The sequence below is a fragment of the Poeciliopsis prolifica genome, unplaced genomic scaffold (genome assembly GCF_027474105.1).
Source record: "Poeciliopsis prolifica strain line A6 unplaced genomic scaffold, Auburn_PproV2 SCAFFOLD015, whole genome shotgun sequence".
Lineage (NCBI taxonomy): Eukaryota > Metazoa > Chordata > Actinopteri > Cyprinodontiformes > Poeciliidae > Poeciliopsis > Poeciliopsis prolifica.
The window spans coordinates 8,760,602-9,337,317 of NW_026562390.1; the positions used below are offsets into that span (position 1 = coordinate 8,760,602).

At 38.5% G+C, this 576,716-nt stretch overlaps 22 protein-coding genes and 1 long non-coding RNA gene across 37 annotated transcripts; 10 read left to right on the plus strand and 13 right to left on the minus strand.

Moving 5' to 3' along the window:
- The first annotated feature begins 64,831 nt into the window (after window positions 1–64,831).
- glis3 (GLIS family zinc finger 3) lies at window positions 64,832–80,355 on the plus strand. Its single transcript, XM_055040402.1, has 10 exons — window positions 64,832–64,972; window positions 66,773–67,260; window positions 68,040–68,205; window positions 68,292–69,435; window positions 74,652–74,813; window positions 74,921–75,031; window positions 76,388–76,529; window positions 76,605–76,677; window positions 78,370–78,515; window positions 79,606–80,355. The coding sequence occupies exons 2-10, from the start codon at window positions 66,882–66,884 to the stop codon at window positions 79,725–79,727; spliced, it is 2,445 nt and encodes an 814-aa protein (XP_054896377.1). The 5' UTR covers window positions 64,832–64,972; window positions 66,773–66,881; the 3' UTR covers window positions 79,728–80,355.
- Window positions 80,356–83,929: 3,574 nt separating this feature from the next.
- On the plus strand, window positions 83,930–104,948 carry rfx3 (regulatory factor X, 3 (influences HLA class II expression)). 2 transcript variants are annotated; one of them, XM_055040131.1, is made up of 17 exons: window positions 83,930–84,042; window positions 90,545–90,660; window positions 90,753–90,841; window positions 92,422–92,680; window positions 94,507–94,581; window positions 94,847–95,028; window positions 95,126–95,245; window positions 95,328–95,452; window positions 96,120–96,235; window positions 96,682–96,797; window positions 96,897–97,051; window positions 97,128–97,225; window positions 97,324–97,473; window positions 97,554–97,762; window positions 97,843–97,996; window positions 98,140–98,182; window positions 98,944–104,948. In XM_055040131.1, the coding sequence occupies exons 2-17, from the start codon at window positions 90,550–90,552 to the stop codon at window positions 99,222–99,224; spliced, it is 2,283 nt and encodes a 760-aa protein (XP_054896106.1). In that variant the 5' UTR covers window positions 83,930–84,042; window positions 90,545–90,549; the 3' UTR covers window positions 99,225–104,948. The 2 variants fall into 2 exon arrangements, with proteins under 2 accessions (XP_054896106.1, XP_054896107.1); XM_055040132.1 differs by having other exon boundaries at window positions 92,425–92,680.
- Window positions 104,949–105,031: 83 nt separating this feature from the next.
- Window positions 105,032–112,900, minus strand: smad4a (SMAD family member 4a). 2 transcript variants are annotated; one of them, XM_055040133.1, is made up of 11 exons: window positions 112,480–112,899; window positions 110,948–111,305; window positions 110,692–110,866; window positions 110,468–110,497; window positions 110,185–110,388; window positions 108,729–108,836; window positions 108,105–108,155; window positions 107,848–108,031; window positions 107,586–107,754; window positions 107,170–107,308; window positions 105,032–106,631 (listed from the first exon to the last, which is right to left on the minus strand). In XM_055040133.1, exons 2-11 carry the CDS (start codon window positions 111,185–111,187, stop codon window positions 106,420–106,422), a joined length of 1,512 nt encoding a protein of 503 aa, XP_054896108.1. In that variant the 5' UTR covers window positions 111,188–111,305; window positions 112,480–112,899; the 3' UTR covers window positions 105,032–106,419. The 2 variants fall into 2 exon arrangements, with proteins under 2 accessions (XP_054896108.1, XP_054896109.1); XM_055040134.1 differs by lacking the exon at window positions 110,468–110,497 and having other exon boundaries at window positions 112,480–112,900.
- Window positions 112,901–115,299: 2,399 nt separating this feature from the next.
- LOC129366502 (bone morphogenetic protein 10-like) lies at window positions 115,300–118,399 on the minus strand. Its single transcript, XM_055040403.1, has 2 exons — window positions 117,954–118,399; window positions 115,300–117,700 (listed from the first exon to the last, which is right to left on the minus strand). Exons 1-2 carry the CDS (start codon window positions 118,285–118,287, stop codon window positions 116,649–116,651), a joined length of 1,386 nt encoding a protein of 461 aa, XP_054896378.1. The 5' UTR covers window positions 118,288–118,399; the 3' UTR covers window positions 115,300–116,648.
- Window positions 118,400–119,382: 983 nt separating this feature from the next.
- arvcfa (ARVCF delta catenin family member a) lies at window positions 119,383–138,645 on the minus strand. 2 transcript variants are annotated; one of them, XM_055040511.1, is made up of 16 exons: window positions 138,193–138,645; window positions 131,840–132,016; window positions 130,746–131,335; window positions 126,572–127,050; window positions 126,306–126,492; window positions 126,117–126,234; window positions 125,702–125,870; window positions 124,066–124,083; window positions 123,836–123,907; window positions 122,463–122,590; window positions 121,569–121,719; window positions 121,296–121,488; window positions 120,984–121,095; window positions 120,539–120,626; window positions 120,348–120,424; window positions 119,383–120,267 (listed from the first exon to the last, which is right to left on the minus strand). In XM_055040511.1, the coding sequence occupies exons 1-16, from the start codon at window positions 138,211–138,213 to the stop codon at window positions 120,175–120,177; spliced, it is 2,673 nt and encodes an 890-aa protein (XP_054896486.1). In that variant the 5' UTR covers window positions 138,214–138,645; the 3' UTR covers window positions 119,383–120,174. The 2 variants fall into 2 exon arrangements, with proteins under 2 accessions (XP_054896486.1, XP_054896487.1); XM_055040512.1 differs by lacking the exon at window positions 123,836–123,907 and having other exon boundaries at window positions 138,193–138,644.
- Window positions 138,646–150,071: 11,426 nt separating this feature from the next.
- On the minus strand, window positions 150,072–161,776 carry zdhhc8a (zinc finger DHHC-type palmitoyltransferase 8a). Its single transcript, XM_055040755.1, has 10 exons — window positions 161,416–161,776; window positions 154,913–155,034; window positions 154,665–154,822; window positions 154,166–154,338; window positions 153,963–154,065; window positions 152,998–153,089; window positions 152,761–152,890; window positions 152,533–152,647; window positions 151,868–151,980; window positions 150,072–151,768 (listed from the first exon to the last, which is right to left on the minus strand). The coding sequence occupies exons 1-10, from the start codon at window positions 161,517–161,519 to the stop codon at window positions 150,482–150,484; spliced, it is 2,397 nt and encodes a 798-aa protein (XP_054896730.1). The 5' UTR covers window positions 161,520–161,776; the 3' UTR covers window positions 150,072–150,481.
- Window positions 161,777–162,389: 613 nt separating this feature from the next.
- On the plus strand, window positions 162,390–163,487 carry LOC129366558 (rhodopsin). The gene has a single exon (XM_055040505.1). The coding sequence runs from the start codon at window positions 162,390–162,392 to the stop codon at window positions 163,485–163,487; it is 1,098 nt and encodes a 365-aa protein (XP_054896480.1).
- A 944-nt stretch (window positions 163,488–164,431) lies between these two features.
- Window positions 164,432–177,766, minus strand: nup155 (nucleoporin 155). The gene is made up of 34 exons (XM_055040542.1): window positions 177,631–177,766; window positions 177,272–177,439; window positions 176,357–176,494; window positions 176,160–176,256; window positions 175,964–176,034; window positions 175,790–175,882; window positions 175,313–175,576; window positions 175,145–175,218; window positions 174,300–174,391; window positions 174,115–174,212; window positions 173,867–174,034; window positions 173,682–173,782; window positions 173,206–173,376; window positions 173,014–173,124; window positions 172,765–172,859; window positions 172,588–172,673; window positions 172,260–172,401; window positions 172,085–172,151; window positions 171,612–171,727; window positions 170,031–170,134; window positions 169,747–169,880; window positions 169,422–169,613; window positions 169,071–169,209; window positions 168,865–169,000; window positions 168,631–168,784; window positions 168,416–168,520; window positions 168,010–168,164; window positions 167,775–167,904; window positions 167,570–167,683; window positions 166,697–166,817; window positions 166,498–166,608; window positions 166,063–166,199; window positions 165,861–165,967; window positions 164,432–165,441 (listed from the first exon to the last, which is right to left on the minus strand). Exons 2-34 carry the CDS (start codon window positions 177,411–177,413, stop codon window positions 165,303–165,305), a joined length of 4,104 nt encoding a protein of 1,367 aa, XP_054896517.1. The 5' UTR covers window positions 177,414–177,439; window positions 177,631–177,766; the 3' UTR covers window positions 164,432–165,302.
- A 973-nt stretch (window positions 177,767–178,739) lies between these two features.
- On the minus strand, window positions 178,740–205,380 carry LOC129366432 (nipped-B-like protein B). Of its 3 annotated transcripts, none has more exons than XM_055040264.1 (47): window positions 205,326–205,380; window positions 203,980–204,129; window positions 202,632–202,797; window positions 202,293–202,393; window positions 201,083–201,176; window positions 200,856–200,998; window positions 198,751–198,881; window positions 198,604–198,661; window positions 197,994–198,494; window positions 194,112–196,109; window positions 192,902–193,027; window positions 192,571–192,756; window positions 192,163–192,225; window positions 191,980–192,069; window positions 191,789–191,889; window positions 191,622–191,708; window positions 191,310–191,541; window positions 190,716–190,867; window positions 190,535–190,615; window positions 190,320–190,420; window positions 190,088–190,217; window positions 189,909–189,991; window positions 189,125–189,257; window positions 188,888–189,031; window positions 188,714–188,800; window positions 188,045–188,259; window positions 187,854–187,956; window positions 187,664–187,762; window positions 187,041–187,187; window positions 186,532–186,666; window positions 186,344–186,442; window positions 186,204–186,257; window positions 186,009–186,117; window positions 185,778–185,914; window positions 184,756–184,896; window positions 184,568–184,661; window positions 183,579–183,733; window positions 183,413–183,503; window positions 183,147–183,320; window positions 182,365–182,555; window positions 182,154–182,261; window positions 181,205–181,405; window positions 180,968–181,114; window positions 180,141–180,517; window positions 179,895–180,069; window positions 179,569–179,760; window positions 178,740–179,445 (listed from the first exon to the last, which is right to left on the minus strand). In XM_055040264.1, exons 2-47 carry the CDS (start codon window positions 204,041–204,043, stop codon window positions 179,095–179,097), a joined length of 8,547 nt encoding a protein of 2,848 aa, XP_054896239.1. In that variant the 5' UTR covers window positions 204,044–204,129; window positions 205,326–205,380; the 3' UTR covers window positions 178,740–179,094. The 3 variants fall into 3 exon arrangements, with proteins under 3 accessions (XP_054896239.1, XP_054896238.1, XP_054896240.1); XM_055040263.1 differs by lacking the exon at window positions 205,326–205,380 and adding an exon at window positions 205,049–205,277; XM_055040265.1 differs by lacking the exons at window positions 198,604–198,661; window positions 198,751–198,881; window positions 205,326–205,380 and adding an exon at window positions 205,049–205,277.
- Window positions 205,381–208,796: 3,416 nt separating this feature from the next.
- On the plus strand, window positions 208,797–211,904 carry mlana (melan-A). Its single transcript, XM_055040288.1, has 5 exons — window positions 208,797–208,910; window positions 209,577–209,669; window positions 209,817–209,913; window positions 210,036–210,143; window positions 211,476–211,904. Exons 2-5 carry the CDS (start codon window positions 209,581–209,583, stop codon window positions 211,542–211,544), a joined length of 363 nt encoding a protein of 120 aa, XP_054896263.1. The 5' UTR covers window positions 208,797–208,910; window positions 209,577–209,580; the 3' UTR covers window positions 211,545–211,904.
- LOC129366445 (uncharacterized protein KIAA2026) lies at window positions 211,777–224,099 on the minus strand. Its single transcript, XM_055040287.1, has 10 exons — window positions 223,637–224,099; window positions 222,258–222,891; window positions 221,918–222,118; window positions 219,256–220,832; window positions 219,106–219,167; window positions 218,245–218,334; window positions 218,026–218,141; window positions 217,710–217,921; window positions 215,432–217,390; window positions 211,777–214,233 (listed from the first exon to the last, which is right to left on the minus strand). The coding sequence occupies exons 2-10, from the start codon at window positions 222,878–222,880 to the stop codon at window positions 212,462–212,464; spliced, it is 6,612 nt and encodes a 2,203-aa protein (XP_054896262.1). The 5' UTR covers window positions 222,881–222,891; window positions 223,637–224,099; the 3' UTR covers window positions 211,777–212,461.
- Window positions 224,100–226,023: 1,924 nt separating this feature from the next.
- Window positions 226,024–259,693, plus strand: LOC129366304 (E3 ubiquitin-protein ligase UHRF2-like). The gene is made up of 16 exons (XM_055040060.1): window positions 226,024–226,422; window positions 236,532–236,906; window positions 238,097–238,410; window positions 248,808–249,026; window positions 249,134–249,243; window positions 249,753–249,939; window positions 251,509–251,632; window positions 252,937–253,044; window positions 253,130–253,234; window positions 253,337–253,443; window positions 253,550–253,712; window positions 253,841–253,978; window positions 254,306–254,573; window positions 254,795–254,943; window positions 255,990–256,088; window positions 256,184–259,693. The coding sequence occupies exons 1-16, from the start codon at window positions 226,270–226,272 to the stop codon at window positions 256,328–256,330; spliced, it is 2,766 nt and encodes a 921-aa protein (XP_054896035.1). The 5' UTR covers window positions 226,024–226,269; the 3' UTR covers window positions 256,331–259,693.
- Window positions 259,694–260,265: 572 nt separating this feature from the next.
- Window positions 260,266–263,404, minus strand: oaz1b (ornithine decarboxylase antizyme 1b). The gene is given in 6 exon segments (XM_055040065.1): window positions 260,266–261,242; window positions 261,359–261,444; window positions 261,742–261,914; window positions 262,107–262,193; window positions 262,195–262,246; window positions 263,201–263,404. Coding segments are annotated over 6 exon segments (654 nt in total). The 5' UTR covers window positions 263,326–263,404; the 3' UTR covers window positions 260,266–261,111.
- LOC129366305 (endoplasmic reticulum metallopeptidase 1) lies at window positions 263,351–281,651 on the plus strand. Of its 3 annotated transcripts, XM_055040061.1 has the most exons (17): window positions 263,353–263,439; window positions 265,298–265,427; window positions 265,515–265,936; window positions 268,894–269,198; window positions 271,250–271,377; window positions 271,494–271,599; window positions 272,773–272,919; window positions 273,029–273,121; window positions 274,733–274,945; window positions 275,025–275,245; window positions 275,768–275,942; window positions 276,709–276,899; window positions 277,074–277,226; window positions 277,343–277,545; window positions 277,628–277,743; window positions 277,872–278,035; window positions 279,283–281,651. In XM_055040061.1, exons 3-17 carry the CDS (start codon window positions 265,659–265,661, stop codon window positions 279,457–279,459), a joined length of 2,670 nt encoding a protein of 889 aa, XP_054896036.1. In that variant the 5' UTR covers window positions 263,353–263,439; window positions 265,298–265,427; window positions 265,515–265,658; the 3' UTR covers window positions 279,460–281,651. The 3 variants fall into 3 exon arrangements, with proteins under 3 accessions (XP_054896037.1, XP_054896036.1, XP_054896039.1); XM_055040062.1 differs by lacking the exon at window positions 265,298–265,427 and having other exon boundaries at window positions 263,351–263,439; XM_055040064.1 differs by lacking the exon at window positions 263,353–263,439 and having other exon boundaries at window positions 265,206–265,427.
- Window positions 281,652–288,200: 6,549 nt separating this feature from the next.
- Window positions 288,201–316,323, minus strand: ric1 (RIC1 homolog, RAB6A GEF complex partner 1). 3 transcript variants are annotated; one of them, XM_055040232.1, is made up of 27 exons: window positions 315,757–316,323; window positions 310,411–310,518; window positions 303,403–303,482; window positions 302,770–302,877; window positions 301,020–301,165; window positions 300,801–300,937; window positions 300,184–300,272; window positions 299,671–299,759; window positions 298,412–298,556; window positions 298,268–298,316; window positions 297,284–297,457; window positions 296,986–297,192; window positions 296,751–296,789; window positions 295,514–295,624; window positions 295,348–295,437; window positions 295,095–295,255; window positions 294,275–294,413; window positions 294,071–294,187; window positions 293,591–293,998; window positions 292,828–293,139; window positions 292,532–292,690; window positions 292,051–292,187; window positions 291,675–291,955; window positions 291,379–291,591; window positions 291,121–291,298; window positions 290,830–291,018; window positions 288,201–290,313 (listed from the first exon to the last, which is right to left on the minus strand). In XM_055040232.1, exons 1-27 carry the CDS (start codon window positions 315,895–315,897, stop codon window positions 289,998–290,000), a joined length of 4,323 nt encoding a protein of 1,440 aa, XP_054896207.1. In that variant the 5' UTR covers window positions 315,898–316,323; the 3' UTR covers window positions 288,201–289,997. The 3 variants fall into 3 exon arrangements, with proteins under 3 accessions (XP_054896207.1, XP_054896208.1, XP_054896205.1); XM_055040233.1 differs by having other exon boundaries at window positions 295,348–295,431; window positions 300,184–300,275; XM_055040230.1 differs by having other exon boundaries at window positions 300,184–300,275.
- A 649-nt stretch (window positions 316,324–316,972) lies between these two features.
- Window positions 316,973–320,244, plus strand: exosc2 (exosome component 2). The gene is made up of 9 exons (XM_055040242.1): window positions 316,973–317,290; window positions 317,910–318,011; window positions 318,157–318,202; window positions 318,475–318,564; window positions 318,648–318,713; window positions 318,810–318,878; window positions 319,125–319,301; window positions 319,434–319,562; window positions 319,949–320,244. The coding sequence occupies exons 1-9, from the start codon at window positions 317,169–317,171 to the stop codon at window positions 320,027–320,029; spliced, it is 882 nt and encodes a 293-aa protein (XP_054896217.1). The 5' UTR covers window positions 316,973–317,168; the 3' UTR covers window positions 320,030–320,244.
- Window positions 320,245–321,631: 1,387 nt separating this feature from the next.
- Window positions 321,632–355,695, plus strand: abl1 (c-abl oncogene 1, non-receptor tyrosine kinase). 3 transcript variants are annotated; one of them, XM_055040234.1, is made up of 13 exons: window positions 321,632–322,167; window positions 323,857–323,968; window positions 324,926–325,309; window positions 346,590–346,754; window positions 347,359–347,654; window positions 349,434–349,706; window positions 349,903–349,987; window positions 350,644–350,821; window positions 351,226–351,410; window positions 351,570–351,722; window positions 351,807–351,896; window positions 351,997–352,125; window positions 352,506–355,695. In XM_055040234.1, exons 3-13 carry the CDS (start codon window positions 325,183–325,185, stop codon window positions 354,179–354,181), a joined length of 3,357 nt encoding a protein of 1,118 aa, XP_054896209.1. In that variant the 5' UTR covers window positions 321,632–322,167; window positions 323,857–323,968; window positions 324,926–325,182; the 3' UTR covers window positions 354,182–355,695. The 3 variants fall into 3 exon arrangements, with proteins under 3 accessions (XP_054896209.1, XP_054896210.1, XP_054896211.1); XM_055040235.1 differs by having other exon boundaries at window positions 323,860–323,968; XM_055040236.1 differs by lacking the exons at window positions 321,632–322,167; window positions 323,857–323,968; window positions 324,926–325,309 and adding an exon at window positions 340,328–340,885.
- A 2,376-nt stretch (window positions 355,696–358,071) lies between these two features.
- On the minus strand, window positions 358,072–368,976 carry rab14l (RAB14, member RAS oncogene family, like). The gene is made up of 8 exons (XM_055040243.1): window positions 368,867–368,976; window positions 363,952–364,010; window positions 363,492–363,545; window positions 361,441–361,618; window positions 360,908–360,974; window positions 359,831–359,918; window positions 359,573–359,603; window positions 358,072–358,690 (listed from the first exon to the last, which is right to left on the minus strand). Exons 2-8 carry the CDS (start codon window positions 364,001–364,003, stop codon window positions 358,513–358,515), a joined length of 648 nt encoding a protein of 215 aa, XP_054896218.1. The 5' UTR covers window positions 364,004–364,010; window positions 368,867–368,976; the 3' UTR covers window positions 358,072–358,512.
- A 1,255-nt stretch (window positions 368,977–370,231) lies between these two features.
- Window positions 370,232–377,669, minus strand: LOC129366417 (uncharacterized). 2 transcript variants are annotated; one of them, XM_055040246.1, is made up of 4 exons: window positions 377,472–377,669; window positions 377,277–377,381; window positions 372,903–373,043; window positions 370,232–371,291 (listed from the first exon to the last, which is right to left on the minus strand). In XM_055040246.1, the coding sequence occupies exons 2-4, from the start codon at window positions 377,344–377,346 to the stop codon at window positions 371,107–371,109; spliced, it is 396 nt and encodes a 131-aa protein (XP_054896221.1). In that variant the 5' UTR covers window positions 377,347–377,381; window positions 377,472–377,669; the 3' UTR covers window positions 370,232–371,106. The 2 variants fall into 2 exon arrangements, with proteins under 2 accessions (XP_054896221.1, XP_054896220.1); XM_055040245.1 differs by having other exon boundaries at window positions 377,277–377,669.
- Window positions 377,670–389,342: 11,673 nt separating this feature from the next.
- ddx54 (DEAD (Asp-Glu-Ala-Asp) box polypeptide 54) lies at window positions 389,343–399,384 on the plus strand. The gene is made up of 20 exons (XM_055040237.1): window positions 389,343–389,584; window positions 391,425–391,551; window positions 391,671–391,741; window positions 391,824–392,012; window positions 392,143–392,192; window positions 392,283–392,324; window positions 392,417–392,512; window positions 393,252–393,373; window positions 393,454–393,515; window positions 393,940–394,071; window positions 394,864–395,074; window positions 395,168–395,299; window positions 395,387–395,608; window positions 395,690–395,763; window positions 395,851–396,060; window positions 397,211–397,356; window positions 397,449–397,562; window positions 397,676–397,783; window positions 397,889–397,977; window positions 398,072–399,384. Exons 1-20 carry the CDS (start codon window positions 389,465–389,467, stop codon window positions 398,332–398,334), a joined length of 2,580 nt encoding a protein of 859 aa, XP_054896212.1. The 5' UTR covers window positions 389,343–389,464; the 3' UTR covers window positions 398,335–399,384.
- Window positions 399,385–430,209: 30,825 nt separating this feature from the next.
- On the minus strand, window positions 430,210–452,247 carry tbx5a (T-box transcription factor 5a). Of its 2 annotated transcripts, XM_055040240.1 has the most exons (9): window positions 451,827–452,247; window positions 451,196–451,371; window positions 449,491–449,585; window positions 445,727–445,846; window positions 444,785–444,932; window positions 439,917–440,069; window positions 436,561–436,652; window positions 435,125–435,354; window positions 430,210–434,544 (listed from the first exon to the last, which is right to left on the minus strand). In XM_055040240.1, exons 2-9 carry the CDS (start codon window positions 451,337–451,339, stop codon window positions 433,952–433,954), a joined length of 1,575 nt encoding a protein of 524 aa, XP_054896215.1. In that variant the 5' UTR covers window positions 451,340–451,371; window positions 451,827–452,247; the 3' UTR covers window positions 430,210–433,951. The 2 variants fall into 2 exon arrangements, with proteins under 2 accessions (XP_054896215.1, XP_054896216.1); XM_055040241.1 differs by lacking the exon at window positions 451,827–452,247 and having other exon boundaries at window positions 451,196–451,383.
- Window positions 452,248–471,796: 19,549 nt separating this feature from the next.
- On the minus strand, window positions 471,797–481,382 carry tbx3a (T-box transcription factor 3a). 2 transcript variants are annotated; one of them, XM_055040239.1, is made up of 7 exons: window positions 480,172–481,382; window positions 479,060–479,327; window positions 478,509–478,655; window positions 477,102–477,178; window positions 476,624–476,781; window positions 474,581–475,206; window positions 471,797–473,603 (listed from the first exon to the last, which is right to left on the minus strand). In XM_055040239.1, the coding sequence occupies exons 1-7, from the start codon at window positions 480,561–480,563 to the stop codon at window positions 473,160–473,162; spliced, it is 2,112 nt and encodes a 703-aa protein (XP_054896214.1). In that variant the 5' UTR covers window positions 480,564–481,382; the 3' UTR covers window positions 471,797–473,159. The 2 variants fall into 2 exon arrangements, with proteins under 2 accessions (XP_054896214.1, XP_054896213.1); XM_055040238.1 differs by having other exon boundaries at window positions 479,045–479,327.
- LOC129366418 (uncharacterized) lies at window positions 481,194–546,069 on the plus strand. Its single transcript, XR_008606618.1, has 3 exons — window positions 481,194–481,282; window positions 500,309–500,509; window positions 545,012–546,069. It is a non-coding gene; the product is annotated as an uncharacterized LOC129366418 (long non-coding RNA).
- Window positions 546,070–576,716: the final 30,647 nt, after the last annotated feature.

Here is a 576,716-nt window from a genome sequence, read left to right on the forward strand (position 1 = left end):
AACTTTCAATGATAAAAGCTTGGGTTATCACTGAACCAGTTCTAGGATTTTCCTGCTGGAGCAAAATGTGGCAAATGATACAAAAAGATGGAGCTTAAGCATCAGCTATTTATTGAATGAATAGACAGTTTGGACATATAACTAGTATATAGAAATGACAGATGGATCTAAAGTGCAGAGCTTGTCTTTTTCATAAAAGCTACAAACAAAATGAAATACTCTCACAGAATATAAGTCAGTTTGGGTGGTATTAATCAATATGGGAAACTAGTGTCTCAGTTCTTCGCCTCCCTCCAGGTTATGGTGAGATCCACCCTATTCATAATTTGTCCCACCAGATGGTAGCTTCCACAGCTGTCAGACCATCCATGGCTGATCAGAGTCTCCTTGTATGATGAATGGGATTCATATATCCTGGTAGGGGGAGAGCGGATGTCCATCACTTACAATTCTTAGCTTAGGGTTTGTCTTCAAACAATGCAATGTGAAATTAACAAATCACTGCTTGCTGCTGGAAAGTATTCACAGCGTTTCACTTTTTACACTTTTTGCTATGTGACAGCTTTATTCCAAATTGTATTAAATTGTTTTCTTTCTTCAAAATTCTACACACAAATACTCATCATGACAACGTGGGAAACCTTTTTGGAGTGTTTTGAAAATTTCAGTTACAGAAATCTACAGTCAATGGACAGATCAAAAAGAAACAAAGTTCATAGTGGATGTAAATGTTGTGTTTAGCTAAAAACCTCTTTATATCCTGCCTTCCAAACAAGCCTCAAGGTGAGGATGAGTTTTGCTTTCCTGGCTTCATCATGCCATGTAGTCTTTTCAGTCTTTTCAGCTGTCAAATATTTTTAAAACCAATTGTTTGCTTTTTGTTAAGAATGTATTCATCAGCTGAAACATTGACATCATAGGTGCATCTTGCAGAAGTGTGCATGCTGCTGGAACTTTCTACATTACAACCACAGACATCAACAAGCTTCACTGGGATTTAACATGAGAGACCAAAGCAAAGTAGTGAATTTATGATCCTTCAAATGATGCACTGAATTTATGATGTGTTTAAATGGAGTTGTGCATCTCTCCATGTCCTCCAAAGTTACAATGGATTTCTCTGCCGCTTCTCAGATTAGTGCTCCTTTTTCATTCTCAAGTTTCATATGTTTGAAACTCTGTCAACTCTGTCAATATTCAGATGATGGATTAAACAATCCTGTACAATATGATCAAAGGTTAACTCATTAAACTTCACCAAAACGTACTATGTAATGAGTCTTAGGTGTTTAATAGTCTCCATAAATGTACTTATTTAAATAATATTGACTGACCAAACTTCTGAGATCTTCACAGAACAGCTGTATGCATATTTCTGCAAGGACTTCCGAAATCCAGAAGGAGGTCAAACAATGACAGCAGCTCCCAGTGTATAGAAGGAATCACAGAATTCCTGTACCCACCCAGGTGGGTAAAGGATTGCAGTACACCTAACCACCCAACCTTGGTGGTACACCTAACCACCAAGAGACCCAGATTCAGAACTAATTTACACCCGAAAGTCTGCCAGAAGAAAAGTCTGACTAATAGGTATATATTGTTCTGGAATAAAAATATCTACCCTATAATCCTTCAATTGATGCAGTAAATATAGATCAACAAACAGGGAGTTTTTACCATTGTACAAAGTTCTGACAATGTGCTCTTCCTGTTGATTCAGCATAGCTCGTCTTACTGCTTTTATTCCGCAGCACATCTTAATCAGTTCAAAAGATAGTTTTTATTGTAGTATGTGAGAAATAAGAGGAAAATTGATGTGTTAGAAAGCACATAGTTCATCATAGAGATACGCATTTTCAAATACAATCTGAAAAAACAGAGTTTTTCAGATTAAAATGTATTCTTTCCCTCATAGTCATCCATTTTCAGTTATGGTTCACATAGCCTCATTTTACTGTTTGCTGACTGGAGGGGAAAGTGGTGTAGCTCTCTGCCAATGCAGCCTATCAAATTCAAGGTTAACCAATACAGGCTTTTCTGAAATGTCCTTCTGCTCAAAGCTGTTGTAGTGAGCTCTCATTCCTTTGCCGCCTATTCACCTGAACACTAGCTTTGTCATTCTTACCTTTCATTTTTTTTCTAGTGAGTCATTGAGAGGCAGATTGAACAAGCGGAAGAGTACAGTAGTTGGCCAAGTTAATTTAAAAGATGGTGTATATATTTATGATTGCAATTGATTGGGAAGTTAAATTTTTGTTCATGTATTTTGTTTTCTGTGTTATTTTTATGCCATGGGTGGAGTCACGATTCCTGTACAACTAAGTAAAAAACCCATTAACAAGAGAGCCTGTGATAAATGGAAGTGATGAGATACTGTGAAAAGGTGATGTCATTGTTATGCATCTATTTGAATAATTTTATTCTGTAATGGTCGTGTTTTAAACTCGCCACATGGTTTAGATATTCTGTCAAGAGGTTTCAACTGGTAAGAATGAGCTGCCATTTCTGCTTCAACAGTTTTTTTCCTATTTTTGATTGCATCAGCAAAGATTTGTTTTTTTCAGGTGACTGATCATAAAGATTTTTGTTTCGGCTGTTATTTTGTCTGCAAGTTCATCTTCTTGGTCTTCAAATTAAGGTGTAATTCCATGTACAGAGTCTGATGAAACTTTTATGGTAGTTTTGATCAACGAGAAGTTTGTGGAAAATCATAATAATATGATGAAGCAGACAGAAAAGAAGTTCTCCACTTTTGGAGACCATAGAAGCAATCACGGTTATCGGTCCAAGAGAATAAAGCCAAAGTTTGGTGATATGAAATGTGTCTCAAGTGAAAACTGGAATATTCAGTGTATAAAATGCAGACACTGAATATTTACATAAAGTGAATTGAGGTGTAATTCAGCTTTAAACTGTCTCAAAGGTGCTCTCTAGTAACCCAGCTAGATTTCTGTGATGCTGGACATTTTAGGAGGTAATAATTTTTACGACAACACGACATTATTCATTCGATGAAAATGCACATTTTGAGTGTCATGATCAGATCAAACGTTTTGAGCTTCCCTGTGCAGCTAACTTTTCAAGCGGATTTTCAGGACACATAATATAAACATGCAGAAACTGATGGAAAAGAAAAAAAAACTTTCTGCTTTTCTGTTTCACTGTATTTTTATGTTACCTTTCTATAGTTTCACAGTTTGTCAGTGTTTATTGTTGCAGTTTGAAATAAAAGATATGAGACATTTATGGCTATATGCCTTCAATAGTTTTATGCTTGATGTGAAAGCATCTCAAGGTTTATGAAAGGTACTCTGTAAATGTGAAAAAAATATTCCTAATTTTCTGCTTCTTAGTGCAGTTTTGGTTGAAGTGATTTTGTGATGTTTTGGGGGAATGGTAGACATCACATCTGGGTGTGGCTGGTGAAATTAAACACACCTTTTCAAAAATTGTGCTTAATTCATGATTTTGCAAAAGAGAGAAATTATAAGGCCAGGTAAGAACCAGCCCACTCTGTCCTATGCCACACCATACAGAGGGTGCAGAACTCTGTATGGTTATTGAGAAACCATTCCTTGCTGGATGTGTGAACTCTGTTGAAGTTTAAAATTTTACCCAATCACTAACATTTGGGTGTGACGGATGTAATGCATCATTTCTATGAACGAGAAGGTTGTCAGTGCTAATTCAATAGCTGAATAAATGCTACTGAAAAACTACAGATTACAATTCTAAAATGGCACAGAAAATCAATGCTATTGTTCACAACTCCTCAATAGAAGAAAATCCTACATTTACCAGTGAAGGGAGAAGACAATTGAGCAGATTTGTGTATAAATCTGCTAGGCAACCAAACTGCCCAGTTTGGTTGGCGTCTCTTGATAAATAAAACCATAATTTGAAATCTGCAATTTATTCTTAGCCTGATTATCTTCATCTGATAATACAATTTGTTTTATAATCAAAACATCTAAATTTCTAACTAAATTTAAAGCAGAAAAATATTCTGGATCTGTGGTTCAACATTGGGCAGAAACTGAGACCTGGAACAGAAATTGTGGAGACTAAAAGTACATTTTGCTGATTACAGCAGTTTCTTACCATGTGTATTCTGGACGCAGGATGGGGCAATGAATTGCTGACCAAAGACCTGTGCCATGCTGCTTGGTCTCCACATCTGAAGGAAGATTATCTTTTCCCTCATTTATAATATAATCACACCTAGAGAAACACTATATTACATTCTAATTTTTCAAAATATCTCAAACAAATAAATTAGCTGTTACTTCATCTCTTTCCATATTCCTATATCAGGTGGTGAGGGGAGTGGTTTCTAGGACTGTGCTTTTCAGCGATCTCCCACTCCTACTGAACATTCTCACCCAACCTCCCTCTCTGCAATCAGCCTGTGGATCAATTAGACAGAGACACAGACAGATTGATATTGGTCAAATAGAGTGATACACCAGCAGATTAATGATTATTCAGTGAGGATGTACTGCCATGGAACCGAATCTCTAACACCAACTTATCCCCGCCGTCCACTGCTAGACACAAATATACCCGAGCGTCTTGCTAATTTTAAAGATAAACATCGCCAGATGAAAATGGAATTGGAAATTAATCATAGCTATAAATTAAGTCACCTTTGGGGATGAGCTTCTTCCTCATTCACAGAGTAACAGGTATAGCTAAAGATACCATGGAGCTGTGTATGCATGAGCTGCAGGATAGAAGGGAATTTAAATTATGACAAATGTTATAATATGATTTGCAGACAAAGCAGGAGTTTGAGATTTTTTTTTTTTTTACAACTATGAGCCAGAGAGAGAGAGGGAGACAGTGAATGGTGGCAAAGCAAGTTATGTGCCACACAATAAAGCTGCTTTCCATCGCTTTGGGCACACTTTACTGCTGCTCTTGATATCAGTATTAAAAGTGATTTGCAGCTCGGCATGTGGCAAGGAATCAAAACTTAATTTAGGCAGATAAAGATGCCATTTGGGAGGGAGATAAAGTGCTGCATCATGGAAGATGTGTTCCCCAGCCTGCTCTCAGCGCCTCACCCTCACAGCGCCCTCAGATTTACAAGCTCTTTTTTCCTGCTCCATAAAACAGCAAATCTGCTCGCCAGGCGACACAGGCAAATGTTAATGGATTCATTTGTCAGGAACCCTCCACTTATTTACAGTCCTCTTCCATTACCGTCGCTCCTCCTGTAAGAGAAAATCCAGTGGCCAAAGTCAAAATATCGATTCGCCCGTCCATCAGCCTGTGAGTCATCCCATAAAGCACTGCAAACTGAAGACACTGCTGCCACCAGGAGTGTGGCTCAACATGACACTTACACAATCACCACAGAGGCACCTTTCCTCTTAAATTATGTAATCCAGTGAAGCTAAGATGAGAAATTAACCACGTCTGCTGTTACTTTAAAAGAGATATTCGCATCATGGAGGTTCAGATTAGTTTATGGAGACTATTTACACAGCTTCTTCTGCCTTATTAGCACATTTATAGCAAAACCAACATTAATTTACCCTGCTCTCTCTATGTTCACCAAGTCACTCCCTCACTTGGCTTGTTCATCTCTGAAATCTTGCTCCCCCGCCTCTCCTGCCTCCTCCTACAATGGCCGATGACCATACTTATGCAAATGTAATTAATTTCTGTGAGAAATTATAATTAGTCTGGTATCTCTGTGAGTTCTTAACGTCCCACGAAGGATAGGTCAGATGTCTGAGAATGCTTCAGTTCCTATAAGTCTGGCAAGTGTGAGTTTGTTAAAAACAGTTTCATCATGTGGGATTTTTTTCATACATGAAAAACATCATTTCATATGTTCATATGTTCAATTCCATATTTTTTTATTTTGTCACCATTAGAAAAACTTAAAGATCTCCATGTGAGTTACCATAGGGATGTACATAGAATTTTCCGAGCTAGATTTTATGATTACAATTATTTGTAATTATTTTTTTTAAATGTAAGTTACTGGAGGAGTCTAAAAAGTTGGTAAATATATGGTAAGTTGTTGAACCAGCAACTCTGAAAGCAGTGGAAGTACAAGTTTTTCAGGAAACTGTAAAACAAGTATAGTACGAAATATAAAAAAAATTCAAATTTATTAGAAATTTTTAAAATACTTTTTACATCTACTTTTTATTAATGATTTAGACCTGAAATCAAAATTATTTCCACAGCCCTTGGTGACGCCGGAAGATTTGGCAACAGTTTTTGTATTTCCTCCCAACAGTACTGGTAAAATTCTCCTTCACTCTGCAGAAGATCCATAGACCACCGCAGTTGTTCTTGAGTGATTGCTGATGCAAGCCAGGCCTTGACCCCTTTCACCATTCACTGATAGTACAGACTTCTCATTTGAAGTCTCTGCCTGGAGGAAGTTTAAAGTCTCGCTGTGGCACAGACCAGAAACACACCCTTCAACACATCTTATATCTTCACCACTGCTCAGGTCAGATCAAAGAGTCTGGGTTCACTCTGTTCAATATCTACCCAAACCTTTGGAGATCAACCAAGCAGATCTGAAATGTGTCCATGTACAGATTGCTACCAGGCATAGTGACGCAAGACAAAACTAGAGTATGTACAAAAACATAAATGCATAAAATTGTGCCTCCAATAAATTCACTCCAATCATCTTGTATCTCATGCCTGTCAAGGTTCAGCTTGGTTTATTCCTCTTCCTCCATTGTTGGAATTACTCCTGCTTTTTTTAGCCTAAATGGTACACCTAAGGACATTACAAGGTTTCTGCCAGCTGTTTTCTTTTTCTTTTTTTTAAAGACATTAAATTGCAGCCTGTGCTGGTGGCATTTCAAAACAGGAGAGCAGTGCTTCGATATCCACGAGGCAGTTGCAGGATGTCTGTGAATCACTGTTTAATAACAACTCGGTACATCCTTGAAGAAAAGTGCCTTCGCTCTTTCCTTCATGCTGTGACTCAGACCTTCAGAGGTTCTTCTATAGAAACTACATAAAAGCCTGTGATTATCTCTTGCTAACCTTAGCTCAGAGGACATACAGCTATAGGATTTCACTGTTGTTGAATTTCATGATTTCCTCCCCATACGTTTACAGCATTTCATTCCCCTTTTCAACTCTTTTTTTTTTTCCCTTCTAATTCTTTTCCTTCTCATTAGGAACCCAACTTCCCCCATTCATGCTGGGAAATGGTTTGGCCTCTCTGAAGTAAACAGGCATTAATCACTTCTTGAGAGAAATTGTCAAAGGAACAGCCCAAGGCATTTGGAGGGGGGGGCCACACAGAAGCTCATGGGACTATTGGAGATAGATGTTGGAGGGCTGCAGGGTGTTGTGGCCCCCTATGGGATCTGTACAGCAGTGGCAGATAGGGTCAGCACGTCCACCTTGGCTAAGTGTGTCAAGGACAGAGAGAGGAGGAGGTGAGACTCTGGCTGCTGGTTGAAGCTGCTGCAGTGAACTGCAGGATGAAAATGTCTTTGTTTCTTCATTAGCCTAGCCCCTTTTTAGGAGCGAGACGCTCCTTCTTTGGCAAGGTATAGACAAGTAATGAGGGATTAGTGTCAGCGTCCTTAACTGGCAAACATGGAAGACAAAAAGTAGATGTGGGACTTTTCTGAATTCTTTATAATTTCAAGTTCCCAAAAATTTGTGTTGAATTTAAAATTTTTAATGTAAATCATCATCAAGATTTCTTTCTTTTTTAATTGAGTGAATTAATAACTCTGTCCAAGACAGCAGCACGATATTTATGAAGCATTAAAGACAAGTATTGTTTGCTAGATAGAATTATGACTTCTAGTTTTTCTTGACTGAACTGTCAAGAAAATGAAAAATGCTTCGTGGTGACTCATAAACGTCAGAAATTAATTCATGTGCACTATAATGCTAAAAGAATTGACGCGCTACATTACATCATGACTGGCCTATTCATAGTTGTCAATATGCATCTATTTGTAGCTGAACAGGCAGTTTTTCATACAGCTAATGCAACTTGTCCTGTGTCTTAATAATTAGTGTTAACATATGTAAAATTACTTGTTAAATCTGAGTTTAAAATCTATCTACAAGAAACCCTCGAGCTGAGATGTAGATTTTAGCCGTACTGCTATAGCTCGCTTTCCATCCATTGTCTACACCTGATTTATCAAAGCATTGCAAAGTGATTGGTGCCTATTTCCAAGGTAGGCACTTGCAAACTTGGGAAGACAAGAGGTGGGGTGACCTGTGACCCTTTATATAAGTCACAGGTCTGTCACACAGCTCCTATTGTAGTTCAGATGATTGTTCTCTGATCATATTAACCCAAAGCTTGGGCTAACATGTTAAAAATGTGTATCTGACAAGAGTCAACAGGTGTCTCTTAAATATACACAGAAATATAAAGACGCCACAGCAAAGAGTGTTTGAATGTTATTCAGTGCTTAACGTTTAATCAAACTTTTGGATTTTTATTTCACATTTTTTGTTCTTATTATAGCTTTTGTTGTCTTGAATTTTCATCAGAATATTGCATGTCTCCTTTAAGCTATTACAGCCTCTGCTGGCCCTCAGCTCGTTACAGCGATTGCACTTAGAGAGACAGCAGGGAGACATATGTTACTCATCTTAAGTGGTGCTTTAAAATGTATTGATGGTTTAAAAGCAGCTTGTAAGTGATCAATGAGGAGACTCTTTTGTCTATTTTGCCATCATGGCCAATCGGGAACAATAGCGAAACAGTCATGTTACTGTGGCGTCAAATTACATTTCGGAAAATAGGTTTTGTACAGTTTTATACCAAATTTAAGCCACACACCTTTAATACCCATACTACTCCATAACTGTTGCTATATATCATCTTCTGTGTGCCACTATTTCTGGAGTGGAATAAGCAGTAATGAAGGCTGTTTGCTTTATCTGAAGTGGCAGTACGACAACAACTGGAGCCTTGGCAACACATCCCGACTGGCAGATGGCTGCCAAGCAGAGCCTGGATGTCATTGGGAAGGAGGCGAAAAGCAGCTTTTATACTCAAAGTTTATATTTCACGTCTTTAAAAACCTGAAAGTGCATAAAGCCATCAGAAAATAAATTTAAGGTGTTTCGTCTGATCTTGACATGGTACAAAAATATAATTGAATTGTTTCACGGCTTGAAGGATTACACGACACCTTCCAATGAAAACATAAATAATTCTATTGTTAAATTATAAGATGTGCAATAAAAACTTTTTACAGTGCTGTGTGAGACAAAAGTATTCACATCTTTTGAATTGCCTCACATTTTGTCATGCTTCAGCCACAAACTTTAATGTATTTTAATGGGATTTTATGCAACAAACTAACCTAGAGTAGTAATTTCTTTTTCTTTTTTTCAGCCTCCATGAGTCACCAGTTGAAAACACTTTTCACAGCAGTTACAGCTTTTAATGTGCGTCTCAGTCAGCAGTAATATTTGTCCATCCTTCTCAGTGAAATAGTTCCAGCTAAGTCAGAATGGATGGAGAATATTTGTCAAGATGACTATTTAAATTAAAATTTGGTCTGGTCTTTGACATTATCATTTTTTTTAAATACAATTTTTAGCTCCAACTTCCTATTAATTTTGACCAGCTTCCTTTTCTTTTCTGAAGAAAAGTTGCACGACATCCTGATGTTGTCTCCACCGTACTCATGGTGAGAGTGATGCGTTCTAGATGACATGCACTTATTAATAGCATTTTGCATGTAGGTTGTTGTGTGACCAAATTACATTCTGTGTCTCATAAATATCTTGCAGCTAACTGGTTGCATTTGTGCCGTGCTGTTTCCATTTTAAGCCAATGGACTGAACAGTGGTCTCTGAAATAATCAGTTAGAGAACATAACTCTGCTTTAAACTTTCTCCAAACCTTTCTTCAAAAAATTCCCTCTCCAAAAAATTGCACACATTGATGGACTGTTTGTACTGTTTAGGGGGTTTCATTCATTCATTCATTCATTCATTCATTCATTCATTCATCTAATTCACATTGGTTGAACTAGGCTTTATGTTGTTATACCAGAGCATCTGGCGCTTATTCAAGTTTTCAGATTGCAGCTTGTTAAAAAAGTATGTAATACATTGTGTTAGGTTTTCACATCAAGTCCAGCATTCCACTGAAGTTTGCTGTTGTGAAAATGTATAAAAATGTTTTGATTATGAATTCTTTTTGTTTTTTGTTTTTTTTTAACAGTTTTATATTTGAATTATTTGTCCTTTTTCAGGATTATAAAAAAAACAACTTGAATTTCTGCTTGCTGAAAAAAAAAAAAGAAGAGTGGTATAATGTTCTGAAGCATAAGAGCTCTCGACTTACTCTAAAAGCCTTTCATCTCGCTCGCCTGAAAGAGAGGCCTGTTGTTCTTTGTTAGAGTGTTAGTTTCAGCTATGTTTTGAACTGACGCGACACGGTCGGGGATGTTTGTACATCAAGGATTTGAATTGTGGATGGGTAAAGGCCTGCCTGTTGATGTATGAGCAGGATGTCAACTCTGTCTGTTAACGATGATTTATGGTTGCTCGAGGGGGAGGGAGCAGCATCAGGTTGTGGTAATGCAGACGGACTGGGAAAGCTACTGTAAACACAGTGTATGACATCTAATGAAGGCTCTCACAGGAATCCATTACACCCTTTCACATTCCTGTGTGGTGATAACACGAGAGAAATAGTCCTGTTTCACAATAACAAAAGGCTAAAGCACTCCATCTAATCATTAATGTCCAACTTCCTGACAGCAGAAAAGACCTGTTTGTCAAAGGAAAGGAATTCTATCCTAATAATCACAATTATAATTGAAATGAAAATTTAAACGTTGCATTGAGAAAGATTAACAAATATTTGTAAAATCAAACTTTAAACCATTTTTTGGGAAGTTAGTGGAAACCATAAAAAGTCCCTTTTGCAGCTTGCCGCAAATTATGTGTGCAAATCAAACTTTAAATTTAAGACCACAATCAAAAATTTTGGCCCTCATTCAAAATATGTATGGGATAAAATTAACAGAAAAATCACTGAAAGTACATCTGGTGGTTTCATCATGATTAGGGAATGCTTTTCTTCAACATGGACAAGGAAGCAGGTCAGAATTTATTGAAAGAAGGCTGGAGTTACACACAAGAGTAAAATCTGTGAAAGACTGCAAAGCATTTGAGATTGGTGTGTGGGGTTTCAGTTCTAGCAGAACAAGAAGTCCAAACACACAGCGAGACATACAATAGAACAATTTAGATGGAGGCATATTTATATGTTATAGTGGTCCAGTCAAAGTCCACACCTGAATCTTACTGAGTATTTGGAATTCGATTTGTACCGATTCTCTCCATCCAGTCTGATGAAGCTTCAGCAATTTGGCTAAGAACGGACAAAAATGCTCTAGATGTGGAAAGATGGTGCAGACATTCTCCAAAATATTTACATGGTCCTACAAAATACTGACACAGTGGAGTTTCAGGGAGATGCACACAGATATTAAGATATATGCATGGCAAAATTCTGAGGTTTTTTTTGTGATAAAAAAATGTAATAACATTTTGAGAATTGTGAATTATTTTCCTTCATAATCAGTGTATAATCTCTTCTCCTGTGACGCTAAGCCGAACCCGATACGATCTGCTTGGGTCTGGTGGAAAGCACAGATTGCATTATTCTGTAACCTGAAACACATCAAAGAAATTCCAATAAGCAGGACGGACATTTCCCAAAGAGCATCCGCAGGGGTTGCTGGTGGCAAACGACACTGATGGGTGGGGGGTCAGTGTGTCAAACCCCAATCCTGTGCCATTACTCAGTGCAGGTTGCATTACTATTTCTGTCATCTGATCCGTACCAGCAAATGGGATGTGTAAACAAAATGAGTACGGGGTGAATGAAAAGGCAGGGTTTTTTTTTTTTTTTTACACCCAACCTTTGCTCAGTACAGGAAGAGGTTGCTCTTGCAAAGTAGACAGGGAGGAAAACTGGCAACACAAGGCTAAATCAATGGAAGAGCAGCTGACTGACTCAAGGTTCTCTAGAGAGCATGAGGGAGTTAAAGGAAGTGTAAAGTTCAAAAACAGTTGTGTAAGTGCTTTTGATGAGTGTCTGTATCAGCACACGGAGGACAAAAGAGGACAGAATCCGCGGGTCTGTTTATTCACACTCGCCTGGTAAGCACTGTTTTCTGGGAATGACCTGCTTGTCTCATTAATAGGTTGTTGCCGTAGGGAAGCAATATGCAAACTATGCAGGAAAAAGGGAAGCAAAAAAAACGCACCCTGGTCACACACATTCACTGGGACAGCAAACATAATCACATACAGCCACTGTGCAATAAATTATTCTGCTTGAGCACGAACTCCGGATACGTACAATCATGATTGCAATTTGTAAATAAACATCTGCTTCCGATGAAGAGATGAGACTCAATCAGGTTTCTTTGGCGTGCTGCGTAAGCCGTTTCTGCTATTCCAGTCATTTGGAATTAAGCATTCATTAATCAGAGATATTTTTTTAATATTTGGCACCTTGCGCCTAAAAGACGTTATCCAAACAAATGTTTTATTGAAAACGTAATGCTCTGCTATGATCAAACGATGTACTTAATCACTGGGGTAGAAAGAAAATGGGAAATTGCATATTAATGAATTTTATCCAGAAAAAAAAATAATTGAACTAAACATTTTAGATGAAATCTTAAGAAAAAAGGCTGGTTATAAATGGCACTTTGAAAAGATAGGTTTAAAGTACCAAAACAAAGCAAAGCAGTCAAAAGAAAACAAAAGAAACAACTTCTGCACATGATAATGCAGTAGCCTCTAAAGGCCTTGGGAGATGGAAATGTAGGAGTCCTGATGAAAAAACAAAAGAGGGCCCTCATTCCAATTTCGTTGCTCCTCTGCACCAGATTGGAGCCCAGAGAGCCTTTTAGCACACCCCTGCTGTGATGAGCTGAGGCAGGAATCGCCGGGGCTTCCAGTCGGGTTTCACTCCAGGCTTACAGACCACAGAGAGAGGGGGATTGGTTTGGTCCCTTCAGGGCAGGGGCCAACTGATATCCCAGGACCCCCTGCCCTGCTTTGGCTCCAGGTTATGGCAGGTTACAGCAGGGGGTCCTCTACTATTCAACTCCTGAAGGGTGTCCTTACTCTTTGGTTGAACCTCAATTAAAAAGGTTCAAAGTGAACACAGAAATATAACCTTTAAATAGAAAGACAATGGAAATGATTGTGGTGAAATAAATTTGATTCAGAAAGCAACATGACCAATTATTGCTGAAATCCTGCAGCAATAACAGAAAGAGAAAACTGTGGTTTGCTTATACATCCTAGTTTGAAGAAGTCTTACTCTTTTTCCTGTTTTGTCATGCTATTCCAATGGGTCTTATTTGAATTTGAATGGCTTGCATTTAGCCTCTTATCTCTTGTACTCCAAATTATATTAACAAATATATCTTCTAAAGTTCCCTACGATTCCTACAATACTTTTCTAAATCACTTCAGTATGAATTCAACTGTTCTGTGAAGGCCTCTGGGGATTGTCAGACAACATTATTGAATAACACAAGAAACAGCAAACAAGTTAGGGGTGACATTGTGGGGGTGTTTAAATAAGAGTTTGGAGAAAAAACAAAAGCTCAACCTCTTTGAATTGAAAAAGTACAATTCAATTCATCATTCAAAAATGGAAACCATTTGCCATATCCACAAACCTAGAAAAACATGGTTGTTCATCTAAACTGAGGAGAGCATTAATCAGAGGACCAACCAAGGGGTCCCTAGAAACTCTGAAAAAACTTGCACAGCTTAGGTAATATATACGCTGCACAAATCTGAATGCCAAGATAAAAAAAATAAAGGTTGACGTTAAAAGAACCATAAAAATCTTTAGTTGAAGTTTCCTTAGAAATTAGTTAAATATAGGGTAATGCTGGGAGAAAATCTGCATAAGGCTGCATAAGACCTAAGATTTGGTAAAGGTTAATGTTTCATCAAGACAACAATCCCAACCACATAGATCTATAATAAAATTGTGTCAATTATCACACACCAGTTGAGAGGTAAATCCAAATAATAAACATTTAGTTAATGTTTTCAGATAATCCCCATCCAGTCTTAGCTAGAGCACTCTGATAAAGGATAATTAAGGAAAACAGTTTTTTCTAAACGTGCAAATCTTGTCGAGAGGGAACAACTTGCTGTTGTAATTGCAAGGATAGGTACTGTAAGTCTATGTAGCATATTTTTCTGCTGATCATAATAGTTAGTCTCTTAAATCCCACTAAAATATATTGAACTGTGGGGCTTTAACATAACAAAAGGTGAAATGTTCAGAGGTATGAAGACTGTTGCAAGGCATTGTAAAAGATGTGCTAAAGTAAATTCCAACACAAAATACCCCAAAATAGCTGTTGTTCCCCTTAAATTATAACTTAACAGCCACCTTTTAGCTGTAAACAGCCTTTTTGGAAGGCAAAGACTCTGAAGTTAAGAGAGGAAATGTTAAAGATGCAAACATGTGCTTGCTTGCAGGAACTCCTGATAATTAACTTTCATTCCAAAGCCCTGGATTACAATGGCCATGGTGCCGCTGAAACCCTCTTTTTCGAAGCACAAGCCTGTCTATGGTTTCGGTTAGCTGCCTTGTAGGTACAACGCAAACATTAGCGGTCTCAATTTCATCAACATTGTTGCTACACTTAAGTGCAGTAATCTAATCCCCTCTGAAACGCAGAGGTTTCAACCTTAGCCAGCAGGCTGGGAGGGGAGTGGAGCTAAGTGGAAGCGGAGGAGGGTGTCGTCCCTCCTCCGCAGCGTTATGGTCTACTGTAGAAGTGGAGGTTGGCCTGGAGGGGGTTTTCAGCAGGGTTCCTCTACCCGAGGTGTTAAATTCTAAACCACATTTATTATCAGGAAAAATGCTTTTCTTTCAGCATCTGCTCACTTAGCTTTAATTATAGCTTCCTTTCAGGGGAGGAAGGCCATTAAACTGGGTTGGGTCCTTGACTCTATCTCCTGTGAGCGGCGTTGGGAACAGTGTCATGACCAGATGCAGCTCAGATATACGAACAGCAAAATGTATACTTCCTTTTCACCATGAAGCAAACGTCCAATAACAGCTGGTCTCAGGCCTGTAATCTCAGAGAACTGGGATGAGTTTTAATGAAAAAGTAAGCATGAAAAGTTCCCTCGTCCACAGATTTATGACTGAAACACAATTTGTATTTGACTGAATGAAACCGTGTTCTGCACACGCTTGTTGCTCCTACTATGCGTCCTGCACTTGGCCCATTTCCCCCTCATTGTTGATGTGAGTACCCCACTGGGGAAGTAGACCAGAGAGATTAAAAATGTTTCCTGTTCGTGCAGCTTTGATGTTATGTTCCTGCGAGAAATGCTGCTCAGTTGCATTTTTACTTCATCTGCTTCATGTCATTCAACATGTACAACTACCTTAAAACGTTACTGAAGCCAGTTCTGCTTTCCGTTGCCAGTATTTAAAGAAAAATCATGTTATAAGAGCAGAAGCTTGCTGCATTGATGAAAAACGTTTTTATTCATTTGAATGTTGTTGTTTTTTTCTTTCATTTCTTGATAAACACAGAGCCTAAAAGAGTGCAGCTGCTGGCACCTTTGCAAAGACACAAAACTATGTTTTCCGCATTACTGCATTTCCAAACTTTATTTTTTTACGGTTTAGTTGGGCTGTGATGCTTCATAGTGAATCTAACTGAGTCTTTTCTTTGCGACTTCTGTGTTTTGTTTTCTGTCTGCTGTGGGTTTTTACAAGAACAAGTCCATAAAATAATTCGTAATTCTTAATTGACCATCAATTGGTCTGTCAGTGTGAATGGTTGCATGTCTCTCTGTGTTAGTTCTGTGATAAACCAGGGTTCTTTGCAGAATGTGCTTATTCCTGAGTTAATGTTGAACAGGGTGCCCTTCTTTTCTCCCTGCACTGGATCAAACAGATTTTAGGAATAAATGTATGAATATCTTTTAAAACTGGACAATGCTTTAAATGCTTGTGTTATTCACATTTTATTCAATAATAGCTACCTGCAAGACATAGTGTTAGGAAGACGTCAGGGTATTTCAAATATTAAGTTCTCTTTTTTTTTATTTTCTGACAGAATATGATTTAACTGCACTTAATCAGACTCATAACCTCAGTGAGATGTCTTGTACCTTTTTTATATACATAAATGTATAAATGTTCAATTTCTTCTAATAAATGTTCTGCATGGCTCATGTGTGTTTCACTTTTGCAAAACCTAATCATAAAATTCTGTGCTGAAGCACGGCAGTGATACATTTCTCTAATGGAGAATGTATTACCGCGTAAAAAATTGTTTTGCACCACATAAAACGAATGTAAAAGCCAAGAAGTGAATTTTATTTTACCATGATATAATATCTGAGAAAAGAACGGGTCCAGTGTTTCTATGAAGCAAGGTTTTGTAGAGCAACTAATGGTAATAGTTTCTTTGCCTGTGCCAATCACTGTGCGATTGTTTTAACAAATGAAGAAACTGTCAGACTGCTTGCTGTAAGTTAAAAGATAGTAGGTGCAGCATCCATTTCATCTGACTTTAGCAGAATTGTTTAAAACAATTTGACAGCTGTCAGTTGCAGAGAAGCAGAGATGTACCTTTGCTTCTCGAACTCATGTTTGTTTAAAAATTATCACTGGAGAGTTACAACCAGACAATTCGTAAGCAGAATGGATAAGGCAGATTAATGCATCTTGTCAGCCTCCCAGCACACTGATGACTGATTTCATCAGTGCAGTGACGTCTTGACGTCATACATGATGAGCGTATCTAGTCATATATGCTCATGATGAGAGAAAAAATTTTTTTTCTACAGGTAAGAGAACTATTACAGTGTCTTAAAATCTCCTTCTAAACTAACCTTTTAATGGAAAATAATACTTGAAAAGAGAAAAAGATATTGTTGTACATCTGGTCCTGTTAGTACAGTGAATCCCTGATATTTGAAGTGGCTATCAACCACAGATGACTGCAAGCAATCCGTGAATCCTTAAAGACTATTTCCTAAAATGCTTAGAACTGCCTATTGGTTCAAGCATCAAATGTACCTTAATATGCCTTAATATGTCAACTGTAGTAGCTAATATCAACAGGTTTTTTTTTTCAGCTTTTGGGGTTACAGCCAATCAGCAGGAAGCAAAATTAATGATACTCTTTGATGGGCTGCTTTTCAATTGCAGGCCAACAGCATGTCAAGTAGCATTGTGTCTAGTTATTTCAGCTATTAAAAAATCTGCATATATGCAAATTTTTTGCAGATAATTTGGAGTTGAAATTAATAAAAATGCTGAGTTTTTTTAATTATTATTTTATTTAGGTCAAACGTCAAATAATGTACTTGCCATACCAATTAAAAGAACCAGCAAATAAATATGAAATGTGGTTGAAAGGCCTGTTCATCATATCTTTGTTTTGAAATCCTTTCCTTATGCATACCTTTATTTAGATTCAGAAAAATGTTTTGTATTAATACAGGAAAGCCTTAAGTCTTCACAGCAGCTGGAGTTTTCTCCCCACTGTCAGTATGATTGACAATTGTCTCAGTGCATAAATTACAACATACAGAGTTACAACATAAACAGATACAACAAAATCAAGTAATAAGCCTCAGAAGTAGGCAATTAAAAGCTCTAAATGTAAATCAGCTGCTTGTACCACACTCCCACCTTTTTCCGGTCTGTAGTTGCTGGTAAATTAAGGAGGCCAGCCCCCCGCTAAGTCACCGCAGACTGGCTCCACATTAACCAGGGTTGCTGGGCTCTTCTTCAGTCAGTTATGTGTCATGTCAAAGTCTTCCAATCCTAAAATAATAGCAAAGAAATCCAGGATTTTTGGCCAGCTAATGCCTACAGACAAACACAAAGGAAAATACAAACAGACACAGTCTGTTTGCATATTTGCAGGCTGGAAAGAAGCCAGACATGCAACTATCCCGTTTCACTCATCAGATAGAAATGCATTTCCTGCACAAGTACTTCCTACATCTTTTCAGGATTTTGACTCTTATTCCTGTCACCTAAGCTAAAAACAGATCACATACCGTCTTCTGTTTAGACAGAGGAGAAAGAGGTAAAAAAAAAAAAATAAGCCGCTATTTTCTTACAAACAACTTTCCAGTCATCTGTTTTAATATTTCAGGACGATGTCATCTTGAGGTCGAACTTGTACATGAAAATTTTTCATTTCAGAGACTCCAGATTGGACAGGGTTGATGAGAGATCTACGATGTACCAGATGGCACAATATGTGTTCTTGCTGGTTGGCAGTCTGACCCTCCAGAATATTAAGATGAGTGCATCTTGGATGTTCTGTTAAAGAGTGAGCTTTCTTGGAGTGAGAGTGTCGATCTGTCACTCTGTGCATTAGACTGGACATGACTGGGATTTGCCTGTACAAATCTACTTTGAATTTCAAATACAAATTCAAAACTCTTTTGAAAGAAATCATCCTTATTCTGGACATGTAAATATTGTAATACAATATATTATTGATGTTTAAGGGGTAAAAAAGTGATGGGAAACTGTTTCAAATAGGTATTTAGGATTCCCCTACTGGACAATGCAAACATGTCTGACTTGTGGGCTTGTTTAAGGTTTTACATGAGTAATTTAAACTTGGGTTGCATCTTTTCATCAAGGGAGCTGGGCTCTTTCATTAACCTCTTACAGCCGTGAACGAGACAAGAGGCAGCTGGACTGCATTTGGGCACAGACGACGACTCGCCATGTGTTCAGCCTTTAGTGTGGCATTAAGGAGAACTGGGATGTCGGGAAGGTAGATTGCAAAAGCACAACACTTGCTTTTGAAATGATTGCCGATTACCTCTGTAAATTCAGAAGTTTCACACTACTTAGAGGTAGAACAGCAGAGAATGAAAGGCAATGACTGGACTGAAATCTTAAGTGTTTATGCAAGATATAATTTCATGTCTTAAATAATATGATACAAAATTTATTTTTCCATTTTGCTTCAAAGCTTTCTTGAAGGAAAAGGTTTGCCATGGTTGGTGGTTGTTTTTCTCTTTGTAGGCTTGTTCATTGCACCTGCTGCTCGTCTACTTATCAAACCAAAGTCTACTTATCAAACCAAAGTCTACTTATCAAACCACAGTCTAAAAGACCCAGAAGGACTTCTGTTCACTGTCAAATTGGCCATTTGGCCCTCCCTCTTGCCGTACATCGATTCAGTCCTAGTCACTTACCCACTGTTTCCGTGTTCCCTGGAAACACCAACCTTGACTTCATATGAACCAGTGCTTCGATGCACAAGCCACCTTGTAGTTTTGATCACAACTAATTCTCCTCTACTGCTGATTCTCCACCTTACCTCAACCAATCATAACTCATCTGTTTATTCCACCTCAACTACAATGCCACCGTTCCTCGTTCATTCATCTTAACTGAGGAAATACAGGTAATTCACTGACTGACACTTGTTTTTCCACAGGGTCTCTTTGGGATCAACAGTCCTTTCTCTCGTCGGTGTCAGCTGTGCAACAAGCTGACACCAGTGACCTCTGTAAGAGATCACTGGCTTCTCCTAAATGCTGAATCATTATTCATGCTCTGTAATTAGAGCTATTCCTGACATTGTCTCTTTGTTGCATTGTGTCAAGACATTGGAGTGACAAATTCACATGTTATGAGATAAAATGGGTTGGCTAAGTGCAAGAAGGTTGTAGATTCAAATGTGAGCTGGTGAATTTCTGTTTTAGATTTAGGATTAGTGTTAACTGAATGGTAACTAGGAAACTAAATCTGGATAAAAAGTTCAAGTATATTTCAAATCCGATTTTGCTGAATATGCTTTCTACCAAAGCAAGACTGTGAAGACTCCCTGCATCTTATGTTGTAACACACACCGACTCTTTTTGCACCAGATGAAAAGGATCAGTTGTATATCTGAGGTGGGAGAGATGGAAATATATTGCCCATTAAGTCTACGACTGAACAATGATACAAGCTAGTAAATTTATAGAAGTATAAAACACTAAATGCTCTGATGCGATTGTGATTTCATGACAAGGAAATGGGTTAATTAATAACTGTCTCGGCGAGTAGCTTTCAAGCTTGAGCTGTGCTGTAATTAGGTTGAACTGACCGTTGCATTAGCAGAAGGACATGAAGCAGTTTCAGGACTTTTCTTTTCTCAGATGGGTGAGACACAACATTAATCACAGTAATGTTACTGCAGTGAGGATACAGACAGCCCATGACTCCTCCTCTGCATAATATCCTAAAATGAGCCCAGGGTTCTGCTGCACAGTAAAGCTTTCATGGGGACGCTTATAGCCCCGTAGTTCACACAAAAGGAAAGTTTCCTCTTTTGACTCAGTGGGAAAACTTTTACTGTTGTGTCTGTTATGGCTGTGAATCTGCAGATTGTTATTTTGTTTCAATGTTATTACAGACTTTACTTAAAAAATATAAATAGATGAAATAGAGATTTAGAAGTATACAATACCTCAAAATGTAAGCAAGAAAGAAGATTTAAAAAGCGCCTCTTTCACTTCAGTGTTTTTTTTTACTTGCACTTTTGCAGCCCAGCTGTTTTAACTTTAATTATACTTTTAAGAGAAAATGAATAGCATCGAGATCCTAAATGTACTTAAAGATTATTCATAATTGCATATTTTCTCTAAAATTACTTATAATTGTAGATAATGTTTATAGAAATGTTTTTTTTACTATACTAGAGAAATATGCTGCTGAAACTATATTTTAAACATATCATTTATAATGAATTTTCTGCTGCAGCTTTGAGAAAAGTTGTTAGTAAACCATAAATGTTCCACCAGCATTATTTGTTGTTGATTTGTTTCTTTAAGTTATATTTTCTATTCACCAGAGTGACTATCTTCAAATTCTGGTGATTCATTTTCTTGCACATCACGGCCAGAGATGTGTGATGATATTACAAATTTCCCATTTTCTCTCCACAGTAAACATTGCCCGGATTTGTGTTGGCATAGCAAAATATTTTTAGCTGAAAATGACAGAACGAACATTGAGAACAAAATATATAGAGTAGATTGAAATTTGAGATCCAATATGTCATTCTGTTACTAACACAGCTCTCCAAAGTTTAGGAAAACACACACTGACAAGAGATGCATCTCTTTAACTTGGTGCTCCTGCATAGGGAATGGCAATGTATAATCTACTATCCATGGGATCTGCTGAAACAGTAACATACTTCCATCACTAGATGATGACAGTTGGTCTGACATAAGGCAAAGTCAGCAATGCAGTCAATTAGTGAGCTATACATCTAAATAGCGTGAGGTAGAATAGATTACCAAAGCCGGGATTGGAATATCCTCTAGAAGTTGTCTGAGAGGGAGCAACATTGTCGGTCTGATGCCAGCAATCTTTAACAAGTGCCAATTCTGCTCCAACACTGAACCACTTTGAGGGCAACAACAAAATTAATTAAAGTTTGATTAATTGATCTTATGAAGGTCATCCAGCGAAAAGTGCCAATGTCCAATCTACATAAGCTCTAAGGAGAGAACTTAGAGCTTATTTAATTTTAATTATTGAATTTTATGTTTATCAAATTCAAAGGTTCTTTCATTGCAATGTCATCCAATAAAAAAATTAAAAAAATCAAGGATGAAAGCAAGGAGCTAATGCCTGAAAACATTTATTTGTGTATCAACATTTCTCTTTACCAAGCTGTATTTAAAATGTTTGTGTTTTACATGCAACAGCGGAGACATACTTAGAAATTCAATAAATTGAAATATCAGTTCTGGTGAGGCTTGGACAACAGATTAAAGTATCTTTAGTGAACTACCTTGAAGCAGCATGTATGCATATATCTCTGTATTTCAGTTACATGTTCTTAATGTTTAAAAATTATTTGCTGCCATTTTATACACAATATAATCATAACTACAGTTTAGTATCTTAGATCAAAGCTTATTTTGGAAATGAAACGGCCTATTCAAAACCTGCATTTGTAATATATATTTGTTGTATGTACATACATACAACAAAAATAAACAAAATCAAATAAAACTTTATATTCACATAAAATCTTATTAAAATAAATCAATGTATGTGGTTGTGATGTGTTCTTCAATCAACAAGCAGATGTATTTACTTTAAAGTCTGTATCCAAAAGAGCCGGGGTGTATATCTGCGTTACCTAGTAGTCATGAAGACTAAAAGCAGATTGGTGGACTGACATTATAGCTGTCAAGTCCTCCTACTTCCTGGCCATCCAGAGATGGGATTGATCTAGCTCCTCTTCCAGTGTATTACCCTAACATCTAAAATATTACACCGTCATATCCACTGACCTGTACATGTTCATGCATCTTTTCTCACCTCCTCTAATCGCAGGGTGTGACTGGCAGGTGTGCGCCTGCAGCTGCAGCTCATCAAGTCTAATCAGAAGGAGCATGAAGAAGAGGAAGAGTAAAAGGAGTTAACCACCTACAGCTCTTCCTCAGTGCCAATATGGATCCTCTGCGGCAAATGACAGATTGCTTTGCCTTCCTGCGTGCTACCATTTCCCACATTCATGCTGAGTTCCTCTGTTTCATTGCTCTCCTTCCTTACTCCTTCTGACTGCTGGAGAATTCTAACCAACATTTCTCTAACAGTGAACCACTTATGTCTCTTCCTTAATATCAACCCAGAATCTCACTGTACACCCAGGAGGACCATCTACTTGTTTCAATAAACCATTCAAAATTTTGATTTATGTCTGTGAATGTTGCCAACATGAGTCTTATTCTTTAACATGACAGATACTTCCTTTTTAATGTCCTCCATATGAGAGAAAATCTGTATATTTGTATATGTATTCAATTACTTTTACTTCCCATCTCAATTCAGTTTCAATTGTAAGATGTGTGTGTTTTAAAAAAATCAAAGTGTTGAAACAATTAGCTGTTTTCTGTGATACGCCTCATTTCGCCACAATGGTAAACACCCAAAGCCATACACGCTTCTTTCAGATGAGTGAAGAAAACGTTTACATATATTCACTTCCACCAGTCACCATTTGCAGATATTACAGATATTCCCTCTCCTCCTTCAAGTATTTATACTCTTCCAGAAAGTTCTCTGGGGAGAAGAGCTAAGACAGCAAAGCTCTTCCTGCTCCAACAGACTGCAGCAAAATCCATTAATCGGCTTTTGTGGTCAAACGAAATAAAACTGCAGGCAGCATTAGGCCGGTTTAATGCGTGCCAGTTTTGTTTGTCCTGCGTGAATTGCACGTCCTCGGAGCAGCAGCTCAGCATCTTCCACTTAAAAAAAAAAAAAAAAAAGATTTCATTACGGCAAGGCTTGGACTGGCAGAGTTATTGTGAAGTGACTGCTTGACTCATTTCTGCAGCTGGTGGCTCAGTGGAAGCGGAGAGCTAAGATGGAGCTTCTCAGTGTGGGGTCTTACCAACAGCTTCACACATAATAAGCACCAAGTATGTGAGGCGCAACTCCTCTGAGCATATGAAGACTGGTTATCATGCAGAAAACTGCAGAGGGGAGCATTAACTGTAATAAAGACTGCTGGAAAACTTTTCATTTCAGACTCAAAATGTCACTTGAGTCAGACTAATAAATCAGAAGGATAGAAGAAGAAATACTTTGGATGTAGTTCTGCTTACATCAAGCTATGTAGCTCCGTACAGATGATCTAGCTTGTTATTTTGGTGTTACTGTGACGTTAAATGATCATCAGTTCAAATGAAGTTTCACCTGCCATTAAAAAAGGATTTTGTCTGTTTTGTCTGATCTGTGACACCATGACATTTTCAGTTATGAATTTGTTTTCTGCTGCTTGAGAAAGCAGGCATGTTCCATGGCAACCAGTGAAAAGTGTCAACTACGTGAGTCTCATGGTCAATACAACAGAAATGGCAACGCTGTCGGATAAAAAGAGCCGTTTGTGGTTCAGTTTCCAAACATCCCATGTCTGCAGCTCAGTGCAGTCTGACCACAGCTGACATTAGATGGCAGCTCAGACAAAAGTGGAAAATGCATAATTTGTTGTTTCTGCAAAAATTGCAACAGCCAATTACTCAAGTACATTAGTGTATGCTTGAAATATGACTGCATATCTGTAATCGTACAAGTGTATTGTGAAAGCACTGACATAAGGTGAGAGGGAAAAACATGAATCTAGTCAAATCCTGCTCTGAATGTACAGAGCCCTTACTGCTTATTGACATTTCTGTCTGGAAAATAAACAGTCTTTAAATGAATGTAGCTTTTACTGCTGTAAGTATAATGAAAAAATAAATAAATCTTTCAGTACATTCATTGTGTGTGTGAGAGAGCAGGGGATAATGTTAGGAAATTATTATTTTACCAAAATCCTTGGTATTTGTACTCCACATAAATTAATCAAGGTATCGAAATAAATGCTATGTTGTAATTTTGCCAACTTGTATTTCACTTTTAAATTTAAGCCGTGTTTTTTATTTATAGTGTTGAATAAAGTCAATAAATATGCCGTACAAGACAAAAAATGGGCCAGGTTTATCTTGCCAGAACTGCAGCAAAGTGTGCAGTCTGGGTTTCTGGCATGAGTGCCAACCTGCACAAACACTTCCAATATAGTGGTTCATGTCTGACCAGTATATTGTGACTTCTTTCAGTTTAAGTTGGTCCAAATGGTCTTATTAAAGGGAATGCTCTAATGTGTTTATAGAAATAGCATTAATGATCCATGTGTTTTTAATTCATCCGTTTCGTATTAAAATGATCTAGTTCAGGTTTGATCAGTCAAAGTAGATTTTGAACTAGGAATTAATTTCTTACAGAAACCTTTCTGAGACATTAATAAAGATAAATGTAATCTAAAATTGTCCAGTGCAATTCAGAGTTCTTAAACAGCAAAACAGACTTTTACTTTAGCATGTTTTCCTATAGTAGAGCCCCATTTTTTGGACATGAAAAACAATTGAATGGAAAAGTTATTCAGGGCCTAAGTGGCAATCTTCTCTTAATAGTTATACTGCTCCCTCTTAAGGACACTCTGGGCAGGGAGCCATGTTGCCAATATTAAAAACCGTTTCTGAAAGTGTGGCATCACAGGGTCATCGAGTCTCCATACCATTAGATTCCATCTACAATCTGAAATGGTCCATAGTACTCCAGGAAAAGTCATTTCTGACCCACCCTGACAAATATAAATCTGTGGAATTTCCCACATGCCACTGGGTCTTCTTCTGGATGTGTGTGATTTTGTGCCACTTAGATTGAGCTCTTCATCAACAAACCCTCTGGTGTATAACAAAGGGAGGAAAAGGCACATGAAGCTCTCTGTTAAGCATGGGCCTATGATGCTTTTGGGCCTGTTTATTTTCTAAGGGAACTCAGGAAGCTTTGAAATACCAGGAAATTTCATCAAAAAGTCTAGTGTACTCCACTGGCAAACCGAAAATGTTTCATTCCAATGATTCGAAACCTATGGCCAAGTCAACAAAGAAATGGTTTACCAGCCACAAAATCAATCGTCTTTCATGGTCATCTTAGTCCCCAGAAATAAAATAGAAAAAAACTTACAGTCTTGGCTCAATAAGTGGGGCTGTAAGATTGTTCAAAGAGGAGTAATCAAAGCATACTTTCTCTGTTTGCCTCATCACCGTGAAACTATAACTCGGTCATGTTCCATAGGTAAAAATCAATAATTGTGGCTGCATCGCTGAAGGAAGTTGAAGGTTGTGTGATATTAACAGATAAATTTAATTCAGGAAATGTTGTCCTTTTCAATAGAATGTGAAAATCTGGACGTCGCTGTATATGTGAATGTTTACACCATGCATTCTTTATTAGAACATCTTGTCTGTGATCACTGATTACAAAATGCCATTTGTCAAAGGTTGCTGAAAAACAAATGCTGAAAAACAAATGAACTCATAAGGATATGGTTATTTCATGAAAATATAAATAAAAAAACTACTAATGACTAATGATGCAGGTCCTGCTTTTTGCATGTAATGATGTTTATTGGAAACATATATAAATAAGCCACATTATTAATGACATCGGTAAAAGGAAGAATATTGGTGTACAGTGAGCTTAATGAGACCATGAGAGACCTTGGTTTATGGAAAAAAAAAAATATTGTTGTATTCTTGCTTTACAGGTCTCAGGATAAGTTTTACACAGATTATGAGTTTCATTCCTCCAATAACAGATTTCATGACCTCAACATTGGGTTCCAGAGTTGAATAAAAAAAAATTCCTCTGAGTCAAAACTTGCATATTTATTTATTAATCCACATCAAATGACCTTTGTTTATTTGCACAAAAGCCAATGCAGATTTGCTTGAGAAAATTTCCAAACACTGGGTCACTTCACACCTCAAAGGTTTCCCCTGAGCTTTCTTCAGAGGGTTGCAGGAGATTCAGTTTTTCCTTGGCATTAAGATTAATAAGACCATTTCCCTCTGAGAATCAGTGGTGTTCTTTTAACAACACTTAATTATCACGTCTAACACCTGGTTTCTTTTAATAATTTCAGACAAGAGGAATGACTTTTAAAGGCCACTTGCTCACTTTGGATGTTATATCACACAAAAAATCGGGATCAAGAATGAAACCTGTGTTCAATTATCAGAAAACAAACAAACAAGAAATAAATTAAAACTTACTTTGTTATTAGGCCTCCTGCAGCAGCAGAAAGTGTGCATTTCCAAGCTGAGAGGCGCTCTTTATTTAGCTCTTAGGCTGATTAATAGTTCTAGACTGCTTAAATCTCTGACAGGTTTGGAGCGCAATTAGTCACATGTTTTGCCGGGGGTCTAAATCAAGAAGGGCAATTTTGTGCTCAAGTAATTTTTAGAATATTGGCATTATATTTGGACAGGCCTTATTTTCCTCTAAAGCTGTAACGTAGAGAGCAGCCATCCACTCTGAGCACTCAAGCACCTGAGGTGTTCAGAGAAAGGGCAGAAGGTGTCTGCTCTCACTTAGATAAGGCGATGCTTTGACAAATGTCTGCAAAAATACAATAAAACCCTTTGACTTAAAATGGGCTGAGTACATAAAACGGTATTATCTATACAGGTGGATTTTGGGTCTTATCAAAAAGTGTCATGTGTGTTGAAAAATAAATATATATTTTGGAGATTCTTTTGAAAACAGACCAGACAGGAACTTGGAAGAGGGTTTTTTTTTCTATTTTCACAAAGCTACACCTCTTGCAGTCTTATCAATAAATTATCACGTCTAGTCTTATCATGAAAGCATTACTCCCAACAAAACTTGACATAATAATAGCCGAGTTGTTTCGAGAAGAATCTTGGAGGGCAGCAACAAGAGCTGCCCTCTTGTTGCTGTGGCAGCGCCATTAAAGAACAGATAATATAGCACTGGACAACAGGAATGTATACAGAGTAAAACAGTGCTTTTGAATTCAACTTTACAGACAGTTATTACAGAGCTACAAAATATAGAAATCTAAAGCTTGAGGATATCTGTGGTGATTGATTGTATTACGAGACATTAAAAATCACCTTCCGCTTCTTCTAAATGAAGACAATGAACAAACAGCAAAAGAAGAGGGGTTTGTGTGATACAGGAGCAGGACACCACTCCAGCTCACATATGGCTTTCAGCTGGTGTGCCAGCTTCTGCCTCCAAACAGAGATTTTTTTTTTTCCTTGAGCTCAAAAATCACTTGTGTAAATGCTTGCGCCCTGCGGGTAAACATGCTGCAGGAGCACACATCCATACTACACTGAGCAATCTTCACTTCCCATAACATAGGACTGTTGACCATATTTTAGTGGAAGCTGAGTTTGTGCTCCTCCTCCCTTTTGTAGTTGTGGTTAAGATATGATTTGCTTGTATAGTGAGCATGCCAACATCAAGTGCCAGTTGGATATCAGGACTATTGTGGGCAGTGATTTTTTAATACCCAGCAACATAACTATCCACCATTTGAGCATTGTACTAAATAAAAATAAACAAAGGATTGAGGTTCTTTGTCAGTTTTATGACTGATGGACATTGGTAAATAATGCTGCTTGGCAACTGATTCTGCCGTCTGTGTAAAATACATACATCACAAATTTAATTATACATCACAAATTTAATTACTCATAATAAACACAAATCTTGTGTGCTTTCCAGTCAGCTGAATGCAATAAATATTCCTAATAACCAACAAAACAATTCGGTCATTTATCTTCCCTCTGCAGCTTGGCAACTTTTGCGAAATTCACCAAAACTACTGCTTTTTTACTGCTTCCCTATTTTTTCCCTACCTCCCTACAAAACTTTAATGACCTCACTGTCCCCTACTGTCTTGTTGCTGATGCCCTTTTCTGTCCACCTCTGATTCACAAAGACATTGGGAGTCTAGGACCAGATTTGTCCTCTTTGTCATTGGCAGTGATGACCCCAAGTTCCCCTTTTGGCAAAAGGTCAATTATTCACTGCGCGGGAACTACGCCTGGGTCCCCGGTGGATCTCCCTGACAACCGACCGCCAGAAAAAATGAGTCCATTACCGGGGCGATGCCAGGTGATGGATTTCACGATCACGAGTGGGGTGCAGGTAAAACACACCCGGGCAAGGTGACTCTCACAGCAGCGGCATCTTTAGCAGCCGTGCGTGCTAACACAGAAGCTCCCGTGAGGGAGCAGGAAAGGAGAGCAGTGTTTTTTTTTTTGTTTTTTTTTTTGTTTTTTTTTACCATGTCTGATTTGTTTACTTGTTGCGAGTTATTGTTGTGCATTCTGAAAACCTGAAAGACCTTGAGTTGTGAATTCAACAATGAGACATTCCTGGGGGGATCTAATGTCTGCATAAAAACTAATAGAGCAATAAAGTCATAACCCACTGTCCTTTTGCAATGAACATCCTTTACTGCCTTTAAACTATGACATAAAATTTGTATCACTGAATATTTGGCCAATTGGAGTGAAGCTAATTAAAGTGCCTTGCTAAAGTAATCACACTCATTCTTTCTCATAAGCCTAATTACTTTTTATTGAGGTCTTAAATGTTTAAAAAAGCAAAGTGATGTATAATTTTGAACTGGAATTAGTGGGATACAGAAAAAGTGTTGTGCACATTCATACTCAGCCCCTTTCATTCCATTTCCCCCAAATAAAACCCAGTGCCTTCAGAAGTTCTGTGACTAGTGAACAGATTTCACCAGAATATAATTAACAAAAACAATATCCCAGATTTTGGGCTGGCAACCTCTCCAGGATGTACTCCCAATTTTTTACATCTCTCACTTTTCAATCCATTATCGGAAAACAGAAAGAGGATGACACGACTACAAACCTGCCAAGACATGAGCATTCTGACAGGCCAGACAAGTAGAATAACAATCAGAAAAGCAGCTAAGAGGGTGCTGCACAGATTGCCAAGTGGGAGAATCGGTTCACTTAGCACTTAAAGTTCCCAACAATTCCAAAAATTTTGCTCTTTTACTGCCATAAACATTTTTGTTTTGAGAAAAAAACTAGAACTTTCCATGATTAGCATGACATCCTAATAGGTGTTGGTGATTGCATCTTGATGTGGTGATGCTGCTCTTAAACCAGGGCAGGGCAGCTGGTCAGAGTTGATGCAAAAATGATTGGAGCTTAAGGTAAATTCTACAAGAAAAGATTTTAGAGGTTGAAAAGGGGACCGAGGTTTACCTTCCAGCAAGACAACAACTCAAAACTGCAATGGAACAGATTTCTTTAAAGAACATATTTCTGTCCTCTGCCCATCTCAATTATATTGCATCCCTCATAAAATGTTGCCATAAAGTGTTTAAACTGATTCTGAAGCTGCAGTGTGATAGCAGTAAAGTATCACCTTTAGCAGCACATTCGCACTGCCCACCAATGAGGCAGCATCTGCAGCGCTCAAGGCGGGATGGCAGCCTTGCCGGATAGCATCGAACCAAGCTGTTACACCTGCTGTCTCCTAATCCAATCCAGTGTGGCAGCACAGCCTGTGAACCCCATGCTAGCAGCACTTCAGGTCAACAGATACGGTCCATACATGTGGTCAGAACATGTGGTTAGGACAACAGTTGTACTGGACCATGACTAACGGACTCTGTGATAAAGCACTTGGCGTGCGTTTCTTGGGTTTTAATTTGTCTCCCTGCAGTTATAAGCCAATCATAATCTGCATGTTTGAAGCTGGACGTAATTTTGTTTCGGTTGCATACGTAGCATGTTGCCAGGAGATTTGGCTGCAAATATATGGGACAGGTGAGACATGTAGCGGGAACAGGCAGGTTCCTGGAACGGGTTCCCTTCTCTATAACTTTCGACTGTAGTCGTGTCTGTCTTAATATCAGCATGTGTCAGCTGTCCTCAGCATGCAGAAGCACTGAAGTGTACAGCTCCAGTCTGCTGTGCCTTTGCTTCTTTGTTTCCCCCTCTCACTCCTGGGCTCTCCAACCAGGACCGACATGGCACAGGCAGAACAGAACGTCACCCGTTTCTTCCTCTTATTCAAAAATTAAACAGTTAGCAGCTTTTGCTTCAGCATTCTGCTTTACAGTAAAATTTAAGCACAAGTTTGATGTTTCACCAGATGTTCCAAGTATTTACTGCACAGCTCAGAGAGACATTGTGAGTTTTTTAGTCTTGGATCAGGAAGAGAAATATATTATTTTTAGAAATAATGCATAAATGAAGTCAAATTATTAACTACACTTTTCAGAGTTAAGCAACAAAACCAAAACATTTAATTGTGCACTTAGTGTTTTATAAGAGCTTTTATTTCCCATCTGCTATTGGCACAGCTGCAAGAGCTTATATTTACTGAAATATATGAGATTCCTGGAGAAGAATAATTAAACTGCTCGGTTTTTATAATTAAGTGTTTGCCTCTCTTTCATATTTAATCACCACAGACATCAGATACAGCACTGTTAATATGAATGTAACTAAAATCTGAGACTTTTACGGCATTTGCTCTAAAACAGCCACAAAAACAATTAATGGGCTCTTTCACATACTGCTACAAAAAAAATAAAAAATCACCACTCTGTTCTTGAATCTTGTCATGGTTAATGATGTTTAACTTTAGCATGTGAGTCATGACTAATGGGAATGCCAGTTACTGAGACAATATGCATATGGAACATACTGCACCTCGATATCTGTCATTAATCAAAACGACAAAGGTCATGAGATTTGACAGAACTGAAAGGCCTGGAGAACATGTGGTCAAAGTGCATGAGTTATCCATCGGTCCAATAAAGGATGTTACAAAATCTTTTCTTTTCTTTTTAATATTGAGACTAGTTTTCTTCTATTTCTTTGTGCGTGTTTTTGCTCCGTCTTCTCAAATCCTAAGTTGGTCATGGCAGATGGTATTTCACATTCGCACAGGTTCTGCTGGAGGTTTCGTCTTGTAAAAGGCAATCTTTTCCTCTCAACTGTCTCTACTTTCCTACTTTCCTCTCATCCTGGAGGAAAGTAGGCGGCAAGTCAATAACATGACACAACTTAAGGATAATTTAATACTCCTAATTTCAAATTTAGGCTTTCATTTTCTGCGAGCCATGATCAACAAAATTGCAACAAAGAATGACTTGAAATTTTAGCACTATCTGAAATGAGTGACAAAATAGTTTTTTTTTATAATATTTTAATTTTGAAGCTATACTTGTGATTAAATCTTCCCACTTATAGTGAAGTCAAGTAATAGAGTGGCTTCAAAGTAAATGGGGTATTTGTTGAAGCACTTCAACTCAACAACCCTAATATCTTTCTATTTTGTGTTTTTTATTTACAAAAATCTTGTAGATTACAGCCTAGTTATCTGAATGCTGGTAGAGAGTTCTCACCTTTTGTTTTCATTTGGATCACAGATTGGGCCTTTAATCCTCATCCCGGAGCTCGGATGATGAACCCATGTGTTACGACATTTGAACAGGCAGGTCTGGACAGCTTTTCATAACTCACAAAGGTTATTCTCTGGCAGCAGATCCAGATAAATGTCAGCAACGCTAGTGAGGGTTTGCTGAAATCGAGTGGATATGATGCTGCCTGCTGATATTTACAGAGCCCAGTCTGAAAGATGAGGCGAGATGTTCTCACAGTAATTCTTGTTCTGCAATCTTACTGATTCCAGGCACAAACACTTCAAATGTCAATCAACAGGGGTTTAAGAATCTTACTACTATCGTAGAACTGAACAACAACAAAAAAAGGAGCACAAAGAAGTGTTCCATATAAAATCACAACACAATTGCTTAAAAGGAACTGTCATTAGAGTGAGGTTCTACTTTGCCAATGATCTGTTGGACAGGGCTTGATGAATTAATTACCAAACAACAGTTCATTAATTTGCTGAAAAAGATAACTGGTGCATTCCAGCATACACGCCTTAACCCTTCATTAAAATGTTATGAGTATTTTAATGATTTGGGATTGTTTACTTCTCATTGCCATTTACTGACAAGGCAAAATTATTTTTAAATCTTAGCAGAGCAAGGTTGTACTTGGAAATTAAATTTCAAGTCTTTGAGTATGACAGAGTTTTAATTTTATTTGGAGATAAAAGAGCTAAACTGAGAAACTAATACCAGAGAATTGAACTGCCTAAAACCAATGAGCTGTGTGTAAAAAACTTTTGACCATCAATCAGGGACAATAGGTGGCTGTAATGCTCCAACCACTGAGCGCCCAGCAGCCATAAAATAATAAAAAGACAAGTATATGAGGAGCTGAATGGGGTTTTACTCTGAGACAAAATGAAAGATAAAAGAAAAATCTACTGTTTTTTCAATGAATGACATGTAATTCTTTTATACACCTGTGAAAATCCTAAAACTCAAAACTAAATTTTCAAAATATCACAGAAAATCAAAGTCATTGTTCAGAACTTCTGTTTGCTGATTGGCTCTGTTAAAATTCTACCCAGAAATCCAGATTGCCCTTCACAGCTTAGTGAAGGGCAATTAGAAGTGAGGGGAGCAAAGGCCAGACTAGTTTAGATCAAGATACATCTAATATTATTTATTTCTTATCTGGTGTCTGATGACTGGATAGATTGCTAGTCAGTGATATGAGAGTAGTTCAGCCACAGAAGCAATTGTTTAGATTGCAATTGTTTGCAATCTCTTTGGGTTTAGCTCAACATCAGCGCGGCTCTAGAAGAACTTAAAATATTTTCTCTTTGACGTGTCACAGTGAAACTGTCATATTTTTTAGATTTTTAACTTCAAAACAGAAGTTTTCCTTTAAAATACTTTTTTATAAATTACTTCACAGATTAGATTTGACCAACAAATAAATACAGGGGGGTTTCAGTCTCTTTGGGGCATTTCTCACATCATCATTAATATCAGCACAACAGCTAGTCCTTCAAAAGCTAATTGACAACCTGATGATTCATGTCACTTGCTCAAAATGGACAGTTCATTCTTCAAAAGAAAGTATTAATGTTAATGGGCATGTCAGTGTCATCAAAATGAAAACTCATGAAGCTATTATTTATAAAACAGCAAAGTCAAATGGCTTTCTCATGTTTTCATTACAGCAGATCACTTGTGATTAAATCTTCCCACTTATACTGAAGTCAAGTAATAGATACTCAAGACGTTTCACACTATTTCACACTATTTTCACAATTATTGAAAATCTCCAACTACAGTAGGTGAGGTACATTGGTACCAGATATGGAATACATATTTTTACTTTTTGGAGTTCTAACTTGTTCACGTCTTGTGCCAAAGCAGAGCTCAAAGTCATTTTACAACAAGAATAACAACCTTTACTTGCTGTGCACAGCTGTAAACCTGAGGTTCAGTTTGAAAACATCCCTTATTTTCAGTTTTAGTTGTAAAAATTTTAATTACACCTGCCATTATTTCAGTTGCAGAGTTATGCATCATTTTTTTTAGTGTAGTACAAAAATTCCAATAAAAATAATCAAATTTGTGGCTGTAACTTGACAAAACTCGTAAAATATCAAGAGACTTGACTCCACTCCCTGTTCAGTGTGAACTGACAAATACACATCTCTCAGATCCTCAATTTATTGCCCTCATCCCTTGCATTACTGCCCTGTTTCCTTCTTAGTGACATGAGCTGTAGACCAAAACTCATCTCAGATTATTGTCATTAATCCTGGGAGAACCTGAGGCATGTCTCTGCAAGAGCCTCACCCACAGAAACTCAAATGAGGGATTGCAGTCGGGAAAAGGAGGGGAGAACAGAGGAGGGCCAATTTATGTGTTAGCCCAGCAGCAGAAAAGGCAGGCACTTAATTCTGTGGAAGCGCATCATTATATGCACCATTTACCAGATGCCTATTTAACATGCAATAATTAGATCACTCAGAAAAAAAAGAAAAAAAAGCCAAGATGTGGGCTACTTAAAAGGGTCCCATGCCATAACAATTGCAACCCCCCACAGGGTCACTTGTCAAAACTGCTTGAGAGATTAATTCATGGGAGAGCTGAAAATATTATTGACAGGTGGCCTTTTTGTTTCCATCCTTTGTCCTACAGTTTGATGATAATGAAGTCAAGCACTTGGCACCAAAAATGGTTTTAACGCCATAGGATTTCTGTCACAACTAAACATTTGGAGTATTTAGTATATACTAAACACCTCATGCTTATTGTAAAAAATGAAAAATTGTGAAGCCCCAAGTAATTTTTTTTATTTATTCACGATCAGAAATGCAAAAATACAGCAGCTGGGAAGAATGTGGAGCTGAATATTTTATTTTTAAAATAAGGCATTTTAAAAATAAAATAGTAAAATGTCATTTACATTACATTTCTGGGAATGTTTCACATTCTTTGTCCTTTTTGAGAGGTGAATGCTGCATTTTAAACCTTAACAGTCTCATTTTATATGAAATCTCATGGGGACTTTTTCCACAGCTCCATTAAGCATCACAATAAAATACTATGACCTAATAACAATGTGTAACTTCACTGGTGCAGACAAAATCCCTCTTTGAACTCCGTCGCTCCTATTTGGATTGTGTTAATAATCTCCATTCAGCTCAGACGGAAAATCATTTTATTTCTCAGACAAGAGACTCTCCCCTGCTCACTGCAGACATAGCCGCTCCGTCCGTTCTCTCAACCAGGGAGCAGATAATAAGCTAAGGGCTGGACGGTGAAGTGCTTCCCCTTGTGTGATGGGCCAAAACCTACTGGGTACACTCTGTCAGTCTGGAGAATTAGATGTTAAATCCACTACCTTTCATGGTGAAGTTGTTGAAGCTTTTATAGAGTAATTGATGAATGAAATGAATGGAAATCGGTCCTCATCAACTCTTTGCACCTTCCCCTATATGCAAGTGTGTGGTTTCTCCTCTTTTTAGCAAAGAGCAGTGGTGCACTGAGTGGCTGAGGAGAGTGAGTGGTACCTGAGGAGTTAAATGGCCTGAGAAGGACACAGTCCACTGTGCCTGCATTTTTGTAAAGCTCAAGAGAATAGTCCTATAATAGAGGAGATGCTGTGCTTCCTTTATGACCTGAAAATATGTGTAGTGAAGTGGTGAGATGCACTTTACTCTTCATAAAGTACTGAACAAAAGCCAACCATTACATCTTTATGTATTGCATTAAAGCTGCCAGAGTTATTTATTCTTAAAATAGCATGTTGCTGACACACCTCATAGCTTCTCCAGATATTTTCTTACTTTTTTAGTATTTGTTAAAAATGTTGTTTCAGATCATCGTGAGATTCAGCTTTTTCTGGCACATCCCTTCTCCTTTCACTACCTAATACCCCAGTTTCCCTGTACTTCCTACAAATAAATGCTACTCGACACATTATTGGCTAGCAAATGGAAACCAGCTCATCCAGAAGCACTATTCATTTTGCTTGGCACTGATTGGCTGTCCCCCAAGAGCAGAGATAAGTGACTGTAGATGTCAGCGTCTGTGTAGTGCCAAGACAGTGAGTGTTGATGCACATTAAGGTACAGTTGTGGTCCCTAGCCCCTGTTAACACCAGCCATCTGCTGTGACCATTGGTATTGAATAAAGAGTTGTCTATATGGAAGAGTTGATATCGTCCTTTAGATAAAATACATAAAAATACATTCAATGTGTTTAATATCTTGTGCTAAAACTCTTGACTCTGTGTCTCCATATTAGAAATTTAAGAAAAGACAGAACTGGTCAGCTGAATCTTAATGTTGTTATGACCAAAACCCATAAATAAATGTCATCAACCAATGTCCATCCATCTCAAAGCCATGTCACTCACAAGTCTTCTTTACCTGCACATTAAAGGTGCTTTATGAGCAGCAAAAGGCATCCAAACCGTCGTTGTCTACCAGAAATGATATACTCAGTTAATAACACAAAGAGCTTTTATACGATTGTGTCACTGGGATTGGCCTAATTTGATTGGCCAGCAAGACCATTTTGCTTTGCAGACAAAGTCAAACGACCGTTGACATAATTTATAGACATAATTATGCCTGACATTCGCAGGCCTATATTTGATGAGACAGCTGTGTGAGCATGTGTCTACACGTATAAGTGCAATAAATACAGACATTAAATTTGAAGTTATTTGTAATGAGAGAGTTCACTTCATCTGTGAGAAGCTGAATCAAACTCATCTGGTTGAAGCTTGTTTGACATTTATAAATGTCAAAACTGCATTTCCTTCCTGGGTTCCTCTCAAGCTTTCTGCTTTTCAAATTGTTCTGCGCCTGTAAACAGAGCTTTGTCATAATACCACCCACTCCAAACAGCTGTAATTCTACTGTGTGTCAAAGAGTTGTCTGTGTTACACATGACCTAAATTTAACAGTTTTACATGCAGGAAGGAATAAGTGCATTCTAATCTTAGAGGAAGTTGCATGGTAGATAATGTCCCAAAGGAGCAGTAGATGACCATTGAGCAGTAATGAGAAGCAAACGCAGGTTGTTCTGCAGGTGGCACACGAGGATGCAGTCCTCCAGGCTAGAACTGACACTTCTTATGCGATCCATTAAAGTTCAGGGGAGCCTGCTCGGGTCTCAAATCAAAGAGGAGGAAATTGACCAAGAATGTCTGGAAGGCAGGGGGCATTCATCATCAGAAGATCAAATGTGTCGTCCCCATATGGCTGTAATATTTTACAATCACGGAGAGGGGCTGCAGCGTTGGCAAAGTCTGGTTTAAGGTAACACAGCTGAAACAACCGGGTGGTGGAAACGCTGAGGTGATTAACATTTAACCTCTTTATGATTTCATTCATTATTAAGAGACAGGCACATTATTCTTTGATAGGTCTGATGGTGGCTTTTAAAATAAACTGACTTGCAAAGGTTTTAAAAAGAGAAGCAGTTCTTCTAAGTGCAGCATCTAATATGGGGGTGTGAAACAGCAAATAACAGATTCTAAACAATCTGCTGTTTTTGAATGTAATGTGGCAGTACGGTTTGAGCGGGGGTCCTATTACTTAAATGTGAGCTATTAGCGCCTCAGTGGAAACGGCTGGCTTCACCTAAACTCTCAAACCTTCTTGCACACTCAGGAACAGCTTTTGTCATGCCACCCCTCCATTGCCCTCCAGTTTCTCACTGATTTACATACAAATTGATCTTGAGGTAAATCAGATGTCACTTTTCTCCGGGTCACAGAGAACATGCTGAGATAATGAAATCAGGGTCCGCTGAGTGCTACACTTGCACAAGCGACCAGATGGGTCTCTCCTTTAATGCAATACCTCCCGTATCTGTGTGGGTGCACGCAAACATGTGAGTGTGAATGGGCGTTCAGAAGGGTGTGTTTGCTTATGCAAAAATAATTTAACATCTTCTATTTATTTAGCCAATAAAAAAGTAAATGTGTGTGCTCATGTATGATCATTTCTTTGACAGCTCTGTATAGAGTACATGCTTCCCTTGTGACTTTCAAAATTGCTTCAGATTGCTTGGTGAATACATTGCAGCAAGAAAAAGTTCAGCCTTTGTCTCTTCTTGCCTCAGAGGTGTAATTTACAAATAAATAAAGAAATGCATTTTTGTGGGCAAAGAACTGAACTGAAAACACTGAAAAATCAAAGTACTTTTAGGCAGAGGGAAACTAAATTTCCAGAATTGCATCATCCTCAGAAATACTGAAATAGTTCAGCTCCCGTTTTTCATCACAGAAAGTGTGGCCAGCACAATTCAAAGAAAACACTTCTTTCACTCATTACACAAAATATAAGTAACTATATAAATGGAGATTTATTGCATAGACTAAAACATGTAAAGCCTTTTATTTTGTGAAATTTTGATGTTTGAAAATCAGCATCTCCATAAAGCTCATCTTTTAACTCTGGGACCTTGACTTCATAATGAAATATAAATGCTACTTTCATCTGAAAAGACCTTCTTGATGCTCTTGATGTTTCCAGCCTCTCTTTACTTCCTGTGAAGCTCCCTCAAATTCCTGAATAACTTTCGCTTCACAATTATCTCAAGGATCTCACCCAACAATATGGATAACTGGTTCGCCTTTTTGTTTCCTTCCTTCCTCTCAGCTTTTTATGATTAGGCTTGGATACTCACTCTGTTACCAAGAATATTCTTCACCTTTAGTGACCTAGTCTCTTTGTGGAGGGTGTTGAATAACTGAACTACTTCTTCTGCATGTCAACCAGTTTGGGAAAAGGTCTGATAATGACTCATTCATTTGATTCAGGTGTGTTTGAGCCAGGAGGCATTTAAGGATTTCAGGGCAGTAGGACTGGAGTCCTTGATTTAGAGGCTCAGGAAACATTAGCAGGTGTTATGAGTTATTTAACTGATTAGGATGGGAGTATTATTTTCCTATATTTATATTTTTAACAATACTCTTGTTTTCTGAAACAATCAGTATGGGGTTTTTATTATCTGTAAGCCATAATCATAAAACTTACAAGATATAAGGCTTAAATATTTGATATTATGTGTAATAAATCAATAGAGTGAGTTATGCTTTCTATAATGCTCAATAAAAAAATGTTGAAATTACATCTTTCCATCCATTTTCTTACACCCTTATTCCATGAGTGGTGCTGGTGCCTATCTCCGGGTGTTAATGTGCGAGAGGCGCGATACACCCTGGACAGGTCGCCAGTCCATCGCAGAAATATAATATAGAATATATTAGAGTCCTGGTTGTCTAAGCTTAGAGTTTATATCAATATTCATGTGCAAGGAGTCTCGGCAAAGCCAATATATTGAGAAAAGATTGTTTGAAAAGACTTTTTGTTGCAGTTAGAAAAGTAGCATTGCATCCATATGGCCAAAGACTTTATATTAACTCACTTGAATTGCTGTGATGTGAGGGAATTGCAGCTATGGCATGAAGCCAGCTTGACCAGTCTTGCTCCAAATTCTCTGGTAACCAATCAAGACAAACACACCAGGATGATGGATGAACTGACTTTGCTCCAACCCGACCCCTCCTCAAAGTACCAAGGTGCCAGATGCCTTTCACCAAAATACTAGACTATAATCTTGCATGCTATTATGTTGCATTCAATAAATATAATAACACGACAATGAAATTCTGACTTTTTTGGACTAGGATCTACATTTATGTACCCTGTTCCAGTTCACATGGTCCTCAGAAAAAGAGCATAAACATCTATAATGTTAGGTCATGATGCTTAAATATTTTGGATGACTGCAACTGTGCTGTTTGGGTCATCTCAAGGACTGGTATCCATGCAAGTGAATGGGAAAAAGATAACATAGTTGGTTTGCTAGGCTACAAACAAATGCTGGCTGGTCATCTCTGTAATTAATCTTGCTCTTCAGAATTTGCATGCCAAGGACTTCCTCCATTGTTATGTCTCAATGTAATTATAAGAAGCTGGAATCATAGACTGAGCTAAAGAAAATACGCTGTCATTCGCTGACCTTTCACAGCAAGCAAAATGACTTTCATTTCATGCTTGTGACCTCCTTTGAATTATTTTTGCGTAACTTAAGAATACAAAAACAAAAACATTTCTTTATGTGGCCATATTCAATTAAGCTTTCAAACTAAGATAAAACTGAATACAACAGAGTCGCTTCACTAATTTTTCACCAGCAAGGATGTTGGGTATAAGACCACGCAACTCATTTAGTTAAAAGAAGATGTGCCAACAAACTTTATCAGATGGCGCTTACTTTTTCCAATCATGCTGGTCTGAAACCCCACAGTGATTAATTTCTGTCTTTTGAGATACAGAAAGGTATCAACGGCATAAATCTTTTACACTATAATAGGGGAATGAAATGGCATTCTTCCAAAAAGCATTGCCTCGTTTAGCGTTTTGATGATGTGGATGGAAAGAGAGATGTTTGAGAGATCTTTGTCTAAAACTCTCATGGGTTTTTAATCGGGCTGTGAAGGTGACTGTGAAGGCTGCAGCTTATAATTCATAGCATTTTCACACTCATCAATCTTTTAAGTTATCCCTCATTTTATTTGGATTGGGCCATTGTCATCCTGGAAGAGAGCTTAGGAGTAGGCAGTATTTGTGCTGTTTGGAGGTAGATTAATAGCTTGTAAAGTTCTTTATATCAGAACACTAAATCACCCCTTGAATGGCTTCCTCTAGGCTCCCCCTTTAATGAATAAATGGCTCACAGTTTGTCTTCAAGATGAAGGGACCAGTGCAGTGACAGTTCGACAGACAGCAGCCTGATGGACCGTCACATTGCTTTAATGTTGTCTGGGGGAAAATTAAAGAGAAAGGTATTATGTGTCATGTTCCTGTTGTGGGGCCAGACAATGATGTGATGGTTAGTACTGTCACCTCATAGCATGAAGATCTCTGGTTTGAGGTTTTTTGAAGTGGAGTCTGTGGGAGTTTGCAGCTGGAGTTTATTCTGATATTCTGCCACTTTGATTGATGAATCTAAATTGACCTTAGTAAAAAAAAAAAAAAAAAAAAAAAATATATATATAGAATCTCATGCATCATCATTGTTACTGTCCCCCCCTGCAGCCCTTGTATCCAAAACAACTAAAAGTATTTTATTTTGGGAGAGAGGGGAGGACTTAAGAGGCAATAAAGCACTTAAACTTACTTTGAGTTTATAAAACAACTAAACTATTTTTCTTGAGTTATATAAAATATTTAAAACATAAAATTATTTAAAATAAATCAACATGATAGTCTGGAATATTAGGTACATTTTAAAAATAAAACCATATACTGCTGTCCTTCAGGGATGACAGGAAGGACAGTTGACAATCAAATGAGGAACTGGCATTAATGTGGGAGTTTGTGTCGACTTTGTGTTGTGAAAGTCTTGCCCTAATCATAAATACAAAAGAAAAGACAGAGAGGAATGATGTGAGGCCTTGAAGTCATCAGTCAGGCTGACAGGCTTGAAATGGAACAATGCCAGAGACTCCTCCCCGCCTGAGTTGCAGCTTGCTTAAGGATTTTTGTAAGTAACTTTCTGTACCTATGAAGTTTTGTCATTCGATTCAGTGTCAATATCAAGAATTATACCCTAGACCTATATTATTAATTTATGTTCAAATTATCTTTGAAGAAGTCAAGGAAAAGGCATACAGTTAGGGCCAGAAATATTTGGACAGTGACACAGGTTTTGTCATTTAGCTGTTGACAAAAATTGTTCAAAAATACAATTTATATATAATATGGGCTGAAAGTGCACACTCCCAGCTGCAATATGAGAGTTTCCACATCCAAATCATAGAAAGGGTTTAGGAATCATAGCTCTGTAATGCAGAGCCTCCTCTTTTTCAAGGGACCAAAAGTAATTGGACAATGGACTCTAAAGGCTGCAAGTAAAGGCCTTTCCCTCGTTAACCTGTAATCAAGTAAGTAGTTAAAAGGTCTGGGGTTGTTTCCAGGTGTGTGGTTTTGCATTTGGAAGCTGTTGCTGTGACCAGACAACATGCGGTCAAAGGAGCTCTCAATTGAGGTGAAGCAGAACATCCTGAGGCTGAAAAAAAAGAAAAATCCATCACAGAGATAGCAGACATGCTTGGAGTAGCAAAATCAACAGTCTGGTACATTCTGAGGAAAAAAGGAATTGACTGGTGAGCTTGGGAACTCAAAAGGCCTGGGCGTCCACGGAAGACAACAGTGGTGATGATCGCCGCATACTTTCTTTGGTGAAGAAGACCCGTTCACAACATCAACTGAAGTCCAGAACACTCTCAGGGAAGTAGGTGTATCTGTCTCTAAGTCAACAGTAAAGAGAAGACTCCATGAAAGCAAATACAAAGGGTTCACATGTAGATGCAAACCATTCATCAATTCCAAAAGTAGACAGACAGAGTTAAATTTGCCCAAAAACACCTCAAGAAGCCAGCCCAGTTCTGGAAAAGTATTCTATGGACAGATGAGACAAAAATCAACCTGTACCAGAATGATGGAAGAAAAAAGTTTGGAGAAGAAAGGGAACGGCACATGATCCAAGGCACACACACATCCTCTGTAAACATGGTGGAGGCAACGTGATGGCATGGGCATGCATGGCTTTCAATGGCACTGGGTCACTTGTGTTTATTGATGACATAACAGCAGACAAGAGTAGCCGGATGAATTCTGAAGTGTACCGGGATATACTGTCAGCCCAGATTCAGCCAAATGCTGCAAAGTTGATCGGACGGCGCTTCACAGTACAGATGGATAATGACCCCAAGCATACAGCCAAAGCTACCCAGGAGTTCATGAGAGCAAAAAGGTGGAATATTCTGCAATGGCCAAGTCAATCACCAGATCTTAACCCAATTGAGGCATGCATTTCACTTGCTCAAATCCAGACTTCAGACGGAAAGACCCACTAACAAGCAAGACCTGAAGGCTGCGGCTGTAAAGGCCTGGCAAAGCATTAAGAAGGAAAAACCCAGCGTTTGGTGATGTCCATGGGTTCCAGACTTAAGGCAGTGATTGCCTCCAAAGGATTCGCAACAAAATATTGAGAAAAACTTTTTTGTTTGGGTTATGTTTATATGTCCAACTACTTTTGAGCTCCTAAAATGTGGAGTGTTTGTAAACAATGTGTACAATTCCTACATTTTCTATCACATATTTTTGTTCAACCCTTTAAATTAAACGTTACAATCTGCACTTGAATTTTGTTGTAGAGGTTTCATTTCAAAATCCAATGTGGTGGCATGCAGAGCCCAACTCACAAATATTGTGTTACTGTCCAAATATTTCTGGCCCTAACTACATATTTATCTAACTTTAAAGGGTAAATGTCCTCATCAGCTTTTTCTTAAGTAATTCAAAAGGACTTTTTGAGAAAAATAATAATCCTGTCAAAGAGAGGAAGTCAGTGGTTCTTTGTAATATCATTGTTGACCCACATTTCTTCCAGTTATTAATAACTGCCTTCATTTTGCCATGGTACATAAAAAATACAGTGAAACTTGTAGCCTTTTTTTTAAAATATATACATTGATGTCCTTTAAGTAGTTTTAAACCTGACTGCAAACTACAATTTCGTTATGAGATTTTTAGTTTTTAGTCAAAAATAAAAAATAGATATATATTTAGGACAGCAGACATTTATTTAATCTTAAAAAGATTTTGCATATTTGATTATAAATGTGGTACAAGCCTTTACTTAAGGTCCAAACGTACTAAATTATAACTAAATAATTGCATCTTTTTGTTTTGTCACATGTAAACCTTATTTGCAGAAGGTTACTTGACATTAAATTTGAGGAAACATTGAAATGACTTAATTATTTGTTTTTACATCACAAAACATGGCAAGCTGACAAAGGTCTGTGTACTCAAAACACAATACAGATGATAAGACATTTAGGTATTGAGGTACATAGTGCAAGGACCTTTTATTGTAGTAAATATATGATTTTGTTAGCAATTTACCCACTTTTAAAGAGAAGATTCAGCAAACTAAAAAGGGTATCACATGCAAGAGTTCATTATTATTGCCTTCTTCTCTTGCAGCCATGATAGTTAAGTCCGGTGAGAAATTTTGATTTGGAAGTAACGTTTTAAGTCTTTCTTCTTTTAACATATTTATTTGGCTTGGGTATTTAAATAAATCTTTATTTATTTACTTATTTATTTGTTATAGACAAATGTATACATTTATTATGTTATGCCATAGTAATAAATTGGTGATGTTTGTCCCCACATAAAAGGGTCTTCACCTAAGCAACCATAAAACACAGAGTTAAACACATCTACCAAAAGGCAAACAAACATCACGGTAAATTAGTTGTGATCACAAATTTGACTACTTTTTAAAAGACATTTAAGTTCTTATCTATGGACAGCTATAAGCCAAATAAAAGGTAAATCATATAACAATGATGCTCAATAAACTGAGGGGTAAACTGTTTTTCATTTGTACAACATTCTCCACTGAAACAATTTATTTTACTTCTTGACTAAACCAGTTCTTCCCTACTGACATTCTATCACCAGAGGATGAGGCGCCTCGTATAAAGCAATAGTTTATTTTACACTCAGTGGCAAGTGGGGGACAGTGTCTGGCCAGTTTCTTTGCTATAAAGGAAATAAATCAAAGTAACAATAACAAAAATGACCAGAGACCTCTCGGGGACCAAGCTGAACTACCAAGTGTGATAAAGGTGATGTCTAACGAGCTCTGAGCCAATAGCAGAGCAGCCTTGGCATAATAAATTTAACACAAATTGCTTGCTTTAATTGGGTTCATGATCTGTAGACTGAAGTGTCAGGAGCCTCCAGTAAAAAGGGCTGACAAATGAGACGCACAGATTTCCAGGACCATATAATGTTGTTATAAAGACAGAAAAAATATTGGCCATGTCTGCAGGAAAAGACTAAGTGTCAGGCTTTTTTAATCGACTGAAAGGGAAAGACCAGGTATGCCTTGCAGAAATTACTCAAGCCTCTGTTGAAGAAGTATGGAGATGAAGAAGGCCGTAGCTTTCTCTAAAAATGTGCAAGACATTTTATCTGTTGTAAGAAAAAAAAATATCTACATTGTGCCAAAGTAATTGGCAGACCAATTAAAAATAATTCCAGTAATGATTTTTGTGGGGCTCCTTGTGTTCGGCATGCAAACACAAACCATTTTTCATTGTTAAAGACCTATACTGTCGGAGCATTTTTGTTTTGACTTTCGAGAAAGAAAGAAAGAAAGAAAGAAAGAAAGAAAGAAAGAAAGAAAGAAAGAAAGAAAGAAAGAAAGAAAGAAAGAAAGAAAGAAAGAAAGAAAGAAAGAAAGAAAGAAAGAAAGAAAGAAAGAAAGAGAGAAACAAAGAAAGACATAAACAAAGGAAGACAGAAACAAAGGAAGAAAGAAAAAAAGAAAGAAAGAAAGAAAAGAAATTAAGCCACTGGGGCTTTAGGTTTAGATGAAGTATTGATATTTACATAAAATGGGCTGTTTATATAAGTACAACTGGCAAAGACAGATGATTATTTCTGTAGCAAAAATGTATTTAAAGATGCTCCTAACAGACCAAGTAATCACACTGATCTGTAATGACTCAATATCATTAAAATATTGAATAACAAAACGTTATTATATCTATTTTGAAGCCACTGCCTCTAAATATGTGGCTGATGTATACATATTTGAACATCCTTATTTGAAAAAAAAAATCACCTTGTGATTCTGACCCAACTTGTTTAATAAAAACATTTATGCAAAAGGTCAGAAAGAGCCCAGCTTGGCGAGGAGTAAGGCATGATGACATACAACATCTGGGGTCATGTGGGAAACAGCATGTACTCGTACATCCAGAACCAGTGGGACCCTAGTGTGGCATAGACCAGGTTTTGGCTGGCAGCACACAGAAGGTCAGCTCAATCAGATGGAGAAAAAAGAAAGTTGAAAAAAAGAGACCAGAACAAGGCTGAAAAACTGGTGTTTTGTTATTCAAATTAAGGATTTCAGATGAGTGGAGGAGAGAGATTTTTCTGAGCTGTTTGTGCTTTGCGCACACAAGCTGCAAGATATGTGTCCAGAAAACCCAAATTTCTCTTTCCTTTCTCAAATGCTTTATTATTTCTAATTGAAGTGAGCATGTAAAAGCAAATTATGTGGTGACTCTTTGCTGAAAGTTTCCCCAACATAAATACTCACTTTTCCTGCACGGACTGACTCACGTGTGGGACATAATCTACTGTCCTTCTCTGCCCTGAGGGTTGAATGAGTGTCTGTTTTACTCAGTAACACACATACACACACCTGCATGCAGGCAAACACACTGCGCCTGGTCCGTACCCCAGGGCAAAAGAGGGATGTGATGAGGAAATCCCTGTCCGTTGATATCTTCCACCGATAACTACGTGTGAAGGTCATTTGTCCCCCGCCTTGGCAAGACTCTCAATAAATCAGAGCAGAAATTGGCATGATGGGTATTCATGGAGGCAGCAGGTGCCTCTAGTTCTCTAACTTCCATCATCCTCTCCCTGTTGCCAGAGGCTTCAGTACAAGAGTACGATAAATAATGACACAGCTGGACAATTTCATCTGTTACTGTACACATGGAGAGAAGATACCGTGGTAAAATCTATCGCAGGGTTCTGGTATCTTGATGTTTGAGTTCATACAGTATATAGTATGTCTATACAACTACCAGGAGAAGAAAACAGTAGCAATAAAATCGCTTTTTTTTCACAAATTAAAGGGCCAATTGTTTTTCCACAAAGGAAGTAGTCAGGGTTCACATGCAGTGCCTTACAAAACCAATCTTGCTAGACTAAAGCCATCATCATCATAAATAAGGTGAAAATGTTTAGTAACAGATCAGGTTAACTATTAAAGCATCCACACTTCAGATGTGCAAAAGCAGAGGACAAATGCACAAAAAACCTGTATCTATAGATGAATAGTAGATTTCAGGTGGTTAAATAAAATTTGAAGTCACGCTTTTCGGATTTTTATTTTTAAACGTTTGTGACCCATTTATGATTTTCCTTCCTCCTCAGTTATGCTCTAATTTGTCTTGGTTTCTTATGTAAAATCCCAATAAAATACCCTCAAGTTGGAAAATGGCAAATGGTGAAAAAGTTAAGGGGTTAAAACAATTGCAATGCATTGTACATCTAGTCTATCATAAGGTTGTAGAATCTTGACGCTGCATATCATCAATAAAAGGGAATTGCACTACAACCAATAATATAAAAAAACAACTAACTAAACAACTTAACATTATAATTTTCAAATATCAAAAAGGAGATTTGCTGATAATGTGATTGTAAAACAAAACTGACATAAATAGGTCCGCTCTCTTTTCCTTTTAAGACTTTAAAACCTATATCTAATAAGAATCTTTTTGTTCAATATTGGCTCATTAAACCCTCATTTATCAATACAAAACTCAAATTAAGAAAATACTGAGCAAATTTGCCGGAAAATCCTATAATTATAATGTGAACATGAAAATAAATTAAAGGCAACAGTATGGCGCTGAATACATGAAAATCTATTCAGCGCCAACAAAGACTTTTACCTCTTTGTCTTTGTTGTATGCAGTTCCCAGGCAACAGGCAGGCACTCTTGGCAAGAAATTAGTAGCAGGTATTAATGCTATTGAGAGTCAAAATTTTCTTATGCCCAAAATGATCCAAACATACAGTCAAATACAATAAATCTGGTATGTTATCCAGCATTTTGTTTAAATGCAAAATAACTATTGACAGATTTTTGCTTGATCAGGATATTTCTTCTAAACTACATATTAGGATTTTAAAACAATTTGGTTCCATCTTCAATATGTATTCCATATAATCAAAAGTATTGGAATTTTAATTTCAGATGTGTGACTTTTTAATAGAAATAAAAAAAAATTAATCAAGCTGAATATGCATAAAAATGCATCGCTCACTAAACATGAATCTTTTATTAATTTTCTGTTTGGCGTCTGCACCATGACTCTTCCATGTTGTTTCCTCTAGAAAAAAAAAACAATTTGAACAAAAAACCTGTATCTAAAGACTGAATCTAAACCATTACTTTTACATTCTTATGCAAATTGCAGTTGTATTGGCTTATGTATGCACCTGTGCACATTTCTGCAGGTTTTTTTGTGTGCGTTTCCCTCCGAGCTTGCATGAAGGTTTGTGTGTGTGAGCGTGTGTGTGTGTGTGTGTATGTGAGAAACGTACTTATGAGAGCAGCAGGTTTGGCCCCCGAGGCGATGACAAAGCGATCAAACTCTATGTGTCACATATAAATTGCTTTGACCTTTTTTTCTCTCTCTCTCTCTCAGACTCATGGCTCAATGGCAACAGGGGACATTTTACCCAACTGGAAAGAATGCTCGAGTCCGCAAAACATGAGGAAATGGCAAGCGTGGAAATTAACAGAGGTAAGTGTTTGTCCTCTATGGGGTCAAAGCAAGCCAATTTGTTCCCCTGTGTTTATGCTTTTCCAATTTCTCAGAAGACAGCCAAAAAAAATACATATATCAAGCATTTATTTCAACACTATGTAACCCAGAAAGACAAACTGTTTTTGGTTCCTTCTACACGTTGTCTAAACTTGGAAACACGGTTTCGCTGTATCACACATTCTTGCTTTAACAAGCACTAAGGTCAGCAGCATTAATTCATTTGGAGAAGAGGTGCCTACTTGTGTAACATTTACCATTTATACCTCTTAAACCCATTAGTTGGAGTGGCCATTTTGTGTTGGAGCCCCTGCTTGTCACGCTCTTGACCACTTTAACAATTTTCAGTATCTAATGGCTGCATAAATGAACCTGTTGTCTAAGGTGACCATCTGGCCAGAAGTCATGTATATAAATGGACCTTAAGACACTCGACTTCTGTAGCTATCAGCCTTGATTACTCTCTTGGCCTAATACAATATTCATGCATTAGGGGAGGCGTGCATCACTTTCTTCCTCCTCCACATGCTGGGGTTGGTAATTGAAATTTCTGAACTGCAGCATGTTTAATAATGGAATTAATTTCCCATGCAATGTGTATGTGATTGACCGTGCAGAGGGAACAGGCTCCATTTTCTGAGAGGAGGCAGTAACGGGTTGTGAACAATATTGTCAGATTTACAAGTTTTGCACAGCTTAAGATGATACTTATGATCATTTATAACTTTGTCGTGGCTAAGCAATAAGACAATCAGGATTTTTCACAAGTTTGAAAAAAAAAATCCAAACATTTTTCAGATAGACACAGCTTCTAATGGTCAAGATCATTAATAGAAAGAACAAACATATGAATTAAAATCAAGAGAAGATAAAGGGGAGGGATGTTGTGAAAGTTGTAGATAAACCTACAACTTTCTTGTTCTTCAGCAAATTTAATGAACAAACAAACTGATGTAGAAAGAAAAGTCCAAGTGACCAACTGTAATGGTTAGAGAACAAAGCAGTTTAAAAGTATATGGTCTTGCTTCATAGTTTACATTGTTGAATCCTTTATATAAACGTTCATGACGTCATAGATTTTCCATCTGATTTTCCCTTCTGCTTCCTGCTATTTAAAGCAGGTTAATCTGGTGCATTATAGGATTAATATTCTTTGGACCACTAGTGGTCCAACAATTTAATTAAAATCTACTAAGACCTCTATAATGGTTTGACTTCTAAATTCTATAGAAAAACGTGCAAACAACAATCACAAAGTCAAAGGACTTTCTTTTTTTGATATAAATACGAAGTTTGTCACATGTATTTACATGCATCACCTTTCTAGATACTCCTTGCTACTAGAGGATTGGGTCCATTTTTGCTTTCCGAACTGCTTCAATTCTGCATGACCTAGATTCAACAAGGTTTCTGAAACATTCCTCAGAGATTTTGGTCCATACTGACATGACAGAATCACACAGTTGCCTCAGATCTTTCAGCTGCACATTCATGATGTACATCTGCTATTCCCTCCACATCCTAAAACTGCTATGTTGCATGGAGATTTGGTGATGCTGTTGAGGCCATTGAAGAATATCAAATTGGGAAATGGTTTCAATTCAAAATCTCGGTAAATTAGCAGTTTCTGAAACAGTCACATAAATTAATTTTTGTGCTTCTTTTGCAAAGAAGACAAAAAAAAAAGACTACTTTTCAAAGATAACTCAAGAAGCAATTGACCTGGTGTGACAGGAGGCTCCCTGTCCTCAGCGAACAGGTCACAGCAACTCAACTTGGGGATCTTAGCATACATGCATAACATGCAGTATACATAACTTGTTCAAGGAGCAATTGAGAAGAGAAAAAGAAACTACTGTTTTGGAATAATGGCTTCCTCTTCTCGAAGCAGCCTTTCAGCTCAGCTTCTTATTGGTACAGCGCTTGTTTCACAGTGAATGACACCTTCTTGCCAGCTGCACAGATGTGCCCCAAACATTTCAAAGAAATTATTTAAATGAAGTTTGCAAAGCCATGACATCATCTATGTTTTCCCAAACTGTTTCAAAGTGATGTTAGCATAAAAGTGAACTTCTGACTTTGTTCAAAAAAACCTCTCCTAAACTCTCTCTCCAATCTTATTCTGCCATTGAGCAAATATGAATAACTTTGACAATCAGTAATTTGATAAACAAACTTACAACAGAAAACGTTTAGTTTGATTGATGTCAGACATTGACAAGAAAAGATGATGTGTATTTTTATACAATGCATGTAAGCATCTTGATTCAACCATTTTCCCCTTTTAAAATGCTCTCATGAAAGCACTTTAGGACAAAATGACACAAACAACATGAGACACTTTTCCTTTTCATACTGATGAAACTATTGATTTGTGGCATACTGTGTAAAAGCTGCTTAAACTGACAAATCGTTTCATTGCTGAATGAAATCCACAGCAACATCACGTGCTGCAGCATTGACAGTCCACTCACTCCCCACAGGCTCCAGCATTAAAATTCAGCGCTGTTGTTTGCCTTTGTGAGAGGCCTTTATTATTAAAGTGCCCTCACCTGCTAACACACTACGGGCCGTAAACAACATGAGTGATGTGCCGAACACTGCAGCCGAACATACATTTATTAAATTACACTTTTCAGCTGCGCATCAACTTTCTCCTTTGATTTATCTCCTTTAATGAGTTTGCTGATGTAGACTGGCACGCTGTAATGAAAAGGTAAAGACAAGCAAGCAGGAAAGCCATAAATAAGTCTCAGAGCATGAGGAATAATGACAGGAGTTTAATGTCCAATTAGATTAAAAGGCTCCCTGACACAAAAGCAGGATGCTGAGTGCACTGCTCAATGAGCCTGTGAGCGACATTGATTAACGCTAAACGGATCTATTACTCTCATGCATGGTGCTGATCAACAGCTCTACCTGCCACTTCTCTAACACTATAAACGTGTGCACAGTTGTACCTATGCACAGGGATGGTTCTTGCTTGAATGGCATCCCAGGTGAGCATTCTTTTATCAGCCAGCCAATTAACATGCAAGAAATTATGAAAGATTTTAAGCCAGGGTAAATTGGAGTGTTGTCCTATGGAAAGCATGTAACCCGGTCTCCCCATTCTCACTAGCAAGCAGAGAAAACCTACGCCACTGATTGTACATGCATTAAAAAGTAATAGAAAACTTGCTGAAGGTTATATTTTATTATTTGATGCTAGTATACCCCCCTTTCTAACGTCACCCTGGGAAACTGCCCACATTCGTCAGATCGAAAGTCAGCACTGCCAACACGTTTGCAGCCAGCTCTGTCTTTGTGTAAAGTGGGTTACAGATTAACAGAACCACAACCAGCATTTCCCAGAGACAAAGATAATTTTGAGCTTCTCTCATTTTTTCTTTCTTATTAAACTCAAGCCAAACAAAAGGCATGCCGGGGAATGAAAGTTTGCTCAGTATTAGGTCTGATATGCCTTTCGTACACAGGAGAGATTTCTCCTCACGAAGCAGATAGCTTTCCGCATTATTGGCTTCAGCTGAAAAAACAAGATAGTCTGTCAGTCATCATATTTGTTTTCAGACACTTGGCAGCCTCAGCTTGCATTTTCCATTTGAGATAAATATGAGAAGGAGGTTGTGGAGGTGTTCCCATCTGCTTCACTGTGGGAGGAGGAAACTTTCACTAGTTATGGATCCTTATTATTCTCCTGCCATACCCTGGGTTCACCAAGTTACAGGATGTTGCTCTTCTAAGAAAAGATGAATGCAAAGGTGAAGAAAATCCAGCTGTTTAAAAAAATGTCAACTTCTGACATTAAAGACAACAGAAAGCGATTTATATTATCATAATCTTTGACCGCCTCTTTTCTTTCACCATCAGTTGTTATTTCTGCCTAGAAGGAATGGTATTTTCATAACATACATGACTAACAAAATTAGGATGTAGTTACATTTATTAATTTATAGAATTATGTATGGTCTGCAACACACTGTGTGGCATAAAGTAGTTCACATGATCTAGAATGTAACTTTGTATCAACATATGGCGCTGGAACATCAAGCTGATGGGGAACTTTCAGCTTCCCCATCAGCTGGAGTTTGGTTTGCCGGTTTTGGTTAAAACGGCAAACCAAACTCCAGACATTTCTGGAAAATTATCTTCTTCTGACTCTCTTCATTCATTCAGATTTTTTTGGTTGTTTGCCAAAAATAAAATAAGAAAAAAGGTGAAAATTAGAGAGTAAAGAAAGAAGACTAGGTTACAGCTTTTCCTTTCCAACTTATTTCATGTAAAACGCAGAAATTGTTTGCATTACATTACTTGTTGGATACAAGTCAAGTATAAGTATATATTAGTGCTACAAATGCTTGTTTCTGTGGAAGTCAGGAGATATTAATCTGACTCTCTTTGAGAAGACTGTGCTTGCTGCAGTATCAAAAGTAATTCTTCAGTCATTTTCTGCTGTAAAATAAAAGATCACACTAAGAATTAAACAGCTTAAAACAGAAAGGACTGGGAACCTGCCATAAATGTTACAGTGCACGTTGCACAATGTTTACGCAAAAAAAAAGACAACTGGTGATTAGCCATCCAGGTTCGAGAGAATTGTTTGTGTACTCAAATTTATATTCTCCATATGCTGTGTCTTAATATGATACAATGTCAAATGCATGATATGGTATTTCATTACTTAAAATGACCGCTGTCACATATTCACACCCTGTAAATACCACTTTCACATAAAGTACTGTATGAAAAGTTTGACAGGTACAAAATCAATTTTGACTTGTAGTTTGCTCTCTTCCTCTACATGTTTAACCAAGTTCATAGATCAGCTAAATGCTATCTAGAATGACTCGATTCAGGAAAGAACCAGGCACAGGTACTCAGGATTATTTTCAAATGGTAAGAAAAATAAAGAGTGTACTTAGTGTACTTAGTTAATCCAGTTAAAATACTGTTAGATGGCTCATTCCAGGAAAAAAGACAGCTACGCACAGAAACAATAAGTCAGGAATACATGCCATGGGAAAGAAAAGCAGATTATACCAACTTCATAATTAGCAAAAGTGATGGTGATGGTTTTATTGAGGTAAAAGATATAGCTTAACACAGAAGCACTGATCCCGGTGCACTTTCCATGAAAAGCAGAGAAAACAGGCCGCAGTCTGCAATCACTGCAAATGACGTTGACTTTTAGCACTGTTTATTCTGCCAGTGTGTGGTTTGTAATAGCTGCAATCAATTATTTATGACAACTGACTTCAAAAAATACATGGTTTGTTCACTGTCGCCACTTAAATTGGTTAGTTATTATCTTGCTAATTTTTTTGTCTTTCACAGACAGTGGTTTAAATAGGATTTATCACAGCATATTTTCTCAGATGATAAACTTCGTATTGAAAAAAAAAGTAATTTATGAGCACTGTCCAACCAATTGTTCTAAAGGAAAGAGACACCCCAGAGCCTTACAATGCTGCAGAAGTTTGTCACAATTTGCCTTACAAAGCACATTTTACAGACATGCATGCCCACATTTATAATGCATATTGTGTTGGACGTCAATGATCTGTGGTTTAAAATAAATATAGTTCTTCTCATTCAGACCATCTAACAAAATACTCAGTCCCTGCAGTTTAATGAGCTCTCAAAGATACATGGTTTCCACGGCCACACTTCTCAGCTTGAGAAAACGATATATTGAGCAATGTGGAAAAAAAATGTATAATAATTCTGTCCAGGGAGTGTGGAAAATAGTGCAGTAGCAGCACTGCTGCTGCAGGAAAACCATTCAGGTAGACCTATTTTTCCCCCCTTACAGGCTTTAATCAATTTGTCTTTTCACCCTTCATAAGCACCTCAGCCAGCCAATGTTATTGCTTAATTTATTTCTTGGCAGTGGATAAAGTCACATACACACACCCACACATTGCTATATCTGGAGTTTCACTTCCACCCCCTCATAGCATACAAAGTCCTTATCACCAAGACAACCTCACCGCATAAAGTTGCTTTCTGCTCCTTAAGACAGCATCTCTTTTGTCTTTGTTTGAGGAAAATACCACAATTAATCATTTCAGATATCTATGTATAAATATATATACTGTATGTATGTGTAGATTTTGTATGTACAGTGTCTTGTAGAGGTATGCATATACCTTGAACCACTCTGCATTTTGCCACATTGCAAGTGTTTTGTTGCTATTTTATACGACGAACCAAAACAAAATAGCACAGGATTGTGAAGATGAAGGAAATTGATCAATGTTATGAAAATCTGAAAAGTGAAGCATGCATTTGTATTCAGTCTCCTTAAACTTTAGAATTCCTAAAGAATACTGAAGGCAACTAATTGCCTTCCAAAGTAATCTAGTAACTATTAAATCTAAGACCTTTGCTGGAGAACATTAGCGAAAAAACACTAACATAAAACTCAAGTAACGCACTAGAGAGAAATACAATACATTGTGGAGAAATACAAATCTTGGTTAGGTTACAAACAGTACACAAAGCTTTAAATGCTACTTTATTCTCAGCAATTCATCATTTTATAATAAAAAGCCTGTGGCTCCACTCCAAATTTACAAAGACAGTCCACCAAATCCGACAGGCCAGGCCAGGCAAAGAAAGATGTACAGCAACAAGGCACACAATTAATATGGAGGAGCTGCAGAGATTCACCAGTGAGGTACAAGAGTCTGTCACCCAGACAACCATTACCCTGATCTACAGGTGCTACTGCACAACAAAAGCACTGAACATTAAAAAATACCCAGAAAACATTCTGTTCCAGCTCCCTCAGGAAGCAAATATCAGACAGTTATAACCATCACTACCCATTTGAAAAACTCTTTCAATAATTATGCTTGGCATCTTGGCAACTGATACACCATGTGCAATATTCTCATTCTGTACCAATGTGTCTATAATATTGTTTTTCCCCCTATTTTGTATCCCTAAGTTTACTTTACATGTAGTTATTTAATGATGTAGTTGATTCATATTTGACTAAGCCAAACTAAGTCAAACTTAATCAATCTGTTATTCCAAATTCCATATGAATAATATTAAAAATAAGATAACCATCTAACATATCACACTCTACCAATCCAACTTCCACAAAAAAAGCAAACTGAGGAATCCCATTTTTGAGAGAAACTCAAATAACCTCCTGCTTACAATTTACCACTAACAATATATAAAAGACAACAAATGTGGAAGAAGGTGTTCTGTTCAGATGAAACCAAAATAGTTTTGTTTTATTTTGGCCTGCATGCAAAAGGCTGAATATTAAAACATGATTACACAATTCCCATTGTGAAACATGGTGGTGGCAGCATTATTCTGTTGGGATCCTACTGAAAATTGGAGGTCAGAGAAACTCTAAGATCTAATTTGATTGATCTTATTGCATCTTGCTAAGAAGAATGGGAAAAACCTTCAATCTACAAATGCGCAAAGCTGATAGAGAAAGTTTTACAAATCTGGTCATAACGTTTGAGATTTATTCACTTAACATTTTAGAAAAATCTTTATTTTTTCCTTCCATGTTACAAATGTGTACCTTTGTGTAAAAGTCTGGTACATAAAATTCATAAAAAAAACACATTAAAGCATGTTGCTATAAGGTGACAAAATGTGAAGAAGTTCTGAGGATATAAGTACTTTTACAAAGGCACTTTATTATCTTGCATCACAACATAGTTCTATAGTGAGGTGTAACATGAGGTTTACCATACAATAAACCGTCAGCAGTTAGAGAGAATTGTCTTTGTGGGGCAATAAAATCACAAGTTACAAAAACTTAATTAACTAGGTGAGCCTTGGGGGATCTTGCAAAATGCCTCCCCAAGCAACAGCAGAAAGCACGAATGACCTCCAGCTACCACAGACCTGCTTACTGATACAGAAAATGTGATTGCTTTTCATATTCCAGTGAATTTCCAACATTTCCCATTTCACCTCAGGACACACAGATGTCTCCGAACGCACCAGAGTAGGTAGAACAGAGAGGGCGTATGTGTGCGAGAGTGGGCGTTATTAGATAAATGAATTTTAATAAACATCCCTTAAAAAATAATGAAACGTAAGACAATGTGAAAGACGAGATTAAAAGCTTGTTGAAGTATGGAAGACAGATAATAGGATACAGTACTGAAACAGATGAGTTTAAGGAGGTGCGCAGAACTGCATGTTCAATTTATATGTAAATCAATCCACCTAATGGGATGACCTTGACCAGGTGTGACAAGATAGGAAAACGATCCCACCCAAAAGCATTTTAAAAGTTTGAAACCTCACGAGCTTTACCCGGAGCATGTTGTCACCCGTGTTATAATAACCCATTAGGGAACAGGCTAATGAGGTGATTTATTTGAGCTACGGCGGCAGTTCTCGCGACACGCATCCCTGCCTCAGACTATAGGTGCCTCATCCCTGCCTCAGACTATCGGCAGCAGGTTGGCCTTGTCCACCCGTGTGCATATGAGTGTAAGCTGGATCGATATGTGACAAACACTCCGCCGCTAAGGCATTTCTCCCTCTCACCTTTTCTGCTCTGTGGTTGTGTGAAACAAAGATAATATATGTCTGTCACACTGACCCTCCTTGTTAGAGCGACAGCTGAGGATAATCAGCAGAGGACAAATGATGTGCTGCAAACCCCCTGCTGTGTGACTTTTGACCGTGCGGGCATCTTGTCTACCTGATGACTGCCACAGTATAGATAAAAAGTAGTCCCTGCCTTCGGTGTACATCTCTGCAGTTTCTTTAACTGGAGAATTTTGTCCTTTTTTTAAAGAAGAAGAAGTCGTGTGGGTGTGCTTTGCTGAGGAATTGTCAGTACAGTCCCTCTGTCTATAAGTCACTAATGGTGTGGAGCAGTGGGAGACTAGGACACCTGCATCTGCTGCCTGATAATGAATATGATGAAGATGGATAATACTTTTACCCCATCTGAAAACCACGTTCTCAGCGAGAGAGTGATTACAGTAATTGGCATCTATGGTGGCTGCCACTAGACTCCAGAGATACTTATGAAGCTGTCGTGGCTAAAATGTTGATAACATATACATTGTTTCATACTAAAAAAGTATGACTAAAACTAATAAATCACCAGCAATTCATGACCTGATTAAAGTGTCTGTTCTTTGGAAGAGGTGAATAAGTAAATTCAGTTCTGATTTCTCAAAGTTAAAGAAGTTAAAAAGTTACAGATTAAAAGACCGTTGAGCCAGGGAAAAGTGTGAATGACCCTCAGAATGTAACTTTTGAGGTAGTGCAAAAGTATTTTTTCTTTGTTTGTTTTTCCACATGTCCTGCCTCAACATTCTAAGCATTTGAAGAAGCTGCTGCCTACATGTTCCAGGGCGTATTTTACTCTGCAAAAAGAACATCTGGGGATGGTATCCAAATTGGCTGATTGACTTTATTAAATTAAGGTTTCTGCTGGCTTTAAGTAGACATGTTGAGTATGAAAATCAAACCTCTGTTGGTATGACCGTTCGCCTTTACGACATGAGCACCAAACATTTGGCCGGCAGCAAAGCACAGAGGCAGCTGGACCCAGCCCCATCAACACATTCCCTAGTGCAGGTCGGACCTTGAATCCGGTCATCCCGACAGCCAGGTACCTGTAAAATGCCCTGGCACTGAGGAAGGGGAACCCCCAAATAGACATTAACATGTTGGACAGGGACTAGCAAAACAGCAGAGATCCAGAGAAACCAATAAAGTGAAAGCCTCCATGTCTTCCCACCCTGTCTGGTAGCCCACATGAGAACCAATGGAGTGGGGCCCTGCAATGATCCAGCTCAGTCCCCATAGGAACGTCCCTAAGAACCATAATCACTCCACATCTTGGCCCAAGCTCCCAGACAGACTCCCCTCTCCTCTGCATAAAGACTCTGCATTCACAGTCTGTCATCTGAATCAGGTGTGCTGATGAGTGGGTGCTCTTCTTCAAACCTATCCATAACTTTTTCCCTGAAATGTTTAGCCTTCTATAAAAAGTCATAATCATGCTGACACACAAATGGCTTGCATCAACGAATAATGTGATTTCTAAAGCCAGTTGAAATTTATTTTGGGGTATCAGTAAAAGTGACAGAATGTAAAACACCTGACACACTTTTCAGACCTATTTGTGAGACCATGAAATAATTTTCTTCTGTTTCACAGGAATGTGCTGTTGTAGTTACTGTACCACAGATAAATTCCAAATGAAATACAGTGACACTTGTAACTGTAACGTGAGGAATGTGAAGACTTTTCAAAGCCACGCTACAGTTGTACATGAAGAACAGTCTTGAGAACTGACCCGGTCATTCATCTTTTCCTTTTCTGTTCATGCTAACATCCAGATGAAGATGAGTACGAAAGAGATCGGCTTCCATCTCCATCCATCAATCCAAGCTGACTTCTCTAATCATCTTTGCAGTGAAGGATGAAAGAAAAGAAATGACAGCAGGGAACAGAGGGGTCTACATCCTCTCCTTCAGGCTCTGTCTCCTGTCTCTTCCTGCTGTTTTTTGTCCCCCTCTCCGCTGGGTGACTAATAAAAGAACGCTGATACAACAGCCCACACGTTTAGAGGGTATAGGCCACAGGCTTGTTTTAATTTGAGCACACATTCAGGGTTTTAAGCCTGAGGGGTCCGGGAGCCGTAAGCTCCTTCTTTCATGCTCAGATGTTATTAACGCGCGCCTCTGGAATCACATGAGTGATGATGAGGCCTCGGGGGCTCATACACATACACGCTGCCCAATCAACGGTGACACTTCCAAAAATTTCAATGAGGACACAATGAGTGAAAAGAAACTTGGACGACGTTAGATGTGGATCATGAATGAAAAGGGATTTATTTTAAGTAACTGAAATCCAATTAAATTTGTGTTACTCAGCCATGACAAGATGTGGCTCAGAGACAAAGATTAATCCTCCTCTCTATTAAAAAGCTGATGCAGAAGAAGTAAAACCTCTTCATGTGGTTACATCAGAACTGACCCTCTAAATGCAACAAGGAGACATTTTACTTGCAGAAGATCAAACTATTTAATGTCTTGCTTGTTACATTTGAGCCAGTTCCTGTTGTCTGCAAAAGTTTTATACTGCTTACTGTAATGTCCCTTAGGAAGTCTGGTCAAGCTGATGTGCAGGTGAACTGATGCTCCATGCCGTCAAGACACCTGGATGGTCCAGACATAGAGGAATGTGTCATTAGACCCTTTCCTGCAGCCTCTGTCAAATACCACCCCAACATTTGTCTTCATTAAATACGGTTGTTTTCAGAACAGATGGTTAACAGTAACCCTCTTCTTTGCACCTTTCTTCTGCTGTAGTGCACTGCCTAGAGGACACCCAGAAGCCCCTGGAGAGCTCTGGAAAAAATGTTCCAGCAAGGGCAAAGTAATGCAACTTGGTAATCACCATCAGGGGAGCTTCATAAATCTCTCTTTGAAGAGTTTCAAAATATAATAATGAAGGAGGAAGACTGTTTTTCTCCCTCCTTTTAGAAGAGCATTCAATATGTCGCACCTCGCTCTCTACAATGCATTTTAAGAGTCCAGTAAACTGAAGAGAGTGAGAAAACATGTTGTCAGGAAAACTTACTCATGCTTTCCACATAACTGGCCTCTCTGGTCAGATAGCATAAAAAATTAACTTTTTTGGATTGAGTTGTAAAACACAATGTATGGCAGAAAACGTGCACCTGTTCTTGTGAAACATGGTGGTGGCAGCAACATGCAATGGGGATTGCTTTTCTGAAGCACAAACGGAGAAGCTGATCCGTTTGCAAAGAGATTGACAAACTAAATAAAACACACGGCAGTTTTTGGGAGAAAGCCTCTTGGAAGCTGCAAAAGGCTAACCTGGGGTCGAGGTTCATCTATAAGTAGGACAATGACAATAGACATACAGCTAGAGCTATGCTGAAACATAATTAGATCCAAGTATATTCTTGGGTTAGAATGGCTGAAAGCTCAAACCTAAATCCAAATGAGACTCTTTGGTAAGACTTGAAAATTGATTCACAGAAGCTCCATATCCAATTTGAGTGAGTTTGAGAAATTTCTCAAACAAGAATGGACTATAAGTTTCAGTTTCTACATGTGTAAAACTGGTAGACATAACTCTAAAAGTGTATGTAATGAAAAAATACATGCTACACTTTTCAGATTGAATTGGTAAAAAGAAATTGAAATGTATACCCTTTTCCCTCTCCTTCACATAAGCTACAACCACTGCAAAGTCTATCTAGTGTGGCATCTTACAAAACTTCAGTTTTAAACTGCAAAGACAAAATAATATGATTGATTCTATTGTTTAGAGTAGACTTTTAATACATTCTTATATACTGTACATTCTAACACCATATGCGAATATTAATATCCTCAGCGTGAGTATGAGAGGGGCTGCAGGCTAATAGCAGCCATTATGATGAGGAATGATACCAATAAATTGATATCTCCAACACTTGCCAGTGTACTCTCTACTTCTGCAGTTAAAAGGATTGACTCAGCCTTCACTAACCTTGTGTTTAACTTGAACTGTCATTAGCAAATCAAAAGTAGATTAATTAATCACAGGTCCACAGTGGTGTGCATTAACTTAAGTGACCATTGTAATATAACTTAAAGAGAAATCACCCACGATTTCTCTTCCTGACACCAGAATGAGTGCTTTGCTGCTTCCAGGAGTGCCGAGCTCTGTCATCAAGAGGGAGAAAATGGATTCTGTAAGTGGGGGAGAGTCTATTACTGCATTAATTCTGCTACAAATGGAGCTATTCACTAATGGTTCATGCTTAAATCTTATCTTATCCTTTTTCAGGTCTTCTCACTCCCCCTCCCTTATTAGATTCTAATCCTGTTGCTTCTACTTTTTCTAGGTATTACAGTTTTTTGTTGGGTTTTTTTTTCCATTCAAAGTTTGGGCCATCTTGGCCATTGTGTAGAAGCTACTGTTGCTCTGTCTCCAGCTCAAACACTTTAACATTGTGATAAACTTTCTGACTCATTGCTTAAGGAAAAAAGGTGACAAATGACTGCTTGCAAGTACCATCCTTCTAATAAGCAAAATATTTGCTATTATCATATAAACCCATGGTAGCAGTGTTATATCTGTGATTTATACAAGCTTTGTTCTTTGACCTTTAGTTCTTGTCTTGTCTTTTGGGTTTTTTTTTCTCTGTATCAGACAATTTGTGGTGCCATTATGTTAAATACAGCACTGCCAACCCATCAGCGTGCTGATAGTGGCTCCTGCTGGCAGAAGGGGGAACTGCAGCCACAGATATGAATCACGACAGTGCCCTGCAAAACTATTCCTTGACAGTTTAATTTTATTGAGATTTTTTGTGTATGACAGTCCAACACAATGCGTATGACAGTCCAACACAATGCGTTGTAGAACTATGAAATGGAATAAAACTGAAACAAACTGCTGTGCAAGGCACAGCGTCACGCCTACCAGGACAACCTCAGTCCACATAAACTGCAATCAAGTCTGCTCAATGAAGCAGCTGCTTGGCTCATGGTAAATGAGGGGGCTGCAGATCCACAGCTTAGGAGGAGAGTGAACATGGTGACAAGTCAACAATTAGTGACCCACTACATAAATCTGGTTTACATTGATGAGCAGGAAGGTTGTTGAGCTATGTAACAAAAACCAAAAGTATTCCCTGCTGCATTTTTCCTCACGCTATGCAAGGTGGGTAAACATGAAAAAACAAGGTTTTCAATAAAGGAGGATGAATTTGAATTACATGTAAAACACTGAATTCACACCCACTGTGAGAAATGGTGGTGGCAGCATCAGTCTTTGTAGATACTTTTTTTTTATTGGGACATCACAGCTGCTCTACAAGAGGATGATTGGAGGAGAAACTACATAGTGTAGTTGGTTATTGTGATGTATAGTTTAAATATCCAATTGTTTGTTTTTGTGTAGACACATGCAGAGCAGTCAAGTAACCATACTTCAATGCATTTATTTTGTTTCAGTGGAATATGTGATTCCACGTAAATAAGATGAGTCGTCTACTCCATTGACTGGCCTCATTTTAGCATTATCTTTGTGAAAAAAAAGGCAAATGGTAGTTGTTAACTCTTCAGTATTTCAGTAGATGATTGTATTAACTGCAGCAACATAAAATAAAACTGTTTTAGGAGGCTAAAACATAAATGTTCACAGTTTCTTAAAAGGACTCACCTCTGCCTCTTTCAATCACTCAGCAGGTGTGTGCTGACAAAAACTTTCCCCAGGAGTTTGTATGAAATTTATTTGTTCCTGTGCAGCACAGTAACAAGATGTGGATTAAAGGTTGTTTTATCAAATTGTTGATTCGTATAATTTGTTAATTACTTAATTTAGGAATAATTATGGGATTAAATTTAAATACTTTTAGTTTGTAAATAATGTATACTTTTGTTTGCTCCACATTTAATGTAAGTATTGCAGTGTTTTCCATCTTTGATTTAAATTTAGACCCACTAATAGTTAAGCATTTTGTCATCCTTTGTTCATGTTGGTTTAGTGTAACACTGCTGATAAAATGTAAATATAAGAAACGATCAGATGATAATTCAGATGAGTACTTTTTATGTTTGAAAAAAATATATTAAAGTACTCAAACCCGAAAGTAATCCATGCAGCTCATCTGCTGAGCAACCCATTATATTCAATCAGAGACTTGTGGTGAGAACTCAGTGTTTGGGTTCATGTCTTAGGGTGTCTTTCTATTGTCTGACAAAATTAAGGTTCATCATTATTACAGTTAGTGAGCCAGATTCCTTTCTCTGATACCTTCCCTCTGTCTGTAAACATACTGGTTTCCATGCCACCCTGAAACACAATCCACAGACAAACACTTCAGCAACAAGCTAAAAGGGTTCTAACATTACCTTATGTGCAGTGTTGAAGCAAGAGGAGGAGAAGGAGAGTTCCAGCTCTGGAACCAGACCAATTTATCAAACAAAGATTACAGGGTTTGATAGCAACAATGTGGAGTAAAATGAAGAGTAAAACATAAAAATCAAATCAGCTCATCATGAGCAGAAAGGTCATTAAAGGATGGACTCAGTTTGGGTTGTAACGCGGCATGTTATGAGCTACAATAATTACCCAGATTGAATTTAGATCGCATTTTCAGAACAAGGCACATTGCGTTTCACAAAGGTTCAAAACTCAATCGAACGAGCCAGCGAAAATGTTTTCATGTTCTTACAGATTTTATATGTTTTTGTCACACTTAGGTGTTTCAGATCAGATTTTAACAACAGACTCACAGCAACATATGACAAAATTCAGTTTTCAAATTATTTCATTTCGCATTTGTCCAAGCCAACTTGGCCCAATGTGAAAAAGTAACTGCTGAAGATCCTCCCTCCTGGCCAGACATTTGAAGCCAGAGGATTTGCATGTTGCTAAAAACAAAGATTATTTCTAACTGCCAGCAGGACACTGATACACAAAACTCCCATCCCTGGCTGTCCCCTTCAAAGTAAAAGGTCTTCAAAAATAAAAGTTGTTATGGAAACGGCTCTGCAGCCCTTACCAGACCGATAAATGTCAAGAAATTTATTTCTAGTTTGACCTAAAAACATTTTTTTTGTTTATTAGATCAACATGAATGTTTCCAAATGAGATCTTTTAACCTCCAAGTTGAAAAACAGGTTGTCTTTAAGTTAATTCTTGATCACAAAGCACCAGTTTGTTTTGGATAGCTTTTCCCCCTCTTAAATAACTCTTATTTAAATTTTTTTATTACTATTTTACCCATTAGATTGATACTTCGAAACAAAAAAAAGCAAAGGAATAATTTTAAGACAAAAATACTTTATTAAGCCACTTTGCATATTTAATTTACTTTCATCTTAATAAATAAATGATGCTGAAGCCATCTTCAAACATATTGTTTCAACATATTGACAATTTTCTTTGCGTTTAAACTTAAACAATAAAATAATATTTGTGTTTCTTTCGGTTCTGATGAGAGCAAATGTTTTATAGTTTGCAAACTTCATATCTGAGTCATCTTTTCTGAAGAGTCAAATCGATTTTCAGGCTATAGACAAATTTTAGTTCTTAAGAACAAAGGCAAAAACTTTGCTCTTTGAATAGCAGAAGTCACAGGAACTAATCGCTGGTCTGCAAATTGAATCCCTACAACATTATATTCAGTTTAAGTCAGGTATGTATCTAGCACCAGTTTACAGAAAAGTTTGTAGCATGATATTGTATAAAAAACGTAATTTGTGGTGAAAGGTGAAAATATGTATATATGTAAAGGATTTTAGATTAAAAAAAACTTTATGACAAAGTATAAAGCATATATATTAATTTAAAGGTGAATCAGAGTCGTGAATAAACCTGCAGACTGCGTTTAAGGATGAGGAGCTCTGTCATACACGCTAACTGAACTAACAAAACAAAAACTTAATGATTTACTCTTGCAGTGCACTTGAGATGACGTAGTGCACTTACAGCCGCGCCAAGGGCAAAAGTATAATCGGGACGCAAGAAACCAAAAAAAAAAAAAGAAAAGAAAAGAAAGAAGTTGTTCCTGGAAACACAGGGAAAAGATCGCAGGGAAGCTGCGGAGGGATTTCTAACCGGCTCAACTTTTTTTTTCTCACTTATCAAAAACTCGTCAAGAAACACCAGAAATGAGAATAAAGTGAACAACCCGGAGGACAGTTTGGGGAGCAGTTACCGCACATTGCAGGTAAGTTGATGTGTCTCAATGACGCGGTGATGAATAATCTATTTATACAATAGTTTTGTAGAAAATACGTATCAAGCTGCAAGACGTACAATTAACTTGCGTGTGAATTCTCACAAATGTTTCATGTCAACGTCACCATTTAGGACTCCATTTTCTAAATGTGTTCACAGCAGATTTTATGTTGATTTTCATTAAGCGCCCCCTCTTCTAATCTGAATTTGATAATTAAAATCACTATATACCACACAGGGTAAGAGTTAAAACATGTGTTTGTTTGTTTTTAATAATAAAAAGAGAACTTATTAAACCCATCAGACAATCACGCAAATATTTCAAGAGTTATAAAGTAAAACTATTGCCTTCATCCATTTTTTTAAATGAGTAAACACTCTCAAGACAACATAAACAAAAGGAACCTTTTCCACAGTCAAGGTATGAAAGTCTGGAAAAAGTGTTCCTGTTATATTTGGACACTGGAGCTAAGAGCAGACTTTGACAAGGACTTTGACAAGGACAAGCATTATTAAAGACATATGAGTTGGAATATGCCTGTAATAATTCTGTAATGGAGACATGAGCTTGAGTTAAAGGCTGACGTTAGGGTTTGTTAGGGCAGTGTTTTCCAACCCAGGTCTAAAAAGGCACACTGCCCTGCATGTGTCAAATTTTCCTACTTCAAGCGCTTATAATTTCAGTTGATAGGTGATTAACAGGTTTTTGTTGAACTGCAATCATCTGAATCAGATGTCTTAAATCAGGGAAACATCCAAATATACTGGATAATGTGCACTGAAGACCAGAGTTGGGAAACATTGAGTTAGAATGAGAACAAATTCTAAAATGAAAAGGTGCCAGAGCAAAGACATCAATGTTCATTCAAGTGTATTGTTTGTGTTTTTTTCTTTTGAGGAAGCAGAATCAAAAAAGTAATTACAAGACAGAAATTCCAAATATGAAACAAGAACATGCTGAAAACCTACAGTAACCAAAAAGGGTGATTACTAATCCGGGAGCGGGTGGTTGATTATAAACAGGGTGCAACTGTGCGGGAAGGCAAGTAGCTGATGTTGAACTTAGAAGAAGGAGAAATGGCAGATGGAATACACAAAGAAGCAAAATCACTGAAACCAGAACACAGTGCAATGCAGAAACCCAACAGGTTTAATGAAAGTATCAATCCAAATTCAAATGAAAATGAGACATTTTGAAACAGAAGCATTGGGAAAACTGCATACATAGAGTTTATGGAGCAGTTCTAAAATAAACCAGAAACTCAGATCCACGCAAAACAACCAAAACCAAAAATTGCAACTCAGAGCAGAAATTTAATATGACAAAACAATAACAGAAGAATTGAATGAGCAGAATAAAAACAATAAAGAGGGACAAATTCCAAAATGAGACATAAAAAGCCCCAAAGATTACAACATTGAGTTGGTTTAAATTCTTAAGGATACAACAAAATAACGGCTCCATTTTCAATACAGAATATAGTGTTTATGAGTTAGTAATTCAAAAAACCAAAGCGATCAACGAGCCTGATAAAAAGTTGTGAGATGACACATTTTTCACATTCAAATTATTATCTTTTAGATAAAAATTTAAGTTTAAAAAGTAAAAGATTTTCTCTGTATTCAATTCAGTTTGATTTCTCCATATGTAACCAGATTTAGAAAGTGATTAGAACTAATTGCATCATGTTCAAGACTTATTTTTATTTACATACTGAAAGGATTTATTGTGTATACTAAATTTTAGATTTATTCATCCTTATTTCTTGAAACGTTTTTCTATTTGAAGGCATTACCGTTGGACGCCCATCATTGATATAAAACCAGCTTCTCAAGACACAGCTGTGGGAATAAGAGTTCTTCATGAGCATCGATCCTTTGCAGAATCTGCCTCAGCCATGAGTGGAAAAGGTTGCCAGCTCCTGGTGTCTCCGTGCAGCATCCCTCCATCACTGAATACAATCAGAGGCCACCAGTCCCAGACCATCGGGATACCTGTGTCTTCTTCACCTCAACAAGCAGGACTTAGGTCATCCACAGGCAGAACGGAGAAAGCAAAGAGCAGAAGCATCCATTCTTTATCTTTTGGAAACCAAAATGAAGGCCATGTTGTCCTCCCGAACCTGAGCCTCCGCAGAAAAGTGTTGACTAATGGGAAAAATTTAACAGTGCCACCCAGGAACCCAGAGCAAATACCCTCTTTTCCACTTCAGAACACGACTAAGACAACTGCCAGGAATACAAAACTCCTAAACTCTTCCATCTACAGTGTCAAAGGTAAAAACAAAACTTAAAGGATGAAAATGTCTTGCAAAAATAATTGTATGAGTAAAATCTAGGTGTTACTTTATTTTCTACAACAGCATTTTAAAGCTTTTCAGTGCCTTAGGAAAGTATTCAAACTCATTAAACTTCTCATATTTTCTTACTGTGCTTCGTATTGGGGTTTTATGTGTTTTTATTTGAATAAATATGTTCCTGCTAACATTGGACATGTTCCATGTCTCTACACTATTTCAGGGTGATGTGGCGTATTTGTTTTCCATCACCCGTATGTTTTTTTTGTTGTTGTTGTTGTTGTTGTTTTTTTACAGAGCACTAAAAGTTCAATGTTCTTATCTAAGTAGAGTAACTTCTTTTACTCAACTTAGACCTGTCTTCATCCACTTGAGCTGAGCATCTTTTCAGCAATTCTGGAATTACAAGGGGTCTTTTTGGAACAATGATCTACTTTAGAATAACGGTCACGTCTTTTTCAAAGCTTTTCAAAGCTTTTCAAAGCGTTGTTGCAGTTTTATCCCTGATCTTTGTGCTCTCTGTATTTAGGGGTTTTAGAATAGACTAGACTAAATCCAATGCTTGCTACTCAACGAACACTGAAGACCTATAATTTCCAGCGTGGTTCACAGTTATTTCATAGCCCATTGCTGCACAGTTCAGATCTGTTGATTGCTAAGTGCTTTTGAGTTTGGTTTTTATCTAAATATTTCCCATAACTTATATGCTCTAGTGCAGTATAACCCAGGTTATTTTTTAAAGTCCTGCATTGTCTCCAGCTGATTTTGCAGTGTCTGGATCCACTTTTGATGCCTCTGCTATGGCAGCGGGTGTTAATCTAACAGTGACCAGCAGTCCTATAAGTGCTTTCTCAGTGCCAACATTTCCTGCAAGACTCCGGCCTCCATCCTCTCACAGTGTGCCATTTTCTCACAACGATGCCAGGTGAGCAATATCTCAGTGTTATGTCATTGTATGAGGTCCTCACAAGATTTGATATTATTTCTAAAGCAAACAGGAATCTTTTTCAGGTCCTTATTTTCCAGAGAATCCCTGGCGTCCACCACCCTGAGCCTGTTTGAAACCCAGTCTGTGTTTAGTAGCAAACAGGACTGGGCATATGGTTACCGTGTGCTTCCCCCCGTGGGACTACCTCAGAGCTGTGCCCAAGCCGGTGAGGGCGGTGAACAACTCAGCCTCTCCCCCGGCACAGCCATGTCTGGTACCACCGCGTCAGGAGAAACGAGCACCTCTGCCTCCTTGCCCTCGTATCTTTTTGCAGCTGAGGCTGGAAGCCCGAGACAATCTCATGCGAAGAAGAGAGCGCTTTCCACGTCACCATTGTCAGACGTCATGGGGATTGATTTTAACAGCATTATACGGACCTCGCCCACATCGCTTGTGGCTTACATCAACGGTTCTCGCAGCTCTCCGTCATCCCATCTCACCCTCTCTCCTGTTCACTCTGATGGATATGGTCATTTCTTAGGGGTGAAGGGTCGCTGCATACCCCACAACCATCCATGCAGCATGCCAGGCCCTACACAAACATTAACCCTGCTATCAGAGTGTGGCCGTATGCAGGCGCTTGATGAGGGAGGGGGCCTAGAGAACCAGATGGCTAACATGATGGTGGGACCACAGTGCCTTTCACATGAAGAAGGGTTCCTGGAAAAGACTTCAGAGAGTTGTAGCCAAATGTCTAACTGCATTCTACCACCGTTGCAGCCAGAGCCGGCGTCATTGATGAGGGTCCAAGAAGCCATTGTTCCACATGGGCCTCCTCCCCCTTACCACTCACATCATCACATAAACCCTTCCAGATACCACTGCAAAATGAAGGTCCAGTCTCAGAACACTGCCATACAAGCTCCCCTGTTTCCAAACAGGCACGGAGTCAGCTTTTTACCACAGATTCCCATGCTGGAGGAGGAGGAAGGGGAGGCAGAGGACTGCGGCACTCACTGCTGCAGGTGGCTGGATTGCACTGCAGTTTACGACCAAAAGGAGGAGCTGGTAAGGCACATAGAGAAGCTGCATGTGGACCAACAAAAGGCAGAGGACTTCACGTGCTATTGGGTTGGCTGTCCACGAAACTTTAAGCCATTCAATGCCAGATACAAGCTTCTTATCCACATGAGGGTCCACTCCGGAGAGAAACCCAACAAATGCTCGGTATACTTTACATATCTTTCTCATGCATCTCATTCTGCTGAAATCAATCTTGCATTCTCCTTGTTTCTGATTGTTGTCTGAAAACACTCAATAGACTGGAAAGTTTTTACTCCTCTGTGAGATGGCATAGCTGAATGCTGACAACACAGAAGCATGGTAAATGGCGGACCTTGCTAATTTCACTTCACTATGAGCAAATTAATGCTACAGTGTCTATTTGAAAACTGCCAAAAATCATTATTGGGGTGACTACCCTTATGTGAAATGGCATTTGGGAAAGGTCTTCATTTAAAATATGGCCAGTCTGATTCTAACTTAAGCCATGGGGCAATTAGCAGAGCTCTGTGATAATTGGCATGGGAGTTAACTCAATTATATAGTTATTAAATAAGCACAAAAGAGGCCTTGCACTGCAGCTCTGGCAATACCCACTGGGCCTCTGCAAGCTATTGTGGCTGTCTGCATTCAAAGGATTTGCCAGGACTGAGCCAGAAAGCTTGGCTGTTGTCCTGGGAAGGTGATGCCCCTTTGGCAACAGAGATAGTTTATTTTAAAATGTTGTAGATGGGGAGAGAAAGCAAAGAAAGCTTCTTTTTACATTGCACCATCGATACACAAGGTGATTAAAAGTTTTCTACAGAGAAAAAAGTGTTTCAAAAATTTCATTAAAATATATATAAAAAAACAAAACAAAATGGTAAAGGCAATAATGTGAAATGTAAATACAATGTGAAATAAAGTCATGGTGACTGTAAAGTGAAACCTGGCAGCAAAAAAAATTGAATAGAGAAAATACTTTTATTTCTAAAGTTTAAATAGCATGCCTCCATTTAACAGAGCCCTTTCAATTAAGCACAACAATTAGTGCATTTAATTATATCTAATTACTGTAAATAATAAAACAAGACATGAAAAACAAAACCAAAAAAGTGGAGCCAAGCATGGTGTTATGTTCTTCCTTCCTTTGTCCTTTGTCCTCTTTTACCTTTAAATTAGAACTAAAAATATTGTTGTTTAGCATAACATTATTGTTCAAAACGTCTTAACAATACATACAATGTTTTTCCTTTATTTTTTTAAAGGACATAAAGTACTAGACCGATTTTTGTACACACAATTCTAAACCAACAAATGTGTTTTGCTTTGCCTAAGGGGTCATACAGGTTTTGCATCTCTGGACAAATTTTATCAGCGTAAAAATGGCTCTTTGCATCATAAAGGTTGCTGACACGCACAATAGTGGAACCAGTTCATTTCTTAGACACATATACACCTAGATTGTGTTGTCTTTTCCTCACTCTGACTTGAATGAGTAATTAACAAGTCATGGGCTAAACATGGTTTAGTACATTGATGCTTTCAACAAGTTAAAAATTAACATCATGCATTCTTGCAGTCGACCTTCTGTTCCAAAATACTCACTTATTAGTTGAAACTGGCTCTGTTGCCATGGAGGCTGCCGTTGTTGGATGGCTCCCTTTAATCATTCGGTGATGAAACATTTATGGCTGCAGCTTATTGCCAAAAGGAGAATTTGAACCTGTAGTTGTTTCTCCAGAAAACACTTAAGCAGGAAAAGAAATGCTTTACTTTTTTAGAAACATTTTGAAGTAATTTGTTAGTCTTAGACATTTTTCCCTATGAGTAAAATTTATTTTAAGAAGATAAATTATTTTAAAATGTCGAAATATGTAATTTTTCTTTAAGTAAATAGATGACAGCTATAGAAGCTGTAGTATAGAATATAATGCTCATTGTGGCAACATCACAACATTGAAGTAGCTCTTGTTTCACGATGGACATATGGGGCAGACTCAGACCTGTACTGTTATCCCACAATCTGGTCAACAATTATTAAACAGTTTCTTTTTAAAAATACAACCGTTACTTACCTGTTTGTTTTAGGTAACCTAAGCAACAATAGTTTTACAGGTATACTCATCACTGTTAGGGTAAATGTGAATTTCAGACACCTCGTAAATATATAAAAAGAAGTACTAGTACCAGTGGTATGTTGAATATAAGTGAAGATATTTTTTTTTCATTTATGAAAATAATATCTTCTTGCAAGTGCGATGACTTAAAACAAGTCTCTGTATCTTACTGGAAAATGTATTGTGAGTTAGTTTTGTCTTATTTCAAGTGTATTAAGATATTTGCACTAGAAACTAGACTAAAAATACTTTATAAGACTTTGTGCTTTCGCTGTATGTGAGCTGATACCTCACAGAAAGCTTCCAATGATTAATTTGTCCGTAACGTTTTTTGACATGTTTCAATTTACATTTAATCTCTCCTTTGTTCTCATTTTATTCTCCACCCAGTGAGGTTTTAAATGTGTTTTGCAAATAAATTGACATTGACAAGCTCAGGAAACAGCAGATCCAAGAATACCATCTATGCGATCATTGATATTGCCTCGGAAACGCTGCTTTTATGACAAGCCCCTTGATGCGTTTTTGTTCAGTAAGTGTTAGCATCTTTTTTGTTGCACCCAGCCTGTGGGTTTGTGTTTCAGATGACAAAATCCCCAGAGGACTTCCAATTTTATCTTGAGAATTTTTGAAAAATATTTGAAGTGTGAAGGATTACCTAACACATAGAAAGTATGTGGAGTTGAAAGAGTTTCACAAAAAGAAAGATAAAAAAAAGGCACAAAAAAATTGGCATAACTGGGTGCAGAATAGTGAATTGACCTCAGAGCTGAACTGGGAACCAGACAGTCTGCTGGCACAGACTGCAGCTGTCATTGTTCAGCTGGGGTGTGAGTACCTGCCAGGATTTGTCAGAAGTTGGCTGTGAGGCTGAGGAGCCACACTGCTTTCTTTTCAATCCTAAACATCCCTTGTGGCACAATAAAAAGCCCTCCTCAGGAGAGCTTTGTGACACAGAGAAGCGGAGAGGGAGTAACATAGCTACCTACCTCTGGACTTGGCGGGAGTGTGCCAGGATTTTAGTTTTAAGTTAGTTCAGTCCAGTTTGGTGTTTAGAGGAAATTTATCTTTGTTTGCATTGCTTCAGGCAGCTGTCTTTTTCCTGTTGTTTTTTTTCTTGTCCTAATTTGGCCTTCAGAGCAAGGCTTTTATAGTGCTACCAGAAAAAGAAGGCATGAACCAAGATTTCGCTCCTAAATAAGAGATGTATGAAATGTTTTACATATTTTCTCTCTTTTCTATTTTATGTTTCCAAATTAATTTCCACTTCCACCAAATGTTTGGAATTCTTCCCAAGTCTTTTCACAAACCTTATGTAAATACCTTTCCTGGAATTTGAATGAAAATCTGTTTTTGCAATCAATTGCAAAAACAAGATTGGCTTGTTTGATTCCTTTCTTTTCTTTATTTTTCAGTCAAAAGTCACTGTTGTGTTAAGAAAGAACGGCAAGAATTTCTCATTCTGTGAGGGAAAAAAGTTGATTTATTTCTGGCAACTATGACCGAGAGATATAAGAATGTGAGGAATCCAGTCCTGGAGAAAGAATAACAATATCAGACATGGTCTATGCTCCTTGACCATGAGGATTCATTAGGACAACAAAAAAAAAAAGGTTCCCAACACAAACCACCCTTTCTGACCCCCCAGGAAGAGGGCAACATAATTCTGGACTTAGTAGAAAAGGCTTTGAATGATTTGGATGTTTTAGGGATGAAGTCATTGGTCACATGATGAGGTAACCACTTACGTTGACTGGAATTAGACTTGGTATTAATATTTTCCTCAAACGCCAGACACTATCTACCCACATAAGACCTTCTGTATGGTGCTGTCAATCATTAAATTACTTATCAGTCTTACAGTAAAAATGTATTTGTATCAACTTACTAAACGTTGTTGTTTATTTATTCATAATTCGTAGCTGCCAGATGCTGTCAAGGTGATGTGAAATCTGTGGTTGATAATAAAATACAACTGTTTCTGCATGTTTAAACACTGACCCCTGCTGGTCAATGTGTAAACATGCATACTTGAAAAGTTTGGGTGAGATTGACTTTTGTAAAATGTAAACACTGAAATAAGTTCTTTCTAAGCAAATCCGCCAATTAACAATATTGAAACATTGAGCTGAAACTTATCACTGTGAAAAAAAACTATAAAGCCTTAAATTATCCGTGCTTCTAAACTGATTTAGATTTCAAACTGTTTGCTGGTTTAGCCACTAAAAAAACTTATCATTACTTCTAGTCAGAAAAACAATTAATTTTAAAACTGATCCTAGTCAGAAGGGACTAAAAATATGGGATTTAACTGTACATGTATGGCAAAAATGCTGCAGATGTCCCCTAAACCTACTGTGCCTTACTAGATATTGTGTTATCTATCCTCTGAGGCTTTCACATAACAACTGCATTTGTACTAAGATTAATTGAACTAAGTTGTGTTTGAGAGTATTCGTTTAAAATGGGCTGATTTTGTATCCCTTCATGTCTCATTTATGGACTATTTGTGTTGGTCTTTCACAGATCTTGGTTACTTTTTTTAGTCCAAAAAGTTATTTTGTCCTTGTGCAAGCAAGGTACAATACGTCTAAAGTTATAAAAACCTTCTTATTTGTACTTATTTTCACAGTATACTGTAAAAACATAGTTTTTTTGGTTTTATGGTTATTGATTTTTTGTTATTTTGGTTTTGTGAAACCAAAATAAAAGTACCATAATTATTTTTTTAATTTAAAAATGGAGAAAACATTTAATTGTTTTTACAAGGGAAAAATATTTCTCTTGTAAAACAAGGCCAAATAAGTGTTTTCCAAATTCATAAAACCTGAAAAAAAAACATAAAAATCTAAGTGCAAATTGAAATTCTGATTAATTATTCAGAACAGCAATATAAAAAGACAAGAAAATCATATCCTATAGAACATCAGCGTAGCCGTTTTCCATCAAGTAGAAAATGTCTCCGCTGATTTTCATAAAAGACGAGCAGTCCTGTAGTTCCAGAGCTGCAAGTTGCATAACTATGTTTACTCACATGAACTTCTAACAAAATATGTTGCTTGTGGTTCTGATCTGATGAAATAAAGGGTGTTAGCATGTGTGAATCCTTGTGCCAGGAACCATAAGTGACATCTTTCACAAACATTGAATTTTAGTATTTAGGCCTCATTTTATAATAACACTATTCATTTTAATGAGACTTGTTTCAAAGATTTGCTTTTTTCAAGCTGCTCGTCTATAAGCAGAACTAATTTTAACCACATTTTGTTTATACTGTCACAGTTTGAAGGCTGCAACAAGGCTTTTTCTCGACTTGAAAACCTGAAGATTCACCTGCGCAGCCACACAGGGGAGAAACCCTATCTGTGTCAGCACCCAGGGTGTCACAAAGCTTTCAGCAACTCAAGCGACAGAGCTAAACACCAGCGAACACACCTGGACACAGTCAGTGGTGCCTCATCACAATCACATGGTATAATTAGAGATATTATTTTGATTCTTTGGATCAGTATGTGTTCACCGTCTGGGTTTATGTGTTTGTGGCTGTGCAGAAACCATATGCCTGCCAGGTGCCTGGCTGTGCAAAACGCTACACTGACCCCAGTTCATTGAGGAAACATATGAAGTCTCATTCTACCAAAGAGCGGCAGTTACGGAAGAAGGTGAGTACCCCAATGCTAGCGTAGCAGAATAAAGAAGATCATCATACATACTGTTTTTCTCTGCTACACCAAAGGGATCATATATGCAGTAGAAGGACAAGGAACTCAAACGCTGTGATCATTGAATGAAAATCCTTGGGCTGTTTTTGAAGAAAATTTCAGGAATTTGCTGTCTGATGCTAAGCTTTAGAAATAAGTTCCACTTTGGTAACATGACAGCCGTGAACATGAAATAAACCTCTTTTACATACAGCATATGACACATTTCATTTCATTGTGCTTTCCTTCATCCTAATTAGCTCTGTGACAGGCTTTTCATCCCACTCACTTAGCTCTGCAACTTAACTGTACACAGATGATCATTATCTTTAATTAAAGGTGTGCATGCGGTTAGATGGAAATGACTTGCAGTTTGTCAATTTATGCACTCTTAGGTTAACCGAGGCAGAAAAGGGTCTCACAAAATTACTGTGTAATGTTGTTTGTCTGAGTGTTTTCCCACTGAGAGCCACTCCATTAAGAGTTGCACTTTACAGTAGTGCAATTTTGCTATTAGGATTTTTGCATGTTAGTGAGAAAAGGTTTTTAATTTTGAGGTGTGTGACATCGAAGATATTAAGAAAAATCATGAGAATTTGCAGAGATACATTTTTCTGTTAGTTATAAGTTAGGTAATTTCATAGATGTTTTAAAATAAAATCAGTGATATGAAATTTTTTATTGTCTTCTGCACAAATAACTTTAGTATTTGCTGAACGCATCGAGTAAAAATATCCATTAGACAAATAATGGACAAAAAAAATGTCAATGTGTTCTAAGAGTTACAATTTCAATGGAAATTTGCATGTTTATCACAAAAGTGTGAATACCTCTGGATTCTTGCTACATCTGATGAACAAATTTTTCATTAATTAGTTATTAAATCATATAAAAATTAATATGCTACAAATGGGTTAAAAGAACAAAACATCTTCTGGTAGACAATAGAAAACTGATGTAGCAAGTAACATTTAAGGTCTTTTTAGGTGTCTTCAAAAGCTTTGAACATTTCCTCATATTTGTAGTATGGTATGTCTGTGATGCTTAATAAAGAGACGTGATTACCTTAGCTGCTACATTTCAGCAGCTGGAATGATTTGGTCAATGCAGACAGATGAGTGGCAGATAATCTTACAGGAGGGGGCTTGGATCCTTTTAATGACTGTTATCAGTGGTATTGTTTACAGAAGTAGTAGAAAATTGTAATTCATATATGTAACATTAGAACACAAATAGAATAGTGATATTGTGAACTTTTGGTCAGTGTCTCTGCTGTCCATATTTGTTTATGTTTAGCTTTTTGTGTCGTTTCTGTAGATGAAATCTTCTACTGATGCAGCCCAAGACACACTGGCTGACTGTTTGACCATTCACCCTCTGCATCCCGACATTTCCCCGCCAGCAAGGCTAGACAACAGCTTGAACCCAGCTCTTGGTGCGTCTCATGAGACATACTGCTGTACGTCAAAGTTGTGGATGTTCGCATAAATGCATTTAATATGAGAGAAAAAAAAAACATTGTCCTTTTCCTCAGGTGCAACACAAGGACAGGATTCTTATCACAGTCCCCACTTGGCTCAGATGTTCTCCATGCCAGATAACTACAGGTAATCAACAATTATAGTTATTTTCATCATTATTATATTCAATACATATCAGTCATTTCTGAAAGTAGTGGCAGAGGTCTCTCAGTTAAACCTTAAATCTGTCCGATACATATTTCAAAGCTTGCTTTTATGATCAGAAGTTAGCAAAATACCTTGCTACATTTTCACTAAGAGAGAGTAAACTACTACTACTAAAATAATCAGTTTTTGCAAAAATCCATGTACTTGTTCTTGCATTAAAAAAAAGGATTTCATTTTTTTATTTCATTTCACCTTGATGCATGTTAACCATGCATCAAGGTCTCGTGTTCAAGTTCAACTTGTTTTAAATAGACATATAACACATGTACGAACAAACTACAATCCACATGATTCACGTGACTAATTAATTAAGGGTCTAACTGAGAGTAAAACACAACAGAAATAAAACATCAAGAGCAGGAACCGCCACCCAACGATTAAATTATTGTTTGTGCTTTTGCTTTTTGCAAGTACGTGCAATGGATGCTACAAGAAAAAGCTTTTCACATTTAATGGCCACAAACATTATTCACTTTTCAACCTGGGTAAAATGCCTCTTCAGTCACTCTTCTCTTCAAAGAACCTAATGAAGGATTTTTTGTCCTCGTGAGAAGCCAGATGCTTACGGCTCCTCAATGGTTTGGATTGTTCTCAGGCCAGCGGTGGGCCAAAGCTTTCCCTGCGGGACGTCCAAGCAGACAATCAGCTTGTGAGAACAGACCTCGCCTTGCCTCATTGGTCTCAACCGCTCGCATCAATGGATGCTATAGCCACCACCAAGAGCTGCCGGGGAATTCCATGAGTGAATCATAAAATCTAGAAAATGCCATCTATGCGCCAACGAATGAAGGCTGTAATTACTCTTTTACTTGTTAAATCAGTTGAAAAAATCTTTGTTGGATTCTTTTTTTTTTTTCATCTGATAGTGTTTGTTTCTCGGTCGGTGTTTTGTTTAAAACGTTACCTTAAAATTCATCTAATTTGCATGTAGCCTTGAAAAGTTAATACCAACATATCACCGGCTACTGTGTCATTTTAAGCAATACTGATTTATCTTTAATAATAGCTCAGGGTATTCTTAAAGAAATGCCAGATTTTTTTTATTCAAGTTTAAAGTGACTGAAAGTGATGTATAGTCACCAGTGAAGTTGCTGTGCAACAATCAGATGTTGGGGTATTTTGTTGTGCCTTGGTGGCAGCTTAAATTAACTAATGATGGACCTATTACACAGAAAATATTAAATGATTATATATGATCTTAACACACAATTTTAATTATAATTCGGAATTGTAATACATTATTTTATATTTGTGCAATTAATTGATTGGCAGATTATTGTATTTATTTTTCATGCACTTCTTTTATGTCATATATTAAATATTGAAAGATGTTTTTTCACAAAAGTATGGCATTTTTGGCCCTTTAAATGCCTTGCTGATGTTGATATTAACTTTAAGAGCTGTACAGTTTCTCCAGAAGTTGATACAGTTTTACCATACATAAAACCATAATCATTTCAACCCAAGCTTCTATATATAATATTGTATTTGATAATGTTTCCTTATAATAATGACCAACTGGAGAGGTTTGAAATATGTTCAAAGTTGTTTAAATAAGAAATATTTAATCTCAACAAGATGTAGTATTTACTAAAGCTTGAAATACTTCAGGTTTGTTGATGAGCTGATCTCCAGCGACTCCTCTGGGCCTTCCTCCTCCACCTGCCACCCTCTTCCTCCCAGTGGACCAACGCTGCTGAACAACTGTGATCTGAAGCAACTTGGCCAGCCTCTTGATGTGGTGGATCAGAGCCCAGGTACTCCAAGTCTGAAATATAACAAATATTCACTACACACACTCAAAAATATCTAAAGAGCCTTTTTACAGTGTCCTGCAAAAGTATTCACATCCCCTGTCCCATTTTGTCACAATAATGTTGAAAATTTTGCACTGTTTGGGTTCAGTTCCGTCTACTTTGATACTACTAAGCAGTTGCTTTCTGAAGTGACCTTTATTTGTCCACGTGTATAATTTCATAAATACAGTTTACCTACGAAGCCCTCTATAGTTTACTTTGTGAACAAATAGCTTCATGAGAATCACAGAACACTTCAGACAGGTAAAGAATAAAGGTGCATAAAGTATGAATAAACTGCAAACTTTCAAAGGCATGAATAAAAAGCAAAACTTTACGACTCTGACCTTTGGGGTTATGTTGCAATTGCATTAAAACTGTGCTGACTAGATGCAGTTGAATTATGGTACATTTCATTTTTTTTTTTTTCTAAGAAAAACATTTGAAAACTGTGGATCATTTTCCTCCTGCTTTACTGTTATTCTCTATATTGGTGATGGTCTATCACATGACATTCAAACTATGTGCATAGAAATTTGTGGATGTGACTTTGAATACTTGTAAGGCACAGTATAAAGGTTTGCATAGTTTGTCAATAACATTTCAGCTGTGCTGTGCAGAATGTCTTTATAATAAGCATTAGCAGCTGATACCGTTTCTTTTCAGCCATAATCAAGTACCTTTCAAAATCATGTCACCTTTAAATAAAACATGTTCCAGCTCAGACTCCACAGCCACAGAGATCCTGACAAGGTTCTCTGAGATCAAATGTTTGATGTTTAAAAGCAGCATGAATAAAAAGGTGGCATTTTCTCCTTCACCCTGAAGAAAATTTTTTTCCGTTCCCGTATTTATGGTAATGCTTATGGAAGCAGGCTTTGCTGCAGTAGTCAGTTATCACCGTGGCTGGACTTCCTCACAAATAGCCTTTGAAATGCTTTAAGTACATTGCAGAAAGCAGTCAAGGACAAGTACTTTATTGCTTTTTGATGTTCTTCTTTCTCACTCTGCATTCATAGATTGTTGTGTTTCTGTTTGCAATCTGCTGCAGGATTTGACGTCCATGTTCATATTCACGATGCCTCTTCTGCTCAAGAGTTGCATGGCGGGGATTACTTCTGTATGGTGGACCACAGCTCAAGCAAGGTCCCCAGCATCTATTCAGAGGCGTGATACTACTCAGTCGTCGTGGATTTGCACTGCTTTGTATTGTTTTATATTTAAATCAAATGATTCACAATAAAAACTTATGGGAGAATGTATATGAGCCTTCAGAAATTTCATGTTTTCTTAATCTTTTCCTACACAGCTTGAATATAATATAAGGTACTTTAATACTTTCAGGTGGCATTTTGCACAATGTCAATACTGAATCAAAGCAAAGTACGCAAGAGATGATTTATTACAGTTTTTTCTTAGAAACGTGTCTTGGTAACTATAGTAACAAGACAACCTTTATTATTTGACAGCAGTATCGTACATATTACTTGTTGCTTGAATATAGTCGTGTTCAGTGAGCGCTCCTGTGTTTTAATGCTTTATCACTGCAAATTATTTAAACTTGACAACATGCTTGGCCCTTCATAAAAGCATTATATAGTGCTTTACATTTTTGGACCTCTTCGCTTCCATTTTATGCCTGTATGGTGAGAGAAAGTACATTGTTATAATAATTCATTGTAATGATAGTCTCTTGTTTCCGGTTTGTATTTTAACAAATGATCAAAATTCATATTATTTTCTTGTAAGTTTCACAGGATTTCCCAGGTGTGTTGGATAACAGATGTAAATAATTTGTAGTCTCATATGTGGCTTTTAATAAATTCTGTATGGAGATTTTAACCTAATTACTTGTGACTAATTTCTTTTTTAACTGATGGACATTTTTATATTGTTTTATTCAGTGAGGAGGGAAAGGTCAGAAGAAGTGTCTTGAGTGCAGTAGTGTGGAGATTTAACACACCCGGAGCTGAAAGAGGGATTTAAAACCTGCTGTGGCAAGCTTGATCTGGCTGCAAAACACCGTCTTGAAAGACACCTTGTGAAATAAACTGTAATTGAAAACACTAAAATAGCATCAGCACAAATGCAGATTCTAAAATATCTACTTTGACTTTGACCAGTGTTGTTTACTCTGCTGCATACTCCCACTTCTCCAAATAGGGGTTTCTATTCTTTATATGAAGGTCATAGGTCACATCTTTGTTGTTGTTGTATGAATTAGTGTTTAGCTGCAATGCCTTAAAGCAGCTGTCAAAAAACTTTGCTCTCAAGACATAGTCTGTCACGACTCTCATTCTGTAAGTCTGTAGTAAGTTTTTTCACAAAATGGTATTTGCTTTTAAAAACTCACTTCATAATCAACACCCACAATCTACTTTAGTACGGCTGCTATGGTATGCCATTGTGCCTCAGGTTCTGGTTGTTTTTTACCCGAAACAAAGGATGTTCACGATACAACTCAGGACCAATCTGAACATCTTTAATTGATTATGTGTGTCCCCAGACTGCAATTCAAGAACAGTACGAATTTGGCTTGCATGTGCAAGATGATGGGTATTATTATTTTTATTTTATATGGAAAGATTTTTGCAGATGGATTAAATTTTTTTTAAATGTTAGGTTAAATGCAAAGTGCATATATTTCATAAGCCAGGTTACTTGCATTCATTTAAATTTTATAGAAAATAGATCCAGAAACATCCAGGGACTTCTTAAAAGCAGATTCTAGCATGTCTTTTCATCAAACCTGCCTAAATATAGCAAATATCTTTGAAGAAAGGTTGATCCATGTCCTCCTCTTGTTGCTCAGCAAAGAAAAAACAATTCTGGACTAAAATAGAAACCAATAGATACAAAAAATCTGTAAACTGTACTCCTTTCAAAAAGGCAAACTTATGAAATCCTCTTCATGTTTTGCACCTACAGTTATTTTCACACTACTTTGTTACTTGCATTAAAATATTGAATATTTAGTTTAGTCATGGGCAGACAAAATTTAAGTTATATTTGTAATTTGAGTGTGTCTTTAAATTATTTTTACAATCCATTAATCCATCTTGACACTTTGGACATCACTGTATGAAACAAACATGGTTCAGCAGTTATAACTCAAAAGGCTTGCTTCATTTTATAAATGTGTGTTTCAGAATTATTTATCTGATTTAAAACAAAAAAAAAGGCTGAAAATGTTTTATTTGTGTTCATTGGTTTCATTGTGTCGAGGTTTTCATGGCTCAAAAATACGATACCACTTAAGAAATCTGAAATATTTTGCCACCATCTCTACTTTTCTTGCGTGAAAATCCACCTGCATGGGTTCAGTTGGATTCTGTATTCGCATCCACTTAGTTAAAACTAAAAGAACAAACAGTTTTACTCAAATCTTTTACCAAGAGTGTTATTCCTCAGATAGATTTCACTAGTTGCTTAGCAACAACAACGACAGCTTTTCCAAAAAGCATCTGTTTAGAAACTGCTAATCAAATGAAAAAGTCTTATGCTGTGGACACAGGTGGTTGGTAGGGCTTTGTAGTCAGTATAAAGCTGCTAAACAATGTTTCTTTGTTTGGTTGCCATTGTGAGCTTAAAACTTTTTCATGAATATTTAGCCCCAATTGTGCAAACTGCCCAGATTGTTTTACTTTTTGCATCCACATGTGCATATAGATATTTTGAGAGCATCTGAATATATTGGCAAATAAATCATAGAGGCGAATATTTTCTTTCAAGGACAGAATATGAAAGTTTTGGAGCAAAGTAAAATCAGACAAAGTGAAAATCTGGATCCACAACGCTATCAATCAGGAAATAATCTTTAACTCGTGAGACTGAATAAAATTACAAAACTGGTAAAAGTAATAGCTTTCTAAAAATCTATTTATTATTTCTATAGTACAGATTTAATCACAACTCAATTCTTTAATTAATACTGAAAACAAATAAAAGAGGGAGTAGGAAAATATATTATAAAAAAGGACATTTTAGGTATAGTAATTAAAACACTATAACATAGTAGATAGTATCTTCTCTGTTTAACATTACCAATCACAATACTGCCTTTCATTATTAAAAGGAAAGACAGTGTAACAAAACAATCATTACAAAAGGAAGAGGGTAAACATTGAACTTCAAAGGAAAAAGAATGAATGGGTTTACCATGTCCTAATTTGTTGTTATTAAATAAGATTTTTTTATTTCATTTATGTCTCGTGAAGAACTATTCATTCAAAAGAAATACAAAAAAAAAAACTAATATTTACGAATCCTAAACACCGGCTTGGCGACAGCACAAAAGCACCATACAGCTTCACATTTCGAAACAATAAACTCCACACTTAGAGATGAGTCATCATCTGTGTATAAAAATGACACATGAGCTCTTAAAAATGTTTGAATGTTGTGTCGAACTCTGGAAACATTTGGCATTATGTAGTCGTATTGTATCATATAATCAGAGGTGAACTTAAGAAATAGCGACACTACTTCAACATATTCTGAATCAACTAAAAGTTAAAAGTAGTCATCCAGGAAATAACTCATAAAGGAGTAAAAATAGTCTTCTATAAAAAAGACTACTTGAGTACTGAGTAAATGATCAAAATGTCTGATTTAATATTTTGAAATGATGTCATCAATATATACAGATATGTGAAAATTCTGGTTCTTTAAAGAAAAAAAATGTATAAACAAACAACATAAATTAAAAAATTATAATTAATTCAAACAGAACAAACACTTTAAATCTAGATGTATGTCTGTATCTGATGTAGTTTTGATTATAACATCTTTGTTTGTTGAAGTTACAGTTATGTACTTGTTACAATATCCAAAAATTGTACTCAGATTCTAAGTAATATTCCTCAAGTAAAAGTAAAAATAAAGTAAAACTTCTCTTAAAAGTGATTTCCCCCCATAAATATGAGTAAATAATTTACTCAAGTAAATGTAATTGAGTGAATGTACCTAGATACAACCCATCTCTGATTATAATAAGCATATATAGCTGGAGCCCAAAGCAAAAGTAATAATGAATCCTTACCAAAAAAAAAAGCCACATCATAGTCATAGCAGAGTAGGAAAAAAACAACAGGAAAAATCTTATGCCACCCAAAAATTTCGTGTGCACATATTTCAGATTTTGTTTGTATTCATGTTTTAAAATATATTGAACGTGTTTCAATGGCCAAACCCTCTCAATCACTGAGCCATACTCGTACAGAAGAGGAAAACATCTGTATTTTTGAGAGAATACATTTCTTTAAAAGGAATATATAGATATATTTAGCCTATGTGTGCGCCTAAATCCCCTCCCACCTGCCTGCTAAGGTTGCGCGCAGCCGATGAGTTTTATAGCAACTGTTGCCCAGTGAGGCAACGCCATAGTCCCCGTAGTCCTGGCGACTGTAACCCACCAACAACAACCTCTCGCTCCATCATTACCACCTCCTCCACCATCCTCATCTTCATCAACCAGTCCGCAGCTCAGGTTTGCTTCAAACTAATTTTTTTTGTTTGTTTGTTTGTATGTCTGTTGGCCAGAACGCAACTGGTTTGTCCCGTCGCTGCTTTTTGAAGGGGGATTTAGAAGCGCCTCTGGTTTGTGTTTTGTCTGCTGCTGCTGGATAATAGCTGGGGTAGTTTGCTAGCCGAGGGTGTTTCTTTGTAACGTGTTAGCCTGCTTGCTAAGATTCCCTGCAGATACTTTCTGTGGTAGGAGAGCAGAAACTACGTTTGAGAGCTTTAATATAGCATTTAGTTAGAGAGAGGAGTATTTTGTAGGCGTATATTCCCGTTTGAAGTTGCCATGCTGAGTGGTAGCAGCTTTCTCGGGCTAGTGAATGATGCTAACTGGTCAGCTGGAGCAGGAGCAGGTGTCTGTTGTTGCTAGGCTGCTAACGCCAGCGATGCCTTCCTCACAATGCTTGTTGGGTATTCCATTTTGGGGGCTAATGTGGCGGTGAGATTGCAAGTTGGAGTTTCGACTGGTTTGTGTTTTGTTAGCCGGGCGAAATCACCACGGCGATTAGCGAAGGGAAAGTGCTGTGAGCTAACCCTGCTCTGACTTACTGGTTGACAATAGCTAAGCCATTACTTTCCCTTTTGTCTTAGGCACCAAGATAGCTTCGCTAGCTCTCCATCTGCCCTCTTTGTGGAATCAGATGGCTGTGATAAGCTTTGTGATAACACAGGGCTAAGTTGTGCAATGGAGCATAAGCCTTAATTAATTCACATTTGTCCATATTTATCGTTCAGTGAATAATTTATCTATCCCGAGTTGCATAAATTACAAATGGCCTGTTTAACGTGATTATTGCCTTGTGGTTTATCATAAAATATGACTTGAATTAATGCGGATTTTCTTATAAATACATACTTATTTAAAATTTTGGAAATTAGCCTCCACTTTTGAAAAGAGAGGGGTGCATCTTATCACAGTTTATCACAGATTAATCTGAATTGACACAAATCCCAGGTTTTATTAAGGTGACATTTAAGCCTGTCAAAATGTATATAAAAGATGAATAAAAATGGCATAAATAACTGTTTAGTTCATTTGACAATAAAGACGCACCAATCAGCCCATTGGAATTTGCCAATTTTCCCTTCACAAGTTCTTACTGGTGATCAGGAAGAAAAAGTCAGATCGATTTGTTTTTTATAGTATTTATTCAATTTTTTTTATTCTTTTACACATTCATTACACATCAGTCTACAAGATATACACAGTGCCATTTTTTGTGTTTGATAAAACACAAACAAAGGTTATGGAAAATGTTTTTGAAAAGGGAAGGATCTCATAATTAGCATATTTTTGCAATGAATTTCAAACTACCACTGCTATTAAAATATCTGTAGCACTTTTGTTTTTGTTTGTTCCTTTATGTACTATTGCCCTTTAAAAAAATCAAAACTGATAAAAATCTGAATCGGTGGATCAGAACAGGAAAAAAAAGGAAAGAGGTATACCACAGGAATGGTTGATCAGTTCATCTCCACTTTATACACACAAATGTGTTTTTTCCCTTTTGTTTGATATAAAGATTCAAATATGTTTTGAATCTTTAAGCGTTTAAGCGTATGTGTTGCATACAACTGGTTTAAGTCAGCAGCTAGAATTACTCTTCTCAAACTAAACTTTGTTAAATAAACAAATTTTCTCTTTCTAGTGACCCAAAATCCAAGGGCTGTTTTCCCCTAAACATAGAGGAACCCAGTTCCACAGAAACTGCATTATGTTGGAAAAAAAACATATTTATATATACATATACAATCTTTAAATTCAAGAAGTAAATGTGATTTATGACCTAGTTTAAGAACTCTGAACATATGTAGACCTAGAATGACAAATATCAAAATTCAACACCTTTTGAGCAAAGTGTCTGTTATTCTCAAAACAGAATAAGACATTTTATTTAAGTTTCCCTAACTTTCAGGGTTAAATTCTGAGCCAGTTTCTCTTTCTTTCTTATTGCATTATTTTAATAGTAATACTTTATTGATTGATTGACTTATTTTAGAGCAGGTTTCTCGGTGTTGCATCACATTTACTCTTGCCTGGGTCCACTGGGTCTATTGTTCACCTGTTCAACCCTCTGATTCCCATTAGGAAGAAAAACAGGTGTGTGTATGTGAGCGTGCGCGTACATGCAAGTGTGTGTTTGTGCTGCAAGATGAGGGGAAGGAAAGAGAGAGCAGGTGCACCTCCACTGGTGTGGGACTCCAGACCGTCCCAATTTATCTTAATCTGTCCTCAACAGAACAGAAGAGCTATTTAACAGTAAACAAAGAGCAAGTAGTTATGATCTGAGGTGTGAGTCATGTTGCTGCTCATTGTTGGAGAAACACCTGTTTAGTTGGACCTAATGGCACAGGAGCCATTTATAACTGAATCAAAATGTCCAAGGAAATTATGTTCATTTGTTGACGCCTATCAAAGCTAAATTGGGTCACCCCTCCGCCCCTCTTGACCACATACACAAACAAAACAGGATGTTAGGAACTGCCAGTTATCAGATCATGTTACCACTTACCTGTAGTCCAGGAGGGCAGAAATAGTACCATGCCACCTGCTGCCTGGATCCTGTTGCATTTCCAATCACTTAAAGAGGGCCTGATTAATTCAATTATTCCACCAGCCAGTTTCATGGCCTTGCTGCATGTTTGCTTTGTAGTTTTCCACAACCTTCCTTATGGATATGTAAATTGTTCATTTGAGGGGGAAAAATATCTATATAAACCATCTGTAGAACTTGCAGTGATGAGCATGCATCTATATAAAGGTCTTTTCTTTCTTATCACTTGTAATAACAAATTCTTTTTTGCATTTTATTCCACACACAAAGTCTAATTTAAATCTGTAAGATTTGTCTTGTGTTGTGACGTATACCAATGCAAAGTTCCCTGCATTAAATCAGCATTAGAGCGCCTTGCGTTGTAACTCACTTACAGGTTTCTTTGTCATTTTTTTAAACCCCCATCAAAACAAACACTCTTTGCATACCCTCCACCTCTTCAGCTCCAAATTACATTTTCCTCCACCTGCTTTGCTGCTATACAAACACCTGATCAAGTCACTGTGAGTTGGAGGGGGGCGGGAGGGGAGAAAAAATTTATCTCTGGTGCACCTCGTCTTGTTCACGTACTTGCCCGTCTTTGGCACTACTCATTACACTCCAACTTTGTCATGCATGATCATTACTTAGGCAAATTGTAGTCCTTTGTATTTTCTGGTAGCTGCGACTGTGAACCTTTTGTGCTTCACGATTCTCTTTTTTTTTTTTGGGCTGGGATGTAAGCAGGAGAAATTGAAGGGAGGAAACTCAGGGCAAAATGCTGCACTCCTTGGTGGCTTTTGTTCCTCTGAGTCTTTGTAGGGCTTGCACTTGCTCAGTAGAGCACGGCATTTAAGTGGGCCACAAGGGAGTGCCTGAATGGTGTGGCAGGAGGTGTGTGTGTGTGTGTGTGTGTGTGTGTGTGTGTGTGTGTGTGTGTGTGTGTGTGTGTGTGTGTGTGTGTGTGTGTGTAGTGTGTGTGTGTGTGTGTGTGTGTGTGTGTGTGTGTGTGTGTGTGTGCGCATGTCTTTGTGAAGGGGGTTGAGGTGAGGCAACAAGGATGTAGGGGCTGTGATGTAGGGGCTCCTTTTCTCAATTAGATGGACTCGGCTGGGGCCATGTGCTTTAGATTTCAAACTACACTCTGGAATATATTTCCAATTTTCTGCTCCCTTTGATTCTTTTTTTTTTTGTATTAAGATGTTGGAGGTTATGTGTTTCAGGTTTGAAAGGTGACACAAAGTTTTTTTTTTAATATATCGTTGTCTCTTAGAGATATCAAATTGATCTAGGAGGGTCTTCTCAAAACTTGAGAATTGTCAAGTTATTTATGAACTTCCACCCTGCGGAAAACAGTCTGATACCTATTGTCCTGCAACAGAAAGGATGGTCAGGTAATGAAATTGTCAAGCTCTGATAACTTTAGATAATAAATTAAAGATGCACATTTCAATTGGTTTTTTTAGCCAATAACAATTTCTTGCTTTCTTTGAGGCCTGAACTGCAAATTGCATTTTTATGCCTTTTGTGTCTTATCCCCAATGACTATGACTCTAAAAGAGAGAGGAAAAAAGGTCCTGCAAGTTCTTTGATAGACATAGTGAATCCAGGAAGAGCAAGATTACTCTTATGTCTGCATCAAAGCATATCTCCCTGACCTTCATCAGATTTTGTTTTGTTCGTGCTGGGAGGTGTATGCTGTCAACAGATGGGTTTATAAATTGAACATGCTGCTGTGCTTTGCCTACTGACCTATTAACCGTATTAGGAAAACATGTAGCTGCAATACTTTTGCTGAATATTTTTCTGACGATATAGATTAGGATTAACTAACCCAAGTTTACCTGACTTAACTTTGTAGACATAGATAGTTTCTGGTAATTAAATTGTACATTTAAAAAAATGTACAATACTGGATTATTCTTTGTATAAATGCATTTTTGCACACATTGTTGCAATTCAAAGTCGTGGAGCTCTACTGTCTAGTATTAATATTGCAAAGGAATACTTGGTTGGCTGCAATATTTAACTAACCATTAAAACTCTGCCAATATTTAGCCAGTTGAAAGGGCTTTCACCACCTTTTGTTCCCACACCTTACAAATGTCTTAGCGGCCAAAATACTGTAGCTCAAGAAGAGAGGTATAGATGTTATGATGGAAAAGTGAGTACAATGTTATTAGTCATCATAGTGTTCAACAATAATATAGTAATTTCATGTTCTTTTCTAATATTGTGAAAAGTCCTCTTTCAGCTAGCTGACCAGCTAGCAACTGGTGGGGGTGGGGCCATTTCAGGCAAACATGAAAACTGCAATCACTCTGTTATTTACACTAACATTCTGTTAAAAGGACTTTAAACTGTTGAAACGGTCAGAAAGACATTAGCAGCTTTGAATCTGTTGCTGTGTAAAATCTACATATACCCTGATACAGGAAGGTAGATTTTGCCCACTAGACAACTTCGCAAAAGTGTTTGAACTGTGGTCTTGATGACTGTCAGGTCACAACTAGTTTTGATTTTGCTGCCCCAACATGAACAAAGTAAAAGTCTACAAAAATGGGTGCAGTAGTGAAGGTAATGGAAAGGGCCGAGCTGTCCCAGGAGTGATTTAGAGCTCTAAGGAGATCCAGCTTAATTAACCAAGAGAGGCTTGTTCATGGAAACTGCGATGGGGAGGAGATGGCCTTTCCCTGGAAGGAATGGGTGATGGTAGCCACACTATTATTAACTCACAGACATGGGTTAACCTTAAGTGGTGTTCTCTTGTCCTTCCCTGCAGATGTGTTCGCTTGAACAAGAATAAGTAATTATATCACAGACATGCTGGGGTTTTTTTTGTTTGTTTGTTTTGTTTTTTATTTGGAACACACAAACATCTCAGAGTTTTTGTTCACGGTGTTTAGTCAGAAGTGATGTTGAGCCTGTAAAAGTGCGGCGCGGCAGAGGAAAGCGAAGCAGCATCTATTTAGAGTTAGTTAAATATTAACTTGTTTTATGGCTGCAAATGTGGAGACAAGACCATGTGTCGGTGATGCATGAGTCCCTGAGAACATTGAGTACCGCGGGGCAAAGACAGGTGTTTAGGTGCAGTTGGCCCGAGCCGCTTTTTTACTGGCATTGATTTGGACAAAACAGATGAGGTTTATGGTGACACTCCATGTTTCCTGTTCTCCCAAGATTAGATTCTCATTTGGCCGTCCTGAGCAAACTAAAACTGCTTACGTTTACGGACAAATATTTTCTTATGCAACACCTGACAGGTCTGACTTTTGCCACACGGAAGTCGATGAGGCGTTGAGTTTGTATTGCTGTCACAGATTTTATGACTTGCTTTCCAGCTGCTTCATTTAAATTGAAGTATTTGAAAAGCAGTCAGAAGCAGAAGTATTTCATCCATCCATTTTCTAACACCCTTGTTCCTAGTGGGGTCAGGAGAGATGCTGGTGCCTATCTCCAGCTAACGTCCTGGGCGAGAGGCGGGGTACACCCTGGACAGGTCGCCAGTCTGTCGCAGGGCAACACGGAGACAGACAGGACAAACAACCACACCTATGGATAATTTAGAGAGACATGACTCTAAATCATGTTTTTGGACTGTGGGAAGAAGCCAGAGTACCCAGAGAGAACTCACGCATGGACAGGGAGAACATGCAAACACCGTGCAGAAAGACCCCGGGCCGGGAATCAAACCCAGGACCTTCTTGCTGCAAGGCAACAGTGCTACCAACTGTGCCACTGCGCAGCCCAGCAGAAGTATTTGTGAATTAAAAAGAACAGTTCTTATTGGTTATCAGGGATTAGTTTTTTACTGCACTAAGGTCATGATACGGTCTTTATTACGCTGTAAAGTTGATTCACCTGTGAAGCTTGCAGGTTAACAGTTGTGTGAGTTATTATCAGCCCTACAGAAAGTCTGTTTTCCTTTTCATTCAGGCGCCATGCAGACCCCTGAAGCAGGCGCTGACTCCACTTCCACTGTCCCGCTCCAGACCACCGTGCCTGTCCAGCCTACTGGCTCCACCCAGCAGGTGCCTGTTCAGCAGCAGCAGGTATGTCCTGGCTCGATTTCCACCTGCACGTTTGCAGCCTCTTAGCAAAATTTTGCTGAGTAATTTCAAGCTTTTGCAACTTATTTTGCCAGGCGCAGACTGTTCAACAGGTTCAGCATGTTTACCCAACACAGGTGCAGTATGTGGAGGAAAATAGTGGCGTCTACACCAACGGCAACATGTGAGTTGAGGTGTTTCCCAGCTCTGCTCTTGTACATCTTCAAAATTCAGCCCTGAATCCCTCTTTTTTTCATCTTTCACATTTCTTCAAGTGATCATTCATGTCACAAGCACATGATGTTGCAGACAAGCACAGTGTCCTTTTTATCTCATCTTTTTGGTTTTTCTTTCTTGAGGTTTACAGTCGTCTTTTTGCATTCAGTTCCTTGAACATGACCACAAGTAGGCCACTTTTTTTGAAGTGGCGATTCTATAAAAGGCTCCCCTGGGTCTGAAAAACAAGGTTACACACATAATTGACAAACAAGCCCAATCTGTGTTTTTCCTACTGTGATAAACACTCACACATCAGTGTTTGCACAAAAACGGGCAGACAGACTTCTGCTACCGATTAAAACATTTATGTACTGGGAGCTGGTGGGTGATGTGCGAGCAGCAAACTAATGTGAGCATAATACAAGTTCTTTAAGCATGCAGTCCTTATATTGCATCTCATTTGAGAGATTCTGTGTGCTGTAGGTTTTTAGAGCTCTGCATTCATGGAGAAATTATGTGAAACAGAACATCTGAACACATTTTTTTCAATAGTTAGTTGTTGAAAACAACATTACTGTCTTGCAAAAGTTGGAAAAAAAATGTTTTAATCAAATAAAAATCCCAGAAGTGTGCATGCATTTATTTTCTGCCCCTTTTATGCTGAAACCCTTGTGAAAAAGGGTTTTAGCTGAAATGTTTTAGGAATACCTTAGGAAAGGGACTGTAAAACAAATCATGGTGAAATAGCAAACATGCAGCTGGCTGTGCTCTGGACAGCTTTTGTCTTGTCCACATTGAAAAGTGATGCTTTTTGTAAAACATTAACTGTTTTTTCCCCCTCATTTACATGGAAACCATGTCTAAGGGATGCTTCTGTTTTTTTCTGTTCACTGATGATCTCCATTCAGTTAGACTGAGCTTGAGATGTTTGTTTAGACATCAACAGCCAGAGGTGGACCTTTATATTCAGAGGTCCATCTGAATATAAATATATTATATTTATATTCTGAATATAAATATAATTAATTATAATTTTTTTTAAAAACCCTGCTTAAGAGCCACTTGATGATTACTTGATGTTGGTTTGTTGCATAAAGTCAAACCAAATTATATTAAGGTTTGTGGTGGCTGACATTTAATAAACTGAGCTAAGGTTCAAAAGGTACAAGTACTTACGAGACAGTAATGTTAAGTTTAATTTTGAAAAATAAATTACCTTTTTATTCTGCTTCCCTTGCCAGTGCTTTGTTTTCTGCAATCACAGCATAATCCATATACAATAAGGGAGATTTAGCCAATTTTAGCCAATTCCCAAATGTGCATGAATGCATATTATACATGCTGACCTATTATGTGACTCAGTCAGTACCTCTATGCAAAGAAAGAGAGGCATTAGCAGATAAATGTTTAATGACCAGGATATGAACCCACTGAAGTTGTGTTTATCATTTCTGAAAAGCCCATCATTTCCTAACAGCATTGATGCTCTTTGAATAGTCGTCATAAAGATGCATCTGTCTGACTACCGACCTCTGTTCTGAACAGAAGAACCTACACGTATTCGGAGCCGCAGCTCTACAGCCAGAACAGTGGAGGGAGCTACTTTGACACACAGGGCAGCTCATCGCAGGTGTCCACTGTGGTGACATCTCATGGCATGACCAACAACGGAGGGGGGAGCACTGGAGGGATGAGCATGGGCATGGCAGGGGGTCAGGTAATCAGCAGCAGTTCTGGGGCCTACCTGATGGACAACACTGGACCCCATCCTGCCACGCAGACGGCACGAGCCTCTCCAGCCACTGTAAGTAACACGGCACCTGGAGGAACGAGGCCTTCACTTAAACATTTGTGTGCTTGGTTGTGTATGTGTGTTTTACTTCTAAATAGTTATGTCTTTACAGCAACTTTCACATCTTCCTTGAATTAAAATAAATCAATAAAATCTTTCTGCCCTCATCAGTTTAAATGTTGTTTCCGTTATTCTGCATTAGTGTTTGTTTTCTAATCCAGAATAGTTTAACAGTCTTGGAAATGGCCCTTCATATTAAAACTTGTGTGCTCATGTCTTCAGTAAACTACAAAGGCTGCATCTGACTGATACTGACTACTGTAAACATTTTCCTAAAAGCTTTATGTTTATTTTTAATTTGCGGGGGGAGGGAGTAAATAAGGTGCTGTGACATGAAAGATGAGTGGCAGAATGATCAGAGAATCAGTCTTCAGATGCAAACACTCCTAATTAATGTTCTGTTCAGATGCGGTGGAGTACTCAACAGAACAGCTACGCTCTGATTTTAATTTGAGCGTAATTTCGGTGCTTATGACTGAAGTTTCAGCACCACTTATGAAGTGTTGTTCAGAATCACCTTGATTTGCTCAAAACAAAAAAATAATAATCTAAACCTGGGGACACATTACTCTATTTCCACAGTTCTGATTGGAGTGAACAGACTTGGAGTTTACTCTAGCAGACTGATTTCAGCAGATTTTTTTAACAACTGAGACAGTCTCTAACTGCACCGGTTGAAGGATCACAGACTACAGGATTTTGCAAACTAACTGCGACAGATTAAGGGATAAACAAACATAGAAGTATGAGGTGCTAATAAGACATTCTCAGAATTCAGATTATTTCTGTTCCACTCTTCCATAAAATAACTTTTTTACATTTGTAAAATACTTACTGGTTCATTTGAGAGCATTTTTACATTTGTTAAAAATGTAATATTTTTTCTTGACATAAAATTCCCTCATTAATCCCTACAAATTATATTCTACTTAAATATTCAAGTATTTCACTATTTGTATTTCCTTTTTTGTCATTAAGCAATTGTAAATAGTAATTTGATTCAGTTATTCTTTATATTAAACATCAACAAAAATTAATAATAAAGTTATTGATGCTTTTATTAAAGAAATAAACCAAAAAGAAATGGCTCGGGGTTGATGCTCTTTCTTTTGGCAGCTGTTGCAGTTGTTCTGTTATCAGTTCCCAAGTTTTACTTGACACATTTGACACATTTACACTACACTTGCGTAGTGTTAGGCATGAATAATCTTACTTACAATCGGTATACAAATTGTTGAATATAGCTTGGGTCAAACCTTAGCTGTGGTGCGTGTGTGTGTGTGTTCTTGACGAGTCTTTGGTTTAAGCATTTTAAAAGGATGGTACATGTTTTGAAGTGTTTTTTTATGCATCAGGACAGGATAAAACTGATCTAGACTTTTAACAGGATAAAACTGATCTAGTCTTTTAACGGGATAAAACTGATCTAGACTTTTAATCTAAATGACTGAAGATTTAACTTGAAATGTGATAGATCATTTTTATGTCCTGATTCATAATCTCTAGATTTGAAAGTCGCTGTACTTTCTTTTTACAAACCCTCCAGCTGTGGTTTGTTTATATTTTGTTACGAAGAAAAAATGTTCTTCAAGTGTCGAGTATTCCTGCTCTGCTTGGGATTAGTGGTGCTTGCTTTGGGATCTTTACTAGACTTTCTTTCTTTATTTATTTTTGCGTAATGCCAGTAAAGTTTGAATGAGCTCTTTAGTTTTCTTCCTTCAGTTTTGATTTCCCCCCCCCTCTTACATTTTGTTGTCCTGTGCTTCGTGGTTTATCAGATTGAAATGGCGATTGAGACGCTCCAAAAATCTGAGGGTTTATCCAGTCAGAGAAGCTCGCTGCTCAACAGCCATGTAAGTTGCTTTCCTAAACGCACGCTTTCCCCTAACCTGAACTTTTGCCAGTCTCCGTCTTTCGCTGTTCTGCTCTTTTCTCATCTTTGTAGATCCACGTGTGTTGTGGTGCTCACAGGTTTATATTAGTGCTGCTTTTCAAATCCATGGCTGCAATAGAAGCTTTTGCAAAGCTGCCATGGAGCAGCATCAAGTTTACAGATTGAAACCAGAAGTTTTTTTTTAAAAAAAGGTGAGTTAAAAGGTACATCTTTCCCTCTTGTAGCTCCAATGGCTGCTGGACAACTACGAGACAGCAGAGGGAGTTAGTCTACCACGGTCCACCCTCTACAATCATTACTTGCGGCACTGCCAGGAGCAGAAACTAGACCCTGTAAATGCAGCATCTTTTGGCAAACTCATTCGCTCCATCTTCATGGGACTCCGTACGAGGCGCCTCGGGACAAGGTTGGTTCTTTTTGTCTCAATTTAATATTTCAGTCTGCGTCTTTTCAAACTCATTTTAAAGCCTTTGCTGAAATTCAACTCCTTTTTGTTTTTGCAGAGGGAACTCAAAATACCATTACTACGGTATACGAGTGAAACCAGACTCACCACTCAACAGACTTCAAGAAGACATGCAGTACATGGCGCTCAGGCAGCAACCTGTTCAGCAGAAACAGAGGTAGGACGCATTTGTCCTCCAGCAACTGCTGTGATTCAAATCATAGTGGTTAGAGATAATAAGGTTTCCCATGTGGTTTCAGGTTCAAGCCAGTGCAGAAGTTCGACAGTGGCTCCGGAGACAATTACACAAGTGGGGGGCAGCACCATCCTGGAGCGGCAGAACAGACAGTCATTGCACAGAGCCAGCACCACCAGCAGTTTCTAGGTCAGCAGCTTTTCAACTGAGCTAAATTGCTGGATACTTTTTTTTTTTTTTTTTTAAGATAATTATGATCATCAGTCATAGGAACAAAAAATTATCTGTTTAATTGCATTAAATTGGATTAGATACTTTACTTTCCCCAAGAGGGAAGTTATTTTGTCACGACATCAGTCATCGTGAACAAAGCGAAACGTAATTAACAATGTCTAACATCGTTATGTAGAATTTGAAATATATAAAATGGAAACAAATAGGATAAAATGTAATGTAAAAAAAACTATTTGATGTGAGGACACAACAGAATGGGCTGGTCTTTACCAGGTTCGAAGAACTTAATTAAACCTTTCAATATATTCCCCTCTACCATGAAACAATGCTGAACCTGAAATAGAAAAAATAAATGGTAAAGTTAGGTAGATCCCATGCAGAAAGATCAACTAGCTTCAGTTCACTCAGTTTTCCATGTATTAAACCTTTGCACAGCTTTTGAATCAGGTAAATATCTGAGCTTTGACTGGGCCACGGCAACAATTTATAAGCTTTAGTAGTTGCATAGAGAGCCAAACATTTAACAGATGCGGCAAGGGTGAACTTTTTCTTCACAGATATTGTGACTCTGTGGTTCATTTTGAGTCACGTAGTGCTTACATAATTTTTATTTTCCCAACAGATGCATCGCGGGCACTCCCTGACTTTATAGAGCTGGACCTGGGACAGAGCAATATGGAGAACATCAGTTCAGAGGATGCGAAAGCTCTACAGTCCCTTTACAGAGAGCACTGTGAGGTTAGACAAAGGAAAGTCTTTGTTTTCTGTGAAAGGGTAGCAAATCTAGAAACCTTTATTAAAGATGAGCAACCCATGAACAGGCCCAGGTTATTATTTTTAATAATCTTGCTTTAGTAGAACCATTTAATTTATTTTCAGTGATAATTTTTTTATTCTGTTGTCGTTGGTCTGAGTTTGGTTTCTATCATAAGGTTAACCTTAATTAAAAAAGAAGCAGTTAATACTAAAAATATATATTTATATATATATTTAAACAATTGACTAATTAGATTAAACATTTAGTTTGTAGACATTTCTAGCTTAGTGTTTTCTGTATAGTTTGATGTTTTGTGTCAGAACTCCCTTGGTGTTGTGAAAAAAAAAAGTTTTGTTTTTTATAAACTATAAAGTTTTTAATAAAAAGAAATTGCTGTTCGAATTTATTTTTTATTGATGTGTTTCAGGCTATCTTGGATGTTGTTGTCAACCTCCAGTTCAGTCTGATTGAGAAGCTGTGGCAGACGTTCTGGCGTTATTCTCCTCCTGACACAGTAGAGGGCGCCACCATAACAGAAAACAGGTGTTTGGTTGTGCCTTGCTGCATAGGTTTGCATTTATTCAAGGTTAATCAGATTGTTGTAGAGGAATGACTTGTAACTGAGGTTTGCTCCGTCTGCAGCAGCATAAGCGAGATTGAAGCACGGCTCCCTCGAGCACAGCTTTTGGCGCTTTGCAGGAACGAGGCCGTTCTTAAGTGGATGAGCACCTGTGACCATTTAATGTACCAGGCCCTCGTGGAGATCCTGATTCCTGATGTCCTGAGACCCATTCCCAGTGAGCCACAGACACCTCTCAGATTTACCTAATGAAGCTGGTCAGGTAGTAACTATTGCGGTTCTCTTGCTCCCAGGTGCCTTGACTCAAGCCATTCGCAACTTTGCCAAAAGCCTGGAAGGTTGGCTTAGTAATGCCATGAATGCCATTCCACAGAGAATGATCCAGACCAAGGTGCACTTTGCTGTAATATTTATAATAAATTTGTTCAATTTATACTTGAAGTTATTACTTGTCCATAACCTGAGCTTTTGTGTGCATTCATGTCGCAGATTGCCGCTGTTAGTGCCTTTGCGCAAACGTTGCGCAGATATACATCATTGAACCACCTGGCTCAGGCGGCACGTGCTGTGTTGCAGAACACATCCCAAATCAACCAGATGCTGAGTGATCTCAACCGCGTTGACTTTGCCAACGTACAGGTCTGAGCAGTTCCTAGCGCTCGTCTCCATCACACGTGCCTTTTCTAAACCCCCGGTTTGTTCCTCCTGCTGCTGTACAGGAGCAGGCGTCCTGGGTGTGCCAGTGCGAGGAGGGCGTGGTCCAGCACTTGGAGCAGGACTTCAAGGCCACCCTGCAGCAGCAGAGCTCTTTGGAGCAGTGGGCAGCCTGGCTGGACAACGTGGTCACCCAGGTGCTCAAGCCTTACGAACACAGGCCCAGCTTCCCCAGGGCAGCTCGACAGTTCCTGCTGAAGTGGTCCTTCTACAGGTCTGGAAAGGCCTCAAACATTCAGCCTCATTCAGGTTTTACAGCATTGAGACGAAGCAGTGTTTTCTTTTTATGTGTAGTTCTATGGTGATCAGAGACCTGACCTTGCGTAGTGCTGCCAGTTTCGGTTCCTTCCACTTGATTCGCCTCCTGTATGACGAATACATGTTCTACCTTGTGGAACACCGAGTGGCTCAAGCTACTGGAGAAACGCCCATAGGAGTCATGGGCGAGGTACAGCTGCAGCATCTGCTCTATTGTATTCTCTCTCCTTGGATTCTGTCTGTTCATCTACCATTCCTGATATTAAATATTTGTTTCGGATACATCTTTACCAAGCACTAATATCTGCTTTATTTATCACTCTTTTATTTCAGTTTGACAACCTCCACACCTTATCCCTTGCTAGCATTGATAAAGGTAAGCCAAAAATAACTAGAAAGCAAAACGATAGGCTCCACTTTATTGTATACTATGCTTGTTAACCAAAAAATGTCTGAAAACTTGACCAGAGAGATTGAATTAAGCTAATTATGTTAAAACAAGAAATTCAAGGCTAAGAGTAAAAGAATACAGAGAATGCACAAGTATAATAAACAAAACGGCAAGCTGTGAATATTAGAATGAGATATATAGACCAAAATAATATTACTTTTGAAGTCCTTGGACAATAAATATTGTTCAAGGACTTACATTTTGAAACAAGCAAAATGTAGAAGACGTGCAGAAATTGGATTCCCATTTAAAAATGACAGACTTTTCCAGACAGAAACCTCATCTACACAAACATATTTAGCAAACCAGACATTTTCCAGCACTCTGCCTCAATTTTTATAGCTAAAAACTTGTGAAAATTAGGTTGCAGTGATGGACTCTGCACTGAACATTTAAAGACACATAAAGCCGATTACAAAGTCAGTCTTCTGTCATCTGAAGATTTCTTTCTGAAGAAAGAATTAACTTTCCAGGAAGATATTGAGAAACTCATCCATCTGTTCATCTTTAGTCACATTGATTATTGCAACAGTATCTTCACAGTTCCCTAAAATGTCAAGACAGCTGCAGCAGGGGTTTTAATGTTTTCTGTAAACTTTGTTTGAAGTATTAGATCTAAGAACACAACGCTGAGTATTAGGCTGAAGGACTTTTTTGTTCTTCTTGTGCTATTTTGCCCTGTCCAGATGAAACTTGCGGGATGGACAGTGACTTGGAAGAGGACACAGAGGACTCCGGAGAACCTCTCGCTAAGCGCGAGAAGCCGGAGCACGAGGTAATCCAAGTGATCCAGGTCGGGGCGCTGGAGGACGGGTCCCACCCTGTGGTTGGTGTCGTCCAGCACAGTGTCCTCCACTCGCTGCAGCAGCCCCTGCAGGACCACACTGAACACATCTTAACGCCCTCTGCTGGGACTCCCACCATCCGCCACTGCAGCGCCACAGGCAACACGTATGCCTCTGTTTGAGGGTCAAAGGGCACAGCTTCACCTTGTCTGCCTAGTTTTACCGTCTCACTTTCCACATCTCTCCCTTTACGTCTAGATGTCTGCATCTTTTTACATGCGTTGTCTCTGTTTGCGCTCTGCCCCGCGTAGTGGGTGGAGGAGTGACACTCCAGCCAGGATGTGCTCTGTCCTTGTCTGTTTGAATTCTGGATGTGTAGTCGCCTTGTTCAGTCTGTGGAAGGGACCTGGAGGAAAAGGGACTCGAGTGCGCCGTTAAATGTTTCCTCTTCAGACATGACTTAAGGCTTCTGTCTGTCCACACAGACGGGTTTTATTCCTTCAAACTGCTGATGTCTCAGAGCTCAAATCCATGTCACTAGTCCCAGTAGAGCAAAATGCATTGAATCACTCAAAATCTTCACCTGTTGTACATAGTTTTGCTGTTCTTTTCGATCGACTCTACTCCAAACTCATGGTGCTATCATTGTGGTTTGTTTTTCATGGAATTTCTTTGTCTTTTCTGATTTCTGTCTACATGCTGATAGACTTCCGACTGAGTGAGACCTTTCTGAGTATTGTATGTAGCCAGACAATGAAGGGTCAGTTTGTGGATTCTAGAAATGATGGGGAAACTTTGGTTTGACAGTTATATGGTAGCCACTTGCACAAAAAAAACACTTGCATCTTTTAGTGATATTAGAAGAAAAAAAAAACCTGTACTGCTGCTTTTGTGTATACAAATGAGATTCGGGATGAAATGGGGGGGGGTTTTTTTATGCACAGTGTGCATAGTGCTTGCCTTTCAGATGCTTCGTTATGTGGTTTATGTGACATGATCTTGAAAGACTCTTGGCAGCCATTTTCCCCTGCTTTTACAAGTTTCTCACTTCATGAAATTCCTTACGTTTGCAGTGGACCAAAAATTCAACCAACAGAGGAGGCCAAGCGCGAATCTCTCGATGCCACACGGATGCTGTTCCCCGTCCCGCAGTGCCATGTCGCAACGTAAAATAAAAAACTAAAACTAAAAAAAAAAAAAAAAATCTATATAGAATGTCAGGGATTTAATGTACCTCGGCTTTATCATAGTGCCTTATCCTTAAATGCAGCTCGTCCACGTAGTGCTGACTGAGGTTGCCCAGCCGCAGATTTGGTTTCTGGTGACTCGTGGCTGGATTTGGGCTGGCTCATCAGTTCTTTGTTGTTGTTGTTGATTTTTTTTTTTTTTTTTTTATTTCTGAACCTATCTGAGTCACAGTCACAGTTTTAGCCTTGTCCTGCCCTCGCTCTGCCTTCTCGAGGCCTACTCTTGCATTTAGCCTTTGTCATCGGATGGAGTGAGCGTGTCTCTGCGTGGGTGTGTGTCTTTGACTTTTTCCTGGGTCTGCGCTGTGCTTTTTTTGTGCTCATACGCCCTTCATCTTGTGTGCTTGTGTGCGTGTGTGTGTTGCGTGTGTGTATGTGTTGGGAACATATCCATCAGTCACCCTACCTCAAACCGGTGGTGCCAACCCTTTGATGCGTGCAGCACAGTCACCAAACCTTAATGCACACACACCACTGTACTGCACAAATCTCAACACGAAGAGAAAACCTGCATTGCTTTTCTCTCACCTCTGATGTACTTTGATTTCAGTTTTTAGCCCATAAAATGCTTAACCCTTTGTTCCCTGTTTAGAGACCATCTTTGTACAGTGGACCAAAAGTAGATATTTTCTAATATTCAGAGATATAAATATATATATAGATATATATGTATAGTATATAAAATGATGATACACTACATATATTTGTTGCTTTTTACGTGTTTGATCCGATTGTTAAGACGTGAATGTTTCTTTTGGTAGCTCATCTGTAATTACTTCATTGACTGTGAAATATGAACAGCTTGGGAACTACAGTGCCTTGCAAAAGTATTCTCGCCTCTTTTCAGATTTTGAAACCTTACAACAAACTTCACTTTATTTTCTGTGCATAATAGTAGATGGGGTGGATTTTACAGGTCTGATAAGTGTGGCCTGCATAGTTATCCAGCTGATATTTTTTGCTGCATTTAGAGATGCACATCTGTTGGGGGTTTTTTTCTACCAGCTCTGGCAATCTTAAGCCTGGATTTTCAGCCCATTCTTCTTTGCAGGTGTTTTCACACCTGTAGCTCGTTTACTTTAGTCCAAATCACTTGATGAGTTTAACTTTTAGAAGAAAAAAGAACACTATACCTACATTTTTGGTCGTATCTGTTTAACCCAAATGCAAATACAGGAAGCAGTCACTGTGTTCTGAGCTTTAGTGTGTTTACTGGCTACTATTTCATGCAAGAATTATCTAAGCAGTATGCAGAATGAGTTTGAATGTTGCACGGTGGCTTTATGCCTTACAAAAAAAGACTCACAGGTTTTGTTTTAGTTTGTTTGCTCTGCAGCGTCCCATAATGTAAACCTGACTATGAGAATGCGTTTGGCTCAATGTTGCAGTCCACAGATGGTGACTGTGTCAAATCCCATTCACACCATAAACAAACCACCACATCTACACAGCTGGACCAGAGTTCGTCTTTAATCCCGCTCACGTATCAGTTGCAGGATATCATTGAGGGGTATCAGGGTGAACACAAACATTCCAGATTCTTGTGGGTCGTTTTGTCATTTTCTTCTAACTTCAGGTATGCAACACTTTGTTTTAATGGATTACAAAAAATCACAAATACATATAAAGACGTTTTGTTTTTGGAATGGGACGAAATGTGGAATTGGTGTAAGAGGCATAAATACTTTTGCCAGGCATTGTATTGTAACCTTTGAATCTTTAGATTACAACTATACTTGAACTGTTTCAGCCTTCTACATTGTGGGGAATATTGAGATTAACCTCTATGTGGGATTTTTGTTTTGTTTTTGTTTTGTTGCTAAACACATATTTGCCATTTTCTAAATGCTTGTCTGTAACATTTCTCCACAAGATCTTTATTTATTGATATTTATTGCATTTCTGTTTAAAGTGCTTATGAGTACGATGTTATGGCATCTGACGATAAATCAGAAATTATCCCACTGCAAAGTGCAAACTTACTGTACAGAAAGAGCAGAAAGTTGGTTGTTTTGTTTTATTCTTTGCATTCTCTGTAGGATGAATATTTGTGTTAAAGAAAAGGGGGTCTAGCACTGTATTTGCTGTAATTACAAACCTTTGTCTTGCTAACAGTGCACACACAGGTGGCTTGACCTTTTGTTTTCGTTCTTGTGCATCTTAGATGGGCCTCAACATTGAATAGGGTGGGAAAGTGCAAATACATTGTGTGATTTACGTTAGCGAGTCAACGGACTCGGCAGTGTTTTTGTTTGTTGGGGGAGTTTTGAAAAGGAAGCCAGGTTCTCACTCTGATCGTGCTGTCTTGAAATATTTGACCAGATCTAGAAACTGTCCACACTTGGATCTGGCTTTCTAGTTTTATTTGTTGGGAAAAAGACAAATGAACTATCCTTTGAAGGCCTTTATTTTCCCTTTCTTTCTAACCTTTTTGTACCCACTTTACTCTTTAAAAACAGTTCAAGTTCAGGCAATAAGTGGAGACTGTGGCTTAAAACATGAGAAAATTAAAAACAAATATTTAATCTCCACATTTTCTCAACTTACTGAATTAAGTCTATTTAAAACTTTTAAAAAGGCCCTCAATCTTGTCTTAAGTTATAAAAACCTCCTTTTGTCTCCAACATGGTTACAGTTCTTCTTTTACTGTTCTTGAATTAATCTCAGCTTCCTTGTCATATATTTTTACCAAACATTGTGGATCGTGATTTTTATATTTAGTGCCTGAACGGTGTTTGTTTTTGTTTCAATCTCAGTTGTGTGCTCTTTAAATTTGAAGTGCTTTCTGGTGGAGCTCAGCTGCTGGATATGCTGTTCCCACCAATCTAACCGTCTCTACCCCGATTTCATTTTCAATCAAAATCCAGGTGCATCGAAAAAAAAACTGAAAATTATTGAAAAAAATTGTTTTTTTATTCACTAAATGCAAAAAATGAAACTCATAGATTCATAAAACACAAAGATATTCCAAGCATTTATTTCTGTTAATTTTCATGTTTTATCTTACGGCTAAAAACAGAAAAATGCTAATTTCTCAGAAGTCCTCCCTAGATTCTCTGTAGTGTCCTGGCCAGGTCCGTTTGCTGACCAATTGAGGGCTGTGATACCATGCCCATTAAAGCAGGTGTTAAAATGTTTGGCGGTGGGGGCAGAAGCAAAAATCTCCTGGACTAAATAAAAGAACGCATTAGCAGAGGATATGGCTCCTCAAATAATCACTGGAAACTGATCTTCAATTTCAAGGTGACATATAAAGTTTACTTATTTCCTTTGATAAAAGAGGGCTTTTAACCACCGATTTATTAGGAATGTGAGAGTTGTAGCCTGTCGTGTACCTTGTATTACACTTTTTTCTTCCACTTAACTTAGTTACTCCTCTCAGAAAAAGCCAGTCTTCATGTGGTCTTCACCATGATTTTGGAAGCCATAGTTTGATGTTTCTGTATTTAAAATTCTTTCTTAAAACAATTGATCTTACGTACCATTTCAAATTTCAGAGAAACTGAATTTTGTGTTTTCTTTAGCTATAAGATATCACCGAAGTTGATGGAAATACAGTGCATCATTATGTGTTGTCCATGCTTAAATAAACTAGTTTTTTTTTCAATTTTTCATTTGTTAAAATTGCACCTGTATAGTTCTTGAACTGAAACCTGCCTGATGTTATTGCTGCCAGTGGTTTAGTGTTTGATTTGTCGTTGGGAAAAACAATCCGGTTCCAAATCCTTACGTTTGAAAAGAAATCCGGTACAATCTCCTCCACATGAACGAAATAACAGCTTCACTGAACCACAGAAAACTCCGGTGCCTTTCATTTCGCCCCAGCTGCAGCAGATGGCCTCGTTGGCCAGACTTGGTCTAAACAGCAGTCGTCACACTGGACAGGGGCTGCCAATTAAAAAAAAGACTGCAGAAACATTCTGAACGTACAAACTATGTTGATGTATAGAAGTGTTAAAAGCACCAGGAGTTCCCGTTTAGTACAAAACAAGGGGGTGGGGGGAACACTCCTCTGAGATATGTTTTCTTCTGATTGTGATTTCTTCTTTGTCCAATGATATTTTCTGAATGCTGTGACCTGTTTTTGAGATTCGTTAGGTGCCATTTGACAGTCTGGTGAGTCGTGGCCATCTGTAGCACGCTGCTCGATGCTGGGACAAGCATCAAGTGGCGGCATTTGGAGAAGCCTTTTAATTCACCAAAATGTGTATATCAAACTAAAAAGAGAAGTTCTATTTATTTGTTTCCTAATTATTTGTTTATTTAGTGAATATTTTATCGGATATGTTGACTTTAGTGCTTTTTGTGATTACTTTCTCACCTTTTTTGGATAATGTAACAGTACCTGATATAATATATACAAACTTCACGTGACTTTCTTTTTCTGTGTTGAGTTTGCTCCATACATGTATATTCTCAAATTGGCAAGCGAACCGACGCGTGTTGTGTATTTTACAGAAAAAAAACGAGGACGATTGGGGGACTTTTATATTTACAAGGACGTTATCATTTAGTGTGTCGTATTAATGATAGAAACTATTAAGACACGTAGTTTTGTTTTCTGAATATTTCAGATCTCAGCTCAGGCTAGCTTCTTAGTGTTGGTTTCCTTAAAAATTTGTGATTTGTCTTTGCAGTAAATAAACGTTTTCTTGTTCACCCATTGTCCCGTCTCCTAACTAAACGCGCATCTTCTTGGTTGGCCCATTAGTTTTTATTCATACATATAACCACCAATGTCATTCAAAATCCACATATTCAGCTTTTATTATATTGTGAAGAAGAGCATGAAGTAGTGTTTTCTGGAAGTTTTACAGCATTCAACTTATGTTTTAATATATATGTATATATACATCTACAATGCTACCTTCACAGAATTACAATTGTAAAGGTAGCAAAAGTGTATAAAATACTGCCATGTGTGTTTCAACAGAGATCTGAATAAGTGGTGATCATGCAGAGCAAAACAAACCAGAAAACTAAACTTTTAATGAGCAAAGTAATACTGAAACCACCTCAGTCTGGTCATCTCACAAGAACCTCCAAAGAACCTCCAAATGTATATTTGGCATCATTATGGCTTACACTTCCTCGCAACACTTTTCCAGCTGCTGTTTAGATAAGTCTATTACCCAAATCTGTCAGTAATTCCAGCCACTTTGATGTTATTTAGCCACTAAAACCACTTTCAGCATAAAAGACTTGGTATTTTTGGGCAAACAGCAAATTTGTCCTTTTCTACAGAACGCAGTAAGAAAAATAGCTATACTAAGAATATATGGATACAGCTGAATAAACAAACTGATAAAGTGCTAATGGACACCTAAACAAAACATGATGATACTTATGTTGGTTTGTAAATATTTTCAGTACTAATAATAGAAAAACAAAACACACACAAAAAAAATCAATGAATGGTGATTTTAAAAAAAATGCAATGGAGCTAAAAGATGCTGAGATCTAAATGGGCTTTCAGTGTTTTTTAAAACTATTTAAAAGAATATAAACTTATCACTGAAATCTTGTTTTTTTTTTTTTGTTTTTAAGATTACAAGAGAATGAGTAACATAGTTTTCCATACAGGCCCTGATTTGAGAAGGAGAAAATGGCTTTCTCATTAGAGAAAGCCTTTTCAGCCCAACATACCAGCAGTATACTCCAACTACAAATACATTTAGGACAAACAGACGAGAAATTACAGTAAACAGATTGAGGATATTTTATGATTGTAGAAATATTTTTTTATTACTTTGAATAAAGACTTTGCTTTACACAATTCATCTATGTTAACAGAGGGACAACACTTTAATTTGCATGATGCTGGTAAAATGTTTTCAAACATACTGTGATGTGCTCAATCAGCAGCATCCTGAAATTTAGTGATTATAATGCTGACTGTGTGATTTCCAGTTTGGAGTATACCGCCGGGCTTTAGGTCCTTTCTTCAACTACAAGCTATACAACATTCATATGATTGCAGTCCTCCTCTAGCACTCCCGGCCTACAGACGGAGTGGTCAGTCACGATTATTTAAATTTTTTTTTTTTTTTTTTTTACATTTTCTATTGATTTTTTTGGGGTTTTTTTACATTTGTATTTTCATTTTTTGTACAGTTTGTTGAATGTTACTTCAATCAAGAGGTTGAGGGTCAGCTATGGGCATGGTGTGCAGAACTTCGTCAAGAAGCTGCAGAGCCCGGTGTAGATGGATTTCGATCCAGCAGGGGGTCTCCTTAATGCTTTGCCGCGGGTAGTCGGGGCCCCAGCCTTTCACGAAGCTCATGCGCAGAATGCACAGCCTGCGCAGGTCGTCGACTCCGATTCCCGCCGCGGCAGACAGACCTGCAGGGGAATTAATGGACAGAGCAGACGTCTTAATCACTATGAGGGAGACACAAACTCACTTCTCAGAACAAGCTGAGGCTTTGCTGTGCATTTTCACAAAGTTAAAAACTGTTTTTGTGTGGCGTGAGATGAAACCTGAAGGTCAAAAAATTTATTTTTATAAATTGACTGAAACTGGCCTCAATGAAAACCTTAAGAAGTGAGAATGTGTGGCAAAGGAAGAACAGCCACTGCTAAAATGGTCAAACAAAGGGCTGTTTTTAATCTGAAAAAACATCTACCCACTTACAAATTTCACCCAGAAGAAATTAAGATATTAAAAACTTGTTATAAGTCATAATAACACCTGCCTTGAATAAAACACCTGACGCTAAACCGTTAAAGCCTAAAGTGTCTACTCCTTTATTCTGTGCCGTCTGGTTTTTCCTCTCCTGCGCTATAATTTACTTGGTCGCAATGCCACAGGCGGGGATAATAACAAGCAATCATAGTAATACACTTGTTGGAGGCCAAGTGCAGCATTAGGAGCACTCACTGATGGCAGGGGCGATGCCTCCCACTGAGCCCGGCCCCGGGATGTTCCCAGCCACGGCTGCTGCCTGAGCTGCAGCTGCTGCCTGCGCCGTCGCCGCCTGCTGCTGCATCTGCCTGTGGCACTGGCGCAGGTCGAACACCTGTCAACATTCAGAGACGCGACATCTGTCTGAGCACAGCAGTTCGCAATGAAACAGGGAGGAAAAGACGAACCTGCAACAGGAAAGTCAAACTCGAAGCTGTAGTCCTTCAACATTCATTATCTGTTATGATTTAAATGCATCGATGAATCAAACAGCTCTCTGTTGAACGGTCCATCCTTTTCAAGAAGCAAATTTCTAGCTGACGCTAAACTCAAGTTTGGGCAAAATAAAACTTAAGGTTTCATAGCGGTAGGAGAACGCGCTCCTCTCTCACCTTGATGTAAGCACTGGGGTAGATTTTATGAACAGCGTCGCCCGGGGCGCGCCCGGCTTCTCGATCCAGATAGTAGCTCTGAACGAACACAGCATGGTCGCTCAAACAGCGTACCCACACGTCGCCTTCACCTTTACATTCCAGCTGCACACCTTTGCCGATGTGAAGCCTAAAGATACAAAGAACTTAATATCTTAGTCACCACACGAAATTACTGTATTTACAAATGACTTCAAAATAATCTTGTCCCATTTCCTCTTGCCTTGCTCTCTCAATGTTCTCTGTCCTGTGGACGTTGCTCAGCTGGCCCAGGCAGAAGCGATCTCCCCCTGATGGATCCACGTAACCGTCCACAGTGACTATCGGACATGTGGACGGCACCTTAAAAGTCTCTCCAACCTGGACGTCCATCTCAAAGTACGCAATGGAGCACCAGTATTCTGGAGCTGGAACGAAAGAAATCTAATGTCAGCGTTTTTGAACTTCTGGTACTTCCACTGCGTCCAACTTTATACTCACCTGGGTGGTTGGATATAGGAGGTTGGAATGCAATTTCATTGGTAACAGGCCCTGGGGAACATAAAGAAACATAAATTAGGAACAGCAATCCATCAGCAACAAACCTGATGTAGAGACTGATTCTAAATACACAAATGGTTCTGCTTTATCTACAGCAAAAAAATAAATAAATCATAAATCTAAGATCCTAATCTAAGATTCTATTGAAAGTATTCGGTTAATTCATAAAATGTTAATGTTCAAATTAAACTCAGTAATCTTGCTGTATTTGATGAAGGAGCCCCTATGCGAGAGCTTCTAGTCAAACACAGTCATGTCTGTCTGAAATATCAAGATACAACTGTCCTACAGCTTATCTAATCAACCCAGATTAAATAACATTTTTACTCTAAAAAGGGAAGCAGATGATTGTGGTCTAATCTGAGTAAGAACCTTTTGCAAAGCTTGTTCTGTTATCTGAAAGATCGTCTCACTGCAGTTTATATCACATTTGATTTTATTGCATTTGCCATTTTAAGTCTTGCATTTGTTGCATGAAGAGCGCTCAGTTCATACTTATGTCTTAAAACTGCAGCAGAATTAAAGATTTTTTTTTTCGTTGTCCGTCTTTTTCCATCCACTCACAGTAATGGCCTGTGTGAGGCATCGGGGGGTGATGCTGTAGATGCCCATTCTGGTGTTGTGGCACCGCTGGGGGGAAGCTGCTGTTTCTGCTCCAGTTCGGAGTGGGATCTGGAAGCACATAAATAAGACTCTAGTTTTGGCAGGTGACTTACACAGAGATGCAAACAGAACACTAGAATTGAGCAAACCCAGAGAAAACACTTTAGTTTTAAAATGGATACGTTTGTTTTCTTTTCGCTTTAGCCAACATCTTTAATGCAGCAGTCAGTGTGACATTTGCTTAGAAAATCAGGAAGAACTTCTACTTCACAGATAAAAAAATTATATTTAAAAAATACACTCAGACTCTGACGTTCTTATTTTAAAGCAATAAAATCTGTTTTACAAAAAGACAACTTTTAAATAATTATTTTCAAATTGACTAAAAAAAATTTAGAAATCCCCAGGTGAAAATGTCATAGCCGTGCGAGCTTCTGATTGACTAATTCATAACATTTTAGCTATCTGAAAACACAGTGTGGACATGAGCCACACTTCAAACACAAAGCTTCTTTGTGTTGCATGGAAAAAAGTTCCAGGTCTCTCTATCCAAACAAGTTAAACACCATGGTCCAGCATTCATAAAGTTCAGAAAGAAAACGGGCATAATTAAAATATATATGTGCATATTGATGCGTCAACAAAAGAATGCATGGCTGAAGCTGGTTAGACAGAAACATCCACAGTAAATTGTGGATGTACGTGATGACTATTGCTAAAATTAGAGGAAAAAGAGAGACACCGACTGAAGAATGGAGGATAAGGCATTGCTTTGCTGCAAGATGAACTGAACTACCACAGCAAAAAACAGATGGCATCATAAAGAGTGGACATTATGTTGAAATACTGAAGCAGCATTTCAGCCAGGAAGTTGAGTCTGGGCATCAATGCATCTTCCGGTTAGACATTAATTGACCTTAAGTATATCACAAAATGAATTCCAAAGGGGCTCAAGGTGAACAAAATCAGGGATTTAAAGGGACGGTACAAAAGTAATCCGAACCGCTTTGAAATTTCACTTCTGTTTTTTCAAACTAGGATCACAGTTACTATTAAAAGTAAAATACTACCTACTCATTACAACTTCATAGAGCCCCACTTTAAAAAATAAAAATAAAAAATACACCAAAAACTTTGTCTGTGTTTTAGATTCCTACCAAAACATCTCCAGATTGTCAAAGTGACACAGAGTAAGACAGCTTTACTTGTGAGTACAATCCAGAACTATTTATTTATATATTTGAAAAATGTTTTACCATCTCTCAAGATTTAAAATATTACACTTATCTCTGTTGTAATTTACTTTGATTTCGGGAAAGGACCTCAAGATCATGCGCTTGTTGATGTGCAATAAACTAATGAATATTATTTTTTTATTTTAACCATCATCTAAAATCTTTAGTCTGTCATTTCTCACTTGAAGGTCCAGCACTAATGGTGGAGAAAGCAGACGAGGAAGCTGAAGTGCTGCCCTCTGATGGGGGCAATAGAGGGTTGTTGCTGAACGTATCCGGGGGGACAGGCCTCGATGGAGGGTGCTGGATTGTCTGCAGGTGGCTTTCAGAGCTGGAGTGTGACTGCTGGTTTTCATAATCAAACTCGTCTTTCACTATAAGAGGACCTGGCAGAAAATGACAGACATGATTAAGACTGATGAACATTTACAATGTCGCTGACGAGGAAAAACGTAAGCTTTGTACCTGAATTTGAAAGGGTCAATGTTGATAAGTCTGCAAACACATTAATAAAAAAAAATCAGTTTAAAACTACTAGTTTTAAATGTAATTCTTGCTTATAAGTGTACAATATCTGTTATGCCCATGTAAAAATACACTGTAATCTCTTAGTGTGCACTTCTAAATGTGTTAGCAAGTTGAACAGCGACTATATAACCAAAACTGAGGAACACGTGATCCTAACTAACCAATTCCTGGAGAAACAACTCTCTCGTAGTGGTATGGGTTGACACACACGCTGTCGCATTTCAGGTCAAAGGCATACTGGCAGTACTTCACATGTTTTAACTCATTCTTGTGGAGGTCTGGCCATCGCCACAGTCTGGCATAGACGACATGGGGGAAACCTTTACGCCCTGCAACCTGCAGAACACAGATGAGTTTTAAATATGGTATGAATGAACAGTATCAAGAGACATCTGCAAAGGAGGCACTATAATATACCTGTAGTCGTCCGTCCAAAGTTCGTTGTATGGTTACGCACTTGCTAGGATGAGCCCCGTTTGTGGTGATGGCAGTAATTAGAGAATCCAGCTCATCCTTCTTCTCCTTCAGCTTCTTAACAAGACTCTCAATGGCCCGCTTTGCAAAGCTTTCACTTTCCCCTCCCTGCCGGTGGCACATGAGGCTGTGCACGATGCTCAGGCAAGCATCGTTGCTCGTAGGAGTGTTTGTGATTGACATCTTGCTTTGTAGTTTTCAGGACTGGGTGGGCTTTCCAGCTGCGTCCTTTATGTCTTTGTGTTTTTGGAGTGACAATGAGAAATTATTCCTCGAACCAAAGCAGCCCACGTTTAGCCACCTAAAAACAAGGGAAAAAAAGAGAGAGCAAAGTTTTTTGACCTCAAACCAAAGTTTGAAAGTAAAATAATTTCTTTTTAAATTAACATGCTCAACACATAGCAATGTGTGTTTTTTATGTTTTTTTTACATATATTAAAAAATAGTTTAAAATTTTCATTTATCTTTAAAACAATTAACTACATTAAATCTCCATTTTTTTCCTGAATGGAGTAGAACTGACAACACATATTAATTTAGTTTCCAGCTACTAAATGTAATATGAACATGAATTATTTTAGTCATATTGTTGTTTTTCTTACATGGTATGTGTCTAATATTATCTCACATATTCACATGTTTACATTAATTCAGTGTAATTGTAAAGGAATGTGCTCCTGATTTATCACCTAAATGTAATCGAAGTACCTAAAAAAACATAATAATAATAATCTAAGGTTCGAAAAGGACTTAAATGGGGACAAAATAAGAAATTGTGTGAGAAACAGTTGAATAAAATCTGTAGCATAGAACATTTGCATTTATTTTTTTTGAAGACTAATAACTTAAAAGTGTTTAATTAGGAAAACGTTGTATATAAACCTGGAGTAAAAGAGTTAGCTTTTCTCAGATAACATGGGCATACCAGGGATGTATAGTTAGTAAAAGCTCTCCATTAATGTGCAAGTTAATAATTATTAAACACAAAAGCTAAACTTAGTCAAATGTTATGTAAATTAAAAGTAGCAACCCCGATACCAACACTTCAGGCACACGGGGATCCTCACAGAAATAAACACCTTACCTGAACCATCTGACATATTAACAGACATATGAAATGACGAAAATTACCAGCAGAAAATCAGCAATTATGATTTTAAAACAAACAGCATTGAGATAACTTTGCTAGTACTGGCTAATGTGGCTAATCTAAGATGCCCAATAACGAAACGTAAGGGAGGGGAAATAAAGCTTACTTCGAGTTTGTCTTGAATTATGCTGGTGCACCGGTATAATTTGTGATTATATGTTCAGACAAACGCACACTTTTACATAACAGTCAACAGCAACACAATACGGGGTTAGCTAGCATGGCTAAGCTAAGTAGCTCTGTTAGCGATGGCTGCTATTTAGCTAACAAGTAAAACAATGTATTCCATAAATCGAAAGAGTGGAAAACAAATCTGTTTACTTACAGTAATTCACAGAAAAGCGGCGCAGATCCACTCGCAGAAGATGGAGTCAACGAAGCTTTAGCTGCCTAAAACCTGAGCGGCTATCTTACGTTTTGGTTATTGTTGCTGGCTCGCCGACAGACCAACTTGACGCTGACGAACCTTCCTTTCTGTTGTTTCCGAAATCCAGCATCTCACGAAGTCAGGCGACCACGAGCCAGTCTTCTCCGCACCCGATCACCTAATCAACCGACAACACTTCACTGAAATTCAACCAGGATTCGTATGCTAGCAGAATCCAGCCGAATGCCTAATTGGCCACGAAAATAAACAAAATCTCTCCTCCACCCACCACGCTCTGACCGAGCCGTGACAGGCGTGGCGCTGCGGTGCAGCTCGCCTCGCTGTACATTATAAATGCTACTGCACAGGTAATAACGCTCAATTTATGTTAATTATATTTCCATCACAGAACAAAATAACGATTTATGACATTCGCAATACATCACAGATTTGTGATTGTCATAAAATCTGCTCTTTAATTGATTTGATCATACTGCGCATGTGCGGATATGTGGGATTCAGAGATACCAATGAACATTTTCTATTGTTCTCCATGTTTATCAGTGAGAATGCATTTTGCATTTCTATTTCTTGTTATTATTATTATTATTATTATTATTATTATTATTATTATTATTATTATTATTATTATTATTATTAGATGTTTCGTACGTTTTACTACTTTCTGCTTCGTCTGGAGATTTCTGCTATGACTTTTGCTAAAATTCACTGTTTTACTTTTTGAAATATTTGTGCTTTTGTGCAAGATTTTTTTTATTTTTGCCACATTGAAATACATTGAAATTCTGCAAAATTCCACAAACATCTTCTGCTTTTTCACAGCTCACTGCTCTGGCCTACTTCAACCTAGAAACTCCATTCAACTTTTAAACAAGTCACCAGACTTGAAACAATATTCAAATGTATCAGCTTTTTCATATCTCTTACGGTTTTGTACTAATTTCTGCTTCTACTAATTTATGCGTTTTGTTATGTTTCACTTTTTCAACTAGTTCAGGTTTTACACAAATTTGTGTTTCTGCTATTCTCTGCTATATCTTTGGCAAAAAATTTCTACCATGTATGACTGTAGCTTTCATCTGCTTTTTTTCCTACTTCTTATGCTATATTCTGCTGTTTCTTGCATTGCATATTTGCAATCATTCTGCAAATATGGATTCTCACAGCTGTTCCACCAGGAACAGCAATTTTTCGAGTATAGCACTAATTTTCACTTTGGATTAATTATGTGAACATTGTTCTTTTAAAACGGTAACAGTGCCTTATGAACATGTACAGAGCCATTTTACCAACAGTAAAATCCTCTCTCAACTATTAAAACTTGGTTATATGCTATATCCTTGTATGAAATAAAATGTGTAATAAATTGTTACATAAAGAACTGACTTGGTTCTTTATGTCATCGACTATTTTTATTAATAAGTGCCTGCCAGGGAAATCACAAGCTTTTCTTAGATATCAACAACATCTCAGCATATTCTTTTAATATGTAATCACTCCCCCTTGAACTGGTTTATTTAAATTGGTTGGTGTCCAGCCATCAAACTAGCTCAAAGACTTAGCTAAATAAGGAGTTTACAATTCCTAAACTAAGAAAACCTAAAATAAAATAAAATAAACATTGCTTTTTTTATTTCCACAAAGATGTCCATGCTTTTCTTTTGTTGTATCGACTCTATTTATTAGGTACACTTTGTTAGTACTGGTTGGACCTGGTCTGTAGTGATCTTGTGCAAATTGTATCCTCGTTTCTCTGTTTTAGGTGAAAGGAGTGGCATCCTGTGTGGTTTCCTGCAGCAGTAACTCATCTGTTTCAAGGTTCTGTGTTTACTTTTGTATCATCTCAAGCTAGTATCCATTTCTTCTTTAAACTTTGACATCAAAGAGGGATTTTTTTATTGTTATTTTTTTTAAGCTCATCTGTTTTTTGTTTTTTGTCTTTTTCAGGCTATTCTCTGTTATACCAATCACACAAATGGGAGTGAAGACCACAGTAATTTGATACTTTCAGAACCTACAATCATGCTCTGTTCAAAGTAATTTAAATTTGATCCCTTTTCTTTCCCACTCTGATGCTAAATTTCAACTTCACCACGTCCAGATGCCTTTATGCATTGAGTGGCTGCCATTTGATTAGCTTATTCACTATTTTGGTTTGACAATTGAGTAGCTTTACCTAAAGAACCTCATACAGGTGAGCACAGATTTGGCGCTGTTAGATGCAGATCCGTCTGCTCACTGCCTGGATGTCTGCCCTACATGTTACGCTGAGTGAAGATCCTTCACACTGGACAGATCTTGAGGGTTGTTCCTGCTACCTACTTCCAACTGTTGACAGCAAAAGTTAGGTGATGATGTGGAGTGAATATTTCTTTTTCCATTTGTACCGTTGCCGTGGCTTTGATAAGAGTATAAGCATGCCATTGTCAGATGGGAGGGTTCCGAGTCCAGCGAGCAACCTCCTGTCGTGATTGTCAATAGGACATGTTGGTCCGGGAGACCAGGAATCTGACACCACCTTCTCACAAATACTGCCACTTCGAGTGGCGTCTCACCCTGAGTGATGGCCTACAAGACTCCAGGCTCTGACACCTCTTTATCAATATGGCATGGAAGCGGGCCGAGAGTGGCCCGCCAGGCATGTGGCTGTGGAAGGATGGGGATTAAGGTTGTTAGATGGAAGCGATGTGATAACCTGACATTGTCATGGTGTGCACGAAACAGGAATGATTGTTCACTGAATATGTTTGTTTTGTCATATATTTTATTTTAGTAAGCACAATTCTATTCACACCACTGTGTAAAACAAAACCAAGATGTGAATTGTTTCTATAAAGAAAGATTTTATAGAAGCTGAAAGTCACATTTGATAGGACAAGTAATATTTTTTGTTGTTGTTGTTGAGAAGATGCCCTGCAGGGTGAAAATCCTTCTGTGGTCCAAAATAAGAAAGACATGTTTTCTACAAGTTTGGCGAGCATCTCAGTGAAAGAATATTACGATTGTCTTCTTATCTGAAATATCCCAAGATTCCTCAGGACAACCTCATAATTTACAGTTTTGTAGTAAATGCATAATTTTCTTAAGCATCTTGGCAAGTAGGTGTTTTTCATTTTCTTTTTTCTGGTGTGTATTACAATAAAAGTTCTTCTCTTTTACAAGTCAGATTTCACTTCTCTTGCAGAAGATGAAATCAGTGTTTTACTAATTTTGACCTGATTATTTACTGTAAATATGACAAAACTTTCTTTTATACTTAAAATTGCTGATCAAAAAATCCAAACCTGCTTGTTTCCCACTTTTTTTCATTAGGCAGTGCCTTACAAAATGATCCATACCTGTTAAACTTATTCATATTTTATCACTTTGGAACCACAATAATTACTGAATTTTAATGGGATTTGTAGGTATTTTTCAGTCCTACAAAATTGTAAAGTAGAAAAAAAAATTTAAAACGTTGCAAGTTGCATCACACTGTGATGCAGATGTATATTCTGTGTCAATACTTTTCAGAACCCTTGGGCACTGTAACTACAGCTGCAAGTCTTTTGGATTATATCTCCTAAATGTTTGCACATTTTGGTGAAAATATTTACAGGGTTTTCTTTTTAAAATAATAATGGCAATGCACAGTTAATAGCTGTCCATCTGACATTAAAACTGGATTAATCATAGGCCACTATGCTAAAACTTCCAATGTACTGTATACACTGAAATTTATAGTTGCAATGTGACAAAATGAGAAAAAGTTAAATGGCTTTGAAATATTTTGAAAGTTTTTTTTAACACTGTATAAATATGGCAATCCATTGTAATATATAACGATAAATTGAAGTGCTTTCAAAACACGATGAAAGGCAAAAAATGGATATGGAGCTGTGATAGACTAATATGAAACACTTTGTTGCATCAGTTCAAAGTGTTTCTGATCTAAATTTAAAAAACACTCGGGGGTTTGCCTTTATACAGCTGTAAATTTCCATCAAGTTTTCATCCCTCATTTACAATTAGTCCACTGCATGAAATCTGGAAACAAGCATAAGAGCATGATAAAATAGATTGATGGATTTAGATCTTCAACTAAAAGTCTGTTTTTCTCTGTGACGTTATCTGCAGCCACATTCTGCCACCACCATCCCCTCATACTTGTGGTTGAAGGTAACCACTCCATTATCGTGATAAAGGAGGGAGATTGGCTCCAGCTTTGTTGGAACACAGCAGGCAGCAGATGCTCGTTCGGGGCGCCTGAGGCTCAGTCGAGTCTGCACTATGGCATGCTTGGTGGGAGAAACCTCTGAGGTCATGGGTGGGCTGCACACGCCGTTGCACTTGTACGCTTCATACCCCAAAGGCTGGATAATCCACGAGTCCCAGCCAATGTCTTTAAAATCCACAAAAAGGGGTGACCGCCTGCATGACTCGGTGTTGGCGCTGCGGCGGATTCGAGGAGGCGTGTCGTAGATAAGATTGGACCGCATCTCCAAGGCAGACTGGTGGTCCAGCTCGTCCTGTTCAGGGTGGTCAGAGTTGGGATTTGCACGGTCATGAAGAGCTTTCTGGTTTATCACGTTATCAGGAAGGTCATTCTCATGCTTAATCATCTGACTTAGCTCTTGTCTGTCTTCTTTGTGATCTCTGCTCTGGTCATCTGAGAACACAATTATCACTGGATTGTGTTGCCCCTCCATGCTCCTGTCAATATCAACCTGTGACACACTTTTGCCACTTTCTATTGCTTCTCTCGTGGTCCCTTCCTCATCTGCCCCCAGGTTTTCAATATGAACCTCCAGCCTATGGGTTGTGCATCCTGACTTCCGCCAGAGTGTCACCACATGAGTCAGGTCAAATGACACCCAGCTATTATCTTTGGCATGGATATGCTTTGTCACCAGTTCCTCCAAATCCTTCATCGCCTCCACCTCCTCTTTATCCCTCTCTCTCCCTTCTTTCCCCACCTCTTTTGTCCAAACAACACCATCGTGTATCTTGTAGATTGTCACCTTGCATCTGAAAACGGCATGTGGTCTTTGGGCCTTCCGCACAAGCATGAAGAGTCGAAGCTCCGCCATTGTAATATGCTCATAGTGTGGCATGGAGATATTGAATAGGAGGGGATGTATCCATACACCAGTGGCTCTTATACTTCGGGGGGAAGAATCTGAAATCAAAATACCACAGGAGGTATCTCAATGTTGTCTGTATGGATTTACCTAAGTAAGCTAGCATTAATTTGTTGAATTTGCACACAAAGATGGTTTTGTTGGACATGCTACATGCTATATTTAGAGCACCTTTCTTTGATTTCGGTAACTCAGACTGTTCCATCATATCCAAGACAATCTCAAACATGATCTTATTTTATCTAATTAATCGAAATACATTTAGAACAATTTGTTCAAAGAAGTTTGTACCTTCATTCTTGAAACTGCGCACAATGTTGGCAGACGGCATTGCAGTGCGGTCATTGGCAAATCGGTTGTAGAGCTCCAGCATATACTCTGGAAGTGGCTCTTTCTGGGCTGTAGGCATCCAAGGCTGGGGCCTTACCCTGGTGAGGTTCAGTATTGACAGAAACTGGCTCAAAAAGTCCTGTGCACTGTGGAGAGGACTGTTGATCACATCCATGCTGACAGATGTCCTGTGGTAAGTCTCTGCAGGCTTGATTGGACTGCTGTGGCTCAAGCCAGTTAACGCCGCAATCACAATATTTAGGAACCCAAGGTTTGAGAAAACCAAAGTGGTCATTCTTGAGCAGCTGAAAGATTTAAATCCAAAGACTGACAGGCATTTGATGAGAAAATGTGGATCTCTTGGAGACTTTCCTTCATTAAAGGACAGCAGGTTGCTGAAAACAGCTTTGCACTGGTTTATCTTGAAGTTTGGTTGTGAGGGCAGGGCAGGGCTGCTCTGCTGACATGTTTGGAGATGTCGCTAAGGCCCTGCTCTGCCCTCCTCTGCCCTCCTCTTTCTCACCACGCCAGGGACTTATGACCATCCATAAACTCATTTGATTCTACCCCAACTTACAGGGATTTTTGATTAAAATCACTGAACAGACTTTCAATTCAAACTGCAAGCCACCCTAAAACTGCAAATCCTCTGCTTGGATTTAATTAAGAATTTAATTTTGTCTACAAACCATGACACAGTCTCTAATAAACAAACTTGTAAAGCTTGTAGAGTTTTGTTGTTTCTCTGTATTTTCCTCCAGAGTGTATTTTGAAAGAAATCTACAAGCCCATTTGCAAGCACATCTAGATCCCCATAAATTCTAATTCATCCTGATGCTAATAAAAACTTGAACCTAAATGTGTTGATTTAAGCCTTTAGGCTTTAACATATACATCCAAACAAGATGGAACCACACCATGATGCCACTTCTACCATGCTTTATGTTTGGCTCAGAGTTATAGACTTAAAATCCTTACATTGACTTTCCCAAATATTCTCCTGGTTATTTAATACATAAATCTTTTCTTCATAATGGGGGCAGCTGGAAAAGAAAGAGCAGGTTTTGGAGATGACACTTCTTTTCTTCAGCACTACTCTTTAATCCACGTGAATATTTACTGCTATCTTCCTGTTACAGGGAGACTTGAGCTTTTGTCGTTGTCTTCCAGACAATGTCTAAGTGGTCTTACGTCTTCATGATGGTTCCATCCAGAATAAATGTACATTTATTAGTTAAATTCTCATTGTTAAAATCAACTGCAGTTGCAGGTGACCTTTTCTTCCTGGAAAATAAACAATTCAAATATAAGATTAAACCCTAAGATGAATCCATTCTGAGTGCATGCAAACTTCTGACCTGAACTGTTTAAGAAGTAACACAAACATGAATGAGAAACTATGCACAGCATTTATTGTCAGTTTCATTTAACACTGCAATGCAAAAAGGACCACTGCAAAGCAGAGCTGTATCATTTATAGGCATTAGCTAAGACACATAAATAGCTCTTAATTAATAACATGGGTATTACAATAAACATTATAATATAAATGCCTTTATTTTGAATATTAACAGTCCTTTGTTACACATGTACAGTCCTTGTTTACCTGTCTGTATAAACAAATGCAATGAACCTTTATTGTTTCTACCCTGATTTATCAAAATTACGCTAATTTCCAAACGATTTGGGTGATTAGGCTGTTTATCAGAGGCTAAAAAATGTTTCGAGACTTTTTCAGATTGGAAATGGTCCATAATTATAGAAGTGGACAATAAAAAAAGATCCGCATATGTCTTTTGACACAACTTAGACAATTTAAGCTGTTAATAAACTGTCAAACTCACTTTGTACAGGCTATATAATCTTTGGAATCATCATTCCCCATAGTTTGCATATTTGGGCTAATTCATACATCACATCTTATCAGTTGTATGTTTCAGGCTTACAGAAGTCATCCTAAATATCAAAACAATAAAGTCTATTGTCGACTAATCTCCAGATTAAATACATATAAGTGTTTGGCACATTAAGTTCTGTAAACAAATAAGCCTTTTTTTTTTTTTTTTTTTTTTTTTTTGTTTGTTTTTTTTTCCAAGAATGAACAAATGACACAGATTTGCATTTCACCAACAGAAAGTGTCCCTACAGGATTTAACTAGCTGGACTGCATCTTTTGTCAAGTTCACACCCAGGAGTCCAGCGGTGGAGGCTTGTTATCCATGAGGCCGACAGCAGGCCTGCCAGCTCTGATGAAGTGTTTTCTTTCACTTATCGCCTGTCAGGGGGAAAAAAAGCCGGAGTTTTGGTCATCCACCATAAGAAAGAAATTTATACTGAAGATCATTTATGACCTACCTGTTGGGCATCTCTTTCTACAACAGGCCCCTTTCCGTCTCCAACTCTGTCATTTGACTCCAAGGTGGAATACACATCTGCAACAAAGCACAAAATAATAGCGGTATAAGAAACATTTTCTATTCCAGGAACTACTGGGTATTTTTTAAATCATTTATATTGTAAAATAAAACTATTAGACGTATGCTAACCTTGGTTTTTCTCCATGAGAGGCAACGTGATGTCATCGCTGTTTTGTTTCCCATTCTTGGGTTTTTTAGTTACACCTGATCCTGTTGGCTTCAAACGAGAAATTCATTTCAGCTACTAATTTTTAAACACTTTTTACAATGTTATTGCGCATGGTGATCCACATAGTTTGTTTGTTTTTCGTGCTTTTCCTTTAATGTTTAATAAAGACAATAAACATCATACCTTTTATTATTTTAAGTCATTTTGAGACCCAGTTTATTGCTGGCATAGTTTTCTGAATTTAAATAAATTCAATGAAGAAAACATTACCAAATTAATATATTTTTACTGTAGACAATTTGACAAACGAAGTAAACAAACCTACTCTATGCCAATCCAACCTATCCTAACCTCAACTGAGCTATCTTCTGATGTTTTAAATTCCTATAAAATAAATAAAAATACCTTAAAGTTGCTCTTGTTCCATCCAGCCTTGGTCAGAGTGTGTCTCAGCTCTTTGTAGGCCCATATTGTCTGAAGTACATGCGAAGCAGCTTTGGTCTCTCGTGCTGATTGGCTGACAACAGATGATTTTGATGGTTAATGACAACAATCAGCACCAAGACATCAATATCCATGACTGCTGTTTAATGTGCTCATACTAAAATGAGACACCCATTCAAAACAAACTTGTGAAGTTTTTCAGCTATTCAATGTAGCATTCTTTTAAATGCAGTAATGCTTTTCTGAACATTTCTTTCTGATACATTTGTTTACCTTGACTTATTTATGGCCACCAGTTTCTGCACAGCATGACCCTGTATAAGCACTCGGGCATTCTCAGGGTTATCTGTGATGATCTCGTAAATTGTGTTCAGAATGGAAACCACTGTGTCTCCCTCGAGATTTTTCACGGGGTGCTGCTGCCCACAAGGCAAGTTAGCAACAAGGTCCCTCAGAGCGTAGTTCCCTGTAAAGACAGACAGGCGGAGAAACTGAGTCTGCAGGCGTCGACGCCTCTGAATGAAGCGGAGACCTTTAATTCTGTACCGATCAAGTCCTTATTCCTTCTGTCAATGGCGAGGTTGCGAAGTGCGATGGCCACGGCTCGCACGACTTTGTCCACGTCTGAGCGCAACAGCTCCACTAAAACTGGCAGTCCTTTCTCTTTCCTCACCGTGGCTCTAATGTAGCTCGACCACTGCAAGAAGAGACACAAGAGTCTGTTGGCTCAGTCGGATTATCTTGAGAAAATTTAAAAACATTCAAAGAAGATTCCTTAAATTATGCTTTAATAGTAAACACATTTACGTGCCCTTTAAGAACTCAAATATCTTTGAACAAGCCTTTGTCTTGAATCACTTTTACACTGAGAGGACATTCCTATATTTTACTTTGGATGTTATTTCTAAGACATATGGAACCACTCAAGGGGAAATTTAGTTGCAGCTTTTCTGATTATCTTGGCTAGAGACGAGGTCAGCGCACATTTACATTAGGTTGATTAATGATGCCCGCTGACAAAACAAAACCAGCCAGCTGAGAAGAGACGAGAAGCCTTAGGTACTCATGGCCCCCCGAGTGCTGGCCTCTAGAAGTTGTCTTCTTTGACCCTGCACTGTTCGAGCACATTTACGCTTTACTCATAGCACTTTATTCCAGGCCAGCTCTACTTTAAGTCTCTCCTCAAGCTGAACAGTAGAGACAGCAACAATGCTGTAAAGAAGCGCATCCCAGATCTGCTCCTCAGACACAAGATGATGTTTACAAACTATGACAGCAGCCTCAGTCACTTCACCTACATAAATGATCATTCTCAGCAGTGAGCTTTGCACTGGAATGAAATCAGCCAAATGTGCTGGGAATAACGCTTTGTGTTTTCAGAGTAAGGCTCCTGTAATTAGGGATCGTGAAAAATAACTGTGAACTTTTTTGTTTGCTTACGGCCCAGTGTCCCGCAGCGAGGTTCTGCAGAGCTCCTGCAGCTGCCTCCAGGGTGTTGTGGTTGTGACTGCAGGTAAGAAGAGAGAGGTACAGCCTCACCACCTCCGGCTGGTACAGTAGATCCAGGCCTTCAAGAGAAATAAAGACGCGTCGTCAGCAGTTTTAACCTGTTGGATGAGATGTACTTTGCAAACCATTAAAACCTTTCATCATTTTCTTATGTCATTAGCAAAAACTGTTTATGAGGTAGACCGTCGGAAGTGGAAGTATATTTCAGTTATATGTCTAAAAAGTGAAATGCTTGCATGGTCTCTTTTTCTATCTAAAGGATAGCATCTGTTGACATAAATTTTTAAGATTTACCAGTGATTTACTTCTGGGCTTTGACTAGGCCATGCTATATTTTAATATGCTTTTATCCAAATCACTTCATCATAGCTTTTGCTGTATATTTAATTCTATTGTCTTGCTGGATGGTCAAAATTTACTTTAGACTTTTTCTCTGATTAATGTTAGTCTTGCCCTTCTTATCCTTTTAAGTTTGGAAAATTACCCATTTTGTGCTCCAAAAATACACTGAAGTTCAATGGATGTGAATACTTCAGCAAGGAAAAATGCATAAATAATCTAGTTATTAGATTAGTGGCTTGGTAGATAAATATGCATAGTGCGTTGCATGCACTGAACTGAGATTGCACTGAATGAAAAAGTCAGCTGTAGCAGACTCATGAACTGATTATTTTGAACTGAGCCAGTGGAGGCTTCTGGATGGCTGACAAGTATAACAGTATAAGGCTGACCCTGAACTGTATCATAATTGTCAGGCTGATTTGCATTCACTGGCTGCAGCGTGGGAGGCATTAGCTAAGCTCTGATTTCCGTTTTAATGGCAGTCGGAGCCACAGGCTTGTAGCGCTATGGGTTCTTATTTTCCTCCGTTTTTTTATCCACACTGTACTCATGGCAACAAGAAGCAAACACAAAGCAAAACACAACATGGTGACGGCGGAGCAGCACCTGAAGACATATGGAAAAGATGAGACATGCGTTGTTTGAAGCAAGTGCCAGCCTGACATTTCTGTCATTCTCTGTACCCCAAACTAAAAAGCCATCAGAGTCTCAGATGTTGGGCCGTTTTGCTTTAGTGGTGCAGGTGGAGATGTGTGGGGCTGCATTTAAATGATTTCCTTCCCAGGCCATATCAATGTCATGCTTATACAGCAGATAGCAGAATCCAGGAAGCAGCTGCAGCCTGGATGCTTCAGACTCCTTCTGTATGATGATCTATATTTGATCTACTACTTACCACCTCAATTAAAAAAAATCAACTTATTTGCAAGTTAAACTGTGTTTTTTTATATATATATATGTACCTTTAATCAGTTCAGCACATTTTGGTAAGTCCAAAGTATTGTATTTCCTCTCCATAAATCCATTTTTCCAACCTGTACATCACAGATACATACACACATGCACACAAACACAAGCACCAGTTTTCATCACATGAGCAAGCAGATATAAACAATTGCAGAGAAATCCACTGCAGCATTGATTCACAGTATCCACTGCTTTGGAGATATTCCAGCGATGTGAGCAGACTGACCTTGACTGAACCACTCTTCTGATGAGCCCAGTTTGAAGGGAAAAGAAGAAAAGAACAATGTCACAGATTAGATTGTGGTGCAAAGGAACATAGAGGCAGAAAAGCAGACAGAGCTCCTCCATGTGGCGACACATTGAGTTGCTGATTGGATCAGTTGGACCTGCAGCTTATAGCAATTGTTGACGATAACTTTAATGTTTTTCAATGATGTCCTTACCTTCAAGACAAACTGTCTAGTCCTTCTTTTAATTCTGTACACAAAATATTAATTAAACAAAACTCCTAGTTCAGACTGAAGGCACTTACTAGATTTATTTCTAAATAATTAGGTTGTCTTGACTTTTTTTTTTTTACACCACTTGAATTTTCCACATTTTGAGATGCTACAAGTGGCAATCAATTTTGCTTTACTTGACAGACCATTGCAAAGTAAATATTTATGAAGTGGAAGTGAAATAATACATGGCTTTTGTTTTCTCTATTAAAAATAGTAAAATTGTAGTGTGCACTTGTAGTCAAGCTTTCAATGTATCAAACTCCTGTCGTTGAGTTATGGCATCCTTCAACTTTTGCATGTTTTCCTGCTGAATCCAGAGGATAAATTACCTCTTCTTCATGTAGTCACGTTTTACAGAGTTCTCTTAAAGACCTAATTATCAAACACATTTTTAAAGCACAGATATGTCCACAAAGTAGCAGAACTCCAGTTCTTGAGGAAGAAAAAAATAAATCAAAAATACAATCCTTTTCCTTCCACATTAAAAATACAAAACTTTTTTATGGACTAGTCCGTACAGTTCCGATAAGATGCACTGATGCTTCTAGTAGCAGTATAAAAAAGTTAAGGACATGTGAATACTTTAGCAAGATGCTGCAGAGTGCATCAAACAACATATAACAGATATACTGAGAAGATACATATTGATTCCAATGTCTGTCAGTGGATAGAGTTATCGTATGTCAGGTGGAAGGTTATAGGTTCGACTCCAGCTTCCTCCTGCCACGTGTCTTATAATACCACTGCTGTGGGTGGACAAAATGACTGGAAAAGTGCCAAATAAGTTCAGGCCTTTTAGCGATTTGCAATAGCTTTAATCTCTTTCCGATGCTTAATGTCTCTGCCCTGAGGACAGACCTATCCAGTCTGTTTATTCCTGTACATCAAATATTAATTATCAATTAGGTAAATTTTGTTTCATTGTTCACATTTTACTTCGAGTTCTTCAAGCTATAAAAATACATTTTCAGATTAACTGCAGAGTAAATGAGTTTTTAAAAACCCTTTTTAAAAACAGTTAGCTGTGAATAACATACTAAAACAAAATTAGGGAGGAAAATATCAGCTTTTTAGGAATGCATCACTGACACTGATGTTACTGCAGATGCCTTGTTCATTGCAGCTGAAAGTCTCTTGCATCAGAAAGGGAGGAAAAGTCCACTTTACTCTGGATGAAACTAGACAGAGTCTTCAGGGAATGTGGCTGGGTCAGAACATTTCAAAAGAGAAAAAAAACTTTTGTGCACTGCAGTTCAAGATGCTCGAGGGAGGAAGAGATCAAGCTTAACTTTAATGAGAATGCCAAGAAATGCATAACATTAAAGAAATTCTTCAGCTATATATGTATATTTTACAAACCTTTGGGTCTTTTTCCTGAACAGCATTCTGGCTCGTTCTTCTTCTTCTGATGCCCCACTGTTCTCATCATATGACCAGCATGGGGCTCCTGAAATCGCTCCGCTCCTGGTATTTCTTTATGAACGTGATAGGACAGGTTTCGAAGGATACAGACGCAGTTTTCCACTGACTTAATTGAAAGAGACAGACAACTTGTATCAGAGATCACACATGAATCATATAGCACTGGTCAAGTCTCTAGATTCAACTTTGATATAAAAAATATATATACTGACTTTTCGTAGCAAAACTGAATTTCTGATATTTTGCATATTTAAATAACAGCACCGCATTTCTTTTGTTTGGAAGCAACTTGTTCCAAATGATCAAATTTTAAGATAGTTGACTGAAAACTACAAATGATTACTTGAGCAACCTTATTGTCGGCATCCTTGTTGACGACGGCTGACTGCAGGGCATGAAGCAGAGCTGCCACCAGCCCCTCACACTCCCTTAGCCTCTGTCGAGCCTCGGCCCCATCAGAGCTGACGTTCCTGCAGAAACAACTCTGTCAGAGGAGGCTGTGCAAACGCTGGCTGAATCCATGACAGCAGCCAAGCTTTACCTCAGGCATCCGGTGGTGTTCTTGAAAACGGTGGTCCACTCGGCACTCAGTGGTTTAGATGCATCCACAGAGTCTCTTCTCCTCCAGCCTGAGTGTGGGATGATGATTTCGTCCGTCAGGGTTTGAAGTCCCTGGTTAATTATTGTCATCTTGAGTGGTTCATGTGATGAGAGGTTCCACAGGGTTCCTGTGGGTTTTGTAGGGGAAATACGTTATTGGAAACACCTGAGAAGGTTCAATCAGTGGCTGAAAAATCTCATCTGTACCTGTGGCTAACTCTTTGACTTCCATGCTGCTAGACTTCCTCAGCAGTCTAACTAAAGCTTGGATGCCATCACAGCTTTTGATGGCCATTTTGTTGTTGTGGTCTTTCCCATAGGATATGTTACGCAAAGCACCGCAGGCCTTGCGATGGACTTCAGCTTTGGGATGGTCCAACAGCTCCACCAGGATCGGGACCCCGTTCAGCTGCCGAACCTCCTGTTTGATCAGGTCGTTTTCATAACAGAGGTGCTGCAAATAGGCAGCTGCGTTGGACTTCACAGGGTCCATTGGGTGCCTCAGCATCGAGATCACCTCATGCAAGTTGGGGTCTCTCCAGCGTGGGTCTCTTCGGATGCTGTCCAGGCTTACCATGCTGCTGCGTTTGTGGGGTAGCTGCAGAGTCTGGGCTCGGCACATGGCCTGGAAGAAAGGATTCAGGTTCCCCTCCAACTGGGCCATGAACGCATCATCATAGCCACTTCTGCAAAGACAAAGTTTGGGTGACATTTGATGAACAGATTCCATGCCCGAGTCTTTCCTGAAGAGGATTGCATCTTAATTTATCGCACAGCCGTTTCATATTGAAAAATAACTTTTGGTGTGTTTATTTGTTGTATAACTGTGTGGTTTTAATCCGTACAATATTTAGGTGAAAGTGTGCGCATGTGAAAATATCAGGCGGCCCCTGCATCAATAACCACCTGCTTGAGACCCTCTTTCTGATGCCTCCCGTAAACAGACAAAATGAAGAAAATTGTCAAAATTAGTTCCTAACAACTTGAACCAAGAATTTTGCATCTTATGTGTTTTTCAGTTCTACGTTTCAAGATTTTATCTTCTTTGAAAACATCTAATATTTCTCTTTCATTTGGGTGGTAAGCTCTGAATGGGAGAAAGATAGTTTGGAATTTGCAGTCAAGGTAAAAATATGTATGTATATTTTGTGTTTTCTGACCAGTATAATTGCTGGACACTTCCACAGTGTTCCTACTTGCACATAGTTTTTTGGAACAAGGAACATTCAAGCGTCTGGAAATTATTACCCGAGGATGAATCATATTTGTGTTGGTCCACAACTATCTGGCATATATGTCACACAGAGATGTGCCTCTAGTCAACCCAAATGTATGTGAATTACTCTGTCTTCAAACAAATGAATTAATTTTGTCATTCCTAGCTGATATGACAGGAAAAGTCATAGAGTAAGTAGAACAAATGAAGGGGAAGTGTAACATGTTCTCCAGGCACATAATTCCATTTTATAGCACAATCAAGTAACTATGTTACCTTCAGTTTTAATAAAAAATTTTGTACATCTCAGTCATAACTGAAAAGAAATTTAACTTTTGCAATTTGACACCTTGAATCCGGCCTCCGTCTTTGCTTCAGAGCAATTCAGGTTTTCTGGAACAATCTTTGACAACCTTGGTTAGTTCAATACCTCACAATGAGATTGCAGCCTAAAGCCAAATGTTCACTGTTCAAAAGCAGACAAGGGAAATGTAAGTATATGAGAATAAAAGTGCCAGTCAGGTATTTCTCTAATCATTTTTTGTGAGGAATAGTGCGAGGTAACTGTCGTACTGGGTACTGCAGGGTCTCTTTAGAGGTTATTCCCTGAATTTTGTGGTTATACAACCATCTCAAAAGAAATTCTGCACAGAAGAGAGGAGATGAGTCGAATTAAGTATCTCTCCATGCCCACTAAAGCTAGCTGCAAAGGAAGAAGTGTCAAACACAAAATACAATATAGAAAATGGAGTAGTGAAGTGTAAAATAATTTTGCCAAGGGATTTGATACAGAATCCAACATTCACACAGAGTCTGACCTATTTACTTGTTACTCACAACATTTCTCGAGGTTCATTTCAGCTTTTATTTTTAGCATTTTTCATACTTTTATTTCACTGGCTATAGATTCAAAACAGTCATTTGTGAAATTACAACACATATTTCAACTTGGATCATAAAAGATGCCTCTAAACCGAGAATAGATTATGTCCGGCGCCTCTATATAAAACGGGAAGGTAAAATAATTTTTATTGCGTTATAGTGTCTGACATTTCCCACTGTGACGCTGTAATGAAATTGTGTAGAATGTTTTATTTAAACTGTAAAACTTATTAAATTTTTGTTGTTATTGTTCAGTGATATTGGTAAAAGTAACATTTGTTTAAAAAATAACATTTTCCTTAAAAAAATTGTTGGTTTTCTGCTTAAATTCAGGTAGTAAATTCTCATACTGTAACAGTCTTATTTGAAAGTATAAGAATGAAACCCAGACAGTACAACAAATTGACCTTCACAGGTGTGATCGCTCAGAAGAAACTATTTGACCTCTGTTCTTAAAGACTTTTAATAGGTAAAAAAAAAAAAGATCAAAAATCAGGCAGATAAGTGTGATTAGTTCATCTCTTTCTCAAAATGGCAGAGTTCTGTATACTTTTTTGGCATGTTTAAAATATCTTAAACTAGCTGAATTAGAAACAAGTAAGTTCCTTTAATGACATAAGAAAGTAAATATAATAAAGTATGAGCAGAGTTGTTTTTCTTTTGCGTCTTTCTATATTATTTATTAGAGGATAAGCAAGCTCATTACCAAATTCAATTACCTTTTTAATTACAACTTTGTGATGTTTAATCAGTAATTATTATCTGATAATATTATACTGACAAGTTACAGAGAGAAATTAGTTGTCAAGGCCACTTTTCAGTAAAAAGTAATGTTTTCAGCTACAAGCTTATATTTTGAGCCTTTTCAGCCTTTGAGTTCTGCTTTGTGATTTCATTTTATGAATAGTTGAACAATCTGATATTGAAATCAATAATTATAAAATGGTGCATCTGCTTGATTAATTGTCTCAGATTTTCAGATTTTGCCATTTTTCTAAATCAGTTAAAGTGTAATGAAGAATCTTTAAGTTTTGTGATAATCTGCATTTCTCCTTCTGCATTAGCTAACAAACACAAACAAACAAACAAACAAAAACATTGCCAATCCACTCAGCTACAAATGTGAAGGTCTAACAGTTTACATGTTGAATAAAATTTGTTCAGACAAATGTCTTTGTGCAACAGACTGAGTTTTCGTTGTCTCTTTTGTAAACAGTTCCATCTGTCTTGTATGGGCCAAGGAAAAGCTTCTGGCAGGCAATAACACTTGAAACCTCCTTATCTATCAACTTTGCAACAGCAGGCTGCCATCCCTGATTGATACCAGTTGCAGCTTAACTGCTGTCCATCTGTCTTGTTATTATCCACACGGACTGAAAGGATCGGAGCTGAGCTGGATCCTCTGGATGTCTGTGCAGCTATCGAGCTTGACAGGTTTTTATCATAGAAAGCCTACAAGTTTAAAAGCAAAATTGACTGTTTTCCTTTAATCATGGGTAGCTCCACATATGAATCTTCTCAATTTATAATGCTGGTTTAGATGCAGTGGGAATCAAAAATAGTTTTTTATGGTGCAACGACTAATTACAAAGCACCCTGAATAATCCATTATCCCACTCTTTTTTTGCTGGTAACTAATAGAAACCCATTCTCATATCTCTGAGCACAGATAGCTAAATCTTCTTTAGAAAGGCGTTTATAATGTTCTTTAAACTGTAAAACTAATTAAACAATGCCTTGCAAATCTATTAAAACATATTGGTCCTTTTCCCATTTGCTACATCACAAACTCCATTGTGTTTTATTGGTATTTTATGAGATAGAGCTGCACAAAGTAGCCATAACTGTCAAGTGGGAAAAGCATAGTTCTTTTTGTTGAATCATCATTTTCTGAAATTGCAAACTTTTCTAGTAAGTCAGTATGACAGTGACTATTTTGCTCTGACTTTGCAACTAATTGAAGCTCAGTCAGACTGGAGAGTGTGTAAATTTTGCCTCAGTTTCTCAGCTGAATTCAGGTCTAGACTTTGACTAAACCATCCTCCATCATTTCTAATAAACCTGCCTGTTCCTGCTGAAGAAAAGTATCCCAACACTAAGATGCTGCCAGGATGTTTCCTAGTGTGTCAAGGTTACATGCAGTATTAGCTGTTGAAGTTGGTGACTGAAATATTTTTTTTAAATGTCAAAAAGATTTACAGGAAGAAGCACTTTTGGATATTCTACATAATCAACAAGAGTTCGAAGTTGCATAATATTTTATATGATACAAAATCCTCTCACCTGGTTCTGGAGGGCTCCCGGAGGAGCTCCATGGTTGTAATTGGCCTAAACTGGTGGATTCCCAGTGTGTGGTAACCGGCAGCTGGGAGGTCAGCCTTCACATCCAGAGGATTTTCTCTGTTCTCCTCCGTCTGGTTGCTGAGTCCTGAGGAGGCGTAGCTATCTCTCAGGAACGGTAAAGTGTAGTGAGTGCCGGGCTGGAAGTTTTTGGTGGGCAAGTAGCCGTGGAGGCTGAAACGAGAGAGGCTCCCATATCCCGAGCAGGCGTCGCCTCCCATGCCCCTGAAGGCATCAGGGAGGGTGTAGACTCTGTTCTGGCTGTCTGGGTTTAGAGGATGAGGCTCACCAGGCTGCAGCGCCGGCTGGGGTAGAGCTGCTGCAATGGTGGTGCTGCTGCTTGTTGCGTTTGGAGCAGATTCAGACGGCTCAACTGTCACTTTGGGAGAGCCTTTCTCAGCAGATACGTTGTCTTTAACCTCCTGAGCCAACGTGACATCCGGAGTATCTGATGGGAGGATGTTCTCCTCTTTAATCTCTTCTTGCGTCTCACTCTGAGGCTTTTCACCCTCTTGTTCCACCATTTTGGACTCCTATAAGAATAGATTCACCACTGTAATTATGGACACACAAATCTCCCAGCTCTAGTCTTTAGAATCTAATTTGCCTAAGTGGTCCACAGGACTCCGGTCTCGTCTTAAATGCCACCTGATGTGGCTACTTGCGTTCAGAACAAGAAGCATCTCAGGTTACTTCAAATTAACGAGGCATGTTTGTTGACCACAAAACTCAACCCTTTTCTCAAAGTAATTATCAATCATCATCACTTCAGCACAACCCTGGCTTTCTGATAAATTATAAATTCTGATTTCCTGCCAAAGAATAATGACTTCCCCTTAGTTAAAAACAAGTTCTGTTGCTGTTTAGAAGCAGAATAAATTGGAGGAATTAAATTTTCTGGCGTGGTAAATTGATTGCGATTTTAACTCTTTTATTCGAAAACGCAAGAAAAGAATTTGTTCTTCTGTACACTGTAGGACAAAAACAAAGATATTTTTCTACATGGATACAGCTTTTTAATGAGTCGTCATATAAACCTCAGAGTCAGTCTGCTGTGGGGTGTCGGTTTCTGTGGAGCTTTCATTGGTCGAGGTCATCACCGAGGCGATGGAAGTGGGCGTGTCCAGTTCATCAGCGGTTGTCGGGTTTTCATTGGTTGCCTCTTTAGCCTCCTGGGGCAAAGACAAGGGAGCTGGACCCTCCAAACTCTGCTCCTGAAAACACACACACACACACACACCTGTGGGTGAATACCTGTCACCTATCAGTATAATTCATGTTTTCCTTTGCTAGTATGTTGCTCAGTGAACAACGGACAGATAGACAAATGAATCCAATCAATGTTCTGTGTTACTAATGCAGACTGCGCAAAATAGTTTATTCCTGAGGTGTTATAAAAAAACAAAAGAAAAAACAGGCCTTGAGGATTTGAAGTTTGACACCTCGATATGTTCTGTAAGTGGATCAGTTTCTCTTGCCAAGTGCCTCCAGTTGACGTGTTGAAAAATTGAATCAAATCAAATTAAATGACAATCATTTAGCAACCTGAATGAGCAGATCACAGCAGCAGCAAAAAATTATAAAACTTTACCAAACAAGTTAATATCTCACAAATTTAGTATTATCTATGCTGACTTTTAGCAATAAAAAAATGTATGCATGGTACACTTTAAATATCAATGTTTTTTACAGAAATGGTGAACAAACATTGTATTGGTCTTCACAAATAAGAAATATCTTCTTGGAAAAAGAAAAGGATGGTGTGTTGTAATTTTGTGAAACAATGTTATTTTATACTTGTGCTCCCATTTTATTGGTTATTACACATTCACATCTTCATCGATCGAATGCCTTACCTTCTGTCATGGCTGCCAGACATTTTCATCTAAATTTAATGTCTATCAACAAGGCAAGCAGAGCGAGCAGCTATGATGATAATAAGTGGCATAGTGATACAGGGGGAGGATGTTCATTAGTGAGGTTACTCTCCCTCTTATGTTGTTTTAAATTAAGTTGCATTTCTCTTTTATTTCATATACTTTGCTTTATTATTTGAGCTGCTTGATAAACTCAGGTATTACTTTTTCTAATACCACGTTGTCTAAATATTGCATTTACATTTTTCCTGGGAGACTTGAATTGAATAGGGAAAAAAAAAACATATGTGACACATGGCCACCAAAATAAATTGCTTAGTACTTTAAGATAGAAGAAAAGCCACAGTAAGTAACTTTAGGATATCAAACTGATGTGTAAGAAAGAATGATGTATGTGCTGGCAGATACATCCTGATATCTGAAGATTATTCACTATTTGCACAATTGCCTTCTTATTTGCTTGCTCACTCAAGTGTGATTTCATTTATTTTACCCACGCCACGCCATTCCTGATTGCCTTGAAACTGAGTAATTACTTGCCAGTATGAAATCGATTAAATTATTGGCCAGCTTTCTTTGCCTTTATGAAAATTTCTAGCACCTAATGTGAACTGCTTTCCTGCTTTTGATTTGTCCAAAAGCTTACCAGCAACTTTTTATAGAGCTGCAAAGGTTCAGCTAAAAGACAGAAAAAGAGGAAATGTTGTTTGTCGTTTGTTGTCTGTGTCTCGACTCAGATTGCAGTGAACATGAGGGAAAACCTAAAGCTACTCATTTTGTTGATGTTCATGCTGGGCTTTTTATTTTTGTGTTTAGCAGAATTTATTCGTAGCATGCTGCTCTGGTGCAGTTTAGTAGGTCAGCTCCGCTGGTGAAACTATAACACATGTACTATTTGTTTGGCTGTCTGTCTGCGAAAGGAAGCAAAAATATTGGATGTTATCAATGGAGTCTTCCATTTTATTCCCACTTTGTTATGTAAGTATTTATGGCATGTCTGACAAAAGTAGTGTTGCAATGGGACTCGAAGTGAACCAGGCAGTTATTGGCTTTCACATTTAATCAGTGGCGGGCTTTGATTTTGCTCAATGTGGCTCTCCTCCCGGGGTACAAAACTGTCAGAGAGGAGCAAGGGCCTTTTCAATTGCTTCTAGTTAGCTCAGTAAAAGAAAGAAAAAAAAGAAAAGCAGCGTTAGCTGGACGCTGCTGCACTGAAGTTGGTTTACTAAGACCTAATTGAAAAGGTTGCTGCTCAAACACATTTTTTATTTGCAAAACCTTTCTTCGGTTTGTTAAAACACTCACAAAAAGTGTATTTTCATTTATTTGTTTAGACAGTAGGTCGACCTTACTATGAAACAAGAGGGAAAACGGCAATATTCAGACAGCTCAAACCTGCATTAAATCACTCTAAACACATTATGTAACCTTTGCTTTAATGAGAGCCTTGCCTATGGTGCTAATTTTGCATATAATTCATTCCAGCAGTTCAACCTTGCTTTGCAGAAGTATTCACACTGCTGGAAATGACATTGAAACCACATATTTCATTGTATTTGATTGCATTATTTTTCTGACAGAGCTACATAACTGGAACAAAAATGATACATAATTTTTTTTCTTTTCAAATAAAAATCTGAAAAGTGTGTAATTACACCTACACAAGTCTACTGAGGAGGGTTGTAACTCTTAATGCAGATCTAACTGTACTGTGAATCATGAAGAGCAAGATTACTGTGTTTTGGTCTGTCACATAAAATTCCAATAAAATACTTTGTTTGCTGCTCCAATGTGGAGCGAATACTCACAGCAAGGCACTGTTTGTGTTTCTTTAATTTGTTCTTGCTGATTTTATGCAAAAGTTAATTCTCTCTGTTCCAATGTAATGCATTTTATTTGGCTGTGGAGAGTAATTGTTGTTGTTTTTTTTTTCCTTTTTCAAACTTTGCATTCATTTGAGAATATCAACAAAAATTGGATTTGCTGCTCTATTAATCTGAATGAAAAACTGATTCATTGATATAGCTGAATCTCCCTGATAGCCATGCAAACAACCTATTAAAAAATATATTTAACACAAAAGGCACCGCACTTAATCTTTCATTAGTTTTTTTTATTATTTTTTTGAAGGGTTTCAGCATTAAGTAAATCAACTTTCACATTGTAAATGTGTGTAATCCAATCAGCAATGTGTCCCATGCTCGTATTCAATATGCTGAAGCATCTGCTGATATTAGAAGCAGATAAATTGATTAATCTCCACAAATGATTGTCTTTCCGAGGCTGCGAAGTCCAGCCAGACAATCAAACATTGTCGAGCTGAACTCTACCGCATTAAATCAGGCTGGAGAGGACGGCTGTCGGTTGAAAGTGGAGAGGAAAAGAGCTCGATTTTAAAACACCAAACACAAGGGCCCTCTCATATCCCTGAACAAAAACGTGTCGGAGGGAAGAGGAGATAAAAGGCCTGCCCAGGAAAAACTGGCTGTGGGGAGAGATCATCCTGGCTTGATCACCTCTGGGGGAGGCTGATTGGATATTGTTAGGCGGCACTAAATAAATGCTTGGCCAGAACACAGGCGAGGTGCCACTGTCCTCTACAGACAGCTTGATTAAGGATTTGGAGGATGATAACAGGCTGGACACGAGCCTGTGTGCTGCCGACTCTGTCTGATTCGAGCTCCAGGGAAGGCAGGGCCACTGTGTGAGTCAAAAGCTTATTTAAATAACTCACTGCACCATCACTGAGTATGCTCTTGAAGCCAAATAGGTCAGGTTGGAACGACTGATTTAGAGCTAGCTTATAGGCAAAAACAAAACAACCCGTAGATATATTACTAGAGCAGCACAACTGGCACCTGGTTCCTGTGAACTCTTATCGTCACGGCCGACTAAAGGTAGTGTGAAATTTAAGGTGCTGCAAAGCCAGACATAAACCCCTTCTTCACACAAGCAATGACCCAAATGTCTTATTAGAAGACTAATTTAATGTGAGAAACTGATGGACTGGATTGCAGTGTCATTAGATCAAGCTGAAGTGCAGCTTGGCTTGAACAGAAAGACCATTTTTATGAAACTGCAGAGCTGACACAGCGATGGCTTGACAAGACAATAAAAAAAAAAAGAGAGACATCAGCCGAGCGATGTCGGGAAAGCATTAACAACTTTGTCACAAAATCCATCTGCAAAGCCGGGCAATCTGTTGAATCAGTGCCGCTCATATTTTTTTGGAGGAGCCTCCTGCAAATAGAAGCTGTAGCGTAACAGATGTTTCTCCTGCAGAAACATCATTTCTTGCTCTATCTTATCCATGACTGTCCTTAACAAGACACAGACACCAAAAAAGGCACAACTAAAGTCAAGGGAGAAGAGAACAATTACCCTCAGTTTCTAAAGTTTCACTCATCATTATGCTGCCACCAACGGCTCTTGCATCAGAGGCCTTTGTCTGATTGAAACTCCAAAGAAGGTCAAGCCATGATTTAAACGGACTCAAAACTTGTCTGCAAACCGTTCAGTCTGCTGAAGCTGCAGTATGCATTTTTAATAAAGAAAACGTATTTTTCACTACAAAGAGGAAACTGATGCAAGTTCTCATTGTCCTTTCAATGCTACAAAAATAAGGCATTCCCATAGCATGATGCTGCCACCACAGGTGCTTCTGTGATGCTGAATGTTTGATTTAAACCTCGAGGACGTTCATCCAGAGTGCGACTGAGAACTCATTCCGCCATCACTTAACGTGCTGTTGAAGCCAGATATGTCAAGTTGATGGCGCTGAATCAGACAGGACTTAAAAAAAAAAAAAAAAAGATCAAAAATGGCAAATGGATGCTGGATCCAGAAGGCAAAATGACACAATTTGCATCATCCCATAGATTTCCAGCATCAACGCCAGCTGAAGGCAGGGTGCAATTGTCTGGCACAAGTAACGGACTTGCAGTTGCCTCAGATCCAACTTAACTAATGTACAGCTTGCATTGAACTGGGAAGTTTATCTTTATAAAACTGCAAAACTGTTCCTGTGATCTATCACCACACAATAAGGTGATCTCAGAAACTATTAGCATCTTCATTGAGCATCTTGGCCACATCCTCTTTAAAAGACGAGCAGTGATTTACTGGAAAGCATCATCTGCAAACGAGGCGGCACAGGAGAATAACTGATAGAAGAAGGTCCTGGAACAGGGAATGTTCTCCCTGTGAATGGGCAGGTTCTCTCTGGGTACTCCAGGTCTCTCCCACATTTCTAAAACATGACTGTCACTTGGTTATACACTAAAATCCCCTGCAGTATTAGTGCATGTTTGTGTTTAGGGATGATTGGTTGACCTCTGAGGTCGATGCGCTTCAGATGACATCTCCCAGAACAACTGAAGCTTTTTCTATTGCCTTCTAACGCTGCAGAGCATGCCCACAGCATGATACTGCCACACAGGCCTGTGTATTTCTGTCTCTGCCTGACTCAATTTCTGACGAAGGTGAGCCATAGTTTAGTTTAACAACCAACTGCACCATCACTTCCTGAAGACATGGGTCAAGTTGACAGATCTGAGTTTAAGAAAAAAAATAAAAGAAGGTGGAAACAGAATAAGATGTTAGACTAGCATCAGCTCTAGTTGAAGGTACAGGCTTACATGTCCTGATATCAGTCGCTTCTGACACAAGCAAATCAAATTAAGCTTCTCCTTTGAAGGATAAGCTGATTTAAAAAAAAACCCTGCTAAACAGGACTGCATCTGTCTGGCGTGTCTTAAAGAAATGCTAGATTGACACAGAGATGCACACACACACACACACACACCACTCTAATGACGTCAGAAAACATTAGCTACAACTTTGTCACAAAACTCATCCGCAAAACCGTGCAATCTGTTGAATCAGCGGCCCTCGTTTCTTCAGGGCAGATTCAGATGCTGGGTCTGCGCTGCTCCCTCACAGGTGCGTCAAAAGGCTTGTTTTCTGCAGAAACACCATCAACGTGATGGTTAGCCGTAACCAAGAAACGACTTCTCGGAGAAAAATGAAACTAGAAAGTTTCCATTTCCCCCCCACAGCCGCGGCTCGCACTCTGATCCCCAATTAGCTAAATGCTGCATGGTCAAATTTAATGACTCCCCGCTCCGACATGGCAACGCGCTCACCACCAGTGTGCAGAATTAACCCCCTCCGAGATAATGCCATCAAAGTTGCATCCCCCACCCCACACCCTTCACCGAGGCTGCATTCACGCGTTGCCTCTTCCACTTCAGCACGCATGGATGCAGGGAGGTGAGGATGCAGGGAGGTGAGGATGCTTCGCATCATGAAACACAAGCAGAAACACAAGCAGAGCTGCACCGACAGAGGTAAGGGAGTGAGGCAAGTGACGCCTCTTCCATTCATCATGACAGAGGCAGAAAGCGGAGCTGTGGAGCGCCAGCTCTCCGCAGGAAAAGTGATGGGCAAAAAAAAAAAAAAAAACATTACAGGGAGGATGCGGAGCAAATAGAGCCATTCCAGCACACACTCACCTCTTTCACTTCAGCAGGCATTGCCAAGTCTTTCCTGCCTCCCCACGAATGATGAACAAGACGCGTCCCTCAGTGAGTTTCTGTGGCTCTGCTGGTTTTTGTTTTTCCTTTCTCTTCTTTTTTTTTATTTTTTTTAGAGCTTCTGAAGCAGTTCAAACATGAGCAGCCATCCTTTCCTCTCAGCTCCCACCAGCAGCACACGTCCACCGCTGCTCTCTCCCTCCTGCTCACACACACACACACACACTCTCTCTCTCTCTTGCTCTTCTTCCACTCACAAACACGCGCGCGCGCGCACGCGCACCCCAGACGCACCATGCACACATTTGCTCAACATAGACGTTCTCCCTCTTCCTCTCTCCCTCTCTCTCCCTACCCCTCTCATAACTACACTCCTCCTCTGATCTGTGCTGCAGTTAATGTGTGCGCTATTAGCAAGGTGCTGAATCAACCGAGTGATGCTGAGCCTGTGAACGGCTTCGGTGGGTGCAGACCCCTGCAGTCCCCGTGCATTCTCCCACCTCCCCACCCAGCCAGCCCCCTCCACCCCACATTTCCCGGTGCAGGGGGTAGGGTCGCGCACACATGATGACACAACACGCACATGCACACACACCATTCCGCTGTGGCCGCAGGAGCAGATGCAGCTGCAGCCTGCGCCGGTTCAGTCCTGTGTCACCCATGTGCGGCATTGCAAGGAGAAGGAGCTGAGGAGGGGGAGACGAGGGAGGGGAGGGGGGAGCACCGCATGCAGCAGAGCAGAGGAACACACTTCATGAGAGAGCAGCACGAGGCAGACCATTACTGTCCGCCCACAAATGTACTTCAATCTGAACCTGCATGATTTATTCTGAGTTAAGTAAAAAATAAAATGAAATAAAAATAACTAAAAGAGAAGGGGGACTCAATTCAGGATGCTTTTCCTGTTTTCTTACTCACTCTGGAGGCTGGAGGGTAAATAATCTCAAAGATAACCCTTTCCTTTCACTTGACTATATGTCTTAAATTCTGAAAAAGAAGTTATTTGCTGTCCTGATTATATGTCACCACAGTTTTTACTTACACTTTTGCTTCAGGAGTCAGTCTGTCCATCATTTCCAGCCTATTTTTTTTTTTCTGTCAGCTCTTTCTTATTGATTTAAGAACATCCTTACATGAAATTGACCTGTGAGCATTTGGAGGTTCTTCCTAGCCTCAGTGGGCCCATAAGCACTTTTTCGTTTCAAAGTCCTTTACGGTCCTCAATCGGCCATCTTGAATTTGTCCCTGGAGCACTTCTGCTTCTTTAAACTTTGATTAATGCTCAGAGCCTTGCAAAATACTCACATGCCTTGACATTTTCACAATGTCGAATGCATTTTATAGAGATTTTGTTTCGTAATCGAGATGCACTGAAATGATTTTTGAAGGGTGAGAGTATTTATGGTCTTTAAAATGTGAATAGTGTGGTGTGCCCTGCATCAGCTCTCCTGAATTGAGACTTTGCTGAGCCACTTCTTGTTGCTGATAAAACAGCAGTCATGTTTGGTTCTTGGTTGGACCCAAATCTGGGCAGAAAGACAAAGTGAAGCGTTTTAATACAGATCTAAATCAAGACTTAAATACTGGAACGAATGGAAGAAAACATGGAACCAGCAGGAGAGGAAAAGTAGAAACCTCACAAGGAGTGAGAAAAAACCAGAAGATTAAATACTGAGGTAAGGGTGGAAAATGACAAGGGATCCAGATGAGCTAACAGTATGAAAGCCGAGGGAAAGACTAATAAACACTGAGGAAGCTGAACTTGAAAAGGCCTGAAAAAAACACAAGAATAAACTAAAATGCAAACAATGAAGAACTGAAGATTGCCCTTTTTACCAAAATAAACCTAGAAAGAAAACCAAAACACATAGTATAGAAAACCTTGTCAGAGACTAAATATACCATAATCTATTATTCTCTTTCCAGTTCACAATTTTGTGGTATTTATTGCTCTCTAGCACCAACAAAACACATACAATTTTTGGTTGCAAGGGAAATAGCTTGCAGGTATGAATACTTTGGCTAAGTTAATAGCGTTGTGATCCAGTCAGTGGCTCTGATTTTCATAAGAAATGTCAACTTTGTGATAAAAGGTCATCATACAGATACGAACCTTTAAACAAAAAAGCAGCTTTGGGAGTCTCATTGATATAGCTGAATCTCCCTTTCAGCCATCAGAGGAACATCTATTATTAATCTGTCAATCAGAGAAAAGAAATGAGTCCGGCATATTCCTAAAATCTTTTTGTGAAGCTAAATCAAAGCAGGCTTAATGAAAGTCCATTTTCACAAGAAAAGGACTCGCTGATGTGTTAAAACAGACTTAAGTAATTTCTGCTTCCCCCTACTTTCCATATTGCTTCAGCAAAAAGCTCCACCTGATGGAAAACACCAGCATTAAGGCTCTGAATGGATTTTATCTCTAAAGAAAGAAAGAAAGAGGCCAGAGCAGCGTGGTACAGCCTCACAAGATTTTTTTTTTCTTTCAGAGTGGAGTACACAATACAAAAACATGAAAGTAACACGAAAAGGTGTTTTTTAAACTTAAGATGTGATTCAAAAAACAAAATTCATTAGGTTTTGTTGAAGCAATATTATTGAAATTTTCATAAAACATGAAGTCAAACATGACTCATTAAACTTACCATTTTAAAAGAAAACTGTTAAATCAATTTTGTGCTTCCATTTTTTCCCCCGCCCAGTTTACAAAACAACAAAGAGAAGGTCAGTGTTTTTAAAGTGATCTACATAAGCACTTGTTTTTAAAATATTCAAACCTGTGACTGGTTTTCGTGGCTGGGTGGAACGATTTTCATGTTTTGGAAACTTTGTGGAGACTTTCTGCTCATCGGTAATTTGTTACTCATTTCTAAAACTCAAACATAGAATATAAGTTTCTGCAAAAAAAAACAATAAACAAACTGGCAGTCACCTTGGAGTAAATAGGAGACGGCAGAGTGAAAGTTCGGCATGTCACTCATGCTGAATGAATTCACGAGTTTGACGGCATTTATTGGCACTTTCCAAGGTTGCAAGCTGAATGGAGTTTATTAAAATTAACATCACAAAATGTGACCATCAAACACCTGAAATCAATGAGCGTCCAGCCTTCCATGTCTGCAGCGGTCGTATTATACAAGTCTCGGCCACAGTTCCAGTCTTCAAGGGCATCAAATGCTTCTTTTCCACACGCTGAATACAGAAACCGCTTTGCTGCTGAAGAAAGCTGCTGTGACGCTTTATCTGTTTTCCACCTGATGCACATGTATATTCGAGGGTGTCAGCATGTCTGGCCTGAAAGACTCTTTAATTTCTACTCAGTTGTTTTTAACTTGGGGGCATTAGTATGAGCTTGCAGCAACCCCTTTAAAGTGAGCTCATTACTTAGTCTGTTTAGCTAAATGGTCCTTCTGGATTTAAGCCCCAAATGATTGTTTAACCTTTATCGCTGTTTAACACAAACTGCCTTCAAGGATGTCAAGTTTGAATGATGAATGTTTTCAAGACGTTTCTGTACTGAGATTCCTGCATGTGTCACTATCAGGCACAAACTGGTTTCAGGCACAAACTGGTTTCATGCATCTTGTTTCAAATTTCTAATTATTTACATCTCGGCTGCATGATAATCTTATTTTGGATGATTGAATCCCACAAGGAACAATAAAAAACCCCATGAAGCACCTCGGGATTGCCTTGAAAAGCAAAAAAGGTTTTGATATTTGCACTGTGGTGCGGCTGATTATGAATGCAAAGAGAGGGGGAGAGTGTTTGGACAGCGGAGGCCCGACAGGTATGATGGGGAGTGAGGTTTCAGAAGGCTTTGAAGGTAAAAAAAAAAGCAAAATCTTGTAATGAATACATTGATGAACAGGGAGCCAGTGAAGCTGGGTGAAGATCGGTGGGATATGATCAAAGGAAAGTGTGCAAACGAGCATGAAATCCAGAGCTTTGAGTCCAGAGGCAATGTGGACCAGACGGTCATCACTGGAAACAGAACAGAGCCAGGTTATTAAAAGTTTTTGTCTTTAACTATTTCATTTCTGTGCAAATTGAAAAAGTTGTTAATTAAGAGACTTGGATTGACCTGAAAATCTGTGGTGAGGAAAATTGAGAAGAGAAGAAGATGCAACCGTGACAACCTGTAAGAGCTCATTTTTGATCAGTATCCCAGTCTTTTCTCTCAATCCAGTCACCCATCCACCCTGCTAAGGAGAATTTAGAGAGACTAATTAAAACAGTGAAGTTGGATTGATTAGAGGGAGGAAGCCAGAGTACCCAGAGTCCTGGGTTTCAAATGCAGGGCTTTCTTTATGTAAAAGAATCACTTCTTCCTGTATCAATGTTTTTTTTGTCATTGATTTTTAAATAAACATTATCACTGATCGAAAGAAACTAGCAGAACTTGATGCATAGAACTCTTCTGCGCAGAATGGGCTGGATGTCCTTTTCTCAGGTCATCTATCAGACATAAGGTGGAAGATTGATGGTTCCGGTTTGTTTTGAAGACACAGAAACTGCACATCTTGCACTAGCTGAGTCAACTATGAACTCCTTTGTGTACTGAAATATTTTGAATTCAAATGTGTGATCATCTCTCCAACACAAACATAAAAGGTTTCAAAAGTGTTCATAGTGTTTTTATACTTCAAATTCAAATTTTATTGACTCCAGAATGAAAAAATGCATAAATTTGTTTATCATTAGCTTTAGTATTGCTAGCTTTCAATATTTGATTTTTGTATAAAACATTTCAGATGTTTCAATCCCTGATAAAACTCCACTAATAAAACAGCTGCTTTATAATTAAAATGACAACAGAGTCATTGATATACATGCACATATATTTACATACAGAGATTGAATATAAATCAGTTCAACCTACACACTGACCTCTGGTCATTTGAAATGAATTTTGAAAAGTAAATCATTTTCAGCTGTGCAACTGTCTGGTAAGCTTACTGTTTATAATTACTTTCACTATGTAAATGATTTCTTTCATGCTGCTGTTTCACAGAATCCCTTCAGGGTCTGTGCTAAATGGAAAATCCATCTTGGGAAATGACTCATTTTCAGAAGACAGTACACTGTATGTTCATTTACACATGCTGAATAACTTGAGGATATGAAAGTGCTTAATCAGGGACATAAATCATCTCATAACAAAGAATCTGAAGTTCAAGTCAAACTTCTGCATGGACTGCCATGTTATTTTTTTTATTTTAAATTACAAATTTAAGCTCTTCTTATTTTGTGAGAAGCCTAATATTTAGGGTCATTCCAGAAACTTGAAACATAATGTTAGCCTGATTTATTTATTCTAAAATCACTTTTGATGTTTGTCTTTGGATCAATGTTCTGTTGGAGCGTCCAAGTTCCAACATCAGGCTGTCGGTCTAAGTTGGACTTTTGAGGCTGTAACGCTTTGACTAATGCATTAGTTCCATCGGCAGCAAAATGATGCTGCCGCATCGTTGCTTGAAAGTTTGTGAAGTGTATTTAAGATTGAAAGCTTCGCCCACAGAGGCACAGAGGACCAAAACTTTGGACACTGTTGGGCGTTCAAACACATGAAACCTCATTTTCGTACAGAAAAAGCATGCTAAAATCAAGTTTGTGGCAATTACAAGATATTTTAAACACCCTTTGTTATGTCCTTTGGTTCATTATCTATTATTTATTATTATAAATTCCACACTGTCTTCCATTGTATCTCTGCACCATAACATCAGATGAAATGTGCATTCAAGTTGTAGAGCAGAGAGTAATTAATTCATTCTGAATGAAGAACAGAGCAGCTTTACAGCAGACATTTATCAGCTGTCTTGACTACCAAGATCTTCACTGTAGAGTTGCGGCACTGAATGAGTTAAACCTGTCTACACATCCATAAAAATGTATATTTTTTTTCAATCATTTTTGTCAGAATCTAAAAGTAACCACCATTTGTGTGTTCTTATTCAAGGCCAGGAAGCTGAAAATCCTGTAGATTTTTAAGTAAATGTAATGTGCTAGTGTGTCATAGCATGAATAGTTTTTAAAATCTTTTCCTCAGGTGTGCATTAAGTTCCAAACTGCATGGACTCCGCATGTCTTCTGTGCTTTTGTCTTTTAAATTAGTGTTTCAAGTTGAACCCAATGTTAACACCAGCTGTGTGACATTCAAATCCTCCCCTATATTAACACCTAAAGCTATTTCTGTTAACTAAATCTCTGATAAATTTAAAACACACATCTTTCACACTGCCACACAGGCTGCTAAGGTGTAAAAAAAAAAGCTGTTTTGTGCCTGCTGTTCACATCGTGCTGCTCCTACTCAGTAAATGGATAGAAATTTGCTCCAAATGTGTGGCAGAGATGAATGTAATTATCTCTGGCCATTATCTGTACACATACTGACACAAACATTGGGTGCAGAAAAGAATCACAGAATATGGCAGCATGCACAGACAGAAAGAGGGAAAAAAAAACCTTATTAGATTACAGAGAGTATGGTGATGTATTAATTGTAGCATAATGCCCACACAGTGTTGGGGCCTCAGCGGGGCATTTCACATCCTTTTTCCTGCGGCCTTTTGCCACACAGTGGTACAGTGAATGCAGACTTTTGTCCTGATTGAGCCCCCGCACTGCCCACCGCTGTTCTGTTTATCCTGGCAAGAGCAGGCGCTGAAGCGTACCGCAGAGACACGACCACTAGGAGTTTTTAGCGTAAAAAAGGAAAGTCGGCTTTGCTGAATGCTGCTCACAATCCAGATGGACAAATTTCAGAAATTTCAGCAAAAGTTAAGATTACAAGATCAAGTTGGCTAGGGAATAAAAATAATTGATTTTTACGCTACTTAATATTGCAGCACAGAGAGATTACTGCAAGTGGACTTGAAGAACCAAATGTTTAATTAAAGCAAATTCTGATTAACACCAGCAAGAAGTATAACACCTTACCACGGTATTATACTCAAGCTGTTTTTCTCGATCAGATGGAACCCACAAAAAGTTGTTTATTTGACTTTGGTTAATTTTTAAATCCTGAAAGCTTTGAAACAATCCATTATTAACTATAAATATTAATGTTGGCCGGTAATTGTGTTGAATTTTCAATGGTAATGCCATGTTTTAGTCAATGAACTGATCTCATCCTTGAAATTGCAACCTGCACCAGTAACTGGAAATTAGTATTTTACACCACAGTGGAATGACCGCAGCCTACACCTCTTTGCAAAATCATTTTAATTCAGCTGCATTGGAGAACTTTATAAGCATCTTTAAAGTCTTGTAATTGCATCCAGCTTTGATTTGAGTCCAGACTTTGACCAGGACAGCGCCAAAAAAGTTCCACTCTTCTCTCTCCAGGCACTAGAATAACTGAATGAAAACATTTGTGTCTACAATTAGCTAATATGAGTTCTCCGTGTTTGTCTCGTTTTTTATTATGTCTGTTTGTTTAATTAATCAATAGTAAGTAGATATTGGGTGACTGATAATAAAATTATGTGATTCCCATTCCTCATAAAATTTTAGTTTAAAAAAACCCTGCATACATTTGAAAAATGTTTTTCTTATTTCAACTATTTTTTTGTTGTTGTTGATCGAGAATTAATTGAGTTCTTAACACAAAAACCTCTTCATTTTAGTTTTAGTGTGTTTGATTCATGAGAGGTTATTCTACAGAATAACTGCTGCAAAATATAGGATAATTAGTTTCCTGTCACTCCAAGGTTCTGGCCCAGCAAAGGTATAATCTGTCCAGCTGTCCTGTAAGAATGACTGTTGTCCTCACATTAGAAACGACACCACCTGACGTCCTGACTTTCACATTGACTTAATGCTGCTCCCCTTTGGCAGGCTATAAAAAACAGCAGTGGCTGCCAGTCCGGGGGTCACCGGAACGGAAAACAAGTTCCCCTAAAGCCACAACGTAATTCTGCCCTTCTCTGGGTTTAGATTTTTAAAAATGCTAATTTCTATAAAATATGCTTCAATCTGATGGAGCAACAAGCCCAGGCTGCTATCAATCCAAATCTTTCTTGTCAAGTGTCAGTGCAGAGAGTGCTTCATCATGTGGAGAGACAGCCCAGAGAGAGGAAACGGAATGCATCAGTGGCAGAGCAGCTGAAAATGACAATCAGCCAGTTCAGCGATGGCTCTGATGATCAGGCATATCAATGAGCTTGAGAGGAAGAGGCTGGGAGAGGCACACCCACAAAGACACACAGGCAGTGGGATGAAAGTAGGTCAGTGTGCAGCATCTGAAGAGAAGTGTGACTTAAAGGCTGATGAGGACGAATGCATCGCATGTCAAGAGGTTAGGTTGAGGCCCCTGCGGAGCTCGACAGAGTGTCGTTGGACAACAGCACAATTACATCCCAACATTGGCGACTGAGAACACAAAGATTTTATATACAAAATGCAGAAAAAAAATATTTAATGAACTACAATTCTTTTTTTTTTTTTTTTTTTTTTGTTACACAGTGTGCAGCTATTAAATCAAGCACATCACAGAAAACATCACACAAACCCAATTTTGTTTATACATTTCAAATGCAAACCCAAGTTGATTGATTTTCTCACACTGTTGGTTGTGAACATGTCTTCAATGTTGCATTCTGTGAAGTAATTATTTCCAACAAGTACATCCTCTGCATGTTTTATAATAATAAAAATCAACATAGCTAATGAGCAACGCCAGGAGTCAGTGCCTGACTTTCAAATCAGTGACTATTTAGAGGTTTTAGTTTCCACTTTTCTAAGTTTCTGCAGCATCCAGTTATGCTGCAGAAACTTATATGTCACTAATATAAAACCGCAATAGCTTATATATATATAGGTTGAAACTATGCTGCACTATTACAGACATACTGGCCACTCAAAGCACTTTTGCACAAGAGCAACATTCAATCGATTTAGCTAACTTTATTCATATGACAGTAAAACAGCAAAGACAGCTGAGCTCTAAATACAACACTTGTTTTTAAAAAAAACATGGAAAAAAAGTCTGGCAGTAAGGCCTCCAGTCTCCTCATGCATTGTTAAAACCAGAAGACAGCATGATGTAAAACAGAGCTCATCAGACATCACAGCCTGCATGGTAAAATGCTGATCAGTTCCCATATCAAACATATTCTGACTAACTCAGCGTGTTTAGATTTTGTCACATGAAAATCACCAATTACTACAGCTGCACATACATTACTTCAAGTCAAAGACAGATAAAAAAAAATAGAAACAATAATTTAAAAAGGATAAAGACTAAAACATAAATCTAAATGTCAGACAGGAATTTTTTTAAAAGAATAACTCAAGTCCAAAAACCTCAAAACTGAACTGACAAAGAACTGTCTTCCACATGTGTGTTTTCTTCTTGCTGTTGTTACGTACTGTGATTTAAGTACACGTCTAATTGATGGCTCCTAAAAGGAAGATTGCACCACTGGATGATATTTAGGAATATCAGTGTTGACAAAAATGCAATCCACAGTTCTTACATTTCAACATTTAAACAATTTGCATTGTCTTTTTCTCTAACTCTTTATATATAAATATTTAAGTTTATATAATTACACTCAAGGCTTGTTCTCAAAAAGCACGTTGAGCTGTTTTCTTATACTGAGAATTTGATGTACTTACGTCTGTTTACTTAGTTCATTTCAAAGAAACTGCTGATGGGAGCGGGTGCTGTGAAGGCCACTGCATGAATGTCGCTTTCTTTTGGTCTAAGTTTCAGTCGCAGAGCCGCTGAAACCACTCAAAACTCGAGAGCTTCAAAAATGTCTGTCCTTTATTTCATCCACTCAGTGATGCATTCAATGATGTAATGACGACTGAGTCAAGTTGCTTCTCTTTTAACATTGTCTCCTCAGGAAAAACAACAAAACTGTGGCATTGCAACTCACATCTGTCACTGTGTTTTATAGCCCTGAAGTTATACAACAAAAATCAGCAGCGTCATCCACCATGACAGGCAGAAACTCCTAAATTGCTTTTGAAAATGTGGCACACATTCACTGCTCTTTGATTGTCGAGGAAGTTATTTTTCAGATTTTGGGAATGAAGTCAAAAATGAAAAAAGGAATTGGAAAAAAAAAATTTTTTTTACATCAACTTGCCTCTGACTGAAAAATGCAAATGCCAGCAGACGATCAAAGTTTGAAGGTCGGGTTTCTTGAACTCCAGAGTAGATTATGTTTAATTTTCTCACCTATTTTAATTAAGAAGATTGATGAACTAATGGCAGTATGAGCAAATAGTTTTTAATTAATCCTATGTATAATTTCATAGTAATCATGCTACAATAGACCAGTTATCAGATTATCAGGCTGGATAGAGTTTAATTTTCTCTTCATTCTCAAATAACAAATTTAATATTTTTTTAGCAGTTGATTCATTTTAAAACATATTCATTTAACATGTATAAAAGTGAAGAGTAAGAATATATAAAAGATTATTGAATCTCCTTTCAGCAACAGGTTATTTGTCTGTTCTGATTTTCAAAATACCATGAATAAAATTTTAATACTGGATGGTTCATTTAAAGACCGTAAAAACATTTTCCAAGAAATGAGGAATGCCAATATCGGTACAAACTGCTTGCATAGACACTACAAAAAAAAGAAAGGTTTTACGATTTCACCTAAAAACAGAACATTTTGTTTCCCTTTGCTTGCTTAAGTTATTCTGTTATGTTCATCGTGTGTTGCTGAATGTCTGCAGGATTACAAAACTGCCCACACTTTGAATAAGTCTTCAAAGACACATCTTTTATCTGTTATAATTCACAGAAATACACAGGACAAATTGACCCAAAATGATGCATTTTGCGAGTCAAATGAAAGAAACGCAGGCTTTGATCATCCCGGCTGGTCTGATGATTTATTTTTGTCACAAAAACTAAATGAGTCTGTTCTCAGGAAATGAATGCGGGTGGCAGAGCATTTTATTTTTTCTCACAATGTTATCATGAAGTTTCTAGTCTTCATTCCTGTTACTGAAAGGTTCTAAATTACCATAAAATATGAGGTTTGACATGTCACCACCTACGACTACACACTAGATGGCGCCGTACACAAACTCGGCGCAGAAAATAGCATTCAGTGTGAATTGCTGCATTAGAGCACAACATCTTTCAGATGTTTAAAGTCTGTAAAACTTTGAAAGAAGATATCTACATGCACTGTAAAATGACATGTCATGTTTTTCCCATTATTTACAATCAAATCCCTCCAGACCTTTTATGTTTTTATGGGACTGATGATTAAAAGGACGTCTACGTTTGCTGAATGTCAGACTCTAATGGAAGAGAAAACATTTTAGAGAACAATTTTTAGCCTTCTACGAATTTGGCAGACTTTTCCCTTTTAATTTTTCTTCCTTCATTTTATTTCCTATTCTCAAAATACTCTGCTGAAATTATGGCCCTCTGACAGAACTGATGTAGCTGAGTCAGACTCTTAGGCTGCCTTTCTCACACTTTTTGGGCTCTGACTTCACATTTTTATGAGATGAGGGATATGTGATAACTGCTCCAAAACACCGACCTGGGCATCCTTAATGTCCTTCCTAACTAGATCATTTTCCACGAGGAAGACCCATTTATGCCTTCATCTCTTGGCTAATTTCTGAGGATATGGCTTTAATCTTTGATGATGCCAGTATGTGTTGGTGGATGACTTGCTTCAGTGTGAATAATGCAATCTTTTAAAGTGTGAGAAAAAAATTGTGTGTTTGTGAGCCGTATATGTAACATTCTGGTTTCAACTGTAAATAGATTTATATCAATTTTCATTTGGGCTTTTGATCACACTTTTCTAAGGATCAGTAAGAAGAATCATCATTCACATTCCCAAAAAACAGCAAAACAGAAATGGAGATTACAAAATAAGTTTATTTGTAGAAATAACTACAAAATGTATATTAAAGATTTTTTTAAAGGATAAGAGTCAAATTGGATGTTATGGTTTGACGAATTTTCACAATATCAAAAATCAAACAGATAATATTCAATCTGTATTTAGCTCTTCTGCATTGATTTAGTCACTGGTGCTTCCTGTTTACATATAATTAGGAGGCACAGATATCCTGAGATTCACAGTTTGTTTTCCGTCGCATAGATGCTACCAAGTTCATTCCTGTGTGCATTTTGTTTTCCACACATTCTCCCACACAAAAAAGCCTCAAATGGCCTCTTATTTACAAAAGATTTGTGAGCTGGGAAAACTAAAACAAACACTGCATAGATGATTCACTCGCACCGTTGAAAACCTGGAATATGTTTTCATTTTAGAGCTCCAAGGGTGACAGACTCCTTCTCCTCTGAGGGGAAAGGGAGTGAGGAGCGCTTTGCCGTGGCGTAAGAAGTGTATGGGGGTGTGGGATAGGCGCTGGAAGATAAACGGGGCAGAGTGGATGTGGAAGACGGTGGACCCTGGGTGTGTCTCTCAGGAGGACAGTAGGCAGGGGACGTAGAGCGTCCCTTGCTTTGCAGGCTGCTGCTGCTGCTCTGCAGCGGTGAGCTGGAGGTTTTTGGACCCCGGGTCAGGGATGATGTGGAAGAGCTGGAGAGAGGTGAGGTTCTCATGCCATATCCCAGAATGCCGGTGCTCATCAGGAACTCCCGGGAGCCATAGGCCGGTGGTGTTGGTCCACGGGAACCTGGAGGTCGAATATTGTCTGGTGGTAGACTCCTCCTGCTGGGGATGTCATAGATCCCAACATCTGGGCCGTAGAGCACCTGCGATCTGGCGCTGATGCGGAGCATCCTCTCCCTCTCCTCCTGCTCCCTTCTCTCCTGGATGGAAGCCATGATTGTTTTTGAAAAGTTGTCATAGCGTGCGGCGGCGGACATCGGAAGACTCACGTCATGGGGATAGAGATCTCTAAGGTTGTCTTGAAGACCTTGAGAGGTCAAATCTCGTTTTACCAGACCAGAAGGGGGGATGTCTCGTGTAGCTATGCTCTGGGATTGAAGGTCTCTTGTGATAAGTCCATGATAAGCCGGGGAAGAGTCTCTCTGAAGGAAACCTGGTAAAGATGGTGAGGGATCCCTTGAGGTGGACTCTCGAGGTTGTGGTGATTGTCTGGCGACTCCCATAAACACAGGACTGTAGGAGTGAGGAGGCGGGCGCTGCACAGCCCCATCAGTACCCAGACCCATGAAATGGGTGTGGTAGCTGACAGGAGGGGCCCCTCTTTGAACCATGAACTGAGGGTCTGAAGGCCTGACAAGGTTATTGTAGGGTTTGCTGTTGCCGCTGCTGCTGCACTGGTTGGCCAACAGACTAGAAGTTGTGATGATCCCAGGGGAGGAATTGGATCCCAGCCCATCGGGGTTCATTGAAAGAAGCTGGGATTTGCTGCCGTTGCGGCTGCTGTGTTTTAAGGTGAGAGCGCGAGAGTTGAGCGTCAGAGAGTTGAGCTGGAGAGAGCTGGACATTGTCGAGTGCTGGAGGGGAGTTGAGACAGGCACACTGGCCTGATGGCTGCCTCTCGCAGGGCTTTCTCTGGTGTTAGAGCAGAGGTCGGGACCTTTGTTGATGCCTTGCTGCTCGGATGTTTTCAGCAGCTGAGTATGGCAACATGAGAACACACAGCACTGTCTGTCAGGTACCCATCAAAACGTTATAAATGTTCTCATTTAAAAACAGAAAAAAAAGAAAGTCACCTGCTCTGGGGGAATTGGTGAGGATCCTCTGGAGATGGCCTCCAGAACCGGACGTAACTGTGGCACAGTCGGAATAGAAACAGGAATGATGGATTTGGTGTGATGTCCCAAATCTGAAAAATAGGTTATTTTAGGATTAATAGAATGCACCTGCAAATATAAGCAAAAATCTACATTGGGATTTGTAATAATGAAATTTAAAAACATAAGATTTTTAAATTCTTATGTTATATTCTTGTAATATTCTTGTTACAATGGGATCAGACATGGAACCCTCCCCTAAAATTCATTAAAGTAGAGGAATTGCAACCTTTAGCAACCTTATGAATCTCACTATGTGCTAGGACATATGGGTTTTTTTTAAAGGTTTGCAGCATATAACACATGTGATTTGTTCAAGTTGCTAAGTTAATTTGCTGTATAATGTTTTTGTAGCACCTTTAAAAAACTATATATCTAAAAAGTCATGTCATAATTTTCTTCTAATTACAAACTTTTATTTTCACTAATCTGTTACATACGCCAATCAAACACACTGAGATGGAAATTCATAAAAGCTCAGCAAAGCACTGCAAGTCAATAAATGTGAAGAAAAAAAAACATCTGCAGAGGTATGTCTTGTTATCAGAGGTTATGCTTCATGTGTGTCTGTAATTCCAGCGCACCATCCAAGACAGCAACTTGGCTTTTCGGCAGACCGCGATCCGGTTTCGGAGGCAGAGGCGGCGGATTTTTCAGCTGTTTGATGTCTGACAGCTCGACAGCTCCAGCTGAGGATTGCTGGAGAGAAATAAACAAACATAGAGATGTGAGGGATACATCTCATATCTCTTGACAACTGAGGTCACAGTCTTGAGACGATGTGCTTGAAATACATATTTACTCACGCATACCTTATTTTGTATTGCTAGGCTCTGAATGCCGTTGTCCCTGATTTTCACCGGCATCTGTCTGTCAACCTCTGGTCTCAGGAACGGAGGCTGCACAAGGATGACTGTTTTTTTGCAGGTCCGTGATGTGTAACTGGTTTCCCCAGACAAAAAACCCCCCAGAAAAACCAAAAATTTAGCAAGTAAGGTATAAGGCAGCTAACAAAGATGCAGATCGAACAGGAAAAATATGTTTCTTACTTTGGAGAAATGGGACTGCAAACCAGATACTCCATGTTGCTACAACAACCTCGTGAAAAAGGATTCATTCCTCCTTGAAACTTGCCAGTTACCTGTGGGAGCATGCAGAGACATTGAGGTGTTGTGCAGTAGTGAATACAAATTGCAAAAGTATTCACAACCTTTGATATTTTCAAGTGCTTTCATGACAACCACAAGCCAAATTAATTGGGTTATGATTTTATGTGATAGGCAAAATTTGGGTAGTGCATTATTGCAAACCGGAAGAGAGATTATGCTTGGTTTAATTTTCTTTGAACAAATAATAACCTGAAAAGTGTGATTAAGCGCTCTGAGTCAACTACAAGGGGTTTGTGACTACCAGCTAAAGCATTTAGAAACTAATATTTAGCTCAAGCTCAGTCAGATGGGACTGAGAACACATGTGAATGCCAATATAATGTAGGATTTTTGTGTGGACTTAGAATAGGCCATTTCAGCATGTGGATTGTGGTTGCAGTTGCGGCTGCATGACAGGAAGTCCTGCTGGAAGGAAAACCTCTAAAACAATCTTTACTGCTTCTCTAAATGATGATCTCTGTTCAGTTTCTGTAGATGATTCTGTCTGGCTAGATTTGCAATTATGACATTCTCATGAGATGGAGGAAACAGTACTCTATGAGTCTTCAAAACCTTGGGATATTGTTTTATATCTTAAATCTGCTTTAAATTTTGTTCGTAGCCTGAGGACTTCACGAAAATCCAGATTTCTACTGTGATTAAATCACAGGGGTTTCTAAGCACTAGTTAAGTGACATTTTTCTGGATGTCAGAGTAAATAGGCAGAAGTAGACTTTTACTTGCATAAAATTCTGAAATTTGTAAAACTTTGAATCATTTTTCTTCTACTTCAGTCTACCTCATAAAATCTCACCGGACACTCTTACAAGATTAACAATAACAATTTTGTTCTGAGAAACTCTCACTTGTTCGTTCGTGGTCCGACCTCTGGACACCAGGTACAGGTGGAAACCAGTGAGGCCCAGGACTGGAATCAGAAACAACCCTGATATGCTGATCACTACCAAACTGCGACAAAAAAATGTAAGGAAAATGACTTCAAATTCTTATTTTCTTTACACAAGTGTAAGCACTGATAGACCGAACGAGAGGCTTGTCACAAGGATACGTGATGAGGCAATGCAGTTTCCATAAATCGTCCGCGTGGTGCAGGACATATAGGAGGCCAAAGGTGAACACGGCGATCATGTGAACGGTGAGAGACAAGAGAAAGAGAAAGAAGTAGCGGTAGTTTCGTCTCCCAATGCAGTTGTTCACCCATGGACAGTGATGGTCAAAATCCTGAGGAAAGATTCAGAGAATCTGTAATGTTTAATCCAAAAATATTCATGTGGACCTCATCGAATATCCGCTCTACATTCTAAATATAGCTTGACATTTCAAATTGTGTTTCCACGGAAATAACAAAGGATCTGAGTGAAGGATTTAGCTGATTAACAAGATCTCACCCTCTGTCCACCACTCATCCAGCAAAAATCTACTTTACACCGCTGCAATTACTCTTTTTTTTTTCCCTCTGAAGCTCTCTAATTACTTTCTCTAATCCTAATCTGTAGTTCCATGTTTTCAGTCGCTGTCAGTGTTGAATGTGTCGAGTGTGCACTCACCTCCACACAGTGATCACAGACGCTGCAGTGGGAGCAGCGAGGAGGTCTGTAGAAGTGGCACGATGCACACCACTTCATCCTCACCTGGACGCCTTTCACGTCCACATTTTTGTACAACGGAGCGCGGAACTCGTCCTCCTTGTCTTCGTCCTCGCCAGCTAAAAAAAAAAAAAATGCACACACACACACACAATTCTCTAATCCAATGTCTTCCAGGCTGGAAAAGTAACAGGAGTTTCATTACTGACCTACAGGGAGAACCCCGGCATCCATGAAGGTGGCCATGGTGAAGTTGGCAAGCACAAAAAGAAAAAGGACGGCACAGCATGGTGGAACAGCGGGGCAGATGGTCACAGCCAACCACGGGCATCTGAATATAGACATACACACACAGGAGAGAAGAAGAAAACCTGTTTTCTTAACTGGAAATAAGAGTTTCAGTCCCCTTAAGGCTGCAAAATCTAGGGGATCATCTCCATCCTATTTATTCTGATGGGAAATGTGGATCACAAAAGCAATTGTTTATAATGAGAGATAAGCATGTATTAGCGTGTGTCCACCAGTACCAGCAGCAAGGGATTAAATAAGGAGGTCTCCACAAGCGGCAAGCTAAGACACTGTTTGTCTCAATGAGGGTGACACAGAAAGCGCTGGACACGACGTTTCATCGGTGATCAATTCGTTTATGTTAGGGCTGCAAAATGTTTTCATAAGAATTAATGGCAACTCGTAGTAAAAACCCAAAGTGTCAAATAATGTAGCCTCTAAACATGAACTTAGTTTAAATACAAATATGACAGGGGAAAATCTATTTTGAAGCACAAGCTAGACCAAAACAAAAGTTTTCATGCAGGTATTCTCAGCAATGCTTTTTCATAATCAGACATATATTGCAAACTGCAGGGGTGTCATGGCTCCACCAAACGACATGCACTATGCAGATGCACAAGAGGATTTCAAGAACCCTCCGCTATTTAGGCCACATTTTCTTTATAAAGGATGTTGATGAGGCCCGGAAGGAGGCCATTGCCAGAAAGCAACTGGCAAAAATGCAAATGCAAATCTCGAAAGTTTTAGAGAAGATGCCCGAAGATTTAGAAGTTGAATGAGAGGATCAATAGATTTAACTTTTTATGGGGTACGGTCAGATAATGAGCTACATTTTACTTAGTCGACATGTTTATGTCACTCAGTTAAAGAAGCGAATGTTCAACAAATAAATAACAGCTTTTTTAATCACATTATTTAGCAAACCTGTATTGTTATGGTTGAATAAAATATGAATAAATATATAAATGCATGATATGGTACAGATTGTTTTAATTCACTCCCATTTTCAGCTAAATTCCATAAATTTCCATAAATCCTAAGGAAAGTTCCAGTTAATAGGGAACTGATTGAGCTATTAAAGATGGTCTTTGTGTAGAAATAGAAATGATGAATCTTTTGCATCAACCCACTGAGACAGTGAGTGGCAGCTCAACTGGACGAGTGAATGTTTTCAGTGTGCGATCAGGAGGATGTATATAATCAGGTTACAGTTATAGGAAAGAATCGCTAGAATACAAAAACAGACTTTAATTAACCTAAATACGCCGGGTACTCTGTCTTCCATAGCATCAATTTTATGCTGTGTTGCTCTTCTTTTTGAAGTTATTAAAGGAGCTACTTTTTTCTGTAACATTGAAAATAGCATAGAAAACTCATTTTGTTGTTTTTTTTGTCAACAACGTCAGCATATGGATGCTCACAGATTCTGTTGGAGGTTTGTCTCCATAAAATGTGAGTTATTGTTTCCACTGCTGCAAATCAACATCTTGATGCAATCGACTTTATTCTCTTCCAGGTTTTAGATATTAAGTGGAATTTCTAGGATGAAAAAAAAAAAATCCTAAAAGGAAAAATAAATTGAACAGGACCGCAGTGCTTTATAAGTACCAAATTGGAATGTACTTATTTGACTTCGAATCTGTCTATAAAATTATTGGATTTTGCAAAGTGCCTTCAGACAACATTTGTTGTGAATCTCCACTATATAAATAAACCACATAGAATTACTCTGAGGCGAACTTTCACTAAGAGCTACCTAGTTTGGCAATTTCTCTTTTAAAATCAAGATTATCTTCAGAATGATTCCCCACAATCGACAAGAAATTTGAGCCAAATCAAATAAACTATCAACACAACCACAGACTGCATAATCTGTCAGTTTCTCCTTTAAAATAGTTTAAAAATTTTTCCTTTCAGATAAAATATTTACAGTTAGATTCAATCGAGTACCACTGCTGTTTCTACTGTACATATTACACACACTATTAACAAAACAACATCAATGCTTACGACAATCGGCTTTAAGAAACTTGTGTGAATTATCAAACCACCTGGATTTCTTAGCGGACATAAAGAAATGGCTACACAACACATATTTTCAGCCAAGTTGAAAAAAAACACTTGTATTTTGCTCATATGACTTTTCAAGTCTGATAACAAATGAGCCATTTAGATTAAATGGTCGAGTGTAATCAGTCCATGACTCCAAGCAGCAAACAAAGAAAAACAAATCAGTCCCCATCAATTAAAAAATGTAATTAGATGATCATGCCTTTATTGTGTATCTCTTGAATTGTTCCAATTTGCTTTTCCTTCTTTTTAAAATACACCTTAATCTGTCCAAAGAGTATAAAAGTCTGCTAGGACACTCCTTACCAGAACCAACAGGATAACACATGTTATCCTCTATGGCTGTTTCTGCACAGTTACTTCAACACTGTGTTGTTAACCTTTAAGGCTTTATAATATCAAGCTCCTAATTACATCCCTGACCTGTTCCAGCTTTACATATCAACTCTGAACCTCATATAAACTAACCAGAGACTCCTGGTAGTTCCTCTGACCCATTTTCACCTCAACTCTCTGGCGAGCTTTTAGTTTTTGTTTTTTAAGACAGGCTTTCATTCTGCATCTCATTTTATGTGAACAGAAATACTTTTTCACAAAATGAATGTTCTGACCATTTCAATAACCTTTGCGTAGCAAAAAGCGAGGTGGACTCATGTGCAGGTTGATGTTTGCGGTTCATCCCAGTGCAGCAGAAATCAAAGCCTGCGTGGGGCTTGTTTTAGGCGGTGGGGGGGAGGGAATCCTGCTTCCTTATAAAGCAGCGCCGGCTGCTGATGCCATGCCAGCTGCAAACGCAGTAATCCCTAGATTATAAATTTTGGATTACAGACCATTTCTATTTGTCCTGTGCATTGTGAACTTCTCACATTAGATACTGAACACAGGGAGAGCATGCAAGGTTCACCGCCCTTTTTAGCTTAGAAGTTTATTTTCTGACGATGGTCCGCACATTTTTCTGGCTTTTGCTCACAGGGAGCCTCCGCTCAAGTGTTCTCCACTTGAGTTAAAGACAAATAAACACTTCACATTTACAATAACCTACAGCTGCAACAAAGCTTTCTCCAACCTACTTTAAACCACACGCTATCTGAATGTTGTGTTCGAGGACAGCGTTGTTCCTTGAACACAAATAGAGTTGGTTTCTGCTTTTATTATTTTTAATCTAAAAAAATGGAGGAAAAAAAAGTCAGATTACAGGGTGGTTGGCTCCATCAACTGGTCTAAGACCATCTGGACTAGAGGCAGTTCATTACGCCGCTGGACAAGCCCTACCTAATGAAACGGCACGGGCAGAGCTCTAATAAATCACGACAAACAGTAAGCTGCTCTGCAATCTGCATGCTGGCCTCATCCCCTCATCAGTGGGTCAGTGGCACAGCAGACGCCACAATGTGAGGGCGTAGAAGCTGACAGAGTCCTAGAGTCCATTTGTGAGAAACAGCAATAGTTGCTCTTTTGGAAGGCAGCAGATTCTTTTACATGACAACAGTGCAATGTCGTTTTGCACACTCTGTTAACCTCCACAGCACTTTTTCTAATCTTGCATTTGGTTAAAATTTTACAAACTATGGAGAAAGAATGTATGAAAGAAAGAGTAGAAATGTGCTGAAGTCTTGACGTGTATCATTTGAGCTTGAGTTCAACACAGAAACTGAGCAGAAAGACGTTTTAACTAGAAAGTGGGACTTTCTCTAGTCCTCTAAAAAATTTCACTTTCTCTGATGATCATCTCATTGGTTTAAGGAAGTAGTCGACTCTATACAGAGCAAAAAAAATGTTCCATAAGAATAAAACAAATCGCTGCTGATTTTAATCCACTCTGAGGTTTTACAGACTCATATGATCTGTTGTGACAATTAGCTAATGGAGGTGATATTAGCTATTGCTGGCCAGCTTTTTAAATTGAATGCAGACATCACAGAGCGCCCAACATCGGAACACTAATCCATTATGTACAGAATATGTTTGCGTTTCCCATAACTGTTTCCCTTCTGCATTAACTCTTGTGATTTTCGCTTATATTTTCCTACTTTACAAAGAAATTTTCTATACCTCTTCAGACATGTTACAAGATCTCCAAATTTGTTCTGTATGTGTGCCCGGTCCGAGCTTAAAAGTGAACCGCACCTAAATGGAAATGGTTTTTTCCAAACAAAAGGCAACGTCACGGAGGAACAAAAGCAGGAAATCACACGCTGCTGGATGTTATCAGGCAGAGGAGAACAAAAAAGCCCCGTGGAAGTGAAGCTGAAGGTTGTTCTTTGACTTTCCCAAACCTGCGGCATTAAGAAAAAGTTTGCTGAAGCCTTCCATGCTCATACTACTAAATGCTGAAACAGAACTGCTGACAATAATAGCTGCATAAATATTACAGGGGCAGAATGACTTTTATGTATAATATTCCTACAGGTCTTATTTCTGAAGAAATTCAAGTGTGGCTGGAAGGCTGGAATTATGTTAATGTAGTCATTTGGGTTGCAAATACTCATGTAAATGTACATTTTCGCATGAATATTCACACTCTGAAGGAAGAACTTCAAGTGCAGTGGATGCACAGGCTTGTGCTGAGTATGTGCCTCTGGTTCAAAGCAACAGAAATAAAAGACCATCCTACTCTAATGCGCTCCCATGCTGTGAATGTCCCACCCTGTGTGGTTGGATGGATGCAGATCTTTGTGAGCTCATAGATGCTCAATTATTAAGCAATTTGTGGTTGATCCCAGAATAGCATGGCATCAACTAAAATTTCCAACAATCTGCACATAATATTAATAATACGGCAGGAAACAGGGTCCTGCAGAGTCTCTACTGTCTGAGTTGTATCTATTTCAGGACACTGGATTTTGTTGAACAAGACTGCACAGAGTTCTACCTGAAGAGGTTAACATGCTTTGCTGCTGCTACAATCTGTATTTTAAATGATTTAGGCAAAAAAATAAATAAAAATCACTAAAGGCAAAAAATGTTAGGAATATAGATTATATCTTCATTGGCCTACATATAGAATCTATGTCGAATATAAAAGAAATAAAACTTGTTGCCTCACTGACAAGCTCAAATGCTAACCCCCCCCCATCCCAGGAGAAGCAGAATCATTGCTTCAGTCATTCATCTGAAGTGTCCTGGATTTGCTGGTGTAGCACTGGCGCTCCAGTTAAGTAGTTTTTTCAATCTCTCACAGCAGGTCATTGATTTCTTTTTTTTTTCTTTCTCTCTGTCTCTCTGTAGAAATTGAGTTCATAGAAGGAGGGTAGCAGTGGTGGGGAGAGTGAGAGCTCTCAGCATTTTCTGGCACAAGTCTGTCTTTAAATCTCAAAAGAAGAAAAAAGAAAGGAAGAAAGTCTCAGGTCTCCGGCTTAAGAAATGAAACAAAGCTTTTACTAGCTGACTTTACTGTGTTCACAGATACAAACAATCCAGACTATTTTTTTGTCCAGATTTTTTTTTTTTTTTTGTCACTTATATATATGCGGGCGAATCACATGGCATCTGCCACTGGATTCTAATCCGCTCCCTCCTCCCTCTCAATCTGGTGTCAGACTCCAGTGGAAACGGTGCGCGGCTGGAGAATACAGGAGAAACTAGGACAGATCCAGCTCCAGAGGTCAAGGGTCAGTACAGTGGCACAGAACTGATGATGATGTTCGAAGCCAGTCAAAGTAAGTCAACGTCGGTTCTCAACATAAAAATCTCAAAATGCTGCATAAGACTAACATAACAAAATCAATTACTTGATGCTTTTTGGTTTTGTTGCGTTTTCACCAAACATTAAATCCTTTTCTCACAAGTCATGAAGAATTAAAGGACTTTACTTCTCATTTTAAAGCTTTGCATGTATTTGACCCATATCTGACAGAGCCTTCCCTCGTTGCTGATTTCCAGCTGCTATCTTTATTGCCGCACATATTCATTTTGCTGCAGATGCACGCCAGAGTGCTGCTGATGTTTATCGTAGGTGGCTCATCCCCTCAAATGTGCTCACTGTCAGTCCTCAGGGTGGCCGGGCAGCCACCCAGACTCCAGTTCCCACTGCCAGGAAACCAGGCCAGATGTTGGGGCTCTGCCATCAAAGTGAAATGAGTAATAAATAAATAAATACATAAATAAAGCAGGCAACTTTAATCATATTTTTCAAGGTCTTATTGCTCAATATAAAAGCCTAATTTTGGGGGGGGTAAGAGGAATAATGTTTGCCCTCCATTTAAGCAGGCTAATAGCCTGGAAGTATTTATTTTTTTAAACAAGAAACATGCATTCTGATATTCGGCTGCGTGCTCGGATATGTCTTGCGGGGACAGACAAAGCGCGTCAACGGCGCGTCCGGAGCGCTTTTCCTCGCTGCCGCACTCACGTGAAGACGAAGAACATGGACGTGGAGCCGACCAGGAGGCAGGCGGCCGTGCACACCGGGACGAAGGCGCCGGGCTTCAGCGAGTCGGCGCCGCTGGCGGGCATCCTGTCCTCTCCGCGCTCATCGGGGTCTCGCACCGGCCGAAGGAACCGCAAACGCTGGCCTGTTTAGCCCCTCGTAGACAGCAGGCTGCGCGGAAAGTGGATTCATAGCGCGAGGAGGCGTTTAAGAAAAGTCAGTGAAAAAAAAAAAAGAAAGAATGAAAGAAAAAAAGAAAATCGGTCTCCGAAAGCAGCTCCGCAGATCGGTCCCGCATTCCCCGTCCCGACTGGTCCAACAGGCTGGCGCACAGATGCGGCTGTACCAGAGGTGGTGCTTCAACTCATGAATGACGTGAAGCGACTCTGACTGAGACCCCCTGCTGTGACCCGATGAACTACTTCACTTTCTATTAGATAGATAGATAGATAGATAGATAGATAGATAGATAGATAGATAGATAGATAGATAGATAGATAGATAGATAGATAGATAGATAGATAGATAGATAGATAGACAGACAGACAGACAGACAGACAGACAGACAGACAGACAGACAGACTGACTGACTGACTGACTGACTGACTGACTGACTGATTGATTGATTGATTGATTGATTGATTGATTGATTGATTGATTGATTGATTGTTGATTGATTGATTGATTAACGTGGAACTAGAAATCTACAGAAAGGTCTGTCGTACTTTGACAAGACTGTGGCTCTTTCCAGAGTCTGTCAGTGTAAACACATGAAGCTACCTGTGAGATTCTGCCTTCCTGTCTGCAGGGCAACCTGACAGAAAATACTGTTTGGGCTGTAGTTGTTGGGTGGGGCATCTCTGCTCTCTATAAATGCCTGCAGCTTTCTTCAGACTGTACAACCTGTGTGTGAAACCCTCTACATCACTGCAGTTGGTGCCTGATCCAGTGACAGTATGGATGCAAAACAGTTATTTGAATACATCGTCAGAATACTCATGTTCATTGCAGGCATCGTGGGAAACAACTGGCTGGCGATAGCCTCTCTTCCCAGAAAGAAATCTGAAATCCGTACCAATGAGATCCTGTTAATTAACTTGGCTGTCTCCAACCTCATTACCAACTACCTAGTGGACATCCCTATCACCATGGAAGACTTTGTTGGCCGATGGTTCTTGGGACTGACCTTCTGTGGGATTTCTCGGTTCAGTTCTGACCTCTCAGAAACCAGCAGCCTCTTCACCACCCTTGTCATCTGCATCTTTTGGCACCAGAAGCTGGTTGGTTCTCTCAGGCGTGGAGGTGCACCTGTGCAGCTGGACAACCTGCATCTGCTGGGGTGTCTGCTGACCGGGAGCTGGACACTGTCCGTCATCTTCAGCATGCCTCGCCTTTTCTTCGTTTCATTGGAGGTGACAAATGAGAGCCATGAAGACTGCATAGACGTCTTCCCCGATGTGCTTTCCAAACAAACATATGACGTATTTTTCTTATCTCTGGCTAATGCTTTACCTATTGCAGGGATCTGTGTTGCAAGTATCCAAATTGTTTTAACTTTGCTCCAACATGGCAAGCGCATACAGAGCGTTTCCTCTCATCGGGTCAAGGTTAAGCAAGACAAGTCAGAGAGCTCCTTCAGCAGTGTTTCTGTTCAAGGCTACCATGAAGATCTCAAAGAGTCTTCTTCACCAACTGAGCATGTTTCTTCTTGTAAAAACAGAGAGTGTTTAGGTAAAAGTCCACAGAGTTCTCCCTCAGCCAATAAAACCGATTCCAGAGCAGAAGGTCAACCAAACCACTCAAAGTCCAGCCAGATACCTTCAAAGCAGAGTAACAACAAAAGCTCTCAGGTGAGGGCAGCAAAGAGCGTGGTGGCAGTGGCTACTGTGGTGCTCCTCTGTTGGGTGACTCATCTAATTCTGCGCATCAGCAACAGCATCCAGGATTCATCACTGATGATGAAGCTGGCCAGTTACATCGGAGCCGCCTACACCTGCATCATCCCTTATATTTTTCTGCATGGAGTGAAAAAACTTTCTCGTTTGTGTAAATGATGGGAAATGTCAAACGAGATGTCCAAGGGGCTACAGTTAAGTTCAAGAATATTCATACACTGTGTTGTGTTAGGTTTAAAGTAATGTTTTAATATTTACCAAACTGTTTATTCTGACTAGAAGTAACATTTATATTTTTGATTGATCCAGCTAGTTAAAAGTGACTGAGGATCTGTGGACAGACCCAGGTTTTCCATCCTCAAGGACTCAATGGAGCTCCAACCCACACAAATCATCAAAACAGAAGAACCATGCATAATTTGGGTAGACATTATCAGAAGGGTTTGTTTGATATAATGCCATTAATTTCAGATTAAGTTCAATAACTGTTGATGTAGATCAAACTGAATTTAAAGTTTTTAATGGACTAAGATGGTGGTGTAATGACTGTTTTAACATTTTTGGGCAACTAATAGAATTAAAAACCCTACTATTGATGGATATAACGTGTGATGTGGCTGATAAGTGCATCACTTTAACAATCACGTTAAATATGGAAACTATGAGATTTATTAAGACTTTCATCCTTTAAAATATTTTAAAAAAAACATCTCTACTTAACTAGATATGGTAAATAATGAAGCAAATGACTTTAGACTTTGTATGAACCATGCTAAGAATTTATTGTACCTTTCTGTTAATACTTTCATACAGGATATATTTAATCCTTTGTCATTTTAAGAAAATGCTAGTGGAAAAGCTAAATTTCATATACTGTAAATTGTATTCTGTCCATATTACTTGTAAACAAATCAAATGGTCATTAGTTCGTATCTTCATTGCACTCCACATTAAATATGTTAAAGGTGGAAAATAATCTCAAGTCTCAATTCTGCATATATTTAATCTCTACGAAAGTTTAAAGATTATATCAAAGCCTGGATTTCTGAAAAGTTAGAAATTAAACATTGTTTTGACCCCAATGAAACTGCAATTTATGTCCACACAGCAACAAAATTAGTTTATTTTCCATGAGAATACAAATTAACCATAATTATGCACCAGAGTGCAGCTAATTGGAGATTGACACCAATTAGCACCTTGTTAGTTATTACAGTAGGAAGTCCTGAGTGAGGTTTCAAATCAAAGATAATTACATTGCATGACCAGTGTCACATTAAGGAGCAACCTGATGCCCTTCACATCTAATTACTCCAGTGACTCAACATAAGGTCATGCTATAATGAGAATAGATCCACAAAAGTCACAAGTTAGATTTTTTTTCTAAAAATGTTTTATTAGCCTGCCCAAATCTAGATCTGATTTTTTTTAGTGTAGGTGAAATTATGAACAGCACCAAGTCAGAGTCAGAAAAACTCTTATACATAATGGCACAGTTTTAATATCCAAACAATCATTTTCTGTTAACCCACAGATTTGCAAGAGGTTTTGCAAAGATAATGTTAAAGCCAAGGTAGGTACATAAATACAAAATAAACTGGTAAAACAGACAAAACATTGTGCTGTGATGCTTGAATTGACTTTGTCCCAAAATGAGGCTCAAATTGAGCTAGTTTTTAATATATCCAACAGATTTCATGAGTTTTTAATAAACACATTATTGAAAGTCCCTCTATTTATAGATATTAAACAGCTATTTGCATTAAACAATGCAAATTACAAGCAATCTTATCAAAACTGCACAATATTCAAACTAACAAAAAAGGTAGAAAATAAGTTATAAAACTTGTCACTTTGCCAGTCTCTCATCAGAACAAATTCCAACAAATACGATGCCAGGTCTCTTTGTTTAAGGCCAGCAGGGTACCAGTCAGTGGTCAGCCAATTGTTTATTGATAAAGAATGTGGCTCCTGTCAATGGAGTTTCTCCAGCTTGGCCTGCAGGGACTTGAAGTTGCCGATTATTTGCTGAAGGGCCGAGTTTGGACTTAAAGACTGCAGCTCCACCAGATATCCGCAGATGTTGTCGAGGCAAACGTTGGTGAATCGGCGCCTGGGAAATATTACACAACATTAACAGCAGCCTGATGATACAGATTTATCGTCATTGGTTGTCGGACTTTTTCACAAATCTCTATGATGCGTAGTTATTTACCCAATGCTGGCTCAACCACAAAATTACAACATCTATACATGAAGTGTGCGGATTTGTGAAAATTTTTACAAAGACTTCAAAATTTATTTTATTTGTTGTTCTATTTATTTTGGATATTTTAAATTTCTTCCAGGTCTAGGGTTAAATGTTCATTAGAATTTTACGTTTGCTAATCTTTTATAATGTGCTCTTGCATTATTATTTTGCCATTACCATTGTATTACTTAAAAAATGGTCTCAAAACAACATCATTATTTATCGCAATAACATCGTCTAGCAAAATTTGTTATCGCGACAGGCCTAGTGATAGTGCTAACCTGTCATATGTTGCCACTCTGCTGGGGTCGTCCACATATCCTGAGAGAAGCACATGAATACACTCCACCAAATGTAGAGGTTTCCTCAACCGAAGCCAGCAGGGATCCTAGGTAACAGCAGATCAAATTATTTAGTGAGGAGCATTATATTATCCATTCATGTTCAAAACAAAATCTAAACATCGGAACTGAAGGGAAATACCCGGGATTTGAAGAGCTGATCATAAACCTCCAGAAGTCGTGGCAGCTGTACTCCGATCTCCAGCATCGTAAATGTCACGAATCCCACATCCCAGTTCAGTCGGCACACTTCCTGCTCCAGAAACTTTACAAGAAACTCTGCAACCATAACATCATTCCTCGTTAACACGGCACACTCATCATGTTGGTACCTGGGGAAAGAACTGATTATGTCCCAAAACCAAAGGCAATCTACCTCGAATCTACGTCTCCACAGACATGACATGTTTGAACAGGCTGCTTGTAAAATGTGGAAAATTAAAGAGCACGAGCAGCTGTTTGGTTAAACAGACCTGTGCCTCAGGGACACGCTCACTTAAAGCATGCAGAAAGGATGCCTAATTATAATACTAAATTGCAAACAACAATCCTGAAACTGAACATGATTGAAACATACCCAGAGGAAAGTATCTAGGTGTTCCAGCATAAATCTTCCCCAGTGTAACCAGTTTCAGATTGAGGGACCTCATCCTGTCTGCTGGACTCATGGCCACACTGTCGCTCAGCTCTGCAAGAAAAAACACCCAAAGAGTAAGGGACATGTGTTGAATAGAAGCAAAGATGAAATATTACACAGAGTTTTGATTTTAATTCACCTTTCTCCAAGATCTCCTGCCATAGTGAGTGGACCAGTATTTGGTCAGAGTGTCCTGCACAGTGAATTATGGCCAGCTTGCACTCAGACAGCTTATAATGGTCAGCAAACTCTCCGTAGAGCTGTGTGGCAGAAAAAAAAATTCATAATTTTGCATTCCACAAAACATTTATACACTTTTCCCACAGTAAAATTTAAGCACTTTCCAGATACAATTTGAAACTGTAAGGTGAATTAAAATACAGCACAATTTTATGTTTTGAAACGTCTCCATCAGACCTAACTGGTCCAGGAACAAAATATCAATAAAAATAATTTTAAAAATTTCCCAATTTCAATAACTTTAACATATCAAATAAGACGATCAATAAGTCTTCAAACCATTAGAAATAATAAATACATTGGAACAATCCAAATAAACTGTGTTCAGGTGAATGACCTTTCTGCTCACATTAAATGCTTAAATACAATGTACAAAGAAAGGAACAAAAGCAACAATGAAATGTTCACACAAAGTTTTCTGGCATTTAGCAAACAAGTTATTTTTTGTAATTTTAACTGACCTGAAACAACAGAAAAGTTTAAATGAACTTCACACAGTGAGAAAATAAATCTATTTTATTAGGTGTATGAAAATATCTGGTTTCAAGTATAAATTTTCAAGTTTAGGCTTTTAATCAAATGTTAGATTGCACTTCATTAGAGAACTGTGCCATTATAATATTAAGCACTTTCAAGGAAATTACACAGAAATCAAGCACCATCCAAACATTGAAACCAGCTAATTGAAATTCAAGCATTAAAGGATTTTAAGCGCCTATGTGAACCCTGCAACAAACACTAAAAATAGTATTTCTCTGATGTTTGGAGGTACCTTTGTAATGTCCATAAGCTCAGAGTCCAGTTGTGAAATGGCGCTTTTCACTGAGGGATGATTGGAGTACTGCCTCATCAGGGTTTCCTGGATCTGCAGTTGAATGCGGACAAGCTGGAAGAAAGTGGAACATGCAAACATTAAAGAAGTGCCTGAAGTAATCTCAGGTTAGGACCCCTCTTGGTTTTCAGTCAGGCTGACGTACCTCCATCTTTTCCTCCAGTTCGTGAAGAAATTCTCCATCAGAAGCCTGAGCAGAGATGCAGGAGGAACTCTTTGCAGACAGGATGGCTCGAGCGATGTACTCCAGACGCTGCTTTAGGGAGATCTCAGTGCTGCAACATTCAAGAGAAAGTAAAAAAAAAAAAAAAATTGTTACAAAAGAACTTGATGTGAAAAAAGAAAATCCAGGTAAAACTTTTCTCCTGTTCTGCTCAGACCTGTGCATGTCAGCGAGGCGGGCCAAGACGTGAGCTGCTTTGCCAAAGTTGCGATTTTTCTCGTAGTAGCGCCACAACAGGTCCATGTTGGGAACCTTGCTCTGGTCCTGTTTTATTATATGCATCAGGTGTTCTTCAAGATAAGGAGAATTCACCTGGGAAACAGAAGTTAAAAAAAGTTCAAGATCAATGGGGATTTTAAAAGAATAAATGTTACAAATTGCCATCTTCTGTTTGGATAATTTATGAACATTTTTTTTCTCTTCAGAAATTCAGTTCTATCTCACTTTAGACACAAAACAAGTCTGTAAGAAAATCCCCTCAGTCCTAAAAAAGTGCATTTTGAGAAAAACTAGCACCGATTCAAAGAGAAACTACTAGTGATGCAGGGACATAGTAGTGTTACCTCCAGCAGCTTGTCCGTCAGGTCAGCCTGGATCAGCCAGTTGTACAGGGCGATGTGAAACAGCTCGTCCTGAGACCTCTGGGCCAAGCCAAGCATCTGCTCAAACTACAGGACAGTGACAGATTCTCATTACAAATGCAGATCATTTACATAAGGATGAAGGGAAGTGAGCAGCTGACGTCTGTTCCCTTTTTTTGTTTTTGTTTTAAACTCACATGTGCAGTAGCTTCTTCGTTGCTTAGCATGTTGGGATCGGAGGTCATGACGGGGGGTCCGGGCTGCTTGGGAACGCTTGGCGACTGAGGAGCAGCTTTGCTCTGGTTCACCAGCTCCTGCATGGTGTCTGTGATGCACTTATAACAAGAAAGTCTGGAAAATAAGAGGAAGCTAGTTTGTGACAACAGCCAGCCCAGATAGAGAACTGTAGAGTTGTTCCTTTGTGGTCTTACCTTTCCTGGAAGGCCTGCAGCCCCACCTTGTCCTCCTCAGGCTCTCCATTTTTATAGAAGTGGGGTCCTAGCCTCTGTGGATCCTTTTTGTCTGCTGCTGTGAGGCACAACTCAAGAACTCCTTCATAGAAACGCACTGAAATGACAAAAAGCATTAGCAAGCTGAATGCTACAAACAGAAAATGTGGCAGTGAAATCCACGACACCTTGTCTGTACTGGGAACAAACAAGCGGCAGGTCTGTATGTTGGCTGATCTGTTGGTAGAGCTGCAGAGACTCTCTCAGCGTTCGCTCCTTCTCCACTTTGTTCTGGATTTGCTTCGAGCTCTGCAGCAACTCGTTGGCCTAAGAACAGGAAAATATACGGTCAACAAGACTTTGGTTTTGAATTAAATCATTGATTATTTAAATCCTGATTTAAATAATTGTTGGTTGCAGCAATAAAGAGCACACTGGTCAGGTTTCACTGCTTTGTGTTGGTCCATCACTTAAATGAAACACATGGACAACTGTGACTGTAATGCAACATAATAAGAAGACGCATTTGCTGTTCGTACCTTTGAGCAAACGCTGTCATCAGTGCTGTACAGCAGCGGACAGAGGTCTCGGAGGTGATTGCTGATGGCGTCCACGGAGGCGTTGTCTTTAATATAGACATTAATAAGCCCTGTGACCAGAGCTCCAGATAACTCCTTGCCTCTGGTCACTACATCCTTAAAACATGCCCCCTTCATTTGCTCTTGAAACTCCTGTGAATACAAAAATGGCACCAAGCACAAATGAAGCAGCAGAGCTTCTTTTTTTTTTTTTTTCTTTTTGGCTCAAAGCATGGAAATAAGAGACATCTGCTTAGAATAGACAAGTATTCATGCTCACAAGTACCTTTGGCAGCTCAGACATAATGAGGCTGAAGTGGTGATCGCAGAGGAGTTTCCAAAGTGCCAGAGTTTGGTAAGAGCGATACACAAGCTGCTGGATCCCCTGGAGAGATGCTTTCTCGTAGACCTGAGCATTAGCTGAAGAACGATATGGACATTAATCTTGAGTAAGAGAAGAACTAAAAAGCAAACTCATTAGTGTTCAGTGAACAGTGGTGACTACAAAGTAAATACGTCTTTCCTTTGTGGCCTTTATATGAAAAGACAGATGGAAGTGCTGAAACTCACTGTGATATTTCCTCTGGAGCTCCTGTTGCACCTGCTGGGAGCTGGCTCCGTCAGGGCGCATAAATCCCAGCAGCCTTTGCTGCAGGTTGGCGGGGGAGCTGAAGCTAACGAGGGCCAGAACAGAAGGAAACTCATTTAAGTTGAAAAGGAGGCAAGAGAGATAAAGAGAAGAAAGTTCAGTTTCCAGATCAGAAAGCCCATGTAAATCAAATATTCTCAAATATTCTAGATATTTTTTAATTGCTTTGATTGATACAATATTGTTAAATATTGCAATGATGAATCCAGTTAGGGTTTTTCCCAACACTCTCGCCACTGTTTTTGAGTTTATAGCATCTTTGTCATAAAAATTTGGAAGATATATTGAGCGCATTGCATTTGAAATATAATACCCTACCAAATATTGTATTCAGCAATGCTTTGCAATATCAATCATAAATATACTTTGTTGCACAAGAAAAGCAATTGTAATCTAAAGAGTTCTTCAGGTATTATGCTCTCCAATTCCAGTGTCTAATGAGTGCAGTCAGCTCCAGGAAAAGCAGTGCAACCAGCATCCTGCAGCTGCTTTTCTAATGCACCCAGTTTGATTCATACATCTTTCAAATCTCTGAACTTGTTTTTCTTCTGATTAAAACTCAGATGGGCAGAAATAGAAAGCGAAATAATTCTGACAACTATTCTGTATATTTAGTCCAAACTGCCCAGCTCATCTGCCTCCCCAGATGGATTTCTCTTTTTAAAATCCCATCTGAGGAGGAGCTGGATGCTGAATGTTGCTGCTGATGAGCACTAATGATGTGCTGGTAACCAGGCTCCAGTAGCTAAAATGAAAAAGGCCTGCAGCTTTATTCTAGCAAAGCAAACCCTCACTGCAGGGCTTCTTATCATCAAGTTCCTCCACATTTCTCAAGTTGAACCTCCAATGTCTATGTTTTTCCATGCAGTTTTTATAATGCTGGAGACATTTGAATAAATAGCTGCATCTTCTAAACACAACTAATTAATTATGTTGCAATTAATTCTGTTGTTTCGTAAAGAATCATTTGAGACTTTTGATTATACACCATAACCTTGATATCTGTATTTAAGCATGGTGTACCACCATTTTTATTGGCTCTACATTTATGGTTTCCTAGAAAATAAAGCTAAACAAAAATCAATGCATTATTTGACATTTAAAAAGAAGGTCTGGCTTAAACATAATTTCTCCTAAAACCCAGAAGAATTGTTGCATCAATTTAGGTTCTAATGGGGAACCAAATATTATGAATTTGATTGAAATGTAAATCACAGTGAAAAACTCTATTTTTCCAAAATTTTCATTTTTATCTTTTAGATAAGAGAATTGTGATTAAATATCTGGTAATAAAAACTGTGTACATAAATTAGACTTAGATAAAAATGTAGGTGTAGCTTTACTTTTTGGTGATTGAACTTAAAAATAATGGATGCATTTTTTTATTTACACTAAAATTGACAAATATAAAATGACTGTTTATCATTAAATAAGTGAAGTAGATTCAGCTGTCAAAACAAAAACATTGTTCTGATGAAGCACTTTCAGGAAAAGGTTCTTACCTTGCAGCACCAAGAGAAGACGGGCTGAGCTGAGAGTTTTTATCAAGGAACTCCTGCAAACCTCTGAGCTGCAGGAGGATGGCTTCAAGCTCAAAAGAGTCTACTGTGCTTTCCAACTGTGAGCACAACAAATAAAGAATAAATAAAAATCACACAATTTGGCGGTATGTACTGTAAGAATGACGAAACAATATAAAGTATTTAAAAAGACAGTGTTCTAAAAACTAAATATATTAATAACCAAATAGGCTACTTCAGTACAGATGTGTATTACAACAGAACCCAATCATTTCCTTTAATCATATTTTGAAATATACTAAAACTGATAGATGCTTCAAAAATCCCAGAAGATCATAGACTTATACAGAATGTCAAATACTTGCATGATGCCATCAGAAATCTCTATGGCCCAATGTTAGATAATTAATCTTCAGAATAATGGCTGTGCATGAACACAATGCCATTGTACTTACAATGCTGACAGTCTGATTTCCGTTGCTCATGGTTTTCTCAAATGCAAGGCTTCCATCCCAAAGATTTCTGTTAGCGTTGAAGGAGACATATTTAGAGGTCAACACAGGCAAACATCAGCATTGAGAGCTCTACGTAAGATATGCAGGTTTGGATGAGAAAATCATGTAGAATTACCCAAGAATGCGAGCAAAGTAGATGCAAATGCCGTTGTGTTTTCCGGAGAAAATCACCTCAGGACCAGCCGACATCGGAGTGATGGGTGCAGACCCAGACTGCATCGGTGCAAATGGTGTTGCAAACGCAGGAGGCACCACACCTGAAACAGGTAATGAACATAAATTAAAAAATAAATGATGTCCTTTTCATAGTGTGAATGGGGTTTTAAATTTTATGACTACAGTTTTATTTTATTATGACATGCTCATTTATTGCAGGGACAATTTATCACCCAGCACAACATGATATTGCAACAGATCTATCTCCAACAAATCTTTACACTGACCCGGTGCTGGAGAGCTCATCACAGGCCCAACAGTACTGGGTGTTGCCATGGCAGCAGGAAATCTCATCTGTGCTTCTCCTCCGTATCTAATCCCAACACATAAAAGAAAGAATCGTCTTTAGTTCGCACATAATGCGAACAACCATGGCTATGCAAGGGCAAGAATCATCATCTGACCTGAAGAAAGCTCTAGTGGCCCACTGGGAGACCTCTCTGTCGCAGGCAGCGTTGGAACAAGCCAGGATGAGTGCTGTAGCACAGGCCTGCTCCTCCTGAACAAAACAAGACAAATATGTAGGTGTGTGAATTTAATAATTGCAAAAAGTTTGCTGATTTTAACATGTTGCTTAGATCTGTGCATAACACAGGTTCAAAACAACACATCAAGGTTCTTTAAGCACCAACAGCAGCAGAAAAGCACTTTACCCTGTGCAGCTTGAAGAAGCGCTCAATATCCTCACTTTCTCCTGCAGCGCAGCTGACCAGGAGGTGGCGCAGCTGATCAACCGGACGCAGTTTCTGAAAGATGTGGCTTCCCTGAAAGGTAGAAAGAGTTTAGAAGAAATTCTTAAACTAAGATTCAACTTTAAAGTGATGAAGAGTGACTGCGTTTTGAACCTTTGCAGAGAGAAGGACGAATTTCTGCGCGGGAATGTTGTGCTGTTGGACAACCACAGGTGAATCTGTGACGGGGATATGCTCCTTGTTGAGAGGAGTAAAAATCTTGGGAGGCTTCTCATCGTTAAGGGCACAAAGAGCCCAAGAATGTCCATCAACATTAGACATCATCTGCAATAAAATGTACCAGAAAATTTATTGGAAGCATTTTTTGTAGCCAACAAGTAGCTTCTGTTACATTAATAATATTTTCACACATTTCACCTTAAAAGCAGCAGCTGAATCACTGAAGACCCACAATGAATACAAAACATGGTGAGTAAATAACTTCTTAAAATCTGATTGTTAATAAGTGGTTTTCCTTTATCCTGGATAAATACAGGTTAAATAAATTATAAATGTAGCTAGAATGTATCCAATACATACAAGTCTCCTTATTTGGATATTCTAACTTCTAATTGTTTGTTATATGTAACCTGAGTTTCCATCAGGGGTTTCTTGAAGGGAAAGGAGTCGTGGTTGATGCACCACAGAATATCACTGTCCTCTGTCTCCGAAGCAGCAAGGAGGAGAACACCTGCAGCATTTAATTTTATATCAGCAGCAGTAACAGAAATCAGACAAACATAGCTAAATTTGGGAATCACATTTGGTCTCCAACCTTTGCTGTGCAGAGCTTTGTGGACTTTGGAGGGCTTCTGCAGAGTGGAGGAGGCGGAAAAACCCGGCGGCAGCCGAACATGGATCAACGACAGCAGACTCGGGCGAACGGCAATGTGCTTCTGGTGCTGAGGTGCAAAAGGCGCGGTGGTGAAGTACAGGCGCACACCTGCAAAGAACAAAACAACAAAGTTACTGCAAACGTCCACGAAAAAAATAAAGATCTGTCTCCTTGCATCAAATCTTTACCTGCATGAGTAACGGCAAGCAGGTGGCAATCCGAGGACTCTGATCTGTCAATGACTGAGATTTGGACGATGGGTTTGAAGACCGAACGATCAATTGTCCTAAAAACAAAGTTGTACAAAAACGTTGGTCAGAATGTGAGAGGACTGATCGACGCAAAAGGAACAAACCTGCACACCCCAACATACCGAGCAATGTTTCCTGCAGCCGCTATGATGGAGCTCTGCGACATTGTCGCTACCCGACTCATCCCTTGGCCATCAGCACCCAGATCATACACCTAAAAAAATAGAGAAATATTTTAGCTCACTGTAGAATTTTCACAACCTTTTTGTGAAGGTCATAATCCAAATAACTAGAAGTTATTTAACACAACTCTGGAGAAACGTTTTATGGACAATTTCCAAAATGATGAGAGCGATGTTTGGAGTTGTTGAGGCGATTCTTTAAAACCTACCAACAGCAAACAACATGTGGATTACTTGAAGTTGCATCCTTTTTGACCTCAAAGTGTAAAAGCTTGAAGGCCTTCTAACTTCAATGCTTTGGAGCGCAACACCAAAATAATTCATTGAAATACCATAATAAACATTCAGAATCCTGTGAAAAAAATCTTGGCTAATACAAGATTTTTATTACTGAGGAAGAGATTTAAAATCCTTTTAAGCATCTAATTTTCAAATAAATGTTCACTTTTCCCATAATTTTATCCTTTCACATAGTTTCATTATCTTTAGACGCCCATCTTACTCCCTTTCAGAACAAAATTCTTATTTAAATGAAAAGAACTTCACATCTAAATCTGCAAGAGGTGAATTACAAACACACACCAAAACTAGTTTTGAAATGGAATAAGAAGGTCAGCATTAACCCTCCAGAAATCTATTGTAAATTTAAACCTGTGCTCCCAATTCTTCTTTTTAAAAATCACTGAAATTATTTGCCTCAATCTGAAATCAGAACAGCTGAAAAGCGTCTTTCACAGCTCAAAATATGTGTGTGTGTAACCTTCTGATCAGAACTGCAGTCATACCTGTAGGACGTCTTTCTCAGAGCGAGTGAAGAGTGTGTTGCGAGAGTTATCGATTGCAATCTGCACAATGGGATCTGCGGCGAACGGAGCCGAAAACAGAATCATCAAACAGGAACGTTTGACTGCCAAAAGCTTCATTTCATGTGAAAATGTGTTCCTTCCTCTCACCATCTTCAGAAAAAGAAAACTGGAGCACAGAGGGAATGAGGAATGACAAAGAGCTTTTGGAGTGGTTAATTTTTCTGCAGCGTTGGCTGAGCCAACCCGCCTCTGCCTGGTAAGCGATCTCATAGAGACAACCGTCCTTTCCTGCCATGAAGATGCGTCCCAGATCCGTAGAGGTGATGGACAGGATGTAGGTGTTGTCTGTCGGGATTGAGAAAAGGGGGTCTGGTAGAAGCTGCATCCCACCAGACATGCTGTCATTTAATGCTGTAAAAGATGCAAACACAAAAATGTTTAATATGTTACCCTGGTTTTATTTAAGGTAGTTTGACCAAATATGAATAAAAATAGGCACCAATATTAAGCTTCTGGCTGTATTTTTAAAGGTTTTTAAAGGCATACCTGAGGGTATAACTTATACAAATAACACTCAGAAACATAAAGAAAAATTCAATTATTCAATAAACAGGACAAACTTACCAGCTTGGCTCTTGGGGAAACTCAGTCCAAGGATCACTACATCCACAGATGTGGCTAAAACCAGAAGGTAGTGGATATGTGGCTGTAAAATCCCTGAGAAGACAAAGGAAAGAGATATAATACACAAATAAAAAAAGCAAGAAAAATACAGATACAAAAACATTTTGCCCTTACCTTGTTTTGGTTTAACAAGACCCACAGCTAGAATCGTTTCAATTAGGCCATCAAAGTAGGCCACATCTCCCCTATAAATATCACAAGAAAAGACAAACATTATAAATAAAGGCTCAAATGAAATTGGTGAGGACCAATAATCTAAGTCATCAAGCTTTGAGAAACATTTCAAATGACTGTGTCTAATAATACCAACCCGTCTTCGTAATTCCACATGAAGATATCATTGTCGATTGTGAGCCACGCTCGAGAGATCTCAGGAAAAACTCCCATCATGCAATTAAACTGCATATCTATAAGACAGTTAAGCTGAAAATCGAAAAGGAGAAAACAAAACATGCTTTTCTGGTACAAAACTGCAGGATAACCATTCCTAAATGACTGAAAGGATACGGCTGAACTGTTCCACCAGCTCAGGCGGCAGTGGGACTCTTCTGACTGCGCTGAGTTCTGGGAGGTTTGGTACGCTGAGCAGGCCGGGTCCCTGGAGAGGGTAGTCCATGTCCGACACTCCAGAGATGGACGGCATGTCTGTTAATGGATAAATAAAATTAAGAAATGGCTCAGAGTGTGTATAATTTGATTTCTCAGCTCAAACATAAACAAAGCTGCACAATGTATTGCAAAGGAATGCTTGAACAAAATTATTGGTTGGATATTATCCTGTATACTAATATTATTTCTGTTCTGCAGAACACACTGTAAAAGAAGAATCAGAAAAATAGGGATTATCATAATAAATGAGGCCAAATGCATTATTGAATAGCAGTGTTCATGTGCATGTCACCAAAAATGCCTTCCAAATACAGAATAGCTAGTCATTTGCAAGATTGCACAAGTTGTTTTTGTGGTGACTGCAATTTGCTATGGTGTGCAAAAGGGAGTCTTAAATTTAAATCTACATTTCATGTCTACATGCTGAAATGTTAAGACATTTTGTTCGGCTTCCCAGTCGGATCACAAAACTGATTTCATTAAATTCACTGACAGAGTACTTAAATGCAATGAATGTTGCATTTACAGGATCACACAAATACTTTATGTTTGCAATAATGAATGTATGCAATTCCCTCTCATGTGGAGGGAATTGTTTTCATGTTTTTCATGTTTTCAAATTGCACAGAATCAAACTAATAGTGGAAACAACCAATTTGAGGGGAGATTAACATTTCTTGTATTTAACTGAGCAAATCCTTTCATTTCTAAGAAGTTTAAAAGTAATCCCAATTGATGTGAAGAGGTGTTTCACTTCCCAGACCCGCCCATTTCTCCTATCTTCTGATATTAGGGATAAACATTCAGATTTACTGTGTGACGGGACGCTGAGCAGCTCGGACAGATCAGGAAAGCAGCGGTCATCCTGCAGGTGTCTGTCGATCAACCGGGCAGAGTTATCCAGCGCCTCGGCGAGCGCGGCTGCGGGGCTGCTGGCTCCAGCGACGGACGGCATGGCAGGGAGAACCACCGCGGACTAACCTGGGAGTCAAACAGAGACGAGTCTGAGCAAATTAAAAATATTTTAGGAGTCAAAATACGCCAATGCTAGAAAGTTAATACAGCGCCGGTTAGCTGTCTGCTGGAGTTATGCATGCAGTATGTAGCATACAAGCTAACAACTAGCTAAATGTCAAAAACAAGAGTTCTTAAAAGTTAATGAGTTAGTTTACCAGGATGCAAATGTTCCGCGCGGGCCTGACTTTGTTAACTGAGGCGTTTTGTTGAGTCTATTATGCTGCAAATTTAAACAAAAACACCCGGCATACACACACACACAAGCAACTAACAACCCGCCAACCTCATGCGCGGAAGTTTTCTTCTTTACTTTCTAAATGACTTGCTGTTTGAGATCGAGAAAAGGTGGTGCTGCCACCCACTGGTCTGAACAATCTGACCATTATTTAATGGTAGTTGGCAAGTAATGTTTGGTGCATTACCGCCACCTACTGGAATGGAGTCTGAGCAATCATATTGTTCTAAAATGTGTACTATTCTTCACAGTATTTATAAGAAAAGGTGCAACATAATGTAGGAAAACAATACGAAACATTTATGTGCTGATAGTATTTATCATAGCCAGCAGAGTATTCCTGTATTTGCTAATAGGTTTTTTCTTTATCTCTTCTGAAAAAAAACAAAAAAAACATAGGATTTTCATTGCTTTTTTCACATCTTAAACATTTTAGGAATCTGTTATTCTGTCCCACTCAGGCATAAAAACAATTCTGAAATTAATAAATCCACTGATAATGTCTACAAATAACAAACTTAAATCTGTTGTCATTTTGGTACTACGCCTTCCAGAAACACAAACAAGATAGTAAAGATAACAATGTATCACAAACTTAACACATAAACACTAATTCAAATTAGAGCTGCCAATAACCTCAATTCTGAATTTTAAAACTATTCTTGGCTTTAAAATCCAGCTTTAAAGAAGTCTGATTATATAGACAACAGGAGATTTGTAGCTGAACAAAGCACAGATAAAAAAGAGAAAAAATGTCAAAGTATTTTTGAAAAAACTAATGCAGTAGGTGACAAAGAATAAGACAGATCCACCAGAGGGGTGGTAGGAAACATAATTGCTGCCCTGTGCTATAAAACACTAAATCAACTGTATATTAAAACAGTATTAGCACAGATCCTGTACCGCTTTCCCCATAAATAGCTCATAACAAAAATAACAGGGATGGTGCTACACCATGTTTTTTAATATCAAGACATGAAAATTTGCTGGACTTCACATCAAGTAAATAAATTTATCTGGCTCTAGATATAATTCCAAAAAAAACACTTTATTAAGAACATCATCAATACACTAACTTCCAACATTCAGCTTTTTTTTTTTTTTTATTACAGAATTATGTTCAGATATAAACATGATTTTTAGTTAAACTATGATACAGCGGGAGTAAAAATCAAACATCCAAGTTGCTGCACAACAGCGAAGGAACTCCCACACAATGTTTTTACAAACATTTTCTTCTCAGTTTCTCTTGTGTTAACTTAAACATCAGTATTTCAAAAAGATTTCCGCCACCAGAGCCTTAAATCTAGACCTAAATGTTGTCTCTGAAAGGTAACACAGCAGATCCAGAGATGTGAGCTGCGAAGGTCGTTCATTTTTGTTATTAACTCTTTGACCCATCCTTGGCCGCGTACAGCGCTCGTAACGTCTGTGCCACTTTGTTCGTGAGCTTCTGTCCGCTCGTCAAGGAGATTTTCTTGTAAATAATGTCCGACTCTTTGATGCTGTCGACCCAAGGCACCTTTTTGCGACCGTCCCGTTTCTTCGCCACAGTCCACTGTCCAGAGTAAGATCCCGTCATCCAGTGTATACTGTAGCCACTCCTGGTCTTCTGGACGATCTTGGCAATCTGAGGTCTGTCTTTGTATTTGGGGCGGCAGATGGCGACGATGTCCATTAGCTCCACCGTCTGACCCGTGTCATCAGCAGAATCCATGTCTTTTCTTGGTTTACGCTGTGGATTACATAGAACGATGTTAGTTGAAGCAGGAAGGGGCGAGCACGAATCTAGTCTTCAAAGGATTACAAAGACTTTGTGACCAGTGTGAATTTAACTTCATGGGATTGTCATTCTTACCGCAGGAGGATCGTCATCCTCACTCTCCTCATCATCTGTCTCTACTGGAGCAGTGTGGTTACTGTGGTTGTGATTTTGGGGTTTTGGACCCTTCAGCAGTGAATTGATGGCTTTGTTTCTGGCATTTGCATTTGCTTCGCCCCCATCCTCATCCTCTTCATCACGATCCAAGTGCTCCATCAGGACCTTGAACTATGAGACAAAAATCAGAACCGGTCAGTTCACCAGCCCAAGATGGAAGTTTTTTGGGTTTTTTTTGTTTGTTTTTTAGGAATGTTTTCCTCCTACAGATATCGGGAACCAAAATGAAAGAAAATTGTGCTTACATCCAAAAACTGTTTGACAATATTCCTCTTAGCTTCATAGCTGAGGTTTCTGTTGGCCACATCACTCCTCAGGTATTCCAGAGTTTGACGAGGGTTGAAATGCACTTTAGATTTCCTGTTCACTGCCTTGTCATAAACTTTGGCAGACTCCGTCGGCGAGTACTTCTGGATTTTGCTGCAACACAAGCGAGATGTCCATAATAAAGCAAAACAGGTTCATAAAGTATCTCCACCAAGGCCTCTTACCTGTCTGAGAAGCCATAAAGATTTTTCAGGTGTTGTTTGAGCACCAGCAATAACAGGATACCCTGTGAAGCACTGGCAAATTCCTGCAGAGGGGTGGTGTTTTCAGGCAGGCGGTCCATCACTGCTTCTTCATCATCCAGATCCGAGTCAGAGTCACCGCCTCCAGGCTTCTTTCGCTTCCGAACTTCCTCCTCCTCTTCATCGCTACTGCTGCTGCTGCTACTACTGCTGCTGCTGCTGCTGCTGCTGCTGCTGGATGTGCTGCTGCTCTTCTCTTCGTCCTCATCTGAGCTGATTTTCCGCTTATGAGAATGCTTCTTTTTTCTCTTCTTTGTCTTCACCTTCTTTTCATGTCTTATGGGCCCTTTCCGTAAACACTGCAAAAGTATAAACATGCTAACTGGTTCAATATGTGGACAACTGTGCTTCATCAATTTAAGACTTAATAAACCCAACCATTCACTGAGAGCCATTTTTAACATCAAGTAGAAACATAATAACAACAAGAGAACAGTGGAAACCAGATATTTAGACATGCTTTTTAAAAAGGTGGATAGATAACTATATTTTGCATAAGCTGAGTTATCAACAAGTCATTTTAAAACAAAGGAAGCATGCAAGCATTAATGTTGTAATTTAACCCCCCTGCAAGGGTAATGCTTAGGGGAGTTTTATGCTTCACATAAATAAAAATCATCTGGAGGAGAAAAACATGAGTTTATTAAAAGTTGTGGCTGTGTGTTTTGAGCCTCCCTACTGCAAAAAAGCCATTCAGCAATAAAAAGAAAGTTTTTGTCCCACTCCAAACGATTCACAAAAATTCTTACCTCTTTAAAAGACTGGAGTAGGTTGCTGCCAGAGACAGACAGAGTAATGTCTATATGATGCATGATGAAAAGAGGTTCCTCCTGGGTTTGATAAGGGAAGCATGCCAGGTTGTCAGCTATGAACAGCAGCATGTTTACCTCCGTTTTCTGCAGGGAACAAAGAAAATAAGTAACTAAATCAACTTGAAGGAACAAACTTCTATTGTCTTTTTTTCTACAGAAGGCAAGTTAACTCACAGAGCTGTCATCAAACAGGTTGAGCAGGGAGATGAGGAATGCCCGTCTGTGTTGTCTGTTCCCACGGACCATAGAGTAGAGATGTGAGCAAAGGGCCGAGTCCGAGTCATCGTGTCGGAAACCTCGGACCACTGCACGCTTCCCTCCGTTTATGGCCTGTTGCACCTGATAAGACATCTTCAACCCGGCAACAGCCTTCATCTGTGGAAGCACACACAAAAGTGGATCTTCTTCAGAGATACTGCTTGACACATTACCTTTAGAAATGTTATATTTTTAAATTTATTTATTTTTATTGTTAACAATAGCTCTAATAGTTTTCCTCCAAATTGCTACGGGGCATTAATTCCCCTCCCTGCAGTCTGCAGCAGTGCCTTCAAGCCAGCTGAGTTTGGCTCTGGTCCATATCCGCTCCTCTGTTTCAAAACTAACCTTGTGGACGGAACATCAGATTTTTCCCAAGTGAGCCGGGTTACAAAAACTTTTCCGTGTTTTCAAAGTCTGCCAGGTTTTGTCATCAACAACAGCAGCAGAGGCTTTTGCATGATAAGCTGCATTTTGAGCCAGAAAAAAGCCACCATGAGATTTTATTTAAAGTTGCTGAAAAGTTATGTCTTTTTTCTACATGTTTACCTCATTAGTTGCCTTTCAATGTGCATAAAGGTTATTTAATTATGGAGAAAGTGTGTATAGCTAAATGAATTAAATCTAGAAAATGCTAAAGTTTCAGAATAGTTGAGTATCTGAGTATCTGAACCATACAGTACATTGATACAGAACCCAGATACCAAGTAAAAGTTGCAATAAGTTTCAGCGGAGAAACATAATAATAAGAAGAAAATGTGAAAAGCAGTAGAAACAACAAGGTTCTATGCTCCGCCGGGAGCAGGCAAACATTGGCCGTCCTCTTGCACCTATGGGCTCAGAATCATAAACAGAAGCTACTCACATGTATGAATCCTGAGTATTTCTTGTCAATCTCCACTAGTTGTTGGTCTGCCTTGTTCTTCATGGTTGGTTCTGGATCTGTTCCCATCGCAATCAAGTAGGGGACACACTAGGCAATAAAGAAAAAAATGTTTTATTCCAACACTGTTAGAAAATATAAAGCTAAATAAATCTACTGTGATTTTGTAGACTTGGAGATACTGTGAACAAACCTGTACAGGGTGTATGAGGCCCTGGCTGAGAGTCAGCGTGATGACGTTCAGAGCAAAGTGCCGAACAGTGGACTGTGAGTGGAAGAAGGACTCCAGCACCTGCTTGAGGTAAATCTGCATGATAGAGCTGCTCATGCCTGAGGAGATGTCGCCCATCTCCTTAAGATCTTCCTGCTTCTCTTGGTTCTTCCCTGAACAAACACAGGTAACAACAATATGAAATACAAAAACAAAAAAAATTCTCAAACGTAAGCTAAATTATGCTTAGCTCTACTGTGTCTATTATTTGTAAAAACACCTTTTACAGCTGCAAAGATTTGGGTGTATATCCCACTTTGTTGCCACTCTTGTATAAAGGCCAGATTTGTGGGGCGCACAGCTTGTAGTGGAGATGTGGATCTCTAAAGCTCCTCCAGAACCACTTGGTTCTCTAGTAAACAGTTGAGGCCTTCACAGAAGTATTGTACGCATCAGTCCCTCTAGCTTTTTGGAATTCTATTGCATAAACTCATACAAAATCAACAGAGTCCCGCATTTTTTTATGTCAGCGCAAAATTTTTAATTTACTGCAAATTTTCAGCAAAAATTGTCAAGTACATTGGGTTTAATGACCATTAACGCCCTTGTTACTTCTACTACAATGCTGCTTCAACTTTATTTGATGTCAAGTTATTTATGTTATTGTTTGTGATTGAACAAAACATTTTGCTATTAAGTGTCCAATCTGTTTGGAGTTTGTGGTGGTAGAGTGACAGTATATGAGCCAGAACTGAGAGACTCACATTCACGGTCAGCCTCTTGCATTCGAGAGTCCTCCTCCTGCAGGTACGTTTGAAGATTTTTGAGCACATGGATCTTCAGATTAACAGCCCTGTTCTCATCGGACAGCAAGCTGATATAAAGAACCTTCACATCTTGTGCAAACATGAGCTCTGGGTGCATGATGAACTGGAACCCTGCATAAGAGGAAAGAAAGTGTTGATCGTTATGGTGATAAGGGGGTCACTTAGACAAGATCAACAAAAATTTAGATTGTCCTATAATTTACCTAGACCAATTATGGCCTTGATCTGCACCTCTTCATCCTCATGGGTGGTGAAATACAGTAGAAGCTCCAAAACCTTGTCTTTTATGATGATCTAGAAGATGGCAGTAAGACCCATCAAAACATTTCTGACAGCTCCAACAACACCTCCGAAAGATGTGATGTTTACCTTGTTAGCTCCCTTGAACTCTTCTTGGTCGAAATCAAAGTGTCGACAAAGCGCCCCCACGGTGAACAGTGAGCGCAGCAGAGTTGGTTTGTTAGCAGCCAAAGTGGAGCCGCTGGGGTCCTCCTGGTGCTGCGTCTTGAGTTTAGCCAGAGCTCCTGTAAAATAAAAAGCATTACTTAATGAAGGTTGTGAAGGTTAAGAACTGGGTGCCGAAAGTAGGGAGACATTTAAAAAATGTAGCACTTTAGCTGTAGGCACAAAAAAAGTCAAAATGGTAGCTTTGGGGTAAGTTGAGCCTCAGGCTCTCTTACATGTGGGTGATTGATAAGATAGAGCAGACACATAAAACACAGAAATGGTGGGGTACTATCTGTGTTAAGGAAAAAGTCAAGTTAATGACATCAGTGGCTTTTTTAGTAGCTTCTTCTGTGAGAGAATAGCTTCTCCAATAACTTTGAGTCAGATATTGAAGAAGCTCTTGACAGAGTAAAATTAATAGAAAAATAAATGTAAGACAACTGTTACAGCTCAGCAGATGACCCTCTCTGGGAAGGTGTCTCAGCTAATCAGAAATGTCAGACCAGATATAACTTCTATGTTAAGAAAAATCAGAGAGGATATAATATAAAGTTTGTAATATATGCAAACAATACATTATTGGAGAGTAGTGGGAGAAAGTAGAAGACATGTAGGTCTGCAAGACAGGAGCCTGATAACTAAAAAATCTGCTTCCGGGTCTTAGAAGAGACAATAGGAACTAGTTTTGTGGGATACGTTTTCACCTTTTTTTCCCTTGTTTACATAATATCCCATACTCAGCTAGACCAGACAAATAGTGTCTGTGTAGAATAATTGTCAAGCATTGCCACACTTTCTGGTTTGGACTGATAGAACTCAACACGGTTAATATTATGTAGGATAAGAAGCTGTAAGTCAGGACAAAAACCAGAACAAATCTCTAACATGAATCATGATGCATGCAGTCTTACCATAGAAGCGATTGAAACAAGCCCACACAAACTTGTAGTTGTGTGTGACTTTGTTCACAATAGCACCAAGGCAGCTCACACAGTGCTGCACAACCTTCGAAGACAAAATATATCAAATTAGTAAATGTTAATCTTTATGATGTCCTCAGAGGTTTCTGTGAAAACTGTGTGCTGTGAATGAGACTGACCGTCATGCCGTGCTTAATGATGAGCTTCATCAGGTCTCCCTCAATCGTGTTGAGGAAAGACTCACTTGGATTCTCCATCAGAGGAACAACGAGCTCCAGAATCTTGGAAACATTGCAGATCACCATGAAGTCATTCTGAGTCTAAAATGAAAGAGTGGAAACACATCAAGTTAGTCGCTTGCTTCTGTTTGTGTTTCTTCATGGCTGCCACTAGGTGGTGCAATAACACAACAAAATGCATAAGTGTGTCTAAAGGTGAATTATAATTTAAAGAAAAAAAATTATTCCAGCAATTACACTTATACTAGAAGTTACTTTTATTATATAGATTCATCACCCAAGATGATGCATTTCAAGCAATTACGTCTTTTCTATTTTACAGACCATTAGAATATTAAATAAGACTAAAATGTAGGGCTTTTATTACAGAAATATTTTGTTGTGGCCAACAAACACAGTCAGTGACATCCATAAGAATTATCATCAACTAAAGGTCACCACTGAAGAAGGAGGGTGTTCATAAATTGCTGTGCCCCGCCATTTTAAGGGAAAGTTAAGTGGAAGGAAAAACTGGGAGCTTTGCTTCCATATTCTTGAAAGGATTGTTTGAGACTGTTGTATTTCTTATGTCATTACAACAGTGAACTAGACACTGCAGCAAAAACATCTTACATGAGCTAAAGGTAAAAACAAAGAGGACCTTTGCTTTTTAGATTTAAGTAAAATTTAAATTTTTCTCTCAAAGTTTAATCCCAGCAATGGTGAATCACAGAATGTAACTTGCTTGAGGTCCAGTATGAGGCTTTTATTGGTCTTATTAATTTTCTTTTTTTTGTTTAGTTTTTTAAACAAATTAAATTTGCTTTAGTCAAATTAAATTTGACTAAAGCAGGAACCTAAAAATGTTGTGCTTTCTAATTAATCTATAAAAGGCATGATCAGTTTATGAATTTAGTTACAATTCCACAGTGAAATGAGCTTGAATTAACTTTGGCAAATTAAATAAATAGATTAGTACTTACACTGCATTTAGTGTTCAAGTAGGGCTGCATAGCCATGGCATGTTTAACCATTAGGTTAGGCCTGATTTTAGTAACCAGAAAAAGAGTGGTGATGCAAGCTACCACACGACCTGAGTTTATCCCCTTTTCTTCACAGTCTGAGAGGCACACAGAACAGAACGCATTCATTGCAAGTCAATTTTTTTTGTATGAAATGCAGATTATGTTATCATTGTATTTACCATACTTTACCTGCAATAGATTCCTCGTACTTTAGTATATGTTCCACTAAATTGTCCACCAGCTGAACACAGGCCTTCTTAGTTGGTTTATATGAAGCGTCCTCTTCTGATTTCAGCAGCTAAATAATCACAGACAAACAGTGATTAGAAGTAATGGACGACGAGGAGGAAGCCGTTGATGTTTCAAACAAATTGTAAGACTCACATTTTGCAAAAGCTGCTCAAACCAATCATAGCCTGAATCTTTGCACGCCAACACCTTGAATCAAAACGAAAATGTCACAAGAGTTAAGAGTGCCACAGCAATATGTTTTCTATTTTGAGGACGAGGAATGTAGTACTGACCACGTCTGTGATGTTCAGGATCTTTCTTTTCATGGCTTCGTCGTCGTGACTGGGTGTGGGGGAAAACCAGAGTTTCTGGAATGTCTCATTTACCAGTTTCTGCAAAGATACATAAGCTGAATATCTAAAGAAAATCCCAAAAAGTCCCTTTTGCTAAAATATAGTAAAATATCTTCATAAATGCAAACCTTGATTCCTTCCTCATCATTGACTCTGCGGATCATCCTGACACACATCTCTGTTATCTTGTGGAAATCTGGCAGCTCCAAGCAAATGTCTCGAAGAATCTTAATGACTCTTTTTCTCACACTGATTCCTGTGTCCTGTCAATACAAAATAGTGTTTAGATACAAAATATGCTCTGTTTCTGAAAAAAATTAACTTTAAAACTCTAAACAAATGACCTGAAAAAAAAGTGAATCTATGATGCACTATTTTTTTTTATTATTGCAGTGACTTCATTTGATCTGCAGGTGGCAGTGTTGGAAAAATATATTTCACCTCAGCTGAACTTTTCCACCTTAAATGAACTTTCTCAACACAGATTGCAAAACGTTCTACCTGAGACTCATACATAATGTTTTGTATTTCTCTTCAAAAACCTACAGCAAGGAAACAATAAATCAAATCTTTCTAAAAATTTGTGAACACAAACACCAAAATGGACTGAAAGCTATAAAGAAATGTATTCCGTTACCAGTATCCTCTCAATAAGCATGTCATAGTACTGCTCGATGAGCTCAGGGCGACTGAGTACGAAGCGGCCAAGAAGCTCCACGGCTGCTTCTCGGACACTAGTGGAGTTGTCCATAAGACGACAATGCACCCCACGCTGCATGTCCACCTTATAAATGAATTAGATAGGAAAAAAGCTTAAATTATGCCTTTTCATACAATCAACACATCAAGAATCGATCAGGTAGCAGTATGAATGAATAAATAATTTTTTTTTTAAAGTTACACAAAAGGGTTTCACTGTAAAGATGGTTTGTAGTGTGTTTTGTTGCAACCTGAAGTGTGAAATAAACTTCAGTGGAGTTTAAAAACAACATATGTGTCTAGGTTTATGTCTGGATGAATGCTGTGTTTTCCCAGCTGATTCTTTTTTTTTTTCTTTTTGGGGGGGATTTTCTTGTAACCCATAGAAAATCTTTGTGAACCACTGATATATATCATGCAAAGACTAAAAATGTAAAATGGATCCTTTTGAAGTTTGTCACCAGCCTATCCTGCCCTCTGTCTGTGTTAAGCTTTAGATGGAGTAGTATAGGAGAATCTGCTATGGGCACAGATATAAAACTGACATTTACAGAAACTCACTCTTCCTAGTATGCTTGGATCCACAGCCACCACCTCCGATAAACACTTCATAGCTTTAGTTCTCACTGCAATAGCGCTCTCTCCCAGAACCCTCAGAATCTGGAACAAGATTATTTGAAAACAATAGAAAATTTCAAGCAAACAACACAATCCCATATCTCACTCTTAGTATTTAAAACAACCAGCTTACCTGTGATAAATAAATATCAAAGCTCTGCGCAAATGGCCTCATAGAGGCCAGATATCTTACAATCAGACAGGAGTCCTCGTAATCTACTGTGTCAGAGCTTATCCTGCAATAAAAATAATGAAAATTTTAAAAAGGTCTTTATAATAATGGGAGAATTATACATAAATTATTCCAAGTGAAGGAATCCTTACTTTACGAAGCTGAAGTTTGATGGTGTTGTCTTGATGATTTTGCGGAGGAATTTTTTTCGTGCCTCAACCGTCTGTACAATCTCTCCAGTTGGGTCACTATCCGTGGAATGTCGCCGATACTTTGGATCGTCGTCATCATTTTGAGACTTCATAGCCTTTTCTACCTCTACTGTGGTGTCTCTGTACCACTGGGCAATGTAAAATTTCCTTGCAAACTGGATAAAACAAATGCAACAATGATTATAATAATGGTACATAGAAAGGAGTAAAAAGGATGGCCAAACAAGAAATGATTGAGGATGGGATGCAGCTGCAAACATATGTAACTTTACTAAATTAGCCTTTCTTAACAATAGCATATGCCAAATGGAAAGTAAGTTTTTTCATCTGTCATAAATTTTCTTCGTATGCAGTTTTCAGCAATAATTCAGATTGCATTATGAATTAATTCAAATTTTTATGTTATTCTATCTGTCTCTAGGGTCTCTTCATTTAGCGATAATTTCCTCCGTTTTACATTTTCTGACTTTTTGTTCTACATTACGTTTGTTGAATCTTGTTTAGCATTTCTAAAAGCATTTTTAAACCTGACTGCATAAAAAGTGCCAGATAAAAAAAGTCTAATTGAATGTATGATCGTTTGACTGATATCAGAACTTAAAAGCTCACCAATAAAGCTGGATCTGCATCAATGTTTTCATCCAGGAAGTTCAGCAAAGCCTTCTGGAGCTGCTGTACCTCATCACTGCCAGGAGTCTGTAAAGAGAAAAATACACCATGAACAGACTGAATCATTTAAATCAGATTGTATTAAACCTGTAATCATTTAATTGTGTATTCCACCTCTTTAAGAATGCGATCGATAGTTCTTTGGTCCATCTTGCAAGAGAGCGAGTCTTTACGCAGGCTTGAGGCTACAGTGCCGAGGTAGTCAAGCGACGCCACCCTGAGGGCCATTTCTGTCTGCTTATTGGTGAACTGGTGAACCTGGAGTGGGAAACACATTAGAAAGGAGACGGAGTGAGGAAAGATAATTTATGCTCTAAGGCAGTAACTTTTGAAGTGACCCCTCCTACTCACCAGCAGTCTACCCAATAAACTGAGCAGCAGTTCAGCAGCAGGCCACTCAGGCTTGTTGACAGCCGACAGCAGGTCATGAATGAAGTTCTCAAACAGAGGCCTGTAGTCGTCTTCTCCCTGTTTGCTGCCACATCTGACACAAACAGCCTCTCATCATAAGATATTTGTGAAGATCAAAGAGTGTTTGGCAAAAGTGTTGACACCTCTTGACACTTTTCAGAGTTAGTCAATTTAAACAATAACAAATGTTAAAGCATTTCACTGTGGTTTTATTTGATAAATAAATATAGAGTAGCAAATAACTTTAGTGGAAAAAGATGATACACAAAATTGAAAAATGCTTAAACAATAATCAAAAAAGCATGACGTGTATTTGTATTTCCCCCAGTCAAAGATTTGTAGGAAAACGTTTTGCTCAAGTATAGAGTGTTCAAACTACAAGTGGGACGTTTTTTATAACTATGACTTGCTTTGTGCCACTCTCTGTGTAAAAGAAATTAACATCACATACAGTTTTTCTTTCAATTCAAAAGCCCCACTGTGTTATCTTATCATCCAAAATCCTGATGAAATGTATAAGACTTTGTAGCTGTAGTGCAAGATAAATGAATACTTTGGAAAGCTACTCTTTATTAGTAGTAAAGTTGTTAGAATGGGGAGGGTTACAATCAACACAAGGGAGCAGAAGTAAAGAGCGTGGCTTAGGGACGGATGTCCAGTGCAAAGACATGACAACAGGGAGATGTTTTACGTCTCTGGAGTGAAAACAGAAATAAAGGCTTACTTCTTGAGAAACACAGAGAGAAAGTTCTGTGCTGTTCTCATGGCAGTTTCATAAGAGTTGGTAATGAGGATATCTTTATCCACCTGCAACATAAAGCCAAATATGTGAAGCAATTCCTGAATCAGGTTCTTTGTTTCTCAAAAAAATGGCAGACAAATCAGTCGATTTCTCGTTGGTACCTTCTTTTTCGGTTCCTCCTCCGTTTCTCTCTCAGTCGGAAAATTAACCACACACTGAATGAGTTGAAGAACGAGAGCCGAGACCATCTGGATGTACAGCGGGGGTCCATCTGAATCACTGGTGTTTAACCTAAAAATATAGAAATCTTATTATATGTAGGCTTTCGAAACGACATGGAGGCCACTATTTTAATTTATTCAGATTTTTATTATCTTTTCTTAAGCCAGGTACCTAAAGTTCCTGAGGCCACGTTTACTGGTGGGAAGTCTAGCAAGAGAGGTGAAAATCTCTTCCAGAATGAGTTGCCTGTGCTTCTCATAGCGAGAGAAAACCTGCAGAAAAGCAGCAGTTATTAAACTGAATATTAACAGCTCACATAGGAAACAAAAACACTAATTTGTTGCAGACATATTGCTTAATCATTTTAACAGAAAGAGTCAACTTACTGCTGTCACTACAGAGATGGCACATAGCTGCAGTTCATTGACATTCTCCACAAAAAAGGGTGTAATTCCGAGGTTCGACACCTAAAACATTGGGAAAGTAAAGCACTCAGGAACAAAAGAGCCAACAAGAAAAAAGGTGACATGATTCAGAAATGACACAGGGGAAGACGCCGAGTCACACCTGGAGAATTGTGGTGTCGGTGAGCAGCTGGATTTCAAGGAGCTCTGAGATGATGCTGATAATGTCGCAAACCTTGTTGTACAATCCCACCACCACTTTCTGTTTGTGAGCAGAAGATTTTGGTCTCTTGGACTTTGAAGTGTGTGAGGCACCTGGATGACAACAGAGACATTAGGTGAGGGCTCATGGTGGAGGGAAAAAAACACACAACAAACACACTGGAATATGTGAGGCATTCAGAAATAACTTGTAGCATAAGCAAAGTCTTACATGTGTACAAGCCTGTCGCAATACTCAATAAATAACTTAATTGGATGATAATTTAAAACAGACCTGATAAATTTTATTTGGATGACTGTTTTTCTACTGCCTGTGACTTCAACTTTTAATTTTATCATCCAGTAAAATATGTTATTGTGACAGGTCTCAGTGTTTGGTAATCTTTTATGACCAAATTTCATATGGTTGTCATCAAAATTATAGCCGTCATTTGAAGTATAACAAGAAAGTTTCACTGGAAGTTTTTCAGATTTTTCTAGAGACACTGAGTCAATATATTTTGTTGCTCTAACAAAAAAATATGTTGCTGCTGACCTCCGTGGCGATCCGCTCTGTATGAACGGTCATACTGCGGGTACAAAGTGTTCTGCAGGTGGAACTTGGTGAACTGCAACACCCTCTCAATCACATCCTCTAAATAAACAGCCTTCGGCATGTGTGGGGACGTCATTATGTTGAGCGCAGTCAAACAGGCATCTGCAGACTTGATCACCCTTTCCATGATGAGATCCCGCCACAAACGCTCCTCATCCATGGAGTCGTTATCCTAAAAATGTATTATGCAATAAATCATTACGTAAAAAAAAAAACGCCTACTGCTTCTGATATAGCATTGATAATACCTACTTGACTCATTAAGGTGGAAAGTGTGACGCTGTCCTGAATGTTCTTCTCCAATATATTCAGAATTTTCACAAGTTTACTAGAAGAAAACTACAAAGAAAAAAACATTTGGTTGTGAAAAATAATATCAACATTAGTGTAACCTTGCTGTAACAGCAGACTCATTTTACCTTGTTAAAGACGCCCATCGCTTTAATCTTAGTAGAATCGCTGCCAAGCTCATTTAATTGCTGCTTTCCAAGCAACAGCTCTTGAGGTATCTCATCATCTTCTGATGGTGAAAGGAAAAAAATCTATTTCTCATCTCGACACTCTAACAAGTACCGGTTAGCTGGAAAACCGTGCAACACTTCAGTCTTACCTTCGGCAGTGAGGTCTACATCCTCAAGGCTCTCAAGAATGTTGTCCACACTGGTTGCAAACCTCTTAAATGCAGAGGAGTCCAGCTTTTCTGTAAAATTATTCCACATAATTTAGCTAACACACAAGTATTGTTGTTTGTAAGAAATTCAAAGGACAGTGCGATGAGAAGTTTGATTGATACCCTCTGTTGTCATTTTGGAATCGTACGCCATCTTGCTTTTCTGTTTCTTTAGTTTTCGGGCCACTAAAGAAAAAAAAAAAAAGAAAAGGTTTTACATGTGATACACAAGAGAAAAACAACTCTTGAATATGAGCATTTAATTGACATAGATTGCAGGCAAAACATAAAAACGTAAATTAAACTAAATGAAAGTTATTCCAAACAAAAAGATGATAAATTCAACTAACTGCAGGAGTAAGGCTTGTTGTGCCTCACTCTCTAACACTAGGTGTTACGTGCAATAAAAATGTATCCATTTAAAGTGAGACGTTTCCGATTTCATACATTTAGTATGAAGAGGGGGGAATTAAAATAAAGAAAATATCCCAGATCTGATGATTTTTTTATTCCAGCTTATGTAAGTCTCACCATCATTCAGGCTCGGTGAAGGGGAGTCTCCATCTGAATCATCATTACAGCTCCAATCCCGGTGGCGGCCACTTGACCCCCGGCGAGAGTTCTGAAAGCCTCCACTTCGCCGGTGATCCCTAGAACCTTTCTTCTCTTCGAACTTCCACGACTTGCCGTGGTCTTTCTTTTTCCTTTTTCTTGGAGCTGAAACGCCAATGGAGACAGAAATTTAAATTACGTTCTTTTTCACGCTCTCACTTTATTTCAAATGTCCCCACATTCCTGTTCTGCAATTCTTGTCCGGGAATGTTTAAGTAGATGTTGAGAATTTTTAGTATTTAATACTCACACTCATCCTCCGACTCAGACTCCAACTCTTCGTCATTGTTGTCTTTCTCATCTGAGTCATCGGCATCTACTTCAGCATATTTGGATTTCTTGTTGATCATACTGTGCTTTCGCTTATTTGCTCTCTCTGAAAACATAAAATGGATTAAGTTGTGTTCTTTATGCCAATCTTTATAAACAGAAATCTGGCTTGAGGACTATTTGTACAAAAATAAGATTTATTTCCAATATCCAAAACAGAAAACTAAAAGTCAGTAAGTCTCTAGTAGTTACATCCCATAGATATTATCTGTAATAAGGTTTCTGAGTTAATTTAATTAGATAAAATAGTTAATCTGCACCTAGGCTGATGAGGTAATGGTGCCACGACAGTAGTCAGTTTTTTGTTGTAGAAATACAAATTTGAGTCTTTGTAGATGTAAAAAGGATGATTAATAGCTGATAACTTAATTCAAATGTTGCTACATATCAGAAGTTTAATAAGTCTGAATAAAAACAGAAAGGAGTTTTCAAATGAAAAAAAAAATTAATTATTTTAAGCTCTGTGTGAAAAAATAGTCTGGACTTAATTCTGATAAAACTGCTGAGGCATTTTCTTATACAGGCTATTCATGCTGAAAAATGGCCCAAAGTGACTGAATTAGAACAACACTGTGAAGACAAGAGTCCATGGCTGTTTATTTTTCCACATGTAAAATCATCATTTTGAAACAAAATTTTGCAAAGAAAAGGGTTATCGTTCACTTAGTTATTTTTTTATAACGGATGATCTTAAAATTCTTAGGTGTAACTAAGAGAAAAAGGTTGTTGTTGTTGTTGTTTTTTATTCAAGTTTCATTTGAGAGTATTTTTAAACTATATTAGTATTCTAGTGTACAGAGTTGTGGTAAACAGCAGAAATGTCAAAATTCTTTGGAAATTTTTACAAAATATTATTTCTTAACATGAAACTGAATAACTCCACTCATACTAATTGTTTTAACTTAAAAAATTATTCTTCTATTTGTAGTAAATTATTTATTTTTAGGTCATTTTATGTCATTGAACATATCCTTATATGCTGAAGGGGTTTATAGAAAAAGAAACATATAAAAAAAAAAATAACTTTTTAAAATGTATGAACAATATATGTGTAAGAAATTCTGATAAAACTGTCTCCACATTGATCAACATAGAGGTTCCGTAGAAGAACAATTAAATATGGCTCCTACCTCTGTCCGATTTGTCAAAAGAGGCCCAGTGTCTGGAGCTGGAGCTGTGTGCATTCTTGGTTTCTTTAATGATCCTCTTTACATCTTCGATGCTTAGTCTCTTGACCACAATAACTGGCTTAGATTTTTTGTTCAAGTTCTTCACCAGTGAAACTCTCTCTAACCGCACCAATGGTTCACTCCAGCCATCTATTAGTTTGCCTTTGACTCGGAGATCTTTATCTGTTCCCTCTTTTCCATCTCGTTTCAATTTAGGAATCACAAAATTCTTGAGACTTCCAGAATTGCCCCCCAGCAGGAACGGCGGGAACTCACTCATTTTCATCTCAGAGGCCTGCCGTTTGTTTGCAGCTTGGTTCATGTTACTGTCTCCACTTGCCCGTTGGTCCTTGTTTGGGGTGGTCTGAAGGCTGGAAGACGACATTCTCTGCCGATCGTTAAGCTCAGCTGATTTTCTGCCTTCATCATGCTTCAGTTTAGAGTTCTCTGCTTTAGTTTGCTCCTCAAATGAGATTCTGTTGCCATCTCCCTCAGGCAGCGTCTTGTGCTTCTTGTTCTTTTCTCTGTCTCTCTCTCTATCTCTGTTTCTGTCTTTACCTTTGTCTCTTTCTCTGTCTCTCTTGCCATCTTTGTTTTGTTCTTTGCCCACTTCAAAGTTTTCATCTTTGTCTCTATTTCTATTCCTGTCTCTGTCTTTCTCCCGGTCTTTGTCTAATTCTCTGGATTTTTCTTTTCCTCCAGGTTTTTCTCTGTCTCTGTTTTTGTCTTTCACTTTGTCTTTTATTCTATCAACATCTTTGTCTCCCTCTTTGACCACATCTATGGATTTATCTCTTCCCCTGACATTTTCTCTATGATTGTCTTTGACCCGCTCTTGGTCTTTCCCTTCATCTTTGTCTCGTTCTCTAAGTTTGTCTCGTTCTCGTTTTTTTTCTTTGTCTCTAATTTTGTCTTTATCTCTAACCTTGTCTTTAACTCTCTCCACATCTTGGTCTTCATCTTTATCCAGGTCTATGGACTTGTCTCTTTCTCTGACTTTTTCTCCATCTTTGTCTCTGTCTCTAAGTTTCTGTTTGAGTTTCTCCAGGTCTTTGTCCTCATCTTTGGCTCTTTCTCTAGATTTGACTTCTTCTCTGAATTTTTCTGTTTCAATATGTTCTTCTCCATCTCTAAATTTGTCTGCATCCCTAAGTTTGCTTTTGACTTTGTCCAGGTATTTGTCTTCTTCTCTGGCCACATCTATGGATTTGTCTCTTTCTCTATTTCTTTCTCTATCTCTGACTTTGTCTCGTTCTCTGGATATTTCTTTATCTCTGATTTTTTCTTTGTCTCCATCTTTGTCTCTCTGTCTGTCCCTTTCTTTATCTTTGTCTTTATTCTTGCCTTTCTGTTCTTCATGTTTTGAGTTGCGATCCACTTTGCTTGTGAATTTGAGCGTTTCAGGTCTACTGTCTTGGGATCGATGACTGCTGTTGTTCTTTTCCTCTTTGTGCCGAAAGTCCGAATGCCTGTCCTGCTTCAGCCTTGTCATTTCCACGACAGACACGTGTTCAGAGGACACGTGTCTGTCCTCTGAATGCCCCTTTTCACAATCAGGCTTGCTGTCATGATTGCGCTTTGATTCACGCTGGTTGTCCTGCTTTTGTTTATTGCTTTCTGTATGTCCATCAGAAATATGCAACTTGGAGGTATCGGGAAGCTTTTTGATGATATCAGGTCTGTTTTCAGGATCTGCACTTGTCTTAAGGCGATGTAAGTGATCTTCACACAACGGTTGCTGTTCCAAGACAACTACAGGCTGTCCTATTACTCTTCCAGCTTGCTTCAGATCAATACTGACCATCAAGGCAGGTCGACTGGCACCATTACTCGCAGTACTCGACTTCTTGGGTGTCAGTCTGCTAATGTTGCTGCCCCCATGTAAAGATGGGCCTTCATTTGTCTCAACTCCGGGTTCCTGAGGGTATGTGTCTTGTTTTCGTTTTTTTAGTGGCTTGTCTGCAAAGAAAAAAATACAATTATGCAGCCATGCTAAAGTATTCATACTCCTTAAACTTTCTCAGATGTTGGCATGTTGCAATCACAAACTTAATTGCATAGTTTTAAAATGTTCTTTTGGGTAGGTCTCTAGAAGCTTTCCAAATTTAAAATCTGATATTTCAGTCAAATTTTCTTTCCAAAATAATTTCAGCTTAGTCAGACTTGACACATGGCATCTTTTGACATTTTTAAATACTTCCGAAGACTGATAGTTGGCTGTACGTCTGGACTTGGACTAGACCAGGTGTCGGCGATCTTTACAACCCTAAAAGCCATTTTTGCATTTGGTCAGTCTAAAGGAAAATGTGCTTAGTCACAAAAGCAACATAACTATTCAAAGTAAAAAAGACTTATTTTTATGCCTACTGTAGGAAAGCTGCTTCGATCAAAATATTTTAAAAAACAGTAAAAACCAGTGTTGTTAAAATTACCTTTATATTTTAAAACATTGTTCAATTACTTTTGCAAAAAGTAAAATAATTTGTAGTAAATTAATTTTAGATAAAACTATAAAGTGCCACAGTAGAGGATCTAAAGAGCTGAAGAATCCAGACTCCTAAACCATTATAAAACATAAATATCCTGTAGAAGGTAGCACGCCCAGACATAAGTTTTCTACAACCTATAGCAGATCTTCTTCCAGTATTGCCTTGTGTATAACTCCATCCACCTTCCTATCAACTCTGACCATGTTCCCTGTCCCAGCAGACAAAGTGTCCCCACCACATGATGCTCCATGGATGCGGAGTCTTCGGGTGATGCGCATCGACACATAGAAATTTGTATGTAGTCAAAAATAGTTCAATTTATATCTCGTCTTCAACCAAATATTCATGACAGTTGTTTGGCATTCTTTGAATATTGACTTTTTTGCCATTTTTTAATCAATATCAAAAGATTCTCCCTCCTGAGCAGTTGTTTTCTACAGCTCCTTCAGAGTTATCATAGGCTTCTCAGAAATTTCTCTAAATTGAACCGTGGTTTTTAACATGTTTAAAGTTTCAGTTATATCTATAATATAGCCATAGTCTAGACTTGTTCATTACTTTATTGTTGGTCTCACTGGGTTCCCAGGCCTCCATGATGTGATATTGCTTGTTCACTAGTTTTCTCTAAAAAACAAAACCTTAGAGGCCTTCACAGAACTGCTGTATTGACACTGAGATATGACGAGCCACCACTGTGCTTTTTCCATTACACCAGTTCCATTACTAAAGTGATGTTAGTGCTTCTGGAAATGAGTTTATTGTATTGACTAGCTCCAAAAATCTGGGAGTAAACCTGTACCTGTTCACTGCTGGAAGAAAGAACTGCTTTGGAAAGCAGCAAGAGGGAAATTCATGGGAAACAGCAGCCACTCAAAACATGAACACCATGCTAAAATTTCTAGAGTCAACGCATCAAACTTAAAACATTAATGACAGTTTTTCATTCGAATAGGTGAAGTGGACTATCACAGTTATTTAGAAATCACTAGTCAAGGCGTTTACTGAGTCTACAAACACCATTTCTAAAGAAACTTTCTCTAATTTGACTGGTCTAGACATTAATAATGACAAAATGACTTGGTTCAGGTTGTGGAAAAGAACCACGAGGGTAATAACTGTGACACCACTTAACACTGAAAACACCAAAGTGGAAAAAAAGCCACTTCTGGAAGCAATTGATTTTATTTAAAGTGCACATATGTCCAACTTTATTTATTTTAGGTATGCACTTTTTGTTTTAGTCAGACCTATAATATTCTAATAAAATATATCGAACTTTGTGCTTGTAAGCAGACCAAATGAATGACAAAATCAAGATATACGTCAAAATCAGGCACAAGACAACAATTCTCACCTTTATCTTGGACCTCTTTAGAGCATCGCTCTCTCTCGTTGGCTGAGTCTATCCTTTCAATTTCAGCAAAAGCGTCTATCTCAGAGTCATCAAACACAATCCCACTGATGACCCCAGTCTCCTTTGTGATTGGCTGTGCAGCAACTTGTTGATGCTCTTCAACCACTGACTTGTGCGAAAAATCTTGAGGAGAACCTGACGACTGAATATCATTGTTTAAAACGACCGCGTTGTGATCTGAGTCCATAGGAGAGGTTGGAAGGAGTTCTTCAGAGCGGCCCATGTCTGGGATCTTCACTCGGGACAGTTTTAAGGTCAATCTGGCAGAGTCCTTAGATGGCGAGCTAACTATGTCATAAAAGACGTTTTTGTCCATGTTCTCATTTTCTTCTTTGTTCCTTTCTCTCTGCTTCTTTTTTCGGTCGGCAGTGGTAAGGAGCAGGTCAGGGGCTGTGCCTGCCTCAAGTGGAGGTGACTGCATGATAAGAGGAGGCCTGGGCTCTGCAAGAACAAAACACAACGTTGCACCACATAATTAACCTTTGATAGAAAATAAAAACTTGTTTTCAAGTAAATTTTTGAGCAGTAAACCAGAAGCAAGCAAGCATACTTTTTGCTCTCTCTTCAGATAGAGAAAATATGCCAGCTTTTATGGAAGAGTAATTTTCCTGCAGAAACACACGATGTTTGATAATTAGTTTTAACCATAGATATCTGCTTATGTCCAGTACAAAGTAACCCAGATTCTCAGCATTACCTCATTTCCCAGTCTTTGAGCCACGTTTACGTAGTCTTCATCCAAACTGGGTTTGGAGTTACGGTTAGACGAATTACTCAACAGATGCTCAGAGATTTTGTTGTCAAGAATTGTTCTCGCACCACTAATAACTAAAACAAAGAACAAAATACAATTTGCAGTTAATTTTCTTACTTTCCTAATTAAAGGATTGCCTTATCTACTTGCGGGATTATGTACTGTTTCTTGGCCATGGCAAGATAGTGTATGTTCATTTACTAGCCACTCAAAAGTGAAGGCAAATTTAGGTTAAGTAGTCATTTGAATATGTGTTAGTTTTTCAAGAATTTCTACTTGGTGCTTTATAAAAGAATGAGATGGACTGCTAAAAGCTAAAATACCCTCCAAATGACAAACAGCTAAAAGTAGTGCAAATACATTTTGCTCTTTGTAACAAGCAAGAAAGTCATTTTTGTTCCCACCAGAACTAACCTAAATCTCTTCCTGGATGGACTACGGACAGTTTCATTCTGTGAACCTCTCTATGTAATCTGGAATATTCCAAATGCATTTGTTGCGTGAACCTGGAAACATCCTGGACTTCACTGAACCGCCTACTCTCCTTATATCTACAGTCCTCTACTTCTCCAAGATTGTTAAGTCTACGGAATTAAGCTGATCAAGAGTTTAATAACTTTGAAAGAAATGTAACCCTGAAACATGTTCTTCAAAAAAATAATGCTTTTCAGGAAGGTGAGTGAACTAATCATTTAACAAAAAGCAGATCTATAGACTTGTTGTTCAGTTGCCATGGTTACTTGATAATCTGCACAGCGTCTTGATTGATAAAGTATCTAAAACATGATCACTCAAGATGGAGTTTAAAGTCAGATATTAACAAAGCAACTTAAATTTATAACAACAGTCAAAATGTATTTTCCTGTCTTTCTATCGTGAGCACTGATTAGTTGGAGTGACATCACTTTGCATTAGATCAGTCACTGTGAAACTATTCTTTCATGTTAATGCATGGAAAAAAGCACGACGCTGTGGACATTTTAACTGTATTAGACACATATTAGCGATAGGGATGCAAATTTAATCTTAAACAATTTAAAACATTGATGTTGGCCAATATTAGTCCATTTAAATATGTTAGTCCGATAAATTAACCTGAGCCATTAACAACCAATATATTTATTTCAATGTTGTTGCCATTTGTTTTTGGAGGGCAAGTGGGAGAAACTGGTTATATGTCACTTGTTTGGTCATGTGACAGTGATTGGGGGAAACTTTACTGAAGAAGAGAAGCAGTGGTGAAGTCAGTGTCTTTTTCAAGGTGTCAAAAGGGTAGCAACACATACAATTATGCATATAATATCTGTAAATATCTGTTATCGGCCATTTCACTAATATCAAATATGTATTTCGGCTCAAATTTTCATATCAGAGCATCTCTAATTAGCAATTTGACCAGCAATCATTATTAAATCATTATGTGTACTTCCAAGAGATTTTCAAAACACTAATATTTTCAAATCCAGCATGTTCAATTACAGACAAAAGCTTGAAACAATAAAAATAACTTTTCGCTATACTCTGTTCAGCCATCCTATTATCTGCTGGATGTCCTGTTCTTTCTCAGACATGTGCTGCAGAAAATGTATCATATTTCAAACTGCTTCGTACAACTCTGTCCCTTTTCTGACTTGATTATTAAATACAGTATGTCACTGAGACGGAATAGCTGGGTCTTCATCACTTGGTTACAACTTCCACACTGAAAAGTGTTATTAACTTATGACGCATTCATTAATCAGAAAAAGGTACTATTTTTAGCTTCTTAACCGGCAAGGGTCGATAAAACCAAAAATCGTCTTATTTTATTTTCAGACGATTTCTATGGGCATCTAAGAGGTCAGACAATGAAACAGAGCGACAAGTTGCAAATTATATAGAGTATTTAAATTCTAAACCACTTGCAGAACTATTGTAGTAAGTAATGCATAGCATATTTCTAATATGCAATGTGTCACCTAGATTGAACTTCCTACTTTTACTTGCAGCTTAATTGTCTCAACACTGGAGGCCATGTTGCCTTTCTCTTGATAAAACATTGTACTCACCTTGTTGAGTCTGATGAGAGTAACTGGGTGGGTTGTACTGAATGTAGTCTGGAGGACTCTGGGGGGTGTAGGGGCTGGGTATGGGGCTGTTCTGCTGGGGTACAAACTGAGTAGCTGAGCCACACTGTGGGGATGTGAAGCATCTGTGAAAGAGGAAGAGCAATCTTAATGGAAGTACTGGGGCCTCAGTTTCTTTATCATCTGATAGAAAGGTGGCAAAACTTTACCCAGAGGGGCTTTGCTGATAATTTGATGCTGGACTTCCATGAACTTGGTTCTGAGAAATCTTGTACTGCTGTATTAATGGTTGCTGCAGCACACCTAAAACATAAAAAACGTGGTTAGAAAAAAAAGACCCAAAAAAATAATAACATGTATTCCTTAGCTAAACTAAAACCATCAATTCAGAACACTGACATGAGACATGGAAACCTGATTTTAGACTATAGCTATGTTGTAACTATTAATGAGTCTGATTATACTCATTCCATTTTTTTTACTACAACTTCCAGCAACAGCATGTCAATTTGCTTTTTTGTTTAGCTAGAAAGGTTCTCTATAACTCTATATACCTCTTTGCTATGTGGTTGTTTCCACACTCTCAGATTGGTGCATTTATTGAGAGGAAAGATTTTAGAAAATAATCATTCTTAAAGATACCCTCAACATCACAATTAGAAGCCCTTACAATTAGCCAAAAATAAATGTCACTGAAGCGATTTTGTTATTTTCACATTTTTAGTTGTTTAGGAACTTTTTTATCAATATTTTGTAGTTTTGCTAGCAAAGGTTAGAGGTAGTTTCCCAAATGGGAAAGACATGAGAAGATGCCATTGAAGTCAAACAGATCTGTGCTGATCTCCATAAGTCAATATATGGCTACAAGCAAATACTTGCCTGAAACGTCACAACAACTGGAGGTGGGACAAACAAACAAAGAGCGTATAAATGCGTACATGTCTGGGGTTTTGCTTTCTGTATTTTTATATACACTTTCAAACAAATGTTTATTAATATCTTCAATACCACATACCAGCCGTATCTCCATAATATGTTACCAAACTACATCCAGTGAATTATACACCTTTCTGACATAAAGAATTGCACTTTTAGTTACCATGCTTACACATTAATCCTGCACATAACACCTGATTCCTTTTACTGTTTATAATGCTAGCTGACACCACATTGCATCAGAGAATGAATCTAAATTTAGTTTACTTTAAGGACACTTAAAGTCTGTTAACTTTGATCTAGTTAAAGTTTGCTTTCCTGTTGCTGCCCAGAAATGGCTCTTATGTGTTGATTAATTAATCCAAAATCTTTGAGGAGCACTTTCTGTGAGCTAGTGCTAAAAAAACTACTTATAGAAAGCAATGTTTTACTATTCTTAATGTCCCTCTTTTACAATGAACACTCTATAATGAGTTAGCATACTTTTGTCCCTGAAGATCCTGGGGTTCCTGGTCAGCAATGTTTGAAGAAGTATTGGCATATCACCCTCAGGTTCATCATTTCCCAGGTTGTCCTTCAGCTCTCTGAAAAACAAACCAAAGAATATGTGTCATTTAAAGGCAGTGACCTTTCCTCAGACCTCACAATTTCTGATTATCATATACCTGAGTTGGTCAATCTGATAAAGCTGTGTCTTTTATGTGATTGATGAAAATGCTAACAATTATTAATTAATCAAAAAAAAAAAACTAACTTACAGGCTTGACAAAGTTTTTAAAATATTTGCTTTAAAGCTTTCATGCGTCTTAAGAAGGTCCTTACATGTGTTCTGTGGAAACCTGGTTAAGACTATGTGCCAGCTGAGTCACCAGGTTTTCGTCTCGACACACCAACAGGCTGCTGACCTCGTCGGAGATCCTTCCATTGTAGAGCAGGCTCTTAGCAGTGGTGGCCGGAAGAGGGGAAGGCAAAGGCAGCTGGTTCAGTACTGCAGCATAAATGTAAAAAATTATGGAGAGAAACCATCAAACAAAGCACAAAAACTGAAACGATCTCCACTTTGTGCTGAGTACATAGTCATCATTAACAAATGTGGCTTTTGGTGACGTTCTTAAATTTTCTTTAAATTGAAGGGCTTCTGCAACAAGCAATAAATCAAGTAATCACATGATAAATTTAAACAAGATCAATAACTTCCATTTGCATGATTTATCATTTAATTTCTTCATTGTTTCTACTGTTTTGTTTATTTATTTTGGACATTTAAAATGTCTTCCAGATCCAGTGTTAAATGCTGATTAGAAGTTGAAGCTTATTGATTGTTGACAATGTGTTCTTGCAATAATATGCCATTATCATTATACTACTTGAAAATTATCTCAAAACAACAATGTTATTGTTTATAGCAATAACTTCTGGGGCAATTTATTGTCCAGCAAAATTAGTTATTTTTACAGGGCTACTATAGACCATTGTTACCGTAGACAATTAAGTAATTTCTAGGTCAATTAGAGAATGAAAAGTAACTGTATTTGACATAGTAGTTAAAACTTAATAAAAATCAAGTAAATTAAATGTTGTCAACATAGGTTGATGGTCTTTTGACTTTGTCATTAAGTTTTTTAATAAAATGACCAAACTTTTGCAGCAAGTGTGAGTTATTAATAGCAGGCTCAGACCAGTTTTAGAAATCTGTTTTTTTATAAATCAGACCTTCTAAAATTTTCAATCTTCCTCTGGAAGTAGAAAAATTAACAAAAAATACTTTGACTACATCTCACTTGACATAAACCATTAGGACAGTTTCATCAGCAGATGTCTTTTGTGGTTTTGTTTAAAAAAAAAAGACTGTTTGGTGATAAGATTCCCTCTGAGAGGTTTATTATTTTAGTAAATACCCATTTTACAAAAGCTTCTTTTTAAGAGTGAATCCAAATAAACATCTGCATGTATAAAGAAGCATTTTCCAATTTGGTCTACATTCCCTCAGCCTGCTTCTACTTATCTACACCAAACCTTCTGCACTAAAATCACAGGCAGCGATGGACTTTAGTTAGCATTTAGCATCCTGTACATTTCAGATCTAACATAATCATCATTGTTGTCTCATCTTAAATATCTGCGGTTAGCATGCGTGTGAACCGTTTAGAAGGAACAATGTTGCACTTACAGTCGGTTAGGCTAGCAATTCCAGCAAGAGTAGTGATGGGAACATGAGGCATATCACCATTCATGCTGAAGATGAGGTCAAGAGGTCGTGTCAATGCACAGGCAGCTCAGTGTCACCAATCTCTTCCTAATCGTCACATCTCCAAAAGAGCTGCAAAGACAGAAAGGTGGTAATTGAAAGTCCATACTCTACAAGGGTCAGAAGCCATAAAATGCAACACTGTTCCTTTGACGTCTATTAATAATAGTAATATTAATACTAATAACGATAGGATGTGGTTAAATACTGTACACATTTGAAAATTGGGTGATGATTATCAAACTGTAATGTCACTATAAATGCCTCACTCGGGAAACAGATGATACAGGGCCTACAGCAAGCCTAAACATGCCCTCCATCAGGTATTGATTGAAGGTTTATTTAAATATCAGCTCCCTGAGTCTCTTTGCAGCCATAATGACACGCCTCCGGCCACTGAAATTTTTTACTTGCCCCTAAATCTACCATGCATTTGTAGATAAACCATGAAAAGAAGTGAATCTTCCCTGCCAGGAGACGCGGATAATGATCCAATTAGTGACCAGAAAAAAAGTTTGCATAATTCTCCGAGTGTGCGTCCCCAAACCTCCAACCGACACGCTGACTTCTCCGAGTTCCTCCTTACATTTTCGGAGCTGAGCCCCCCTCAAACTGTGAAAAACCTTTAACCTGTTAGCTAGTTATATCTCATTTTCCTCTTTTGTTGTCGTGTCAAGATTCCCCTGACTGGCCGAAACCACAACAGCGACATTAGCTCGTTTTAAAATCCAGAGTTAATGTATAATTACTCTGCTGTTATAATTGTTACAATTTAAGACACGGGTTTACAAACAGAAGAAAACCGAGGAGAGGTTTGAGAAAGTGAGCGAAATCAACTGGCTGTTAGCCGGCTAGCAACAACTGGAGATGTAGCTAATGTATGCTAGCTGGCTAGGAATAGCTCACCGACTGCGCATCAAAGCCGCTTAGCCGCGGTTTCATTACTATTCTTCGCTATTTTGTCCTACGCCGGTTACGATGTGCAACTCACGATTACTACGGCCTTCGCTGACGCATCTCGAGCTCCCGAAGTGGACCTCGGACTTGCCTAAAGGAAGCGTAACCCCGACCCGACGCCAAGGAGGCAGGCAGGGGTACAAAGCAGCAAAGACCCCATCACAAATCAGAATTATACCCCCCTTTGGCCAATTCTGTAATGTTCCCACCCCCTCGCGGCTGTCTGCTGGGTCTGGCACCGCGCAAAACACACAGGCGGGTAAACAATCCGTCTGAAAATAGGATGTTGCTCTCGGATGTAGCTTATTTACCTCTGGATGTGATGAGAAAGAGAAGTGGTTCTGGTGGAGGAGGAGGAGCAGCAGGAGTAGGATGGCAGCTGGAGCTGGAGAGGAGTCTCTAGCTCCCTCTCCGTCCTCCTGTTCAAACAGCTCCGTGCAATAGCTGCACAACGACACTGTAACAACCACCGGGGCCGCCGGGATCTTTTATGTTTTTCTTTTACCCACCCTCACGATTTATCAATCTGACGAGATAGGAAACGCGGATATCCGACTGAAAGTTTATCTGGGCTTCCTGTGTCAGTCATTGCGTTTCGTGTCAGGTCGCAGTTTCTGTCCATCAGGTTGTCACCTTGCATGGTTTTGAAATAGGATGACAACTTTTTATTAGTATTACTATTATTGATTTTACTTAGCTTTAAAACATCCAAGATTATGCGGGTCTTGAGATCCTCTCGAGAAAATAATGTTAATACCAAGAACATAATTTAGGAAGGACAGCTTTTTCTAAATAATGTAAAAGATTTTTTTTTAAATCAAGATTTTAATATATGAAAGGAACATATTGGTCAATGTATTTGCGGAAGACACAAATTGTTTATATTATTGCATAACCAACTCTGTAAAAATACTTTTGCTTAACCAAGACTTGGGATTATGGGCTACTGACATTTTTATTTTGAGCTTTCAAAACTGAAAAGTTTGAAAGCTCAGTATTTAGATGATTTGTTGTCATGCTAAGTTTTGCACACCCCGTGAAACGTTTTACATTTTGTCACGTTACAAACGTCAATATATTTGTTGGGATTTTATTCTAGGGCAATTGTCTGTTGTTTTCAAGATTTTCCATTGGTTTTAAATCTGGACTTTGATTAGGCCATTCTGGTTCTAATGGAAAGGGAACAAATATAAAAAAAATCAATAGAGAATTAGGGCTTATTCTGTACATTTTCAAGGTATCTTTGTTACATTTGTGAGACAGGCATTTTATCAAATCCAAAGGAGCCTTGTCAGACATGATAACAAGTCTGAGAAACCAGGGAGAAACCAGTCATTCCAGTCAAATATCTATTTCTGATTGACAGAGAATCCGGCAGTCAGCTCTCTAGCCCAAAAATCTAACCCAATATGCCAGGAGGGGCGGGGGAAATTTAATTAACTGTTTTCTAATTACGTGCTTCAATGTAATAAAGAATTTCTTAAGTGAGATCCAGTCATTAATCCCAGACTTTTAATTCTAGGACGTTGATTCTCTTAATTTAAAAAGGCGATGAGCTCCCTCTAGTGGTGAAAATCAACTCTCAGCGTTTTTGTTTTACTCCTGATTGTCATGCTTCATTTTTGTTAAATATATGCTGATTTTTTTGTTTTTTCTTAGATGCCAAAATTCCAATGCATCACCCTCCATGTTTTACATTTTAGACAGTTTGTCTTGCTTTTTTAGCAATCTTGCGCTATCTATTTCTGCTAAGATCTATTTCTGCCAAAATAGTTACATTTTTATGATGTTCACATTGATAAATACTTGTTTTTTGATAAGTTCTTGTTTCATTGATTAAATTTTGCCCAGAAATGATGTTTCCTCCACTGTGCTTCACATTTCATAAAGTTTTTTTTGTATTTTTGAAGAAACCTATGCCTTTATTCTTTTTTTTTTTTGCAAGATTTTTTGCAGAATAAAAAAATGTAATTATTATTGCTTACATTTCAGACCAGTCATTTTCTAACAATCTGCTAAAACACCAAACATCGCCCTTCAGTCTCTACTCCTCACACTTGAAATCACATTCCTACATGTCTAAGAACTTCACTTTTAATTTTTAGCATACATACATTTAGCACATGCAAATTGCCCCATAAACTGGGTTTGTAATAAATGTGAAAAATCCAAAAGAAACTTGTGAATGTCACTTCATTGCCTAAACTGTATGTAATCACCCTAGATTTCAGTGTCCTTACTAACACAGATATCTTTTCAGCAGTTAATCATTATCTCCTGTGTTTGAGAACACATTGAAATTATCCTATTTGGCTTTCATTTCACTTTTTCTGATTTAAATGAGCCAGAAGATGTCTGTGCAAAAGTAAAAGTGAACTGCTCCTGGTATGTAAATAATGCATAAACAGAGCAGCAGTGTTTCTCACCCTGAAACCACAGTGCATCTCTCCTCTTGTGAGAAAAAAAAGTAAGTTCACATGGTTTCTGACCAAATAATTATAAGCTACACCAAGGCTGTTAAAAAGTCATGTTTTAATTTACTTCACAGACATCAGTTTTTCTTTTGGAAGTTGGAGAGAAGATGCTGGAAGAAATTATGATATTCAATGCTACAGTTAGGGCCAGAAATATTTGGACAGTGACACAGGTTTTGTTATTTTAGCTGTTGACAAAAATATGTTCAGAAATACAATTTATATATAATATGGGCTGAAGTGCACACTCCCAGCTGCAATATGAGAGTTTCCACATCCAAATCGGAGAAAGGGTTTAGGAATCATAGCTCTGTAATGCAGAGCCTCCTCTTTTTCAAGGGACCAAAAGTAATTGGACAATGGACTCCAAAGGCTGCAAGTAACTCAAAAGGCCTTTCCCTCGTTAACCTGTAATCAAGTAAGTAGTTAAAAGGTCTGGGGTTGTTTCCAGGTGTGTGGTTTTGCATTTGGAAGCTGTTGCTGTGACCAGACAACATGCGGTCAAAGGAGCTCTCAATTGACGTGAAGCAGAACATCCTGAGGCTGAAAAAAAGGAAAAAATCCATCAGAGATAGCAGACATGCTTGGAGTAGCAAAATCAACAGTCGGGTACATTCTGAAAAGGAATTGACTGGTGAGCTTGGGAACTCAAAAAGGCCTGGGCGTCCACGGAAGACAACAGTGGTGGATGATCGCCGCATACTTTCTTTGGTGAAGAAGAACCCGTTCACAACATCAACTGAGGTCCAGAACACTCTCAGGGAAGTAGGTGTATCTGTCTCTAAGTCAACAGTAAAGAGAAGACTCCATGAAAGCAATACAAATTACTTTTGAGCTCCTAAAATGTGGTTTGTAAACAAATGTGTACAATTCCTACATTTTCTATCACATATTTTTGTTCAACCCTTTAAATTAAACGTTACAATCTGCACTTGAATTCTGTTGTAGAGGTTTCATTTCAAATCCAATGCGGTGGCATGCAGAGCCCAACTCACAAATATTGTGTTACTGTCCAAATATTTCTGGCCCTAACTGTATTTTAAAAAAGTTTCATATAATCATAGAGTTGACATAGACAGCTTCATTTGTGTATTTTGCAAGCTATTATGATCTGAAATTATGTAAGTTAAGCACAGTCCTTTCTCACATGAAAGGCCAGCAGCTGACTCTTGAAGTTTCACGAGTGGACAGGAGTGTTGTGCTTAAGGCCATGGGGGTTTCACGGTAATTACTCCGTTTCAATGGGTTTAACCATGAGTTTCTAACCCGTGACGGTCATGAGGAATTTTGTTTGCCCCTGTCTGCGCTCCCACATACTGAGGAAAGGGTTTTGAGGAGTGGAGGAGCACAGAGCTCGGTGGTCACAGTCTGAGGAGGTTCTCCAATCTGAAGGACTGCAGCCTGGCACCAGGGAATAATCAGGTAAGATTATTCTGTTGTCACATAAAAGTAAATGTAATCAAGGATTATACTTAAATATTTTTCAAGACTATTAGAAATAATTGCTTTAAAGTGCAGACTATAACTTTGTTTTTAACTGCAACAGGTGTTTGTGACAAAAAAGCAGATTTCATTTGTTAAATTGCTGTTAGAAGTTGTTTGTCTTATATGTAGTTTTTTCCCCTCAGTTTGTTAAATGCAGCAAGATATGTCAGTTGTTCACAAAAAACCCCCAGCATACATTGGCAAAAATATTAATTATGCAATATGTGGCAGTGCAACATTTACCACTGTAGTATGCTATTTGAAAAACAGACTTATGGTTTGGTTTAAATGAAAATAAACACATATAAATATTCATAACTGATCAGACTTTCAACTTTTTTATGATAGCATTGCTTTTTGGCTTATACTTTTTGAACATTCTCATCTGAAAATGAGAATGTTATATATAAGTTATATATCCAGATTATTCTGGATAATCGTCATTCAACCAGTATAGTGTGATAAACAGCATGTCTAAATGGTTATTTGAATTCAATATATGGTATTTTACAAGCATGCAAAAATACAGAAGAATTTGTTCCCTGGTTGGGAAATCAACCTTGACTACTTCTAATTTTAAGACTGTTTCTGGTTGACTTTCAGCTTGATGTTGTGCAATCGTACAACCGGAATGCCTCGTGGAGACTTCAACATCTACTTTGCCAGCGGACGGAGAGGATATGTCAGAGCTGAGGAGTAAGCAGATTACTTATCTGCAGTCATCTGGTTGTTAAACAGAGTTTAATAAATTATCATCTAGAAATCCCGCAGTATATTTTGAGTTGACAGCTTTGGGGGGAGAGAGAGGATGACTCCAGACTAAAAAAGTATCATCACTTCCAGGGCAGTCGGGATAGGTCTTCTGGTTGTTGTCCTCGCTGGTCTCTTCATTCTAGGCTGCTGGTACCTCAAGAAGAGGAGCGGCTACAAAATAATCAGGGTGAGACCATCTCACTTAACTCTTTATTCATTTTTAAATTTGTAACTCATTTTATGTTATCCCCAAAGGCACTTATAACCAATACATTTTATTCTTTGTTTCACCTCTACACTTCAATGCAGAGCACTGGCTCAGGATCTGCAGGTTTTACAGGAGGCCAGTACTCAGAGCCAGGAACTTCAGCAGACAACAAAATGGCTCTTGCCGATTTTGGCAGCTTCCGATCAGTGGTAAGGGTTGAATAGTTACATTATATTCTAAATGGTCTTTTTTTTCTTCCAAAGAAAAACAACTCACAGCCCTTCTGAGAACAGTAGAGCAAATAAAGCCGATGCAATGCAGTGGATGGCTGAGGGAGATTATTATGTCACCAGACTAGGCCAAGGTATTAAAAATGTCTCATTCCCAGGGGAAGTGTGCACACTGGGCAAGCAAACAGAGGGGACACCGAGATTGAAACACTTACCATACAGCACCCTTTACATTTATGGGAGCCCTGAGTGTAATAAGTAATCAGCTTTGAAATAAATGCATCTTTTATTTCAGTGGGATTTTTTTTAATATTCAGTGTAGAAAAAAAAACCTTTAAGAAATTACTTTTTTCTAAAAATAGTAATTGTCACCCCTCCTAAACCAAAAAGATCAAATTTCACAAGGCTGGAGCATGCAGAGACAGTAGTCTGAACAATTTTCATTGAGCAATTCTTCACATTGTCCAGTTTTAAGTTTTGTCTTCCTTGATGCCAAGCACTCTTAACAAGGCTCTGAAGGCCCTTGAAGAAAAACAGGCCCATTGCAACCCTGCGGACCGTCCACTGTACTTAAAAGTGTGCATATTCTCTGCATATTCATTCTGATAGCGTCTAATCAATGTTGTGTTGACTTGGCAAACCTAAGAGTTATTTTCTCTGCAACAGTTCAGTAAGACTGATGATTGGGGAAAAAATGTCAGCCTCTTATTATTCTCCTCTTTAGGCATGGATGACAAAAAAACTTGAATCCTCATCCAGTCCTGTTGTTTTTAAGGATTTCTGTTGCTCTGACAGTAATTTATGGCAACATTTAGGCACAAGCATCAGTTTCTTCCTGACTTCTGAAGAGTCTGATCTTACTTGAATGGAATGCTGAATGAATAAAGACATGCATGTAGAGTTATGTGTATACAAAGAAAAAATTGGAAATAAATACAAGGCCATACACACTAGTAAATTTAGAAAATATTGACATTTTAAAAAAATGCCTCAATCACATTAATTTTATGTGATTGTGGCATAGGTGACCATGGGGAAAAAACTTGGGATTTCTTACATGGCTGAATAAAAAAACTGAAATTAAAGATGTAATTTTATGGAACAAAATCAGCATAATAAAGACCTTTTAAATATCTGAATTAGGGATGTCTAAGAGTGGAGGTCACTTTATGATAGTCATGTAGAAAGTTAAAATTATTGAGATAATTTTAAAATGTTTCCATCATGTTGTATTATAATACATTAACATTTATTATAATTTTCTGCAAATCAGTCTTATTGCATTCCAATGTTTTTCAAATTCTAACCTAGGTTCCCAATGCTCCTCCAGCCTATGAGAAGATTTCTTCAGGACCACTGCCGCCTCCTTATTCCCCCTAAGCGAGAAAGACCAACATCTACAGAGAAACGCAAACATGTGAAAACCAAACTCAGAACTGGACTTGTTGGACAAAACATCAAGCATCTCGTTCAACGTACTTCACAAATGAATGGCACCTACAGAAAAATACATTGTTTTTCTTGCTTTGTAAAAATCTCCTCATGAATAAAGATTAAACATAGAATATAGGCTGTTTCAGGAAACAAGAATTGCAAAACACAGGGGCGGGGGGGTTGGGACAGTCGCATTGTTTATTTCCATGCAGTAATGTCCACAGCTGTTCAATGAAAATGTACCTAGTAAATATCTTTTAAAAATCTATATGGTAAAAATAAATAAATGTGATTCCAAAACATTTACATGGACTCAAACATATTGTAAAAATGTATCTATTAGTTCATATTTCTACCAAAAAAAGTTAATGTAGTTTTCAAAACAGTTACTACTTGAAAAAAACAGGACATGACAGATGTAAAAGAATGTAGGCAGTTGTAATTAGTATGAGACAAAGCAAGATGTAGTAAACCAATTACTACATCTTAGACAGATGTCTAAAAGGCTGAATAAATTCCCCTACTTTCCACCTTTCCGATTTACTGTAACAACTGGCCAAATGGCACCTCTCAGAGTCCGCAACATTAATGTTTCAGTTTGAACTCCAGAAACTCAACGCAATCCACCGTTTTAGTGTGTTAACAGCAGGCTCATATGAAAGGTCATATAATAAAGTTGTAAAATCTGCTTGGTGCTAAATGTGAGATGGATCAAAGCAGCCATTACTAGAGAACATTCAAAAAGTTGGCTCAGTATTGGTTTGCTGCTTCACTTAGTTCCTGCGATGAGTCTGTAAAGTGGAATCATGTGTTTGTAGTACCCCACCGGAGATATCGGGGGCAACCACCAGAGCATCCTGGGGTTATGGACACATGGTCTTCTCAGGTAGATTCACCTGACACTGATCAGTGCTCAACATGGTACCATCAGTACTGGTGAGCAGCTTGGATTGTAAATTAGCATGCATACCCAATGAAGATGTCTGCACAGAGTTTGTTCGAAATGCGTGGTTAGTCAATTTAACAGGTGGAGTGATGCTGCTTTTTGTCATCAGTGATGTATCTGGTGGAGTTGAAGTCAGAGTGGTGCTAACTGGTGGTGCAGATGCTGCAGATGCCATTTCAAAGGTGTTGATAGTGCTTCCAATTGGCGGAACAGTAGCGATGGGCAGTGCTTGGGTCCTGGTTCCTGTACTTAAGATTGGTGGGACGGCCACTGTTGGCAGTTCTTGTGTCCGGGCACTAGAGAGTGCAGACTGAACAACTGGCAACATTGTTTTGAGTGGCATATTTCCTGATGCTGCTTGCACTAAACTCTGTGGTTGAGCAGTTGAGGATGTTGCAACTTTAACTGCAGTCTGCTCTGGACATATAACAGATCCAAGAGTTGCTGGCGCATCCATATGGTGGCCAGAAGGTGGACAATGCAAAGCTGTGGGAAATGGGTTGACAGGGTTATGCAAGGCACCTGTTGATGAGCCGGGTAAACCAGGAAGGGATGACAGAGGTCCTGACAATTTGGACAAGGAGGTGGATACTGTAGATGAAATGTTAGTTGGTGTGGCTGAACCACCAGTGACCCTGATTGTAGTAAGTCCTGTTCCAGTAGTTTTAACTGGGGAAGCCAAAATAGGTACAGTTGCTAACCTTGGTGGAGGAGAGATCAAAGTGGATGTACATACTGGAGGTAACCCAAAGTTACATCCATGAGCAGGTGAGAGCCTAGGCTGAGCTGATACTACATTTGTTTTACTGGGAATCACTGATGAGCCCAAGCCAGGTGTTCCTGTAAGTCTGAATGGTGCAACATGAGGAGTGCCTGCCAGCAAAGATTGACCAGTGTATGCTACAAATGGAGAACCTACAGTTGGCATGCTGGGCAGCCTGACTGCAGATTGGGGTAAACCTGGCGCTTGAGGACTCACAATAACTGGGCTAGATCCTTTAGGGGACAAAAACGCCTCAGAGCTCGTAGAGGTTTCAGCAGGCACTTGTGGTGCAGAATTAGAGATGAGAAGGACATGACTGCCAGGACCCAGACCCTGGGGAGGGACTAGAAAGCATGCGTTATTAAGGACAATCTGCGTGCCGGCCGTAAGGTGTGTGGAAGTGTTGAGGATTATCCTTTGTGTAACTGGGCCAGAAGTGGTGGGTGCAGAAGAGAGGAGAGAAAGGGTTTTATTACAGGATGGTGGACCAGCATTACTCTTGCCACTTTTAATATGCAACGGCTTTTGGTCAAGGAAAGCTGTGCTCGTTTGGGCTGGGTAATTGGTAGTGGTTACCTGAGCTGGACAGCTGCTGGACAGTTTAGATGCAGGGACAAGAAGTTCTTTCCTTTTTATGTTTTCTGCAGGCAGAATGGCAGCAGTGGATGATGGGCAGCTTGTTTGTGAGACCACAGAAGTGGAAGGGATACCGTGGCTTGATGAAACAGCCGAGAAAGAGGTGCGAGTGTCAAGGTGGGGGGAACAATTTGTAATGGTAAATAAATTTGTTATTGGGACCAGTCCAGCTGAGGTGGGACTGTATGAGCCTGATATTGGGACAGATGAGGCCTTCGAAGGAGAGTGAGACAGAGCACAGACAGTCTGCCCGGCTGTTGTCGTCTTTCCTAATAAAGGAACTGCAACACCTGGTGAGACAAATTAAAGTTAAGAATGTTAATAGGAGTGGAATTGACATTATTTCCTCCAATGTTCATAGTCAGCTGTTTAATTCTAGTTTTTTAAACTTTGGCTAAAATTTTATGACCCTTTCAAATTATTCACTTCAGCATAAATGAATATGCTGAAGTGAATCACTCAAAAGGTTTTGAGTGATTTGTTCAGCTGCCTAAACTTAAAGGATTGACATTTAGACTTTTGATTACAACACTTGATAATGGGTTCTGCTTCTGTTACTGTGGAAATGTGTTCAATTTTGGAACAGTCCACCTGTGGGCCTAATTAAAATAAATGAACACAGCAGAGAGCCTCTAAGTCTCCCCGGTCAGAATGATAGCCAACCACAAAAGCTGAGATTGCAACTGTGTGGAAGTTGTGGGGAAGGACAGGAACATTTCTGAATGGGATGGAGAGCACAGTATGTCCACATTTTATTTAATTTCTCTGACGATGCAGCACAACTTTTTTTTTGTGAAAGAAAATAAAAAGCCATAAGTGGTGGAAGCTGGAAGATTTGTGTCAGAAGAAAAAAGCTTTACGAGAGCAGCAAAACCATAAAGATTTAAAATCTCATATAGAGCAGCAGAAACATTTATTTAGCTCCTCTAATTTGTGCTAGTGTTTCTGGCTGGTTCAGTGAGGTAATTTGAAGTTTTTAAATCAAGTACTTGACTTTTTAAGCTTCTTTCATGAAGTTATGGGCAGAACTCACATCATTTTGAATTCTACGATTCAGCAAATCCTCCTGCCCCAAGACTAAAATACCACATTTTTCAATGCATCTAACATTTTAAACACCCGGGAGATTCTGAAAACATCCAACTATAAGACTGAACTGTAAATGATTGCAATTACAGCAAATTTTGAAAGCAAGGCTTTGACAGACTTTTAGAAAATCTCGGCAGATATTTCCACTATAAGTTTAACTTGTTATAATGACAATTAAGAAAAATGATAGTGCTGGCTACAGACCTTTAGAACTAAAAAATTATTGGTACCCTAAATTTTAGCTTTTAAAGGTCAAATTTGTTGAAATTTGACATATAAAACCAATAATCGCTTTTCTTTTATTTTGTCATATTGACTTTTATTATCAGCCAATTACAATCTGTGTAAATTGAGACTGTAAATGTGGTTTCAAATGATGTTTACTTTAAGAGAACCTACCTGGTTGGACGGTACTGTTGCTGGCCTTGGACAATGCCTCTGAACTGACACAGGCAACAGGTTTGGCTGAACTCATTCCCATTTTTAGAGTCGAACTTGATAATGGAGCGATCATGGCTTGCCCACTCCCAGCTCCCATCATCTGCTTCGATATGGCCCCACTAAAGGTGGTGGATGTCGTCACTGTGGGATGGCCAACACGTACAACTCTTGAACCGGCGGCCGACTGCGTGGAAGGTGTCCCTTCTGACGAGGATTGGTTTGAAGATACTGAAGAAGTTGAAGTAACTAGCATATATTTAGCAACCTGGGAGGTCTCGTCTGTATTGCTGCGCTTTACACCAGTCTTGCTGATGGGTTCCTGTGCTGGGACTTTGGAAACACCAGAACTGCTTAGGGACGGGACAACAACTTTGTTTATCAAAGTTGAAGACGGAAAAGGAGAACTGCAAGAGGCTGTGTTCGCCAGTTGGGAAATCTTGGTAGAAACTGGTGAGATGCAAGAGGCTCGACTTAAACCAGCAGCAGTGCCTCTTGTCTTGCTTGCAAGCCCTCTGACAGGAGCGCTGCTAGTGATCACAGTTGGTGTAGAAATGGTGGCAGTATGAGGGGCTGTTAATATTGAAGGACAATGCTTCTGGGTTTGAGCTGCAGATGTAGTTACCACTCCTGGAACGTGAGAGGGAAGCGAAGCAGTATGAGTCGTTGATGTCTTAGACACAAGAAAGGCTTTTAACTGAGGAGATATAGTGATGACAGGACTTGTCGAGAAAGACCCCATTGAATTTTGCTCTGAAGACGTCTGGACTTTGACAATCCCCGTGTTGCCGCCTCTAGTTGTTACCAATATGGACTGAGAGTCACGGATGCAGACGGTTTTCAGCTCCTGCTTGGGCTCTGTAAATTTAACAGTCTCTGCAGTGGCTGCCCTGGTAGCAGCTGTGACAACGGACGTGGTGGGCAGGCCACCTTTTAGTGTGCTGGCTTTAACAGTGCAAACCTGCAACCCCTTAAGTCTGGTGGAGCTTGGGGTCCCTTGTTGCAGAATGGGAGAAGTGGAGGGTGCAAGATTCCCCGGTGTCCGTGGATCTGTAAGCGGGGCGACCTGCTGAACAGGGATTTTACCGTCAGGAATGCTGAATCCAGGCACATCTGTTGACATACACATAGGAGTGGTCCCTTTTGACACAGGAGCCTGAAGGACATTTGATTGTTGTGGAGTCACACCAGTTGCCTTGGTTTCATTCTTCTGAACAAGGTGGCTGAAAGGCAGAAACACCACCTGCTGCATTACCTTCTCTACAGTTTTCTTATCCATAACAGAATGAGCAGAGGGATTGCCTGGGCTGCTGCTGCCTTTTTTAGCAAGGTGACCCACCCCTTCAGAAACCTTGCACACCACTTGGACAGGACTTTTTGGTTCAGTTTGGGGTACTGTGCTCGGTGCCGTTTTAGGAAGCGCTCCTGTTGATACAGTCTGTACCGGTGCTTTTGTTGTAGTCTGTTGGGACATCTGGTTATCACTAGAAGGTTGTGCTTTTGACGCTTTTGGATTAGTCAAAGCAGACCCTTTCAGCTGCCCATCTACATTGGATAAACCTGGGAAATCTGTCGGTCTTCTCATCAAGGTCACTTTGTTGCCCACACTTTTGGCCAGCAGGGTGGGAATGGGCGTGTAGCCTGGGGGTAAATTACAAGTCGGGTTGAGGATTGGAGACGTGGGTGACGCTGACATATGTGGTGCTATTCCAGTCAAATCGCCTGACTGATTTGATATTAATCCAGATCTCGTTTCTCTTCTCCAATCTGTAGAAGTAACACTGGTGAGAATACCTTGAACTCCTGGCAGAAGAGCAAAACCTTTCTCTTTGCTGGCCAGAGGGAGTTTAAGGTGGTTTGAAGGTGCACTAGTCAGAGTCTTATCTGCAGCAGACTCTGCAGCAGACTCTCTGGCACTTGCTAAGAACACAAAAGAAATTCTATGTTAGAGATAAATTGACAGGTTATCATTCATGAAAAGCTGAATTGAATCTATTTGTGTGAGTGCATGTCATAACAACCTATGACGCCAAGTGAATCGTATTTGCATGCAAACATTTCTGACTGGAGCAGTCTGAAAGCCAGTCACCTTTTCTGGCTGACCAGACATTATATGTAATAAGAAATTGAGTCTTGTTACAGATAACATTCACAGCCCTTGTTAACCCTGCCAAATGTGCAGTAGCATCATCTCAGACTGAAAAATGTAGAAAGATACAACATTCTAGTTTCAGTTTACCTCCACTCCAAAGGCCTCTGGGAACAACGTGTTCCTGGTCCTCTTCTTCTAAATCTCTACAATGAATCTTCTCCATGTCTGTTTCTTCGTAGCCATCATCATCCTCATCTGATGACGACGAAGATGAGGAGGATGACACACACTCTTCACGTACAAAGTTGTTGTACTCTGGGTGCTTCTTGAAATCATCATTTTCCTTCTTTAAACGAAGTCTGAGTGTACAACACAAATCAAACTCATTAAAAACAGCTGAAGTGAAACAATAAAAACATATTACAATTATTAGCAGCTCTTTTAAACTTTGAACATTTCTGACCTGTTTCTTTGGTAGGCCTTAACAAGTTTTGGTTCCCAGGGTAAAAGCTCATTCAGAAGTCTGATGAGAGTGCTATGGAGCTCTTTCACTGCTTCTTTCTTGTAGTACCATCGGCCCTGTCAGTTCACACATGAAGATTTGAAGGCAGACTCAGTCACTATTAGTCTACTGATGTGGAGAAAAACAACATTTTTTGACAGAACAGTGGTGACCTCCTACCAGTCTCTTTTTCATGCTCTCCAGTTCATCGAGCTCATCTTCAGTCTTACTGATCAGTTCTCGCAGTTCATCTAGATTGCTGCACACCAACTTCAGAGGACAAAAAAAAAAAAGACAAACTGATGAGAATTGGGGAAAATGTAAAAATGTTTAAAATTTTTTATGTTACCAATTAGGGTTTGAGTTATGGTAAAAGACTTGTACTTGTATAGCGCTTCATCAAGTACAGCGCACCCCAAAGCTCATCGCTACATTCAGTCATTCACCCATTCATGCAAACATTGACCTGGTGAATTATAAATTGTGTTAACTTATAAGATATGACTTTATACAAACATTTATAGGCATTTTAAACTAAATAAACTTTGCTTTCTGCAATAGTCGAACCTGCTTTTCAGTGTTATCCAACTTTAAACATTTTCACATTCTGCCATATCACAACTGTAAAACTATAAAGTATTTTCTAAGTATTTTATCCATCCATCCATCCATGCAGCCATCCATGCAGCCATCCATCCATCCAGCCATCCATCCATCCATCCATCCATCCAGCCATCCAGCCATGCAGCCATAATGACTGGAAAAACAAAAAAGTGTTGAAATATGTGCAAGGCTGAGAGAGATATAAAAGACTGCAAGTCTTTTAATGCATGCAATACTATTGCAGTCTAGTAACTGCAACAGTATTTTTGGACATATTGTGAAATAAAAGCCAAGGAGTGTTATTACAAAGACTGAAAGAGATACAACAAAATTCTCAAGTGCTTGTCAAAATTTTGTACATCTCCGTGATCACTTTTTCTATTTTTTCGTAAAACTTGAGTGATTTTGTGCAGATGCTTGTGTAAGTGTTGTGACTACCTTGAATGTCGGTGCCGGAGGAGATTCTTCCTTCGCTTTTTTCACAGAATCAGGGTTTTTTTCTACAAAGAAGAGCAGTAGTGACTGAACTATTGTGGCACCATTTTAGAGTAAAAACAAACGTAAAGGTTGAAAAAATAAATCACACACCTGTTTTATATTTTTTCTTCTTGTCCTTCCTCTTGATTGTTGTGGTAACCCTTTGAACTGTAGACTTGGCAGCCTCACATGGCAGCGGCCTCAAACTCTGCAGATGCTTCTGCTCTCCTTTCACTCCTGGCAGCTGTTCCCTTGTTCGCTTTTTCTTCGGCTTCTTTTTCGTATTCCAGATTTTGTCATCCGCCCTCTCCTCCCTTAAGTTTCGAGTCATCTCAGAGGACAAATGAGTTGCTGGTCTGGACTTTCCATAGCAGCGGACGTCCTCCGGAGATTTAGAGTCACAGAAGTTTCTTTTTAAACAATCCAAACAGGGAGCTGTTTGATGTACCTGAGCAGATTTCACCTCCTCCATTTTGACCCCCAGTTTACCTGGAGATGCGGCCGAGCGGCCGGTATAGCTGTGCTCAGCTACGTTCAGGCAGGGATCAGCTGTTTCTGCTTTGATAGTGTGTTCTGAATCATACGAGAAGACCTGCTCCTGCATTGACGATTGCTCATCTGATATTTCTTCTTTCAAATTCACTTTCACCTCATCTTCATCAACATTTCTACCTTGCATGAGGAATAACGAATTTGTACAGATTTTTACATTTAATTTTGAGTCTTCACAGGAGTCGCCATCAGTGGACTCCGATTCAGAAACATCCATTCTCGACAACGATTTGAATTCGCCTTTAACTTCTTCTCCATTTCCATTCTCCTTTTCAAAAACCACAAGTCTGCCTACTGTTGTCCTGCCAGAATCTTCAGATTTACCTGTATCCATATGGCCGCCATCAAAGGCATCATTTTGATCAGACTCGCTCTTCACTCCATCCGAACCATCCTCCTCGGTCCCTTGTTTCATTTCAACTCTCCTTACCAGCACAGAAGGGAAAGGAAAGGCTGGAGGAGCGCTTGGGCTCTGGCAGTAGATCCTCAGGTCAGCACCGCAGAAATGTGGGAAATGTATGTAGGCGTTCTCTTTACTATCGTAGCCCAAAATCGACTCTCTGCATTCATGGATGGGCTGGGCGAGGACAGCGTCCTGCACATCCTTCTGCGTCTCGTACACATGGTCGCACAGTCCCTTGAGAAGCCAAACCCGCTGGTAAAAGGGCAACAAATGGAAGGGTTTCTCCTCCAGTGGACTTACCTCCCCCAGGACGCTGAAGAACTGGTGGCAAAGTCCCAGCTGCTCCGCGCGACGGGGCTGATTATGGTAGGCGCCGACAACTCGATACCACCCCATGACGCGCTGCCTCAGCTCCGACTCCCAGCGACGGTATGGTAGTGCGGGTCGCCGTTGCAACGTGGCCCTCCTCTGCGGGGGGGACAGCAGGGAGGACATGACTTTGGACAGGAGCAGGCTGCAGCGTGGCATCAGGAGGCAACGCTCCAGTTCGAAAAACACAATCTCGGGGAGGTTGAGGGCGGTCTGCGCAAGGCAGAGGAAGTGTCCGATGGCGGGCAGCTCCCACAGGGTGCCCACAGTGTGTGGGGCGGCCTGCGACAACAGACTCTGCTCCCACTCTTCCACCTCTTTGGCCGACATTTCTTCCGCTTCTTTCTTCTCAAGCTCACGTTGCCTGGAAACGACGCAGACAGAGGCGGTTTATCATTGCATTTACTTCTTCACCAACAGCATTCATATGTCTTTAACTTTTTCACACTTTGTCACATTACAACCACAAGCTTCTGCATATTCGACTGGCTCTTTATGTGGCAGACTGACTCGAAGTGCTGCAGATATGTGAAGTAAGAGGAAATACAGCTTACATGTGATTTGTTAAAATATCATTATTGAACAAATAATGATGACCAAAGGACAAAGAGGTAATTGATAAAGTTGCAGAGAAGTTAAAAGCAGAGTTAGGTTACACAACCAGCTCCAATCCATCACCCAAAAATGCAAAGATTGTGACGCAACTGCAAATAATCCAAGACATGGTCGTCCACCTCAACTGGCCGGCCTGGATACCGTTAGTCAAAAATGTAGCTAAGAGGCTCCAGTTAACTCTGGAGGAGCTGCAGAGATGCACAGCTGAGGTGGGGGGATTTTATGTCGCCGAGACAGCGATTTGCTCAGCACAAATTTGGTCTTAATAGAACCATAGCAAGAAGAAAACTGGAATACAAAAACAAAATTTTACTTCCCACCTATAATCTAAATCCATACTGCTCACATCCGTGACAGCAGCATCATGCTGTGGGTTTGCATTCCTTCAGGTCAACAAAGATAGGAATGGCTCAATAAAAGTCCACACACAAATTCGAAGGATAATCTGTGGTAAAACTTGAATATTGATGTTCAGTGATGATTGCCATTGAATCTGCCAGAGCTTGTCATAATTTGCAAGAAGATTTGTGAAAATTTCCATTTGTAGACATGGAAACGGAAATTTGCATGTGTACAAATTTGCTGCATTCCGCTTGCAGCTGGAATAATGCAAGTGTGCATTCCAACTGCACACTTGTAGCTGTAATGGTAATGAAAGGCGGTTCTATTAAGCACAAAATCAGAGGACTGAATTCAGATGAACTTTTCAAATATTTGCAAAAATCCTCTCCAAACTTATGTGCTTATCCTTATACTTTATAATTAAGTCCGACTTCCTGTTGGTATATCACATAAAGTAGAAAAACCCATTGACGTTTTTACAAATCCTCTCACCTCTTCTCCTCTTTGACCCTCTGCTGTTCCTCCTGACGTATTGTCCGCACCATGACAGACTCATGGCCACCGCCGGTAATAGTAGCCAGATACCGAGAAGCCTGCCTCCTTCGTGTTGAGGTTCCCCCAGAGCCTCGCTCCTCCTCTGCACCAAAACAACCTTTAGAGGTGACTGCCAGGGATGTCTTTTCTCGCAGCACTCTGGTGTGACACATCAAGATAATATTCTGACATGGGCTTGAAAAATAGTTATCAGTCTGCAGTCATGTCAACTGAAATTAAACTCTATTTTAGATTTACACTATTTCAAGCAGTTTTTGGTAAGAGGTGTTGCTCTTACCTGGAAAGTAATGTAAGCTTCTGCTCCAGCATGATTTCCAGCTTTTGAGCCTGTTTGGATATCCAGTGGTCCACCCCATAGTATCGATAACAGTTCTCTAACATAAGCCTGAAGTCTGCAACAAACTCTGTTATGTTCTCATACTCCTGGTTTATAAACTTCTCCTCAATGCGATGCAAGCACATTGACTGCCTAAGCTGAGCCTGAACCTGGCCCTGAACCCCTTCTATGCCATGCTGCGTGTCATGGTGACCAATAGGATGGAGAAACGTGCTGGTTATCCCTTTGTGCTTGTCCAACAAAAAGACTGTGAATATTTTATAGGCTTGCTGAATCTCGTAGTTCATATCATCTTCAAAGCTGTTGCTGTTAGTGGAAATGCAGACTTCAGGTAGTGAGAGGTCACTGCTTGGAAACGCAGACAAGCCATCTTCGCCAGGACTGCGTAATGGTACCACAGCCTCTGGTTCCCAGGTGCCGTTAGTGTGTTTTTCTTCGGATCTGGTTATATCTCCAGAGCTACTGCTAATCCATTTCATTTGTACAGGCATGTGAGCTGTGGGCTCCAGTGTTACGGAGTTTTGGTCTGTCACAGTCGGATCTGTCATGTCCTTCTGATCCATGGCACAAACACCTGGGAAGAATAACATATTGCTAATGGGAAACTTTAATGTGCAAAAACACTCCATCTAAATGGAAGCTGGATCTGCAAAATGTGATGGTCCAACTCAGAAGATAGGAACAGAAATATTTATAACAGTGACCCTATTTAAAAAGTGAAATTCACACTTCACATATTGGCAAACTGAGTTATGCATTTCTTTAATCCTTTAGTTCTATTCAGACCAATGAAAACATAGAATTTAGTTTTTAAAAAGACTAGAATATTGGAATGTAAACTAGCTTCATAATAATAAAGACATTATCATGTCTTCATTATTACATTAGCATGTCTTTATTAGATTATTATAAAATCGATAACTATATGTATTGATTTAGTTATATTCATAAATATATTATTTTTTAGACATAGAGTTTTTCAAAGATATACCAATATATATCTGTTATGCACTTTAAAGTGTCAAGCCTTTATATAAGTAGAAGCAACTAAATCACAGCACTTATATTGCTAGCTCATAGTCAGAATCCCTGTCACGCAAGTCTGACTTTATGTCTCCTGCACCTCTCAAACTTTTCCTTTCCAAGAATTAACAGCTAGTTAGGCTAAAGTTAGCCACATCGAGTTAGCCAATAAAACAAAGCCGGTGAAAAAGTTTGAAAAATAAATCTACCTTATCATATCTCGCATATGAACGCATGCAAAAGGGGAGCTAAACAACTTCGACCAAGGGCAAACTTTGGCTACTTCAGCAACATACCTTGACGTTTTCAGTGGGGCTTCTCTTAAGGTAGCTCTTAGCAAGCTTAGCAGCCACGGCAAGCCTGCTATAGCTAGGTTAGCTGGCTATTGTCTCTCACTTGAGGCCTGCAATTGCTCCGCTCACCATCCATCGTAGATGTTTTTTAAGTACATTTAAGGTCCAGTAGGTAGAAAGTTACACAGTCTTCTCAGTGTCGTCATCGCACGGAATGATGTCAGTGGTAGCAGGGAAAGCTAACGAAGCATTAGCCGAAGTAACAGTAGCTGATTGTCTGATAATACATAACAGTTAATTTTCACCACCTATGACGCTAATCACAAATTGTCAAATTTACGTCTGCTTCAAAACCTCTGCGCTCACTTTAGACACAGTTTCGCAGCAAGTGTCGCGTTCAGAAGCCCTGCCGATTCAGTCTGAATACTGTGAAACAATACAGAAGCGTCCAGTCCACCAAAGATGCTTTACGTCCACCCGACGCAAATGTGTGCACTCTGACGTAACGATCTCGTTCCTGCGTCACTCAGGTTTGTTTTCATTCTGGAGGAAGCCCAAAACCTGTTTTTTTTTCATACACTAGATAATAATCAGTCGTTTTTAAATATGTGTACTTGGAGACTCTAAGAGAAAAAGTAAAATAATAATAATAATTAAGAAATAAACCAAAAGGCACTGTGCTTAGATTTGAAGCGGTTTTTTAGTTAGCAAAAAAAAATCACTTATATTTAGCTTTTCTGCTTCTGTAGGGGTGCGTTATCACTAACATAAAAACACATAAATGAGGAGAAATACAAATATCATTGAAGTGATGTTTTTTTCCTAAAATCCGAGCTTTATTTTCAACATGATTACTTTATTCTGCAAATTATTACATTAAAATAAAACTTTTATCGGATTATTTGCCCCAGTTTTAAATTCTAATAAGTAACAGGAAATAAAAGCGTTTTCTCCCAACTTAAAGCATTGCTCCATTATGACCGCTAGATGTCGCGTGTCAACATTACAGGTTCCAATGTGGAACAGAGTAAAATTTCCCCTTTTCCTTACATCTCAGGTTTCTCATTATGCAGTAAGCACAAAATCTAGCATAAAACAACGACATAGTAGGTGTTTTGTCCGTGTCTATGGATGACCATGCCACTCTGTTCGACTGCATATATTAATGATCTCTGATCAGACACGTTCTCCGTTCTCAGCCAATTATCATCTTGGAAAAAACACGGGGTATACATGTTCCACAGAAAGAATACATTATACATACAATACATAAAACAAAACATCTTTGTTTTTTGTAACCATTTGCTTTGCTTAGATATTCATGTAAAAGCTCATATAATTACTTCTGGGTAAATTTTCTTAACACAGCATATGCTATGTCAACAATTAGTTTATTTGAGACATCCAGGGAGCATTTATGACTCCAGGAGCTGAAAAAAATGTCTGGTTAGAGTTAGTAAAACATGATGAGAAATTAAAAATATGTTTGCAAAATGATCAAAATTTACATTGATTTAAAACTGTGACTTTGGGAATGTTTGTTTTTTACGTCTGGGAAAACACAACAACAACAAAAACACTTCATATTTACACTTATGGAGTATGAAAAATACAATAAGTTTTTTTTCTTCTCACACCATATTTTGTTCATCTTACATGTCCAGAAGGAATTTATTTGAGCCTAGTGCACAATCATGGGATTGAGTGCTAAGCACAATAATAATAATAATAATAACAATAATAATAATAATAATAATAATAATAATAATAATAATAATAATAATAATAATAATAATAATAATAATAATAATAATAATAAATAAATATATAAGTCTCCAGCATAATGCAGAGGTTATGGACTTGTGTGTTGATGACTCCATGGCTTTACAAAATTAGAATTGTTGCCCCTCCGAATCTTTGTAGAAATCTAAATAAATGAATGAAAATGTTTGTAGTAACACTTTTATAAATGAATGTCCATAAAAGAGCCATCTTACACGTTTGGCTTTTTTTTGCTATTTCACTGGTTTATTGTGAAACAGACCACTAAATTGTAATTTAAAAAAGCACCAGAGATTACTGACGCTATAGTGAACAGGTTGGGCCCCAAATCTCATTCTGCTTCTGGCCCTATGCATTCCTGGGCCCCGGCTCTGCCCTGTCTGGAGACTGAATGAAAAACACAAAACAAAGAAGCCACTCTTGAGAAGGATTAAGTGTCACTGCAAGATGGTGTCCTAATATCATTGTACCAAATAACATATAGAAACAATTTCATTTGTCAAAAAAGGGGCTTTAAATGCAACATTATGAGGCATCATTGCGTTACAAATCTGTAGCTACTTGTTAGGGCTCAAATCTCGCTCATGTGAAAATAGAGAGCTGTTTCTTTAAAGGCGCCCAGATCTCCGCTTAACGTTACTTCGCGAGATTTGCTTGGCGCCGCGACCTCATGTGAGACACCTCCTGCTTGAGAGCCAGTCCGACGTTACCTCTGCAGAGGAAAACGCAACGGAGCGCCCCAAAAATGGTTTATTTCCGTCTCATCTGAGCCCCCCCCAAAAAACACGTTTGTACCGAGAAAGACTTTTTCGCCCATTGTTTATTCGAGGCCTAGCCGGGGGCGCCGCGCAACGATGTGGATCCAGGTTCGCACGATAGACGGGAAGGAGACGCGAACCGTTGAGGATCTTTCTCGGCTGACCAAAATTGAGTCTTTACGGCTGAAAATACAGGACATCTTCAATGTGAGCCCCCAACAGCAGCGCCTCTTCTACCGAGGGAAGCAGGTAAACCCACTTCTGCCTGTCAGCCCCCGTCACGCAGCAGCCAGTTTTGACGCTTTGACAAGGGGGGTTGACTTCAGTGGTCCTCCTCCCTGTGCTCAAGTCTTTTTCGGACCCCGTGCGAGCTTCCTGTTTTGATAGAAAATCCGCCAACAGGTCTTGCGAAAGATCTCCGACTGGCATCCTATCGGGACGATTGGGGTTAACGTTAGCTCTCCGTGCGCTTCACAAATGGCGTGGACATGTTTGTTTACATTGCTAGTGCAGAGAAACGGGAACGCAGCACTTTGTTTCCACATGTGGCTCCGCGGAGTACGCTGCAAACTAGCACATCCACTAGCCGTTTCTAGCTGGATAAACGACAGAGCTCCAAATGCGACTTCAGATTTCTATTTCGCATGCATAACGACGTCGCAGCGTTATTTAAACTCCACAGATCCTTTTAGAAAGTCTTCATTATTGTTTAATGGGGTAGATCACCCTGGAGCCCACACGTGCCTTGAAGCAAGTGTATTTGTTTACACCCTAGCGTCACCACCATGCGCACAATGCACAGTGTGCACACTCAGTGTCTGCATAGTGTAAAGAAACCTGTTCTCATGTGGCAGTGCTGTTCCCCCAAGTTGCACTTGTGTGATGTCTAACAAAGGCGCCACTGATGGATCTCTGGCATGTTTTGTTAGACAAATTCTTTACTGAAGTCACACATCACAATAAAGCACAAATATTATGCTGTGTTTAATAAAGCCATACATTTAAGCACCGTCACAGTGTAAGTGAACAATTACATGTCATCACTTTATGTTATGCAGAAAAATGTGTTTGTGGAAATGTGTAATCAGGTCAGCCACAGAGTTATTAATTTGTGCTTCAGATCCTCTGTGTATTCTATGTGTAACATATTTGGAAGGAACAAAATCATTTCAATAAAGAGAATTTCATAATAATGACAATAACATTTAGGTTTTATATTTTTTCTTTTTTTGATTGTTCCCTCTTACAATGGTTCCACTGAAATTTGATCCTGAGACAGCTTTAATTTATCTTCAGTGCCCCCTTACAGAGAGAGCCCAGCTGAGCAGAACGGTAAAATATCTGTGCAGATTGCACACTACCACTAAGTCTGTCATTTGTGTAAACCAGAAATGTGTGAACAAGTTTATGCAGGGTTTTTGCTTTGAGACCGAAGGCCCTTTTTGACATTTACTACAGAATGAGAATGATAAATCTATGAGAAAAATCATTAAGTTAAGTGAATGACACCTGACGAAGATCTGCAATTGATGACATCTTATTTATAGCTGGTGGGAAAAAATATTTTTATTATAGTGTTTGTTTTATTTTGATAGACAAACTTCAATAGATTGCGTTTGTAAATCTACATATATGTTTTATTCATAGGTGGCCTCGTAGAACCAAGCTTAGAAAAAAAATGTGTAAAAAGAATAATTGTATGTAGTGTTTAGTTGTTAGTAATAACCTCTGAAGCATATTTAAAAATGGCTGTTTACTTTGAACTCACTTGTTTTTATGAGGAATATTTTTGGGTTGGTTCCTCAAAGTCAAACTTGGTACTTGCTAATACCGATTTTAGCCCATTTTAATTTCCCCCTCAGATCTACAATGCAAAGACATTATAGGAATATTATTTTTGAAATATTAAATGAAGACTTTATGTCAAGGATTATGATTTGCATTTTGAAACAAAGACAATGATTATGGAGTTTATGTTTTTTTTTTTGCTTGCTCTACTGGTGATTAACAGAGTTAGAAACAATAACATAGTAGATAGTGTTACCAAACAATGTAAATGTTTACGTTGTGAGATTTCCAAAGGACTTTCGTTCATCCTGTCTGTTAATAGAGTTGCGCTCTCTTACTCTGTCACACAAAGTAAATCAGATATTTCATAGAACATAAAATTTACTTTACAAACAGGTTTCCACATCATTAGGATTTCTCTTACTTATTTTTTAATACCAAACACTGAAAATAATTATTTTAAGTTGTCACCACACAGAAGAATGTTGTTGTTAATGAGCCTGGTTGTATTGAAGTATACTGCATGTATTGAAGTATACTGCATGTATTGAAGTATATTGCATGTATTGAAGTATACTGCATGTATTGAAGTATACTGCATTCACTAAAACGATCACGATTTAGGTCGATCAAGACAAAATTGATTTTTGATTTTCTGATTTTTTCATGCAAGTGAATTTTTGACCAATACAATAATTTTTTTCGAGACCTCTTTAACAACTTTGATTATAAAGTCATAGGTCAGAGTTCAATCTATCATGGTAAGGTTTGACATTACATCTACCCGAAAATGTCTTTCTGTGAGCAAGTTGTATGAAATATTTTCTTTCTTGAATTGGAAAGCTTTGGATATGTTACCTATATTTGAAGACAATAAAAGTTGCAAGCTCCTTAAACAAGATTAATTTATGCATGTTTGTGTATGTCACTATGCTTGGCTACCTATGGTGAGCAGCTTTTAAAGCAGCAGGTTTACTCTTGAGTTCATCTAGTTTTAATGGAGTTGTCTTCCTGTTCGAAGGGAATTGTTATTCACCACTGCTGCCACATGTTTCCTCAGAATATAGAAGTCTTTATTTCCTGACAAAAGTAGTCCATAACATTTAAAAATAAAATGTAAAATAAATAATTGAGTGAAAAAGAGAGACGCATTCATCACAAAACAGTCATTCCAATATGTATGAAAGCTTGAGGTAAATCTTGTTTTGCTATATGTCACAGTTGACAGAGCTCTTACTATTAAGTTGTGTGACACTTTCAAGACTTGTAGTTCCTCTGTATGGTATAAAATAGATATTAAGTAATGCCTCATTTGCATTGAGTTGTTGAGGTTCGGTGCACTATTTCATTTGTTTTTATTGCAAAATAGGTCCATAATGCAACCAACCAATTCCTGAAACCCTTTCGGTTGTAGGTGCACAGGACAATGGTACTACTGGTTAGGGCGGAGCTACTGGCATCACACAAACATTTAGCCCTTCCTTCCCAGTGAGAGCCCAATGTTCTAATGAATATGGCGGACCATGAAGTAGCATACTGAACTGCACTGATGTGAGCTGTACCGCTGAGAGGAAAGGATGCACAATTGACATTAAATGATAAGCTGATTTTATAGAACTAGACTATATGGAACTGAATCTCTGTGACTATACCAATTGTATTGTATTATGAAGAAAAGCATGTATATAAAGAAAATGTAAATTGAAAAATGATTCTATAATTGGCTATATCTTTGACCTATTTGTCTTATTTAACTGTATTTAATAAAGAATTTGTCATATTTGCACTACTGATAAGCTTAAGTGTAGCTTAAACCTGAACATAATTTTTTTGTTCATGCAAATATTTCTACAAACAGATCTGTCGTCTGTTTGCGCCTGCGTTTATTCTGAGTTTTCTCGTTGTACTGACTTGGTGAGTCAGCTAAACATTATAGCCCCGGGAAAGGCTGCACCGTATGGTATGCTGATCTCACTTTGCTGATATTCAGTCATACCTGTTGATGTATGTCAGGCAGAAGATTTTTGTTCTACGAGAGATTGAGAAGTCGGACCTCATTGACTCATCTAGATGAGTCAGTTTGGGTTCTGCAAGTTGGACACTCTCTCCTGCTCACTTAGGAAAAAAATAGCACTTAAGGAAGTGGTTTCAAATTGTTCCCCTAAAAATAGTTATGCTCAATAAGAAAATGTCTGTTTTGCTTATCGTTTGTAAGCCACTCAACACAACTACTTTTACATTAAAGAATGTTTGCCCTGAAGCGGGTCACAGTGTTAATAAATGATAGGAGTATTCATTTGATCATTTGTTAACCTGAAGTTGGTCCTGGTTGTTGCCCATCCGGTGTTGTAAATCCCCTACTTCCTTTATTCCAATGGAAAACAAGTGGAGAGCCTTGGTCATGGGCTTTCCATGTGTTAAGTAATGTATGGAATGAGCTTGTACACTGACATGCACTCTGGTGTCTGAGGTCTGTTAGGATTTAGGCTCGTAGCTCGGCAACTCAGTCTAATTCCCTTTTCAAAATGGCGTCTTGTTTTTCCCTCCAGCTCTCTGCTCTCGCTGCCTCATCGCTTCAAAGTCATGCTTGCGTTTCTGTTGTGAGCGTCCTGAGCCAGCAGCCGCTCATCTTTGACTTACTGCTTGTGTCTTCCTTTCCATTTTTTTAACTGTGCTTTAGTTTTTTCGTCGTCTAGTGTTTTACTGATCACTACTTGTTGTGCATGTTTCACTTTAAACATTTTTTTCACTCATACTCACAGCCTCACACACGTCTTCCCCTGGCCGTGTGGCCTTTCAGCTCAGCGCCCACACACTTTTGCAACAAGCCTGCATATTTGCTAATTTTAAAAAAGCGCCTTGGCTTTCGGTTCAAAGCTCAGCACATGGCGTCCGTGTGATTTATCTAAAACACTGTAGTCCACTTTTCCCCCTTCTAAAGCAATTACTTATTGCATGTTAAGATAGTTGGATTTTTTCCAATGTTGCTGCCTGTTTGCTTGGCTGCTCTCTTTCAGGCAGACGATTTCTCTGACCTAGATATTGTTGCAATTTGATTATACATGGATCAATGTTGTTGTGCCTCCTCATTTGAAAGTTATTGCTGTGCTGCAAAGTTAGCTGCAGCAACTCTTTCACGCAGTCCACACCCTTCGCTTATAGATAGATAGACTGGACAAAAGGTAGAAAACAATGGAAGGCCTTGAACCCCTGACGGGTAACTGCAGGCTTTCTACCAGTTTAAATATGTTTGCAGTTTGACCCAGCATGCGTGTTAGTCAGAGGACCCCACGTTATCTACCAATTTATTTAAAAGCAGTGATCAGATTTAGTGACATTTTCATGATTAACAAGAACTTTTCAAATGCATGGCTCAGTTTCTTACTCTTAGGCCGATGAGAGAAGCTAAAGCTGTAAACAAGGTTGCTTAGTAATATGATTGCCACTATTAGTCATTAATAAAACCATATGGTAAGGAACTAACACTAATGACTTATTATTTCGTTTTTTTTTTCTTCATTAGAATATTTGGAATAATAATGTGTGAGAACACATAAGGAAAATTGGGACAGTGGTTATCAAACCACTTGATTTAAAATCTTCAAACCTCTGTAGAAAACTAAACTTTATGCTCAAACTGAAACGCTAGGTTTATAAAAAATTTTTAAAAAAGCTGAAGAAGTAAATCAAACGGTGGATTTTTCTTTGAGATCAAATGACGGAGGGGAGAATGAATGATAAAAAAAACCCTAAGCCGAAGGCTAGCACAGAGCAGGCACACAGGCCCCCCGCCTCCACACCCCTTCTCCCGTCATTGTTTTTGGTAATATGACCTATTTTGCCCAACTCTTCACCAACAGAAATGTGGGGCGGAGTTCAGAAGTAACCGTGCAGAAATTTGTTTGCGGCGTCTTCCTTCTCATTCACAAGTGTCGATTCTGCTTTTCTTTCACACCTGAAAAGCCGTCGGAGGCTAATATTTTTAACCATAAAAAAAAAAGGTAATTCGAGGTGGCATGTCATCACAATGATTAGTGAATGATAGTGGAAATATTTACCCTGATAAGATGCAGACTACAAAAAAATTAGCTGCGTCACTGATCTAATATAAAAAAGCCAGAACAGTTCAGTTTTCAAAGAGTGCTCAAAGTTTAGTCTGTAACTAAATCTTTTTACATTTTGTCATACCACAACCACAAACATTGTTGTGTTTATATGCCGTAGACCAGCACTGACTAGTGCATACTTGAGACGAATATGTTTTACAAATAAAGTGGGGGTTATCGGCCTCGGCTCTCCCACTGAGCCACTACTTAGTAGAACCGCATCTAAGTTACAGCTGCATGTCTGAATTTGCTTTGCACGTGTAGAGTTGGAAGCTGAGTCTCAGTCAGTCTGAAACCAGTGTAGCTCTGGTTATATGGTTGAACATCCATGCAAGTGTGAAGACTTTCCTCCAGGATTGCCTTGTATTTAGCTCCATCCATCCTCTCTAAGAAAATCGCATAATCCTGCCACCACCATCAGTATGGTGTGTTCAGGGTGCTAGTTCTAATCTACACATGGCATTTGGTATATGTAATGTTATTATGTCTCATCTGACCATTGCTTCTTCAAGATGTCTGGAAGAGGAATTTCTTATGATTTTCTTACGTAAATATTCCCTGTACTTTTGTTCTTTATATAGTACGGTAAATGATAGTTGTCACTGAACCTGAACGGATTAATAATATTGTGATGAATCGATTATTGAAATTATCAACTAATATAATAATCGATTAATTGTTATCTGGTCTACAGAGATTCAAAAACAACAGTAATTAATCCAAAGCTGTAATATATACAAATTGTGTGCTTTTTACATTTGAAATGAAAACACGTTTGTAACTAAGTTTTACTCAAAGCTAATGTTGTGGGATAGATTTAGCTTCACTGGTTGAAATTTACTAGAGGAATGCTGTATTATTGCAGTTGAGGTAATACATTTCTCATTTTCTTTCTTAAAAAGGAATTAATTATTTGGTTATCTGTATCATTAATGTAATGTCTAAAAAATATGGGAAAATCTGCATATTCTGGCAATTAAGCGTGATAATCAATAGAACAATCAATTACTAAATTAATCATTAATTGCAGTCCTAATTGTCACATTTGAGGACCCTGTTGGCTTGTCAGATAACTAAGGCATGTAAAGTTACATGTTGATTGTATGATTGTTGTTGTAACAAGAAAAAGGTGAAAATATTCCAGCTGGTTTGAATTGTTTTATGCCCACTTTCTTTGGATCTTGCTTTGATGGGTGTTTCGTCTGTTTCTGAAAATTCAGCTGGAGTGTTCAGATCCTGAGGAAGTGTTTCACTTTCAAGTGGAACTTTTGCTCAGACACCTCCATATGTCTGATACTTGACAAGTATCGGCAGACTTGTCAAGTCTCCTGATACATAAGAAGCATCATGCTTTTTAAATTAAGCTGCAAACGAGGGTGAAATTGCCACGTTTCTGGCTTCAACAACATTCTGTTTCAATGCGCACGATTTCTATTAACAAGATTTTTCCATTTTAGTTTCTTGTTCTGTGTTTCGAGGCTGATTCCGAAGAGGCTGAAGTCAAAAACACCTTGCAGCAGGAGTCTGATCACGCTGCTGGAAATGAAGCTGCTGTGAAGAGCGAATGCAAAAAAAAAAAAAAAAAAAAAAAAACTCCCCAGAAAACAGCCAAGCCATTTGTGTTTGGTGCAGTGCCATTCTGCTGTGTGCTGTTCTGAAATTCTGTCTGTGCGAGTCTCTATTCCGAATAACATGAACTCATCAACGGTGAGCCAGTCTCTCTGCAGCAGGTTCTGCCAGCAGGCTCATTATCTGCTCAGGATGCTCCCAGTTTGTTTTGTTTACCTTTGTTCTCTTAAAGCTTACGCCGAAAAACAATGGCGTCACTACACCAAAATCAGAGGTCAGACTCAGTCAGAGCCAGACAAAAGAAAGCCGAGGCAGACCACCATGCAAAGGACAGATAGGTGCAAGTAAGTGTTTGGCTCTGTTTGCACGGCTGCTCCTCTGATCTAAATTTCATGAGGCTATTAAAAACCGAGAAGGATGGGGGAAATCGTGCTTTCCTCCTACACCTCCAACCTCTCCCTTCCCCATTGTCAAACAACGAAGAAGAGAGGGTTGGGGAGAGCGAGCGAGGGTGGCGGCCATGCTTCTCTCCCCACAGCACAAAGGCTTTATCGGGGGTAAAATGAATTGCTGATATGTGCAATGAGTTGAGGTTTCCAACTCTACGCTGCATTCGAAAAGCAGTGGCCGTATTAAACAGCACAGCTAACAGTAAATCCTCTGGATCCTCCCTGAAAGGGTCATGTTGATGTTGATTGTGTTGGTGGGTTCTGGATTGCATAGGCTCAGACTTAAAGTGGGGTGGCGGATGAAGCTCTGTGTGTGTGTGTGTGTGTGTGTGTGTGTGTGTGTGTGTGTGTGTGTGTGTGTGTGTGTGTGTGTGTGTGTGTGTGTGTGTGTGTGTGTGTGTGTGTGTGTGTGTGTGTGTGTGTCTGTGTGTCTGTGTGTGTGTGTGTGTGTGTGTGTGTGTGTGTGTGTGTGTGTGTGTGTGTGTGTGTGTGGGGTGCTCTCTTTCGGTTGTCATAGCAACCAAGTCATTTCTGTCCCCCAGCTACACATCCGATCACTGTAATTCATGCGTACATATCTCTTATTTATTTATTTTTTTTGCTCGCAGAAAGAACCCGTAGACCGCAGCAGCGATCTGGCGCCTGTTTCTGTGGAACAGTTCAGATAAACACAAACAGGGCAGTAGCAGAGCCGTCGGTCGTAAAAAAAAAAAGCTCAGCGTTTTTCTTCACGCTGCGCAGACTTTTTGGTTTATTCTGTCGTATAATCTCTACCTGAGCGTTGGCCAACAGTTTTTTTGAACACAAGAGAGCAGATGTAAACGTAGACTTGTGATCTACATGCCTAAACGGCACCAGTGCACGCACACATAGGCATGTGTGTGTCTTAATCTTCTCTACTTGACATAGTGGCGCAGTTTCCCCATTTTGTGTTTATAACCGCTTTACGTTCAGTTGAGAGGCTATAATCAAATTTTTTGCTTTTAAATTATGAAGCATATGAAAATGACCCATTTCATGCCTAAAGTGACATTATCAATTTGTGTATGTATTTATTCTTGGAATTTCCCTCTTGTGTGTTTGGGGCCCTTTGTTTTGAGGCTGATTGTGAGGAGAGTAAAAGTAAAAACACGTTGCAGCGGGAGCCTGATCTCGCTGCTGGAAATGAAGTCACTGTGGATAGCGCATGGGGGAAAAATAAATAAAATTTAAAAAATCAGCCGAGGGTTAAATATCCAATGCTGAGTTCTAGATAAGCCCAAACATCTGGAATGTGTTGTAAAGATAATAATTGCAGAATGTAAACTCTTACTGTTTAGCCAACCTGTTTATTTTTATGCCTTGAAAACAAGTTCCTTTTTTTTGCATATAAAAAATACATAAACTAAAATAAAACTGCAACAGGACAGTACAACATAATATTAAATACCCACAGTTGCAATACACATAAACCTGGTACTAAAACCAGCACAGTTTGCCTAAGCCAAGGGTCCTTTAAGATTGATGTGTTTTTCTAATCTTTGATTTGCAGTTTGATATTTTTACCAAGTTAAGAAAATTCAACAACATAAGTCTCTAATTGTATTGTAAATATAAATAAAAACATCAATAGTGCTACACAATGTAACAGATTCCAGTTATCACTATCAGTTTACACTGTTTTAGAAAAAATTTTGAGGAAAGTTTGGTCTGTTGTGTTACCAGAAGAAATTTTTTCCACCTCCACTATTTTTGGTAATGGCTTTCCCGCTTGTCATTACCTTTATTCTAAATATGTATTTATGTTTATAATGCTTGAGGTTTTCTTTCATTTTACCAAAACAAACATTTTAAGCTTATGTTCTCTCTTCGATGCATTCCACGTTTTCTTGCAGGATTCCCCTGACAGCAATGATTACAGGGTGGTCCCCCCAAAAAACTGAAAATGATTAGGTTTACATTCACTTGCATAAGCTCCAGAAATAATCATTTTGAATTTTTTTTTACTGCACTGCAATTACAAAATTTCTAGATTCACCTTTGAACAAAATTCTCCTGAAGATGTGGAGCAGATTGTTCTCCTCTGCTGTTTACACTGTCACTATCATCAACAGCCTCTTTCTCTGGCTTTGCTTTTATGTACGCTGCCAGGTGCTTTTAATGTTTGGTTTCATAAATAGCCTTGTGATTAGTCTGAGGGTAATTGTCAGCACATGAGGGTTAATTTGTTATAGCAAAGGGTTTATTGGGATTTGAACCCATTAGATTAAGGATGTTTGACACATGTAAAAGAAAGGTTATTCATATATTTTCAGCATAAATATTACAGGGACACCATTCTTTTTTTTTTCTTTTTTTTCTTCTTAGCTCAAATAGAAGCAGTGCTTATTTAGTAAAAACACCATTTACATTGTTGTATCATATTGGTGTCTTTTCATAAATGACTATGGCTTTTTCTTTTGTTTAGATGGAAGATGGTCTGACACTTTTTGACTACAACGTGGGTCTCAATGACATCGTCCAGCTGCTGATTCGGTCTCAGACCGACCCCCCGGACAGTCCCGCCACCAAGGACGCCTCAGGTGTTGCCAGTAGCTCAGCTCCTCTGCCTGACTCGAAGCCTGAAAACCTCCGGGCTACGGTCTCCTCCACAGATATGGAGACCTCATCCGACACGGACAATAAGAACGAAAGCGACCGTGCCACTGTAAATGAAACCAAGCCAGAAACCATCGCTGCTAGTACCAAAAATGGGTTCAGGTCCTCCAGTCCAGCACAGGACACTCAGCCACCCACATCCAGCCGGAGCACGTTAGTCAACCCAGGGATTGGCTTGTATAAGGTGAGTTCGCTCATGAAAATAATAAAAGTGAACAGTTTTGGAATCTTGAATTTATTCTGTTAGAATCTAAGAATAATGCAGCAATTTCAAAAAGTTACAAATAAACGGTACATTTTTGAAGTTCCTGTTTTTGGTTTCTTGGCGCTAAATTATTTACGTATAGTGGCAGAATATTCCTTTATGGGCCTCCATTGTATTCTACTAAAATACATTTGCTGATGGAGTCTTTCATTGCCTTACATTGGTTGCATCTTAGTGTTAAAGTTGGACTGAAGGCAGTGACGTTGACATTCTCATCCAGCCTAGTAAAGAGACTGTAGGCTCATCCATGTGCTGAATCTGAAGACCAATTGGAAACAGCATCATCCATAGATGCCAATTTCTCACACTTCAAAAAAAGGAGAACTTAATGGATAGTGTGGATTATAAGACAGCTTATAAAATTTGTGCAAGACTGAATAATAAAAAGGAAAATCTTAAATCAAAACGTATTTTGTTGTATCGTTGGATATCTGAAACCAGTTGACTGTAATATACATGGCAAATGCAAACCCAAGATTCCTAGTTATCATAATGTTGGGGATTAAAGTCAAAACTGTTAGCGAAGAAGATGGAACTTTAAAGAGTAATACTACCCTTTAAAATGTTCAGCTGTAAATGGTAAATGGTTGTATCTGCCAATATGAATTTAAACAATATTTTAGCTATGATTTTGAACTTTTCGTCTGTCGTAGAAGAGGCTGGATTTGTAAGTCTCCGGCAGCCTTTCTCTCTCTTTTAATTTCCAACTTAAAGTTTGGTGAAACATTCTCTTGGGAACATACAGAGAGACTGTTGTTTTCAATTTCTAATGCCAATGTGTAAGACGTGTGAGGCTGTTTAAAATGTCAGTTTGTCTTTGCGTCAAACAAAAGTGAAATCTTGTTATAGAACAACTACTACTCTGTCACAGTGTGACTTTGCCTCTACTTCTAATATTTCTGAGGAAATTTGAGGTGTTAAAAATAAGAAAAATGGAAGCACAGTGTTGTGACTGATTTTTATATTTGTCTCAAAAATATGGTTTTCATCGTACACTGTTAACCGTTTTTATTGAGTGCCCAAGTTGGTTAATATTTGTAAAATTTAATAGGGCATGTATTGGATATCAGTCAAGACCAGTCATTTTTGCGTATTTTTTTCTCTTTCAGATTAACGAGCTGGTGGACTGTAGGGATGTAAGCATCGGCGCCTGGTTTGAGGCCTGCATTGAAAATGTGACACTTTCACCCAAAGGACAGATAACACCCACTAAGGGAAAGGTGGGTCGGCCCCCAAAAAGGACAAACGGGAAGCTGGAGGCTGAGCAGGCACAGGCCCATGGACAAGGTCAAACCACGGACAATAACAGGAATAACCCTGTGTTAAACTCTGAAAGTAACGGAGCCTCCACCTCTCAGAAAGACTCTGCCACAGAAACCAAGGAGAAAGAAGAGGACATAGCTTACCACATTAAATATGAAGAGTAAGTAATCGCTTAATATGCTGCCCTTCTGTTCTGTAGAAGTAACATACTCTCTTTTGTGACATTTTTGTGCATTACTGGACAACTGCTGGTTGGCTAATTTCTTGCAAATATGCATTTTGGATGAAACATTGAATTTGTAATGTTAGAAACCTTTTGTTCTTATCTCTAATTTTACAGAGTCAGCAGTATCAAGTACTTTTACTGTTGTTTGATGTCGTATTGTCGCTTGTACATTGTCAGCTGCTGTGTTAAAAGGCTTGCTGCATTAATTAGAGTAATGAATTGCAGTCCTTTAGTTAACACGCCATCACTGTCTATTTTTTGCATGAAATAATTCCAGACACATTGTTCCTATTTACAGCCAGGGAAAAGTTTTGGATGCTTTCCTTAACCAACTGACCAGCAGTGCACAGTCAACGTGTTTTTAGATTTGTCCAGGTAACTTTAATGGTGTCGCATGATGGTAATGGGTGTTTGTTCAATGTATCCCAGGATAATTTGCGTTCAGATTTCAAAACTGAAAGCAGTTTAGGATATCTAAGTGCATCTTTAGTGTGTTGATTCCTATGTCTAACATTTTTCAAGTACAATGTCAGGGGTGACCTTGGGCATTGACTATGTTGTCCTTAAAAAAATTGGAGTTAATTTGGTTGGATTATTGGGGTAATTTTCCATTTGAAAGTAAATTTTTTTTGTAAATTTTTTGTTGATGTCTTGATATGAGACAGTACATGTTTCCAAATTGTAGGAGTTTTGTTCCTGAATGCAGTTTCTTAGTGTAATCTGGTGTTTTTTACTTTTTATTTTATTTCTTTACTAATTTTGGCATAATGGCTTCTTCTCCTCTGAATGGCTGTTCATACCAGAACAGGACTTGCTCCCTTTTACAAGCTTCATATTCACATGACCTTTGGGTTTTGTTGTGGCTTCGACATGTGCATTTCTCTCTTGAAGTCTTTCAAGTGTCTGGAAATTGCACCCAAGACAACCCAAAATTATTTTCTTGTTATTCTAGAAATTAACAAATAGAAACAATTTTGGTAATCTTGGCTGATTAAAAACCGGAAAAGATGAATCAGATTTAAATCAACACGGTAAAAAAAAAAAGAAGTTACGTCTTTCTGTACAGTGCATGTAAGTATCTGGTTTCTACATTGTGTAAATTGCTTTGGTCTTTGTGGAAGATAGACAGCTCTATTGGAATTGCAAGTAGATGCTATTTTTCCTACCGGCCTGAAGGGTGGAGAACATGGTGTTGTTGATGCTGCAATAATTTGAACTCTCTCGCGTTCCCCTTTTCCAGCGACTTCATTCAGAAGTTTCCATGGAAACCCCTGGTTCTCAGGAGCATTACTTCTTCGCTCGCCTCCTTCAGCTTTGTCTGTAATTGCTGTGAACACGAGACCGGTGAGACGCTGCCTCCTCGCTCCCTCCGACTTTCTGGGGCGCGAATGCGTTTCTGCCAGAGGTTGTCATTCCGTAGTAATTATATCACGGGTTGTTTGCCCATCATTTGCGGTAGTTTCTTTGTTAATGTAGACTTAATTTTCCATAGAGTTTGTTGTTCTACTATTAGCATTTGGACAGAAGAGGTCCTTTGGAAACGAGCCTCAAATCCAAGCCATTTTGAATTCCGAGCTTTATTATTAGAATGCATTCATTTCTTTTATTTTAGCTGAATCGATGTAAGCGCTTGCTCAAAATTTTATATACTTTTTTGGTTAATAGGAACAAGTGTGTCAGAGAAAGCTAATAAAGAACAAAGGTCCAAAACCCAAACATCCCTAAATGCCACAGTTTCTCACTGCAGTTAGTCATGGGACAAATTTGAAGAAGCAATAAGTAAACGCTAATTATTTAAAAACTCTCAGCTTGTGGTTTATTAGCAGCTTTCTACACGTTTGCTTTCTCAGGGTGTATGCTTATCTTTTTTTAACAGGTTTTTTTTCCATCGCTTCGATCGCTCCAGAGGAAAAAGAATGGAGGGCGGGTGAAATCGAGCCACAAATTCATGTTGGGAGAATCTGTTTTCTGCTGTGTCTAAGAGCTGATGAGCCGTGTGTGTTGTGTGCACGCAGCCTTTAAATGTTTTAGCACGGAAGATTTTTTGTTGTCTGAACTAGATTCCTTGTGAAGAAAGTAATGGAAACCAATGTGAAAAATGATAATTTATTTTGGTTATGTTGTGCAATTCCCCTCAACCTTTTCCAAATATTTAAGATTTTGAAACCGCACCCCTCTGTATAGAAACTAGCACATAATTGTGAAATAAAAGAAAACGACAGATGTTTTTCAAAGTCTTTTTCTGAAGAAAAAATTAAAAACCCGGTGTGCTTTTATATTTTGCCCTCTCGATTAAATATTTATTGAAAACTATGTACTACAGTTACAACAACAGGTTTTTCTGGAGGTTGTTTGCCGCCTTTGCATGTCTGGAAACTAAAATTTTGTTCATTATTCTTTGTAAGATAGTTAAAACCCAGACTGGATAGAGAGCAGTGCAAGAGTATGCTTTGATCTTAACCGTCCTGTTGCATCATTTTGTTCTTACATCCCTGGGAGAGAGAACACATTTCTCTGTTTGTACTTATTTAGCTTCACGTTGTGCTCCCTGCAGGGCTGGTAGCAAACTGCAAACAGGATTTCTTCTTTTGGCTTTCTTTTAAATATTCTTTTTGCAGAGTTTCCATGAAGTCCAGATTTATTGAGTGCAGAAGTTATAGTCATCTGTCGGATGGATTCACCTGTCTGTGTTGTGCTGCTGCTCTTTGCCTCTTGAGCCTCTTGGCTGGATTTCATTTTATGAACTTACTCTGCTTTAAACTTTATCCTCAACCCTTCTGGGTTGAGGATAAAGTTCCTTGTTCTCTGTGTTTGTTCACCCTGTAAATGAATGGTGTTATCCAAACAAAACCTGCCTTGCCCAAATGTTCTTGAACAAATTTTTGAGGCCTTCAGAGGACAGCTGTATTTGTACCAAGACTGATTACACACATGCAGCGACTCTTAGCTACTCGGGTGGTTATTGGTCGCAGTGAATTTTATTCAGGGTTATCGGAGTAAAAGAGGCTTATTAAAAGCAAATTCATAATAAAGAATTCAGGATTTAAGTACCCTGCTGTGAATGACGCTAAAGCTCGGCAGTGCTGCTGCTTTTTGTGATAATTTGCCAACACAGCATTTAAATTTCCAAACACACTGACGAGAGTGAAAACTCACTGCCCTTTGGATAATATCAAATGCTTACTTATTTTGGGGGTTTTTTACTGGAAATGCACCACATTATATGTAATTGCATTGAGCAGCCATATGAGTGGATGTGCTGAGAGAGAATGAATTAGTTTGCTTACAGACGGAAGTCAGAAGTATAAAACACTGATTTTCTTCATTTTTTTTCTTTGTGTTTGTCTTGTCAAGAGATATACCAGATGTCCGTTTGGCACTGAAATGTCCACACATGGGAATGTTTTGAAATATTAAGCTGATTATAATGCTGAAAGTTAGCTCCCCCGTGATACAAAAACATGCATGCAGGATTTATATTTAAAGTTTTATTGTTTTGCCTGGGGCCAAACTTCTACTCAAGTGTTACATGCTTACAGTATAAGTGTGTGTTATATTGCAGTTGCAGAGCACCACCTGTGTGCAATATTTATTCATCAGCTACATTTTACGTTTCATCCACTGACCCCATATTTTGCAGGTCAGATGGACTTTCAATGCCCAAACCTGACATGGATTTTAATGACTGAGATCTTACGACTCATAGAAAGTTGGTCGCATTGTTGTGATTTAAGTAAAGAAAAGAAAGACAAGAATACAGAAAATGTTGCTTAAAGATAGCTGATATTGTCATTTCAACATTCAGGTACTTTTCAGCAAAAAATATCTGTGGGAAGGAAACCTGGATTAATGAGGCAGTTCAGGTGTGTAAAATGTGTCGGAGGGTATTTTTAATACCATCGCTTTCCTGTTGCAACAAGTCATCTTGGAGAGCAGTCAATCCTAAAGCTGTGCACTTCATCTGAGAGCCTGTAATCTGTTGAGGCTAAATGTGGTTTTAAGGTACGGCTCTGTTGAATGAAGACGCTTATATCACCTTAATGGGTTCTTGATTTCAATCAGCAAGGATCTACAATAACGAGACTGGTGAGTGTGTGGAGTAGAGTGAAAATTTATTGAAGAGTTTCACAGAGAAAGCAGGTTTTTGTTGCAGCGTTAGTACTTTATCAGTTTATTTTAACTAAGATTTTTCTTCCTGGCCCTCCTCTTGGATCCTTTTTGTAGGGTTTTTTTTTGTTGCAACATATTCAGCATAAGAACATATGGAGGCAAAAATGTTGCTCTGAGATTATGAATTGAACTTTTTTTTAGCATTATCTTGCATGAACATTCATTGCCTTTTGCTATGACTGTTTAAAATGTGTGTAATTTTTACATTCATCCAATATAATTAGCTAAACTTGTCTGCATTTTTCTGTTTAAAGACCAAAAATGGTTTATTGTGCATTTAGCCAAATGACAGTATTGTTGTGGCTGCAACACACCACTTGCATGGAATGCACTTGAGAGCAACAATCAGAGAGCAGCCCTCCACCCTTTGGCCCTGGACTGCACTCTAGTTCCTGTGAATATCTGCCAAGCTGTTTGGCAGGAGCTGCCTTAACCAAAATGTTCCAAAATGATAGTTTTCTTTTCCCCGTGTTATTCTCTGGCCTGAACAGAAGTGCTTTTCCATGGCTTTTGGAATTTATTAGAAAGCTTTTCGAATGTTTGTCTGAAGTCACCGTGTTAGATTACCTTGAACCGTGCGAGAAGCTCCCAGACACACGAGTCGGGACGATCGAGTTGTTGATTTCTTTGTGCAGCCAAACATTTGTGCCCATGTGGGTTTTCTATCCTGGAAATTTGTTGAAAATAGATCCTTCAGGGAACCAGTGTTTGCCCTCCAGATGGTATGCTGCCTTTCGTCAGAACCTCTTCAGGATCGGCACTCTCAAAGTGTGAAGGTCATGTGGGACAGGAGCTGTAGAGGCGAGTTACATAACCTTTAGAAAGTCTACTGTGCTGTGTAGTTTCAGCTGGAAATATTTTCTTTCTAAGTAGTAAAACAGAATTTTAATTATAATTATTACATATATTAAATAAATATTATTTGCATTAATACAAACTCTAATGAAGAATAAGTAATTTTATTGCAAGATGTAAGATTACCTAAAACATAATAGTTAGAGCCATAAAATGTACAAATGTTGACGCATTGTGTGATCATGCAAGCCTATTATCTTCGCAGTACTGTTTTTATTTGACCGCAATGCAGTGTTTTGCTACATTTAATCTTTTCTGTTGAGGTGACTCTGTGTTTACTAAATTTATCTTTAGTTTCATGTCCACAAAAATAACTTTACAGAAGTTTAACTCCAAAGGCTTTGCAGAAGGCCTCTATCCTGACATCACAGCGCTAAAATAGAGTTCTACTGAAGATGATCCTCAGATTGTAAAATCACAAACAGCTGTCAAATCTTAGAAACAGCTTATTATTAATGCATGTTTGCGTATACTGGACTCCAGCTTGTATTTGAAGCATCGATGCTCCTTGGTAGGACAGATTCAGAAAGGCTTAGTGCTTTGCCTTGGAGCGTCAGACACTGCAGATATGAGTCAATGGAAAGCAATATGGATGTACCTTTGACAAATCCCTGATGCTGCAGGGATGTGGGTTTCTTTTAAATGTACTGAACCAAAAATCAGCCTGAATGACATTTTTTAAACAAGCCCAATTGATTTGTGTAAGGTTCTGTTGGCATGTTTTACAATCTTTGCTTTCTTTAAATTCTGGAGTCCAGCTGAAGAATCCACGCGTAAATTTAGGGGTTGGTTGGACAGGAATTTGATTCAGTCAGAGGTTAACCTTCCTGGTTTTGTGTTCAGATATTGTCTGTTATGTTGCAGTGGTTTGGTAACATACCAGGTTGACTCATCTGGAGTCCGTTCTTCTTTTTCTCTCTTTCTCTCCAAAACTCTCCTTTGGAAATATATCCAATAAAAGAAAACTTTGCATTTAAATTTGATAAAGTTTCAATCAGCCAATAACAAATGAATGTTTGTTCTCAATTTCCCTCAGAATGTCTCCTAAAGACGTTGTGTCTAAATTTCAGGCTTTTATTTTATGCTATGTTATGTTTTTGCTTGTTAAATCCTTAAAATATATCAGAATAATATTTAGTTTGATGGTCACTGATTCTTTTGATTCAACTCTATTCAATTTAATTTGGGACCAATAAAGTATTTTTAAATTAGAATAAAACTAAATAATTAAGAAAAAAATTAGCTTTAATATAAATACAAGATGTTGCATAGATATAATAGTTTTGGCTATGAATTCATTTAGTTTTTATAGCTTATTTCAGGGTGAGAGCTTGTGTGGCGTTAAGCTCAGGCTCTTGTCCTCCTGCTGTGTTGCTCTGTTGTCCCTCTGTTCATGCCGAGTACAATTGTGCTTCAAAGTGGATGTCTCTGTTTTTTTGTTTTTTTGCCTGTTCCATTTTTTTATGTGTCTGTGAGTGTTTGTGTGTCTGCTATTCATCCTAACCCACTTCTTAAAAACCATGTCAATCCTTTAGCCCTAAAAAAGCAAATCCGTTCCCCGGCCTCCACTTTCTGGGAGTACGCTCTTTCTAAAACTCTTCTTCAGTGTCCGCTGGTAATCATTAGTCAGTTTAAAGCTGCTTGAAAAAGTCTCTTCGGTGAGAGGGGCATACCTTATGACCACAATGTCATTATATTCTGGAAAGTAATTATTTTACCAGAGCTGAATGTGTTGATTCGGTATCACTGCAGACTGCAGAAAAACAATATTTAGAGACAGACTTCTTACATCTTTTAATTTAGTGCAGAAACCTTCATTGTCAACGTATTGGTATGTTGGCAATAAAGCAATCTTTCAGTCTGTGGCCAACCTGGTCCACATTCTTTTATTTTATTGCTATAACACCATTCAGAAAGATACGTCTTTGTATGTTTTATTAAAGTTGATTGTTTTAATCTGCAAATTATTACTTCCTGTTTATCAAAAAAGATAGAGGACTCCCTCAAATTGGGAAACAGGAGAAAATGGCGCTCAAGCGAGGCACATGTGTGTTGATATTTGCGGGTCATAAAAAAATGACCTTTCTAAGCTTTGGCAGACACTTGTTTATGCCAGAGGACAAATCTATAGAGGAGATTGATAGTTCAGAGATATTAAGTTCAGGAAGCCATAATGAAAACATGACTGTGAAATTAGGTTTTCTTCAGGACTGCTTATGAGTCTGATGTGAGCCCAAAAATGAACATTTGGATGCTTATTACTAAGTAATAAGCATCCAAATGTTTAATGAAGAAGGCTGTGTGGCTTCTTCATTTCTGAAGAGCCTGGGAACCAATAATGATATAATTCTTTTTCTTTTTTAAAGGTTTTATAGGTTTTAGTGGCCTTTATTTGAGTGATCGAATAGGAAAGTGGGAAATGAGAGAGGGAGGGGGGAGACATTTGACCTGCAGCAACCTGTGACAGCCATGTCGAGGGCTGGCTGCTTCACCACAACACATTATTTGAAATGCTACAGCATTTCAAATAAAAATCAGGAGGCTTCTCCCAGAATACGAAATATGTTGCATTCTTGGGTCTTTCAGTTGAATAATAATAATAATATGTATGCTCAATTCAACCCAGAAATGATTACCCAGACACTAAATAAAACTTAAAATGCTGCATAAGACAGGACCCCGGTTTCTGAATGAAGAGGAGAGGTTGTTCACAGAGTGGTCATGTCCATCTCTGCATGCCCCAACTGTATAATGGTGTAAGAGGCGATTAAGTGCAGTTCTGTTGGCAAAAGCAGGGTTGCACAAAGAATGAACAGCAGGGGTGGCTGGGTGTTAGTTGGTAACACTAAGAAGCCAAGCTGACTCTGCTGAAAGTAATAAGCTTGACAGCAGCCTTCCCCCCCAAAGTCTGTAAAGTTTACATGAACTCATAATGCACAACATAACGGCGCTCTCTGTCCACCTAAGTGTGATCAAAATGATTCAGAACCACCATCTGACAGAAGCAGTGAATCTGCGTGGGTGTTTTACTCAGTCCTTCCACAACTGTGTGTTTGATTATGTTGGCTGTTGGTCATCTTTAGCCACATTACCTTTACTGCTGTCAGAAACATTTCCCAGAAACGGAGTTCAAGTTGTATAGCCGGTGACTCAAGCTCAGTCATATCCTGCTGGCAAGAACAAAGCACAATATAGCTGTACAGCTGGAGGAACTGTTGTGAAATCCTTTGGATTTTTTTTTTCTCCTGCTGCTGTAGTATGTGATTTTAAAAAACAAAACAATTCAGCTATGTTTCCTTAAGTGGCATTAACTCTGCCACCTGAAATGACCTTCTCTGTCCTGAATGTGTAAAATCTATTAATTTAAAGGATCATTTGTATAAAGTAATAGACCATGGTGTCTGCTGGGTCTATAAAAGTCATAAAAAGTCTTAAATGTAATAATTAACATTTATTTAAAGATTAACTTTTCAGAAGAGGCGCATTGCAGTGGTGTGGAAATATGTCATCTTAGCAATTTCTCAGATTTGTGCTTTTTATTGTCATATATCTATTGTTACTACCATACCGATAATCTGAGTAAATATGAAATGCAGTTTTTCATGATTTAATTTATTAAGTAAATGCAAAAAATAATTGCCCCTAAAAGATCTTAAAGGGAATAATTTTTTTATCCTGGCTTAGTTTAGCACCAGATGTAACATTTAGGAGGTTCCTCACTGCTTCATATTTTATCTATTAGTAGACAATGGCACTCATTGTGATCAGTGACTTTTTCTCATAAATTCCTTTAGATTGTGGCTTGATTTGTTGCTTTTTGAAAAGGCTTTATAATATCCTTTTGTAATTATTATTATATATATATTTCTTTTACTTTAGTTTAAATATGAACAAATTTAATCGCTATGGGACAATAAAGGATATTTGCATTCTATTCTTCTCTCTCTTCCTGATATGTTTCTCTTTATACCGTGTTTCCTTCCAATGTAGAGTGGTTACTCTACATTAACTTTAAAATCTACTTTTTATGTTTACTCTGGCTATGTTTGTCTAATATTAAAATGTTCTTAATATGAAACATAAAACAGAGCTTTACATTTCAGAAGGTAAGGTTTTAGGCATTTTTTAAAAATGTATTTAAATCCTAAAGATCTTTGAAATATCTTGCAAAGTCACAAATTGAACTCATTGAAATTTGCAGAAACACTACCAGACACCACATGCATTGTTTGATAGATGGATATAAGTGAAGCGCTTTTTGACATCATTTAGGCTTATTCAAGTCACGAGGGTGCCATGTGTTGGAGTTGATGGTATCATATAATCGTATATGTCTTCTTTTTCGAATCCACACCTACTAGAGACAGCTTTCATTCTCAAGACCTTGAATGCGACTCTGCAGAGTAGCGTGGGCTTGCACGGCTCTCCAGAGGACGGTTCATATCTCTTATATGTCGTTAACTTTGTGCTTTACACTGTTAAACAGAAGCTGTTCTCGTCCATTTGTTTCTGCCTTGTGCTGTGCTTTGTTGCCCTGAGCCATTAAGACAACATGAAGCGCTCTGCGATTCCTGGCTTTTCTCTCTGGCTGTTGCTAATAGTTACTGCTGCAACTACAGTTAGGCAGGGTCAGGGATAAAGCTGCTGCAAAACACACATTATTATATTTCATAGAGGCCATTTTAGTTTAATTTGCTTAAAATATTGACTTTATATGTAATTTCTTGAATTCTGTCAGAAATGATGTCAATGGTCACCAGGGTTGTGGACACCTGGGCTAGATCCATTTTAGGTTTCCTATCCCTAAAATATTATTTTTTTTATTCATACAAATTATAGTGCATTAATAGGTATTCAACAAGTATGAACTGATATATGGTAGGTTTAATAGGTTCCCAAAGTTTTCTGCCTTTGACCCCCAAAGTAATAGTGCCAAAGCCTGGCAAGCCCCCAAAAATACATATTATTATTTCCCTCTATTTAGTTAAAAATTTATATATAGAGTGAAATAATTATACATATTTTTAAATTAATTTTTAAATAAAAACGATGAGAACGCATATTACTGTACATTATTTAGTGACACATTTAATGGTACACATATTTATTTAATTTTGCCCTTTTTGCCCCTCATACACCTGGATTGTCACATCACCATGATTCTGAAAATTATTTCACGACTCCCACTTTGTGAACCCCTTGTCAACAGCTCCATGTCCTTCCCAAAGAAACTGACTAAAATAGCGTAATTTTCAAATACTTGTTGATATTCATGAATATGAAACTGTACCTCCACTGTTTCGCAGCTATCCAGAGAACGGTGTCGTAGAGATGCGCTCCGTAGACGTAAGGCCCCGTGCCAGGACCCTGCTGCGGTGGGACCAGCTGCAGGTGGGGCTGCAGGTGATGGTCAACTACAACATGGAAACCCCAGATGAAAGAGGCTTCTGGTACGACGCAGAGATAGTGGCCATTAATCAAACCTCTCGCACCAATAAGGAGCTCCGAGTTAATATTCTCCTGGGGTGAGCGTCTCGCATCCTGAGATCGATTGCTTTGATTTTAGCTGGATTGCATTTTGCTCTGTTATGTTTCCATTTATCTACCTTGGCTGTTGTGTCTTCCCCTACAGCGGCCCTGAAGATGTGATCGGAGATTGTAAAGTTCAGTTTTTAGATGAAATCTACCAGGTGGAGAAGCCGGGAGCTCGTCCCCTCTCAAGCGCAGACGGACAGTTTAAACGTATGAACTAGTCTTTCAATAGCATTCACGCTCTTCGAACTTTTCCGCTGTTCTGTCAGGTATAACCACAAACTTGAAGGTATTTTGTTGGGATTGTGTAATTGTGAAGTGAATGTACCAGGCTAAATATTTGTCAAGGTTTCCTATAAGAAAACAAATTAAAAGTGGTGCATCCAATACTTTACTTATATTGATGCCAATTCTTTTTTTTTTTTTTTTTGCAAAATAGCTCAGGATGTGTCAGTGATTTTGAGTTATTATTGTGAGCGTCTGAGTAAAGGGACGTGGATGCATTTGATATTTTCAGAACTACATTTGTAAAAAAGAAAACCATGTATTTTACTTCCACTTCACAATTGTGTGTTGTGTCAAATACATTGAGGCTTGTGGTTGTAATGTGACACAATATGTAACAGTTCGACTCTGGTGTGATACGTCAACAAACTCCGTGTTGATCACTAGCGCTAAATGTGTGAAAACGGGTGATTTCATCTTGTTTGTGACTCAAGGGAAGAGCGGACCCGAGTGCAAGCATTGCAAGGCCGACCCCGACGCAGAGTGCCGCTTCTGCTCCTGCTGCGTGTGCGGCGGGAAGCAGGACGCTCACATGCAGCTGCTGTGTGATGAGTGCAACATGGCGTTCCACATCTACTGCCTGAACCCTCCGCTGGCCACCATCCCAGATGACGAGGACTGGTGAGAAAGCGACGGAGAGCAGCTCAACATTTAGCTACAAGTTTGCGCCACTTCAGTCATTTCACTGATTAAATGAAGTTTATGGGCTGAAGTGTATTTACACAGAAATTCAAAGGTGGTTGATAATAATTGGGTAATGCACCTGCAGGTTGCAGTTGACTTCATACATTGAAGTTCTGCAAAATATAATTGAGAGTACAACAGAATGTCTGTTTTACCATTTGTCGTACAGTAAGTAAAAAAGCATAAATAGAAATAATTATGGAAATACCACTTTAGCTCCAGATTCTTTCTGTTTTTCTGGCTTTGGTGCAAGACTTTAATGGAGAAAAATAAAAAGAGAGAATCAAAATAGAAATCGAAACAATTAAACATGCTTAAAATATTTTTTTGTTCAATAGAGTTTGACCAAAATGGGATTTGGAGTTAATAGATGAAAGATGAAGGAATTTTAGCTGCTCTGTTGTTTGTTACTGAAGATGAGTTTGGGAAAATTCCAAAGATTCCACTTTTATCTCCCCAGTATCTTGCTTGTGTCTGTTCATTTTTAAGTGTTATACTTAATTAATTTTCTTTTACATGAGGCAGTGACCTCGTCCATGCATATACACAACAATTGATGTATCTGCATATTTATTTGTGCCTTCATATATTTTCCTTATTTTTTTTCTCTTTTAATTTTGAATTTGCTTGCATGAACTGTCCTATAAATAAATCCACCTTTTTTACATCTCACATAGATAAATTTCAGAATTTCTCTGTCTGTCCCATAACACCAGCTGCAGCTCTCACCACAAACATTATCCCTCATGCTAAAGATCAATACAAAATTATTAGATTGATAGTTTTCATTAAGGCTTTGCACCTGCCCTTTGAACAGTAAGTTTTAAATGGAGATATATTTCCATCCTCTGTTACCATCTTCACCTCACGTGGTGAGTTAAACTTAAGTCCTCACACAATCTTGTTCGTCACACATCCTGTTGTTTTGAATTAATAATAATCAATCTGAATGTAGATCTAAGCAATTTAGGGGAAGTAGCTATTTATCATCTAACACAGATATCATCAACACACACAACTTTAATTGATTGTTCTCTTATCTTTCCTCTTCTGAAGAGTGTGTAAGAGTAATCAAACGCTGATTTTTATTCCCCAGCAAAACAGGAAGCGGTGGACTAATTTGGATTTCTTAGACACTCTGAGGAAAATACATATCATAGAGTGAATTATAGGAATGCTTTAGTGACATTTATTGTAAAAGAATTGTTAAAGTTTACAATAATTGTCACAAAGACGATTTTCTTAAATATTTGTTCCTTAATGTGAGATTTTTTCCCTGCTGAATACTTCTTTTTTTTCCCTCAAGATTTCCGTGACTTAACGCTATTGCCATTAAACATTTTTAAGAGTTTACATACATCCTCATTTGAGAAAGGGAATTAGAAACAGTATATATAATTCATTGCTAAGGGGGTTAAGAAGCTACTCTGTTGACCTTTCGAAGTCTTTACATGCCTGTGAAGCATCGAAGACGGAGCAGGATGTGATTTTCTTTTATTCTGCCAGGTATTGCCCGACCTGTAAAAATGACACCAGCGAAGTTGTCAAGGCAGGAGAGAAACTGAAAGCCAGTAAGAAGAAAGCCAAAATGCCTTCGGCTACCACTGAGAGTCAAAGGGACTGGGGAAAGGTAAGACCAAGAGGGGAGCAAGATACTGGAGGACTGATAGCTGCTCTGTAAGCCTCAGGAAAGGTCTGAACATTCACCTCACTATCAACTATAATGTGGAGGTATTTTTTCTTAGAAAAAGCAGACTCAAACCACCAGACACATTTTGTAGGATTCTAGAAAACTTGGACAAGTATGGAATTTGCTTTTAATTATTGGGGGGGGGGGAACCGAATACGGATGTTTCCAGAAGCTATAGGTGTGAACGCAGATCTGGTCCAGATGCCAAACTCTGCTCTCCTAAATCAGAAACAAATATCTGAATTGTAGTGTTTTATGATTTGTTCAACATCCAAAATATGAAACCCCACTAAATGATCATTCTGTACTCGCATAAATTCTACAAAAACAGAGCTGGAAATTTATTTTCATATTCAAAAAGGATAAATCACTATCACCTGCAAAAGGGTCATATATTTTTAAAACTGAATGTTCAGAATGCTAGTGGAATATTAGATAAACATGTTGCCTTTATATGTTAGCATTATAGAGTTTACAGATTATTTTAATATGTAGGAAATAAAATAATTTTTAAAAAAAAACAGCAAATTGACTTATTAACATCCTCTCTTATCAGACTTAATGTGCCAAGTTGTAAATGTACATTTATCAAATAATAGATTATCCTTAATTGAGGAAGTAGAGAAATAAATGTTGAGTTGTCATTTTATCTAATTTTTCAAACAGGTCATGGGTTACATAAAACCCTCCAGACTCTTCTCATGTATTCAGATTTTGGCTCTGTTCTGACATCAAAACGTCGTCTCCGTGACGCTCCTCTCCATGGTGTAATGTGAACAATGCCATTAGGCACAACTTAGCCATTTTCCTGGAACAGCCAATGGAAAATAACTCCCTTCTTTACCAGAATGTGTGTGTTTTTTTTTTAATGTTCGCTAATTGAAACCAGCTCGCCTTATGCACTCGGGTACATTTAAGTGCGCTGAGTCACACAGTGTTCATACTTGACTTTAAAACTTTAGCGTCTCCATAACTCTTAAAATAAACCACTTTTATTTTATTGTTGTCGTACTTTAAAACTCATTTGTAGCAGCTAAATCTGGAGGCAAACCTTCTAAAACTCAGACTTTTTCTTAAACCTTTAAATAAATAGCTTTCCCTTAATGTGATGTTGCCACTGAGGCGCACTTAATCATCCTGTTGTAAGGAAACTTTTGAGGTGCAATGTAAAAAAAACAACAACAAAAAACGCTGTTTTACTGTTTGATTATGTTGAAAAGCACTTTTTATTGGTATAATTGCAGGGTATGGCCTGCGTGGGGCGCACTAAAGAATGCACAATTGTTCCCTCAAACCACTACGGACCTATTCCCGGCATTCCTGTGGGAACCACCTGGAAATTCAGAGTGCAGGTTGGCCTTTGTTAAAAGCTGCAAATCAGAAAAACAAAGCCGCTGTAATTCTTTTTTCACCCTTCGTGTCCGCTTCGTTCCTCAGGTGAGCGAGGCAGGCGTTCACAGGCCGCACGTCGGCGGCATCCACGGCCGCAGCAACGACGGCTCCTATTCGCTGGTGTTAGCCGGGGGCTTTGAGGACGAAGTGGTGGGTTTCACTGTCGCTGCTGTTCTGTTCGGCCGCATGGGAACCACGGTGAAATCTCATTGGCTCCATCTTCAATGGTGTGTGTGTGATCATCTGTGGTAGGACCGGGGAGACGAGTTCACCTACACTGGCAGTGGGGGTCGTGACCTCTCAGGAAACAAACGAATCGGAGAGCACAGTTTTGACCAGACACTGACTCACATGAACAGGTACAGCACCAAAATATGACTGCCAATATGTTTATACTCTTAATAACTTTCTATGGAGATTTGATTAAATATTCTGCTTCCTTTCATTTACTTGACTGATTTTCAGGGCGTTGGCCTTAAACTGTGATGCGCCACTGAATGACAAAGATGGAGCCGAGTCCAGAAACTGGCGGGCTGGGAAACCGGTGAGAGTGGTACGCAGCTCTAAAGGTAGACGCATCAGCAAATACGCTCCAGAAGAAGGAAACCGCTATGACGGTATTTACAAGGTATGTTGTGGAATCGTGCCTTAAAAATGATGTGACGTTGCTGCCAAGGCTCAAGTGTGTGTAGTTTAATCACAAACGCTGTCAAATACCCCTATGGGCTTAAAGTATGGTATTGCTGTGGTTTCCAGGTGGTAAAGTACTGGCCAGAGATCGGAAAGTGTGGCTATTTGGTGTGGCGGTATCTGCTGAGACGAGATGATCTGGAACCAGCTCCTTGGACCCCTGAAGGACTGGAGAGAATAAAGAAACTGGGCCTTTCGGTTCAGGTGAGACTGCTGCTTATGCAGTACATCAGGTTAAATGTACTGGCAACTCCTGATTTGTGATTTTAAAAAGTTAATAGACTTTAAAGTAAATATTTTTTTCGCTGGGCTTAAATTTATAAATCATCAAACAAATATTAAAACCAAGCTGTTTTGGATAGGGTTTTTTTTTTCCCCTCAATAAATGAAATCATCATTCATCTTCTTATGTAGAGCAAAAATTTGCTTGATAAGCAGAGATATTTAAATGTGACCAAAAACGGATGAATGTCTGTAAGCAGGACAGAACAAATGGAAAACAAACATTCTCCTGAATGTCTTTTCCTCCAGTACCCACCAGGCTATTTGGCAGCCATGGCTAACAAAACAAAGAAGGAGGCTTGCGCTAGACCTGGCCGTGGCGGTCGCGGTAAGCACTATCCTGGAAGGGGGCGACCACGGAGGCGCAAGATTAAAACAAAAGAGGAGGAGGAGGAGGAAGGGCCGGAGGAGGAGGAAGAGGAGGAGGGGGAAGAGCAGGGGGACGAGCCTCCAGAAGCCCAGATGCAAGAGGACGCACCACAAAGTAACGGAGAGCAGAAGACAACCGGAGAAACTGGTGGGTGCTTTTACAGACGTTGCTCAAAGCAGGTCAGAAAAGGTGGACAGGTGAGCGAGAGCAGCGTGATCACTGGAAACCTGTCCGAGATGCCTCATTAATATCTTCCCTAACCTCCATATTTACAATTACGCTCTGCTTTCATTGTCTTATTTCAGTATTACATGTTTCGCCCTGCAAAGTTAGCTTCTGCTTCTTCAATGTTACGCCGTTTTTACCAGAATCGTCACCAGAAACCGAGCCGCCGCCTAAACGTGTAAAGATAGAGGAGACCTTCCAGCTGACTGAGCAGCAGCAGCAGCTGATCCAGGATGACACCGCCAACAAGAAGCTCTGGGATGAAGCCATGGAGCACATTAAAGAGGGACCGGTATAACGACCAAAACATTTTAAACTCATTTGTTTCAGGAGCCAGAGCTGGCGTCAGCGCAGCGCGCATGTTTGAGCTAGAGCAGTCAGTGTTACACAGCTCAGCATTATCATAATATTTAAAAACAGACATGGTTAAACGATGATTGAGGTTGACATATTAGCTTTCTTTAGTGTCTTAGTAGTTAGAATGATTGAATACGAGTATAAAAACTTCTTAACTTAGCACAAAAAGTAAGAAAATTTGTGCTCAACGGGTTTTTTTTTTCTTTTTCCTCTAAATGGTTATAAGAAAAATAACCAGTGGCTGGAACAGAAGCCAGAAAAATGTGCCATTTCCCCTCTGTCAATGCCAAAAGCTTTTTGGTGGAGGCAGTATGGTGATGTGGGGCAGCGTGCTCAACCGCACAGAGAGGAGCCGTCCCACAGCAATGTTTGACCAAGCTAGGAGGAGGATGCACCCGGCGGTTGTGGTTGTGTACATTTCTTTCACAACTGTGGCCTCAGTTTGTAAACCAGTAACTTGCTAAATTGCCAATGCTTAAGTGTTATTTAATGATGATTTACTCTTCAGACTTAAATCATCCAGCCAAACGAATGACATCAAGAAGCAGAATAGGCAAAGAGGGTTTAGCAAATGCCTCATGAGTGCAGCCCACATACCCAACTCTCCTCTTCCGCACACAAATGCATTGTCTTTGCAAATGTGGCACCATTTAAGGGAAAATAAACAGGCCCGCTATAAAAGTTTTATTGCCAAAAACCATTGTTGCAACAAAAAAAATAAAAAAAATAAATCTTACTTGACGTGCTTCGTAGATAAATAGGAAGCTCTTCATCAGCCAGAGAAAGTAAGGGAGTAGGAAAGTCTTTGTTATATTTTTGGGTCGGAACCTCAAAGGTTTAGGAAAACCTCCAGTTCGTCTCTCAAGCTATTTGAAAGTGTTTCCTTTATTTTATTCGGCAATTCTTTCTTCCTAAGATTTGTATCTGATGCTCTAACAATATCTGAAATGTAAACCTGGACACATTTTATTTCCACAAAAGAATTTTCTGCGAAAGCTGGAGCAGATCTTCATGTGCGTGTGCTGCCAGGAGCTGGCCTTCCAGCCCATCACCACCGTCTGCTCACACAACGTCTGCAAGGTACACGTCCCGGGCACCTTTGATAGACGTTATTCGTACGTAACTTCTGCAAAAGTCCAGTTCCCCATTCTCACCCTGGCGTCTTTTGTCCTCAGACTTGTCTGCAGCGGTCGTTTCGGGCAGCAGTGTACACCTGCCCCGCCTGCCGCCACGACCTGGGCAAAGACTATGTCATGAACCAAAACAAGAAGCTGCAGATTCTGCTCGACCAGTTCTTTCCCGGCTACAGCAAGGGCCGATGAGATCCGATTTACACGTATGGATAGAATACATGCACATAAGCATCATTTCTGCGCACCCTCGTATACTGTCATGTACTTAGAAGCTCCACTTTGAAACGCGTCGCACTCACATAATGTACTAACCCACGGGCAATTGTGTTTTGCATTTACAGCCATCTTATGTATACAATCATTTACACACAAACCACCTCAGTTAGAGACCGACCTCATCTGCTGAACTTGGATCGTCTCCATTTGCAAAACCAGCCTGAAAGATTCAGACAGAGGACATTGCCTCGCCTCGCTACTCCAGCCACAAGACGTGGGCACAAAAACAAACGCACAAAAAGCCCCTGCACCCACAGGCCCACCTACCATCTCAAGGTCTTTTCTCCGTTGCCGTGTGTTTCTTTTTTTTTTTTTTCTTCTTCAATGTTGCCCGCTGGCTCTGTTAATAAGCAGTACATTGTCTGGGTGCAAATTCATGCTTGAAAGCAAACGTTTAAATTTCTGCCAACCTGCTTGCATTTTACGTACCATGTATGCAGTTTTACACAAACGCGCAGAGGCCATTGAAAGGACTCTCCCTTGCCAGGTGGCGGTTTGTGGTGCTAGAGACGGTGCAAGTCTGAGCGAGAGGTTCTCAAAGCAAGGAGTTTTACACACTATTTTATAAAAACGAAGCACTATATTAGTGGCTCGTGCTGTAGGCTTGTTTCTAGGCTAGTCTGGTGCATTTTCCTGCATCATGTTTGGTGCTTGTGTCACTTGGAATCGTCTAATTTCTTTCTATTGAGCTAACAGGAATAAATGAAGCTTCACCAAGGTCATGGGAGAAGAGAACGTAACTAAAGAGCTGTTTCTACTAAAAGTAAAGGGGATTCGTGGTAAAGATTCCACTCTAAACAAAAAGGAGCAGGCATTTCTTGGCCATCAGAAGAATACCTTTTGGTGTTTCTTTTCATTTAGCACACCAACTCTCGGATGCTTGGTTTTTTGTGTGTGTTTTTTTTGTTCACAGTGGCATCTTCAGAGGCCAGCCTGTTTGTCCTTGACGTTACCTGGTAACCACTTTCAAGTCAGACCGTTTTCATTGCTATTTTGATCAGAATGTTCACAGCAAATGTTTCTCTGCCGTTCTTCGACGTGTTGCAAGAAATGTCTACTGGAGAGCTTTTGGCTTCTGAAAAGAGGCTTCATAAGCAGCCGCGCAGCCATATGTGGATACGTTTGTCACATTCCAGCAAGAAAATCCTGCGTCTTTTAAAATCATTTGGTCAGTTGTCTATTATTTTGTAGCACCGCTCACTCTGCCTAACAGCTGGCTGAAAGAAAGCTTAAAAACATCCTATCTTACAAGAAAGAAACAATTAGTTTTTAAAAAATATTTACATCTGTTATGCAGCTGACTGCAGGCTAGCTACCCCAGCAAGTAGCCTGACCAATTACGCTACATGCTTTGTGCAGCTGCAGAAATGTCTGGTCACCCTGGCTTGTTTTTTTTTCACATGTAATTATATCAACTTTAAACTCTAGGATATATATCCAGCATATATGGTTTTAGACAGAGTGTGAACAGCAGACAGGGTGTGTCGGACCAAAGAGAAGAGCGGCTCCATCACAGCACAGAAGTGGTCATTGACCTTTTAGATAATCTAAAATGAGCCAATCAGAAATGCAGTTCTGTGGCCTTAAATATTACATAATATACTGATTTTAGTGACTACAGCCCAACAGAATTCATCGCAAAACTGGATGAGTTCTGTCTCGAAAAATACCTGAAACAGGAAGCTCTCCGCTGCTGATTATTTCATTATGTCATACATTTTTGCTGGCAATGCAATAGAAAAAAGGATTAGTATATATATAACTCAAGAATTACAAATACAAAACTATTTTAAAATACTTAACTGGTCGATAAACTCAATAGGAGGCACATCATTTTTTGTACTGCTTCAGACTAATAATGTTTTATAACTAGAAAACAATTTTTTTAAATTTGTTTTATGTGCACAGTTTCTAGAAAAATGTGTTGCCCAAAATAATAATTTTGCATCATGTCCATGAAATAAGATTTTCACATTTTTAAAAATTAGGTGTAGCCAAAGCTCACTGTCCGAAATTAAGCTTAACTAACATGCTTTTAAAAACTAATAATTACATCTTAACTCATTTTAATAGGATACACCTACAGTACATTGCAAAGATCTTAAAGAAAATGATTTTTCTTTTGTTCATTTTTTTATCCTTTTGAGTCACATTGACTTAGACATTTTTCAAAGTTTTATAACCCAAAGCGTGTAACTCTTACGTGTTTAAAGTCTGTCGTCGTCATCTTCGCCCACTGCATCGAGTCATCAAATATTACTAGCTGTCTTTTTTTTTATATACATTAGAAAGTTTGAACGCAATCGGTTATTCTGTTGTAACTGAGATAAGTGCCTGCTTGTATGGTACTTTAAAATGTCCCAGGTTGGCAGGTTTTAATGGGAACCAAATCAAACGTGATGGAGAGCAAAGGCAGAGTTTCTGCACCGATCCGTAACGTGGACAGAGGTCACCTGCAGCGCCGCAGTTCAGATAATATACCAGATCCGGGTTTTTTTTTTTTTTTATGTTTGGGGAAAATGTAGCCCATGTTTAATAGCCAGCGCATAAGTCTTTGTGAGGCTGAATTTACGACATTTTTGTTCATTAAGCCTTTCACGCACACACTTCTGTTCATATGCAAGTCAGCGAGCGGTTGTCCATCAGCAGGCTGTTTATGGTGATGTCCTCGTTTCTTTTCAGTCATTCAGGATTTTCTTTAAACATTTTTTTATGAGTAACATGCAAGTACAAATGCTACTGCAGTCTTTAAAGCTAAATGTGATGTGCATTATCTTGAGATTATTTTTTCCCTGCATTGACTGGCTAGTTAATAGCCCTCCTTTCTCTCTGCTGTGACCTTTGCCCCTTTTCTGCTCTCCGTGAACTTATAGTACTAACTTCTAGACGTCTTGTGGACGCTTGGCTTCAGTGCTGTGTTTTTTTTTTTTTTTTATTGCACTCTACTAAAAAAAGTTTGAGCAATCACATTTAGGTTTTCTAGAATGCTTACTGTTATCTCTGTCCATACTCTGATTTTCTACTTTTTTTTTTTTTTTGCAGTTGCTTATTTTCCGTTTTAATCAGTTTTGTTGGCAGCCTCAAGTATCTGCAGCACATGCCAATCTGAAAAGTTCCATTGCTTCATATTGTGATCTGAAATTTTATACATGTCATAATACTTGATATGTACCAATTAAATATTTGGATTCCAGAAAATGTCTTTGTTTTTCTTTTTACAGATTTTTTAAAATGTAAGTATACTCGCGCTCTGGAGGATCACTAAATAGTAAAAATATGAGTTCAATTGAAACCTAAACAAAACATAGATTTATAGGAATCACCAGGTGGACCAACTGGAGGAAGAATTTGTCAAAAAATAAATAAATCTTGGTATAATTGCAAAATTTAAGCAAGAAGCCATTACTTATGGAGTCCCAGAGGGGCCAATGTTTGGGAGCCTAAATCATTTATATTGCATGTGAATGAAATATGGAGATGATACAGATTTGTGCTTTGAGGATTAAAAAAAAATTAGATGAGTTCAAGTAATTAAGTTATATGTTGCACTAAAATTTACAGTAAAAGTGATTCAGAATTTTTGGTGAAAATTTGCAATAATCCACCTGTACAGAGAATAGAAGTTTTATAATGGGTCAGACCAGTCAAAGAACCACAAAGTAATGATGTAAATATGCTCATCTGAAAATCTGTGCTGTTTTTCTTAATCTTCTGCAGCCCCCTGGTGGTGAAACAAAGCATATCAAGCTTACTATTTGAATACCAATTATAGCACAACCTTGTTTGATTTACATTATTAAATTGGTTAAAGTAGCTGTATAGCAAACAACGACAAAATGCACAAGAGAAATGCTTTCATTGTTTTATTATCACAGAAGCACAACAGGTACCACTATGCAGGAGATACTCAATGTCATGAAAAGAGTTAAAGGAATGCTAATGCCAGAAGAGAAACTGTTCCAGTAACACCACAGCATTTCATCTCCAACCTTCAAAACAAAACTCTACAATATTGTCAGATACATGTGGCAGAAAGGGGGAAGGGAGAAGGAGCCAAAAGCTATTTGGATTATTTACTTCTGTTTCACCATGTACCATCAGTCATTAAATCAATTCTATATTGAATTACTTTCATACACATGCATTGGCTTCCACATCTAGAATAAAGTGTTTAACTATCCAGCTAGAAAGTACCAGTTATTGGGGCTGATTAATACAAAGGGTATTACTGTGACAAAAGAAAGCTGGTCCCACCGGTGAGTTTATTCAGACTGGAGAGAAAATATTTAGAAAAATTTAAATAAACAATTTAGCCAATCCTAACAAAAAAACTGGAGTACCCGAGTGTAAACCTGATGACCTTTTATGTTGTTGTACATTCAAGAAATGAAAAAAATAATAATAAATCCACCTTAAAATCTGTCATGAAATAAAATGAGTTGACAAGCTATAAAACTTCAAAGAATTTTAAGAGGACAAAACTTTATGAACAGATTATAACTTACATACGTCGATGCTGGAAACCAAAAATACACAGCGAACACATTCCCTTGATCACAAAAAGTGAGTACTTTTATACAGAAAGCTACAGCTCAGGATTCAACACAAAACAGCTACGCATGTAAATAAAGCTGGAACTGTAAGATAATGGGAGCATGAAAACGTATCAGTGGGTGGAGAAGATGTCTGGAGGACTACTCATCATCTGAGGAGTCCCTGTCGAAAGTATAGGCCATGAAGAAAACGTCGGGTCGAGGAGGGACGAGGGCATGGCCCGGTTTCACAATCTCAAAGCCCAGGAAACTGAAGGTACGCACCAGTTTAGCTGCAGAAACAAGACCGGGACGGTACGTTAACATTCAGAACTAATGGCGGCGACCTCCATCGATTCAAAACGAATAATGTGAACTCAAAGAAGTGAATTGCTCAAACGAGACTCACCACGATCATCTCTGTTCTTGTAAAAGCAGATAAACACACTAACAACTTTCAGATGTTCTTCAGCATACTCCAGGAGAGCCGCAAAACTAGGAGGAAAAGAAAATCAAATGAGGTTTTTTCAGCCTAACAAATGCAAAATTTTTATCACATCATTTTGTGAGAAGTTAAAATCAAACACTGACTTTTAATTGTGCTTTTGAAAGCAAACGAGAGAATCATAAATGTAACCATCACAATGATACTGTCAGTTTTTGAGATTGTCAGACATCTTTTGGTATTACTGGAAAAATGAATTAAATTCTTAACACTACAAGACTTCTTTTATGGTAACGATAAACACCCATCATTAAAGACCAGCTTCCAGGCTCCAGCTTCGTTCCCACCTCTCTTTGCTGCCTTCTGGAAGCGGGTCCAGAGGTATCTCCACATAGAGTGCACTGCTGCTCAGGACAGCGTCCCACTGCGTCGTCTTTGTGGCTGTGGGACGGCTTTGGAAGTGGAGAATCCTCGGGCGCCCATTCCCCGCAGGCTCTTCTGTTACTGTCAATTTTCGATCCTGAAATGAAATAAGGTTTTTTTGAGAAACATGAAATTAATGCAGAAACAGAGTCCAAGGATAAACTATATGTACATTTTATAAACTTTAAAACAACCTGCAAGTAATGACGGGCCACTAGTTCCAAAATGTGTTCAAAGATATGAGCACATCCGCTATTCTCGCAAATTTAGATTCTGTTTGTGGACTTACGGAGTAGAGCGGCCGAGCTGAAGGAGCGTGATCCCGTGTGCCATTCCCTCGCCCACCTGGGATCTTCAGGGGTGGGAGAGGGGCATCAGGAGCACCACAGAGGCCCTGGGCCGCGGGTACTACTACAGTGCAGGGACAAGCTGTCGTAGAGAGAAGGAGGAGAATAAGTCAAACACTCAAGGCTGATTCTTACAATATAAAACAGGAACGATTTGCTCCTGCATTGTTTAAAACTAAAATGACCATTTGACAACCCAACCTCTCCCACCCCCCTTTGACATTGTGGTACTGTAAACACAAGTGTAAATCTACATAATAAATTAGGAGACTTTATTTATATATATTATGAAGCTTAACATGTTCTGGCAACCGTTCCGCTGTGACTAATCACGTTACTGGGAAAAAAAAAAAAAAAAAAAAAAAATCAACCAGTTGTGTAATAACTGACCAAACCGTAAGTCGGAAAAAAACAACAACGCTATTTTACTTTCAGGAACCAACAGCTCTTTTTAGAAATAAGCTAACTTACTTTAATTGTTCAGTCAGACCTGTCAGACAAATAGGCCATTAAGGACGCTTAATGAAATGCACGACGCCACTGAAGTTACTGACCGCTAACTACGTCAGTTGGAGTTGTGAAACACAAGACATTGTTGGTGTGTAGTTTCAGTTTAAATTCGCTTCGTAATACCACTGCCGTTCTTTGAGTAGAGAAAAGAGACCGAAAGACATGCGTCACTTAACGGGGTTGACGAACTGTGGCTCGCCAGTTAGCTTGCTAGCGCAGATCGCTATCGTGACGCAACACCGTTAGGTGTCCGTTGTCACCATTAAGACCGTTCAAGTTGAATGTCGAGGGGCAAAAAAAAAAAAAGCACCGTATAGTAACAAAAAGATTCATTTTAACAGTCTCAAAACCGAAACAACTAAGAGGGATGATAATGACTAATAATACATGTATTTTTAGGTACCATACGGTTAAATGCCGTTACTTCCGTTTTTTTCTGTTCTCGCTAGCTCTGCTGCCTAGCCACCCCTCCCCCACTGGGCTGTTAGCACTTAGCTACGCGAGCAACGTTTTCATGTTTACTTACTTCCCAATCATGTCACAAATACCGCTACTTAAATTCGCCATGGTAGTAAAGGGCAGCTGTTTTCCTTCTTTCTCGCGAGCAAAGCAATGACTGTTTAGGATCCGCTGGAGGTTGGATTTTACCATCCGGCCTCGGATAGAGACACGACTGGCTGACTGCTCTCTGCTATGCTAGGCAGGGAAATGATCGACCAGGGCGACTGGCAGAGGTTTTAAGTAAGCCGAGAGGACCCCGTCAAGGTAGATATAACGACACAACACTGCTTCCGTTTACCTTCAAAATATTGTCAAAATGTCTGAAGTAGTTATCCTTTTGTTTTATAATCAAATTGTTGGAAACACGAAAGAAGGAAATTCAAACAGAATATTATGCTAAAGTTTTTATTTTTAACAAGTTGTCTGTTTTAGTTTTCTCTTTGATTAAAAAGATCAGGATCATTTCAATGTAATGTACTTCACATTACATTTAAGTATGTTTCCTTCACAATGTAATTCTTTTTTTTTTACATTGTGAAATAAATGTGAAAAATATTTACTTCACAAATGTTTTTAACATTTGTGAAATAAAAAAAACAAATGTGTTTTTTACTTCACAAACGATGTCAAGTGGACATCATTTGTAGAACAGCATAGAAACGTCATTTACTGTCCCTCAATGGGGAAATTTAGGTTTATCAGCAGTAAAGTACATTAACAAAAGATTAAGAAGATGAAAAGACAAAACATTAAAACAGTCGAATTTACAGCAAAATAACATTTACAACATCAGAAAAATAATATTTTCATTTTAAATGTGTACAATTTCTGCATGTAATTTCACGGACTGTTTACTTATATTGATTTTGAAACAATTATAGTCCAACTATATACTTTTTTTTTCTTCAAAGAACTGGTGACATCAGTTCCTTAAATTTAATTTACTATTCACATGTCAAAGTATTTTAGATAATCTGTGTCGGTGGTCTTGGTAACAACATTCAGACTTTGTGAAATAAGTAGTTACATGCTGTTCAAAAAATTCAATGATAATTGTCTCACTACCTTTGATGAAGCTAATATTATGAGTTAGATATTTTATACTTGGTGGTCAATTGCCTACTGACTGAAAAGTTATCATACTACTTTAGTATGGCCTTAAAGCAGGATGTGTGATTTAATTTTGTTTACTACACGACTAAAAGTGCCATTTAAATGACAAAGAAAAAAACTTAGCTTTGCATAATGTGCTTTTTGATGGATGTGTTTGTCCTTTTCACTTGTTTCATTCATTCATTCATTCATTCATTCATTCATTCATTCATTCATTCATTCATTCATTCATTCATTCATTCATTCGTTTAACGATGTGAAAAATACGTCTGTAATTATTTAACCAGAAACTTTTATTTTGAAAGAGGAAGTAGAGTACGTAGACACAACTCTGAATTTATATCTTAAAGAAAAAAAAAAGACACTGATCCGCTAGCTGCTACTAGCATGCTAACTCAAAGGTCGGGACATAAAGCTACGTTACGTGACTAAATTCCCATGAGATTACAGTTTTGCCCCGAACTGTTTCCAAAAGTACTAAAGAAATCGTAAAGAAAACACCCAATATCAAAGATACCGTTACTGTGAATTGTTGTCGTATTTACAACAAATTATGTTTACGAGGTTAGCTTTGCTAGCAGTTGCTAACCACAGGGCGTTAAAAAAAGAAAAATAATCAGAAAGTGACAAGAACGTTTTATTTAATAATAAAAGTTGATTCTTTCTTTCTTTTTTCTTTTTTTTTTGTTGAAGTTGATTCATTGTGCACACGTCACAGTCTGACTGTAATTTAATTTTGGATGAAGTTGGTCAGTAAGACCATTTACTTTGCCCTTAATTTTGAAGGCTCATGGAGCTGAGAACAGGGCATTCCTGAAAACGTAATTGCGTAGAATCATTGCGTAGAACTAAATGTGACATATAAGAATACTTTTTATTTATTTTTGCAAATAAAATTCTGAAAATGTGACATGCATTCCTATGGACGTTAGTCTTGTTTACATTGTGACCTTTAGTTGTTGTGCATTTCAACCAAATCACTTTTACAATTCTGCTCATGTGCAAACAGAGCCCGTTTGCACATAAATGGATCTCATAATGAGCACAGCTTTCCTGCGAAGGCCTCACAGGTTTGTTAGAAAACAACAAACTTAAGACAGAAAACTTTTAACAAGACGATCAAGGAACAAGCCAGAAAGGTCAGGGATAAAGTGTCAGAGTTTTAAGTCATTGTATGCCAAACATTTTAGATGTCAAAATCTTTCTTTATCTCCCTCATACACTAGGAGTTGTGTACTATTTGCCTCCTTTTGATTCACGCGCCGCCCTCCCCCTCCGTTCGATTTGTCCCACACTGCGATCCGTCGGTCGTCCAGGCGAAATCGCTTCGGTGTGGCTGCAGATGAACGGCTGGTTGGGAGGGGGAAAAAATGGAAAGCGACACGGCCGTCCGGAGAATAAAACCCTCCGGGACTGGGCGCAGCGGCGCGGAGGACGGAGACGGAGCCTGCGGCCGGAACCGCGAGGACAACGGCTACGGCGGCGACCCGAAGAGGAAGCCCGAAGTGAGGCTGCTGTTACTGCGGGAAGGACTGGCGGCTGCGCTGCTCTCTGGGTTTGTTTTGCTGCTGTGGGGACTCGTTCATCTGTCGCTGCAGCAGCTTGTCATCGGGAAGCCGAGCGGAGAGTTTAACGCGGAGAGAGCGAGGTGAGTTTGGTCATATTCATGTTTCAATATATATATATATTTTTAACTCGTGTTCCGAGTTAAAAGACCCACCTCAGAAAGTCTCTTCCGGGCCCACCTTTACCTGGTCGCTGCAGAGGAGAGGACAGGTGTTCACTGGGTGAAAGGGCTTCAGACGGGGGAGAAAAATGATGAAACAACCCTTTAATTTCATCTGTCAGACTTACCCAAAGATTGCTCATATAAGCAGGGAGTATTTCAGCAAGTAGCTAAAAATCATCAAATATTTAGCAACTGCAAAAGTCATATTCTTCACAGCTTATTTAATTGACAGTAAACAGTATAACCTAAATATGAGCACACATAAAGCCTCGCAAAGGTGTCCAAATCATTTTATTTTGCAATACACCTGCAAATCTAACATGTTTGTTGTATTTTATTTTATTGGTTTCATGACATAGGCAATAAGCCGACAAAGAGTAGTGCATAACTTTGAAATAAGAAAAATGATGCATGGAAGAATTACAATACTTTTTTGCTATTATTGCTATTATTACAAACCAAATCTGGAGAGTGTTTCATGCATTCTACGCCTCCCACTTTACTGTAACACCCCTGAATAAATTGTGACACAAATGACAGCTCAGGGGGTAAAAATGTTGGAATGTATGCCCCCCAAAAAAGCTTTGAACAGTTTGAAAATCCCTTTTAATCAGAAATTGGAAGAGTTTGTCACAACTGCGAAGAGGCTCTCAGTAACTTTGGAGGAGCTGCTCAGTTTCACCGCTTTAAATGAGGGAATATTTTGGCAAGACATTTATTTTTCGGAAAAATCTAGGTTTATGGAGAAAAGCAATTGAATGACGAGAACGGCAGAAAATCCTGTTTGAATGTTGCCACAAGCCTCGTAGGAGTCGCAGAGAATGTGCACAAAGGTTACGCAGGGAAGAAAAGTATCACTGAACCCACTCCCCCCGTCGCCAGCATGACGGTGGTGGCATCATGCTGTGTGGATGAATTACTGCGGCAGGTACAGGAAATCTTGTCAAACTTGACAGAAGGCAGATGGAGCTGAGAACAGGGCATTCCTCAAAGAACACTGACTTCAAGAAAATTGCGACTGCAGTGGCTCGAAGCAGGACAGACACAGCCAGAGCTACGAATGAAGAACTCGGATTAAAACAGATTTGTGTGGCAGAAGGATCCATTTAAAGTCCAGACTGAAATCCTTTTTTTTTAAAAAATATAATCTGCTGTAAGGCCTGAAAATTATATTCACAGATGCTCTCCACATAATCTGACTGCTATTTTGTAGATATGCAACCTTGGAAGAGACGCACGCTGAAAGATTTGCTACTGCAACAAATTTTGTTTCTTCTGAGGGAGACCTGAATACAAATGTAGCTCTGTGTCCTTTTTATTCTGCTCCATAATGAAGTACTATTCTGTTAGTAGTAATAGTACAGCAAACCCTAACAAGTTTTGCTGATGTTAGTGGTTCTAGTGACTAGCAATCACTGTGTGTTATATTCTTCTGATGATTAATCGATAAATCGGATCAAAAACATTCTACAAATTTTTCATTTAACCACCTAAGACTTTTTATACAACATTTGAAAGATATTAAATGATGCAAAAAATAAAAATAAATTCCTGTTTTAAGTAAGAATATCAACATTTTATTGCCGTAAATACAGCAGCGTAGGATTACTTTTGTGACCTTTAGCGACTTTAGGGTGAAGCTAAAACTATTCCACTTGAGGAGTTTTGACTGAAACGTATTTGCAGGCTAAGATGTTTTTATGTTAAATGCAAAGTGTACATATATTTTGTGCAGTTTTGGCTTAATTACTGCTAATGTTTTTTTTTCGTGTGTGTAAATGGCCTACTTTGAGTCATTATCAGTCAACAATAAAGCGATCATTTCAGTAATTGATTAATTGCGATTAATCGCTTCAGCTAAAGGGTTGTGTAAAGCACTGTAGGTCCTATCTGAATGTTTAGCTGTTGGCTTTTGTTTCAGTTCAACAAAACAGGCAGGCTGCTTAAAACCATGTTAAACATCTCGCTTATTAAAAGCAGCTGCGACATTTTTCAGATTAAAGGATCAGAGTGTCTCTCTGTGCAGTTTTTTAAGTCCCCATGTAGAAGGGATGGAGGGCCTGCAGGGATTATGGCACAAAATCTGAGGTCAGCAGGGCTGGGGTTGAGCTTTTAAAAAGTGCTGGGCAGAAGGATTTGCCATCATTTAGCTGTTCGCTGCATAAATTAGTGCTGCATGTGAAGTGATTTAGAGCTATGAGCTTCTTTGTCTGCAATCTGGAAGTCCCTGTTTATATCATTCGGACTGTTAAAATGCTGCAAAGCACATAGGGTGAAAGCAGCAACTTCAAAATCAACGTCTGGCGCTTTGTTTGTAGAAAGCGATGAAATATGGCATTTCACTTCCCACGGTTTGATGAGGAAGGTTTATTTGTAGGTGCAGCAAGGAACTTGCTTGTATTATTTGTTTAGGCAAAAATGTAAGTAGAAACAGACATTTTTCCATTTACTTGTATGTATGAACATTTTAGCATTACTTTTTGCCTTGTTTACATTAAAATAAGCCTTTCCATAATCAGATTGAAGAAAATCGGAATGTAGCTCAGGTAATCGTTTTATAACCTTAATTTCAAAGCCAATTGTTTTTACAATGGGAGCCTCTGTTTTATAGTTTACCATAGAGATGAACACAAATACTGTAAGTTAACTGTTGAGTTCATAGCGAGTGAGGAGATCCTGCCACAGTTTCTAGGATGTTTTTTCTGTCGTGATGCACAAAGTTGAGTCAGACACAGCTTGGATTAAAAGGTTTGCTTCTGGTTGTTTATGTCACAAACACGCAGGGTGCGTCTGCCACTATTTCAGCAAGCGGCGCAGCAGTTTGATCTTTCCTGCCTGACTCTCTCTTTTCTTCTCTTGTTCCTCTTTTATTTCAGGCGACACTTGGAGCAGATCACCGGCGTCGGCCCTCGGCCGGTCGGCAGCCAGGAGAACGAGGTCCTGACGGTGGGCTACCTGTTGGAGCAGATAGAGGACATCCGGGCGAGGACGGCAGCGGGGCCTCACCGGGTCACCGTGGACGTCCAGCGCCCCACCGGCTCCTTCTCCATCGACTTTCTAGGAGGCTTCACAAGTTTCTACGACCGAGTCACCAACATCGCAGTGAAGCTTGAGCCCAAACGTGGAGCCCAGCACCTCATGCTCGCCAACTGTCACTTTGATACCGTGGCCAACAGCCCAGGTACAAACTCATTAGTTGGTTTGTTTTCTTTCCGAAACTGATGGGAAACATTGGCACGGTCAGACATGCGTCAAAAAATACAGATCTTTTACTTTCCGTTAAACACATGACAGGTGCAGTCGCTGCTGATCCCTTTTGAACCTGATCTATTGAGAAATGTCGGGGTGTAAAAAACTTTAGCTCATGTGTGATTAAAAATGTCCGTTGATTAACGAGACATACCTAAAGAGTAAGGAGGGGATTTCAGGAGTTTTCTTATGCCATCATCTTAAATAGGGATGTGAGGACCAGGATTGGGAATGAGTAGTAGAACAAAAACTTCTGAAATTATTAACATTTTATTTTTTCCATTTTTATTTAAATATCTATACTGATAAAAACATCAATAAACCGCAAATATCCAAATCTCTATTTGTCTCTCTGACTCTGCATAATAACTTAAAACAAGCTTGAGATACTTTCTGTTTGAATGGTTGATTGTTTTTCTTTCTCTCTCCCTCTTTCTGCCAAAAACTGGATGACAAGGGGCTTCAGTCTGGTGCCTTAGTTTCAACTGGCCCCTTTTTTGAAGGGCAGTTTTGTGTGCAGAGACTTCAGTATCCATTTTATTTGTTGTTTATTTTGGATATCTGAAATATTTTGGATATCTGAAATGTCTCCCAGTCCTGGTATCAAACATTTTTCTAATTTTCTTTATCAATCTTTGAGAGGGTGTACTTGCATCATCAGAATGTTATTTGAAAATGATCCCAAAACATTATATTTAATCATTTGTAGGGCAATTTATCATCCAGCAAAATTTGTTATTATGTCAGGCCTATGTATTACTTCAAAATAGTTTGCAGCAAAAAATTGCTTGTTGACTCTTAAATAAAAAGACTTCTAGGTTACTGACTTGCTGTGCTACAATAAAAGCCTCCAAACTAACTCTTGTGTTTATATGTTAGCACTGAGCTACAGCTGCACATGCCTTATGCCAAAGCACTTTTGGTATGGATCTATTAGCTTTTTACTGAAAAAGGCCAAATACTACTAGGACAGATTATTTATAGTAATGGAGATTCAATGCATGGGATGAAAAAAAAAATCCTCCAATGGGCACATACCAAATACGGACCCCCCAAATTTAGAGTAATCATCTTCCACTTCTGCTGGAGACAGAATTGGAAGATAACCTCCTTGACACTCCCAGGATAAGCAGGTAAAGACAATAGATATATGGAGGTTCACCTAATCAGAAAACCTTACTCTTTTTTCTGAGTGTGGAGAAAACCGAGGTGTTACCAGGCAGGAAGTCTGCAGTATTTTTCCCTCCACACCCTCTGAGCAAGTTGAAGAAACAATAGTTTCTTAAATCAACACAACTTTGCTGGTGGGGAAAAAAAAAATATATCCAATAGGTGTGGGACAGAAAAATAAATATACATCAGGAACACACAGTCCACAAAATCTGATACCCTGGGATTTCTAGTAATAATAAAGATGAACAAAGAGCCAGTGCATGCACGTGAACCGTCTACTACACTGTTTTATGCATCTGTGTAGTAGAGCGCAGAGCTTCTCTGGAATGAAGAGCAATAAATTGGTGGCAGGAGCAGAAAGCAGGGCAGACATTCTGTTAACCAGCTTCACCCTGCCCCCACTTCCTAACACATAGATTCACTCCAGAAAGCTGGAGCACATGATGCCTCTGATCTTTGCTTCACTTTTTTTTTCTCCTTTTATTTCTTAACTTTTGTTCCTTACCGTTAGTCGGTCTAATCTGTCTGAATCACATGCTCTTGCCACATGCTGCTTCCCTTTTCCTTGACTCTGATCCCTTTGTTTCCTGATGGCGACACACACCGTATGTTTTAGCTGAACTTGTTCTGGACTTGTCTTTGTCCCGCTCGTCTCAGTTATCGCCTCCCATCTTTGTTGTCTCCTGTCAAACAAGTTATTTGCATGATATACAGTTGCATCCCTTTGTTTTTTGCGAAGAGCTTCCTGCGTTTGTTTTCTTGTATAAACGTTTGCCTCGTTGTTTGTTCCTGAAGTTCGTTTCGTTTCAGGTGCCAGTGACGATGCGGTGAGCTGTGCTGTGATGCTGGAAGTCCTCCACGATCTGGCCAACCAGTCCACTCCTCTCCACCACGGCGTTGTCTTCCTCTTCAATGGAGCCGAGGAAAATGTCCTGCAGGTGAAATGATTAATGAGTGGCAAAACTTGGCACCAACTCTAAGCTATTTGGCCGCATTTCGTTTTCCTTGTCTCAGTTATCTCTATCTCTCCCTCTTGTAAATTATTCTACCTCAGGCCAGCCATGGTTTTATTACCCAGCATCCCTGGGCCAAACAAGTTCGTGCTTTCATTAACTTGGAGGCTGCAGGCGTTGGCGGCAAGGAAGTCGTTTTCCAGACAGGTTTGGAAAGATTCATACTTAAGAAACTGGTGATTTTCTTCCAGTTTATGAAGTGTTTGAAATATACATGCATGTATTTGTGCTGCTCTTTTGTTTTTTTTTTACCACAGAAGGTGCAAAAGCTTGTAAAGTCCATGGTGCAGTTTTTTTTCAATTTTTGAAGTTTAGAAACTCCTGCTTTTCTTTGCATATTTCTGCAGCATCTTATCTGTAGAAAGGTGTAATTCTAATTAATTACACAAATACAGCCGTCATTCTAACATTTCAAAATGTTTTCTTTCCTCTGAACTTTTCAATATTTTGTCCCTTTAGAGCTACAAACCTCAATGTATTTTATAAAGGTTTTATTTTAAAAATATGAGGCAGCACATACGTTTATAGTGTTTTAAAAAAAATCCCACTTTCCCCTGACACCTTTAAATGGAATCCAGTGGAATCAGTCGCCTTCAGGAGTCACCTAGTCTGCGAAGAGTAAACCTGTGTGTAATCTAATCTCAGTGTAAATCGATCTGTTCTGTGAACCTCAGAAGTTTGCTGGAGAACATAAATGAACAAACAGCATCATGAAGAACGAGGAACGCAGCAGGTTGACCAGAACGAAAGTTGTAGGAAAGTTTGGAACTGAACATCACCCTGAATGCATCACGGCAGTGGCAGGATTATGCCGTTTGACTTTTCTTCAGCAGAGTAATGGGTGAAGTTACACACAGGTGAACCTCATTCATTAATTAGGTGACTCTGAAAGCAATTGATGTTAATGGATTCAATTTAGCACAAATGTTCAAAAATATATAAATTTCCTTGTCATTCATATTTCATTTTTTACAAAGACAAATAATTACTATATATTGCAGTTTGTGGTTACATTTTGACAGTATATGAAAAAGTTCAGGAATGTGAATACTCTTCCCTTGCGCCATTACTCATTTGCAGTAAGTCTGCCACATGCTTAGTTATTCAAGGTCTAAAATGAGGAGGAGAAAAGGGAAAAGGGAACAACAAAGATTTTGGTGTAATGCTTAATAGGTAATATACATGTTTTTAAAATAAATGGTCAATTTTAACTAAATTTAAATTTAGTTTTTGCCATATTAGATTAGCAAAGTGGGTCCCCTATAATTGACGCAGTAAAAACAGACGATCTTGGGTTTCTTGGATTGTTATCACCGGTAGGGCCGGAGAACCCGTGGCTCGTCCAGGCTTACGTTCACGCGGCCAAACACCCCTTCGCCTCGGTGGTCGGACAGGAGGTCTTTCAGAGCGGAGTCATTCCCTCCGACACAGACTTCCGTATTTATAGGGACTTCGGAAACATCCCAGGTAAGACCAGCCACAGTGCAGAGCTGGATGATCTGTGAAGTCAATGAAAGCTCGTACATTTTCAAACGCACCAGTTGGATTTGGAGTTTTCTTTTCCTTTTTCTTACAGGCATCGATCTTGCGTTCATTGAAAACGGTTTTATCTATCACACCAAATACGACACGGCCAACAGAATACTGACAGACTCCATCCAGAGAGCCGGTAGGGATCTGATTTCACCTCTACCCATCCAAAAATATAACCAATAATACGTTCTCAGGCTAGTAGATTCGGTGGGTTTAAAGCCAACTCATTTTAGCTATAATGACGAATCACTCAGCTCGTTTGTGCTGCCCCTAACTTCTGATGTCTTTCTCTGAGAACCTAAAAGATACAAACCTCATTTACTTTGTGCTTCTGTGTTGCTGACTTGTTCGGCTTTTACTTAGCAGAAAATGCAGCCAGTCAACACTAAAGACCGAGGAAGTTTGGCATCCATCCTATCTCTCTCAGCAACCACTGGGCATCTTCTTTCTCTTCCTCCACACAACAGCTCAACTTGAAAGACATAAATTATTGGAGAGAGGAAAGTGAGATTTCAGAGAGAGCAGGCGTGTATTTTTAGTGCGTGAAGGAGCAAGAAGGGTTAGGATGATGCACCGCTAGCTTGTGGTTTTTTTGAAACAACAAAGAGGCAGGCAAAGTTCAAAAGTGCAAAGCTGGAAGTGCTTTCATATTCTGTAGTTGTAGTTAAAATGGATCCGTGTTTCTTCTAATGCATATCTGTGGAGGCACGTTTAAGTGATTAAAATGAACATTCTCGAAGGCATAGTTATTTTTGTAATCTCGGTTAGTTAAACTGAGAAAGAGAAGCTGTGGCTGCAGATACACACAGAGAGAGAGAGAGCTAAAGGAACAAGAAAATGTTGTAGTTGACTCGCTGTGTTGGGCACAGCGAGTCAACCAGGCGGAAGAACAATGCCGCTTTGTTTCAGATGCGTGGTTGCGGGTCGAGCATGTCGACTGCGAGGCAGTGCAGGATAACAGAAACCATAACAAGTATCAAACACACACGCACACATACACTTCTTCATGATGTAATCACAAGTCTGTGCTAAACTGTGTGACTTTCTGTTGTCTCATACATCAGCTGATGTGCTGTCGTTGCGCAATATAATCAACGCCACATGCGTTTTCACCCTCCTGCGGCGACTCGTTTTCTCCGTTTATTTTTTAGGTAAATCTGAGGGATTTTAAAACCTGTATGTGAGATGAAGTATGTGGACATGAAGCTGTGTTTTACGGAGAATATTCAGGAAAGTTGCAGGATTGCAACAGCGTTGTTTGTAGGTGGCCAAGTTGGTTTGATTTACATTAAAAGTTTTAATGTATTCATCCTTCATAACTTTATGCATAGTTATTAATTACAAAGCAACCTTTAATTTGATAAAAAGTTTAACTTTCGAGGAGCTGCAGCAATTTGAACAGAAGACTCAGAGTTTATGGTTTCATTTCTACTGGAATGACATTGTGGAAATAATCGAGGGGAACTTGGTTAATCATTAAGGTCTTGGGATCAAAGCAACACAGGAATGATTAACGAGAAACATGAAAACCTCTTTAATGGGTTTCACTGATTTCCTTTTGTGTTTGTTATTTGAACTGGACCAAATACAGTGAACACGGCTTCACATCTATGATATAAAGTAGATTTTCTGTTCAGCCTTCTACCAAAAACTAATTTGCCTCTTTCCAAAAATAGCATACATGGATTTCTCCACTACCTGTTTTGATTGTGAGCTGACGACTTTTGTACACTCGTCCTGCTTCTAGGTGACAACATCTTGGCTGTTTTGAAGCACCTGGTAATGTCAGAGAAGCTGGCAGACTCCTCAGAGTATCGGCACGGGAACATGGTGTTTTTCGACCTGCTGGGGATGATTGCCATTGCGTATCCAGCTCGCGTTGGCACCATCATCAACTACATGGTCGCCGCAGCCACCTTCCTGTATCTAGCCAAGAAGGCGTCTCTGCCCGGCAATCGAGGCAGGTCTCGTCATTTCTTGTCATTCCCTGGACAAGTTTGTGTTTCTCTTCTGATGACGTCGATCTGAATCTCTTGAAGGTGGGCGTTATGTTCGGGACCTGGCCTGTGCCACGGGCGTGGCGGTGCTGGGCTGGTTCGTCACTCTGCTGTCGGTGCTCATTGTTGCTCTTCTGATCACTCTGCTGGGACGCTCCATGTTTTGGTACACTCACTTTTATGCTGCCATCTGCCTGTACGGAGCTGCAGCCACCGGGAAAATGATTCTCATCCACACACTGGCCAAAAACCTTTACTACGGAGTGAGTTTTCAGATAACTTTCTTTTTTTAAAGGCATTAAAATTAGGTTAACAGTCAGAAACAAAACCAAATGTGCAGTGGAGTCTTGATATGGTTTATAAATCAGAAATAAAATAAATAAATAAAAAAGCATTATATAATTAGGAAAAACAATAAATAAATACATGAACACTCTTAGTTTTACATTTTTGATTATAATAAAACAATGCTACTATTGCTACTAATAATGATAATAATAAAGTAATAGCAATATTAGCAGTGATGATGATTATGATGAATATTCTGGTTTCTCTTGTAAATCTTCTTGGCGAAGTTGAGGAAGACTGAGCGATGAGTTTCTGCAGCCAGTAACTCTAATTAAAAAAACCCAACAACTCAGTTTTCTAAGTGGCAATGAAGAAAACATTCAGAACCAAAATTGCCTGCATAGTTTTCCAACCTCTCAGGCGTGAATTGGTACATCAGAGCTGAGCATCGTGTGTGTGTGTGTGTGTGTGTGTGTGTGTGTGTGTGTCTCACCCAGGGGGTCCGTCTGGTGGAGCTGGGCGATCTGTATTTTGACGTGAGCTTGCTGCTCTGGTGCTGTAGCCTGGTGTGGCTCACCCAGCGGGGTTTGTGTTCAGCCTACGTTCCGATGCTGATGGTGGCCTTCCCCCTGGTCACCAGGCTTCTGCTGACGAAGGAATTTAAACACAGAGGTAAACATTTGCAACTCATTTCGGCCATCGTTAAGCACAAAATTACTCGTACTCTGGCAGAATTATGGCCTGCAGTCAACGATGTAACAAACTCAGCTTGTCAGCTGTAGTTTTAAAACAGTGTCACCTTAAGAAGAGTGGTAGGTATCACTCAGTTAGTTTAGACAAATTTACTTGACAAATTTACTTGTAATTGAAAAGTGTAGCAGCCATCTTTCAACTGCTTAACCAGTGGTGCACAGCAACATGTAGGGGAGGGATAGAGCCATGTTTTTCTTTGTCACGCCAGATATTTTTTGGTGTGTTCTTTGCTTTGATTGAAAGCTCTTAAATGACCTTCTCAGCTCCCTCACCGCCTTCTGCACAACCTTCTGCATTGCAGCATTCCAGTGGCCATTATTTTGTTTATTTGTGTGTAAATAAAGGTCCAGAAAAAATTAGACTACAATCCTATTTGACTTACTGTCAATGATTAGCATATAATGCCACAAAAACAATACATATCCTAGATTTTTTTTTTCAATCTTGCAATGTTTTTTCTAAACATTTTGTCAACGCTCTAGTCAAGTTTATGTTGCATTTATGAAAGATGTTGACTGCAGAGGGGTGATGTTCATATAGGTGGTTCCAGTACTTGTCTTGGAAAAAAAAAAAAAACTTAAACTGAGATGTTGTGTTTTTTTTATTAAGGTCTACAGAAGCAACTGAGAAGGAAAAAAATCAGTCTAAAGCTGAACTTCCTCACAAACAGCTTTTCTTCCTGCAGGAGCATCACTGAAGTACAGCGGTCTGTATCTTTTGGGCCTGGCGCTTCCCTTTGTCCACTTCATGTTCCTCATCTGGGTGGTGTTTGAGATTTTCACCCCCATCATGGGCCGCAGCGGCACAGAGATCCCCCCTGAGGTGGTGATGGCCTCTTTGGTCACTTTGGCAATCGTTTTCCTCTCCTCTTACTTTGTAAGTATTCAGTCAGAAATCCAGAATGTTTATCTGAAGAATTTGTTTCATTTTCCAAACAGAAAATCTTAAATTTCTACTTAATTTGCTTTAAATAAGCCCTCACTTTTTTAAAATAATTTTTAGAAGATTGAATGTTGGTTTTACTTCAATGCACATGTTTTTATTTTGCAGCTGCATTTTGTCTATTTGGTGAGGAGCACTAAGTGGATCCTGGCAGCTCTGGGCTCGGTGTTCGTTGTTACGTTCCTGTTGGTGTCAGCCGGCCTCTTCTTTCCTTACTCCGGGAATCCAAACAGCCCCCGACCAAAGAGGATATTCCTGCAGGTTCTAAAATTACAAAGAAAATTTGTTTACAGATAATATATATTAAAAAAAAACCCTGACAGGACCAATTTTATTTGCATGATAAAAAACTCTCCACCCACTCCGTCTCTCTGCAGCACACGACTCGGACCTTCCACAACTTGCAGGGCCAGGTGGAGAGCAGAGACTCTGGCATCTGGATCAACAGCTTCGACTTCACCGCAATTCAGCACATCACGCCTCAGATCCCCGAGATCAACGACAGCATCCGGACCCGCTGCCGAGAGGACCGGCCCTTCTGCGGTTACCCCTGGTTCCTGCCTGTGAAGTTCCTCGGCAGGTCAGAGCGACAGACTTGACCGCACACCGCTTGTTTTCGCGTCCTCGGCTCGACTCCACAGAGAGCTTTGGTGTGTTTGCAGGAAGAACTGGTACCTTCCCGCCCCGGAAGTGTCTCCTGGTTCTCCGGTGGATTTCAGCCTTATGTCCAAGGAGGAGACGAGCTGGGGAACTGTCAAGATGACTTTCAGTGTCAAAGGTAAAACGCACATTTGAGTGAAGAGCTGAACTAGAGAAGGTGTTAACAAGATATTTAGCAATTTTTTTGGAAATTTGTGAGCATGTTAGGTGAGAGTGTGTCCTTTTATCCCTTCCTGTCTTGCTCAGGGCCCAGCCACATGTCTCTGTATCTGATGCCTCACAGAGGAGCCAGTCTGTCCACCTGGTCTCTCGGTGACGGGACGCCTCAGTTTGACCTGAATGGAGAATACTTTGTCTTTTATTCCCACGGCCTCGATGCCACGACATGGACCTTTTGGTTTGAAATACAGGTGCCACCTATGACCAATCATTCCTCCATTTTGTTTTAGCGCATCATTAGAAAGCCCTGAAGGCGTGTCTTCAAATATCAGCTGCATATGTCTTGATGGGAAGTTTTTTTGGCAACATTTGGTTCACACTTTCTTACCAGTTGGTGGCGGTAATGCTCTATTAAGCTTGATGTTGCCTGATGTTGAAAGGAAATATCAGAAGCAACTTGACACTGTGGTAAAAAGATATGAGCTATATCAATTTTCTCACCCACGTCTGAGTCAGAAGACCTAAAGATCTCCCCTTTCAGATCAGTAACACGATCTCAGTAATTTGTTAAATACTTGTAATGTGTTATATGTTTGACAGTCGGATGCTCTACTTTCTGTCAGAGGACGATCTTTCTGTTTTAGTTCTGGACATTTCTGGATTTCTGACAAGCATGTTCTGAAGGCCTCAGTTGGCAAAGTCTGTGGGGGATTAGCTCAAGCTGAGAAATGTGTGTAAATGGATAGATTTGTTGTCACATGAAAGTCTTTAAAGGGGACTTGTTTTGCAAAACTTGCATTTTGCATTTTTTTGGTTTCTAAAAACAGACTGAGTGCTTTCAGAAAGCATCCAGCAATTTTGGGGCAATTTTTTTGGTCTGGAAAAGGAGACGTTTTAAAAACCTTATTAATGTGACATCACAAATCTGAAGGCCCCTCACATAGCAACCCAAGCAAAGCCCAGCCCGGTACTCAGCAACCTAGCAAAGTGAAGCACCACGGCATTTGGTCGGCTGGTTATACTGCTGTATGCTTTGTACAATGGCTGCTGGAAAAAAAACAAGTGCTTTGCTGACGACTTACAATTGAGAAGCCAACCGTTTTCTGCAGTCTTGTTGGTTGAGCAGGAGGCTCTACATCTGCTTGTCAGAGATTGTTTGCAGCCATTTTTACATGCAAATATAAACGTTGAGTCGGGGGGTCATGGCCAGCTGCAGCTTATTTGAATTTAAAGTGACAGAAAGCCCAAAACAGCTCATCCTGTAAGGAGGTCAAAACAGGAAGAAAGTAGCAGACTGAAATCTCATCATTAAAGAGGGATTTTGTGCAAAAAGGTGTGATGCAGATAGTTATCTTAGCCTGTTCAAGGCAGCATAATAACTCACCTTTAAGTTCAGAAAGAGAATAAAGAGTAAGCAGCTCAGCGTAATGATGGAACTGTAGGTTTGGGTTTGGTTCCTCCCTCCATACATGAGGCTCATAATTTTATTTCCTGTCAGCCTCCAACAGAACCAGATCCAGCCGGCACCGAGGGGATGATCTCCGTTGCCATATCGACGCACTATTTCTTCGGCGAAGACCAACGGACTGCTCAGCTGGAGGAAATCCTCCGGAAGTTTCCCACCTGGGCTTTCCCCTCCTCCTGGGTCAGTACCTACGACATGTACCGGTACTGAGAGCATCGCTACTGAAACAGAGGAGCGGCGGCGGCCCACTGAGACAGCTCAGAGAACGAATCTGCTGCCTTTTCCACTAATACCCGCGCTGCGTGCCGCCCTACCTGAGAGAGAGACCTCCATCACTGTGTCGGCGGGCTGAGCAGCTGACTGAGCAGCATCGGTGCCCAGGCCACCACAAGCCTCATGCTCTCTACTGGGTTAGTGAAACAAAGGAGTCTTAAGTTTGATTTTGCCTTTTTTTTTTGTACTCAGCTGTGCCTTTGATTTCCACGCTCTCTCGCTCTTCTCTCCTCACGTTTCGTCCCTCTCACGCGCAAGCGGCGATTCGCACCGCATGTGTAAGTCGCTCTGTTCACCAGCAAACCTCCCGGGCTGCCGCCACACTAAACGTGCCTCTGGATCGGCTGCAGATGTCTGTACCGTCCTGGCGGGGAGACGCAAACCCGCTCTCATGTCGGCTCCTTTTTACAAAGTGGAAAAAAAAACAACAACAAAAGGAGCTAATCGTGCACTCCGTCAAATATATGTTGCAAATCCCGACGACTAACCGTGAGACTCCTTGTTGTTCCTTCCTGTCCTGCAGATTTAAAGCAAACAACATCCACAGGTTTAAATGAGAAATGGGAATATCTGCTCAGGCTGTCAACAGGCCTGCAGCAAAATCATAAAGAACTGACCGACGTGTCAGTGCTTCTAAAAGTTCACTAGAAAAGATATTCAGATGCCAGCTTTAGCAGAGTCAGATAGAAATGAAGAGAATCCCTTCTTTGTTTTTATTTTTTTAAATGCATTCCTTGAGTTTTTCGGTAGCAAAGCTCTCCTGTTCTGTTCCACACCGAAGTGACGCTTACTAACGTTTCATCTTGCTTTAACGTTACTTTTCTTAAACCTGATTGGCCTTCATGGGGTCTGCGGCAGGCCCAGCGACTTTCTGATCCTTAACTGGATTTGTTTTGTTCCACTTGATTGTTCTGTTGTCTCTTTCTGACTCCAAATGAATCTAAGCAATGAGAAAGTTATGTATATTAGTTATAACCTAATTAAGTTCTTTAATAGAATGGTGAAAGTTTAGTGAGCTTTCTACAAGTTTGCACATTTAATTAGGAAACACTACAGCAAAAACATTCTTTGTTTTAATGTCATTACCTTTGCTCCTCACATTAGTGGATGGCTATTTTACTACAATTTGTTCACTAATATAATATTTTGTGGATTGTAGCTTTGAATAAGTAGCTCCAGTTATTCAAGGTAAAAAAAAAGAAAGAAAGAAAGAGAAGCAAATTTGTAGATTCCTGAAATTAAGAAAATAAATTATACTCCTTTTTAATTTGATCTTTCTAAAAATGGCTATATATTTTATGGAACAAATATAATTCAGCGTAATTGTTAGATCGGATCTGATGCATTTCGTTAAAATCCATAAATATTGCATCACTCGTCATGTGATATTTGACATTTCTTTGTCATACAGATTCATTCTTTTTGCCGAGGAAGATTTACAGGCTGTTTGTTGGCTTGTTTCAGCTCCTCGTCCGAAACGACCGAAAACATTCATATGCGAATCTTAAATCCTGTTGTTAATTTTAAAATGACCTGCTGTGACCAGGCCATAATTAAACTTTGAGGACATAAGGTGTGCGTGAATGTAAAACAAAAATCCACCGGTGCCGCTGAAGGAAGCCTGTACGATGTTTGGTGTTTTGGTTTCATCTAAATGTGGAGGATCATCTGTCTGAACAACAACTCGGCTATGAACAGCCGCTCTAACCTTGAGACACAGCAATCAACACCATTAGTTATTGAACCTGTTCCACTTTGAATGTTAATAGTTAGCAGGTTGATGTTGTAGTTCTAAACTAAATGATCTGATTCTCTTCAAGTCCTGCATTCACAGAGATCATGCACTGATGTGTTACCTCCACCTTTCAAGCTGAAGCTTTGGGGAAATGTGATTTATTTTTGTTTATTTAGCTGCTTTCATGCAGAATAGATGGCAGGACAGAACGGGGCCTTAAGTTTTCTGCTTTCGAAGGACGCACCGAAAGTTTTCGAGATTCTAGTTGGTTTGCAAATGTTGGAGATTAAAATCTCCCCCCTTGGTTCATGTTGAGGTTTTTATACTTCTGCCTGGAACGCATGACATTCTGCAGCAGATTTAGTTAGGCCCGAGCAGCTAAGCGCTGCGAAGGCCTATTGTTTTCCCTTATTATTATTATTCTTCCACCCAAATGAATTGGCTTTTTGGGCTTTATCATATTCAAAAACTCACCAAACTTGGCGGAGGCCTTAAGCCTGTTTAAAATTTACGTATTTTAAAGTCGTAGCAAAAATTGCAACAGAAATGTCTCTACGGCGCCACCTAGAAATTGGAAAAACACCCTTTTTTACCCTCTGCTATTCACTTACTTTATCGTAGACACATGAAATTTGGTACACTTGTAGAGCTCCCCAAGACGCTCAAAATTTACAATTAATGTCATAGTGCAAGTATCACAGGAAGTCAGCCATTTGATTGAAGTTCCCATTTTGACCCCATTTTTGCCGATTTTTGCCGTTTACAGCCTTTGTATTTGATCTATCTCCTCCTAGGGATTTTGATTGATCGACTTCAAACTCGGTCAGTCTGTTCATAAGGCATGTCCCATCTAAAGTTATCTAAACGGTGAGTTTGAGTATGCTGAAGGGGGGTTTGCAGGGGTCAAAGTTCACCTACTCGCCATAAAAAAATAAACTGCTATATCTCTTACACAGAAACTCACAGAAGCATCAAAGTTTCTGTGATTGATCATCATCGGGTCTTCTACAATACCCTATGGTCGAATGATGACATCACTTAGGCCACGCCCCCTGAGAACAGGAAGTGTAATGTTTTACTGTGAACTGTCGCTATCTGACCCCTTTGACCTCATCAACATGAAACTGTGCCCAGACACAGAGAACATGTTGGTGTATTGAGGATTCTAACCCCGACCAGCTTCGATGGAGCAGGTGGGCGTGGTGGCGTGGCGAAGTCACCTGTAACGCCATCGCCATACGTTTGGCTCTCAATACCACATTTTCGGGCCCAGCTGCTGCAAACTCATAAGGATGGACCCTCATCTACTCCCCGACAGGAATCCATCACAATATTTGGTGGGCGTGGCCTAATTTCTCTATAGCGCCCCCTAGAAAACTTTAAATGATCAGCCCAAGCCATGCTTTAACCTACAAATACGAAACTTTGTACACATGTGTATCTTGTCAGGACGTACAAAAAAGTCTCTTGGAGCCATGGTCTAAACCCCACAGGAAGTCAGCCATTTTGGATTCAAGTTCGGTTTTTGACCCCATTTTTGCCGTTTACAGCCTTCGTATTTGATCTATCTCCTCCTAGGGATTTCGATTGATCGGCTTCAAACTCGGTCAGTCTGTTCATAAGGCATGTCTCATCTAAAGTTATCTAAACGGTGAGTTGAGTATGCTGAAGGGGGGTTAGCAGGGTCAAAGTTCACCTACTCGCCATAAAAACATAAACTGCTATATCTCCTACACAGAAACTCACAGAGGCACCAAAGTTTCTGTGATTGATCATCATCGGGTCTCCTACATTACCCTATGGTCGAATGATGACATCACTTAGGCCACGCCCCTGAGAACAGGAAGTGTAATGTTTTACTGTGAACGTTCGCTATCCGACCCTTTGACCTCATCAACATGAAACTGTGCCAAGACACAGAACACATGTTGGTGTATTGAGGATTCCAACCCCGACCAGCTACGATAGAGCAGGTGGGCATGGCGGCGTGGCGAAGTTACCTGTAACGCCATCGCCATACGTTTGGCTCTCAATACCACATTTTTGGGCTCAGCTGCTGCAAACTCATAAGGATGAATATTTATCCACTCCCCGACTGGAATCCATCACAATATTTGTAGGGCGTGGCCTAATTTCTCTATAGCGCCCCCTAGAAAACAGCAGCCCATAGGTTATGTTGTTATTAATTATTTAAATATACATTATTATAACTTTATATATATATAAGTTTATTTTGTGGGTTAAAGTACAAACATTCATTCATTTTTGCTAGAAATAATACAAACAAAGTCATTCAGCAAAACTTATGACAGCGAAGTAAGAAACACTGGGGTCAGTGTGATGGAGTACTACTGGCACCTTGTGGAGAAATACTGGTACTGCTAGTGCAATACCAGTATTGCGACAGCAGGAGGCAGTGGTACTCCATCAATGACAAAACAGATCGACGCTACGTAATAACAGTCAGCTGGCGACAGCTGGAGCTGCAAAGTTTTCCTGAACATTTTGCTTGCTTTTGGAGCCACAGAACTTGGACGCTCAACATTTGCTTGGATTTTGGAGTTGCAAATACGAACCACGCTTTGGAGCAAGAAGGCTCTGTTGGACCGGAGTTGGAGAAGTTTAATGGGCTATTTGCACCTCAGCTTACACGTTCGGAAAAAAACGGCTGAAATGTTTTTCCAAGGTAACAATTAATAATGTACATCGATCCGAAACCCCAACAAGTAAGGCAAAGAAAGGTTTTAAGATGTTCGCCTCGTTATACATTCACAGATATGAAGGTGAGTTTTATTTTCTTTAAACTGCTAGCACAAGGCTGCTAGCTTTCTAGTAAAAATCTGCTATTTAATTATCTAAAGATTTCTCCGCCATTCTAACGGACACTGTTTCTGCCTTATTTTCAAGCATATTACGTGTGTTTATTGTTAACGACAATAAAGCAGCGGGCAGGGGGGGGGGGGGGGGGGGCAGATTACAGTTCAGACTTTTTGCTTGAAGTATGAAGAACAAAAACGAGCACAGAGCTTACTCTGGTATCGGAGTTCTAGTTCAGCTGACTGTTCAGATTCAGAGTTATTACTTTTAGAAAAATATGGCCGTGTTGCTTAAGATTCTGTGTTATTTCATTTATTACTTTTGCATGCTGTGTGAAGGGCTCATTAAGACGGTGTTTAGAGCGGTGTGTACGGCGTTAGCTTCAAGTGGTAGCTTTAACTTGTAGCAACGAATATTTACAAGCTGTCTTAATTGAGGATGGCTTGGAAATCCATGAAAACTTAAACAAAGTACATAGTATTGTTTTATTTGTGTCTTAAGTACGACTTTGTCTTTTATAGCAGTCATAGTTCTGAAAGTGGAAAAAAGAGCCGCATTCGGGTATACAGTTGGACGTCAGCGCGGCAGGTGCAAAGAGCCCATTGCTGTCCGTTTAAACAGTCGTAACTCGCGGTGCGGTGAGTAATTTATTCCTTCTGCTGGTTCTGGAAGCCGTCATGTTTGGAACAGTTATTCTGAGGAGGCTAACCCAATGCCTGAGGCCTGCAACGTTTTAATGCTAACGAAGCGCTTTACTAATTCAATAAACTGATAGTGTGTTTGATACATCCAGTTTCATACATTCAGAGTTGTTTGTTATTATGTATAGAAGATGTTTTAAAATGTCGTTTGAAAGAGCTCTGAGAAAATGCTAAGTATCTTTTACCGATCCATTGGGGTTGTAATATTTAGTTGCAGCACTTCCTGTGATTAATACCTAATTAATGGATGGGATTCAGCCTGTGCTGTTGTTCTAATGTGCTGAAAGTTACCTGTGCTCTCTTAATGTGCATTGCCCTTGGTTATTACTGAACAGTGCGGTTTATTAAACTGATACATCTTAACCTTCACCATTTTCCTGACTCATTTCACAATAACGTCAAAGTTGCCTGCATTAGATCTCAGTTGTAGTTCACATCAAGCATGTGGGTGTGGCTTAGTGTAAAACTTTCACTATTTACTATGAAACATCAACATTAAATGACTTCCAAATGCAAGATCACAGCTGCATCATCACACTTCCTCTGTCTTTCTAGAGAACAGCCCTGAACACATTTCCATGGTCACTTGATGACTCACTGTAGCCCCGCACATTTTAAGAGGCAGTCACATGTTTTTTCTGCTGTATGTTTTACTGTTTCTATAATTTATATGGATTTCATCATGTGAATACTGACTAAAAACGATAACATGATGAACCTCTATGAATGCTGCCTGCTGACCGAACCGCATGGGGTGTAGAAATGACGAAATGCATTACTTCGCCATGTGCATATGATCGGCTCTAAATGACACGTGGATCATCGGACTGGCGCCAAATTGGATACGTATGACCTTTGTTGACCTCTAAAGAGCAAAACAGCATTTAAATGTATTTTGGCTCCACTGCGTCCCTACATTAATCCGCCAGCTATATTTCCTCGCTAAACCAATGAATCTATACCACATTTTTTTGCATCGTGAAGGATAGCCGCCGAACGCACAGATGCGTACCGCCTGGTGGACGGGCGCGGAAACTGCGCAACAACTTCTGTCTTAGCACGTGCGCAGCGTTGATGGAAACTGAGCAACAGCTTCCGCGGTGCGGGCGGAGGCGCTGAAAACTGCGTGAGAGCTTCTGTGGTGGCTGGCGTGAGGCGGCGGTTGCTCGTACCCCGTGGTGGCAATAGGCCGGAGCGGCGCTTGGCTGCGAGGGCCGTTCGAGGCTGCTTGCAGCTTTAAATTTATTATTATTTGAGGAACGGGAACAACAAATTAATAAATTTTGATGATTTGTAGAAAAATATGAGACGTGCTTGAAGGTTTTATGTCATTACAAAGTCCTGAAACATACTAACAAACTTACCCAAATTCATTATCAGTATTTCAGTTTTTTTGTTTAATGATTTCAGTGATGCATTTGAAGTCTTATTTTTCTTGCTGTGACCTGATAGCACAACGTAATTATTCTGTTAATTCCAAAAGCAGGAAGTGGGTGCACAAGCTTGGGTTCATTTTGAGGCGTTTTTTTTTAAGGATTGCTTACACCCTACTAATATTTGGACAAATCTCTTGCGTTTTACCACTGTCATTTGGCTTTTGGCTCAATTCTGTCTGTATTCTTGACTATTGTTCTTGGTGGAAATAGGTAAAGTGCACAATTTCCTGGCTTTTAAGTAAATCCGTTGTCACCAGGAATCGATGCACATCCATTCCAGAAGCACTGATGGATGTTTGGGATGATTTTCCAGCTGCAACACGGAGCTGCGCCCAGTTTTCAGTGATCTAACCCAAACTGCCCTCTTCAGATGAAGGGGGATTGGCTAAAAGACAGCGGAAGCTTCTGGGATGCCACTGTCAATGTCTAAAGTTTGAACAAGTGGAACATTAGCATAGAAAAAGACAAAGAGGATCCTGCTTCAAAGGCTCCTTTCTTTGCACCACATAGGTGGAGGAAATGCGGTTTTAAATGCGATTCACTATTTCGTATGAGAAGAGTATCGAAAAGACATTCAAACACCGGTTGTATGATGTGTAATCAGGTCACTTTGTGGGAAAAACAAACTAAAACAGACAATTAAAAGACCCAGATGAGGTTGGTGAGTCAACGTTGGTGTTGTCCTCTGATCAGTCGGAATCAGCTTCTGATATTTGACGTCTTGGGTGACATTACAACTTTCTCCTTGGGACAATCCGTTGTGTTAACATTAAACGCCAGATGTGATGTAGGTGGACTTAAATGGCAAACATTAACTAGTTTAATGAATAGTTTAAGTCCATATGCAGTGTTACAGAAAAAAAAATCTAGTAAATATTTTTCTAGACCTAGTTGAGATTTGAAAGCATAAACAAGTTGTTAAATTAATCATCCCTTTATTTTCTGTGAACATGTTCAGAGGTCCAGAGAATTTCAAGACGTTTTGATATTGAATACGAGAATGTTGGACGTGAAAGTTGAGATGTTTCCTCCTCCTCTGCTGCTGATGCTCCGACTGTTTGACCACAGCTGCTCACAAGCCTTGTGCAAGACGAATAAAAAGGTTTCCTCGAGAAATTTACCTTTAAAATTAGAGCCGATGAGGTAATACAACTGACCAAGCACCGAGTGTGTGCGTGTTGTATTCTGCACAACCTCACACGTGGATGTAGCTTTATTGTCATCGTGTCTGTATTGGGTTGAGAAACTCTCCTCACTGAAATGTCTTAATGTCACTGTTTTCAAGACTTTTTTTTTTATTAACTGAACTGTTCGCTCATGTTTTTTTTATGTTCTGAACGTTAACGAGGAGATGGGCCGTTTTCATCACCAGTAAGACAAACGTTAAGTCTTATCAGTCAGCGGTGATGTTGCTTTGTGGGACTGAGAAAAGATTTTACAATTTGCAAAATGGTTGAACTAAAGTAGCACTTGTACAGAAATTAAATTGCTCTAACTTTGTTTGCTTGTGTTTTTTTTTTTTTTTTTTTTGTATCGTGGCTGGTAGTGAAAAGGCTCTGGGGTGAATCCTGCGTGTCCCTGAACAATGTAGAAATGTACAATGTGTTTGAAATGTTGGGTTTATCCATACAATAGACTGACCATCAGGATCTTGTTTTTTAAGCCACAAAACACAATAAAAAAACAAAGGATTAATATTCCTATTTGCTATACAGAGAATTATAATTTCTGTCTTATGCTAAACTCCAAGTCAGAATAAAGTTTAATTATTTATGGGACCTAAAGACATTAACATGTTGAAACTCAGTCTTTTACAACAAATGCAGAAAGAAATGTAAAAATTTTAATTTGGAATTTGTTATGAAAAGATCTTCAGGGATCCAGGTTGCTATTTTTGCACATTTAGAGACCGTTCAATGTGCCCTAAAATGTAGAACGCATCAAGTTTGAGTGACAAAATGTCAAGTCGAGTTCAACAAAGCGAAAATATTCATTTTAAAAATAATTTATTGGTCTGTATGTACACAGGGGGGAAAAAACAGTAGAAAACTGAACAATGAGTAGAAAAGACAAAATGTACAAGAGTCGTCTTTACACTGCATTCACGATGTCTGCTGCCCCAGAGGCGAAATGTCCCTCAGAGCAAACAGGCAATACTTTTAAACTGTACACAGCAGGGAGGAAGCCACGGCCGACTGTCCACCCCATCACACTGCAGCGAAGGAAAAAAAAAAAAACATAAAACATCTGCAATATTCATTTCCGTAGGAAACCGTCTTGGATTCTGTCAGCGTCAGTTTCGAGTGGTGTTGGTTCAGGTGAACGGGTTGGAGGTTCGGTTCCCTCTGCTTGACGACTCTGTAGATTTCCAACAGAAGGCCTCTGGACGTCGAAGTCTTTGGTTCGTCGAGTTTGACTGTCTTCAAGTGCGATAAAGGCGTAGTGTGGCTGTGGAGGTTGGGCTCGCTGGGACTGGATTTAAATTCACCGCGACGCTCGTTTTCTGTTCTGAGACGGGATTTCTGACAAGGGGAGATTTCTGAAACAAACCGCCTTGAGAGCTGACGATTTCAACACAAGCACACCTACAGACCGTTTTGGTCTACGACAAAGTAAAAACACGGGAGATGGGAAAACGTAAAAACATAAAGCTTAAGTAACATTTCAAACGCATTGCACATTATAATACTGCCAAAACCCTTTTAGTGCCTGTGGTTGACAGCCAACGCACCAGTCTGATTATTTAAACTCATTCTCAGTCATAAAAACAAACCTCCACTCTGCTATAATGCCAATAAATAAACAGCAATAATGAGGACTAATACGATAAAATCAGTTCCAAGTGATCACGGCCGTCCATCATGTTAATACGTAATGAACTCGGGGAGAGCAGCAAAGTCACTGCACCGCTGGAGAGGACGAGTTCCCTTTAGTTTACACTGACGCCTCACTGTTAACACTGCAGAGGAGGGATTTACCACCAACTGATAGAAACAGAGAAAGCAAAGCAGCTGTAAGAGCATGCCAGTGACTGGATGAGTTAGGATTATTATTATTATTAAAAGCTCATTTGGGTTCTGCTTTATGCCCAATTTGCTTGTATGAAAGTTTGAGAAAACAGCCAACAGAGTTCAGGGAGGTCAGGATTCTGGTACCTTTAACAGGACAACACTGATTCCCTTCTGAGACAATACTACACACCAGAGCTACGCAGAACTCAAGTGTTTTTCAGAGGGGAAACTCCAGATTGATATTTGGTAGAAAAATATTCTAGCTGGTCCAGTTATTTAAAAAAGGTATGAAAATATCCTAAAACGATGAGGTATGGAAGGATGAAACTCCTCGTGCTGCAGGCTCAGACACATCTCATGGTTTCTGAGCAAAGCTTTGTTCTGCAGTCTGCTAAGTAATGTAGCATGATGCTCAAACTCTTTGAATTTACTGGAATGAATGAAAAATAAAAAATAAAAAAAGCCTGGTGCTTTTCTGTGCTGCCCTGCAGCTTCCAAACACCTCCAGAAGGAGTAAAAACTGACAGAGCTGACCTTTTCCCACACAGCACATTTTGGTGAAATGCAAGAGAATGTCAGAGCCAGCTGGTAGCTCAGTACGCCTTGAATAAAAGGGCGGATTTAAAGACAGAATAATACTGACTGAAGTATGAACCTGGAGAGAGAGGAATGCTCCGTGCGCAGACATGCTGATGCAAAATCTAATTCTAGTCAGCAGCTGCTGCCTCCTCAGTCTGAAATTCACAGGTTGGAGTCCCAGGATCGGTTCTGGCGTTCAGGATAAGGTGCAGTCATAGTTTCCCTCCTCCTCTCTCTGCTCCTCCGTTTGCTCAGGCGGAGAGTCTTCAGGCGGAGAGCGGGAAAAGACTCCGGCGGGTTCGAGCGCAGGCAGCGCCAGGCCGAGCGGAGCCGCACCCCCTCTGCTGTCCTCAGGCCGAGGGGCAGCGGCTCCGCCCGGGCCTTCAGAGGCGGCCAGCTTGCAACTTTGGCTGGCAGGCTGGAAGGCCTCGGGCTGCACCTGCTCCGCCGTGGAGTCCAGCAGCTGCTGCAGATGCGGCTGGATCATGTTGAGAAACGGTTTGTACCCCAGGCTGGAGAGCAGAGCGACGGGTTAGAGAGAAAACAGGATGTCTACAGGTTTCAGTTAGTCAAATTTAAGGCTTTTTAATGCCACCTGGAATTAAATTTAAGACAGAAAAAGCTACAAATACAGGGGATAATTGGGGGCTCTTATTACAATAAAATCAAACATAAGAAGAACTGTGAATCTGACTTTGAGGCAATAGGAGTGCAAGGAACTTTAACTTTGATAATTAAATTTGTTGTTATATCTATTAAATTATAATTAATATTAGCACTTCTTGGAATAAATTCCCTGAAAATACTAATATACATAGGTTATTACAGAATAGTATAACACTATTAAATACAGCGCTAACTTTATATGAAGCCTAGGAAATATGACTTTTCTTCCTCTTCACAATTATACCCTGGTTTGTGAACTCCTCAAAATACTCTTAAGTTTGTAGTTGTGATGTGTCAAAATGTGAGATATGTAGCTTGTAATGATTAGATCTGCGAGGTGCAGCCGCAGTATGAACACCCACCAGTCAGTGGAGGCCCAGGCATCAACGGCCAACAAGCCGTTTCGGAGGCTCTGTGACGTCTCTGGAGGAACCTCTGGGCTGTCCAGGAAGCTGATCACCTGCTTGATGACGTTTGAGTCCCGCAAGATCAGACCGAGAACAACACACCACTCCAAACAGCCTGCCTCCATGAACACGTGGAGGAGGTACCTAAGGGGCAGGCGTCAAAACAAAGCTTCTGGTTTAAAGCCCATAAATGTTTTAACTAGAAACGAAAACTACAAAAAAGAGACAAAAGTCTGAACTTCTCACCTGAGCTGCACCTGGGACTTGTGCGGGCCTTTGTTGGCCAACTCCATGGAGATGTGCTCCAGCTCGGCCTGACTCAAGCTCAAAGTGGAGGAGTTCTCATCGACCATGGTCCAGTCGCCGTCCACCACTGAGCTGGTCTCTGTGAGGTCTGTGGCCGAGCCGACGCTGTACTCCTCCACTGGACGCAGAGGCAGACAAGCACAGTCAGTGCCTGAGGTTTTATGTTTGTGTAAAGAAGGCTGAAGAGATTTTTTTTACCTTTGCTAGTTAGCAGCGACAGGAAGGCGTCATGCGTCTGCGGCGAGTTTTGGTTGGAGTGAGCAGACGAGGTTGTGTCCATGTCTTTGGTGCTCTGCTGGAGCCCGTCCATCCAGGTGTGGTTGGTGGTGGTGGAGGAAGGCGGGGCCGTGTCCATGTCGCTGTTCAGCAGACTGTCTTCAGACTGAGACTTCAGCAGCTGCGTGCTCAGCACTTTGAGGAAACGAGGGGAAAACAAAAAACCATCAACAGGAGCAAGAGGAAGCTAAACGTAGCTGAATTTCCTGTCTCCTCACTGCTGCGACAGCGTCCGTTCTTCAGAGGGGAGCTGAGGCTTCCCACGGGAATGACGGGGAAGGGCCACAGAAAATCTTTGTGGAGCCTCTTCAGAGCCGAAACGAAGTCGTCGACACGCGCCACGCGGTTTCTCTCGCGGCACAGCCAGCCGATGAGCTCGAAGCCCAGCTGGGCGGAAAAGCAGCCGAGGTCACGGAGACGCACCTGCTCCAGGAGGTGGCGGGCGTGGCGCCACAGCATCATGTCGATGTACATGTTCTCTGCACACTCCACGTCCCGACTGAGAGCAGACACCACAGACACTCACTGAAGCGACAACAGCTGGATGGTAAAGGTAAACATCTGCTACTAAGCTAACCCAGACTGGGTCCGTACCCTTTAGCAGACGATCCACTGGGCATGCTGAAGGTCTTCTGCAGGTTGAACTTTCCCGTAGAGACGGAATCTGCAGACTGAGACAAGCTGATGCTGCGATTTCTGAAGAACTCAAAGCCGCCGGTTGAACTGGGTTCCTGAAGAAACAATCACGCCGTCTACTTTATTTCCATGTTCATCTTTATAAAGATATGATTCTTATTGTCATAAAGAGTTTAAGCAGTAAGGAGAAGGGAGGATTTTCACATGAGTTATGAATTTGAAACACAAATGATCAGGATATTTTATCTGGGTTCGTACAGCTTTCCCACAGTAAGATTCAAGCATTTAAGGATTTCCAGGACTCCTGTGAACACGGGTTTATGTTTTCAGATGTACATCATCCGAAATTTTGGTAAAAACAAACAACAACAACAACAAAAAACAATAACAAAACTGTACGATTAAAGAAAACCGTAAAATTGTATCTAAATTCTCTGACCTGAGTTGATGGCGTTGGGGGCGGAGACTCCATCTCTCCTGAGCCAATGGCTTTGAGGAACCGGATCATGTGGCGACACAGGTCCCACTTGCCTTGCTCCAGAGCCGTGTTGAAGAGCAGAGTGGCGTGCTGCCGGCTCACGGCTGGAACCTCCATGTTCTGGAGGCGACAAGAGAGCAAACATTGAAAAAAAAAAGTTCTCTTTCATTCCTAAGATCCGGGATTCACAGAACCGTGATTACATTCGTAACTTTCATCTAAATTGAATTGTTTTTTATTGTCTTTCTCTTTCTGACCTGCAAGATGATCAGGTAGGAAGCTGCTGTGTCCAGATCCTGAGCCATGAGGCATTCCTCAAACAGGTCTTTGGGGTTTCCCACGGCTGCAAACAGGTAGTTCCACAGAGCGTATTCGGTCTTCCGGGCACAGTGGACGATGGTCTGAAGGAAGAGGGGGAACTCCGTAATGAACTTGGCCACGGTGGGAAGCAGAGGGTCGGGAATGGGCTCCCGTGAGGTTGCCTCTTCTTCCAGCACCACGTGAACCATCAGCTCCAGGACATGGGGGAAGTAGGGGAGGGCGGCACATGACTGAGCCAGCATCAAAGCCTAGGAGTTGAGGGGGAAAAATACAATTTCAAAAATGAGTCTTATAATAGGACTCAAAACCAGTCCTTTATTCAACACATTGCTCCGTACAGATTGGCTGGCTTGTGAATGCTTGTTGTATTGGTGGGCATTCATTGTATCATCGAGATAAATTTCTTATCATAATAAGAATTTTGATTTATCCTTGTCACATTGTATTGTCACGTTCACTTCCGCCATTGCTATTGCTAAAACTACTTTCAGACTACATTTCAATAACGGCGTAGAAAATCAATGTCATCGTTCACGTCTCCTTCTGTTCACTAGAAATTTTACTAGACAAATCCAATTCAATGGCAGAAAACCCAGATGGAGACGTGAAATGAGATTTGAATTGAGTGAATTTGCATAGGAAGGCAATAGAGTTTTCCCATGAAGTGGTCCAATCAGAATCAAGTGAAAAGAAACAAACCTGTTCGCCCAGGTTGCGAACCAGCAGCTGCCTCAGGATGTGGTGGAGGTAGATCTGGGAGGTTCTCTCTACTGTGCAGTAAGGAAACAGCGCCTCTAGTGGCTCAGAGGACCCCTGCAGTCCGTCGTACAGTACGGTCTCGTTGGTCGCCCCCAGCACCAGGGCATCCTCAAACAGCACCGCCAGTGGATAGATGTTGATGTGGAAGGGCAGCATGATGCGTCTGGAGAGGAATGAGTGCGGCTTCCGGTGGTCCCTAGGGAACAGCGGCAGCCAAACTTTCATTCCCGCCTCCCCACAGGACAACCAAAGGGCCTCCAGCAGGTGGCGCTTCTTCTTGTTGGACCGACAAGTGGTCCACACGTTCTCCACGCACTGAGCCAGCACCACCGGGGGACAGAACGGTAGCTACACGACAAAACGAAAAACGGTTAGGATTGCATTCAGTGAAAATAAAAACAGACAGAGGTTTGTACTCACCAGCTTCTTGTTGACGGCAGGCGTCTCTTTGTCTCGTACCTGTGGTCCTGATCGGTCCCTCTGCAGCATGATTAACTGGCCAGCCAAATTCAACATGATGCTTTCTGCCATGCAGGCCTGACATGGAAACGCACACAAACACAGATTATCGTACCAGTGGTCTCAGCTCAGTGAGGGTGGGTTTTAATGTGTCGTTTTTTTTACCTGCTGCGGTGCTTTCAAAGAGATGCCAGTCTCTGTGCGCACCGATGTGAGCGTGACCGAGACCACCAGAGCCGGATGAGGGATGTAGCGAGACATGGACACCTCCTGCAGCAGCTCCACGCTAACAGATGGAGTTGGACTGGAAGAACAAAAACACGTACTGAAAGTTATGAGGGGTGTTTTTGAAAAATGTTTACATTTAGTCATTTTTAAACAAAAAAGAAAGCAACAATAAAGATATTATGCAATGGTTAATAGTGATGCTGGTTTTCCTCAAGATTCTACAACGGGTTCTTCCCCACATTGATTTAACTTGACAGTGTACAGATAAAATCTGCTGTGATTTGATTAATAAGATGATGTTTAACACACAACCGTTTTTCCATGAAATTTCTATTTACATGGCTTTTAGACGGCAACATAAGCTATGGTGGGCCAGAGTTTGAAACACTGGTTTACATGATAGACTGCAGTGCTAATGTTACTTAATAAAAAATGCAAAGATAAAAAAAAAATTATAATAATAACAAATACTGAGATTTCAAAAACTGAAATAAAGGGCTAAATATCTTCATAAAAAACAGAAGTCAAGAATTAAGCATCTGTAATTATTTTTTTCACCAGAGGGTGGAGACAAAGTCTCAGCAGAAAAGGTTAAAACATTTGGTGCACAAATGGCCAAAAAACTAAGAAATATCGATTTAAAAATAGACAGTTCAATTTCGGCCCATCAGGAACATTTTGTCCAGAAAATTATCCAACCATAGAAAAATTTGATGAGATTATGACTAAAAAAAAGACGAAGTTCAGAGAGTAATACCTGTCATTCCTCCTCTCGATGCTATAGAGGCAGATTGAGCAGTCGGCTCTGAACAGGATGACCATATCTCTGAAGACATTGAGCAACAGTGTGTCAGAGTGGAGCTTGGTAACCGAGGCGAAGGCGTTGTCCAGGTTAGATGATCGCTGATAGAGCCTCAACTAGACAGATGAATCAGTCGCCATAATGAGACAAAAAGAACTTCAGACACAAAACTGAAGAGAAATAATGAGGCCAGTTCTGCTACTGTCACCTGCTCCTGCTGGTCTGTGAAATTGTAGCATGCCACCACAACAAAGTCTTTCCACCAGGCAAGACCTCCTGTCACAGTCATGTTCTGCTCCTACAAACAAACAGTTATTTTCACCTCATCTCACAAGTCTTATTTATTATACGGACTGGGATGAGTGTCTGCTTACCTGAGTGATGTTCCCAAACAGCTTCCATTTCCTCGTGAATAAGGAGTAGTGTGCAAAGCCCCGCCTGCCTGCGACAGCCATACATTGTCCTGCTGTGTCTATGGCTGCAAACTGCAGACAATACAAACACACAACAGTAAAACGTTAAAAAGTGTTGATAAAATTAGGGATGCACCCATTTTAGTTTTCTGGCTGATTGTAGATTACCAATCTTTATTGATATCACTCTGACCTGCTGATTCCAATTTTGGCCGATATTTTTTTTTTTTTTGTCTGAAATATCGCTAAATACAGCACGAAAGTCGTGGAGTTGGCAACAGTGGAGTGACATCGGTAAACTCTCTCTCACAGCAAAGCAATAAAAGACTGGTTGAGTTTTAGATTTTTGCAAGTATCAAGCAATAACCAATATTGGGGCAGATTTATCGATGAACCTCCCTAAAAGACATGCCATAAAAATATTTAAAATTTATCTTATTGGTATTATCTAACAGAATAACACACACAAAAAAACAAAACAAATGTATTTCTCACATTTTCTTTGCATGCCACACAATTTTATTCAGCTTCTCTCCCAGGTTTGAAGATACTGAGATTTTATCTCACATTATTCTTTCCAAAACAGATCCAGCCCAATAAGTCTTTGAACATATTTTTTCACATCTTAGTGTGCAATACTCTGCACATAATATTGATATCTGTTGCACGATTGTAATAGTAACTGTTCTCCTTCAATGCAATCACTTTTAAAGTTGATAAAACAATCTAAAGAGATTTAATTAAGAGAATACTATAGGTCAACACACTGCTGTGTAAATGAACTGCAAGAGCTATAATTCATATTGAAATCTAGATTTTTCAAAAAAAATAATGTCCCCGTCAAAGAAACAAGTTAAATCAAATGGATATGTAGAGATGTATACAAGGAAGCTAATGAAGAAAAAGTACATCCAACTCCACCAATGAGTACCATGTAAAAACAAAGCAACATTCTGAAAACGTAAAGTCAGACTTTAAAACAGTGAGCTTTATCACAACAAAAAAGTCTAAAGCTGCACATTGGTTGACTTCTAATATTTATATTTTTCCTTCAGCAATGTTTACTGAACAGTTTCACAGCCAACATGAAATGGAAACAAATTTATCTTGTTCTAGTTTAAGGAACTTTTGAAATCATTCAAAATTCAAGTTCTGTTATCTGGAATTGATGGAAAAACAAACACAGTCACTCACTCACCCGTATCGGCCAGTTGCTCTCCAGGTATGTGCTGTGAATCTAAAGAAGAAGCAAAAAGACAGTGAACTGAACATCATACTGAGTAGAGCTCATTTAAAACTGCAGCTGGTGAGGCAAGAAAACATTAATTACATTCAGTTGGAAAGAACATGACATAACACGATCTAATCTTATGTTTCAGAACAATTAAACATGTTTGCTTGGATCCTGCCTGCTGGTACATTCATACCCTCACCTGGACCACATGCCAGTGCTTGTGTCCCAGTAAAGTGCTGAGTCCCTGAGAAAGAGAGGAGTCTGGATTGGGTGGGTGATGCAGCGGGCTGCCGTCCCGTGGGTGCAGGTTTGTGTGTACGTCAGAGGTGCTGTGGATTTGTGTGGGGTCCCCACAGGTCAGGTAGAGGCGGTCTTCTCCGTGGAGTAACACCTGCTCCTGGTTACTCTGCACGGTCGACGAAGAAGCAAAGAAAGCATGAATGTTTAATGTGACCGTGTGTTTGTGTGAGGGCGCTGCAGACAGATTCTGCTCTTACCGTGCAGGGGTTGACTGTGAGCGCGCTTTTAATGAAGTGGAACTGCAGTATCCCAGCCTGCAGAGAAGGGTGAGGAGGAGAAACCATCTCCACGTCCTGCTCCTCATCCTCCTGCTTTCTCCTCTCCTGTCTGCTTGGGATCACCCACAGGTGGTAGCCTTCTGCTCCCCAGCTCTGGTGAACAGCACATTATCCATGTTAGCAACACAGAGGGAAAAAAAATACACCTGAACGGGGGAAAAAAGGGATTGTGTCAAACTGTCATGTAAACTAAATATTATTAAGACTTCCTTATTTTTTTTTTAAGTTGCCTGCTTTGACTATTGCTGAGTCAAAACTTTGCAGAACCATATATTGCTGCAATTACAGCTTTGAATTTTGTATTTTTTTTTTTTACTGGAAGAGGTTTATAGATATTGTCTGAATGTGAATTTTTAAATTGTGAAACAAGTGTATTTTAGTGTGCCTTCTGAAAGTAGTGCATTAAAGTACATTACAGTTTCTAGTTGTAAAAAATTGGGAAAACAATTTAGTAAAGACTCAACCTGAGAGGTAGATCATCCTTCAGTTCATCAACAACGTTTTGGTTAAATGTTTTTTCAGAATAACCTTGTTTGTGCTGTTAGGTATTGTTCTGTGCCATTGAAGTAGAAATAAAATAAACAAAAGGTATTAAAAATAATCAAAACTAAAACTCCGAAACAAGTGTAGCTCTAGATCATTTTGGATGAACTGAAATATTCCAGCTGCTTAAGGGGACAACAAGGAGAACTGACAGACAACTCCAGATTTTTGCACTGTACTATATTTTTACATAATAACCTACTAATATATCCACAGTTATGTCTTAAAAATGTTTCTTGTGATCTGAGCTACCTTTGCTCCACTTCTCAAGAAAATAATTCACTACCCACAGCATTACGCAGATGTAAAAATAAATTGCATCTCATTTTTATAAAAGGCGGCATGTGGAGAGTCACATACCATAGAGCTTATTTTGAGCGGGTCCTTCTTGGTGCCATCAGAATGATGCCTGAGGAGATAAATATTCAAAAAAATGCAAAGATATGAAAACTTCCACCCAAAAAAAAAAACTCATAACAAAGCAGGACTCTGCGTCCAACTCACGCAAAGTCCTCTCCCAAAGTGCAGATGAGATGTGCTCCGAAGACGCTCCACAACGACAGACCGCCACACTCCCAGGTTACCATCACAACACTGTAGTCAGGCGACCAGCAAATAAGCTTGACGGCGCCAGTCTTGTTATAGATGTCTAAACGGCAAAAAGATTCAGAAAATGCATTCGCAGGATTACTGTAAAAAAGCTGCAGTGAAGGATTCCCAGTATTTCCATCTTATTCATATTTATTTGTTATTTCATATTTATCCGTTATTGTATCAAGAAACTTGAAATGAGCTAATTGGCCACTCAAATTTGGAACAATTACAAGAAACATCCAAACAAATGAATGAAATCTCAAGCGGAAGCTCACCAAAGTGTTTTGAAGATAATATGTACAATTTGTTTTAGCATAGACTCTTTAATAAGAAAGAATAAGGATATCATGGACATTTGAATGAAAAGTATCCACCTATTAGGAGTTTATCTTCTTATATCTTTCTTATCTTTTCTATCTGAAAGCAGACCATAAAGCTCATAAAGCATAAAGCAGGCTTACATTCTGCATTCATCATCTGATTTTTGATTAATCTAAAGGTCAAACTTAGATCATTTGAAATACCCAAAAATGACAGCTTGTCATATCTTCATTTCACAAATATTACAAAAAAAAAACAAAAAACAGAAAAATCAAGACCTTATTTGAAATTTAAACTGAAAAAGTTCAAAATCTTTGGGTTAAGAATCCAAAAGTAAGAGCAACTAAAAGCCAAAATAAGCAGAACATACTTTTTTTTTTTTTTTACTATTAGGCCTTCATGCAGAGTTTTAAATGACTTTACATGAGATAGAGAGAGAAGCAGCTGTGAAAGTATCTTGGGTTGTAGTTTGATGCTGTATACAGGTTTAGGCTGCAGGATTCTGGGCAACCTGTGTTGCTGAATCATCTGGCTCTGCTGTGTCCAAAACTCATCTGTGCACTTTGATCAGAAGCATTTCGGCACTGGCAACATCTCTACATCCCATCGAAGCCCTATACTCTGACACATGTCAACAACATGCAAAGAAAAGTAGCACCACATCGAGTGAAAAGGTTTTTAACGTTATAACATATAGACTAAGAAAGAGATTAGCCCACCAGGGGGTGCTGTGCCTTTACATTGGCTATAAAGCATCTGAAATACTGTAATTTTAAAATGACATGTACAGATGCATTTGTGAAGGGTAAAAAGCAGATGATATGTAATGGACAGTGCAAGAGTGATACCTGGGTAGTGTTTTGGTGTGAGCTCCAGTTTGTGGGAAAGCTGCATCGATCCTGTCGTCGTATCGATCATGTAGACCAACACTGAACCGCTGCAACATAGGAAAGAAAACTAATTTTAATCAAAACGATCAAAATGAGTCTGCAAATGACTAAACACACACTTTCTTCCTCAACAACTAAAATAAAACTTGTTTCTCTCCTCTGAAACTCTTCTCTGTGCTTCTTCAGATCAGACAAAAAAAATCCCCTAATTTAATCTCCATTTAAATGGGATTAACTATCTATTTTTAAGATTTTTTTCTGAGAAATTCCTGCCAGTCCAACAGATTTCTCGGTCCACGAGGAGAACCTGACAAGAACACACGAGGTAGCCTTGACAAACACAAACCGACAAAATTTTCGCAGTGGACACACACCGCAAGGACAATAATCTCCAAGTAACACACAAACGCAAGTAAACACACCCAGCTCTGCACTGTGAAAACACAGACAGTGTGAGACAGTAGCACAGACCTGGCGCAGCCAAAAGTCATCAGCCTATACTTGTTGTTGACAGCCACACAGGTGCCGTCCGTCACGTCTGCTGCCCAGACTCCCTGCAGCTGCTGGAAAGCACACAAGAAAAACTCAGAAAATACAGAAGAAAAAAAAATTATTGAAAAAGAAATCTGATTCAGTTTTGGAGGCACAGGTATCATGCTTAATGTTGAGACTTTTCCCATTCAGAGTAAACAGTGAATCCCTGGCTAAGTTTTATAGAAGAAAGTACACAGATCAGAACTATGGAAAATGTAATTATTTTAGAGCTGCACAGTTTGTGTTTGACCTGAGTTTTTAACATCAGCAGCATGAGCAGTCGGTTTGCGATGACAGCGACGTGAACCTGAGGGGGATTTAAGCAGTAGCTCATCGGATCAGGCAGCGGAGGCGGTTACAAGCAAATCTACACGAAGGCAGGAGCTGGAATAGATTTAGCAGCCATATCATGCTGTTTTAAAGAAAGCATTGGGATGGAACTACACTGCCTAGCAGAAAATAAGCCTCTGTTTGGTGAGACAAGCGATGGAAGCATAAAGAGGGAATTGTTTTGATGGCATTAGAAAGTGATCTTTGTGAGCGAAGGGCCTTACATCTGCTGTGATTGAGCTGCTCAGCGGCGTGATAAAGCCCAGGCGGCCATCGCTGAGAACCACAGCGAAGCCGTCCAGGGTCAAACAGTACTCCATGCTACGGATGTAGATTCCCTCCAGGTCCAGAGACGGACCACCTACACACACACAAATACGCAGCACATTTAAGAGTCCGAAACAAAACGCTGCTGTGATTTTTTAAAAAATCGTTTCTCCAACCTCGAGCGGACTGCAGGTCTAATGAAAAGGGGATTGTAGTGAGGCAGATGGCCTTGCGTCCATTGCTGCCGAGGCCGTCCCAGTGCAGGACGTGGAGATATCCGTCTGCTGTACAAACCAGCAAATCCTCCTGCAGAGTCTGAAGACTGAGGAGACACAAAAGAGGAGAAATTCATATTTTATACAAAATGAAGAACAACAGCAGACAAGTTGGTAACAAGAAGAAATGGGGTGAAAACAGTGAGCCATTCATCATCCAGCTGTATCCCGACAGTTTTACCAACCAGCTGTGATGTAGCTGCCACTGCCTCGTCTCACTGTCCTCTAAGACACACGGGAACAAACGGGCCTGTGTTTGTCCCTGTGGGGCACAGAGTTGTCTGCAAAAAGACTGAGAGGGTAGACTCAACACAGCTGGGAGAAAGACGGACGGAGACAGCGGGAAAATGACGAGAACTAAAGCGTACAGGCGCTGTGGACTGATTGTGGAGGAGGCAAAGTTTTTTCACTGCAGCTTCGCAAGCGGGAGACACCCACTCATCTCCTGTACAATCAAGCTGTGCCTGTGAAATGCCAAAGCAGAGCTCTCATTCAGATGACTGGCCTATAATCTTCGTCAAGTGGAAGAGATTTGGGAGAGGAGAGACGGAATGAGAAACTGACAAAGGGGGAAGCTTATTGTCAATCAGCAAAGAAAAGAGAAAATGTATAACAGAGGAAAGGGTTTAATTTGATACAATTGTTTTTCTTGACATGTTTTTAAATGCATCTATTTAGACTTGAACATTTTAGGAAAATAATGTTTTTTCAAAAACAACTTTGGAATCCTGCATATAAAATTAGAACTGCAAAATCTTAAAAGTTTAATAATTCATTTGTTTATATGTTTTCTTTTAAATGACTGTTATAAATTCCAAGTATGTTTTACTAGAAATAGAGTAATTTTAATTACGATATAGTCAACCATTTTCAATTATCCTATTTTTGTTTCAAGTTCCTGCAGAACAACTTTTCTCTCCAATAAGATGTAAAATGCATTTGCTGAGCTGGATTATTATTTTAATTTGAATAATTGTATGCTAAAAAATAAAGCAATGTATTATTTTCTTTTCACGTTGCAATTAGGTACTAAAATCTCTCCAAAAATTATATATAAATTACATAATGACAAAATATAAAAACATATGAATACTTTTGCAAGGTACAGAAGAAAACAATTTTGAAATGAACCCTTTTTAAACACATAAATAAAAAATTGTCACGTTGCAAGTAGACAAAATATCACCAAGCTTGAGGACAACATGATAGTGAAAAGAAGATTCATCAGGGTCCTTGACAAGCCATCAGCCGCATGTCAACAAAACAAACTGCTAAGCTTGAAATCTTGTCAGAAAATTTGCATTCTTGTTTGAATCAGTTATAGTCCTGACAATATTACCCATCAATCACTCTGCTCACTTAGTTCCCAACCATTGGTTCGTTCTTTCAGAAGATTTATGTAGCTGCAAAGTAATTGTAGAAACTTCTCAAGGTCTATTCTGGGCCTCCATTAGAGGGGAGAATCACAATATGAAGCTAAATGTCTCTCCTTAATCCAAATTTAGGTCAATAACCATTGACAAACTGATAGAGGGGAAACGTGAATGCAGGGATTTGTTTTTAAAATCATATTTGTTTTTTCAAATGGCATGTCTGTAGTCTCAGGCAGTCAACGAAAAAATGCAGACAGTGATTCAAAGAAAGTGTCTACCTGGTGATAGGAGCCTCCAGGTCCACAGGCTTCTTCATCTCCAAAGAAAGAGCGGGGGCACAATGCTCCTCTTTATAACCCGGAGTCACTTTCACACGAGGGCTTCCTCTGTGGAAACACAAACACGTTGACCAATTAACCTTCCTGAAAACTTAACTGTAGAAATTCCACAATGAACTTGTTTTCAACCTTTGTGTCTAACCAGGATGGGGCGGATATGTTCCAACATGCCCAGTTTATCGAGGCATGCTGTCCACGAAAGCGGCACACACAATCCATACACAATAAACTGCATAAAAGCTCCATGAAATATGCATGGAAATAGGAAAGAATGTAAAGAAAGGGAGAAAACACACATATTCCCTTACAAATAATAGCTTAAAGTAATTAGCTTAAAACAATTAACCTTTTCTAAAAATATTAAATTAAATAAAACAAACTAAAAAGTGGCACCAAGTTTGGTGGTGTAAAACAACCTGAAAAAAGGTCCAATTTATTAAGTAACTTATTTAGCACTCATTGTCTTCAAACAGAACAAACAAAAGGACATAAAATATACAGAAGTTGTTGATTTGCTCTGGAGAGCTGCTACAACATTCATATAACTCTGCTGTGAATGTGTGCATCACTTACTTTGGATAGACAGGCTCGTAAAGGTACTTTTCCTCTCCTCCACCCAACACATCAAACAGGAGGATGTAGCCATTGGCAGTCTGAAAACAAAGGCAGAAAGACAGGAAGTGTTTTTCCTTTAAAACCCTTTTCAAAAGGTGGCACAAACGTTGATTGAATTGTTGACCAGAAGTTCGAAACCCATCAACAGTAAAAACTACATCTAATGATTCACCCCGTTGGCCAGTGATGAGGTTTTAATCCCTTTAAGGGCTAATTCAGCTTAAATTAAAAACTGTTTAACTGTATTTTTACATTTTTATAGAATGCCACAAAATAAGAAGGGGGATGGATATTAATCATTCATAAAGATTTCTGACACCCAAAAGTCATTTTGTCAGTTGAACGGTTACATAACATAGTTTTACCTTTGGTCTTTTGGCTGCAGTGTGAGGGATTATGCAATGTTAACACATGAAAACTATTCCTGCAACTGGCCAGCTTCTCCTTTCTAGTATTATCTGATCCTATGACCAAATAACAAAGATGCTGCAATTGAAGAGGTATCACTTCAACTGATTTTAAGAACAAATCCCTAATTATTGTAAGGAACTAGAAGAACAAATGGTAAGAAGTATGAATATGCCAAAATCATATTTTTAAATGTCAGCAGATTAACATCAATTGAAGAATATTTAATTATATGGCATTTCTTCACCAAACAGGGAGGATGTTTCGACCGCCTGAGTTTTCTTTGACGCGTGAACTGCAGATTCCAATATGAAGACATAAACTTACTTGAGAAAATGTTTAATTTCGACAGTTAAATAAATTTTTTCTCAATTTAAGCATGAAACGAAATACACAGACAAACAACTGAACTTTTCACCTTGCCTTGACTAATCATCTTCACACAGCAACACGTGTTATCAAGAAATATTTCTGATGCTTTTGATTTTAGCTCTTCAAGAGAAATCCAATTCACCTGAAATTTTTTTATCAAGTAAAAGCTTTACAAAAGATGAATATAGTAAAAAACAAAACAAAACACAGCCAGTAATAAGGCACTTGGGCATCAAAGAAAATAATGTGCATTGGTGATGGCAGGCTATGAAAAGTGAGAATAAATAAGGAAATGGAAACATAAAAATCTCTTGTTGAACACTAGTTAGAATCAGAAAGTTTGCTAATTTTGTCCATCAGTTGTTGAATTAGAGCATCACTAACATGTTATACTTAAAGTTCTCAGTGTTAAAACATAACAATGCAAATCTGCCAGAACTAAATCACTTAAATCTATCCATTATCTTCATAACAATTAACAAATATTCCTGCTGATTTAAATGCTTTAACGGCCATTAGGGAAATACAAAAGTAAAACTGTCAGCATTTCAACATCCACTGGAGAAACTCCCTAGTCATGATGGAGAAACAGCAAAGATACAGACACTCAAGGAAACTTTAGAACCAGAGCCTGTTGACTGAAACATGACACGAAACTTGATCTGCAGTCCCTCTCCAGCGAAAACATGCCAAGACTTTGCAATGGCTGTACATAGAAACCAGCTCTGTCACATCTGAATAAAGAGGAGTTTAATCAAGACAAACAAAGGGGGTACGGAGAGGTTCGCTAAATATTTTGAAAGTGCCGCAAACTAAATAAAAAATAATTGTGATAGGCAATGCTTTCAATTTAAAAACTGTAAGAAAATAATTGAATAATACAAGTTCAATGTCAAGACGTTTTCAAACTGGAAAAAAAAATGCACTAGTCATCACAAAGATTTTAAACTACATCAATAAAAACCTACTAAGATGTAACCTCAGTTATTTGAGACATTCCGATGATCAATCTATTTACTATCAATCTAAGGTTGTTTTACTGTTCAAAGATCATTTAGAAAGACAACAGTTTCTGCAACACGTGGCAAAATCCTCAAGTTTTTACCAATTTAAAAACTCAACTGGAAATCCTATTAGATCTGAAACAGAAAAAGTTTCTCACATATTTGTTCGCATCAAAGAATAGCATAGTTTCTATGAAAGAACCCCCCAAAAACATTTAGGATCAGTGGTTTTTTTAAATACATTTCATTTCTAAAATTTATTTCAAAAGCTCACCAGTTGCAGAAATCAAAGTTACCTCCTCAATCATCTCCTGTCTTTCATCTGCAGTTTAATCACAGTAGAACAGCAATTACAGGCGCATTCTGCTGATGGGACTCTGATTAGGTGCATTTTGACTTGGTAGAGGGAATAAAAACTGCGAATAAAAGAAAAAGTAGATACAGAAAGAGGGCTTCCAGGACACCTTGTACTTTCAATGTGATCATACATGCAGAGATAATGGCGTAGGAAGAGGCAGGACACCAACTAGAGCCCCACAAATATGTAGGCACTGAAGTTCAAAGGCAATCAGTTGCTCAGCATAGGGGAGGTTTTTGTGGGGTTTTTTCATGAACACTTATCAGTGTTCAGGCTGTGAAGCAAGTGTCTATGAAACACTGAAAAAGAAATGGAAAAAAATTAAATAAACCTGCCTGTTTGATCAAACAGCTAAAATAAAATTTTATAAACCTTTTTCAATAGAGTCGAGGAATCTGATTTTCTTTTTTCTGATAACACTTGGTGGCAAGGGTTAGCATTCCTGACATATATGGTTTAATATTCTTAACTTAACCCTTCTAGACTTAATGATGTGTCTGAAATAAACAACATCAAAGGCTTGACCTCATGCCAGAGTTGGAAAAACATAAAATGAAAGAAAATAGCTGACTTCAGGCAGGCCAAGAGAAAGACTTTGGAAGTCCTTGTAGAGAAACTGAGAAGTCAGCAGAATACTATACCGTGTGATGCCCTATCGAAGCCTCTCTCTTAGACGTGTCTAAACTCGTCCCAGAGGTGCAACAACACGCACATGCACACACGCACACACACACACACACACAAGCTTACAGGCAGCTGCTACTCTTCTCAAAACTGGGAGAATTTCAACAAAGCAGCCGTACTCCTTCAGCTGCAACAGAACGTCATTTAAATCCATGCAAAACTTCGTCGCAGCTGCAAAACAGAAGCCTCTGGTACGAAGCGAATCAGGTTAAACAGTTCAAAAGCAGAGCACAGATGTGAGACGTGTATCTGATAAGAGCAGGACTGAGAGCACCCTGAAAGCACACAACTGTCAGGGGTGCTAACCAAGAAGTCTAAACACATTCCTCCATCACAGTTAAAGAGTACAGTCAGGTTACTCTAATCACTGCTGCTGAAAAGGCCAGCTGTATTTATGGCCGAGCTAATGCGCTCTTATTGTGTTGCATCATGGACATTCAGGCTGGAGATCAGATCCTGTGGGCTGTTGCAGAAAGATATCGACGTTACAACTAGAAATCAGCCTACTATTTCTAAACCTTCTATTGTTCCTCATAATATTGCTGAATAATGAAGAATTAAAACCGCTTACTTTTTTTCCCCCACAATGTAATGCATGTGTGAATGCACACTATGCATGTACAGGAGAAAACTTGCAGATATCCTGGCAGATTATACTTTACTGAGCAGTGTCTTATGAGAGTCTAAAAACAGAGAGGGAACATTTCGGCCTCGGAATGATCCCAAAAAAGACGGAAGAAAAGCTCAGCGGTGAGAAGTATTTCCTGTGTTTCAAGATGTTTTTTTTTCTTTAAAGTTCCTTGAGTTATTTTTCTCAAATCTGTAACTTCATTCAGACACTTGGCTAAACATAGATGCTGGCTATAGTTTAAAAGGGCGATTACGTTAGCCTTGGGGTCTGTAGGGTGTGTGAGCAGCCTTAACATCTGGAAAACAGCTGTTTTTCTCAGAGTGAGGACAACTGTCTGGGAGAGCTTGACTGTACTTTAGTCTCTCTCTTGCTAATCAAACAACAATACAAACCTAGATGTGAGAAATTGCCGGTTTTTGAAAATAACAAGGGGAGGTACTTGCACATCAATGTACCTGTGAAGTTAAACAGACTCCAGAAAGATGAAATTAAAATATTTAATAAAACAACTCTGATGTTCAAATGCATTGCAAATGCAGTGCATTGTTAAGCAGAGCAGCTACAGCCTATTTGGCAACGCATTTTTCTTGATTCTTACATTACATGTATTTTTGATCAAAGCAAGTACTTTGATGGGAAGCTATTCAGTGCAAAAAAATATTTAAAATGAATACATGATTGTGCTTTATTCACAGCCAGAATAAATCTATCACATTCATACAAACTCCACCCATTAAGCTCTGTGGAAGTTGACAAAACTATTCTGGAGTCGAGCAGCGAAGCAGAAAACTGTCCTTAATCTGTGAATAAACACTGAAGAATAAAAAGTAAGTAGAATTGGGTGGTAGCTAGTTATGTTTACTCCGGTACATTTACTGCTATGAGTACCATAGTTAGTCACCACTTAGTTCTTTTATTTCGACAATATCATTATGAAGTATTGCTATCATAAAGTATTCTTAAAAGTCAGGTAATAAGTAAATTTTAAAAAATTCAGTCAAGAAAAAGATCACTTTCTTTCAACATTTTAAATAATCTAATTTATGCAGTGAAGGCAAAAAGCAATATGTATAAAGGAGAGAGTAATAATTTATGAGGGATCTTGCTGAGCTCAGTTTGAGCAATATTGCAAACTGCAGACACACACTGAAGATCATCAGCTCTCAGCATTTTAAAGTCTGAATCAGTATCTGAAGAAAGCGCTGAAGAACAAAAACACATGCTCACAATAAACAGCTTTGCTGCCTTTAATCCATGGTCTTATTGCACCTTGTGTTGCGCACCAATAAATCACCCACTTCCCACTCTCTGACTCTACACATGAGCTTCTGCTGTTACATTAAAACAACAACTTTGATCAGTAGAAACAGCTGACAGACCTGGTGGTTTGAAATTGTTCTCCAAGATGCTTCAAACAGTTGATGCAGAATTTAACTAAAGCTGAGCAACATGTTCTCTACAAACAATGCAACTCGTCCGTTATAAAGTAGTAACTCTGCTCAAAGTAGGAATAGCTCTTATTTCTACGCACTACATAGAGTCACAGTTAGACATACCTGAATAACAAGCAGTATAATAAGAAAGAAGAAAGTGAAATTTTCAATTTCAGGTCATTTGAATAAAGTAAGAACAGAAAAATGAGTTAATGTTGCAAAAATGTCATTCCAGCCTCCAGTGCTGTCTGACTCCCACTGGCTTTCACTAGATAAACTAACAGGAGCTCAGACGTAAACTGTTGCTTTAAAATGCACACACCTCTAAAGTTTTCCAGTCAGGGTTTTTTAACAACTAATTTCTATAATGCATATTGATAAAGAAAGAAATTATCTTTTTTTTTTACTATCAAATGTAACACTCATATTGATCATTTTATTAAAATCAAACTGATTTCTGATGTTTATAGTTTACTCTGAGGCTGACTGCAAGCATGAAACCACTGAAAAGGCAGAAACAGTCAAACCTACGCTGCATTTGCAAAGGTCAGGATGCGAGTAGAAATTAAATCCAGATATTTTTAACTTTTTCACCTACTCCCTGCTGCCTTCAGACCAGGAGAGAATGGGGAAGAGCGTGAGTAACTTCTTTTCCAGACACATTCACTGCATTCCTTCATGTATATTTTCAGCCCACAATAGGAGGTAAAAACAAAAGGCAAGAGCAGAGAGAAGAGGAAACAGATCGACTTGAACAAGGCAGACGTTTATCAAGCATTTTAACTTCCTCTATTTTATTGACTCATTTTGAAAAACAGATTTATCATTTGTACAATCATGTTTTGTTTTTATAATATTAGATTAGATGCTACAAAAAATACTTTCAAACTAAAAACCCAAATGATCTTGAATGCTCCTACATTGCTGGCCTTTCGCCATTCTCTGTTTTAAAACCTGACAGACAAAATGGCATCAAGGATATTAGGTGTTGTTTTGGGACAAACAATGCTGTAACCACGCCTTCTGTCCTTGAGATTGTTGCTAGCAAATGGCCTGCTCACTACTTCAATGGTCACAAAAGTGTGGGTGTAAAAAGAAAAGAAAAAAATAGATAATACATTCCAAAGTTAAAGACCCTTATACCCTTTTTCTACCATTTATTTTGTCCCATGAGTAATAAATCAGCTCAGGATTCAAGATGGCGCTAAAAATAACCTCAACATCATTAAAAATTACCTCAAATTGCTCCTACTTTTGGATCCAAGTGAAAATGAAAGCTGTGTGATCTCCTTTGTTTGAACTGTTTCACTTTGAGCAGACTCAATCAAAACCAGAAAGTGAAGTGAGAAGCATAGGGCAAAGTATTTAGATTATGCAAATATGGTTCAGGACAAGCATTCAAACATCACAATAAGATTTTACTATTTTGGTTAGACACTTGTTGGTTGTTACTGCCTGCATTTTGACTGTTTTTGTAACCATTTTTGCAGCATTTGTCCTAAGATTACTGGCTCAGTACTACAACATACCTAAGGGGGATTCTTTCTAAATCTTTTTGTGACTGATAAAGGACTCATTATTGACCTGAAAGCTAAAACACACAGAGTAACCAGTCAATCTGGTCATGAAGGATTAGGAATATTGGTGGAGAGAGAGCAGAAACCAAAGCGACAGCAGATAAGCGGAGACAAGACAATAGGGAGTCATTTGGTGTTCAACCAACTCACAAAGGGAAATAGCTGGGCTGCTATTTTTGTTTCATGTAGGCTCAAGCCTGTATGGAAGTTCATGTTAAGTTTTTTTTTTGTTCCACCAACATATAGCAGTCTGTGAGTGGGTGTTTCACTTGTGTTTTTTAAAACAACAAGCTCAAAGTCTGGCAAGAACTTTGACAGTCATCATTTAACAGGCTGCTGTTATGCAGGGGGGGAAACACGGTTTGATCTGAAGAAAATGCCAATAAAGCTAAGTTTGCAGTAAGTTCACAAGCAAATTACAAACAGGATATTAGGAAAGGGTAAAGCCTAATAAATGAAACTAAACATAAGAACGGATGAAATGTCACTGCGTACTTACCGCCACAGCTACCATGGAGTCGTCTGGCTTCCATTCTGCTTTCTGGTAAAAGCCAAACTGGGCCGCTGCCTTTGCAGACTCAATGTAGCTGACTATCAAAACACTGGGCTGTGTGTGAAGGAAAGAGACATGGAAAAGAAAATGAGTACTTTCAGAACAGAAGGAAACACAGAAAACTAAATGCCTCATAATGTCAAACTTTTCAGCCTCCATTCAACTTAAGAGCAACATAAAGAAGCAACCATGATAGAAACTCTGAGCTGCTTTTTGTGTTTAGTCATTTTGGATAAGTTTAAAAACATATCTCTTGGTTAAGGATGATTAGTGATTTTAAAAAGCAGTGTTTGGGGTTGTGTTAGGGTGGGACTTCTCACTCCAGCAGAGAAAGTATTTAAGAAAGCACCAAATACACAAAAAATAAAAATGAAAACATCATAATTTAGATAAACAATTTTTTACATCATTGCTTGTATAGATTAACTTTTAAAATACAATTTTGAAGTAAATAAACACCTGTGGCCTCATGCATAAAGTATGTCTGCGTACAAAAAATGTGCGGCGCCATATTTTACACACAAGTCGACATGTATAAAAATTAACTTTGCATCAAAGTTTGCCCAAATATACGCACACTTTTTCGCTGGCGTGAAAATGTGCAGCAGCCACACAAACTTTTTCTGTGGACAATATCAAACTACAAAGCGTCAAAACTCACCTAAATACACTGAAGTCTGACTGCATTCAGTGTTATTTAGACCAGGAAGCATCAAACCCGATGTTTTTCATGATTTTAATATTTTATTGTTTAAACGTAAACAATGAAACTGAGCTGCATTTATTCTCAGACAATGAGCTAACATGCACACAAAATAAAGAAAATAAAAATAACAGTATGTGAAAACTTCGCTCAAATGTAAATAGTACTTTTTCTCAGTTTTTATCTCATAAATATGCTGTGGGGTAATTTCATTCTTACTAAAAGAAGAAAATAGGGTTGGATCAGCAGATTAACTCAAACCTGCTGATTAAAAATAATCAACAGGTTTGATTATTTTTAAGGTGATCAAGGTGTGTATGCAATAAGTAGCTGCGCAAAGGTGAGCTGCATAATTGTGAAGCACTTTGGCTTTGATGGAGAGCATCGGCGATGGAAGGATTCAGTGGGAGCGATTGATCAGAGATCACGTTGATCTGCTGGGAAATGTTGATGATGGTTTATGAGCGTTTAGATAGTTCAGACTGATCATCCTGGAGCTCTGAGAAAACTTAAGGAGTCATGCTGTACCGGTACCGTTCCAGCTGCAGTCATCCTTCAGTTGAGTCGCCCGCTTTGTGAATGTGCCTTGTGGAATAAAGCATTCTACTATTTACAATAAACGTCCACGTTCTTCACTCAAAGGACTCTCTGACAGTCTGTCTTTTTTTTTCCCTGAAGCTCAATTTTATATTATAGGTCAAGTTGCAACTATTGTAATTTTATAAACCCCATCAACAGCTCAAATTATTTTCCTAGACATTGCAAAAAATGCATTTTTTTTATTTGAACTGTAGCTTGAAGAATTTCCAAATTCCACAGTCACCAAGCAAATTGAATTTGTACAATTTGGAGTTGTGGCTATCCTTGTCCATTAGAACTGATTAAGTCACATGATTTTATTTTTTTTAAGCACTGGTTATTTGATTTTGTTGCTTAATAAGTTCCTTTTAGTAGCAGTCAGTCATGGCAAGATACCCTGCAGACTACAGCTGCAGTGCCAAAAGCTACAAAAGTTTAGACTAGCTGATGTGTCAACTTCAGCACAAAGCCACTGCAGCCACTCCTCTCTCAAATTTCCAAATGAAGCAGGTGCTTGCAGGCACAGATAGACTGCCACTGAGGGTATCAGGCTCTTCCACAAAATCACCAGGAATCAGATATTTTGACAGTACAAAAATTAGCAGTCGCAATCTAAGGAGAGAGGCCTTTTTCATCCTCAAAAGTGGATGGGGAATACACAAAACACAGCTCATGAGGAATAAGCTGGGCTGTTTATCATCTCCAAGAACCTGCAAATATCGTCTATGATGTTGTGTCTTCTGATCATGTCAAAGTGTTGTTTTAGTCTGGTGTAGCCATGGCCAAACCAGAGAAATCCCACAATCTCTTGTTTTGTTTTATTCTTTTACTTGCTGATTCTGAGAGCTATACACCCTGCTGAGAAGTTATTGCAGCTTCATGATCAGAAGTGGGAAAAATATCTTAATCACACTTTTTAAAGAAGTAGTTGGCATTTTGATGAAAAGGTGAGAAATTGTTTTTTTAGTCACCATAAAATGACCAAGTACTGCAGAAAAACACTGAACACCTACAAGTGTGTCAGGTCATGGAGTAGGAAAAATGTGTCCAGGTGTAATTTTAGATGCAAGGATCCTTAGTCAATGTAATTAGAGGAGATGGTTTAACTCTTTCTTTCCTATGGTGTTTGTTTCATATAATTAAAATTTAATAATGTCACTGACATCAAAACAGAAACCTCTGTCTTCTTTAGAGCTCCTAAAGCACAAACTATAGTAAGGTTCAGCGTTAAAGGATAATAACACAATAAATCTACTGGACTCTTATTTTTGTTCTTGTTCAAATTAATTTCCTTGTAAATTATTAAAGCTTCCCTTAATTTATTTTTTGTAAAATTGAAACTGTAATTTCTTCACAATAAATTAGCATCATTCGGTTCTGAATAAATTTACTCCATCAATTCATACTGTCATAACATACCTACAAGTTTGTTGTTTTGTACCTTCCTACTTCTATTTAGAACTAGTAATGAAATATTCCATGGCTACGTAGATAAGCCACAACCCATGAGTTTATTTTCTTTACAGAATAGTATTTTATTGCATTGAGGAGAAAAAAAACTATTTCATTCTATGGTCTTCTAAAAATTTTGCAATTCATCCTTGATTCCATTCATTACAATTCCGATTCTCATTTAGCGCCAGATGAAATACAACAGATTATGATTCAATCAAACCAAAGCAACTATGACTGATGGACCACACAATACAGGAAGTAGAGCAGGAAAATAACAAAGGGCAAAAGGAAATAAGAACATTAGGAAAGATGTTCTTAAGGACTCAAGGAGGGAGAAGGAAGCAAATGAGAAAGAAAGGAAGGACAAAAAGAAGGCAGGAAACAACATTTAGAAATACAAATATGTTCTATATTGTTATTTCCATTAGCAAGACATTTCAAATAAAAAAATAACTGCTATACTCCAATAAACAGTAAACTTAACATGCTGTTTTCATATCATCATTTCCCACGTCGCATCCGCCAAGTGCCTGAAACATGGAGTCACTATTGGCTAAAACAAGTCTTAGGAAAACATTACAGAATACACAAATAATTCCTCTCAGTCTGTGCTTTGAAAATATCCAGAGCCACGCATGCATATGTGTCTGTGTAACAGAATAGAAAACATTTATCAATTTGCTACTCTACTTCACAAACGACTGCACTGCACCTCAGCTGAACCGAGTTCCCTGATTTCAGGCTGCAGCTGAAAACACATGAAATTAAAGAGAGAAAAGATTCTGGATAACAGCTCAGAGAGGATACGTCTTTCTGAGTCCATCTTTCTTTTATGCTGCAGACAGAGAGGGAAGGGAAGCAAGATATGCTCTAAATCCTGGGTGTGTCTCAGGAAGTTAACAGTGACCCCTTGTCCATTGTTACTGCGTCTTAATAATATACAAACAGTCTGGAAAATAGACTACTATAAACAATGTAATAGGTTATTGGGTCAAATAACTTCCTTTAAATGAAGGTTTTAGTAAACATGGGCTTCAACATATAAATGTAACTTTAAATAAGTTGCACAACTTAGCTGTTCTCTTAGCATAATGACACAAAAATAATATTGATGTTAAATATTACTGTTGCAGAACTGCAGAACCCACTCAAACAGCACATTTTTTAAAAGTTAATTTAGGAGCCTTTATAGCACATTTATTTTGATAGGAAAGAGAGTGAAGAAAGAAGAAAACATGCAGATAGCAGCTAGGGACCAGGAATCACTCCCAGTGCTGTAGCCTCTGCACATGGTGTGTCTATGCTACTATTGAAGCCAACCAGCTCCCCAAACAGTACTAAGCCTAATACTAAGCAGGAATGAAGAGTGAGAAATTGAAATTAATGCTAATCTCAGCAAGTCAAAAAGCTTCCAACACCCATTCCAGGCAAGAAACACAAATATTGTGAGGTGAAGGCAAAAAAATCTAATGTGTTTTCATCAAATACTGTTTGGCACTAGGACTGACTTGCAGTATTTTTTTGTTTTGATCCAATTTTTTGGGGGGCTGTTTCGTTTGATCTAAATGTACAACCTATCTTATCAATATACCGAGAAGTTTATTTTATAGTTTTGTTAAACAAAAAAAGGTCAACCACAAACTCAGTATGCAAATCAGTCTGTGATTAGGAGGATTAAATACAGGCTAATGGTTACCATGCCGCATTATGCAATGTCCCTGCTCAAAATCACATTAACAAATAAGTGAATGAATGAATGATTTCCATATTTTTTGCCACAAGTTGTATGTGTAGTTTTTCCGCCTAAATTAAATAACCTATATGTTGTCAAAGACAAAAACACTGGCTAGATGTTCTTGACATAGGTCTTAAAAACAATCAAAAAGTAAATAAACAGAATCTTACTAAGAGCTATCTTGAATAAACACCTTTACATCTTCATTTTGATTCATCTGACCTGCTGAGCCACAGTTATTAGTAACTATAACAGTAAAATCCAATGTTTTCTGTTCCAAATATTTTGTCTACAAAACCCAACTGAAGGATGAGATGAGCATAAAGGAAGTACATCTTTGAATAGTCGACTTTTACACATTCTGGGCAGATATTATTGTAAACTATAAATTTTAAAAACGGACTATTACGCATAAGTCATTAGACCACTGTGACAACCGGATGCGAGATAACACAGTTGATCCACCACTTTACACAGGTGTGCGGATATACAGCTAATGACGCAAAACAACGTCATTTGGCATCTCGGTGATGAGTGTCCAGGTGTAACCATATGCCAACACGTCACGGTTAAAAAAAATCTCACCAACCCAAAGCTCACTTCTGTTATCTAAATTACCTAGATTATTTTTTTATTTTTTAAATAGTTCTCATAGATATACCCACAATACAGCCATAATATAGAGAAAATAAGCGGCTTCCAGATAACGAGTCTTTCGAATGTTTCTTGAAGTGAAACTAGCACTGCTGGCATTGTTGTTATCTGGTCAGCTGAGTTCTTGAACATGACTGACACCGGGCAGCAGCTTCACTCAACTTACCCGAGAGAACCAGATGCTGAGCTGCGTCTCTGACAGCAGGGCGAAGTAAAACCTCTGGGAGCTGGGCTGGATGTGAAAGGGCTCCTCGGCACTCCTCAGCGGACAAAGCAGCCTCCGGGGCCAGCCGGTTAGAAAATACATGACGACTGAAACTCCCTCCTTAACACTCCAGCAGTGCGGAGATCCTCCTTAAATAGTTGTTAATCCAGATGACACATTAGCGGCCGTTTTCGTCAGATTAAAAACTTTGGAAGATCCCAGTCTTTGGCACTGCGCAGGTTATCGGTACGCAGATGCCATAAAGATAGATTCAAGCAGCCAGTGAAGCTACGCGGCTAACTTGAAGCTAATGAGCGGTCCAAGGGAACCCAGAGTTCCCGAAAACAAAAGCAAACAGAACCGCCGCGTCTCCACTTAGCGTCCAACTGTGATATGCAAGCATCAAACGGACCGACTAACTTTCGCTCCCAGTGTCGTATCAATTGTTTCTGTGTTTTGACCTGAGGTGTCTGTTCACGGCTAAGAGTCCAGTTTTCACTCCACTCTGCCTCACCGTCGCCATTTTTACAAGCGTCTATCCGACTTAACGCTGATTGGGCGAAGACCGAAGAGTTTGCGTGGTGTTGAACTGTGACGTAAGCTTTGTGTTATGTGAGAAATGCTGAGAAGAAGACAGAGTGGCTCGACACTGACATCTGGCGGCGAAACAAAGTACCTGCAGAAACAAGAAACCGTTACCTTTTTTTTAACCTTAATAAGTCCAATAAACAGACAACAAATATGTCGGAAAGTTAAATTTACAATTAAATAAAATTGGAGAAAGCTATAAACCTGCTCGTCACACCTTTTTGTAAACAAAAGACAAAATTCCCACTCCAACAGTTTATTTTTCATTTCTTTCTTTCTTTCTTTCTTTCTTTCTTTCTTTCTTTCTTTCTTTCTTTCTTTCTTTCTTTTCTTTCTTTTTTTCTTTCTTTTCTTTCTTTCTTTCTTTCTTTCTTCTCTCTTTCTTTCTTTCTTTCTTTCTCTTTCTTTCTTTCTCTCTTCTTTCTTTCTTTCTTTCTTTTTCTTTCTTTCTTTCTTTCTTTCTTCTTCTTTCTTCTTTCTTTCTCTTTTCCTTCCTTCCTTTCTTTCATGGATGTAAACGGGTTGAGTGACATTCCACTCCTTACCTACAGGGGGCGATGGCACATGGTTTAGTAGAAGCACTCGGAAATGAGACAGTTATTTGCTTAGCATGGTTCACTCATAGCACAAGGCATTTTAAGCTTACCAAAGTTTGCTTGGACTTTAGAGCTAATATAGTATGTTGTATTTTAAATAATTCAATATTTGTCTTAAGTCTGCCGCGGTCAAACATCCAGCTGAAGCTCAGGAGCTAAAGAAAGAAAGAAAGAAAGAAAGAGAGCAGCATGGCTGTGGACATGAGATTACCGACTGTTAAAAACTCAATGTCTCTTTCACATTCTGCTGCTGACCGAAAAGATCTGGTTGTCCCCGGAGATGTGATCACTTCAGACACTGGGTTCATGAGGTACGTAACGAGTAAAACAGTAAAGGAATTTGTTGGACTTGAATTGCCACCCCAATTTTTTTTCGCAAAAATATTCAGCTATAGAAAAATGTGCAAATTTTAACATTTCTTTAAACTGTTATTTGGTAAGCGATGCACCAACTATCTGGTAGAAACTGAATCAGCTCCCAAAAGGATGATAATAAAAAAGCTCATTTTCCTTAACGTCCTTGAAAATGCCTGGTCTCTCCATTTCAGATAAACATTACAGAATTTTATCATGAGTGCTTCTCCTGCTGTATTTTGTACGACTTCGCTGGAGATCTAATAAAATTTACATAGTTTTAGGAGGAGGATAATCCCCCCAAAAAACTTTACTATTTCATTAAGAACAATCAATAAAATTAATGTCTAACTTTGCGTTTGGATTCTTCAAACTTCAGCCCCAAATACTGAATAACTCTTGGATGTCTTTGTGAGGATGGAACAGCCAGTAGCATAATCACAAACTTAAGAGTTTGGAGCAAATCAATCTCTTCTGTAGATTCACAGATGGTAGTATACGCAGACGTGGAAATCATGTTACAAAATCCAGTTACATATTTTCAGACTCCATATTTACAGTTCTCATTTCCCCCAGGGGTCATGGTACATATGTTGACGAAGACAAGCTGACGGCATCGGTGGCTGGAGAGGTGCAGAGGGTGGACAAACTAATATGTGTCAGACCTCTTAAGACAAGGTGAGTCACTGAACTTTGAACACCCGGTGCTTCTAATAACTAAGATAATGCGTATGTGCTGCTATTACTTAGTTTATATCTTGCTGTGTTTTCTGGAAAATTCTGCAAATGCATTTGAATTATATATATATATATTTTTTTGCAGATTTAATGGTGAAGTTGGAGATGTTGTAGTTGGTAGAATTACAGAGGTGAGAATCTTTTTTTTACTCCTTATGCTGTAAAAAGAAAATGGAACTCTAAATGTCAAAAAAAAACTTGAGTTAATTTGTTAACATGTAACCAAACTAAGTTTGTCAGACTTAATTTATTTTCATTTCATTACTTCTAACAAATCACCTCAATTTTTTTTTTAAATTGGATCACCTGTTTTCTTTTTTTCGGGCTAGAAATAAAATTTGTGTGATTGTTTTTTGTCCTCTTTCTCAAAAACTATTGGTCCTACATTTGTGGTGAAATGTAGGTTCAGCAGAAGCGTTGGAAGGTGGAGACCAACTCCAGGCTAGATTCTGTCCTCTTGTTGTCATCTGTCAACCTGCCAGGAGGAGAACTGGTGAGATTATTGAAATGACTTTGATTTTGTTTAGTCATTTTTTTGTCACAGTGTTTGCTGAAATGCTTGATTTAACCTTTTAGAGGAGAAGATCAGCAGAAGATGAGCTCACCATGAGAGAATACCTTCAAGAGGGCGATCTCATCAGTGTAGGGCATCATTAGCCTTCTATTGACTTATATTTACCTTTTCTAAGAATAATGAGTATTTTTGTATTTTCCTGTGATTTTTTTTTTTTTTTTTAGGCAGAAGTGCAGTCTGTTTTCTCAGATGGAGCCCTGTCACTTCACACTCGTAGTTTAAAGTATGGAAAAGTAAGTTTTAGTACGCTACAATTATTTCATGCAGGTTTTCTTCTTTTTATGTTGTGTTGTGATGATATGCTACTAAATGATGACCAGTTTACCACTTCAATGCTGTTCTAAGAGGTTGCCTTTGCATTTCTTATCTTGTTAAAAGTTAATTTGTGTGTGTGTGTTAAAATTAAAGATCACTTTGTATTGCTTTAAAATTTTTAGTCGTCATTTTACCTCATGATATGTTTGTCCTCTTTCTCTCAGTTGGGTCAAGGAGTGCTGGTGCAGCTTTCCCCATCTCTGATCAAGAGGCAGAAAACACATTTCCACAACCTACCCTGTGGTGCCTCCATCATCTTAGGGAATAATGGCTTTGTATGGCTGTATCCCACGCCGGGACAGCAAGAAGAGGAAGCTGGCGGCTTCTACACCAGTCTGGAGGTAGATTTAGAGCCCACAAACACCAATCTGGAGAAAAGCACTGGGAGACCCCAGCTCTAATTATTTTCAAATATGACCTCAGGTGAATTGTGGTTAACTCAGGTTATTTTTGTACATGTGTCCCTGTCTCAGCCTGTGAGCCTGTCAGATCGAGAGGTGATTTCACGGCTTAGAAACTGCCTACTGGCTTTGGCTGCTCATAAAGTGCTTTTGTATGACACAAGTGTTCTCTATTGCTACGAGTCATCTCTGCAGCATCAGGTAAGAATCCAGAAGTCCAAAATGTAATCTATAAAGAAGAAACAAAGTTGTATTAAACAAATTGAATGTGAGGCCATTGTGCTGAAATTTCTGCACAATTGAATTGAAACTAATTTTTTCATACATCTTGTCAGAAGATGGATCTATTATGCATGTTACAGTTACGACTATAATTTTTTTGTCAAAGTATTTAAATAACAGTTTATTCCTCACTTTTTTTTCAAATACAAGCCTAAACATATTGAAGTGCCATTGCACATAAAGTTTTTTTTTATGACTTTTCCTTCATAGCAGAATTATTGAAATATTTGAGCTGTTTGCTTTTATATAAAAATTGTGTAAATTGCTTATTCTCAGTAAAAGCTTCTTTTATCTATTTGCTTCAGGTCAAGGACGTCTTAAAACCAGAAGTGATGGAGGAGATTGTAATGTTGACACAACAGAAGCTGTTGGAACATGAGAGTTAAGAAGACACAAACTAAAATATCTAACCAAAATCAAAGTAAACCCTGTCTAATAGGAGAACTTACGTGGCTTAGATGGCTTTTGTTGTTTTGTATTTGATAAAACCCATAGCTATTATTGTGAAAAACTGATTAAAAAAATGGCAAGTGATTAGAAGACAACAGTTGACATCTTTTGATACACAAAGCAATTTTATTGTTTGATTAAACTCTTGTAATTTGTATTTTCTCTGGATTCTGTGTGGTCTGTGGTGTGGAACGTCAAAGATGGAAAAATGTACAGACGTTTTTATGGGGCAAACAACTCACATCAGCTAAAGGACGAACTGTACATCCTTTAATACTTCAGCAATACTTTAGAAGTGAAATTCTTTCCCCCTTTTTTATATACTTACCTGTTACAGTTTAGCCCAAAATTATTCATACACATCTGCCAGATTTAGATTTTGAATTTTCATTCAACCAAGATCTTTGTTTCTGGTAGAAAATGAGATGGACGTCTTTCAGACGATAACAGTCTTCAAAGAGCTTTAAAGAAATTATTTATCTGCTTCTATTTATGGTTCATTAAAAGTGCCATGTTAAATTATTTGTGCAGTAAAGAGTGGAAGAATCATGAATTAAAAAAGAAGGAAACCATGTATAAAATTGCAATATTTGACTTAATAGGAGCAGTGGTGTTGTCTGTATTATCACTAAAATTATATTAAGGTATCAGACATTACCTGCTGTTAATGTCACTCCAACAGGTAGGGGTTTTTTATCGTCATATTACCTTGCAAGCTGCTCCTAATCACTTGACTAAAATTAAGTTATCCTGTAGTAAACCTTCCAGCAACTGAAGGAAGATAGAGTTTGTGATTTCAAAACTTCAATAAATACTATAACTCATTAAAGTATCCCAGAGAATAATTGCAAATGGTAATGCTGAGGATGGAAAGGGTCTCTGGTAGTGGTCAGTCTTGCACTAATCTCAAAGAAACCTCTGACTGAAGACTTGCTGTTTGACATTCTCATGACACTATGAGCTGCTTGAATATGCAGCTCAATATTCGAGCAGAGATTTTTCACAATAAAGGCCTGGACAATCCCATCAGTTTTTTTGCAAGCACCACTAATCCACCTCAATTGCTATTGCTGTTGCTCTTCAAATCTATATTTGGCCGTATGGTTAGAAAGTCAGGCACAGGGATGTTGGAATTGAGGACATAATTTTTGTCCATTATTATTGATGAAACAAATTGTTTGAACTTCATCATTTTCTTCAGTCCTGCTCTGCTTCCATGAAGCCTCCTTTTCTGGGATTTGGGCCATAGTTCAGGTATTTTTTGAAATGCTCATCACTGGCTTCTGTGTCAGAGTTCCAACTGAAATCAATTGTTGAGCTTTAACTGCATCTAACCAGTATCACAGTTCAAATTGTTTCGAAGTGTAATTGTAACAAAATATGTTCATGTGTCTATGTTCTACTGACTGTAACTAATCAGTCTTACTAGGTTTGTATCTGAGCAGTTGTGAAGCCCCATCAGCTCCAAAGCACTATCCCACGCACGAACGTGACGTAAGACGTTGCACCACCCACATTTTTCTGTAAACCACCTTGCGTATGGAAGTATGGCGGCCTCGGCGAAACAACTGCTCCTCGGCAAAAGTTTACTGCTCCGGTTTTGACGTGAAAGCGATGAATAAGTACGCAAACGGAGCAGGCGGGATCGACGAGCTCGGTAGCTGTGAGCATTGGACAGGGCTTGCAGAAAGAGTCGCTGTTATTTGGCCGGCGGACTTCACTGAACTTCTCTTCGCCTCCTTGATTGAAGCGTCTCCACTCCGGGTATCAGAGGGGGAGAAGCTCCGTGAGACGGGAAAAGTGGACACGGAAGTTGGAAACTAAGTTATTGCGCTGACTTTGGAAAGTCCAGTCGTAATGTGGGAATGTTTGGTGCTGAGAGACATTTGTTGAGGTGTTTTAGCGCACTTGTCCGAAATTGTTTGTCGGGAAGCGGCAAGAACCAACTGTTGCCTGCTCGATGTGGGTTTAGGGTCCGCGCGCTGCATACCACCACCAGCAGACGTTGGTTAGCGTTCATGGCTCCGGCTAACCAACAATTTCACTGTTTCTCTGACCACGTAACTTGTCACACGTACGTATCTTCTCTTTGTCAACGTTTTAGAGGCAAAACAAGTTGTTTCCAAGTGGTGTAAAATATTTACATTCACCAATTTTGCCAGTTGCTGTTGATTAACTGTTTATTGCAAGTGGACAGCTGAGTTAAAGGTACTCCAATTCTACGAATTACGTCTGAATTGTCAAGGGTGTAGTGCAGAAAAAACACTTAGCCGTTTTCTAAAATGTGAACATCAAAATTTAAAGACGTTCATATATTTCGAGATTATTATGCACACAGCAATATTTTGTTCCTTTGAAAAAATAACTCAAACCGATTGCTTTTCAGGGGTGCTGTTCATTAAGTGTTCAGTTTATCTACCACATTTAGGATGCAATCTAAAACTTTAACTATCAGTTTGAGTTACTAATTTAAAAAATTGCAGACATGCCCATAAGGCTCTACAGGTTTTCAGGTAAAGTTGCATGTCCTGTGCATAATTTTTAGGTTTATTATGGTCTTTGACTTATTGACAACACGGGAATACAGTAAAATATAACTGTATTTTAAGTGCTTTCTCTTAGCACTTAAGAGCACTTAAGAGGCTTTCTCTTCCCAAAATCAACTTCCAGAGCTCTGGAAGGCCCAGGAAGGCAACTAAAATCAATTTGATTTTAAGTGATTCAGAAGTTTGCATTTTTTTAAGTAAAAAAAACAAACAAACAAAAAAAAGACATGAAAAGAAATACATGTAGGGATGGGCACTTCTATAATTTATTGTATGGTAATATGGAAATTTGCTTCGAAAAAACTCTTAATTATGTTTTCGAACACCCTAACAGATAGTATGGCAGGTATTATCTGTTTGCTGTCAAAACAATATTTATTTATCAAAGCATGCTAAACGTAGCTGGCATATGAAAAAAAAATTAAACTGGCATTTTTATTTTTTTATTGGTGTGTTTGACAATCTTTGTATTGCCACTTTTAACATCATTGATAAGTGCAACAAAATGCTCTGATTAGATTTTTTTAACATATAGGTTTGCTCTAGTTAATGTAAATTGGATTGAAGCAGTAGCAGTTTTCAATCTCAGAAGTCGTTTTGAACCTTAATCTGAATTAATCGCCTATTACATGCAGTAAATGCTGAGTGCATGCTATTGGTTAAAGCGTTTTATAGGAGTGCACTGATTTATCTGCCGGCCAATTTATCAGTGCCACTTTCCTTAATTTTGGGAGATCTCTGATCAGACGATTCTTACACGTGAAGCAGATTTTATTCACCAATCCAATCTTATCTACCTCAGCAAAGGTTTAAAAATCAACCACTGTCCTCTTCTGCTGTCCTGTAAGAAAGGTTCGGCTGATTTAAGGTGTAGAAATCTGGCCCACCACATCCTGTCTGCATGTTTGTAGTCAGTTGTCAAAATTGGAATCGGCAGGTCAGACTTTTTAAATCAACAATCAGCCAGAAAACTCCAGTCAGTGCACCATTAGCATTGGAAGGTTGTAAATATTAGAAGTCCTTATTTGCATCTAGGATGAAATAAATTTTTTTGTAATACTAAAATCCTCAAAAATGGTATGTTAACGTTCTGTTCTGGTTCTCTGAGCCCTATGTTTAATTTTCTTCAGTTGGGAAGTCTTGGTTTTGTGTTTAACCTTGAAACAAAACACTCCTGGTTATAGTGAAGTTTTTTTATTTATTTATTTTTCTTCCAGAAGACAGTAATTCTTTAAATGCAACTCACTTTGAAAAAGCTGGAATCTTATGGATAATTTGCTGAAAAGGATGACCAATTCAAAGGGGAAAATATAGCTGTTGACCAAGACGGTAAGAGACTTAATACATGCTTTTTGTTATGATATGGGAAGCATTTTGATGATAGTTTTAAGTTCACAAATCACAAAAAAATCAATGCACACTGCAAATGTTAACTTTATTCTATGTTAAACATGTGGGGACAAGTCCATTAGAATCGCACTATCTGTGTGTATTGTTCCATTTTGCAGGCACCACTCCTTAAATTCATTAACACATTATTTTGAACTGCCGTGTTGAGAAAATCTTTCTCAGTTTTTGAAATAATTTTATTTCAATACTGTTTTGCTCCCTTCCCATAACAATAACAATTTGTAAAATTATTATGTAGTGCACTCTCAAATACAAAACTAAGACAGTTTTATATTTGCAATTTTGGCCTTATTTAAGTTTGCAGAGGCAATTTAACAATATCAAAACACACTGGAGTTAAAAAAATTGCAATTTCAAAATGGCAAAAATTTTCCATTATAGCGTTCCCAAAGTAAGGTCCTTTTATGAGAAACCAGGGAAACAATTGCAGTGACCTGAGTTGTCCCCAGCTGTATGCATCACAAAGTATTTCCCAGTTGTTGCTGTGCACTGCCATTAACTGGGTTGACAGATGATTTCTACACTTATGTTTGCTGAAAAGACCAATGTAGCTGTTGGAAATATTTTTGGGTTGTTAAAAAGACAGACAGTTAAGGTGTAGAAGATAGAGGAGGAATACATTTCACTCTCCATGAGGTTACTGGGTTTCAAAACTACATCTGGGAACCCATAAGCTGGTTTACAGATAATAAAAAATCTATTTAATACGGTCACACATTTTTGTTCCAAAGTAATGAAAGTTAGCATAGCAACACTATCTCATAGCTAAACTTTAGAAGTTCTTGTTTCCGGATCAGTTATTCAGATGGACCAGATTCATGTAATTGATATCTGCATTGAATTGTAAATGCACTTATGTATTTTATTTTTTTTCAGACTTGCCGTGAAATGGCTTGTTTTGTCTTGTGAAGCGTGGACGCTCCACTAATGTGTGACACACGGAGACATCCTGGTGTAACTTTAATCTGCTCAGGTGACCTGAATCACCCGTTCTCTCGGAAGGGACGTTCTGAGGCAGGAAACGGGTCTCCTGTGTCCCCCTGAGCCTCTCCCTGTCTGGTACCCAACTGTGGAACGGGGAACAACTGATACCAGCTTGGATAGTCCCGGCTGCAGCCTGGCACCCTGCCCTTATGGGGCAGCAGCCGGGGAAATTTGTAGGGGACCAGAGGAGACCCAGTTTGCCAGCTTTCATCAAGGGGGGGAAGAGAGACTCATCACGCCATGTGAGCCAGCCATGCAATGTTTTTGATAGACACGGTAAGATCAGAACTCTTTCATAAAGTATAAAGAAATAAACTATTTTCAAGCAAAACAGAATAATTGCTTAGTTAGTTTTGTGCATCATATTTGCATAGATCTACAAACGCGTACTAAAATTATGTTCTGTCCCATGCTTTCATATTATAGTTTCATCAAGCTGTAGTTGAACAGTGACAAAATAAATGCTGTCAATGGTGACAGTTTTGAACTGCAGTGAAAATAAATTTAATTTGATTCTTTTTAAATAACTTTAGTGATTTTAGTTTCACTGAAAATGCGTGAATTCAACTCACTTTTCTTTGTCAAGATAATTATCAATATCACTTGACATCTGGCTTTAGCATTGACTGTTGGTTTAGTTCTGTCTGACACTAAAAAGTGGCTTTAAAAGCAAGAGTAAAAGATGAATTGATAAAAGTAAAAAAAAAAAAAAACTAATTAATTAGTGGTCATTACTGGAGTTGTGCAATGTGAGAAATGTCAATAAGCATTTTGAAATTTAGAAATTTAAAAGGCTTGCTTGCATCCAGTATTTGTTGGATCAGTCAGTGTCGTCACAATAAACAAGATTATTGAAATTCCAGATTTTTAAAAACTATTTGTAAGCCCTATTTATTATATTGGTAATGCAACTAAGCAACTGAATAACAGACATGCAAGAACACATTTAACAAGCCTATAAGAACTTCCGACAACAAAATGTTGGAAAAAAAAAGACTTTCTCTTGCAAAATTTGGGACTCCAGGACAACAATTTTAGTTTTAAGAGTCATGTCAGTTAGAGACATGACTCTTAAAACGATAAAGTTACTGAGGAATAACTACTAGTACTTGTGACATCATGCTCTCATTTCTTGCTTTCCTAGCGTTTGTGTGACCTTTGATTGGATTTGGCTATGAAAATGCCATTGATTTGGTCTGTGTCTTTATTCTCCAGAATTGTAAAAAATATAACAGATTGCAGGAATTTCTGCAGTCTCTTCTTAAATATGGTAATGAGTATATTTGACTACTTACCTCTTCCTACCTTGTTCATTCAGAGATAACTAAAGGTAAACCTGTTCATTTGTCATGTTCTTTCCCCAAGTTAAAATTAACCACAGGATGCACACAATAATATAAATTTCCCCATATTTTTAGTTGAAATTGTTCAAAATTAACACAATAGATTATTGAATCTGTTATTCTTTCACTTGTACATTTGTAGATTGTTTCAAATGTCATCAACATGTTGCAACAAATTTTGGCAGGGGGATGTAGACCGTAAAACTTGTCAGATCAGTCTAAGACTATTATGTCATGACTTGTGGAACACTGAAACAAGAGCACTGTGATCACACTAAAACTCATGTATTTTCAATATTTTGGATTATATTTTGATCTTTGCATTGAAAGTGCATATCACAGTTATACATTCTACAGCATGTTTGATTTAAAAGGCAGGATTGAGTCCAAACGGTAGAGCCACAGCTTTGAATACTTTAACATTGAATTAATTGATAAATTACTTAATAACATACTATGTATGCTATGTGTGTCTAAACCTTCTTTTCTTCAGGGACCCAACTTAAATCTACAATGACAGACCACCTCCTCCCTATTCACTACCATATTTCTGCTTTCCACTTTCAGTCATTTTATCAATTGAAATATCAATTTACATGAACAAAAACTGTTTTCACAATACATCCGTTTCATAAAATTGACAGATTATCTCTGTGGTTGTAAATCTATTTATCCAGAAATTAGTTGTCTGGTGTTCTCCAGAAATAAATGAAAGGCTCTTATATATTTTTTTTAAAAAAGGATATAGAGAAAAAAATAATGGAAAACACTTCCTGAGTATAATAGTGTTCTCATTAACCATTAAAAAACTAGTTTTTTTTTTCAAGAACATCTTAATGATGAAAAAACAGGACTTAATTTTTCCACTCAGGTTGTTGAAAGTCTGTATGAGGACTTTATGTCCTACCTTGCCAAAAATGGTGCCAAAAAACATTTAGGCCGTCTTAGATTTTCATCTCATAATTTTCTTTTGCGCCTAATTTGAAGCATGAAACAACAATAACTTCTCTATTGTAAACATGCTGCCGCTGAACAGCGTGCAGTTATGTGGAATAATCTGAGGAGTAATTTCTGCCCCATTATATAACACCACAAACAGGTTTTCCAATGTTAACAGGGGACTTGGAAGGGGGTTAACCAAAATCAGTCACTGCACAGACAAAATGTACGCATAGTTTTTAAATTGAGAGAGTCTGAAGGACAAATAGGCATTTCATCATGTATGACTCAGGTCTGGCAGCAACATATCTCCAACAAGTACAGTTCTGGGGTGGATTCGCTATGCTCAAAACCCCCCTTCTAGGCCAATTGTCAGTGATAATAGCTTCTTATTGTATCCACAGAGATATAAAACTTGAATATGCCAACAAAATGAATAGTCAAACATTCAGAAACAATGCTGCCTTATTTGAGATTGATTTCATTTTGTCAGATGAGGGAAAAAGTGTTTTGGAATCTGAAAAAGAAATCTGAAAAAAAAAACTTTTATCCTGTTGAAATACTTTAATTTTTAAGCCACTTACACCCTTCAGTCAGCAAATTACATTTCATTATTTTAAATTCCAGTAACTCTCCTCTTCTGGGAAAATACACCCTTTAGCTATTATGGTAGGTAGGTTCTGAAATTATTCAAATCCAGCTGCAAAACTACTCCACATAATCCAGTGTCATTATTTATTAAAACAAAGATGAAGTATGCTCAGAAAACAATAGAATTTAAAGTGGCTGTGCTTTATTTTTACACATTTGACTTGAGCTAATGTGCACTCTCTTGCACCATTTTTACATACCCTATTCTAGTGGAAAGCACTAGGCTCTGTAATAAGTACAAATTTACAAGTTTAATATTTCTAAATACCTAATTTGTACACAAAGATGGATTGATGAACTGCTTGTTAAAATAAATTTGCAGGTTGTGTTGGTATAAACATCCTCTGTAAAAGAGTATTAGCCATTCAAAGCTATCTTTATATATTTGTAAAAAGCATCGGACAGTGATTGCCTTTGTAAGAAAACTACCCACCAACTCAAAAGCCTTTAACGCAGAGGGGGACATGTCAAGGAAGGTCAGAAAAGCAGAGTGAAACTTTTTGTTGGTTAAAAAGTTCGGCTTTTGCAAAGGGTCAGCAACGGGGCATATTTGTTTTCCTTTTCTGCACCCTTTCCCTTGTGATGAGCAGGTTAGGCCATAAGAGGGGATGTGAGTCACAGTGCAGGAGCAGGGCAGCAACAACAGCTTTATGTTTTTCTTCTCTCCCTCTCGGTGAGCTTTAGCTTGTTAAAAGTGGGATAACCAGCTGCCTTGCTCCTTCCCAGCAGGCAGGTTCAGACCTCTGCATGCAGCTGCCTGGGAGAGAGACACAGGCAGTAAAGAGGCAAGCAAAGACCTGTCTGTTCTTTGGCTTCATTGTATGCCATACAACGGATTGGTGAGATTTCTCTGGCTGGTTAGTACCTATTGTAATGTTTGAAAATGGTTGTGATGCGCCTAGAATATTTTTAGCTGACTTTATTGTTTTGTTAAAAAAGAAAACAGTACATAAAAACATACAAACTGATGTACCATGGAATAAGTTAAAAGCAGAGGTATCTTACCAGGTTTGTCCAGACATGCCAGATTCATCTCATTACTTTTTTATTATAAAAGCTTACTAGGTAGTTAGAAATCATTTTTTCTAGTTGATGTCTGTAATTAAAATGCATTGCAGAAGTATTCGTGCCACGTTGAACTTAAACTTTAGATTATCACAATTTCAATGCAAGTTGAAGTATCCTCTCTATCCTAACAATTTTATACACTTATACTTCAAATGGGTTGATGTACTTTGAAACTGTTTCATACAACTGTGATGTAGATCAGTAGCCACAAATCATACGTTTTCTTTTCTCCCTTTTAGCATTCCTGTCCTTTTGGCAGATGTGCCTTGCGTTTTGGTAATTGATTGTGTCTAGAGGCCCTATTTATTAAGCATTCCCATAACCGAGCATTATGTCACAGTTTGGTTCATTTAAGTAGATAAATTCAAGCCATGTTTCTTTTGTGGCACTCGAACATTTTAGTGATCCCTTATTCATAATTAAAATATGTATGTTGTATTTATTGACTTTTATATTGACATCAAAAGTAATTAAATGCATATTTGTTGTTTATCCCCAGCTCCCCAGACATATATGAACAACCAAAGCAAGAAATTCTTTCATTCGGTTAACTTCTGATTTTATATTGAAGTAACATATTTCTGAGGGAAAAGGTGCCAGGCTAGGTTCTTCAGCCAGCCGGATTAATTGGGTGACAGGAAATGCATAGGCCATTGACATGCCTTTGCTTGCTCAGTAAGGGCACACCAGAGCTTCTTTTTTTCCCCGTGAACTTCAGCCGAGACCTTTCTAGTTGCATGTCTGAATTCCGAGCTAGCAAACCAGCTAGATGATTAGCAGCAAGATGGAAAGAAAACACGCCAAGATAACTATAAAAGTACACGACATTCATCTGATGCAGATGAGCATAGTACATGAATGAAGCAATAATGTTGGTGTTTCTGAAAGAGACACCAACATGAAAGAGCACTCAGTCATGGAAAAGCTGTTATCTGCTGAGAAACTGGTTCAGCATTCCTCAGATGTTTCCAGGAAGCACAACATTCATGTCTTAAGCATTCACCTACCTCTGCATTAGCTACACCTGTTCAATTGTTGATACAAATGAATGATCAGGCAATCATCTGGATTCTATTGATTTTGAACTGGTAATCTATTGGGATTTCCACACCCAGATTTTGCTTGGATTTACAGAGACTGGTCTGAAAAGATGGAACTATCATGGGGATTGACAAGTGTCTGGACAAACTTACCTCATTAAGGTGAAAGGAGACAGAGTGGCAGAGTGGTTTGAGATTTTAGACAGGCAACATTAGCTTGTTACAGTGAAGGTGTGTAGAATATCATTTCTGAATGCACAATATGTAAACCATGTAGCAGACGGGCTGCAGCAGTAGAAGAATGAGCTAACAACGTGAACCAACTACAGCAGTCTAAGACTACAGTTCAAAGAGCGTTACCAAAATAGGTTAATAAGATATTGAGAAAAATTGACCTGAGTGAGTCTCAATTTTAACTTGGGCACTTGCATGGCAGACCCAGAATTTGGCATGGACCCATCCAGCTTCATGTGATTCGGAGTTCAGATTGTGAACTCTGAACCTGTTTTCTAAGAATTTTTTTTGTCACACTTTGATACCTGTTAAGCATATTTTATCCAGCTGTGCTGACATGGCATGATCTGATCTTGAAGTGTGCTAAAGTACTGTGTTTTCAATTCTAAAACCATAGTTACTTTCTTTTTCTTTTTAAATACCTATTACATTCATCACAGTTGTATGAATGACATGCTTTATTGCTTCCAAAGAATGCTATCAAGCAGTTCACTATCTCTGTATACTTAACTTATTGATCATCTCTGATAAACCTCACAACTCCAGAGTCATCTGTGTATTTCCACAAATAACAGGAGTCTGTTTTGTACTGGAAGTCTGAGGTGCACCGAGTAAAAAGGAGTGGTGATAATGATACTGTGGTGTTTTCACTAAAGGTTGTCATAGTGTTACTCTCATATCAGCAAATGCCTGTTGTGGACTGTGTCTGTCCCTTTATAACTCTCATTTGATTGCTACTTACAAGGAGGATAATGCATGACATCGGAAAGCTCAAATCATTTAAAACTAATATCTTAAAGATGACATTGGATTTACTTCTATTCACATCACAATTCAGGTAAATAAAGGATTAAGTGGGGTTTTGGATCACGCATGTCCAACCGACCAATCTGCAGGAATTTTTAATGCCCTTTTTAATTTAAATGAAGAATTAAAACAATTTTGAAGGCAAAATGGATTGTGTCTCAGAACTAGCACACTATTGTGTTGGTAAATGCATTTTTTTTGGTTTTATTGAAAGAAGAGGAATCCTTAGAATCGAGAAACCAAAATCTCTTCCCATGATTCTTTCTTATTCTGCATTTATGTGTGTTTGTATGGCACGCATTGACACACAGCCACAGACCAGCTCTTAGAAATATTCATTGAGACCAGCTGTTAGGTCTCTGGTGGCTTGTCCCTTGACCTGGTTGGCTGTGTCTCCAAATTTGAATGCAACATTAGACAAAACTATAATGAAATACTCATGTGATGTCCCTGTCAGATAGCTAATTTATTTGCTAATTAAAACATTTGGAAAATCTTGTAATAAAGTTTTTTGTTTGTGCTAGTTTTTAATCTAATCTGTTTAAGGTTCACAAACTTGGCTGATAATGATGGTGCTAGAATATGTGGCATTGTAAGAACTGATTGTTCAGTGATGTGTGAGCGTTGCTGCAGAGGCCTTTTCTGTCTGGAACACACGATTGTCTCTGGCCAGATGACACATCACTTCCCATCAGTGTTTTTTCCTCTCATCAAGTCTTGGCCATGTGGAAAACAAATTTCCCTTTATTGTCACACTAATTAATGACCAGCCTCAACAGTTTAGTGAAGAAAAGCACTAAACTGTGCTGTTACTATATCACATCCTGCAATCTGTATTTACTAATCTCTTGTGCTGGTCAATAAAAATTGCCGATTAAAAAAACCAAACAAGATTTAAGAAGAATTCAGAGAATTTATCTGAAATGAATAAATGCAAGGACTATAATTATTAGAGTGAGACTTGTTGGTTCCAAAATATTTATGGGAAGTGACCATTCTGAGATCTTAATGTATTAATGGTTTATTTTGGATTTTTACAAATAAGTAAATTTGTACCCCTGGTAGTCGCAATCAAGATGAGCATATGTTTATATGTGATGTTGCCTGTCATTTAAAGGTTATTCAGGCTGTTTTCAAAAGCTTTTTGAAATCGCAAACGGACATATAAATCTGTAGCTGTGTGATGATGTTGCCACAGCAGAGTTTGTTTTGGAGTTTTTATTGTCCTGCTCTAGTGTGACACCCAGTGGTTTTCTGAAGTTGATCTGCTCTCCTTTTGCAAGATTTACTAATCCCTGTAATCTATTTTAGTTTTTTTGTACATTTTCCAAGCTTTATTTTAAAAAGTTTGCTTTTTCTGCTTAGAAAAGCAAACTTTTCCAAGCAGGCCCATTTTTCAACTTTAAGTATGCCACAAAAGTCGCATGCCTCTGATGAATTACAGCTTTGTTTTTTTTTTTTTTTCAACATTAACATTCATTCAGCATGAAAAAGTTTCTCGGCTTGATGTTTGCTTTCTGCCAAAGTCTTAATATTGTCACCTGTACTCTTTCCATTGTAGCATGCGAAATTCCTCTGCAGGGAAAATAAGGCCAATTGTGTAACCCTGAGCTTTGCTCAGTATGATCACATTCTTCTTGGGCTCCTGCCAAAACATTTCTCTTGAGCCTATCTGCTTTGCTTCCAAGAGAATCACATGTTTGTATCTGGTCTCTTGCATCAAAGGTGGGTTGAGTAATATTGCCTATTATGCTTAGAGACAAGGAGTGAGAGTTAAACATTAGGGCAAGCTGCAGCAGTAAGGAGAAATATGCAATCCTCTATGCATTCCCCTCTCAAATAACTAGTGCGGTTTCCCTCATTCCCTCGTTCTTTTCTCTGTTTTAATTATTGAATCTTTTTTGTAATTGTTCCACGTTTTTGAAAAGTGCAAAACAATCCTATTGGTGTTTATTTTTCTTCAGATAATTGCAAAGATTAATCACCTTCAGCCTATTTACAAAAGAAACCCTGACCTATCTGAACTAGTGTTTATGACCTGAGTAAGATTTAAATTTAATTGGAAAAATACCTTGTTTTGGATGGTCCCTTAAAATACACCTTCCGTGTTTTGTATGTATGTTTGCATGGTTTTTTTAACAAATATTTTTCAATGTACAACACTTTGGCAGCCCTAGAGATTTTTAAAATATGATATTGAAAGGCATGGATGAACCTTAACTTCCTTCAAAGGAACAGAAACAAAATTGTCTTTGGACGTAAAGAGGAATGATCTAGAGTCATTACACATTTTCAGCTGTACAGCTAGAAACTCGTTATCAGGCCCAAAATCTGAAGGTAGTGATGAACATAGACCTGAACTGCCAAAGACACATAAAGCCATTACAAATTCACCCTTCTATCACCTAGGAATATTTCCAGGATTAACGGATTAATGTCCCAGAATAATCCAGAGAAACTGCAACAGTTTTTTCATAAGTCTATCTAAAAAAATGGACAGCTGGAGCAGATCAAACAAGTCCTAAAGACATTACACTACGGGAAGGCTATGGGAAGGCTTGGAGAATAGACTTTAAAATGCTTTTCTTAATTTATAAATTATTAAATGGCTTGGTACCAAAAACATTAAAGTCCTGTTGTTTTACCAACCTTCTCGACCTCTCAAGTCTTCTAGTTCAAGTCTGCTCTGGATCCTTAGAATCAGAACCAAACACAGAGAAGAGAAGCAACATTCAGTTTTTATGCTCCTCTAATCTGGAACAAATTTTCAGAAAACTGCAAAACAGCTGATACACTGAATCCTTTTAAATCAAGACTAAAATACATTTTTGGGCTAGTGTCGATGTTATTGACTAAGAAAATTAGTCAATTTTTGTAATTATGTTAACTAAAAAAACAAAGTTCAAATAAAGATAACTATGCAAAGTGATTGATGTTTTTGTCAATGAATAAGAATAAATAAATGCTTGGAGGACAATATATCTGTTTATATGTTCATTGTTCATACATAGGAGCTTTACTACTGTTAAATTCTCACTATGGAAAAAACAGATTGGTGATGGGAGTGTTTTTAAACTGAACGTGCAGCAATGGTAAACGCCTGCAGAAATGACAACTTAAAGAGACACCAGGAAGCACGCTGTTGAGTAGGAGTAGCTATGCTTTAGTTCTGTGTCCTAAATTACATGAGACTTTTACAAGACTGGAATGATTGGATGATTGACTGTAGTGTTAATGTTGTGATCTGTCAGAAGCTCTTCTGTCTGTCGAGCAGCATAAAACTGGTCAAAGAGTTGATCCAAACTGTTTTCCCAACACAACAGATCTTGACCTTCTTTGGTAGCTTATACTGATTTTCTGTCAGCTTCTTGCACTGACAGTGTTATTGGTAGCAATGATGTAATTTTTTCTTCACTGCTTGATGTTACAGTGGTTATCCCCCCACCACTCCCAAAAAAAAAAAAACCTTAGCTAATGTGTATAAAAAAGTAACTTACATATTCAAGAATTGTATTATATGATAAAAACATTTTCCACTTCTAAGTCTTATCAGTCACAGAAAACTGACATCAAAATGTACTGACTGCAAATAAGTCTCTCTCTGTGTTGAAGACAACAATTTTCTTTTATATAAAACTAATTTGAGGACTGTCACTTTGGCATTTCATCACAGTTGAAATCCCCAATGTAGTTAAGGATCTTTTTCTTTTAACAAATCTGTAAATTTGATCTGGAATATTTCACATTAACCATTTTACTTACAGAGTAAATTGATTTTTTATAAACATTTATTTTTCAGGTATAGCATGACTGATGGCAATGACTTATGGCACTTGACTAACCAAAATCTGATTATTTTCTTTTTCTTTCCAAGGACATTATTCAGTATTTGTTTTTGTTAAATAGTTAATCTATGTTGTATAACATTTAACGCCCACACCTCCAAGAGACGTTCATAACTTAAATATAAGAAGAATTTTTCTGAAAGTTGTGGAAGGTCCTAAATAAGTAGTTTGTAATTGACTAAATTTGTAAAGTTAGTTGACTAAAACTAAACCTAAAACCAAAATGTCAAGTGAAACTCTGCTTTTAAAATTAACCCTAGTTGAATCTTGTATAGCTGCCATAGTTTTTTTTTTATCCATTCTGAAGCTCAGTTATGGCGTCATTGTAGTCTGAAAGCAACAACTTATCTTTCTCTCCAATTTGCTTTAACCTGCATATCCACACAAAATTTACATTTACATGGTCAGAGAGTGTCTCCAAGTGAAGTTAGGAATGCAGTCTAAGAATCTGTTGCCACCTGCTTCCATGCACATACGCACGCACACACACACACACGTGAACACTCGTGCAGGAAAAAAAACTTCCCCTACTGCCTTTCCTTGCTCCATACCCAAGCAGGCCTCTGCAGCTCCGGACACAGCTGTTGTTTTCTCTACAGACAACCTGTTACCTCAGACGCCAGAAAGACAGGGTCGGGATCAGCTCAGTGTTGCTGTCTTGTGCAGAAAACATTTCTCATCTTACTGACAGATAATTAAGTTGGATATGATTTAATATTTGGACAGGTTTTTTTTTCTTTTTCTTTTTGCTAAAAACATTGAGATATTACTACTTGTGAAGTTTTCTCCTTTAAATGGTTTCATTTCAGTGCACATTGTTTGGCTTTTGCGTTACTTTTTTTTCCCCTTGCCAGCTCAAATTTGACTTTATTGGTGTTCTGTCCTGTTTCTTGGTTTTGCATTAAACTCCTCTTCATAGCGCTGTAAGAGGATAAGATTGGGGCTGAAAAGCGAGCTGCATCTGGATCCACTTAGACACTGAGAGAAGCCTGAGCAGTTTCACCACTGCAGTTCAACAGTGTCTCATAGCCAGAGCCTCTCCTCTTATATAAAACTAATTTGAGGACTGTCACTTTGGCATTTCATCACAGTTGAAATCCCCAATGTAGTTAAGGATCTTTTTCTTTTAACAAATCTGTAAATTTGATCTGGATCGCTGTTTTACTCAGGCGGGTATTTAGATGAACGGGGTCTTTCCCCAGGCATCTAGATAACAATTCCAAAGCATTTACAGTTGATAGTAGAAAAATGTGCACAATAGACTGTTCTCTCTCCCTTTTCTTATCGTGTGTCAGTTTTTATCATAGTGCTGGCTTTTTATGCTGTTAAGTCACAGAATTAAGCCCAGAATGACAACAACATGTCCTTAAATAAACTCCAGTGCAAGACTGATTAGTAAGTCTTACTGTATGTAATTTAATCATACTACAATTGTATGATGCATAAAAATTATCAAAAATTCTCTAGCATATCAAAGAATGGACACTATAAAACTGTCTGGAGATTTGGTTTGATTTAGTTAATTATTGAAACTCTTTGACAACAATAAAACTACAAGAAAATTGTCAATGCTTCTTGACACCGATGCCCCTAACAACAGCAGCGTTGTACCTTCACATATTTGCTGCTCTAAAGACTCATTGCAATTGGGGCCAGTTGAGCCCTAAAGCAGCTGGGTCTGAATATATATGTATATCTTTAAAATTTTCATTATTTAACCAGGTAAACCCTGTAGAGATCTGTATCTCATTTAGAAGAGGGACCTGGGCAGAAGTCTGCAATGCACAGTAGTCTGGTTACAAAATAAAACTAATGAATACATATTCACAAGTGTAAAGCATATTCTTTCTTACCAGTGATGTTTAAGATTGGTTTGTCTTAAATGCAGGGGAGTATCTGGGCTAAGCTCAGAGTGAGCTAAAAACACTGACCTAAAGCTTTGGTTTGACCTCCCTTTCTTTCTTCATCATAACTCTAACTCAATGAGAGCGTATAACATTCTGAAAAACCTGACTTTGGCAGTAGCTGGTCATTTTTGTTTTGTTTTGGTCCTGCTTTCTAAAGTTGTGTGGCGGAAAGTAGATTCTGCACATAAATATTCTGCATGAGTTAAAATGTTATATCTTACTTTTAATTTAATAATAACATTTAAATGTTTGAATACTTTGGTAAAGTATCTATCAATGGCAATTCAATTCTGTGAAGCAATTCCAGATTTATATAATTTTATTTTATTGATTTCTTTTTTCAGTTTTATCAGGCTGTTGTTTTTGGAATTAAGCAAAGCGTTTTGCTGTTTTTACTTGTGGTCGAAATTTATGAGTGTCATTTACGAAAGTTTAGCTTTCTCAGTGCCAACCCGTTAACTGGGCAAGTTGCATCAAAATGGCTTCCAAAAGCCTTGAAAGGTTAACTCAAATGTAGCTGCCTCTGAACTACTTCATCATAAAATCTGTAAAATAATTACCATAACTTCTGAGGAGTTTTGGCTACAAACGGTGTCAGCAGTGTGGCTATTGCCAGAAGCTAATGCAGATTTTAAACCTTGAACTAGAGAAATGACCAGTTCATTCTTGAGTGTCCACTCCTCCCTGTGGACTACACAAAGTGGCAAATTATACAGAAATCTAAGTCCCCTAGTTTCATCTGCTGGTCTGCATGCCTCAGACACTCTGGCTGCATTCAGCAGAGGGCTCAGAGTAAACAGCCACATGTGCAAACACACATCCACGCATTCAGAATACCTGCTTCCTGAGTGTCTCTTTTCCTCTTTTCTTTCCACCTGACTAATTCTGATTGCTTAAAATGTTAAGTGAAGTTAAGACAAAGAAATTCTTGGTTATGTACAGTGAACAAAATGTATTAGAAACAGCTTTTTGTACCCTCCCCCCTTCATTTTTCAAACTCTGTAATTAGAAAGCTTGTTGGTTTAAGTGCATATATGACTCCTCTTCCACATAATAGATGAACGAGATTTATAGCTAGTGTTGGCTGGCCCCATTTTTACCACTGTCAGTGTGATTATGGTTATATCCTAGTGTGCCAAGCCAAATATATGATTAGCAGTAAAAGTTGAAATAAGAAAATGGCAGTCATTATACCAGTATACTGGTTTTTCATCAAGGTTTGGAGAAAAGAATTGTGTATCCAGGAAGAGTGAGAAACAAAGCACCAGCAACCATCTTGTGGGTGGATGTACGTCAGCTAACTGTTAACATATTAGTCCACAGTATAAAACGCGAGCTATTCCGCTATGAGCTCATTTCCAAACAATGTGCTTCGTGCCTCTCCATCTGCAACCTTTTTTCCTCTTGCCTCCATTTTTACAGCCCCTCTTCTCTTGCCCTCATCCTCTCATCTTCCCCAATACTATGTGGCTGCGGTAAGTTAATCGGCCTTCCTCAGAGGTCTAGGAAGCCTGCATTTCTTTATAATTGGTGTTTTGGGGTGGTGCATGAGAAGTAGGCAAATGTTTGTCATACTGACACTGCATTGATGATGTGGGTAGGGAATGTGGGGGGCATCATAGTGCCAAATGATTTGAGGTTCAGCACACAGGGTTTAAAAGTCAGACTAATGCCATGATGATGGATGTTTATGTGTCTGATGTGACAGACACATAAACATCCATTATAATGATATTGAGGATATTATTGTGTGTTGTATTAACTGTTAACGCCACAGATTTAACGGCTTCTTAAAAGATTTCCGCGCTCATGGAGAATTGGATTGAGTGATTTTGTTCTTTCTGTGCAGCTTTTGGGTGACTTTTAAGAGCATAAAATGTCTTATCCAAACATCCAGATTCTTCTTGTCATCTTTGAATTGTTTTCTATATTTGACTAGGTGGCGATTACACTGAGTACACAATTATTATTTGATATTTTGCCTTACAAAATAATTTTATTGTTATAAAATGATTATGAAACTTTCCATTTTAGATTAGCAGTCAGCCTTATTAATGCTGCTAACATTACTAAAACTGGATTCACTGTGTGCCCTTAATAGAGCTTTAACTTAACTTTAAAATTTTCCATTCCAGCATGCCCCATGGCAAAGGTTAAAAGCTTGAAATGTTGTCTTTTTGTCTGATGAAAGTCTCGTACTTTCTGGTTCTCTTGCAGCTTGAACGAACTAAATGCGTAGAAAAAATGGTTACATTTGAAATAGTTTTACACATCTCTTTGGTATGATTTATTTGAGCACCTCAAATGCTCAAAACAACTGAGTCTTCTTTCCTGAGAAACACCTGCACACCAAAGAGTGTTGTTTGTATCATAAGCTGGTAGCACTTATTACTGATTTAGAGATGATCAGATTTTTAAGTTTTCAACCAGCTGGCCAGTGCTGATCACCAGACGGGGTTGATTTTACAATATATTCCTCCTTTAAAACTCACCAGTTAAATCAGATTTACTGCTTCAGTATGCTAGTGTCATTAAGTAAGGGAAGTTTGCATTTACAAGTTTCACAACAATTGCATTTTGTAATATTTTCAGTTATTTACTAATGGAACCAGCACTGACTCAAAAATGTTAAAACCGCAAAAGCAAGCTAAATCAAACTGCATAGAATTTTTTTAACCTCTTTAGCTTATTGCTACAACAATAAATCATGATTCTTATTATTTCCCCCCAATAACTAACTATCTGATAACTGTCCTTCCCTTGAGGAATTGAGAAGCAGAGGTGTAAGAGTATGTAAATATTTACACAGTACTAGACCACTAGTGTCCAACATGTGCTCAATGTTGTGCGGTTCACATGTAGGTTTTTGTTCTCTTTACCTATGGTCTCCCCAGTGACACAATTCCACACATGTTGATACATATAATACTATGATACTGTTTTCATTTTGATGAATTCAGATGCTCTTTTTTTGTTCTCTTTTGACATGAAAGTATGGAAAAAATGATCTATTTAGGTGACAAATGTTACGCTTTCAGCTGAGAGCTTTAGTTCTGCCTTCAATGGCCCAGTCCTGTTTCCAGAAATGATTTCTTAACCTGTAAACATTTCACAGTGGAGAAAGAGGGGGAAAAACCATGACCGAGGACAGAGAATGGTAGAAAGACAGAGAGGGGGAAGGGCTGAAAAGTTGGAGGAGGAGCATCTTTTAATCATTTTGACTTCAAAAGGAGGAGAAAGAAGACTGTTTAAGAACTATGCAGAGTTTAAGATATTTAGGTGTTTGGTGAATTGGTCGTTTGGAGCTTTTACTTTAAAGCTGACATGGTGTTTGGATGCTGGTGAGGTGTTGGGAATCTTTTAACTGCGTGTGTATGTGTGTGGTAGCGGTTTCTCCCTCCTTCTTTTGGAGGTGGGAGGGCTTAGCTGATGTCATTGAGTGCAGCAGGCAGAGCTTGAAAGAGGCCCTTTGTTGGCTGCTGTAGCACGAGTGGTCCCTGTGCTTCGGATACACGCTCACACAGGGGACAGGAGAGGGGAATGGCAGCGTCCACCCTGTGCTAATGCCCACTCTGCCGTTACTTCTACACACCTCTGGACTCAACCTGCTCCTCTGGATTTCTGTTTTGTCTCTTAAAAGTGGATGTAGCTAAAAGTCCTAAAGTTAACAAGGGAGAAGGAAAGAAAAAAGAGAAAAAAGATGGAGACGCTCAGAAGAAAAAGTTGGTAGGCTTTGCCGGACAGCTGCTCTTTCGGGTTTTCAAAAGGAAAGGAGGATATACAGCAGCTAAAAGGAACCGACAGAAGGAAATCTCTTCACATTTTAGCTTGATCTTTCCTTTTTTGGGACAAATGTAGATAGAAACTTTTGAGTGACATCGGATTTGATCAAGCAACTATAATTTCAGCAGGAAGGTGGGGGGAAAAAAGCAGATGAAAATGTTGGAGATATGCCTGAAATTGGTGGGGTGTAAATCTAAGAAGGGCCTCTCGTCATCCTCCAGCTGCTACTTAGAAGGTAAGAACACTTCATGGCCACTATGGCATTGTCTTTTAGCTCGGGCCTATCGTTTACAATTTACTTTGTACAAAAAAGGAGCTGTTTACTTAAAACATGTCAAGACATTGGAGGAAAATTAGGAATAGTGAGTAAAAAAAGAAAAAAAAAGAGGAGGTTTAGAGACGATAAGTCTTGATGTGATTTCTGAACTTTGGAAACTAAAGAACGGGGAGGGTAAGCAGAGAGAAAGCACAGGGGAGGAGGAGGGAGGCCAGACACTCTGGCTGGCTAGAGTGGAAAAAAATGTGGAAAAAAAGACAGCAAAAAGAATACAAGGAAATCTGACTCCTGGCCATGTCCCACTTAACTCTTGTTTAGGAGGGGAGGGGGAATCTAATCTCAGCATGCACTTTTCACTTCTTTGCTGTTCTTTATTACTTCATTAGGTTTTCATTGTACCTATAAAAATTTAGAAAGACATCTTGATATAATGGTTTTAATTTGGTGCACAGTTGAAGTCCACGAGATTTTCATAATGGCAGGGACTAAGTCTTAAATAAGAGACGAGGAACAAAAAGTTCTCAATGTTTTAATTTGGAGCAGAAACAATTAAACACCTGGAAGAACTGCACATCTGCTGAACTTATAAAACTACGTATTACTCCAGCACGCCTAAGAATGGATGTAAACGACATAAAGGAGAAGCACTGTTGTGATGACATGCTGGAGGCGGAGTTTAGGAAAGAGCAGAACATTCCTGAAGAGACAAAGGCCAGATTTCAAGGTGTAAAACAGGATGTCAAATTTCTTTTGAATAGCGCCACCTATTTTACACCAGGGCACACTCATCCAAATTTGGAGGCATTGAACCACCAGATTTATTCGTTATTGAGGAACCAGAGTCTCAACCAGTATCTAAACTTTCCTGAAACTGTCAACAAGGAAAGTTGGTATAACGACTTTCTATAATTTATGTATATGGTAGGAAATTATGCTGTTTTTTTAAAAATTCTGCAGACTTTTTATTTGGAGTCAATGAAGGCAGAAGTTCCGCTCGACGTTTTCTGTCATTTCAGACGATGTTAAAAAAAAAAAATCCAGGCAATCTGTTTTTACCCATCACTTTTTAAATGACATATTGAATGAACACTTTTAAACAGGAACCCACTTGTGCTCGCTACTGTAAAATCACATTTTTAAGGGTTTTGATGTTTATTTGCAGGCTGACTCTGAGCTCTGTTGCTGCACCATAAACTGGAATTACAAGCGCCACTTAAGCCATATTTTAAATTCGGAAACATTTTTCTATTTGAAGCAATCGGAAGTCAGCATTACACTCTGAATCGAGGGGACGTGGGAGGAAATCCAGCAGGATGCACCCCCCAAACACACTGAAAAGCATTGTGTCCAAATTTCTCTCACTCAAGTTGCAGTAGGAACATCAGTAAAAGCAGATGATGTGAGAGACCAATAGAGGGGGGAAAAAAGCAATAGAGTTGAGAACTAGAATATTTCACTTCTCATCCCTTTTACCACTTGAATTTTTTTGTGTGCGATTTCTCATTTCGAACGTGTGCTTCTTGGAGCACTTCTGGGGTTGACAATGGAGCGGAGCCATGGAGTGGAAATTAGGGTAATCACTGCTCTGCTACAGCAGCGAAGATTGCAGGGGCAGCGCAGCAGAGACACATGCATTGTAAATAACTCTTCAACTGAATGTCAGCTCTTGCAGAATAAGATGCATGTAGTTCATTGTCCAGGTTATTTTATCTGTGCATAAAATTGAAAATGTCTGCACCAAGTGATGAGGTATGTCTAATTGATCAAAATTATAAATTTGTTGAAACAAAAGTGGAACTTACAAATAGACTTGATCTTGATATTAATTTTAGACCACATCACCCAGCCCTAAATGAAAAATCTGAGATTTTTTTCCAGCTTTAGTGCCGATGAGTGGTAGTGTCATATTGTGGGGTTGTTAGTGCTGTTGGAGGGACTGGTGCACTTCAACAGTAAGGAAAAACTTGATATGGGATGATTAAGGCAATATTTGAAGCGCCAGCGCAGACTTTGTCAGGCAAGTCCTGAAACTTCTTGGATGGCAAGAAGATTCAGGAAGCTTCAAGCTTGGCACAAATGTGCCTATGCTGTGCCTATAAGTAACTTATGTAGTTGTCTAAGGATAACATAGACAGTGTTTTGTGGTGGTTTTCACAAATCCCACATCTCAATGCCATGTTGGCAAAGCTGATTAGGTGTCAGTGAACACAGTGGTCTACAAACTCCACTTGATCAGTGCTGTCTGGAGAAAATTGACCAACTCCGGAAGGATACCCAAAATGTTTGATCCAAGTCACAGTTTTAAGACTGTTCTGCCAAATACCAAGGAAATAAATGAAAACTTCTTAATTTGAACAAAGTAAAATCTTTTATTCCACCTTGTTTGTGTCCCTTCTTTTATTCCACTTAATCAAACAGAAAATGTTTAATATGTTTCAGTCTTAGTAGGAAAAAAAGAATTTTTTTTAGAATGCAAGCATATAGTATTTTGGTATATTTTAAATATGAAATAAAATCAAAGGCAAGTTACCAATGTGGGACCACCAGGTTGACTGCCGATTTTTAAGATTAAAGTTTTAGATCTTTCCACCTTGTTCTCTTCCCTCACTCTTACTGTGCAGTCATTGCTCTGAAGTTTTTACAAGCCTCACACTCGTTTAATCATTTTGACGGTCATCTCAGAAATGAAGCCAATTCATGCTGTAATTTTCCCTCTTCGCAGCTCCGCAGAGCTTTAGTCTGATCAAGAATTATTCTCATTCATTTTCCTTCTTGGTTCCCCTTCAGATTTCATTTGTCACCTGATTTTTCTTTTTCATGTGTGTTTTATTTGGGCTAGAATGCATCAGTGTGCTTTTTTTTTCCTCCCTGCATGAAGAGCTGCAATAATTGAGGCCTTTCAAGTGCATGTGTGTGGCTATTGCTGCTCACACTTAATGACTTGGCTATGCTTTCAGTAGGTTAGTCATCCTTAATTTCAAATCCACATCTTTTTTTTACTGGTTGCTTTTTTCACGCAGCGCCGATGCAGATCTCATCTGTTTGTAATTTTATTATACTTTATTGAAAGTACCACTGATTTAAAATGCCATCTCATATATTGAAAATGATTATTTTAAGCAAATATTACCCAGCTTCCACCTTTAGAGACATGTTTTAATGCATTATTTAGGACTTTCTGACCTTTAGTTGTCTAAAACTGGGTATTGTTGCCCCTGCATCCACCAAGACCCCAAAATATGGTGTTTTCAGAGTCTGGGTCAAATGTATAGTCTTTACCTTGAACCAAAATGGCATGTTATGATCTAAAAAGAACCTCATAATGGATCTAGACTGCTGAGTCGAACAGGGATTCCTGCAACTTGTCAACAATGTCATGTGATGAACTGTTTGGCTCTTCACTCTCCTAGAGTTGTGCAACATTTGGTGTCTGCTTATTGTTTAAGATCTTGAAATTTTAATTGTTAATCAACTTATGCAGTGTAAACTTGACCTTAGATCTTGACGTTCAGGTGACCGGGTCCTTGGATGCTTATAGAGTCATATTTAACTTTAATCTCATTCATGCAACTCCTCTGTTCTGTCTCTTTTATCATTTTGCAGAATCTTCAGTCAACCCTCTGCTTTAAATTGCAGGAGCATTTCAAGATACACATTCGTGCCATGTCTTGACTAATGTCGAGTCATGCAGTAACAAGTTTTAATCAAGAACCTTAGGTTATTAATAAGGGTTGGAAATGTAATAAGAAAACAAAAGTGGCAGTTGTTACACATTCAAAGTCTTGTGTAATCTAGATCAGCTGATTGCACTGAAAATACATATGCAACATCCTGAAGTGGTTTGGCCATTACATTCTTTAATTTGACCACTAAAATTTAGTTTTTCAGACAGAAATGAATCCCTCTGGCTGACTTCTGTAATTGGGAAGGAATTGTAATATCACTCTGTGGAGTTCAGTTTGAATGCCATTATGTGGTATTGTGGTTGTTCTTTTAGCCTAATTTGAAATATTTCCATTTGCAGTTAAAATCAATGTTTCAATCACTTATGTCAGATCCCAGATATTTGATCTTGGAGGTACAACCTTCAAAAACATCAGGGTTTCTATAAAAGTCTTTTATTGATTCATCTTCATTTTAGGCCTTGAAACATCTCAAATGTCCATATTTTTGATCATATCTCTTATATTTACTTGCATCTTAAAATGCTGTCATTTCCTTTGCCCTTTTTATTTAATTTGACAGAAATGTCCTAGTAGCAATCATTTGCTTTTGTAATTTTGCTTTGACAAAACTATAAGGCTCATGATGCAAAGCCGCAATTTGACCTTTTCCACAAATCAAGATGGCAAATCTGTTCATGTAAACAAAATCAAAACTGTTGCCTTCCCTACTGTTCGTTCAGGAGTGTTTGTATTATAGATCTGGCCTGGAAAATGAACTTGTTTAATGCTTATCATATTGTCTGTAGTTAACTGATTGCAGAACTCTACTACAGAAATCCTGTCTTACACTATAGTGTCAGGGTCATTTTTTTTTTTTTTTTTTTACATTTGTGGCCAACAACTTCTTTGCACTTTCACATTTATCCAGCAGTTTTACCCGTCTAACATGACTGTATTTGACTCTTTATGCTGAACATAACTTCCCTGTGCATTACCTCACAGGGAAGTAAATTTCCTGTGAGGTAATGCTCGTCCACTTCACAAAGATCCTGAAAGCACTTCTGGGAGTATTATTCTCATAGGCAGAAGTGAGTTTACTGTCTACATATAGATCTTACAGATACTTAAAAATGAGATTGGTCTGTTCAAACAAATTACATGTTGCAGAGGCATGAAAGATGACAAGAGCTGGCTTAATCCCACAGAAGCATCTCAGCTGGAGATTTTCTTGGAAGTCGAATGTGAACACTTAAGGGAAGCTGAAACTGATGTAGAAAAGATTAAAGAGCACAATAAAGAAGTGTCTTCTAGGCATGATCCCAAAGAGTTCACATTGAGCATGGATTACTACAGGGTTTCCAAAGTTTTTTCCATGCCACAAGACCCCCAAACAGCTACAAAATGTGTGAAGAGACAGACTTGTATGGTGGTGATCTCTCACTTTTATTAACTCGTCAATAATTATTACATTCATTTAGCATAAATGCTGCTTCATACCTTCTTATTCTAGATGGCTGCGAGTTGTTGTTTTTTTTGTGTGTTTTGTTTTTGCATCAGGGCTACTGGATGTCTTTCTTGTCAGAAACTTGCCCATGTCACCTTTGTTATGCTTGCTTGAGGAACAAACCAGCCTGGTAAATTTGATCAGCAGCCAATCAGAAATGTGAACATGGCCAATAAGATTTTAATAAGTTATTTCAACTTTTATAATAATTGAAAAACAAATTAGATTTCATACAAAAGTAACTTAAAATGTGTGATTCAAATTTCTTTCTTTATTTCATTTATTTTTTTGCATTTTATGTTTTCATTTTCCCTATAAATTTAAGACCTGCAAGAGTCCTCTGATGGCACCCCGAAGGACCACACCCTGTACTCCGAAAAATACTGGCTATCTAAATGCTACTTTGTCCTAGTTTCTTCATGTATTTCTGATATTTGTAAATATTTTCACCAACCTGTGTTTTTTGTTGTTTTTTGTTGTTTTTTTTCCCCAGAAGCTCTCCAGAGACCAGACTTTGAGGGTCAGGGTCTGTCTGAAGCGGCTCGCTGGAACTCCAAAGAGAACCTGTTGGCAGGACCTAGCGAAAATGACCCCAATTTGTTTGTTGCACTCTATGATTTTGTAGCAAGTGGTGACAACACACTAAGCATCACTAAAGGTGAGAGGATTTGTTTTTTGTTTTTGTTTTGTTTTTTATTGAAAACCAAATTTCCATATCTAGAAAATAAGTAACTCTGTCTGGAAAAGTATGGGTTTTGTCGTCACTTTATCTTTCCTAGTAAGGTTTGGCTTTATCATAATGCAGAATAGTATCTGTCTAATGGCTTGAAATGGCAGAAGAAGTCAGTCACATTGTAGAAACTGGGTCTGTAAAGTTATGACTACATCTGGGAATCACCTTGTTTGTGTCCCTTCTATTATTCTCTTTGTTCTCAATTCACTTCCTGAAAAATGTTCAGACATATATGGGGTTTTTTCCACTGAGCCTTCTGTAAAACAATGCTACAGATGGATTACACAGACAAATGCAGGAAGGAAGGAGGGACTGCTTGAGTAAACAAGAAAATGTCTGCACTGTTCTTGAGCAATACTGCTGATAATGCAATCATTTTATTTTGATAATGAAATGCTGAAGCTGGTAGCTTTCCTTCCTTCCTTGTGTTTTTCAGGACGTCTACTATTATCTAAGAAAACTGTAAACATGGCTAAAGTTGACATTCTCTAAACATTTTGGGTTCATCTTTCTCTTTTTGATTGAGCAGGGGAGAAGTTGCGTGTGCTGGGTTACAACCATAATGGTGAGTGGTGTGAGGCTCAGACCAAGAATGGCCAGGGTTGGGTGCCATCCAACTACATCACTCCAGTCAACAGCCTGGAGAAGCACAGCTGGTACCACGGCCCAGTGTCACGCAATGCTGCCGAGTACCTGCTCAGCTCAGGCATCAACGGGAGCTTCCTGGTCCGGGAGAGCGAGAGCAGCCCCGGACAGAGGTCCATTTCCCTGCGGTATGAGGGGAGAGTCTACCATTACAGGATTAACACTGCGTCAGATGGCAAGGTGGGAACCACTGGAAACGCACACTCTTTAAAATTAATTAATGCAGTTAAGTTTTAAATCCAATCATGACTGCTCATTCTCAAAAATACCTCAAAGTGACAGAAATAAAGCAAAGAGTGGGCCACAATTCCTCCATAGTGATGAAAAAAGATTCAAAGGCAATTTTTTTGTGATGCTTGGTGGTAGCTTTCATTAAGACAATTATAAATTTGCTCTTTGTGTTTACTCATGTTATCTTTTTGAAAAAAACTATGTATTTTTATTGCTTAAATACATTTTTGCAACACTGTATGGCATAATGTCTTTAATTCAGCCAATGATATTCATTTGAAGTATTCTCACTGAACCATTATTGGTGTCCTATCTGTGCTGTTGCGTTGTTGTCCTCAACATGCAGGAAGTTATAAAAGGAAGGGCTTTTACTTGTCACTTCTGAGTAGCAACAGCATTGCAGATCTTTTTACCCTGATTTACTTTCTACAAAAGGAGGATTTAGCAGCATCCTGCTTTCACAATCTTATGTTCTACCAGTCCTTCCTGTACTTAGTAAATATGCAAGGCTTCCGATAGAGCCTACAACTATATTTAAAAGATTACTACCTCATTGGGAGAATTGAATTTAATGCTCTTCGTGAGAGTTACTTGCCTAGAAATCATTCAGTGACCAGAGTTTATTCTTAACTCGTCCTTATTGGTGATTGTTGGGCCTGTCGGAAACATAAAACTCTCTTTTTTTTTTCTAAACTTTGATAAACTTCTGAAAACAAAACAATTTTCAATATCAGAGAACAGGAACCTCTGATATAGTAGATAATAGATTAAATTTGTTCATGCTTGATCAGGAAATGTCAGTTGCTTGAAAATTCCACAGGATATTTATTTTTTAACGTAAAACTATCTGAGGAGGGGCATGTGGGTAAAGACTGGCTAAAATTCTTGGTGTGAGATTCTCTCAAGAACTTCCATCATTTTTCCATGTGTCACCTTCCTGTCTGTGATGAAGCGAGGTGAGAAAGCTTCTAGAACTCCAGCTATGAGAAGAATGCCTCTGACCGCGACCATGCTTCGTGTATTAAACACCAAACGCACAAGGCCCGACTTGGGTTCTGACTCCCATGCTGAGACATGCTTTTATGCAGACAGATGCAGCAGAGTATGCATGCTCACACATGAAAAATGCAAATGCACAAACACAGACCGAGAAAAGCAGACGCGTGCACAAGGTTCCCCATTCTCATCTGGTTTTCCATCATCCCTCTGAACTGGAAGTCAGAAGTCTGGTATGATGGACTTCCCCAGTAACTGAAGATTACATCAACAGCTCTGAGACAGCCTCTGTATTTTTGCCAGTTAAATGTTTTTTTATTCTTTCCTCTGTAGTCCCTTTAATTTATGCACTCAAGGCTATTAACATAAAGTAATGCAGAAGGAAACTATTTTTAGTATTATGCAACAGTGGAATAATGGAAAAGTCTGTCTACTGAGCCTTGACCAACACACTTCTGTCCACCAACTTCCTGATGAATGCCTTGCTTGGGACGCACCAAGATCATAACTTTTCCAGATATAACTGTTTCCAGCAACAGCTTAGCTTAATGTTCCCACACAATGTGTTTTAGCATTGGTCGTTCAATGAAAAGTTTTTATTAAAATGTTAAAAAGTTGCACCTAACTTTAGTTTCTAAAATATTTTTGTTAAATGTACAAGAAATGAGTTCATTTTTTTCTAGTGTAATAAGTGAGCATTCACTCAGATGTAAAAACCCTGTCCTCCCCCAGCTCTATGTGTCGTCGGAAAGCCGTTTCACCACGCTGGCGGAGCTGGTGCACCACCACTCCACCGTGCAGGACGGCCTCATCACCACGCTGCATTACCCTGCACCGAAACGCAACAAGCCCACCATCTATGGAGTGTCTCCCAACTACGACAAGTGGGAAATGGAGCGCACTGACATCACCATGAAGCACAAACTGGGAGGAGGCCAGTATGGCGAGGTGTATGAAGGAGTCTGGAAGAAGTACAACCTCACTGTGGCTGTCAAGACACTTAAGGTAAGGTGAAACAAATCCTTCTTATGTAAGCTTGTGGAAACATTTTAACTCCAGCACAATACATTAGGAGTGTGGCAGATATAATTTCTTGATCAGGCTGAATAGTGCTGCCCTCTGCTGCCACAGAGACGCATCTACACTTTAATCCTAACACTTTCCCCCCCCCACTTCTTCCTTTATGGAAACAACTTTGTAGGAGGACACAATGGAGGTGGAGGAGTTTCTCAAAGAAGCTGCAGTTATGAAAGAGATTAAACACCCCAACCTGGTGCAGCTTTTAGGTATGTTGAAGAATCAGTTGACTAGTTTTTTAATTAGATTTAAATGTGACAGACCAATAAAAAGTAGTGGACAATTGTGAAGTGGAAGGGGTTTTATTTAACAGAATGGTATATGTTTATATTTAACTCTCTTTAAACTCTTTTACCGAAAGTAAAATCCAGTGCAATCAAGTAATTTTTTAATTTGCTATTTCATTTCTGAGTGTCAGCAATTAACGTTTAGTTGTTTGGGGAAGACCTTAAAGGTTGGCTAGAGAATATTGGTGAACAAAACACATCTTGGAGATGGATAAAAACTCCAAATAGAGAGAAATTTAGAGCAGTATCAGGTTAAAAAATAATATCCCAAGATTGTTTAATTTATGACCTGACGATTGCTTAAAAACTGACAGGGTATGCATAAGTGTTAATAAGAGAAGCAGCCCAGAGGCGACTTGTAACTCTGGAGTAGCTGCAGAGATCACAGCTCAGGTGGGAGAGTCTGTCCATGTGACAGCTGTTATTGCACGCCGCAAATGTGGCGTTAAATCTTAGTTTTCCACAAGCTGTGCAGAGCCATGTTTCCCAGCCAGGAAAACATCGCACTGCTAAAGCCATAATTAATTGCTGGTTGAAATGTTAAGCTTCATCCAGTGTTTTGATTTTTATACTTGCAGGTGTGTGCACACGTGAGCCACCATTTTACATCATCACAGAGTTCATGACGCACGGCAACCTCCTGGATTACCTGAGGGAGTGCAACAAGGAGGAGGTGAACGCTGTGGTGCTGCTGTACATGGCCACACAGATCTCATCTGCCATGGAGTACCTGGAGAAAAAAAACTTTATACACAGGTGACTATTAAATTTAAGTGTCACGCATTTATCATATACTTTGATGGAAACAAAAGAAAAACATTTATAATAAGTATGAAATAATTTTCCTTATTCTTGGGCAGTTCTTTAATGGATCATAGAGAAGTCATTGTTATTCTTCTGGCATGTTCAGCATGCTCCTTTAGAAACTGCAAAGCATGATTTATGCTCAAACTACACTTCAATTCTGGAGCCTGTCAGGACTCGGCTTATGACTCAATGCTGCTCCAAAAATTGAAATCCAGCACCACAGCAGAAGAAAGTAGAGAGCGCTGCTTGCAGCTTTTCATTTTATTGTTGTAATCATTTAGGTTTAGGATTATTTTTATGTCATTTTCTTAAAGTCACAAAACTCCCTATTCCTCCTGGGTTCTGTCCCGCAGGGACCTGGCTGCCCGGAACTGCTTGGTTGGGGAGAACCACCTGGTGAAGGTCGCAGACTTCGGCTTGAGCAGATTAATGACTGGAGATACATATACGGCTCACGCCGGTGCCAAGTTCCCCATCAAGTGGACCGCTCCAGAGAGTCTGGCCTATAACACATTCTCCATAAAGTCTGACGTCTGGGGTAAGTTTACGCTCTCTTGCACAGCAGTGGAATTTACTGCTACTGTTTAAATTTATTAGACTGAACCATAGCAAATTTCCACTGTGGACTCTTTAAAGACACTTTTTTAAATATATTTTACCCAAGACGAAACTAACTGCTTAGTTTTTATTTTGTTAGCTTTTGGGGTGCTGCTGTGGGAGATCGCCACCTACGGCATGTCTCCTTACCCTGGCATTGACTTGTCCCAGGTCTATGAGCTGCTCCAAAGAGACTATCGCATGGAACGACCAGAAGGCTGTCCAGAAAAGGTCTATGAACTTATGAGAGCCTGTGAGTGCTGCAAGATCAGTCTAAAAACTGATGAAAAAGTCTGTTCTTTTCAGCTTTATTTACGCTTCCTTTCCTTCCTCTCAGGTTGGAGGTGGAACCCCTCAGAGCGTCCATCTTTTGCTGAAACACATCAAGCCTTCGAAACCATGTTTCAGGAGTCTAGCATCTCTGACGGTCAGTCTTGCTTCCCTCATCATCTAAAGCACATCTCTTATTGGTTTTTTCTCCCCCAAAGTAACTCTTCATGTTTTGTCGACTCTTCGCTAAATAATAGAAGTTGAAAAGGAATTAGGAAAGAAGGGGAAGAAGACAACATTAGGCTCCCTCCAGCAGGCTCCAGAGCTGCCAACCAAAACCAGGACGGTCCAAAAGAACATGGATAACCGAAACAGAGACAGTCCAGGTGGGATACATGCACAATGTAGTGTGTCCTTCCATTAAGTAAATAGGAATTAAAATTAACTGTAAATGAAAATTAGTCAAAATTTCATATCCACATGTCCACAATTGTTTAATTTGGAAAACTTAAAGTGATCAATATTGATAATATGAACTTGTATTTTTTTCAAATGTTGAACTTCTAAGAAACTTCTAAAAAAATGTTATTGCATTGGAAATGTTCACTTTTCTGAAATAATTCATTGCTTTGTATTACAGTCCATGGCTAAACTTTATTTTAAATCCTTGTAAAAGTATTGACACACCTTTTTCAGTTTGTCACCTCCCAGCCTCTACTTTTAATATATTAACATATTACATTGACCTATTTGTGCTGTTTCTTAGACCCTGTGGAACCTGAGATGCCTGTATCATCGCCAATGCTCCCCAGGAAAGAGCGCCCTCTGCTGGACAATAACCTAAATGAAGATGACCGCTTAATCCCCAAAGATAACAAGACCCGTAATAGTTTTCTCAGCCGCATCAAGATCAAGAAAAAGAACGCCCCGGCTCCGCCCAAACGAAGCTCCTCTTTCACCAGGACAGACATTTCCTTTGAGAGGAGGGTAGTGACTCCCGATCCCCGAGATGGTGACAACTTCAACAATGGTACATCGTTGTCTCTGAATGACACCACACATGGTGTTGAATCCTCAAAATTCATGGGAGGTAATAACAATGGGGCAGGAGGCATCAACAGTGGGACTCCCAACTACCCGGGGTCTCTGTACCCCCGTAAAAAGGGCCCCCCTTCATTGCCGAGCCCGGGTAGCAAGGCGGCTACAACGCCACCCAGTGAAGAGGAAGGGGTTTCCAATTCAAATCGCTTTCTCTGGTCGCCCGTCATGTCAAACGGCCGAGACGGCACCGAGTGGAAGTCCGTGACACTCCCCCGAGATCTGGGCCAGCGCCACTTCGACTCCAGCACTTTGGGAGGGAAGCCGGCTCTGCCACGAAAGAGGACCAACGAGCAGAAAGGAGAGAGTGCCCGTCGAATGGGCACCCTGACCCCACCGCCACGTTTTAACACATCATCGGATGTTTGTCCTGCCTTCCTGGGTAAAGACAATGATTCCAGTTCTGGTTCCAGTCCGCAAGCGTCAACACCCAAAGTGGTGAAGAGACCAGGCTTAGCAGGCCAGGAAAACTCCAAGACCAGTGCTCTCCAGGCAGAACTAAAAGCTAATGTGCTCCTTACTCTGGGGGCAGCAGGAGAGGAGTGCAGGGCTCGCAGGAACAAGCATGCTGTGGAGCCCGCATCTTTAAGGGAGAGAAGCAAGATGCATAAACCCAAGCCGGCTCCACCTCCACCACCCACTGGTCCCAAATCAGGCAAAATCCCACGAAGCCCCACTCAAGAATCCCCCGTATCCTCGCCCTCATCTTCGCCCTCAGACATCAAATCTAAGGGCCTTCCTTTCGTTTCAGACCTTCACCATACAACTGCTGCTAGTGACCAAGCCCGCTCAGCCTTCACTGAGGGACCCAAAAAGGGGCCTTTGGGCTCTAAACCTCCAGCAATAAAGGCTTCTGCATGTGCTACTTCTGTGACCACTTCTTCCTCCTGCCAGACCCAGGGTGGCCCATCATCCACAGTCGCCTCCTCTGCCGATCAGAGCTTATCTGCTTTCACCCCTATTGCCAAAACCCGATCGTCCCTCCGCAAGACCACGCCCCGCCAAGGCAGCGAGCGCACGCCCAATTCAGCCGTGACACGCGAGATGGTCCTGGAGGGAGCCGAGCTGCTGCGCGCCGCCATCTCCCGCATGTCCGAGCAGACGGGCAGCCACAGCGGCGTGCTGGAGGCCGGGAAGAACCTGTCCAAGTACTGCATGAGCTACGTCGACTCCATCCAGCAGATGAGGAACAAGTTCGCCTTTCGAGAGGCCATCAACAACCTGGAGACGAGCCTGCGTGAGCTTCAGATCTGTCCCTCCGCCACAGGGGGCGCTAATGCACAGCAGGACTTTACCAAGCTGCTGTCCTCTGTTAAAGAGATTAGTGACATTGTTCAGAGGTAGCGCCATATAAATCGCCAAGATGGGAAACGGATATAAACTTTGACACATGAGCCTCTGAGAGCTGATGGGTGGAGTGTGATTGAGAGGAGCCGTGTGGACTGACACTACAGTTTTCTCCCACTTACTGACTCATGTGTTGCCATAAATGGACTCAAAGGAAACATTAACTTTATATGCACATTGTCATCTTAGCCTTAACTGGACTGTGGACCAATTCTACATCAATCATCTTTGAAATAATCATATTTTACATATTTAATTTTTTTGCCCCCGCAGCCCCCTTCTGTTTCTTGACATTATTATAAAAAGGCCTCTGATCTTTTTTTAATTTTTTTAATGAACGTTAGTGATGTGATGTTGCAATGACAATTAATGAAATCCAAACTTGCCTTGGAAAATATTTCCAGTTGTTTTTCTGTTGTCGGCTTAAAAGATTCAGAGAAAACCTGCGTAGATTGACTTTGTCCTTCACTTTTTACTTGTTTGTTCTGTCGTCATTGATTGGTCGTGTGCTGAAAGTTGAGATTGTGTTGCTGATGTTTTGTATTGGTGCTTCCTGCAGTATTTTGCAGCCATTTGTGCCATAAAATAACAATACGGAGAGAATGACCCTCTTGTCTGTTTGTGCTTCTCCCACCTCTCCCGTAACAATTAGTTCTAGTGAGGCTGTTATTGGTTAAAGCATGTTTGTATGGCTTTGGCTGAGTTCTGCCTTGTGCTTGAGAGTGAGTGGCTGTGTTCGTGTTTATCGGATACAAATGTTTGCAGCATCAAAAAACAAAAAGAAAAATCTTTGAATCTGGGTTAATGATCTGCATCCCAGTGGATTTTTTTTTTTTCATTTATTCTCAGACTAAACCTGTCTTTTTAAATTTGTATGTATAAGGAGTTTTGATGCAATTGTTTCCTCTGTGCCAGTGAAAGCAGCCATTAGTAGCAGCCTGGCCTTGCTGCAGCATGCTGTTAGATAACAGACCAACTCGGTGTTTCCCCGGCAGGCCTCTGTTCCTGACACACGAGCGATTGTTGCAGAGGGCCTCCACCGCCACGAAAAAAAATAAAACACCCCCTTGGGAAACACTGGACTAAAATTTTATCGCGTCTGTCAATTGCTGTTTCAAGATGACTGAAAGAGGGGGGGGACCATTACAGACACTGACGTGAGACTCCACCGTAATGTTTTTCTTTTCCCCACCCCTTCATCTGAATCCCTCGAACTTTTTCCTGTATTTGTGCTGTAATCGTCTCATCCTCTGTGCCCTGCCTGACTGCGAAGCCTTTGGACAAAAGTCACCGCTGCCGGCCTTGACTTCAATGGTACTGTTGTTGCTTTTGTTAATTCCTCTTCTGTAGCGAACATACCACTACTCTACTTTTGTGTCTAAGCCTCGATCACCAAGTTTTGTAAACAAAGTTTTTCTGTATTTGTAAATGTTTCTTCCTCTCTAACCTGGGTGCAATTTTTTTTTTTGTTTTGTTTTGCAGTAAAATACAAAAGCTACTTGAAATATAAATCTGGGTGTGACTGTTTTTATGACTTCCTTTACCGAGTGAAAATAGCTTGATTTAAGAATGTTCCTGCACAGCCAGAGGGAGATCGGAATTTAATATTTTCCAGGTTTAGAAAAAGAAACTTATTGACTTCCCTACAATATTTACATAACTTTCTATCCATTATTCTGTTCTCCATTCCATCTTTCAGCCACTATCAGTTATTTATTCAGTCTTTATTTTATCTTTTGCAGATTCAGAAGTTAAAGCCTGCTCACTAGTCTCCAGCTACAATTCTTATGCAGGAGCTTCCCCTGTGCAACACATCTGAATCAAATGAATGGCTCGTTGCCAGGGATTTTCTGAATTTGACGGCATGGTCAGGTCACCTCCTGACTCTGAACACAAACACACCTGATTCAGGTGTGTTTAAGCAGGGTCATACCTAAAAGTTCAGATGACAGCTCTTGAGGACTGGACTTAGTTTCCTCTGCTCTAGAAAAAAAAATTGACACAAAAGAAGGTGTTCTAAACAAGCCAAACTGACAATGGTCACCGCTGGTCTACAAAAGGGATTGTATGTGAAATCCCCTTTTTTTGATGTGAAACTCAAAAAAAGGGGATTTTCTTGTCGAAAACAAACCCAGATGTTTAGAAATCCTTGAATCTTCCACATTTGTTCATTTGCACAATTTCAAAATCCAAAGTCAAATTTGAGTCATTTTTGATATGTAGAATATTTTTTATAACTGAAGTGATACGGCCCCTTTAATTCATCCAAGGCAACATCTTAAAAAGGACACACACACACACAGAGTCAGGTTATGTATAATTTATTTTTTCTGACTAGAGTATTTTGTCATTAAAATCAAAATGTCAACATTTTAAAATCATATACACGCCAAGAACGCATTTAAATGTTAGCACAGCTTCTTAAAAATTTATACATATTTACTTGTTTTTGCTTTGCTTTTTTTTTTTTTTACCTTTTGCTTTTTTTAACTTGTGGACAGACAAAGCAGGAAGTGGTCACTCAAACTGTAAAGGGGTGGAAGGCAGGGAGGGGGAGAAAGGAAGCCCGCCCCACCCACGATGAAGAACCAATCACTGCTCCCCAAAATGGTTAAGAGTGACGCTCCGTCCCTCCGCCAGGGAGCGGGCTTGATGGGGTGGAAAAATAAAGGCCGACTATGAACACAAACACGCCCCCCGTTCTCCAATCTATACAGAAATGATGCAAAATTGCAGACACAAATACAACCTGCATACCTCAAACCAGTTTCTCTCCCCCTCATTATATCGGCTAACTCAGTAGTGTGCAGATGGGCTGGTTAATGGGAGACGGCGGCTTGTCCGGGTCTGTCCTTTACGTACGTTTATTAATAGAAACTATGTTACAGAATTTCCCCAAGCATGAATTACAGGCAACCCACAAGCACACCAACTGTACAGATCTTGGCAGAGCCACCAGATAAATTTCTGAAACCAAAGTACAGTAGCAAGATCATCACCAGCAGTTAAGAAGCGAGATATATATACAGCTGTTCAGTCAGGGGACTGCTATGTTACAGAGAAATTGTACTTGAAGAGGAAATAAACATTTCGCTTTACAACTTTATGTTTGGAGTGGGGATGCATGCTGCTTTGTGTTGGTTACATGAGGCAGACTAACAAGTCTCCAGATAAATCGGCTCTTCAGTGCAGCTTTTTGGGGGCCCAAATAATTGTGTTTTAATGAGTGTAGAATGTAATAGTGATCCTAAAAGACAAATTTTATTCAATCAGGGTAGCGTGAAGAGCAAGTGCATCAAAAAAGAAGAACTGCTATAATAAGGCAACGATGACGAAACAGATGCTGGTAAAGACGTGTTGACATGATAGTGAGGGGAGAGTTTTGGGGGTTGGATGCATGAGGGCAGAGCTGAAGAAGAACGCGATGGAAAATGTGATTAGAGTGACGTCTGAGTCAAAAAAAAAAAATTAGAAAGAAAAGACAACCATCCACCCAGCCAACTGTAATTCATTCCAGCTGGAGAACACCAAAATCTCCTTGAAAGATTAAAAAAAAAAAAAAAAAAATAGCAAAAAGAAGGTAATTCCTAACATTTATTGTGGCCATCTGTTTTTTTTTGAGTTTCCTTCATTGCATCTCTCATGAGTTACTGGAAAAAAAGCTCAACTCCTCATTCCGTCTGGAGTTAACCCGTGTGGCCGTTTAATAAATTACTTTATGAGCTCCTGCCCTCGCTCAAATGAAACATCTCTTATCTGCATGATGCGGTGAAAAGAACCATAAATTTGAAGAGTTTGGGAAGATCATTCAGATTCAATTGAAACAAAACTTCTGCAGTGTGTATATTTCATATATATATATATATCTGTAAAACCAAACATAAAAAAACAAAAAAAACAGTCTTGCTTTATTATCGATTGAACATTGAGTCTATCTAAAGTGTCAGTGACCAGTGACTCGTGGTGTCATCTACAAATCCTACTGATGGGAGGGAGGACGACTGAGGGGGCAGCGGAACAGCGGCATTATGGGACTGAAAAACACGGACAGTTTTAGGACGAGTGAGACGGCAACAAAGAGAGACGGGCAAAAGGAGGAGGGAGAGATGTAGTCCACACAGCCCGGCTCGGTCTGGCGTTAAGTCGATGTTCGCCCTGCCTTTCCTCCGCAGCCCTGCTCTCACGCAGCTCCTGGTGCAGTGAGGGATGAGCGCACAAAGGCGTCGGAATGGATGGAGGGGTTACTCAAAGGAGGCCGGGCAGAACGGATAAAGAAGGATGGAGGAACGCGAGGGGGTGGGTGGAGCGGTGGGGCTTTTGCTCGGTCATTAGCAGCCGCAACCTTCCCTCTGGGGCTGGGGTTCACTGGTCAGCCGACCGCCCTGAGGCGCCGAGGGCTTGTGCTGCACCCCTGACTCGGCGGCGTTCAGGTCCAGGCTGCCATCTTGGATATTCTGGTAGATTTTCTTAGCGGCTTCAAGGAAAGCGTCCTCGACGTTTTCACCTCTGGAGAGAAAAGGTACAGTTATATGAAGCCGAATAGGCAAAATGCAGAAAAAATGTAAAGTTTGTACAGGGTCTTGCAAAAGTATTCCTACATTTTGTCACATTAAAACCACAGAGTTTCATATGAGCCACAAGAACCAGGAAAGGAGCGCTTTCCTGGTTAACTACATGCGTAGTTTAATCTTTCTCCTTCCTGTTCCTGTCTGATTGCTGTGAAAGAACAGGCAAACTCATACCACACAAAATGGACAGTACTTTGGTCAGATGAGACCAGATTTTTACGTTCTGACTTACTGATGGATAACTAGCACATAACACACAATCCCCATGGAAAAACATGGTGGTGGCAGCATCATGCTCTGGTCAGAGGTTGAGGAGGTAAAGATGGACGAGAGCTTAAAGCAATTCTGACTGAAAACTTTTTTGGTGCCGATTAAAACTTGAGGCTGCGGTTGACCTTCAGCAGAATGGTTTCGAATAAAGCGAACTCATGGGATGGAATGGTCCAGTCAAAGTCCAAATGATCCAAATAAGATAGGAAAGATGTTCAGTGTGTACATGTGTAAAGCTAGAAAAGATAGGAAAATATGAAATCGCAATATTGTCATGCCTGCGATGATTTAATTTGAAATTAAGATAAGAATTGTAATTAGTTGTATAACAAACACAAGCCACACTTTTCAGGTTTTTAATTTGCTATAAAGTTTAAAATGTGTGTATGCATACTGTTTTCTCCTCTCTTCCAAATCACATGCTAGCTCAATATGTCATATAATATCTCAATAATGCACTGAAGTTTGAGGCTGTAATGTAACAACAGGAATGTGAACATTTTTGCAAGGTAAAATGTTGCAGTAGCTGAAACTTTGAGGTGGTTCTTACGTTTTTGCACTGGCTTCCAGAAACAATAAACCTAAGAAACAGAAAGAAGAAATTATTAAAATATATTACCAAGTTCACTTAGCATCTCCTTACTCATTCCATTTTTAATCCTTTTTTTTCCCTCTCTATTGAAACCTCGGGTTATGGTCTGACATGAAAGTTAGTCGTAACAGCGAAACAGAAAAGTCCTGAAATTGGAATATTTTCCTGAGAAATTTGCGCTTTGATTCACACGTGTCCAGGTGACGACCGGCTCACCGTTCTCCTCAGCGAACTGCTTCGCCTCCTCATACGTGACGTCTCTCTGGGCCTCCAGGTCCGCTTTGTTTCCTATGAGAATGATGACCTGACGACACGGGAAGAGGAAGGGTGAGACGATCTCCTGCACGCTCGTTCCTGCCAGGGAGAAATCTGACGCGGTGCGAGGAGATAAAACTGAAGAACATGCAGGAAGGTGGACTTCACTGATCTATGAAGAGATAAAGTGACGGCCTGGGGAAGGCATGGGGGCAGGTTGCCTAACAGCCGGATCATCAGGAGATCTCTAATGTACCGATCTCATATTTATCTCTAGAAATACCAACTACATGATTCTGAATCAGAATTTAGACGCTGCTTAAGATAATTAAAACTTAACATATTCAAATTATTGTTCTACAGCATAAGGTTTATTATGAAGCTCTTGAACATTCACACTAAAAGTAGTGTTAAGAGCCCCCTTATGGTCTCTACAAGTAATTTCAGGGAAAAAAATACATTGAAAACAATAAATAAAAAAAGAAAGTATGTATGCAATCCACTGTCAATGCATTTCACGTCCAGTGTGTGTTACGCCTAAACTGATTTTGATCTGATTTATATGCAAAACAAAACAAAGCAACCTCAAAAACGTATCTTACAAAAACTTTGAGTGGAATAATTAGCTATACATCCCGTTTGAAATAATTAATAGTGGCCATTTACATCCATTTAGTGGCATTAAAGTGTACTTTAATGGCAGGAAGTGTGCGACGTTCCGTTAAGGTTGGATGAAACACCAGATGCATTTCAAGAAACCTGAAATAGAAGTGGCCTGTTGCACAAGCACAGACTTCTCTGATAGAGAGCTGGATGATTTGGAGTTAATCAAATTTGTCAAGAAAGATCTAGTTAAGAAACCAGGCCTGTGCTTTTCCAGTAAAACTGATGGAAAACAAAGTGGTAGAGGAAGAGAAGATGGAGTCACTAAGAGGAAAAATCTGGTTACAAATTATATGTACACCTAAAGATGAAGAGATACGTTAAATTTGCATTACTATGTGCAATAACGCAGTGTAAATATGTCTGTATGCTTACAGTGTTGGGGTTGGTGAGGTTTCTGGCGTCAGTAAGCCAGCTGCTCAGGTGGTTGTAGGTGCTTCTCCTGCAGGACAACAACATGCACAGGCGTGCAGAAGTTTGAGGTTATCACTACATGTGAAAGGATTAAATGGGTTCGTCAGAAGTAGTATAATCCAACGCTGTTTTCTTTCAAACAAACAATGCTTTCTAAGCTGGAGGCACACCATGTGAGGGAAAACATGATAATATCAAGACTTTGCGAGGCACACCCTTTGACAACAGGAAATGAACATTTGTAAAGTAGCAGCAACATTTGTGCTGCATATTTTTCCCTTTGGAGGACACTTACAGATTTTCCTCCAGTTTACACATGCACTGCTGCAAGCCTCCCGTCAAACAGCTGAGGACAGACCGTCCCAGACACTAATCATCTGCAGCTCTCCATCTCTTTCTCAAACGTTATGTGCAAGTACATAATGCTAACTTCTTATTTTCTTCACATCAGAATCAAGCAGAAAGCGGGAAGAAAGGAGAACCAGCAGCCTTACCTGGTAATGTCGTAGACCATAAGTGCCCCTGCAGCCCCGCGGTAGTAGGAGCGGGTGACGGCCCTGAAGCGCTCCTGTCCTGCTGTGTCCCAAATCTGCAGCTTGATTTTCTGTCCGCTCACCTCGATTATCCTCGTCCCGAACTCCACGCCGATTGTATGAGGGCAGTCTGCCATAACTGGACAACAAGACAGAAGACTGAAGTCAGATCATTTGTGTATTTTTTTGATTAATCACATGCAACTGTTCTTTGCTAATCCTTGTACAAACGTTTGGTGCTCCGTTTTTCTTTTCGTTTTTTTTTTTTTTTTTTGTTTTAAGCAAATTTAGGAGGGTGTAAGTAAGTTTAACTAAACTTATAAATCCTAAGAAAATTGAAAGATATTCTGAATTTTGTCCTGCCCTTACTAGCCTAACTCAATTTTATATTTCAATTGCTCTACAGACAGTAGCCAAGCTATACAGTTATCCATGGAGCTGGATTAATTCGACCATATAAACTACAATCATGTCTTGGAGACATAAAAAAAAAACATGTTGGTTTTCCTTCTTTTCAATTCAGACAAACTGTTTAATGTTTTCTCTGGATAGATGTAACTAGACCTCAACTAGATGTACGGGGGACAGAGAGTTCAGTTATCAAGAACAAACTCTGGGTTTCTGTCTTTATTCAGTTTTAGGACCAGGATTAAATATGTTATTTTACTCTAGAGGGGCTTTGATAATGAAGAGCCACTCTAGAAATACTGCTGGAGAACATGCTGACTGCCATGTTATTGCACTGCTTATGTGGCTTTTTTGTTTTTTCAAGAACTTTGATGTGAACCAGTCACAGTAAATTAGAATACACATTCTAATGAGGTTCATTTGTCAGATTAAAAGTACCTTATGGAAAGACTAAACAATTTTAATTAAGGTTACATTTTTGAATTAAAATGTTTCTCAGTCTGATGTAATATTTTAATTTTAAATATGTTTTCATTATGTCTGTGTGTAATTACTCTCTGTAACGTGTTTCGCTTAGTGATAAAATCCCTTAAATAAATTGACTTTTGGAAAATACTCTAATTTACGGAAAGCTTCAGTGAATAAGGTTTGTAAAAAGTGATTTTTCTACCAAGTCATTCCTATTCGTATGAAATCCTTTGAATGAGATGCCAGGAAAAGTCAGAGTCACCAAAACTTTCTCAAGCTGTTTTAAGTTTGCAGTGATGCGGTACGTAGAAGCTCTCCTAAGGAGGCATAAGGCCTGTTGCTCCAACACTTTTTTCCCTTGGAAGAAACACGGCAGCAGTTTGGAAGTGAAATGTTACGTTGTTCTGAAATGGCAGTTTCAAAGCCACGAGCGGCAAGTCTGCTGAGACTGCAGGACCTATTGTAATAAAGTATTAATTGTTCGCAGTCCTCCTAGCACCTAGTAAATCATCCACAGCCACATGAAAATGTATGATGTAATCGGAGGAAACTTTTCTCTGATTGGCATTTCATGATCTGAATCTGACTGTGCACGACTGAATGGGCTCGAATGCATTTGAACATGAATCGAACCTTTTCATCAAACGTCATCAAAATGACGTTTGATGCTTTTTTTTTCTTGCAAATTGTATAGAGTGAAGGTAAACATACATTTTTGCATTTTAACTGAATTCATCTGTGAACTGAAAAAAAAAAACAGTTTGAACTTTGCTTCAAATGACTGAACGTTTCCTAAAAAAAAATTAAAAAACATAAAATAAAATCTACCCCGTGTGTGTGTGTGGATTCGTCCAGGATGTGATTATAGACATGAATAAGAAACACTGCATCTGGCTTTTTAATAGTGCCACTAAACACAACTGAGCTGAATGGCAATGGGAGGCTGCAGCTGGCTCATACACAGGAGAAGAGACTCTCACTGTTGAGCTACCATTCATCTGCTCTGCCGTCGACATCCGCTGCCGTAAAAAGAAATCTAAAGAGGTTTAGGCACTCCAGAGATATGTGGCAACCTTGCAAGCACTGATGTGCACCCAAAGACACACAGAGGAGTTAAAAATCAGAGCAGTACTTACATTTCTTTTCTGTGAACTGGTGAAGCAAACAGGACTTCCCTACTCCCATGTCCCCTATTGAGGGAGAGACTCAGGTCAACCAAGGAAACAGAGGAGCAATCATTTTCTATTCAAGCTTGCAGTGTTGACCCCAATACAACAGCAATGCTTTACATTTTATGGACTACTGGGACAAAAAAAAAAGGAGAGATGTTTATGAATGCCATGTTTTTTTATGAATGTGAGGCTTACTTTCGCATAAATTGTACATATTTCTACACTCTTCTGATCAACTGTAATGGCCAAGTATTTAATCAACAGTTCAATAAATGAAAACAAAGTGGTGGCAGTGTTTGTTGATGTAATGCATTTTAAAGTAAAAGGCTTTTATGTAGAGCAGTAAGAGGAATTAAGACATTAAATGTAAGTATGATTAAAAAAAGACAGTTTAAGCAAGGTTCATGGAATGATGGTCACTTACCAATAATGATGTATTTGAAAATGTAGGAGTAGTTATATGGTGCAGTGGCCATGGTGGCTCTGGAATGAAAGCAGAGAGGTGTTTTCAGCAAATATGACAAAAACAGAAGAACTGGGCTTCAGGTGCTAATATCAGATTTAACAAAGGCCACATTATTCATATTTATTGATGTAAAAATAAGTGCTAAAAACAGAGATTGAATGATTTTCATTCTGCAGCCCATTTTCAGAAAAACTCAATCCTGACTATGTCAGCCTTATGAATAATAATAGATACCAGCTTTAAAGTGACAACCAGTGTTAATTTTGACAAACTGTCAATAACATCAGACACTCAAAAACATTCACATTGACATATAGGTTCCAGGATATGTGTGTGTGATATATAATGCGATTGTGATACATCTCTATTTTTTCATTCTCATCTGTCCCGCCTTCACTCCGTGACCTTTGGCATTTTGAGCAAAGTCATTTGTGTCCGGTGTCAACATCTGCTGCTCTGGAACTCTGCCCAACTGGATAAATATCACATCAACATGTAAAATGCAAACTCATAACACTTGAAAAACATCAGACAACAATTTGGGAAACCAAAACATTCCTTTGCACAAGGAATATTAAAAGCAGTGGCTTTTGGTTGGTTATTCTGACCAACAGCTGAAATCAGTTTAACAAATTAACAAATTTGAACTCTGAGTTGATTTCTGAAGGAAACTTAAAAAAATAAAATAAAAAAGCACCTGAAAAAAATCTGAATGGTATTTTACCCTAAATTGAAAAAAAAAAAAAACAGTGACATCAAAGCTATTGAAATGCCACAGCATGGTGATGAAACGCCATGCTGTTTCATCACAGCATGCTGTTTAGGTGTTCTAAACAGAACCTCTTTCTTTCCTCTAATCACACAAGAACACATTCACTATTATAGATTTAGCTATAAATAAAAGCTCTGACACCGTCCATCTGCTGTCCACATGCAATTATCCTCGAAAGATCTTTCCCAGTTTACTGGTCAACACTATCGTTAGCGCTACTATTCTATCAGTTTTCATCTCAAAATCACAGCCTGTCCACAACACATATATGAAAAAGCATTTAGGTTCACTCAAAAACTCCAGATATTTTTAAGATGAAAGTGTGTTTGAACTGGCTTTCTTTTTTCCAGCAACAAAGCGCCAGGGATCCTCCTCACCGCCTACAGACTCATGTTGTCTGAATTAGTGGTTTGTTAGGGCTTTGCAGCTCCCAGATTCTCATTTTAGATTAATAAGCTTTCACTGAGAGTGGCAATCTATCTCATAACAGAGCAGGCCGCCACCAACTCCGGTGAGCTTATCTTCACAATTTACAGACAGTGTGAGCTCGATACGGTGCAAAGCCAAAAATAATCATTTAGTGGTAATATCATTTTATTGAGTGAGAAAAACAACTACTATAAGAGGCAGAAAAATTCTGTTGAGTTTTGACATCAAATTCACCCATTATATGAAGCCATTTCCAGACATTTAGGCTCTTTTTATGCTGACTCTTACTTTCCTCCTCCTTGCTCAAAGTTAGTGTGCCTGAAGGCCGTGCCTTTCAGCAAGTGAAGGTTCAGACTAATTTGTGCTGCAGTTCTTTGCAGCACAAATTAGTTCCCTGTGCCACATCACAACCCAGAACTGCCTGGCATACTCGCTCAGACTTCGGTACCTGGAGCAAAGTGACCATGTTTGACTGGCTGGGCTACTGCTGACACAACTCCAAAAAAATGTGGATGGGCTGAGATAAGATAAGCACAGAAGGAAAACGACACAAGTGACAAGAGAAAAAAACAAAGGCTTTTACTAAACTGGAAGCAAACGGATGGGGCTACAAATGATAACGTGAACATTTTCCAACCAAATACATTTTGGAATGGTTTATATTAGTTTTTTTTTTTTTTTTGACTAATTTAAATAAAAACTTTGGCCCAGATTTAAAATAAACTGACTTGATTATCTCATAACCGGATATGACACAAGTGCAGGTTTTCATCTATTACAACACACCTGCAACATGAACAAACCTGCGTCTATCAGTCAAGTCATGCTTCTTTATTTTTTGCTTCTAAGAAGCCAAAATTGCATTTTCAAATGATCTTGGAACAGTTCCTCAGGCTTTTGATTTTTGCCAAAGGTTTTTCTTGGAAAGCAACGTTTCACCCAGGTCCCAGTCCAGTTGCCTCGCAGTGGTAGAGAAATGTTTTTGATTAAGAAGTTGCTTTAAACTTAATTTTATTTAAACTAAACAACTTTTTAGACCCTTTTCACATTTTATAAAAAGTGGAAAAGCACAAACCTTTAATTTGTGCTTAAAAAACAAAATTTAAACATCTTGTGATGTTCAAGAACAACCTGTGTTTCTGCTAATGACCCAAGAAAAGACTTGGCTCACACCAAAAGTCCTCCACGAACTGCAACCTGACCTGCTTTTCACCACTGACTCTACTGGCTAAAAAGAAGCAGTAGTGCTTCAGGACAACATAAAATAAGTATTAATGTATGCATCATCTGTTGCTAAGGTACATTCAACACATATTTGATATTATAATAAAGAACGCAGTTAGTTTTACAAAGCTACATATGTTCACAAGGATGCTAGAAGTTCACCTTATTCATCAGTTAATTTAATCATGTCAGTTGCTGATTTAACAACATTATGGGGAAAGGGAAGTTTATTAAATAAATGGCTCGTGTCCCAGACATTGAAAATTCTGTATCCAAATTTTAAGGTGATATGGATCAGGAACCAGTCACACTGTAGTGCTTTTAATATCCCAGCAGAGCGCTTTAAGTCTTTGACAGAATTTCATCACGTGACCCTCATATGCTCACCTCATCCCAAGTGTAACAGGGAGATAATCTCTTAGAGTGCATATTCCCAACAAGAGTAAAAACACCAAAAAAAAAAAAAAAAAAAAAAAAAACGAGAAAGGATGAGTATTCATTAAGATGTAGCAAAGTCAAGGCCGTGTGATTAGAATGCAGCTTCAGCCTTTTTCATATTCCTCTGAAACATCAAGTCTCTTTCTAGTGAAGAAGTTCAACGACCTCTACTGAGCTCACTTCCTTTTCAGTTCGTGTTTCGTTTAACTTGCGATGATTCATCAGGAAACGTATAAAAGAAATCAAGTGTTGCTATAAAGGATGAGCAATATGAAATCAAGTTTTTAATCGCAATATTAGTTTGTTGCAGTGAGAACAAGAGACTACAGAACTTGAAGAAAAATGTTTTCTCTTTAACTTCTTAGCATCATTTTAGTACACTATTAATAATAATAATAATAATAAGACGATTTTACAAAATAAATCTAGAAGCAGCTCTGCTGAAGTATTTCGTCATATGGGACATTATCTTTTATTTTAGGTTTAAATATCAAATTACCTTAGATATCAAATCACAGCAGGCAAAGTTGTAAAAATATTCTGCAGTTTGGTTAAACCCGGTTGCTCAAAATCCGCTTTAAATATATTTGATTCAATATACCACAGTGAATAGTTCCCATGACCCTAAACTCCCAGAGTAGGTCTTACAGTCTATTGTTTATGTCATTATAGCTACCCTTTCCTGTTTAGTTTACCAAGCTGCTGCTGAAAAAAAAGCATGCAATCACAATTAGGTATGCAATATCTTAACATAAATCACCACATTTATTTTTAGTGGAAAACGATGAATACTTTAGGATTAGAAAAATGGTGGTATGCAAATTATGCAGCTACATACAGGGCCCCTTAATGAAATCCTGAGACTCCAAGTCCTAATGAAAACTTGCAGTAAGGTGTTAAAACTCCTGATATATTAAATAACGATGCCGTGTTAAAAAACAATAAATTGTGTGATCGCAGTAGTTCAATTGATTTACTCACAGATCACTGAAATGATGCAGCGTTTTAAAGCATGTTTAGCAAAGCTATTCCAATGGGGAAAAAAAATCTATTTTCATACATAAGCGTTTTAATGTTGTTAAAAACAAAACCAAAAGAGGTGGCTAATACACGGAAAGCTACGAATTAGCAGTAGACTGTATAATGCTGCTCTATTGATCCATTTTCACTCCTTTGCAAATACACAAAAATTATAAACACCGAATCCAGAACTGAACATGTGAGGTAATAGATGCAAATGTTTCAATTTGACATGTTCAGCACTGAAAATTTCAGGTTAGCTTAACATTAGCTTGAAAACCGGCACACAAAAAAAAACAGCAGTGGGTTTACTAGTTTGCTTCTTTACTGAGGCATAAAAAGACAAAAAACATCTGCAAGAAGACAGGGGAGGAAATACAGATATACATTGTCGTGAAAAAACACCACAAGTGGTCGAGTCTGATCAAAAATACAGCTCCAGATTAGGTGTTTTGAAAGCGAAGTTTGCATTAGCTCTCTAGCTTATAACCTAGCTGACGTCAATGTGTGTTTCTCGAAAACAAACGCTACAAAAACTAGACGGAACGTACTTGCCACCATTTTCACACTTCAAGGAAATGTCTTACTGTGTGAGAATATCGAAAGCCACAAACTAATCTGGGACCAGCTTTATTTTATTTAAATACTAAATAAACCAACGTCGGTTAGCGTTAGCTTTAGCAGGCTGATTGATCAGCTAATAGCCGCGTTGCAAATGTATCTTGTGAGCCTAAAGCAGACAACTTATACGGCATATGAGAGATGTTTTTCCATCATAATAACTCGATAAGAGTCCACATTATTAAATAAATGAAACAACCATTATCTTAACAAGCTTCGTTAGCTTTCCACTTAGTTGTATCCTGGCAAATACAGCTAATGCTATCCAATTTCTACAGATCACTGAGTCAAACGTGTGTGCCTCCATGTTTATTCAACATATTACCATTGTAAGGTTGCATTTAAATAATCCTCATTGTCTGTCCTTACCAGGAATGAAATCTTTCGGCGTTTTGGAGCTGTTCAGAAGAGGTTTGCAGGTTATCCTGGCTCAAGATGGCTGCTCACCGCACAGGGTTTCCTCGGCTCTATACAATGGGTTTCTGGGACAAAGAACCTCGTATGCGGCGATTTGCTGTTTAGGCACTATTAGTAGGAGTGAGAATGGACGAGACAACCTAAACGTTATATTATAATATCTCTGGAGATAACATTTAGTCCATATAGAAGAGATAGTAAGAGCTTTTATTAATGCAAATAAAAATAATAATTTTTATCTTTATTGTCTATGTGCTTTGTTAAATGTGTGTTGTGAAGTCTCTGCTTGCATATTTTCTGCAATAGCAGCTTTACACTTTCTCCATACTCACTAATAATTAATAATATGATAACCCGCACACGTAAGGGTGTGATTTAAAATTTGGAAGGTAAATGCAACTGTTTCTTTAAATGCTGTAAATTGCAAGTTGAGGCCTTCATGGACTGGACCTTTTTTCAAGGTCCACCGCCAAATGCTTGACTGGATTGAGATCTGGAAAATTTGAATATCTATGTGTCCCTGTGATGGGCAGGCGACCTATCCAAGTTGTACCCCACATCTCGTATGATGACCACTGGAAACAACCCATGATCGTTGCCCAAAGGATCAGCGATTTCTCCTTCGGCATACTTCTGATTAGACTTAAAGGACCAACCTTTGCTTGTGCATCTGTGAGTCTATTGTAGTCTGATTTCTTTGGACCACTTTTGACAGATATGCCAAGAGCATTCCACAAAAGGTAGGACAAATTTCAGATATGTTCTGGCAGTATGGCATTATTGTGCCATACAGTATTATATTGCATATTGTACCATTTCACACTAAGCCTTTCTGTGAGGTCAGGAACCTTCCTGAAACTTTGACATCTTTATTCTGAACTCCATTTGGATGATTGAGCACCTAACCTCATTTCTGAGGCTGAGCTCATCTCATTTTCCCCATCTGTATCTAAATCTCAATCTTTTGGTCAAGATCCATGCTTCATTAACATAATTAAGGGAATGTAGAGAATTAAAAGTTTAATTTAGACCCCAACTTTTATGGATTGGTTTGGAGCACTGCCAACATTACTGTAGGGGAACCCCATCTATCTCGCTCCATTCGATCCATCTTACCATCGTTCCTAAACAATGATGGTTCAAAATCCTTGAACTCCTGTGTTGAGGAAGAGATTGATCTCCTAAACTCAGAGTAACATGTTGTTTTCAAGTTAATAAGCATGGCCTCAGACTTACACATTTGACTTGTCTGGATTTGATGCAATTGCTTATCTTGCCATAAAAAATAAAGGCAGCGTCAAATCACCTTTCTTTTGAAAAATATGAAACATTTATTGATGTAATTCACAATATTACATGCTTTCACTAACATATATTTCACAGAAGACTTACATAAAGTTTTCTTCCCACCAGCTGCCCTGCAGTGCTGTAATATAAACTGAAAAAAAATATATAATTTAATGTGTAAAGTAAAGAGCCCATAACATTAAAAGACCAGACCAAACATATGTTTGATCTTGAAAAAATATAGCAAACTCCTTAAAACAGAAAAAGATAGGCCTTCAAGTAGAAGTAAGACTTTGTAAAGCTGAAATCAGCATTGCAATGGGTAATTTTTTATGGGTCATTTATGTTTTTCATTGTTTATTTTCAGGTTATGTTTTTTTAATTAATTATTTATGGGTTATTTAAATGTTTTATGGATTAATAATGCGTGTGCAGCACCAGTCCTAGGGGCCAAGGTCCTACCAGTTTTAGATATGTCTCTGCTCCAACACAGTTCTGCACATGCCTGCTGATCATCATCATCATTTGATTCAGATGTGCTGGACCAGGAAGAGAACTAAAACATGCAGGATACCAGCCTTTGGACACAAATGGGCTAAATCTTCTTTTTACTGAACAGACAGTAAAACTCTAACATAAATGTTCTAGAAAATGACATACTTGACGCTACATTTAAATAGGTGTAAGTGCACAAGAAGATCTCTGATGGGTGGAAGATGTTAATTCTAATTATTTTCCTCAAACATGTTTATGGGTTATTCTCTCTGTGATTCATAGTCCGAGCCAACAACGTGACAGAACCTATCTCTAAGAGCTGCTTTCAAGCAACACCACATTGAGTAATACTCTCATTGAGCCTGTGAGATGCACAATCCAGTGATGCTTGTCCCGATTCTAGTTTCTCATCACCACCATATCCTCAGTAGCAGGACACCCAGTGCACAGACATAGTGGAGTGTGCTCGGATGCCACAGCGGGGTGCTGTTGCACAGGTCGGAGTCACAGCAGTGAATTCGCACCCCCGGCAGCTCTTGTTGCTGACAGTGTCTGGACGTCGCACAGCCACTGGTCAGGGCGATACCCAGAGCCGCTGCAGGGACAGAATGGGGGGAAGGAGAGCCAGTCAGTCAGTCAGTCAGATAAGAGAGATGAGCTGGTGTTTGTCTCAGCAGGAAAAAAAAGCATAACTAAGCACTAAGCACTGCAAGTGGATAATGAGGAAAACACTTACACATCTTAAGAATACAAAGGAGAGTAAAAAACAGCTCTTTGACAAGTGTATTTTGTGCAATAAAAACAAAATACAAAATAAACATAATAATAGCTATGTTTATATGACTGCTCTGTGTCTAAACATAGCACTTAATCTTCTCCTATTTAACTTTTTTTTAAATTTCTTATTTATTTATTAATTTGTTTTTACAAGGGTAGAGCATACAGATACAGACATATTTAACCATTCCCCTCTATACATAATTTTTCCTCTTTTCAATTTGCATTTTTTTAAATTTTCTGTTATGTTTTGCATAATTTCTACACATAATCATGCATAATGTTTTTTTTCTAATGAGCATGATTAGAAATAAATATTATGCATGAGTACATGTAGTTAATTTATTTGATCAAACTCATTTCTTTTTGAGAAATACACAGTATTCTAAGGATTGCGCCATTTTTTGAAACAAATTTCTCCTTTATATGTATTGTCTGTCAATATGAAAATGATTGCCTTCTCACACTTTAAACTTCAGCTAAGCATACTTGTTTTGGAGGTCGATAGTACAGCTCATGTCAGCATAGAAATAGTTTTCTTTTTATCAATTACGTAAGAATTCAGCCAACATTTTTTCAAGGGTTTTGTTAGCTCTAGTGGTTTTTATTTAGTAGTTGTTTTACAGGAAAGTGGGTTGTGAGAGAAGGAAGTCATGGGGCAAAAGTCCAGGACTCAAACTTGTAAGGCATACATGGTTGGCTCTTAATCTTGTGCCATCGCTGTGCCCAATCTACCCAACATTTTATTATTTCAGTGTGTGCTGAGCTTCGAGTTAGAGTCAAACTCATTTTGCAGAAGAGAAGGAGACTGAAGATGTTATAGATTAGGGAGTAACAAAAGAAACCAGAAATGTAAGACTCTTTTATGGAAGTTTGCCAGCATCTGTTTGATTTGGATTTGACAGGGTCACATGAAGATTAAATGGACTGACTGGCCACAGATTACTGCCAAGACATTGGTACACAATTTTGAGCTAGAGCTTTTCATACAGTGCACCACATGCAGTTTTTGCCTGTGCACGCTGATTCTCTTAGCAACTGGAAAGCCGCGCCACAACATGAGCAGATTTCTTGAGATGTCAAGGAGAGAAACAGCTGGGCTGCCCACGCTCCCGTGGATCTGCTCCATCATCGTCCTTCCCTTGAATGTCCGCATCCTTCATTTGACTTAACATCAAACATTGAATGACTTACAATTTACTCAGCAGAGCACATCAAAGTTACATAACTATCCCCTGTGCAGGGAAATAGAATATTCAAATCTGCCAGGCAAGAAACATTTACATGATTGTATGATTTAAAAATGATTATGCATTATATCCAGTGGTACATCAGTGACTTAAAACAGAGAAGTAAAAAATAAAAAGTGAATAGTAACATTTGCTCACTGAGGTAAAAGATGAGGAGAGTAAAATAAAACTTCACTCACTGCTTTCTGTCTTGATGCAGAAACGGTGTTTGAAGCCATTGTGTGAGTGGGTGCAGGTGATGACCTCTGGGTTAGAGCAGCCCAAGTCCACATACCTCTGACCATGGATAATGTTGCAGCCATAGCACTGCAGACCCTGCACTGCAAAGATGAACAACGACAAATTAATTTGTTCAGTCCAACTTGAATGTAATGAATTGGAGTCTTTAGTGGAGAAACAATTTACAGCCTTTGATGATTAGTTAAGATGAGAACTAAAAGGTGATTGTTTTAGCAGCATACTTAAGTCTAACTGAGAACTTTGTTTTATTTAAACAAAAAATGAAAAATTGAAAAACGTTTTATCTGACAAGAATCATTCTGCCACACAGCATAACCAAAATAGCAGATGTTTCATGTCTGAATAGCAGAATTTAATGAAGGGAGCAGTAAGTTAGCAGATTAGCACTCATCAAATGCCTTCCAAAAGTATCCACACCCTTGCACTCTCTCTCCTATCAAAATCACAAAGCTATATGTGTTCGTTTTGGATTTTTTTTAATGTAAGATCAACAGAAAATAAACCTTAATTAAGTGGAAGAAAAGCAAAAATGTGTCACAAATAAAATGTATGATATGTATGGAAATTTCCTTGTAAAAGTCCAAACTTAAATCCAAGTAAGAATCCTTGGAAAGACTTTAAACTTGATGTTCACAGATACTTTGCATACAATTTGAGTTTGAGCTGTCCTGCAAAAGAAGAATTGTCTCTATGGGAAAACCTTGTTTTGAGTCAGGACACATGAGTATAAATACGTGCCATTTGTGTGTGCATGCACACTCACACACATTGTGCATGAATATATAGACAAGTAGGAGTCTGAGGTGTTCAGGTGGATGGTTATCACAAATATATTAAATATTGATAAATTTGTTTGTAAAAGGTTTGTTTAAGTGTTCATTTTAAATGTATTTTTTTCTTATTTTAACTATGTCCTTTAGAAAATAGCAGAATATAATATTGAATGAATTGAATACTGTGTTTTGTATTTGTGTGTTTTAGAACTGCTAACAGTGACTGGCTCAATAACACATTTATTGAATTTCTTTTTCATAACCCTTAATCTTCATTATTTGTTAAAATATGTTAAATGTTTACCTTTGTAACTATTTCTGCCAATATGTAGTAGTAGCAGTAAGACAAAACACTAAGGCATTTAGACAAATGTTTGACATTTTTTAAACAAAAATTTCTCACATTGACAATGGCCAAAGAGGCTTGCGAATATATATATTTTTCTGTTTGTTTATCTAGCGGTCAGGGCTCATGATCAAATGACTGAACTCATGTGATGAGAGATCAATTGCTCCAGATAAGGCCTCTGGCCATTTTTCTATGTGCGTTCTGTGAGTGTTAATCAAAATACATCAAGACCACATGCTGATACGTCAATGAAATTATTTTAAACCTTAGGTTCAAAAAGCTGAATTTTCTAAAAAATCCCTTTAAAGAGCCATGATAAATTGCAAAAATATCACTGTACATTGTACATCTACAAGAGGAAACAGTCCTGATGTGAACAGGTCACAGGGAGCTGATGCATATATATATGTATTAATATTCTTTTCCAAAGATAATTTTAGATTCTGATTTTTGCTGTGCAATTGTTTCACTTCCCAAATGTTTAACTCCCTTAAGAAAGTGAAGCTAAGCCTAACCATAACAAATCCATCAGGGCTTAAAGGGATTGGCTGAGAGTTCAGTCCACTCACACACCTGTGCTTGCCCTCCAAAAGCCTACCCATTTAAGATGGAAGATCAGCTTTGGCTGAAACCAATCCTCCCCCTTTATCTGTGCAGGCCATTGGGCTCAGTGAGAGTGCAGAGCGTCAGGCTACAGCCTCTTGCCGCCTCTGCTCTGCTAAATAGCCCACCAAAAGCTCTGATGGAGCTTTCAGGAGCGAACTAATCCCAGGCAAATGCTCTTATAAAAATCACGTTAGAAATCTGCTGGAATCAATGTAAAGCCTTGCAGGGACACAGAGCACATGCCAGTCTGTAGGGGAATGTGTCACAATTCCCCTGCTACTGATAGCAACAGATATAATAAATAATATTACTTTAATATAAAGAACATATTCAGTAGTTGAAATTGTAATTTATTTCTTCCAGACAGCCTCATTGAACAGTATATTCTCTGTGCTTTAATACACAGCAGTTATGAAACATTGAAAGGCTGCCTGCTATGAGCATTTTGTCAACATAATGAGGCTACATTAAAAAGACAGTCAGCTCCCTTGGTACAGCGCAGTTTATTATGAGCCCACAATGAGCCTTCTTGCAGTATGCATTAAAAATGTTGATTAACTCTGAGTCTGTTGTGACCTAAATTTGGTTTTACTCATTATTAGCATCATGGGCATGCATATTATCTCAAAAATGAGCCCACTATTTCCTGGGTGCATGCTTTGTACATTAAAAAAGAAGACTGTTAAAAAGAAAAGGGAAGGCTTTTGAACCCTGTCCTGGTAGCTCAGGCGAGAAGTATGATGAATCAGGTTACTTCAATCCCCCTTAGATTTTTTTGTCATATTTTTCATTTGCTTTTAGAATAACTGAGTCCATGTTCAGCCCAATCTGTGTTTATTATTCACCTTCCCTCAGTCAGTTTGCTTCCCTTCTCAGCTGCTTCCCATTGTCCTGATTGTCCTCTGACTCCACTCTCCCTCAATTGTTCCCTTTTGTCCCTGATTAGTTCTTCTTGTATTCTTTGTCATGTCTACATCTCCTCGTTACACGACGTTGGGTGCCAGTTAGCTGGGAAGTGGGAACTAGGAGATGGATTTGATGTCAGATCCGAGGTAGCACTGTTCCAGTTAAGAAGTTGGAATTTCAACATGGCTACGCCTAGAGACATTGTTTGCAATAGCACTTACAGATCGCTTTACTTTCCAAAAGCAATTTCTTCAGATAAAAGTTGCAGTGTCTTATAATGATAACATTATGTGTGACATTGATTTTAAATGCACTCTCACATGTGTGTCTCATAAAATAATTGTTTCCACCATATCTGTCTGCTGCTGCTGATGCAGGAGCGGCCATATTGAGATGAAAATTTAGCCTTACAAGTTGTAACTGGGAAACTACTCCCAGTTTCCCAGTGAGAATTTTGACGTTCCCATTCCAGTTTATTCCTCCGACTGGGAAGCTTTAATTTTCCAATTTGAACCACAACTGGAACGCAGCATTGTTCTGGCTGACTACACAGTCATGTGGGTTTGAAAACATTTTTAAAAATTCAAATTCAAAACTAATTTATTAATTCCAAACGGAAATGAATTAACTGTGAGCATGCTTTGGCAGTAAAGAAGGTGAATTGGCACATTAGAGTCCAACAAAGTGGCTCACGTTAAAATACGCCATCAACAACCACACACTCAAAAAACCATGTTTGTTCTGTGTATTGGTTGTCACCACAATAAAGGAAGGCTTTACACAGACATGAAGTATGAAGATTTGAAAAAAAAAAAAAAACAACAAAAAAACCAAATCTCATCTTAAGAATGAGAGCTATATCAATATCAATAACATTTAGAAATTCCCATTTACTTTCAAATAATAATAAATTAATTACATTGCTTAATTATGTTCCACTTGGTAAAAGTAAATCTGGAAGCAGGTTAACAGAAAACAAATTATTTGGAAATGAGATTGATTGATCAAACATTCAACGTGTTAATGAAGCTGCTTGCATCACTGTCTGCAATCATTGATGCTGCCCGATCAATAAGTCAAAAATCAAACAGCCAGCACAAATGATCTATGGAGCTTCCTTTGAGTTAGGACTGGATCCGTTATGTGACGCAAATGAGAAACAGTTCCAAATAAAGCAATGCAATATTTATGTCTGGAACAAGTCAAAGTATTTCCTTTGTTGAATCCCATTTTAAACTGAAATTACAGTCAAACGTCCTTAGGTCAATTTCTACTGCTCTGTAGGGAAATTTACTTTGCCTCTTGAATGGAGATGTAGATACATTATGTATTGCTGGCAGACAAATTAAGCGTTGGTCATTTACAGGTAGAAAAAACTAATTCTACTGCAATGAGCTTTAAACATAACCATTCATGCAGCAATATATTCTGCATGTTTTTTGTGGTTTTATTTTGTTTTGTTTTTTTCTTGATATCTTACAGCTCTTTGAAGTTAACATATACACTATTGCTTAATAACACAAGTGATATTATGTTTACAAAAAAAAATGATGATGTGTGTCTGTGACATAATTATGCCCTTTGGCACACACATGTGCACGCACACACACACACACACACACATTCGGCTACCACACACAAACAAATGCAAAATCCACAACAAAATACATCCCACTCACCTTGTGCCAAACAGAGCATCCAAACCAAAATAAATCCAAGTCCATACACTAACCAGGTGTGCAAAGTCATGGATGCAGCACAGGAGCGAGGGTCAGTTGTCCGTGCTGAAAGAGTCAGAGATTTTTCTCTGCTCACATCTAATTTCCCAATAAACCAGATGCAGAGAAAAAAAATCTCGCAGTGATCCCACTTGCCTGAACCCTGAGAATCCCGAGTCTGCCTCCCACTCTGCCTCGGTGAAGCTCGCACTTTGAATGAGAGATCTGATTGTGAGACTCCAGTGAGAGGGGGAGCCAACCAGCCAGCCAGCCAGTCAGCTCAAATCAACAGCCAGTCAGGCAAAGAGAAGAGGAGGAGGAAGAAGATGGTTTGAGTGAAGAAACTAAATAAATAAATGTCTTCATGAGCGGTGTCCTCAAATCATGGGAGGGACAGAATGCTGCTAGAATCTCTCCTCTCTCTCATGTCTCATGACAAAAAAAAAAGGAAAACACACATGGGATCTTCATCATACAGATGAAAACAAACAATAAAGTGTGATCCTTTTTCCGCTGGGACATACAAATCAATCAGGCCTTAATCCTGATTGACAATCCATTGCTTCTAATAATAGCCCAATCACAATGTGTTAAAAGCCCAGGGGCTAAATGGGATGGGACACCACAGGTTCAGCCTCCGAGAGTATGGAAGTGTGTGCATGTTTGTGCCTCAGAGTGGGAGCAATGCCAAAGCACAGCCAAACACACCAACACACACATGTTGCAAATGGGGCAGGTTATCTGTGCTTGGTGTATCACTACACACTCGCACAGGGGAGAAAATTCTATCTAATCAAGAATTAAAGACTAAATCCTTTCTTAGAGACTGTAATGCCAGAGGATAAGGCAGGCTTTGTGGTAAGCCCTCATTCCCTCCCCACCCCAAGCAACATATGGTCCGACCTGATAGATGGCTGCCATTAACTACTATCATTCCCATTAAGACATTTTTACGGCAGCTTGTTTGGATTTCTGCGCATTACAATGGAACGTAGGGGAATTAAAAATTAACTACAGCTCTTTAAGAAGGCACACAATGTGAAATTATGCCGCACTGCATCTTTTCATAACGATGAACACACACTTAGTATTTGGAAATGTGTGCAGCTGTGTATAATTTGTTTCTCCTCTTGTTTCTGAGTCATTGTTTGTGCGACTGTGTGGGAAGTAAAAGAGGCATCTAGGTCAGTCTGTGCCAAGATTCAACCTTCTATGTGCCTCTCATACGTTTCCTTAAAAGAATTCACGGGATAATAAATGTGTTTCTAAAGATTTCTAAATGTGTAAGTTCTAGACTTTGAGTTTACCATTTTTGTGATTGTGCTTAATATGAAAAATAATGAAAACACAGCTGGACAAAAAGTAGTTCTGACAAAATCATTACTTGACTCAAACATTGGTCCAGTAATAATAATTACAGTAATTGTTGAATCAAATGTAAAGCTCACAAATTCTTTTCTTGTGTATTTAATAAATGAGGCCAGAAAGTCCTTTGGAAGACCTGGTCAAAACTTTTGCAGGAAACCAAAAGAGAGATAACAAACTGGCTTTCTAATGTGTTTTTTTGCACCAGTGGTCTTTATTCATTAGTAGGTTGGTAGAAAAAAGAGCAGTGAGTGCAGAAGAAGAAGAAAATCACTTCAGGCACTTTCATCCAGGTCTCCTTATCCTGCCAGGTCTTTGTTGACGGAGGTGAAATACAGAACATATTCAAATATTGGTCAGTTTTAAACCAAAACCTTGCTTTGCTTCAAATTTTAGGCAAGGCCAAGTGAAAACATCTTCTTTAGTCATTGTCTATGTTGAATTAAACAATTGAAGGAGTTTTATTTCCATCCAGTTTGTCTAAACAGGGAATCGTGTTATGTTTTTCATCAAATGGCTTTGGATAAACTCTCCCATTTACCAGCAGGTGATATTTATGTCTTAGGATTCCCTTATAGTTATTATTCAACTCATGGTGGAAAAGGTCTAATATTTCACCTGCCTAGCCTTATTCAGAAGCAAAGCTCACTATTTAAGACTTTGCTTTGTTCTGAGAAGTAATGAATCCGTAATGGGGAATTTCTCTTAACACTAACCCAGCTGAACTGAGAGCTGTGAAGCATAAAAGAGCAGCTCTAGTGAAAGTCCCAGTGCTGATGAGCGCATCCCACTTTTGTCTCAACCGTTTTCCTCTTTACCGTGTTCCAGGCCTCATTCATTTCTGCTGAGCTGCCTGAGCCTTTGAGTGATAAAACCATGACAGGAGGAGTGAGAGAAGGATCGACTTGGAGGGGAGAAAGGAGGTCCAGCAGTACCGCAGCGATGAAAGCAAACCTCCCCCGAGCTGCTCCCGACTTAACTTACGATACACAAAAGCTGCTTTAAATACCCTTGAAGTCACTGCCACCGGCTAGTTTGGAGTGACAGTGACAAAAATAGGGAGGGCTGCAGGGCTCTAAATACTTGATGAAATTGCAATTAAGACACCAGAAGAGGAACTGAGCCTGCAGCAAGCGGTGGCCAAAAAGAAACAACATAAATGTAAAAGAAGGGAATACATGAAAAGTTAATTCAGCACCCTGGGTTTTAATTCTGGGCATCTGTCACTGCGCATAACCCTGCCCTGAAAGTACAGGAGAGAAGAAATCTGAAATTTGTCATTAGGTCTGCCCAGCAGGGTCTCTGCAGCATTAATGAGCAGTGATCTGACGTTACAACATGGAAAAATATTCTTATGGCTTCATCTGCCGACAACTGCATCAGCTACAATGTCTAAAGCCACTGAAGTTTGAAATTACTATCCCTCCACCATTGGTGAGGAAGAAGAAATAATCAGGGGTCTCTTTTGCACGCCTCTAGGGACATTTATTTCTCATGTCTGGTGATTATCACCCTAATGCTGGAACTAGCTGTAAGATTAACTATCCAAGCCCTAAAGCAGAAGTGCCTTTTAGCTCTCAGAATTTCAAGTAATTGAAAGTTTGACCCAATGTATGTGCCTCTGCAGTTTTACACTAAAAGAGAGCGCAAAGCCGGATACTACTTATACAGCAAAGGAGACGACTAACTGAAAGGGCTTAGGCTTTGCCGCAGAAAAGTAAGCACTTTTGAATTTTGCTTTATTGCTCTAAAAGCCATCTCCTATGATTTGTCTACATGAATTATATATATCTTTGTGCCACCGCTTGAACTCCCCAATGCAGACCCTTGCAACTTGCCTTTGCGAGACCGAATATAATGCATTTTCTTGATTTGTATTAAATAATGATGAAAGCTCATATTGCTAGGGAAACCTTCCTTGGATTTGATTTCGTCTATTTTTTTTGTCATGCAACAACCGCCAGTCTCTCTGAATAACTTTTATGTCCATCAACTAACCAGTTTTCAACACCAAATGAATTTCCAAAGCAATTTCTATAAATTTACAAAAAGCAGTAGAAGCCTTTTGATGTCAAATATTGCTGCAAAAATGTCTTCTATAGGGAAAATAACATGACCCAAGCTCAAATAACCAAATACAAAATGTCTTTTGTAAATTAGAATTTCATTTTTTGTGCAAGAACTAAGTTTACTCTGTTTAAATCTCAGGTGTCCAAAGCGCAATTATTTTGATGTTTTAATTCCGAGATTAAAGGCCTATTTCTAATCCGAGGAGAAAGCTTAGAAAGGGAGACGCAAAACTAATGTTTTCACAAGACCCCAGAGACTCCACTCATATTCATTTAAGAATCCCCTCGGGACGTTTGAGCAAAGGCTGATTTGTGGGGTCAGATATGGGCTGGAGGTTTCTCTATGAGTTATGCATAAAGAAATTCACAGATCGATGCTGTGCACACATAATTCTCAATGCAGAGAAGTCCCAGTTGGGATTTAAAACCTACTGAATATTGGTACAAGGAAACACCGCAAACCACAGATCTGATAGGTCAGGAGTTGCCAGTCTGTGGTTTTTTAGTTACTGCAGAGTAATTTCTATGCACCTTGGTCAATAGTAAAATAAATACCATTTAAATTCAAATATAAAAGCAAACAAATGTCACACTGTAGGTGTTTTGAAACACTTATTCTTGTCAAATGATCATTTAGGTTTTAGACAAGTTAGAACTGAAGGCAAATATGCCTGTTTTGATTGCTTCACTTAAATAAAGTGAGGAGGTTGCCTTTATGATTTCATGTTCATGTTCAGCTATAGGTGGTATTATGGACACAAAATGGTACAATAATCGGTCGAAAATGTCTGGAAATCATTACTAGAATTAGCAGAAGAAAGAAGTTTTGAAAAGATACTATTGTTTGGTCTTTAATGAGGGTTCAGTTTGTCTAGATTACACAAATTATAAGCCGATCTGGAGCTGAAAGTGTCTAAGTGCATAGGGCGTTTCATCAAGAATTTTTTGGAGAAATTTGGAAAATTATGTTTCACTCATTGAAAAAATGTTAAAATTTTTCTGATATGTTACATTGCACTTTAAATTTTGTTCTTGTGAAGCTTCACCTTAAATAAGCTTCCAGATCTGACTACTGCATTAACATAATACCATTATAAGACCTCTCGAGCATGCAGACACTGCCAGAACATTGGATCTTAGTGTTCTTTAGTCCAATCAGTGACCAAACGGTTTGTGTGTGTCCCTTCTTTCTCCCTGCCCTGGAGCCTGAAGGTAACCCTCAGGGTCCTCCCTCCATCTGCCGCTGTCACTGACTGAGCCATCCGCAGTGCAAAGCCATCCCAGTGAGCTCAAAGACAACGCCTTGCCTGCCCTTAGTCTTATTTTGCTCACCAGTTTATTTTTGCAGCTGGATAATACAGACATATTTGAGCATTTGTTGTGATGTAACATCTCACAGGTTCATTCTCAGTCATTTCCTCAATATGTAATCGTTTTTATACGATTCAACTCCAGCGCTGACACATCCTCACCAACAGTCTTTCAACACAGTTTGAAGGCTTGTTGAGGATAATGTGCCTTTCGGATCTACAGTGGACTGTCATGGAAAATTAGCACTGAATTTAAAGGGTTTCTGGAGTGACTGCCTGACTTGTTACTGTTCATCAGTCATGATACTAATTTAATGTTTATAAAATCCAGGCTCAACACTGTGCTGGCTTTTCATACTGCGAAACATAAAAGTTATAATAAATAATAATAAAATGACTTACACTGAGAGGATGGAAAAATATTTAACTGCTACCGCGATTTAAAAGATTATTAGTATTATTTTTTTTACAACTATCAGCTCAGTCTATTAATTCAAGCACTCCTGTCAATCTCCCGGGCTTAGAGAGGCAGCATCTGCCACGCTCGACCACTTTCTGGACTCTCCAAAAAGAGAAGCGTTGACATCTGTTACTAATCATTTGATTCCGTATCCATTTAGACACTAACACTCAGTAAATTGGTGTATTTGTATATAAACTCAGCCCATGTTTGAGATAAAACAGCTTACAAGGCAGTCTTTTTTTATTGTTTAGATCAAAACTCTCAAATTCTTACATTGACCTATCTAAAAGTCTACCTATCCTTGATAAAATGCCAAAGTTTTATGATGCAAAACAAGTCAAACTCTGATGAACCACATTAAGATTCTCTCCACTGATAATTTGATATAGATTATTATTCAACTGCAACTACGTGACTTGGCAAGTCATGATTTGATACTGTCCATGGTGCTTTAGCGTAGAAAGAGAATTTATTCTAGCTTGACCTTTTTAAAACACTTCATCATCTCCATTAGAGAGTAAATTACTTTATGACATAATGAGTCATTCATCTGAGTGGTAAAAGGTGTAATTTGGTGTGTAGTTAATTTACAATGAACAATGCCACCTTAACTTCTCAAGCTATAAAAATATCAGTTCAACAACATATCCTGCAGTTAATCTCTTAATCAAGCATGAAAAAGTTCTGCCCAAAAAAGAGCAGACATCATTACACAACACATTTTTCTCATGTTTTCAATTATTGTTGTCTTTCATGCAAGTTTGGACCAAATGTCCTTGAAATATAATCAAATTAAGAATATTGACATCAATGACCCCCGTTCTTTATGTTTCATATATATTTGTAAACACTATTTAATAAAGGATTGCGATCTCAACGGCTTTCTGTTTTGTAAGTGGATGTTACTGAGAGAGTAAGAGGCTGTTGATATTCTGTTTGACGTTTCATTACATGAATAAAAGAGGAAAAAGATTGCGAAAAAGTGAAAAAATAGGAAAGAACAAAAAAACAGAACAAGAAGAAAAGAGAGAAAGAAAAAAATGAAAGAAAAAGAGAAATGAAAATATGCAATTTTACATTATACACTTACAGTTTTGGCCCAAACACAGAGTTAAAACTTCAAAGAAATGACTGAAGCGGTTCACTTGAAGTTGAACCAGTGATTAAGACAGGCCAGACCTAGTTTAAGAAACTGAAACTTGAGTTCATGTCCGGAACGGTGGAAACTGAACTGGGAGTACATTGGTGCCACCATCCGGCTTTTTTTTGGTTTTCTTAAGACGCCTTACTGAAACAACGAACCTCCCATTGCAGCCACATCTTAATCTCCTCTTTTTAAATCCCTTACATTACCTATAAGGACAACACGAACAGCTGGCTGCTCCACTTTCCTTATAGCAAACCCTGCAGGCCTTTCAGTTTCTGAACAGGTCTATTTTTTACTCACCCTGCGAGACTGTAAGAGAGTGTATAAATGCATTTAGCTTCAAGCTGTTACCATGGTGTTGTCTTATTTATTGTACATCGGCCTGCTGGCATCAGAGCACACATTTAGCTGCTATAAACATCTGCTATTATCCTGACAACAAATCTTTACTCAGACTTGAAAAAGTTAGCTTCAAGTGTTTAAAACCAACTTAAAAAAATAAAGTGCAAAACTTGTTTTAAGTCAGTGAAACAGCACAGAACATTTGCAGGCATTAATTGTTTAATTAAATGCAATTCATTGCTCACATTTTATTTTGACTTCAATTCTTATACACTTTATCAATGCAGCAGCTAATCATGCATCCTCATTAATTTCCACGGCTACAATTTTTTTTTCCAAAAATAATCAATGGCAATAAAACACATTTTCAGAATAAGACAACATGTTACTGAAGTGCCCATTTTATGCTGCAGGCTTGCTCAAACTGCAAAAATAAGAAAAATAAATGCAATGCTTCAGATTTGATCCCCATGCAGCTTGCTCTCTGGTTAAGTATTTTCAGCCACAGCTGTCTGTTTAATATTTGGGACTGAGAGATTTCTTTTTTAACACAGAATGATGTATTTTGCATCAACAGCAGCTCGATGGGGGATTATAAACTATTGTTTCATTCAAATGCCTCTATTTTTCTCACAGTCTTTTGTGATATTAAAGTATAAGTATTATTTTATATCAGGAAAGTTCTTAAGCTCAGAGACACAAATCTTGGTTTTAATAAGAAATCCTGCACATTTTTTTCTGTGCAGAAAATCTGTAACTTAATTAAAAGTGATCTGCACTAACTTTCTACAACTTTTTCTGATAATTTAGTAAGAAAAAAGCAGCTTTGAAATTGGCTAATAATTACCAATAACACTGCCATGAATACTGAATTGCTTTAGTACAGACATTACCTCAGCATGTTTAAGATAGGATGCCAATAAATTTAGACAACTCATCCAGTGTAATTGATGGAAAAGAAGCAAATGACTCCAAGCACTGAGGACTATCCATATAAGGAAGGGAAATCAGATTCCAAGACCATTACCTTATTAAGAAAATGAAAAATGTGTTGCAGCCATCATCAGAAAGTTATCCAGAACGCTGACTATGTCACTAAAGGCGATTTAATTCCCTTGATAGTTTCAAATACTATAGAGTTTTTCTTGCTACAGAAATGAGATGACCAAAACCTAACCTTTCACTGCCTCATAATAAGAGAAACAAACAAGAAGTACACACACTGGACAAACCTGTTGACTTCCACCATCTTGTGCTTTTTGACAGGAACATAGAGGGTCTTGAATCTGACCATTTAACAAAGGTGAAGAAAAAAAAAAACAGTCATAACTAGTTTTGTAAAAAGTAAGGTTGAGAATGGCAAACCAGTGTTCATGCAGGGGTGGAAATGAGGACCCTCCACTGGCCAAATGCGGGTAAAAGTGTGAAGTGGCCCCTAGATTGGAGCAACGCACCCGCCACTGTGGCAGGTTGACAATTTCTACATAAAAAAAAAATCTGCATTCAGTTTGAACTTCTGTTCAGGGGAGGACTGACTGTCTGAAGTCCAGACTGATGCATTTACCGTCCATATCTGGCGGCCCTACGCTGTCATAATTTAACAAAGAAATAGACCTTTTTCACGCTTCCGGGTTTGAAAGGGGATGTGGGGCTGGACAACTGCCGGTGGCTATAACGTTAGCATTAAAAGGCTAGGAAAATGGCTCAGTCTCGGCGCAGTTGTTTTTGTTCAGTCTCTGGTTGTTCATGTGGGGCAAGAAAACAGCCTTATCTGTCATATCATGCATTCCCGACGGACCCGGACCAACGGAGGCAGTGGATCCAGGCGATCGAAGAGATGAAGGTCCGGACTTTTGCATAAAGACGGGGAGCACTTTTGTATGTAGCCGCCACTTCACACCGGGATTTTGTTAGCGGATCCACCACCAGCCGCCGTAGAAGTGGAGCTGTTCCTTCCCTGTTTGCCTGGAATAACTTCACTGAACCGGCAATGAGAGAGTCTGCTTTCGAGAGTGCGAAGAAACGGCAGTTTGTCCTCTCTCAGAAAGCTAGCCAGGCTGAAGATACTACTGCGGACCATGATAACGGCACATCCACCCGCAAGAGCCCGGGCGGTTGTGCGCATGCGCTGGGCACGGGCGGTTGTGCGCATGCGCGGGGCCCGGTTGTGCGCATGCGCGGGTTCCGGGTGGTTGTGCGCATGCGCGGGGCTTGAGAGATTGTGCGCATGCGCGGGGCCCGGGGTTGTGCGCATGCGCGGGGCCTGGGAGATTGTGCGCATGCGCGGGGCCGAATGGTTGTGTGCATGCGCGGGGCCCGGTTGTGCGCATGCGCCGGGGCCAGGCGGTTGTGCGCATGCGCGGGCCCGGGTGGTTGTGCGCATGCGCGGGTCCCGGGTGGTTGTGCGCATGCGCGGGTCCCAGGTGGTTGTGCGCATGCGCGGGGCAGAAGTGGTTGTGCGCATGCGCGGGGCCCGGGTGGTTGTGCGCATGCGCGGGGCAGAAGTGGTTGTGCGCATGCGCGGGGAGGGCCGGTTGTACGCATGCGTTTTATAAAGCGGATGTGGGGTTGGACAACTTCCGGTGGCTATAGCGTTAGCATTGAAAGGCTAGGAAAATGGCTCAGTCTCGGCGCAGTTGTTTTTCTTCAGTCCCTGGTTGTTCATGTGGAGCAAGAAAACAGCCTTATCTGTCATATCATGCGTTCCCGACGGACCCGGACCAACGGAGGCAGTGGATCCAGGCGATCCGAAGAGACGAAGGTCCGGACTTTTGCATAAAGACAGGGAGTACTTTCGTATGTATCCGCCACTTCACACCGGAGGATTTTGTTAGCGGATCCACCATCCGCCGCCTTAAAAGTGGAGCTGTTCCTTCCCCGTTTGTCTAGAATAACTTCACTGCACCGGCAATGAGAGAGTCTGCTTTCGAGAGGGCTAAGAAACGGCAGTTTGTCTTTTCAGAAAGCTAGCCAGGCTGAAGATGCTACTGCGGACCATGACTACACGGCACGTCCACCCTCAGGTACAAGATAGTATATTGTATATATTTTCCATGTAAGAGAATTTCAGTAAAATATGACTGTTGCTATAATAATATTATTATTATGATCACATAATAATGAAATTATGAGATTATGTGGTTATGTATTTTGTGGAGAGATTAAGTCAATAGCTGGATAAATACATGCTCCGACTCACAACATGTATTGATCTTCACAGAAGTAATGTTTCGAATATATAATTAAAACTTATTGCTAACCGTATGTTTTGCTATTTTATTTTGTGGTTTTACAGGTGCGCTTGATGAAGCTCTGGATTATATTAAGGAGTTGGAGGCCAGACTTCAAAAAGTGGATTTGTTTGCCACACTTTTTAGCTGCTACTGTGCCTCTGATGACCAGATCCGGTTTTACACCAAATTTCCATCTGAATGTGTGTTCCGGATCTTCTGGGAGTCCATTGCACCCTCTGCATCACGCCTGGTGTACTGGACCAGAGCACAGAAACTTGGAGAGGAACATGTGCTGAAGCCAGCCCTGCCCGCTCATGCCTCTGATTGATGAGTTCCTGATGTACTCATTCAAGGTAGCTGTGGGCATGAAGGAGCAGCTCATTGCTCAGCATAGCTACTGTCAGCCGAGTGACCATCACCTGGCCAACTACCTCTTCATTGTGTTCTCTTCCATCAACCTGTGGATTAGTCGTGAGAAGGTAAAAGCCAGTATGCCTCAGAAATTTCTGAAGTTCTCTCCAAATGTCTGTGTCATCTTGGACTGCACACAAGTTGCTCTGGAAACGCCAGCATCCCTCACCTTACAGTCTGAAACGTTCTCTGCCTACAAGAACCACACCACTCTCAAAGGGCTGATTGAGTTGCTCTCTGTGGGTTGGTGACATTTATTTCAGCGTTGTACAGGCTGCATCTCGACAAAGAAATAACGAAGGTCAGTGGAATCCTTCCTCTGCTTGAGCTGGAGATGAAGTTATGGCAGATAAAGCTTCCTCATTCAAGACCTCCTTCATGAAGTTGGAGCCAAACTCATCATTCCACCATTTAGGCATCCTGGTCAGTTCAGCAAGGAAGAGACAGATAAGAGCCAGACCATTTCTCGGCTGTGGATCATTGTAGAGCGAGCAATCGCTAGAGTAAAGTGCTACCACATCTGGGATTCCCCGGTGCCTCTCACTTTAATAGGAACTGTCAATCAAATCTGGCACAACTGTTGTGTTCTGGCAAATTATCAAGGCCCATTTTGTGTTGCAGACTAAATTGTTTCTGTATGTTAATTGTTGTAATGCTATGTAAAAAGTTAATGTCTAGACTTTTGCAAAAAATATTCAATTAAAACACACTTTAGCAGCACACTTGACTTTCTTTTTGTATTAAGTTGAATTGCGAGGAAAACAAATCAAGTACAATTTACAATATCTAGTAAAAACAAAAAAATCCATAACTATTTATATTTTATAATTGTACACCATACATTGATTTAAAAAAATACTTAAGACAACCTCAAGGAGAAAAATTTTAAAACATAAGTTTCAAGACAACTGCAGTTAAGAAAACAAATTTTTGTAAATTATCTAACTGCCTTTTAAAGACATTTGCACATCTCTGTATGTTTCATGAGTAACAACTATTTACAATGATTCACACAGCTTGAGAAAATGAGCGGGTACGAGATGGGGTGGGTCAGAAAAACTACGACAAAATCTAAGAAGCCCATTTAGAAAAATGTGTCAAACTAACAAATAAAACCGATATGTTAATTACCACACTAACTTTGACCGTTGGAGGAGATTCAGTAGCGGACAAGGAGCGATTCAGGGGCTTTATTATTGTCGGAGGAGGACAATGAGAGGGACGTGACCAGGGACAGATTGAGGAAGAGTTCAGGTTAGCTGCTGCTGCCCGGTAAGAAGGAGTGAAAATGTTCATAAAGAAACAGTTTCATGCAGACAGGAAGGCAGGTGTGTGAGGGGACAGCTAACAGTGAGCTCCAGGTAGTCAGAAAAACTCTGGAGTAACACAAGATTGATGATGATGGCCCGTGGAATAAATAATGAGGACATATTTTAGTAATAAGTAAGGAAAAATAAATAAAACTGTAAAAAAAATCTTATCTCCTTATCTCTAGCGCAGTTTATAAAACTGAAAAAAGAGAAGGGAACTTAAAAATAACAGAATCACCAATAAAGCACCTGCACTTACAAACTTGAAAACATACCTGTGACGAACAGAGGCGGCGATATGAACGGCGCTTAATCCTCCGTGGCAGTAGGTGGCGACATCGAGTTCAAGCGACGACCAAAGCAGAAGAAAGCTTTTTCTTCTCCACGTGCTCAACGTATCTACCAGGAGTGACATGCTGTAGGGGGAAGAAATAAGCTGTTTTTTTCGTTATCTGTTTATACATTTAAAAGCCGACCGTAAAGACATCAAGGTGGCAAGATGGCTCAGAGAAGGAAGAAGCTAACCAAGAAAAAAAGACACACATCTAAAAGGGAGCAGGAGGTCGACTCTGATGGTGGAGACTTTCAGCTGGCTGCTGAAATTAAAGACGATGATACTGTAAGTCACAAGTGTTTTGAACTACTTTTCCTAGAAAAATAATCAGCATGTTTTCTACATCGAAGTGTCTTCATCGGTTTGCTAGTGGCAGCATGGGCGGCTGTCTGCACACAGGTATATCTCAGTGGTAGAGCATTTGACCAGATTGACTAAACACAGTGAGACATTGTTTTAGCCACTATCACTTCCTTGTAAACAACATTATACTCGATCACCTGCAGAAAACGGTAAAGTTCAAAGCAGTTTCTTAACATTACGCTGATTCTTTATAGTCACCAAAACATGGCAGCAAATACCATTTTCCCTCAGAGTGACTAAAATAGTAGTGTTTGAATCCACAGGCTTACAAACATATTCACATCCCTTAGACTTTTTCCACACTTCAAAGTATTTCATTGGGACATACAAATGTGTTGTCAATTTGTATTCTGCCTTGGTTAGTTTATTCACGTTTGTTCATTTTTTTAGCACTTGCAGCTGACTTGTGTGTCTCTACCAGTTTTGGACATTCAAAGACAGAAATGCTTGTCCATTCTAATTTCACATTTGAGGGAAAGTGTAAGTGATTGTAAATTTATTTTTAAGGCTTCCCAAACATATCAAGATTTAGATCTGGGTCACTTTAGCGTGAGTGTGTATTGACATAAACAGTCATTGAGTGTCAGTTACAATGACTGTTTACGAAGGACAGCTTGGACAAAACATTTAAAAGGATACAAACTTTCAATTATTTAGACATAGAACATGTAAAATACTTGCAGGCACAATACAGCAGCTATTCAGTCAAAAGGACAACTAAAAACCTGCAATCAGTAAAATAATATTTAGCAGTAAGGTTCTATGTACCCTAAATTATACAAGTCAAATAAATCTCACAACATTACATATATCAGATGATGTCAAGAAAAAGGGAAACATTCATTCAAAGTCATATATAGGTTGCATCAAAATAAACAATCCTGAGTTACTAAATCAAAACTTCCTCAGATCCTGGCATTGTTTTGTGCTGGCTCAGATATTTTGACTGAGCGGAGTAATTCTGCAGAATGCCAGGAGGAGGCAGAGGAGTTAAATTTTTTTTCAGAGATTGTCTTATGTTAGGACAGTAAAAGTTTTAATACATATGTAAAATCTTTTGTTTTTAAGTTACATGCTGCAGCTCTAATCAGATGTTCCTGTGAGAGTTCACCGTCTGGTGGAGGTTGAACGACGTTCCGTCTGTGAAATATTACTATCAAGAGAGCGTAGCAGGAGAGCAGAACCAGCATCTAACATCGCTAGCTCATTGACTTAAATTATTTTTTTGGGATTATTTCTTTAGCTTTCTGACTGTCATGCTAATTCGGGTGAGTGTTGGTAGTTGTGCGCTACTTTAACTGTTATCTGGCCGCTCTGGATGTCTTGTTTTTCTTCCAGTGTAGCCAAACTACCTCAAGTGCTTGGTTTTTAAATGTCATAAATTAGATTTGTCTTGTTGATGTAGGTTGAAGTTCTTCACCCCTGAGGTAACTTTCCATCGCAACACTTTTTTAGAACGTTATAGTTCCGCACAACAACACTTAGGATTTGTTGCCACGTGCTTGCGCAGTGTGATTGAAAAAGAAGATGAACTGCACATATAGGCTGCGAAGTTAGATACAGGTGATCAGTTTGTGTGATCGGCAACAAGAAGTTGTGATTGGTGATCACCGATCATACACTTTTTCACGGAAATTGGCTGATAATGATCAGTGGCCGATTGATTAGCACACCTCTAGTACCTACTATAACAATCATGCTGTGCCTGGTAATTCAGTGTTACCAACTTGTGATGGACATGTTGTCTTGCTGATGCTAACAGCCAGGGAAGAAACTGCCACGCTTCCCTGCGGTGTCAGATTGCACATCTGATGTGGAGCCCGACACCAGGGAACTCGTCCGAGCCCAAAACAAGAAGAAGAAGAAGTCTGGAGGGTTTCAGTCCATGGGTGAGTTCACAGGAGGAGCTGCTTTTCACTGCTTTACGGCATGTTATTTATTTACTTTTGAATATGCCTTTTCTTGATCTACAGTCAGTAGAGTTTCATAACTTTACATGTAATTCCAGGTCTCAGCTTTCCAGTTTATAAGGGCGTCATGAAGAAGGGTTACAAAGTCCCTACTCCAATTCAGAGGAAGGTATGTCAGTCTTATCTTTGGATCATGTTGTGAAATAGTTGTGACATTCTTGGTGTTACATTTCTTCTCTTCCCCTCATCAGACCATTCCTGTGATTCTGGATGGGAAAGATGTCGTTGCCATGGCAAGGACAGGCAGTGGAAAGACGGCTGCTTTTCTGGTGCCCATGTTTGAGAAACTGAAGGCCCCTCAAGCCCAAACAGGAGCCCGAGCTCTCATCCTGACTCCCACCAGAGAATTGGCCCTCCAGACCATGAAGTTCACTAAAGAGGTCCGTTTGGCATATATTCAGGTTTTCAAGATGGCTGCAGTGTTTTTATTCTTTTGGTTTGAAACATCTTAAACGTTAATTAATGTTGAGTAAAGTTTCTTCTGATTTTGTTTTTTCTTTTGTTATTTAGCTGGGTAAATTCACACGCTTGAAGATTGCTTTAATTCTTGGTGGAGACAGGTTTGTGACCCCTCATTTGTAGATTTTTTTTTGTTGTAATTTTGTTGCTTCTTTAAATGTGTGGTAAACGTTAATATCTCCCTTTTCCAGCATGGAGGATCAGTTCGCCGCGCTTCATGAAAACCCAGACATGTAAATTTTTCAATTTAGCATCATCCTTCAAATAGTTTTACCCATATGCATGTTAAGAAAGTAAAAATATTAAATCTACTTTCTTCCTACAGAATTATTGGCACCCCTGGTCGTCTCATGCACGTCATCACAGACATGAACCTGAAGCTGCACAGTGTGGAGTATGTGGTGTTTGATGAGGCTGACAGGTAAATCATAGTTCCTTTCAAAGGCATTCACATACGAGTAGCTTTGTTTCACTTTATCATAGAATAAACACAACATTCATTGTTTTTACTTGTAATTTTATGTGATAGTCCAATAACAATCGGTTTTTATGAAGTGGATGGTAAATGAAACGTAGCTTTCCAAAAGCCATGTTTTTAAAAGCCATGTTTCCAAACATTACTTTTTATTTATTTCTATTTTTATTTTATCAAAATAAAAAAAAGATATATTTTTATTTTGATATTTGTTTCAACTAAATTTGCAAATGCAGAGACTAGAATGGTCTCATCTTTCTAGACCATTCTAGCACATGATCAAACACAGGGGTGTCCATTTATAGCCTGTGGAAGGATTTAGTGCAAATTTTAATACACAAGCTTCACTGGTTAATTCACATACATTTAAAAGAAAAAAAATTAATGGTAAAATTTATACTGATTCTAGTCCTTAAATAAAATGATGACACAAATTAAAATCTTACGAAAGCCAAGACAGACGATTAAAGACATTTAATTTAAAGTGAAGGATTGGTTAATAAAAATCAAGACACCACAATTTTCTACAAAATTTCATCTTTGAAAAGGCATTTATTTCTCTCTTGTGCAGAAAATTCATTCCTTAAATTCACTTCAAGTCAACTTTTCGGTCTTGAAGCGCTGCATGAAATCTTTTGCAGTGAAAAGATTTGACTTTTTGTTTTCCCTCGCTCCCTCCTTTCAGGCTGTTTGAAATGGGTTTTGCAGAGCAGCTTCAGGAGATCATCCGCAGGCTTCCAGACACCAGACAGACCCTCCTGTTCTCCGCCACTCTGCCCAAACTCTTGGTGGAGTTCGCCAGAGCCGGTGAGATCAGCCGTTTCGCTCTTTCGTGACTTGCCACCAAAGTTTAATCTGGTTTGGACTGAATTAACTTCTGTCTCCAGGGCTAACAGAACCTGTGCTGATTCGCCTGGATGTTGATACAAAACTCAGTGACCAGATTAAGGTAAGTTAGAGACTGAATATACGAACCATTTTCTGCAGTAGCTCTTGTTTCCATTTGTTGGGGAAGCCATCAGTGAATTTTTGTTTGGATGTGTGGCAGCAATTTTTTTCACAGAATAAGTTGATTTAAATTAGCAGAAGAAACTATTGTTTACAGTCAAATAGATAATATTTATATGCTTTTGTCTCATTATAAGACATTAATGTTAGTTTGTCCATTTGAAGTCATGCATCCACAATCCTAACATGGATTCATAATCCTTCTCTAATTTTGTCGTCTGACATTGAAATAACTAAATATTTGTTTAGTTTCACCCAAATTTCCAAAGACGTCAATGAAAGTGATTTTAATCACTGATCAGTTTCACAGAGTAAAATGAATGTCCAGCTATCCTCAAATGTTTTCCGATCATGTCGTCCATCAGCTGTCGTTCTTCCACCTGCGTGTGGACGACAAGCCGGCGCTGCTGCTGCACCTTCTAAGGAATGTGGCAAAGCCTCAGGAGCAGACGGTGGTCTTTGCTGCAACCAAGCATCATGTGGAGTACCTGAATGAGGTGAGATTCACTACCACACCAACAACAAACACCATAGTGTTTGTTTTACAGCTCTATCTCAGTTTCTGGCTTGCCTTTGATTGAGATTGATATCTATCTATTAAGATTTTTCTGATATTTTATACAGCATCTTAGAATATTTTAAATCGAACACAGCTTCTAAACTGTCTGGGAAAGTGTTGAATTTGGTTTGGGGTCAGGGTTAACCAGGCCTGCTTGAGTGTGGCAACAGAACAAAAAAGTATTTGGGAAAAAATGTTTGTATTTTCATCCAGGTATCAATCAGTCCATCTTTTTGTCCCTTTTCTACTTATGTCCCTCACTGCAAAAACAGAAAATCTGAAGTATTTTTGATCTAACTAGTTTAAAGCACAATTATCGTGCCCTTGAAATAGGACAAACCTAACTTGAAAGTAATTTTCCAGCGAGATACAAGAGCTTGTTTTAAGTTAATAATTTTATAATATTGATGAAAAAGTCCTAGTTATAAGTGAAATAATCTGCCAGTAGTATGTAGTATTTTTCCAATATTATATGTTAAAATGTCTTTTTTCACTAGTAGATTATTTTACTCATAACTTGTCATATTGCGATATTTGCACTAGGAACTGAACCAAAAACACTTTTAGATTTCACTTTCGTTTGATCTTTTTTTTTCACTCCATCCAGTCCTCAATTTTTCTCATACATCCTTGAAGCATTTGAAATTAAAAATGTGTAATCCCTGTTGAACAAGGAAAAAAAATCTCTTTGAATACTGTAAAGTAAAAAATGCTTCGGTGTGTCCTGCAGCTGTTGTCTTCTGAAGGCATTGAGTGCGCATACATCTACAGCGCCCTCGACCAGACTGCCAGGAAGATCAACATTGGGAAGTTTGTGCACCGGAAAGCCATGGTGCTTATTGTCACTGATGTAGCAGCTCGTGGTATAGACATCCCCCTGCTGGACAATGTAATCAATTACAACTTTCCCTCCAAAGCAAAACTCTTCCTGCACAGAGTCGGTTGGTGCTTTATTCTTTGACCTCATATATTTGTTTTCCTCAATTATTATTGGAGCTTAGGAGACTGAAGTACATCTTGTCTCATCCAATCAGGCCGTGTGGGACGTGCAGGACGCAGTGGTACAGCGTACAGCATGGTGTGTCCAGATGAAATGCCGTATGTCTATGATCTCCACCTGTTCCTTGGAAGGCCTGTTCAGTTTGCGACAGTTGACAACACAGAAGGTAAACGTTGTCGATGGTCTTTCAGCTCTTGTCGTAATCAAAACTGTTTGAGGTTTAATTTTTTTGTTTTTATAAATGTTTTTCCAGATGCAGACGGTATGTTTGGAAGAGTCCCTCAGAGCATCTTGGATGATGAAGGTTCCCATCTGATCACGGCTCATGAAAACTCCCTGGACCTGCAGAACCTGCATCGCGTCTCAGAGAACGCCTACAAGCAGTACCTGAAGTCCAGACCGAACCCGTCGGCAGAGTCAGTCAGGCGGGTGAAAAGCACCGATGTGTCCAGCATGGCCGTACATCCGTTACTCGGTTAGTTTGAGGAAGAAGCTTTTTAAAAATGGGCTCATATCACAGCACGGCCGACGTTTAATTTTTAATATTTTTTTCTAGGTTCTGGCTTGGAGAAAAATGAGCTGGAACGTCTTCAGTTGGTCGATGCAATTAAGAGTTATAAGTCCAAATCAGTGAGTTCACGGATGGGTCCCCTTAAAGCTGGAATTTGCTGTGAACCAATGTCTTTAAATACTGTTTTATTTGTCCTTTTCATTCAGACTATTTTCGAAATCAACTCTAACAGTAAGATGCCTGCAAGTGAGGTGATGCGGAAGAAACGGTCAAAGGACAAGCAGGTGGTGGATAAGTTCAACAAACACAGAGAGGATGTGGCGGCAGGAAGCAGGCTGCAGCAGGCGGCTCCCCCCAGGACCACTGCTGGTGAATACGAGGGTCAGGAAAAAGGAAACGAGGAGGAAGATCTGCAGGTAATCAATACAGATCAACTGACCCTTAGTGACAAAGTAAACTTTATATGTCAAAAGTCAATTTAGCAACTAAAAGTATTTGTGAGCAAATTCTGAACTAGAGTGTCAGATCTTAAACATATCTGTGTGTTTGAGAATAGTGAACGTGCCTGATTCTCTTTATTCATTGGTTTAAGCAGATAAGTGTGTATAACTAATCAGAGACAGCCAGATCTGCTTCAATTTAACCTGCTTTCGAGACACTCTGGGTTGAAGAGCATGAAGGCTTCCAATCTAAATCAGGGTTACTTGCATAAAAATATTAAAGGGTAAAAAAGTAAGTTTTTTAGTGAGTCAAAATAAGCAGCTCGTGGACTCCGGGCCTCCTATTGAAGGCCACTTATCTAAATCATCACAAAGAATTAGTAAATATTGAACAAATATTGATTTCACAACTAGGAAATCCAAGAATACTTTTTGTTTTCAGAAGTAAAGGTAAAAAAAACCCAGAAAAGCTAGATTTAAAAATGTGTTTGCTGTGGACTTGTTTTAATGTCAAAAAACAAGATAAATTGCAGGATTTCTGTAGCATTGTAAATATTTTATGAATCTCAATAAATTGTGGTTAACGTATAATTATTATGCTCAGATTAAAGTATACCTTTAACACAAAAGTACCGGAATTTAAATTTTGAATGAGGTATGTCAAGTCTGACTTGGATCCATAGCAGAATAGTGAAATAGGTGAGAATTACAACCGTCTCATGGTATTTTTCAGTCCTAAGAAACTGTAGTATCATGATTTGTGGTTATTTGTTGAACATTTCATTTATTTGAATCTGAGCAAACAAAATGTTTTTTTTTATCATTAAGAAGCCAGACATTTTACCCATTAATATTTTACTTTTGATTCCTGAATAAAAACCACTCAGAGCTAAAAGCACACTGGAATCAATAAAAGGTTTTTGGATTCAAGACAACTGGAACTTCAGTTCAGACAAGTAGATTAAGGAAATTGATAGGTCAGTAAAAAAAATAGATAATCATGGGATGTTTTTCACTTTGGTTTGAACATACTAAAAAAAAAAGTTACAGCTGGGTTTTTATCTCAGCTATCATAGCCAGCATTTTGTGGTAGATTTGTACATGCAATCCTCAATGTCTCCACCAGGGGGTGTTCTCAGAGGTGCTCGGAGTTAAGAAATGGAACGTGCAGGAAGATGGAGAACGCCCAAAGAATAAGAAAAGAAGGGAAACGGGCAAAGAGGAGGAGTATTTCATCCCTTACAGACCTAAAGACTTCAACTCTGAGCGAGGGTGAGGAGAGGACACAGGTTTTCTTTTTATTTATCTGCATTTAAAACGAAATGTTTTGTATTTAAACTCATGTTATGATGTTTTGTTACCAGATTAAGTCTCGGTGGAGAAGGCACTCATTTTGAACAGCAGGCCTCCTCAGCTGTCCTCGACCTCATGGGAGACGAGGGCGACCAGTTAAACCAGCACAAAAACATTATGAGATGGTGATTTAAACTCATCGACTCTCTGACATCAAACCTTATGCCTCCTTTTCTAAATGTCTCTCATTTGAGTATTTCACACTGTAATTCATGTTTTTGTTTTTTTTAACCTATAGGGACCGAAAGAGGAAGCGTTTTGTGAAAGAGTCAGGAAAGGAGGAGCAAAACAAGAAGATCAGAACCGAGAGCGGACAGATTGTGCACAACAAGAAACGGAAAAACTTGTATCCTTTTATCAAAGTTTCCATTTCTGAGCCTGTTGTCTCTGTTCTGACCTTCCATCTTTTCAGCTGCATTATTGTGTGCTATGTCACTTGACAATCTGTCAGCTACGAGGAATGGAAGAAGAAATATAAAGTCGATGATGCGGGACCTGGTTCAGATGGAGAAACGGGTGGAAGGAAAAGATCTGCAGGGGGTATGACATTTCCCCCCTTTCTATTTGAAGTGATACCAATGTTATCTGACTGACAGTACAAAGACAAAGTTGCTCTCTTTATTTTGTCTTGCAGGTCGGGGCCGGGGCCGGCGAGGACCCAGCTCCCACAGCCCCGCGGCTCCCCAGGTGACGGCAGGCGGGCGCAGGATCCGATCTGAGTTGAAATCCAGCTCACAGATCCTGAAGCACCGCAAGCTGAAGCAGAAGCAGCAGTTCCTGCAGGGCGGCGGCATGAAGAGAATCCGCAGCAAGAACAAACAGTGGGTGGGAGAGATGAAGAAGTCGGGCTTCGGACGTGGAGGGCAGAAGAAGGGCAAGATGAGGAAGAGGCTGTGAGGGAGAGACGACTGCAGAGGGCTGACTGCACCACAAGGGGCTTGATGAGGAGTTTCATGAATCTCCATGTTTTTATAGTTGTCATGGTAAAATTTGTGACCCTGACCTACAGGACTATCTGGTGTGATGAAAACCTTGTGGACTTTGAAGGTTTATGCCTCACCATACACACATACACACACACAACTTCCTGACTCCAGAGAGGGATGATCCAATCAGATGGACTATATTCCTCCAAAACTTGGCTGAAACTGTATGTTTTGATTTGATTGACTAAATACATTGAAAGAGACATTATCCTGTGTCTTGTCTTCATTAGAAATGTATAAGAAGAGAGACGTCTTGGTTTTTTTTTTCCTCTTGGATGTATTGGGTCTTCTTGCCTGGTCAAGTATGAGAGGAAAAAGAAAAGTTTATATATATATATATATATATATTTGGCAAAGCACAATGGATTTAAAACAGAAAAGAATAAGCATTTTATATCAATCAATATCGATAATTACTGATTCATTTTGTTTTGCATACCTGAAATGCTGCAAACTGGTGACGTGACCTTTCCTGTTTCATCAACAATTTTCTTTTAACTGTAGATAGGAAATTTCTTCAACACCGTTTTTTTAAATTAAAAACTTTTTTTTTTGCAGTGATACGGCACTTTGGCAGAACCTGAAACTGCTGCTGTGCAAGTTACTAAACAGGTCATTGCAACAGTAACCAAAAGGTTGATGCCACCAACTTTTAGTGGGTTGCTAAATTCTTTTCCTCTGCCTACATTCTCCAGATTGCTGTGCAGTTCAGTGAAATTGAACATTCTATTGGACAAATCTTATATTGCCAATATGTATGCAATATTTACTGTGGCTGATTTCTTGCCGAGTCCCAGTTTAGTCCTATTTAATGTCAGACAGAGAGAACAAAAAGTACAAGTCTGATTTGTAGTTTTTGAAAATTTAGATTTTTTTTTCCATGCTCCATGCATGTCGTTCTCCTCAAAACTCCTGTTATTATACTTTGATAATTGTAAATAAAGTTAAACGTGTTAACTCATGTATATTTGTTGTGGTTGTGTGTCTAAAACTGGGATGCACTTTGCTGTGTTTAGAGTTTTTTTGGGGGTTTTCTTACTGATAAACGTTCATGAGACAGTGCCATTATAGCAAATAAAAAACAGCATTTTATATATAGATAAATGAAAACTGAACATCCTCATTTTGACTCTCTGGAGGGGAAAAACTGAACATCCTCATTTTGATTCTCTGGAGGGGAAAAACTTAGTGCAAACTAATCCTCATTTGTTTTCAACCAACAGATGCAAACAGACCTCAAAATATCTGGGAGCAGCTCCAGCAGGGGTGAAGGACAGTATGTTGTCCAGATATCAGTTAATCCTCGTGCAGTGATAGCGAGACTCTGTAAGGCTTTGCTTAATATCCTGTCTTCTGTGAAACCGCCACCCCCTCCTCTGTTATGTACCTGATTATCCCGCTCCATGTCCTGGGCACTCTCCAGTGCTTCGGGAGCCCTGCAGGCATCAAGAACGACAGCTTTATCTTCTTTTAGGGTTCCCAGGACTGACATAGCATCCACTTGAGATATGACAAAGAGCCTGAGAATGAGAACACAGCTCCTTGCACAATGGCTGACCACAGCGCCTTTTGCAGGTTGGAAAAAGAGCTGTTGCACAACTTTTTAAATGTGCAGAAAAAAAAAACTAGAAGCAATCAGTGAATGCTAGGTAACTGTAAAAGTATCTATTTTTGGTGTTTTAGGTTTCACTTTCTGACAAGGTTGCGCTTAAGATGGTTTATGCAGCATTCTTACAATTTTGAGCCTACTTACACTATGTCTATGATTCAACACTGTAAAGTGATTGGATTAGCAAAAGTCTTGCAGTATAAAATGAGTGTGCAAACCCAAAGGTTTCATTGGTTCTTAATTATTCAGAAATGGATCTGAAGAGCATTGGCTCATTTTCATAAAAACTGACAAAAACAAAATAACTTGACTTTACAATGTTAAATAAAACCTGCGTTCAAATTTTTACAGAAACTGTTCAGAGTTTACCGTTTACATATATACAAACACAGTGCTGAGATTTTTCCCACAGCTATCACATTTATCTTAATCCATTATCAAAGCAATTGTCTGTTTGCAGATATGTGTGCATGTGTTTCATTTTCTTTCCCGAGGAGCCATTGCTGCAGTCTGGCTCTCCTCCCTTCTCCGTAGACTCCCACTGATTATAAGATTGCCAGGCTATCGCTCTCAAGGCAGAAGATCACTTGAAGAGTGACAGAGGCAACGCGAATGACATCTGCCGCTCCGCTGTCCGCATTTTTGCATAAACATTGAAAGAACATTTAAGAGTAGGTAATTTCTCACAAATATTACAATGTGACCAATTTTATGTTTGAAGTATGCTATAAAATATTTGCCTCCTTGAAGATTTTACTAGTTTGAAAATTTGAGACAAATTCTTACTATCAAAGATTATCTGACTAAACACAAAATTAAGTTTTAAAGTGATGATTTCATTTTTTTTTTGTTATGTCTCCCAGTCCAGTTCAAAGTGAAAATGTGAATTCCCCTTAAATCTAATTACTGGGTGTGCCAACTCTGTAATAAAAATACTGAAATATAACAGGGAGTCGGCTAAAATACCTCAAAAACAACACACCATGCCCTGAGCTGAAGAATTTCAAGAACAGATGAGAAACAATTATATAGCTCTGGAAAAAATGAAGAGACCACTGCATTGAACCCCACTGAAAACCTCGTAGTTATTCCACCAAATATTGAAAATGATATGACCTACTGCTGGAAAACTCAATTAATTTGTTAAATGGACTTCGACTTGAAAATGATGGCTGGTTGCTTAAGAAATTTTTAATGAGGTAAAATCACAGTTGAGAAAATGACTCATTCACTATGTTAATTTTTACTTCAGTCACGATTTCTTTTAATTTTTTATTGTTTGCACTTCAACTATGAACTGTGTTATTTTCTGTTTATTATTATTATTATTTCTAAGTTAAATTATTGGTGACATTTCTAAATGTAAATTAACTGGTTTTTTTTTTTTGCAGTATTTGAGGTCTGAAAGCACAGCATCTTTATTTTGTTATTACTATTGTATTTTATAGAAATCTGTGTGGTGCCCTTTTAGAATGGGTGGAGCTGGATATTATTGGGTCAGAAACTGGTTAGCTTGGTTTACTGTCAAATTATAGAGCTGTGGCTTTGTTTAAAAAAAAAATAATGTAGAGTTTGTGAACAACCGACCATGCAAACGTTCAAAGAGAACCCTGAATTTAGCTCAATCACAAAGAAAAAAAGTTTGTAGTTGTTCCAGGAAGGTTGTGCCAGAAACTCCCAATTAGAAAGCAGAAATGACTGTAAAGGTTATGTTGGCTGTTACAAAGTTACTGTGAGGTTAAAATGGAACCACATAGAGAATATGATCAAATCAGCTTGACTTCATAAATCTGAACCTGACCTGATGAGGTGTGATCAGATGAAGTTCAGAAATCATGGTGAATAAACCTCTTATGATCAAAAACTTTAAATGTCAGGCTTTGGACTCCAAATGTTCTCCACTCTAATTGTGAGAGAACTATGTATCATCAGTTATTGGTTTAATACGTTTGGTACTTCTACTGTTGAGAAGAAGATGATACAAATTTTACTGTCAATAACTTTGTGATAACTTCAGGTTATTTGGATCACTATGATATAAAAGCGATCTTATTTGAATCCTTAAATAAATCTTTTGGCTGTGATTTCCTGCGCCTGTCAAGCTGTAAATCTGAACACACCTTATAAGAAATGAAAATTCACTTCAGCAAGGAGTATTTGGTCTAATGCAAGCAGTGACGTGTGCCATGAAGGGAAACCCTACCAGCACGCAAAATTGATCTGTTTCGCTCCCCTTTTTACCCCTGAAATCTTTCAGCACAATCCTGTTTTGTGTCTTGCTGACCACAAATCCTGTTCTGTGCAGTCCAAGTAGAATAATTACTGCAAATACAAACAAGTGCATTGAGCTAAAGCTACTTAAAATGGACAACATGAACCCACGGAGGAGCTCTAAACACGGCCAATAACCCTACGACATATTTTTTTTATTTTTTCAACAACAGAGAGGATTAATTTTTACGAATGAGTGAGGCTACACAGGATAGGGCTGCGAGTTGCACTGAGAGGGAAAACATGTTGGCATGCACATCAGTCCAAGGGTTTAGGATCAGAGGGGGTTATTTTGGGGGATGCTCAGTCAGAAAGCCCTTATAAAGAGGTCTTTTCTTGGTGGATGGAAAGTAGGTTATCAGCTCCACTGTCGCTTCTCAACGGGGCCAACTCGTTTGCATCTAGTCAACACCTTCCACGTTTCCCTCTCAGACCCAGAAGTCACTCTATATCTCCCTAAAGTGTCATGTGGTTTTCACCTGTTGTGGTTATTCACTCTTATATATAGAAAAAAAAACAACAACTTATATTTTCACCAACTTTAAGCTTCTTTTTGCCGTTAGCCAATGTACAATTCACAGTAACTGTGACAAAAGACAGAGCAGTATTTCTCTAATCTCCTTACAGTTGGTTGTGCATGATATAAGTGCATTCTTGATTAGGGGCTACTTTGTTTCAGACTAATACTTTCTGCAATGTATTTCTGGTGCTTGTCGAAGGAATGATCAAACCCCCACTCTCTTTTCAGCTTAAGCGAGATGTCTGTCTCCTTGTGGGCTACTCACTTCATTTATCGTGCCCAGGATCAGAGAAACCCTGAAAATCCAAAATAATCACTGAACCCCAATGCATTAGTAGAACTTAAGACTAAAATGATACAGAATCATTAAGGAAATGGCCACTCCAAATAAATATTAATTAGAAATGCCCAGGAAATTAATTTAGTAAGAGGAGATTTGGCAGAGCCAAAAATGCACTTCACTAAATAAATATAACAAAAAATTAATGATTAAAGAAAAAATAGAGATGTCTATCACTTTAATTATATATTCAGTTCTGAAAAATAATTTGTATTTGCAACTAGTAGTATAAATATTTACAATTATTATTTTGATGTAGCTTTGTTAATTTCAGATTCATTGGTGAAACGTTTTTGTCCATCTTTAAACCGAGTTGAATACACTTCTCACCAAAAGGGGGCAGTATAGTCACTGTCTAAAGTCTTAGAGTGGCCTCCACGTTAGTCAGTCAGGTTACACAGGCCTGCCATCATGGCTTAAACCCCGAGTGTTTCAGAATGAGTTTAAAAAAACAACATATTTTTGAGAGTAAACTCTTGTCTGGAGAGGAAACGCTGGTGTTAATCTTCAGGAATCACTTTCTAAAAAGCTTTAGCAAAATTCTCAAAGTTGTCCGGGATCATTTTGACCTTGCTAGGTGTCGTAAACATCTAGCATTTTTGGTAGTTTTAACAAAAGCAGGTTTGTAGTGTGTTAGTCTGTTAAACTACGAGTTTTGATTTGTATTTCATTTTTTTTTATTCCTGCTTTCGCCTCTTCCACCACAACAGATCCCCGATAGCATGCGAGGTCCTGACCACCGTCACAGCATGGCGCCAAGAGGGTTAGGCTCTTATGTCAGTGTGTGTTTGTGCATATGTGTGTGTGCAGCAGCAAATTTGGAGGGCAAGGACCCCGGATATGTTGTGGAAGTGTGCAGTGGACAGGGGCCAGACAGAACGTGACCTTCTGAGGGAAGCTCAGTCAGCCTCATAGGCTAAGTTGCCATCAATCAGATCTGATTGTCCCGCCTTCAGTGTACCACTTTAAATTCACAGGATTAAATATGTGAGCCCGTCTTTGCATTGGCTTTTAATGTAGATTACCAACTGATAAACTGGATCGGAGCATGAAGAAGAGTTGTAGTTATTGTAAATGGATACAAAAAACACTGCTACAAAAAATTGAAATGCACAAAACGACAGATACTGATAAGTAGTTCAATATTTTTGCTTGTAATGACAAAAAAACAAGCAATGAAATGAGAAAAAATCTGTGGTAAGGGCACCGAAATGGGTAGCAGCAGCACTGAATATATGAGTAGAAATTGGGCAAGTTTAACACCCAAAAGATCATTTTGATGATCTAGTTTATTGAAGAACAAGACAAAACTCAAAACAACACAGTACAAGACAAGAACAACTGTGGCTGTTACTACGCTGCTGAGAAAAATAATAAAATCAGGCTTTCAAATAAAAAAGAAAGGAAAAAAATAGAGAAAGGGAGAGAAAAATGTAGTGTCAATTTATAACCCAGTTTTTCTCTGAGAAATGGGTAGACTATGTGAGATTATCAACCATTTGGCATAATTAGCTTAGCTACATATTACTGTTTGCCTCCTTTTCACTAGCATTTAATGAATTATGGAAAAAAAGAAATTACCTACATATTGATATACTTAACCTGTCCCTCGTATCTTTTGCCACACTTAACAACAGATGAGTCTGTCAGCAGCAGCTCTGACCTGCCCTCTCCTACGTGAAATTAAAGCTGCAGTATGTCACTTTTATATAAATATTTTTTTTTCACATATTTTGTTAAAACTGTCAATTTGTTGTGACAGTATGGTATGAGAGATAATCTGTGAAAAATGTATTTCCCCTGCCTTCTCAAAGTGCTAGAAACAGTCAGTGGCAGGAGAGTTTTAGTGCTGTCAATCACAATCTCATGTGGTGCTGCTCATCCTTCCTCCCCCTCGCTCTGTGCTATGTTGCAGCTAGCATGGTTGCAGCTGTGAGTGCTCAGTGGAGTTCGCATTGCTACCAGTGAGTGCAGATAAACGGTTTCCTGTAATGATATGTTGTTTCTCCACCATTAGAACATTTAGCAGTGAGTAAATGAGGTTGATTGACAACAGACAAGACCCTCCTCCTGGTTCTGATTGGTTGTTTTGGTCAGAACGTTGCATTATTTTAGCCAGTAATAGTAATTCAGGGATGAGGTGGAGATTAATTGTTTTTACAAATTATCTGTCTCATAACAGACTGTCACAACATGGTGACAGCTTTAACAAATATAGAGAAAACATATTTTTTATTAAGATTATATACTGAAGCTTGAATAAAATGCAACTACGTAGCATTTTTTGAGAAGGCTGGATTGATTTATATGTTTTTTGCATGTTGCTTTTCATTGTTGCTTGTGGGGAAAGATATTTCAGTAAGCTAAAACTAGCTTACTGAAGCTAGTTTTAGCTTAAAAAAATTTAAGCAACCTACTTGCAGACCAGTGATGTGCTGTCAGGGGAGGTAGGTGAGGCAGAATCTCACCTGTCATCATGGAAAAATAATAAATAATGATAAAATAATTTATATTGCTATTTTCATCCTGTGGTTTATATGATAAAGTACCTATTTTTCATTTAGCTTAACCAGTTCTGATTAGTTTTTCTTCAAAATTGCTGACTTTTGTAGGTGAGGCAGCAGCGAGCTGAGCCTCACCTGGGATTGATCAGCCTCTCGCTAAACTGCACTGGCTGCCAATAAAATGGTGAAAAACTTTTAATGTATGAACTGATTTTCCATAGTTTAACTTATGTTTACAATGTACAGTGTTTTTTTGTCACCAACTGTGTAACGTGTTTTATGTGCTGAGGAGCAATCAGAACCAGGAGAGAACAGATTGGGGCAGGCAGTTCTCTTGCCTCGTGGCAGGGGGCGCTCTGGACCCCAGACATTGTGACTCCACAACTGCAGAGTAAGAGACAGTAACAGCGAGCTAGCCAAACAGTAAAGTTCAGCGATGTATTTATAGCTTTCTATGTTTTCTAAGATTGTAACAGCAGCTGTGGTGTGGGGCCCAATCTAATTTTTTGTCAAGATTCCTGGCAGCGTCCCTGGTTAAGCGTTTCCCTGCCACCTCAGATTTTAAAAGATCATCTTGCTAGGATGTTTCACTTTAGCATCACCATTGTGATCACAATGCTTAAGGCACAATAAAGACTTCTGATAAGTTGTTTTAACCAAATCTTTTCCATCTAAGCCACAGCATTGGTGCTAATTTCAAACTTGCTAACAATTGCTCAATCTGGTTTGCTATAGCAAATGCTCACAACTAGATACAAACTTATTTATTTTCTCCACTTTCTGAACCATTTTTTTTTTTTTTTTACTTTTACTAAGATGACATAATTGTTCACAATGTAACCCATCAACCCTACTTCTGCTAGAAACCACGGACAACTGAGAATATTTGATCTAAATGTTTAGGAAAGATTTAATAGAGAAATAAATTAGCTTATATTGTTATACCTGAACCATTAAAGAACATCAAAGTTACAAATTACATTAAAGTTACTAATATAACAGTTGTTAATGCAAATGTCTATATTTTTAAAGGATCGTTTTCAAAACATTGTCCCAAATCCCTTTGCCTAGAGCACCTACTAATGTAATTGACCTGCACATTTTGTTCAAGTTTCTAGCACTTAATTTGCAGTTTAATTACAGACTGCAACTTTGTTGAGTGCCTGTTGACCATACGTTCTTCTAGTGTTTTACCAAGACCACTTTCATCACTCTCAGTCCTTTGCAGCTCCAGATCAAAGCAGTTAATTTTTCCTCCTCTGTACGCTGACCTGAGTCGAACCTGCTCCTCGGACAAATGACCAACAGGTCAGGATCTCAGTTCCGCTCAGAGTATGGGCCAACGGCCTGAGACTGACCTTGCAGAAAAGGCAGAAAGCTGTTAGCCACTCTTCTAATGTGGAGGGTTACATTTTTTAGTTTACAATTTAAATGTTTTTTGTGGTAGATGCCAAGGCCATCTACGTGAAAGTTCAATTTAGCTGCGTGTATATTAAAGCAGATCTCGCTATTTAGTCTCCAACTTCAATTTACAACTTTTAAAATGTATTCTTTATAGTCAAAATTATTTTAAACACCACCTGACAGTTCAACTTTGATTTAAAGCAGGCAAACAGGCTTGAGATGTAGGAAGAAGATAAGAGTTCTTCAGTGTACGAACGTTTTGGTGTTTTCCGTGTCTTGGGGAAAAAAAGCCCAAAGGTGCTAATTAACAGACCTGTCAGTGGTTCCTTGAAGTGAAGTGAACTTGTCGATAACCGGAGTGGCTGACGGAGGAAACGTGACGGGCACTCGAGCCATCTGGAACTTGTTCTCCTAAAACGCCAAGCTGTGGCACAAAACATGGCACTGATGGTGAAAACCGAAGCACAGGTACGGATGGACAACTAATGTGTAGTTACCATTGCATTGAGAGGTTTTGAAGATAAGCAGGTAAAACATCTGACTTTCTGCATTTACAATAAAATTAAGACAAATTTGCTCCTTCGTTTACAGTGGTGTGGCTCTGCTGTAAACCAGGCAATCTTGTGTGTCCGGAGGGTCTTTGTAGCTCATCTCATGCAGGTAATCAACCATCATTCTTTCATGAGGCTGTGAGTGTTCAGGAGAGACGCTGGAGCTCCCCCGCTGCTTCTGCCAGCAATACATCCTGCTACACGTTAGGAAACATGACAACTGCACTCCCTCCCAGTTCAGTGCACCTGAAGACACACTTCTGCCTCATGACATGATAGGTCACATCTCCTGCTGCTACGCTGCACTCGAAGAAGTATAGATCCCAGATTTCTACATAATTACGCTTTGTAATATTGAAATTAAAGATCTGACCTTTATTTTGAGACCTTATAAAGAGTGGGAAAATCCCACTTACACAATTAATTGTGTTTAAATAGTGACAAACATTATTTTTTTTATTCAAACGCAGATGGAGTTACTTTAGAATTTATGACTTACATTTAAAAATTGATCCATATCTAGAAATTGTTACTTCATAATTAATGTCTTTCTATTTCTTTGGGGTATGCCCAATCCTATGGGCACTCCTCAAGATGGGAAAGACAAGGCAGGCTGTCACTCTTGTAAGACAATGAGTGTTAATCTTTTTAAGTAAATTATCATTATTATTACTGATTATTGAAATCAAAACTTTTTGACAACCAGTTTAAAGAAATTGTATACTTAAAAAGCTTGAGATTGATGCATATTAAAGTAAATGAGAGTACAAAGTGCAATTTAGTCACCCTCATTTTTCTTGATATTCAGTAAAACGTGAGGAACAATAATTCTTCCCCTTCTGAGCTTTACAAGCAAATGTGTGCTGAGAGCAGTGACTTTCTGCATTAATGATTAGAGCTTTTAACATTTCCTAAAGATGATTTGATCCCACAGTTATATATATATATATATATATATATATATATATATATATATATATAATAAAATCGCAATATTTGTCGTTGACAAAGTATATATATATATATATATATATATATATATATATATATATATATATATATATATATATATATATATATATATCTGACTACAGTGTTGAAGCAAACCTTACAGTAAAAAGCACAAGTCTGCTTGACGCCGTACAGGGAAACAAGTTGCAGCTCAAACACCTGCTGACGTTTGAAAGCTTCGTCACACAGACAGAAGATTGAAGGGAAGTGATGTTCTACTTTTTGCTGTGTGTTTTCTTTTTAGTATTCTAAGACATTTTGTTTTGACTATAGTAATTTATGGAATTGGATTCTGCTAAAACAAAATAAAAAGTTTGAGAAACACCTTTCGAACCCTTTGAGCAAGCCCCCTCATCATTTTCTTGTATTCCACTCAAAAACTTCAATGTGTTTTACTGGATTTCAAATACAACAGTTCCTCACTGAGAACGAATGGATACTGATGCACAAATATGAAATAGGCTTGCATTGACACTCAATTCTTTTTTTCTTTTTTTTTTTTTTGCCAAAGTTTAGGTCAAAGCATATAAATTTGTTTGAATTGCCCAGTCAAAACTGAGGTTTAAAATCATTTAAACAGTCTGAATATGACAAGACTTTAAAACCTACAAATTGATGTTCACAGACACTTTCTCTCCAATCATATTCAAAATGAACTATTCTGTAAAGAAGAAAGGACAGAAACTGGTAGGAATATATCCCAAATGACTGTCATCTGCAATTGTAGTGACAAACTGCACTAACAATTAAAAGGAAAAACGTTCCAAAAATCTTTACTTGTAAAAACATTTGAATACCATTTCTCATTTCGCTTCTTTGTGATTGTCATAAAATAAAATCGCAATAAAACACAGTCAAGTTTGTCGTTGACAAAGTATGAATAATAAAATGCTCTAATAGCACATACTTACTGTACATTTGTGAAATAAAATGTCAAATTTTTGCTTCTTTGAGATTATTTTTTTATGTGGTTTGCAGTTTAAAATACTGTATAAAACTTAGGCAACATCCTCTCAGTTGCTAATAAGTAGTAAAAAAAATATAGTTAGTTTAATCTACAAGATTGTGCCTTAAACTGATATCTACTTGGAAAGGTAAATCTCTTGATAAATCACCTGCTGTTTTCTGAGCTTGCTCTTGATAACTCAAGTTATCCCCCTGCTCCCATATATCTTTATAATTAAGTGTATGTCTGCTCTAATGTGTGTGTGTGTGTGTGTGTGTGTGTGTGTGTGTGTGTTTGTGAATGCGTGTGTGCATGCACATATCATTTGCGTGCCTGCGTCCGTAAGACACGGTATTATCAGTGTGGTTCACTGGTTCAGCAGAAATGGTTGAAATGATATCCAGAGCTCAGACATCAAACACATGAGGCCGGTTGAGTTATGGCGCATCGATCGAGCGCAAGAACAAAGGGGAGCAATGGTTAACGGGATGGAAATGAGAGAAGAAAGAGACAGATGAGGCAGACAGAAGACAAGCAGTCCGAGGTCTGCAGTGAATTCTGTTTGGGGTCTTAGGCTCTGGGGTTTATGTCAGTCAGGATCTGCAGAAAAAGTTGCTCCCCTGAGAACAAGAGTAAAAAGAAAGAGAGGGAGAGTGAGAGGGTGATGCAAGCGGGTGTGTGGGGCACTAAGGGTCTAGATGATAGGTGACATTAACCAGCTCCCCTTTTGGCTCGGCTGTCAATTTCTCGCTTTCTCTTCTTGCAGCGACGAAACTCAACAAAAGCGTGTTTTTGATCTTTCTTTTAAAACAATAGCCTACTGTCAGGTGGTGCTGTTGACTGTGCATGGACGTCGATTTTCTGTTTGTGTCTGTTTTCCTGAGCCGTTACAATGGTACATGTGCACATGTCTGGATGGTGATGAATAACCAGACCCTCCTTGGTTATCTTCACTTCCTTTAGAGTTTCAAGTGAGAGCCAGATGTAGCTATTTATCTTAATCTTTCCTCTCATTCCGCCTTGATATAGTTGGAGGCCATTTCTCTTTTCATTACATTATCAAGCATGAAAAGGACATGTTGTCATGAGAAAATAATCAACATCTGTTGAGCATTGTCATCGTTATAGATGTAAAGAGCAGAAAAGCAAATATTGCAACAAAAGCTGCAATAACCAGGACGCAGGAGAACAGAAAACGTAAAACCCTCATGTACATAGAAAAATGTTATTTCTTGTAGTCGAATTGATGCTAATGCATTTGATATGTAATTGAATAAAAGCTTTTTGAGACAAAGTGTTGGATGAAGGGAAGTGGGACTCCTCACACTTGTGTAAGCACCATCTACGTGATGTACATTACATATTTATTAAAACAGTCCTCACCAGTTTAAGTCATCATTTTTATTCACTCTTTTGTATTTATTGAAAACTGGTTAAAAATTCAAAAAAGACAAATATGGAAAGCACCAAAATGCAGTAATTATGTTAAAAAAAACAACACATTAGACCAAAATAGCCAACAAACTGCCACAAACCTCACATCCAGCAAGAAGCCATTAATTTGTCTCCTGCACCACAGGCGCGTGCGCCTACGTGCTTTTGCGTGCAATTAACAGATTTTAGATGGTGTCATCCTCAGGCGATGACAGACCATGAGCTATGGAGCTTCTGTGACGAGGAGCACGCCTCAGATACAAGCACCACTTCAAATATGTCAGCATTTTCAGGGTCGCAAATGACGACGTGAACCGCACTTTAGTTAAAAAAAAGGGGAGCGTCAAAGCCCCTCGTGTGAGCCGTGTCATTGAGAGCACCGCTGTGAAGAGAAATGATTCATATCGACTGGGTTTTACTGTAACCCTGATTCTACACATTTAGTTTTATTCATGAAAACATATGAATTTAGAGGAATAAGGATTTATATGTGTTTATATGTGCAAATAATCTGAAAAGTAGTGCATGTAATTGAATACAAATTCAATCCAGAGTAAACACCTTTTGGGACTTTAGATGTAGATTTTGTTGGGACTGTATAACATATGAATATGATGTAATATTTAGCACTCCACTGTAGAAGTGGTTGTGTGTTTAGTGTCGCTGTCCTACTGAAACTAGTGTCTTGCAGCCTCTTGCAGATTTTCTTCCAGGATTGCTCTGTTTTCAGATCCATCCATCTTCTGTCCATTGTCTCCAGCTTTCCTGTCCCTACTGAAACAAAGCATCTTAACAGCATTATGATGCTACTGCCAAATTTCATTGTGGGGGTGGTAAGTTCAGAGTGATGTGTTTTGTTAGTTTTCCTCTGCACAGTAGGTCACCATGCCTGACCCTTCTTCCACAACTCAGCTGTATCTTCCTGTTTAGCTTTAAATCATGTCATTCTGCAATATGGGCCAGGGTTGTGCAATATGGGCCAGGGTTGTGGAGAACAGAATGACCAGTTATCTTTTCAATAGATTCTCCTACCTGAGCTGTGGATCTCTGAGGCTCCTCCAGAGTGACAGTGGACTTTTTGGCTACTTCTCTGATTAATGGTCTCCTTTCCCCTGCCTGTCTGTTTAGGAGTCTCACCAGGTTTACAGGTGTGCCCAAAGCTTTCTACTGTGACATGTTCCTGATCTTCAAACTTCTCCATGATTTTATCCCTGGTCTGTCTCCTGTGTCTCTTGATCTTCATCATCTTGTTTTGTTCACTAACACACTTCTAATACTTTCACAGCTGTGTTTGTACTTAACACATCAATAGGGTTTCTTCTGGAATCATTGTTCAGACTCAATTTTATTTAAAGGTTTCAAAGGTTTAAAAGAAAACAAAGTAAATGTTTTTTTTAGCTTTGCAAACATCCACTATTTTATGTTTGTCAGATAAAATACCCTGAAATACTTTAAGATTGGATGGCAAAATATTCAGAGGGTATTAATACATTTGCCAGACACTGCATCTGTTTTTCCAGAGTGATACTGAAGTATAAATATGCAAGAAACATTTTATGACCCTTTTGCAAAAGTGGTGTTTTCATACAGCACTAATAAGCCACATGAGTTTTTTTTTTTTTTTAAATAGTGAAGTTTGAGTGCAGATGGTATGTGTTCATTGCATGCACACTGTGAAAAAAAAAAGAAAAGAAATCACATGGCTTCTCTTTATGCATGCACGCTCTCAGTGTGGCTTCCTTCACTGAGGTGCAGCAACGGATAATAAACAGGTCTCTCAGGTTGGATTTTATAGTTTTTCCAGACTTGTAAGTTCGGAAAAGAAATGCATTAGTTATTTCCTTCCTGATTCATTTCATTGGCTGTTTCCATGAACATACCTTTGTAATGGGCACGGTCGGTCAGGGCGCTTTAAATGGCTGTGTCAATACCAGAGACGGAAATCTGGTGGCTGCATGCGAGGTGCACAAAGTGTTCAATAGCCTGAGCTACAGCTTTGGTAAAGCCTTTCTTTTCCAGTGGTCTGTTCAGGTATATAATATTTTATTAGATGCAGCCACAAACACAGCTTGTTAGTCTTGTGCTTCATAAACAATATTTTGTAGAAACACACCTATTTAGGGCAGTGCAATATAAGCTATATTTTGACCTAACTATCCTGTTTTATGTAAATGAACAACCAAGTAGTGTACTCTTTTAATTATGCATGTAGCACTCATTATCACGTGATGTGCAGCATGAATAGTTGTAGCTGCATGCGTGAATTGATTCAAACAATTAATTACAGTTGGAGACATTTTCTCACATGTCCAATACAGTTCAGGTTACTGTGGACATATGTTAGTACATTTTGTATTTTGAGTTAGCTACTCTCTAATATATTTAGAGTTGTTGTTAATTGCAGTCATGGACAATTTAATTTCAGTGAAATCAACCATCCACATCCTGACCCAGTCCGTTGTGTAGAGATTGAACGATGGCGACTGGGAGGAGAAAGCGGAAGGGAGGGCCTGCGAGCGAATTCTTGTCCAAACATTCTGCACGCGGATTTGTATTCATTGCACCCCTGCTGCTATTGATATCATTACGCAGGGTGCTCATGCTGCGAGGAGAGGGCAGGGACTTGCAACGGGGAGGTCATGGAGCCGCAGGCCCTAACGAGAAGTGACACTGGCTCCAGGTCGGCCAAGCATCCACCGGATTTCAATGGGAGCCGCTCTTTCCCAGTCAGCGCATTAGATCAAAGATCATTACCTGCTAATCAAAACACATGAATGTATGGACTTTCTTTCTTTTCTTCTGATCTCAGTGCTAAGGAGCTATACAGATGGAAGAGACAGCATTAGCAGCTGTCTAGATGGGCGCCCACCCTGACTCGTTGAAAACAGACAGATAACCATCGATACATTCATCACTCTCTGTTTTGAATTCTTTATCAGCTGCTTGCTATTTAAATAAATACTGCATTCCCATTTCACATGTTTAGGATTGATGAAAACGAGCGCAGTATGCTCTAAAACATGCCTGCATATGAACATCTACAAAACATGTAAATATAATGCCTCTCCTAGTCAATAGTTATGTGGAAAAACAAGTTTCTTGCAAAGACTGCACTGTTTTAATTCCATCCATCTCCAAATGTGACCGGCTTTCCTTTCGCTGCTGACAAAGAAATACATGCACCTTTTTGGTACCACAGTCATACTTCAGAGTGGTGATGATGAGTAAATGTAATATCAGTGTTAAATTTCCTCCATGCACACATTGTTTTGCATGAAGGCCAAAAAGTTGATTTAACTTTTTCATGTGATGTTCCTTTATTTGTCTCACAAACCTCTGAGGCCTTCCCTGACCAGCTGCCTTTATCAATCAATCAATCAATCAATCAATCAATCAATCAATCAATCAATCAATCAATCAATCAATCAATCAATCAATCAATCAATCAATCAATCAATCAATCAATCAATCAATCAATCGCAAAGTTATTAATTGAAGAAATACTGTACAGTTAACAACTGAATAAACGTTACATTTTGATGAGTGCCATTACCAAAATCACGCACATCAAATATGTTGGTCAGTGTTTCATTTGTTATGGCTCAAAAGCACATTTGAACAGGTGAGTTTTTAGTTGATGTAAAGGAATTCTGTGTTTCTGCAGTTTTCTGGAAGTTTGTTCCTGATTTGTGCTGTGTAGAAGTTGAATGCTGCTTCTCCATGTTTGGTTCTGGTTCTGGTTCAGGAACTGGTTCGTTTAGGAATGAAGTCACACATGGTAGGACTCAATTTACTAAGTAGGTTTCCTCTGAAGGGAAGTGGTTGTAACTTTGTGAAATGTTTTTGAAAAGAGTTGATCATTTTCTTCCATTTCACTGTTACTTACCAACAATAAAGTACATGGAGGTTTATGATTGAAACGGGCCAAAATGGAGCAAAATTAGAGCAGCATAAGTACTTTTGCAAGTCGCTATGTGTCTCCTGTTAAATCACTTTCCACTGCCGCACAAGTCTCAAGTATGTATGAGTGCATTGTCCACTTAGATCTCAAAGGGAGCATAGTAGAGTTGAGGGATGGCAGAAATGTGTCGCCTCTGAGTAAAAGCCTGAGTCTTCAAATGTCAAATCTGCTTGGACAACATGGGACAGGGCAGGAGCAAGGGGGATCACAGAGAGACGGGTGGGGGCGGAGGGCAGTGGAGGATATTCTTATTCTGTACTAAAGGCTCCATGGCCCATTAATCGTTTGTTTGAGTTTCCGCCCTAGCGAGCATGTCATGTCTCCATTAGAGCGGGTTTGTTGCTTCTCTGTCTGCCTCTTGGCAGCAGGGGGCTCCCACACATCTCATTTGGCCATGCTCTGCTGTCTGGTGCCTGGCAGACTGATCTCAGTCTGTGTGTGTGAGCTCATATGCACGTTTGGGCAGCTTAGATCGGACAAATGCAAATAACAGAAATTTATGTCTTAGGACTACTTTGTCCTTTTGATATAAACTTTATAGTATAAGGTACCAATTACAATGTGAGCTATTGCAATAAACCTGATGGTTATTGTCATCTTTTTAACACTCACTGTTGCAGTTAATGGAATTCTTACCAGTAAAAATCTATTCATAAGGAATAACTATTAGTTTTTGGTTTGCAAAAGCAAAGACTTTACATCTTTCTAAACTTACATTTTAATGACATTTCAAGTTATTGTTTCTATTTGAAGCAATGTTTTAATGCCTTTGTTTTGGGTCATTTGGATAAGCAAAAAGTTCAGCATTTATATATGGCAAGTTTCAATGTTTTCTTGTTTCTTTTTGTACGAATATTCCTTGTAAATCTCAGCAATACAACATTCCAGCATGTCTGCCGGCTTACTTATGCTGGGCTCTCTGGTGAAGGAGCTGACCCATACTGCCTCGGCCTATCTTGATGTTAGTTTGACCATTGACCTGAGACTATGCTGTAGACATCAGCCTGCTGACCTGTCAGATGGGCCCCTTTATTCCCGTGACCCACAGAGCCTTCCCCTTTAAGCTGAAATATGGCCGCCAAGCCTACAGAAGCCAGCCAATTAGGAAGTGGAAAGAAATCAGAGTGGTACAATGAGCCGAGACTAATAGAGTCCTCTTTATCTGCCGCCTGCCCGTCTGCCTGCCTGCTTGCTACCAAACTGCCTACCAAGGCTTCTTTTGCCAATCCGATGTCCATATCTCTGAGTCACTGAAAAACTCTTGGTTGGATCTGCTCCTGGAAACAGCTTTAAAGTACCCACCATTAATGCATGAATTAATGGTGGGTTCAAGCAGCTTGAACATAACAGTTGAGTCTTGTGGGATTAAAACAGATGAAATGTAATGCATCAAATGCACTTTGTCTGCAAAACATAAAAAATTAAAAGGTTTTAAGTTTTCAATTGACATCTGAGGTTGTTTAAGTGTTAGAGATATATTGATTTGTATTCATGGATGCAGGGTAACTTTGCCATGGAAATGTTTTCAATTAGAAGCACATTTTTGTTGGAAAATATTGGCATATGTTTGTTGAAGTAATTGTTTCTCAGATCAAACCATGCAGAAAGGAGTGTTTACTGTTGGATAAGTTTTTATTTAGAGGTGGAGACATAAGCCAGTGCTCACATTTATTATCAGAAATCTAATTCAGAAAACCTGTGCTTCTCACACGTCCACTTCAAAGGTTTTATGGTTTATTTTACTTTCGTTTTTTTTTTTATAATACAATCACCATCCAAGAGCCTTAAAGTAGATTAACTTTTAAATCAAAAAGTCTTAAGCCTGCTCTGTAGTGCAGAGGGCGATTCTTGTTTCATCTGCCAATTTCTGTTTTTTTTTATGTTGGCAAATAGATTAAAAGTTCTTTAAATATGAGCTCATTTAAAAACCAGACAAAACAAACAATAAAACCCACTAATATGCATTTTAAATTTTCTTAAAAGCATAAATATTTAAAGCTCAAAGAAATTTTAATACGAGTAACTTACAAGTGAAGAATACCTTCCACTCAGTAAAGTACATGAAACTTGTGTCATAGAATGTCATCACACATTGAGTTTCTATTCCTAGCTCTTATTTATTTTTTTGTAATTTTGCTGATTGCAAAAAACCCCAAACGGAGTGTCTTAGCAAATTTTAATTTTGTGAAGAAGCTCAACATGAGAAACTCATAGTGTAAACCTAACCAGCTAATTAATTCAAAAGGTTTTCAAAGCCCATAAATGGTCTCTCAGTCTTGCTGACTTGGCTACACAATCTTAAGGAACACAAAGACTGTTCAGAAGAAATGTATTGATCCCACCATAAAGAGGGTAAGTCACAAAAGGTAATTGCAAATGAAACTGGTTCCATATTAATGGAAAGTTAAATGGAAGGAAAGATGCACCAACAATAGGAATAGAAGGAGCTTTGTGAAAGGATTGTCAAGCAAAATCCATTCAGGTTGAGACTGAAGTCACGCATTAAGAGTTTCCTTCTCCTGACAGGAGAAGGAAGCTGATTTCATTTACCAGCTGGACTCTTCACCAGGCCAAAGTGCCAAAAGTATGAAAAGCATGAAAAGCATGGTTCCGTGGCCTTGAAGTTAATATGTTGGACTCTTCAAGGCAAAGGAAAGCAACCAGGAAAACAAAACTTTTGGTCCAAAAAGCAGTAATTTAAAAGTGTAGTTTCAAATATCTGCTACTGATTTATACATAATTTTCTTTAATAAATATATGAAACTTTGGAAACAGTTTCAAATCAAATTTTTAGTGCTATTGGTAGGTGATGTGTAATTTTGCATGCCATCCATGCATCTTGTGATGTGCTCAGGAAAAGAAAACTTCTGTTGTTTTCGACTTTGAAACCTTCTTTTTAAATACAGCAAACTTTTTCTGATGTCACTCTATCTTTCATGCTTTGTTACTTTTATATGTACACGACAAACTCTACACAAGTGTTTGCATTCTTAAGCAATTCAGGGATGCAGAAGCAAAGAGCAAAGCCAAGTTTGTTTCAGTTTAAAAGACAAAGAAAGCCATCTCATGGGGTGCGTCTTTAAATGATTTGCTGCACATTTGAATTGCTTGTTCAGCACTGAAGCACTCTTTTTTTTCTGAATCCCAAAGGAGAATGGAAGAGTGCCACTAAAGGCAGTGAATAAACTAGGGGTAAAATCAATAGCTCAGTAGAGTGGAACTATTGCAAAACGTTAGCAGCAATTTCTCACCTTGTTTTTCTGAAACACAGCTAATGCCCCCCTTTGCTCTGGTTTGTGCTGGACTGATCTGTCCCTTGTATCTGGTCATGGTTGTTACCTTTTGGACCTTTCACAAAGTCAGCTACAAAAATAAAACTTTTGTTGTGTATCAAAGCCATTCTTATCTATTGTTAAATTTTCTATACATGCAAAATGGTCAGTGCAAAATGTAGATATCTTCAGGTATTCTCCTCTGCTGCCACCAATATAATTCATTTTTCTTTAGATTTTTTTTTATGTGTGGATGAAGAGGATAACAAATCAATTCATATAAAATATGAATTGAAATTTTGCTGGCGGTGAAGGTCACAAACCTCAAATTTTATTCTAAATCTATCCAAATCTTTCTCATATCAAGAGACAAAAGCAATGATCACTTTCACGTTAGCAACACTTATCCTGCTGTTGCCCTTGTGTTTCCTAAGATGCATCACATGTAAGTGGCTACACACACATACAGCCATCAGTATGAGTGTATTTCAGATGTCAGATAAACGTGTCACACTGATGAGAAGCAGCCTTGGTTATTTTTACCTCAGAATCCACTTCTCTCCATTGACTAAGATAATAAAGATGGACTCAAGCAAAGATTACCAGAAAAAGCTGCAGGTCCCCTGCATTCAATGAGCCTTCAATGAGCAAAAGGTACCGTAAGCACTAAGTGTGACGGCTAAGGCACATACAGCACTTTGCACCATTTGTTTTTGCACTTATCCTTTCACATAACTATTGTCAGATTGAGGTTATGTCGCAAATGTTTATGCTCTAAGTAATTTTGAAGAACACCCTTCATGTATTTTATTGCTAGGTGTAATTATAACCATCAATTACACCTAGCAATTGTTTACACAAACAGAAAACCTGAGTTTTCTGTTTGTGTAAACAGAAAACTCATAATAACCATGAATTAAATGTTAGCATGTGGAAGTTTTTCATTGGTCTTTGTGTGCATATCGCTAACTTGAAAAATAAAAGTACAGGAAGAAGTATATTTTGAAAAATATTATCCAAGTAGTTGCATCAAGCATGAGTGTAACAATCGTGTAAATATCACAACGACCCTTGAATGACAGGATTGGGATTATGGTATATTATAAATACATCAATGTGCATGGCATGATTGATTTTGCTGTTTTATAATAATTTATTAGGAATAAAAGCTTATGAAAGTCAAACATTATTTTAGTTTAACAGACTTTACAGTATTGCACCAGCTACAGATGTGAAGTCATTTGATAAAAAAAAAAAAACAACAACTATAAATAGGAAATAAAAATTGAGCTTTCTTAGCCCTTTTATTGTGGAAGATCTCAAACTCTCCACTCCATTCTCCCACTCTGCACATTCTCACAGCTTTTTTCCTTTGTTGGAGTGGCCCATGTTTCAGCACCTCAACTCAACAACAGATTTAACAGCAAGATGAAGGGTCATGAGGGAAAGTGGGCCTTGAAGGAGCGCACCGCTTAACCTTGACCTTGGGACTGCATTTCTCTAAATGTTTGTGTGTCCAGCTACAGCTGCTCTGCTCACCACTTCAGAGAATGTTTACATTTCAGGAGAGGTCTTTATCTCCCCCCAGGCCTGGTGTCCCTATGTGTGAGTTTACACAGGACACACACACACATGCACCCACTCACACGACATGACTCGGAGCAATAGTCCCATCCACTCAGTTAGGGCTGAATGCTGTGACATACTCACCCATCAAAGCTACAATGTGGATTTGTTGCTTTATTCACTACAGAAGAATTTCCTATCTTCTGTAGAAGATAAAATGAAATAAAATATTTAAGTACACCATAAATAAATTTTATTAATTTTAGATATGATCAAATTTGCTGGGATTATTTATCTTGGATGGAATATCTTTTATGCACATGAACAGCATAAGTAGTATAAGGAGCTTAATTATAGTAGTTTTACTGTGTCTATATAGGCCAGTACAGGGTAGTGTCAAACATAGTTGATTTCTTGTGAAAAAACAACAACATGCATGTGCTTGTGAGTGTCTCTGGAAACCAACCAATCATCTCCATTTGTAGGGAAATTGAAAAAAAGCCCTATTAATCTCAGTAGAAGGCAGAGATGCCTGCGACTGAGATTAATGAGCATTTCAGTACTAAATCAGATGATGCCCTGTGCAAACAACAATATTTAGAATTTGCCTCTACATGGAGGATGGTTTTCATTTACTTTTTTAGGTTGACTAAACAACACTGGCAAACAGGTGGGACTTTTATTGCTGCATCAGTCATGTGTGAATAGAGAAGAAGCAAATACTTCAAATAGAAGGTATGTTTTTTTAATTTTATTTATTTACCTTATGTGTCATGTGTAGTCTTTCAAGTATTAGGTCTATTTGGTTTCTGTGTGAGAGAAATGGCTGAGCATTATTCCGATCTGTCAAGTAAGCAGACATGACTGATTCATTTTACATCAAATACCTTAAGTGAGTTGTTTTTATTTCACTTTTTACAACGAAAAAAAAAAAAGATTTTAAAACTGTTTACCCCAGCAGATATGTGTCTGTTGTCCCATCAGTGAGGGTAGATATTTATTGTCTCCCAGACACATCCATCTTGATAGGACATTCTGCTAAGATATGGATCCACAGGGTGTCTTCCATGCTGTCCCTGTTTGCTGTCAAGTGTTAGAGTGAGAGAACCAACTCTTCACCAGTGCTCCCAACATGCACATATCTCCACAGTGGACAGTGTTTCAAACAGTAATGTGTCTTGTTCAAATAGCACCAATTCACAGCTAATATCAACTCAAATTCATATCCAGTTTAATAGCAACCAAGTCGATTCTGTTCAATATAGTTAATTTCAGTAAAAGTCAGACATGATCCCAGATTTAGATACAAACACATAGCCCAATTAACTTGGATTTGTATTTTATTTTATTTTTAAATCTGTTAAATCTAAATCTGTTTTGATGTGTTTTATCTCAATGATGAAATTTGAGGTGCCTTTTGCCAAAAGCTGCTTTTTAAATGAAGTTACCTTGCCTTGCTTTAAGTCCAGAATTAATACAGCACCGTCAAATTCAGTTAATCAAATAAAAATTAGTTGACTGCATTGAGCAATTGCCTTTGCAGCAATACCTCCTCCTGAGTCTGGATTTATACAGTATTCTGTATAAAACATGGAATTCTGCAGGGATGAAAGTAATACCACATCCTAAAAAGACAGATGATTGTAAAACTGTTAGACATCTTGACACTTTTTACCTTAGGATATTATCTCACAGATCAAATATTTATCTTGCTGATGAGCCAGTTTGTTATTCAAGTGTGAGACAGAAAAAAGACCACCAACATGCATTTGTTCTCACAGATACATTTACAAATCTGGGACTCTTTTCACATACACATGCGCACGGACACACGCACACACACACACCCCAACACGCACACACACGCACACACACACATGCAAAGACACAAAGTTGTAACAAAAGCCAAACAACTTGTCAGTGATAAGATAAAAACACAGCAGCTAATTCTCAGACAAAAAGCAACTTAGCAAATTGTGAGTTGTCATCTTTACCCTGCATTTTACATTTACACTTAGTTTGATAGCAGTGGTTGTAATGGTACAGATTTATTTTAAGCAGTACTCAAGTAGAATGCTTAAGTCATGAAGTGTTATTTCCCATACATCGTGCACTGGTTTTGGCGTAGAAACAATTTCTGATGTAGCTATTTTTTTGTCATAGCTCAAATATCCTGCAGAAGCAAATGCATCACAGTGGAAAAATAATGTATGAAAATATGACACAAATATATACACAGATGCATCAAAAGAGGAAAATGGTAAAACGGGAGTAGCAGGTTATATTCCGAAACAAAAAGGGTAAAAAAAAAAAAGAAAAACAGCAGATAATTATCAATTTTTTCAGCAGAGATATTAGCAAATATTTTGGCATTGAAGTGGGTGCTGGAGGTGAATCCCAGTAAGGTAGACATCTGCTCAGATTCAGTGTCTTGCTTTACCAGTATTATAAGTGGAAAATCTGAAAGCCTTCAAGGTCTTTTAGATGAAGTTAGTTATTTGATCTATGGTATAAAGCAACAGAAATAAGTATTCAATTCACATGGGTTCCAGCACATAAAGGAATTGTAAGTAATGAAAAAGTAGATAAGTTGGCTAACGAAGCAGTTAGGGCAAGGTAAGTTGAAAGTAATTAATAAAGATAGAATAAATAATATATGGCAGGAGAGATGGATTTTAGAGGAAGGCATTTACATAAAATACAGAAGGAGGTAATTATAAGAAATAACAGTATAATGAAAAGGAGAGAGAAAATACTAGCACGCTAGTTTAAATAGTACACAAAGATTACAAACTGCCAGAAAACGCTATAGAAGAAGAAGATGACAGTGGAAAGGTGCACACCGCCATGATTAGTCTGAGGAGCTTCACATGTGGGTGTGTCCTGCAAAACAATGACAGAGAATTGAGGAAACCATGTCGAGAAAAATAAAGAAACGCTGAATTTAATAGATAAACTACAGGAAGACTCAGAAACTAGAAATTTCAAAATTTTACTTTTAGGAAAACAAAATTGATTTACAAAATATAAAAACTTAAATTCTAAAATTTAAGTAAGTAGCATATTTGGTACATTGTTAAGGGCATTCTCAGCCAGACAAAAATGTTTCCATGAATGTTGGGACTGTAGCTAAATCAACCAGCTCTGATTGGATTAGTATTATAATCCAATATAATACTTACAAGTGAGTCTTGGCATCTTGTTGTCTTCAATAAGTTTGTGCTATTTTATCAACGTCACTCAATTTGCATTTAAATACAAAGGGAGAGTTTAAGTTCACAATCAAGTGTGTTTCTATTCAATCTAAGTGGAAACTGATTCTGTTCCTTTATGGACAGAATTGAGAAAATGTCATCTTTATTTGACTCATCACTGGGGCTTACTTGGTATCTTCAAAATTTTATATTAAACAGAAAAGGAAGCATTAAATGCTTACCAAAATCTCCTCAACTCAAGTTCAGCAATGCACCTCTATTCTGGTTTCTCAGGACTTTTTTCTTGCTGTTCTCTCTGCTAAGCCTTTCATGTTCTGCTCCTCTAATTTTTCAAAAGAATTTTATTATTTCTATTCTATATGTTTCCTCGTTTTAAGGTATTTATTCACAATTTGTTCAAATGTGGAATAAAAAAGTTTTTTTGGCTTTAGTGGCCTATTGAATAGTATAAAGACAGGAAATAGGAATGAGAAAGAAGGTGAAGACATGCAGCAAATTGCCAGAGACTGGTAATAGAACCCATGACAACTACATAATGGACTACAACCTCAGGTGCTAAACAACTGAATCACCCAATGCCCCAGAACAAAATAATTACTTTTTTTTTTTTTTTTACAAATGTAACACTTTAGCTCTATGATTACTACATAACTTTCACTGACCCGTAACAAACTGTTAACAAATAGCAAATACTCTCTTGTTTACGTTCCTCCTGTTATTGCATTGAATATCCAAAGATTTTGTTCCATTTAACTTCTTTTCATGTCCTTCATTCACTGGCCTTTCAACTGGCTAACCCAGAACCCTGAAAATGTGAAGTAAAGAGCTGAAAAAACAAAAAACAGACAAAAAAAAAGCAACCCACAAACATAAACCAGTATGGATCCAAAAAATCAACTGGTGAGATATTGAGTGTTTTTCCTCCTTGAAGGCATGCCTCGATCCAGGGGATTCATCGCAAAGGGCCAGTACTAACTGTGCGGGACGCGCCAGAGGTCCATCTCAGACGATGGTTGTATTGATGGCATCAAGTCACACGTTGGCCTCTGTGGAGGTGCTACGCTGGCTGCTTCACCACGGTGCCTGGACACAAAAAACCAATGGAGTAAAAGCTGAAGGAGGGGGAGGTGGGAGTATACTGGCTCACAGAAAGGCCAGTGTTTTTCCAAAAACAACATGCAGACACCTGCATTTAGGGAGATCGATACCTTGCCACAAGCAGCAGAGAGAGCCTTCGGAGAATAGCCTTTATTGATTTATGGTTGGTGTTAATAGAAAGGCAGTTGTTTCTGGCATTTTTCACTGAAGTTGGCTCTTGTTTGTGTTTCGAAGACAAATTGTAGCAATCCAATAAGTGGTCATAACCTTTTCTGTCGCACTACACTGTATATAGTCCGAATACAATGGGCCATATCACAGTTTTCTTCTTTCAGTAATGCTAAAATGGGAAATTCAAAGCATAAACTATTGCAATCTAAAACCTTTGTGAACACGCTTACATGTAATTAAGACAATTGCTTTTTTTTTTTTTTTTTTTTTTTGAGGCCGTAACACGCATGACAAGTCAGCTTGCTGTCCCAAAATGTGATGGCCCCATACTGCTGCTTCTAGACATATTGACCTGCTGTGATGGCACACTGTCTCTGAAGGCAGAGACGGGTCAGGAGGAGCTGTTCCCTCACTACCCCGAGGTTCAGTTATCCGATGGACTCGATTATTGATCTCCCAGCAGTTACAGAGCTCCCTGCTGAGTATTCCTATACTGTAGAAGAGCAGCACAAGTCACAGGCTACCCACTGCTCATATGTACTGTACAGTAAGCTTTATCTACCAGGGTATTCTGCATGCTTGTTGCAGTGATGCTCAGTCGACATTTTAATATGATCATATTATTTGTTTCCAGCTGTTAACAGATTACGTGATCAGTGATCAGACATTTTTATTTTGGGAAGGCCTTCCAGTAACTTCAGTTTTTTGCATAAGTCTTCCTTCGATTTAATCTGTGACATCCTCTTCTTTTTGTTTGTCTCAAAGCTAGCGTAGATTACACGTTAGATCTTGTGGCCTTAGGTTGGACTGGGAGCACACTTCCATGCCAAAGCTGTTTTCTGAAATAATAAAAACATGACTGAAGATAGTCAGCTGAAGGACATCTTTATGGAAAGTGTTCGCCAAAAGTTAGAGCCATGTGTTGAAATGGCAACGTATAGATGCAATCTAGAAAGCTATCAGAGACAACCTGTATTGACATGAAAATTATACTATCTCCTATGATTCATGTTTGAAATAAACTCCTCCTTTGGTTCATTAAGGCTGGCCTCACTTTTCTCTGGAACATTTTTACATAGGCAGCTTCAAAGCTGACCAAACCTCCATTAATACACTTCAGTACTGCTGCAATGCCTTGCAAAAAGTATCCATATTGTTTGAACTCAATCACATTTTGTCATATTACAACCACAAGGTTCAGTGTTTTCAATTTGGATTTTATAGGAGTATAAAATGTAAAATATAAAGGTCATGAATACCTTTGCAAAGCACAGTACTACTTTACTCTTAGTCAGAAAAGATGAGAAAAGAACTGGGAACTGATAAGCTGGTTAGCAGTGGTAAGAAAATTATAATTTATAGTCATGACAGAGAAGTTGAAATTCTTGTCATGGCAAAGCTGATACAAATGCTTGAATTAATACAGAAGGTTATGACTAAGATTTTGAAGAATGGGATTCTCTAAATTTGTTCCACATGCAGGAACCTTAATAAGACTTTTCTTCCTGCTTTCCTGCAGGCTGTACCTGAAATTCCCACAGATAAGAGCAAGAACAAAAAAAAAAGAAAAAAAGAAAAAAGACTGGTGTCTTATCAGGTCCACTGGTGAGATAACTGGAGGTCATTTTTCAGAGACCAAGCTTTCATACTACCGCAGACTATGATATACTTTGCCTTGTGTCCCAATGGCAGGGTTGAAATGTAAACTCTATTGAACTGCTTTACAGTGGAAATGCTGTAATTCCCCCTAGTCTTGGTTAGCTTTTGTGCAGAACTCAAGCTGAAACATTTGTATTTTTAGATGACATTGAATCCTTTGACACAGATGTGAATACATTGTTAAAATTAAATCCTGATTAGTGTGGGCTGTGATTAAAGGACTTCAACCAAGATGTCATTGTATCTTTGAGAAACTGTGTTTTCAATAAACCAAGAGGAATGATTGCTTTGGATAATTATTTCTCTCAAGTGTCCTGGCCTTTGGGATAAAAATTACTGGAAGTCATAAATTTACATGTCACAAAAAAATCCCCACAATTTACTGTAACATAATCTGATACAGATTGATGTTGGGTTTCTAAACACAACTATTTATCTACATGTTCTGTAACTTTGTGGTTCATTAGGATTCTTGCCTTCTTTCTCTTTGTCATGCAATGGTCTAATCTATAGAGTCAGTTTACTTTTGATTTGTTTATTTTCATCCACAAAAGGCATATTGTTAAAAACATAGCCACATCTATAAACATCTTCCCAACACTTTTATAAGGTGAAGTTTAAAAATAATGGTATTTTATTGCCAAAATTAAACTCAGAAGTTACTGTTTATGTCAACTTCCAGTACAAAACTCTCTGTAGTTCTTTGTGTTATAACACCAAATGAGGAAATTGTGGGATGTTTGAAGAAAAACTTGATAATGATATTTGCACTGCTGTGAAAACTATATGAGGTGTATTTGAGAAAGAAAACAAACATTCATAGTTGTTTATGTATAATATGGAAACAGCTAGAACGGAAATGTTTTTTTCCCCCCGAGGTCAGAGAAATAGCGAAGGAGAAAGAAATGTTTGCTCTAGAATTGACTCCACCCAGCTCGACTGAAAGTGCATCTATCCAATAGGAAAATGCTAAAAGTCTTCTGGAAAACAAAATATAACAAGAGAAAAATGACTGGGTTATTTAGGCAAAATAGAAAGAGGTACAGGACATTTGGAAAATAACTGTTAACTGATACTTTTTAGAGACAAGCAATTATTTACGTAAATACTGAGGCTTCACACATATGCATGATTCTCTCGCATTATCTAGACTTTGAGTCAGACTTATGCAACCAGTGGACAGTTTTCATTTAAAATAACTATGTACCTTGAGAGAACTTGTTTAAGGAATAGTTTACTCTATTTTTGTCGTTTTTGTCCCGTGAATAATTTCATTTAAGCAAAAATCAAAACGTGTCCACAGGAGCAATAATCTAAAGATCAGATAAAGGTATTTTTATAAAGCTTTCTTTGCAGGGGAGCTCATACTTTAAGTGCTTTACCCAGATAATTAAGAAAAAACTACATCTTTGAGGCAGTTCTCTAAATTCATAAAACATTGGTTGTTAACCAAACAAATCTATCAGCACATGTAGTTTAGTGATTGCTGCATATTTTACTCGTCACATTTTTGTTCATTATTTTGTAATTTAACATATTATATAATATACAGTTTTGTCTTGTTTTCATACCACTACTTCCCAGAGACTGCAGATGGAAGTTAAGCTACGGTTAAATTAGGCACATGGGAATAAATGCTCATGTTGACTGATGTGTGCTATGTTTTTTAAATTATTACAAAAGAGCTCAGCCAACTCAGAAATAGTTTTGCAGTACACCCTGGTGGTTCCTTCCTGGTGTCCAAAACAGCACAGAGAGCATTTTTGCTTCATTCGTTAACATGAACACAGCTCACTGGGTTCTGCTCCGCTCTTTGAGACATGCCGGTTCTCACCCTTTCAACACTGCCCCATCCCTGTCTGCCTCCCCCGGAGGACGCTCAGTGGCCTCCCACTCTTCCCTCAGGATTCTGGCCAGAAATGGTGCTGAAAGACTGAATGGTCTGCTCTCCCATGTCAGGCTTTTTTTTTCTTCTTCTTTTTTTGTTGTTGTCATGGCTGGAGGTGAAAGCGGCTGCCGTGCGCAGATCCATATTTCGCATCACTGTGAGGCATGTCTTTGTTGATATGCTGGACATCTTTACATGAACCAGAAAATGTGTTATCTGATGAAAGTCTCTGCTAGCTCTGTACTGACCTGCACAAGCGCAAGAAGCCTCAACTCAGGTATAAACATCACCCCTGGGAACGTGCCGGTAAAAGTGTGTTATACTTTATTTTCGTCTTCCGGCTAAAGCAATATTAGCATTTGGCTTCTTAAGTCGATTTCCCAGATGAACTGCTGATTGAAGCCCACATTCTCATATCTTTTCGTAGCATATACAGACTTTTTTAGACATAATATCTTAGCAGGCTGCCGAGGAGTTTTAAAAGGGGGGTTCGTGTCACTAATGAAAGACAAAGATGCAAAAGTTTGACTTTTCAAGCAGATGTTTGCGACTTCTGCACAAGATGGATTTAATTCTCTGAAAACCCTCTTTGTGCAAGGCACTCATCCATCTGTGGTGATCTGTGTTTCAGTACATCTTAATAAAGATACCATCCTCCCTCGTTTTTCCACCCCGAGGAATGCTCTTGTTCTTGCTCCTTTCTCCTTTGTCATATGGGGCAGCCAGACTGTGATTTGTTTAGGTTTAAGCTTTAAGGTTGACTGAGGCCATGACTCATCATTACTCTGAGATGGCTTGTTTTCAATTTGCGTTCAATGAAAGTAAAAAAAAAAAGTTTGAGTCACCAGATATGAGTTAAAACCCTGGTTTATTTGTAAACACTGGTTTATTTCTGCATTTGTGGATAAAAGACTTTTTAATGTTCTATCAGTTCTGGAATGGCAAAAATATATACACTCATAATCCAAATAAATGGAATGTTTCATTCATTATCCAGTGTTTTTTGGTCATTAAGTGTTCATTTATTTTCTTTCTGACATATCACCAGACAGTCCACCGCTGACCATGATAACTGAAGCGGTGGCCAAAGGTTCCAGCTCCTCCCTTTGAAAGGCTGACCCGTTCTTAAAATGTTTAAAGAGCCCGTTGCATCATCAGTTCTCGCCCACACATGCATGTTTGGGTGAATCTTAGGGGAACCTAAGGGGGCGGGTTGCGATGCATCATGTGTTTAAGCAGTGGATGGTTATACAGGGTTAATGACTGGTCCTCTCTGTGGGCTGTACTGGCTCTCAAAGAGAGGATAAGGCTGGCGGTGTGGGGGCATCTGCAGAGCAGGGGTCACATCACTCACATCAAAGCAGGCAGGGAGTCTGGGTCATCGTGTTTGGCCATGGGGCGGTGGAGAGCGCGGAGGGGCGCACAGAGGGATTGGGGGCAGGATCACAGGGAGGATCAGAGATGAAGAGGCAGAGACAGAGAAATAGAAGTGCAAAAACAAAGGAATGGGGAGGATAACATGGAGGGATGGCACAAAATTGAGATATTTTCAAGGTCTATGTAAACATCTTGACTTCACGTGTGACCTTTTGTTCAATTCTTCATGTCTAAAGCCTTCTGTATTCCTAACATGTCTGTACTATTCCAGTGTGATGTTTAAATATATGGAGGACTGTACTATATCATGATGTATTTGTTTTTTCCATTAACAAATTTCACACTGCAAAGTTATGAAGAAATGATTTCCTCTACAGAATCTGGCAAAATAAAAATGTTTTTTTGAAAAGCATGTTAGGGGAGGAAAAAAGTTAATTTCGCTTTGTTTGGGGCAATGACATCACAAGAGGCTTGAGAATTTTAATGGGTGTTGAGGATAGATTTCTGCAGAATTTGAGCTGGTTAAGTGTCGTGAGCTGGAGCCAGTGTTTGACTCCAGTGACCCTTGCATCATGACAGATACTGTCTGGTTTCCATGCATACTTACAATTCTTAAAGCACATGTATGCTTGTCACATTAAATATTCAGTTACAGCTCTTTTGTTAGACCCTAAAAAGTAATCTTACACAATTACCCTCCATTTAGCTCTATCCACCCTTCCATCAACTCTCACCAGCTTTCCTGTCAATGCTGAAGGCAAGCAACCCCAAACAGCTGCCAAAAAGTTACATTTTGGGCTCATGAATCTAGTTGTATAAGCATGTTTAGCTTATTATCCAAATTTGTTGGAAATAACTAATTTGTAGTATAAAACAAGTAAACAGTTTCTTAATTCTTCAATAAAATACTGTGTAGCACTCAGTTGGTTTCCCCTTTCAATAAAACAACTGCGGAAAGTAATAGAGTAAAAAAAAAAATTCCTCCGAAATGCTTTAAACTTTTACATTTATTGCAGGTATTTTGCTATTTACATGCTTATTTACAAAGTTAGATATGTCCTCATTTTTTCAGTCTTGGATACTTCTTGACAGCTGTATAGTAATTTCCTATGTTCTAAATAAGTATGATTAGAAAATCCTGTACAATCATAAAAAGTGAACTATAAAAAAATAAACTGGGCCAATCATTTTAAACCTGGCAAAGCTGGCAGATTTGTGGTGTTACAAAAATAAATACTATTGACAAAAAAATGCTATTAACTACAAACACTTCCCTCAAATGTAAAAAAACAAAACAAACAAACAAACAACAAAAAAAAAACAATTCTTGAACATACTCATCCCAAATATGAAACAGATTTTTGCTCCATGTCAAATTCAGCTTCAACTTCTACTTTTCATCTTTGACTGTATGAAAGTAATTTCCTGATGTTGGAAGTGAAATATTTGAGAAAACACAATTACTTGGTACAACATGGGTATGTATAAACATACAATGTTCAGTCAGAGAATCAGAAATCTTATTGTTATACACACTATGTTGTTGTTGGCCATGACATACAAAAAAGAAAATAAATGCTAATCTAAGTGCATTTGTAGCTACTGACATTTGATTTAAAATATTTCAACAGCATTACGTCCTGAAGTCAAAGCAAATTTTTAATGGAAAGCTCTCAGGAACTAAACTGCCTCTGAACAAGAGCTCATAATATAAAGATTTTTTAAAAAATTTAATATTATTTATCCTTGTGTAATTGAATTTGAATCCAAATTGGATTCTAAAAACCTATTTTTTTATTCTTCATAAAATGAGTTGGGGTACTCCAACTAAAGTGGTATTTCTATAGTGTTTCCAATCATCCTTTTGCAATATGAATGAGATGGGAACGGGTTACAAAGAGTTATGTTTCTTTAACATGCACAATATTTAAATTTTCTTTCTAAATGTTATTATGGAGTCTGCGATTAAAATCCTGGAGTCAATTTGTGATTCCTGGATTCTGCAAAAGCTAGCATCTTTAGGGGCTACTATTCTTTTCATTATGGGCAAAACTTACTTCATGCTACATTTGCAAGTGAGCAGTTGCTATCAATGACAATGATGGAATTAATGTTTTGCTTATTATATTAGGAATCAAGGTGTTTAGCACAATTAGCATCACAAAGAAAGCACTTTTCTTGCATAATCCTAATAAAATTTAAACCCCAAATGATCCCATTTGTTTAAATCCATTCAGCTTTCCTGTTATATACTGAAAATCTTGTTCTTTTCCGTCCTGAAAAAAATTTATTATCGTAGGTTTCTTTAAAATATTTTTAGATCTTTTTGCTTTTTCTGATTTAATCTTTAAACTCCTCACCAATGCAAAATGTTGTGTATCAAGCTTATGCCTTCTTTGTGCACTAGCAGCTTCATTGTGTGCATCATTACAACTCAACATGAGGACCATCTTAGTCAACCTGACTCATAGCTATTTATTATTAAGAGCGGCAATTTGTTATCATACAAACCACCATTCATAAACAAATTATTTCAAACGTGATAAGTCTATATCCTTCATTTATTTAATAAAAATGTATTATTTAAAAGTTTTTTGAAGGGCTAATTCAAAAGTTTTACAGTGGGATTCTGGTGAAAGGTTGGTATAGTATGCATAGAATGCATATCGTTTACATATTTACTGCAAGGGACAGTTTGACACAATCATATAAAAATCATACTCCACTAACGCTGCAATGGCAGTCCTAAGATTGAAGAAGCCAAATGAACCCCAGGAATAAAAGATGGTTGAATATTGGCTTAATTACTGGAGCAAAAAGAAAACTACAAAGAAATCCTAATTTAATCTAATTTCATGCACAAAAAAATAGGTTCCACCTGTAGCTTTTCCTAGAATATGTTTGGGAGAGAATCGGCATGATATTGCCTTGCCTATCAAATCTTGAATGCACTCAGCAGCAATAGGTGTGATAAAGGCCTCTGCGACGATGAACTATTAACACCCCTTGAAGTTTTCTTTATTGCAGAAACAGCTACTGGATATTTCATTGGGATTTTCTGGGTTTGAATAAAAATAAAATTGTGCATAATTGTGGAGTGAACAGGAAAAGATACACGACTTCATTCAAAAATTCAACTTGTATAAATTACATGGACACATGGAAGAAAACGCTTCACATGCCTGTTAGGTTTCAAGCAGTGTTGTGATAAACAATGTCCCAAGATTTAAAAAACTTCTGGAACATTTTTCATTTCATCATCAAGTCTATGGCTCAACTGCAAACTCACAAAGTGAGATCAAATTAAATCAACTGGCCAGACAGGGAGAGAATTAATCAAGGGCTACAGGATAGTTAAAGGGAGTTGACCATCCCTTTAACGGACTCAAGGATAGCTAAAGAGGCCCACAGTTTAGCTTTGAGAATCTGACATGTGGGTTCTTCAAATATGGCCCTTATGGAAGAGTTGCAAGAAAGTCATTGGTGAAAAAACCCCACAAGAAGTCCTGTTGGTATGTTCTTGTTTGCACAAGACATGTAGGGGCTACCTGCATGTCTTACGGAAAAACTCTAGGTGAGATGGAAAATTGATCACGCCAGACATTATCTCAGACGGGGGAACTGTTAGCCTGGAAACTGTTAACCTACAAAAGTTCATCAACGTATCCCATTGTTGATCCTGAAATTAAAGATCACACTACTACAGAAATTAGAACCCTTTAAGTATTCCATGTTTATTTCAAAACATGTCAAATCAAATGATACTACATTTGGCTTTTCTTTTTTAATACAAGAACATGTGATGCCTTCTCCTTGAAGCTCTAATTTAATTGTAATTAAGCGTTTTAAACAATCAGATTCAGTCTGGGTGTGCAAAAAAAAATAGCTCCTAATGATTACACACTCCAAATGTGTCAGATTTATATATGTAAAGCATTTTGAAAACCATGCATCATTTTTATGACACCTTCACAATTATGCACTACTTTCTGTTGGGCTAATTCATAAAATCCCAATAAATTCACTGGAGTGAATTGTGAGAATATTTAAGAGGTATGTATGTTTACAAGATATTGTCTCATAAACCTAATAAAATTGATGAGGTATTTGACTTGAATGTAAATAAATGATTCTATCTATAAGCAAATAAAACCATCTGTCTGATTTAAAGGAAAGAACACACTGACCAAAGAGCCACAACAAAACTGACATTAAGTCCTGTCATTAGTTTTTTTTTTTTTTTTTTTTTACAAGGCAAATATGCTACAAAAATGTCATAGAAACTGTCTGGTTGGGAAAATGTGAGAAAGGACAAACATTCAGGAAATACAACAGCTTTTTGCTATCATTCAAAACAAAATGCTGCAGAAAAAACACCTTTAACCTGGAGCCTCCTGGCCAAGCATCCGAAGCATTTCTGATCTGCTCAGTGTCAGCTTTCTCTGCACTTGAGCAGACTTCATGAGTGTTCTGGTCCAGCCCAATGTTTGTTTGTGTTCATGTTGCTTGTTTATAAGTGCAGATTCTGCTAAAACATCCTACTTGATAAGATACGCACTTATCTCCTGGCAAATCACCCAACAAATATCAACTTCCCTCAGTGAAGAAATATTGTTCCTTTTAAGATTAACTGCAACAAGTCTTTGGAACTATAAATATAACTGACCCAATGTTGCTTTATTTGGTCCATTTTCTTCCTTTTCCCCTTCAATGTTTGCAATTGTTCGATTCTTAGCTGTTCTCACTCCACTCTGGCATGATGCTTACACTATGTACAGAGTGATACTGGTGTGGCGATAGAGTGCGTGGTATGCCGTGTGCATAGAGGTACTCGTTTCCCTGTAAGCCAGCTGTCGGTGACTGGATCCCAGCTCCAGGACTGCACTGGCGGCCCAGAGTCTGATGGGCCATGGAGCTCTGGTACATCGCTGCATGGTGGCCCTCACCCAGCTGTGGAGAGCCGTGTCCCCCCACCCCTCCTAGTCTGGACACCAGAGACCCTGAGGTGAAGTGAGCGGAAAAATGCTGATAGGGGAGCCTCTCCATCGGCTGCATGGTGGTGACAGAACAACTGCCGTAAGGAGAGACGCTGGCCCACGTGTTGCAGCTGATGTCCTCCAAACTGGGAACGGGTTCTGCACCTTGTGTGGAGCTGGCATACATACAGGCCTGCCGCTGGCTGGACTCGCTGCGGTAAGCCCCGCTGGCGAGGCTGAGGCTCTGGTGGTAGCCAACGGGACGATAGTAGTGGTCCTCCTCACTGGAAGAACTTTCCAGGTATGGCTTCTTATAGCCGTGTTCGCCTGAATGACAGTCATCATCAACTGTTGGTAAAATTAAAGAAGCAAACAGCTTTGTTATTCAAGAAGGGCCTTCCACAGAAACAAAATATCTTTCTTCATGTTGAATCATAAACACTGACCTCACCACTGTTCCACGTCTTCTCCATTTATGAATTATGACTCACTGTGGCATACTCAGCCATTGCAAAATGATTTTTTTTTTAACCCTTTGCAGTTTGATGGATGTTATTGTGTTTCTTATATGTCCTTAGTATAGTGGGAGAATGATTACTTTGTGGTTTGGTTTGCAGACAGAACACTTGGTTAATTTGCAGTTATACAATTAACTAAGAGGTTTTTTAGAAAATCAAATGTTAGAAATGACATCTTGAAGTTTGTGACAATATGCAAAAAGTTTATGGAGTATGCACGCTTTTAGGAGGTTTTGAATACTTTTGAATTGACGTAACTTAGGCTGTTTAATTGTCAGGGGTTTTAAAGATAGCTGGAACTGTCACCATTAAATATCTCCTTCATGTATCATGGTGTAGCACAATAGATAAAACCCCTGAATGTTTCAATGTAATCTCTGCATGGCTCATATCACCACACAGTCTCATACCTTTTCTCTTGATGCAGTAATCTTGTCCATGCTCATGTGGAAGTGGGTAGGAGCCAGACTGAGGCAGCAAGTCCTGGGAGGTGCTTGTGACCCCGTTTTCACACTGGGAGTACTGGGAGCTCAGGGTGCTGGGTGTGGCCATGCCCTGGACGTCCCCGCTGAACGGACTGTGGCTGGAGCCGACCCTCTGTCGCACCGTGCTGCGAGGCACAACAGGGTACTCTTTGGTACTGTGTGTGCGCACAGAAAATGTATTAGTAATTCAGACAGTAACTGAAAGGTTCAATCCACTGGGTGATTAGTTTGAAAAGGACACTCTAGAAACACAGAGATGCTTCTGTGGAAAATCATGTATTGTACTAATGCATGGTTTTCATTAGAATAATTCACAGAATTCATTGTTGCATCATTGCGCTGCTTTTTGGTTCTTTGATTTTTGGTGTTGCATCAGTTGAAAAAGTGACTTAGTTTTTCAATAAGCGCTTGCTTTAGAGTAACCAGAAGCAGACGTGCAAAACTTATTGCAGACAAAGGCTAGTGAGCAAATTCACTATCAAAGACTGATAGTGGCTTACATTTTTATCACTTTTTGGATTTGCAGTTATTGCACACCTACTTAAAGTAACTTACGTGCATATTTTCACATGAAAATACAGAGATTTTTGTTTTTTAATTGTCCCAATTTTTTTCTTGCTTATATTGAGCTAAAATCTCTCATTGTGCCGTAATTCAATAAAGCATTCATGGCGACGGATGAAGGATTACAACACCTTCTGGAAAAAGACAAACAGCTTTCCAAGTTTTGTCTGATTTGGGACTTCTCCTCTTGGAAAACCCTTCAGTTTCTCCCCAAAACCAGGGTGATGGGGTTTTTTCAAAACCAGATTTTCCCCTTTGAAAAAGTGTTTCTCTGCACAGCACGGACTCCCTCATCTGGACTGAATAATACAGAGCAAAGTGGCCGCGTACCGCCTTGGCTGCCTGACCGAGCGATATTCACCAGTGCAACACACAAACACACACACCTACACACGCACATAAGCATACGCACAGCAGACACAAAAGCAGTTCAGTTAAAAGAACAAAAAAAAAACTCTCTGTGGAAGAGGGATGTTACAGTTTTGTTTCAGAGGTTCTGCCAGATCAGTCATAAAAGTCTTCACCATGAAAGCTGGCTAATGATCAAGAACTACACTTACATCACTGAAAATAACACTCACTGAAAGTTACACTCATTACTGGCTTGGAAGTCGCTGACTGAAGGATTAAAGAGGGGCTTGTTAAGTGACATTCTGATTCCGGCTGAACTGAAGTGACATTTATCTGCTCATTTGACATCATTCTTCATGTGTAAGAATTTCCAAATATTAAAGATCAAGGATTTTCAAGGGAACTTCTTTTTAAATTGAACAAAATAGCATCCCGGCTGCAGCTACCTTTGCATTCTGGACATCCGGTGTAATTCCATGTCGTCGCTTCCACGAAAGCCTTTTGCAAACGGGTTGTTCTCAATCTTTAGTTGAGTGATCTGAAACCGCAAACAGATTTTGCATTAATAAAAAATAATAATAAAATAAGAATCTCAGGTCTCATGCTTTGCAGTAGATTCCAGACTTCAACTTGAGTTGTAAATTTGCAATTTGGCTTCACTCCTTTAAATTCTCCACCTATTGTCTTGTTACAACCAGAAACTGTCATGTGTGTTATTAGTAATTAACAGCCCACTAATCATTTATAAACTGAGGGGAAGCTTTCACCTTTTAGGATAATGTTCAGAGTTTTCCTCCTGGGAAAAGGCAAAACCAAGTTTATCTCATCGGACCTGATCACCTTCCTGCTACATATCTTGTCCACTGTGTGGCTTGTGGTAAACTTTGAATAGGAGTTCTTCAGAATTTCTCCCAAAAACTTGTTTTCCTAATGCTACTCTCAAAGGCCAGATTTATAAAGTGTACGTCTCGTTGTTGGGCCGCTAGCAGTCCGAACTTTGGCTCTCTACAGAGTTACTGTTTCTCTGGTGCTCTTTTTGCCCAGCTTGCCTGATGGACAGCCATGTCTAGGGAAAGTTTTGCAGTTGTGTTTTTTTGTATTGGGACTTAAATTATTTCAGCACAACTCTGTTCAATAACTCTGTGACGTCTGGGTTGGATTGTCTTTATTTTTGGGTACAATCATAAACCAGATATAATTTTTTTCTTTCACAAATCTGTAGTTGTGATGTGAAAAAAATCTGAAAAGGTTTAAGAGATTTATATTCTTGGTGGATGTTTCTAACTTTTCAGAACCAATCAAAGAGAGAAAAACGGCAGTTCCAGAAAGAAGGTCTGGAGGTCCGATAAGCCTTTAGTTCAATATAGCTGCGTCTCAGCAGGTCATATTTTTATTGCATGACTTATTTCATAATGGTGAACATCGTTTTGAAAAAGCTTTAGAAATCCAAATATTTAAAATACCTTAAGTTCTGGCAGGAATGTATTGCTTGGTAACCAAAAAAAGAGCTTATTTTAAAAATATAAATCAAAGCTCTGCAGGTTTGAAGCAGAATGCAGGGATATCCCTGTCATGGTTTCTTGCAGGTAATGAGTTGGCGGTTCTGGTGTATTTCCATCTTTCTGACAAGACTGGAGGTTTGTATGCATGTTGGCCAACACCTACTCTGAATCTTGTAAAATCCGTCATGTGACACTTTACTAGCTGGTTGTTAATTAATGCAGGCAGACAGGCAGGTGATTTATGTATTCTTTCATGATTTTCAAACTAAAGAGTGAAAAGGTATGCAATTTCCTTTGCTTTCCTCTTGATTAATGCAGATAAACTCACATCCACAACATCATTTAATAAGAAAAATGTTCAATATTTTTGCACAAATTTTAACTCTATGCAGAGGTCTAGAAAAATATCAAATTAGACTCAAGATAATCATACATGGTCAAGTTAAAAACAATGTAGTTTTATAGGCGACATGTCTAAGCTTTGCTTATTAAAACAATCGTTGCTTTATTTCAGATGCTTTTTTTTTTTAGCCAAAAATAATAAAATGTCTGCAACAGTTGCAATAATTTTTTTTGCTATGCATGAACAAAAAACATGACCTAAGAAAACTCAGTTTGGAAAAAAATGTTTTAATTGCAGAAAAGTCTGGAAATTGGACACTGTTTTATTAACTAAAAGTCCAACAGGTGAATTTGAGACGCGCATTCAGAGCTCAATGCTTCTGCAGATGTTTAAATGTTTGATTAGACCGTTGTGGTAAAACGCTTGGAAATCAGAAATGCTTGTTTTTTTTTTTCTCTCTCTCTCTCTCTCTCTCTGCAGGTCTGGAAAGAGCCTCAGTAATTAGCCCTGGGGTTACGATCCCAGCTCTCCCAATAACGTGCTTAAAAATAATGAATGGTTTCTACAGAGAGCTGGTCATTTTGGGCTTCCTGTTCCCAGAGGCGCAGAGGCTTCTGATTGGCTGCAGGGACGCTTATGCGCGTTCCCTCCGTTTCGCCATTATTCTCCAAACAAGAAACATAAATAGGCCCTCATGGCTAAAATGATGCTTACCAGACGCTGTTTACAGATATTTACACCGCCAAGACTTTCTCCTCCCCCCCACCCCCAGAAAATCTGGACAAAATAGATGTGAAGCTTTAGATTCTGGCCTGAAAAGTCTCGAGAAATGAATTTATTTATGCTTAATGTGCCACCATTCAGCCATCATTTCCCAAACAGTTAATATAATGAAAACAATAGATTGTTCTAGTTGTTCTTTAGTTTATAAACACTGAAATAAGTGCACAACTAGAGGTCCATTTACGAATTAAACAGCAGAATTTCAGGAAAACAACCAAGAAAACTAAAAAATGTTTTTGAAGTTGTAATTTTAGAAATAAAATACAAACGAGATATAAAGACCTACAATGCTTTTTTTATTTTCATTTTGTCGGACAACTAATTCGGCTTCACAATTTTACTTATTTTCTTTTATTCTGAAGCAAGTTTTTTTAGACAGAATTGTTAATTTATCTTCTCTTTTCCTCACTAATGTGGAGAAGAAACTTAAAATCTAAAAAAAAAAATGTTTTGGGCTTCAAATGCCAAAAAGGTGTAAAGTAAAAACAAACAAACAAACAAACAAAAACCCCACAAAAACAAAAACAAAAAACCACACACACCCAAAGTATTGAAACAAAATGAAATCAAACAAAATGACAAACTAAATTGAAATGAATGTAATTTTGAATGGCGCATATTAAACCAATAGAAAATAAATATTATATATATGCTATAATAAACTGAAAATAATGACAAACTTCACAGAGCCTATTGAAATCAATAATAATAATAATAATAATAATAATATAATAATAATAATAATAATAATAATAATAATAATAATAATAATAATAAAAGGTTGGCTGCAGGAAAATCTGTCCTGCAATTTTCTAAAAGTTGCTTGAGGTCATTTATCCTCCGATCGGCTTTCTGAAGTTTTTTTCGTCGTCTGTCAGCGACTCGTTGTGATAACTTTCTTTTTCTCTCTGCGCGGCACGTAAAGTCTTTCACTGTCTGGAAACGCACGTTTTTATGATCTCACGCTGATGTGAATCCTGCACACAACTCTGCACTCAGATCTGGGGTTTATTTTAATTTTAATAATATTAAAAACAACAACAATAACTAACACTAAACACGTAAAAAAAAAACATGAAGCAACCACAAAGAGCTGTTCGCCACATGACAAACTGCAAATAAAGGCGACACGAAAATATCCCTCCCCCCCTCAAAAATAAAGGAGCAGCTCTACCTTGTGGTTCTGGTAAGACGTGACCGCAATGAATGCCGTCTCCGGGAAAACGTGAGTGCAGAAGGCCGTGTTTTTGGAGCCGAAGCCGTTATTTTCATCCGCTTTCACGATGTGAATCCTCGGCTGGTACTTGTGCATCGAGTTGAGGATGATCTGGAACAAAGAGAGGGTTTTTGTTTTACATTTTGCGCGACAACGTCTGACTGCAGAACATCAATATCACTAAATGGTAAACAACTCTTGGTAACCTGGCCTCGGCCTTCTGCAAAGAAACACGGATTTAAGTGATGGCTCAGTCAAAATTTTAGTGAAATTAAAAATAGATGAACAATCGATGCTAAAATCAGACTAACTTGGCTAAAATTGCCTAGATTTCTCTGATGTATTAATAGTTAACTTATTATCTATTAGAATTAGAAATTGCACTTTTTTGTCTTGTCTTTAATTTAAAAACGTAACATGTTGCAATAAATGAGTGGATCACAAATTCACAGAATAAAAAAATGTATTTTTTGGGTATAAATTGATTAAAAATGAATAAAATAAATGAAAAGAACTTTATTTAAACATAAAAAGCTTTTGTGGACAAATTGAATTGAATTGATAAGATTTAATACACACAAAACCGTCATCTTCTTTCAATAAGGGCGTAACTATTTAATTTTATTCACACAGAAATTACAAATTAATGAGTCACCTTATCTTTAATAATTGTAGTAATAATAATGTGTCTTTATTGGTCTGGATAGATTATTCTCAAGGACACTATAACAGCATCTTCTCTCTTGTTCTAACCCAGTTAGTGCCCTGAAACGAGTCAATTAGGATGGAGCTCATTTGAACTTGAGCATTGAACTTTTCCTTCAACACACCGTCATTCAGTAGACCCCAAGCTGGACTTCTCTAACTAATCAGCGAGTCATGGCTATGAGTCTAGGAGAAATGCTAATACTTCATAATCTGATCAAATTCCCTCAGATTTAAAAACAAAAACTAGGGCATCCTCCGCCTTTCTCCACTCTTTCTGTATCTGCGACGCTCCCCACCTTCCTGTGACCTGCAGGCATGTCGCCCTATCTCTTATCTTAAGGATTGTTTTTGTACCTGCCTTTCACAGCCAGTATGAGAGGAGACGAGGGCCTGCCCTGGCCTCCAGTAACAGTGGAGGCATCCTGCAGCATTCCACAAAGAAAATCCCCTCTGAGTCAGACGTGAGTCAGCTCAAAGGGGCTTTCACTGTTGATAGGTGTCCATTGCAGAGTCCAATCTGATCTCGCTTCTGGGTGAAACATGCTATTTAGCAGAAAATGGTCAAACTCTGTCAAATGACACCTGGCAAGAACCTGTGAGGGTGATTGCTTTGATCCTTTCAGCTGAAGGAGTAATTAAATCATCTTTACAGCGACAAAAAACTGCACAAGACCTTCTGAGCACATATTAAAACATATTAAGTATTATGAATTTAATGCTTATTTCTTCTCTGATCCATTCAGTCAATGGTAAAAAAAATAAATAAAATATGTCACTCATGTGAAGATATTACATCTCCATTCCTGTGGAAAGAGCTGTGGTGTATTTGTGGACCACCCACTGGGACCCCAGCTCGTCTCACTGCACTGGTTCCTGTATCTTCACCCCCCCTCAGCCTCTGGATGATACTATTTAATGATAGTGAGGGATCACTTTAGGTCTCGTGCGTCTGCCCTTCGCTTTCAAGTACCTCGACATCAGAGAATCCCCCCTCACCCCTTTCCCATCCCCACCCAAGCCTAGGGATCAGTGGACTTTGTGCACCAGCATCTATTGCTCATCACACACTGCCATTCAAACGTAAACAGTGCGGTCCTCACACTCCACCCGACCGGCCCAAACATGTGTGGGAAGGCAGTGAGGCGAGTGCAGGAGATTAATAACACCGAGAAGTATTCTGGGAGCCGAGAGGGAGATCAAAGGGGAAACGAGTCCAGCTTGCATGAAACTTGAGACAAAAAAACGGAAAAAAAAAAAAAAAAAAAGATATTTAGGAATTGAAACACTGAAATAGCAACATAGGAAAATTACTTGTGTGCAGTGAAACTGGAGAGCGGTGGTGTAAAAACTCTAACCCTACAGGGAAAGTGCTACTTCAAACTATGATTACTCCTGAAGAATACTGGTTCCATCAGTACAACGCAGGTAACAGAGCAAGAAAAAGCATTTCTGATAAAATGCCTTTAGGCATTATGCAAAAGAACACTTTCATTATTCAGTGAAGCAGCATTTTGACATTGCAAACCCTGAATGTAAAAACTTCACGTAGATCTCCGTAACATCTTTTATAGGACATTCGTAGTTGTGAAAAATCTCACAGGAATGAACAGTTAGAAATGCAACAAAACATTTTAAGTAACATTTGTGCACTTTTTTTGCATAGCTTTTATATTTTTTAGAATATAATTTTGTGAAAAAAGAGTTGCATGCATTTTTATGACTGAAAACATAATAGAAATAGTATGATGAGATACTGAGACTTTTGTTTTTTAATCTCTAATATTAAAAACGATCTAGAAAAATGAATATACTCATATTTAAAAAAAAAAAAACCAAACAAACTAAAAAACATTTCCATCACTCTAAACATTTAAAGTTTTCTGGAAACAAAGACTTAAACTTGCTGCAGTTCAATTGATTTCTCTTCAAAAACATCATGTTGAGAGCAACAACAATAACTACATTCAAACCATTTAGCATCATCAGACTCAGGCCTTCCTTGTTTCCCAACCAATGAGCTGAGCTCTGATCAGTCCACTGATAGTTATCTAATTTAATCAACATGTCCAGAAAGAGAGGGGAGGGAAACCCCCTCAGCTTTAAGTCTGAACAGGTCTGTCCTGATCTATACATCAGGAATATGCTTTAGCTTCATGTGTCCCCGTAAGTAACTAACATCTCTAAGCTATTTCCACCAGCTGGACCAACAATCTGACAGAGTGTGCGTTTTCTGGCGAGCCACCAGCATTTCAGTGATGGATCCCACAGTGCTGAGAAAGCGGGCGAGTCAGGAACCACTGTGACCAATCAAGAAACACACTTTAACCCCAAAAAATGTACGACACAACTCAATGAGCTCCAGTCTATGTTCTCCAGCTGGGTTTTGGCAGGGCAACAACCTCTATAGATACCACGTGGACAGACCCTGGCTTGTGGAAATATGATTGGTTTTGGTAACTGAAGGACTAAAAACAGTTTCGACTTAAAAACAGGTTTGAATGTTGGAAAACAGTGCCGTTTGTGCGGTCAAATTCTTTTATAGCACGAGAACGTGTTGCTACGTTTCAGTCATTATTTGCATCGGTTAATGTAACATTTAGAGAACAGCAGATGCAATGCAGAGCCTCTCACTTATGATTGGACCTACTTTAGAATTTTAATAAGCTTATTTAGTCTTCCATTCTTCTTTTTAATAGCGGCGATGCATCTTTTTACAGCCGATCTTAGCACAGCCTGTTCCTGACAAAAATGTCCATAATTGAGTGACTACCAACAAGAGAGGTAATTAGGCCTCAGTCTACCCATCAGCTCAACATTTCATGAAAACATGCTGCCAGCTGCACACTTTGTCCATGAAGGAAAAGATGTTATTGTTGCTTTTATTGTAAGGGTAGGAATGAATAAATCTCAAAGCCAGATGCAAGCCATAATGAGAAATTAAAGTTTAGAAAATGAGTACCATGTAGAGAAATTCTGGTTCACTTATTTATTCTTTTTTTTATTTTTCTTGCTCAGAAAGTGGAAAAATATATTTTTAAATCCCTAAATGTAAGAAGTCATTGAATGAACTTGAAAAGGGCAAAAAATATTCTTCATATATTTTTTTTTCTTTGTTTTTACGATTAAATAGCATGTACAACAACTTCATGTTAAAAGATAGATTCATTTTTCTGGAGAACTTGTGTAAACTGTGATCCAAATGGTCTGGTTTAAAAAGATTTTAAAAAATGTATTTTTTGAAGACTAATGTAACTATAAAATTAAAACTTTGTATTTTAGCTCAAATTTACTTAGAAAATAAAATAATAAATATACGTACACCATTCAAATATTTTACTTGTTTGGGGAGTTACAAATGATAATCATAACTTTTGGCTTCATCTAGATTAAAATAAAAAAAATTAGATGCCTTTTACTAAAAGTAAAATCAATTCTTTAAGTGCATTTATATGTAATTACAATCTTTTGGATTCTTTGAAACATAAAAGATCCATAAAGTTGCAGAAAAGGCAAGAGAATGAGAGAATTATAAAATGGCAGCAAAGTATAATTGTGTAATTACATCAAGAAAAATACTTTTCTAAAAACATAGAGAATTTATAGAAGTTTGTTTGGATCAATTTACATCGGTGCGATCTAATGACAAATTTAATCTTCGTTGGTCGATCTATTTTTAAAAAAAATAATTAACCAATAATCAGTCTAATATTATCATATATGTTGAATATATAAAATGAAAGATTATTATTTTTAATTGCAATTGAAAATACAAAACATAATAACAATACATAATAATAATAATAATAATAATAATAATAATAATAATAATAATAATAATAATAATAATAATAGTAATAATAATAGTTGTTATTATTATAATAATTATAATAATAATACATTTATGATCAAATTTTGCACAAAACAATTACAATCTTTTGGATTCCAAAAACCATATTCTTTCAGCAGCAGCAGTGAAAAACTCCGGGTGACAAAACGACAATACATTTGGATCTGAGTGCAACAACACCGCGACGCAAAAGCCCCATCCAAACAGCGCACACGCCTCTGCGCGACTCCGCACACAGCGTCAGCAGAATGATATAGGCCCAGGCACCTACGTGTCCGAACGGGTCCAAGTGGTTGTTGGTCAGCTTCAGCTTCTGGAAGGAGACCAGCTGCCTCATCCAGTGCGCCCCCGTCGCCGGGGAGTCCGGATGGACGTAGAGCCTCCCGGGCATGGCGGGCTCTGCCTTCCCGGTCACGGACCTGACGCACAGGGACAGCAACACATGCGCAACTGGTTAAGCAAGCGTGCAAGCAACGGGCAGCTAATGGACTGGAAAAGGTGATGCACGATTTGCATATTTTACAGACTGCCGTCTGAAGTCAAAACTTTTCATGAATTTAATTTAGGATTTTAAAATAAAGACCTAAAAATGGCAAGTTCAACATTTTTGAACAATTTCCGCAGCTGTGCGCGAATTCGGCTCAGCATTTTGCACTTTTTATTGTTAAACACTGTTAACTTAAATGAAACGGCCCAAGACATTCTGCACTACATGGACATGTGTAACAACTATTTCCACACATTGTTTTGCTGGGCTCATTATCTGCAGTACCGGCATGTGATTATCCTCTCCGAGTCTCCCCTCTTTTAAAGGCATTGACCCAAACAAGGCGCTGCTGCCTTTAAGGTCGGAGATCATCGAGGGTAAAAAACTGAACAGAACTTCTCCAAAGGGCCACTGCAACTGTAGGAAAAGTCATCAGCATGAGCCTATCTCAAAGGAAAAGATAAAAAAAAAATTAAAATCAGCTCCAACTGAAACACGTCAGACATGTTGACTGTAATTCTTGGCAGCCATTAGAAAACAGGCAGGTCATAATTCTGCAGGAAATTATACATTCGCTTCCGATTCTCGTCCATCAGGACAACATAAAAATTTTCTGCTGAAGTCCACTCCAGATAATGGGACATGGGAGGAAAATTGTACTCCCCCCGCTCCCCCCTCCTAAAAGTTTCATTTGCATCCAGTTTATTATTCATTTTTTTTACCCACCATTTATTGTCGGCAAATTTGTATCGATGATCGTCTGCAGGAACCACGTCCATCAGAAGAATGTACTTCGTTTTGGGGTTTAATCCGGTCACCTTAACCTTGAAGCTGGGGAACATCCTCCTGCGAAGAGCAAACATCGACTTTTCCTTTGATTCTGGGTGAAACTGTGTCTCGAATGTGCACAAATAGTTAAGGCGGAAAAATAAATCTCTTTAAGTCAGCTTTGCATGAATTAAGCCGCAAAAGTTTACAATGCAACTTTGAACGGTTAACCTTCTTTATGAGCGCATTTACAATTATGACGCACACAATCTCGCATGGAAGCAGCTGAAATAAATACATGAATGCTTTTATTTAGTTTGGAGAGGAAAGTAGTGGGATTTTTTTTTTTTTTTAGGGATCTGGACGTTGTGTCTGAAAGAAACCATTTCACTGTACATGCATTTATTTAGTCTTTTTTTAGTAAATTATGGGATAGGCTACGTGGGAGCTGCGATGCTGAAAGAGCCGGACATCCTATGAATCATATATTTGCCTTTCTAGACTGAAAACACAAAGCGTTCGAGTTAAAGAAATATAATTGGCATAGTAACGTGAGTGGATACGACTTAAACATAAATTATGCGTTTCTGAAATTATGTAGGTGTGTTTTGACTAACAGACACCTAAATAACATTAAAATAAAGAGAAGGTCAACATAAAGTTAGATATATATTTTTTTACATTGTTCTTGGACTCTGTAATGTATAATATGTTCATAATGAATGTTTACAGAATTCTAGTCCTTTGTATTTAAATAAAAATTAAATTTAGCATAGTAGGAAAAAATAGCCAGTACTCCATGCTGAAATGAAGCAGGTTAGGAGGAATATTTCTCATTGATTATCATCAATGAGGCTAAAAATGCATTTTTCTCGCAATAAATGAACAATACAGCAGGAACGATGTGACGAATTACAGTTAATTTGTTAGTTTATACTGAAATCTGTCAACTATAGATTCATTAACTGCCTGGCTGATCATTTGTCCAGCAGGATGTGACTTTCATAACAAAGATTTTACAACGCAGCTAAATATTTCTATGTGGAATCAAACTGGTTGAACAATTCAATTCTGTTTTTAAGATCACTTTCCTCAAACTAATAACTAGATTACTGAATCCTCCGTGAGGTTTTGACGGCTCTATTTTATATTGAACTTTAGACACAACTAAGGTTCAACTTGAAGTGAATCTTCATAATCAGCTGTTCGTAAATATGATAGTATTTCAAATTTCTTGATTTGTGAATCATTTTCCCATAATTTACATTGGAAACCTGCATCACAGCTGCAGTTATTAGGTGCCCAAAAGCAAATAATGGTTGCAGAGGATGCTCACTACAACAGACCTCTGGTGGGTCCTGGTTAGAAAGTCATACCTAACAATCTCCTTTTATGAGGTCATGCAGTTTGGCCTCTGTTTTCAAAAGAACCCAGAACTATTTGTTTTTGATTGGGCTGTAAAACCTCTGAAACTTTAACATATTAATGTTATTAAAAGGTGGCATGCAGAGCCAGCCCAAGGTATAAGCAAAACCATCAAGAGACTCTCTAAATGCTTGAATTTTAAACTGGATCATAGATCTAAAATTTTAATATTTGTTTATTAAGAATGTGAATACCATTAAATTTGATTTGACGGTTTCAAGTTAGATCTATTAAATGACTTTAAATAGCTTAAAACCTTAAATTTATTATTTGAAAGAATTGTCAAGTTTCTTTGTGAAAGTACAAATACTCTTCATTGTTTTTTTGACAAAGCCACAATCTAGTGATACCAGTTTAATCTTTTCTTTGTGTTGGAGCTCAGTTTGCTCACAAATCAGGAATTATTAAGCAACGAAAAAACAACAATCTCTGACTGTTTTTAAGCTCAGCCAGTGAAAGTCTGTCCTCTCTCTGATTCTATCCATCCTGTATTAAAACACTGTTTGTTGGTGATGGTCTGAACAGGAATTGGGCCCACAAATGAAATTCTGCTCAAGGCCCTGTATAGTGTTAGGCCAGCCCTGGTGGAATGTAAGCATTTTCTCAACATGCACCTTGGAGTTGAATAGCTCAGATTACATGTTGGATGCAAATTGAAATTGGATTTAAACTAACTAAAACTCTTCTATTGATGTGCTTTGTAAAGCTTTATCCCTGTTAACCGATACCTACAAGGTGCCGGCCTTTGGGAACTGCTTCCTCAGGATTAAACAGCTGAGCCTTATGGCAAGTTTGACGTTAGCATTAACATGGTCGCTCATGCTAAAGCTCGATTTCAACTTCTTAAGTCTTGTTTTATAAGGTGACATGGACAACTTTGTCTCCTGAAAACCATCCTTAAGATGCACCACAAATCCCTCAAAGTAAACAGCTGGGCTTGTTTACTAATTTGACTTTAGCACTAAAGTAAACCATTTAAAGCTGGATGTAAACACAAATTCTTGCACCCAAAACTACAAATCACATGTAGCTTTTAGGCTTTACTAAAATATTATTTATAAGAAATATGGAAGTAGTATTTTTTTCTGCTGGACAGTGAAAGAGGAAAGATTCGCCATCTTTAAAAATAACATGAAAAGTTATATTTTAATCTATCTGTTTTAATTTTAATCTGTTTAAGTTATGATTTGGTAAGTAGCTTGAATAGCGTGGATTTAAAAACGATTGAACACTACATTTACATTTTAATCCTCATCTTCATTTTCCTAATGCAATATTTTTCACTGCATAGTTTAGCTTTGTATTTTATTCTAGTGTTGACTTTTCTTTTGCTCGTTTGTTTACAGTGATAAATCATCCTTAAACAACAGCTTACCATTCATGTAAATATGGAATGACAACGAGGCAAACTGGTTGACCAAATCTTCATTTTCATTTTTGATATTTAAAATCTATTTATTAGACAGAATGTTTCACAAACTACTTGATAAAAAGTGCAACACTATGAAGGCTGAAATGAAATACAGTCCAAAATTATTTTCATAGCACAACAAGTCAAGAACAAAGCTGTGCATCAGGAGGACTTTCTTTTTAACAAAAGCAAACGTCAAAATGACAGAAGGGGATGTATGAAGGATCTCTTTTTCTGCAGCTCTGATGGGAAAACGGTGATGTGCCTTGGATGTGGTGTAAAGCAGCTACAATGAATTATTTATTTTTATCATTTACAGAACACGTGTGAGCCGTATGCCGCAGGGGGGGACACCAGTGGTCGGTATTCATATATGAATGTTCACACCACGCCTTGCGAGCTGTTTTGACTCGGATGCACTCCGGGCTTGACAGCAGTACACACATGAGTGTGTACCACCCCCCTCCTTCATGTCATGCTGCAGCTCAAGAGCCGAGACACAGAAAAGTGTCTGCATGCAATTACGGCAGAGCGGGGGAAAAAACAGCATAACTTCCTTAAAACAGATCTTTATTCAAAAGGAAAAGAAAAAAAAACGAAACAAAAACATTTTGCATCAGAGTTCAGTTTCTAAAGGATCAGTGTCTGGTGGTTTTGCATTTCACAAAACAAAAAGGCCACCCAAGGTAAAAGTGTATGACTATAGAGTGTTTTTTGCGAAACACTGACGCGTCAGCCAGATGTGCAGTTTTCCCTTTTTTGTCTGTTTTAAAAAAAATTATTTCTCATGACTGAAAGTACGATTTAAACACCTCAAAACTGTATCAAATGACAGAAAAGCAGAACAAAACTAGAGTTGTGAGAGCTTTCAAAGAGATGATCTTACCGTCCAGCTTTGGTTATGATCATCTCCGTGCCCACCTCGTGAAACTTGATCCACAGTTCCCTTTCGTGCAGGTAGACCTTTATGCCTTCCATTCCCTTTAAAAAAATATATACAATTGTGCATGTAAGCATACTCTATTGTTAAATCCCACTTTCCGCACCAAAAGAGACACAAGATGACCAAACATCGTGAAAAAACGGTCGAATGTTGGCAACAAATAAGTAAACATGAATAGTTGGGATGTGCGTGTCTGAACGTGGATCAACCAAGCCTGACTTTCAGCACTTTTGTTCAGGTTTAATTTGATGGAGAATGTGTGAGATGAAAACTTCTAACAATACAATTTATTTTAGGCTTCATTAAAAAAAAAAAAAAAGTCTCATGTTGGCGGTATCACTTCTGGCACATTATGCGCGCCATCCATGCGCATTTAAAGCTTAATGTGCTGGCAAAGGATTTACTTGGGAAATCCTTGTCTGACAGGAGACTACTGACACGGAAAAAGAAAAGTGTTTTATTGGCAGGCTTTGGACACAAGACGTCTAAAGTCAGTTTGTTTTGAAAATAGAATTTGTCAGCTGCAGAAGAGAAAAGTAAATCCACCAGAGAGACAGACAGGCTCTCCAAATGATTCTTCATGCGTCTTTTTTCGAAAGACCTACTTTTAGTAAAACAATGTCATTTTTATCGAATAGATTTCCGGTGAAATTTGATCAAGTCAAACAGCCTTACAACCACAGTTAGGCCTAAAAAACACAGTTACCTTTAATTTTTGAAACATTTTGAAAGGGGCTATTAGGGCGCACATAATAATTCACAAATATGACAATCTTGCATGCCAATCAATTGAAAATAAAATAATTTCTGCATTTTAAAAAAATAATATTATCTATACACATCAGGTTTCATCAATAAATAGGATTTCAGTTTTTACCTCTTCATGTCTATAATCTTCACTATGTCACATAATAAAGCAGGTGAATTTTATTGAGAATTTATTGTTAACAAACAAAACAAAACAAAACAAAAACAAAAACAAGAAAAGAAAACATCGGCAACAATTGCCCACAAGTCCCGCATTTTAATTTGACTGTAAAGTCAGTGCGAAACTATCAGACAGTAGGGCATCAACACTACTGTAAACTCAAAATCGTAATCCTGCAAGAAATGATTGCAAACCTTGCTACAGCTGCTTAGATTATTTGGATTCACGGTGTGAACAGAACCGATCAGAATGCGGCCCTTTTAGTTTGAAAGAAAAACTAAAATCTGTTTCTACAATGAGACGCTGCCACAAAAGAACTGCTAAAGGAACGACGTTCACAATGGAGCTACTTTTATAAACTTGTATGATCTGCATTTCAAATGTCGAATGACAACAAAGTGCAACAGATTATTTTTCAGTGACTGCTAAAAGCTCGTGTTTTTACTTATTCAGTTTGAAAAATAAAACAAGAAAAAAAAACCCAGTGAATCAAAGGTTCCCCTGATTGCATTGCTGAAAAAAATAAAGAAAACACGATAAATCCCTCGATCACTTTGAGTAACAGCTCGATAGCAACCAATGAGATCAACGTTGGATTAATTAACCGAATATCAGGCGTCAATCTTTAAAAACCCAAGTGTGAAGGATCTGATCAATAAGACCGAGGCCAAAATACAAAGGCTAAACAAATAAAACACACAAACAGAGACGTGCACTGACCTGCTGGATGTAAGTTGTCTGCGATGATGGGGATTTCCCCGAAGTCCCGGTCTGTTTCTCGGGTTTATTGTCGTTCTGTAATTCCCTTGAATCCGAACCTCCCGGAGAGTTCTGCACGGCAAACGTCTCCTCCTGGTCCGCCATGACCGGAGCCCCGAAAAACTACACGGACCCAGCTGGAAGACCGATGGGAGACATGTGAGAGCGGAAGGACGCAGAGTGTTTCTCAGAAGTTAACAGATGTAAATAGACGCGTAACTGAATGTTAAAACAATTATTGTTAATTTTTATTTTTTATTGTTTTGCTTTTGTACAGGATAAAAAGAGAGCCTTTGGTTTTAAGCATAACAGAAACACACTTGATTTAAATAACAGGATTACCACTGAATGGCCTAGTCGGTGAAAAATGCTACATTTTATTTTGAAGAGTATGATGTACATTATTCATATTGTCACCCCAAAATCAATGCACATAATTGATCGATTTACTTGTTTTCCAGCCGGCAGCATGATGCAAAAATGAAAAACATGGGTTGCTTGATAGCTATACCTCTGCAGAGAACTATAAGCTTGTATGCAACTAAGATGACAAAGCTGGCTGCCCAGTCCGATCAGACCACAGTCTGCTTACCTAAAAGCAAAAAAAAAAAAAAAAAAAAAAAAAAAAAAAAAGAAAAGAAAAAGGTACACGCTTTGGTCTGCAACCTGGGCAGACAGCTCTAAAAACGTCCAAATGCTCCAGTCAGACAGTCCGGGCGCTTTGCGCGACGAGTCTCCCCATGAACGCTCCCTTTTTTCGGTGATATGTTTCCAAATTTCATCCAAGCGGAGCCTTGACTGACCGAAGAGGACCAAACTACGAGACGCCGCTCACAGCCATGTAGAGGATTTTGCAGCCCCGTCCCGCTTTTGTGAGCTGAGCCCGCCGATAGCACCGAGCGCCGAGCTGCAGCCGAATCCCAGTGGAGCAGGTCCGACACCTCCTTCTTCTCCCTTCCTCTCTCCTCTCGCTCTCCTTTCTGCGCGGTCGCTCTGAAACTCTCCACTGCGCATCAGAGACCAAACGTTGTGAAGCGGAAATCTAGTCCGAGACGTGCAAGCAGCACTGAAGGGAGGAGGAGGAGAAGGAGGGGTATATGGAAGAGGAAGGAGGCGATGTTCACTGAGCAGGAGTAGCTTTAGCTTCTATGACCAAAACTAACAATTCCTTCTCGTTTTTCAGCCCATGTCTTATTATTTTTTCAAGCTAATCCTCCAATTTATATTGAGAGATCATGCGTCGTTTTGGTCAACAATCCTCACCAAATCTCCAAATGCAGCTTACCAGCACAGTCAGTCTAAATTTGCGAGTGCAACGATGAACATGAGGTTAATTTCAAGGAGTTGGATTTTGTATCAATTAATGTATAAATATTAGGGTTATTTATGCAATTAAAAAAAGGCACAAAAATGACTCATTTTCTACAGTCTGGGAATAAAAGCGAGGCGCAGTGAAGTGCAATTACTCACCCATGAAAGTAAAAAAAAAAAGTTAGATGTATCTTCATGGGGGTCTGAGTTACACATGGGCTGCCATGTTCAACTGTAATTTACTCACAACTAGGAGAAATGTTCCTTCCAAGAAATAACTTAAAATATAGAAAAATAAGCCAACTAGAGTGAACAGCAGCGTAGGAACTGGGTCAACTAACCTGACATGAAGCAGAACTTTAGGTTAGTGTGGTGAGCCACTGAAGTTGTATTTGTTTTGCACTGCGGATCCCTCTGAGAGCCACAGGTTTAAGATTCCACTGAATACCTTCCTGTGCTTTCTAAAAAATAAAAAAAAATTAAAATCTGATTATTCTTTTTAAACGACTGACTCCCGCAGATGAACTGTTTTGATGTATATAATTCAACTTGAAACGGTTGTCACCGTGTTTCTCAATACTTTTGCTCAATTGTTTGTTTTCGAAGAGCAGTCATCCTGTCAGGAACAGTAATAACCCGTCACATCTGGTGGAGAATTTTGATATTCTGAAAAGTATAAATGAAAAAAAAAAAGTTTTAGAAACATTAAATGCATTAAATGGAGAATATTTATGTAGGCCTACTTGTAAAGATTAGTTCAGAGAATGTAAATTTTAATCAGTCTATTTAAAAGAATAAATGTTTTTGGCTGACAAGATTTTCTCTGACTTTTAGACACACGCACAACAAAAACCCAAACACACGTTTAAGAGCTCGAAAATGTGTAGAACAGCATAATGTCCAGCAACCTCAACCCATAGACACGTCAATAATACGCTCATCAATTGAAGAAATTGTGCGTCATTACGCACTGTACCTGTGCGTAATAGTTTGAAAGCTGGACGAATTTACTGGATTCATGAAAGAAGAAAAGAAAAAAAATTAGCAAAGAGACAAACAAGTATCTAATCGTCACAAATTAATATGTGCATCAATTATTTAAAGAATGGAACTGAGAGGTCACATCTGGAAAAAAGTCAGATGAGGTTTAAGCAAGAAACGGCCCTCTAGTTTTGAACTAAATTGATAATTTATCTACGTTATCAGGTGTTCTGATATTGTATCCTTTAAATGATAGCTTTGTATCTGCAATAACTAAATAAGCAAATAAATAACGAAATTCATAATGGAGATGCAGTAGTACGTTGTGGTCAGGAATATAATCAGTTCTCCATGTAGCTGTTTGGTGCTTTAAAAGCTCAAATCACATAAAAAAGATAACAGTGTGAGGGAAAAAGAGTAGCAAGAAGAAGAACATATTTACAGAGAAGAGTTTTAAAAAATATTTTTATATATCCACAAACACCAAACAGTAAAATCAAGACAAACAACCACAAAACATATTAAAAGATGTAATGCGATGCTGACAGGCAGAAGTGAGCGTTGCGCTTTTTTATTGAGAAACAAACAGGAACACACACTCACACACACACGCACACACGCATACACACACACGCACACCCGCACGCACACACATCCATGCACACCACAAATAAAACAAATTGAAATGAATACACGTGCTTGCATTGCAAGTCATCAACTCAAGCATCACAGCGTCTCACTGTGACGCGCATCCCTCCAAACTGGGAACTATTTGTTTTTATTGGTTGAGCGTAAAAAGCAAAATTTTATTGACATTTTGAACTGAGCATTTCATCTCATAATCTGGGGAGAATAAAGTCAATTTCACTGCAATGGGTTTTGGGAGACAAAAGTAATAAAGGAAATTAAAAAAAATTAGCCAAATAAAGATTTTTAAAAACATAAAACGGACACATTTTCTAAATGGTTTGTCTTTTACTTTACGCCAGAGAAGAAAATCATATTGTACAATGTGCCTGAGACAGTTGGTTGAGCAGCATTATCTGCATCATTGGTGCTTGTTCCGCTGCGTTTTTGTGCAAATGTACAAACCTGCTGTGTTTAAAAATAGACATGTCTTTAAAATTCTGCTGACCACGCGCAATATGAACTCCGCTTAAAAAAAAAAAAATCTGAGTTTTCAAGAAGAAAAACCAAACAGCAACGACAAACACTAGCATGCAAGAGCAATGCATGAGACCTAAATGCCAGGTTGTATTGTTCTGCTGCTGACACGTCTAATCCACGCATCCAGGATCATTCCAAACACCTTTCCTACCTCCTGGATTGAGTGTATGATCTGATGCTTCCTTTGGAAGTGTGGATCTGAGCTGACCGGCAGGTGAAGCGGGCCGGTGCGGCTAACCACCGCAGCGCAGCCAGAACCTCTGAATGAGGAGGAGGCTGCATCCTCAGACCAAATCGTGAGACTTGTCGAGGAAGGAAAAAAAAAAAAGAAAAGCTGCAGTCGCAGTTTGGCTCTCAGGAGCTGCGCCAGGAGGTGAGGGGAGAAGGACATCAAATGTTGCATTGGGGATGTTTGGAGTGGGTAACAAATTTGATTTGAAGCGTACTTTGTCATGATATAACTCAAATGATGGCGCTCTAATATAAACGTTTAGGATATATTTAAAAGCATAAGCAACAAAAGTTTGCAATGTATGTTTACGTAAAAGTTTTATGTCGGGATATTTTCCAGCTAAAACGCTAGAGTCAAATTATGTGAGAAATATGAATTATAGAAGTCAATTTTAACATACCGCAACTGGACAGTGTCTTTCTTTGATGCAAACAACTCACTGGGAAATATTTGAACGAAGCAGAATTTAACCCATGACTTTATCAGCAGGAAAAACATGAGCGCCCGATGCGCAAAGGTTTGCGCAAAAGCAAATGAACAACACAAATAGCTGTTTTTATATATAAAGCTGCAGAGTGGTGCTGTTTTTACTGGTTTTGGTGATCGTTTAGGTTAGGCGCAAAGCCAGCTTCCAAAATCCGCTTCTCCTAAAATCCTCCTTCTGTTTCTTTTTTTTTTTTCTTTCACTGTCTTGGTTTGTTGAAGCTCTTGCTAATCCACCCTGGTTTCACCCTCCATGGCCACACATGGGCCTGTGGTCTGACACCCGCCTCTTCTCCTTTTGGCCGTCTCATTATCCTCCTGGCTCCCTCCTCCATCCCCACTCCAGACCTCGTGAATGAGTTTACCCTTGTTTCACTAGTGGCCACCACGATAACATATCTGGGCCTTCCATGGCGACCCAATTAGACGACGAGGGGGTATCTGTGTTGCGTGGAAATGCGTGCGCACCAGCGCGCATATTCGCCTCAAGAGCTCCCACTTTTGCTGAGGAGGCCCGGAGGCTGAGAGCAGAGGTGACGGCGGGATGGTGGCGGTGAGCTTGGGGGCTGACACATTTCTGCTAACAATCACATCACACACAGGGAGCCACATTCCGACTTCCTGGTCCCGCTATGCCTCCCTCCCATCCGCAGGACCTGTCTCAGACTGCACTGATGTCAGAGAAATTTTTTTTGTTGTTGACAAAAATAAATAAATAAACATAGGCTAACACGCGTGGCATGCTTTATTAAGCTCGAGCATAATGTTCCAATGTTTACAATTGCTGTTCATAATTTAATCCATAATTAGAAGAAGTGTTGATGAAGGGGCGACCGAAACTCGTCTTGCACATCTGGATGTGGTTCACTTTGACATGTCGGCAGATAAATGAGGCGTGAACGTCACTTGGCTGCCATGTCGTGTCGTCTGCTGCCCTCTAGTGTCGATTTGAATAACTCGCAATAAACGTGTCGCAAAATTCATATCGAATCAACACGAATATGTAAATAAATAAATACATTTCAGCAAAAAATGTTAATCACATTTAAAGTGTGACTTTGTGTCTCAAGGAAAGAGTTATTTTTCCTTTGAAGGATAAAAATACATTTGTTGTAAAAAGGTATCCAGTTTATTTTGCTTATAAGTTTCCAATTCACAAAAAGGATTATCTGAACATATTTTTTAAGCCATTTGGTTCCAACTGATACCTAATAACACAGAATAGATTTTGTTTCAAATCAGATTAAATCCAGTCCAGTCAGTACTCACTTTCTGATCCAATTAAACAAGTGCATTAATAAGTTTCAATCAAAACATCAGCAGACGTCACAGATAAAAGAAAAAAATAAGTCAAAAATGCAATAAACATGAAAACAAACTCAGTAAAACATTATAAATCTTTGCGACTGAGTACAATGAAACTACTGATTATATTTTCAGATGTTTGAACTCGAACAGAAATAAAAATATAAATAAATATAGAGCATCAAAATAACAAAATTACAACAACACTAAAAATGTATTTTGTTTCGAATGAGAAAGATAGATTAAAAACTATCCACACTGTAATGCATCATTTAATAAAATTACAGAAAATATGAAATGTCGATTATGACATACTTTCAAAGTATTATTATTGTTTTTGCCTCATTCTTACAGATATCTTGTTTCATAACTTTTTCCATGTTGAAATTTGAGTGGTTTTAAATGAAGAAATACACAGAATAAAAAAACAATAATAATAAAAAAAAAAGAGGAAATTATGTGAATGAGACCAATATCTTACCAACATACACACAGCGTTCGGATTTGTCTGTCCTGCTAAATCTGATGACATTTTTGTTGCATTCATATTCAAATGTCAGTATGCTAGAGACGATTTCAGAATATAAGCACATATCGAAGTTTGGTAAACACATTCATGGTCAAACAAAGATCTTGATGTAATCAAAAGCAGAGTTTAAGCCATGCAGCCACCTACGAAGCTGAGCCAGTGAGTCTGAGAATCGCACGGTGTGGTCTGCTGCGACCACCGCCTCAGTGACAGACCTCCAGGGCCTGGTGGCCATCACGTCTCACCTCACCAAGGTCAACGCACCTACAACTCTGACATGTTCAAATCCACAAATTATGACCCTGAGCTTGGGAAAAAAAAGTGATTTTTGTTTGTTTTTTTTGTTTCGGTTGTCCTCACTGGTATGTCCTAAACCGAGTTTGGACTCTGGAAATTGATTAAGTTCATAAAAAAGTTAAAAAGTGTGAATAAATTTTCCTCCCAACGCCCATTTCACAAGTAACTTGCAAAGAATACACATTGATTTTTAGCTGTTTTCAGTTTTTGTCTATTTTGCAGCAGTTTTGTCCTATGCAGGATCCTTTTCAATGAGCAAATAAGTGTACATGCAAGCTGCAAATGAAAATTTAAACTCTCTGCTGAAGAAGTGACAGTTTGGATCTTTTCCACCAATAGAGAAGAGAAAATGACTATAGAAAATATTCCAATGCCACAATAAACAGGTAAACGGCAAGGTTCCCAAATTATTTTGAGGAAAAAATATAGACTGAAGAATGTAAAAGTAGAACCATAATTGCCTGCACATTAATTTAAAGACAGAAACAGTGAAATTGATTAACTTTGAGAGAATTCTTTCTCATTAACTCACTTGTTGTTGTGAAATTGTGTTATTTAAATGAAACAAGGTTCCAAAAGACCTTTCAGTGAGATGTTAGAATGCTTTTTTTAAAGTTATTTCAAGAACTACATTCAGAAAAAAATCATATTTCTGCAGGCACAACAAAACAAAAACAAAACCTGTTATTTAGTTTTACAGTAAAATAAAACAACATGCAGTGCTAGTGTAGCACAGACATTTAAAAGTGTGTGGAAGGAAAAATAAAAATGATTCAAAATTCAAATTGTTGGCAACAATGCTTATTGAAAGAAGATCTAACTAAAATTATTATTTAAAAAAAACTGAGTTGACCAAACCCAAAGGAAATAAATAATAATAAAAAAAAATCTAAGAAAATCCATCAACACTTGCTGTCTCGTTGAGCATCTGGGGGATGCCATAAAATTCAGAAGTATTTATTCAGCTAACATTTTGCTGCTGCAGAGCGGTGTTGTAGAAATTAATAACTCATCTGTCAGCATGTTTGCCTTGATCATTCCCATATTATTCCTGAGTGTTATTGAACAATCTGTTGAAAAGTTTCAAGCATATTCAAAAGTGCTGCAGCTCAGTTTATAATTAAGTCATTTTTTTGTTCTTGGACAAAATGTCTGGTTTATTTTTTTATAGTTTAAACCTCTATTTTATCTGTTGTCAAATTACATTAGGTAATTTTTCTTGGCTGAATAAAATAACCCCAATAACAAGAAATAATCATCAATTCAGAGAGGAACCATTTTCTGCATTTGCTTCATTGAGCAACTACAGAAAAAAAATATATATATTTACAAACTTCATAAACGGAAACACAACCATTTTAATACTTACTAAACCTTTTTTGTCTTAGGTAATTTAGATAATTTACCTTAATTTAATAATCTTTCTGCTCAATTCAGAGAAAAATAAGAGGAGGGATTATTAAAATATTTTGTTACTTTCTGCATATCTCAAATTTACATAAAATTCAGATTTATTACATAAAAATATGTTAAATATTTATGTACTTTAGTAACTCTATTCAGTGAAACATTCAAGTAAAACTATACAGTTTAGCTACACACTGGTTGATCTTTGTAGGCTTTATTTCTATTAAATATGACGATTGTCTTCTCATTAAAAGGTGATGAAAACATGAGACTTAAGATTAAAATATTAAATCGAACCAATAACAAACGTTACAGTGAGTATTGGCCTGATGAAAACCATTTGCTTAAATGGTATCAAAAGCTCCGACGTTCAAATTTTTTAGATGTCAAGTATATATACATTTCTTCTGTATTTCTTCAATATTCAGCGACAACTTAAAAATGACTCTTGGGTTGTCTAAAAAAATCAAAACAGCAGCTCATTTTGTTCTGTTTGTAGGTTTCAATTTGTGTAAAGATCAAAAATATACAGTGTTTATTGGCTAACAGATTTTTTTCAAGTCTTGAATTGGTCAGCAGTGACCCTGCTAGTCATCATCCAGGGCATTAAAATTTCCCCACTGCCAGCTTAGTGGCTGTCAAAAGTGACCTAAATAAGTAACTTTAGTTTGCACCCTTAGATTTATCCACGTTGGATATGTTTGAAGAAGGATGTGGTAGAAACAAATGTGCTCTATATCAGTTTGGATTCTGCCATTTTAACTATAAGCCACTGATTTCTATTCTGAAAGGTGCAAAAGACATGTTTCCGTTGGCTTTAGACTGGATGGCAAGTTGCCTTAAATATGTTCACATGCAGATTTTGGAATGTTTTTGTTCACAGTACAAAAATGTTTAGATTACATGTCAGTTCATTAATCATGTACAATGAAACAGTAAGTACTTAAGATACAGTTGAAAAAAAAAACAATTGGAATATAAAAAATGTGGCTTTTGTTTGTTTCATGTGAATCCTGATATATTTGGAGATTTTCCCATTCAGGATGAGTGGCAACTCTGTTTTATGAGACACATTTGTAACAACTAAACAAATCTCTCCATAAACTGTATAAAAATAAGAACAACCATTCAACATTAAATTAGACCTATAAAGGCCTTTATTCCCAAAGAGACATAAACACAAGATTACAGTTTTCAAACGGATTCAGCAAGGCAAAGACATGCAAGTCATGTGGTCTGATGAAACTAAAATTGAAGTGTTTACTCATAAGGACCTTCAATACAGTTGATTTAACAAAAGGGAAATCTTGCAAACCTGTGAAGTACAGAGGTGGTGGCATCATGCTGTGTTGGTGTCTTGCTGCATGATGGACTAGAGCAGGAGTTTTTCAAGTGTGGGGGAGCTGGCGCCCCTCATAGGGCAACTGTGCCCCTTACCCTACAAGCTTCATAATTGCTTTCATGTCTGTAAACTTTACTCAGTTTCAATTTGTTGTTGCTATACTTTATGCTTCATTCATACAGGCTTCACTGATGTTGTAGGGTTTACCTGCATTAGCTTTGCCTTCCACCACATGATGCGATTCATGAGTTGCCTTGTCATCTACAAAACTAAAATAATGAACTACTTTCTACTGTGACTGCAGTTAATTTAGTTTTCTGTAAAGCAAAACCTCCCTGGGCTTTGCAGACAAAACTGTGGCAGTGGAGCATCTTCAGATCCAGTCCATGAAAATCCCAACTGTAAATAATAGTGATCATACTTCTTTCCTTTTTATATTTATATGTATATATTTTACTTGGCCTTCTCACTCAGCTGCAGGTACTAAAGATCTATTCATTTTGTCTCTGGCACAGGGTTAGTGAAGTTGGCTAAATCGTTGCAGTTATGTTCTCTGTTCTCATGTCACCCCCAGGTCAGAATTAACATTAATCTCCTTTTATTATCATTCTTTTTACTTGCCTCTTGCAGATAAGCAGACCTGTATTGTTGGTTTCATAGCTAAGTTCATTGTCGAGAAATGTTGGTGGAATCTGTTAAATTCAATAAAATTAATCAAAACACCTTCATTTTACTTGCCCCATTTGATTTTAGAACTTGCACACAAAGTAAGTTGGCTAAGTTCATCACATGATGCTGATCCAGCTGAGCTGCATTCCTGCTGAATACCAGAGTGAAGGTGGAGGAACTCTGCAACAAGCAAGAACATGGCGGAGTGACACCTGGTAAAACAAAGACAAATAAACGCCAGAGGGATGTAACAAGAAGCAAATTTGGAAGGGAAGGGCTCCTCTGCTTAAGCAAAACCTAAAAAAACCTTAAAGCAAATCACAGATTGTCTTTACACCTGGTTTCAGACGGTGGTTATCAGCTTTTTTTGCTACATGCTTTGTGAAAACCCCAGGGGAAGACATCAAAAAACAGTTTTCACGCACCACTTAGTGCTGTGCCTGCACAAAATATGTAGTTTTTTAAGATTTCCTTTTCAACGGACAGGGTTTTTTTAAAAGTTATTTTTGTTTGCAATGTGGAGCAATAATGTGCAGCATATTAAGGAAAAAGGCTACGAGTAAAAAAGTGAACAATAGAACGTATTTATAGTTTCTATTTTAAATTTTTACATAGAAAAGTTTTAGATGCTGTTTTGTGGAGGCATCTTTAACCTAAAATATAACTTGGTAACTTTGGGGTTTCGTATATCTTGACACCAATTTATTATCCATTCTTTGCTGTGAAAAACCTCAAGCTTAGTCAAAGTAGAGAGAGAATCCCTGAAGATCACATTCACGTTTTAGCACACATTCTTGATTTGATTTAGGTCTGGAATTTGACAGGGCCAATCCAACATTTATATACTTTGATATAAACCATTTTGTTAGAGCTTTGACTGAATGTTTAGGCTCATGTCCTGTAGATCTTCCTCCCCAGAAACAAGTTGTTTTTTAGAGGGCTTTTTTACACATTTGCTGTCTCCATAACATGGTCTGCGGCAAACTGAAAAAGGGATTCTTACGTCATTTTAAACAAAGACTTACTTTTTACGATTCCTTCAAAAGCCCAGATTTGAAAGTTTATCAGATGTTTAGTTATAATATTTTTCCACCTAGACTTGAGGATCTCTGCAGCTCCTCCAGAGTCACCATGTTACTGATTAATGATCTTATTGGTTGGCTAGTGAGTGCAAGATGGCTAAGTTTGCAGTTGTGGTGAAGTCTTTACAGATGTTGCATTTAACGTTGCTGAATGAATCCTTTGCATTAAAACTACTCCACAACTTTATTTCTGACTTGCAATTAAACACACAGCGTTTAATTCAAGGATATCAGAGTGAAAGATGTGAAGATGGTGCATAATACAAGTTAAATGTTATGTTCATATGTAAGGCTGATCAGCCAGTTGTGAAAGATGCAATCATTTTGGTTTAATTTTTTGAATGTCTGCTGTGTTGCAAAAGTATGAACAAGTCCAACAAATTCTTCCATGGGGACAATAAAGTATATTTTATTTATTCCATAAAAAGAGAAAAGATATCTTTTGAATCATCAAGTGGCTGAATGAAACTAAACGTTTTCTACATTTGTTTTTGCCAAAAAAAAAAAGTCCTGGTCTATGCTTCTGCGACTGCATGACTTGTTTGTGCACCTTCTGATGGTCTTAGGAAAGACCCATCTTCATTCAGCACAACATAACTTCATGCTTCTCATTGAGGGTGGGCCACCCTCAATGAGTGGGCCGTCACTCATTAGAGAGTCAACATGTGCAGATGTATTTCTATGGGTCATAATTGGTGGATTTATTCAGTAAATGTCTGACTACGTGTGCCCTGAATTCACTTGCGTGTTTACTGGTGTGTGTCTGTCTGTGCTTGTGGCGAGTCTTCCTTCTAATCTGCCAGGCGGTGGTTGTATATGACGTGCTGCTGATGTCTGAGACTATTAGGTTTGTGTGGGGAGAGTTGGCTGTCCTCTTCTGTTCCGCGCAGCTCATTTAAATCTCCATCTTACCGAGGAGATTAAACATCCTCTCTTTGAGAAGGATTCTGTGGCTCCACTTGGGCTTCTATTTAAGAATCTTGAATGAGTGAAAGGCATGTAAAGAACCCATTTAGTAGAAGAAAACAGAGCCACAGTGGGTTTGCATGTGCAAAATATGTATCAGGCCTCACACGGCACACAGTACCACACATGTGGTCTGCTTCCCTCCGTCCATCTGGCAATCTGCTTTTGCAGATGTCAGGTATGCACATTGCTGAAAAATAGTCTCTTAAGTCAATAACTGAAAGATTTTTTCTAAAGCTATAATAGTAAGTAATAATTCAATTGTGGCCTTGAGTTTAATATAGTGGAGTTTATTGGAAGCAGGCAATTTGAGGTTGTATTTGGATTTACTGGTGTTTTTTTGTGTTTTTTTTTCGTAAACATCCTGTGAACCTTGTCCAAAGAAATGTTCAAAAATGAAGAGATGTCAGAAATCAGAAGCATCGGGTTTGGGGTTTAATACGCCTAAAGTGACACACAATTTCATTCAAACAAAATCTATGATTCCTGAAAAGGTATTTTCTTAATTTATTTTCTTTTTTTTTTTCTTACATTTTCAGATCAAAGAACAAATTTGAACATCAGACAAAAACAAAAAACTAAACAAAAAACAAATACAGGCCGTCATTTCCCATGAATTATGTGGAATTTATTTTTCAATATTATTCAATATCTGCCGTCCACTTTAAATAAATTAAATATTCTCTATTGTTTCTAACTGTCTACTGCTTGTGGTGAAGCTAATTTAAATTTTTTTTCCAAATGAGTTGTACACTTAAGAAGATACATAGAAATTTTGCATTTTCAAAATACTACAATGAATAATTTAGTTCACATGTTTAAAATTTGGATTTTTAAAACAGCCCTTCAAGTTCCAATCAACAAGATCAAACATTCAAACAAGCAAGCAAACAGAAAAACTCTAAACGACTTCCTGAGAGACTAAAAAGTAAGAAGATGCAACTGTTCTACATGACACGCATTTGTTAAAACAACAACAACAACAAAAAAATCATTCTGGGAGTTTTACGTGAGTGTGTTAAATTGAGCTGAGTGAAAAAAACAACAAGCAAACAAAACATTTTTTTGTCTGTAAAAAAAGAACTAAAAATTCCATCCACTTCTAAATTATGTTCTTACATTAGGTGAGCCTCTGATGAAGAATGAGTGGGTCTTGGAGTTTAAGAGGTTGTCACATTAGGCCAAGTGGAAAAAAAGATTTGGTGTTTACGCCAGACTTCATTTCAGAGCTGGAACTTTGAGCTCAAAATGCGTCCAAAAGACATATTGCATTGCACATGTGTGTGAAAAAAAAAGTACAGTTCACCTAAAAAGAATGAACTTTTTAACAAACAGCAAACGGGCAGCTGCCAAAGTGCTACAGCTGATGAGAACATGGGTTTTGGTGACTAAGTGATGACAGATATCTCCCCAATAAACAGAAATGACTTATATTGTGAAATAAATGTATGAACCAATAAAACTGCTCTGGAGCTCTAAAATATACTGGTCCCCTAATTTAAAATAGTTCTGACGAGGTAATTCAACAACACAACAAAAGAACTGCAGAGTACAGTCTGTAACACGCTGCAAAGAAATTTGACCACAAACTCTTGCACTTTCATGTTGTGAAGCAAGCCGTATCACACCCCAGCAGCTCCAGGGCAGCACAGTGTGACAGGTTAGAAGTAGAGCTGATGCTAACAGAACTGGAGACTTTGACTGAGTGAGAAGTGGATGATGGTGTGCAACAAAAGCCTCGGAGCAATGTAACTATCTTCTGAGGTGATGTCTTGATCTCGTTCTCTTAAACTTCAAGCCATGCATGTTTGTTCCCTTTCAGTAAACATTGATACTTGTAAAAGTCACTGTTTCATTCCAGAACTTCCATGTTTTAATATTTCAACTGTGGTGTTTTTTTCTTCTAAACATTACCGTCCTGAATCATAGATCCGGTTAACTCTTTTAAGTTACACATGGATTCCAAATTTTCCTAAATCATTGTGGGCAATGAGTGTACACATAATGGATGGCCAATTTTTTAGCCACTTTTTTAAATTACTGTGCAAAATAGAGTTGCAAAATCTCCTGCCTCTGTATGCAAGGATTGATACACTCCCAAAAGACTTGTTGCTGTGTCTGCATTGACAGCTGGTCCTGCAAATTATATATATATAAAAGATGGAATACAAAAAAAAATGAGTACAAATACTTTTTCACAGCAGTATATCTTCACATAGGAAATGGAAGTGATCAAAGCCTCAGGGTTGTTCGTGGTCATGAGCATTCAGAACACTCTGCTCTGTGAAAATGAGGTCTATAAATAAAATGCAGCACAGTACAATCTTATTAAAAAAGTAAGACACTGTGTTTAACCCTCCAGCTCCATGGTTTCTGGTAGAAGTTCAAAGCTTGAGAGGTGAGCGCTCACGCTACACTTTAAGCAAATTTTAAGCAAAGCTCATATAAGTATTTCAGATTCATAACCCAAAATAAGCTGCTTGATCTAATGAACTCGACCAGGCTTCATAACATCAGTCTTTTGTAAGAGGAATAGTTAAAACTATTTGGAAGTTAGATTCTGTTCAACATTTTATTTTGCATTTCACTGGGACAGTAAAGCTGTCTATTTTCATTTACTTTCTATTACCCAGGAAGAATGTTTAGCTTTATGTTGGTAATCATCTCATCCCTGCACATTTGGCACAGTTTGATAACCAACTTAAACAAAAAGCTACTAGTTTTTGGACATGTCATTTTATTAGATGCAGAGAAGTTGTACAATATGTGCCATGCAGTGTGCTAAACTGCTATGGAAATTATGTGTTGTGAGACTAAAAGTGGAGGAATCTCACATTAAGCTATGCAGTCACAGTTTTTGCTTTGATAAAGAGTTAAGTCTGTAGATGCCAAATGGTCAGAGTGAGTCCATCTGATATACGTTGATCTTCCTTCTGATGAATTCAGTTAATTATTTGAGCAGATTTAACAATTTATGGTATTAAAAAATCAAAACAAGATGCAGATTTCATGGAAAAAAGTAACATATCCTGTTGTGATGCATTGGACTCTGAATTTCTCACACTTAATTTCAATACAAAACATCAGTTTTGCATTGGAAAAATGAAAGAACTGAAGATTTCATCTGCAGTTCTCTTGTCCTCCAACATCTCCCTGTGCTTTGCTGTGTTCATTTTATAACCTTTGCAAGGACCTGCTGTCGAGAAGCATTCCTATATCATGATGCTGCCATAGTCTTGCTTCACAATGAGAATGGTGTGTTTATGGTGCTTGCTGTGTACCACACATAGCATCCTGTCTGATGGCCACAATGCTCCAATTTGATCTCATAAGACCAAAGAACTTTCTTCCATTTGGTCATGAAGTCTCTCATACACCTCTTGACAGATGCTTAGTGAGCCTTGAAGTCAGTTTTTATTTCAAAGGTGGTTTTGTCATTGCCGCTCTTTTTAGTTTTCTCTGTGACAATAAAGGTTTTTATTTTTTGTCCAAGAGGCCAAATTATGTTGATCTTGATTTGCAAAAGCAGTACAAAGGGCAAACATCAATGGAGCTGAATACTTTTTACAGACACTCAAAATGAGTTTTCATCTGCAAGCAAAAAATTATTTGGTTTGGCAATCTTACACTTAATTTTTTCATTCAATCAAGATATTTTTTTCTAGATGATCTTACAGAAAGACAGATATCACTCAAAGGTTAATTAAACAATGTAAAGTATCATCATTTTTGTGAAAGAAATTAACTGTTTTATTTTTATTTATACCCTCTTAAATATTACTATTTATTGGATCCAGAATAATCAATCTCTTCCTATTGCTGACCAGCTTTTTGCATGTTTATTCTGGTATTTCAAGATCTTTGGTTATGCACCGGTTGAACTCCTTGCCATAATCTTTAGCTCTCGCCATAGATTTTCCATCAATCTCAAGTCAGAACTTTGACTGGGCTATTCCACAATATAAATACTACTGTCCTACAATTGTACTGCAGTCAGAAGAAACCTTTGTTAGTGAATGAAATGATTACTTGAGACCTAACTGTAAAAAGGGTTGTGTTTTTTTTTTTATTTTTATTTAGCTGTAAATGCTTTTGAACAAAAGCTGACATCTATACGTTTTACCCTGGCGGTTCTTAGTTCTGAAAAGTGCAGGAATTGTTTACATTCTCAGCAGAAGCAAATTAAATATGACCTAAACAAATTCAGATTTAACCTGATAGAAAACTGTTAAGTTAGAGATTTTACAGGTGCATGACGCCACCATATTTAACATGTCCTGAGTCAAACTTGTTTTTTTTTTTCTGTATTGGATGCTTCAAGTAAAACTTTATGTATTTGTTATTTTATCAAAAAATGTATTCATGAATCCAAAACCTCATATCATGAACCAGAGCTGCCTGAATTAGTGGAAGACACTACTTTCTCTGACATGCTGAAATTTCAAATAACCCCCAGCTTGCACACACACACACACACACACACACACACACACACACCCACACACACACACACACACACACACACACACACACCACACACACACACACACACACACACACACACACACACACACACACACACACACACACACACACACACCTTTCTGCACCCAAAAATCAAACAATTTCTTTGAGCTCGTTGAGTTATTTATTATTTTGTTTTTTATTTTAGTTTAGTTTTTAAATGAAACTAAATCATTGTCACTTTATTTGCATGCTGTACTAAAACTTTAACTCCTTTTGTAATAATGTTTATTGGACACTAGAGTGCACTACATGCAAGTAAAAGGATACATGGGAATGCAGTGTTCGAAACAGAACTTCCATACAAAAAGGTAAAAAAGCAACAGCACTGATGCACCAACATCTAAGAAATCCTGAATCATATTGACTTCTTTTATTTATTTATTTATTTGCTCCATGAGCCAGGTCTCTTAGCTCCTCCACTCTATTATCTGTATAGTGATTCCACAAAACACATATTGAGTTCATGATTTACATTTCATCTCTAGTTTGAAAGTGTCCTTTCCAGACCCCTTTGAAATTGAATTGGAAACCTGGGGTGTTTTAAAGACAAGGAAAATAAGAAAAATCTTTCAAATTAAAATTGTTCAATGTACTTAATGTTCCTAAAGATTTAACACATTTTGAACATGCCCATCCTGTGTTACATACAATCTCCAGACATTGTATGACAAATTTGTTTAAACTCACAACCATGACCTTATAGGCTTGCTAAGCTTTTTTCAAAATACATTTTCATGAGCGTGTGAGAACTCCTACCCAGACGCTGTCTTCATAAATAGAAGCTAACACCATTTCTTTGTTGTGTATGCTTTGCAAGGTGAAAATTGCCCTCCAGTGTTATCATAAACTTACCTTCCCTTACTTTTCCCGGAAAATACAGGCAGATCATTCCAAAGTGGCAGCTGAAAAAACATCATTCAAGAACTTGAACCAAATATATGTTTAAAACTGAGCTCTTCTTACATTTAGTTTTTTTTTTACTATAGTAAGTCAGGTTATTCCAGAATGCCACGGAAAAAACTGTTATTAGGCACCATTCTGTCTGAATAACATAAGAAATCATATTGTAGCATTTTTCTTGAATAATGTGATAATGCTTTATACTGTGCATGATTTAGTTTCTTGTTCTCCAAGTTGTTTGTCATGGGATGACATCCAGGACAGGTGAAGTCCATCCTCAGGGTTGAATTTTATAGAAACTTGATTTGTTATTTTTATACTGATAACATCAAATGGACTACAAATAAAGTCACATGCCAATTCTAGTATTTTAAAGACAAAATAAGAAAAATACAAATATGCACTGCAATAGGTAATGCATGTATATGTTGTAACAACATAAAGTACTTCTATGACAATGTATGGTATTAATGGCATACTAGCTTCTGCAGGAAATGTCAGAAGTATAACAAACCTTGAGCAAAAGCATAAGTATCTCTTTAACATAAACTGCAGGTTCGTTTCTACATCTGCCAAATTTTTGGTTTAAATTTGTTTGTTCTTCATTCATTGAAGAATACCCATAAATTGTATTCAAGTATTCACAATAAAATTACTCAATTAACAATGAAAAAGTATGGAGTTGTAAAAGTACTCCCAAAATAATTTCCCCCAAAAACGTTACTCTGGTAGATGTAACTAGTCTCTACCCACCTGTGCTGTTTGTTTACTTCCTTCCCCAAACCATTAGGATACGTAAAAAAAAAAGTTGCCAATTAGTTCTAAAGCATTAATCAGCATCAGGTTTGCATGCATTTTTCTGCTTACCATAAATGACTGCAAATTCATTAAAAATGCACTTACAAAATAAAGCAGCTAAAAAGTTGTATAGTGTTTTATTTCTGCTCATATTTACATCATTGTGTTAAAATCTGAGATTACGCTGAAGCAGTTTTTGAATGCTTTTTTCATTTAGAGAGTGTTATCTCATTAAATCTGGTAGATATTCAACTAATGAATATCTACAAAAATATTTAATATTTTCCTGAGTTACAGAAAAGTCTCTTCTTTATATCGCTTGCAGATATAAACACTTACTTGACAGACTACAAGAGACAATTTTAGGAACTGAGTTAAAGCTTTTGATTTAAAGGTAAACCGATATTATTGTTCTACTTTTGTTACACCTTAATGACTACAAATCCCAAATAAGTTAAGTAGATGATTACATTTAGGTAACCGGATCCATTATTGCATAAATCTGCTGGAGTAAATGTAAAGTGTAGGTGTCCAAAGTTCAGTCTGGAAACCATTTTTGTCTCCTGGAGAGATTTTGTGCACACTGACTCTTATTTAAGAAGTATTTCGAACACACAACGCAGCCCAGTTGATGGCCAAAGCAAAATTGATACTGGTCTATTAAAATCATACAGTATAAAATGTTAGGAAACATAGTAAAGTATTCATATTTTAATAGCCATGCGTTTTCCTTTTGCTTTAATTTCATAGGCGGAATATCAAGCAAGTTTCTGTGAAAAGCAGAGCTGGCTTCATCCAAATCTCCGTTTTATGGATTTATTAATGTGCCTAAATATAGTAAATGTTTCCAAGACAGAATTACTAAAATCCTGTCATTACATATAGCTATAGAGGTAATACCACATAAAAAATTTCAACACATTTTTTAACAAAAACCCTCGCATTTTATGAATTTACAATAATTTACAAAGCTTTTTTCTTAGAAAAAAAGGATTTGCTTCACTATAATGTAGTATTACTAAAATAATTTTCTGTTGAGCAGTTTAAAAATAATTATAATCTTTGGAAATGTTAACTTAAAACATCCTATTTTATGGGAGCTTGACAATTTTGGCCTATGTGGCAAAAGGTTTGGATGCCAATGAGATGGCAAATCATAAATGTTATTAGGCTCACTTTTAATCTTACAAAAAATGACAACAACACCGAGGGATCCTATACATTTTTTATATAAATTTCATACAACTGATCCCTGGCTGGAGATGAACACTTGGATTGCATGGGAACCCTGAAAAGAGAAGTGATTTTTCTTTACTGCCACTAGATGACGCAACTGCACAGAAAGCAACGTCATCGAAAAGATTGCAACTTCAACAAATAAACAAATAAAAGAAAAATGAAGCCATGTGCCTCAAAGCAGAAGTTGTCATAAAAAAACCCCAAACAAAAACATAAGAAAATAATAATTCAAGACATATTCAGCTTTAAAATGCAATATATTGTAGATTTAGTCTATTTATTAATGTACACAATTGAAATTAATTGCAATAAAAAAATGAAAAAACAACAACCTTGTTTCATAGCACAAATCCTTGCAGTGATGATTGTGATACAAAATGCATGATTAGGCTGCTATACTACTTGATAAGCAGCTAAATTAACTTTATTCCAGTGTGTTTGCGGGCTGTTTCAGACTCATTCAGGATTTCTTTATTAGTCATTAGCAAACATAATAGAGGTTGCAATAGACCTGTGACCGGGTCAAACATCCTTATCACCCGATCCTCGCGTCCTCAGTGAGCTCTCATCCAGGTTTGTCCTTTGCTCTGTTGGTTCATAAAAGTTCCTCCGGCCGCAGCCACCTCTAGGGGGCGTCGCAATTTACAGACGCGTTGTCGCCTTCCGTGCAATAAAATGGAAGATATGCTCTTGCGAGGCGCCAGGTGAGCAATAAGACGGACCAGTTCAGACGGTTCGTATCGCGTTTACACCTATCCACCCGCGCCAGCCCTGCTACACATTAACCAGGCGATACACAAATGAAGATATGATGTTGATAAACTCCCGACTTTAAGATGCAATAGAGGAGCAGCAATCAGGGAGAGTCGCCTTTCCCCCCCTTCCACGTTTTACTGCTGTCACAAAGTAATAGCTTCTTCAGTATGAGATGACACCTTGTCAGCGAGGCTTGTGGTGCTGTTGCTTTTTCAGCGAAGTGCATTGATTTTCTTTTATTCAATTCTAAGAGAGAAAAAAAGACTCATTTAATTTTTGCATAACTTCCCGCCTCCAATCCCATTTTTCCCTACAGTGAAATTAACTGCCATCGTTAATTTCCATATCCTGACCTAAGAGTCATCCCTGCAGCAGCAGACAAATAAAAACCTCAGCTACTGCGCCTCTGCAATGATTTTAGACGCACCTCGACTTGATTCTTCGCACGCAATTCAATGTTACTGTTTTAAAATCATTTCCTATATCAAGATTTCACCGTTAAATAAGGCAAGGTTTTAAATGAAAAGCTGCAATTTTTTGTTTTTTTTTCTGCCAAAGGCGAGGCAAGAACAGCATTTCAATATTTTTTTATTGAAACTTTCAAGAACACAATGTCGATGATGTAAACTAGACATAACTCCAATACAACGTAACCCACAGACAACTTAAGGAACACACACAAAAGAAAAGAAAAGAAAAAAAAAAACTGAGAAAAAAACCTTCATATTTTCGATTATGCGGCACTTTTTTTTCATTTGAAAAAAAGACAGATTTTTCTTTAAAAAAATAAACAAGAGAGAAATAAATTCACTTTTGTCACACTTCAACGACACTTCTCAAAGACAAAAAAAGAAAGAAAGAAGAAAAAGTGTTTTATTTTCAAGCCATTGGTGCAGTGCGTTGTCGCTTTTCCATTCGCTTTAAACATTAGCACTTCACACGCAAGGACAGGTGAAAATACAATGGCACATTAGTGTGAATAACTATCTCTCTGTGAGGATGTTTTTTTAAGGGGTTGGAATATGAAGTCCGTGTTTTAAAGGGAAATATAAATGCAGATAGGGTAAGAGTCCACAAACTGTCTTTACACAGGTATATCAACAATAAATTAAGAACAGCTCCCTAGAAACAAACTACTCCGTTGTATTTACACGCAATAACAATATCAAATAATTACATAAATATTTTATATATCCCTATTTACATCAACGATCAATACTACCATTCGTCTTTTTATTTTCTCAATATTTACTTAAAATTTCTGCTTCCCTTAATTCCGCATGCTTGCGCCTGAATTCTGTCCCGGAGCACCATTCTTTCAGTAGACCTTTCCCAGCTGAAATAATTGGAAAGAAAACTCATTTTAAATTCCTAATCTAATTAAAAGAATAATAAAAAAAGTAAGGGAAATTATTTCATTTAAAAAGGGTCGGATTGTAATTTTTGAGGGCATGCATCAATCGCTCGATCTATGAATTCATAGCGTACGAGAAAATACAGCAGTATTTTTTTTATACATTAAAAAAAAAGGTAGGTCAAAACGGTGGTGAATAAATCAATTCAATTCAGAGTGCATATATATTTTTAAAGAGTTACAGGAGACAGGACACAGCAGCAACTTCTCCGTAATCCGTATAATTCACACCCATGCCAGCGTTTCAGTTTCAATACTTCTACGGTATTCAAATGACAGAAAATAGGAAAAAAATAAGAGTAGCTTAAATTAACCAAAACTGAAAAAAGAAAGCCGAGGAGATAGAAATATACATTTTAGATGTGTAATAAACAAAGTGCATTTCAGAAACTAAAAGCTTTTAGTTTGTTTGTTTTTTTTTTCTATTAAAAACCTGCATGAGTCTTCATCACCGCCATGACGGTTCACTTTTCCTGACAGCAGCCAGAGGAGCAGCAGGTGGGCTGTGGGTGTGGGTGGGTTAAGGGGACCCGCTCCTGGGCCTGTCCTGACTGGACTCCAGTCCGCTCACCAGGCGCTGGATGCTCTGCAGCTCATTGGTTGCGTCCTTCTCCGCGCAGGCCTTCGGGGACGCGGAAGGCATCCCAGAGGAGTGGCTGGTCACCTCCGAGGTGGAGTCCAGGGTGACCGCGGGGCTGGCCGGAACCAGCCCGCCCGCTTTCAGCTCGGGCCCACCAGCGCCTCCTGCGCCGGTAGGCATGGGGGGCACGGCGGTGGTGAGCAGCGTGCTGTCCGGCACCGTCATGGGGAGGGAGTAAGGGCTGTACCTGAGGCGGGGGCGCACCGCGTTCAGAAACGGGTGTCGGTGCACCGAGGACGAGGCAGCGGACGAGGCGGCGGCCGCTGCTGCCATGTAGGTGTAGGGATACGGGAACAAACTGCCGAACGGTGACATGGCGAGGCCCTGTGGATAAACCGAGGAACTTGGTGTCAAACAAGAAAGCTATACAAGAGAAAATATGCCAGTTCTTCTTATTTGCTGAAAACTGTCTAGTTTTCTTATATCCTCTCCATGCGAAACAACATCCTGCAGCAAATACATACTTTTAGCTTCCACGTGAACAGTTTTCCACTTGTTTGCTCTACGTATTTGTAATGCAAGTGATAATAAAAAATGTCAGCCCATTCTCCGAGATTCCAGTAAAGCTGAAACTATCGCGATTGCTTGACAGGGAATAGGAGAAAGACACATTTATTGCCCTTTAAAGCATGATGATGTCTCCTTTTCCCAGCTGATGATCCATTTTAAAGCACCATTTCCCAGCTCTAATGCATAAGCATGTATATGTCTTTCATAGTCATTTCCCCCCAAAAATAAATTCTAGCGAAAAATCAGAAATAAGAGTTCAGACCAAAATATGCCAACAAAAAGTCAGTCCTTTCAAGCAGAGAAAAAGACTAAAACTTTTCTGAAGTTACATATCCAACCAATTACAAAAAATATGTATTGCTGCCATATTCTGTCCTTGCAGTTTATAGGCAAACAGGAGGGCGGGTTTCCATGCAGTGTGATTGGACAATTTGCTCTTAGACTGAGATATTTCATCTCTGATCTGATTGAAAGTAATAAGGTGCTGATAAATCATTTTAATAGAATTTATGTAATGAATGTATACAATTATTGGTTAGAATTTGTGGAACAAAACATCACATAAAATGTTTATAATAATAATAATGTGAAGAACTAAATAGAATCACCGCACTCATGGATCTAACAGTATCAAATGTATTCTGATATGTTTTAGCTGTTGCAAAAATCCTTGCTTTAAACTAGAAGTGTTAAACTGTCTAACACACCACCATTGGCTGCCATAGATGACGGTCTGCTGAGCTGCAGGGAAAAAATGTCCCAAGTTCCCAATCAAAGAAAATATGTTTTACCTGTGATGCCAGGACATGCTGCTGCAGGTGAAAGGGCAGGCCCGGTGCCCCTGTCAAGCTCTGTGGAGGGGATGCCATACTGGTTGTGTCCATGGTGCTCACCCCTCCCGAAGACACCGCTGCTAGTAATGGTCCCATTCCAGCGGCCATGTTCGAGAACGCACCCCCCATGTTGAACTGACCGGGGTGCAAGAGGAACGGATGTGCGCTCCCCAGATGATTGAAAAACTGTTGTCCTGTCAGGCCCGGCGGAAATCCAAAGTTATGCAAGTGGTTGTGGCCCATGTGCGCGCTGTCAGTTTGAACAGTCAAAGGCATGAAGCTCTCTTTGCTTATCGACCTACATTCATCTGTTTTGGACTGGTCCAGACTTGGACTCTTGAGTTCTTCCCCAGAACGCGTAGTGCTGGAGATGACGGTGATTGGACTCTGCCGAGAGTCCGCCTGACTTTTTTCAGTTCTCCTGCCTGTGGAGTCGCTGCTACTGAAGGGATGTCCCTTAGCTGGGCTGGCCTCGTGATCCTTCCCGTCCCCAGTGGTGGTGGAGATCTTACTGGAGTCTGGACCGTCTTTATGGTTGCCATCCTTGCTCTCGTCGTCACTGTCCTCCTCGCTGTCACAGAAATCTGCGGGAGAATGAGGAGAATGTTGCATTACTGCTGACTCAGCAAAGGGCACTTCCACAAAGTTTGTGATGAACAACCACCTGAAGCTCAGCGCTAATTGTTGGAGCAGCACACCAATGCCAAAAGCCAGAACGCAATTTCAGGAGTTTCATTTGGTATGCTATATTGTCCTATAGCAAAAAGTGGAAGCTTAGGTACAATAATCATAAAAAAGCTTGATCGTTCATCAAGTTTTTTTTGTAAAAAAACAAAAAAACAACAAAAAAATCGACTTACTTTAACTTTACTTCTTATTGCTGCCATGAACTGTGTTAGTCTATGTTTTTTTTTATCAGATGGGTTAGCACACGTTTTTGAAATGCTAACTAGATTTAATATTCTTAATTTTAAAATACAAAGACAGTTAAATTTTTGTTTTCATTTTTATGTATAATCATTTAATTATGCTCATATTTAACTTAGGTTATTTTAAACAACCAGACTTGCTTAGTTTTGAAACAGTTTTAAACACTATTTTTGATAAGATACTAGCAATATCCATCACTACTACATAAGCTAGTGATGAATATTAAAAACATAAACTGAAGGGCAAAACTAAAATGACACTAAATAAATAAATAAATAAATAAATAAATATTTCTGGTTTCCTTTAAGATCAGCTCCACTGATTCTGATGTTGACTCCAAAGAACCATAACACAATAAAGACTTGCTTCTTTGATAAAAAATAAATTGTGAATCAAAAAATAAAGTGACAACAATAATTTCCCCTTTTAATCATCAAAGTACCTCAATCTTTACCTGGTTTTGTTAATAAAGTAAAAGAAAAGTGAATACTTTCAAAGTTGTCGTAAAATTAAAATGGTGGGACTTATTAGATTTGATAAATTTAAGGGAATGGGATTGGTCAAATTATTAAGTATTTGATATGAAAAGTCGATCAGAACTATAATCGGATAATTTTCTCTGGGATGGTTCTTTTCCAGTTGCAAATTATTGTTCCGCTCTTTATTTCATAATTATAAAAATATGCTTTACACTTAGGGCTGTCTGTCCCACCACAAAAAAAGAAGAAAAAAAAAAGAATATTTATCAGTGAACACACTATTATGCCCTGAGCATAATGCTATTTTTAACAAGGTAAAATACTAATTTTTTTAAATGGATTTTTGCAGAACAGTCTAAAATCAATTGAAACACGTTATTTGATATATATATATATATATATATATATATATATATATATATATACATATCCAATATACATTTCCAATAAATGCATAATGAAACGTATCTGTTGCAATTACAATCAGCTCCTGGTCACTAATTAAGACAAGGCATTAGTAAACAGTATCAATCTCTCTGTATTGCTAATTTTATGGCTTGTGACGAGAGCTGCGAGTGGCGGTGGGGCTTACCTTTCAGGTGGGGGGGCCCCACTGTGGACACGGCGGGGGATGAGGCCTGGCCGAAACATTTAAAGGAAGCCTGCTCGCCGGAGGAGTCATCCGAAGCGCCGTTTTCCTTTTTCTGCTGCTCCTCGTAGGATCGCATGGACTGCAGAGCCAGCTGTTTCCTGCGCACAAGTGTCCAGGTTATTACAGGTGGCGCCGGTCACACGGCTCTCACTCAGAAGCAGCATCAGGATAAACCCCACAGATCCAGAGGAAACTTGTTTGGGCAAATATTACTTTCCCGGTGTTACAGAGGTTAAGACGTTCAGAATTAGCGTTTAAAATGAAAGTGAGACAAGACGGGGACTCCCCGGGGGGTTAATGTGGAAGCTTAGACGCATGGTTTAATCCACCATGATCCCCCTCTCTCTTTCAGTGTAAGGCGTCTTTGCTTTTTTTTCCCTCTCTTTTTGATTAATGTATATTTTCCCTCCTGGCTTACCTTTTTTCTCGTCTCCCATTGCCGGTGTCACGGAATCCTTTGGCAAATGGGTTATGGTCGATTTTCAGCTGGGTTATCTGCAAGAAGCGAAGTCGTGTGTTCATGTTAACATAGAAAACAAAGCGACCTCTTTAATAAAACAACACCAGACAGAATTCACGATTGGCCGAAGGCATAAGGTACTTTGGGACTGCTTACAGTTCCCCTGCTTACCTGGGGGGAATGAACGGGGTGCAGAAGAAACTGAATTTACACCTGATTTGCATTTTCTGAGGGACACCTTTGCGGTTTAAAAGTTATATGAAGGGACCAATCGTTTATACCCTTTTAGAAATAATTTCACAGTTTTTGCTACTTGTGTCTGAGCTGGAATTTTTTTTTATGCACACCGAAAGTGTTTGTGAACAGCGTTGATCAAACTTCCATACAGTGGAAAGTAGAAATAAATAAATAAATAAATAAATAAATAAATAAATAAATAAATAAATAAATAAATAAATAAATAAAAGTAGTGCCTAGGACGACATAAAACCTTGGCGGCTTTTGCAGGACAGAATAAAAGAAAAGAAACAAATATATAAGAACATGCGGGCGTAAAAGCGCACAAAATGCATGGTTTGGCCCTCTTTTCCCTTTCTCCTTGTGTTTGTAGCTTTTATGAAAAATTATTCCCCCCCTCGCAGCTATTGGTTAAAGGAGGTCACAGATGCGGTGCCAAAAGGTTTTCCAACAATTCGCAAGACTGCTGAGATGATATGCTGGTTGGTTTTTGCGCGGCGTGTTTTTTGAGCATACAATGTTACCAATGCAGCACGGTCTGTCAAAAGTGCCTCTCCCTTTTCTTCTCCCCCACTGAAGTCCCCCCCTTTCTTCTTTTTAGTCATTTCCAACCCCTTGCCCTGTTAGCTCTGCACACACACACACACACACACACACACACACACACACACACACACACACACACACACACACACACACACACACACACACACACACACACGCACGCCTAAATACGCTAACAGAGCGAGAAAAAGGCTGAGCCACAGCCAAATCCTTTCCACGTGATTAAATAAATGAAAGGTAACCTGTATATAACATTCCTCAGAATTATTACTTTCCTACCACAAACTGCACCCCTCCACGTTACATTTTCCCCCCAACCCACAGACACACACTCTCACACACACATATGCGCACAACTACACAGCTCTCTGCATCAAACAAATCTGTCGTCTTCCATATTTTATGACAACAAAGCCAAAGCGAGAAAGAAAGCTCGTCTGACAAGCACTGGATAATCGGAAGACACACTTTAATAATCTGAACGGGAATGTGCAACGACAACTGAATAACTAACTAACTAAATAATAATACTAATAATAAGACAAGAGAACCTGCTGATCTTACCTTGTCATTTTGGTAAGCAGTCACGGCTATGAAGTCCGTTTCGGGGAACACGTAGGTCCTGAAAGTGCTATACGGGAGCTTGAGGATGTCGTTGGCCCTCACGATATGAAAACGAGGCTGATATTTGTGCATGGAATTAAGTATGGTCTGCAAAACCAAAAATAACATACACAGGCACGCATGCACGCACACACGCACGCACACGCACAGACACACAAGCACACACATAGTGAGGAGAATCTGTGCAGAGGAAGTTGAGCAAAATCTCAGTTTTGCGAAAATAAAAAGAATGAGCGCATTCGGTGAAAATAAGGACTTGAAAAGTGATTCCTTTCGAAGCCCGACATATTCAGTGAAATTCAATTTTTTCAAATTCAAATTAATAAAATATTATAAACAGAAAATATTACAAATCAAGAAATGTTAAGGCATGTTATAAAAGTTTACATGATTTTTTTATGCATTCTAAAACACGCGCATTTAAAAAAAAAAGAAGAAAAAATGAGTAATTTGATAAATAGTAAAAATTGACATACATTAGTTGAACTTACAAATCCATGCTTGTCGGAGATGTTGTTTGTCAGCTTGAGCTTGTGGAAGTTCACCACTTTCGACATCCACTGTTCACCCGTGGCGGGGCTGTCCGGGTGGATGTACATCCTCTTTGGCATCTCGGGGTCGGCCTTCCCCGCCACCATCCAGCGGGAGTTGTGGAACTTGTACCTGCAGTCGTCAGCCGCGACGATGTCCATCAAGAGGATATACTTGGCCTTCTTGTCCAGACCAGTGCACCTCACTTTGAACGGAGGAAACATCCGTCTGGGGAATAAACAAAAGCTATTAGAAATGTAAATATAAATATAGAAGCATATCTAATCACATAAATTGGATTTCGTTTTTGCACGTGACTTCCTTTCAATTTTGCAAGTCTGAACCAAATCTATAAGCGTAAATAAAAAAGAAAGAAAAAAGTCCTGCGCTGTCATAACTCTTAATGAATTCATCCTTTCTCAGAGCACAACATACCCACAACAGAAATTTAAATACTGAGGGAATGTTGCTTTGATTTTTATAGCCTCTCCAGGCCTACACACACGGAGAAACACAAAGCTTTTGCACGCTGTCACGCCACGATGACGAAGAAGATTCTGCTGGAGTTTGACGCACAAAAAAAAAACATTTGCACTTAAATGAAGAGTTGCGCAAGACATTGTGCAGACAGAATGCAGTTTTTCCATAAATTGAACTGAAAGTGATTGCACATGAATTCCATCCGAGTCGCGTGCATGTATACATTTTTAATAAATATTTGCCATTATGAACAAAGTTTTTTTGTGAGCAAACTAAAAATCTCCCACTTCAGTCATTAGTTAAGATGCTGTTTTACTGGGGACCAAAACAAATGTCAAAGCTTATCATTTGGAGACGTGATTGTCTGAGGTTATAGTGAAAACAATCTAAAGGTCGTGATTGGACGTCATTTGTGTGGCTATTACAGGAGTTTAAATTCTGTAACAAAAAATAATAATAAAAAAAAATTAAGGTGCATTACGTCTTTAAAATATAGTGAGAAATATGAGCTTTAATAATAATAATAATAATAATAATAATAATAATAATAATAATAATAATAATAATAATAATAATAATAATAATTTTGCACCTTCCAGATTTAGTGATCACCATCTCCGTGCCTTTTTTGTGGAAGAGTTCCCAGAGCTCCTTGGCTTCCAGGTGAACTTTGGGGTCATCCTCCACCTCCTCCTCGGGCTCCAGAGTCTTCAGAGGCCTTAGGTGCGCGGCTGCGGCTTGGTGCCCGAGCGAAGAGAAGTGCAGGCCGGTGTCAGCGGCTCCCATCAGCTGGTCCATAATCGGCTTCCCCAGGGCGCCCGGGAGGGACAGGGAGCCGCTGGGAGGGAGCGCCAAGGCCGGGAAGAAAGGCGGCTGGTGACCCAGCATCGCGCTCATGGCAAATTCCGGACCCCGGTGAGGTATAAACGGATGATATGCCATACTTGATCCCTGTATGACTGGATCTCTCATCAGGAAGTTCATCCAAGTGCAGGCAGCAAATAGGGTTGGTACAGAGAACGGCGATATTTCTTGAAATATCGTACTTTGAGTGATAGGAGCAGCAAGTTGAAACAGAAATATATATATTTGTATATATGTATATATATACAAAAATAAAAGACGTAAGAAATTAGAACTCCTCCTTCAGCAAGACGCCGACAAACATCCACAATTTGTCACGAGTTTCAGGCAAAATCTCTGCTGTCCTTTTGTTAAGTTTTTATCAAAAGTCCGCAAAGCAAAACAGCAAAAATGATCTCCATTAATCTTCAGGAGCGCTGCGACGCCGATTTTCTCCGCAGGCTGACGCGCGTCGGGACACCTCTCTGCTCCTTTTCGGACATTAAGTTCGAATCAAACCAACAGGGGTGAGTCTCTTAATTGACCGCGGCGCATTCTTTCTCCTTTCTTCCTCCGCTGCTGTTTACAATATCGGCATTCCTGTTAAAATGGGCTCCTTCTTATTGGCTTCAGTCCTGCAGCGAGAGCGCGACGTGTTGAAATATTTCGATAGCGCCGAATAATCCCCCCCTCTTGCCTTTACTCGCTCCGGACATGCACCCTCACACACACGCACACACACACACGCTTTATTCCTGCGCTCTCCTTTGGCGCACACACACTTTTCAGGAGAGAAAGACGTGTGCAGAGAGACAGGAGTCCGACGGAGAGAGAGAGAGAGAGCGAGAGAGAGAAAGGAGGTAAGGTCCCAGCTCCGTGATTTTCCTAGCGCCTCTGTGGCCCATAGGGCTTCATACAGTGTGGATGTGTTGCGCCTTACAACCAGCAGCGCTCCGTTTGATTGGCTCTTTGACGCTTTCGGACCAATTGGGTGGCTGCGTGGGCGTGGTTTTGACAGGTCGGGTGGAGGGGACAGACTTTCAGACTTATAAAAAGGTGTTTGGAACTCGGGAAAAAAGAGGGGCTTCGCCGCGAAACGCCAACCCCCTGGCTCGGCCGGGTGTTGTGTGAATATGTCAACATCGTTAGCTGCAGACGCTGCGCGATCGGCCGGTCTGTGAGAGTCGAGACCCGGCAGAGCGGCTCTGTGAGGCGGGGAGTTGTTCCCGATCTGCAGCGCTGCTGACTGCGTGCTGACTCCCTGTCTCTGTTCCGTTCCCTTGTGCTTTAAACGACTAGAAAACAGATCTGTGCTTATTTTTTTGTTGTTGTTGCAAGTTTTGCCAACTTACATGAAAATATCCTGCTGTATTTCTTCTTTAGAAATCAGACATAAATATGCAATTTATATTTATTATTTGATTTATTAATAAAATAACAAAGAATCGCTTTACACTCCTCGCAATGGTTTGCTTTAGTTTATACTTTAAATTACTTTGTGTATTTTTGAAAAATATTTTCAGCTTAGTTTTTCCTTTTTTAAAATATATTTTATGCGCATTTATTTGCCTAATACGATGATCTGCAGAATTACTTATGCTGTTTTTCTTTTCAATTTCTGATGTCTAATTTTGAATTACAATATAAATATATATTGTTTTGTTTTGTTTTGCAGAACTTGCTGAAATTTTACGCGTTATCCTGAATCGGAGCAGAGTTCAGTGATGTGTTTACTTGTGTTTCTAGATCATCAGTTATTCTTTAAAAACGTCAATTGTTTCGAGTTGCTCCAATCAATTGAGTGTTTAAATATAGCCTCGCTTTCCGGTTAGGACTGTCTCAGGGAAACAGCTTCAGTCTCTGTGTCACGGGATGCTTGAGTGTATTTATTAATTATTATTATTTTTTTTATTTTATTTCAGAAGCTGGCCATAACTGTCATAATCTGTTTTTCCATCCACTATCATATGTAATCCCCTCACCATCTGGGTTGCAGTGAGTCCATTTTGGCCATGGATATGGACTAAGCAGGATGTAATCACTGATAAAAAAAAAGGACGCATCTTATTATTATCATTATTCCATGAAATAATAAAGCGTTTGTCTGCAAAATGTAATTTTGCTACAAATTCACGAGCAAACTGGAGAGCAGCGGAGGGTGAAAGATTGGTCATCAATTCCCAGTCTCTTGTCTGTCTCTGTGGATCCAGCCGTGGGTTTCAAAGTCCTCAGAGAGTGTGGAAGGTGGGTGAGTGAGAACGTGAGGGGACTTCACCTGAAAACCGATAAAAAAGGACGATATATTCTTCTTTTTATGTGGAGGCGTTTTTTCTTTTCTTTTTTTTGCCGCATTCATTCTCACGTCAGCTATTAAAACGTGTGATGAACTTGTTGCACATAAAACAATAACGGAAGCCTATATTGTTTTGAAGCTTGAAGTTTGAACATGTCAGTTGCAGCCTCGGGCTTCAACTTGGGCGGCGATAACGGCAGAGCTACAGCTGAATTTCACACCAGTTGCTCTCAAAAAAGTATTGTTTGGAGGAGTTCTGCGGGTTTGCGTTAATTCGAGTTGGGTCTGAGTATGTCGAAATAAAGTGTAACCGTGCCTTGCTGTGCGTAGACACGGTGCGTGTGTGCGGATGCACGTACAGTATCCCCCAAGGCGCTCCTTGGGTGGGGTGGCAAGGGGATCTGGCATGTGCTGTGTGCTATTGATTTGATACAACAAAACAAATGCAACGCTGTTGAAAAGCTGCAGCAGCATCAGAGTAAATGGAAAAAAAAATGTCTCCAAACTACAGCAGCCAGAGAGCCAGTAAACCTTCACATGGCATTAAACCCTAGCCCTAACCCCTTCCTTTTAGGTGAGTGGGGTCAGGGTTGTGTCAAATTGTGGGCTTTACTCTTCTTTAAACACTCTGCCCCATTAGAAGCACATTTCAATTTAGTGGAAGGTGTCATCAAATAGGAAGCTGTGTTGACACTCAGGCTCTCTTGAGCTGGCTTCATTAGCTAAGCAAGTAGGAGATGGTCAATACACTATATAAACTTTTACAGGGTTAGGGCTCCCAGGGACTTTGGAGAGGCTATAAAAAGGTCCGAGCTGACATGACTGATTGATGAAGCAAACTTTGTCAGCGCTTCCCTTTTTATGCATCCACTCAGATCATGCATATCAAAATCAAAGTAGAGGGGAATAGATTTGACTGGACGGGGTCTGAAATTTCTCACTCCGTGTGCGTGGGTGCATTTCTAAAAGTACCGAGTGACAACCTGTGTTTTAAATCTGCCCTGTCCACACAAGTGGCAGGAGGTTGGTAACCTTTGGTGGTGCACAGATCTACAGATATGCTGCATTGTAAAGGAATTTGGGTGAAAAAGCCTTCTTCTGAATCTAATTCAAACAACCTATATGTGCAGTTGACATTATTTGAGCAAGCAATAGTTTTATAAATGAAAAACGAAATGCATTGAGGTGTTTGGTTGTGGGACTTTCATGCCCTGACTGCACACAACAGCCACACTGTGTATGTTCATTAAGCACAGCTTCAAAGACATTCCTGGAATTGATCACGGAGTTGCAAGTGATGTAATGTATGCTGTCCTGTTTATTTGCAGATTGTTAATGATAAGCAAGGACAGACTTGGTGGCACCGCTCCTGAATGGAGGAGATTGTCTGGTGAGACTCCTCAGCCCTAACAGGACTTGATAGAGAAAGGAAACATCACCAAATTAGTATATTCAGCGACTGTAATGACTGCTAACTTCGTTAGGCACATCCCCAACGCAAAGCGTGGGAGGGGAGGATGTTCAATTGACAACATAATGACTTTCTAAATGCAAACCGTTTCCCTCAAAGATGTAGGTGGAGTGGCAATTGATCTGTTGAGACAATGCAGCTCCCAGAAAAATACAAACCATAAACTGCACTTTGCAGAATCGGGGCTCTTTTAGTCAATTGGCTTCAGAAACTATAAACTCTTTACCTGTCTGTGAAATGTCTCTGTCAGGCATTTGTAAGTCAATTCAAGCCTTGCTCCCATCAATTCCTGCACTGGCTAGTTATGGCTATTGATGGAATGCTATTTTAGTTAATTAGGGGGTGTGCTTATTGGTGGCAGCAGATTGACTGGAGATTGACAGGGAAAATGATGCTGTGCTCGCAGCTTTGAGACAGGTTTTTAACTTTAGGCCATATCAGAAAGGAAAGAAAATTAGGATGAAGCATAACTTTCTGCATTTGACACTTCTAACTCTTAAGTATTCAAATAAAAATATCTGAATTGCTTTGAAAAAGAATGACATCCATAAACAACATTTCATTTTGCTTTGAATCTATATGAAAGAACAGCTCATTTAAATAGAAACTTAAAAAACACTATTATGTGTTTGCACTCAGCTCGTCTGACTCAGTACTTTGTAGAATCACCTTTTGCTGCAAGTAGAGCTGAAAATCTTTTGAGGTATGTCTTGGCACATCTAGAGACTGAAGTGTTTGCTCTCTCATTTTTGCAAATACTCTCAGGCTCAGCGACACACTGCATGGAGACGTCGTGTGAATATCACTTTTTAAGTTTGGCAACAGGTTCTCAGCTATATTTTGACTAGGCTATTCCAACTCATAAATATGCTTTGACCCAAACTATTGTTCTGGACTCTGGCTGTTTGTTTAGACACCTTGCACTAGATGAACCTGTGCCTCAGGCTTGACTCTTTTGAAACCCCTATGAGGTTTCTTGAGGTCCACCTCAATCACAGCATAATGCTGCCACCACCATGTTCCACTGTGGGGGTACCAAAAATATTAGTTTCTGCTTCACCACATCAGAATACCCCTTTATATAGTTTTTCTTTTTCCAACAATCAATCAAATAGTTTTCTTTCAACATTTTCCAACTATGATTTTAAATACAAATTCATGCGACTAATAACCTAAGAAGGTAATTAGTTGGTAGTACATTTTAAAACCATCCATTATTATCCTTCCATTGTGTAGTCATGTGATAATTTGTGGTGCTTGTCAAATGAAAGAATCTCAGTAAAATCCATTGATGTTTTTAATTGAAATGTGACAATGTGTATTTTTGTTTAAATGCAGATCATTTAAACAAAAATGGCTGGTCAAAAAGTCCAAAGTTTAATTTTGTTAAAACTCTTTTAGCCAAGCAACATCATCTTTACATGATGTTGTTTGGCTAAAAGCTTAGTGATGATGCATAATGATTTTAAAATCGGTATGCAAAAAAAAAAAAAAAAAAAGTCTGTTATCGCTTGCTTCTGCAGGGCATAGTTCTCACAGCTGCACTTTTTTAACCAACAGGTCCAGTGGCATGCATCACCTGCAGAGCATAATGCGAGGGATTTGCCTACTCAACCCAGTAAACAGCAGTCAGGCTTTCTCTGCAGCTATACAAGCTGTGTGATCAAGATACTCATGGCAAAAGCCTCAGATGTGGACCATGTGTCAGAAGCCCTCTGCTCGCCTCACGTGCCCATGCTCGCTAACATGGGAGATAAGAATCTTCCCCCCCCCGCCTTCTACTTGGAGAGCCGATAAATCGGACTGGAACTAGTTTTGCATGCTGAAGAGCAAACAATAGCAAATAGGAACCAGACAAATCCTCGGGTTATTTGTCATCAAGTTAGCGCAGTATAAATATGTCGCTGCAATGTTCATGAGAGGCATCTGTTGGGGGGGGACTATTTTGAGCTTGAATCAAAAGTGTTTTGGTTTGCACTGTGCAGTGAGCAGAGAGGTGCCCTGATGTGGGTTTCTGCTGTCCCCCACCATTGGCATCAACTCTTTTGCGCTGCTCCAACTTCGCAACCACACAAAGTTCTAAGGTTTTGCCACTAAGTCCAACCTCAAGATGCAGATCTGTTTAAGGGTAGAGCAGCAGAAAAGCAATGCATTCCTTCAATGAGAGGAATCTTGGACTAAAGGGGTTAGGGTGGCTTCTCTCTGGAGGTTAAGTGGGATAAGTGTGTGGCTCATGTCAACCTCACTACCCCCCAATAGTTTCTGGAAAATTTGCAATGGGGTCAGATTGGATTACTGTGTTTTGGTATTTACATGGAGACACAGGGCTTTGAAATGGAAAACCATAGGCGGAAAAGCAAGTGCCATGCAGTCTGGACAGTTTGGTAAAAGAAATCAGCATTCATTTCGACTGACAGGATTGTTGAATACGCGTCTTTTATGTGTATCATGCGGCACAACCAGGCATTTCGTGTCAGGGGATGATGATTGAGGTAAATGGATCAAGTGCAATACAAACCCTTAAATTAAATCCATGGTAAGAACTGCGATAGACATTTAATAGGAAATGAGGAGGTTTCAGGCACCATGCTTATGCTCACAGACTGACCACATCATAGCTCTGTCTTAGGCTTCCAGCTTCTTAAGTGCACTTAAAGAATTTTGCAGCACAGTTACACTATGCACACTGCAGCCCACCCCATCCCTACATGACTTTGTAAAAACTAACTTAGGTGTCAATTTTCCTCCAGATAACCCCAGGTCTACCTGGATCTGTGCCTCAGGTGGTGTGTCATTTTTTCTGTTGGACCTCATTGCAGACCTGCTGGGATAAGTTTTCAGGGATATTTAGGAAAATATTCCCCAGCAACCACTCCCTGCAGGTGCTGTGTGCAGGCCTGAGCCCATAATCCACCTTTTCAGTTTGGATTTGGGTTGACTCCTCCAAAGTTGATCTTTTTTTTTTTGTTTTACTCCATGTAGGTAGGCAGTCAGAAGAATAAACAGCATTTGTTTTTTGAGACAAACTTTTGCTATTAATCTTTGTGAAAGATAGCATTTACAAGCATCTTTTATTTTTTTTTAAAGCATCTGACCCCCAAAACTTGGATGGCTACTTTTTATTATACTTTCTTAATACAAAACATGTTTATTTCAAACTTTTGACAGTTTATTATTTACATTTTCTTAAAAAAAATTCTAAAAGAAATTACAAAAATATGCCAAAATGATTGGAAACTTTTATGTAATTAAAAACCATACATTTAGTGAAGCTAATCAGCTCAACTAATCAGTACCAATAATATCTGTCAAAACCATCCAGACTTGATTGTTTGCATGTAAATTGTCTTCAAAAATTTGTTTGGTTTGGTCTTTACGTTGTTTACTCCAAATTGTGTAGTAAATACATTTTAGAGAAAAACATGTTTTTCTCTGACTCACTGGTTTGATTGGGAAATTGTTTTCAGAGTGAAGTGTTTCAGGCAGACTTGGTAAAGTCTGGGAGGAGGGGCGAACTGGTTTTGTTTACAAGCACACATGGAGAAATGTTACTTATTATTTTAGGAGTTACAACGTACGCAAAATTACCAAGCAGTAGAAATGATTAAACTAGACATTATATAAATGAGAACTTACACTAAGAATTTGACATGTGCTATTTTAAAGTTCATTTCAAAATGAACTCATTTTTGACCAGCAGAACAGATTTAAAGTTTTAGGATATATATTAGCCAAATGTAGCAGCCTTGTTTGATAATAATTTGGTCTGGCTTTGCCTCACTCTTTCTGAATGCCACTGCCTTGGCCGTCCCATGTTCCCCAACTGATGTCTCTTTTTTTTTTGTGTGTCGACTACTTTTTCTCCTTTCTTCTTTCTCTTCCCTGGAACTTGACCTCCCCGTTTCTGGGTGAATTAACTGTTTTGTCAGGAGAGAGAACAACATTTTCAAGAGTTATGCTGCGAGCCAGAGCGGCGGCAAAGTTGAGTGCGGTCAATTGAACCTCCACCCCTCCTTCCCGCATGCGTCTCAACTCAGTAAGTGCGAGCAGTGGACCCAATCAGTCACAACTGAAAGAGCAGTGTGATGAATCCTTTTCAAAACACGTTTTATTTATTTATTTTTACTCATTTATTTGGGTTTGAGAAATTCTTGTAAATAATTGCATTTTTTAAAGCATGTTGTCAAGCACACATTTTATCATATTTAGCTATACTTGTTGACACCTGAAGTCAAAGAAGATTCTTAGCAGCTAAAATAACAGTCTGATTTTCAAAACTGCATAGACTCACCTATCGTTTTGCTGAGTACTTTATAAGGCAGAAATGCTTGAACACACAGAGGGTTGAGCTTTTTTGCTTTGTGGCGCTCACTTTTAGGCACTGTGTTATGCATCAATGGGCTTGTACACTCCGGGTGCAATAATCTAGTTTATATGCCATTTTTTCTAAGTGTGTGTTAAGTCTGACATAAAGTGTACCTTTATAACCAACGGAAATAAGCTGGATCCGCCGACAAGGGTTAAAATTAACCTTTCTTTTATTTTTTTCAATTATGTGTTTTTAAACGTGACCCGAGTCAGACAGCTTCAGAGCCACTTTCTTCCTTTTTTTTTGTCTCTTTCCTTTTACAAGCTGTTTGCCCTTGCTGCTTTTTTTCATGTTGAAATTGGAAGGGTTTACTTGTGACATTTGAAATATGAGACTGGCCGTATTTAAAGTCAAACAATACACCAGAAGCCACATGAGAATCAAAATGAGTAGGATGCGGTTTGAAGCCGCGTTTTTCATTTATTGAACTCCCTACAGATGTTTTGCATAAAGACGTTTTTGGGGTAATGAGGGGGAGTATTTGAACGTAAGATGAACCTGGGCGGCTTTAACTTATAGGATAGCCTCGATTAAGCTCGGAGACTGGATTCATGCCACTGTTGCAAAGAGTGGAAATAAATATATATATGCAGGGTAGAAAATATGGCTTTGCCTCTCTTTAGTGGGTCTGAATATTAGATTGATGATCCTTTGCGGTTATGTCCGCTTTCAAATATATTTTGTGGCACTGTACATTACAGGTTAAAAAAATAAAAATGAAAACGTTTGCAGATGTATGCATGTTCTGAGTTGTAATTTAAATATAACTGATTCAATTCAACTAAAATTGTTGTGACAAATTCCATTCATATTACTTGGCTGGATCCATAATGATGTAAATTTAACAGCTGAAAAACTATTTTACAATTAAACTGAATTAGTTATTTTTTTTTTATCTCTTTGATTATCTGGTTTGTTTCAGTGTTGAAAAGTAAACAAAATATAATAATAGTTGGTTTATCATGAAAACGTACAATGTTACTGAAACGATTTTAAACAGGTTAATCTTTTCATCGACCATTCTTGAAAATGTCTTTACCATTCAGTGCAAGACAAAATCACATCACATCTTTTCTTATCTAATCTAATCTAATCTAATCTAATCTAATCTAATCTAATCTAATCTAATCTAATCTAATCTAATCTAATCTAATCTAATCTAATCTAATCTCATCTTATCTCAATTTACCTTATTTTCTATGTTGCTCCTTTGTAACAACTTGTAATAATGAATAACATCTTTCTCTTCCTGGCAAAATCTGCCTCCAAAATTTGTAATTTAGGATCAAAGCAAGCCTGACATTAGCTTTAGCACAGCATGTCATCAAATTCTTTAAAGTGTACTGCAAACTTCATAATTTTTTCTAACAAGTTTGCCTTTAAACCTTTCACCTAATAGGCAAAGTTAAGATATAACATTTGTTTGAAGCAACTTCCTCAGAGTAAATTCACTAGCTAACAAGTTTGAAATAAGCATTATCATCAAACAAGTTAAGGTAGGGCACAAATGTTGCAACAAAGTGGCATCCTAATCTGATTTGGCTAGATGGCTATGAATTGGTGGCAGTTTAACGCTTTGGATTGCTTCTGGCTTGACTGTAGCAATACAACTGTTGCTAACTAAAAATTATTGACCTAAAACAGAAATGTTTCCATGACAGTTCTTACAAAGTTGATATCTAAACATACTACTACATAGTGCATGTATGATGGCAAATGAAAAAAATAACAGCTGATTAAACCAACATTTTCTGTTAAAATTTGATAAAAAGGTTTTAGATAGGCTTCATTACCAACATAAAATAGGTTACATTAATTAAATGTATCCATTGCTGCACACTGTTTTAAATAAAATGCTTTGTTAAAATTCAAATTGCTTTCATTCATGGTCTAACATCTTTTAAGCTCTATTTTACACCACACTTAAAAAAAGACACCACCACCGTTTGCGATTCTTTTCTTTCAGCAGTCATCCCTTTCTATTGTGTGCTCGCTTTTCATTTTTGCACATCCTTGCTGAAACACAAACACCAAATTCATCCCAGTGGGCACCTATGAGGACACCAGCCAACCAGGCAACCAACCAATTAAAATCCGATTAGGAAACATCTTAGTTTTCCAAGAGAGGGCAGAGAAAAAGCCTGTAACCTTTCCTCACTGAGGTCATTCACCTCATAAGATCCATTGCCTATAGTGAAGCCGCAGACCTTCACAAATGTTCCTGGCGACCGAGTGTGGCCCCAGAGACCTCTGGCATACATGGGGGTTTAATTGGTCACTGTATTTACGAATAAGGTGGGATTCCAGTTAATTAGTGGTGAAGTGAATACAGCTGAACATTATATGATTCGCTCCCGCTCCCCTGGTTTGTTAGTGCGGATTTGGGGTGGATCAGCTTTTGTGTTTGACAAATGAGAAGTGAGTAGCGTGGTGCCGATCCACAGTGTCGTTTTGTGGACTGGCGACAGTCTCCTTTCATGGGAAAAACTTAAAGGAGGCCCGCGTTATCACAGGACCTCATTATCTCATGTCTGCAACCATCTTTTGGGAACAAGCTCTAATCAAGAATGGCACAGACCTACTTTGGAGAACTTTGGGATATAATAGCCCCCCTTTTACTTCCTCTATCTCCCTTACCCTCTCTCCCTGAAAACACAGACACACACCTATGCTCACACTTTGCATGAGTTAGGGTGCAACACAATGTGGCAATGTCACCCTGACAGGCAGAGATCACCTTTAGGTATCAGTGCATGTAAAATAAAGGGCAGAAAAGTAGCCTACATAAACTCAAAAAGCTAGGGAATGTATCCAAAATGCAACATGTTTCAGTGACATTAATTGAAACATTTAATTGTCTGGAGTCATTCATTAGGTAAATCATATTGCACTGAATTGTCAACAGGTGCACTCACAAAAAAACTTTTGTTTAAAACTAAAGGAATTTTAAACTAATTCCTACGATTTTCTTCATGACATACATATATATAATTATTTTTTTAAACAGTAATCTGTAATATTATTATGATTACTGGTCCGATTACAGACCAGTAGTCATTATACCTGGTCTGTAACTGATGATGTCATACAGTCATTGAAATACAGCTTAAACTTCAGTGACTGACAAATATTCAAAAGTGATACACTGAAAAGTTCAAAAACAATAAAACAAGCAAAAATAAATAATGTTGTAACTCTTTAATAAATGTCCTGTTAAATTTTTAACACTTTTTTTCTAATTCTATGCACATTACAATGTATGGTGAACAAATTACATAAAAAAAGGGCTATATGGCCTCATGGGTGCCTTAAGCAATGGAAGTGTGCATTCAGACCCACCCTGTTTGGTCTGCTTTCATCTAACTGGCTCATTTGCATAGAAAGTCCAGTTCGTCTGTGGAGATGTGGATACATAATTTAACTCTAATGCAGACCAAGAAAGCAAACTCTGCTCCACCTAAAAACCTTGGTATCGGTTTTGTTAAAGTGGACAATAGAGCAGGGCATTTTGGTGCAACAAACGCACAAGTCCAGTGTTGGTAGGGGAAATGGCTTGTGGTCTTCTACCAAAGACAAATGAGAAATCCTTTTCTATTTTCTTTTACATTTTGCAAAAAAATGTCTTCTTTACAAGTTTTCTTTGGTGGTTCTTGATCCAATGCCAACACAGGAGAGGGGGGTAAATGGGTGAAAGGGTTTGGCTTGTCTGACAGTGGACAAAGCAGTGTCAGACAGTTTTCTGTGGAGTTTGAAAGCAAAGCACACCAACTAAAAATGTAACAAATATTGCAGTTTTGATCCACAATCAAATTGAGTCAGGTGTGAAAACACACCCCTCCCCCAGCTCTCAAATAAAGAGAAAGAAACAAGTACCGTTCATGTTATAAGCAACTTTTTTGAGATCAGCATGGTGCTTAGTGATGTACACACTGTAAGCCTCTGGTTACCTGCAAAAGGTAATCCGAAATGAAAGAAAAGTTGGTGACACGGTCACAGTTTAATCTTCTTTTCCACTTATTTATTATTATTTTTTTTTTATACATGGAGGTGCATTTGTACATTTGGTTGAGTGAGAGGTGAGGCTAAGAGGTCATGGAGCCATTCATAGAAGAAACACTACTACTAGCTGCTGTGGTTCTGTAAATATACGCTTTAAGTGAACTTGGTCAAGCTCTGCCTACCAATTTGAATGCAACTGTTCATTGTTTTTGAGACAAACAAACAAACTAAACAACTCAGAGAATAAGGGCTAAAAGTCCTGAACATATAACCACTGCAGTTATGTACAAACTAAAGAGCATTTCTGCCTAAGATGCCTCTAAGCATCGCAGGCAACATGGATACGTTGGCCAACCTCTCCGCACACCTCAGTGCATGACAATGCTGACATTTCCTCCCTGGGGCTGTTCTCTCTCTATTTGCACAGGCCCGCAAAACGAGAGAGGAGGTGGTTCATTTACTTGGTCATAAACCATTTATTTACCTCCAGGTGAGTGTCGCGCAGAGTGCAGAGTAAAGATCGCAGGAGAGATTTACACCTGCCTCTGTGCTCAAATAGAGAAGCCAATAGCCTACAGAGATGGCCGCTGGAGCCAGCTTGTCTGGGGCTCTGCTAGACATCCCCCCCTCTCACCTCCATCCCTTTCTTTTTTCTCGCAGTGTGGATTAAACAACATCATAAAAAAAAGACCATCAGCGCGCAAACTGCAAACAGATTACCCTCCTCGGCGCCCCGGCGCGCAAACTGCACGCTTTTAAGGGCGGAGACGCGTCCAGCGGGGCAACCCGTGTGCTGCCCGGCAGCAGCGCACGGGCATCATTCTGCACTCCGTTTCCCCGCACTTCTCCGGACCCTTTCCGGTCATGTAAATACTGACGAGCGTTTGATGTTGTTCGGCTGCGGACCGGAGAGACTCCTGGGAGGCGGCTGATGGACATTTGTAACCAGATAAGGAGCAATTTCGTCATGACAAGAGAGCTTTGGAATATATGACACCTTGTTTCAAGCGGATATTTGTAGATGTATATTATAGGACGCGCTTGTTGTTGTAAGGGATGTTAAATGTAAAACAGAGCTTGGGATGACGTGACAATGTAATGCTTTGTATACACGCCCAGTTTTCTTTTGACCCCTGTTTTACCTGTTGCTGCGTTCCTCATCTTAACAGATGAGAGATGTCACCATACAGGTAACCACAACTTTTACTTCAGCATACTTAGCTTGAGCTACATTTAAAGATTTTGAAGTAAAAGTTCATTATAAATTTAAATATAGGTTAAGTTTGAAAAATGCATCAAATATCTCTTGCAATAATGATTGATATTATATAATAATAGACACATTTGCTATCAGAATGTTGTAAATTTTCACAGAAAAGCATTATAATAAATAACCCTATGATTATATATAATAATCATTGTCATTATGAATTGCTTTATGGCTTATACACCTCTGCCTGATATACACACTTCTTAAAGTAGTTAATTTTTAAGCTTCTCCTCATTTTGGCACCACAAACTTCAATCTAATTGTGATTTGTTTTGGTGATACACCAATACAACACACTGCATAACTGTGAAATGAAAGGACATTAGATAGAAATTTATATCTTGACTCTGATTTTATTAGAATAATCAATCAATATGTTTTGACTTAAACCATTCCATTGTAGATCTGGCCACATATTCAATGGATCCAACATGGAAATCTCATCCAATCTCATCTTTAGCTCAATCTGTCTCCACATTAACTTTGGCCAGGGTCCCGTTCCTGGCTGAATGAAAACACCCCCACAGCATGATGCCAACACCACCGTGTTTTACAGTTTTCCATTTTCAGATAATGGATTTAACAAACCTCAGTGAAAAGTTCAAAGCTCAGAAAATTGCTTTGTAACCCAATCATTGTATAAAATTATCCGACCTGTCTGTATTCATTTGTCTTTATGATTCTTCTGATTTCTAAAAAAAGTCTGAAATTCAATTAAATTGCACACAGATGAACACTTTGTGGTTATTAAGTGACTCCAGTAAAATTGGTGGCACTGATTTTATTTAGGGGTCTCTCTTTAAAGGCAGCTGAACATGCACATGCCAAATTTTTCAGATTTTTAAATTGTTTGGTAGAATAGAATTTACATTAATTTGTGCATAAAACCCCACTGAAACACTTAGATTTTTGAAGCTGCAATGTGACAAACTTTGTAAAATCTCAAGCATTGAATATTTTTGTAAGTGACTTTTACTTATCTCTTAAGTCAAATGTGGTTTCATAAGAACAAAGATTCTCTGCAGCAACCAGTGGAGTGAAAGTAAATTAAATGCCGTACATAAGAATGTGCTTACTTGCATTCCACCAATGCATAGGTTTATCCAAAAGTGCTTCAGCAGGTCTCTTTGTAACCTTTTCAACTTTGTGAAAAACATTCATCACTTGAAAGATGTCTCATCATTAGTGTCATTAATTCATCACTCGGCTTTAATCAGATCTACATTTTTCATGTCCTGTTCCCAGAATTTTTACTTTGTGCTTTTAGTTACCTTAAGGTTAATGACTGCCAAGTATGACCTGCAAATCAAAAACCCAGATAACATCAGTTAATCTCTGTAGAAAGTCACTGTAAGAGTGAGAAAAGGCACAATCACAACATCTTCAACTTCTATTCGATAGAGAAAAATTAGATCTAAACACCAAGAAGTAGCAATAGAGGGCCTCATTTGAAAGTAGATTGTTTTGATACCACTGCACAAATTGATGAAGTAGCTTCACACCAGCAGGTGGGTCAAAGAGTGGCCAAATAATTTTTATAGAAGTCATTTTTACAAACCACTATTAGTCTAACTCACACAAGGAACATTTTCAATACTTTCTATCTTCTGTTCAACCTGTATTGGTGGTGTTTGTGCTCAAAAGTGAAAGTTTGAAAGTTGTAAATAACTCAAACTCGTTCCTTTCAGTTGACTTATGCTGTACCGATTCACAACAATCAGTGTGTGAAGGCATTTTGCAAAACAAACACATTGGAAAGAGTATATATTCAGTAGTACAACATTAAATTAAAGAAATCATACAAATTCAAAGTTAAAACACAGACATTCTCAATTGATCCCACAAGAGGAATGCCCCTGAAGTCTGCCCAGGAAAGCCAAAGCTCTCTGAACAGCCCCAAGTTCAGGATCCAACGTTGCCTCTGCAGATACAGAGCAGCGAGAGCTGCAGCTATAAACTAGTTGTTAGTTCTGCTGACAACATTGCTTTTTAGTAACCCAGTAGCACACAAAATGCAGCAACATATATTTTGCAAACTTGTGCTTTATTTTTTGAAAGCATGTAATAGAGAGAACCACATTTTATGGAATGGTATTAAAATAGTAAGCATTGTAGCAATCACCAATCCAACTGTGCTCCAGTTCCTAGGATTGAACCAAAACCTCTGAGCTCTGGAAGCTACAGCAAAATTCTATAAAAATAACAAAAACATTAATCCTCCAGAATTATTGGAGTCAAAAATGGTGACAGGTGTTTTTTATGTGAAGTGAGCCATGCCAATCAAGCAACACAGACTAAGATCCATGGTCGATCAATGCACTATATAATTAGTTTTATCAAATTGTTTTTGGTAAAGCATTATGTTCATATATTTAGGTGCATTAAAGAAGTAGAGATGCACTTTGGAGCTTTAGTTAAGTTTAGTCTCCTAATTTAAATACTTAATGTTTATTACCACATACAACATTTAGTTAATTCTGCAGACATCAACAATAAATTGGAAGTCAGCCTCGACTTTTCAAGCCTAAGCACACAAATCTTTAATTCCTAATTTTCTTTCTCTCTTTCATTTACACATAATTTGCAACTGTGCAAATTTTGCACAGTGGCTTTCCTTTACAGGTCACTTTGCTGACCACAGCAGTGGGAATGATGTCTTGGCAGTCCTGCAAGTGGATTTCAAGCCCTTCTGGTGGAAATGGTCTTTCTCCATGTGACACAGGCAGCACAGACGTTCTCCTCTAGTTTGCTGCTATTTAAATACTTTCAGCTCAAATGTTTTAGATTTAACTTCATTTTTAGTCATTTGTTTTGGACATATTTTATTTGTTTCCAGACTCTTTCATTTTAATGTCTTTTCTTACTTTTTGCCAGTAAAATATCTGACTCGATGATGAAAAACATGTTATAATTGTACTTCTTTTTCATGTGACAAGATATAAAATGACTATTTGGAGTTTGGTGGCTATGAAATGTTTCAAATATTTCTTTTTAAAGAGACAAGACATAAAATGGCAAAATGGGAGTTTGGTGGCTAAGAGACGTTTCAAATCAGCTGTAGGTCGCAAGTCAGGGAGTAATATATTCAAATTACATCTGAAGTTTACAAAACCCCTAAATGACATGTTAACGGGAATTACATCTTGGAGAACAGTTGATTTCAAATGAGGTTAGGCAGCAGAAGAGCTGCTCTCAAATTATACCCTTCATCGGTTGTTATGTATTTTCCAAAATCTGTGGAAAATGTTCAGTTCAAAGGCAACAAATGAGTATAACTTAGGGTCGTCTAAACTTAGGCAGGAGAGATAAGACATTTTTATCAGTCCTTTAAAGTAATTCATGGAATTTTTTTGCAGCAGATATCCAAAGTAAGCAGTATCTGTTGTTATTAATAAGGGTTAATAGTTTTATGTCATAAATCTTGGCACCCAGGATAAATTTTACTTCCTCCTCATTTAACTAACGTCTCATTCAATCTTTGACCCATTCAGCCGTTCTTTTACTAAGATGCCGTGGATTTGGCAGCATATGAAAAAACCCTGGAAATTATAAAAGGAAGTCTTCCATTCAATGAAGCCCATGAGGAAATACAGAAAGAGAGAGACAGAGAGAGAGAGTAGGAGAAACAGCAAGGGCAGACGGAAAGCGGCGATTTCCAAAATGGCTTGGCCATTGAATGACAATAGCCAGGCCTCTCCAGTGGTCTCTATTTCTCTATCACTGACGACCATAAACATTTAAAAAACTCTAACGCAATAATGGAGGCAAAGAAAATTACCAAAATGTGATTTATTTGAGTTTGAACAAATCATTTGTGATTTAAATTTGGAAGAGGAGATATGGATGATAACTGAATTTCCTGTCCAAGTGAGTGAGACCCGTGTCTCCATTTTGTTCATATTTGACATTATCTTGGAGGAAAATAGTGCTTGCGGCTCCAATGATGTTGTCTGAGCAGACAGTCTTCTCGTTTAATTTCTACTGGTCCTGTAAGCAGAACATATCCTTCAAACATTCACGGATAGTTTTTAAGTCTATTTCAAGCTGAAAGATTATTGTATGTATTAAGCCCACAAAAATGGCTTAATTTTCCCAACCATCTGGGAAGTAGACTGAGGGTGAGGAGGCAATGTCCATCCTTATAAATTAGTTGCCCTAATTTCCAATCCTGAAAATTCTATTTTCATACTGAAATGTTCAGACATGAATTTAAAAGTAAAAAGGACAAGCTTCCAGAATTGTCTTATTTATAAGTCTTTGTATTTATAGTATTATAATTTTGTGTTTTATTCTTCATAGAGTCCCTTTTAAAGTGTTTGCCACTCACTTCCTAGGTGACAAACAAAAAGACTCAACTTCTCTGCACACCTCAGTGCATGACAATGTCTACATATCCTACCTGACTACATTTTTCATTGGCTACAGAAACATGCGCTATCTTATCAATTCAGCAAATTTTTGGTATTTGGGTACCTTAAGCACAACTTCGTAGTCAACTAGTTTGCTTAAAAATATTCTCAATTTGTTGTTAGTGATTTTTTTATAATGGTAATGATTTATTATTATTTTTTTTGTAATTCAGATGACATTCCACCAACGAAACATAATGAAAGTAAATATTTCATATTTTCTAAGTGTAAATACAATACTCTGTTACCAAACATACAAACTCAAATACATGCAAATACATCACTGTGTCTGAAAAGAAGCATGACAAAGTTTGACTTAAATTTAAAGATGATTAAAAATACCAACATCTGGGCACCCCTGTGTAAGTTTCTAAAGACATTTTTACCACGTTTATAGATCCAAAGACATCTTTTAGTGTTTTTTTTAACGAGATATTAGCATCAGATGGAAAGTAATATAGGGTTGTCTTTTTTGCCTGAATTTTGCTTAGTCATTGCATTACATATGATGCATTTTATTGTACGAATTGCTACATTTTCACACTAATGCTATCATCACTTATATTAGATACAATAATTGTAATTTTCTGTCATGACTTTATTTCATTAAAGTTAATTGTACAACAGGGAGAATATTTGAATATCCCATAATTCTCCTCCTCTGAACTAATATTTCTGCAATGCCATCAGTTCTACTTTATTGTTTGCCTAATCTGCTATTGCAAAAGAAGAAAATTTAATAAAAAAAATTATGAAAAAAGAAAATATGCATTTAATATTCACTCATCAGATATGTTGCTCACTTAGCAATTTTTTTTGTTTATGATAATACAGAAAGATTTGTGCTCTTTTAACAAATTATCCCACAAACAGGTCATACATAACATATATTGCCATATTTCTTTCTGCATGCAGTGCCAGTATTTCACCATTTTTCTTTATTTTAGAAGAATATAAAAACATTTTCTTGAAATTTTTTTGATACTCAGTTCATTGTGGATCAAAATTAAACTACCTGTTCTACACATAAAAAGCAGTCAGTGAGCAGTCTACAGACTCTCTCAGCCGCCAAGGGCTGGAAGATTTTTTTCAATAAATAATTCACCACTGATAGCCAGACCTAATGCCTACATGAACAAATCTCTCAGTTACAGCCATCTTGGGAGTACGCCAGTCCGAGAGCGTACTTAATAAACACATACAGCGGCCCGGGATGGCTCCGGTTTCAACGACGTCTTTTCAGAGGAAGAGTATTCAAAGACAGTTGGTGAAACGGTACCGTTTCTGTGGGTGAAGGTTTAGGGGTCAGGTGTGAGGTATTGCAGTAAGAGAGAGAAAGAGAGAGAGAGATCTTTTTTGCGTTGTTAGCGCTGACGTCCAGGATTGATTTACTGTCTGCTTTAACAGGGCCTCTCATGTTTAAGTGTTGTTTTTAGATATGTTTGTGTCAGAAACTTTTATGATCTGGCATGATGTTCTGGAAACGGGTATAGAAATTTGATATTTTAATCACCCGAATTAACAAATTAGTTCACATATAAAGAGAGATATTTTCCTTATATATGGACCATGCACTGCACCAGAACGTTATCTCCTGTATCCACATTTAGGAACCATATTGAGTCGTTATTGCTGCCTTACATTGAACACGTGCTTGCTGAAACTTGAAACAGAAAGGAGTGACAACTACTCTCTAACCTGACTGTACATGCACGTTTCACACATATTTTATTTTATCAAAACATAACATGTTTTGTTATTTACATGAACAAAACATAACATTTTATGTGACTTCACATTTTATTGTGAAGTCACATAAAATGTACAGTCGTGTGAGTTTTGGCTGTAAATGTGTGATGTATTGAATAATTATATTTGATATTTTTAATGACTTAAATGTTTCTCACTCAATAAAGAAAACATAACCCGTTGTACAGTGTCTGTAGCTGGATGGGGTTGTTGTTATTTATCATATCTGCATGCCTGTTACAAGACTCCTCTACATGAAATATTCAAAGTCCTGTGAAAATGGATCTGCTGATCTGAAATCTGTTTCTCTGCCTCTCTCCAACAAGATCCCAGTGGAGCAGATGTCAAAGAAGGATCCCAGTATCACATATCGGTTAGATGACCAAGGCAGAGCCCACATGACATGACAGCTAAAGCTCGGATCGCGAGGATATTGCAGGGGGATTCAGTGGACCACACCTGTGCACTGATTTTCTTTACCATCTGCAACTTGACCACCCAGTCCACATTCATGCAAATTGAGCAAGGTAATTAAAGTTCCTTCAATAAAAGAAAATTGGGGTTTTAAATGTACTTTGGATGTACATTCACCTGTGTTTAATATTCATACATTTCTATTGTGCACTTCAAGGTAAGTAATTTTTACAGCCACCAAGAATTTTGTTTGATTAATTCTCAGCTTTCAGCATCACTTCCCAATTGTAGGCCTCTATGACAACCAGTCTGCTTTGGAACAGGGAACAATACAGAGATGCCACACAAACCCACATTTACACCTAGAACAATGTAACAAGTGGAAAACACGCTATTTTATCCACCTACCCAGACTGTTGCTGTTACGTGCGCCCCTAAATATCTGCGTCATTCCACCTCATTCTCCCCTGAGCAGCACGGCGCTGCACCCGGACTAAATGAAAAACAATTTGAGGAAGCAGGGAACAATCCTCGGCAGGCTCCAGCGGGCTGCCATAAAACGAGGGGCTGCCTCTCCAGCTTTTCCCCTCATGCCTTCAGCTTTAACTCTATGGGCTGATGAAAGATCAATGGGCCGGCGGGGCAGCCGCTGTCGTGGCTGCTGTCTGCCACTGCACCAGGAAGCGAGCCAATTACAAAACACAAGGAGGGTGGGGGAGTAATGAAAAAACTCTGAAGTCTTTGTGAATGCAAACTGAATGATTAGGGAGATTGTCTTGCATGTGTGTGGGTGTATGTGTGTGTTTTCTTGCTCTCCACATTTTTTTTAACTGCTGCCTTCCATACCTCACCCTCTTTAACACCCCCTTAACCCCGGCCTGCTCCCCTGGCCTCCAGCAGCCTGGATCCAGATCTGCACCAACCAACCAGCTTGGGAGCAAAGGAGTAGAGAGCGGGGTTGGGGGGTGGGTGCTGGTGCAAATACGCAGCAGCAGACAAACAAATCATGCTAAATCTCTGCTGCCATGCCTGGCAGCTCACTCAAAGCTGAGCTGGTGCCCTGCGAGGGAGGAGGCTGCGCCCATTTTCCCAGGGAAGGGGGTGAGGGCCGAGGGTGAGCATGAGGAGAAGGTCTGGTCCTTATCCGGATCACAGACACCTCCGCCCCTCCTGGCAGGAATGCATACAGCGCCGGTGGGAGGAGAGAGACAAAAGAAAGGAGGAGGAAACATGCAGACATGAAGAGGGGGAAATAAGAAGGGAAAGAAAAGGGAGGACAAGGAAAAGTGAGTGAGTGAATGAGGGACGTGGACAGAAGCAGAGCGAAAAGGCCTGCTTGATGTAGGAGAGGGAGTGTTCCTACACATGCAAAACACACCAATCACAACACTCTCACCAGCGTGGCTGAGAGTACCTCTAAGAGAGAGCATAGGAAAACAAACAAGGCATTAAAGCTTCTTAGGCTCCTTAAATCCCATTCTTACCACGCAATTGGTTATCATTACCTCCAGTCTGCGCCAGACAAATGTAATCTGTCACTGATGACAAATGATGAGAGATCAGAAAACCAACAGAGGCTAGAGGTGCTAAACTCACAGATGACAGACACTTCATCAGTGTCTACTTTTTTGTCTTCTCATTTGAAATAAAAACAGAAATTATTCACCATCTTACTGCAGAATGACTATCCGTACTTTTGCCTACAAGAATGAGAAAAGATTTATTAAAGATAGTCAGTACTGCGTCATTCCACCTCATTACTATTTTGTATACATTGAGTTAAGATAAAGAAATGTGTAACTGCTAAGTGGAAGGAAAATAAGCATTTTAAATCTGAAAAATGTGCCTTGCGTTTGTACTTAGCCCCCATGAGTCAATACTTTCTACAACCAATTTTCATTGAAGAAAATTGCTAAGGTTTTCGATGTGTTTCGACCAGCAAATCTTACAGATACAAAAATATCCTAAGCTGGGTCAAATTCAATGTCTGTGAACATCAATTTTTTCAAAATCTTGTCACAGATTCTCATTTTGGCTTAGATTTAGACTTTTAATTGGTCATTCAAACACATGACTATGCGGCTGTGGACGTATGTTCAGGTTCGTCTGGTTGGTAGGTGAACATCTATCCCAGTCATAAATCATTTACAGCCTCTGTCTCTCGCTCAGGATTGCTCTGTCCGGTTTCATCAAACTTCCCCTCAAATCTGGTCAGCTTCCCTGCCTGTACTAAAGAAAAACAGCCCCACATGTTTCACTGTGGGGGTGTTCTGTTCAGGGTAATGTGCAGTGTTAGTTTCTGTCACACACTGTGTTTTGGTTAAAGGCTAAAACATTCAATTTTAGTTGAATCTTTCCAGAGCACTTTCTTCCTTACTGTGTCTCTCACATAGCTCATGGGAAACTGATAGTGAGTATTTGCTATCATTTTCTTTTAACTGTGCCTTTCTTCATAGCGGCACAGCCAATAATTTTCCTGCCAACATTTTTTTTTTCCTGAGAATTGCTTCAGCTCCTCCAGAATTACCTTGGATGTCTTGACCAGCCTATGATTTTAGCCATCCCCTTGCTCTATGCTTTGCTCTGTACAGAGAGTCTGGACTCTCGGCCATTGAGAAATGATTGTTTCCTGGAGGCGTGGACTGTGTTGAGGTTTTAAATTTTACACAGTTGCCAATGTCTGCCTGCACCAGTTCAATGCTAAGAAGCTTACTGGAAATTGCCTGCGCTGTAAACAGCCTTCATCCACTGCGAGGAGAGAAGGGCCAATTCGAACTAGACGACTGTTTATGTTATTTCAATATTTGGAAATGACAGCTAAAGCTTGGATCGAGAGGATATTGCAGTGGGATTCAGTGACTGGCTTTGTTCACTTCCTCTGCTGCCATTGCTAAAACTACAATTCTAAAACAGAATAGAAAATCGACATCATCGTCCTCAATTTCCCCTTCTGTTTGCTGAGATTGACCAAGTCAAAAATCGACCAGAGACAATCCGGGTTTAGGTGGAGAAACCCAGATTGTGCTGTAAACAAATATGTTTTTTCAAGTGGAGTTGCACAAGAAGGCAACGGACAGACTATTTTTTTTCTTTCTTTTTTTTTTTACTTATTAGGTGACTTCTGGAGGCAATTTTTGCACTTATTTAGGGATACCCAGTTAAAGAAAGTTAAGTAAAGAGGCACATCACCATTTTCAAGTTTTATTTTTTGTTGTACGTGTCCATCTTTCACTTCAAAATTTGAATCTACTCTGTTGTTTTTTCAAAGAAGATCCACATGAACAGCATTTAAATTAGCGACTGCAGATGAAGGAGTAAAACATGCTGCAAGACACGCTGCGTTTCTCCAGCACTACCTGTGGGAGAGAAATATTCATTTTCATAGCTTGTAAAGATCTTAATATGACATTCCTTGCTCTAAGGGTTGCAAATGTTTTGTGGTTGTGTCAGTGTGAAGGAGCAGAGTTTAGCAGCTGGGGGGATTTGGAGTTTTGGGGGTTCATTTACAGTTCACACGGGAGCATTCCATGCAATCTTTACATTTTCATTCACCCCTGATCCTCTCTATCCTCCTTCACCCACTTTACGGCTCTTCCGGCTTTCTTTTTGAAATACGATCCTACTGTATTTCAGCTAAGAAAAACAATCTTTGACATACAATATATTCTGCTCAATGCCCAGGAGTTGTTCTGCCATAACAGATGTGAGCCACATTGTAATGAAAATACTGTATCTTCTTCACACTTAATCTTAATTTCCCCAAAGTTTATTACTATATGCTAATATAAAATAAAGCCTTGGAGTCTTACAGAGCCATTATTCAACTACTGAAACAACATAGCAGCACAGTAATTCCTCTGTGAAGTGACAAAGGAAGCAGTTTAGTTTGACAGGTGGAGTGGTGCATGTACACTAGTGCTTTGTTACCAGAGAAGTTCACAGTGATATTAGACACAAATATTGGTATTGAAATTTTTGAAAATTGCAATGTAATTTATTTGTGACGAGTTGCGTTTATTATGATTATTCTGGATTAAACACCACATGCCTCATTTTAGAGTAGAGTAGGGTAGAAATTATCTTTATTGTCCTCCTTAGTGACGAAATTCATGTGTACCCGCAGAAAAACCAAAGGCAAGAAGGAGCATGTAGAATTACACAAAATAAAAATACTAAAATAGAAGTAATAACATAATCAACAAAATTTACAGCATAAGACAATACTGTGCAGTTATAAAAAAAGCACACACTAATTCAAAGAAATGTGCAACTGAAAAGAAAAAAAGAAAAAATGTCCAAAATGTGCATGTCATATTTATGTAGAAAAAACAATTTACAGGATTTGGAATTTGCAAATGGGAAAATAACAGCAACTGGGAGGAAGGATCTGTGATGACGCTCAGACGTGGACCTATGATGCAGCATTCTGTCACGGAAGGAGCTCTGCAGCTGAACAACAGCTTCATGCATGGGATGAGTTACATTGTCCAACTGTGATGTTATTTATCACCTGCACTGGGTGGAGGGGCCATCCTAAAACATTTAGTGGCCCCAACAAATCCCTTGTCTAAACAGAATAATTACACTCAAAACACATTCAACTTCTGTCCATTTATTCAGTTGGAAAAAAAAAAACATCCATCTAATGAAACAAGATGGAAACCCATCCATGCCACAATTATTTCTGTTCTAGACAAGTCCATTAGAAGAGATGTCACTGAAGCCTCTTTTTCTTTCAAATTTAGATTTTCTTAAGCTAACACTAACTTTTATTTGGTGATTTCAGATTTTACATTGAGCTTCATAAATCAGAAGGTGACAAGAAGAATATAATCAGTAACGTACATTAGCATGAGTTCAGTGAAGAGTCATAAGGGAAAAAGTTTGCATTGAAAGGTGGATTTATTTTATGGCTTTTCACAATTTCTTTCACGGTGTTAAAAATATGGAGGGAACTACAAATGATAACATTTTGTCATGATGTAAACTGATAAATTGAGGTGGTAAGACATGAAAAAAAAAAGTTGGATAAACAGATAAAAAAAAATTAACTTAAAATATAAAATTGCTAATTAATGTTAAGCATAATAATTTAGTATTTATGCAAAATATTTTCAAGTAAATAAAAAATTGTGAAATGTCATTGCGTGTAAGTAAAATAAAACGGACAGTGTTTGCACTATTGTTTCACACAATTTTGAGCTTTAAATGCTAAAAAAAAATGATGTATTTATCCAGTGTAGATTCTATTCATTTATTTCTTTGGAAATTCTAAAACCTAAAAAAAAAAGTTTTATATATTTACTTTCCCACCTCCCCAAACTGAGATTAAATTCCTCAGTTTGTAACTTAACTTGCACATTTTTTACACCCTGCAGAGTTTAAGTGGAACTCTCACTTGCATCCAGTTCTTTGTTTTTCCCATGGCAGCAAAAACGTCTTCAGCTCAGCTTCCAGTGCTTGGCTGACCAAAATGGCAGCAACGAGAAGTTATTGCTAACATATGTAACCTGGAGAGTGTGTGCGTATAGCCTATCAAACTGCATCCCACTTCCTATCAGCACCCCCAAATGGATCTCCAGCTTCATTAATGCAGGCCCACGGCTGGAGAATGTCTCCACATGTTAGCATGGGATGCAAACGTCTGGTTTATCTGGAATGTTGTGGGTCTCCTTTCTCCTTCCCCTGAACTTTTCGGGTGTCCAAAAGAAAAGGAGTAACCTAACTCACATTTTACCCTCTTCATAGTAAAGGAAGTGAAGCTGATGTTGTGGCGAAGGACATCAAAGAGCTTAGACGTCAGTCATGAGCTTGCAGAGGGCAGATTCTGGTCAATGGCGAGGATTTGTCATCTAATAGCCCCTCTGGGGGGAATTTAGGTCTGATTTCAGAGGTGCTGAAAGTAGGATTTTTCTGGAGCTTGCCATGTCCACAGGTCCTATTTGTTTCATGTATTTTTTTCTACAACAGAAGCTGAAGGCATTAATCCTGTGTTTCTCTTACATTTTCAAACTTTCCACAGACTGGAAGATGAGTGTTTGTTGGCCAGCTTTTTGCCCATAATTAGAGGACAGAGGGGCATGATTATTTGCAAAGTAAATACAAACAAATTTAATGTGATGAAGAGCTAAAAGGCAGCAACATTCAAAACAGTTGTTTTTCATACTGATCTTTCCTTAACAAGAAACTTTCCAAAAAGAAATACAATGGAGAATAAATGTAAAACTCTCTTGTGAATTTAAGAGGACATCATTGCAGTTCCTGATAGCTCCTTTTATTCTGGTACATTTATGATCCAAGTTAGAACTTTTAACTGGGAAAGACCCAGACCGTAGACCCAGATTACTTTCATGGTCAAGCACTGAACCCAGTGGGATTTGCTTGCTGATGTGGTCAGTGATAAGGCTAACTACTATTAGCAGTGTAAGCTACAGCAAAGACCACAAACCTCAATGTAATTAATGAAATAACTTCTGGATTTTATTTAGAACGTCACATTAAGTGGGATGGAACCTCAAAGCATTTCACATTTTTATTTGTAAAACATTTTGCAAAGACACACATGAGTTTCCCTCTTTTCAGTTATCCAAAACTTTGTGTTGATTTGTCTCTGAAAATTCCAATAAAAGAAAGTAATGTTTTGTGGTTTTGATTTAACTCATCAGACAGATCAAAAGAAGACATTTTTACTGTTTGATCAACAAATATATGCACGGTGGCCACGTCAGACTTTGATTTTGGGATTGGTGTCAAACCTCTTACTTTGCAATTGCCACTAGGATCACAGACTTCTACTGACCTTTAAGTTAATGTTACCAACTTCAACAATAACCAACTCTCTCTCTATCTATGCATATAGAGAGAGCTTTGGAAAAAAAAAAAAAAACCACTACACTGAACCCCATTGAAAACCTCATGGTTATTCAATCAAATATTGATTTCTGAACTCTTTCTGAGGTAAAACATTAGAATTGTTGTTTCTAATATAAACTTGTTTTATTTGCATTAAATGCAGTTTCTAAATGAAGATATTTATTATTGAAAGCGAGAAAAACATCCAGTCCCACATGCATGCATGTAAAAGCCATCTTGCAGATATTCTCGTCAGATCCAGATTTCACCTCAAATACACTGTATCTAACCCACTGCTGATGTCACTCAGAAATATCCAGTTAAATCACACAGATGGTCAATATTAAAAAGAACTCAGGTTCACTTTAATATTGATGTTTCTCTGCCGTTGTCTCTCCATCAGCAATACATTTAATGGTCACATTAGGTGCTTATTCAGCACCAGTAAATGCAGGAGAAATAAGAGACACTGTGACTTCAAATGAGGCATTAGTGCTTTGTTTCTGAAGCAACTGTTCTTTGAACGATATACAAGTTTAGTTTAGATTAAATGTGCTGAATTAACTGACAGACACTGAACATCTTAGACATTGGCAGTGCAAAGTGCTCCATTGAACATCGATATAAGCTCATGATGTGTAGGGCCTGTCAGCCATGAGGTTGTTTGGGAAAAAAATGTACATTTAATGACTTGATCCATTGTGATTGGAGTGGCTAACTGATGATCTGGTTGTAGATTTCTGTCTCATGGCTGTCACTGTGTCTCCTCCCCTCCTTTAAGTGCTCCTGTTTATCCTACCTGTACTTTCTTCGCTTTGAGCCACTCCTCCTGTTTCTGACTTCACTCATTGCACTCCAGCAATCTATCCCTTTTCCTCTTGTATGTTACTGAAAACATTCAGATCTGAAGTTCGTCTAATTGGCTGGCTGAAAACAGTTTCGTTGTAGAAACTGTTTGCCTTGGCTGTCAACCAACACTGAGCTCAAAGAACGCCAGATTCAGAGGATTAAGAGGCGAAGGGGTGGGTACTGGTGCAGATGTGCTACCTAATTGTGGATTCCACCATGCGGAAACTATTCTTCTCAACCATTTCCAACCATCTGCAATAGGTGTCACTGCAAGGTTAAGCCAACTTCAAAATGCAAGTCCTGTTTCCATTCCTTGTTGCTCAATTGACTCTGCAGAGCTCTGTGCCTTAAGAAAAGAAACAGGAAGAGAAAAAAGAAGTGTTGCAATCATGGGGATGGCTTACATTAGTTTGTAAGTGCCTTTGATATGAAAGTGAAATAATGAATTTGCGTGGAAAACACTGCATTATAGTTGAAAAAAAGATGATCACTGTTACTTTGCATCTGAAGTATTAAAGACATTAAACATGTCTTTATTGGTTTTATAGGAGAAAACTCTTAGATTTTCAACAAAATTTCAGTAGTAAATGAGAAGAATGTAAATTTCATGTAGTTCTAGTTTGATATTTTGTTCTACATATATCTTCACATACAGGAGAAAAGCTGACACTGTGATTATTATATACAAATATAATAAAGAAAACGCTGTAAAGTTTTCAGACACTTCATACTGCTCCTAAACATTTATCTCCTCACATCACAATACTTTCCTCATAAATGTGTGTGTGGGCTTCTGTGCAGTGCTGTAAAGTAATGTTTACCACAAGATATTCTGTGGTTTTATGAGCATGATCTCATATTTAATTTTCATATTTCAAATAAAAATCCCTAGTTGGATATTGGACATGCTGTTAAGTGTCATATTACAACATTTGATCAAAGCAAAAAGGGTCTGCGACTTGTAGTTTGGCAGTAAAATAAGACAATAGTGTAAATTTTCAGGCATCTTGATTAACATCTGCACGTCTGAATTTCTTGCTTCAGGTTTTATGTTTTACTCTCTTTGTTGTGTTGTGGTGTTTCATACAACTGGAACATTTTTGTCATTTTTCCTTTTGCAACCAGAAACTTGACTGGCTATTTTTTTCTTGGTTTTATGCAATATGACAAGACAAAATTGCTTATATTGTGAAGTTGACTAGACATATTCTTCAGTTTTTGACTTAAAGAAAGATGCAAATAGGTTTTCAAATGTATGTGGACCCCTTTACTCCAGTCCCCATAAATAAAATGCAGTGCAATCAGGTCCTTTCACAGCTAATTGTGCTAATTAGTTAATGTTTGTAATTTCATTTCAAATGCATAGCAACATTGGACAATTGTTTCCAGATGCTCTCCTTCCAACGTGACAGAACTTGAGCTGTTTGCATTTTGTTTCACATAAAAATCTTAAAGTAGCCGAGATGGTAGGGATTAACTATGTTGACTTTGTCTGATCCATTCTTGTTCATATCTGGGAGACTGTATGTCACAATGTAATTTTCTAATTAATGTATGTTTAATTTTAGAGGACATAAAAAGACACTCAGGTAAAAGGCACATTGTTTTTGTGCATATGTCGCTGCACTTGAATGAGTGTCACTGTGCAGTTCTATGGCCAGACAGCCACAGCAACATCTGTTTGTCATGTTAGCACTTGAGCGCCTGCAGGAGCCACAGTACTAAGTGGAGACAGAGTCCTCTCTCCCACTCTCTCCATCCACCCTTTCTCCTAATTACATTTGTTCATTAATCCATTTTCTGTCCACTTCTCTTTCTTGTTTATGTTCTTGCTCCAGTGGGCTTTTGCCTCATCTGACAAGCAGACAGTGACCTTTAAAGAGATGCCAGAAGACTCTGTGAGACAATGTTACCCCTTCACCCTTTCACCAAATACATGCGCGCGCTTACATACACACATGCAGTCCAAGCCAGGCCCGTCTTGGCCCCTCTGTTTCCCCTCAGGCCATCTCCTTCAGAGGCTAATGGAGTTAGCCTAATGTCTGCACAGCGCCAGTCATAAAACTGATTTGAGGCTAAAGGCTTGGTGCCGAGACCACCACTCTGCCTACAAAAAAGAGATGTGAGTGAGATGTTAAGAGAGAGCAAGTGTATCTTTAAAGGAAAAGAGGTTGGGGTGGGGGTGGCTGCAGCCTGGCGTAACTACAGCAACTGCAGACAATCTAATTGGTATTGACATCCTTGTCTTGGAGGAAATTTGACATCTAAGGGCAAATCTTTCTATTTAGTCGCCTGAATAGTCTCCAAGGCGGGGCCTGAGGAGCACAATCATGCTGGAGCGTTGTTCTGGTCCTCATGTCTGGGCCGGCTCTACCACGCAGCAATCGATCCTAATCTGATTGGGGGAGGGGAGCAGGGTAAGAGCAATGGGGAGGGAAAAAAATGAAAATAAAATCATAAGCTCTGTTGGGGTAATATTTAACAAGAGGGAGTACAATTGGGCTCTGTTGGGGCAGCAGCCTGTAATGCACTTGTGCTGCTGTGGCATGGCTAATGTATAGAAAAGCCTGAGAGTAATGGCTCTTCAGCAAAGGTGGCCAGGCTTCAAAGAAATCTGCTTGCTTTAGCTAAAAGACAGCCGGCTCAGGTCGCCAAAGACCTTCATTCTGTTAGAGCATCAAACATTGTCCCCTCTCAGGACACACAGACACCCTGATTTTATTATCCTCACTCCCCTGAGAAACTCATCTCATCCCTCTTTTTGTTTGTGTGACTGACCGTCAATGGGGAAGAGGGAAGTGCAGCTGTCCATCAAAACACACAGACTGCAATTTCTTGGGTTAAGGAGGAGTGAAGACTATCTGAAGACTATCAGTGCCAGGGGTCTGTGATCGAAGTAACGGTTTGGTTTCTTAGAGTTTTTTAGAAGTGGATACATCACTTTAATGGGACAAGTTGTACTTCAGCCTTCAGAGTGTTTTATTTGAGACATAGAGGAGTTTTTTTTGTCTTTTGCAGTGGCTGCTGCAATAAATGATTTACAGATTAAGCACAAGGTTTTAGCTGTAAAACCCACTTCATACTTTCTAGAGGGCTTACCAATCGAGACGTCTCAATCAATCAAGTTTATTATTAATGCTGGAATATAAGTCTATGATTCTCATTAAAAACATCTTTATGGAAGACTGATCTCTCTTTCCAATCATCCATTTTCTACTCCTGCTTTATTCTTGCAGGCTCACCAGGGACTTAGTGCCTAGCTGCATCACTTTATCAGTGGGTGAGAGCCAGGATGCACCATAAGAAATCACTTTTCCAGTTTTGCTACAAATCATGTAGAAAACACTGGGAATGTGGAGGAAGGAGCTCTGATCAGATGAGATAATAAAACCTAGAAACTTAGAAAACATGTAAAATGCTATGTGTGAGTAAAAACTGAACTTAAGCAACCTTAAAACACCATCTCCATATTTGATCATGGAGGTGGCAGCATCATGCTTTGGGAATACTCCTCTTTACCAAGTACAGGGAAACTGGTCAGGGATGATGGAATGATGGATTTGAATCAAATATTGGACACTACTTGAAGAAAACGTGAAAGCTTCATAATGGTGATCATGGAACGACCCTAAATATACAACTATAGCTACAGATTCCACGTGTGTACAGTGGATATGTTCAGGTTTCGGGGTCCTCTAGATCTGGACTGACTGCAATCAGGAGTCCGATCATTAAATCATTCACATACCTGCTATAAATTTATTGCATCTATGGCAGTGCTGTTTACATTATATACACGTGTATAATAGGTTACATTTATTGGCCAACTGATTTATTGACCAATTGATTTTTAGGCACCGATTTTCTTAATTTTGGGGGATCATGATTGACAGATTCTTACACATGAAGCCCATCTTATCCCCTAATCTGATTTTCAACAGCAAAGGTTTAAAAATCAGTCTCTGTCCTCTTCTGCTCTGCAGGGAGAGTTTTGACTGACAGTCCGACCCACCAGGTCAGGTCTGTGCCTTTGTAGTTAACAATATTCACCTCACTGTTGCCAACTCATCAACTTTCTTGCTATATTTAGTGACATTTCAGAGAAAAAAAAATCATATCAACCAAACTCAAAATCGGCAGGTCAGGCTCTTTAAAAATCTGGGGATCGGCCAGAAAACTGCGATCGTTCAGGCAACATTCTCTGAGTAAAAATTTTTTTCTGAAGAGTTACTCCAAAAGCTAAAAATGTAATTCATGCCATGTAAGTCTTTCTCTCTTGGAATGTGGATCAGCACTGGTACTGTACGGATTCTGTGCCTTCAGATAATTTTAACAGAAGTTTCACATAACTTAGAAGTTGACATAAAAATGATGTTTGTTTTAGCCAGAAAATGATTATGCTCAGCAGCAAACAACATATCTCCAATTACAACTAAGAGTAGCTCAGCGATGCAGCAGCTATGTCGCCTGACATAAAAACATTTTGCTAGACAATGTCAAACTTTGAGAAGTTTTAATTATTGTTATTAAATATACAGAATATACAACCATGAGAATCAACTCATTTAAAAATTAAACTCAGCTTCACAAAACCACAAAGACCCCAGCATACATGTTTGGCTGTTGAACTGTGCCGTTCAAGCTAATTTTCTATTAGCAGCTTTACAAATCTTTTACATTACATTACTTTTCCAAGGCACATTAAGACAAACCTTTATCTTGGCTTTTTTTTATTCTTCCTCTTTTCTTCCCCCCTGAAAGATTAAGTCCTTTCTTGAGACAGTTTTGCCAACTTCTGACCGGAGCTTTGGACATTTGGATGCACTCTGCACATTAGTGGTCCTGGAGCCCTAAGCAGCTGCTTAGTTTGCATATGCCTTGGGTCGGCCCATGGTGTAGCTATAAACTTAATAAAGATGGAGTCAAATGTCATCTTACCTTGTCATTCTTTTTGTTCTTAGCACAAAAATGGCCTCATGCATAAAACCTTATGCATAAAACCTAAACACCATGAATGACCTGCCATCCCATCTTTTCTCCATATATCACATGAGGAAAACCTTTTCCAAAGATAAGTTTTAATAAACATCTTTGAATAATGGAAGTATTTAAATTATACACTTAAAATTGTCTGCAAAGTTGCATTATATAATTTTTTAAAAGTGTTTTAATTTTTGTCCATTGTTGATTCTACAGTCACCACAGTTTGAAATAATGCTACACAACGATTCAAAAAGATGTCTTGCTCTTTGAGTGTTATAAATGTTCATGGCTTAAATTGATAATTTTATTTCTTTGTGGAGCAAATGTGCCTTTGCAACCATTTTCTCTGTAACACATCTGAAATGCCAAAGACAAAACAGGTTAAAAAAACAAAAAAAACATAATTTTCTTAATGCTTGCTGTGTTTTCCGGTTTGCATTGTAGCTCAGACAGAATGGCATTCAATAAAATTCTACATAAATAACAGTCAAAAGGTTTTATTTTGTTTAATTTGTTGCATGTTTTGTTATAATTTTTTTTGCATTTTTACTCCTCAAGACTAAATCTCAAAGTTATTGATTACTAAAAGAACCATTACTCAATAAATTGATAAATTACTTATGTTACAGCTTTAGTAACATGTGAAATGTAGTCATAAAATAAATAACTGTATTTATAACTATTTCACTCTATTATTAATGTAATGTATGTATTAAACAATCATATTGAATCATTCAGATTTATGTTAAAACCATAAATAATTATTTTAGTATTTTTTACATTCGCAAAATGTGTAGTGAATTTATTTTCCCAACCAGCTTCCCCCAATTAAATTTTTGGTTAAGGAAAACAATGATCTAGTTATGATAATTGGTCAAGAGTTGATTCTCTTTGCAAGTTAACCAGTTAGGAAATTTGACAGGTGAATTTTTTTCATTGCACACTGTAGCAAAGTAATCATAATTTTATTATTATTTTTTAAATGCTGTAATAAATAAATATATGCTATTTTCAACATATAGTGATGCCAAGTTTCAATGAAAGAATTTCACATTTACATATTTTTCAGTAATAATATTAACACATTTATGTAACTATAGGTAATTTGTGTAATTATACTTATATGTATAATTAAGCCCGTAATAAGGGTTTGATTGAATACTGAAACAGAAACACTAAGTTGGTGTTAACAGGTCATCTAAATTAGCCATTTGGGGGTGAAAAAAAAAGACAACAAAAATATTTCTTGAACATATAAACACACCAACGTGAGTTCAAGTATGCACACCATTTATGCCAAGAAAAATGAATAATCTCAGTCATTTTTCATGTCTTTTTGGAGTTCAAGTTCATGTGTGCATCTGTAAAATGAAGAAGAGTGTGTCAGCATCAATGTAAGTATGTGATGAGGTTGCATTGAACTGATGGCTGCAGATATCACTCCCAGATACTTAAGTCATAAAAGTGGATCTGGGAGCCCTGCAGCTGTGCTGGCCCTGACGGTGCCTGATGTTATCACAGTTAAACAGTCACTGCTCTCTATCAGGAGAAAAGAGTACTGAGGCATTCCTGTATTTCTTGCCAGTGTCAGGCCTGTGACTACTGCAGAGGCAGCAGCAAACTTCTGTTGTTTGGTCATAGTTTGGGTGTGGCGGTCATGGCTGAAATGTCATGTTTTACTATTGATTGTAGTTATAAATTTGTTGCTTTCCCTTAATTTCCCCACCCAGACTCCCCATATTACACATGGAAATTAAACTTGTGCCTAGATGGATCACTATATGTTCTTTATTGTTGAGGGATCAACACGTGCCAGGCAAGACCTCAAAAAGTTAAAATCAAAATACTAAAGATTTCCAATTATCTGTGAAAGTAGTCGTTCAGTGACTAGGGTGCATTTTAAAAATATATCAAAATATGTTGTTTTTTTTTTTTGTCTACAACTCCTTCAGTTTGTAATATGTGTTTTTGCGTTTATTAAAATGTGGTGAAGAGAATTGTAAGTATCTTGTCCAAGAGGTAAGCTTTTTTTTTCTCATACTAAATATGAAGAAAAAAAAACACAATGAATGTCAAGTGTGGTTAAATAAAAGTCCTAATCAAAAAGAAAGGTTTTGCTATAAATCTAATAATGTTCTGCTCAACTCATCTACAAAAATGTATATATTTTTTAAAAGAGACAGATGGTGAACAAAGATTGTCAGAATGGTCTTTTGCAACATTGGGTATTTAATAACTAGTAAACTGTGTTACAAACTTCAGGAATGTAAAACAAAATTTAAAACAGTATTTTTAGATGAATAGCCATTGTCACCAGGAAGAGAAGACAGGTTTGTCATGTAAACAGGTTTGTTAAGTAAAAAGGTTACAGCACATTGGTGATTAGAAAATGAGCTAAACACTACTTCGTTGTGTATCTGTCCGTCCAGCCATCCGTTTATGTATTTTCTGTGGATGAGATTTGTGGATGTTTTTTGAATAATTTTTCTTCAGTAGCAAAATAGTCTAGTAAAAACTAACAATGTATGTATGTGTGTATTTTACACACACAAAAAAAATCTTGTAAATAAGTTGCTATTATTCCCATGAAGGGGACATCTGTTTAGTTTTACATTGTAAATTAGCAAAATATTACCAGGATATGTTTTCTATGTTATTCTCCGCAGCAACAAAGTATTTTGGCATTTTTGTAGCAGCAAAAAAAAATTCTTTGAATTATGTAACCTTTTATTTTGTCTGATACTTGTTTTGGCATTATTCATAATTATCAGAACTTTGAAGTTCAATGATGTTCTTAGATTCTTACCAAATATTTTGTCTGAAATTTTGCTAATTTTAAACAACCATGCTAGTGGTAAAATAAATAGACATTATCAGTGAAACAGTCATTAAAAATAACTGCTTGGTGTTTAGTCTCATGATGTCTCAATTAAACACAAGTGTGTGTGCAGGAGACATATTCAGAAGCACAGATGGCCACTCCAAGAGTGAAGCTGACTTGACAGGTTATGTCGTCATCATTCCTCATGTCTTCACTCACTCTTCCGATGCTTTTGTCTCTGACGAGTGGAATCGAGTAGAAGTTGGTCCAGAAGTCAAAGGTCTCATGACAGAGGCAACAAATTGTCCGAGCGAATATCGGCACCTTCAGGGCCTCCATATGCCAGCAATTGTCTCTGGCCTGGATTAGTTTTTGGTATCTAGTTACAGACTTTTATTCCCGTGGAGTCAAGTTCAGCATGGCAATGAGGGCCAGCAGTGCCGCTTAGAGCCCAGTGATTTATGTGTTGCTGAGTGAGAGCAGCAGGTTCAAGTCAGAGGTCTCTGGGCAGGGTAGCATGCCATATATGTTTGTCTGTGTGTTTGGATGTGCATATGAGAAAATATGACCAAGTCACTTCTCTTTACACACTTAAAGCTGCATGTATGTCCGAGGAGCTGCGGCAGGGGCCAGACCCGAGGTCCCGGCAGGAAGCCTCGCTCTGTTTGGCTTGGAGAGTATCCGTTTGTTTGACTTTGAACATGCCTGGAGGGTTTTTGGTGATGTAAAAATAATGACTGACTCTGCAGGGAGGTGGGGTCATCTCAGTTTGAGCCGAGCTGATTGGTCAAGTGGAGATGGTGAAGGATTGACGAATGACTTTTGATGACAAAATAACTTTGGGAAATATGGAGACATATCATCTCATATGGGTACATTTGTTTTGGCAATTTAAAAGCAACCAGTTGGACAACTTCCCAACACAATTAATCAAGCTGGTTTGGCAATCATTTGATAAATTTATGCAAAGATGGAGAAATGCCATCTTTGAGAGATCTAATTACTCAGGCACATCAGTGAGGTCACTTCCTCCTGTTCCAACCACCTGCATATTTTTTTTTACTTCCTTAAAAACATTGTGAAAAAACAAGATATTTATAATTCACCGGAAATATTGACTTAGTTTATGATGGCAAAAAAAGAGTTTTACATTTTTCTTTAAGCAATGGCCTCGATCTATATGCATTACATTGTTTTTTTAGAGCTAGATATCAACCTTTGACTTTTTCTGGCACATTACAATCTCAAACTTCAATATCTTTTATTGGGATTGCATGTGATTAACTACCAATTGGTAAATATGTGGGCTTTAATGTTATTTAGGCATGGTATGGGCATGAAATAGCATGGCAAAACTGCAAACCTACTAAGAAATGGTCATTCACCAAAATAAAAAGGCCAAGCAAGGAGAGATTTAAGGCCAAGCAAGGAGAGATTTAATACTGAAACAGACAATAGGGCCAGTTCTCCATCACAATCTTACAATCTGATGACATAAATATTTGTTGTGCACTCCCCAAGTCTGTCTTTAACGGGGAGGTGGGAAGATGTTTTGAAAGAAAATGAACAAACTAATCATATAGGGGACACAGCACATATGTCAAAGAACTTCTGTTTCATCTGGTGAGATGAAACAGATTGCTGTAATTCAATGGTGTACTGTAACAAAATTTGAAAAACATCAGGGAATACTAATAGTTATTAAAGAGATAGTATTTAAAAAAAGTAATAATAATATTTTTCCCAAACTGGATATTTAAAGAAAATTTTGACAGTTTTAATACAATGTAGGCAGTAAGAAGCTGCTTCAACTGTACAAGCAATCAATTAAGGCGTGGTTAACACAGTCTGGTGTCATGCACTGCACGTTCTCCCCTATTGGTATTTATATTCCTTTGAAATATGATGTCCTAAAAATGGAGCCAAATTTATTCTCGATGGTCCATTTTTGGATCCCTCGGATATTTCAAAAATGGGGCATCTGTCCAATGGCCTGGTCAGCCATCTGGATAAGATGGGACAAGAAGAAGATGTTAATGCACTTCATGATGAGAAAGGAGGATGACACCTTTGACCTTCCCTAGCCTTTGACCTCAGCCGCCAATAAGGAGCCACTGATGTTATGGGTTTCCTATATCGAGCATATGCTGGCCACACCGATTCCCTAAAAGAAATTCTTCATTTCTGCACACTGTTTATTATAGCCGCACCCATTGTTGTAAACAGCCGGCTGTAAGAATATAGATATTTACTTCACAGGCTTTCTATTTGATTATAGAAAGAGAAATTGACAAGCATATTGGATATGTTGCCGCACCTTCTCACATCCAGCGTCAGACGCTTGCCAAGAACTGTTTGCAGATAGAGTGAGAATTGGGGTTTGTGGAGTTTCTCACCATTTTTGCTAAAATGTTTTTTTTTTTTTTGGATGTATATTTTATTCAGCAGAGATTTTGCACACTTATTTTCTCATCCTTGCAGAATTAACATTTCTGTACCACGGAGGCCGTGCACAGAGCTGTGTAACAGGATCGCGCCTTCAATCATTGGCAGCATTTCCAGGAACCACCGCTAGAGCGATAAAAAGAAAATCCCCTCTGTACTTCGTGTGCTTTCCCTTTGACAGCTGTGACAGTTTCAGTAGTCAGTGCATTGACATTTATATAGTGTTTCCCTTGGGGTAGAGCTCAAGAGCTCAAGGTGGTGTTTGGGAGAAATATGAACGTGGAGAGTTTATCCACTTACATATGTGGCTATGGTTTCGCCAAAAGTGGCATTGTAGCAATGACATATCATTGTTCCAAACTGAGATTCAATTAATAATTGGAGCACATCACCCTTGACCTTAAATCCTTGTCTGGTGTCCTCCTGGATAGAAAGACTGAACACGTTAATTTGTACTGTACTTTCAAAATGTTTTTGCTCCCTTATATATTCCATCTGCTTTGTCACAAGTATTTCACACGATGAATCAAATTTTGATATTTGACAATGATTACCAGAGTAAATACAGAAACAGAAGCTAAGTAATTGATACGTTTCAGTCTGGAAAAATTGAAAAGTCATTTCTAAACCTTTAAGACTCCAGCAAACTAAAGCTAGAGACATTAACCATTAATTATGAAAACATGAAACAGGAGTGATCAACCAACAAACATTACTTCAAGAGTTCACAGATGACTCACTGAATAGGTCACAGAAGAACCCATCGTTACCAGTCTCACTTGCCCCAGTTGAGGTCAGCATTCATGATTCAACAATAAGAAAGAGAGACAGGGCAAAACGGATCAGTGGAGGAATTTCTAGGCCAAAGCAACTGATAACAAAAAGGTCACAAAGGCCCATTTCACATTTGGAGCAGATAAAAATATATAGTTGATCCCTGAAACTTTTGAACAAAAAATATGCTTTTGGAAGTTGCATATCTCAGACAAAATGGCATAAAACCAGCATTTTTCAAAAAAAAGATTATTTAGCGCTACTCAAATATGAAGGAAGAAGTGGATGACTTACCTTTACTGATGGAACCATTAATACTGCTCCTGGCTTTAAAATTTGGGAGGAGAGTGGATATAAGTGAACCAACAAGTCAATCTTTGAATTGCCCCAAAACGTACAGAAAGACAATTTTTGGAGTGGCCATTCATCGTGGTTGTATGAAAGCATCATTTGTATATGATGACCTACATTATTTGCTTTTTAAGAAAAATATGAATCCAACTTTTTGTACACAATTACATTCAAAAAGATCAACTGATTGATCAAGACTGATTTAACAGATTTTTCAAAGACATTTCTTCAAAATTTTACATCAAGGATATTTTTTTACACTCAAATGATTGACTGAAAAAGAGAGTTGCAGCTCAGCAGGCTGTTTGTTACATCAGCAGGATTTTGCCATAATTCTGGCAGACGATATGACCACTTATCTTGGCAGCATTCATAGGATTCATTTAAACTTGGTTTCCTGGCATTTGACTCCCTTTTTAGCAGAACCCACACATTTTCAATGGTGTGGACATTGGAGTACTCGAGTAGGCCTGTCCACAACCTCAATGTTACCATGGTTTTCCATTCCCAAACAAATTGTGGTGTGTGTTTCAGATCACTGAACTCCTGGTATGAATATTTGCCTCAACAGTTTGCCATAATCTCTCTCAGACCAAATGCTGTATGAAGAAATGTTTAATAGCCAATTTAGACAAACATTAGGCTATTAAATATGGTTCTGATCAATATGTTAAGGTCCTTGAAGTTTTGTTATGCTTTATGTAGAGCTTCAGCTGGTGAAAATGTGAAAAAGGAGCAAACAACACCAAAAAAGGTGCATGTAAATTGTTAAAAACTGCATTTAGCTCTCAAAATTGCAGTCATTACACTTCGGCAAAAGTCGCATTCAAAATGTTCAAAATCTTTTTTTACCTTAGGTACAACTAGACATGGGTTGCTTGATTTATTTCTTTTGTATGTCTCTGGACATAGTTTGAGAAAATTTCAAAGAAAGAATTCTCAGCCAACCAACAGCAGAAGTGTCTTCATTTCCTTCACACATCCACTTCCAGAACTGATACCTGGGCTGTCCGGGATTCACTGCCAGTCATCCGGTCAGTTCTCTGTGCTAAACATTGACCTTGTGACCTCTGCTCATGACCCCTGACCTGTGATGTTGACCCCTTGTACCGGGGGATGGGCTTCATGTATGTCTCAACTGGCCGTCTCCATTGACTACCTGCCAGGCACCTGCTCTGAGAAATGAAGCCGAGGCAAATGCCTCTCTTGGGAGCCTTTTGGACTCAGCAGACAAGGCCTGGCCTCAGCCCTGCATTTGAATAGGCTTTGAGTGGTCCTGGTAAACCAATCTCCCTAATTATCTATTGAAAAGACATTTTTTTTCCTTGCCTAGTCATTACCTTGATTTCAGTTGCTGAAAAGTAACATGGAGAAACTAAAAAAGAGGGGAGGGAGAGGATGTGGGAATAAATACATGCGTCCATACATGCACACAGACCATTGCACTCTTGTGAGACATCTAGAAACGCAAAAGACTCGGCATTGTCCTGATTTCAATAAGGTTAATTGTAGGTCGGAAGGAGCAGCTTTTACACATAAATCCAGAATGCAGGAACAGGTCAAGGCTATCAGGAGGAATAAACATGAATAAATGGCTTTTAGCTACATTTTGCTGCATCAGTAATTGCTGTTAGGGCAGGCTGTTTTAGCACATGATTGGTTTGCCCCCAAATCATCATTCTTGTCAAGTAACTAGAGTGGCCTCAGTTTGAATATGAAGAATTGTTTTCACTGAGACCCACTTATTGTGGATATTAAGTAGTTCCACAATATTACATCTTGCTGTTTTTTTCTTTATAAAAGAATGCAAATAGAACTGACATTGATTTTAAAGTGATAAGTACATTTTATGTTATCCTCTGCTTACTTTACTTTTTGAATACAAGTGCAATATGTTGAATTTGAAATCCTTCCAAAAAGCACAATTTTTTATTTTCAGCTTTGTGATGTTATATGTTTTTACATATGACATCAAGTTTTTACATTTTGTAAAATTTGTTGTGAAGATTTCATTTCAAATGAGAGACTGACACACAGTTAAACACATGTTTTCAAGGAATTCGATGTATTGTTTCTATTTTTTTTTACAAATAAAAATATAAACTACAGGCCATGTGGGAGACATAATTAAAATATGGATGAAAATCTGAATGAAATTAATTTGCATGTCACCCTGAAAAAGCCAATGAGGTTGCTGTGCAACATGGTGGTGGTAGCATCTTCTCTGGAGATGCTTTTCTTTTGCAGGGATAGAGAAGGTTACCAGAGTTGATGTAAACACTGATGGAGCTAAATACAGGGCGATCATGGAAGAAAACATGTTCACCTGCTCTTCTGCACAAATCTTCCCCAAACATATATTGGCATTATCTATATCAGGGATATAGATAATCTCCTAAGGCCCTAAAAAGCTGACAAAACGCTGAGGTTGTAATTTACTCAGATGAACTGTTGATGTTCAAGGATATTTTGTGTTAATTCTGTGCTAAACCTAATAAAAGGTGCAAGAGCTTTTGAACTCTGTGAACTTTTCACTTATCAACTGAACTTCCATTAAATTATCTGATCATCCAAACAGGCCACTTGGAAGAGGTTTCATCAAAAGTTCTTTAAAAAAATTAACATTGTTGCTGGGCTTCAGTTTCCCTAATTAAAGCTATCTACATGCCGTACTGCTGGGTCAAGAGCTTGCATGGACTCAGTCAGGACTGTGCTCTTGGGGGCTCTTGGGCTGTTCTCAGAAAGCTCTTGGGGCTTGTATGCAGTCGCTATGTTGTGAACGAGATAAGATGGGACAGAACTATTCTTTGAAACTAAATATAAGTTCTAACAGGCAGTATTTGGAATTGATTAGTGTACTTTTCCTGCATATTATTATTATTTTTTTTACATTAAAACAAACTTAAAGCAACATTGTGCATGGTTACAACTTTAAGAAGCAAAGGAAATATTACAAATACTACATGGCTGATTTATTTTCCCAAACTCTGAATTTTATAATCCAACTGAAAAAGAAATTGAACAAACAATAAAAGCATAAGCTTGATAATTGCTAAAATGTTATGTGCAGACTAAGTGCAGCAGCGGCAGGGGCTTTAATATTCCATTCTTTGAACTTCTCTGAATGACCGTCTATCTTAAGTTCTTTAATCTTCACCAGGCTGTCTGCTTCCACAGCAGCGCCTCTAAATCTTCTCCCACCTTTGGACTCTGACTGGAACTTTAACTGTCTCGACTCTCTGATCTCGGAGCACACACACCCCCACACACACACACGCACGCACACGCGCGCACACGCGCGCACACGCGCGCACACGCATACACTTAAAACAAACACACACGCTGATCCATGCACACGCACAAACAAATTCTCACATCTCACAACATTCTACTTCATGAATGCAACCAGAAAACATTAACAAAGGTCAAATATTCTCCACTATAGATTAAAAATAATACCAATTCTTCTCATAGAGAGGTCATTAAAAATAAACAAATTCTGTTTCAATGAAAAGTTTCTTCGACATAAATTCTTTTTATTTACCCCTTCAAAGTTAAATACATTTTAATTGAAAAAACAAAAAACAAAAAAATATTCCTCAGAATATTTATTAAAGGAAAAATATATAAAAATTCAAAACATCTAACCAGGCATTTCTTCATGAATTGTCTGAGGTCCTGGTAATTATTGTTAGATTCTATGTTTGCAATCTCCTATTATCTCTTATTTTTTGGATTAAAGGACAAAGTTATAAGACTGAAGGTTTTTTTCGTTTACCTTTTTATGGATGAATTATGATCCTTTGTGTGAGGATTTTTACTTTTATTTTTAACTTTTTTTATTTTTTATTTTCTGAAGGCATAAAAAGGTAGAAAATACAACATTTTATTTTTATTTTAGGTAATCAACTGTAATTTTCTCCAAATACAAAGTTGTTATTTGAAAAATACATCAGTAGTATCTTTCTTCAGGGGTTGTCTGGTGTCACAATATATATATATTTTTACCTGCAAGAGTCGTCTACAGTAGAAGGACGAACTGAGTAGTCTATTACTGAGTAGTCTAAAATTATTAACATATTGGTTGATCACAGATGTTAATTGATTGATAATTGATGATTGGTTGGGAGTGCACACTTATGGAACCAGACTAATGGATCTTCTTCTATTTTTGTATATTTTTCCACAAAAGGATTTAGTTTTCCTTCACAATTCCAGCAAGCAGAAATGTCATATAAAACACATGGAAAAATCTTCTTGAAACAAAGATGTTTCCCTATTCATAAGGCTACAAATCCTTTACAAGTCCCTACAACCATAGTTGATCCCAAGTTACCTCTGACCTACACGGTCAAGACTCATGACTTCCAGTGGAATAAGACTGTCAGGCCCCACTAGCTGGTTACAATGGTCAAAATAATGAAGCGGTGTCAGGATATGGTATTGTTCTCGGTAGCTGTGACTGTATTCACAGCCCCAGTGTAGCTTCTGTCAGGAATAATAAGTTCAGCCTCTGTGTAGTTCAGCCTCTTCTCCTCACTCAAAGTTTGAACCCTGTGGGTTTCTGTCTTCAGCACATACACCACGCAGCAAAGCTCTGCCAATGACATCAAACATCTTAGGAAAGTGGGTTTTGCACATCCAAAACCCACTTATAGACTTGGTTAACAAACATGTACGTTATCCCTCTTATTTGTTCATACACGAAATGCTCACATACTTAGACATTCGTACATGGGAAGGATCGAGTGAACTCAGGATTAGATGCTTTACATCAGTGTTCAGAAGTACTCCAATAAGCTTTCTGCAGACAGCAGCTCCTTAGACACTTCATTTATCTTCCAGAACAGGGACCACTTCAAGGGCCCTCAGAGGTGCCTGGCGCTGAGGTCATTGCTGGGGGTGGGTCTCTCTTAAGATTTAGGGCCATAAGAGAGGGATTAGGCAGCAGTGTACCTATTATCATATTGGAGAGTAAGTCAAGTTTGAACTACTTTTGTTTAATTCAGTCATGTTTTCAGACTTTTAAGCACCACTAATATTGGATTAATTAAAGTTTCTTAGTTTTATTACAGCTAAATGGTCTATGAATCTTAAGCCTTGATTCAACATTTGAGATTAGTAATAGGAATTTTCTTTGACTGTGTGTGTTTTTTTTCTTCTTCCTAAAGAGATAAATGATATTTAAAAAACTGCATTAGACAGTAGGACAAATCGGGACAGCTGCAGTAAAAAGTAACAATATCAGCCATGATTTAACAGAGGCGATAGTTTCTGCCACTCTCAGGTTTTCAAAAAGTTGGTTCCAGTGCTGAAGAGCATATAAGAAAAGTATTGCTTCCCCTCGTTTAGTTCTGGTCCTGCAAACACTTTATGATTAGGGGTCAGATAACCTGAGGGGTGTCCATACCTGAACAGTTACTCTGAAATCTGGGATAATGACCATTCATTGCCAATGTGGAGCAAAGATACCACTAGGGCATTTTACCTCACTAAAATTAAAGGCATACATGGTATTTTTGAGTAATAATTCATGTAAATTCTCAAATTTAAATTTAAACCTCAACTAAAAACGCACCTCTTTAGAATTGTATTTGAAACGTAATATGTAACAATGTATTGTTTATTCTATGTTGCATGACTTTGTGTTTTTGTGTTTATGATGTAAAGCACTTTGAAATGCCTTGCTGCTGAAATGTGCTATACAAATAAAATTTGATTGATTGATAAATTCTCAAATTTTGGTTTTGTTAATGAGATTGTAGTAGATATGTATTAGAATAGACTTTGTGTGGTTGTTGGAGCCACACTTCTGAAAAGTGGTTATAGAATACTATAAAGTTATACATCATGAACATAGATATTGCCAGAAATGTTGTAATGATCCATGGTCTGAGGTAGCAAGAACATATTAATTAAAAGTGGCCAGAGAATTTCGCCCTGAGTAACTCCAATGATATTTGTTTGAATATATCAATAACCATTAAACAGTATAAAACTCCCCTGGTATTCCATAAAAGATCTGAACCAGGATTGGCACAGTACCAGAAAATTATCAACAATGTTGAATGCAGTTCTGAGATCCAGTAGAATCAAAACAGTTTCGCAGCAATATTGTTAAGACTTCCGAAATTAAAACTAAAACAAAAAACAAAAAAACAAGAGTTATCACTCAAAGGAAGGTTGTCATCAGTATTAATCAGGCTCTGCTGAATTTGTTGTTATAGGAAGATATATTTCAGTGTGCATGGCAATTTTATGGTGCGGATGGAAAAGCAGGTACTGCTTTACCCAACTGTAGTGTCTCATGTGAAAGCTTTGAAACCGAGAGCTTCTGTTAAAAATACAAAAAAGGCAAGATTGAGCAACTGACCAGACAGCTGGCAGGACCACAAGCGTTCCAAGGTCAGTCAAATGGAATATCAAGTAGATGGTAGTCTTCTTGAATTACTTAAGGTCTCTTAATGGTTAGCTCAACCAGATGATGGATCTTCTTGGCCCATCTCAAACACTATTCACTATCCATATCTTAGATCCTGTCACTTTGCTGAAATAATTTTTGAGACACAACTTTATGGTTATGTCAGTTAAATTATGTATTGTTACTACTTTTGCTGAGTCTGACTTGTAACTGACTGAAATCCACTAGGAGTTGCAAGTTAAGTTGTGTAAGTTAAAAATGCGGCGCATCTGTTGATCAGACTTATTTGCCCACAGATTTGTTGTGGACAAACAATTGTGGACAAACAGATTTGTTGTGGACAAACAATTGTCTGGGACAAGCTTGTTGTCCCAGACATAGTTTCAATGAAAGGCTCTACAGCAGATGATTTGTAAGAATTTGTAGGCAGGCGATATGTGTGCAATTAACTTTCACATCGTATAACCCGATGTATCCGGGAAGACACATTAGGTGGTGTGATTTTTTTCAGAAGTCAGGGAAACGCACATTCCCATATATCCATGTGATATAAAAAAAAATTTGATCACATCACACCTGGTCCTTCAATGGCCTCATTTCCAAATTTTGGTGCCTTGTGGCTCTGTCATTGGTTCACAGCTCATGTTATGTAACATGGTAAGATCCAATGTGTATTCTGACACCTTTATATTGAAACTGTCGTTAACTTCTTTTGATCTGCAATAGGCATTGAGTAGAAACACTTGGGCCAACACTTTATGCACCATATTTGGGAATCAGCCTTGGTTCCTCATGAATCAGTTATTGGTTAACGCAGTTTTTCCCTTCAAACCTAAGTATAAGTACATAAAATCAGAAAAAACCCCACAAGATCTGCAGTTCTCCAGTGACTTAGCAATCACATTCTCCTCCTTCTTCAATACATATTCTAGAAAACCCTCATCCACACATAAAATAATTTCACATCAGTCATCTTTGCTCCTTTCTTACAGAGTAGCGACAGAGATAGTTAAAAATAGCAATAAACATTTCATAACGCTGTCTTATGTTTGTCTGTGCTTTTATTATGTGTATGGATGAAGATGGAGCTGTGGGTTGAGTGATGACACTGGTGGTGCAATCTCACTGACATCTGCTTCTAATCTGCAACATGAAAAAGACACTCTAATGACCCCATACCTGCCCCTGAAAATCGTCTGCCCCTGTTCTGTTTCCTCCGCCTGATGCTGGTCACTCTCATTTCAACCCAAATCAAACAGCATATCAGATTACACAAGATTTCTACTGCAACATTGCAATCAGACATACAAGAAAGAAAGTTTGTGTATGCAACTGATGCGCTCTTATTCTTTCACTAATCCCAGACAGCCTTGTGATGCAGAGCTTTTTGTTTGCTGTAGCTGTTCGATTTTGCTTGTTTTTGACCAGTATTCAGGTCTAAAGCTTGATGTTGATAGACATCAAGCTTTTAACACTCCTGCAGGTCCAAGACAAAAATGAAATAAGTTGCAGAGAAGAACACGGGGGGAGTAGAATATATGCGGCGGTGAAGTTTGTGGTGGAGGTGGGGACTTTCCAGACGAAAATTACCTCACAAGAGGAAAGTATTTGTTTTAGAGAAATTAAGAAAGAAACAGTTCTGCAGCCAAAAGCCCAACCCAAATGGATGAGAGATGTAAGGATGTGGGTGACTGAAACATGGCTGCAATTTGTTTTAACTGGCTATAGAAGTAAGCATGGTAGAGCTCTCAGGACTTGGTAGCTGTAAATCTTGCTCCTTGCAGGAGAACTGTTGGTTCATAACCTTTCTGTCTTGCCTCTCAGTCCCTCCTTCTCTCCTCCCATGGGTATGTTTAACTGGGGAAACAGAGGTTTTTTTATACTTTATTCCATGTCGATGGCAAACGCTTTCTCGCTTTTTCTGCTGAAGTCCAACAGACACACATACACAAACACACATACACCGGCAGACACATTTGATTTGACCCTAATTTTGCAGGACCTCCGAACTGTGTCAGTCCAGGCCAGCTGCAGGAGGACAAGGACACAACACAGAGATACATTAGAGAAAATCACTTCCCCCTTTCAGCAACAATGGCTCTAGGAAGTTGTGCAATTCTGCCGCTATCTGTGCTCCCTCTATCTGACCATAAATGCTTTTATAATTACATTATTCTATGGCCAGCTGGCATGTATAGATTGCAGTGTTGTGACGTGAGCTTCTGCTTCCATTTGTGTCATAAAATTCAAAGCATGCTGCAAATGTAGCACAATATATATATGTTAAGAAACAGAGTTCAAATAGAGTTCATTATAAGATTTTGGTCAGTGAGTTTTTATTATATCTATTTAATTGTGAAGGAATATAGCAGAACTTTCAGAAGTTCTAAACTTCTGAAAATTTTGAATTTCCAAAATATTTTTTGTCCGTATTAAACTGATAAAAGTAAATGGTTGATACAGACACAGTCAAAGCAAACACATCTTTAGAAGGTCTGTTTAAATATGTAAACGATTAAATAAATCAGATAGCAATGGCACTAAAATTAATTAGCTCGTTATTTTGCTTATTCAAAATCTAACTAAGGTGCCAGCTGCTCTATGTGAAGTAAATGTGACTCTGCCCATAAGAGTCCAAGACGTTAGAAATCAGAAATATCATCGTTCACACATTCAAGACAAGCCCCAATGACATTTTTCTTTTCTCATGTCCCAAAATACAGTCATACTAACTTAAATTTTTTTTACAGATCTTTTCTTTTTTTTTTACTTCACCTTCAATATTCCCTTTTACTGATTCCTTCCTCAGTGGAGCAGAGGTTGTAAAGTGTCGGTGCCTGCTGTTATATTTGCACTCAGGCCTATGAGTTGCACGCTGCTGCGTTGCAAAGAGCTGAGTGCCTCTTGTGCAGGTCAGTACTCGGGGTTTACACAGGGGGCAAGGGTGTTAATGCTACATGCTTTAAAGAACAACAAGATGTCCTCACTTCAGGTCTAACAGGCACCCTGGGTAAAAGCTGGAACTAATCTGTGGTGTGTGTGAGAGTGAGAGCTCAGTGTAAGAGAGTTTCACAATGTGTGTAAAAAACTAAAAACCACCACTGAAAGTGCCCCGCTGCATTTCTAAGGAAGTATAGTTCAAAGGTCATTTTGCCACTGTAAGTTCAAAAAGTAGTTGGGAGTGATAACTTGTTATTCACTTTTTAAATACAAATTATTACATTTGCTTGTTTTTGCCTTATTTTTCTCCTCTGCTCTGATGATACTGTTTAGATCAATAATTAGCTTCAGTCTCACTAATTGCTTCACACCTTTTGAGTGATCCCTTTTAATTCTTATTTTGTCCAAATGATTTATTCTGTGTTTAAAGAGATTAAATGAAAGGAAGAGTTAATGGCACCTATTTTTTTCAAACATAATCTTCAATATTTCCAAAATTATATCAGTGTAGCATAATGCAGACCTGAACTTTTCATCAAAAGGAGCAGCTTTTTCCAAATAAGCACACTTTGAAAATATTCTTTGTCAGTCTTTCAGTTTTACCCATGACAAGTTCTCATTTTATGCAGATGACCCAAAATCTTCTTGTCTAATAATGATTTATTTAAATCTTATGTTTATTCTTCATTTCTTAATGAAGAATAAATTAATTATCTTTGAATGATGCCAAAGTAAATATTAATGTCTTTGAATTCTTACATTTTTATTGAAGATTTAATTGTGGGGGAAATAATTCATCAGCAGGCAAAATGTTTGATATATTATTGAAATTATTAAGATGCTCAAAGGTTCAACCTTTATGCACATAGTTGAACATAGCTTATTAATGCAACATGTATATCATATGTTTATGTTTTAGCATAACAGAAGCTGTCCAAGGCAAGCCACATGTAGTTCAGAGAAACTTGTCTTAGGTCACTGCGTTGGTAATGAATGGAAACACATTTGCGTGCAGATCAATTTTTATAACCTTTGTGTGTTTATTAGATATTCTGAGGCAAATGCAATAAAGTGGCCAAAGCCAATGAGGGGTGGTGGAACAGTTCCAAACAGTAATGTCACCTCTATGAACCAAGCACTAATATTATACCCGGGCTGAGGGTTTGAATCAAAGTGGTGTTTTTATGAGTAAATATATTTGATTAAACCCACACAAAGCTGGAAATTACAAAATGCTCAGTTTTTAGGGTGATGATATGTTTTCCCTCTTTCTTTGCTGGGTTGCAAAGACAAATATATATACTCACACTAGTTTACTCCAACCAAACGGACACACAAACACAGTCACACACGTTGTCCTCCCTTATACAGCCAAGGGAAGTAATGAAAACAAATGGCAGAGTTCTTTTCCCACTGGGACCCAAGGAGGAACTTAGTCATCAAGCTAATTTTATTCTTGTCTGGCCCAGAGACTCCATTTCCTCTGGGTGTTTTTACAAACGCTGGGTTGCACCACACCATCGGCCAGTGATGGATATGAGGGCCTGATGGCCGGATGGCAGATGCTGGCCCTGTAACTCAAGCTCCAAACACTTGCCTCTGCACCCTGTGTTTCTCACTCAATGCAATGTTGAGCTTAAGTTTGGATGCAAACAACTAACAAAATGTTGCTTTTGTTTCTCAGATCAAAATGTATTACAGACAAACAGAACATGCTTCCACTGGAACCACCATCATCTTATTAGAGGTGATGGTGAATACAATCGCCAATGATTTATGAGAAATTTTTGGTTATTTTTCTAAAGAAATACTCAAAATGAAAATTCAGCTAAAATTTAAAGAAATAAGATGCAACATTGTAAACTTTTTTATTTTAAGTTTTGTCTCAACAAAACTTCTCAGCAAGGAGCAACCTGCTGATGTCATAAAATAAGTGACATCAATTCATACTGCAAATAATAATAATATTGCAGTAGTCTGATTTAGGAATAATGTTACAGTGCCAGATTGGTGAAGAGCAGCTTCATCAGTAAGACTTCCTGTTTCTGATGCAGTGAGTGTGTTAGCCTTGCGAAAGATGGTCATTACGTATTTATTATCTTAACCTTTTTACCTAAATATATCAGTGTCTATTTATATTACACAAATATATTTACACCTCAAGAACTTCATACCGTTTTGAGACATCACAAACTTCAATGTGTTTTACCAGGATTTTATGTGATAGACCGACTCAACGTTTTAGAACAGCTTTGGGTTTTCTTCAAGTATTGCCCTGCATTTCCATTCCCTCCTGAAGAGAAGCATTATGATTCTGCCACAACCACCTTTTTCCCATTGGGATGGTTTTAGAAGAATGTTTTTTGATGGAAATTCTTAGTCGTTCTCAGCACATGTCTTCTAGAAAAAAAGTCAACTCAAAGAAACTCACTGCACTGCTTTATGTAGGACTAATATCCCAAATCTCTAAGTATCCCCAAAAACACTGAAGTTGGTTATTTTAATATAATAAAATGGGGAACTGCCTCCATATATGAAGGAGCCAATCTATTTGTTAAAGAAAATAAAATACATAATTCTGTATATTAAAAAAAAAGATGGTTATTCAGTATTTGTGGAGAAATGAAAACAACTTCTATGTCTATGAAAAAAGAGTGAAGTTCCTTTCATTTCTTCTTTAAAATATAATGTTTGCGCGCATATGTTACAATCTGTTTTCCACAGTTTCAGGCATAACAAATTGTTCCACTTTCTCTAAAAAGCTATACCAAACATTTCCCAGATCAATAATGAATGCTAAAGACTAATTTTTCCCGAAGTTGTTGCTCAAGAGGGATGGGGAATGTCACAATGCCTCATTGGGTTTGCTGGATTAGTTGGATCAGTATTACGTCTTTCCATCCTTGCTCACACCATAATCCCATTCTGTGACATGCACACAGCTGGAAGCTGAAGACACTTGGGACGAAGCGAAAAGAAAGCCAAATGGCCTCCTGTTTCAGCTCCTCTTTTACCAGCTTGAAGCCTTCATTCCAATGCACCCTACATGGATTATTCAGTGACTGGATACCCTTTTAGTCCAGGCTGGGGCCAACTGCAGCAAAAAGAACCTTATTGTTGTTGATTTGTTAGTAAGCAGCAACTTTCAGGAGAGAAGGGAAACATTAAAAAGCAATTAATATATTGGAGTGCAATAGAAAAAGGGGAGCCGCCTTTGCCTCCAGTGGGACGAGTGATCTTTCCCGCACAACCTCAAAATGGAGAAAACATGAAAAAGAGAGCTTTTAGTGTGACTTCTGCTCATCCCCACGGACAGATGACTGATGGAGGAAAGCGAGGGACAAACAAAGGCAGTTTATGATCAGCATAATCAATGTGACATCAGCACAGCAGCATAATGTGCGGGGGTTGGAGTGGAGCGGGTTAGGAACACAACACTGTGATTACATCTTTGCCTGGAAGAAGTTTTTCTCAGGCTTTTACCACCCGTCAAGGAAGTCTTAACATCATGGTGGGATATCAGCGGCACCCAATTTGAAAGCAATCAAGCATGCTTTTAAATTTTAACTTGACATATCCTGTACATTTTGCTCTTTCTTCTTATTTGCCTGGCAATTTTCAAAAAAATGGAAAAAAAAATGTAATAGAAGTATCTATAATTATTCAGAAAGCAAATGGAGAAGCTCTTTTCTTTCCATGTATGTAAACAAAAATGTCTAACATTTTATATATTGTATACATAGTTCCAAAACTTACATTTATTTATTAAGATATGACTGTCTTTGTAAAAAGCTAAACTTAATCAATCTTTAAAGGTCTGCTTGAATCCAGTTGAGGTTGTCTGCCAAATGATGACTGAAAATGCTGAACAACAATCAGCAAAATAGCATAAAATTAAAAATTACTACCATATTTTTTCCAGCAATGTCTCAAAAGTGCAGCAACATAGGTGGCATATTTGTGTAGTAAACCTTGTCCCAAAGAAGGGGAACTTAAAGATGCTTTCCTAGAACCAGAGCATTACTTAGATCATTGAAAACCTGCCCATATCTTGAATGTACCACAATCTCAGACCAAATGATAGCATGTGTTCACCTGAGAATGAGAAGAGATTTTCCCATTATGCAAACTAACACCAAGTTTCCTCATCCCTACATACATCAGCTTATTAACATTATATTTGCATTTTTTTCATGGCACAAATGACACACTAAATGATAAGAAGATATTGGTGAACACACACATTTGTGTTCCTTCTTCAAATAGTTTGTGACCACCATGAGCCCTTCTGACACGCACAGACAGAGTGAGGTGTTTATGAAGCATGTTTTTGTCCATCCCTTTCAGTTCCCACCATTCACCGAGTCCAAGGATGAGAAGAGGAGAAGGGCATCACTTGTAGTCGGAACCACTCAAAACGGTGCATACTTCTGCCATGACAAAAAAAAAAAAAAAAAGGATGAGGAAATCAATTTTGGCTGTGATTTGCTGGGCTCCTTAGAGAACAACCAAGGTAAATGTGTAAAGCAACAAGTCTTCCATGAAAACACACACACACACACACGCACACACACACACACGCACACACACACACGCACACACACACACGCATACACACTGAAGGAAAGATGCAATTGCCACCTTTGATCAAAACACCATGGTAACAGGACACATTGAGCTAAAAATGGCAAAAAAATTGAACTTCGATAAGCCTATAATCACAAAATCTGTAAAAAGATTAGATGAAAATTGATGATTAGTAAACCTTTGTCAATGCTGATTAAAATGAATCAAATGCTAGCAAAACCATAAACCAGTACATTGTTATGATTAACTACTTTCAGAGAAACCTCGCCCCTTAATATCTCTTACTTTTTCTTGGCTTCTTGATGCAACATGTGGTAGGCCTTCTCTCCAGGGCATGGGTGTCATGATGGCTACATCATGGATTTTTCCTGCTTAAAAAAACACTGTTCATCATGTATGAGGCCTGTAGGGTTTCATCTTTGCCTGGCATACTTTGAAGCACTTGATCCTCCATAATGTCTGCCATTTGGAGGCTTACTATATCACAAAGGAGGTCACAAGAGGGCAACATCTATGACCGCTCTTCTTCCTACAATGTGTCTGCTTTGGCCCGTGTCCTCCCCACGTTCCTTGCATCAGCAGATGAACAGGGAACTGTAATAGTAGATTGTCAGAAAACCGCACTGAGTGAGAGGGGGCAGACAGACAGACGGGGACAGGCAGACCCGAATCAATTAAGGCACATCAAATCAAGAATTCATGCACTCTGAATGTGACAAACATTGGCTGAGGCTGTTAAAACTGTCAGAGCCCTGATGTAGCATACGCCCTCCTTATCCTTTGTAGGACCATCATCATCAATATTATGTTTTTTTCTATCTCTCCTGCTCATCCTCTATTATCTGTGAAGAGGATAAGTAACTTCTGCTGAAATTATAGGCTTATAAAGCTGTGTGTAATAATTGTTTATGTGGAATCTCTAATGCATAAACATTGTGTAAAGTGTGCAGAACTCAGTATAAACAACACATCCCCTGTTCTGAAGTCTTTAATGACTTCAGAACAATGTTAAATCAATGTTTGATAAATCAATGTTTGAATACCAACATTTCAGAGCTAAACCTTAAAAGGCAACTTATTGTGATAATTGTAATTTACATTTGTAGAAAAGTGAAGAAAACCAAGAATAACAACTTGTCAGCCAGTAATTTGTCATACACATGGCACATTATATGAGCAAATAATAAAAGTTTTCACTTTTACAGGCATGGCTGTAAATTTTGGTTTCGTTTCCTCTGTCAAGTATTGTCCATGTTGTATTCCAATTAGTATAAAATATTCAAGTCCAGGTTTGACTAGTCCAGTATGTGTTGCTTTGCATGAATGAAAATACAGTAGACTATAAAAATAAGTTGTGTAGGTTTGGTCAAAGTATATTTTATTTTCAGCTGAATATATTTTTAACTGAACATAATCTTATCTGTTTCAAAGCCCAGATCCACAAAAAAAAGTGAAATATCAAGCTCTGGATCATCAACTTTACCTATGTTAGCTACCAGTTAGCCACTTACATAATGTTCGTAACTTGTCTGCATGTAAGGTCATTTTAGATGAATGTTTCAAAAGTGTGGGAGGTTTCTTTAATGCTTTTGTAACACTGTGCTCTTGGCTAACATGAGAAGTCTTTATTAGCTGAAACTGTTAACAAAACAAAGAGTCAAATAGATCTCAAAATTGCTCTTGCTTCAAGAGATTGATTTCAGTTTGACAAAAAGTAGTATTGCAAATTAGGATTACAAGATGATGTAAGCAAAAACCTGACCCTAAGTCTGCATTACCACCTTTCCATGCCAAGAAGTGCTGCTAATCATTCATTCATTTGAGTGAGGTCTATGGCCTCCGCATTTGAGACAAGCACTCTAACTGTGCCATGTGATGGCCCTATGTATTACCATATTAATCTACTGTGGTTTTAAATTGTTCAAATCTGCAACAAAAGGGTGGCACATCTGAGTAGATGTTAGCTTTCTAGAATTTAGAAGATTCTAAATTCTTAGAAGAATTTAGAAGAATTCTTTTAAGAATTCTTTAATACTTTTGTAACACTGTGCTCTTGGCTAAAATGAGAAGTCTTTATTAGCTGACACTGTCAACACAACAAGAAGTCAAATAGATCTCAAAATTCTAAACCTAAATTTAGAATTTAGAAGATTCTAAGTTCTTAGAAGAATTTAGTCTGAAATTATCAGACTCAGAAGAAAATCTGAGAATTTCTTCACTTTTCTAGAAACTTATTGTGATACAAAATCTTTCTAGTATATACGTGTAAAGGAAATACTTGTGATAGCTTCACACGACTTCCCTTTGAAAAATCCCCTTAACTGTCCTTGTAAGTCTTGTATATTGGAGACTGTATATTTTCTTGCACTTAACAACATGCAATATCTTAAGACTGTCTGTGTAAGAATTGGGATTATAAGCTACTATTTCTGCTAAAAGCAGGTTTTATAGCATCTCCCCCAGCCGTTTTCTCTCACTGGAATGCACAACACTGAATCATAAAAGCATGTAAAAGGAAAATTCTGGGTAAAAACGTAGGATACGATAAATCAGGCCAGGTGCTTAGATCTCAGGAAACTGCTGAACTTAAAGTATCGGCCATTCCAACATGTCTCTTCCTCTCTTTCCTTCTCTCCAACCCCGTGTGCTTCTGTAACTGTGGATGTCGCTCGTGTCGGCGGCTATCCACGTAAACACATACAGACCACTTGATATGTTTGTCTGGGGGATTTGGGGGGTGATCGTTACCATGTTTTGAGAGAGGAACATCTGGTGGGGGGAAAAGGTTACAGTATAAGGATACCACCAGAGCCAGAGCTCTGAGGAGAATTCCTTCCATCAGATAAATCAAGCCAGCGAGTCATGGTAAAAAAGGAGGGGCAGCGAAGGGATGAGAGGATTGGAGGGAGGAGAGGGACATTAACTCAATCCTGCCTGAAAGAACCAGAGTGCTTTGTAAAAAATGGGCTTCTTTGTAATGGCCATCTTTCTTTCACTAAGCTGGTCTCACTCAACCTCTCTTTTAAGGATCCCAAATTACAAAAAATGGCTTTTGGCTTTTTGCCATGCAATCTCTATAAACACATTCTGCATGTGAGAATCTGGAATGCGTAAGCAAAGAGACAAGATCTTTGGAATTTAACCTATTCTGGCATCCATTTACATTTAGACCAGGTCATAAAAGCTTTTTTTCTTCTGGACCTCTGTCATTGGACAAACAAAAATATGGAGTCTACTGGCCTGAAAAAAGTGGCCATGGTCATCCAAAAACTGATCATCATTGTATTTTTGTTTCTGTCAATCTGCACACAGTGATTGTTGAAAGGCACATTCATCCCTTACCTTCTCAGATTTCTACCTGCAAAAATAGTTTCCATCACACATAGTAAAGTATCATTTATTCTCAAAGGAAAACTTACTAAGCCAGAAATTTGTGAAGACTATAATGACTCAAAGTCCATTACTAGTAATGGTTCATGAAGAGCAGATACAAAAAATGTATCAAAACGCATATCTAGCAAGAGAAGCTGACTGATTGTTCCACTGGTTTTTGAACAGCTTTAAGCTTGCGTTTCAGTTGTTTGGCTGGTAGAATGTGACATGATTCAGCAGACGTCTTCATGAAAATGTTTTTGATAACTTGCCAACTCCCCAGGGTCAGTAATTAAAAAGTGATGGAAGTTTAATGAAAGCTTTCTTTGAGCAGCTAAATGGTCCTTGTGAATAGAAATCTGAACCCAATGGAAAACTGTTGTCACTGGTAATTCAACTGCACTCCTCTGAAAACCTTGAAATACTTTGTCATATGGTGAAAATTAGTTAAAAATGAAGTATTTCTTTAACTTTTAAGTAAACAGCCATTGGCATATTTAAAAAGGTGAATAAAACTACATATTTTCACATTTAATTAAATGAGTATATAATAATGGCATTCTAATATATAAGAATGCAATTCTCAACAAGAATTGTATTCTTGTTGAGAAGCTGTTGCTTCTGTTGCTTTGAATCTCCCTTCAGATGTAATGGATCAAACAGGACTTGGGAGGAGAACATAAACTCTTCACTCCCAAACAGCTGGAGAAACAGCTTGTCAAGGAAATCAGTAGTACTGCTTGGCCAGCAGTGTCCCTCCACCAGTCTGTGTCAATAGATTCCGTAATAGGCGACTGCCACACTAGATAATGGCACTAGTCCACACCATTTTCTTTAACTCCTTGGAAACTGCTCACAATTCCCTTCAAATGTGTCTCTGACTTTTTACCATGATAGAGCTGAGATTTTGTTCTGAGCTGCCCAGTAATTTGATGGGAATATCATAAATGAGACGAAAAGTGAGCCACAGTGGCAACATAAAACACTTTTGCTTTGAGGGAAAATATAAACTAAGGTATTTTAATCCCTAAAAAGTAGCTTACTTACTTAGGGTGAGACAAAATACAAGAAAAAAAAAGAGTGAAACAGGAGCCATGCTCGAGTTTGCTGCCAGATCTGCTTGTGTTTATGTTGGCTTGATTTCCGGTACATACTGTCACTTTCGTGACTCCAGTGGTCTATAGAGGGATTGTTGAGTCATTTTCTGTGTGTCATGTAAAAACCTGGCTGCAGTGTGAAAAATCAGATTCAAGAGATGTGTTTTGGGCCTCAGACAGCAAGCCCGCCACCTCATCACCTGCACCGAAACATTTTTTGGTCTACATAATAGATCCAGATGTATTTAAATAGCAGTCTTTTGTCTTTATTCGCTTTGTGTAAATGGAGCAGTAAATACCTCATTCTGTAATACAAGGCACAAAAATTTCCAAGCACACTATAGCCTGTGCATCCACATTCAGTTAGCTGGTTACCTTCTCAGCAGTAAGCCATGCAGCTCGTCCTCAATGATAATCTTTCTATCTTTCTCCACTTGATAAGCACTTAAAGCCTGAAATAAACGTCATTTTCCTGGAGGATTGCCACAAATATATTTGCAGGCATTTGTAAATTCTTCACACATAACGACATTAGGACATGACAACATGTATTTTCCAGGAATGTTACTGGTCTATCCAGTTAAAACCCTATTTAAACAGTTTCAGCCAGTTGTTTAAAGCTTGTTCTCACTCTATTTTAAGTTAAGACTGCTAAGTATGTAGTCTATTGTGATAATCATTTGTATTCAAAATATTTTTGCAGTTTTTGTTTGATCTGGTTGACATTAGATGCTCAGGGAAGTTGAGGAACTATTTATCTTTTTAGGTGAAAGGTGCTCTATTAGATTGAGAAGAATGTATGAATTATGTGATATTTAGCATTACAAGGTGCAACAGCCACTAAAATGTCTGTTGGCTGTGTTTTATTTTGGTCATGTCAGGGTGATGTTTAGAATTAATCCTTTGCCAGAGCTGAACTATCTAAATAAAATATGCTTTATTTCACATGTCCTTAACTTTACTGTTATATTCCAGTTTTTTACATTCCAAAATGAATTGTCATTGTGCTAAAGCTCAGAATAAACTATCAAATCTCTTTGTGCCAGTAAAATCTGTCCACTTATTCATTTTTTCCCTTATTATGAGCCCACGCTGACCGTCATAATATCTTTGCATCCAACTCATTCTCTCTTTGCTTTCAACCCATCTTTCTCGTCAAGTTAAGGAAACATAGGATTGTGGCAGGGATGAGTAAAGCACATGTCAGGAGACGTAAGGGCTTCTGCAGTGGCCTACGAGATGAAGCTGTCAGAGGAAATGCTGTCAACGCGACACTCTGGTATCAAGGGCATCTTTGTGTCTTCTCCCCTTCTGCATCTGTCCTCTGTTGCCGTGCTTAATTACAATGCCTGCATGCTACTACCACTATTGTCAGGGGCTTGACATGGCTACACTGTTGGCAAGCATTGAGCCAAGTTTTGACACAGTGCCCTGGAGATTCTGCTGTGCTGTTGTGAAGTGCTGTTGAAGGTTTGTGAGGAGAGAGAGCTGTGCTCTGGAAAGGGGCCAAATAAACTGCTTGAAAATAGTTTTTGGAAAAGTTCTGCGTTATGTACATGCATCATATCAGCACCAATTCTAACTATGAAAAGCCAACACAAGTGGTACGCGAGGTCTGGCGCTGGATTAAGGGTACCTCACACCCCTAGATTGACTAGGAAGTAGTTGACAGCTCTCAGTGCCCTGGCCTGCTGCTAATTTCTCCACTTCCTTCCTGCTAGCCTAACTTAGCATCAATCACCTCTCTCAACTCAAAGAGCTAGTGCAAACCAATTTCCTTAATGCTGATTGCACTGTAAACCAACTCTCCCCGTCTGCTCTGGCTCGTGTTCCATTTCTCTCGATTATTCTTCCTTATTTTCCTTCCAAAGCTTCCTCTTCACTTCACGAAGCAATGATTCAACCCCTAAAGCTTGAAAAAAGCTCCACGTGTCGCGAGAGCTGCCACAGTCCAGTCTGTGGCTGTCTATCCTCTATTTTTTCCCCTCTCTCCTAATTTCAGAATTGAGTCTTGGTGAGCAAGGCCAGCTGTTTCTATTCAGCCACATATACACTCTTCATAAATGCCTGGGTCCAGACTCCACTTTCTGCCAGATTGTTAAATTTCTCACACAGTTAGATGATCTTCTTGGTGAAGTAAGTCCATCTCATTCTCAAGGCTTTTATCAAGTTCTGTTTTCTCATTTCTGTCAGAGGCAATCTCTAATGACATGATGCTACTTTTCATCACTGCTTTAAGTTTGGAGACTTTCAATTGCACTCAAAACTTCCCTCACCATGAGTCTCTATCAAAAGAGTTTCTCTAAAATATGCCCTACTTCTTCAACAAGCCACCTGAACCCTCTTTTTTCTCTGAAGTTTGTGGTGAAACAATATTGTAAGTTTTATTTATGTTTAAATAGCTTTGAATAAAGTTCTGCAATTGAAAATGAAAATGTTATGACATAGTTGTCCACTTGAGCTGACAGACTGAGTAAGAAAGCATCGATCAAAGAAGTCATCAACAGGAAAACTGTAAGCTTTAAAGGGGCTGTAGAAATTCACAGTTCAGGTTGTAAAATCTATTCACAAATATCCTCTGTTCCGTCTGACTAAGAGTGGAGTATTTTGCTAATGAAATTGGTATCTGTAAGGAATGTTGACAATTATGCTCAGTTTATAATTAAGGACAACTTTGAGTTGTTGTATCAGTTTTGTGGCTGTGATGTGACAAAATAAACTAAAATGTTAATATGAACAAATATGTTTACAAGATGTAAAGCTTATACTAACCCTGACTGCAGGCTTTGCACAAAACATGTCTGCGTCATGAAAGCTAAAAGATTCTGGTACATATGTAATTTTTTTGTAGAAAATTTGTCAGACGACCTTGTTTCACTTGATACCAGTAGCCACACTGCATGCTTCAAGATTAGCAAGGTTTTGCGTGGTATGTCTTCTGAATCTATCTGTGCAAAGAGTGAGAAGGGATCCCTGCTTCCTGCTGAGGCATGAGAAATTCCCTACATGCCTCTCAAGTTTTGGAGTCACCATCATCAACGCAAGAGAAGGTAAGGTATTTCTCACCTTCTCTGAATCTGTGCTTGTGGCCTGTATCTGAGCCTAGGAACTGTGCCAGACCATATGCTTTGACATGGGCCCATGTGCTTGTGATTCTTTTAACTCTGTCTCCAAGGCAGAAATTAGTGAGGTGCTCCCTCAAACAGAATTCCTCCTGCTTTAGCAACACAAGTGATTACAAGTGACCACATTTTACAAATCTCTTCATAATTTTTTTTCTCCAGACACAGACAGGCAAATATCTTCCTGTGCTTTGGGTGTAGTATCTAAACAATTTAATTCCAAAAAACTGTGTGGTCTCCAGCTTTCAACTGCTGCCAAGTCCTCCATAATTGACACTTGGAGAATAGACACAATACAAGCTAATAACTATTTTCATAAGATATTTACATGACTTAGTGGATTCACTTGCTGTTACTAATTTTAAAACAGAAATAACACCTTTTATAATTTAGCTTGTGCCTTTGCTTGGATTACCTGATTTTGTCTTGTGTGTAAGCTTCGTCATGTCTTGAGATCCAGTGGTAGGCCTTTCCCACTGGAGAAACTGATGAAGTGCAGTGGCCTGTGGGCCAAGGGAGAAGTAGTCCCCTTCTGGGACTTCCCTCTGGTCCTCTGTACACACTATAGCCACACAGGATACATCACTCAATCTGCTGCTGCCAGACACATACAGGCCTTGCACTGGGCAACATAAGGGCTGTGCGGCAAGAACGAAACCGTAGCTGCTTTAACTCTCGTCCTAATGGCTGGTTCAGAGTGGGTCATGTTTCAGACTTGCTCCAGGGCCCACCGCTGACATGCTGCTACATTATGTTAGCCTGTGTTTTATTTGGCTCTGTTTGGTATAGCGTAGTGGGATAGGAAGTGAGTAGGGGGATTGGGGGTGGGGTTCAACTAAAGCCCGGCAGGAGGGCTGCTCCAACACAAACATTTAGAGGCTGATGGTTAGTGTATGTTGCTGCACACAAGCTGTTTTAGTCCAAGCCACAGCAGGGGTAGTTTTGCCACTGTGTTTGTGGGTTTTAAGTGTGTGATAGGATACCAGGGAGTAAATGTCAACAGGTTCGACTTCCAAAATCATCTGTGCTGCATGTAAGATATATGTGTTCGACAGAGGCGGCCTAAAATGCTGCACGGTGTTAGATGACATGCGTTTCACATAAGGCTGATGGATGGCTTGAATCACTGTGGCCAGGATGCCCTAGCTTCCAATTCATGGCTGCCATTATGGTCACTGCTTACATAGCCGCTGACACTGAACAGTCTGGGATTGCCTTCACTGGCGACACAGTCTGAGAAATTCCCAGAGAAAGCCCCCAGTGCACGCACATGCTTGGCCACGCACACCCACCCACACACGCGCGCACGCACACCCACACACACATGAGCGTGAACAGTGGGGATTGGGTTCCCCTGACAAATTACCTACATCCCTGCCACTCTGATGTCTCAGCAGAGGAGAAACTCTATGGCCCTGTAGGAGGTGGGTGGTTAAGTGGAAGGTCAGAAAATTGAGTGAGGGGGCACCTAAAGCCCACGCTTTCTCTGCTTAAGGCAAATAGTAGGGTGGCGATGTGGATGCAGGAGGTGCAAGTTTGTTTAAGGCACAGCATATTCGAGAGGTGTGTGTTTTTGTTCATATGGGGATTGATGTGTTGAACAGTGAAGGCCAGCGTTCCAGACAGCAGGGAAAGGATTAGGGGTCTGGAATGCAAGACACTCCTTGACCCCGGTGCGACCTTTGAGGCTAAATCCCTTGCCCATATCTGTCCCTCATGGGTCATGATCCAATTGGTCGCCCCTCTAGAATGCTGACCTCTTATGCACCTTGTCACTCAGTGTGCTTTAAACATCTCCATTCACCAACTGTGGGGCCATAGCCAGCCTAGTTGGATTACAACCAGCAGAGTTCAGTTGTAGACCAGGTCACCAAAGTACAAAACAAGAATTTTTAAAGCAGAATTTCAAAGACAGATCTGTTAATGTAAACCTTATATGCCAAAAAAATACCACTCTTGTTCTGTCTTTAAAGCATCCATGTACACCTAAAACATAAATGAAGTGTTCCCCTTCTCCCCAGTTTGAGGGCCTGTATGGGTTTCCATTTGCAAGCATGTTGGAATACAGTGACATTAATGGAGGTGGAGGGAAACGAACACATCAGGACAGCGGGTGAGTGGCAGTGACACTGAGCAGCAGCAAAGAGCTGCGTTGCAGGCAGTCAGAGGTTCTCTTTCTCTTTCACTTCAGTCAAACATGCCACGGCTCACTAGAGAGAAGAGAGACAGATGGGTGCCCCGTTCGCCACCGAGGGCGCTTAAATAAAATATTAAACCTCTGATTAATTTATAGTTCATCTGTATGGAGAAAAACAGAGTTGCTTTTTTGATTGTTCAAATCTTTAGAAATTGTGTGAAAACTATGGGCTTTCTATGAGTGATCTACCTTTCCCTAAAACCAATACTTCTGGATGACTGACGGCTTTGTATATGTGACAAAGATTATTAACATGTTTCAGTATTCTCTAAATGCAAGTAATATATTGGGAAATGTATCAGAAAGGCAAAATAATTATTAAGAAATGAATGTTAAATGCACAGTTATGCACAGTTATTCTAAATGGTTCAGCATTTGAGATAGAGTGCCTTGCAAAAGTACGTAGCACTTAAAAAAAAACACATTATAGCCATGAACTATAATGCATTTCATTGTCATTTTATGTGACCAACAAAAGCTGTATTTCGAAATGGAAGAAAAATTAAGATTTTTTTTTTTTTTTTTTACAAACAAAGTTTGTTTTATATCTGCTTCAAGGTTATTTTCTTCAAAGGTACCTTTAATCTGGTGAAACATCCCTATTGGGAAATCATATTTTTATTTATTGAAAATGATTTTACCATTTAGTCATACTGTAGCTATGGCTGCATGTTTAGGGTTGTTGTTGTGTTGGAGGGTGAATCTCCATTCACTCTCAATTAGTTTGCACCCTCCAACAGTTTCTCTATTGTTGCTATAGAATAGTATTTCCACACTGCCACCACTGTACATCACATTTTGAAGGATATATGTTTTTCCAATCACTGGAAACTGAGCCAAATTGGAAGTAAGACTGAACCTCAAGAACAAGTAAGAAAACAAGGCTGGATTTCCACTGTTTCATAAATAATAATAAAAAAATCTTTATCAGTGGATAACTGAGGATGTCATGAGACTTCAAAATTAACTTTTTCATCTATGCTTTTATGCTGGTTTAAAAAAACACATAATTGTAACAATGTTCTTGATTTGTCAGAAGTAGAACAGCAGAAAAGAGTCTGGAAACACACACAACACAATGAATAAATATGTTATGAAGCTAGAAGAAACTGCACTGGTCATATCAAGGTCAGGTGTAGATAGTGATGTTTGCTCCACATTAGCTAATTCTAGAAGGAAGGTTTAAATTCAATGCTTAGTGTTGGTGTTATTTACAAAGAAATTTGCACATTACCCAATCAGAATGAGTATAATAGGGAAAAAGCATATTTTTAAAAAGGGAGCAGCCAAAGAGACAGTCAGTAATTACATTGGACACCTGTTCTAAAGTTGTGGGATGAGAATGGGGATGTTAAAAGAAAAGAAAACAAGTGACAAACTGCTGAACTCAATGCAGAAGTCAAATTGTGGATCCAGGCAACCCAAACCAGCACTGTCTGTCCAGCAGTCAAGTTAGTAATACTCAAAAGAGTATTGCTAACATTTTAGCTATATTTCTAAACAATTGCCTATCAAAAACATTATTATATTTATACAGTTAAGTTTAAAGTATAAAGATTTTAGCAGATGGCAGATTTTAGTTTAATCTAAAGCATTAATCAAAGCATTACTATTCTGCTTTGTACTCAAAAGAGTATTACTAACTTGACTGCTGGACAGACAGTGCTAAGCCTTACATAGCCACACAAAAAGGTGACATTGTAATTTTACTGTGTAACTGTCATATAATTTGACTGGGCCTCCTTGCTCAAAAAGCAGAATTGCATTTTCTCAAGCTTCTTTTATGTGAATATGTGTATGACAGGGGCAAAGAAGCAGCTGTGAAGAGCCTGGAAGGTCCCCCCTTCACTTCGCCTCTTACCTGTGTCACCGCTGCCCGGCGGCACCATCAAAGGTGCATCAGACGTCTACTTTGGCACCTTCTTACCTGTGGCGTAGTTCTACTTCTTGCCGGCTAACGCACCTCCACCATCACCCTCCCCTCATCCCTCCAGCTCCTCAAGGCATCTGTCACTCACTTGTCATTTTTTTCATCAGCTCCTGCTTTCCCCTTTGATTTCTCAGCGAAGGTGGGAAAGGAACCATCCGAGCGAAAATGGAACCTTCTTCCAGGTTTGGCAGCTGCAACAGATGACACATCAGAGCCATCTTGTACTAAAACAGATTATTCAAAACGTTAGGAAAAAATTTTAGTTTTCACCTTTAACCAAAGTTTTGTATGTATTGTCAATATGGCATGCCACAATGCTAAAGGTAAAAGTTGATTGCATTTATATTCTGTAGATATCTTGTCAGACTTCTAATGTTTTAGCCCATTTTAGTCCAACACTGAGTCCAACAATCTGAGAGTTGCTCTACCAAATGTAGAGTGCATACTGTTTCACAACATTTATTTAACCTGAAATGTGATCTGTAACCAAATACTAACCAAATGTTGACACCCAGAGGCTTTCTGTCAGGGACCATCAAATGAAGAGGTTACCTTGGTGTGAATACTTTTAGAATAATAACTGTATCACTTTGCTATTTATTTACATAAAGGGCTCATTTAGAATGGTCTTTGTTACACTAGTCAGTTAAGTCATTTTATAACATGAATATGTACAATAATAAATGTCTTGATCAAATCTTGCAGTGAAATTTTACTGAAGTTACACAAAATGCTGAAACCTAAACAAAAGAGGAAGTCAAGTTTGATCTCAAGTACAAGAATATCAAACTGGAGTATTGACTTTTCTACTTTTCTGCTTTGTATTGTTTGATGATCTAAAAAACAAAGATCATCACCTGGACATTTTATATTTATAGAGATTTTGAGTATGTTGTTCATTCACTTTTAGGAGGTTTTTATTTAATTTGCAAATGGAGTTTATTGAAATTGTTTGATTTTAAATATATTTTATTGTTTTAAATGTCCCTCTGCTGTTTTTTTTCTCTCCTTGTGTTTTTATTTATATAAAATTACACTTTACAGGTTGTTTTAGAGGCACTGAGAACATCACATTCAGTTTCCCAGACCTTCTATTCAAATATTCTAAATACATAGACCCTAACATGTCCTCCTCACTCCCATCCGAGGTGTAAGCAAACACCTAATTGTCTGACATTTGTGGGTAGCCTCAGGGTCTGTGACTTGCCTTTCTTTAAGCTGTGTGGAAAGGGATCAAAGCTGTGCTATCTTAGGGGTTAAAAACATCATGAGCAACAAATTTGCTTTCACTAAGCCAAAACTACACAAGTCAATTTTAAACTACCTACAGCATTACTCAAATTCCTCTCCTGGCTCTGTGCAAGAAAAGACCCCACAGGTAAATTCATGACTGAGAGGATGTGCTGAAAACTAATATTTCTTAAGGCAAAGGGGAGGAGGGGACTTAACTAAATGTTTTTTTCTTATTTTCTGCGGAAAAAAACATGCATTCTTTTTGCATACCACTGCCTATGTCTAATGAGTGGAGCAATTTCAACAAAGTGTAAGCTATCTGAGAGCTGTATTTAAATTATTCTTTAAATAATAGCCAACATAGCTCTTTCAACTTGCTGGGCCGAGGCAGTAAATCCACCCTGCTGACAGCACAGCGATTATATTTAAGATTTCCACTCAAGATGCATGCACATTCAAGGAAGAAAGAAAATAAAATAGATAGAATAAAGCAGCCGTTGGCTGTGACCCAAACTCTGGCCATATCAGTTAGGCATTGCTGCCACGTGGCATATGGTACAAGACAAACTGTCAGCTTTTTTCTCTCCTGTCTGTGCCTGCTAAGAGATGACAGGAGCAAGAGCACGTTTGTGTCCTGGCAGCAGGCATCATGCAGGCTTAGCAGTGATTTGGGGGGAAAAGGGGAGAAAGGCAGCGCATCTTGCTGTGGCGACTATGCAATGTGTCTGCATGGATGGGTGTTGGGGAAAGAAGGGGAGAGGGGTCCACAGTAGCTGCGGGGGACAGCACGGTGCCTGCGATTATGAGGAAACTGCAAATTGATCAAATTGTGGAGGCAAGACTTTGGGCCTATTATCTGGGTCATGTCAATGTCTCTCTGGTCTCCAGTTGGTCACAGAGGCCAGTAAAATGTGCACGTTTTTTTTCAAGAAGCTAAGCTTAAAGAGTTGTTACAGAATGTTATTCGCTTGGCCGTCTAGTCAAATCTTCACAGACATGTTGTGTACACTTTACCGCTGCCACAAATATCTCCAACAAACACCAAACACAGTCTCCATTAGCGCTTAAGTGACACTTTTCAGAAATGGGTTTTTTAAGTTGAATTTAAGGTCAAATCCAGTAGCTCATCATTATTTACCCATCACTGAACACTATTGTATCTTTTAAAGATTTTTTTACCCAGTTCTTATTGTAGTCTTGGAAACCAGCTTGACGACGTATTGCTGTTTTTCCAATATGCAATCCGACATCCACGAGTCACGCTGTTCCCCAATCAGCAGTGATCATGGAGCCAAGCCTCTATCAAAGCTGACTTCCACAGAGCATATTGTGGCTATTAGCTTAGCATTGTGTATGATCTCCATCTTGTCTTATTGCTGAAGGTGCTGTCCTATGCAGTTTAGGAACACAAGCATGAGAGAGGGTGCCGTCATCACTTGTCACCATGCTTCTGTCATTCCATGGAGTTTCAGTAGGTCCCTGCGGTCCCTGTCACTCTTTCTGGCTGTAAACAGCTGGTTACCAATTGGCATTCTTCAAACTATGGAAACGGGTCCAAGGTTTGTGATGGTTAGACATCAAACTCTGGAATTAGTTTATTTTTGTCGTTATCATTATGGTACGTATATAAATGGGTGCAATTCTGTATCTGTGTTCCTTCGTGTGGCACTTTAATACAGTCTAATTTCAAACAGGTTTGCCATGAGCAACTCCTGAGTACAGGAACAGAACAACCCAATTCCTTGTAAATCAGCAGTGCTGATATTAGCTGTTGAAGGCTAAATGGCCATTATGAATCCTCAACACTCTGACATGTTGTGACCTGCCTCCTCTGGTGAGGTATGCGGCACTGTGTGTGGGAAACACGTACACACATATAGATTTGTCGATGCTCGCTGCTCTGTGTGTGGGCTGTGTTTGCCACCACTTAGTGACAGGTCAAACTCCCAGAGTGTGATCAAACAGCAGCCACAAGTCTCCAGAGTTCCCACAACACTCCGCCTGGTGGAGAGTGGACAATAAAAACAAGAGTGGTGGGCTTTCATCACAGGCTTTATCAGAGGCTGGCCAAGTCTGACTCACTTGCTGGCCCAACTTTGTAAAGGTTGGCTGAAAAATGTAAACTAAATCTAGCCATGCCTTGGGAATGTCTCTGAATAGCATACACATTGGACAAATACATGTTTTATTCTGCCTTGGGCCTTTACTGCTCTGGTGTGAACATGTGTTAAACTGATTTTGGTTTTCAAAAAGTCAGCGATGATTCCAGTCAAAGTAGGTGCAATACCAATGCTCACCTGTAGGAGGCCAAGGCATAGTCAATAACCTCATCAAAACCCAGGAGAAGATTCAGAGTACAAACACAACAATGGCAAGATAACGTTGATGAGATTATGAAAAATAATTGTACCTCATGTTTCATCTGATGTGTTTGATTAGTTCTTCTTATTCATACAATATTTTAAGCTTATATTGGAAACTGAATACCGTCATTTAAGTTGTGGGGAAAGAACTGGTTAAAATTTTTGTTTTTTCAAAAATTCTTATACAAAATTCAGTTTGTATAAAAATAATCTCAATTTCGCTATGTGTCCATGTTGGTGTAAACAGTCTCAATGAATAAGTAAATAAATAAATAAAAAATCAATGGCTATTGTCTCTTTCGCACCTTGTACTCTGCTAAGTCCAATATAATCCATTGTTTTTCCAATCAGTGCTACTCAAATACAGCAGAAAACCCCCAAAACAGCATTATTAATCTAATGCTAAGTTATGAAAATGCTCTGTCTACACTAATGAAAATCTGACATTCTAATTAATTTAACTTTCAACATTTACCTCAAACTGTTTTTTATAAATCCAAAAAAGACAAGAATTGGTAAGAGAAAGTAAACAACGTATATATTTTAAAAACAGGACACAAATTATGATGCATTTTTTGACACACCAAGACACTAGTGATTCAAAGATGATGACCAAAATAATAAAAATGTAATCTTACATGTGCACTTCTTTAATAAATGACTGAACAATTTGATTAGGTTTATTTCTAAAATGGTGGCAATATTTTATTTTATATTGTTTTTGCAGGCTCTGGATTTACTCAGAGTTGCACAAAGCCGTCTGAAAACTTGAGGTTGAAGGAGCTATAACGCCAGTCAGCCAAAGGGAGCCAGAGGAAGAAGGAAGGGGGTCCTATCTGTAGCACTATCGGCCCCAGTCACTGTCCTCCACTAATGGAATTGTCCTCCACCCCGGGCTGTGTATTACCATAGATCTGCGGGATAGTCTCAATCCAACAGGAGAGCCCACTGATTAAATTAAGGGCCCCCTTTCTGACTCACTTACAACACAACAACATCAAGACAGGCAAGTTCAGACATATAACAAATAAATAAACAAGGCCCAACGCTGGCAGTGAGATGTGCGCCTCAATCAGTGTGTGTGACTGTCCATGACCAGACTGATTATTCAAATAAGACATATCTTTTGGTCCACTCAAATAAAACCAGCAAAGACAAGTAGTTGATGGCATAGAAGTCATGCCCTGCTTCCCAATGGATGTTATCTTACGTTTTATGTCAAGCATCCAGGAGAATATCAAATGCTGTCTTTTCGCATAACATCCTAAAAAGTTTCAAAGGTGGGTAAATAAAAAAAAAAAAAATCTAGATAAGAAATGATTTTGTTTAGTGGAGGTAAAGCAAGTGAGTGAGTGAGTTTTCTCAAAATGACTGCAATATTTCACATCAAAGGAAAATTTGTCTCAATTTCTGTCAGCATCTGACAGCTATTTCTAATTACTTTTCTGCATTAAAGTGTGTGTGCTTAAAGCTGTCCAATTTATAGTCCAGTTGAAAACCGAATCATTTATATTCCTCCACCACTTTCACTTCCTCTCTAATGTAGGAAATAGTATTTGATCTCATCCTGTTTCCATTGAAATTATAATAATTTCCTATTTTTAGTTCACATTAAAGATGATCGTTTCTGCACCATGCTCCAAAGCAGATGACAGAGTAATCTGAGTATTTCTAGAGATGACAGAAGTCTGTCAAGGCAAATAGTAGGTTGGTTTGTTTATTAATTTACTCCCAAATTGCAATGCAACACCTCTGCTAAAAACAGACCAAAAACATTTAAATCCAGTTTGTCCCCAACATTTGATTCAGGATGCTTCATCAGCCTGTTGATCCTGTTATAAAAGAGTTAATGTGTAGGAAATGTTTGTTTTAAAGAAAACAAATTATTACAATGCACATAGTCATACATTGTTAAAAACATAATGTTCTTTATCATAATCTTTAAAGCTGTTTATAAAGTAGAAAGCAGTTTGTGAAACTATTACTTTCATCTCATATTGTTATCTTGAACAAAATAGTTACATCTCTTCTTGTGACCTGTATCCTCATAATTCATTACATCCCAACTTCTTATTGCTTATTCAACCTTGTAACTTCTATAATGACAATTCAGCACTATGGAAACTCTCCTTTCTCTGCAGACTTTGTGTTCATCTGGTTGACTGCCAAGGGCGAGTGACAACCTACAAAACAATGGCATATATGGATAATGAGATAAGGCAATTTAATCTTTACCTCTTGAAATCGATTGTTACACCTGAGAGTGCAATGGTTGAAGATTATGTTGCTTTAACCTGGGAGTTTAATATATTATTTTTTGAAGAAACAGCACTTTTTTGCTCATTCTTTCATTCACATCAACAAAGGAAAAACCTCAATCTGCCTGTCAGCAGAATTTTGACCATGTTTGGACTGTGTTTATTGCATCAGTGGTGTGAATTGTATGGATTTTCAAGAGTTTAGAATCAATTATTTTTACCTATTTATATTCAATCCAAGCATTTATTCACACACATACAAGTCTTATTCTGTAGACCTGTATATGTCTGGCAAGAATTAATGCATTTATTTAGTTTTCTTGTTCAAATTTTCAGTATGCTTTCAATTTCACACAGAATGTCATGTATTCTGTCCATGCAACTAAATATCTGACACATGCATACCAGAGCAATATCCGTGGGGGGGATGGGGCCTCTGGTTCTACATTATGAGCTCCTGGACTTCAGTGCCATTACCTACACCTAATGAAGTTATAGAAGGGCTATAAGCCTACGGGGCAACAACTTCCTATAGGCTGCTGGGTCTGGGTCTGCCAGGCCCACACACACACACCAGGACATGGACACGTACTCGCACACACAAACACACATTCACAGAACTGTAATCACAGGTAATCTGACAAATTTTCATACTTACTTACAGGATTATTTCATGTTGTCACAAACTGCAGAGGTATGCTAGAAATTACCTCTGCAGGTAATTTCACACCATGCTACAAAGGTGTGAAATTACCTTTTACTTCACAGCTGTAAGTGTGAAATAAACTTACAGGTGGCAGAAGAAAGTGTTTCTTTCTTCTTGCTCTATCTGCACAAGTAGCTGAACAGAAGTGAAGTGTTATCTGTTCTCTGCTCTGTGGTTGCATCTAACTCAATGTGTTTGCAAGACCACATTTAGGTCTCCTAGCCCACCCTGGAGGACTCCTTGGCTAAACTTTAAAAAACCCAGGCAATGCAATTATCTTTTACGATCTGTCAGAAAACTCTGGCTGTTGGGCAGCGATGGAGGTCCACATTCGGATCTCACAAAGTGATACACGAGTTGTCTGATGGATCCCTTTTAGTTCCTAAACCAGAATACCCAGTCTGTGGAGTAAAACGCAATCATTATGTTATTTTTAAATGCGTATATTTTCATCTGCCTCTTCCAGAAAAGAAATATCAGATATTTTATTTTTTTGTTGCAATAGATACCTTGATATTCTGTGAGTTTCGAAAAAAGTTGCAAAACTCTGATGCAGAATTTTTGCTGGTTCATGAGTCAGATTTATTTTTACTATAGCCCCCGATGCAACTTTGATAAATCTGGCAATGTGTAAATATTTTTTTTATTTATTCAATGTGAAAAAATATTTAATGTTTCAGAGAAAAAAGTCAGTGTTAGGGGCTCCTCAATTATTTGCCCTATAAGCCTCAAAATTTCTTAATCGTAAATCTAATTGATGCATTTTGGAAATGTATGCTTAAACGTTTAAGGTCAATAAACATTTTTTCACCCATAGCTCATTAACCAGGCACAACAACCTTTGTGAGAAAAGGTTGTTGTGCAGAAACATTATTAATACTCACATTCACTGGCAAATATTAATTTCTCTCTGCAGAAAGGGTATGCTGTGAGTCAGGGCTGTAAATCAGTGAAACAAACCCTCGTGTCATTATATATGGGCTTTTCCTCCTCTAACTGATGTACAGAGGCTGGAGCAGGAGGAAACCTACAAGAATGACAGCCATCAATTCCTGAAGACCTCCTTCCTGCTCATCTCATTAGAGGGCAGATGGACAGCCGTCCTGGCTCCAAGATGTTCATCAGTGACTGAAGCATAATGAAGCTGTAAAGATAAAGACAAGTAATAAAGCACACTGAGGCAGCTGCATGAAATCTAACAAAAGTACTGTATACAGTTAGAGATACAGATCAGAGCTGGATACTTTTTATTATACATAGTTTTTTATTGTTATTATTATTTCTTCTTCTTAAAGCAATGCAATCTACCTTTATGACTTTCCTGTTGTCCAGCCCTGATTTCAATTTCCGTCTGCTTACTCCCATGTGGTTCCTTGACCTTAAGATTGATTATCAAGCTGAATGATGGTATTCTCTAAATAACAGAGTTTCTGTGTGGACCAGAATTTCAACATGGGGAGTTATTCTTAAAAATATTTTAAGAATACTTATGAAGTTGTAAACTGGTTGTTATTGGTAAAATGGTAATACTGAATTATAGTTTGCAATGTATGTTATTTATGTTTTTATTGCACTGTCTGAGAGTTCATAGGATGTCTTTTCACACAGTTGTACATTGCTGAATGCAATATTATTTCTTTTAAATATTTGTCAAATTCTAGTAGTTGTTGAACATCTTTTATTTTTAAAAGGTTCATGCACTTAATTAAGTTTAACTCGTTTCGGTATGTATGCTATATTACAGTTAAGCTTTCAATTCACAATTGCTACTCGGAGCTTGCATTGTGTTTATCATGGTCATGATCAGTGAATGCTTCTCTGACCTTTTGCTGCTATCCACGGGCAACAATCTTTTCAGATAATATCTCTAAAATCGGGAAAGCTGGGGTCTTCACCGAAGGACACTCATTGTAGTGATGTGTGCATATGGAGGCCGTACGACTGCAGGGGAAGAACCGGGTGCCCGTGTTGGTACATCTCAAAGGACAGGCAGTGTCAAACCAGAGCCAAAAAAGGGATAGTGATCATCCCTGTGGAGGGGAACGATAAGAGGAAGCTCTGACTTCGACATGGCCTCGGGCCCCATGTACGACCGGAGTGCCTGCCCGCAGAAGCTGGTGTGCCTGTTTACCATCTCACCAGGGGTCCCCACTGTTGGCGGCAGCTCTTCGTCTGCACGGACTAGAAATGTCTTGTGAGTACGAGCAAACACGCTGTGAAGACAAGAATATGGAAGCTGACAGAAATAAACGCGGGTTGGGGGAAAGGCGAGAGGCAGAGAAGGAAAAGGAGATACGCGAGCGATGGGGGTCTTGACGTGCTGAAGAGATTGTGCTGGCATGGTGGCCAGAGGCCTTTCAGCTCAGCGGGGACCACTACCTCTCCCTTCTTGCTCTAAGGAGCAACATGCTGGTGATCATATGCACACACAAGCACATAAAACAACTGATGCCGCTGTGGCCTCATTATTCATTCTTTTATGTCCTTATCTCTACCTGGTTGTGCAAGCATTTTTGCAGAAAGTGTTTTTTACGTCACCTTGTTTTAAAACTACATATCAAAGTTTTTCAATGGGAAATTAGCAAGAAAGGGAAATGAAAAGTTGTTATGGGATCCTTATTATGCATAATCATGCCCTCTCTGGAATAACCACAGATTCCAGAGAGGGCAGTGTCTGAAAGTTGTAACAATACCAAAGGTCTCTCTTAGAACATTTTTAGGACAGAACAATCGCCCTTTTCATGTCATCATAATCAGCCAGTCATAATTTTTTGCATTCCTACACTACTACAAGTAAAATGACTCGGTACAAATGGCAAACAAAGAAGATGAAATTCTTATTACAACTTAACAACAACTAGATGGTTGAAATTTAGAGAGAACTGGATGCTCCTGTAGGACAAAGATCACAAAAACACATCAAAACTGGATTTATAATGGGCAAAGCAGGCTAACATGTAGCTTCTAGAATTGGACCTCTAAGCTAAGCATTAGCTCTGTGACAAAAAATCCACCAATCAAAATGAGCGCCATAATTTCTCATTAGAGGAAAAATATTTAATCAGAATAAAGCTATTTATGGCTACAAAAGTTAAATTGGTTCTTGCAACTGATAAAGGGACATTCAACCCAATATTACTTACGGTTTCTATATTTTTAAAATCATCGCCATGTTTTTTCTTAAAAAAACCCCACAAAATATAAAATGTTCAAATTAAGAAAGTACTTCATTTTACAATAACAAGCTGTTTGTAATTTGTGAAAACTCCACACATGGACTGAAGTGGAAAATGAGTGCAAGGCCTTAACGCATTGCCACAACTTTGAGCAATGGCTTGGCAGACAATCAGTGTCATTTCCGTCTTTATAGTCAACACCAGTGAAAAGAAGTTGGAAAAAATGACATGAATCTGCTGCAATAAGGAGAGAAGTTATTGTGGAACATCATTGTTCCCATTTTTCAACATTTTACTTGTATCTGCTCTAAAACTACATGCACTGTCATTATGTTGGCACCAAAGAGTCGAAGAATCATTGACATTTTTTAGGCCATTATCATAGACATTGCAATGTTTTTCAAAAGACTGACTTTTTAAGTTTATTCTCCCACTATAAGAAAAAAAAAATAAAGAAGACAAGAAAAAGAGCTCAAAGCCCCTTTCCGTGCCATGATACTAACATTTGACTTGTTTTTCTCTCAGTTTATTTTAACTACTTATGAGGTTTAGTACTAGTTTCTCACTGTTGGGTTCAGATGATAGCAGCACAAGGCACAGGTTTGTTTCTAGGGTTAGGGAGAGCATAGCTGCATCCGGGCGCTGCCGATGCGGTAAAGCAATTCTGATTTGTGCCCACAGCCATCAGTGTCACTCTGCATGGCTTGTCAGTGTCTGGGAGCGTCAAAGCTCGCTTTCTGGGACTGCTGTCACTAACAGTAATAGATATCATCTCAAAATCCGTCATCTTCCCCATTGTGTCTGGCTCGAGCCTAGTGGCTGGGGCCCACCTTCTCCACAGTTGAATGGATCAAACTGTGTGTCCAGCACATGGAGGTCCCAGCGCCGGTCTTAACTGTTGGGTCACGGTCTGATATGTAGACACTCATGGATGGTTACCTCAGTAAATGTGTTGTTAAGGCCGGGAAGCTGCAGAGAGAGAATGCTTGAAAGTATCCACATGCATAATCCCTGTCATCCGAGGTACGTTTCTAAATTTTTGAATAAATGCACTGATGTGGTCCATGTCTGGTCTGGGCAGGTCACAAATAAAGATATTATAGATGCACACATACATGCTTATAGAGTTTGTCACATTGTCCTCTTACACCAATCAGAACCCCCACACAGCCTCTAATCGCCATTAACTACCCAGCCGGTAGTGCGAAGAACATGACATCACAATTGTCACTCTGCATTATCTCCACATTACATCAAGACTTGCTCCAAGATAATGAGGCTTTCTGCTATTATTGTGTGTAAATCTGTTGAAGTGTGTCTATATGTTTACAATTGCTTATGTTTTCACATGCTATTATTAACGCTTTTAGCACCACCATTGGAAATATACTTGCATTATTAGTTCTCTCTTTTTCACCACATTCCTCTGGCATGATATACAACTTCTATAAAGGATGTATATTTTGGGATTTTACAATTCTGTTTTAACAAGTGGGACACAGGGGCATCCAAATAGAATCTGCATAAGGAATCACCAAATCACTTTTAAGCAAATCACAAGGTCACACTTCTTTTTTAATTTGCACTATTTCCTAATTAATACAAAGCAAGAGAAGTTTTTCTGTATAGCACATTTCAGCAGCTGGACAATTTAAAACACTTTCTTATGTAGTATCATAAGAAAAAAGGAGCAAAAAGTTGGATTTCAGACATGGTTTTCCATTCAGTATCTATACACACTTATTTTTGTAAAGTTGCAGGGAAACTGTTGCCTATCTCATTGGACGAAAGGCAGAGTGGACCTTAGACAGATCGCCAGTCCTTCACAGAGACATACAGACAAAGTACATATCTTTAATTTTAGTATTGTGATAACTGTTCTCACATAGAGGCAATAACCCAGAAACCACCATGGAACAAGCCTGCCACGAACTGAACATTACTGACGCACTGGTGTCACTATCGATATTGAGATGAGCTTCACATCGCCATGACTGAGAGGATGTGATCAACAAAGAAAACCCTTCTCCAAACTCAACATCTTCAGTTTTTTTTTGTTTGTCTTTTAAACCTGAACAAGACATACACTATACAGTCCTGTTTAAATTATGTGTTTCTTTGTTGAGTGAGGACAACTCAATGGAAACTATCCAAAACAAAAGGATTTCCTGATAACCGGAATAAATGTACGATCAAAACCAGAAATCAGGAATAATTGTCAGAAAAGTGTAAAGAATAAGCTGGGAGAGGTGAAGAAAAATCTATGAAACAGACAGAAATAAAAATTGTTGCATGGAGAAGAGACGGCAAGACTGAATAGAGATCAACATTAAGTTGACAGAAAGTGCTTACGACGCAGTGCCACTTCGCCTCAGCAGACCCCCACCCTCCTTTCGCCCTCTTACATGCTCTCGTCAGCTAATTATCCAGAATTAGAATCTTCTTTCACACCAGTGGTGTCAGGGTGCCTTAGCTTGATCTGTCAGGGCCCTTCATGACTGGGTGCTAAACTCGCGACAGTTGATGAGTGCGAAGCCCGCCACAGCTAATTGCAAGTGAAAAGCTCGACAGGAGTGACAGAGCAAGGGACAGGGAGGGCAGTGAGGGGATGGCGGGGCTCTTTGTCTGAGGACAGATGAAGGAAGCAGGTTTTTGTTTTTGTGTTTTTGTTTTTCTGCAGGTGGCAAACAGTACAGCACCGTGAGCTGGTACCCATGTTTGATGACCATATGAAGGCGTGGGGGAGACATGGCTCTAAAAAGTCCCGAAGCAGTGAAATATGTGTTCAGCAAGGTGAAAAAAAATATGTAAGAGGGAGGGACGCAAAATAGTGAAAGAAGCCAAGTGTGAAAAAAGCAGGTAGGTGTGATGAAGGATGACAACAAATCATTTCTTCCAGGGCATGTCACCCAGCATCTTGCTCATCAGTCTTCATGGCTCGTGACCGCCATCACTCTGACAACACATGGACAATGCGAGTATGAAAATACATATTTATATATTTTTAAGTTATTTGTGTAACACTGTGCATCTTTTTTCAGATTTTTTTATAACAGCATTTAAACATCATACAAGAGTATTTGCTTATATAAAAATGTAACATATTTTATTTTTAGGATGAGATGGATTTTAAACAATACATTTTCAGAAGCATTTATTTGTACTATATTCCAAAAGCATTCTGTGGTCCCAGCTTGTTAGTACAGCTTGAGCAGGTATGTGAGGCACTGTGCAGAGTGCGTCTTTGTGCCAGTTGGCCTAGAATGTAAGCTAATGCATTCTTGGGTCAAATGCTTACTGTACTTGCCAGGCCAAATTAAATGTGTCATCAGCAATAAGAGGGCACGGTGGGCACGATGGGAGGTTGTCACCTTCCTTCTCAGGGCATTTGAGTGTCTGACAGTAGCAGAGCCTCTCATTTTACAGGCATTCATTTAAAATAAAGTTTCTGATCATCTTAAAAAGACACCATACTAAAACATAAAATGACATTGAAGGCACTGAATGTATGAAAATAAGGTGTGCACTGTTGTAGAAGAGGACTGACCCAGAGCCAGTACATCCAGTTGATTCACAAACTATTTATGCTGTTTGCAATAGTCATAAAACAATTGTATTACAAAAACAACTACTTTTAGTATATTTTGGGTTATAAAGTTGTAATTATGGATTAAGTGTACCTAATTTGAAAAGTGTCAAGTAAAACCCATCGACTTTGGTTTTGTTTACATACATTTATTTTGATTTGGATCTAGACGGGAAACTCCATAAAGGTGGTTTTCCTGTTTTGTTGATATTGTTAGAAGACAAAGAGGTTTTGCAAGATAACAGTCATCAGGTGTTACCAGTCTGCTGCAAATGGGCTCCAGTAATACACAAACAAGAAAGTAAAGATTTGTATGCAAAAGCTGGCTCTTTTGAAGAACAATCTGATTAGAGCTCATAAAAGTAAAACATCATGTTGCCAAAATAGTGACTAGGTTTGGTTAGAGCCACAGTACTTGAGCATCATTCAGTCTTCAAGCTTTTTCACACCATATTTTATGAAATAGTGTTTGTGTGCAGACTGTTCAATGTGGTTAGGGAGGGGAAACAACTTACCTTTACTGGAAAACTGTTTATCTGCTGTCATAATTGGCCATTCTAACTAGCCTGAGCATTCATAAGACACTCCAGTGTAGGGGACTAGCTGTAGCCAAGCAGAGGCATCAAGAAATCCATGTTGATTTTGTTTGGCCTGTGAGATAGAGTGGTCAAGTGGTCTAACAAGTGACTAAAAATCAGCATCAGCTGCCAGTTCCAAGTTATTCTGAGGAATTTTATTCATTTTATGTGGAGGCGCGTTGAGGGTTATTACGGCGGTTCGGGCCGCATTAACAGTAGTAGGAAGAGGCAGTTATTTTGAGGTGATTATGACCAACTACAGAAAAATTACAGTAGTCAGAGATAAGAATAAGAGGCAAGTGGTAAACTCAAACTGAAACACTTTAAGTAAAGAACTCTCTTTTATCTCTCTACTGGTGGTTCTTGTTATCATATCTTGCGTGTCAATGTGAGTTTTCAGCTTTGGTTTCACATGCCTTTTTAAATTTTTTTACTACTCTTGTCTTAGACATGGGGCAGTACAGTGGCACAGTTGCTAGCACTGTTGCCTTGCAGCAAGAAGGTCCTGGGTTTGATTCCCGGCCTGGGGTCTTTCTTTATTTGCAGAAAATAAAGAAAGAACATTTTTATTTTCTGCACGAAGTTTGCATGTTCTCCCTGTGCATGCGTGGGTTCTCTCCGAGTACTCCGGCTTCCTCCCACAGTCCAGTGTTAGGTTAATTGGGCTTTCCAAATTCTCCCTAGGTGTGTGTGTGTGTGTGCATGGTTGTTTGTCCTGTTTGTTTCTGTGTTGCCCTGCGGCAGACTGGCGACCTGTCCAGGGTGTAGCCCGTCTCTCGCCCAGAACGCAGCTGGAGATTGGCACCAGTAACTCCCGACCCACTCGGGACAAGCGTGAAGAGATAATGGATGGATATCTTAAACATAAGTCTATAACTGCTTGCTTTTCACATACTGACCAGTAGGGAAAACAACTTCAACTTTTTTCAAAAGTGTATCTTCATGCATTTTAGTTTTTCACTTTAAAAATTTTTTTCAACGCATTGAGGCAACCACTTTGTTCATAAAAATTCATTAGTTTGTTAATGATGGCGCCCATTATCTTATAAATTCTGCAGGACTGTTGACCTTCTATTTATGCGTTTGCTAGTAAGCTACACAAGCAGCCACCAGGACTCCTCAGTCAGCCAGCAGTCTCCACTCCAGCAGTACTTTCACCCACTTGAAGACTAGAAACAGCTTTTCTCGGACTAGAGTAGATTTGTGTGGATTAGGTCTCGGTCCTACAACCAAGGGCTTGGAGAGATTCTCTGCAGAACAGGCCAGGAAGCTGTTTGGAATTGAATGTTGTTCCTCCCCTCTCATCATTACCCTGAACCCTTCACAAAAGCCCCAAATCTCTCAGTGGCTTTGAACCTATGTTTCAAATTGAAAGACTTGTCCAGTGGAGGGTCTTTTCTTATTCTTCTTTTACTGAAAGGAGTGGAGAGAAAAGAAGAAATACAGAATAAAAAAAAAAAAAGCTTTTGAGCCTCATTTTACCTCCTGTTATACCGCCTCAGTTTTCTTCCGGCCTTGAGCCACTTGTTGAAGGAAAAGGCAAATTTCTGGAAAAATTCCTAAAGGTTATTTCCCCAATCAGCTAGTGCACTCATCCCCTACTTTTTGGCAGCGATGGAGAGAGCAAAAGGGCGAGGAGGGACAAAAACCGTAGGGGACACAAGGCTGAAGTAGAGGACACAAAAAGAGGGGACCCTGGAGACAGCTGTTGGAGAGGTTAGTTAGAGATTTCCAGCCATTAGCTTCAGTCTGGGCCAACTCGTCCACTTCAAGAAGACAAGAGCCGGGCCAGGCCTATATAAAAAGGTACGGGACCCAGCTTGATCTTGTAGGGAAATTGTTTACAAGTGGGAGCCTCATTTCTACAATTGTTGGGAGGGCAAGAAAAAGAGACAACACAAGAGGTGGTAAGAAAGGATAGAGGGATGAGGAAAATAGCTCACTGACTGAGATAAATCTGTCAAAGCTCCAGAGCAAAAGTGAAAGAGCTTAAAGCAAGGGCGTTTGACAAACGACCAATGAGAGATTAGGCAAGGTGGAGGAGGGAGTCAGGTGGGGGTAGTGACACAATAAGTGGAGGACCTCTGTGGGTGGAGGGCAGGGAGCTGGGGGGGAGTCTTTCTTTCTCTTTTCAAAGGCAGGATAAACAAGGAAATGAGTCTGTAATCATTTCCAGAAATTGCCTTCCTCTCCCTGGGCTGTGTGCCCGCCCCCATTCATTAGCAGGCTATGGCCAGATTAAAGATGGTCATTGTCCCAACGAAAGACAGAGTAGGAGTCTTCAGTCCACTACTGTCCATGTCAATGATACATCAAGGGGAGATCGGGGTGGGTGTTTTTAAGACCACATTGACTCTTTGAGGCAAGTCTAACCTTTTAACAAGGGAAACTTGGATTTTGTGCAGTCATTACAGTGACAAGATATAGTTAGAGCCACATTTTCAGAAACATACTATTGTGTTTTTACAATTCTTTGGCTAAAGTGTAGGTTTACTCAAATACATTTTTGATTTAATTTATAATTTTACTGGCATAAATGTAATGTATGACATCCTTGTCTGATGGATATTCTCTTTGAGAGAAAAACTATAGCTCCTTATTAGACCATCTTCTAAATTAATATTTATCTGCAAGTATTTTCTTCGACTTTCTTTTCAGGGAGGTAAAACAATATTCTGTAACTGTGGCTATTTACTGAATTTTTACTGCTATCAGATAATTTAATAAAATAAATAAATAAAAATAATTTTCTAATTTTTGTCTGCTCATTATGTTAAATGTTTTGAACAATAAAATAGAAGTACAATGCACGCGAAAGTAGTCACAACCAACTAACATTTCCCTATTTTTTCAAATATTTTATTTTTTTAGGATTTTATCTGATTGGCAAAGTAGTTTATCATTGTAAAACCAAAATAGAGAGATACAGGGCATTCATTAACTTTTTTTCCATTTAAGAAAAACATTTTTGGAAAACAGCTTAAAATCTGTCAAACTCTGTTGGACTGAATGGGCAACACATGCGGACAACAATTTTTAACTCATTCCTCCAATTCCTAAGAGAGTTTAGTTCTGAACTTTTGAGTGGGTCAATAGCACAGTAGTATGTTTGGGTCGAAAATACTGCATTGTAACTCTAATGTGTAGGTCCTGGTTGAAGATGAACTTCTGTTTCAATCTTATGTTTAGCAGCTTTCTTCCTGTGCTGCCATGTATTTGCCTTCCCACATTTTTGCCATTTATTCTGTCCAACTTCCTTCTCCCTAAGGAAGTAAAGCATCACCATAGTATACTCCTGCCAACATCAGATTTTCCTGGCAGAGATGATATGATCGAGGTTCTTTTCAATGCTAGTTCTCTGTTCTGTATGCCATTTTGCTTGGAGATTGAAAATTGCTGACTAGGGCACTGTCTTTCATACTGTATATTCGTCTGATGGTTATATGGCTTTTCAGTTTAGTTGGGTGACAATGTTTTAGAAAAATGAAAAAGTTGTGAATATTTTTGCAAGGGATTTTTTTGCACTTACTTCTATTTTTATTCTTAGCATATATCTCATATTTTGTCTACTGTAAACATACCTGTGAAGAGCCTGCAAAGGTGTTGAGGACAAAGAGACCCACATATGGCATTCAGAGGGTAAAGAAAGAGCACAGGGGGTTGACAAATAAAACCTTGAACACCATAAAAGCAAAGCTAAGAAAAGCTCAAACAAAACAAAGGTAAAGAGTGTCTTGCAGATTAGTAAAAACAGGGCTGAGCTAGGTTAAGGCTTCTTCTCTCTGCAAGAGAGGAAGTATTTCGTTTTTTATTGGTTTCATATGACATGACAGAAACTTTTAAAGATGTTGTAGACGCGCTGGTAAAAAGGCAGTCTGCCCACCCCTGTATAAACTGCCCCTGTGATCTCGGCTATATTTATAGGCACTGTCTTGTGTCACATGGTTTCCATTTCTTCCCTTGTTGGGACCCCCTGTGGCTGCTTTTACAAGCACAGGTATGAAGAGGTCAAAAACACCCTTGTCAGGGGCTTTGTCATATTACGCTGCGTCTTTCTTTTATACAGTTGAAAAAATGTCCTTCTAGGGCTCAGTCTTAAACTGTTTTCTTCTAAAAGTAAGGTCAGTTTTACTTCGTTGCCTGTTATTTCCTTGTTGATATATTAAAAGAAAAAATAAACTACTGCAATGTTTTTTTGTCTAAGCTTCTAAAAATGTGTAATATGTAACTATGAGAAATTCTGGAGCAAGTGAAATGTTTTGGACTGGACTGAGGGCAGGTTTCTCATGTAACTATTGAGGTTGATCTGAAGCTTGAAATAAAGTCCAGGTTGGTCAATCCATGAGATAAGTGACCAGAACTTGATTTCCAATAAGGCATCCCTGAAGACTCTTACAGATTCTTTCAGTCTCTGACTTGATGAACTGAGATGAGTGAAGCCTGGCAGGGAAGGGTGACCCTGCACTTGTAAAAAAAATCAACAGAAAAACATAAAAAAAATCAAATAACACCGGTGTTTTCAGATAATATGTTGGGCTGGGGTTGCTACTAAATACATCTTGTATTGCCTTGTACCAAGTACTTTTTTATGATGTGGTTTTTGTTATACATGCATAAGTTCTTTCTTGCTATTGTCTCTGTTTTCAGTTTTTTCCTCTTTCTGCAGGTGTAGAAGCATACTTCTAGACATGCAATTACCTCTTTCTTTCCCTTTCTCTACACCTTTCTCTCTTTCATTATCTTTAAAATAAATAGAGCAATTTCTAATGAAGTTTTGTCAAGCGGAGGATCGTAGCAAAACCTGTAATACTCCAGTTATTGACGTTGATCTGGTGGGCCTCACCTAAACACTCATAGAACAATTCTGAGAGCCACAATCCAGGATAGGACATGTAAAATAAACAATAAATAAATTACCAAATGGTTTCTAACAAGCCTCAGGCAAAATCATAAAAAGGATATTATTTATGAAAGATTTCCTTGAAAATATATTTTCTAGAAGAATCTGGTGTGCTAGTATAGAACATATTGTAGTATCAAAAAACAAAAAGTCATTTACATAATAAGGTTGTGTGTAAAGGGATTTATGATGTTGGAAAAACCCACATTCATGGTTTAAATACTGAACATTTTATTATTCTGATAGTTTGAAGAATAACCCAGTTAGTTCTACAGTTGTTACACCTTTGGCTTTTGTTTTTTTATACTTATGAAGTAATATATCAAATTTTTCAGATATTAGATTTCTGTAGAAAACACTAATTTTAAATTAATCTTTTCAATCATTCGCTGATATCAGTTTAATATATATATTGTTTACAAGTCTTAGAGGCAGATTATATCAATTATTCAACAAAAAACTACATAAATATGATCCATGTATGGTCTTCTGAAGCAAGGTGATGAGCCTAAGCCTCCCTCTGTCTTTCTCGCCTCTTACCGTCTGTAGGATGCTCCTTCTCCCCTTTTTGGCCATGTGGTGTGGTGTGTTGGGTTTAGTGGGCACTAAAAACACATTGTTAAACACAGTGTTAAAAGTTCCTAAAAGCATTTTTTCCTTTTAGGGGATTGGTACTTTAATCTACTCTCAGGTTTCACATGCTGTACAGGCACACCTGCAGGGAGAGGAATGAAATAAGCTGGATCCAACTCACCAAAATGGCTCCCACATTTTCTGGACTCCTTGTAAAGATGAAGGAGAGGTTTAATCAGATTTATTGTTTTAATCTTAGATTGGGTGTCTTTTGAATGAAAGATGATGGATTCTCTAGGTAAAAATATTTGGATTCAGAAAAGACAAATCATTTGCGGTTCATCTCATTGTTTCAGTGTCAGTTAGTTATGTTGTTTTTTTGTGTAGCATAAAATAAAAAGAAATTAAAAAAATAATTTCTTTTGATGATCATCTGTCTCTGTTATGGCTGAGCTGCTAGAGCATCACTGCTGACACTTTCAGCTCAGACCTTTTGAGGGAGGAACGTTATCGTCAAATCTGAACTTGTCGAGGCCCTAAGACAGGGGGCTCCTTCCCTCTTTACTATCTCATAAAATGATTTTTATTTGCACTTTTCCCACTTTAACGGTCCTCTGTGCATGGAGGCAGACATTTGATCATGGAGGAGGGATTACATGATGCCCTATCTTGCCATCTGCAATAGTTAGGGCATAGCTCCCATATGTTGCAGATTTTCCATTTAAATGTATGCAAGTGTTTCTAAAAGGATGAGGTTGAGTCAGTGTTCTGTTAGTTTTGCGTTTCTGAAGGGTTAAAGTTCGGGTTCAGAATGAGGAGAGATGAGCCATTAGCACTTCTCTTTATCTAGTCTGAAACCCAGGTACCTGTGAAGTGTCAGCTGGGTTTGAAATCATTCCAACTATGCTTTTACAAGACATTGAAGTTTAATGTGAAAAATATCTGCAACTGCCTTCTCACTCCAGAGATTAGACAGTAAAGTCAAAAGTTAACATTTTTTAGTAGATTAATGGTATGTTTTTATATTCCACATTAGGTTAGGGGTTAGTAACAATAAAGACTGAATCTAAAACAACACTTAAAGGTCAATTTAAGATATTTAATGTCAGACGTTGTGTAGGCAAATATTTCCTATTACAGTAAAATTATCCTACGCCAAAAATTTGATTGTTTTAGATTCATTAGTTAAATGATTTTTGATTAGATCAAAAAAGAGGCAGCTATAGTATTAATTTTGAAAATAAAATATCAGTTTTTAACTTATATTTTAGTAATGCAGTTTGACAGAAATTACTTAAAGCCTTTGCACTAATTTATGAAGATCCTTTGTGATATAACAGCAATCAAACTCCTCCCATAACGTTCTCAACAGTATTTTCATGATTTATCATGAAAATATTTAATGAGCTTCAAATATTTGAATTTGGAAGGCCTTCATGACATCCTGTGAATTTTAAGCTTCATTTTTAGTCATATTTGTTATTAAAGGAAACTTCTAAGAGTCAGCTTGGTTGCTAGTCAACTTGTTTGTTAATGATTACCCTTTGGCATTTGACAAAATAACATTTTTATTGCTTGTTTTATAACTGATTGCTATATTTTAATCATGTATCACACCTTGAACAGTCGTGCTGTTGAATTGTGCTATGCAAATTTAATTTGATTAGACTGCTTTGATCAATAATTACTATCTCATCTCTTCTAAGAACATTATATTGTTCTTCAGATATAAGACATTCAACAGAACCTGCTCCATTTTTTCAAGCAAGCAGGAGAAATTGCCTTAGAAATCAGCTGAATCTCAGAATCTCCATGATAACCAACTGTTGGCTTAGATCCCACCACTTCCACTTCTACTTAAGGTTTTAATTTGGATATATGCACTACAACATCTGGATATAAGGTTTTCAGCACATCCATCACCTTTTTTTCTTTTTTTTTTCAATGGAGCTGTTTGTTTTTAAATGGCCACTTTTGAATGAGGAGTTTCATTTTGTCTGAATTGCCAGTCTTTTTTCTGTGTTATTTTGCAGACTGCACACTTGAAACATGATACAACTGAACTTGTAAAGCCAAATGCTGAAAGGCTTCAGTTGAATGCTTGAAAAACCAGAGGCCTTAAAAATCCCCAAAAGAGGAACAAAGTCCATGTAAAATCCATGTCAATTTTACCCTTCATCAAACAAATCTCCAGACAATCTTGACTGGATTATGGGTCAATCAATCCTGCAGTCTAGTGGTTACATCTGTCGGATGAATCTCATAACTGCAAAATCTTCAGGATTGGATTTGGGCATTTCAAGCTATGGTTTTTTTTTTTTTTTACCACTCAGTCTATAACAGATGTAGATATCAGAGCGAACAGTGAATAATCATGAAAAAATTTGATTTAAAGTATCTTGGATTAGTACAAAGGAGTTTGAAAATGTTGTATTGCTACAACATTGACTGAAGAAGGGAATGTTTTTTGTTACATAGACCAAAATCTCTGCTACAGTATAATTCAACACGTCTTAATCTAAGGCTGTAAAATATTTCAGCCCAAATTAATAATCAACTTGTATGAAATCTTTAAATGTGTCTTGAACTTATTTATCTTTTGTATTCATAAAATGCTAAGACAATATCTTACCTCTTAATAGAGTTCAGAGGGACAGGAGATTTAGCATGTGTGGATCTCAATGATCGCTGTCATGGATGGGATTAGGCTAGACTAGATCAGATTAGATTAGAGATTGTATGGAAATAAACAATCAGTATTATTCAGAAACCAATCCCTGTGCAAAAATATAAGGCTTGCGATGTGCATTACAAGAGATTTGTCTCTGATCTGACACAGAATGAAACCTGTGCTGGTAATTCTTCTGTCTGTGTCATCACCAATACTTTGCGTGAGGAAAATGTTGGCATGGTCAGCTCAAGATAACAAAACCTTTTATAACTTTTGTAAGGTATGTTGGTGCTTATTAAAACATGATATGAATAAAAAATCCTAATAAAAGGCAGTGAAGTTTGTGGTTTAATGTGTGAAAGACAATGGATCCTTCAGTAAGGCACTGCAAAAGGCCTCTACAAAGTTAAGTGTCATGCATCTAGGGCCTGTACATTTTAAAATTCAGTATTAAAACATAACTTTACATATATACATTTTAGCAATTTTAAAATATTTTACTTTATGTAGGTTTAACTCCCTTTAATATATTGTACATGGCATACATCTCTTTCTTTCCTGCTAGTTCATGTGGTATTATTTAGATTTACCTTTTGATTCTCTTGCAAGCTTTCAATTTCCTGCAGGTGCTTTAAATAATTTAAGTTCCAGATTTGAACTCAAATCTTGTTCTTGGTTTCACAGCACCTTTACTTAGTAATGGTTTTGCCAAAGTTAAGTTGGCCTAAATGTATTATAATTCTTTTTACTTTGAATTGTATTTGCAAACTTATCTGAGATTCAATTTAAAACAATTTAAACAATAATGGTAGTAGTAAATGTATATTTTTTTTTGTGAAAAAGGGCTAAAAAAATAAAGCTTAATTTATAAAACGGCTAAGTAACACAGGGATATTAACACAGGGATTGGGTTTGCAGTTTTCTAGATCCCATCCACATGGAGATGAAGAACATAAATTTTCATAAACTATTAAGGAAAAACCGTGTGTCCACACAACGGGATGTCGCACTGAAGAAACTGCAGTAGGAGGTTTTGGTGACACTGTAAGGCTAACATAGAATGACATAAAAACATAGAACAATGTTGAATCTTTGTTTTTTGTTTTTAATTGAGAGAGTGAGGAGGAGGGGACCCATTTTCAAAAAAAATGGTCTCCCAAAAACCATTTGTTGTCTTTTCAAACCAGAAACACAATGGATTGGTTAGCTTACATTTTAAAACTGCTGTCAGAAGCATAAACACAAAATGTTCACACAGACTCCTTTGAATCAATTTTCTTCTCTGCTATCAATCAATATCTATATCATTGCAATACTGCTGTGAGTAAACTGGCCTCAAGGCCTAACAGCAACACAATACTTTATATATTTTACTGATGTCAACGTGTGAAGTGCTGCCTGCTGGCTCTTGGCAAAACTTCCCACTCCTTTCTGACCTACTGTAGCTCAAGTTTCATTTGCCTGTCAATAAACAAATGTGTGAGGATGAAAACTTTTCAGAGCTGTCATGATACACTATTTTGAGCAGCTCGGTGATCATGACTTTAGCTCAGTATAAAATTACACTGATTTGTTGCACAATTGAAATTATTTGTTTCCATCTCAGAAAACTTTTGTTAATCCCTTTTCATGACAGCATTGTAACGGTCGGTTTATGGGAAAAAGGAGGAGCACAGCTCTTGTTCAGCATGCAACAGTAACGGGGAAAGACTCAGATAACCGGCAAGTGTAATTACGAGTATGCTGATCCCTGTAAAAGCCCTTCCTGGCCACTTTCTCCTCTGTATCGAAGGCTTTGGCACGAGTGGTGGAGAGGGTCACTGTTTAATAATGAACAGGTCGGGCCAGCTGTAACGGATACATGCACCTGCTTTATACATCAGTCAATTACCTAATTAGAACTCTCCCTCCGGGGAAAGCCAATACCTCATCCTAGAGCAGGAGGACAACCCCTTCCATGTGAACAGAGGCACAAGTCAAACGGATACCTGTACGTGTGTGTGCGTGGGGCTGTGTGTGTTGTCGAAGTGCAATCGTATGTGAAGAACAAAAGAAAAGGGGACCAGTATTTCTTTGCAGAGATCAGGTACCCAAGCACTCACATGGGAAATTGTAGTCAATGCGATTGCGATCCTATAACAGTCCTTCCTCTGCCCATCTCCATGCACATGCTACCCTCGCCATTCATCCTTTCATGAGAAAACGATATGATGGGATTTTCCTTTTCCCACTCAGAGGGCACAGATTAAATGGTGTTTAAATGGTCAATTGTTCTTGTAAGTTATTTTTCATTGTCGAAAGTGGATCAGGTATCAACTTTAAAAAACTCCCATTGTAATGGAAATCTGTTTTTCAAAGGAATTTTTATGCATGAGACAAGAAAACTGTGCTCACCCCTGTTAAAAAAGGAGATAAGATAGGCTGTAATAAGTGCAGCATATTGCACAGCTATTGCACTTGTGGCCCTGCCCTGCTTCACATCCCAGATGATTTATATTTGCCTTATTGTGTGATTTTAAATAAGCAAAAACTATTGAACTATAAAATGTGAAACAAAAGCTAAAAAACTGAGAGGTTTTACTACAAAGTAGCAGATGGCAAACAAGAGTTCTGGAAGAATTAAACCGGAACCAGATTAAAATACGTTGGATTTACTTTTGACTCAGGCCTCTAATTACAGTTAGTCAGTCAGGTTTGATCAGGTCTGGACACAAGGTCTATATGTTTGGGCTAAGTTGGGTCTTTTAGGTTCATACTGAGCCAATCATCACCATTCAGTAATAACATGGTAATTTACAAGTTTGGCACGAGATGTTGGACTGAAAATACAATGCACAGATGTCCTTGGTGAACTTAAAATCCACTTTGGATAGCTAATCTAGGACTTTCTCTGTCATGCTGCAGTTGTGCAGAAACTTTTATTGTCATTTTTCCAGCGATATGAGATCTGTTGAACAAATGCAATGCCAGAAGTTGTAAATTTCTCCCTTAGGTTTACTCTTTGGTGATTTCTTTAACTTTGGTCTTTCTGCTTTTGAATCTTTTCTGAATGTTGTACGTGAGTTTGATTTACATTAAAATATTTGAAGCAAATTAAACTGCTTTGTTACACACAAAACTTAATGACTTGAAAGAAAACACAAGAAACAAAAATGTATATATAAAAAAATATATATATAAAAAAAGACAGACACTAAGCCTGATCCTTCAAAGTGAATGCTTTATGATGTTTAGGGTCAAAGAATAATAACATGGTCATAAAATCTGATTTCATGGACAGTTGGGGTTTGCAGTTTTAAGGCAATCATAGATGTGCTATCAGTGACTAAATTATATATTTTATTCTCTGGAGGATTGGAGAAGTGGGGGATCTGGGGATGTTTGGGTTTAGCGGAGTGATAAACCTCTCACTTCTCTGAGAGGGAGCAGACTAGGGTTGAATGTTAAGGATCACTAACGTTACTCAATACTGCCTAGTCTGTGTTTCCATCAGTACCGCTGCTCCACCTTTTTTCCCCTCCATCAGGCAGAGGCTAAAACTCCACCCACTTTTTGAGCCAATAACCAACAGGATCAAGTCACCTACACTGCTCTGACCGCTCATGGTATGTTTTTACCACACTGGAAAATCAATTTCAGTTTATTAATAACAGCTATAGTGTAAAGATATGTACAGCAAGGGAGATGGATGGAAATGAAAGAGGAAAAAGCGGACTGAGATTATGTTTGGCGGTGGCCGGGATTTGGGTCATGCAGCAGGTTCCAAAAAATCAATTTTCACACAAGAAGACTATTAGGTTATTGAGAAGTGAGATGACTGATTGGGAGACTGGGCAAGTGGTCACATGTTTGCGTGTGTGTGTATTTGTGTGAGTGCACTTACTTTAAATTACCTAGCAACTTTCAATGAAACTTTACACTCCTGACTTTTAGAGTTCCTCATAGTAAATCTATACTCTCGGTATTGGCTAAAATCGAAAAAATGGTTGTAAATGTAAAAGGGGCATTTCAAACAAATGAATTGGACTTCCTTCTCTCCCGAGGCAAAAAGAGAGATCATGCCCACTTCAGCCTAGTAACTAGAAAGGGGGAAAAAAAGGCACGAGGCCTGCCTCAGCGAGAAATCCCAAAGTGCTTGCCGACTCCTAGCTGCTAATACAACTAATGCAGTAATGTAAGGGCCGAGGCGATTAATGAGAGCGCTTTGCCCCTGACATCTCAGACACCCTAATGTTGCTCCAGCGTCTCCCAAGCCGTGCTTTAATCCATCACTGGTCCCTGTAACCCAATTATGGCTTGACGCTTTACTTTTAGCTCCTCTGCCGGGTCCTTCACACACATCTATAAAAGGACAAACAAGCACACACACACACGAAGTGACAGGCGTGTGTGAGCACTGAGCACATTTAAGAAAAGATATTTGTGCTCAGTCACACTGTCATTCATGGACATTGTATCAGAGTAACACAAAAGAAGCCTGGTGATCTCAGATAGAGACAAAGTTAATCTCTATTAGCTTTCATGGTATGTTAAGTAATTGATCCCTACACCTATCCAAATTGTTAGTCATGTCACCCAATAGCGTTTGCTTTTGCATGCACAGCTGGAATGGGCAAATCTCTCCAGAATAATAAATAGTATAGTTTTCTGCTATTGGTGTAACTCAATTAAAATATTTAATCTGTAATTATTGCAAATCATCGCATTTTATCAAAAACTTTATATCAACAAAATAAGCAGTATTCTCAATTCAGACTCTTTTTGCTGCTAAATTATCGACAGACAATTGAGCAAAGGATTTACCCTCATTTTTCAAATGTTTCAGGAACCCCTGATCATTTATGTAACTTCTTTAAAAAAATAGCTTTTTTTTGGAAATGTGGACTGTGGACTCCAACATCATCATTGCGGACGTATGCGCTTGTTGCAACATGTTGTGCATTGAGATGGTATTTTAGGCATAAAAAGCTTTGGTGATTGGCTAACTTCTTTTAGCCCAACTTGAACACAACCTTTTCTGTGTCCCTTTATTTTAAAGAAAAAATATACTTACTTCAAAAAATAAAGCAAGTTTATTTTTTGAAGTAAACTTCATCCCCTCCATCAGGCAGAGAAGCAGCTTCGTAATTCATTACTGTTTTTACAGATGCCTCTTGTGTGTCAGCTTTATGGGCACAGTGTGCATTTGTGAATATAAAATTCCCTTTGGAACATGAAAAATCTGTGATTGATTTTCAGCGTCTAGGTAATTAAATGAATTAACTTTTGTCAATGAGTTATAATCAACTCATTGACATAAGAATTGTCAATGAATGTATAAATTGGCTTCATTCAGCCAGGGCTTGACATTGACCCTAGTCAAATCCATGCAAGTACTTTGTATCATTGAAACAACTAAAACTTTAAATAATATAACTGGTGAAACTAAATGAAACGTCAAAACAGAAAACAATCTAAACTCTATGTAACACAGGTTAATGACGAAAAAACAGAACTCATCTCTAGTGGCGCAAATAGAGCACCTCTTTTATGCAATGCATTTATTTATTTATTTTTTGTAATGTTCTTAATTGCTTAAGAGAACTCCACTAACTATCGCCAATGTCTCTAAATCATCTGCCATGTTGGTTTACTGTAAATCCTAGTATGGTGTTGCAGGACTTTGTGGAATTTACTGTCTGGAAATGTTTGTGAGTGAAGTCGGTTTGTTGCTCCTGCATGTTGCTGAACACCATAAACGGTACAATCAACCCTTTTATGCTTTTATATGTTTAATCTTCAACTGTGTAGGCTCTCAGGTTTGAAAAATTGGTTGACAATTTTAAAGTCCTGTGTGTGAACTAGGCTTTAATAGAAAATCCCTGTAGCCTTGTTAATTGTGACCAATCTTCTGTACCACCGTAGGCCCGCAGTGATGTGACCAAAATCAAAAACTGACTAAGCAAATACAGTTGAAAAATTAAATTCCATTTACAAAATTGAACAACTTTCTGCTCTAAACAGTGCAATCCTGGACGAGCTCATTCCTTGCTCTGAGTGTAATCCTAGCATGATGGCAAAACAGCATACTTCACTCCCAGAGGTACAGCAGTACTCTGTTTTAGCTAAGGAGTGTATGCATTGCATTTTTCATAAAGTCCCACCTGCAACATTTATGATTCACCCTGAAGGCTTTAAAACAACACTTGACTGCTTCTCCTGCCTGGATATTACAAACGTTTTTTAATACACCATATATGAGTGTTCTGATATGCTGGAGAACCCAGACTACTGAAAAAGCTCCCTCCCATCTTCTTATTTTTCCTCTCTGTCCATCCATTGCCATACAAAGAGTAACAGCTCTGTCAATCAAGAGATCTATGCACTTGCTTCCTCTAAATCAGGTGGATTGACTCCTTAAGAGTTACTGGAGGAGCCTACTTCCATTAGCCACTCCCAAAGGCAAATTAACTTAAATGTACCCGCTCAATAAAGTTCAAGACAATCATTTGCATGTCAATGTCCCTCTTTACCCTCCCTTCAAAGGCCTTCCCAAACATACAGCTGACTTGTGCAAATTGTGAGATTACTCAAATTCCTTCGGACTTGAACCAATTAGCAAAAAAAAAAAAAAAAAACGTTTGCTAAGATTAAATGAATTGGGGTTAGTAGGTATAAAGTTGTTGCAGCCTTTAATTCAAATTATAGAAATTCTCTTAAAACATACTCCTGTTTTGTAGGAAAAATGGGTTTCATGAACTAAGTTACAATATTTGTGTGGCTTTCATTACTTTTCATCAGCAGGGATAGCAAATCTGGTCAGAGTTGATGGGAAGATTAAATAAATAAAGGGAAATCTTGGAGGACACTCCAAGATGATCTCCTATCAGAAGGAAAACAACTCTAAATATATAACCAAAAAAATCATCAATTGGTTTAGGTCAAGGTTCATACTGTAGAACCTAAAGCAGAAATCCAATTGTTAAGTTGTTCCAAGATTTGAAAACTGTTCTTCAGCTTCCAGATTCACTTGGCTTGAAAGGACATGGTGGTTAGATGACAAAATGTGAAAAAAGTTAAATGAGAATGAAAATATTGTAAATGCACTGTACATATTAATCATTTCAGAAAATTAAATGTATAGGTAGAAAGGTTTTGCATGCTGTTCTAATGTCACATTACTAAAAATAAAACTGAACTCTAAATATTTTTTGAATCGTATTATTTAAGATTGCCTGTTTAAATATTTAACTCAAAATTTAATATTTAATGTTCATTATGAACTGACTATGAAACAGAGGCATCCTTGGTGGTTTCAGATCACACCATGTGTATACAGTATTCTATACACTCCGAAGATCTTGGGCATCAGATATCATCCCACCACGGAAATCAGACAAACACGCAATCCGGACCTCCGAGGAGAACCTTGCCGCATACTCAAGTGCTATAAGTGCCTAGGAGTTGTCTTACAAGAAACACTTATTGCATTTTGTATTGAGCATGATGTTATGAAAAATTAATACAGCGTTGGTGTGTCTTCTTCTTGCTAGCCCTTCTGTTTGAGGGGCTCTCTGTCCGTTCAAATGCATGCAGTCTCCCTTTCCTGCCCCACATCACTCTCTGTAAATATGTGCATGACCACATGCTGGGATAAAAGAAATGCACACATGTGTAATTTTAATAGGGGTTGTGGCTTAGGAAAGGTACTGTATTTGTTGCTGTTGTACGCAATAGAATATTATTTGCAGATCATTGAATGCATTGATGCTCAGTTTCATTCTGTTTATGGTTTTTATTTTATTTCCCCAGGTCAGAGAATATCTTGAATCCGCTATTGACAAAGCAATAGAGAAATGCTCTCTACAGGTAACTTAATACATCCACAACAATAAAAACCCAATAGAAAACATTTTGCACAGTACAAACAAGGCTATAAAGGAGAAGTTCCTACATCCTGTATCATATCTTACCAAAATGTGAACTTGTTTCCCTTTTTCAAAGAAGTTGAAGCATTACGTATCTGTAGGTGGAAGATTATCTTTGCGAGTCTCCAATTAGTTTAGATTCTTTTACCATTTTTTTTTATCCCATTTCATTTTAAAATGTGATGCTCTCAACATGTACTCTTTAAATAAAAATTGAATATTTTGATTAGATTAAAAAAGAAATCTCATAAAGCGGATTGCCTTTGAAAACAATGTAGAGTACATTGCAAGCTTTCCTAATAAATATTTTAAAATCCGTGCAGGATTAGGGGATTTAGAATCCAGTCTTCCTGGACTTTTTGTGAAAGGAACATTCTCTGCTTAAATACATCAAGATTTAAATCCAATAAAAATTAAGTATTTTATTAATTTGCCTGCATTCAAGCAAAAAATTACTCAGGATTTACATGGAAACTGGGTCAAAACTGCTTTGTTGAAGTGTATTACTTATTAAAGCTCATAGTAATCTTATAGTTTTGCCCATCTATAACAACAGACCTGCTTCTCCTCTTCTTGAGCTTTTTAATACTCCTCAAGTCCCTTGGGACGATGACAAATAGTCTGTGAACTCCGATCCATTGAAATGTAAAATGAGGGGCTATTTCAGCGCACCAGGAAGTATGTCAAAGGTCACTGTGTTGGAAAGTTGTCATGGGAGTGTAAAACTGCTCTTCATAGTGGTACATAGAGCTACGTGGGATCTTGCACAACTATGTGCATGCGACAGAAAAATGGCTCACAACATGTACGGACACGTAGCCATCGCCAAAGTATGACGAAGGCATGCAAGACAGACAGCCATCGATCCCCAGACAGGAAGGGAGCTGTCCCCTGAGGCTGAAGTTGAACTGATGATTGATTTAGAAAGGGCAAGATGGAGATGCTGCATCTGGAAACAGTCGCAAGTATCAAACATAAAAGAGGTCATATATAGAGTTTATTCACAACTCTCATTATTGAGTTTGTACAGTCTTTAATAAAGAAGTAGTCCTTTAAACTTGCTGTTCAAAATGATGCCAATATGTAGATATTTGGGAGGTATAGTGCTATTTACCACATTTACTCATTAAGACCGCGCAGCTTGGAGTAATCATTTTTCATTCATATAAGATGTTTGACCAGGAGACCACACAGAAAAAATAGTGAAATATTCCTGGGCAAACCAATTCTAAGTACTTTAATCAACTTTTTAACATTTTGTCAAGTTACAAGAACAAGACTAAATTTGATCGGTATTTTGTTGGGTGAGGAAGCCTTCCTCAGCCTGTGTGTAGGTCGAGTTGTGACTGTGCTTTGTACTAATATGTTGTGATGAAGAGAGAGTTGAGCCAAAAGATGAAAAGGCCAGTTTTCTGGGCTCTCCCTCAGAGATAAGTTCAGTCATCTGGGAAGGGCTCAGAGCAGACCCTGTGGTTCTCCTCATCGAGAGGAGCCAGTTGAGTAACTGGCATCTAGGTTAGGATGCTTTTAGGATGCCTCTCTGGTGAGGTGCACATCCCACTGGGAGGAGACCCAGAGCAAGGACCAGGTTATGCTGGAGGAACTAAGTTTCTCAGCTGGCCTGGGAA

Coding starts and splice junctions, on each gene's coding strand:
- tbx3a (XM_055040238.1), bottom strand. CDS start 480,563: ATGAACTTCCTGATGAGAGATCCAGTCATACAGGGATCAAGTATGGCA. Junction 477,179..478,508: donor CTGCTTACCAAAATGACAAG/GTAAGATCAGCA, acceptor CGCTTCTTGCAG/ATAACCCAGCTGAAAATCGA. Junction 473,604..474,580: donor AGCATGTCCTGGCATCACAG/GTAAAACATATT, acceptor GTTTATCCACAG/GGCCTCGCCATGTCACCGTT.
- nup155 (XM_055040542.1), bottom strand. CDS start 177,413: ATGCCGTCCGTCGCTGGAGCCAGCAGCCCCGCAGCCGCGCTCGCCGAG. Junction 176,257..176,356: donor GCTGGTGGAACAGTTCAGCC/GTATCCTTTCAG, acceptor ACTGTCTTATAG/ATATGCAGTTTAATTGCATG. Junction 169,881..170,030: donor GCTCCAGAGGAAATATCACA/GTGAGTTTCAGC, acceptor ATCGTTCTTCAG/CTAATGCTCAGGTCTACGAG.
- ric1 (XM_055040230.1), bottom strand. CDS start 315,897: ATGTATTTTCTAACCGGCTGGCCCCGGAGGCTGCTTTGTCCGCTGAGG. Junction 295,438..295,513: donor TGTTTGGGAACATCACTCAG/GTAAGCAGACAC, acceptor GTTTGTTTGTAG/GAGCAGAACATGACTGTGAC. Junction 293,140..293,590: donor TTCGCAACCTGGGCGAACAG/GTTTGTTTCTTT, acceptor CTCAACTCCTAG/GCTTTGATGCTGGCTCAGTC.
- LOC129366304 (XM_055040060.1), top strand. CDS start 226,270: ATGTGGATCCAGGTTCGCACGATAGACGGGAAGGAGACGCGAACCGTT. Junction 253,713..253,840: donor GCTATGACGGTATTTACAAG/GTATGTTGTGGA, acceptor TGTGGTTTCCAG/GTGGTAAAGTACTGGCCAGA. Junction 254,574..254,794: donor GAAGACAACCGGAGAAACTG/GTGGGTGCTTTT, acceptor CGTTTTTACCAG/AATCGTCACCAGAAACCGAG.
- mlana (XM_055040288.1), top strand. CDS start 209,581: ATGTTGTGCAATCGTACAACCGGAATGCCTCGTGGAGACTTCAACATC. Junction 209,914..210,035: donor GCGGCTACAAAATAATCAGG/GTGAGACCATCT, acceptor ACTTCAATGCAG/AGCACTGGCTCAGGATCTGC. Junction 210,144..211,475: donor TTGGCAGCTTCCGATCAGTG/GTAAGGGTTGAA, acceptor ATTCTAACCTAG/GTTCCCAATGCTCCTCCAGC.
- rfx3 (XM_055040131.1), top strand. CDS start 90,550: ATGCAGACCCCTGAAGCAGGCGCTGACTCCACTTCCACTGTCCCGCTC. Junction 95,029..95,125: donor ACGAGGCGCCTCGGGACAAG/GTTGGTTCTTTT, acceptor TTGTTTTTGCAG/AGGGAACTCAAAATACCATT. Junction 97,052..97,127: donor TGTCCTGAGACCCATTCCCA/GTGAGCCACAGA, acceptor TCTTGCTCCCAG/GTGCCTTGACTCAAGCCATT.
- exosc2 (XM_055040242.1), top strand. CDS start 317,169: ATGGCTGTGGACATGAGATTACCGACTGTTAAAAACTCAATGTCTCTT. Junction 318,012..318,156: donor GTCAGACCTCTTAAGACAAG/GTGAGTCACTGA, acceptor ATTTTTTTGCAG/ATTTAATGGTGAAGTTGGAG. Junction 319,302..319,433: donor GCTTCTACACCAGTCTGGAG/GTAGATTTAGAG, acceptor TCCCTGTCTCAG/CCTGTGAGCCTGTCAGATCG.
- rab14l (XM_055040243.1), bottom strand. CDS start 364,003: ATGGCCACTGCACCATATAACTACTCCTACATTTTCAAATACATCATT. Junction 363,546..363,951: donor TTTCAAATACATCATTATTG/GTAAGTGACCAT, acceptor CTCCCTCAATAG/GGGACATGGGAGTAGGGAAG. Junction 359,604..359,830: donor GCAGTTCGCTGAGGAGAACG/GTGAGCCGGTCG, acceptor TCTGTTTCTTAG/GTTTATTGTTTCTGGAAGCC.
- ddx54 (XM_055040237.1), top strand. CDS start 389,465: ATGGCTCAGAGAAGGAAGAAGCTAACCAAGAAAAAAAGACACACATCT. Junction 395,764..395,850: donor AGAGTTATAAGTCCAAATCA/GTGAGTTCACGG, acceptor CTTTTCATTCAG/ACTATTTTCGAAATCAACTC. Junction 397,978..398,071: donor AAGGAAAAGATCTGCAGGGG/GTATGACATTTC, acceptor TTTGTCTTGCAG/GTCGGGGCCGGGGCCGGCGA.
- zdhhc8a (XM_055040755.1), bottom strand. CDS start 161,519: ATGCCCGCCAGCGGCGCCGACTCGCTGAAGCCCGGCGCCTTCGTCCCG. Junction 154,066..154,165: donor AAACTGCATTGCCTCATCAC/GTATCCTTGTGA, acceptor TTTTTGTCGCAG/TTTGGTAGTGATCAGCATAT. Junction 152,891..152,997: donor TGCAGTCCCATTTCTCCAAA/GTAAGAAACATA, acceptor TGGGGAAACCAG/TTACACATCACGGACCTGCA.
- LOC129366445 (XM_055040287.1), bottom strand. CDS start 222,880: ATGGATCAGAAGGACATGACAGATCCGACTGTGACAGACCAAAACTCC. Junction 217,922..218,025: donor AAGGCCTACCAAAGAAACAG/GTCAGAAATGTT, acceptor TTGTACACTCAG/ACTTCGTTTAAAGAAGGAAA. Junction 217,391..217,709: donor CAGAGGCCTTTGGAGTGGAG/GTAAACTGAAAC, acceptor TTGTGTTCTTAG/CAAGTGCCAGAGAGTCTGCT.
- LOC129366417 (XM_055040246.1), bottom strand. CDS start 377,346: ATGACTTTGCACACCTGGTTAGTGTATGGACTTGGATTTATTTTGGTT. Junction 373,044..377,276: donor GATGCTCTGTTTGGCACAAG/GTGAGTGGGATG, acceptor TCATCTTTGCAG/TGCAGGGTCTGCAGTGCTAT. Junction 371,292..372,902: donor CTGCATCAAGACAGAAAGCA/GTGAGTGAAGTT, acceptor CTGTCCCTGCAG/CGGCTCTGGGTATCGCCCTG.
- LOC129366502 (XM_055040403.1), bottom strand. CDS start 118,287: ATGACCACTTTGGTTTTCTCAAACCTTGGGTTCCTAAATATTGTGATT. Junction 117,701..117,953: donor GCGCAGTTTCAAGAATGAAG/GTACAAACTTCT, acceptor TTTTGATTTCAG/ATTCTTCCCCCCGAAGTATA.
- smad4a (XM_055040133.1), bottom strand. CDS start 111,187: ATGTCAATCACAAACACTCCTACGAGCAACGATGCTTGCCTGAGCATC. Junction 108,032..108,104: donor TCCTATATCCAACCACCCAG/GTGAGTATAAAG, acceptor CTTTCGTTCCAG/CTCCAGAATACTGGTGCTCC. Junction 106,632..107,169: donor AGGCATCGCCCCTGCCATCA/GTGAGTGCTCCT, acceptor ATTCCCCTGCAG/GTCTGTCTGCCGCGGCGGGA.
- abl1 (XM_055040234.1), top strand. CDS start 325,183: ATGGGGCAGCAGCCGGGGAAATTTGTAGGGGACCAGAGGAGACCCAGT. Junction 349,988..350,643: donor CAACCTGGTGCAGCTTTTAG/GTATGTTGAAGA, acceptor TTATACTTGCAG/GTGTGTGCACACGTGAGCCA. Junction 351,723..351,806: donor CTATGAACTTATGAGAGCCT/GTGAGTGCTGCA, acceptor CCTTCCTCTCAG/GTTGGAGGTGGAACCCCTCA.
- LOC129366558 (XM_055040505.1), top strand. CDS start 162,390: ATGGATGCAAAACAGTTATTTGAATACATCGTCAGAATACTCATGTTC.
- LOC129366432 (XM_055040264.1), bottom strand. CDS start 204,043: ATGAATGGTGATATGCCTCATGTTCCCATCACTACTCTTGCTGGAATT. Junction 191,542..191,621: donor TTTCCACCTTAATGAGTCAA/GTAGGTATTATC, acceptor ATACATTTTTAG/GATAACGACTCCATGGATGA. Junction 183,321..183,412: donor CAAGGCCATAATTGGTCTAG/GTAAATTATAGG, acceptor CCTCTTATGCAG/GGTTCCAGTTCATCATGCAC.
- glis3 (XM_055040402.1), top strand. CDS start 66,882: ATGAGTGGAAAAGGTTGCCAGCTCCTGGTGTCTCCGTGCAGCATCCCT. Junction 69,436..74,651: donor AGAAACCCAACAAATGCTCG/GTATACTTTACA, acceptor ATACTGTCACAG/TTTGAAGGCTGCAACAAGGC. Junction 76,530..76,604: donor GTCTCATGAGACATACTGCT/GTACGTCAAAGT, acceptor CCTTTTCCTCAG/GTGCAACACAAGGACAGGAT.
- tbx5a (XM_055040240.1), bottom strand. CDS start 451,339: ATGGCGGACCAGGAGGAGACGTTTGCCGTGCAGAACTCTCCGGGAGGT. Junction 440,070..444,784: donor ACTTGGACCCGTTCGGACAC/GTAGGTGCCTGG, acceptor TCTTTGTTCCAG/ATCATCCTCAACTCGATGCA. Junction 434,545..435,124: donor TTACTGCATCAAGAGAAAAG/GTATGAGACTGT, acceptor TTTTACCAACAG/TTGATGATGACTGTCATTCA.
- arvcfa (XM_055040511.1), bottom strand. CDS start 138,213: ATGCCTGCTGAAGTGAAAGAG. Junction 132,017..138,192: donor TGCCTGCTGAAGTGAAAGAG/GTGAGTGTGTGC, acceptor GTGTGTTTTCAG/GAGCAGAGTTTGGAGGGTCC. Junction 125,871..126,116: donor ACAAGGATGCCGACAATAAG/GTTGCTCAAGTA, acceptor CTTTCAATTAAG/TCAGTGGAAAACTGCGTCTG.
- LOC129366305 (XM_055040062.1), top strand. CDS start 265,659: ATGGAAAGCGACACGGCCGTCCGGAGAATAAAACCCTCCGGGACTGGG. Junction 273,122..274,732: donor AGACTCCATCCAGAGAGCCG/GTAGGGATCTGA, acceptor TCCTGCTTCTAG/GTGACAACATCTTGGCTGTT. Junction 278,036..279,282: donor CCTTTTGGTTTGAAATACAG/GTGCCACCTATG, acceptor ATTTCCTGTCAG/CCTCCAACAGAACCAGATCC.